The sequence below is a fragment of the Atractosteus spatula genome, chromosome 9 (assembly GCF_055471065.1).
Source record: "Atractosteus spatula isolate fAtrSpa1 chromosome 9, fAtrSpa1.hap1, whole genome shotgun sequence".
Classification (NCBI taxonomy): Eukaryota; Metazoa; Chordata; class Actinopteri; order Semionotiformes; family Lepisosteidae; genus Atractosteus; species Atractosteus spatula.
In genome coordinates, this window is record NC_142714.1 from 7,815,315 (window position 1) to 8,365,920 (window position 550,606).

Here is a 550,606-nt window from a genome sequence, read left to right on the forward strand (position 1 = left end):
GGTACGCCATATGACCCTGGAACTTTGTGTGCACTGAAAAATTGGGATGGGTTTTCATATTTTCTATTTTAATAAAATTAGTTTGTGTCGAATACACAGCCTATGTTCTACGATACAGCGCGCGCTAGTACTTGAGTGGACCCAAGAGCTGCAATGTATTTCAATACCATTCTATAGGAATGCGAGCTACGAACGTTAGTGACCAATTGTATTACAATAGGAAAAGTTATCTCCAATAAATAGGGAAGTGGGAGAATGTGCGTGATTTTGGAACAATACCAATGTTGTAAGCATAGAAATGCGTTCTACGAACGCTGGCAATCTTGTGAGCACAGGAAAAGCGTGATAGATAACAGAAAATTATTTAAGAACTGTTCTAGGTTAATTTGAGGAAAAATACACCGAGCGTCTCTGTGTTTCGCTCCCATGCGCATGAAATAAAAACTTCTTTTAACTTTTGAGACTGACTCCTGAAACGGAAACGGGGAAAAATGCAAGCTTGCGGATTGATAAAGCAGGTAAGCCCACACTATTTTTGAAGAACCTTGTTTACCGTTGGCAAAAGAGCTGACACGTGTTATGTGTGGAGAAAAAGCTGCTAAACGGCTCGACCTGCTGCCCCCTCTGAAAGACACAGTCACTCATGGAATTATTGATATGGCGGATGATAATCAAAAGTACGCTGACAGAGCGCGTTAAGATGAACAGATGCTTTTCACTGCAATTACGTTACGTCAGATACGAGTTTGAGGGTACGACCCATGAGGACTTTCTGTTCTCTAAGCCGCTACCAACAGGAACTACAGGAGAGCACATATTTCAGCTTCTGAATGTATTTATCGAAGAGAATGGCATCGACTGGATAAAATGCGTCGGAGTTTGTACAGACGGTGCTAGAGCAATGACAAGCCGACACAGCGGTGTAGTTGCACGACGTAGAGAGGTTGCTCCAGATATGAAGTGGACGCACTGCAGCTTCCACCGCGAGGCCAAGAAAATGCCTGACGATTTAAAATCTGTCAGACTCTGTTGTGAATTGTATCAAGGCTCGACCAATGAATTCACATCTGCTTTGCTCGACAAAACAGGCTCACCCCTCTCACTGAAATGGTGCTTTTTATTGTTTATTTTTAATTGTTGTTGTTCCTGTTGTCATTCTGTAAAGCGCTTTGAGAAGCCACCTTTAAAGGCGCAATATCAAATACAATTATTATTATTATATTTATTATATGTGTGTGTGAGTGTGTGCGCGCACGCATGCTCATGTTGGTCATTGAGATTTTCTGGGGTTCCTATGAGATGATGACTTGTCTAGCTGAACTAGAGCCCTGGAAGGGTCTCTGGCCTGAACCAGCAGGGTTCATTATGGGACAGGCAGGGGGCTAATCTCCCTTAGCAATTTCTCCTAGAAGGGCATTATTCTAGAAAGGTACACAGACTTCTTTCTTTAAACTCAAGTTCTATCACATAAAAGAGGGTCCATTAATAATACTTAGTGGCTCCCAAAGAGAGCATATGGCTCTTTCTCTCTTCCTTATAATGGCTTGGAGAACACATCATAAATTCGGAGTCTGTTGATGCTAAAATGTGCAAGACATGCTTAATGCTCTGGAAGCTTAATAAGAAAAGAGAGGGCAGCAGTCTGAAGTGTTAGTGTGACTCACTGCTGTATGTGAATCATGTAGCAGTGTTAAAATGTCTAAATGTACACAGAGTCAAAAAGGGTGGTCTGCTCACTCCTATTAAAAGTCTGTGGCATTCAAAGAAATCAGCAGGAGAAATGTATTTCTCAAATAAATGTTTGAGCAAATGTACATTTCTATCACTGCCTTGCTCTCCGAGCACTTCAAAAGGATCGCCACTCTATTTTACTTAAGCGACTAATTCCACGAGCATTGATGAAAATTGCATGAATTGTGGAACTGATGGAGCATGAAACTGACTACTAATTGAACAGCCACATTAAAAATATATTAAACTAGCAGTCCATTTAATATAAACTGCGCTCAGCCAGTCCTCTCCCATGTCTGCACAGGCTCTCATGCCTGTAATGTTTGTCTGGTTGCAATGAGTCTACATCAGAAACTTTCTCCTATTTGCTAACAATTACTGTGAAACACGGAATGAGAGTCATTGCAAAGATTATCTTGAAATATACCTGGATATAAATGGATATTCCTGATGACGACAAGCCCACTGGGCTACTGCCAGAACTGCACTTGTATTTTGGTGGCAAACACAAAACACCAACCCATTTAAGCACTGAAAAGTGGGTGCTATATCCCCTTTGTAGTCTGTGCCTTTGGAAGCATGCAGAACAAGTGAACAGGAAGTTATTCTTTATTATCCAGTGGAAGCTTCTTAACCTGCAGCAGGGACTGTAGACAGGCTGCAAGTGTGACAGATTCTGTCCTGAGGCTTTATGTGCCTGGTTTGGCAGCCGTCACACCTGGACTATCGTGGGTTCGGAACAAGCCGCCCCTGCTAAATGAGCCCCACCTTTCGTCTGCCATTAGAAAGCCGATTGCACCTGGCAAGGATTAGAGTTCTTACCCAGAAGCACAGGGCACAAGGTGATACTGTACCTGACAGGGTGTATTTCCATTCACACAGGGACCCCTTATAGACACCAGTTAACTGAGCAAGCATATCTTAGCAATGAATCCAAAGCACCTGATACCAAAACACAGATAAACCCAGCGACAACATTGGAAACTCCACACACAAGGTACCGGGTCCAAAAGCAAACCAAATCCCCAAAAGCTGTGTCAGCAGCACTAACCACCACGCCACTGTTTCACCTGTGAGCACCATCACTCACCTCCTGATATAATGAAGAAATAAATTCAATTTACGGGCTGGTTGTCTGGTGAAAGTAACAAGGAGCAATGTATTTTTACGATCAAGGAAACAGGTAAGTAAATAAAAAAAACACTGAAGAGTTATAGCTTTTAATTTTGGCTGGATAAAAGCAACACACAAAACTGACTTCAGACAGTCACAGACTTATTGCTCAGGGTACTTATTAGGCTCAGAAAACATCCAACATACTGTATTTTAGCTCCACAGTAGTGACACATTTATGGCCTGACAGTATAACTACAGAAGTCGGACAGACTTGTAAGACTTTCAAAACGTAAACATACTGTACCTCTCTTGAATAAAAATTCTTGCAGCTTAAGCTGGTCAGTCTTGTAGATTGAGAAGACTGTCCAGAATCAATCCCCTAAACTGAAGCAGGAGTGGTCGTAGAATGGGACCACACAGACCAGAGCTCAGTGGCTGTAGTCAATGCAGCAAGCCACTCTGAATAAGCGTGTCTACTGAGCAAGTGAATGAATGAACAAGTACATAAAGCCGATGACGAACATCATAGTGCCGTGAAACAGATTAACTGAGTCCCTGGTTACTAACAACAAAACAAACTAACATCTAAGGGCAGGAGGTGCAACTAAATGTGTTTGAACTTTAAAGACAGGTGTGTTTTATTGAATCTGTTTGAAAAGATCCCCTGTGTTCCACCACCCATCTTAGGTGTTTTTCTAAACACAGTGTGTGTGAGGGTCATTGCTGGCCAGAGCTACTGTACTTGGTGCACAGAAGCAACTGATTTAATTGGCTTTAATTGAAGAAAAAGTTTAGGACCAAAACATTTCTGTCTTAGTAATAAAAGATCCCCCTGTATATACATTAATCATTTTAGTTTAAAAGGAGTCTGGGGAAAGGCAGCAAACACATTCATCAAGCAGCTGCAGACGTGGGATGTTTTTAATTAACCTGTGACTGTGGGGATGCACACTACCCCACATAGAGCCCCCAGGATTCCTCTAGTGCCCCAGTGCCCACAGAATGTCACAGCATCCTGTGGAATGAACCTACAATCTGTATATGCAGTCTGGAGGTATGTGAGCAAGTAAACTTATCAGAGCTCATGATTTCATTGGATGATCACTAATCAAATGAGCTCCTTCAGCTTATCTTGCTGGCTTAGTTACTAATAGCTTATTGATCCTCGACCTGTTTCTTGAAGAATCCAAGCGAATCCCAATAAAATGAGCAATTGTTCTCTCACCAATCATTGAAGTATATTGGAAAGCTTTCCTTGTATATAATGTGATTTAAGTATTTGGCAGAATCATAATACAATAGCTTTTGTGTCTCATTGAAAGTACAGTACGAGTAATTGATTGTAACCAATCTGTTGCCTGTTCATACCTGCCAACCATACTCACAATGAGATAAACAGTGAAAATCAACTAATAATATAAAATCCCTGTCTAGAAATGACATGAAAAGTCCTTTCAATTCTCCAATGGCCCCTCAGCAGCAATTACATGAAGTCTACAGTACAAACATGTAACAGTGTGCGATTGCTCTTCACAACTAGTCCCAGCAATCTGGTCTTTAGAAGGTATAATTGTATTCTGCTAACAAGGAGAGAAGCAGGCAATTATTTTCAGGTCTCTGTGGCACTACAGCCAACACACAAAGGAAATGATCAGTTTAAGGACTGTGCCTGGCACCAAAAAAAGAAAAATGTGCAGTATTAAATTTACTTCCCAACATGTCATTTAGGTTCTCTAGAAGATGATGCCGTTTGTTATATATCTCTTTCCCCATGAATGTTCTGCAAACTAGAATATACAGCAGAGGAACAAAGACCTGCAGTGCTGTGTTACTCTGACTTTCTGTACTGCCTGCATCCTGGTCTGTGTGTGAATCAGGAGAGTCACCAGCGATTTTAAAACACTCTTTCACTGGAGAGCGCACCTAATCGAATGTGCAGTTATAAAAATCTTTTCTTCACACCATCAAATTAATTATAAGGAAAAATAATTGGAAACATCAGAAAAGAAACTCAGAATATATTAATCATTATCTGTTTGTACTCATTTTTGTACCCAAGAGCAGATGGGATTTATAATCTTCACTTCACTATAGTACATTAAGTGGAATAAAGGGTAAATATGCTTAATGTTGTCAACATCTATCTCATTTGAAGAACTTTATTTTTCATTATTGTTTTCAATGAACTATCTGGCCTTCAATACACAAAGGCTCTCTGTCTGACCTGAGAACTTCTTCTACAGGGTCATAGAAGCAGAAGGGCCTGTTCACAGCATCTCTCGATCTGTGGACTAATGTTCTTGTGTTAAGTGCATTGAATAATGTCTATCTATAACATCACTTTAATATTAGCTATATACAATTTCTTGCATTAGGAATTTGTCTTTTCGCATACCCCAGCTTGCTCTCCATGAGACACACAGACACACAGATGGGGAGAGAGAAGCTTGGGGTCAGAGCACAGGGTCTGCCATTGTACAGCGCCCTGGAGCAGCTGGGGTGAAGGGCCTTGCTCAGGGGCCCAACAGAGTAGGATTTCTCTGCCGGCTGCGGGATTTCAACCGGCAACCTTCTAGCCACAGGCGCAGATCTTTAGCCACCGCTCCGCAGTAATATTATATATATATATAAATTACGTATTATATATATACACATATAATTATACAATAAAATATATTTCAATATTTATTCAAATATATGCAATGTAATATAATAAGGGCAGAGCAATGGCACAACGGTCAGCATTGCCACCTCACAGCACTGAGGTCCTGGGTCCAGTTCTGGCCCTGGGATGCTGTCTGTGTGGAGTTTGTATGGTCCTCCTGTGTCTGTGTGGATTTACTTCGGGTGCCCCGGTTTCCTCCCACAGTTCAAAGACCGTACTGGTGGGCTAATTGGCTTCTGGGAAAACTGGCCCTGGTGTGAGTGTGTGTTGGCCCTACACTGGACTGCTGTCCTGTCCAGGGTGTACCCTGCCTTGTGCCTGCCTCTTGCCAGCATGTAGTCTTGCTCCCCCACAACCCTGAATTGGAAGAAGTGGTTAGAAAATGACTGGATAGATGGATAATATACTGATTTATATGAGAAATTTGTAGATCAGTTTCTACCTATATACATGTTTCTACCTATTAGGTATTAAATACACTGTAATTGCTTTTGGACAATACTGCAGTATTATACGTCATGGCTCTCGCCAGCTCAAGCAGGCTGAAAGCACGTGGAGGGATCTAACATTAAAGTGACAGTTCAGCTCACTGGCAGCTGCACAGTGTTCCTCCTTTCATCATTCTTGCCTTGCATGTGCAACAGCACTGTCAGCTGGACTTTGATCTCCAGCATTTCCTTCTGCTGAAGCTGCAGGTTGGTGCCATGTGGAAGGCTGCAAAGGTTTGTCTTTGCCATATAGGTTGAAATATCAGTAACTGCGTCCATAGCTGTTGTACTATTTTAGGGAAAAGAAGCCTGTTCTGTGCTGTAGGGCTTGAAGATGGGTTGTCTGCGAAATGCTTTTGTACAAAGAAGTGGTTGAAATATTTGTTTTAGCCTATTTGTGTCTATCATATTTCAAATCATCCGAGCTTAGGAGCTATATCCTTTGCTTAGGATGCATATATATTTTCGCTCTCTTTTAAACATCAGCAAGGCTTCTGAGTTTCCCTCCTTAGTTGTTTTAAAGACTCATTAGAAAAGGGGAATGCTACATAACAGGGGCTATAAATCACTTTTTTTACTAGATAAATTAATCATGGGAATTCTTGAAGCCCATCACCATGACATAGGACACAGCTGTTCAGGCAGATGTTTCCCAGCCGCGGAGAAGAGCCACCATTGATGATTAATAGATTTGTGCACAGCATTGTCCAAACTGGCGTTCTTCAGGAAAGGATGTAATCAGGCTGCCGGCCAGCGAAATGACAGTCTTCTTGACTGCTTTAGAGCTCTGCGCTCTGCTGTTTCAAATATCATACTGCTTACAGGGTGAGTTTTTTTGGTTTTGCTTATGCTTGTGACTGATTTCACCTGCAATTAAAACTACACTAATCTGTGACACTGGTCTTTTCAATTGCTTTAAGTTGGCCCAGATGACACATCTTCAATAAAGTCCAGTGCAGTGCTTTTCAAGATTAATGCAATAGGAAAGTACTTTCCAGTAATCGTCAGTCTTCACTGGTGATTGTTCATCCACAAAATTCAAGCAGTAGGGCACTTCACAGTAACAGTTTCTTGAATATGCTGATAATCCTATTTTACAGTACCTCTGATTTTGATATTCCGGAAATAGTCAAAAAGTAGTTGATGCTCATTTTTGGGGACTTTAGATTTTGTTACAACAACAAAAAGGTGTTTGGGGAAAGGTTGGATGCTCCCTGAGAATTATGTCGAGTTGTGAGTGTTTAAATGAAGCTGACACATTTTTTTTTCCTAATTCCCCAGGAGAACATGGTAAGGACACACTTCCGCATTTTGAGCTTGATGAATGTGTGTAATCCACCAGTTCTGTTCCGGGGTTGTTAACCTACATTTTTTCTATATTCCTGAGCGTCACATTTAAAAAAAAAGGCTCAGTGACGCAGGGCCTGAGCTCCAGCTGCTTGAGGCGTTTATCTGAAACCACACCATCGTGGGGAGGAGGCTCATTAGGAAGTGATATGGCCCTGGGGCAGTTAAAGTCAGTCTGTTTAGCCCAGGGCAGCAATGAGAGCTGTGCAGAGGCTGGCCATTGCCAGAACAGAGGCAGACACACCCCTGCTACTGCTACATATAACCTTTCTATTTTATTCACCTTCATGATTTTATTCTAATATCCTACACGATCAATTAACTGTTAACAATTAGTCATATAGAACAAATTTCAGGTATGTTCCGTATACATCATCATAAAAACTGCTGTGTGGTGGATCTGCATGTCATTCTTCTAAAGACTTTTACATTTTTTTTATTAATGATACCATGGTAATTGAAAAAGAAAACAAAAACCTGAGAATTCGTTTTTTTTTTCTTTACTCTTATCGAATAAGGGAGGGGACAAAAAAGCGGCCTTTATTGCAGTCATAAATCTCTCCAAATGGAAATTGCAGTTTCTGCAGTTCACCTGTTACCCAGGTCATTCATCTGTGTGTTTGAGCTGTCAGGCTGTTAATCCAAACACATCAGGGGGCGTCAGAGGCCACAATCAATAAGACTGTGCCACAGTGCCCAGAGAACACAGACATCACTCTTGTTCTCCAGCAGGAAGTGAGCACCTTACTGCTGACTGAATGCACCAAGCTTACAGGCTTTGTCCTGAAAGAAAAGATGTCAGAATTCCAGCTGTCACTGACTCCACTTATTGTGCAAGGATGGCCTTTCAGTGGCATTGTTCAGTCACTAAAAGTTCACTGCAAGTTCAGTTTTTCCCATGAGTACCTTTAATTCTTCTTTCCTATCTTAAATGATGTTATTTTGCACAGGGTACAGGCCTGGAATTGAGACAATTGCTTTGCACTGCACATTCACTTACTGCAAACACATGCTTATACTGTAGGTCAGACAAAATGTTTTCAGTGCGGGATCTGCATGCTGGTAAATGAATGCCATCTCAAACCTGACAGCTTTAGAGACATATGTATTACGAGACCCGGGAACGGTCACAGCCGGTGAAGCACAGAGGGTTGTGATCCAGCCCGAATAGAGCACACACTTGCAGATCTTTCATGAAGAAGCGCAGAATTCACTCAGCCCTGCAGATAATATGTCTGTAGCACTTGGGGTCAAGCGGTTTTTGTTTTTGATGGAGACATACTGTAAATTGAAACTGTAGTTTTCCAGCTGATTTACTGTGGAATTTAGATATTTCCGATACCATGGAATTCTGTCTGGGCCTGGTCACGCTCCTCCACGTTTTGTGGGCAGTTTCAGACATCCGGGAGCCACCTGTTGTTTGTCTGTGTTCTCAGTACCCCATGCACTTCGTGTTTTACTACTTTCATTCGTATCTGTCCTTCAAGACAGGATGAGTATAACACATAAGGACAATGTCAGGGAATGTGGGGTAAATAATACACAGTGCAGCCTCCCACATACAACTGTATATCCCTCCTTACTGTCTTTCTCATTACAGTGTAGTCTGTAGGGGTTATCTGGTTTACAGAGGAATAAATGGATGGATCCCTTACTGAATAGGCCAGTTCCTCATCTTTGGCAGAACTGCAGAAGCCAGAGCATTAAACTCTCCTCTTGAGTGCTTCGTCAGCTTGTCCTCATGGCGTTGTAACCATGTGATGGTCAGAAGATGTTTGTGTGCTGAGAAGCGGAGTAATCACTTGACTGTCTGGAGCCAGTAAGACAAGGAAAAATCTCAAGGAATAAACTTGTCTCAGCCGTGCGCGTCGGGCTGTCAGCTGTATCATAGTGGCGACTGCACCTCTCCCATACAGCCATGATCCAGTAGGAGCATGTGATTTCGCATCAGAGGACTGAGAAGTCCTCAAAACTCAAAAATATCAGTGGGGAGGAGAGCAGAGTAATGAAGCCAGTTCACAGATGGGGATTATTAGGAGGCAATGATTGGTAAAGGCCAGGGGGAAAATTTGACCAGGACACTGGGATAACACCCTTACTCTTTTTGAGAAATACCCTTGGGTTTTTAATGACCACAGAGAGTCAGGACCTCAGTTTTACATCTCATCCAAAGAACAGTGCCTTTTTTTTTTTTTTTTTACAGTATAGTGTCCCCATCACTGTACTGAGATATTAAGACCCACGTAGAGGGGGAGCACCCCCTAGTGGTCCACTAACACCTCTTCCAGCAGAAACCTTAGCTTTCTTATGAGGTCTCCCATCCAGTTAATGGCCAGGCTCACACCTGCTGAGCTTCAATAGGCTGCAAGCGCAGAGCTTCAGGGTGATATAGCTGCTGGTTATTGCTACTTATGACCTTGTCTTATACCAAAGAGATGAGTCATAAGGTCCCATAATGTATTTTTTGTGAGAAAAAGATTATTCCTTTTCTATGTTGCTTTGTAATAAATTACTTGTTGGGGCAATAAGTAATCACCAAGGTTATCACCTGAGCTGCCATGATAAGACAGGAAATTTAGATTTAGCAGGAAGGAATTCAGTTACACAAGTACTGTACAGTATATACAGTGTGCTATTGTTGTATTATTGTACTGTATTATTAATATGGTATTTTATAGTTATCATGCTGCAGTAGCTCCAACAGGGAATCTAGCAGTCAGACAAGCGCGGGGACACATTCACTGCCACGAGGAAACCGATCAAGCAGTCACTGAGGAAGAAAGCAGTAACGGTCAGCTGCTGTTGCAAACCTAAAAAGCCTTTCCTACTTGGGTTTATAAGTGTAGTGGTTGTGTGAGCGACTACAAAGGTTTTTTAAAAAAGTTAAAATGTTAATTTTAAGATAAACATAAAACCCCTACTACAAGTAAGAGCTCATTGTGTACCAAAGTAATGTAATTCTTAAGGTTCAGCGGGTTGCCACTGGCAACACACAGTCTCTCTCTCAAAACACTCTCTTAATCCCAAAACAGTTTCGCATTGAAAACCTCTGGGGAAAAAGAACAAGGGGAAAATCCTGGATGATTTAAGATATTTGAAAATTCCTCCCAGACAAAGGTTTACAGACCAAAAAGGAAGGACATGGACAGGAAACCCCCTCCTGGTATACAGTACTGGGATTTGTCTGACCTGTCTGTCCAGGTAACAATGCGCTGCAGCTTCTCACCAGCAGGGGTCAGTACAATCAGATCCAATGACTAGACACATGGTATGACATGTGCTCCTTCTCTTCCTGTGTGGCTCTCTCACAGGAGCCCAGGGGCCTGAATCTTTAAGATTTTGTGATGCTGGGGAGCAGTCTGGAGTTGTACAACTGCCTGACGTAGTACTGAATTGCTTGTCCTGGTAAATCTAGGTAAACTATACATAAAAACATAGGACATTTCTTCCTCTACCATTTCAAAAGCCTTGGTTTTCTATTGGCAGAACTTTGAGTTCTGGGGTTTATATGTATATATTGAGCATGTAGTTTGTATTATCGTTCTTAGATGAAAAAGAAACACCACCACTCCTTTAAAAATGAGTAAAATACATGTTTAAAATACCCAAAAAATTAATATAAAAAAATTTTCATAACGCACACAGGTTATGAAATCAGCGCACATAGGAAATTGAACTGTGCACAAAAAAATTAAATTCTCCCAAAAAGATGATAATAAAACAAACATGGTTGTAAATTAAAAATGCTAAATTGACCACATGAGACTGGCTGCGAGAGGCCCAACTTGACTGTGTGGATTATTATTTCTACTTGATCATCGATATCTATGCTCTCGTAGTCTTGTACCTCCCTGCTCACACTCGCTCCACACTCAGTCTCTATGACCGGGCTCGTTGAATCACTGTCCCAGTCTTTTGGATCTCTATGCTTCTATGAGAATGACTATATTAACAAAATATAATATCAGGTTTACAATTTTAAATACACTCAATTTAGTGCGCACAAGTTTTTGTCACTGGGGAAAAAATTTGCACAATTAAAAATTAGAGAGCACATCAGTCTCGGGTACTTTGAACAAGGGACCAGCCTCAACTGAATGGAGCCTACAGGAGGGAGTGGAAACATGGAGATGTATGATGGAGGTATTAGTTTTTTATTATTTAGAGCCCTAATAGTAAGTAATAAGATCTGACTGTATAGGCTTTATATACAGTAGGCGTTATATGCTGCCTCAGTCTTGGAAAATAGATTATGTGCAAACACCTTACAGTACCTTCCTAAACAATTGTCAGCGCTCAGATATTTATCTCTATAATTCATGTGCATAAATGCTATGTAACCAATTACTGCAACAATGTGTGACCAGCAGACACTGAAAAGGGTGCACTCGACTGTCAGAGGGAGGCTTGGATTTGACGTTGACATTTGTTCATCATATTCTTCTGACCCCAGGTGTCTGTAGTCACAGAAACCCTGAAAGCTCTTTGGAAGCTCTGAGTGCTGTAGTTAAAGATAGAAGACTCTGCTGCTGGAACAGAAGGGTACAGAACGACTTTGCTGCGAGTTCACAGGGGGTGTAAAGACATTTCTGCACAGACATTTGTCACTTCTAAATACCATCGCTGTGGCAACAACCTAAAGAAAAATCTGTCATTACCACTCTTTATAAACGAAAGAAGAATCAGTGGGAAGAAAGGATGATAAATACTGTTTAAAAAAAGCCTGTAATGTCATGTAACCCTATCTGTCCTCCACAGGTAGAAAGGAAAGTTACTGAAGCTTCCATTCACTTTGCAACCGTTAGTGGGAAATTCCAACATATCATACAGTGATGGGGAAAAAAGCCTTAAAGCATGAAGGTTAAAACTTTTTGCTGTATTGTTCTGGTTCCCTACAGAGAGATGTGCACTTGCCTGCTGGAGAGCCAGTCCAGTCTCTCTGGCCTGGGGTGTGAGGGAAGCCATGTGATGGTGCAGATGTGTTATTCAAACACCATGAGTGATCAGAGGAGCAAAACTCAATAATCAATAATATGGAGAAGAAGAGTAGGATTAAGAATAGAATATCTTGCTTAAAGAGCTACTTAAGCAGTTTGTACAGAACCTAGCGAAATGTTTGTGGTAAGTCTGAATCTCACTGAGTTTTCATCATTAGTGAGGTTGTGATTGCATTTCCAGATCAATGCAGAAGAGCAAGTCTCACTTTTAGATGGTTTTTTAAAACATGTTCTTATGGGGATTCACATGAAATCAACAGGCAAGGGGGAATTTAGGGGGAAGTTCTGGCTTTGACTACCAGTGATACTTCTTTTGTTAAATTGTGTCGCCTCTCTCCTCCCTTGTCTTTTTTTATTACGCGTGGACTGGCAAATCTTCATAGCTGAGGTGGGGAAGGCATCACAAAACAACACTACAAAAAACGCGGGCTGCTGATAATGTATTTTTGTTATACACAACACGATAGCTGAGGGAAACATACATTTATCTGTTTTGAGAAAAATGTGACGGTATCTCATAATCATTCTCAAAATGATAAATACTTAACATCTGCAAGTCTTCAGGAGCTTTATAAAAATGAATTCATAGACAGTAACATAAAATTATACTACCAGATCAAGACCAGACAGTGTAATCATTTTGATTACTCTGGTGAGTACTGCTTATTCCCTGCTGATATTCAAACACCATCTCTCAGGCACCGTCCAGCCCTGAGCCACTCAACTCCTCCAGACAGCCCCTGCTGCATCAAAAGGCTGGCCTCAAGTTGTGGAATTATTCCACCGTCTCATTTTCTATGAGGTCGCATTGCCTTGTCACAGACTCAGAAAAAGACTGGAAAAAAATGAGTACTTCTCCAGTTAATTAAATGATATCCAACTGTTCTCACAGAAGTGGAAAAGACAGGGCTGTAAACAAGGGTATGCTTCAAAGTCGAAAGCTATACATTTTTAGTTCTTCACTTTAAGTTATGGCTTTATTTCTAAGGTTACAAAAAAAAATCATAATGTTTGCTGTCGTGCTTCTTCTTTGCGAAAGGGTAAATATTGATGGGATTCTTCTTTAAGCAGTCCTGAGCGAGCCCTCGTGACTCCCATGTGCAGAGCCATGGGCGGACTCAGCTGATCTCATCAAGCAGTAATTGGACTGAGTCCTTCAGAGCCATGAAACTGAAGGATCTCATTATCATGGCCTGACCTGCTAGAGCCCGCAGTGGGAGCATCATGATTTTACTGTATCCAGAGCACATGATGAGTAATAGAAGGGCTGATACATGCTGCAAGTGAGTACTGGGTCAAGACCTGTACGTGATAAAGCCAGAGGGCAAGGGAGTGGATCACACACCAGCAAACTTGTCTTTATTCCAGCTTGTGAGCAACATGTTGCTTTCTGCATCCAGCGGTATAGGTAGATAGGAAGTGTTCAACACAAAATTGAGCTCTTCATATTGCATTCTCCACGGCGCAGTATAGACCGGGTAATTATAAAACTGTGGTTTTACATTTACTCAGTATAAAAACAGAAATACTGCTTTCACTGAAAAATAATATGCAGTTAAACGCATCGTGTTAATAAATGAATGAAAACAAGATTGTCAAAGCACGTGTTCTTGACAGGCTATAATTGATAAGTTGCTATGATGACATATAAAGTTATTCAGTGGCAGATGGGACCAATATTTAGCAGCTAGTCCTTTTATTTTCTTAAGAACAAAGAGTGTTGGCAAATGAGGAGTCCTTTCAGTCCATCTAGCTCCTTTCCTTTTTAGTCTTTGTGCTTTAAAATCCTTAACAATGAGAAGGAAGCTGAGAATTCAGAGTTGCAACAGTGCAAGTACCAAGTATAGTGTGTAAACAAGTATAGAAAGCAAAAAGTGTGGAAAATAGCTTGTCCTTAGAGCAAAAGGTACTAATATAGCTAAACATTCCAGCCAAGAGCACGTTTTTCCCTAGTATGGCACATGAGTGCTGTTCCCGGCTCTCATTCTCCACCAGTGAACAGAGCAGAGCTCCACCTTGTCCCAGCTTGGTCACTTCCTGAGTGCTCTGATCGGGTCCATGTTCTGTAGCTGCTCTGGCCAGTGGTAATGAGTAGGGCAAGCCATCAGCACAGTGCAGCTCTTGAACTCAGCTTTAAAGGGGCAGTACTGAGCACGGCAACCCTAACTCTGACTCCAAAATGAATACAGAAGGCAAGTGAGCGCAGATCAGTGGTGCAGCGACTCTAGAACTAGCTCATGCTATATGGGAACATTGTGTAAAGGATTTATCACCTGAAGGCTGTGCTTATTTGTTAATCAAGTAACTGCAAATCAGTGTTATCATACAAAGATGTGGCTGCTGTCTCTAGCAGACAATCTTGTCTTATTAACTGCAAACCTAGTAAGATACCCTGAGCTATGCTGTCCATTGGTCAAAGATGCAGTTACAGCAGATCAATACATAATTTAAAATCTCATTCCAGCAAAAATCCAAACCGATTTATAATTTCATGCACATTATTAACGGGAGCTTAAAACTGTTCTACTTGATTGTATTTAGAGAGAGAGCAGAGAAAAATATTTTTATAATACTGTATTATTTCAAAAAGTATAATAAATTATAAGACAAAATGAGAACTGTAGATTGAAAACTGGTTTAGAAAATGAGTATTAACTGAAAATAAATTAAATACCACTGAATCATGCAAAGAAAAACCATCCCTCTGTACACTTGTAATGAGACTGTATTCAAATGACTCTGTATGCATTTCAGCTGGTGGAAGTTAAATACAACTGTCAAATCATTTTGTTCAGGTCTTCCAAGAGAGTGCTTCCAAGAGAGCTCTATGAGCCAGATGTTGCAGGTTCGAGCCTGGGTCATATAATGGGCCAGGGACCGGTTGGCTCTTGGTAAACACAGCGCCCCCCCCCCGTTGACTCCTGGGTCCTCACAGGCTGGCAGTGCTGCTGGTGGGCAAAAAGCCCCCCCCCCCCCCCCCCCCAATCAGACAGCCCTGAGCTGCTGACTTGTTAAAACTCACACACTCAAAATCTGGCCATCTCCTTCCACCTGAGTGTGTCCAGCAGCCTCGTAAAGTGCTCAGGGTCACTCCACCAGATGTCTGCTCCATTGTGTTCTCCATGCTTTGTGATTACAACATGCCAGTATAACTCACCCTGTTCTCTCCAATAACCTTGCAGAGTTGACCCCAAAGACATAAACAACAGGTGTAGAAGGATGAATTATTCCTCTACTGCCCCCTCATATCAGCCTCACTCATGGGCAGGGGTGCTGGGGTCACGCAGATCATAACTCTCTTGAAAGCCAGAGACGAACTGTACAGTATCTTCAACGGTGAAGTGAGGAGTGGAGTTCTAGTACGGGTGATCTCGACTGGGGCTGCCTACATCACAGCCTTTTCGAAACAGTCTCTCACTCCTGCATGACGATCGAAACTGTTTCACGCAGGAGGAAGATTATCCATCCGTTTGCATTTTTGACATTTTTTCTGCAATATGATGTTAATGGTAATCCCCGAAAATATTTTTAATCGAATAATAACCTTGTTATAATGAATATTTCTGGCGAAAGAGAATGGGGAATAAAGGTAAAGACAGACTGCAAATCTTAAGAGTCTTAAGGATGACTAGTGAACCCCTTATATCGTCATTATTAAAACATTTCACTCCTTGTGTGCTTTTTCTAGAATACCCTTAAGAACTGTTAAGGATTGTAATAAAGCCTATGCAGTAAAGAAAGTGTTTGAAATGAATAACCTTACAATCGATTTCCAGCTGTTTAAATCTGCAGCACAACCCTATTATTCAGTCATTGAGATCGGCAAAGACTTAAAAGCACCGCAGTAAAATACATTTTTATTTAATAATGTGGCTGTAAGTTTTTTCCCCCATTACAACAGTGTCAGGCCTCTATTAGCTGCAGAGAAGACTGTCATTATTATGGTTTTTTAATGTTTTGCTGGAATTTTCTGTACCAGTTAGTAGATGCACCGTGGGAGCACAAAGCACATTAGTGGGTATTTCTGACACTGGCAGGCTGCTGGAGATTTCGCTCAGTGATCTTTGGTCTTCTAGTATTTATAGCGCAGAGCCCAAACAATTACAGCTACACTGGTGTTTTTGAATGGCCTGTCTAGCATAGTCAGAAATTCATACATCTCCCTGAGCATTTATTTTCAGCAGACCGGCAAACAGCAACGCCTGTTTCATCAGACTGCATATTCTCTCCTCCATCTTACAAAACCTTTTTCCGAAATGTACACTGAAGGCTCAGGCAAAGACTCCTGGAGTGAAAAGATCCCCATGGAGCTGAGGACGAAGTTATAAGAAACAATTCAATTTCAGTGTTTCAAGGGGCTATTATTAATGCATAAAACACTGCTGCTGAAATACTTACAACATTGAGCTTGCCTTTCTAATGTTCATATGTTTGAATAATCCAGACTAGTACTGTATATTGAGCATGCTAATAAATAACTTACACACCTTGTTTCCCACTACTACAGTATTGTAGTAAAAAGATAAAACAGCTCCTCCTTGTAGGTAAGTATTCAAGTTATTTACTCATTCACTTGGATAAAATTGGATAAAAGTCCCATTGGATTTCGGATGTTATAGAAATTAAATTTTTTATACTTGCAGAGCTCCTTAAAATCTCTTTTAAAACATAAAAGGGAGATGACAGAAATCAAGACAGAATTTGTAAAATTATTCTAATATTGCATTTATTTTGTCCAAGCATGTTTTCACTTAAAAAAGTCTCATACATGTTTGTATGTTGTACTGTATAAAGCTTTTGTATATCATGCAATTCATAGTCAATTATTTCCATCAGAGATGGCTTTTCTCAGTGGTTTAAAACACAACCTTTAAGAATAATACAAAAATAATAAAACAAAAATACAATAAGACTTATTTCTTGGACATTAATTTATTGTGCTGATACTTGGTCTTTTCGACTAGTAAAATACATTAGCTTCCAGAATGTCAAGTTGTTGAGAAAAGGTTTCACCCTTGCTCATCAGAATTCACAAAATCATAACACTCCTTTTTAAAAGGTTTTGCTGCAGATCCAATTGAGCTCTGAGATGATCTGTAGTAAATTCTATATTGTACTTACACTTAAAAAACATGACAGTTCTCTTATTCTTCCTCAAAGTAGCCTTCTATCTGTTTTCATTGTAAAAGATTACCTGGACAGGTAAACCAGAAATTAACTGTACATTTACATGCCGATGACAATCTGTGATGTACAGTACATGCTGCATATAGGTAAAGATTACCTGACCAATGAAATGTACTACAGATTCAAGTGGCTGTGACACAACATTCTTTTTTTGCTATTAAACGTCCTTAACTTTTGTACACCATAACCCTCACAGCATTGCACGAGTAGGATTTCAAACTTGGCCTCTTTTACAGTCATCTTAATGCTCACATTCTGGCTGTTGGAGATGCTGAGGAAATGCACAACCAGCCTGCATACAATTCTAATTCCGTATCCTGTTGGGCGTAGAAAACCCAAACACGTTCAATCTGTATAAAGGCAGACTTCAGAAAATGCATACCATCAGAAAAAAAAATCAGAAACTTTTTGAATGAGTTCTTTTACATCTTTTACATCATCTCTGTAGTACATTCTTTCAAACAAAATATATTCTGCTGAAGAGATGACCTTTGTAGTGAACAAGTTATTTTACATTCCAGAACACATGAGCTCAGGTACACACATTGTCCAAAGCACACAGAAATAGGAAAGGTACCAACATGCAGCACAAGGGCAGCGAATTCCCACACAGCCTAAGAGAAGATGGGGTCTCCTAACCCTCACCCTGCAGCTCCCTCTGGGAGAGCTAACGGCTGTGCAGAGGTCAGGCAGTTCTACTAGAAGCCCAGATTGAATTCCCTGGTCTTGTTCAACTACTGTCTCCCCCTCTGATTGCATCAAAAGTGTTGCATAGTTAATGACATCACAATTCTCTGAATAAAGACGCGAGAAAAGCAAGCTGGGGCTTTCAGCCCCTACCAACTCGCCCCAGTCGCAGTATGAGGCAGAGAAGGCAAGAGCAGATTGCTTATTGCCACCCCCTTGCGATTCTCCTGTGCCCAGTGCACTTCTCTGCTGGGTGGAGCAGACTCGGCCCACCCCTTTGAGATGAACTATGGCATCAAAAAATCTGCATGGAAGTGACAAATTGAAGATCTTGCAGGCTGCTTCTTCCTTAATGAGAATGAGTTCCATTCCAATTGGATACAGTACAGGATCCAGACAGCTACATACAAGTTATTAGAGGAGCAGATGTTCCCTGCAGCATATGGCACCCATACACGATAGCCAGAGAAGGGTAATGGGTGAGCTGCATTCAGATCTTCTCTGCAGAAAATGCATTTAAAACCTGTTTGTTTGAAAAAAAGCAGAGACGAAAAATAAGCTCCAAACAACATTTTTTTCCAGCCCGCTGACACAAAAAAACATGCTTTTTTTCCAAGTCTCAAAAAACTCCTAAGATATCCTCAGTATAGAAACCCTCTACATTTGGCACTGAAGTTTCTCTTTAATACACCTGAGTCTATGTTTTAAAAGTGTCCTACTAACATAAGAGCATCAAACATTAGTCTGAACTGGGCATGTTTTTTGCAACATTAGGTGCTTTCATTTGATTCTGTGTAAAACAGTCATTCTGTAAAGATCAAAACACAAAAAAGGAAAATCTATATATTCATATTGTGCTGGAACGGTACTATATTGCCATTAGTCCATTAGAAAAAAACCTTGCTTTGGAGAGTACTGGGCTGCTGTATGTTCCACTCACAACTGGCGATGATCAAGAACTGCCTCCCACCAAGGATGGGGAGGGGCCAGAAAGGCCACAGGAGCGCCCTCTCTTCCAGCTCCACCCCTGAGACAGCTCAGCAGCTGAACCCGTGGGATCTCAGGACGTGGAGTGGAAGAGAGAGAGACACATCCGTCCCCTTTGGAGATCCTGAGTGGCCCAACTGTCTTTTCAAGAGGACCGGCTTCCTAACAGAACTGAGGTTCACTGTTTTTTTTTCTGCACCGTTTTTATTGAGTGAAAATACCTGTGAACAGCTTTAACATTTAGCATCCGGAGCCAAATCGCCAAGGGCCGAGTTGTTCAGCTTGGGTGAGGCTCCCAGGGGCGGAGCAGGGCGAAGGAGGTCTGGACTGGTGGGCAGGCTGAGGCTGGTGTGGCCCCCACAGAGAACACGACTCCCCGTTGCCAGCGCTGGACAGCATCCAGGATGGGAGGCTCCTGGGCGCTTCCACCATGTCTACCATGCACTCCAGAGCTAAGTCCTAGCTGTCACTAATTAGACCCAGGTTATGTCTCTAGCCAATTGTGACCAGGAGTGCCAGCGTCGTGCTGCAGAACTGGCTCAGCACCAGCAGGGTTAGGGTTAGGGTTAGTCGGCCAGTATCCTCTGCCTTTGTTGCAACAGCGAGCACTGGTTAGTTTGCTTGTTTCGCAGGGAGACGCTGCTCCTCCGTTAGGCACTGGCACTTACGTTGGGCACTGTGGAACCTTGCCAAATGGGAAATGATGTGTGACTCTGCAGGTGGGAGTCTGCGTGTTTAATACTGATTCGGGAATTGTGGCACAAGAGTGGAGTCTTAAAGCAATCGATGATCCCAAACTGAAGAGGTGTATAATTCATAAAAAAGCAGTGGGTGATTTATAAAATAGCAAAAAGTGACTATCCTCCTTTGGATCCACACTTGGGGTTTGGGTTTACGTGGCTGAGGCTCTGCAGAAACTGGTGTGCTTGTGCACCTCTTCATTCTGGCAGAGCAGTTTAAATCCTAGGCTGTGAGAATTCGACCACACCTGTTCAGCAACTCAAAACCACCACAGTATATACAAAAATAAGTGTCCTTATCCATTAATGTCACCTTGTTCGCTGATAAACAGTAAAAGAGGACACCAGCTTGAAAAGCATCAGAACTGTGAGGTTAGTTATAAATAACATTAGCCACTCCACACTCTGATTAAAGAACAAGGCAATTCAAGACTGGACAAGTCATTAAAATAAATCAGTATTAGCACAATAAATTTTTATTACTTTGCTTGAAAAATTATTTGCATTTTTGTCTCTATATATTAGATACATAAATATGTATATATAGATTCGTCACAAAATATAAAATATGGTGCAAAAGTTCATGAAAGTGTCTAAGCACCAAAAATAGACAAGTTCAGCTCCAATGGCTGTTCTGTATTCGTGCTAGTGTGTTAGAAACGAACACTCCATTATACCACACCCCCAAAACATCTCTTCTCGGGAATGGAAAGTTGACCTCACATACTGTGAAAAGTGCTAAACAAATTCAGTGCTCACTGCATTCACATGACGTACAGTAGGCAGACCTGCAGTTCAATCTTTCTTTCCTGTACATGAAAATAATTAAAAATATACATCATTGGCATTTTTTTTACAATTCATAAGTACTGAACACTTCAAAGCATGCAATAAAGTTCTCCTCTGGATGGGAGTGGCCCCTGCAATGCTGAGTTAAGTTGCTGGACTAGTAGCTCTGACTAGATGAATGCAGTGCAGCACAAATGCTCTGCCTGGCAATGCAATCGAGATGTAACAATCTAGGGTCAGTAATACACCCTCTGAAGCAGGACAAACAAAGATCTTTCCTGGGGTTCCCTGCTGTACATCTGGACCTACTGTAAACTGTTATTTCATATAGTTCATGTTTTAGTTGCTAAGTTACTGTGAGGGTCATAATGAAATAAGTATAATCAGTCCATGCCCAGTGACTTTGTCACTTTGCAATATATTCTTTCAACCTAATAAAATTATATATTGTGAACAAGTTATTGGCCCTATTGTTGCATCTGTTTGTTGCTATCTGTTATTGTCAGAATATCTTATAGACAGAATATTCCTAGTCATCTTTTCCCCCTTTTGAATGGAAGCTTGTGCTTTTCATTTCCTATCACATTTTTACATTTTTTCAGCTCCTATTTGGCTTCTCCACTCAGAAATCCAGAATTTCACTTTTCAGAGAAGGTAAAGTGTGCTGTCTCTAACTGTGGACTGAGAGCAGTATTGACAAATGTCAGCTTACTTACTGACTTACTAACACAGAAGCACTGCAAGCCCTTTTTTGGTGCTACAGTGCATCCCTTAATCCCAATGTCGAATCCCAATGTCAAACCTTTTTTTTATTATGCATTAAGGTTCTCCTTTTATCAGAATTGCCTATAAATTTCCACTTCTTTTTTATTGTTCAGGATATAAGGATTCCCATGGGATGATTGCTGAAGGTTTAGATCAACTTCCCTGCAACATCTCCTTAACAGGAAATAAATTAAGGCCATCCTCTTAACAATTAGTTAATAAATGAGCACAGTGAAAGATTTAGTTGAATATGTGACAAATTGTTCTGTGCAAGATCACAAGCTCACTATACACTTGGAATCTAAGCCTTATAAAGGAGACTGTAACAGTATTTCGATTTCATCTAGTAGATATGACTTTAACAGGGGGATCTCTTCTGCTTCCCTTATTTCTACACACAACAGCTCTTGGTAACCCTGTAGACCATTATGAAACAAAAAAAAAATTAACAAAAAAGGATCCCAGGTGGATTACCTCAAGTGCATGGAAATCACAGGAGCTGTAATGAAAATGAGCTAAGACGCTTAACTTTCCTTTCCCTTCCAGCACGTCAATATCAACATGACACAACAATGTGGACTGCATTCAGAGTCCATTGAAAGAATCCTGAGCTGAGCATTTGTACACAATTGTTTAAAGCGAAGTCATATAATGTTTAGCACAACTGAGCCGAGAATCGATACTGTTTTGCACTTAACTCAGCAGTGCAGTCGCTCCAGTACACTGAGGAAGGAAAGAGTATTCTCACTGTGCTGGAGGTGTGCAACAGACCTGGCTCATCGCCTCCCCTCAGCTCAGCCCCTGAATTTTCCATTGAACATATTATGAAAACAATCTAGTACCCAGGTATAAGGTGTAGAGCTATAAATTCCCTTTATCTTGCATGCAGTCAACTGCATAATTTACAAGCAAACACGATCTTGAATATTTTTCTTTGGCAGGCCAGAATCCAGCTGGACATGCAAATAGGTATTTACAGAAAATATATATATGTATTTCTTTTTCTTCCTGCATCCGCAAGAGAAAATAAATGCAAATAAATAAGGAATAAATAAATGAGCGGATTCAAAACTGTACATCATCCTTTTCCGAGTCAGGCGTGACGGGCCTGGAGACGGTGAAAATATCCTGGCATTTGATTTTGGTTTTAGGGGTAGAAGTCTGGGGTGTCCCTCTCTTTTCGGAGAGCAGTTTCAAAATCTCGCCAACCTGAGCCTCCAAGGTTGCCATCCGGTTGCTAAGTAACTGAATGTCCTCCTTGAGCTCGAGCTTGGCCTCCTGCAGCGTGGTGTGCAAGGCCTGCTCGGGGATGGGGTAGAAGGGGTGCCGCACCTCCATCTGGATGGGGCTGTGCTCCAGGGGGCTGCGCACCTCCCCGGCTTTGTCTATCCTCAGGTCACTTTTGGTGATCCCGCTGTCGCAGGAGTCCGTTTTGCGCAGGGGGTTCTTCTTTCCCCCTCCGCCATCTGCCTCCTGGCTCTTGGAGTCCTCGGAGAGCAGCTCCATGGACTCCGCCTTGGTGACATTGTTCCACTCCTCCTTCTTCTCCTCCCCGGCCCCCGGGAATGCCGCCATGTTGTTTCTGAGGCGCATCCACCCCCGGTTGCTGGCAGGTTTCGCCCGCATGGGGCTGCTGACCTTGAGGCAGTTCTGGTCGCTCACGCCGTTGGGTTTGAGCTCCATGATGTCCCGGTTGTTCTGCTTGCTGGGCTCGCTGGTCTTGACGTAGAGCAGAGAGTTCTGGATGGGGGTGATCTGAGAGACAGTCACGACGCTGCTGCCCGTGGTGGGGGCCCCGTTCTGCATGGTGTGCGGGCGCTGAAGCGGCTGCTGGCGGGGGTGCAGGTGGTGCTCCACCTGCAGCTGGTTCTTCTCCAGGTCGTGCTGCGAGGAGCCCTGGTTGCGCAGCTCCTTCTGCTGCTTGAACTTCTGGAAGAGCTTCCTCACCGGGTGGTCCACCGGGATGGATAGGGTCACCTCGTTCTTCTGCCTCTGCCGCTCCTCCTCCTCCTTCTTGACGTCGCTGATCTTCCGGAAAACTATCTGCGGAGGAGCACAAAGAAAATGAGGAAAATCTGCAAGTCCGTCACAAGCGCCCCAGCTCTCAATTGTTCCTCTACCTCTGGCATGTGGGAACTCCCAAGATGCTCGTGGCATTTGTATGACATGTATGGAAAACACTGGGCCAGGAGTAGAGCTGGGGCACATTGGAGATGCACCAGTTCCCACGGTGCAACTGATGGTTCATGTATCACAAAATCAACTATGGATTCTGCAAAAGGAAGCAAAAAAAAAATGCAAAAAAATTTGCCTGTGGGAATTCCGAAAAGGAAGTGTGTATTGGCAGGTTAAACAAGGGCTAATAACCCTTTAACAAGGGTTGAACCATGCTCTAAAAACATGCTAGAAAAAACTGATTCATCTCTTCATCTCAGGATTGTGTGTTTATACTGTCATATATAAATGCAACCTTCAGGAAAACAGGTGGAGTAGGAATGACTGCATCTCTCAACTGAATCCCTCAGAACAAACAAATCCTCAACCAAAGTGTGGCTGTATGAGTATGGGTGGGCCAGTGTTACACTCCCAGTGTGGCACAGGTATGCTTCTGATCATGAAAACACTGGGCCATAATTGGAGTTACTACATATGGTCCATCTTGATCAATAAGATGAACTGATATTCCGCAGTGAGACTCAAGAACAACAGGTTCAGACTGCATGACTCCATGTTGGTGACCTGGGGTCAGGCCTTCGGCCACTGATAGAGAATGGAAGGTTTCTGTGAAAAATTCTAAAACTCTACAAAGGAGACCACAAGTGCCATAGTGTACAACTGTAGCATGATGAAATGATGGAAATCATGGTAAACTCTTTCAGAACACCAAGAAGATGCTCCAGATTTCTTTCCAAGTCTGGTGGATTGTGCTAAACTGAAAATAGCTGCTGAGGTCTCAATCAAAACCCGCAGATGCTCCTACAGGTAATTAAATCCCGATGATTTGCAATACAGTATATTTCAGATGTGTAGATCAATTTTCCTGAAAGACATCATAAGATTTCTTTGTTTTGCTTTCAGAAAGTTTGTTTGATCCATATTGCGTTTTAATTACTAATTGAATGGTTCTTCAAAGATCAGCACTAGGAATTATCTGCATGGGTCATGGGCTGAAATGGAACCAATTTTATTCATATTTATATCTAATTTTTAAGCATTTCTTCATTGTTTCAAATTCTTTTCCCTTTTATTTTGTTTATTTAATCAAGGTTTGCTTGAAAAGATGTTCAAGTGGAATCTTTTTCCCCACAAACCAAACATCTGATATCAGGCAGGGATTAATTAAAAATAAACAATTATTCTTATCTATTGAGTGTCTTTAGATACTGTACATAAATAATGCATTTTCTATGTAGTAATGAAAACATGCCATAAAGATAATAAATAACCCATGAAGATAAAAATAGCAGAAACCAATCATATGATCTTATCTCCGTTTAACTTCCCCCTGCAGTGTGACTGCCATGTGTCACATCTTACCTTCAAGGGACAGTCGTAAATTTTGCATGATTATTATTTAATTATTTAAGCTACTGTATGATGCTTCTACCCCCAGGCAAGCATGATGTGAGGCTATGAACATTTGATCTAATAAGGTTTAGTCACTTTAATTGCATGCATTCCTGGTAGGGCACTGAGTAATTTATACAATGCTATCTATATTTAAAACAAATTATTGCACATGAAAAATTGCATTGTCTTGTGGGTCCAGGTCTGGAACACAGTCATTGGCCAAGATTCATAAAGTGAACCTCAGGCTCCATCAGGTCCTGTTAGACATAACATGTTCCCACAGATAGTCATTACTTTTATGTGTTATTATTTGCCTTTAATATAATTTGATCATAATGGCTGAACAGCAAGAATCACGATCAGGTGAAATAAGATATGTAATCAGTCTAACCACCTACAGAGCTTTTCTTATAATACATAATTATGACTGTTTAATTGGAAGAATGTTTTAATACTGTAAACGCACTTCTGATACGTCAGCAGCAGGCGTTTTCAATTTCATTTCATAATGTACTGACATTCATCAGATTAATCGGTTAACTATTTCTTAATTAATATTACCGGACAATTTACAACAGTAAAGTACGTTTTACCCTAGGATTTGAAAAAAACAATGCATGGAAAATATGGAATTTTATATAGCACAAATACAGATTTCATCATTGGTGGAGTTAGATTCCCTGCTTTTCTACAAATGTCCTACTTTTACGTACAGCAGACGAAATGAACACGTCAATATGGATAAAGAACCAATAAGTTATTAATGCAGCACACCTGATAGAAAAGAAAGTTTAACAAAAACATTCATGGTCTGGAAACACTCACCATGGTTGGGAAGAATGTTTGGAGAGAAAAAACTACTCAGAAAACTAAAAAGAAATTATTGTAGCAGCTTTTGATATTTCACACATGGTAAACATGACTTCTGGGCTTATGTTCATGTGAATGACTCACATGTGAGTAACATTCACATAACATGTGCATAACTAGAACTGTGGCACTGAGCAAATGGCTGCATATTGCTGTCAATTCTCTGCTTTATGCTGCATAAGACTTTTTCATCTCGGCTAAAAGCAGAAAGAGATTAAACACTTTCAGAGAGGAAGGTCTCAAGAAAAAAATGGAATTAACTCTGCTTTAATCACACATTTACACAGCAGCTTGGTGCAATGATACAGTCTTTGCTATTCTAGTGCATTTGCTGGAATTTCAACCACAAATACAGATGGATTAAAGGCTTACATTCAAGCAGAGTAGCATGATATACCCAGTAGCATAGCTTGTAAATTCAGACACTCCTTTTATTCCAGCAAATCATTAATTTCCTTGCTATCTTGCAAGTATTACAGTGTTTAAGCTGTAAGGAGAATTTCAGGAGATGATTTTATTCAGGAGATAAAAGGAGATGACTTCCTCACCCTGTTCTTGAGAACCCAGTTTCTCAGGGGTTTCTAAGTTTGAAACACCTGGTAATAGTGCTAAACTTAACCAGCTAAATAAAGAATTAAAACTCACAACTAAGCTGTAATAAACAAAATAAAGACCATGAGGACTAGAATCAGACCCCATGATATCCATACTAATTAGAGAAAGCTGTAGTTAATTATTCAAATATGTCTGTATTCTGCAACAAATTCATCTTTATTGATCTGGGAATAACGAATTTCTAATATTTTTAGACATTCATTTCTCTTGGTCCAAAAAGAAAATTTACTCTTGATCGACTGACTTTCACTTCAGTCTTTATTACTCATTGTGATTGGACTGCTACACCCCAGCTAACTACTGTATATAATCTGCTTTGGATTGTTTTTCTCCCTACCTTTGTGGCAGTTATAAATTAAGAGCTCTCGTTAAAGATTCTTTGAATTTTTAATTAAGATTAAACAAAACAAATAATGCTTCTTGATTTTACATGATGACCACAGGTACTGTTCTGAGAGACAGGTACATTTCTCTGCAAAGGAACAAGTAAAGGATTATTCCATGCTGAGAAAAAAAAAGAGACTGTGGATCTCACTTCAGGTGTGACACTGTGTGAGTGTTCTTCACACCTGAAGAAGGCTCCACAGCCAGAAAAGTGTGTCACTTTCTTCTCTTTTCAGCCTGGAAAAAAACCTTTACTTGTTCCTTTGCACCCTACGCATGCTGACGCAGCTCCCTACTTGAACGATTCTCTCTAGTCTTTCCATTCAGACTCACAAGAAACGTCAATGCTGAAACTTTGCGCAAACATATCTGAAGATTAACAGGTGTTCATTAATGTGATTCTCCCTTTAAACTAATGAATCATCAAGTGGAGTCATCCTGGCTGATCCTCTCTGCCCTTTACGTACAATTTAATGCTCCTACAGGGGCTGAATAAATGTCCATATATCACTCCAACCCACATCTGAATTGAATCCCATTAAAGTATTATCTTAATTAATTAAGCGTGACCTCTGATGCTTCCAGTGGTCTCCAGGACATTAGAAGAATTAGAGATGCAGTGCCCACATACACCCACAGTCCTCCTTGCTGGTTAGAGCCTCTCATGCATTGTGGTCTGGGTTTGTAGTGTCTTTTAAGGAAAACCAAAAGGAGAGCTTGAGTTCTTTGTAGGGTGGCATTGTTATGTAAAACACAGAATCCTCACATCCCATCATAACTAGGACAAGAGCAGGCCAACATGACATCTCGCTATGTAATCATGCTAATGCCGATCATAAAAGACTGGTTTATAAAATGGTTTGATGCCTGAAAAATGAAAGAGGATTTCCACGAGAGGCAATAATTCTGTTTCTTGGATTACTGAAATTTCCGTACAACAATAGACTCTTCTATCATGAAAAGATGAAAGAAAAGAAATAATTTTCAGAGTGCAGTTAATGTCAACAGTACCGTACCTATGCAGTTAGATTATAATGAGACTAATTTCACAAAGCAGTTAATTTAGAATGTATTTTTTAATGATGCTGAACAAGTTCTTAAAAGGGATACATTTTTCATTGTCCAGAGTATTGTACTCATATGCCTTTATTGAACAATGCTTTCTGGTATTTAACTAATAGACTATTAAAGGAAACTGACTAAACAAAAGCACATTTCAATTACAGTTCTGCCCAGACTAAAGTAGTAATGTGAGTTTGAAACTAACTATATGAAAAGCAACTCACTTTTTTTTATAGAAAGAGAGATGATTTAATAAATTCTTTACATCAACATGCTCAATGTGCTGCTCCTTGACAGCTCTGCTCAAATAATACATATATTATTCTTTCAAAAATGGATTTGAGATATTTTTGTCAATATTTTTTAATTTTCCATGCAATAAATATTTTGGACCCGAGTCTTGTGTGCAGATCATTAAAAAATAAAATCATTCTGTAACAGATGTCTCTGGATCTTTCCGATGGTATTGGCAGAAGTATGATGTTGTTAGATGCTGTACTGGAGACTATCATTGAGTCAATAGCTTGGAGAACAACTGAATCATTTATATACCGCATTTGACCTGATTTCTCCTGACCTAATTGTGTCAGTGGGGACCGGACTTGGGAGAATTGGGATCCTATGCGAGGCTCTTCAGATAGGACGGTTAGGAGTAGAGACGGGATGTGAAGACGTGGTCGAGTACTAGTGCTGGGGTCACAATTCGGGAAGGCGTCGAGGGTTCGTCGGTACCAAATCGGGGGGCGAAGGCGTAGTCGAAGGGAAGCGCAGAGTCGAAATACCGGGAGCCTAATTACAAGTTTAGCGGGTTGGGAGCGTACGAGTACGGGGCTCAGGGAGGAGACCTCAATCGTGAGCAAGGAAAAGAAGACTAGTGAGGGTTTAAATAGTGCTGAGAAGATTGGTGCGTGAACGTTTAGGGAGAGAAGAGCTCGTGGGAATGTGGGAGCGCTTACACGCGCGAGGGCGATTCGTGACAAATTGTTTTTGTCTGCACTTTGTGTAGCCGTCCGTCTTGTAACTTCCCATTCATACATTTGCTATTCTAATAGCTTCTAATTTTTATATGAGGACCAAGACCGTCCAATAGGCAGAAAGTGACAAGAGAAAAGAGAGAAGTGTGCACGAACTTGGAAAACCAAGTTGGCAACCCGTGCACTGACACAACCCTAGCCTCACTTAAACCGCTGCATTTTTCAACTTTAAGAAGCCAGAAAAAGAAAAGTAATAATAAGTACGTTTTCGTTTTTTTTATGAGTCAGACGCTTAACAGAACTCTAAGGACACAAGTGGAAATTATGTGGGCTTTAAAACTGAAAAACTGAGGAGGCACTTCTTTATGTGAAGGGTGGTAGCAGTCTGGAAGAGGTCAATAAGAGGCTAGGTTGTCCTCTTCCTTGGCTTTTTTCAAGAAGCAGCTTGAAAGAGGTCTTCAGATTTCAGCAAAGCAACCAAAATGGGCTAAATGAGCCTAATGACTTTTATCCTTTCTTAAATTCAAGGAATAGAGGAGAAATAATGTGTTGAATTATATTGCTTCAAGGTGCTGTTTCTGATATGGAGGGTGATCCAGTGGCAGTATGGCAGAAGAGATTTCAAAGGTTGACCAGAAGTCCCAGGGGACACATGGATTTGGAAAAGTGGGACATGGTGCTCACTTTCGGACAGAGCTTCAGCTCAGGAAGGCTGGCACAAATCCAGACATCATCTCACTGTAACATTTACTGCACATAGTATATATCCACAGCGCTCTTCAGTATCTCTTCCTACCGACATGAAAGGGGCTAGAAATGATTTTGACTGGGGATTTGAGGGGGAGTCTGAATTCTCAAAAACACATTTGAAACCTTGCATTTTATTTGTTGTTTCAACAAGAAAAAAATGATTCTACAAAACATCAAGGAGCCTGAATTACAGAAGATTACTATTTTAATTAACTGTTGTTCACAGCATGAGGACTGTAGCAGCATAGAACTAAAGTTAGAAACAGGTCAGTGAGTCTCAGTGTTAAAAAACTCTTGGGTCTGTGTCTTCACAAGCCTGAGAAACAATTGAGATATCTTCTATTAGGAAGTGTGCGAACCTTTCTCTTATAAATGCTTATATTAGGAAAAAAAACTATTTTCAGTCTTTTTTCATTATTTTATTTCACTAAACTATTTTTTCTCAAAGAAAAAAAAAACTAAATCTAATAAGAAACATCCCCTCCAAGACTACATTAAATGGCTTTTTTCAAAAAGAAGCATATCATTGCTCGAATACACAAAACTGACAGATTCCTTAAAAAAGATGCAAATTGAGAAAGAAATAAAGACGATTTCAGGATGAATCTGCATACAGTAGCTCAAAGGGATATACAGTACAAACACACAAGACAGTCACGATCAATGCAGAAAATCCATAGATCCTACTATCTGACACCATGAAAGATGTGTTAAAGCGCTACCATCGCACGCGTCAAACAAATGAACAAGCCACTAAATACAGAAAGAGCAAATCATTCAGTGACACTTCTCTGAACCGAAAACATCAGAGTGGCTTGAAAGCAACAGTGATCCTTACATCTTCAGCAGCCCTTAACACCGATTTCTCATTGCCAGTGCCTGGAGATTGCAGACGATATGGAGGATTTATCCTAAGAAAAACACTTTTATCCAGAAGGTTCCTTTTCCAGATTCCAATCTGGCTCCTCCTTTCTGTCACCTGCTGGTGCTGTATCTACAATCACCTTCAGTTTCACCTGTTACAGCCACAGATGCGCTCAATGAGTGTACACAATACTTGGGGGCTCTAGTCTTGAAGTGTGCATCATTTGTGAAGGTGATGGATTATCCTGTTGTCATCCTGTGCCTCACTGAAATGCTGAAACAAGGTGACAGGCAGCAGACTGATGGTTTAAGCTCCGCAAGGCCTTCACTCAGAATAGGCCATGTTCACAGCCACGAGGAAAGGGATAACAAAACAAAGACCAATGAAACATACTGTACCAGCTACTCTTGTCCTTCTCAGTTTGTAAGGGGTTAGGTTGGGTTTCATTTCTGCAGCATAAGTAGCATAAGAAACCCGAATGAATAGGTGGTTTTGTAATTGGAAATGAAACAAGATTGTCAGCAATCAAAAACTGAGGATTGGTACTGTGCCAGCAGGACAGTGTGTCTTAAAATAAAAAAAAAAATGGATACTACCGATACTGTAATACAGGAGCACAACCTTCGGGCATCAACAGCAGCATTGTAAGAGTCCCGATCAGTAACAATAAGATGAGCAACAGAGAGATTAGGCATTATTTCAAATAAAGTACAGGTTGAGATCAGATGATTGTGCAAATCAATCCATCACAGCAATTCTTTAATCTCTGAATATGATGTAGCCCAGCATGGCCCATTGCAACTCTGGGGTAACAGGGTCTGCAAAGCACAGAAGGCTGAGCACTTACTGTACATCATCTGTGTGCTTCACAGCAGACATGCTACCCCAGTGTAGGATGTTGACTGTACTGCCATGTGTGAGCTCCTATCACCTTACTATTAACCACCACCACTGGGGAGATTGGTAATCCAGTTACTCTCTTTGCCTCATGTGTCACATTCGATTGTCTTGCAACTAATTAGTGAAGGGCACAAGTTCAACAGGCAACACACCACTCTCCCCATTTAATTGAGAAGAAATTTCCAGTCACATGTTTATCCCGAGGCCTTGGTACCAATGTACCATATTGTTTAAATGGCTTACTGTGTCCATAATGATCACACACTAGTCATGTGTGTTTGCCATGGGGTACCTGACCTTGATGTCAGAAACACTGCAGTTCAACTGGAAATCTTGCTAATTCTCCAGAGTATGCTTTGCACCAAATCACATTTACACTGAATGGATCTGAGAGAATGTCCCACCTCTATTATACTGTTCAAAGATTGGGGAGACAAGACAATCTTTTCCAGATCAATTCATTTCCAAATATAGCCTTATATGTAGGCTTTTTATAAAACATGCCAACTCATCTCCTCAAGGTTACACGCCCAGCATGATGTGATATGAAAATAGATTAATTAGGAAATTCTTCTATTTTGTCATGGTTTTCACCTAGTCATGCAGATTCATCATGCAGTTCGTGGTGATTTCTATGCCTTTCTGATACTTCTTCTGATACATTTTTTGGTGCAAATTTAATTTTTAATTTAAAAACAACCATGTTGTGAAACAGACTTGGAGCATAAACCAGCAAAGCAACTCATCTACTCTATCTCATTGGAGTCTAAACAGTCTACACAGGCTCTCACTGGAGTCTAAATTCTAATTAAATGTCTCTGTTGATTTACACCAAACATGGAAGAGGGAATGGGAGCAAATAGTTGAAATAGTGTTGAGCACTGAAGTTATTGAGAAGAGCACAGTATGCAGTATTTCATTTAAGCCCCTTAATCAAAGCATGTCACTTTGAAGTCTATTATAATTCTGTAAAGAGCAGTGGACTTAAATACAGGCAACTGTAAAGCAATCCATAGAACATATTTTCAGAGTCAGAACAACTATTGTTCAGTTCAGGAATGCTATATGGTCAATTAACCCACAAGAAAAAAATGTACTGCTGGTTCTGACAGCAGTAATGATGTTCATAAAGCATACTAATATCAAAGCATTTAAAAGTACTATTTAATTTTAAATGTCACGTGTTTTCTTTATTTTGCATTAATTTTGAGTTAATCCCTGCAGTTCTGTTGAAGTGCTCTACCGATTTTCAACACATACTGTATACACATTTCATTATTGTAAATCGATGCACCTCTTTTAAAATTCGGGCCTTGCTGCTATACACATTAATTGTAGTTGAATGTGAAATACAAATTTACATTTGCCTCTGAAATGCTTTACTTCGATGCTGATTAATTACCGGCGCAACCTAGAATCTACTGTAAATAGCGACAATCTAGACATTATGCTTTGCTTATCTTCCTGCAAATTCAGGCTTGACTTCTCCACAAGGAGTTCCATCACTATGAGCCCTATGCATTTCTTATTCCATCCCCTGGTATTCAACAAAAGAAGAGACTGAAATATCGACACAAGTGCTTTCAGTTTAAAACCCTGCAGATCTCTCACCAACTAAAACAACATGAGTGCAGATCTACAAATGTTTTAGGACTGAACAGCTACAACTTTCATTTCCTTTGTGTTCAACGTTGGCTGATTGAGTTTCCTACCTGAAACGGCAAAATAAAACTTGCCCTTAATACAATAATGACATGTCATTACATATGAGTGTCTTGGGAAATGCAAATAATGATTGATTTGTAATGCACACATTTAATAGACTTGACTACACTTTAAAATTATAAACACACACTGCAATGCATTATTAATTATGCCTACCAGGAACCATCATAATCTATTGTTAATGTTGGGTGACTCTTTCATGCAGTAAGTGTACTCAGAAAAAATAAATAAATGAGACCCTGATAATACAATTTGAATACCTTGAAACTTGCACATACAACAGATTCCTCCATCTTATATTGCTACAAGTTGCAAGATTTATTTTTTGTTTTTAAAGCAGGTGGAAAATTAATTTAATTACTGTTATTACTGCCAAGGAGCTGAGCGAGCTCAGCACGTTGAACATTTCCAAGCTGTCAGATTTACAACTGCACACTCATCTTGCGGACATTAATTTAGGGAAGGATGCCTAGAATAATAAAATGTCAGAAAATCTATTTTGAATAGTTTATATTTCGGATGATTTCATTCTCTTTTTTTTTTTTGGCAGCATCAGCATTTGTCCTAATCTGCTCGCATTGTCTCTCTTACCCCTGCCTGCAATCTACCAGGTTTCTGTTGGTCTCTTGGAGGTTTTTGTAAGTTCTTAAAAGTTGGTTCTCTTGGTAATATCCTGTGTATTAAATAGAATGTGAGGTTACCCTATACTTTTAATAAAAAGTAGCAGTGGGAATATTTGAAGGTTTTTACTCTTAGATTTAGTTGCAATGCAGTGATTTTTTTCACAGGGGTGGCAGTCATATTGTTTGCACGTTCTCCCTGTGTCCCAGCAGTTTTTGTTTTACCAGGTTATTACGAACAAGTTGTTATGAACCCTGTGCAGGTCTCTAAGAGAGTCCGATGGCCTACGAGTCCGAGAGGGGCGAGGCAGCAGAGTGGTCAGTAGTTCCCAGCGAGGTCGAATCCAGATCAGAGATCAGCGAGGCAAACAAATCCGAAAAGGGGCGAGACGAGAGGGTTTTCATAAAGTCCAAAGCAAGATGGGTCTGTGTGTCAGTGGCCAGAGGTTTGAGGACGACGCAAGCTCAGGAGGCAGATAGATTCCTAATACCAGGCGAGGACTAGGAGTGAGTGGAGGGTTTAAATAGTGAGGGAAGAGGAGATTGAATAATGAGGGTCAATTGATGCTGGCTGTGCTCGTAACAGGTTGCCTGGTTGGCTCCAACCTTCGCAACACTATGCTGGTCCTGTTAAACGGTATCTCGAAAGTGCACAGCATCCAGACTATGTCTTTCGTCCTGTGCTTCCAGGATTGGCTCTGGAATGCTGCAGCCCTCACAAGGAATAACCGGCTTTCTGATAATGCTTACATTGTCTTCACAGTTCAAGAGATGACATACAATATTTAAGTGACATGATAGGATACCCTAAGTGTAGAAATTGAAGGAATTGCATATTAGCTAACTGATGACTGGTCCTGTGGTGAAGGCACGCTATTTGCATTCCCTTTCTCTCTCCATAATGCATTTCTAAAGCACAAGGGAGAATGGCAATCATTTTCCCCATGAGCAAGGAATCGCCTCTCTCTGACCTTCGGATTCATCCTGTGGGTAGACTGTCTCAGCGTGAAGATTCCGAGAATAATCCTTCATGATAAGTCTGGGTAATTTTCTCCAGCTTTGTCTCTATAAGGATGCAGCAGGAGACCTAGTCTTTTGGCATGCTGGAATTCACCTTTACCCAGCGAAAGGAGCTGTGTGTGGCGCCCAGAATGGCAACCTATAAGATTCTCATCTGTGTGGGCTCCATCATATGCTGGGGCAGACAGCGAAGTGGCTATCAGACTAACAGTAGACCTGTCCTTCAATGTACCCAGATTATGTTTTAAATGTAATATTTATTCCACAATATTTATTTATTCATTTTGTCAATTAAGAACTTATTCTCATTTACAATGCTGACTTGGAAAGTGCCATGACTTCTGGGACAATAATTTCATCTTCTACTCAATAGGGGGGACGCAAGAAAAAGTTCAAACCAAACGTTAGGATATTGTGTGTAGTTTAAAATTTAGTAGTGAAAACAGGGTATGTTGTGTGAAAATTGTACAAAACACTAGTAAGACCACATTTAGACTATTCCATACAATTTTGGTTGCTGCTTCACAAAAAGAAATGGTAGTCAGAGAGAATGAAGATACTGTATGGTAGTCCTCTCAGAGAAAACTGAGAGGACCTGCTCCAAGTCTTCAGAATGCTCAAGCCACATACAAAGTCAACCCAATGAATTTCTTGCAACATCCAGCGCAAGTTCAAAGTCCAGAGCTGGGTTCTGCGGTGTCTCTGAGCTGTGCATTAGCTGGAGGCTGTATACTGTTTCTGATCTGATGCCATTTGCCATGTTGTGCTGCGATTGGTTCAGAAGAGGTATAATAACCCAGGAATAATCCAGGTGTGATTCCCCCCCCCCCCCTTTGAGTGCTGCTAGTCAAGAATGACAAAATGGGGATGTTGAGGAACTTTAGAAAACCCAGAGCAGGGAAGTGTTTGTGATCCTGCCTAAAGTGCTCCTGAAATGGCTCTTTATATGAAACCTGCTCCAATCCCGAAGTAGTATTTGGAATACAAATACAAACCACAGCTCAATCCCTGCACACGTCTCAGTTGAAAGTTTGTTCTGTTTAAACCACTTACAACACAATGAAGGCACTTCTGGTTAGCTGCCAACAGCAGTCCTGGTTTGCGATAATACCATTCACTTCCAGCTTTGGTCAGCACCTCCTCTGTAATTGTGACCAATCAGCAACTTAATAACTTCCCCAGGAAGCTCATTTATTCTTATTAAGTTGTAAAGATAACCCCCTCCCTGATTAACTGATTTACTTTCCTTATGTCGCTCATAAAAGCTGAGACAGCAGTCCACTACGCAGGTAGGAAATGTGAAAAGAGAATTCTTTTACAAGATGAACAAAGAGAGATCATTTCAGGTGTACATACTGTAGATATTAATTACGTTATGGCATACAAATTCCCTATAGTCTTAGCAACATAAAGAGAGGAAATTTTTAGAGAAAGGCATATAATAGAGAGAATTCTACCAAAGAGTCACATGCCAGAAAACTGGAATTTAGCCATGTGCTATATTTAGATATTACAACGACAAAGCAACAGAGTAGTGCATGCATTTGGTGATGAAAACATGTGACATGTATTTCATCCAAGAGTGATGAATGCTCCTGTGCTAACAGCTTAGTTTTCTAACATGCCGAGTTAAAATAAGATAAAACAATGAGCAGCACCCACTGTAAAATCACCCTAAAAATCAAATGGTATTTCAGTTTATTCGAATAAATATACAACTTAGGTTTAAAGCTCTGAGTGATGAATATTGTTTAATATTACATTGTACGTTGCTTTTCTTATAAAACAGTTTTGCATGCAGTGATGTACCTGTAGGTTATTTTAAAAGGCTATTTAAACCTTTTATCTCCAGTACTTAAACATTGTGTGATAAACAAGCAGTTAAGGAGAGGCAGAAAGAGAGCAGGGAGTCTGAGAGTCAGTAATGAGTCTAGATTAAGAAACTGATAGAGAATAGCTGGGAATATTAAAACACAGCTTGCGGTGGACTCAGCCCTGGGTCACTGGCCAGACCAACCATGTTGACATTGCTGTTCCCTGTGAGTGACGGGAGAGTTATTGCTTGTTTGTTTTTCATGGATCCATCACTTTCAGTATCCACACTGTCCTTTAAGTGTGCTTTTTTATTTTCTGCAGTGAAGATCCCTGATATGAGACTGGCTAAACTGTTCACAGAATCTTTGGATTATTGTCGAAATGTAGGTCACTCTACATCATAGGTTTCACGATTCATTATTTACCAGCATGGAAAAGGGAAAATGAGTTAGCGAGCATCAGTGATTTCACCATCTCTCCTCTCTTTCCTCTACTGAAGAACTCCACATTTAATGCTCTCCAACATTACTAATGGATTTACTTCCTGGGGATCCAGTTACCTAAAGGATGAGCCTGACAGCTTATTTCTTTTCCCTGCTCCCGGGAAAATAGCCTTACAGCACCCCCAGGAACATTACGGCTTCAAGTAAATCCCAAAGCAATGACATGACACACAATGACATTCATCTCGTGCTGAGTAAGTGAAAGTGGTGTGAGGCAATCCTACTTCTTTTTTTTTCTTTTCTAGTTTTTACTATTTTATATTTGTCACAGTGCCAGTTGTTTTGCAAGAGCCTCTACAGCTGAGGCCCATTACAAAGGGTGGGGGGGGGTGGGGGTGCTGTAACATACCTAAAGGATGAGCCTGGATATATTGTATATTGCCTAGAGCAATGCCGCAAGTATGGAAGGGAGATTGATCCCATTCTCTTGTACAGGTGTGACAACAAAGCTCTTCTAATGAGGTACACAATGAAGAACCGGCATTTATTTCTTCACTTTTTCCCAAGTCTAGGTGTTTAGAGGTGTTAATCTGAGAAGCTCAACTCAGTCTTGAATATTTAAGAAGCACATCTATTGAATCCAAGAAGAAAAACATGAATTAATATACGGACATTAATTAGTAAACTATGTCTTGATAATATGATTGTGTAAAGGAGGAATAGGAAGACTCTTGGTTGTTTAATAACCCATCTGACTGGAAGGAAGGCCCAGTGTTCCCAGAGTGGCTCAGTGTGGCAAGTGTCACTGAAATCAAGCAACCCAGTGAGTCGGACCAGTCACCAGTCAGCAGATGAGTGAAAAGAAGAAGTGGGATTAAGCACAAGAAGCTCTGTGACTTTAGCCCCCAATGTCATACACATGGATAGCGCAAGTATTTGAAAAATAGTTTAAATGGCAAATTTGAGCTGTAAGATTTAAGCTAAAGTGATATTCTTGTAGATGTTTCAGGGGGGAATGGACTATAAATCATTATTTTAGCCTCAGTGTCCCAGCTACAGTACATTTGACTTGAGCTACTACTCTGGGTTGCAATCTGCCTTTCCTTAAATTCTACCTTAATTCAACCGTGATCCTTCAGGAAGAAAAACACTATTCAAATAGCAAGGAATCATAGTGTTTTTTTTGTTTGTTTGACTGGCAGCTTTGTCCTTTTGTATGACAGAATGGGTTTTCACCCATCAGTTTCTGGACCATTTAGAGACAGTTGTTCTCAGTCTGAAGCAAAACCCCTCTTCCCCATTTCTGCACAGCCCAACTCGGCTCTTTTTACTTTGCAAAAACCTCGCTGAAATGCGTTCTTGCTTTGTGGAGATCAACACATGTTTTTCTATTTACACATTTAGCCTAAAAGCTTAAAAGCCTCATAGTAACAGGTGAATCAAGTCAGTAAACCTCTTTCTGTGTGTAGATTTTCCATATTGTAACATTCTAATCAGTTACAAAGCTGCAATTTCCTGAGCACTCTCACGATGAGTCACGAAGAGCCTGATCCAGCTGTACAGTCCCAGGTCTGAGTCACATGGCTTCCAGGAGAGGGCTGGTGTGACAGTATATTGCCAAAGCACTGTAAGCTGCCAGCATTGCATTTCTAATTGTCAGTAATGCTGAACAGACCATGACACTTGAAGCAAACTGCCTGCGTATTTACATTTCATACATTAATTAGAAAGTTAAGTACACACTTCTTCCTTTATAGAAACAGACACTGCTCAGGTCTCCACGTTAAAAGCGGCTGAAAGCCTTTTTTATTACTTGCTATGTTGTATTGCTCATTATCTCCAGGTCATTACAACAGATCATTTTGTAAGAACTGTACAGCAAAAATCAATTTGCCTCTATAAGTTGAAAATTTCCATTTAACATTCTTTTTAAATCTGCCTTGGCTTTGTCTACTCTGTCATTACAGGCATCATTAAAGATACATAAAGCAGGAGAGAAAACAACCATGTACCTATAAGTGAACTCCACCTGTGTTGTTGTGTTCACATGGCATCTACGTGTCTCAGATATTACTGCATTAAATTTCTCACTCCTTTTAATTGCAGGGAGAGTAATTTACTAACCACTCTATAAGCCTTGAAACAGCTGCCTCATTAAGAACAAGTTCCAAAAATAGACAGGAGGAAATATAGTTATTGTTGCATTTCATAATTATTCCTTTTCTTTGGGGCTTATTCAGAACACTCTCCAATTCCATCTGGCCCCATGTCTGTTTTGGGTCATGAAAAGGAAATCAGATGCAACAACTCTCCATTTGTCTGTTTCAAAAACCCTTACTGTGAATCCACAGACTTGCTGAGGGGCCTTTAACCCATACAACCCCATACCTAATGGAGCAGAATGTCCTAATCAAAATCCCACAGTGCCTGAGAATGAGTAATTAGGGGGAAGAACTGAAGTTTTTTTATGTTACACACCATATACTGTATTGTGCACTAGGAAGGCAAGTTTCAAAATCTATTGCTACATTATAAAATGTCTTCCACCAGATAGAGCCTAGTTAGGATTCCAAGGTTATTTTTTAATTGATTAACATATTGTTAGTGATTAGTGGGTTTATACTTTTAGAATTAATTTCTGCAAACGAGAAGCACTTTCTGAATCTATAAAAGACCTAATTGTTACCCAGCTGCCTACAAAGGTGAGAGACAAGGATATCATGGTATTTCAAGTTTGCTATAAAAGACCTAATTGTTACCCAGCTGCCTACAAAGGTGAGAGACAAGGATATCATGGTATTTCAAGTTTGCTAGTTGGTGCCCACCTTTAACCCCTGAATGCACAATTACCAGGAGTTACATTTAGTCTGAAAATAGATGTATTAAACCTTTTCCTTTACACTATTTTCCACAAACGGAAAGTGACACTATTCTTATATTATTCTTAATGAAGATAGTACTTTCATAAAGATGGTACTCTGGTTTCCGAATAATTATTTTTGAACAAAGTTTGCAAAACGCTTTTTTTGTCTTGTTTTTTTTCAGGTTTTTCATTCAAAAACCGATAGGTACTACATGATCCCTTCATCAAGAAGTACTTTCAGCCTGGGTTAGGACATAGGAGATTTTGTACTTTAGTTCCTTCAAAAAACAAGAGACACTCGACTTCATCATCTGGCCCCTGGAACCAGCTGTGGCAGGCAACAAGGTGATACGAATGAAAAGGAAAGTCATGTTTTGTTGCTGCGTTACGGGCATTATCACGTAATAACGCCATAAAGTTACCTTTCTCCTTGGCGCTGAAAGGCTTCTGCAGATCGGTTGTAACTACTGGCAGACACTTTCGGAATTGTGTTAAAATTACACGTGTATCCCCTCTTTTCCGCTTTTTACGAGAACCAATCAGAAGCGGAGTGTCGCATCCGGGGGGCGTGTCCACACTGTGCCGAAAACAAGTAAGAAAGGACGCTTCTATGGAGCGGAAATTCGTAAGGCAGGTGTTTACATAAATCTCTGAATGAGTGTAGTTGGAGGTTTCTTAGTTTATGCGTGTGCTGTGGGGGACTTCTGAAAAATTTGTGAATATTGAAAGATGAGGGAAAAAAAGCGTAAACGAATTCCGTCTTGGGCTAAAATTTGGAAAATGGAACATGGTTTTTTTTTTTAAATAGTTAACCACAAAGCCTTTCCAGCATTTGTAAGAACTGAAGTTTTTTTTTCTGCTAAGGGTATTTCATGAATGTTTGAATGTTTCGTGTAGCGTCTATGACAGAATTTGAGTTTTTTGTTTAATGTGAACGGGGGACGTGTGAGAGAGCTGAAGTGTTTGAATGCATTCGTTTGGGATAACTATAGAAAGTAGTTTCTTTTTCGAATTTGTCGCATTTTCCTCATTTTATTTGCCCTTTCGTTATTTTTCTTTCACTAAAAAAAATAAATGCCTTAAATCTGTGACTGCATTGTCGCGGTGTGCACACTTCACTTGAAATGATTGAAACACGTGCTGTTAGTTAATCTTGAGCGACTGCGTTTCTGCACGAGTTGGTGCATTAATAAAGAGATTGCAGAGGGTATCACCAGTGTAACAGTACTGTCAAAACGGCTTTTTCACTACTCGTGATGTTTAACGGGCAGAGCGGTGGCACTGTGTCTAAGGATCTGCGCCTGTTGCTGGAAGGTTGACGGTTCAAACCCCGCAGCCAGCAGAGGAATCCTACTCCGTTGGGCCCCTGAGCAAGGCCCTTCACCCCAGTTGCTCCAGGGGCGCCGTATACAGTAAATGGCTGACCCTGCGCTCTGACCCCAAGCTTCTCTGTCCCCATCTGTGTGCCTGTAAGTCTCATGGAGAGCAAGCTGGGGTATGCGAAAAGACAAATTTCTAATGCTAATAAATATGGCTAATAAAGTGATCTTAATGAGTGAGTGTCTGCTTGTTTCTGTGAATCGATCAGGACTGTGTTTTCTGTGGGTTAGGGTTCAGGTTAGGAATCACGTGGGTAACATTATGTGTATAAAAATTGTATAATTATTCACAAGGATTTCAGAAGAATGATGTCCCAAAAACAGGTTAAATATTTCTGTCTTTGTCACTGGATGTCATTGTCTCTGTCACACACTGGATGTGTCTTAGAATTTGTTGCAGAATTCACTATTCATGTGGAAGAGATTGTGATTTAAAGCTGCTTAAAAGTGTTTAATTTGTGCCTTACACAATTTTAAAACTGAAACACTAACTGTAAGTTGTCAGTTGAATTGCAGACTTATAGACAATAAATCGATCTGGCCTGTTGTTGCCCAAGGTGAACACGTGTTGGATCGGTATGTTATTGACGGTTTAAAAAATGAACCAATGATTTGGTTTATCAGTGTTGGAATTACTCACTCTTTCTTGACAATCTGCCACCTGACATTGTCAGGGAAAGTAAAAGATACAATGAGGACCGGGCCGTGTTGTCCCTGCTGGTCTCATACATCTTCCTCCCTCTTCACAAGCCAGTATGTCGCAAACTATGAATCGGTGGAGGGTTTAAACACAGTGGTTGTGTTACAGCAGGGCTTTGTGAGAGCACGTCCTCTGCAGCCCATCAGAACTGAGGTGTCTCCTCCCTCTAAATGAGGCTGTTTGGATTGCAGACCGGTAGAAAGACAAGGGTCATTTACAGTATATGGGTAAAGTACTTCAATCAAATCTAACAAGGTTAGAGTGGGAGCTACATCAGCACACGAGCTACAAAGAAACATGCAGAAGAAGTTATCTCTGCTTGTTCCTAATTAGTCTAACTACATGGAATACAGGGTTAGTTTAAGTTTGGGGGTGTATGGGTGGCTGAGTATATGGGGAGGTGCAGAGTATTTTTTGCCTCTAGAAAAAGGGAGGCTAGCCCCCTGCATAATACAAGACCCTCAGCAGGGTCAGAGGGATCCATCTGAGCGCTACCTTCCTAAACATTTAGAATAATACATTTCTGTTAGTTTGGCAATCGTTCTGTTCTTTTTACATTTTAAACTTGTCACAGTAACGTCTCTTCCTGGAAACCCAGCCTGTGTAGAATTCTTCGGCGATCTAGGGCAGGGTCTTTCGGCTTGGCAGAGGTCACCACTGGGAATAGTACACTGTGGGCCAGGAGCCTGTGAGCTATTAGCCGAACATCAGCAGGGGCAGAGCAGTTAAATATACCTGTGTTTACCGTTTACAGCGCTGAACTACGGTATTATCGATATGAAATTTAAAAGCTAAGCTTGTGTGAGAGAGATGAGTTCACAGCCAGGAGGCAAACCTGCTGGTTCAGACTCCCACTAACTTATTCCACAGGAATATATTAAATTAAAAACCAGGTTTCAGGGCTAAATTTAAGAAGGATGACTTCATGGAGAGAAAAAATTAGAGGAGCAAAGATATTAAAATTTTAATCTCTTGAGATTCCTCCTACGAGATAGACAGCAAAGAGATGTATCTGAGCACTTCTTACAATTGCCTCAAGCTTAAGGAACTGAAAGCAATATCTAAGCTACAATAAGAACGTATTAAACTTAACAGTGAAATAACCTTTATAATTGTTTGCAGATCTTTTAAATCTCCATTTTAACTCTAAACATATTTTATCCCATTAATGCAGAATGTACCTGCTGTGGATTAGTTAAAAGATGTAAGTTTTGTGAAGGAAAATAAAGAAATATGATTGCCTTCTATAAAAAGCTTATCAATGTAGGTTGAATCGTTTTCAATTTTTCATTTTGAATGTGGGTCTTAGGAAATTATCTAAATATGTGAACATTCCCTTCACTGCCTGTAGCACGTGTTAGAGGTACAACTTTCTCCAGGCTTCTCTTTAGAGTCATGAAATTACTGCATTGTTAGACAAGCCCTGGAACCTTGATAATGTTCATTCTTGTATTTTTCCATTTTGTAATTTAGTATTACTGGTTTAACAGTAAATAGTTGAATCCTACAGTACTTGCAGTCGTGACTACACCATGAGTTCAATGTAGTCCGATAAGAAAAATAAGTCACTATTGTGCTTAAAATCAATGATAATGAGACCAATTCTTAGTGGATGCTGAGTACTTCTGCAACTTCTGTACTGCACAGAGAGAGGTTAAGGATCTGTGGACATTATCCACTGACAGCCACCTGTCACACCCATTTTTTATAAATATATAAACACATTTATTTTTCACTTCACTGACCTCATTGGATTCAGCAATTGTGTGTTTTTCCTTATCTCTCAGCCACAAACCCTGCAAACGCACACGGGGGGAGAAGCAGGAAGTGTGGACAGACTCCTCCCATCTGCTCATGTTCAAGCCCCTCCCCTTTTAACACAGCACAGGCACCACAGCTGAATGCTGGGACTACAGCACCAGTCAGAAGAGGGGCACATTCCTCGGCAACAGCAGCACTTGCCCTCTGGGCTACAAGCATCGCTTTATCGCTGTGAGAGCTCTGTCCGACTAATTCCTCCCTACCTTTCCCACTACTCCTGGGGGAATCCTGTTCACAGACAGGTCGGTCAACATGAACAAGACTCTGACCTGTGATCACAGAGCTCAGTGTGAGCTCAGCTGAACCACTTGGGAGGCCCCTGGATCATTCATTTTCTTACACGCTGCATGCTGCATGGCACCTCACAGGAGAGTTAGCACCATTGGGCGAATTACTCATTTTGCACTGATGTCACTGTAAACATGTAGGGGCTCAGCAAGCCACTGGTTCACCCATATGACAGATATCTGCCCTGGTGGTACTCTGCTGCCTTGGGAGTCCCTGGCACAAAAAAGGTTCCGATCCACCCTGCTTCATCCACGTCGGAAAGACAGGTCATGAAAGATCAAGGACCATTAACGTCCATTTACAGTACCACAAGTCAAGCTCAAGGTCCAAATCTGAAATCCAATCAGCAGAGAAGTTTAAAAAAGCTTTCAGACAAGATTTCTTCATATCATTCTTAGCTGAATTAGAAGTTTAGAGCAAAAGTGTTTTTCAGACTGCTTTGCATTATAACAGTGATAAAAGTAATTCCTAAGAAAAGAAAGGTTTTCATGGAAACGAAGACTTTGACTCAATACTCTCTGTAATGAATAAGTTATAATCTTGAGAGCAGTGTGGTTTGTGTGCAATATTCTCTCCCTAATTTAGTTTGCTTCTCTCTGCTCTCATACTTTAAACATTTTTTTGTTTCATGTGGTGAATTTGTCTGCTACTAGGAAATGAAGCACAAGCACACAGAGACTTTGACCAGTCTCAGCGGGTTTTAATGTACAGTATGTTAGTGAATAAATAAAAATAGGTAGATACCCTTTTCAATGTATTGGGGATTCTTTATTTTGGTCACCGTGCTTATCAATGATAACTATGAGTACAAGTTAGAGAGCTTGAACAGATAAACAGAGCTTGGACAGTTACAATGTTGTTTCCCAGTGAAGAAAAACCATTACTGAACCATACGGTCCCCTGCAATGATGGCTTGCTGTGCTACAGATACATTATCTCGGTCATTATCAATGAGTCTATTGATTTCCATTTTGAATTTCGAACAACTGAGAGATCCACCTGCACCAAAGATAATTAGTTCTATTGTTTCATATACTCCAAGCCAGTGCCTTCAAAATGAATCCTAGTGCAAGCATAAGGAAAAAATAAGGGGTCAGCCCAAATATACAAATTTATGATCTCTGTTTTTAAAATTATATGAACCTTCAGCTTCAAAATGTTCAGTATGGTTTGGGCATTGATGCTATGTACTGTACACCTCTGACTACAACTGGATATGCTTTATCCAGCCATATCTACTCATTGTGACAATAGTTCCCAACTTTTCACTCTTCTAACAAGTATGTAATTTAGCAAAGATTTCCAGATTCTTCAAATATCATTGCACCATTCTTCTTACGGTAATAAATCAACAACTTGACTTCCTCCTTAAATAGTCTGTAACCAGGCATCATTTGCATTAAAACTGTTTAATTTACAGTATCATTCACTGAGCTAAAGTACATTATACAACAAGTAAGACAACTTCAAAACACCTCTAGGGAAGCTCATGATAAATGGAAATCTGAAAAACAAGATTATTTGTGTCTCAATTATGTTTCTTGCGATGATAAAGTGAAGAAGGCAATTCGGGAAGCTCATCAATCTTCAGTGACATACAGTAGGGAATAAATTCACACACACAAATTTAAGAAAACTAACTCTGTACTTCTAGCAAAAAGCAAAAACAAATATTAACATTATCTATCATGGACAGCTTTGAATCCCACTTACACTCAACTCAGAGGAAGTGAATTATAGCCAGGCTTTAAACGCACACTGTTTTATAAACACACAGGTGGAATACCACATTTAGAAAACCTCCCTAAATGTCATCTTGACAAATTCTTCAGCTGGGGCTTGTGAGGTGAAAGCATTTATCATGACTCATCTAGGCTTTAATGGAAAATAATACTTTTCAGTTCGGCGTTTACTAAATGCTTGCCTAAAGTCTTCTGTCAAAATTAATCATTTATGGTGTTGGGTACAAAACGAAGATTTTGTACATGACTAGTTTAACATTGTATATATATACAGGGGCTTCAGGCAGGGACAGACCACAGGGTTAGTCCACTGTGCTAACAGTGACATATGTCAGAATTATGGGAGGAAGTAAGACCCATGAAGTGTCCAGAAACAGGAAGTGACCAGAGACCCCAGCAGCACTGTTTGCATCGTACAAGGTCAGGAGCCTGAACAAGACAGGCGCCCTGCTCTTTCTTCAGTTGTCATTAAAACTGCTCCTAGCGTGACAGTGCATTCTGCTGAAAACACACAGAAAAAGATGTCCTTGTGCTTGACAGCATGAGAGCGCTGGTGGCGATGGAATATCACGGAAATTAAAAAGCTCTTATGCATTTTGGCAAAATTGGTTCAGATTTAATTGTTTGCTTCATTAGCTAAGTGAGCATTCCTGCTGCCTCTCACAGCAATCGATTACACAACAAAGGAAACTGGAGAGCTACTTTGTGAGCCATAGCTATACAACAATCTCGAATTAGTGTGCAAGGGATAGGTAAAGACTGTCTGGGAATGCAGAATACATTATGTCGTGCACATACAGTAGGGGAACTGTCCAGAGGTAAAGCTTGTGCAATTCCTCCCACACACCCAAGTTGCTTCGTGTAAATCAGCCATTCAAATCAACATCCAATATAGAAAGCAATCTGTGGTGATGTTGAAAAACATACAGGATGACGACACATAGCTTTTATTTTTGGAGCAGAAAATGTTGGAGGTGTTAATACTCAGAGCAGAGGGTTTGTCGGTGTTGCAACACAAAACATAACACTGATGTAAAAAAATGTGAAACCCACTATGGTCCTACTGGAACAGTGAACAGTGTGACCCCCCCCCCCCCCCCTCTGCAGCAGGAGCCGGGAGGACTTACCCTCTTGCGGAGGTTGCAGGTGAGGATGAGATTGCGGGAGAAGGAGTTGGCGAAGGCGGTGTAGAACTCCAGCACCTTCAGCAGGGCCTCCCTCTTGATGATGTGCAGGTCGCAGTAGGTCAGCGCCCTCACGTTGGCACAGGCGTGGGCCAGAGTGGTCTCCTTCCAGAACACGTCACCGAAAACATCGCCCTTTCCTGGGTGGGGGTGAACAGGAGAATAGGCAGCGTCACCCATGACCACCCTCCGAGACAACATGGAAGACGAGCCCTGCTGTCTAAAGTCTGAGCAGTGGCGACCAAAGGCAAATCTCATGTTGCCCCAGAACACTCTTATAAATTGATTGTTTCACTTAAAAATATGATCATTGTCAGCAACACTTTAACAGCTGAACAGGATTGATCAGCTTTTGCTTCATTTTCAGTCTACTGTAGGTGGTGTTTTCAGCCCTGCTCCAGTGCCTGGTGAATTGTCACATTTCTAATAATCTACATGCTGATCGGCAGAGTGCTTTTATTAGAATATGTGTGCAAACACTGTGTGAGCGATCTATTTTTATTATAAGTAGAGCACAGATTCATTTTGAGCTGCGAAGTCCTGAAGTCAACAGATGTGACTCATTGTGAATCCAGTGTTGACCACTGTAAAAATCAAGGGACATTTGTTGTGGTTACAAAAAGGTAATGGAGCTAAATAACCATTACTGTAGATGAATTGCTTGATCCATATCACATATCAAATAAATTGGTCTTTATAAACATTTACTTTATTTAATGTTCATAGAGAAGGTCCATATTTCAGCTTTTCAGAAGATGACTTTCATGAGTGATTAGCCTATGCTGAAATTAATGTGTGCACTGAAATTAAATGAAAGTGCCGATTCTTGTTTTGCAATTAATGCATCATTAGAGACAGCCTTGCCTCCTTCTAAGTGTTATCTATTGGTTTAAAAAATGCTGAAGAAATGATGTGTGACAGTCTTCTGTGCACATGCTTCCTCCATAGCTGAGTCTCTCAATACTGAGTCTTGGCAATCTTAGACAAAAACATAATTTACAAAATATACAGTACATGCCCTGAGCACCAACAATTAACTCAATATCTTGGTCTGTTTCCTGCTATGTTAACAATTTATGCTGTTATCAATATATCTTAGGGCAAGGAGAAATCAAATATGTTATTTAGCAAACCTTCACATTGCTAATAATTGTCAAAAATGGGATCACAACCACCCAAGGTACACCATTCATGACCAGCCAAGGTGAAGTGCTGTAATAGCTAAGCTCAGAATACATTTAGTTGTATTTCTGGCCCTCCGACAATAATCACATTTAACAGCACATTACCTAAACTAGCTACCACTATTTTATTTCTTAAGACTCTTATTTTCTCATTGTATATCACATATTCATACACACCTGTGACTCAGTTAAAAAGTAACAACTATACAGTATGAGACTATCAGGGACAGAGACCCAAGTTTAAAATTCTGAATGCAAGTATTGCTACGCACTGATTCACCAGTCTGGTCCATGAGGCGGCTGTTGGTGTTGTACATGGTTATCTCAGTGTGTCCACAGACACTGCACGGGGCACGATGTGTCAGGACACACCAGTACCTCTCCTATGTTGTGCTAGCAGAAGGCATTGTTTGTGTCTTGGAAATGTACACTGAATTTTTTTCATCTCATTGTTTTTGAGACTGACAATGTCCTGTAGCAGTGTGCTGCATATATTTAAGAGCAAACAATTATTATTCAAACAGTACTGTGTACCTAGTGTATACAAGCTCCTTATAGCCTGTTCTTGTCATATGTCAGAAGCTGGGCCTGGACGGTACAGGGATGGGAGACTCCAAAGACAGTCAAAGGTGCTGCTATAAGTGAGCTGGATAAACCAGTAGAGGGCGCACTTCCTTCTGGACCAACGACTAAGTATAGCTACAGGGGACTCTATGCTGTAGGATTAGTTAGTCATGATACCACTGCGCTATGAGGAACAGTGGAAGTATTAACAGTGGTTACCAAATTCTACTCTGGGATTAGACAGTCTGGTCCTGCTGAAGTTGCACCTTAATTTAACCGGTGCAGAGATTTCTCACTGCTCTGCCTGATCAGCTTTGTGGTGGGCTGCTGGTGCAGAATGGCTGCTGCACATCACCAGGTGGGGACTGCACTTCTGAGGGGAATGAAGTGAAGTGGGTCCCCCCTGTAAGTTCTTCTTCATTTATCTTCTGGGATAAATGCAAGGAATTATTATTAATTATTATACAATGACATAATACTTTCTGACCTGCAGTTTGGTAAAGAATCATCTGCTTCTGCACATAAAGGTGGGAGAATAATAGTCTTGACTGAAGATCACTGTCATCATAAAAGAAATGGCATCTTAACCTTACTGTTTTATTTCTTTTAAATGTGCCTTACGGGGAGTCAAAACAAATGTTAATAGCTGTGACTCCACATACACAATAAGCAGAGCAAGAGAGAAAAATAAGAGTTATAAACACAAGTCATGTGCCTGTAACTCTTTCTGGATCTTATTCAAAGCCATTAATTTCAGAGCGATTACTACTGATCTGCCTCGTGTCAGCATTCTACAGAAATTACAAATCACCTAAATGAATCTCCAGCAGGGCAGATGAAGGCACAGTCAGCTTAACTTTTTCCAGGACATATATATATTGATTCCTCCTTACAGAACAGGCATTTCCTTAATGATTTAAAAAAAAACTTGGCTGTTCGAGGTTAACTTTCATGGTTAAAAGTGATAGTTAAGAGAGTCTGCATTTATCTGTCTTAATTTCATACATATAGCTGTGTAATGTCAGCATTTCTGTGAATAAATCTGAAGGGACTGTTTCTTACACGTACTGTACATTTGTATCTGTTCTTATAAGTGATAGAAAGGAAAAACATAAGAGTGCTGACAGGAAGAAAGAAGATGTGCACAGATGAGTTTGGGATAGAGCTTGCCACTGCACCACTCTTCCATATTCTAATTTACAGTTCTCCTGTAAAATGGATCACTCTGAAATAGCTGATACAGTTTCAATTAGACTCCAAGCTATAATATAATGTGGCTTTTGCTGACTGCTGTAGAACCACAGACAGATTACATCTGGCATACCAGAAATAATTAATTTAATAGCTTTATATAGCTGTAGGTTCCAGACATCAAATCAAAAGAAAACTAAGGGCTGACTTAAACCCGGACCGAAACTGCTTATAACCTTACTGAGATGAGATCCCTCTACGGTATTCATACGTAAGGCAGTACAGTCTTGCGTTAGAGAAAACTTCCCTCTCCTTTCAAGGGTTAATTTAAAAATGTACAAATGTAAATGAATAAGAACTCACATAACTTGTGTTTCCTTCTCAATGACACATAATCACTGCTGAGTCATCAGGAAATAGCAGACATATCCATCGAATCTCCACCTCTGCCTCTGGCTCACTAATCCAAAACACAGCTGTTCTCTTTGCAGTTTGCAAAGTGCTGCAGGTTCATCTGCATTGCTTGTGGGACGTGACTGAACCACAGAACTTGCAGGAGATGCAAGAAGTGATGTTCCAGTGCGAATAGTGTAAGGTTTGATCTGGCCAAATTGGAAATTTGGTTTCATCTCAGTACATGCTGAAGAAGAGAGCCACCTGTTGTCTGGAATATTGGTCACCAATGTCCCATCATTCACAGCCGTTTGCCAGCTACAATCATTGTCTGCCTGAACTATTTTATTGCAATCATTAGTCCTGTGCTATTTGGAGATCTGAGAAGTAAAAACCTGGTCAAAAGTTCTATTGGATCAGTTCAATTTATCACGGATTTAACAAACCTATAAAGACAGATAGGGACTCTCACAAAACAGCTGCAGGGAATCCTGATTTAAGTCCAAAATGAACAAGCAGTGTCAAAAATGTCATTGTATAATGTACTGTATATTATGTTGGTTCTAAATACAGGGGAGCCTCTCTCCCCTAAACACGACATTTACAGTAAGGTAGGAGGATGTTCTGAAGTTTAAAAATAGATCGGAAGGGGAAGAAACCTTTTCGCCTGTCTGTGTTATTCCCTCTGAAGAGGCCTTTTTTAATGCATTTTAAAACTCTGTTGATTGTTGATCTATGTTGTGACTTCTTGCATCACTACAGTAGGATATAACACAAGAGCGAGATTCATCTACTATCGCCCACATACTATTGCCCACCATAGCAAGGGCCATAAATCATACAGAAGTAAATCTAGAAACAGTTCCCTGTTAGCAATGTGCGTATGTGTTTCCTCACAACCAGGATATTCCATATCGACTCATCCCTCACATTGAGTTCGGATAATTCTTCCAAGAGAGTCGGCTTCTGTTTAGACATGGTTTGTGTATTGATGCAGAGCCCTTAAATTACTTGTTTACTGTGGGACAGGACACACTAAGAAATATATCTGACCCAAACCGCAGTTTGGAATGGGAGATGGACAGGATCAATGAGATCGATGGCAAGAGCTGCTGCTTTCCTCAAGGGCCCTGCACATGTCTGCTTTGATGTTTAAGTGTTTCTGAGGCCCCAGAAGTCTGACTTCTCCAGAGGGGACAGCACATGTCCATAACGTGCATGATGTCACGAAGGAATTCCTTTTTACAGCAAGTTTCCTTCATATATCCCATTTCCTTAAACAATTAATGCCCTCGGTGTTTAGGAGAAATAAAGGTTTTTTTAAAGTGACAATTAATTCTTGAAGTGTCCTGAAAAACGCAAGAAGTGGATGATTTCATCAAAAAAAAAATCTCCTCCCTTAGCATTTATTAAGCTGTAAAACCACATATTTAGATCAAACGATTTAAGCAGTGAACAACTTTTAGTGTAACTCGTTGGGAAAGAGAAACTTCAAACCAGTTTTCATCTCCAAGTTACGTGTGGAAAGAAGTGGCAGAATTAGTGCAGCCACAGAGGCCCTAATAAAACCCTGTTTAAATCACTTTACTGCCTCAGTCTTCATATCCACCTTAAATTACAATAGCAATTGTAATAGCAATTGTAATTTAAAGATTAAATTAATCTTCTAATAGCGATATCTCAGAGAAGAATCACTTTATGGACTGAGTTAGAATTAGTGTTCTCTAATTCTGCATATTTTTGCAATTTGGAGTTATGATGACTTATTTTTCATTCTCAGCACAGCAGTAATTGAAAGACGAGGGGCATGTTCTTGGCATCTGCCTACGAGACCACAGAAACGTTTCAGGTCCCGGAAGAGTATCGCCCATTACAATCTGCTGACAAATTATCAGTTTGCTTCATTAAGAAAGCCTGACTGCCATAGTTGTGGCAATTAAATGCTTTATCACACAGCAATCATGAAATGAGAGTACAAAATTATGAGCTGTTGATTAAAGACACCGAAGAAACAGTAACGTTAAAGGATCGTCTTACAAAAGAACTGATTTCTCTTCCAAAACAGAGTTTATTAAATCAAAATATGATAAAGGAAATTTTAATTTATAAATACAAACCATAAATTGAGTGGCTTATTGTCAGATAAAGGCGAATCAAATTCCTATTCTTAAAACAGCAGTCTGCAGGGTTAAAAAAACTGCGAGTGGTCTAATACTTGAATACAGCAGTTTGAAAAACTGGGCAGGGGAAACATTTAAGCATTAAGAGTAGCCTAAGCAAAAAAAAGTGCTTACTTACAACCATCTTCAATATAGCCATTGAAAGCTTCGAATTGATATAATAAAATTTTATTTAAAGAACTAACTGCGGAGGCATTCTTACACTTTAACATCTTGCAAACACCAGCTAGATCCTTCTGCCTGTTCCACGGTTTTACCAAAACATTAAAGCTCTACTCGAGCTGTTTTGCTGCCATTGTTGGAGGGGGTATAAATACGGCTGGGCAAGAGGTGATGTGGTTGGCTGCTTTTCAGTAGAGCCCTTGGACAGTCTGGGAGACTCACTCTGGGACCCTGATCCTTGGCAGTCGGCTGCCGCAGCTGTAGCTGGGTAACCGTGTGTGAGACCACATCTTCCCACAGCTGCTGTACACAGGCCCTCCTGAGAACCATGGCCCTAGAAATGCATGCCTCTTATTCCATCAGGGCGGTGGAAGTGCATTCTGGTTTGCCTCCCGTAGAAGCAGCCCAGAAGGAAAGCAAGAGAAAAGGGAGGGTAGCACAGTGGTAGCACATGTCCCGTGATCAGAAGTGGATCTGCTTAGCAAAGCAGGAGCAGAACGAGCGTGGAGAAGTGTTCAATCATCACATCAGTTTCCCTCACGGGATCAATAAAGTTGGGGCACTGGGGACCTGCAGTGCTGTCTGTGTGGAGTTTGTATGATCTCCCTGTGTTCTTTGTGTGTTATCTCTCACAGTCCAAAGACCTGCTGATAGGTTAATGGCTGTGGGGAAAACTGGCCTTGGGCTGAGTGTGTGTGTTCGCCCTACAATGAACTAGCGTCCTGTCCAGGGCGTACCCCGCCTTGCGCATGTTTCTTGCTGGGATGGAACAGGCTCCGGCTCCCCTACAACCCTGAAGGGGATGAAGCAGCTAGAAAAGGGATGGATAGATGAGCAGAAAGACGTTAGTAGTAATTTGCTATTCTGTTTTAAGAGTTCTGTTCATCTTGTTCCATGCAGACAACAACTCCCCTTCATTTTCTGGGATTTCCTGGCGAGTGCACAACGATTCTGGATTTAAGGTGCTTCTTAGAGCAGCAGCCCTGCTGTTCATCTCCAGCCTGTCAGCCCCTTAAGGCTCCTGGGGCCAAGATGACTGAATTAAACGATCACACAATTAATCCCTCAGGTGCTGGCATCCACACAATTACTGCTAATGAGACTGCTGGGCCTCCCAGAGTATAGCAGGACATGTAATAGAATACATTAAATATTTTGATTTATGCCCAGGGTTTCTACAAAATTCAATCTAATATGCCTTTATAAAGGTTTAAATTGCAATTTGTTTTAGTTTTTACATTATTCAGAAACAGGGTGGTATGGTGGCACTGTGGTTAGCATTACTGCCTTGCAGCACTGGGGCGATGGGTCCAAATCCACACCTGGGATGCTATCTGTGTGGAGTTTGTTTGTTTTTCCCTTGTTTGCGTGTGTTTGCTCTGGGTGCTCTGGTTTCCTCCCACAGTCCAAGAACATTCTGGTAGGTTAACTGGCTTCTGGTAAAATCAGCCCTGTTGGGAGTGTGTGCGTATTTGTGTCTGTGTCTGTTTGCCCTGCGATGGACTGGCGTCCCGTCCAGGGCGTATCCTGCCCTGCACCCATTACTTACTGAGATTGGCTTCAGCTCCCCTGTGACCCTGACTTGAAAGAAGCACTTAATGGATGGACAGATGGATGGTATTCAACAATATTTATAGAAATGTACTGATACAGCAAATGAACAGTCGAAAGGGATTTGCAAGTTGGAAGAAACTAGCTTTTGATTAAAAAGAAAAATGATCTTCTTGATACGTGTGATGATGACCTTTAACCTGTTACTGCAGACGAAGGAACTTCTTTCTGGAGGTTCGAGACCCTAGAAGTTATAACTTGCCTGAGAACTAAGGAAAAGGATTATTTTTGTGACAACGAGATGAATCTCAGTTTTGAGAGAACGGAGTGAAGATTTGAATTTCCGCTTTAATGCAGCAGACAAAATCAGGGGTGCCGTAAGTTTGGAAGACTCCCGCAACTCACCCAGGATGGCTATAACCTCGTCGTCCTGGATGACTTCCAAGGAGCCCGACACCACGAAGCACAGCGTGTCCACACTCTCGCCAGCGTGGTAGATGAGGTCCCCAGGAGCGCAGTGGATGGTCTGGAACTCCACGGCCAGCGAGCGCAGACAGCCGTCGCTGGCCAGCCGGAAGGCAGGGTGCTCGTTGAAGACCTTGCGGTTGAGGTGCACGCAGATATCAGCCCGCATGTCCTTGGGGCAGATAGACAACACCTGCAGGGGAGAGGGGTAGGGGAATAGATCATTGCACACCAAGCTGCAGTAAGGAAACAGGCACTGCAGCAGCCAAACAAAACTCTTCCCACACTGTCAAAACCATTCAAGCCAGTGGTGTTGCTTCTTGAATGCAGGGGACTGCTGCTTTGCAAGTTTATATGTACAAACATAATTTAGGCTGTTAAAGGCAAATCCTGAATTAACTTCAATCCTTAAGTGTTTGGTTAAGGTGTAAACCAGAAGATCCTACAATCCCCCAGGATCAGGAAAAAGTAATTGACAGCCCCATTCATTTGAGTAATTTGAGTCTGCTTTTCATTTCACTGGGCTTTTAGGCAGAGGTCTAAAGAGAACCCATTTGTTCTTCACGTATCTAGTACTTCCCTTTACACTTCAATCCCAGGAAGAGAGACCATACAGCACCAGATGTTTTAGTCAGAAACAGTGTCTCTGTCTTTGTTGATGTGACAGATGACAGCACAGCAATCTTCATTTAGACAATTAAAATACCTTCACCTTGACAACTTATTAAAACACACAAAACACAGGAGTGAAAAGGGATTTAGGTCACTAATTAATGCTTCCTTTATGAACTGTACACAGCATACAACTCCATGGAAGCAAACAACACTAAACAACATCACAAAAGCAGCATCTTCTGAACCCTGAAAAGACAATCGATACAAAAGGCAATTTCCTCCTACTTAGAAAACTTGCAAAATAATACGTAGGAATGTTGCCAGCACTTTTGTGATGCAGTTTTACATTTATGCACTGCCATTCAAATTGGCAGCATGAAGGGATTTACTGCGTTTTTGTCATGGCAGTAGAGGGCTGTCAGAGTGGTGGAACAACAGTGACAAGCCCACGGGGCTGAGAACATAATTAAAGCACAGAACGGGCCACCCAACCCTTTTCTCCATTCTGTAAATACATTCTGAGAAATAAAGACGTCTCTGTTTATGATAAAGCATAACAGCTCCTTCCAATCACAGATTGCAGAGATTGCTGAACTGTTCGTCACTGTGAGATGCTGTGGGTTGAAGGGAAGTGAAACTAGGTGAAATCTACTCCTGAGTCCCACTGACAGGCACATCCAGCAAGGAGCGAGTTTGAAAGCCACCAGAGCTGGGGGTGCAGTGGGGATTAATCACACACTACAGTTCAGGCAATGGACTTTAATGGCCCCTCTCCCACCTCCACACACACTGCCATGTGATGAACTCCCTGAAGGAATCTTCTGTCTCCGTTTTTGCCCGCACATTCAGGACACGTAACTACTGGCACCCCCATCTCTGGCAAGTGGAATACACTTGCTTATTCTATTGCTTATAACTAGAATACTGTTCTTTAAACCACGCTGATTTGATGGTAGAATCTAAGTTTGTTATATTCAACCTAAGATGTTGTAGTTAAAAGTTCTGTGCTAATCTAAAAAACGTGTGAATTTTGTGTTATTTCTACACCTACTGTATGTAGAAATGCAGAGAATAGTATTCACTACCTACAGTACATCTTAGATAAATTAGATCAATAGAAATATGACATTATCATCAAATAAGTATAGGTTAAGAAACAAAATAAATGTTTTAAAATATAGTGAATACCACTATTGGAGATATACTTTTACAGAAATTGTACTGGCACTTTTTTCATTTTCAAACAGCTTTACTGCCTAAAGCTATTTTTGGCACAGCTCGTCTTTTTCCCCCTAATGTTCCAAATTATTTGTGCAAACAAGCAGTCCTTTCTGCAGAAATTAAGTACATTTAAAAAAAAATCCTCCTAAGAGATAATTCCTGCCAGGAGTTTGAATATAAAAATAAAGTGCCCGGCACAGTATTTTCTTTAAATTATAAACTCTACATTAAAAGTCGCTACTGAAAGCAGGTTAATGCTTTTCTCTTTTCACATGCAAATCGAGAACATTAAAGCCGCCACACACTACAGATTTCTGTGGGGTTTTCACATTTTCACCCTCCTCTCACAGCTTCGACATAATTATTCTAAAATCTTTTATCACCTCACAGGATCAATCAAGGAAACCGCTGTGACGCTGTGCTTGAAACCCATAAACTGTACCCTACGTTCTGAAGGCCCTAGAAGCTTCCTACCCCCAAGTCTCTCTTCAATCACTATTACGTTTAGGTTCATGAATTCATTTTGAGTTTTAATTGTTTTTCGTTACATCTCAGCTGGAGTGGATTAGCTATGCAGTGTTGCTTGATTGATGGATTATAGATTCATAATGCACTACATAAACAACAGAAGCACAGAGCTCCGAACATCTTCTGCCATGGGCTTAATGAATACGGGTGTAATTAAAACTCTACTGGATTACTTAAAGAAAGCTAAGCATCTCTGCACCTTTTTAAAGAATGGTGTGTGTTTTTTTTTTAAGTATTGGTTATTGAAAAATATCCAATAAACCTGCTCTGTTCCAAAGTCTGTCCAATGGATTTGTTAAATCACAGTGGAATACGACTAAATGCTATTAGAAATCTCAAATAATGTGTGCTAATCTATTACAGGACATGGTCCTAACATTTCCTTTCGTTGTTCAACATAACCCACAAAGGACAAGGGATCTATCAATGAAAATTATCAAGAGGAATTTACTGACACGGCAAGTTTCCCCTTCTGCAAATAAAGCTCTGCAAATACCTTCCTACCACCAAAGAGCAGGACTCCCAGTCATTACCGAAGAAAGAGCTGATGCTCACAAATTCAACTGGTTTACTGATGTCCAAAACATACATTTACTGTACAGCTTTGTATATTGGTCACTGTGTCTAAAGGGAGAGAAAGCCGTTAAAAATGTAATATAAATGCAGTTACTATTGGACGCTAGGTGGTGATGAAATTGCCTGTCATTGCCAATATATGTCCAATCACACTAGATCTGTCAGCTTCACTTTTTTAACCCAGTTAGAAAGAAACTGGGTTACTTCTGAGAGCTCTTAATGCACCTCTGAGACTGGCACTGGCTGGCACAGGCTCTGCAGGGTGTAGGTCTGGACTGCGAGGGATCGTCAGGGCTGCACACACCTTCTCTGTGTCGATGCCTTTCGACATGGACCAGGTGGACACGATGTAGTCCATGACGCGCTCGCTGAGGCCCTTGGGCACCTGGTAGAGCTTGAGGAAGTCCCGCACGTTGTTGAGCATCTCGTGGTACCGGTTGGTGTTGGCGTACATCTGCTGGAAGATGGTGGTGACATTCCCAAAAATTGTTGCATACAAGAGAGCTAAAATAAACCAAAAAGAGGCAAGAATAAGCATATTACTGGGCCCACTGGGATATGTGTTGAACGGAGTGTTTTAGGGAATAGAGACTATACAATGGGAAATGGCTACGGCAGTTAATAATCAATAAACTACCAGTTAACCCACAAATACATAAATGCCAGTTTATGGCACCCCAGTGTTCAAATCTCGACTAATTTGGATCCAGTCTGAGTTTCCCACACAAATGAGAAAGTTCAAGCCTAATTGGCTCATAGCCCAGTGCATTTTGGGGGTATGTAGTCTCCTGCGAAGAGCAGTAAATTCTGCACTCCATTTAAATTCTAGAATCTAGGTTAAAGAACCTGAAATGACTTGGCTCCACTGTGTGAATAATGCTCAGACTACAAAGCAGAACAGATTATTGAATCGTCACACTGTATTTTAGGTATTAGGAAAATACAAATGGTAAAACATGCAGACATGAGCTTTTTAACATATTCACATACTGTATGAGGCGAGGTTTATTTGACAACTGCTGTAAACCAGGTTCAAAAATAGCTGAGTCTATTTATCTGTTTACAGAATATAACATGGCAATTTAGAGGATTTGGGATGCTTTCACTTACTTTCACTTTTATTTTTTAAATCTGTGCAGTTTATTCGCTGCTCCTGTTTTAGTGTATACTGCAAAAAAGGCGGAAAACTGGGTGAGTTTATTCTCAACCTTCCCAACACTGTTTTACTGACAGATATAGACACAGCTCCCCCGTGCAATGTTGCCATAGGAACGTGACCAAAAATAGTTCTTAAAATAATTCAGTCATTTTCTTACAGGGAAGAGGAACAATCTGAGAAACAGCTTTAGGAGGCAGCTTTGGCACACCAGCAGGACCTTAAACCACTGAACATGATGCAAGCAATTAACTGTTTTGGGGAATTAATATCATGCTGAGCTCATTAGAGCTTGGCAAAGGGAGCGGGCGAAATTTGCTTAGATTTTGTTTTTCAGGGAGGAGGAGTAATCATGAGAAAAAAAGTAATCTATTCCCAGCTACTCCCTCTCAAGTTACTACTAATCTTCAGGCGCTCCGTCTTTTGCTGGCAGGTCTAACTGCAGCCCAAAAAAATCTCTCCGACCGAGTTGGAAGGAGAAAGGAGAGTCAGAGAACTACTAGTCTGCACTTGGTTGCACTCACTGCAGTCATCGTTCTCAAGGAAAGAAGTGATTAGGTCACATTTCGCTAGTGTAAGAACTGACGGCGCAGTCAGACACTTCTTCTTAGCTCTAAAACCTGCTTAATTAGGGCCCCTTTTCCTTTTTCTCTGGGCCTATGGGCTCCTGTTTTCTTTCCAAGTGCCTTTGTATCAGCTGTCTGTATCTGTTTTCTTCTTAAAGCACTAATACAAAATGTGTCAAAAAAGCCATCTTTAGCATTTTTTTCTGTTTTCTTTGTAAGCATCTGATTGCATCACCCTGTTCTCCAGCCTGCTGCCGGTGCAGTGGGCTGTACAGGGTATTCAGCAGACTGAGACTGAGAGCTGGCACCAGGCTTTGACGTGGGTCATCAGAGCCAATGTACAGCACCACTGGGTTAAGCCAGTTTAGGATTGCCACAGCCAACTGTATAACTGTATAACAAATAATTGCTCAGCTTGTGCAAGTCAGACCACTTTCATTTTTTTAAACATGCACTCGATGAGAACAATTATGTACAGCACATCGTGACAACTAGTCTCACATTTGTACTTAAAAATATAATTACAATAAACTAATACTGCTTATTCCTGGTAGCAAAGCAAAACCTAGTATAGGTGGGCACAAGGTGGGACTATACCATGGATGGGAAGCCAGTCCATTGCAGAGCAGACTGGGACACACTCACTCATTCAAGCACAGCATAGAGGTGCTGATTGGCCTTCCCAGCATGGCTGTGGTAAGTGAGACGAAACTGGAATACCGAGAGAGAAGCCGCACAGATCCAGGGAGAACATGCAAACTTCACACATAAGACCTCCCTTGCCCTCATCACACCCTAGACCTAGAGCTGTGAGGCAGCTGACTTCCTGGTGAGGCAATGTGCTTCTGTAGCCGCAGCAGGCTGCATAAGACTATGGTCAGAACCCTGCACAACGAACATGGCATTCAATAGCAGAGCTTTGTTGTTCTGCCAGATGAGGGTTGTTAAATCCTGGTCTTCATGTTGGCACTACAGACTCAGTGCCATGAGATCACAGTTTGACCCCTTACAAGTCACACATGCTGAAAGTACAGTATGTAAATAAGTCCACATTAACTGCTGGGTTTTTCAAGCTTTTAACCTAATTTTGATTGAATCTGCCTAGATAACATTGTTAAATTATATTAAATATAAATGATTTAGTTGAGTTTTTCACTAGAACCTGCAGCTTGTAAGATCTGAAACGCATTGAACTACTATGGAATGGGAGTCTTAATTCCATTCCTGTTGAGTTGGACAGTGGGGCCAGAGGAGAGGGTGTCCTGCCCAATCAGCTGTCACAAGCTCACCCTGCCTGTCTGACAACAGCAGAGAGGACAGAGAGTGCAAGGCAGATTCACAGATCCCTCATGCAATGTTATTGCAGGCATTCTCACTTACAGGCACTTTAATTGGCAGCGCTACTTTGATGACTGACCCTGGACAGCCAGCTGAGGAGCCCATGCTTCAGAGCTGAGCTCATTTCATTAATTACCCATCCGAGCAGACGGCATGCACAAGTGCTCCATCACGAAATTAGTAATCACTGCAAAATGGCCACCTGACAATCCACCAACTTCAGCAGAAAACTGAACAGTTACTGCTTTTAAATGCCATTGCAATTTAATGTAGATTTAATGTTGGTGGCAAGTGTAATTGAAAGGTCACAGATCTTCAAAGTGTGAAAGTTATTTCTGAGAACGGCTATACAACAATTGATCTGATAGGTGAAAAGAAATGCACATTTTAGTCACACTTCTCTAAGTCTAAATTCAAGTCTCTAAGTCCCTCTTTCAAAATGATTTACTAATTGATTTATAAATCCTAATCTAATTCCCAATTTAATGCCACATATATGCACATATCAAATTGTATATACTGTGATTATTCATTTATTGCATGCATAATGTGAGATGAAACAAATTGATCTATACATGTTGCTGTCTTCATTGCTGTTGAAAGACTGTATAAACATATACAGTAGATAATTTGTATATGTAGTAGTAAAGTAGTATGCTTATATTTTCTTTTTAATTTTCTAGATATCTCTTAAAATAGAATAATCACCTGGTGTTATAACACAATTATTTGTGATCCTCTAAAAATGTCCCCATAAGTAAATGTCCACTTCTAAAGCTGGTTTCTTGGTCTACAATGAGGTTTGTTTAGTTAATGATAATTAAGATCCATAAGAGGCAACGGGTTTATTCCAGGCTGAAAAGAAAAGAAAGGAAACACAATGTTTCGGCTGTGGAGCCTTCTTCAGGCCTTCTTCTACTGTATGCACTACAATGCGATTGTGAATGTCTCTATATTCAAACCATTCCAAGCATGGGAATATAATTAAGCTACAATACAAGTCTTGCAGTCCCTGTAAGTGTCTCCTTATTATTGCTGAAGCAATAAAGAATAAGGATAATGTAACCCTAACTGGTATCTTGTTTCTTAACAAGTAATCAACATTTTCTTGAGAACAATCTCATTAATATAGATCTTGAGAGAGAGAAACCACAATTGCTTATTTCGGTGGTGACAAGGCACTACAGTCTATGTTTTGTTGTTGAATAATTATGCATTTAATTTTTAATGTCAACTATTTTAGAGACCTGTACTTGGTTTTATATTTGTTGGTCTAATTTACCACTCAATAGCAAGAATTTGCATAATGGTTGTTACCAATAGTTATAGGAAAATGTACATGATGGACATTACAGTAAGAATATATCCATCTAGTCCAATACCTCTAAAATTATAACTATGGACAGTCTTTCTAAGTGAATAAGTTAAATATTTTCACTTCTTCTCAGACGTACATATTGAACTACATAGGGGCTATTTGAACACTTACTACCTACTAATACACCATTTGTATTTGGTCTTTGAGAATATGTCAAAGTATAAGAGTCATGGCAGGAGCCAGTGAGGCTTGACATAACCTGCTGTACTTTCACAAATCATCAGGGAGTTCTGGAGAATCGAACCCCTACCTATGCATACGAAGTAAGTATCTGTATGATCAGGAGGGGTTTTGAGTGCAACGTGTGTGTAATCAATGTCTCCATAGCCAGATACAGCATAAAACTGGCTTCTGACATGTTGATGCTACTGCTGATTTGTGGGACCCTGATCTGAGGAAGGTGAAGCCTTTTCATGAAGATAATCAGCTGCAAGGTGATGCCTACAGAGGGTCCTGTCTGGTCACTTGTGACTTTTAGGAACAACGCAGGAGCACAGAAGGCCAGCTTCACGTCTGGCAGTATCCTACAACCCCTGATCTGCAGGAGTGCAAAGATCTTCCTGCAGAGCTTCTGCAAGGTCGATTGTAGCTGCCCCACCCAGGTGCAACTGCAGTTCCCTGAAACACCACTTTTTTGTTTTTCCCTTAAACCAGTTCCCCCAGCGCTGTTTCACTACTGGTTATGTTCCTGATAACTATTAAAAGACACTATTTTTCAGCCGGAAACAGATTCCCATAAAATTCATTAACAATTATCATTGTTAATTATCAGAATTATCATTAACACTAATTTCCTTTCAAATTCCTATTCAGGCACATATCTCTGAATGTTAATGCGTTTGTTAAGGAACACAAATTTGGAAATCAAATTAGCACAATTTCTCATTAACAAAAAACACTTAGCAATCTTTTGAAAATGCCAAAATGTTTTATAAATAACAATTTGCTAATGAACATTATTATTATTATTATTATTATTATTATTATTATTATGTCTGGTGGGTAGCTGTGTCAGTATGCATAGGCTGCAAAGGTACTGTACAAGTAATAGGTTTAATCCAAGAAAACAGATCTTCAGAAGAAGGATCCACATCCGAAACATTGTGTTTTCTTTCTTCTCTTTTCAGCATGGAATAAACCTATTATTATTATTATTATTATTATTATTATTATTATTGATAATCCCCTCCGAGGAGTCATCCTAACATCAGAATCCTTCATGAAACTATGTTACATGTCTAGTATCACAGATCAATGTCAACATGTTTCTGGCGTCCTGCTTCTGCATTATCATACAGCAATTCAAGGAGACGTTAGCTGACAAAGTTAGCACTGGCCCAGATGAAAGATTCGATTTTTCAGCTTCCACCAAAGCACAGAGCAGCTGCATTAAGTGGAAAAACTTTTCATCAGCAGAATCGGCATGCCACAGGATTTAGAAGAGTGCATCTATTTTTTATTAGATGGTATTGTGGAGTTTGCCTATTGTTATACTGTATAAACCACTTTATTTTTACATGGGCACTGAGGCGACAAGATGTTTTAGAAAAATCTAAAATTCTGTTTAGCTTGCACTTCCAGGTAAAATCAAAATCCCACCTTTTCCTAAATTTCCACTCTCAGAGTTCTGAACAATTTTTAGATGTATTTACAGACCCTCTATTGACAGGCCACAGAGGCCCACAGGCCTAATTTATGGCTTGCTCCTATTTACCCACATGATTGTGCTGAGAGACTGTGAGTCAGAGCTGCTCTATTGAGTTCATATATACAGTTAATCAAACAGCTTCTCTTTTAAGCAAACAAGGCCAGTATTTTCAAGTCTTTACCTGGGAAGCTTGTGTGAAGTGAGGAACAGCTCCTCTTTCAATCTTCCTGAGCTTGCACCTGAAGGGCCATGTCTCTCTCATGGCATCTCACTGTATTAATTGCCAATGCTTTTTATATGTTTTTATACTGGACACAACGATTTCACTTTGGGTCATTTACTTTTTCACCTCTGTCTTTGTCCAGGTGTAACCGGAAATGTGCTTGGAAGTCCTTGCACAGAGCAGACTCTGCTCCAGGGTATAACAGACTCATACGCAGATCTGAAACCTGAAGGTGGGTTTTGGGAGCTGCCTCAAGACAAGGCCAAGTTGCACTTGGACAGAAGTGAAAGGGAGCTGCTAGGAAACCACGCACTGCAGCAGCCAGAATCACGATGAATGCATTGCATTCAAAGCACGAAATTCTTAAGACTTTTAGCTCATTACTGTTGGCAGGATCATTTGGGAATACACAGCATGTCCCCCTTGGTCAGGTAACACCGCCAAAATAACTTATCGATTTTGAAGTCAATCGTGACGGGAAGGTGAGTATTGATTTGGTCCTGGTCCCCACGGGAAGGAGATGAATTTTCAGAGAAGCCAAAACACACTTATTATATGAATATGCAATGCTGAAATGAATGAGAGCGATTCTGCTGTTTTTCTCAATTTTGCCTTCAGAGTGTAACCCAGATGGGAATGCTCGTCTCTGTTATGCAAATCTAAAGCTGTCTTCTTCCTCGATTAATGAAATCAAAGTTCCTCAGGTTTTCACCCATGTCCAGTCTTCCTTTCGCATTGTGAAGGCGCCGTACTTGATCGAAGTGAAACCCCCCACAGTTCTCACAGCTATACTGTAGATCTAGATGGCAAGACACCACTGAAGCAAGTGTTTGATACACATACTGTATTTCACACACCAATTAGAGACTTGTTTTGAAGCCAATAGCAGTGGAGTGACACCAGTACATTCCTGTCTCTCACTATAACTACACTCCTTCGGTAGAGATCAGAGAACAATGCTCACTATTTAGCCATCAAGTCGTGACCTCACAATCATTGCACAGATCCTAACTCCATTAAACATGATTTTCGAAAAAACCAATACATGAAAGCCCTTTTTGTTGAACCACTGGAATTGAAATTCTGGGAGTTATTTAGCAGCTCTGTCTATTTGCATAATTGAAGTAGTATCTAAATTGCAAGAGAATGCTCCTGATGGTGGCTCCTAATGATGTTTTTAATTGTCTTCCTGCGAAAATGAAATTACTGTGGAGGAGCAGAAGTGTGTCCCATGAAGATACCCAAAAGGACAAGACTTTCAGCAGCTGTCCTCGTGAAGGGGCTGTGCAGGGCTAATCACATTTCACAGAGAGCTCATCTTTGCAACTTCTGTGTACTTTAAGATGTGTGTGTGTGTGGGGGGGTATTAGGAGATGGTTCTGTCATCTTGTTTTAAAAATGAATACCATATTGGACTTCCATGTATAACGGGAAAGATAGGGCACGCAGTAACCGTCTGGGGTGTGCCTTGTAGTTTGTGTGAGGAATGAGAAAGAGGGGAATCAGAGGCAGAGAGAGGGGCAAATCAGGTCCCTGAATCTTCTGCCATCTAAGTCAGAGTGTTTACAGCAATTGCTGACTCAAGATCATTCCTGGTTTCTTTAATATTTATCACACTTTGCTTGAAGGCAATAAACACACCTTACAAAAAACGATCAGAGCCACATTCCCTTCTCCGTGTGCATCACTCCTTCTTCCCTGATAAGTTCAATTAAGAAGTGCAGCTTTTCTTTTCCTCTTAATTATTCTGAGACGGCACATGGATTAATATAGTGCTTGGGCTGGCTTATTTTTCCCTTGCACGAAAATGATTTTCGTCTTTTGCTTTGAATTACGCTAAAAAGAGCCCCCTTTCCCGCTCAACAACTTTGATTAGTGCCAGGTGCCCGAGAGAGATCAGCTACAGATCCTAATGATTTCCGAAGTTGAAAGCAAGCAGCAGCTAGTGCACTGCAGTTTTCTTTGCCACCCACAGGAGAGCTGGTGGGATGTCCCACCTATAAAAACCCGGCCCCCAGATGCATCAGTACATCAGCTCATTGAAGTCTCGCTGCAGGACAGCCAGTGTGGGGAAGGAAGAGATCAGCAGGATTTGTGGAGGTGTTTATGGATCAAGATAATTAAATCATTGGTAGCAGGGGTGGTAGAGGGCTGCCATGTGAAAAGAGTGCACTAATGCATTTTATCTGCTTCACACTAATAGGTTTTATGTTGCACAAAACCAAACAAATTCATTTGCACCGGGACTAAATTACCACTACGCAAATACTGGAGACAATTAAAATAATAAAACCAACCTCTAATCTACTCTTTTTTTCAGTCAGAAAATCTTAAAGGACAGAAGACGTCTACAGGACATTTGAAAAAACAGCATTGCTCTTTTTAGTTTTGTAGAGTTTATGTTATATACAGATGCATAATAAAAGCACAATGGCCTGTATTTTACACCAGTAGATCATTGGACACAGACGGTAGTGTCATATCTTTGGAAAAAAATAAACAGAGCTCACTAGTTCCGTAAAACTTCCATCTGCTCCATATATGATGTTGAGATTGAGTTAAAATTGCCATAATGAGTTAATTTGGACTTAATACAAAAAGCCACTCAGAAAGATACGATTTTAAAAACAATGAATGATATGACTGTGCCCCACACTGCTGAGTCTCTCTGTGGTAGCTCAGATGACAAGGGCGTCTAGCTCCTGACTAGAAGGTCTCAGGTTCAACCCCTGGTAGCGGCAAGTGATTTAGATTGTTCTAATTCCTTCCAGACGGCTCCCACGTCCACTCAGCCTGCTTTCCAAATGGGTACCGGGGGTTAATCCTTCTGGGGGTAATAGGCCGGCCGGAGCGTGATGCTGACCACATCACCTCCACCTCCAGTGTTGGATGGTCAAGATAAATGGTGGCCCTTGCCCCCCATTCCCCCCTGGGCCTTTATGGCCTGAAAAGGGACCTACTGTACCTACAGTACCACTTGAGTAATGAAGTTTGCCTCATTGCTACTGGTATGATTTAAGGCAACTTGTCTGTGAGGGAAGTTGTCCAATGAATCGGATATTGTACTTCAACAACCAGCAGAATAGTCCAGAGAAAACCAAGAAACTTGCTCTGTGATTGACAGGCCATGATGAGCAGAAGACGGTCACCACATCAGCCCAGGACCGTCACATCTGTCTGATCCATCTGCCCATCTGCATAATCCTTTCCAGACTACATCGGTTACAGCATGATTTCAGGAAGAAATAATCTTCTTTAACACAAGAACACCTTTGGTGCAGATCATTAATACTTAGTGATATATTGACTAAACCTTTGAATCAAGTGTCAATTTTCCAACAAGACAAAACCAGAAGGCATATTAATACATATGTACTAATTTAAAATGGGTGGCCTTACATCAAAAATAATTTTTCATCAGATAAAATGAATGCATGAGCTTATCAAACACAAGTGAGCGACGATACTAGTCTGACCAAAGACTGATCTGATCCAGAAAGTCAGTTTGAGCTGTCCTGCTTATGCCTAAGAGCAGATATCAGCCCTCTATAAGCAAGTCTCACCCTTCTCCTAACAATCAGACACAAGGTGAACTTGTACATCTATTACAAAATTTCCCCCCCTTGCAAAGCTAAACAAAATGGTGTAGCATGACTTTGACAAATAAAAAAAACTTCATAATAGTTTGTTTTCTTCTGCAATATAGATTTTTTTTCTGAACTGTGGCAAGAAAGGTTTCCAAATGTTTGTGCACTGCTATATTTCAAAAGGGTGAAAATAATACCATATAACATTAAATGATTAGAACAATCTGATGATGTACATCATCACAGGAAACATGATTAGAGACCCCAGGACATGCTTACTAAGCTTCTTTTTCCAGTCTTAAGATTGCACCTCTTATTCAAAATGTCTGCCATCAGGAATGACATTGAAAAAATGTTCAGATAGAAGAGCCTTTTATGCCTTTTTACAAAAGCAACTATGTATTAAATCTCTCCCTTTGACAGCCCCTGACTTTTTTCACCATACTTACTCACAAGAGTGAAGACATATCGCATACCAAGGCTCTTTTTTCCCTCCTTTTCTCACATATAATAGATACTGTACAACTGTAGTGATATGCTAATTTGTTAAACAATGTAAAGGCTGCTGTAATTACTGGGGCTTTGGAAGATTAAATCTTAATGCCTCTCACTAAGCCCTGCGCTTAGGTTGCTCTTTGTTGCAAATGCATGAACCTGAATTTCAATCATATATAAATTAATAAGCATCTTTAAAAAAAAAAATGCCCTGCATTGTTAGAGGTAAAAAGACAAGATGTATGACATTCATCAAAAAAGCTTTGAGATTAAAAAATAAAAAATAAAAATGAAAATTGGTTAGGACCATGTGGGATGAAAGTGGATTAGCCACTCGGCTGTTGAAAGGCCTCCTGATTTGAAAGGGTAGACACCAGCGCTCATGAAACCAAGGCAAGCTGTTCTGCTCAGAAAAGAAGCCCAATTAAAACAATGTGCGATGAAGAGCGCCTCCTCCAGCCAGCCTTTATAACGGTGAATGGAAAGTGAATCATGGCTCTCAGGAGTAGTGAGGGGAGCAGCCCACTTACAATTCGCATCTGCAAAATAACTGTTTATTCTGTTTTGACACAGTGAAAACCTGAGAGAATGGGCAGACAAGCCCAGACTTTCTCCAGGGAGAGGCAGAACAAAAACGGCAAGGGAAGAGCATATTCCAGGCTGTTGAGAGAAACTCACAAACTCTTTTGCGTGCAGTTAGGACCGACTTCAGGAAAGTGACAGAAATAGCCGCCCGTGGTTTTTTTTAATATGCACGGCTCTCGGGATCCATTCCTTAGCTCTGCTGTCCCTCCCTCTGTGGAAAGAAAAAGGGCGTTTGTTCGTTTTTTGTTTTTGCCTGCTTTTCCCCACTTCTTCGTTAATGAGGCCTGATAAAGCGCTGCAGCTCACACGGCTCCCTGGAAGTAGCTCATGTTCCTCTTATGGAGAGAGGCGATTGAAAACCACTGTAAGACAAAGAGCTATTCTCTGGAGTGGAGTCTCTTCAGATGTTCTGAGAAACTGCAGTTATGAAGCGGTATTGATCAGACCATGTCAGTTGGTTAGATCATGTCTTATCAGACAGTTCTCTCTTTAGTTTGGCGAGTCAGTATCTGGCCTAGCAAATACCAATTGTGACTCTATATTAGGTATAATGTTACTTTTCAGATCATCTTTACACATGTTATGAATTTCCACTGCTTTGCCTACAAAATATAATTGCAGAGTTCTGTAGGATATGGTGACATTATTACTTATTCAGCATTCTTAAGAACTATCAGTGACATCAAACATCAAACTAAAATGCCGCAAAACCACTGGAGACCAAAAGCCAACGTAAAACCAGTAACTCTGAAAAGACAGAAGTTTTGATAGCAGGTTCTTAGCAACAGCCTGACTTGTCAGGGATAGAATTGTGAGATCTTTCATCTTGGAAATCTTAGAAATATTGCAAACATCAGCTCATACTGACCACTTTCTGATGCAGCAAGAAAATTCTGTCTCATTCAGGGGAGCTATGTCAATGGTACAGCTGTTGTGGACTGTCATGTCATGCCACTGTCAGAGTTCTTACCAAATCAAAAAGCACATGATGTCACGCATTCCACATGCTCTCACAAACGCTGTCACATAATCATAATAATAATAATAATAATAGTCCTTACACTTGTATAGCGCTTTTCCGGACAGTCCACTCAAAGCGCTTTACAGGTAATGGGGACTCCCCTCCACCACCACCAATGTGCAGCCCCACCTGGATATACCCACGCACACCCACTAATCTTCCTATCCCCTCTCACTCCCGTCACTACTTTAACCCTCCTCGGGTTCTCCCTGGAGCTCCGGAGTGCACGTACCCGCTTTCTAAAGCTTGTTCTCTTCCTTATTTCCTGTCTCTCGCTACAGTACATTCAGACCACGTTTGTGCCTTTGCGCTTTTGGATTGGTTGCCTCGCTGTATTGCGTCTACCCGATCTTGAATATCGCCTGCCTTTTGGATTTCGGATATAAGGACTTGTTTCTTTTTTGGTAACCTTTTCTTTTTGGACTTCTTACTGCTACTCGGGGAATAAGTAGCAGAAGCAGTAGCAATAAATAAGCCTACTTGAGCCCTGCACAGGGTCCTTATTTTCAGCATTCATAATTGCTAACACAGGACCTATTACTCATATCCTGGCCACTATGCATTGGCTTCCAGTTAAATATATAATTCATTTTAAAATGATTTTAGTTGCACACAGATCTGTAATTCATCTGACCCTAGATTACCTTGAAAGATCATTGTCCTGTCAGCCCTGTCATGCACAGAGATAGCAGTGATGCTCTCTGCACACCAACATTCAGTTTAAAAGGCAAAGAGAGGAGCTGCCCTCTGTGTTAGGGATCCACTGCTCTATAACTCACTACCATGTTACATACAAAGTCCACTTTTTTTGTAGTATATGTTAAAATATGAAAACTCGGTTTTGCATTTTAGCTTTTGATATTGATTCATTATTGTGACTTTTTAATGCTGTTTTGATTACATCTAAACATAAACGCATCCAAACATAAAACAACCTGTAAGCAAAACTGATGCACGTGACTTCTTACCGTGTGGCCTAATTGCTTTACAGCTCCTGAAAATGAATAAACTGCTGCCACATTTAGACACCGACCTCCCGAAGCCAGAGCAGTTTACGCTGGCACTAGAAATGACCTGAATGAGTCGGGAAACATCTGAGAACTGATGTGTTGTTGAGAACGCGGTGTTCAGTTTCGACAAGCTGCTCTTCAGATAAAAATGGAGCACTTCTACGAATGAATCAGCCACACAATGAATGCCTGTCTCGCCAGCACCTCACAATAATGAGGCCACAAAGCGCAGACACTTAGCTCTGAGAGGTACAGAACATTGTCAGGACACCACTTTTTCCCCAAACATTGAATCTGCTGGGTAACATATAGACATGTCAACCATTTTTAATAAGAGCGACATTTTAGCATCCTGGGCCTTTCCAGATGTGGTCTGAGCATATCGCTTTGGTGTGTCTGGACTGCTGGCCCTCTTCACAACTATAAATGACAGGGCTTTGCCTTGGAAATGAGACAATAGTTTAAGCTTAGCACTGCCTTTATCCTATTCAGGTTGGACTACTAAACCCAACTCCATCCGAAACCAAACAAGCATAATATACTAAAATCAGTCAGACTTCAGCAAGAAGGCTTTGATTGATGGCCACCTCAATCCTTTGGCCATCATTGAGAGGAAAGAGTAACCACAGCAACAACCTTGTATACATGAGAAAAAGCTAACACATTCCAGAGCTTCTCTGTTGTCTACCTAAACCCTGCTGCAAGTATTCTTTATTCACATTTGCAGTTTTTAAATTCAGTGTCTCATCACCTGATGTCGAATGGGTAAGGTAATAACGCTGTAGAGTATGAAGGAAATCTTTGGGCAGGCAGACAGAATCTTCGCAGCACTAAGAGGAAATCAAATGTGAATCTATGTGTGTTGATGAATGTGTATGAAAGAATATGTCACTCTGTATGTTCACATACAGTATGTTTGTCTGTGTGTGAATGTCTGTCTGTACAGTATGTGCATAGACTCTATCCTGATTTATTCACTGGGTGATGTTTCTGTCATCTTTACAGCTTTAAGAGTGATTGTCAGTAAACACAGCGGAGAGGATGAAACAGTTCTTCATGCGAACCAGCTCTCACAGGAGAGGCTTTCATGGAAATGCTGGCAGGAGTTGTGAAAACCGATGCTTCAACCACGCGTTTTACGGTTGGCATTTTATGAATGAGCTCCTTAATATCACGTTTAGGGCCCACTGGGATCTAGCCGTTTACATGTTTGTAATTGGTTTAATCATTTTGGATCGATTATTCTGCTGAATTTAAGAATCATCAGCATCAAAGAGTTCTCTGCAGCACAGCCTGTCTGTTTATCGATACTGCTTGAGTTCTGCCAATGGACGTTAAAAGGTCTGGTCATTCCAGGAAATATGGGAATGGCTTGCTCATTAAATTCCTATTCACTTGCAACAATCGTAGAGCAAAACTGAAATCAAATTCTGTTTGGCAAACATTTCCATTGTTTTTGAATTGTTCCCCCTCATTAATATGCATCCTTGACTTACAGTAAGTCCAGTGTTCCTCTCTCCTGAGCCACTGGAGGAACATACTCCACTCTTTTTCTGTGTGACAGAAGTTATTAGCAGCTTCCCTGGATTATGCCTGTGAAAAGCCCCCTTTGGTCTTTTAAAAAGTACATTAGTTTTGATTTTTCCTTCTTTTCTCCTGGTAATCTGGTATTCATTAATATTTGATGACAGACCTTTTAATTTTGTCGAACAGGGAATGAGTCAGAAATACAAAGAACGAAAAGACTAACCTTTTCAGAGAAAAATACAGATAATTGGTTTTCAATGCCTCAAGTTCCACATTGATTAGATACCAGCATATGCATGTCTCAAGAACACTACTGTTCCTAAACCTTGGTTAATATGTCATATATACCGTATATAGTGCTATACTATAGACAGTACACAGTAGTTTGAAAACAGTTGTGGAGCCGAAATCTCTGGCAAATACTTTCTGTACCACTAGTTCATTTTTTATTGCTCTTCAAATACTGATGGCAATTTCATAGTTTGATTATTCAAATTCTTCAAATCAAGCACTTTCTATGATATCTTTTATCACAGCAGATGAGCTCAGCCCACTCACAGTGAGAGAGCACTCTGTGCTTATGTAGCTAAGTGGCCCATAAATCAAAAATAAGGGCTTCTGACAGAGTGAGAGAAATGCGTGGGAAAAGGACACAGTGCCCTTTAAGGCGAACACAGTCTCGGGGACGAATGTCTTTTATTATCTGTTGATACAGGCTGCATCACACTTACCCACTCAAATACATATAATGGCAGAATTCGGGCTAAAATTACAATCAGGCGTGCATCCTCACGTAGTCTCTGTGTGTAGCCCATGACCATTTTAGGCTACAATTCTCACGAAAGATATGCATTACACAGAAAAAATATACTGTATAGTCGGGGTATTGAAAGAAGCCCCTGATTTCATAAAATTAAAAAATCCATTTTCATTTGCCCCCAGAATGCCTAAATCAGCATCCCGAAAGCCTGTGCTGATTCCAACACTTACGAACTTACCGTGTTATTTCGTCATTTTAAAATAAACAGGTGGTCACCCTGTGTGCAGGTACAGTACTTGTCTTAAGAATACCAGGCATGAACATTTCAGGGATCGTCAGTGGACTCTGCAGGGCTCTTGCTGCTTGACGTTTATAAACTGAAGTCGCTGCTGTTGACACATGTTTTAATGTGGAGTTTCAGCCCTTCCCCATCACATTAAAGCTAATTATTGGTTGACCGCTTCTTTTTGTCTAATGGACTCATCGCATTCAGCAATTCAGCAAATTCTATCCTGACGAACCCATGAAAAATAGCACAGATCCAGTCTTTGCAATGATTCTCCCTCTTGCTTCTCTACGGGTCATTAAATAATGAAATGCTGTTTTTGTCCCAGGTGAAATCAATACACACTTAATCTCCTAACAGCCCTGGCACTAATCTCCACTTGGTAAAGAACATTGATAGAAAGAGATGCAGTGGACAAAGAAAACTTTTAAGAAAGTAACACTTCATATACAGTTATTTAAAGGAAAATTACTTCTTAAACATCACAGCTGAGGAGCCTTTTTTTCAGACCTGTAAAGGCAAACCTCTTTCTATGAAGTGAATGAAGTGAACAAAGCTTTTTTAAACAGTTTTTCCTATATTTTCCACTGAAGTGTATTGTTCCATTTTGTGTGTTGTCTGAAATGAATATCTGTCTATCAACCCACCCATCCATTTTCTGACCACGTCCTCCAACTCAGGGTCGAGAGGGAGCTGGAGCCTATCCCAGCAAGCAATGGGTGCAAGGCTGGACACACCCTGGATGGGACGCCAGTCAATCACAGGGCAGACACACAGACACAAATACACGGTCACAGCAGGACCAAATGTCCTAGAAGATAATTAACCCTCCAGTATGTTTTTGGATTATGGGAGGAAACCAGAGCACCCAGAGGAAACCCATGCCAATGCAGGGAGACCATACAAACTCCACACAGACAGCACCCCTGGTCTTGAATTGAACCCATGTCCCCAGCATTGCAAGGCAGCTCTGCTAATCACTGCACCCATTTGCTACCTATGATTATCAATCCTACTGTAAATTCTAAAATAACTATTCTACATTACTCACTTCTTCCTTTGAAGCTGAAAGGGTTTGATCCAGGTTTGTGCAGGCCACGTGCCATGTGTGTTTCACTCTTAATGGGGTTACATTTGTCTGTAGACGGTGTGGAAATTTAAGATAATGTTTTTGTATGTCCTCTTAACCCTGCGTGGGCAAACACCCACATAGAACACAACTATAAAGAAAAAAAGAGTCAATTTGATTTTTCAGAGGAGTAAAAACAGTCCCTCTTGCCTTCTGCGCTACTAAGTGAACGAGTTCATTCATTTCCTTGTTTCTATAAAGGTTATGAGGCCTTAAAAGAGCTATACTTTTCAGAGATGAGAGTTCACCTGCCCATCAGTACACTCATTGAGGGCACTGTCTTTATTCTCTGATATGGATACAGAAGTACCACCAGCTGTGGGTGAAACTCTGCTCCCCTTGTTGTGTAAAAAGAGAAAAATATATATTTTCTAAATGCACCACGGACACTACTGCACCATTCTGAACCTTTCCTTTTACAGTTCAGCATTTCTACCTCCACACATCCATTTTCTAATTTCTTCATCCAATTCAGGGTCGCAGGGAGCTATCTTGGCAAGCATCGGGCGCAAGGCGGGGTACACCCTGGACGGGATGCCAGTCCATCGCAGGGCAGACAAACACACTCACACCGGTGCCAGTTTTCACAAAAGCCAATTAACCTACTGTACCAGTATGTCTTTGGATTGTGGGAGGAAACCCACATGAACATGGGGAGAACATACAAACTCCACACAGACAGCATCCCATGTCTGAAATTGACCCAAGGGCCCCAGAACCCTTGTAATTACTGCGCCACCATGCTGCCTGCATTTCTATGTATTATTATTAAATAACCTTGTGATTAAAAACATTTCTCCTCCCAGTATTAAAATGTGTAAAGTTTCAGTGTCAGAACACCCTGACAAAACACCATTCTTAATTGACAGCGTGAGTAACAGCACAAGGAGATCTGCGACTCCGCATTAAATCTGTGTGTATAGAGTTTAGAATTATGATGCTATGTTGACGTGCACGTGAAATGTCAATAGAATACTTCCCCACATGTTTATTGCCCACAAACACTTTTTATTTCTGCATAGAAGGGATCCAAAAAATAAATAGATAAAAAACAGAGCCTCAGGAAGACTGCACTGCGCCCTTCTTCCTGCATCAGCTAGAAACAAATGCCAGCATCTACTTTATTTAATGCATTGATGTTTTTGGACTGTCAGTGCAGACTTAAGCAGTGCTCCATTTGCCACTGTCACTGAGCAGCGCAGCCAAGAATAGTAATAGGAATGAAAAGAGCCACACACAGCAATTCATAACATTTAGATAAGCTAATAGTGTGGGAATTATTTGAATCCCTGAAAAACAGATCGGGTCTATCAAATGCATTGACTATAAATACCTTTGTTTGTGGCTAGTGCCCCAGAGGACAGACAAGTTTGCTTCTCTGTGTCTCTTTCACGAAGAATCACTAAACTGCAACTAAAGTGCGTTGCTTATATCACGCAAGCAAGAATTAAGCATTTGATGAAATGCATTTGTTTTGATGTAAGTGAAACCGAAAGCCCTAGTTCATCAACAAATGGCAAGATCATAGTCAGCAAGCCCAAGCCACTATGAATGTCCTTAACCATAATTACTAGATGTTGTTTTTGTTTTGAGAGGTGGAAAATAATAGTTGCTAAAAAGCATGGGAGGTCTAGCACAGATCCTTCCCCAGAGTTGCCTGGGTAAACAGGGCATGTGTGTATCTGCAGGGCACCATCTTAGATGAGGAAGAAGATTACGCCAGCCTACAACAGTGACAATAGGTGTTGAAGCTGTGGAGCAAAGAAAAAAAATACTTCTTGGAAAGTCGCATGACAAATGTATTGATTGTAAGTACATTTTTATTTTTCAGTTTATGTTATTGATCATGATTTCATTTTCATCATCCAATAAATCAATTAGGGCAATCCAGGGGCTCTCCTCTAATCAATTACGTAGTTAATTTTATATCATATAATTCACGTTCACAGTCTGGTCCTACGGCTCTACTGGTGTTTTTCTGGACTTGAAAAACACCACAGATCATAGAGAAGAGAAATGGAATTTTTCTGAATTTCAAAGCAGTGAAATAAACTGAAAACAGGTGTAAAGTTTTAGTGCCAAAACTAGATTGCTCTTTTGAGGCTTCTGTAACCAAATGGACCCTCACTGGCTTGTCAAAATCACTAATCACTGCACCACTGGACTACAGGGTAATGTACTTTTCCTGTAAACAGCTCAAGTGCCAGTTGACTACAAATGCAAATTAGCAATTAAATGGAAGATCTGAAAGACTGAGAAATAAGAGCAAGTGAGAAACCTTTTAACAGGCAGATCCCCAGATCTCACAGTGAGCCAGAGTGTTAATTACAGAACAATTTCACCAATCAGGAGGTGGTGCAGCGCATTGGAACCAAACACAGAGAACAGCCCAGTGCGACAATCAGAGCTGTGAGACCCACAGTGACTCAGCGTGTGACAAGTCAGGATTAATAAAAAAAAAAAAAAGAAAATCAGTTTGCTTTAGAAGAATGGTCGAGAGAATGACTTAAAATAAACTGCTTTAAAAACTCACTTTTTCCACTGCTTCCCAGTGAAATCAGTCCTGTCTCAGTAGGTCTACTTGTAAATCTGTTTTGCAGGTACTTGAAGAGCAGGAACAGCATCTTAGAACAGGGTAATACAGCCCTGAACCTGTTCAGTAGCTCAACAGAGAGTCAAAACCACAGGTATGACAGGTGTTACTGCACAGCCTTTTTCCCCAATAAAAGGTCTGCTTTATTCTGTTTTCAACATCTCATGCTGTAATTTTAATAATGCCACTCTTCTTTTCCGGACTTATCTAGAAGAGTAAAAAAATTAGTAAAAACTACCTAAATAGTTTTTACTATTGTATTATTACTGCCCCCACAGCACCACCACCCAGCTGAAAACAAAACCAGACATGCTTTATCCTAATGCGGAATATAAAATCGAGTCAGAAGGCTGTCTATGGAAAAAAACATCTGATGTAAGATGTGACAGAGCATATGACTATTTTTAAGAAGACTATAGGAAAGGTTACAAATGAAAGGAAGGTATCTCAGCCCATCTGACCAGTTTAGGAGTTAGTAGTTAGTTGATCTCAGGATGTCACCCAGCTGTATCTTGAAAAAAAGCAGGGTATCAGTTTCAACAACATGGCTGGGTAGTATCTCCTGGTCTCACTTTTAAATACACTTGCACTTAGATCCCACTCTGGTTCTTGCTGCCAGCTACCAAGATTTTCCAAGCAAATTAATGTTCGCGAAGTGGCTCGTCTTGGTGTAAAAAATAAAATATGCTAGGAGGTAAATAAAGAGTTCTGTTTACAGGTGCAAACAGCATGTTGAGTAGTGCAGAGTGCTAAAGGATTATGTAATTTCTTCTGATGAGCAATCATCACTACTTAGCCTGCACACAGGGTGGTTTGTTCCAGACAGCACAGTGCCACAGCTGGCTAAACCAACTCATTACATCACATTTCCATCTAGCCTCTGGACACTGACTGAGCTCTGTGCAGTAAACTAATACTATTACTGTACTAATACTTCAGGTGAGTAGCTGCATCAGCATGCGTAGTCTGCAAAGGAACAATAGGTTTATTCCATGCTGAAAAGGGAAGAGAGAAAACAATGTTTTGGCTGTGAAGCCTTCTCTCACACCTGAATAAGACTTAAACTTTTCTCTCTTCTCTTTTCAGCATGGAATAAACCTATTTCTAATACTAATACTAATACTAGTGCAATAAACAGTTTTAAAAATGTAACACCATGAATCAATGTACTGTAGGTTCCTCTGCTTTGCTTTCAACATACTATACCTGCAAATTATTCTTGTGCCATTTTGGGTACCTGGCATGAAATATGATCCTGAAATTTGCCAAGACAAGAACTGTCGATGCATTATAAAACTAAACCTAAGCCTTGTGCAGACAACTTAATTCTAAATATTTGTCATCAGTACCAAAAATAAATAAACTAACTGTAAAAGCTCACAGGAAGACTAAGATCCTCTAAGCACAGAACAGAACATGTTTTCTCAAGGGGTTCTGCTTTGAACAGTTTCTCTCAGATTGTGAGTCATGTGACACGGCTCAGAAATATTAGTCTGGATATCAAAGCATGTGAGTGAGCAGGAACGTCTCAACACGCAAAACAAGCTGTGTGCTTTGAGACCAGATGCTAAAACAAGATGTTCATCTCTCTGATGTAGGAAAACTGAAAATATCATGGGTATCGAGCAGCTCTTGGAGAAAGAGAGGAACACGTCATGTTGCATGGGAACAATAGTGTTAAACATCTATGGACAGAGATTATGAATCAGCACAATCTGTGGGTCAGCTCAAAAAGTCATCGGGCTCCTCAAGACACAGGCAAGAGTTGCAGTCCGAAACTTATTTTTTGTCCTTGTTTTTTCCTATCCAAGGCACGAGGCAACACAACAAGGGTCTCCTGGAGCATAAACAGCTAGAAACCCATTAATCCTTGCCTACAGAAAACTAACAGAAGAAGAAAAATATATTCACAGCACATGTTTCATTCAATTGCTACTGTGTGTGTGCATTACAGTCTTCAATGCTTCTGATCTAAGGCCCAATTGGAGCCATCACTCAGCACAGCTCAGTCAGAAACCCATTCCCAGTGTAGCATGAGGGTGCGAGCACGTTCTTGACTACAGCTTCACCTGGCCTGGAAATCCAAGGTTGAAAACAATGTGATTTAGGGTTAAAATTAGGAAACCTGACACCTAGGAGAGGAGCTGTTCATGACCTGTTTCTAACTATGATACTTACTGTAGCTTCCTCACATAATGCCAGTGCGGATAGCAATTTACAATTAAAAAAAACTCATCATCTACTTATTAAGACAGAAGAAAAATGAAGTAGCTAATGTTCCACATGTTCCAAGTAATGCTATCGTGTCCCTTAAGAGTGCAGTTATTTGGCAAATGTGTGTTTGGGGGAATGCCATAGAGAAACAGTAAAGGCAAAAAACGACTTATGAGATTAGACATCTAACTTTTAGAGAATCCTTCGTAGGCACTGTGTTCAGAGTCTGCCAGTTGTCTCTGCTCTTTCACCCACAGAGCCTTATTGAACACCAGGACTGGTACTGCACTGCTTTCAGTTGCTATGGAAAATGCCACCTGATCCTACCACTTTAGGGCCATCATTGTAAGCAAGCATTTTTATTTAGATTAAATATTAATCCTTCCAAGTAAGCAGAAGTGTTTCACTGGGCAGCTGCCAAAATCACTTTGCCACTCGCAGCGACTGAGAACTGCACCATTTCAGGGACATGCAGGTGTTATGTAAAAGAATTTAAGAAAAAAGTAATCTGCATCTACATTATTAATTAGGCACAGCAGCTCTGTGCTTGCCTGTCTCAGAGAGGATTTCAAACACAATCTCAGCACTCTGCCCCATAATTACAAAGTAGTGAACTTCTGCTGTTTTTAAGTTCAGGTATTTCATTATTTCTGTTTTTATTATTTTACGAAGGACATCAAAATAGCAAAATGCTTCTGTGGTTTGACATTGCAGCATCAGCTGTAGAAAGCACTGCCCACAGAGCAGCCGTCTGTGAACAAAATTACAGAACCTTCTTGTTATTAGAAACGGATTTCACAGCTTTGAAATAACACCATACTGCTGTTTGCCGAAATAAATGAAAATACTGCGGTACGCATTTTGCCCTGTCAGTATTTTCTTTTGGGAAAATGTTTTGATGAAATACAGACCAGAAAAAGGCACATAATTACAATCTGCCAAGGTGGAAATAAATCTAAAGCATGAATTTTTGAAAACTCAATGATTAGTTTGAGATTATTATTTGACTTTGTAAAGCAGCCATTCTATCAAGATGGAATGTCTTCGGGGACAGAACAAACCCAAAGTTCACAAGAGACATCTTTCCTTTTTTCAAATTGTTTTACACTGACTAAATTGTTCAATTGCTTAAAAATAGCACAAAATGACATCTCACTAGCAGCTATTCTGTGAACCGTGAGCTTTAACGATGTTACTACACCCTTGTCTTTGTATACAGATACAGGGCTTTAGAACTGAGCCCAAAGACCTAGATTCCTCCATGGGGTCAGAAATCCTTTCCAGAAATTCAAACACTGAATTCTGCAAGGGTAAATCAGAAAGCAGTCTGAAAAATGTAAAGGATGCCTAATGCTTAAATAAAGAGTTGGGATGCATTTCAATATCCACACTGAAAGGCTTTACAAACGCAACAAATAGAACCAATAGCCTGTGCTGCAGTGTGTTCTCAGTGTGTTCATTTAAAGGACGGATTGGTTCAAAGGTCCGTGTATTGAGCTCGGAGTCATGCTCTGTGGTCCCTGCTATCTGACTGCTGGCAGACCTGTGCTTTGCTCAGGTGTTGCGAGCTCGTTCCCTGACTGATTCTTCTGTGCCCTGCTCTGGCAGTAAGACCAGCCTGCACATGTCATGTGAGTTTCTGTACAGATGGGGGCAACATGATACAGAATAAATAAAGAAGCTGTCAGCTGCAATGTGCGCTGCAGGTGACACGGGAGCAAAACTCAGCACTGTTACTGCAGTTAGTGTGGCTTTCAGAGTGACAGCATTATGAGATCTCAGTTTTAATAATGTCTCCATGGACCTGCAGCAGCACAGATTGGTCTTAACTAGGCCCGACCAGGGGACCTTTTAATTGGCTGTTTTTCTGCATGTGGGGAACAGGGCCAATAAAATGAACCTTCACCGACTGATCCTGTGCAATAGACTGCAGGTTTCGGGCCAGTATAATCAGTCCTTGAGTCACTATAACCTTTTCTAAATTAGGGCATGACTGTGTCTCAAATAACGATCCAACTCATCCATGTCACTAAGTCATGATTCTTTACCGTGACGACCTTTTAAAAGCAATATTGTTGTTAACCAACATTTTTTGTCCACAAAAATACAAATCTGATACAGAAAAGGCTTATCAAAAATTGATTGTCATTCACCACCTTGATGACAACCTCTGCCCTGCACATTTTAACAAGATGAAAACAAGAAGGCTGCTTAGTAAAGACAAGTATCTGTTATTGATCAATTAATACCTTTATTATCTCTGACAACAGAATGGAGAAACACTCACTTGCTAGTAGAATTTGTTGTCAATGAGTCTGACTTGTCAATAAATGTGCATTGTAAAATGTTAAAGGTACATAAAGTCTTTAATTTGTTTTGCTATTTTTTTTACAAGTGCCGATTATAAGGAAGGGACATTAGCAATGGTTATCAGACAGCAGAAGCCCGAGTAGTTCTTGTCCTTCCTGCGGCAGGACATCTCTGTTCCAGACATGACGAAAGACTCCTGGCCAGCGTCTCCTGCTTGTGACTCTCGGTAGTGTCTAAAATCTACTGTGAAAACTGTTTAATCAAAACTCAGACTTGTAGATACTGGACTCAAAATCAAAGACTCATGGATCAGATCTCTGGTTTATAGTATCCTGAGCTACTGTTGCTCCTGCTCTAGACCTGAGTCTTCTAGAAAAGAGAAAGTTTTGTTAAGCCGTGTTTTGTTAAACAAAATAAATGAGTCTCTGATTCGCGCTTTGAGAAGCCACCTTTAAAGGCGCTAAATAAAATAAAGTTTATTATTATTATATTCTCCCTGGTCTGACTGTAGTGGACCATTGTACTTAACTTCAGGTTCTGAATTGTGCTCCTACACAGTGGAAAAATTACTGGCTTATTTCAAAATGAATACTATCAGCAGTGTGGAGCAGGCAGAGTTATGGACTTGGAACTGGAAGCTTGGGCGTTCAAGCCCAAGTCCCAGGTGAAACACTAATATGGGGGCTTCGGACAAGGGCATCACGCAAAAAAATTGCTAGCTAATAGGACCAAAGAAACAGCCAGTATACTTACAGCCCACCATCATCATGGCCACAGAGAAGATCTTCTCCCCATCGGTGGTTGGAGCGATGTTTCCAAATCCAATAGTGGTCAGGCTGGTCATTGTAAAGTAGAGGGAGGATATGTACAGGGAGTCCTTGCTGGGCCCCCCCTCCCACTGGCCCGAGCCGCTGGTGTTGTAGCGGTAGGGGGAGCCGATGCTCATGGCCAGCTGGTAGAGCCAGCTGTCCGTCTTGATGGTGTTGGTGACCTCGTCGATCACCTCATAGTCCCCGATGCTGTACCAGATGCAGGCCAGCCAGTGCGCCACCAGCCCGAACACACACACCAGCAGCACCAGCACCGCCGCCCCGTACTCCAGGTAGTGATCCAGCTTCCGGGCCACGCGGCCCAGGCGGAGCAGCCGCACCACCTTCAGGGAGCTGAACAGGCTGCTGATTCCCTGCGGGACAGACACACAGACACCAGGGTCAGGCCTGCTGGACACAATGATCACGGCCACTGCACTGGGGACAGACACATGCATTGTTCAGCTGTCCCAGTGCATGTCCCACTGCATTAAAAATGGTCACATCTTAATGCATTGTGGTGGTTTTATCTACCCCGACATCCCAGGAACTGAACACTTAATTAGAAAAATGGTGCACAAGGAGGGGGAGATGAGCGGTTACACCAGTTATAAAGGTTTTAATGTTTAATAATAATGTTTAATAATACTTAAGTGCTTGTACTGAATATTGCAGATAAAGAACTTCTTTAATATCATCAAATATGCCTCATTAGTGAGGCAGACTGACTTTCTGAGCTTCTTTAAAAATGACTGTGTAAAGTAGTGCTACAGTATATTAAGTATGCCATCACAATGTCATATATTGATTAGCACAAACAATTATTCAGCTTCATATCAACTATAAATATTTTCAGAGACTTTGCTTTGTCTAGGGAGACAATAGTGACAAAGCCCAAAACCTATTTAGAATTAAAAAGCACTGTCATGACTACGTCACTATGTGCTGCAATTATAGCCATTCCTGGAAGATGGAAGAGGTGACCTTGGCTGTAAACTGTCTACTGATGGTAATCCATGGGTGAACTGCAGGCCATTGACAGGAAGGAATAGTAAAAGTCTGCATCGATGTGCTTTTCCCTTTCACGGGTCTGTCTGGTGTACTCAGAATGGCAAAGCTTTACTTCCGACTTTCTTGCTCTGGTTTATTAGTAGTGGATGAAATTAGGAGCAGCACAGCTAGAGGAGTAAGAACAAGATTCCATACTAAAAAACAAAGAAAATAAAATCCACAATCCGTAAGGCAGACGTCTTGAACAAAGAGCCCAGAGAGAAAGACTAAAGCCAGGCCCCGTTCCCTCTCTCCACGCCACACAGTAACCCATCAGAAGGCTTATTTGCCTAAGTACTAATTACACTCAAGCAGGCATCAGTTTCGGTGCTCATTTCCTCAAGAACCCACAATCATTTGAATTGGAAATGGAAGACTTGTTAATTCCCCTTCTGAAGTGGGCTTAATTGACAGCTTTCTTAGCCCGTTGTGAGAAGAAACTATCTGCATCTTCTGACGACAGAGTCCAGTGCCTTCAGAACAGAACAGGAAGTGGAGGATAAGCAGAAGTTGACTTCCTGGTCTGTGACAAAGGAGGGCACATTCCGGCAGCATCAGTAAAACATTCCTGCTCCATAAATAGGGTCACCATCATACCTTGGGTCCATAAAGGGCATCCTGTTTACAGTACAGTGAGTATAACCTGACTCATCCTGTTAATCTGTTGCTTTTACAAGCACAAGGGCTCATGGTTATCTATAGGCATCTGCGGCTACTTTTTCAATCCCGGACTGTGAAATTTTCAGGAATGATAACACCAGTGGATTATTCAAGCATTAAATAGATACTTGTTTGCCCCAAAGCTTTACTTTTCTGATACCCCCCCCCCCACACACACACACACACACACACACACACACACACACAGCACATTAGTCTTCCTCTATGTGCAAGGTTTGAGCCCAACACACTCCTTGGTGAGAAAGTGTCAAACAGTGCCACTGAGTTGCAGAATTTAAAGTCTTATGCTGCAAGACCTGCAACCTGCCCTGCATTTCTGAAGAAGGAGAGCTTCTTCTCTGATTCTTCAAAGGTATCACCAGGAAAAGACAGCTACACTGTGACCTGTGAGCCTTAACAAAGTTACTACACCCTTGTCTTTGTATACAGATACAGTGATTTAGAACTGAACCACTCATCTGGGTCTCCAAAAACTGTTACACAGTTGCATATCTCAAAAGAAATAGAAGCACAAATAACTTTTTTTCAGAGGAATATGTGCAGTGAGTAGCAGAAAGCCGGTCATCCACTTGGATAGGACTGTGCAAAGGGGCAACATGTTGGCAATTTCGGGATGTGGCACAAGAAAGGTTTTGCTTTGAGGTAAATAACATACTGCACAGGCACAGACATGCACACAAGCACACTGGCTTCTTGGCACATTAGCCAGTGCTCCAATCCACCACATTACTGAGCTGATAGGGGTAATTATGTTGTCAAGCTCCAATAATCTCCTAGCCCCTGCATGTCGAGAGTTATCAGAGAATATTATCCCTCGGTATTCAATTATCTTCATTGTGCTGGCCCTTTCAATTGAGCTGTATCTGATTTGTTCCCATTATCTTATTGGTGATGTTTTCATGCTATGGCAGTCTCCCATTTTCTCCAGGAGCATAGCGCGTACACTGCATTGCTCCAGAGAGGCTGTCTCCATGCATACAGACACAGCATCTGCATGAGAGTATCTACTTGAGAGCACTGCGCTTAGGAAGTGGCTCAGAGGCACTAGACGCTCAGGGGTTGACACTGTGAAACATATATTAATAAGCATTCATAAACATGGCCATTACAGGCACACTTGTAGCCAGATCCATGACAATGCCTCTGAACGTGGATCCGTGTTTAAAAATAACAAACACATGCTGTATAAATTGAATTAACATTTCAACCATCATTAGGCTATGGCTTTTTAATTACTTTTCTTTTTGTCCTTGACAGCCTAATTATTTGCTTCTAGGAGCTTCCAATGGTATTTTTCCAAGCTTGGATGCTGGAACAGAGACAAAGTAAAAGCAAACAAAAGAGTACTTGCTAATATGCAATTACAAATGATACAACAGGAGAAAAGGGAGGTGTTGTATGTTTAACAGAATGACAATCAAACTAGGGTAATTTTCCTACAGTATACAGAGGCTTAGAACAAATACAGTACGCGTTGAGATGTGTTTGGATTTAGTTGTAACCACTTTCGCATGCAAATATACAAGCAGTTACGGTACATGTTTGCATGACAAAGATCAGTTGCTCACATACACCATTTATTAAGTAATTAATATAGATTTCAGCTGCTCAAAGCTAATGTGCTGAAAAGTTCCTTTAGATAAGAGCTTTAGAGCTCTTTGATCTCTTGCCACACATTGCATGTAACGTGCTTAGTGATTAAGAAACTAATGATAAACTGCACTGTGTGCATTGAAGTGATGTCTCTTCACACAAAGGCACCCAAAAATCTAAAGCTCCCAAGAAATTAGTAAAATTTCTTATCCATACAACAAAAATACAGTCTAGTTATCTAGTCAGAGGAAACAGTATATTCCATGAAAATGATAAATTTCTAAATAATCCTGTACTATGGCATTAATTTTGGTAAAATACCCCCAAAATGTGCTGTGGTGACAAGCGTTGTAACGTATGTGTTTATCATCAGCAATATTTAATTACTGCTACATCCACAGACATTTTCACTGCCAAAGATAGAAGGTAGTGCAGTCTGATTATTTTATTTCGATTAAGATGTTTTTAATAGCAAACAGCAGCATCTGAGTCTACTCCACTAACGCTAACATGCAGCACCTGAATTTCCAGTCGGCAGTATTACGCTTGTCTTCAGTATTTTCATTATGCTTCGATGTTCCCGGGGATGAAAAGGCACAGAAGAGAAACTTTCTGAGCTGACAAAAAATCTAATAACGTGGTTATTGCAACTAAAGTAGTCCACCAGAAGAAGCATTTCTTAGCTCACGAGTTCTGGCTAGCTGTCACCTGATCGATGGAGCACCTAAAATTGGGTCCTTAAAAACAATAGGTTTAGAGACTTCACTATGTAAATTCTGCAGGGCCCCGGAGAACTGAGCAATGCATTGTTTCTGCTACAATGGGTGTACACTACTCTAATGTAATAGAATTCTGAGCATCTTTCTGTCCAAAAATACATGGAGGAAGTTAACAAAAAAATAGTAGTGGCTCTTTACTGAAAGCTCAAGACAATTTTCATTGCAGCTGCAACGACAAATTAAAAAACTGCAACATTATAACATTGAAATTACATTGAGTGATAGTTACTTGGTCGTTTTAAAAGTATAAGTAGTGTTAAAAGATGTGCCATTGTACTTTAGCTTTGAAAAGTTTTGTTTTTGAAGGTAACTTTCAGTATTTATGGTAACTAGGAGGCCCAGATGAAAGATGATTTCCTGTCCTTTTGATCTCCACAGACAGGAATTCATAGCCTGTGTTCTGCTTTGAGGTTATTTTAGGGTGGATGGTATTTTTAAACTTTGTTTCCCACCAATCTATTAATTTTTCACTTCAAGAGTGGCAAAACAGAATAGGCACTGTTTTCAAGTCACCTACTTTTATACCAGGATTAACAAATCTCTTTTTATTTGTGACCACTGGCTAAATTCCACAGTAATGGACATATCAAGGGATCAACACTTAATTTTAGGGTTTGAAAAATGAATGAACAAGACTAAAGCCAGGAGAATAAAATTGTTACTAACACTATCATGCATAATTCAGAAATCAACTGCATGAACAGACTTATGCAATTTCTTTGTAAATAATGAATGGGCTTAGGTCACATCAACTCCTGTACAAGACTCTGAAAGGCTCAAAATAAAACCTTCACTTCACTACAAATTACAGCACTCATGGCAATTACAATTCAATTCTGCTGCTGGACACCTAATTGTCCATGATCCCCTTGTCCATGGGCAGTCCTGGCTCATTTGGAAGGTTCTGCACCTGGAATACGGTCTTCGAGAGTGACAGGAGCATACTGAACCTTTATATTCATTCTCAGGAATGCGAGATTCACAATATACCGCGGTTTGCTTACCACGCAATTTCTGAGATGAGATAAAAATATCTGCCTCTACCAAGCGAGACAAAAGAATCTGCAGCCTGCATTTTGGATTGTAGATAGGAGTTACATTTGTAATGGTTGGGTTAACTTTTTTTAGATTATACGTAATACACAGCAGCACTGGTTATAAAAAAACCTCAGTTTTAACAGCATTTAACAGCATTTAACTGCCTGGGCTATTAATGGTACCTTTATATTATTATAATATGTATAATTACTGTATATTAAAGATATTAAAGGCATGGGCAGCTGGGTGATAAATTAAAAATGGTTAAATATTACATAATTATCTCTACTTGGAATGTCATTACTTACAGAACTGTTAAATGTCTCACAGCCTACATGCACTATGAACACTCACAATCCCGTAAGGAAAAATATGATTATTTTTATATATTTCTTAGTAGACCCGCTTATCCAAAACATCCCAACTTGAGTACAGACACCACACACAGGAAAGAAGGTTGCACATCATTTCACACGATTCTGCACCAGCAGCCCCAGTACACAACAGATCAGGTGCAGACATGAGAAACTGCTTCACCAGCTGAGTGGGCTTCACATAGGACAGCTCAAGACAGACCCAGCAGCCTGAGCCCAAGCAAAGTTGCAAATAATTTAAGGCCCTTTTTTGAACAAGTAACCCCTCGAGCAAAGAAAGCACAGCCTGCCGTTTCCCTGTGTGGTGGAGGAGTCCCACTTCCTTTAGATGAATGGACTTCATCTTGTGCGTCCACAGTGCTCAACGTTCATCCTGAAGGATTGCTTTGACTGCAGTTTTTATTCCAACCAAGGCGCCCATTTATTACACTGGCCAATTAGGTGAACTGCATCCTCCTGTTAAAAAGCTCTAATATAAATATACTGTATGCTGCTTTTTCACTTGTTTCTACTCTATCATTACAACAAGGCCATTTCAATTACTTCCATCGTACAGGAAGCTGTTTGTGAGAAAATAATATTTTCCTACTATAGGGCATCCAGAAAGTTGCACGTTTTGATTAAACTGTCCTTATTACTGCTTCTGACTCAGTGTCGAAACTCGGGCTGCGTTGGCTAAGTATTTTTATTGCGTAATATATGGACATTCATGTAACTGCCTATAAAAACACTCTTGTGCTAATAAAGTCAGATTGTGGAGCACTGCACCTTGTGAACTCTCATGATGGGATGACGTGCGCCTTATTTTAAAAATGCAAAACAAAACCTCTCTGATATTCCTGTGAGTGAGGAAAGGACAGCTGAGAGAGCTGACCATCCGTTTAGAAAAAAAAGGACAATGAGATTTATTCTTGCTTGTGACCAAACAGGATACAAGTGAGAAGATCTACTTCTTTAGTAAAATAAATATTTAAGAAAAGATTAATCAGGCTGGCAGAATAATAGCACTTTCCAGAGCCAAAAGACTTGAAAGACAAGCTCTCAGTTCAAGTAGAAGAGGTGTTTTTGGTATTGAATACATAGTCTGTTGCGACTAAATGCACACCTGCTGAGATTACAGTAGAACAATGAGCTTCTCACAGTGTCATTTCAGTACTTCATTGGACCTTATTGGAGCCAAGGTTTACTCACTGACTTCTCTGCGAAGCAGCTGATCTGCGTAACCTTGGAAACCATGAAATCAAAGTCTAAAATAATGGCTCACGTCTGGAAAGGTTTCCTGCGCTATGTAGCTACTGTATGATGTGGCCAAAAGTCGTGCAGATATATTAGGATGCTGAAATTTATTTTACTATAGTTAGATTTACACTGCCGTGTAAAGTATTAGGTGTTTCATATGGCTCTTCTCTCTTCAGTCTATGTTTTCCATTGAGCAGAAACAATTCTATGGCAAATGTCTACTGAAATCATAACCATTTTGCTTTCAACTAAGAGCTAATTCTGACAGATTTGTTTTTTTATAAAAGAGAATGTAGGCATTTATGAATGTGTAGGGAGGAACAAATCTTTTTAATGTCAGTAAAATTTGATCTGTCAACGTGATGGATTAGTTGCTACAACACTTCATATTGGCCGCTCATGAATAGTTTGCTTTGAGTTGACATGAATGTGTTTATGAAGATTCTCAGGTGTATTAAATATGCTAAATGACAAGATTGCTTTCTTCTTAAACTGCATTCGAACAGTCAGTTTGACAACACTAGTCAAGACTTTGAGTGAATTGTTGACACTCATGATTTGCTGATACTCATAATAACATATACTGTTTTTACAGTATAGTAACTCCTGGTTATATCTAAGATGTCTAAAAGTTCACGGTAGCACATTTCTTAAAGCAAAATGAAAAAGAAATGCTAAATCTACCTATCTGATAATATTCAAGAGCTTCACTGTGAAAATGCAAATTAAACCCCATTCATGACAAAGTAAAAATGTATAACTAAAGTTTTAACTGTTTTTATTTGGTGATATTTCATTAAACCTTTTGTAGCAGTAAAATGGGTAAGTATGCAGCACTAATTTGAATTTGTATACACACAGAATAATAAGAACATTGGAAGATATAGAAAAGCTTTGCAGCCAGGTTACTGTTAACCTAGATAAAGTCCCCCAGTCTCCAGGGGGACTGTGAGGTGATCTGTCAGTGTAAAAAACATTAACCACCTCTAACTCATAGCTTCCCAACTCCCATTCTCAGGATTCAGAATCCAGCAACTTTTCTGTGTCTCCATCATTTTTAAACAGTTTCACTCCTGGGAGAAGAGCTAAATTGATTCATTTACAGGTTAACCAAACCAATTGATCCTTTTCAAAAAGCTTCAGCTGTTGAAGATTTCAAGAGACATTGCACACCTACTGGATTCCAGACCCTGAGTCCAGAGGCTCAGTGTTCCTAACAAACTTTAATCTAGATTTAATCCAGATTAAAGTAGATGAATTGTTATCTGAATGATGCTGAAATGCATTGGATACAAATGTGGTTGACTTTCAATAAGAGATCTATAACCACTCAATCAAGCTAAGTGCTGTGGAGATAAAAACAGAGCTAAATGACAACATTAAATATAAATTATAAAGACAGAGTAATAGTTCACCTCAAGATTTGTTATTTTTTAAGAAAAAAACATAATGGTACATTCTGAAAAGACAATCTTACACAGACATACTGTATGTATGATGAAAACTGGGCTTTCTTTTTTTAGATTACAGATTTCAGGATAATGTAATCTTTAGGGAAATGGATTGATTGTTTTAGAGCACGACTGTGTGAATTCAAAATAATGGGGGGGGGGGGTGAAACTATTTTAGAGCTGAAGTTCTTTGATTTGCATTGACTGAGAAACCACAACCCAAAGAATCCCATCAGTCAGCTGCAATAAAAGACTGATGACAGCTTTACACAATATGTAAGGATTTGTGTTAAGTCACACAACGACAACAACGAACACTGTTATTTCCCACTTTCAAAAAGAATAGGACTCCACATCGCTAGAACGAGAGATGTGGATGACTAAAACACTTCTCACCCAGAGAAGCGCATGAACACAGATAGCGGTGCAGTGTCTTATTAACTCTATTTTCACTGTGGACCTTCAAGAGTATATGATGGCAGATTCTCATTATTTTCTTGCCTCATGTTTATCTGAATATAACATCACATGTCATGAGGTTTCCTGCATCCCAGTGATAACATATATCAGTCTACAGTGTAGAGGCATGAAGAAAAATGCTCAACTACACAATATGCCTTCTAGAGATTAATGTGCAGAGAAGGACATTGCAGAAGGCATCAACACACAGCAGTGTAAATTATACAGCTTTATATACAGTTTTCCATCGTGTTCATATCACATATCCTCCCCTGAGAACAATCATTCTCATCCACCTCCACATCTCTGTGTGTAGAGTGTACAGTCCTACCAGATGATGCTCAGGAAGCATCCGAATTGGAGGTCATAATGGGGCCAAAGGCCAGTCAATTGATGGGTATCTATTCCCAGTGCAGATTGTTCAAGATTTAAATCACAGATTTACACTTCTCTCAGGAATGCAGCAAAAAACAATAAATTGATATATAGCACTGACCTCCAAACCTTACAATCATAAAGTGACCATGAGGATAAACTGAGTTTCATTTCTGTCAATAAACATAAGACATAAGACGGTATATTTTGTGAAGGTTTACTAGGCACTCAAGTATACAAGTTAATTCATCACGGGCTGCCAACATGACCTATGACCTCTTAATAAGATCCCATTTCCACTGAATCAGTGAAGAGACCCTGCCACCTTTGCACATGTCAAGGACTTCTCATTCCTGGCCAATGAAAAACACATTGAACAGAGAACCAGCCACAGAAATTGCCAACGTCACTTTCTGGAAGCACAGACACAGTGATCCATGCATTACAGGTCACACCTAGGTATAACAATCTTAGCAATCTTAGAGAAGATAGCAAAGAGCACGTCATTTGCAAAACTCACTGGGTCTATAATTGACTCTGCACTTGACTTTTGTTACCGTTTTGCACATTTATATGAAAAATAAAATCAATAGATAGCTCCAGGATGCTAGAGCCATGACGTTTCTATGGCAGGAAAAATGACAGGCAAAAACTCCTACCTACCTCATCCACATTCTCAAAGGCATTTATGATGTCATATGGCAAGCAGGACAGCAGGTCTATGACGAACCAGGTTTTCAAATAGTTCATGCGGATCAGCTTGGGATCCGAAATGACCTCCCCACCGGGCCCCACGAAGGTGGTGTGAAAATTCAGCACAATGTCCACCAGGAAGATAACGTCCACCACGCTATCCAGAACCAGCCAGGCGATATTGTTCTGCTTGGTCTTGAAGGACACATTGTAAGGAACCATGATGGCGGTGTAGAAGGTCAGGATGAGGATCACCCAGTCCCATGTAGTCTTAAAAGCACAATAGTGCAGAATAATGTGGGGCGGCGTCTTCGGCGCTTCCTGCTTGTACTGGGGAAGGATATCCGATCCAAGCTGAAGAACCTGAAATTGTAGACAAGTCAGATAAAGGCTGTGCTCTTGCAAAATCATGACAATAATCATCAAAGGGTAGTTACAGTAGACAGAACAAAAATATGAAACTTTACAGCGTCCCTGAACATTACAACCAAACCATCGCAAGTACATTCTATTTGGATTGAGATTATTACATGTTTTCCTGGGTGGTTAGTTCTGATTTGTGTTTAGGTCTAGCTGATCTGCTGCTTCAATAAACAAATGATTTTATCAATTTTGTTGGGGTACTCTTAGGGACAGGAATAAGAAAAACACCCTGGCACTGTATCATGATTCCCTTTTGCCTGCTCATTTTCCCTCTGGGGTCCCGAGCACACTTCCTTATTCAAGAGAGACACTGGAGCCCCTGTAGTATTTCACTTTAAACCACATTTGCACATGGGGTAAAATTCTCCTACACACTGCAATCAATATTCACAGAACCAGCTTTCACAGAACTCCTGTTTCAGCTGTAAATCACAATTAACTAAAAGAATTCCCGATTCCTCGACAGTGTGACCTTTCTCTGAAGATTTTTTATTATACACATGGGTGCAAAAATCCTTCTACAGCAATGAGAGAATGCAGCAAGAAACAACAGGCGCTAAGATCCTATTAACTGTGGCAGCGCCCTGTAGTCATCCTATCTCATACAGCTCGAGCTCATTTTTTCAAAAACATCAGTCTAATATTCTCTGATGGACAGGAATACTGCTGCTGCAGAGAACTCTTTCTTTTCTAACACAATAGCAATTCAAGGATCTAAAGAATGTGAGAAATTATACAGGGCACCAATTTCTATATATTAAATTATGTTCAATAGTAAAGTCTCGTCGCTATTCAGTGCAAGGCCTTCATATTCAATCAGGCTTTTAACCACAAGAAAAAAATTATAGTGCTTATTTATGCTTTATGTACATCAAACTTCTCTTCACCTTTTTGGACTATTTTCAGTAGCTTCCCCAGACAATCAAATGTTCTTAAATCAAATTTAAGAGTATCAAACTGTGTGACCCTGTTGCAAAACAAGGATTAAACACAGAAAACAGAACAGTAGCTCTCTTCAAATGATCCAAGACAGTTACTCATGTTAAGACATTATCATTATTTTACCTGCACTCCTGCTGAATAAAGATAAAATATTAGAGGACTCTTAATGCATCTCTTTCATAAAATACCTTTTCTAGCTTCACGAATTCAGTTAATGTTTCAAAGTGATATTTTTTTATTTAGATAAGAAAATATCTAGCTGTATGGGAATTAGTCTAAGTAAGCAGGGTTCTTCTGCAAACAATAATGAATTGCTATACTTTGTAATCACAGCATGAAATAAGTTTTAACAAATAAATATCTTTACATGTTTTTATGCCGGGAAATGTAAATTAATTCTGAAGCAAGTACTGTGATTTGCCTTATGATTTAAATTGCCTAAGGTCACCAATATTTTGCAACATATCAGGTACCAGAGCATAGCAGGGTAATTACTGATTTTGAGAAAGATCAGAAGATTAAGCCTAATGGTGCTTAAGCCGGGAGTAATTGAGCACTGAAGGATGCTCAATAGCAAGTGCTGTATCTCTCCAGCAGAAGACTCTGCTGTTCAGACTGAAGAGGGTGAAGCCCTGACATATTGCTTTAATTTGTTTCTCCGTTAAAATGCTAATGGGATTCCAGCACTGACACCCGCAAACAGCCTGAGTCTTTAGCCACTGAGAGCCTGTTATGTGTCAGAGGCTGGAGGGGGAACCAGTGTAGGCAGCAGAGCCTGACAACAGGGCTGGTAGCACAGCTCCCGCACCCCCATGAAATATTAATACCAACCAAGTGGCAGGGTGGCAGGGGTGGGGGCTGCAATTATGAAACGGACAAAACCAGAGGCTGAAGGTTTCATTCAGAGGATGGCGGGATGAAGCTCCATTTGTCTGTGTCTCAACCTGTAAGCCAGCAGCCACTTTCTTCTCACAGCGCTCACGATCATATATGCCTGCAATGTGACCCGGCTGAGCCCGGCTGAGACCCGATCTGCATGGGGCAGTGTGCTCGGTGGGCAAGGGGGAGCACACAGAGATCTGGCTGGGGGTAGTTTTGTCTCTGAAGGATCGTGCTATTAGGCTGCAGGAACAGAGGAGGACAAAGCACAGACATCTGCTGGATGAGAAGATTTTTATATGAACACTTTATGGAATATCAATATTCATCTTATGCCCAGTGGCCAAGAGATATTCGGCGACGTTCTACAACATTTCAAGGGACACAACAATACCTTTATTAAAGGGCTGTGTGAAAACCGCCAGGCATATGTGAGGTTGATTCAATTCCAGTTAAATTCTGGAGTAGATTACACTATGCAGCTATGTCTCATTTTCCTCTGTGCAGTGGTAGACAGGCTATAGTTTTATTAGCAGTGTGGTGATGCTGGCTGAAAGGCTTTTAAAGCAATTCCTTGCAGATTTTGTAAGCGCAGCAGATTTCTAAAATGGAAGGTCTTTTTGTAACATTCTGTAATTTAAAGTAAGCTGGATGTGTGACTGGAAAAAGCAATGCTGGACTGATGTCTTAGTATTAATAACATAAATACTGGAAAAGGCTGTGCAAAGCCAAACCAGGGCTTTGGGACCGTAATTTAGATTATGTTGTTACAAACGATAATGTATAAACAGAAACTGACAATTATTGCTCCAAATACACAGCTGCTTGATGCATAATTTATGCACTGCTTTTTAATTAACAAACAGCCTTTCTGCTGTCATTGCCAGGTTGTCTCTGGCTCAGACTGTCCAGTGAACACTCAACAGTTGAGGATACCAGCCAGGAAACCTAGTGCTGATTATTACTGCCACAGCATTGTTTGCTGAACCTCCAATTACAGTGATATTTTTCTCAATTGCTATTACAGTGACAAACGTGCTACACAAAATACAGTAATACTAACAAATTACACAGTAATACAAATATACTACCTGTAGGACTGTATATCTTAACAGCAAAAGTATCCCGTCATGAATCAGATCAAACATACTTACTGTACAACAAATAAATTGCAACTTATGAATGACAAGCAGTGGTTTCAATGACCTATTATTGATATTTATAAAGAGGGAGAAGTGCTGAGATTCATCTACCATTACACTGCAACTGCAATCGATTAGAGATTACTGTAATTACTAGGCCGAGGTCTGCAATGCAGTGTACTGAGTGCAGTGTCAGGGTGGCAGTGACTACTGCCAGTGAACTATTTGTCAACACAGGGGACTTCTTCGAAATGAACAGTGAAACACGATCAATAGGACACGAGAGGAAACTAGGTGGAAGTGTATCTAAAAGGAACAACAGGGGACAATCCTTTACCCATAGGGCTGTAGGAATACAGAACAAGCTATCCAACCTAATGGTTGATGCCAATGCTTTGGCTTCCTTCAAGAAAAGGTGGACAAGATCATTGAATCAATAGCTGCTAACTACCACCTCAACTGTAACTTTTCTTAGTGTGACCATCGCGGTTCCGCGCGGGCTCGTGCCCTCCGCCACCCGTTCCGGCGCGAACCCGGGTCTCCGGCGTAACGCAACAGGACACCAGCCGCATGAGCTAAAGGAGACCTCCCCCAGCCCCGGCAGCTGAGGTCCCTGCTACGTGCAGTGAGGGCGCTGACGTCACCGTGTCCGAACTAGCTCCGCTACATCATGTTCTCACGCCTGTGCCAGCGCCCCAGACTCACCTCAGCCAGTCGGGAGTGCTTGTGGCCCACCTCGGCCTTGTTCATGGGCGTGAGCTGCTGTAGTACACTGCGGCTGTTCGTCAGCGCTCGCGTCAAACGAGCAAACTTGGTCCATCCTTCAAGAGACAAAGCCATCGTTTCAGCCATCACCTACTGAACCTCTAGGCCATAGAGAGAGAACACGCTAAAAGAGGCAGTTATTAGGCATGTCAGTTCCCGGGATTTAAGATACAAGTCTCGAACCGAGAGGCATGGGATGGTCTAAGGTGAATTTCAGAGATGAGTTTCAGAGTTCACCACAGCAATGTGTCTGGACATAGCATGCTTTCATAAGAAAAAATGTCACACAAAACAATTTGTGAAATAATTTGTCTTACAGTTTAGATAGGGCCTATTTATTTGTTTATGTATTGAAAAATGAAAACAAAACCTTCCCAAAATGTTTGCAAAAATCCTTGATTTTTTAATTCTAAGTAGAGGTGAAAGAGTTCGGCACAAACGGGTGAGAACGCTCCATGAGGACTAGCCCTGAAAAACGGTCTGTTGAAATTCAAAGAAAAAGCTGAAAATGGAAAGGATCTGATCTTAGTCATCAGCAAAGAAAAATGCTGCTTTAAACTCATAAAAGCATTTAACAGGCCAGTGAAATTTTACAGCTTGATGGGAAGCAAGACTTGGAGTTGAACATATTCCACCCAGCAATACAACAAGACGATAGTAAAGGTAGTTGAGACACCCAGTATCACTCTATATACTGTACATACCTCTTATGGCAATTGTGTTCCTGGTGTCTCTGCACATAGAGAGCAGTTCAATTAATTTGTTTTTGATTTCAGAATCATTAAAACATATTATTCAAGTCCACTGTTTTGAAAACAAAAATGACTAGCTCTGTCTCTTTGTCTCTATTTCTAGCCTGTTCCCAATTGGACATAATAGACAGTGTAAAAACTGTTTGTACTAATTCAAGTATTCAAAACCCTCAAACCCACAAAGTCAATTCAGTGGACATTGTTCAGTATCAACAGTGAAACTACAAGGAAGAACATTTGGAACCGTGATCAGGAGGCATGTTTACACAAAGGGATGTGGGAGTATGGAGCAAACTGCCCAGTCATGTCGAAGACTTTCAAGAATCATCTGGATGAAATCCTCAGATCAGGTATCTACAAGAATCTAAACAAGCTAGGTGGACAGAATGGTCTCCTCTCATTTGAAACCGTCCTTGTGTACTTATTTCATTTTACTCTTGAACCAGGAAAAAGGACACTGTAAGTAATGCACTCTTATCTCTCCTGTGCTTTCTATTTCTCTTTCCGCAGATCAAATTTCAGGAAGCAGTGCAGTGTAGCAGTGGGGCTGAAGAGGATTTATTTCATGTCTACCAGAAGGGGCTTAGACAGAACTGATTTGGCCCCCAGGGGGGCAAAACAATGTTTTACAACTTCTGACTGTAAAATACATTATTGCCTGAGTGTGAAGATGGACGAACACCACAAGACAGCTCCTTAATGGCCATGGAACAGCCTCAACAACGAGGAATCCGTGTAGCTTTTTAACAAAAACCAAATGACTAAAAGCAGAAACAAATGTTCAAATACTGTTAAGTTTGAGGTTCTATTACTTAAATATATTATAGATCTCCTAAGGGGGAAGTGGACAAAGATGACACCAAGGGTGTGTTCATCAACAGTTGGACACATCTGGACATACTGTACGCATTACTAATCCACTGTACTCGACCCTGAGGAAGTCTCCTTCTTGTTTGCACTGGGATCAGATTCATTCCAGCTCAGGGCAGATCTCAAGGTAGTGTTTTCAAGGGTGCTTTCTTTGACAGATCCATTATAGCAAGTGCCACCTGCACATCCGGGCTCGGACAGTGAGGAGAGAATAACTGCATTTTACCCTTGCTGATCTTCATGAGCTGTGCATGCATATAATTTATTATCTCTGTCCATAGGCATACCTTAAATTCACAGGGTGGATTCAATTAAGCAAAGGATGTTGGACAGTACGGATACCCCCTGCCCGCTCTGCTGAAATGCAGTTTCGATTAATTGAATGCTGGAATAGACGGTAGGATATGTATTAAAGCCTTTGGAGACAATGTGGTTATGTAAGAGCATAAAATTACTCAGGCGTACTTTTAGATAATAAATTAGGTGGATTGTCACTCCAGTTCTACAGGGAGCGTCTCCTATTGGTTCTGTTTTATAGGAGATATCGTAAATTTCTTTTCATTGTCCAGACAGGGTTGTATCATGAATTTAATCAAGCTGTGTTTTCTGGCCGCTGTGTCTCCCAATCTATTTTGGTTTCATTGTGCTGATGTGTGTGTATGTGTTGGTGGGGAGGATTTCCCTGGATGGCCCATAGGTTACATAACATTTCATTTCACCTACGTCCTAATGAAAATCTTAATGATAGTCTTTGTTCTTCTCCAAAGGTGTGGAGAAAGGACATTGTGTCCTTTCACATGTGGTGCACAATGCAATATATAATGCACTGGCGTAACAATAGGTAGGTATGTGAAATTTACATTTTTGATCAATGCAAAAACTAAATGCAAAAATCTTAAAATAAAACCTCTAATCTAACAGGTTTTAGAAAAAAAATGGATTTTATTGATAGATTCTAATGAATTACAGCATTTAAACTTAGCATTTAAATTTAAATACAGCTTGAATGCACACTATATTTTACTTACAAGTTGTGTCCACTTTGTCATGACCTGGTAATGTGTACAAAAATCTCAGTACCTCCAGCCCTGTCTGTTTGGAAGAGCGTTTAGCCTCTTACGTAACTTTTCTGTGACAAATGGCTCCTCAGATGTAAGATGACAGCACAACAATGTTGTTGAGTGAGCAGTTTCACTGAGGGGCTAAATGATGCACAATCGAAGTTTAGTGGTTCCTCTTACATCCAGTTTAAGGGCTCAGGAAGGTAAACACATCTATCCATCCAAAAACACTGGCTATATGCCATTCACAAAAAGTGCCATTACTGTTTCAAATGCAGCTTCAAAGCTACTGGGCAGTGTGTGACTATGTAACATACAAAATGCTGCACATATAAAATATTTAGAGCGGTTTGTGTGTGTGGTGAGAGGTGGGGTTATTTTAGATTTGGATTTCATTGTGTAAACTTCGGGAAAGCACAAAAAAATGCTCACAAAAATAGCAGGGCCTTTGTAATCACTTTTGATCATAATTCAAAAACATATGGAAAGATATCAAACCATTATTAGAATATTGCGTTCCTTAGGCACTGAAAGGATAAAGTTCTTCATTAAGAGCTTCTGATGATGATTTTAGAGGTACTAGAAACACCCAGGATGAATAAATCCCTGGGCCTCATTGTATCCTACCAGTTGTCCTTAAGGAAGCAACAGATACTGCTCATAACAATTACTGACCAAACTCTTTCACGAGTCAATAGAGACAGGGGTAGTGTATGTTTGGATAGGAGATTTGCTTATGTAGTGCTTATCCTAAAGAAGTATAAGAAAACAGAACTAAGAAATTACAGCCCAATAAGTCATAAGTCTATTACATGAAAAGTTAGGGAAACATGTATCTTACACTAAAGGATGCCCTATATGGATATACAGTATGATCTTAGGGGATAGTCAACATTAACACTTACAGAGTATTCAGCAGAAAAGAGAGAGTACAGATAAGGGCTGAATGCTCTGCAGGGATCTATACAAGTACAAATGCTCTTCCTATTTTACTCTAAATCAATGATCTAGATTCTGGCATAGTGACAAGTGACCGAGTGCTTCATGTAGGTAGTAAACACATGAAACATCTTTCAAAAAACCTCTAGATGATATCCTTGGATCAGTTAGTTACTGATTACCAAATAGTTTAGACTGGCTAACTGCCTTCCACTCGTTTGGAACGTTTCTAATTTTCTTATATTATGATTTCTCACACAAAGTTCAGATTTTAAAAATGAAAAGCCCTAATATCTAAAATAATACAGAGAAAGCCGACAGATCTATAGAAACGAATCTACCTCAATATATAATAGGGTAGGGTATGCCTGTCACTGGTACATCCCTAACAAACATGCAGTATCTTTCAGAAACAGAAGCCCAGCTGCTGCCTGTAGAATGGATTGCACTGTATTAAGAGACACAGAAGATCCACAGAGGTATTCTGCTCCCCTCTAGCCCTTCTAGTAAAACTATTCCAACAGATGCACTCATCAACATATTGTCTTTTTTGCCTAGATACACTGTTGCTGGCTATTTCCACATTAATTCAGGAGCAAAGAGACAACCATTCAGCTGGGTCTGGAGCCCCAATCAACTGGGTTATGCAATTCACAGCTGGACAGCTGCGCCACAGGGTATCCTGAGCTTTGAGCAGAGGGTGTTTACATGCCATACTCTGAGTGCGGGTCTGTCAGGAAGGTACACATGCCAGAAATACGGCTACACATGACCAGGAACACAGACACAAACTTAAAGTGAAAGGCTGACACTGCATACCGTATCTATCAGTTGAATTCTCTTTTAATAAAAACAACTTAATCTATAGGCTATTAATTATTCACCTTTCATGCAATTAATTTTTTTTCTTCAATTTCCTCATTGGTTCCTTTTGTTGGAAAAAAAAATCAATATATGGTATATTCCCATGAGTGTCTCTGCTCAGGATTTATTTATTCAGTAAGTCATTTCTCGGGGTGTGATCAGAATCGGAGCCTACCTTTGGTTGACTCGTCTTCAATCGGTTGCTTGAAAACGGTGATGTCTTTGAAAGTGCACAGAAACAAAACCACCTTGTCATTTTCATTCCTTATGGGTGCTATCTGCATATAGAACCAGACAGGTGTCCCTGTTGGGGGAGAGGGGGTTGAAGAGAGACAGAGGGAACAGTAAGAGGGTGTCAAGGTACATTGATAACATTGTATTTAGTAGGCACACCCACTCCTTTACAGCATGCAATAGCATAGGCTACAGAGGGCTGAAGTACCTCTTCTGCTGCAGTGAATTCAGCCCTAGTCAGCCCAAATTAGACCAGCTGTACCAGGGTTCAAAATACATAACTTAATGTGACGTCTTTGCAAAATATTGCAAAATAAAACCCAGCTTTGCAGTGTGTCCCAAGGGTGCTGGCCCAGAAAAGCATCTGGTGAAAGAGGGCTTGAAGTTTAGGCTCCAAACCACCACATAGTTCTCTTACTTTGACTATACAAGAGCCTGACTCCTACACCCTTATAGCACCTTATATCACTGCCAGCTTCTGTAACTTTGTAAATCTATCTTAGACAGAATACTTAAGTAAAGTAAAGTAATATCTATTGAAATATTACCACTTAATTAAAAGCAAAATTAATTCCTTCTGTGCTTTCTATGGTAATAAACTACTTGAAACTGACAAGTAAGGTACGCTCTTGAAGGGTTACAAAGAACAGTTTAGTTCACATAAAAATTTTAAATCAAACTGAAGCTCATGGAAATAGTTTATGCTGTGCTGTCTGTAATGCAGCACACAAAGGAAAGGATGAAGTTGATTTTATTGCATAAAAGCCTTTAATGTGCAGTAATTGCAGGTGACATGCATTAGAATACTTACTGTTCTTCTTATACAGCAGGATTTCAAAGCAATTGGACTCATAGTTATCAAAGGTCTGCCTGACTTTTTCTATTGTCTTCTTGTCAGTCAGCTCACCATACATAAAACTACAGGAAGAGAGAGAGAAAGCAGGCCACACACCTGTGTTATGCAAACATCACGCTAACCCGTCTTGTCATCAGAAATTCATTCTGCCTGGAGATGACAGAAAACTGTCATATCCAAACACACATGCTGCATTTTTACAAAATAAATGAAGTGGCAAAGGCTAAGCCAATAAAGTAGAAAATGCCCTCATGGAATAAATGATGTTGTTTTTTATTATGTAAAAATATGAACTATGGACCGTATAAAGCTTCTACAGAAGCATCTGAACTGTAGCGAGTGTCATTTTTCATTTGCTGGTTAAATCTCCCCAGCTTAGTCTCAGTTTCCTATACTGAAAATCATGCCAGTCTGATATTCCAAGCAGAGCACATCTGTCATCTAAAATAGACTTACTGGTATCTTTCTATTAATTTTTAATTCCACCATCTGAAAATGCATTCAATCTTTTTATTGAAGAGGGAACAGTTCCAATGTCACATTTAAGCTGGGTCAATATTACGGCTGTGACCTCCTAATTAATTTTGCTATAGAATCTAATGTCCACCCAATTACCCTCATTGTCATGCACAATAAATCTTATCTGGTTATGTGCCTGTTAATAAAACAAAACAAAACAGTTGTTTAAAATAAAACCCACTTTTCCTTTGGCAACAAAAAGCAGAATAAACTTTTGATGCTTCATTTTAGCCTTTGTGCTTGTGCTTTGTATTAATTTTTTTTTTAAATGTGTCGTTGTGACTAAAAAGAGAGGTGACATAATGATCCTAATAAAAAAATAATCAGCAGGTAATTGCTTTTATTTAAGAGCTGATTTTTTTTTTCTGCTCCACAAAAAGAACCCGAGGAACTATTTGACAAGAAGGTTAGTTCAAGGACAAAAACGTAGCCATCTGTGTAGTAACACATTTTGCCCACCTTGCCATTCAGCCCCAGTGAAGATCTAGACGCAGATCAAGTGAGGTGAAGGAAAGTCACCTGAGGGTTCTATTGCTGTACTACACTGACGTTCTTGTACTACACATTGAGTAACATGTACCCTGGGATCTTCCAGCAGATTTAATCTGGGACTGTACTCAGACAAGCCTGCCTTCCAAAAAGACCACTCCTACATCCACACTCATACACACCCATTGGCACATCTATCTTTCCAGGACTGCCCACTGACTGTCATTTGCTTTTTATTTGCTGTTCTGTATTCCACTGAAAGGAAACTCCACAAGAGGTGAAAAAAAAACAGTTTTGGGGCATGCTAAGAAGATGATATTTGACTTTTTACATTTTTACATCATGGGGATGTTCCTGTCTGGTTGTCCTATTCTGTGGGGGACATTGTCGCAGAATTTGTCCCCATAGTGATTGGAATGGATGGTCACACAGACACAAATGCACACATTTGAAATGAAAGGCAGAAAAGCTTTCTGTAATAAAAATATTACTCTGCACTTTGTTGGGAACATTCTTGTGTATGCACAGATTGGGAAACTGAATGTAAAGAATAATAGAGGGAGAGACATCTTAGCCTTGTTTATGGAAAAAGAAATTTTCCTTTTTTTTTTGGATCTCTTGTAGATGTGCTTGCTTCTGCGGGCATAGTTGACCCCAGCTGATGATGGGAAGTACTGTATTTTTTGTGAAGGTGATTATAACTCTGATTTTTTCTTGCCACTCTGGTGAGTGATGACTTCATACCAGCTCAGTCTCCACACTTTCCTGAGTCCTTCCAGCTCTTCCACTCATCTGTGTTATTATTCTGAAACTGCATGTAATAAGACACTCACTCCCAGCCTTTAAGACAGCTCTGTGTACATAGGTGTGGGAGGATTTCCATGAATACAGCCCAAGGAATGAAAAATAAAAATTCCCTTCCCTGTTAAGATACAGTGGAATTTTGTGGTAACATCCCCTGGTGAACTAACAACGGTATTATCATTTACCAATGTCCTCAAAACACTCATTTTTGCATCTCCTTACAAATATCAAAGATGTTCCTTTGCTGTGACACAACCGAGCCAGTGTTGTGTTAGACCTTGTAGGCCTGTTGTGTGAACAGGAAACATTAGTCTTGGACATGTACTGTATAAGTGAAGTATTTCAATACTTCAGCCCTGACCCAAACACCCTGACTCCACACACAGCAGCGGTTCCTACATTGGTGACAAGAGCATGATCTTGATTTTAGACTACCTTTGTTTTTATGTTAGTCCTAGCATTGGTTTTGGGGACATGGTTTGAATGATTTGAACGAGACTGAATATCTGGGCTGGCAGAATTTCTCTCACGCCCTACCTGCAGGTGCTGCTTTTCTGCATGACTTCAGCCCTGTGGTACCCAGACAGTTTGCAGAATCCGTCATTACTATACACTACAGGCCATTCCACAATCTGGGCATTCCCGAGAAGGAAACTGGTTTCTGCAAGATAAAAAAGGAACAAGGCAGACAAGTCAGCGACACAACGACACATCTGGCACTCTTCCCCATCTGGAGTTCCTAACCTCAATCACAAGTCTGCTGTTCTAATTGTGACCCAGGCAGAGGCAACCCTGGGTCCTTTGGGACATTTATCTGTACAGCGCTTTAATTTCCTAATTGACTCTGTCTATGTGAATCACAATTAATTAAGATTAGTTTAAACAAAGACTTGGAAAGGAATGAACAAAAGGCCCAGGATTCCCCACCACACATCTAATTCTAATAATAAAAAGAAGAAGCAGAAGAGGAAATTATAGTTATAGTGTCTTTAGAAGCACTCGTCCCAGGGCCTCTTGGCAGAAGCGTATCTATTCTGTCATTGTGGCTGGAGAACCAAGATTACAAGAACCTAGAATCTTGAAACAACTTGTGTTGTTGATGGACTCAAAAACGAGATGCTACCATAGGCAAAAATGAGAAAAACATGCTATAACATTTTAAAAAAACTGAGATTTAGCACAGATTCAGCTGTCAAGTTCCCACTTGGTTTATTGAATTCAATAAGGTACAAAGGAGATGAATGATTCCAGCACTTTTTCTCAGTGATCCACTCTGGAGAGGACCATGCTGCTGCTGCTCAGGTGTCAACAGCTGGACACAGTCCAAGAGATTGGGGTTATGATGTAAAGAGGCTCATTTTCTGATTGTCTTCCTCTGTCAAAGTTATTAGGTGAACATAAAAAATATCAAATGCGACTAAACATCTCTCCATCAAAATTGAAATTATTAAACGTCCATCAATCCATTGATCTAACGGCCTTGTATTTTTACTGTTTTCAACATTTGCCCTCTAAAAATAACCTGTTAGCAATAATGACATTCCGGCACGCATAAGAGTCAACTGAGGAATACATCTGTAATGATTCCAGCGTAGTGCAGCAGACAATGAGAACTAGAACAGAGCAAGAAACAGTTGTGCGAAGTGGTGGAAGTTATTTTCAGAGCTCTCGGACGATGAGACATTTGTGTTGTCTGGCGTCCACACCTGTGGTGCAGCCAGGAGATAACACACGTGGTTTGAGCACCACGTATCTGAGAGACCCCTGATTATTATTAGCCCATCACAGAGCACAGAACCCTGCTTCGCTGTTACTGCTACGCTCTATTCTACAGTGAAGCTCTAGCCGAAGCAAAGGAAAGCACAGAGAACAATGAGAAATTTTCTAACAGCAAGGCAGAGCAGGGTAAAACCACAGACTAACTTGCAATTCCACAGCAAAGGTTTTAAGGGATAATCTAAACACATAATCCCGCAATGTACTGTATATGGTACTCAACAATGCAATGAAACAAAGATTAATCCATGTGAATTACAAAACACGGATTCTTCACAATGTAACAGTTATAATTATGAAAATATGTTGCTGCAGGGGCCTTTGGAAATTGGAAAGAACTGTGTCAGACAAAGCAGCGCAGCTCTTACACTTGAATAAAAGGGTTGTATAGACCAGCACTGGTGACTGGCGAAGCAGTTGGGTGCTATGGTGTCCTTGGTTTAATATGTTCTACAACAGTTTCCTTGTCTTGTTTAAGACTATTTACAGAATTGTGCCAGTAAGAGTTATATATTTTTTATATTAAAAAAATACAAGACAAAAATATTGCAACCTACAGATGTCCTCTCAATATGTCCTGTCAAGTCCACTCAATATTTTAACTCAATTACAGTACCTATAGCTACTACTACACAGTTCAGTTGATTTGTCATATGCACACAAGTGCAATGGAATGCTTATTTACATGTATGCTCCGATACACAGACATTAAGGAATCACCAAAATATAAACACAGAAGAGCAGCAGCAACAACAAGTTAAAGAACATAAAACTTTAAAAAGCAAGTCAGACAAGAAGTGTGAGAAGAGAAAAAAACATCAGTGTGAGTAGTAATGTAGGTGTAGTAATGTACTGTTGTACATGTAGAGCTTAGTCACTGGCTGTGGCAGAGTTCAGTAATATGACAACTTGCGGGAAGAAACTCTGAATCTGGATGTTCGTGTCTTTATGCTCCTATAACACTTTCACCTCTATTCCTTTAAAACACAGCTAACATACAATTAACAGGAAAAGAGGCAGGAATGTCAAAATCAATTGTGCTCAACATACAAACACTGGAAACAAACAACCACGTTTGTCATCACCAGATCCCTCCAGTAATCGGATGTCACCATCTCCACAATAGGAACAACATGTACAGATAATCCTGCAGGACACATCCGAGATTCCAGGTGAATTCCTCAGCCTCATCCTGACTTGCAATGCAAAAAGCAAGAGGCATTCTTTCTGCTTCACATGATAACCATAGCTATTATTTGCAGTGCAAAAATTTTAACAAGTTGTACAACAAGAAAGGTCTGACTAAATGACTTATTCTCCCCAGCACTGCAGCCAACTCACTCAACCTGGATTAATACTGCAGTTCCTGGACTGCATGGACACACTCAATCTGGTTTAATACAGCAGTTCTTGGACTGCATGGACACACTCAATCTGGTTTAATACAGCAGTTCTTGGACTGCATGGACACATTCAATCTGGTTTAATACTGCAGTTCCTGGACTGCATGGACACACTCAATCTGGTTTAATACTGCAATTCCTCTCAATCCTGCACATGCCAGGGGTTGCCTGGTCAGCTCAAGCTAACCCTGCCTTCGGCAGCCCTTGACCACTTGTGCACCATCACTTGAATGATCCTGTCACAGTCAGCTCATACAGTACCATGACCAAGTCATGGGTTCAAGAGGCAGCTTCTGGACTATAAGGCTTATTATCCTTCACTGTTCAAGCTACATTATTTTGAGAAACATTTCCATTCTACTCATATGAAATTGTGATTTTAATAATCCATTACATCATTTCATTTAGCTCCTTCATAGAAACAACGACATAAATAACTTCAAGAAAAAACTTAAGACGTTGTATTATAAACCCTAAGAAATTTCAGTGTATTGTGCATACACTAATCCCGAGAAAATCACTCTACATTGTAAAACCTGATTAGAGGAGATTACCAGACAATTACACAACTGTGTGAAAACAAATACTCATCTGTAATGCCATAAGACAAACGTGCATCACCCCCTCCGAAATCATTCATTCTTGTTTGAGAATTACTAATAAGCTCACTGGTATCCTGAAAAATAATTGGTTGAGAGATTCTGTAAATATCATATGGTCGTTGAAAAACATGGAAAAAACAGCTACAGTACGTCGCTGCCATTCAACTTTGCAAAGGAATTAAAAGTAGAGGGTTTTGCAGACAGCTGCCTTGTCCCAGGTATCCAGTTAATCCCGAGCACATCTGTGGGTCAGGCTTTTGATAAGTTATCAGAGTGTTAAGGAGTATTACAGCATGTGGTATTTCGACATCCCAGACTTAAGTCAGATATACATGACTGGAGAAATGCAAAGCACGTGAAAAGAGAACTGCTTTTCATGCATGTCTATGTATTTCTATGGACCATCCCATCGAAACATAGAGGAAATTATGGCATTTGCTTGCTTCCCAATCCCCATGGGACAGCACAGGGACCCACTCCTGCAGCAGGTGGCAATAAAAAAAAAAACTAATGTGAGAAGTAAATCAGTTTTTTTTTACAGCACGAATTTCAAGAACTTGGAATAAAAAGGCTTTGCCTGGCCGAGACATGCATAATTCCCAGTGAGAGTCTCTATCCCTAGGCTGGATAAGAACACTGAAATGCCAACCCTGATAATCTATGCGACAGACACACAGGAAAGGGTTTTTTTGTGCTGCATAAAAGCTGCCTTTCACAACTGCTGGTCCTGTGGGCAGGATTATTAAGCACCAGTTGCATTCTTTTCTGCTATTCCATGCCTTTGCAGTGCACCACAAATTATGTTATTATGTGAATTCAATAGCCTTTCTGTAAATGTAAATCCAGATACACTGGGATATACAGTAGGAAAGTACATATTGTAAGTAACTGCAGTTAGCCATTTCCTTATTTTTAACATACAGACTCCTGGATTAGACTTTAGATGATGGTGTCATCAATCATGTAGAGCCGTTTCAAGGAAAACAGTAGAAGTATTGGCTTTTGTAGATATGCTAAAAAAAGAATATTATTCTTTAATATTCTCATTATTCATAGCTGCCATTTAATCTTTAAATAAACTGCTGATTCGGTTCCAGAAATCCTTGCCTTGATTTATAATCCTGCTGTGATTAAAATGTGCCAAATTAATTTTAAAACATTTTTTGATTAATACTAAAATACATGATTGAAGTCGACAAATGAAAAAGATTGAGAGACCGGCATATCTTTAAAAGCAGGGAAAGATTCCATAAAATACATGGAGTATAGTTTGGTTTGCTGGTGTTTTCTCTAACTGAGAACATAGAGCAACTATATCTTAAAAACAGGATTTTCCATTGAGTCCATGCTGCCAGTGAGAGAGCAGGAGCAGATATCTTTTGTCTGTCTCTGGAGAAGTTACCTGTATATTGGAACGGTTCTTGAGATGAAGAAGAAAAATATCCCTCTGTTTTCTAAATGTGTGCTGGACTCATTAAAGAGGTTGTTACAATGAGGTCGGAGCAAAAAGGTTGTGGTATAATAAAATAGAGACATCCTCAAGGGGCCAGCAATCCTGTGACAGTGCTCAGAAATCAAGCGTTTATGCATGACAGCACAGTGCTAGCAGTCTCCAGCAATAAGACAACAATTAGGAACTTCTTTTCAACACCTTGGTGCCACCACAGGCAATAATTCCAGTGACACTGGAGCTACTGGAGCTAGTATACAATACCTACGGTTTCTGCTCATTATTTTCGTTTGATGTCCACTTTTTATTTTGTGCGGAGGACTGATCTCCTGATTTCAGGACAGAGTGGCAGTGATCGTTTTTGGAGCGCAAATAATGCTGATAAAATAGATCTTGAGAAAAGAGGACTATTACTCTGAGACAGAACTAAATGATGGCCCTTTGAAACCCTTGCTGCTTTCTCCTAATCCGGGACAGGGTTCCAAGTGGCTTGTTCTGTTGCAATATTAAAACTTAACACTCAATGCAAGACAAGACACTGTACATTTAGGTTTTGGCCAAGGATAAGGCTTCACACCTTGCCCTTTATTCTCAATAGATTTCAGTGCAACGCATCAGGTACTGTATCAAACACAACACTAGCTAGAGTCGCTTCTTTCCCATCATCAGCATCAGCTCTAAACAGTGTAGCACTGTTCCACAAGCTGCTGCAATGGCCTGAGATCAAACACACAGCCCATGCATTCACAGTTTTGGATTAACTGTATAGGAAACAGATGCTGCAAATTAACACCTTGTGAAGTCAATTCAAAGCGCAGCTGGTGATCTGTTTTAATAGTTAATTTCAGCACAATAATGGAGCCCTGACAGTGCTAAAGAGAGAGGGGGAAGGAATGTGTGTCACTATAGGCAGAGGAGGAGTTTATTACAGAAGGCTGCAAGTCCTGCAAGGAGTAAATCCACTCTGCAACTGACTGACAGAGCGCTTCTTTATTTATTGACACAGGCACGGCATGGTGACTGGCATCAGAATGATTCCTAATTGATTATAATCAATTACAATATCTGAAATACCCAAGTATTGGAATGCAAGTTTAGCAACACAACGTTAGAGTTGAATGTTCCAGCACATACAAAGTGGCAGAGGAAAAAAAGTGATTTTCCTTTTGGATCAGCAAATTATCGCTTTCAAAACTGACGTTGTACTTTAATGTTCATGTAAATTGTTTCCATGCTTTGATGTTCTTGTATTCTAATGATTTAATTGAGTTGATTTGTAATGCATTCTTCTGAAATCCAGCGTCACAAAGAAAATTTACATTATTTAGTATCAATTAAATTATTCATAGTTGGAAATTTGTAGCTGCTAACATTTTCTGACAACTTGTTTTATTTTGAACCACTAAAACAGAGAATAATGGATTTAACACTTTGAGACAAACTTCGTCATACATAAAAAATTACGGATGCAAGCAAAGGTAAAGATGGGATTTCGTAATTTGTTCATTTGGTTTTTTAATACACTATAGGACAGACTGTTTTTTGTTGCGTAATTCACAGGCCCATTTAACATGCTGTGAATTGCTTGCAGTAATCTCAGACTATTACATAACTGAGGATGTTAACGCAGTTTCAACCATGAAGAGGAAAAGACAAGTCAAGCAAAAACATATTGTCTGCAATTTTCTGCGCTGAACAGGAATGGTTATAAAATATGGCTTGTACATGCTCTGTAATTGTAATACTGACCACTGGAAAAAACTCCTACTATAAGACCACATACTGCAAAATGCACTCCATTGGAACTTCATCTGGTTTGTACAACTTGATCTCTCTCCATTAAATTAGCCCAAACTTTAGTTAGGTGTGTGAGTGGTGGTGAAGTGCTGATATACTGTATGTATATAGATTCGTTTTTTCATTTTTATTTTGCCAATTAGCAGCCCTTCAGTGGAAAAAAAATAAATCTTGCTACAATCTGTCTCATAAGCATAACCACTGAATGGGTTAGGAAAAGAAATCAATTATATATTTTAGTCATTTTTTATCTTTTGTATGTTTCATTTACTGTTGTTCTGGGGTTAGCTTGATTTTTGGGAAGGAGGAAGGGATTTCTTTGCCTTATTCCCAGGGAGTACTGTGATCCTCTAAAGCAGCCCAGGAATGCGGTTTTGATTAGAGATGGGTGAATTCAGGTCTGGACCAGAGGCTCTGTAACACTGAGAAACAGATTCCATATTCCAAGAAGGATGAGAAAACAGTGTAAAAGATGCAAAGGAGAATCAAAAAGATGTAGATAAATTTGAAGACTGGGCAAGCACCTGACATATTATATTTAATATACAATGCAGAGGGTTACAGGCAGGTTGAGAAAACAAACTATAAAGCCAGCCATCAAAAAGACTGAGGTGTTATTACAGACACGTTTATTTTTCATCTTCTTGACAATGTGGGGGACCAATACAACAGACAAACAGTTGTAGAAGAATGTGAACATTTGACTTTGACTGTTTCTTTGAAGACAAAGCGCCTGGGTTTTCCTCTAACATGACTTTCCATTTCCTGCACTTCACAGTATCCAATCCTCCTTTGTTTGGAAAGAGGAGCTCACTGGTAGTCTTCGAGTCCCCTTGGGTTTTCTCAACAAAGGTTCAGCCTAATTGAGGGGTTCTCTATTCCTTTTTCCCTGTCTTCCCAGTTAAACAACAGGCTTTCTTATCCTTCCCCTTGGTGTGGAAGGGAACAGGGCCTGTGTGTGAATGAGCCCAGTTGCCGGCTGAATGTGTTGCTGCTTTAGATGAAAAGGCTGCTGCTCTCTAAGCCCCTGGTCCATGGAAGTGATCTCAACGTGGGTATAAATGGGTCACGCCTGACTGTGTGAGGACTTACTGGTGTAAACAGCAGCCTACTGGGAAAATGTATATTTTTTAAACAATAACAGCACTAAAGACTCTGTGGGGTCCAATTCTGTCCTGCAATGTACATTGCACTTGGATCGCATTCAGGCACGAATTTGCACCTTCACAGGTTTGAGGATCACTGCACTTAGCCAAACAGTAGAGAAGGTTTTGTGTACTAGAAAGCTTCACGGTGTTCTGACTGTTCGAGCTGTCGAGGTCATGAAGGTCGCCCTCCCATCATGATGATACAATGTGTCTTTCTAATCGCCTAACATTTGTTAAAGCACAATGAGCCAAGGTAATACAGTCCAATGCGTTTTCAGACTTTAATAAACAAACATCAACAGGATGTAATTGCTTGCTCTTCTGTAGTAAAATGTTTTATGCTGTAAAATTATTTACATATACACCCATTAAGGAGCTCTAGTCAATGTCAGGCACGGCCACAGGGACAGACACATGACCACTGTGCCTGAAACTCTCAGAGTAGTTAGTGAAGAGACAGGAAGTTAAGACTCAATTTATTGTTTCACAGACCTTAACCTCCCCTGATATGACTTCTGCATAGGGCTATGAGTAACCAAGGCAACTTAAAGAACTCAATACAAGCAATATAAAAGCATTACAGTGTAATTTAAGAAGTAAAACAAATACCAAAATCTAAAGAATATGATGAAGTTATATTTCTTTTATATTATTTTTTTAAAGTTTTGGAGATTACACTTGGGAGATTATTGTGTTGGTAAGAAAAATATATTTTTTTCTCCAAAGCATTAACCAAAGTATACTGTATGACCTCACACATTCACAATATAACTGGTTATACGTGATGACAATTCCCACACTACTGCACTGCAGGGGCTAGCAGGGTTAAGGGAAATAACAGTGAGCATTTTCACCAGGACTGGGGTCAAAGCTCATCGTATTTTTTGAGCATGGTATTCATCTCACCTGTCAGCAGTGATCAAAAATGCCATTTCATGGTAGGCAGGGAGATGTCAACAGCTCCTAAATTAGTTATGGAAGGAAGGCTAGAAGCTGAGATTGGAGTAAGGAGTCCAGCCAACTGGAGCAACTTACACAGCCTGTTACTGTTGTGTGAAAAATAGTGCCAGTGAACAGACTGTATGTCCAGGTTTGGTCATTAACATAGGCCAAGGACTACAGGAAATGAACTGCTGGAACTGTAATTTGAGATTTTAGTTAGAAACCATCATTTCATCTTGAATTAGTTAATTGAATGTCTACAGCTCCTTTCATCTCTAAGGACCCAAAGGAGTTTACACAGTTGTAATGACCCGCTTCATCCACCTCAGAAATGCAGTCCCACCCTAGGTGACATGTGGCAGATGTTCACCACACAGCTGATCAAGTGGAGCAGTTGGAAATTGCTTCAGCAGTTGGCTTAAGAGGGAAGTTTAGGGAGGCCAAAGAGGAATTTAGCTAGGATACTGGAGTACACCCCTTTCTCTTACAAATATTCGATCTTTTTGACCATTAAAGAACTTCAGTCTACCCTTTCATCTCAAGCAAGACCTTCTACACCACTGGTCCCCAGTTACCATACTGGGACACTGGATTTGAAATTGTGGTCCAGAGGGCAGAGCATGACCTACTGATCCACCAACACCACTTACAGCAGCAACCTGGTTCTCCTTGGGCACCCTCCTAGCCCAGTACTGACCAGTCATGTAAAACTGATTTTGTTTTCTTTATCTTTCAGGAACTTTGGATTAAGAAAGGCTCAGCTTCAGAAATAGTTGTAACAGTCGCCAAACTAAAACACAGTAATGACAAATCATGGAAAAATTAAATTCCTGTTCCACACTTGAAATCATCACTACAATCGTTAACATCTCTGTCATGAACTGCTTTTTTCCGGTAGCGCTTCAATGCAATCTTCTGCAGTGCTAATGCATTTTTTAAATTGATCTTTTTTATGTTTTTAAACGAGCAAATAATATGGCGGAACCAGCTTCTTTGAGAGCTTTTTAATATCTATCAGAATCACAGGGGTAGAAGCCCAACAATGTCTGTAATCCTCTTTGTCTTGGCCAGGAGCAGTACTGAACATCTTTGTCTTGGCCAGGAGCAGTACTGAACATCTGGCCATCTGGCCATGTTTCAGTCATGCTCTGTTGCGCATTGATGTTGCAGTGTCAGCCTTTTATACCACTTGTGTGGCACCATCTGCACCATCTAGTACAGAGCCCACCTGCAAACCCAGTACCTACGATCCACTAACTGAAGCCGTTACATCACAAGAACAGGTACAAGCAAAGGGGAGTCCAATCAGCCCGTCCAGCTCATGTGAGTTAGTTAGTAGTTAATCGATCCGAGGTTCTAAGTCACATTCCCAGCTGATGAATACAAAGCCATGGGCCTGTGCTGTGAGTTTCCAACAAGCACTCATCAGGCTCTGTGTCTGAACAGGTCACCGCCTTGTTCACAGGACTTCAAAGCCAATCACAGGCACACATGATAGTTGGGATGTATACTTGTAAGGAGGTCCATTAATTAATTCATTCATCATCCATTCATTTCCTAACTGCTTTATCCAGTACAGGGTCACTGGGGAGCTGGAGCCTAACCCAGCAAGCAAGGGACACAGGGCAGAATACAGGACTGCCAGTGAATCACTGATACCCCAATACATTTCTTAAATGCAGGGGGCCCTCATTAGCTTACACAACATTTTTTTCCAAATGAGAATGAAACACTGGCCAAGTGATTGTAGATTGCAGACCTGCGAAGCTACTTTCCATAATGGCTGTTCCCTGAGACAGCAGCCTGGAGAGCAGACTGATTTTCTGTGGGGATATTTTGTACTCCTGAGTCGCAGACCTTTTTTAAACTTCCATTAAGACGTCAGGAAATACGCTTCTTTAAAAAAAAATGGGGTGAAAACCGCCGCATCACTGTATTAAATTGTTTTTCTGGGATGAATGGGTTCAAATATTTGAGTCTGAAAAGTATTTTGAAAAGGGGAAAAAACGTTGTCTTTGTATTGTACATAAAAACACCAAGCCTCGTAGCACCCAACCCCCCCCCCCCCAGCCTGACAATTTCATAACAGAAAGCCAGGTAATGGAAACTGCAGCTGCTCCTGGAGGAGTCTAGGTCACGGGCAGCTTTGGGACCGAAACTCGAAAACTCTGCAAGCTTGTCGAGCGCGCCGGCCCGTGGCTGTTTCGAGCCGTTTTCCAGATAACAAGAAACTAAACAATATGTTTCTATATTAGTAAAAAGACCGAATGTATATACCAGCATTGGAGTATTATAGGAATGATAATAATGTTGTATTAAGAGTCCTAGAGGCTCAGCAAAAAATAAAAACGTGATGTTTGCCCATTGTGTGTGCTTATTATATTATCTAAGGCGGCTGGAAGGTAATTCTCGTGTTCTCACGCGCTTGTCAAAATGTATCAGAAGACTTTTTCTCTAAGCATGCATCTACTGTACTTTAAACTGCACAGAGCTTCTCTGGATCGGAAAAGGGTTTTGACGCCCAAACTGCGCGCTTGCAGAATGCTGCAGCAACCGATGGAAATGGCCTGACGCCTGTTGGGGAGCTAGCTGGAATCTCAAACAATCTAGCAACCTCCCACGAAAAAAGGGCAAATCCATAATTGTGTTAGCCGTGATCTCTAGAAATTGATGAGGTTTCCATGAATGTCTGAACATATGGCTGTCGAGGAGGAGCCAACAAAACACTTTATTGTTTATTGTTTATTAAGACAGTGACCAATGCGCGGTGGCTGGGGTTGATGTACAGCTAAAGTAGCCTGCAGGGTAAAGCACATGGGTCTAAAATACAAAACCACCTATCAAACCTACGATAGCGCGGCCCTGGAAAAAGGAATCAGATGAGCTCCTGTCTGTCTCCATCAGGCGAGAGTGGGTGAAGTTCTATAAATAACGGGGACCCGCGCGCGCGCCTTGTTCCTTTGAACTGGAGAGGAGAGAGTAATTGCCGCGCGCTCTTCCGTCCTTCTCTCCATCACTAGAAGCGGGGCACGAGGTGTCGAAACGGTGGTCCAAATCTCTATCAAATCTGACCTCTAGCGGTTAACCAGTTGCATAGAGACTGTTTTTTTTATTATTGCTGAATTGTCTTTCCCGTCTTCAGCAGGTAGGCTACAGCTCTGTCCGCCTATTAAAATAAACCAGCTGATTGCCGAAGGAATGACCCCCGCCCGCTCACTCATCTCTTGCAGTCTCCTTGTATCTTTCAGAAATGCATAGGATACTTTTGACGGGAGTAACATTTTAACGCGCTTAAAACACCCAGTGATGACTAATAACTGGAGAGTTAAGTGTCCTTCTGTCTCGGGGAAGCAATACTACCTTTACTTTCTCACCACTAAAACGAGAATCGCATAAGGTACACCAGTAAAAAAACACATTGAATAATTCAGTTACATACACCTAGCAAACTTTGCAGTATCCTACATTATTCCCCCGTGGAATTTACAATATATCAGGTATGCAAAGATCCTTGTGTTTCGCAGAGGTCAAAATCACAATCTACTTTGAAGTGTTTTCTAAATTTGAATAACGTCTCCATGCATGACACGACTGGGTGGAACTTGAGCATTTTGTTTCCCGTTCACCTACATAGATCACCTACATTTACGCAGCACCAACCGCAAATCGGCTCATTGCACACGTTCTGACCCCATTTGAGTCAACAACTACTGTACCTGCCGTCGGAATACGACTTCTAGTAGTCTAGTAGGGTTTCGTAATGTGCTTGTCATTTTAAAGATCTTTAATTTGGAATCCGCGGGGGAAATGCTTTTGAAACGATTAAATTAAAAGAGCTTGGTATATGTCTTAGAAGTGCTTTTAAATACAATGAAAATGTTGAAGCCACTTTTCGGCGTGTTAAACTCGGCATTTAAAAATCTTTACCTTCTGTTCTGAAGCTGAACAAACCACAGTGTTTAAATAAACAATCATGTGCACAGGGTCCTGATAAACTCTTGTATAATGTAATCTCTAAAATTTAATCTGGCACCGGGAGGCTGCGAGCATAACCGGCCGTGTATAGTGGTTTATGCTTCTAAATAACACACAGACAATACATACAGAACACAGAGGAAAATCCGACATTTATATCCGAAAATAATGTTATTTGAATTATTAAGAAAACTTTTGTAATCTCCGGTTTTTTTAAAAAACAAAACTGCCGTCAGTTTGAACACTGACTTTTCCACCAATGGTCAGTTAACGTCTTCAGAATTCCAGAAAAGGTATCTCAAAGGAAATCTCTCACGTCTTCTTCATTTTAAATGGCCAAACCGTGGAAAGCATGTGAAATCCCCTTTAAGCCTACTGTCTCAGTGGTGGCCCACATAAAGACAGAAATTACAGGCATGAGCTAAGAGAATGCGACTTCAGGGTTTGTCCTCGGCTGTAACCCAGTTCATCTGCTCTAAATTAGAAAAACAAATTCGTTTGAGTGGGTGCTTGCAGTTTTTTTTTCCAGTATTTCTGAGGGGACCTTTTAAATTGTAATTGACTTCAAACAACCCTGACACGGGCAATATTATATAAAACCATGAACAACTCCAACAAGCCCAACGTCAATACGCGATATAATCCTACGTTTTGAGAAGTCAAATGATGAGTGAACTCTTTGCGCAAACGCTGGGCAGCAGCCAGGTTTGCAGAATGAGTTTCAGGCGTTCCCGTTTCGTGTTGGAGCACAATACAGTACGCACTAACTGATCTGTGGAGTTCTACAGAAGGAGGAAAAAACACACATAATTCTGCTTTTGTTTGGCTTATGCCCACTTGATGAAAGTTTTCCGTGTGTGGAAGTGGAAAGGGAGTAGTGTTAGAGGGTGACGTCGAGCTTTCTGCCACAGAAACGTGATATCACCGGTGAGAAGAGTGCTTGTGCTGCTGTTTTTTTTTGCGGTGTCTTCCCCGGGAAGATCGCAAGCCGGAGAAGGCTGTAGTAATTCCCATTGCATTCACTTGTGACAGACCGTCGGCTTTACCCAGGAGTATTCTCAACTGGTAATATAGATAATGTGCTTCTCATCTTGTAAAGCGAAATTAATAGCAGATCTGAGACTCGCACCGTGTTTATGCAGTAGTGCGGAATCGATGGCGAAATGATCAAGAAAATATGTGAACATCATAAGCGACTTCGAACAAATCTCCGAAAGGTGGGTTAAAACAACACGAACCCCAAACCTCCAGTTCCTTTTGATTTGAGCAGAATTTTGATAATAGCAGACGGACATTTGTACGTCTTTCATCCATCACCAGCGCAAGTCTTCGTCTTACTGAGAAAGGTGACGTGTTACGTCAAAAAGAGTGCACATATTTTAAATAAAGTATGCGTTTTCATTACAGGTAGAATTCGTTTTAAGGTGTATCGGTCTCAGGAAAGAAACGTGTTCGCTTCAGAAATAAAAAGCCTGAACCTGGTAAATGGAAAATATCACAACAAGTGGGATGAGCCACAGATGAAGACAGTTTGTTGGGAGGGGGGGGGGTATAAATTTATCAAGAATGCCTTTTAAGTAAATATGTTACGCTAAGAAGTTCGACCACAGGTTTATCTCCAGCTTCCTGGTTTTTAGCACAACACCGCATTGGACCTGCCACAACACCTGCTGTCTGGGTAGACTGGAACAAATGGCGCAGGGAAATCAGCAACTAATAAGTACCAAGTAAAATATCTGACATATATCCTAGATACTGTACATCGGACCTTCAATTTTCGTGAGCAGCATGACCTACATAAAACCGCAGAAACAGTTCAAGGCGGCTGACTGCCCCTCCGGAAAGAGCCTGGGGTCTGGCTAGAGTAAGCGCAGATCCAATGTACCCCTCGTGTTGTCCTACTTCTTTGTCAGAGGGCTAGGAGCTCTTGGTATAAATCCCGTACACTGTACACAATGCAGAAGATGGGCTGTGAACTTTGTTAACGCGCAGCGAAGTCCAAACACCGTGAGCAAGAGCGGCGCTGAATTCCCAGTATCGCTCATGAACGCATCCGTTACAATCACAGACTTCCCCCCCGATCGATTCAGCCCGGCCTTTGACTAAACAACAGTCTACCACAAATACAAAATCCACAACACCCCCAAGTTTTTAAGCCGTTGTGTAAAGACAGGAGGGGAGGAATCCTTACCACTTGAGCGCCTGACAATATTTTCCAAAAAAGTGTTCTGCGGTGCCACCAGCCCTCTCTTTCCCCCGGGCATCCTGCGGTCGGGCAGCGTCGGGCAGGGTCGCAGGCTGTGCTGAAGCTGGCGGTGGTAGTGGAACAGTCGGGGTAGGTATCTGTCGGTGGGATGAAGTAGCTCATGGTAACGCGCTGCGCCGTGGCTGGTCGAGGCTCTCTGACAGTGCCACTGGCGCTCGCAGCTCTGTAAACTGCGGGCTCCCCGGCTGGGCGCGCCTGCGCACTCCCACTCCAGCGCTCCAGCCTGGAGGCGCTGGATTCTCCGGTGGCAGTAGAGGTGCCGTGGAAATAGGGGTGCGCAGCTAGCGCCTTGATATTTATGGGGGAACTGTCGCTTTCAGGCGAGGCAGAGAAAAATTGAAGAAAAGACCAAGAGTGCTTCACTGTTGTTCAAAGGTTTCTGAAATACATGTGTATGCGTTTCCTTTTTTGTTGGTACCCGAGCGTTACATGGGTAGCTGTGTTTCCCATGAGAAGCGCTGATTAAGACTGAAACTGCAATTAGGGAGAGTTCTATGGCAACAACGGACCTGTGGGGGTTACAGACAGGAGGAGCCGGTCCTAATCTATGAACATTTAGGATCGAGGCTGGCTGTTAATCTACTGCAACGCTTGATTTCCTTCTTAATTACTTCAACATCTGAAGCAAACACTAAAACCAGGCTGTCGACACTTAAGAAATCTGACTACAAAAAAATTGGACATAAAAATTAAGAATTCCTTAGGGAACCTGATCGTGGGAAAACACAGGTATGTGAAATTAAAATTACGTCTGGTATAATGGTGTGTGTCTCATAGGAGCCGGGAGCAGCTCCGCCAGTCTCCCTGACTGACTGGGTCTTCGCACCGGTCTCGCCTCTCTGGGATTTATTTATATCTGGAACATCAGCTCCATCATTTCTGGAAAATCGTTGATATGTCCGATCAAGCACATTGGTAAGTGTGGCGAACACGCGGACTTCTGACTGACTCAGACCTCCGTCCCTCGCTATTACTCACTTGACGGACTTTTTTTCCGTTCTTGTCTGCAGGAGACGACGCTTGTCTGTGAAAGAACAGGCTTACCGAAATTGTAAATACCAGGAGTTGTAGCCTAAATGTAAGCTTACACGCGTGAGGAGGACATGGGATTTTTGGGAAGGGCGTCTTTCTCTCAGAATTCCACCTGTGGGCAGTCACGTGAAATCAATCACACTTTGCAAAAAAAAAACCCCACCACCCTCAGTCGTGGCGCTCAGCATGTTGTCATATGAGTAAGAGCCAATCCGGTTCTTGGTTCAATCAGGAGTCTGGAGTCAGCCTTAAGATCAGATGTTTCTCAATACTGTAAGGGGTAAGCTTTACAAACATGTAGTAACCCTTGAATTGGATCATACGTTTATTAGTTTAAGAGTGCTGTAGGGACGGTGGCGCGGGAGTTAGCATTGCTGCCTCACAGCGCCGGGGCCCCGGGTTCAATGCCTGGGATGCTGTCCGTGGGGAGTTCGCATGTTCTTCCATATTGACATGGGTTTTTGCCGTGGGAAAATTGGCCCTGCTGCGACTGTTTGTCCGTGTTGACCCTCCGATGGACTGGTGTCCCACCCTGGATGTATCCCTCCTTGTGCGCCCTGCTTGCCGGGATAGGCTCGGGTGCCCACCGTGACCACGTGCCAGCCCTGGTCCTGCTGACCCACGTGCCTGCTGTGTTTCATTCTATCCCACCGTCACGAGGTAATCGACGCCTTGATGGATCTGAGAAGTTGCTCCAATTGAATATTTGCATTTTGTTTCCAGTCACTAGTTGTTATTGAGTCAAATGAGGGGTCAGATTGTGTATCTGAGGGCTCGCCTGGAACAAGAACCAACAGGTGTGTGTGGGTCTGCACGACCAGGACTGGGAAGCCCTGCTGTACTGGATAAAAGGGTTAGGAAAGGGGTGGATGGAGTGCTGCGAATTAATCAGATAACAACTTAGTACAAGTGCGCGATTCATTCAAATGTTACTATTTAAAAAACAAAGAAATGAAACTTGATATGTTGGCATATGTGTTTGTATAGTCCAGATATTTACAGTGAGGAAAGGTACACATTACTGGGATTTGTTTTACCATTGTTGGGTTGAAGTGATCAAGACTGCCCCCCCTCCCCCGAAATTCAACAAGTAGTGATTTAGACATCTGTTTAATGGTCCTATACGACCCCAGAGGTAGATGCACGAAACTTCACAATTCCACATTCAAGTCACTATATTTCGCAGTCCCGAAAGGACTGGATTTGCATTAGGAGATCAATTGGTTAACAGTGCTTAATTAAGAGCAGCTGTGGCTAATTAAGCTTTGTCAGTGGCAGGTGTGAATTAAACAGCTATGCAACAATTATCTTATCTTCCCTATTGTTTTCTGATAACCTCAGCAAATAACATTAGTGGGTCGAAATAATCGCTGGTAAACACTGGCTCGTGTTGTTCGGTGGGAGGTTTAGAGGAAGGTGATCTGAGAGTTTGTATTACCTTTTTTGTTCTTATACAAAGTGTTTTTACTTAAGTTGTACTTTCATTACGAAATCAAATATTTTCATTATATTAAACAACAGATTTCCTGTGTGTGGGTGGGTCTGCTCTGATTTTTCTCCACGTGTTAATCTTTGCACAATTTGCTGTAAAGTCTGTTCGACGACAAGAATAATTCCGCTGTATATCACTAAACGAACTTTTGCTGGTTTTCAAGCAAAAAAAATAGCTTTGCTGCTGCTGTAAGATCTCCAAACGACAGTACTGCTTATGACTTCCAGCAGCTGCCCCGTTACGCTGATAAACCAGCTGATATTAAAGACAGCTCTCCACACACCCTCCAAATCAGAGGAACTACAGCTGCATGTACAAAACTATTTTTGAGCTTGTGTTTTGTTTTTAGTGCACATTGAAATTTCTTTGGTGCACCGTGCTCATGAAACTAGTGTCAGGACAAGGTGAATTGCAGTCTGCTTCCCCTCCAGTTCCGTACATTATATTATTTTATAAAAGGTCCGTTTTCTTAGTGTTGAACTGAACCTGCTGTGCTATTCGTAGCTGTAGGTAGTAAGTAAATGATGTGCTAATGATGTGATAAAAGTGCGAAACATGTTTGAAAGACCTATTTGAACGAAAAGGTGAAGTCTCTTTTTTTTCCCCCTCACACAAAAACAGCAGCAGCTTTTTTTCCCTCCTCTTTCAGTTTAACGCTCCGCGAAAGGCTTCTCACGCTGGTAAAAAAAAAAATGCAGTAATTTCAGAAGCGGACGCGCAGACCTCAGTTTTCCATGCGGTGGTATTAAAAACCCACCGGCTGAAACCACCATGCACCGAGGAAGCGGTGCAACTTTCGAACTAACGGCTCCGCAAACATCTGGAGAAAAATAAAGACGCCTGGGCGCTAGATCTCTGAGTCGGGACGGATCCAGTCGATTCCCCGCCGTTCCGCGCGAAACGGGATTCTCGGCAGGCGATCTGAATCCCCATCCTTAATAACAGCCTGTTACCCGTCCCCAGCGCGGTATCGTCCCATTTTGAAGGTAGAAGGAAGCGGCGCCGGTGTCCTGGGATTTTCCTCCCCCAGCTCGGGTGCAGTTCCTGTGTTGGACATAAGGCACAGACCTACTATTGTTCCCAGCCCACTCTGCCTAATATGGAATTCGCTAGGAAACCCATGATTTCCTGACACTGTAGCGAAGCGGCGGAAAGCGATCGGGGAGGTCAGAAACCAATCTCAGGGAACTGGGGGGGGGAAAAGGAGAAGAAAAAGAGATACAGCCCGCAAAATAACAAAGAAGCGATCGCCCACCAAGCCGTTCTTCTCATTCCGGGAGACCCGCCGAGGATTTTAAACGGGATGCGACGCTTTTCTGAGCCTCACCGTGACAGCCTTCGTGAAGTTTTCTTCCCCGGCGCTGAGCCCTCGCAGCGACAAGTCCTACCAGCGCCACAGCCGAGGCTAGCCGACTTGAAGATTTTCTGATCCTCAGCTCAACGTGGGGGAAGAAGCGAGGAAAACAACCAAACAAAAACAAAAACAAAAAAACTTCTCGATCTCGTACCGGTCTTTCTGTAACGTAAGTGGCAGAAGTAAATCTTCTACCCCCCCCATCCCGGGAAAACGCGATGCGCTGCGAAATATACCCGCAGTAAGAAGTACAAAAAATATATAGAGAGAGAGAGAAGAAGTTCGGGCGACTTTTTCTGTCCATGCTGGTAGCGGGCGAAGCAGGATGGAAATTAGGGAGGAAGATGGCAGCGGCGGCGGCGGCAGCTTTCGGAATAATGTGAAAAAGATGCTGAAGTGTGTCGTGGTGGGCGACGGGGCGGTGGGGAAGACCTGCCTGCTGATGAGCTATGCCAACGACGCCTTCCCGGAGGAGTACGTGCCCACGGTGTTTGACCACTATGCAGGTAGAGTACGGTGCCGCCGACCGCGCGCGGTTGCCTGGACACAGCCGCCCCCCCCCGCTCCGATATCCGTGAGGCCAGGGGGTCTTCAGGGACGGGCCGGGCTCGGCGACGGAGGGCGAGGACGGGGAGACGAGCGTAACTGCTAGCCCGAGGACGTTACCCGGGCCTGGGGCTGGTGGCGGCAGACGGCTGCCTGCTAGAGAAGGGCTTTTAAAAATTCAAAGTCGAAACTTGACACGTGGTTATATATATATATTAAAAAAAAGAGAGAATCCATGGGGGCGCTGGGTTATAACAAAACAAACAAACAAAAAAGTTTATGCACTTTTCTGTGCTTTAGACCAACTGACTCTCAAAACACTCAAAAGTGGGGAAGGGTAAAAATACTTATTGGGTTCGATTCCTGAAAATGTGATTTCGACCTTTTCGGCTTACTGTAATTGTTTGGCAGTACGGAGTGGCGATTCAAAGTGAAAAGGTGAATTGTGAAGTATAATTAGATCATTGCGATTGCACACAATAGTGCTACAGTATCTTATTTCCTCCGTGTCAGCAAGGCTCGGGTTGTGGAGTACTTGCTCCCCGGACAGACGTGGGTACCGCTATCTGTCTCTGACACGAAATACCAGCTGTCATCATTGCGTAATGTTAGGTAACAAGGAGAAAAGCTCCTTTCCTCTTGACCGAAGAGCAAACGAAAACAAACCGTGCTATTAGTGGATCCCACTAATTATAACTTGCTTGAAGACGGGTCGATATTAACAAAACCGCTAAAATGCATCCCATAATGCTAATTGTGGAGCCTGTTGTGAAAATATTTTGAATTGCACTGGCCTTGATTTTTGTTTTTCCAAGAGCAACAAGCTGTGGTTGTTTTCACAGCTCAAACGAGCGTGCAGACAAAATCCAGCCACCTAAACACATTCTGACCCCCAGGGGCTTGATGTAATTATGTGTTTTTCAAAACTTGTTGAAAACGCTAAGAGTACAAATCTTAGAACATGCATTTAATACAACAGGCAGGTCAAAATGCTTATGAAGAAACAGATCCGAAAATGGTAATTGTTTTGCAAAATGCTTCTACAGTAAGGTTTTTCTGGAGCTTATTGCTAGAGAATTATTCTATAGAGTGGCAAAGTGCGTGTATACAATTATCACTTTATTGTTACTATCTGGATCTACTGTTCCTCTTGAGAATCTTGACATCAGTAGCTGCCTTAGTTAAACAAAAAGTAGAGAAAATAATAGAGAAATAGGGAATTAAATTAGACTTAAGTTTCTGTGGCAGACAGGACACTGGCTCTGGCCTGGAACAGTCTCAGTACTTTTTTGCCCTGGTCATATTGTACAGGTGCCAGGATGGGTGAGAGAATTATCCTGGGTGCAGGGCTCCACTGCTCTTTGGGTGTCAGTCAAACTGATAGGCAGCTGGTGAGACAGACATACTTGAATACACAGTCATAGAGTCTCGGACTGCTTCCTGAAAGATGGGAGGATATGGTAATATGACCGTAGTTCTTGTATCACTTCATTCCTGGAAGGACTGACATCATTTTTGAACACATGTCAGATCCAGAGGGAATATGAGAAAAGCAGGATTTAAATCACAGGATTAAAGATTCACATTTTTTTCCACTCATGTGAACTTTATGCCAAATGTCCACTGGCCCAAAAGGGGGGGTGTACGTATTTTCAGAAATCCATCGGACATTTCAAAGTAGAGGCTTCGATAACTAGTAAAAACATTCACATACATTTAAAATATTAACTCTTTGCAACCTTAATGAGCTGCTTGAAGATTATGTTCCAATATTGAAGTTCTTCTACAGTTATGAAACTTAAAGTCTCTCAAAAGCAGAAAAACACTGGCTAAGCTACATTGTATATGATATCTAGTGCAAGTTTCACATATTATTGTTTTTCTTAAAACTAGCAATGCTTGTGCTGAAATAAATAAAAATCCAGCATTTTAGGACTTTGATTGTCTTTACTATATGTCCACCTGAACTTGTTTTCAGCAAACAACTAAGTTTTAGTGATAATATGTAAGTGTGCTATCAAACTTTCAGCTAGGTGTCTTCAGTGCAAATATAATGTTTCATATCTAATTATTAATACTTCCTAAAGCATATAATTAATGGCAATATATAATTTAAAGTATGTTGTTGTTCATCCCAGGAAAGATAAATGTAAATCATGTTGTGCTTTGCCTGTAAATTCTTTTGAAAAGACTCCAGTGCTTTTCAAAAGAGTATAAACAGTGCTTGAACTTGTACAGTACTGGACACATCTACTGTATATCCACACTGGTGGTACAGCTAGCCACTGTGTCAACTTTTATCTTGAGAGCTACAGATTTTAAACAAAGCAGTATCTCTAGTACACTAATGCTGTTTTTATTACACAAAAGTTCCGTAAGTAATATGATCAACTTTCTAGATAAGATAACATTCTGTGTTTAGGTTATAATCTTGAAAAAGAAAAGCACTATACACATTTTGCTGGTCTTGATGGAAATTGTTCATATTTAAATAAGATGAAATGTTTCAGAGACAGAGGGTAAGGCTTGATAATGTTTTTAAAAATCAGGTTCTTTTAGGGGGGGTGGGACAGAATAACGTTTTCTGTATCTACCCTAAATTTATACAATACTATTTAATGGCAGAATATACACTTTTTAAAGAAAAGGGGGTTTGGTTTAGAATTATTACATTGTTGTGTCTGGAAAAAAAATTGCATGCAGTTGATTTTAAAGGCCCTGCAGTTTTCCAAACTAACTTCCAATACAGAAGATTCATTAAAAAAACAAAGCTAATTTAATAAGCCCCTTTGCTTTTTAGATCTATTTGTGTTGTCTAATAAACATTAGAATTGTGCTGTTAAGCGATGACAGTGTGCAGTAATCTGTAGCTTTTCTGTCAACACATTTCAATGGGGAACTGTGTTGTCACTCAATATACAAAACTGCGTTTAATTAAAATCACAACTGTTAATGTAAGAAACCACGAAATCATGCTGAATAAATAACACAACAACTAAGAAATGAGGGGGTAACTATAGTTTGGCTAAACAGAAAGAAAGGAAACGATGCTTTAACTTCAAGGAATGCTAGGAGATTTTAGAAAGTTGTTCTAAGCCTGAGGCTGACACACTGTGTACAGGTTTATCAATTAACTTGGTGATGCAGAATGCAAGCCCACATAGGAAATACCATTAAAATGAACTTTTCTGTGAGGATGGTGACTGTGCATGCATCAGAGTCTGGGAGATATCCAACACAGCAGAGCTCCCTGGAGAGAACTTGTAATTCTGTGCAACAGTGGAAGAGAAGTCTGACAGCCTCCAAGGTTACATAAAAAAAAGTTGGACGATGGACAACACGGAAGAGATGGTCCTGGCGAAACATCATCAAACCGAGGATTATAAATGTAGGATTATGTGTTAATATGGCAGAGCAAGACAAGTGGATCTTGTCTTGAGAGCATCATCCAGGTGGATGCTGCACATTGGTGGTGGTGGAGGGGTGTCCCCATTACCTGTAAAGCCCTTTGAGTGGAGTGTCCAGGAAAAGCGCTATATAAGTATAAGCAATTATTATAATTATTATTATTATAAGTGTTTATGTAGGTCTGGCACCTCCAGGTTTTACATTACTTTCACGCTTTGATGTGAGAGTTGATCAAGAATTTGAACTTCTGGAGAATCAGCCCTGTTGTTCGTGTTAAAAATATCAGTTAATCGTGTATAGAAAAAAAGTCCTCAGTGCCAGTGAGAGAGGTCACATTGAGCCTGTTTCCAGATTTCAACACCACGAGTTGAGGGGTCAGGAGAAGGGGTTACGTTAGGGGAGGGAGGACTGAAGTTAGGCAGGGATGAAAATCACCTCTGTAAGGAAGATTGGACTTTGTATAAAAACAAGAGAAAGGTTGTGCCTGTGTGGCACTTTTTAGATTGCTGGGTGACCTCAGCTGCAAAGACAGAAATGCCAGTTTAGCTGTCATTTAAGAGGCTCACTGAGCTCATTAGGGAAACAAAGCTGCTCAGCAGCTATGAACAGAAAAATGAAATAAATGAATAAAAACATTTTGTTCTCTGGAACATTTCTTGTAGGGGAGAAGCTTAACACGCCATCATTATGTAATGGCACTATTGTGACAGAATGCTTTTGTGTCACAGCAGACAAACACAATGAATCCTTTATATTTCTAAGAGCGAGTAGTGTGTAGCAGCAGTGTAGTATATTAAGTGCTATGCTCTCGCCTTTGTTTCCACAGCAAGTTTTCGAAACCCTTAATTCTGCACTTTAAATGCTTTCATTGGAGCCACGAACTGACAGGAATGGGCAGTAAAACGTGTCCCAAGGCGGCTGTTTAAAACACATGGATGAATGTGTGGAAATTGGAAGATATTAGGGGTGGATGAAAAGGTGTTGTGCTCCCCCTTACCCCAGGCAGAACATAATAGTGGGCTGTACGTCTGCCAGAATGCATCTTGCCTCCACATCAAACACGCAATAGGACCAGCGAGGCTTCAGGATATCTGGCGTCTGTTTTTAGCTGAAAAATACTTCGCAGGGACGTGTAACTGCTTTCCCCAGGATTCCTTTTTATCTTCAAGGATTTTCTGTGTGCATCCGAGCCCTGCCTCACTGCTTTGAAAGCACGGGGGGAATTCAGAGTCTGTTCTTTTTTTCTTCTTCAGGACGTCTTTATCTTAAAAAAAATAAATAAATAAGAGGAAACACCTGTTACGATCCTGCACACTGTACTACGATGGAGAACTAATACATCTAAACGACTTTGCCAAGTGGACAGAGGTAGCCTTCTTCTAAAAAGAATTCTGTTTGCCTTATCCGTCTGATTTTATTCTGTAGAATTAGCTCCACACTCTCGCGATGTAAGTGCAAACACATCTTGTTCATTGTTATTCAGTTTGCGCAGAAAATAAAACCCCATTGTAGGTCCTTGGTTTTCTCCTGTGGCAGTGCTGTCCCAGTGGGAGTTTCCCCAGATCCCAGACCCCTGTCACAGTGCCACTCCTCCGCTCTGAAGATTTAAATCGTTCTGCTTCTCAGTTCACCACACTGCTGCCAAATGTAGGCAGTGACACCTTTGTCTTCCAACCTGCTGTGCAATGAGACTTCTATATAGAATTATTTGAAGACTATAAAGCACGTCTGAACACTAACAGAGTGTGCTTCATTTGGCGTGACTTGGCTGCGCTCAGCTGTTACACTCTCTGTTCTTTGAATAGTATGGGGTAGAGTTAAGTCCTCGCTGAATTTGTTTCAGCACAGAACGCAAAACCAACATTGAAGCTCTGTGCTTCAGTCAGACGTTCGCCTGTTGTAATCCGTGGCCAGATGTGTTCAGTTTTAATATGGTCGACCTAATAATTCAGTTTTTCAAGATCTTATGTTCTGTAATCTGCAAATGTATCAAAGCAAGATCGGCCACATCGCAGCATTACGACATTGGGGTTTCTCATGCTGGACTGTCTAACATACCCCTTTTAGGCCAAAGAGTCTCTAGGACACCTTCTAAATCCCTCTAGAGTCTCTCGAATTGTTTTAGAGACAGAATAGTGTAATTAATCATGTAAAAGTGAACAGCAATCATGAATTGCATCAGTTTTGTTAGTTCTGAGATCACCGTTCTGCATTTGTCTGTATTTTCGATATATTCTGTTATATAACACACTGAAGTCAGTTTGGACCAGTAGGCCTTTGGAGATTCACTATATTCTTTAATTACAGGCAGTGACTCTCATTAATTTGGTAACACTGACAGTGTATTAAACAGTAACAGTAAGACTTACTTCAGCTGGAAGATGTCTGCGCTGTATAAACTCAAGAGCCCAGTGTGGCCAAGTGAGAGGAAAAATACAGGGTAGCCAAACTCCATCTCGGCTTGAATTTAAAGTCTGAGGTTAAGTTTGTCTCGAACTTGCTTTTTGTGTTTTCTGAGCCTTTGAATGTCTTAGAATCCAAGATCGTTTCTGGTAGCAGAGTATATGAAAAATACCGTTTTCCTGTTCTTCAGAAGGTTTCAGAAGTGTCATTCCTGCTTTAACTCCACCTAGTTAGAACATTGTTTTCTACTGCAACAGATTACCACTGCAGTTTCCACTGATCTCTAGTACTGCAAGGCTGTATAAATACACTCAATATAAATAATTACATTTTCTACATTTATTGCAGTCCTTTGCCAAGAGCAATACTTGCACATTGCTGAATAAGCCAGCAATAGCCTGAAAGATAGAGTCTTGTGAAGAAGATTGATCCTTCAGTATAATAATGTTCACTTACATCTTAAGGCATTTTTGAGTATTCATTGACACATTTAATGTGACTCTGTACTGGCATTATTTGCATTCTGCTAATAGGGTTAAATATGAGGCCAAAATGACAACTGAGCACCCTTTGGGGCCAAAATCTGTCTGCATGAGTCACAGTGAGGTGAAGGAGAAAAACTGAGCTGAGTATGTCGGCTTCTGTACAGTACATTCACATTGCGCTTTTTTTACCTCTGAAAGTTCTTCCTCTCTTAAGATCAACATGCAAGAGAAGCCTAAAAATGCAAGTTAATTTATTTTAATCATTATTATTATTATTATTATTATTCTTTTCATTGTTTTTTTAGATGTCATTGCCCTTTATGGTCACAGAGCTTACAGTGACTGATGAGCACAGAAATCACGGTTTCACGGGCACTGTGTTTTGCAAGATATTCTATGTGTAGATATCCACCAGCAATGTGGATAAATGCTTGTGCATTGCTGATCTAACTGGGGAAGATCAACTAAAATGAATCAGACTCACTTTTATTGACTCAGTTCGATGAGTTCCCTGCATTTGTATAGCATTTTCCATCGCTAAGCCCCTCACATACAGGTGGTTATCCACATCATCATCCACTGAGCAGCAATTCTGCACCAGCAGCCCCACAGCACAGCGGATCAGGTAGAGACGTGAGCCTTTGATTCACCAGCTGAACTAAGAGGGAGTCCAGATCGGCAAAGCCCATTGTAGAATTTAAACACTAAAGGACACTAAAGTCAACATCCCTACTCTTCCAAACAGCGCCGTAAGATCTTTACGGGACCTCAGTTTAGCATCTCTCCAAAGGACGACAGCTCCTACAATGCAGTTTTTTATACAAGAGGAAAGATCACCACCTGCTGGTCCCCAAACACTACTTACAGCAGCAGCCTTTCTTAAGCAACCTTTGCATGCATAGGTTAGAAGAACTAACTTCCCACAAAATGTGTTTGGAAACACATATTTGTCTTATACTTCAAATCTTGTTGTGTAATCCATAGATTTATTTGGTCTTTCTGTTACATTATAGAAAATGCCCAAACACTTTTAGCTTTGTTTTACATCTGGCAGAAAAAAACCACAGCTTTGTTGCTGTGGATTAGAGTTACATCTTGAAGCCCTCTGCACTTTTCTAGTATCTGTCTTTTCTAAAACATGCATCGCCCATTATTGCTGCCTGAACAGATTGTGCAATCTTTCTGTGGCTGTGACCACTAAGGTCCTTAGGGAAGCAGATATTCTTCAGCTCAAGGGTCTGTTATATGCACGTCAGTAAAAAAAAAAATGTTGGTCCTTGGTGAGATGTTAAGTCCATAATTGCAAGTGAAGCAGCAAGATTTCCTTAAAGGGATTTTATGATGCATTACATTATAGAAAAACTTTTTTTTTGCTGTTGGAGTACAATTGACACATCATGCATTTTCATCCATAATATGCCATCACATATTAGAACACTACAATAACACCTCATTTCATACTGCTGATTTGAAGTGGGTTTGCATAGTCATTTTCTGAATCTTGGAATGTCCTGATCTCCAGTAGTCTTGAACTCACAGGAAAGAAGAAGTGAGTCTTGAACTCAGCCCCTTTTATTGTATCGTAACTTAGAATACACAATGTCATTTAAAGTTATAGTAATAAAAATCTTCCTGTGTACAATAAGCAATGCAGACTAGGGACATGGTGTTTATCAGGGTTAAGTTACTGTCCAGTCTGAAGAGCTGTAGAAACTTTTGTGCACTCTGTAAAGATCTTGTTACTCATCAGATTGTGTTCCGTTTTTGCATTTTTTGCGATTCGAGAGCAAGTTTCTTATATAGATTTGGTGGAACGCTTGGCTTTCTGACCCCGTGGTGATGTTCGACATCCAAGTTGGGGGAGCAATATCCTACACTCTCATCTAGAGATCGCCGCCCCCGAAGACGTGCTTTTCAGAATGTTAGTTACGCTAAATGACACAAACGGAACCTGCTGGGTTACACAATAGAACCGTGGAGTGTCAGAGCAGCATTTGCAAACAGTTGACTGCTCTGGGCCTGGGATGTTACAGTGTGGCTCTTAATTGCCATTTATTAATGCCAGTGCCCAGTAATAAATCCTTATATCGTTAATCAACAGGGTGCAATATTACCACACGTAGCCAATGTGAACAGAATTCACCACTACAGCTGTTCAAAGGTGTGTGAGAGGGTGTCTTTTAGTTCTGTTTGCATTCCAGTAATTTGTCTTTTGTTGCTCATTGTTTTCTGTGTCTTAATGAGGTCCTTTTAGTGACAGGAGGAGGGATTGTGTGTCCCCCACAATCCTTTCCTTTTTTCTGTTCTGACAACAGAACATAATACAGGAAGTGCTGCATTAAACTGCTTTTGGTTTTTTTTTTACTAAGTAAAGCCAAATTTAACTGAAGCAGCTGTGTTACTAGACGCATGCTTTTGCGTATTTCTGTGAGCTTTTTATGTTTTAATTATACATCAAAGAATTATTCAGTAGTAGCAAAAGTACAATTTTGTTTGCAGAAATGTACAAATGAATGAAAAAGTGTCCAAAATGGGCTTTAGACCCGGGGCCTTTTGATCAACACTTTGAAGGAGGAAGACGAATGGCTGGATTTTTTTAAAGAGTGCATTCTTAGAGTTAAACTGTGCAAAAATTCTGTGCAAAATGGCTCAGAGACTCATATCTAATTTCTACCTCAGGAGTTTGAAAGATAAACAAGGAGTTCTAGAATGCCATGCTCCTGTGCCATTGTGTAAAAAAAAAAATGCAATTATTTGATTGTGTTCTCATGTTCTGTCATACTGTATACTGTATGTATGTATCATGACCTACACTTGCATTTAATTTTTTTTCTCTTGCAGTAAATGTGACAGTTTCGGGGAGGCAGCACTTGCTCGGTCTGTATGACACTGCTGGACAGGTAATTAACCACAACCGGGTGATTTAGACATTGATCACAGGTGCCACCTGACATAGCACGTGCCTCTGTAAGGAAATAAGAGTGTGTTCACTGAGCGCACCAGCTAGCCAGCATGTAAACAGGCCACCACAGACAGACAAGAATAATCATTCATTTCACCTTAGAAGTCATCATCTCTAACAGGTCCTCATCTTTGTGAATTTAAGGTCCATCCTGCACAGAGATGATAAAGTAATTTGAACTCTCTTAGCTAATTTTAGTGTGTCAGCAGAACCATAAACCCAATAATTAAAGAAGCAGAACAGGATTCATCACATGGCATTGCAGAGCAGTTATTGGCAGAGGATAAATAGACCCTCCACAATTCTTCACAGCAGGACTGCTTCATGTTTAGGGTGAGAATCCTGCTATCTCAATGTGTCTCAGTATTCTCTGGATTTATAACGGGGGCAATATGCACAGCTCACACCCAGAATTCTGGAGAATTTGTCTCAACATCGCAGCATTGATCCGACATTGAAATAATTAACCCAAATCAGCTGTTGCACCTATAATTTAATCAGGACATTATAGCATAACCCCATTTTGTTTATTAATAGAACAAATATATCTAAAGTAAATTAAGGCACATGACGTCCATATTTAAACTGTCCTGTTGAAAATCACACTGCAGCCTGTACACCTGTGCAAAGACATTTCCATCCGACAATTTTGCGCTGTTGAATTTTCACATTTCCCCAGTCTATTTCCAGTGATTTATGTGAGGAGGGCTGTTTTGTCAGCTTTTCTTGGCAACATTAGTAACACATGATTTCACCTCCCTATTAGCAAATGTAATTTTCTGTTTTAGAAATGTAATTTAATTTAAAAAAATGGTCTCTTTAGCGTTCATACAATACTGAGAAATGAATATCGCATTTGCCTGGGAGTCTGTAGCATTGAAAGTAAATCGTACAGAATTATAGTTTGACTCTGATCTCCACCAAAATGAATACAGTTGCTTTAATTTACAGCACAATTCTGGAGGTGCTTTACTGTCTGATTTCAGTTGCGCATGCTAAATTTGACAAGTCCTTTACAAGTGCTCCTCTGATTCACTCCCATACTGACACTGTGCCACCTTCATATGGGTCCAATGGCCTCCTCTCATTTGTCACTTTTTATTTCTGTAGCCTACAGTCGGCAGATTCTGCACGGCACATCTTTTTATTTTTCTGTGAGCACATTGAACCGCTCATGTTCCTGGCCTTGCTTCCCCACGTTCCGTACATCTGTGTTTCAGCGTGGTGCTGTGTGGCAGGGGAAATGGAAACAGCCTTGACAAGGTTTGGAGATGAAAACCTGAAAGGCTTTTTTCTGTACTGGCGTGCACCAACTGTACAACAGGACATGCTCCAGACATCCTGCAGACTGCAGTTACTAGTCAATAGGGGGTCTTATTATTCACAAGCAGGGACGTAGGCAAGGAATTGAGTTTCTGAAAAATTGTAACCAATTGAACGTCAGCATTTCCATTGTAGCAGAAGTGTATAAACCAGTTCAGTGAACCACAAACGAGGGGGGGCCTTCAACGTATTCCTTTTACAGAATCCCAATGTTTCCCAGGCATTTCATAAGTCCAAAATAGCCATTTCAAGGAAACGCCCTTTCTTGTCACTGTGCAAGTGACACGTTCGTTCCTTGAGTTCGTTCGTTACAAACTCAATCCACGCATCTGCACTTTGCAAGGCAAGAACAGGAAAACATTGAATCTTTCTGTACGGTGCTATTTTTAAATATTGATCAGAAATGGAGAAATCGATAATGCTTGAGTGATGAAGCAGAAGCCTGGAGTCGGCAATAGTGTAAACCTCACGCTTTCGTCCTCTAACCATTTGTCTCCTTAATTCAATAAAAGGAGCTGCTTGAAAGTGGAAAATGAGATGGTGAACTGCCTGTGGAATCAGAGATGTCATCTGATAGATGTGACTTCCCCTGGAACTTCATGTGCAAAAAAGTTGTAAAAGCTTTGTTTTTAAAGCGTTGAACACTCAGTACATATTTAAAAAAAAACGTTTGCAAAAAGAACTACACGTGAAGGCTTAAAATCAGTGAATTTGCAAGTGCTTAAAAGCACTAACAACTTGGTTGCTGAGGTGATTCATTCTTCTACAGAACATGCACAAACGGCTTGGACACTTCCTGATCCTGTCCTGGTCTCGCACTTTTCCTTAGCTGTCCTGGAGACACTTCGGAACGTGCATAGCGTAGTATCCCAGGGGCTTGCTTTCTCCATTGCCACGCCACGCAGAGTGCAGGGTGGCTCTAATGCGAGGCCAGACGCAGCAGGTCAGGGTTCGGGACAGGGCCAGGTCAGTGGCTGTGGGGGGTTTGTGTTTGCACCCACGCTCCTGGACTAGGCAGGGACGGCTCATGTAGGGAGGGTCTGCTTCTGGGGAAAGTAAGGTGATCCTCAGATATGCAGCCCCCGACCCCTCCTGCCTGGCCTGAGGGAGTGTGTGGGGAGGCCCTGAGATCAGGAAGCAGACCTCCCAGGCCATTTCTAGGCAGCGCTGATTAAGTTAAAGGTTTCCATTCCAACTCCAGATGTAAAACAGAAGGGAGGAAAATAAATTAGAGAGAACACGCACGGAGTGGATTTCTTCCAGCTTTAGAACTGTGTCTGCTCTGTGCTGACCCATTAAGGGCTCAGCTGGGGCTGAACTGAGAGCTCTGATTTTCTCTTTCCTCTGCGCAACAGGAAGACTACAATCAGCTGCGGCCGCTGTCCTACCCCAACACTGACGTGTTCCTCATCTGCTTCTCGGTGGTCAACCCGGCCTCCTACCACAATGTCCAGGAGGAGTGGGTCCCTGAACTCAAGGCCTGCATGCCCCATGTGCCCTACATCCTCATCGGAACGCAGGTGAGCCCCGAGAACCTCCACGTTCTGTGCCTGCTGTCTTTGCTCCTTGCATGACCGCCTGCATCGTGCTCCACTAGCTGCCTGGAGCCAGATGCTCTTGTGTCTGCTGTAGCGCGAACAGGAAGCAGATGGTTCTGGAGTACACGTGGAGGAGGGCTGATGTCTTCATCTCTCCCAGATGGGCGCTGGGGGAAGCGTCGAGTGGGGCTGAACTGTGATCAGCTATTTCACACGGGTCGGTGTAATGGGAGAAAACGAATGCCTGTTTCACAGAAGACAGCATTGTTTTTTACATTTAAAGGGGAACTCTTCTCAGACGGGTTATTAAACCGTGAACTTTGTGAAAGTACTGTATGGCCGGTCTGCTGTTGCAAACTGCTGATCCTGCCATGGGCGAGAGCGAGAGTTTTTCAAGGACTGTGGTGTGAAGCGCCCTTCCTGCTCAATAGTCACCTTCACGACTAATGAAACGTGATATACAAGCGAATAAGTACAGGTTGTGCAGCAGACATATCATCGCAGAAATGTTCCAACGCGACCTGCATGCAGAGCTAACATTTGCAGGCAAAACCGTATCAAAGTCAAGAACAGTCTTTCTGTTGGATTAAAAGAGATGTATTCACAAGCCTGAAATGCTTTGAAATGCACTCATCAATGCTGATTCTCTTTAAACCCAAAATATAAAAATAGCGTTACAGTTCCCCTTTAACAGTATACTGTCACAGTTTTCTTTTCAGTTGCGTATTTTTGTCTTTCAGATTGATTTGCGGGATGATCCCAAGACCCTGGCCCGCCTGCTGCACATGAAGGAGAAGCCCATGACCTTTGAGCAAGGAGTCAAATTGGCCAAAGAGGTTGGTGGGGTTTCACTGTTGACAGGCATTCTGCTATATCGGAACAAGTAATAGGTTAATTCCATGCTGAAAAGAAAAGAAAGAAAACACAACATTTCGGCTGTGGAGCCTTCTTTGTTGTGTTTTTTTTTCTTCTCTTGTCAGCATGGAATAAACCTATTACTTGTTCCTTTGCAGCCTACGCATGCTGACACATGACACATGCTTAGCTCAGAGGGTAGCCCAGAGAGGTGACCTCACTCTCTGCCTACAGTGTGCTCCTGCAGACACCAGCAATTAGCAAAGCATGGAGCAGGGCTGTGCAATTCCTGCTAACCGCCTTGGGACAGCAGTCCACTACTGGGGGTAACAGAACTCCATATTCGTGAAGTACCATTTTCTACCACGCTAGGTTTCAGGCTCCTTTTTGGAAAGAAAAACTAATAATGTTTAAAATCAATAGGACAGATTCAAATTGGTGGTAGCGTATCTTAAGTTAACTTCCCAACCCAACTTACTTTACACTTTTTATCTCTCTAGTATTGTTCTCCTAGGACAAAGAAAGGGTATATAAACTTCACATGGCAGTAACGTATGAGTATGGCCATTTCGTGCGTAAATGTAACAGTCAGTCATAAGGTTTAACAGTGAGTTCTGAAAAGTCCATACCTGATGTAGAATAAGTTAGGATCCTACAAAATCCCTCTTGAACTTCTTAATGTTCTTGTCTGTGCTTGATAACGTGGCCCACTAGAGGGCGCAACTTCTCTGATGATGGTGCAGACTGCAATGAGACATTTCCTGCATTTTGCAAGAGTAGAATGTTTTTTGTTGTTCAACTTATCTGTTTGCCACAGAAGGACTGCAGCCAGACCACAGAGGAGCCAGATTTGTCAGGCTGACTGGCGCTGTCAGTGATTCTGTATCTATACGCTGCACATTGTAACTACAATGAAGAGACTCGTGCAGAGTTTTAGGGCAGAAATCTCTGAGGAGAAGCGATAAACCAGTTTATAAGGCCTATATAGATGGCTTTATTCCAGATCTTAATATCAGTTTGCTGATAAATCTGCAGATAAAAAATAAAGAAGTTTCTTAAAAAGCTTTCATGAATATGGACTGTATCCTTCTTATCATTATTATCGAAAAGCCACCAAGTTGAGCAACAGATTAGGCCCTGTGTCTGGGTCTGCATCAAATTTGAGCACTACTGCCACCGTCCTTCAGTTACCTGATTTTGTGGACTGCTGTAAGGGGGTGTTCATTGCAAAAAGTGTGTACAAAAACTGAATTTAGTGGCTCTCAAGTGACCTAACCAGCACAGTTGTACATTTTGATACTGTATAAGCCCAGCATCACAGTGTACGCCTGAGTGCCGTCGGGGGCTCGGCAGTGGAGGTAGGCTGGCTGGGCACTCGACAGTGGCCCCATGGTGCTCATCACGGGCGAGAGCGTGGCCCCGCACAGTGCCGAACCATGATAAGATTCAGCAGGCGTGCGGACAGGGTGGCCCGGTCTGCCCCCACCAGGACAGCGGACCTGTCAGTTGGCTGGGTGGGCTGGTGAAAGAGCCGTGCCACCCACCCCCCCCACCACCACCACCACCACCTCTTTATCTTCTGTTCTTAGATTGGAGCCCAGTGCTACCTGGAGTGCTCGGCGCTCACACAGAAAGGCCTGAAGGCGGTGTTTGACGAGGCCATCCTGACTATCTTCAGCCCCAAGAAGAAGAAAAGGAGGTGCGCGTCCTGCAGGGGCTGTTGCGCCATCGTCTGAGGGGGCGGGGAGCGGAGGGACAGAGGCGCCACTCTCCCCACGCGAGGGGAGGGGGGGGTGGGCAGACGTCACCAGAGGAAACCGGCAGACATCATCCTCTTCCTTCTCCCCTTTCCTCACAAGCACACCTGCCTCCTCTTCAGAAGAAGGCTGTCTCTCTGAGATTCACAGCAATCCCCTCAGCAGCCCCTCTCTGTCTCCGGCTGGGCCGTTACGTAGCAGTAGCTGCAGTGACCTGGGTGGCGGAGTGACCGACCTGTGTTCAGACACAACTGCCCCCCCCTTACAGTGCAGTCTGAGAGGAGAGCATTTTCTCCATTTTCTCCTCACCCCAGGTGGGGACGACGCTGTAATACCCTTCGGTCAAGCCAAAGAGGAAGCTCACTTTGTAATTTGCACCCTTACTGCTATCATCTGCGATTCAGTGTCACCTACAAGGTCAGCTTCTCGAGAGCACATACAGTGACAGCACCTTTCTTCTGCTGCATGAGATTCCTTCCAGGGTTTTCATTTTCACTCTGCGGAGTCACTGCTGGCCTTTTTCCTTCTCTTGCTTTACAGTTCAGAAAGATGCTTAATACACCGCTGGATTACGAACAGCAGTTCATTTATCCACGCAGGAGTGCACTCTCGGTGTGCGGTTACCGAGGTGTTCTTCTGTGTCAGTGCCTTTATCGCATAAAGAGGTTAACCCAAGCCTTCTGGCTCCGGGTCGGCCAGCAAGCCTGAGGTCGGTCTCATGTGCTTTGAATGACGCCCAGAGACTGGTATGGGTCATGGTGGCTCCTTAACAAAAGCTGTGAGTGAGAAATGCCAATTTTTATATGAATTGTTTTAAATGAATAATAGTCTATGGTATATTATTTGCATTAGCTGTAACTCAAGTAGACTGTAAACTAAATAAGTACTAACGTACTTGTCGGAAGAGGTTCGAGAGGGGAGCAGTGTCAGTGTGCAACAGGCACACGACGTTCAACATGTCTGCTGGCTTCGATTAAACACATACACTGGCTTGCGAATGGCAGTTATCTGAGGGTTTTGCACAAGGCCTTTCTAGTGAAACAGTGGATGTTTGTAAGCACTACAAAGATGCAGCAACAAAAAAACAAAAAACAAACGGGGTGTTCTTCTGCCAAGCTTAAATCAAACGTCGGCTTATGCTTTTCAGGTCTACCTGGAACTGGGTGATGTCAGTGTCACATCGTGGCTGTTTTGAGTGTGTTAAAACTCAAAGACAGAGCCTGCAGGTTTTAGAGGTCTTTCTAATTAATCGGTCATTAATTACTTTGGACATGCATGGTTTTGAGCAGTTAGACTGGGTAATTGAATCAATTGATTAAAAATAAGTCTAATACAAACTGGAACATCATGTGACACTCTGGAGCCACAGCTGTACTGTGCCGTAGCGAGTACAGCAGCTTAGCATCCTCCTGCATTGGACGCAGGTGAGACAAACACCGTGCAAAGACTGATTCTGGTGTGGATTCAGGAAACATTAGGAAGAATACTCTGTACATCTCAGCATCTTCTACCTCCCCGAATTCACCTGCAGAGACATGTAGAGCTACAGTATGAAGCTTATGTGACTTTGCGGAGCAGGCAAATTCTGCTTTGTTGGGTGGTGCCTCCAGCACATTCCGAAGGAGTGGAGGAAGACTCTCTATTACAGTCTTCTTCCTGTGAAAAGCTTATTGCAGGGTTATTTTTCAACACCCAGTTTTTCTGCGTGTGTCGACTTCTTGGTAACAATGTCATTTTTCTTCAGAAGGGAATTGTCACCTCCCTAGGCTTTCTGAGCCACAGTGAAACACAACCCAGGCGGAAACTAAGGGGAGTGCCTTTAAAACGAGAAACAAGAAACACGTCTTTGCACAAAGTGTTATGGTAGCCTGGATCAAGCTCCCCAGCCATGTTGTGAAAGCTAACACTGGCTTCTTTCAGGAAACAGCTGGATGGGATCCTCAGATCACTTAGCTACTGACAGTCCACTGAGCCAGATGGACTGCCTCCTCTCTTTGGTAATGTTTCTTATTTTTTGTATGAGCAAGCAATAAGTGACAGATGAGCATTGACTAAGTAGTGGCATTTGGTTTCTAGCCTACGTTTGGAGAGTAAATATATTTTTGTAAGTGCCTCAGTTAATCCTTTAAAGAAACAACTAAGTGTTCAACTCCGCTGAGCTCTACCAGCAAAAGCGTATGCTGGAGGCTTGGCACCTTCATTAACAAGGTGTGGCTGTCTCCTGTGATTCTCCACTGTGCCTCCATGTCAGTTTCTCAGTGAGGGCTGTGGAAACCTAACGAGCTCAGAAGAATCTTACATGTGTAAGACACTGTTTTGTATAAAGAGAAGTTGTCTTGGCAGGAAATCCATGCCAGGAAATGGAACTGTTTTTAAACTTGGATTTTGTCCTTGATTAGTGCTCTTGATTAAAGCTCTTTCCTTAGGAACCCTAAACTATTAGTTGCAGAAATGGTGTTTGTTGGGTTCCTGGGTTAGTGCCCTGATTTTTTTGTGCCCAAATACCTGAATTGGAATTTACTACAGGTTTCACATACAGTACTTTGAGTGGTTTTCTTTTTCTGTGCTGCAACTGGTGGTACGCAGTCAATTCAGAAATGACCCAAAGAGAAGTACTAATTTGCTTGCAGAGGACGTGGTTTCGATTTGGATGAGGCAGTGTGGGGTTGTGAGCCTACAGCCATATTGCAGAAGACTTGTTTATGTCTGGCCTTGCTCACAGGAATACCATGTCTTCCTCATCTGCAGTTTTCTAAGTGTACCTGTCCTTCTCCACACTGCAGTACCATGTTAAGCTGTTGATGTCCTTAAGTCCTTGGTTAGAATCTTTTTCGATAACAGGACCTGATACATTCAAATAAAAGCCACTTGGTATGTGTACCTTTTCTGTTGTAGAACAGAAAAAGACCAAAAGCCTATTTTTGATCAATACAATACAACTGAGGTACCTAACCTGTTATACACAGAAGGATTTGATCTCTTCAGGGTTTAAATATTCTTTCAGAGTGCAAATTTATGGCCAAATGTTGGCACTAATGAAATGTTTTGTCTTGTTTTTTTCTTTCTTTTTTGTGTGCATTAAGTTAGATCAAGAGTCAGGTGGATTTTAACAACCTCCAATTGCTATTGACAATCAATTAGAAAGCAGTTATATATTTAAAAGTTGGCATAATATACATGTGAAGACATTGTGAATTTTTAAATAAAATTCAAATTAACCTCGGGTGTCTCAAATCAATGTGAGTGATCAGGAACTGGTTTGTGAATCGTTAATGTTTCTTTACAGAATAGTTTTTAAAATTGCGGCACTGCTGTTGTCGCTACCTTCTCCAGCTGTTAATGTTAGTATTACAGCGGATTAACGTGACTCTACATCTTATTGTTAAAATGGCCTGACCCGATCTTTCGTTTTCTCAGCAGCAGCTTTCTTGGGAGTAAAAAAAAAAACAGCCTTGGTGGGCTGAGAGAATGGCAATTTTATGTCAATTGTTCTGCATTCTGCAGGGCCCGTTATCAGCAGGTGGGCTTGAGGAATTAAACTGTAGTTTGTGCCTTTTAGTAGAAGCCTTTGTCTCAGCGCAAAGAGCAGCGAAAAGAGGAGTGGGACTTGGGGTTTTAGAATTTTTTTAAACAGCACCGTCATTAACCTTTAGTATAATTTGAAGTAAATAGACTGCCAAATGGAGGGTTTCTTTTGTGTACACAGATCCTTTGATCTGACAGGAGTGACAAATCAGCAACAGGTTTTTTTTTCCCATGAAGCAGAGTTCTGTATAAATAACGGATCCCGTGAGACATGAAAATGTGCAGCACAGGGGGTCTCTGAGGGGTTCTAGGGGAAGAGTGTTAATTTCAAAGACTGCTTTTTATTGTAGTGGGAAGACTAGAAGTTAAACAATTGAGATGCCCCGAGAGGAAAACACAGACCTGGAAGCAGATATTTTGAGCAGCTCAGCCACTCTCTTTCCTTGGGTGGACAGGGTAGATCTGAAGCGAAGACGAAAATAGCTCGTCACTTCCAGCAAAGTGGCGTTCTGCCCATGACTGATTATTTCAGTTCCACTACAACCTGATGGGTTTCCAGCTTAGTCTTTTTTATCTCCTGAAAAGGTGTAATTGTTTCATTTGAACAATACATCAGAAGAAACTGAAGGTAAAAGCACGCTATGCATTTGACAGACCTAACAATTGACCTTAGGTGGGTGCATTTCTGTTTCCAAGCTTTGCGAGTGCCTACACTGTGGAAATGCGATGTTTAAAAGTACCCATAATTTCAAGTAATAGTGCAGCCTGACCTAGATCAGGAGCACTGGTCTTTTCCAGGTAAAACCTGCCTCAGCAAGCTACTGCAGAAACTTTGGAGTTTGGAAGCTTGCTATATGCAGTGCCTCCCATTGGATCAGTGATACAGTATGCGTGTCCTTTATCTGTGAGTGTGCCTTCTTCTGTTAATACCGATTTACTGCAAAGAAAAGTGACCCTAGGCTACATTGGTTAAATGGCTGGCTAAAAAAAAATCGCTTGTAAGTAGTTTTAAGATGATCTCAGGAACAGCGGGATTTAGTAGTTGCTGGTTTTCTTTTTCAACAGATGGAGGGCACAAAGTGCTCCATTAAAATAGGGTCATTTTTTTTCTTTTGCTCTGATTATGTAGCGATGTTCTATGTACACTTATGTGCACTTGCAACACTGTGCCTGTTCGCTATGCAACTGCTTTGTACTGTATATTTCCTGAAAGCCAGGTTTAACACTGGTAACAGCAATAACTTGAATACTAAAATGCAAACAATATTTAAGTGTTTTAAACATACTTATTATATAGTGTTTCTTTCCCTTTTATTTCCAGTACCCATGTAGTGTATGTGTACTATCATTGCTTTGTTTGTTCTGAGTTGAATTCTCAAATACTGTAAATACTTTGATGGCAATTAAAATATGCAACACCAGTAAGAATTCAAGTCTGTTTTATTTAAAGTTTCACTTCATTGTCAAGGGGGGTGGTATGCTTGAATGATCTATGTTATGCCCCTTACATTAACAGGTGAAAGTGGATGTTATGTTCTGCATTTATGAGGAAGAGAGCAATAGGTAACAAAAGATAACAAAAAAGACATCTTTAGTATGTAATAAGATCCCATAACCACAAAGTACAGTCTGTCACTAAGACACTTGCATACAGTAGTTCAATAACATTCCAGATTAGAGGTTGCAAAAAACATTTACATATGCTTTAGAACCTGTATTAAAAAACAGATTCTAAATACCTGGTGATAACTACTATGGGCTAATGATTAATAACAGATCCAGATTGTTTTCATATAGAAATGTTTTATTCATAGGCAATTTAGTATTGTGCATTTATAAAATTTCATGTTGGTGATTTCTTTCACTAATAACACTGTTGACCACACGGTAATAGGTTTTCAAATGATCCATATCTAAAGGTCAGGAACAACCTGGTTTAAACTACTCTAGCAGGGAGTCGGCTCAGTTCAATAATGTACCTGCAGTTCAGCCTTCCTGGAGCAAAGCTGACAACTGCTGGCTTGAACAAAATGAACAAATTAGCAAATTAGCTGTTAAATTTGAAACCTGACTTCTTTCAAATACTCTGATGGATGCACTGGCGATAAGGACAACCTATGAAAACTGCAGGCTGGTGTTTCTCCAAGAATGCAGTGATAGATAGAAGGTGATGTGTTTTTGTGGCCAAGTGGCGCATAAAGAAAGAAAGCAAAAACAAAACCTCAGAAACCTTAATGGTTTGTTGTATATTGTTGTAAATTGATTATTGAAAACAGGAAAAAAAAGTGTTATATACTGTTTGAACGAATGAAAGAAAGAAAGCTTGAGATGTTGGCTAGCAAAGAGGCCCTTCTAGTACTGCCTCAGTTCACTGAGCTCAGGCACATTCCCACATCTGCTGGAGATGCTGTGCACCTCAGAAGCCTTTGCGACAAAATTTAAAATACTGCAAATAGAATTATTACTGATTGATTAGGTTGACACTTTTATCCAACTTAACTTAAAGTGGCACCCATTTAAACAGCTGGTTATTTTACAGGAATAGGTCAGGTGAGTACCTTGCCTCACCTGGGCTTTGAACCCACAGCCTTCAAGTCCCAGGTCCAGAACCCTGACCAAAGCTCCGCACCGCTGCCCAGGGATTAACGATGAGTTAGAATTCGTTTTTGTGCCCCATCTGCCAGTGTTTCAGTGCTCAGCATCTCTAGCAAGAAGATAGCAGTGGTGCCATATCTGCGGTAGGTGAGTAAAGGTTTGACAGTAAGCAATGCCGTGAGTGTGGGAGACAAGCCTTGTGCCCACTGGCTCTATGCTGGTTAGACAGAGGAGACGCACTCAGTGGTGCTAGTGTGGCACACCCCACAGTCACACCTGACAGCCACAGGATAGGTGTAGTAAGGGTCGACACCGGAGGAGCAGTTGGGCAGTTTCACCGTCTCCAGCTTGGTTTCGTTGTAGGTGCACACTCGCTGGTAGGACTCGACATATGGGGGGTCCAGGACAGGCTTCTGCAGAGACAGAAAAGGGCAGCAGCTACAAGTACAGGGCAAGAGCAGAGCAGGCAGAGGGCCGAGTACCAGCCACTGGGAGAAGAACAGGCACGAGGGAGTCTGCCACAGAAATACGACTTGTCAGCTGCAGAATCCAGAACCGGTAACGGCTGTGGTGGTACCATGGGCTTCACAACAACTGTGGGGTGTCCTCACATTCTCTTCTTTCTTTATTCAACTTTACCTTCAAATCAAACACTGCTCCGGGAAGTAGAACTCCTCTGACTGCCGGGTCAGAGGCGTGAAACTAGGAACCCAGCAGCAGCCCCCCAGCTGGTTTAGATCTCTGGGGGGAGAGCAGCTTTCAGGCTAACGCTGTCTAAAGAGCAGAACTCCCTTCCTCTCCTGCTCTGTGGTGTGGTGTTTCATTTCTAATGTTCCACAGCAATTCAGTTAAAAAAAACGTTTTTAAAAAATCACAATCTCTGTTACATAAAGTGCATACCAGCTGTTTTTTAAGGCCAGAATTAAAGTCACAAACTCTGGTTCCAGTCGGTACTGTATCTATTGTAAACGTACTGTATATACTGCGTGGCCTGTACACTAACACTAGTTGCAGCCTAGCTGCTTACTGACCTTCCAAAGCAATAGGTGACACATTTCCCTACCTCCCAGGTCTCACAGCGCCCCCAGCAGGCATCCGTAGTGATGTGCAGCGTCCCACAGCCTGGTTTCCGGGCCAGGAAGGTGAACTCCCGCACGGCACATCCGATGAAGCGGCGCAGGTTGATGCCGGACTGCAAAGCCAGAGCCTGAGCAGCGAGGAGCATCACCAGAGAGCACAGGACGAACTGCCGCTGGCTTCCCCCACTGCTACACAGTCAGAAGAGTGCAACAAGAGCTGCATGAAGACGCAAAAGGGATTCCCTTTCTCCTTAAAGGATGTCCCTGAAGAGCAATTAACAGATAGCAGACTGGGCCATTTCAGTCTCTCGCACTTACAGATTCTTATATTTAAAGATCTAGATATTTCATGCTTATTGCCTTAGTGCAGAAAAACACGCATCACCATTATGTGGAGATAAAATATCCAAAATGCATTTCATGTTTATGCTTCATTAGTACCATTAGTACTAATGAAAAGGACCAGATTGCTATGAAATGGGGGTGTTGTTACTGTTTTTGCACTCTTATAACCACTGCAAAACATGCAAGCAAATTATAGTTGATAATGCGCAAATGATTTTGATGCACATTATGCATGTTGACATTCCTATATCGCAAATTCACCCAGTTGTTATAGCCCATTCTCCACAACTTTGCAAAAGTAGCAGCCCTGCCCAGTAGTGAGAGGCAGTACTTCATACCGTCCTTACCGTAGTACTTTGTGGCCTAACAGATGCATCTGTGGTCCGGACTCCAGGACTCTCTGAAGAAGTGGGATCAGGAAGGCTTGTTCTTGGAGGAGCTGTAGAAATGGCACTGCCACCATTATTTATAGAAGCTCGCTTGTCAATCAAGAGAAACCAGGGGGAAGGACTTCAAAAATACTGTTAGTAACTTCTGTATATAAGTAAACATACCTCCAAAATGTACTTTCATCCCTGTGTGACACACCCACCTGTAATTTGATCGTCCCAGGCAAGTGTAATCAAGTGATGTTACACAGGTTTCACACAAGCAGTAGAGCTAGGGAGAAAAATATGATTACTGGTGAGTATATTAATAATCTAATAATTATTATTAATACATTTTCAATTATCAATTAATGCACTTACTATATTAATGATAATAATATAAACAGTTACCAGGGTTTCTCCTATAATTCAGCCCAAACTATCCTTCCAGTGAGAAACTGAGTGCTTAGGAGGTGATGTTTGCAGAAATGAGATAGACTACTGTGCGATTCAATCATTTTTTAAATGATTCCTTATATTTTTTCTATTGTAGCTCTCAAGTCAAGAGCTGTCCTGTGATTCCCAAGTGTGTTTTCTCTCCAAAGTCAGTCAGAGGTAGGGGAGTTATTTCCAGTGGGATTAACTGCATCAGACAGGGAAGAAAGGGGTACAGACAGATGCTGATCCGTATTTTTCATTCAGTTTTGTGTTTTATGACAAGCCAGATTGACTGTGCCTTTCACTTCATTAACTAAACACAATTAATCATAGAACGGACAGCCATCCTCTGAGACTCTCGGGCTGATATCATTGAGCTCATCTGCAGTTAACAAACAGGCTGTTAACAGACAGACAGGTGCCTGGGTGTTTCTCATCCGTTTTGCTCCAGACATTCCTTGACTTTCATTAATTAGCTACTCCTTACACTGGCTCCCTCTGTGACAGGGTGAGCAGCAGCCACTAATCCTGGCCCCAGGGCCCAGACCCCTCTGTTTGTGCTTGGAGCTCTCCAGGTACATTAGCTTAATTGGGAAAAGATGACTCTTTTGTACCAGGCCAGTCACATGGAAAAAAGAGAAGTTTTTTCTGCACTGCATCACCTACTCATACTTATTTTCCTGATTAGCCCAGGGATAGGAGAGAACTGTTCTTACAAGAGCCCTGCCCAGTGCATTTAAGTGTGAATATTGTATGCCTGGTGTACTGTTACTCTACCTACAATCACTTGGTGAAAATGGACTTCTGCACACATGCATTTAGGCAGGAGAGGAGATAGCACTGAAATGGACTGCATACCGGGCATTTCAACAATTTCTATTTAGGCATGTGAGCTTTAACTGGATACACATTGACACTGCAATTGACTGCCACACATACTGTACATTAGGTCAATACATGGCCAATTTACGCCACAGTTCTGTGCATCCCTGGTAGACGTTCAGTCCTGTTCTGCCTTCGTCCACACAATAGAACTGAGCAGAGAGGGTCAGTACCCATCATCAGTGCCAGCCAGAGTCCAGCAAGGTGGAACAGCACTTCTCTTTCTGGAGCTGCAGGCAGACCTGAGTTTAATCCTAATCGAAAATAGTTGTTTGCATTCTAACTTTAAACCTGATCGCAATTAACTACAGTATAAAAGTCTCATTACGTATTTACCTTCGTTCATATTTGTCAGGAAATCACAAGTTTAGCAGTGTTGAGAGAATTAAGTAAATTTTTGAAGCTGTACTTCACCCCTCTCTTTGCCAAGAGCCATGAGAAACTGCTTGACCGCTGTCTTTTCTGGTGCTCAGAAACAAGCACAGTCAACAGTTCTTTTCACTGTTGCAGATTTCACAGCTTCATCAGATATTAGTCACACATTTCCACCACAGACAGACATTTACATTAACACATTAACATCAATTCAAATTGCTTTTAGAAGCAATCCATTTTTTAGTGGTCATTAATACTTTAAATACCAATACCAAAATCGTACCTAAAAAGTCATTAAGAATTGTCTCATCATTTCTCTGTCTTATTCAGTTTTAACTTCTGGTACGGACTCCTCAGACTGGAATTCTGTCCTTCTTGCCAGTGAATTCACAGCATGAGAAGGGCCTGCTCACTCCGATGCCTGTTGTCTTTACCTCCCACCTCTGCTGCCTGTCTGCTTTCCTTCTGAACTCGGGAGCGACGGTTGGGATTCAGGATAAATAACCCGGGGCCAGAGAGAGCGGCTCGCTCCTGTCAGACAGCTCCCCTGCGCAATCTTGTCAGCAAAGGGACGTGAGGCGGCAATGATTCGGACAGATGCCGGCCAGTAACAACATTGGAAAAGTGCTCAGGGATGAGCACATCCCAGGATTTCCTCTCAAAAGTAACGAATTCTGCGCTGTCTGTGGTCTCACCCCCGGCCGCACACAGCGCTTGCCTGTCAGGGGCTCGTCTGGTGCTTGGACACTGCGTTCGAAGTTCACCAGATGTAAAAACATGATCTCAGACACAGGGCACGTACTAACACCCAAACCCTTTGACTCGATTGGATGCGATCTGATTTCATTACACACACTTTGCTTTTCTGGAAGTGAAAATTGTGTTATTCTAGAGCAGAGATACAAAACCCCCTTTTGATGGTAATGCTGCAGGGCTGAGTGTTCACGCGTGCTCATGTGAACATTCCTGAAGGCCAGCGCTTCATCTCACCACACCAGGACAATAAGCCATTGTATCTGTGGCCACACCACAGGAGAAGTTTGGAAAACAAGAGAAGAATTTCCATCTACCATGAATACCCCGTCTCTAGCCCAACCTGTAGTCTTAGCCCTTTTAATAACCTTAAAGGTAACTGGGTCTCTAAAGCAGGGATCTCAGATTCTCATCCCAGAGAGCCTTTGGCAATACAATTTACAGCTCCGCATTGAATCGAATGTTTCCTAATAGTGGAAATAATTTCATTGTGATTGATAAAACAGATGATTTAAGTAATGTAGAGATTACTTGTAACCAGAGCCCAAGCACTGTTCACCTTGATCCATCATTAATTTATTGAGGATTCTGAATTTTAAAACGGAAGACGGGCAATGGCTCTCCGGGATCAGGGCTGAAGATCTCTGAGCTTACCCTCATTTTGACCCTAACCTTAAAGCATCGCTCCTCTGCACAGGCTACAGCAGGTGGATGTGGGTGTTCTGACAGCGGTACAGAGGGCTCACATGGACAGATCACCTGTGTATGCATGTCTCTCATGCAAGTGGTACCTGCTAATCCCCTGCTTCCCTACTACTGTACGTACCGCAGTCTAAGGCTCACAGCAGACTCTCCAACACTCCTCTCCCACAGCACCACGTGAGCTTTCACACGCAGGCCTGGAACGCACAGGAGATCACTACAGCTCTTCAGGAAACACGTCACATTTTTATCCACCTTTCAGTCACCTAACCGACCTTGTTACAAGCTGGAGCTCAATAACTGAAAGAGGACTCGGGGCCAAAAGTGAAAGATGGAGAAAGCTGTAAATTGCAGTTCAGGAGGCCTGAAGCAGCTTCCAGACATGTTGCTGAAATGGTGGGCTCTTTGCAATACAGCAAGAAAGGACTTGGAAAATATTCCAATCAATGTGCAGGGTGGCTACTTTTCTGCACCAGTAAGGTGAAACACTAATTAAATAGAAAACATAAGATAAAGACTGGCAGAGCAGTTAAAACAAAACTGGAAAAATTTGGTATTGTATACCACAGAAAGTACAATCACTTAAGACTAGGACTATGAAAGTGGTTATTTTAGGAAGAACAGACTCAAAAGATCTATTTTAGGAATTTCCATTGAGAAAAGTTTGATCATTTTGTCACAAAAAAGAAACACCAGTGGTGGAACAACTTTGCTTTAAGCTTCCTTTCAGGAATGCCTTTCATACAAATTACTTGTCTTCCCAAAAGGGAGAACCGAACAGGGTAATGAGAACACAGTTTCCCTGGCAGTTAAGCCAGGTAGATGCTCTTTTGAAATGATGAAATCCCAGTAATTCTTACAGAATTACATTTTGTAAAGTGAGTTCCCTTGTTGTATGTCACTGTTGTATGTCATCCCACAACGACTTAAACTACCACTGACAGGATACAGGAGCTTAGCAGAAAACAGTGTCCTGTAATATAAAGTACAAGAGCAGCTAGGAGTGTTTTGATGTATTGCTCAATGCTGGATGGGAATGTGCGAGATCCTGGCCTACAACTTCAAAAAGTCAGAATAGCTGCACCTGGAAATGCAGTTCAAAAGTAGCTCACTCCCTTTCAGAATGTCACTTTTACACCAGGAGATGGACACATCATATACAGTGGTGTGAAAAAGTGTTTGCCCCCTTCCTGATTTCTTATTTTTTTGCATGTTTGTCACACTGAAATGTTTCAGATCATCAAACAAATTGAAATATTAGACAAAGATAACACAAGTAAACACAAAATGCAGTTTTTAAATGAAGGTTTTTATTATTAAGGGAAAAAAGAATCCAAACCTACATGGCCCTGTGTGAAAAAGTGATTGCCCCCCCCCCCCCCGTTAAAACATAAATCAACTGTGGTTTATCACATCTTTGGAAAGCTGAGTTCAATTTCTCTAGCCACACCCAGGCCTGATTACTGCCACACCTGTTCTCAATCAAGAAATCACTTAAATAGGACTTGCCTGACAAAGTGAAGTAGACCAAAAAATCCTCAAAAGCTAGACATCATGCTGCGATCCAAACAAATTCAGGAACAAATGAGAAACGGAGTAATTGAGATTTATCAGTCTGGAAAAGGTTATAAAGCCATTTCTAAAGCTTTGGGACTCCAGCGAACCACAGTGAGAGCCATTATCCACAAATGGCAAAAACATGGAACAGTGGTGAACCTTTCCAGGAGTGGCCCACTGACCAAAATTACCCCAAGAGCGCAGCGACGACTCATCCAAGAGGTCAGAAAAAACACCACAACAACATCCAAAGAACTGCAGGCTTCACTTGCCTCAGTTAAGGTCAGTGTTCATGACTCCACCATAAGAAAGAGACTGGGCAAAAATGGCCTGCATGGCAGAGTTCCAAGACGAAAACCACTGCTGAGCAAAAAGAACATAAAGGCTCGTCTCAGTTTTGCCAGAAAACATCTTGATGATCCCCAAGACTTTTGGGAAAATACTCTGTGGACTGACGAGACAAAAGTTGAACTTTTTGGAAGGTGTGTGTCCCATTACATCTGGCATAAAAGTAACACAGCATTTCAGAAAAGGAACATCATACCAACAGTAAAATATGGTGGTGGTAGTGTGATGGTCTGGGGCTGTTTTGCTGCTTCAGGACCTGGAAGACTTGCTGTGGTAAATGGAACCATGAATTCTGCTGTCTACCAAAAAATCCTGAAGGAGAATGTCCGGCCATCTGTTCGTGACCTCAAGCTGAAGCGCACTTGGGTTCTGCAGCAGGACAACGATCCAAAACACACCAGCAAGTCCACCTCTGAATGGCTTAAGAAAAACAAAATGAAGACTTTGGAGTGGCCTAGTCAAAGTCCTGACCTGAATCGGATTGAGATGTTGTGGCATGACCTTAAAAAAGCAGTTAAGGCTCGAAAACCCTCCAATGTGGCTGAATTACAACAATTCTGCAAAGATGAGTGGGCCAAAATTTCTCCACAGCGCTGTAAAAAACTCATTGCCAGTTATCGCAAACGCTTGATTGCAGTTGTTGCTGCTAAGGGTGGCCCAACCAGTTATTAGGTTTAGGGGGCAATCACTTTTTCACACAGGGCCATGTAGGTTTGGATTTTTTTTCCCTTAATAATAAAAACCTTAATTTAAAAACTGCATATTGTGTTTACTTGTGTTATCTTTGTCTAATATTTCAATTTGTTTGATGATCTGAAACATTTCAGTGTGACAAACATGCAAAAAAATAAGAAATCAGGAAGGGGGCAAACACTTTTTCACACCACTGTATATACACACACATGTCCAATCTTCTACAGGTGAATAAAAAAGTGTCATGATGCATTCTAGGAAAATGTATTCAGTTTTCTTTATCCATTGTCTTTATTAGTATAATTCAGTTAAAATAAAGAGTAGCAATTCCCAAAATAAATTATTGTGGAAGTTCGATTGGGGAGCTGCAATTTAACAAGCTATGGCTAATTCCATGCAGAAAAGCAGAGAGAAGGAACACGTTTGTCCGTTGAGCTTAATTACACTATAACGGAATACATTTTCTCATGCTTAAAAAGTGATTGTAATTTTGGAGCAGTTTCCCAGAAATTTGTCTTGGTTGTTCCAAGAAAAACCTCTTAATGGAATGCATTTGATTAGTGTATGCCATTAAACTTTTGTCATCAAAAGCGAGAGAACTGGGTGTGAAATGGTTCTGCTGAACAGGACGTTTGGCAGACAACTCGGAGAATACCACAGTGCAACAGCTGTAATCCTCTAAGACTCTGCTTTAAAATCTTTACATCCTTTTCGTGCAAAGATGTGAAAATGTAAATCAATTCCATGGGCTGCAATGCACAATATATCTGTGCATTATACATAACTCTGAATAACATACTGTATATTACCCCATGCACACAGTGCTGTCAAGTAATACAATTTCAATGATTATTTGTAGTGAAGCCCTATGAATAAAATATCCCAATTAGATTTTTAGAAACAACTGCAGTGAAAGGGTATTTCACCAAAAAGGAAAAACAAAACCTTGCTAACCAATGTTGCAACTACAGACCACCTGCAGGAGCCATAGCTTTGTATACACTGCCCTCAAGTGGCTGCACTGAGTTTTACAAAAATGACTTTCGTAAAAGAAAAAAAAACACAGCTCTGCTGGACGCAACAATATTCGAATAAAAGCTTTTTTCCTTCCGTGCAATAGAAAAAGCACATTTAAGACTGGGCTTTCTCCTCCATGTCGTGCATGAGCTCTTTTTCTGCTGCTCATAAAAGCCCAAAAAATAAATCCTTACACTTATATAGCGCTTTTCTCAAAGCACTTTACAGGTATTGGGTACTGTCCTCCACCACCAGTGTGCAGCCCCACCTGGATGATGCGACGGCAGCCATAGTGCGCCAGAACGCTCCCCACACACCAGCTATCAGTGGGGAGGAGAGCAGAGTGATGAAGCCAGTTCAGAGAGGGGGATTATTCAGAGGCCATGATTGGTAAAGGCCAGAGAGCATTTGAGCCTGGACTCCAGGGTGACACCCCTACTCTTTTTGAGAAACTCGCTGGGATTTTTATTGACCACAGAGAGTCAGGACTTCGGTTTTACGCCTCATCCAAAGGATGGCTCCTTTTTACAGTATAGTGTCCCCGTCACTATACTGGGGCATTATGACCCACACAGACTGCAGGGTGAGTGGCTCCTGCTGGCCCCACTTACACCACTTCCAGCAGCACCCTTAGCTTTCCCAGGAGGTCTCCCATCCAGGTACTGGCCAGCCTCACACCTGCACACCTGCCAGCATGATATGGCTGCTGAACAAAATAAAACCCCTTGTGTGTCAACCCCTCCTCGCGCGGTCTTTATTCCGGAAGGGGCAGGAGGTCCTGTGCTCCGAAGAGCTCGCCAGCACAGCTGCGGCTCCCCGCGCGCCGGGCAGCAGGCAGACCGGAGAAGGACCTGGGCCCAGGCCTGCAGGGAACCAGGACCAGGCCTTTCGCCTGCAGCCACGGGCTGGAGCTGAGTGCCGGCGGTGCCCCACGGCGTGAGGAAGACAGCAGGCCTGCTCTGGTCCCACAGAGAGGGCAGGCAGCTGGATACCCAGGGCTCCCTGGGAGGAACCGGAACAGCCGAGGGGGGCGACCTGTGGCCTCAGGAGCCAAGTGTTAGATCCCAAAGGATTTGGTACATTTTTACATTTTACAAATGCCAAGAGACGTCGTCAAAACAATTGCCACACATCTGGGAGTTTTGGTTAATTCTGTCGTGTTGGGCCACGGTTCACCTGCTGCCCTCCTCACCACAGCTTTTCCACCACGGCATGAGAGCCCTCCTAGGAAAACTCCCAGCACCTCTGCTACACATTTCACAGCGGAGACCGACTGATCAAGGTAATAACATTGAAGAAAACGGTTTTGGTCTTTTTTTTATTATGAACAAGTTGGTTGTCAAACACAAAGGGTTTTAAAATGAATACTTTTATAGACTTTCTTTCAAAAGTAGATCAGATTTACATAGTCTCTTTCCAACCCTTTAAATCATTTTAAGAGATTACATTCAGTCCAAGCTCAATGCCTTAAATTTCCATTTCCCCAGGAGGTTGCCGAGCTCCACCCCCTCGCCTGCTGCCGACGCCCATATTCGGAGTTCCTGGTCCTGATGTCACCAACCCCTCCTGCACATCATCAAAGAGGTGCAGCTCTGATTGGTCAACACCCCCCATGGGCTGAAACCGTGTTGAAACAAATGCCTCCCCCTGAATCAGAGCCTTGTGACAGCGCGCTGTCCCCGCACAGCCCCACGCACCACTGCCACCCTGAAAACATCAACCAAAAAAAATAATTTGGATACAACTACACCAAGAAACCAAATAAATAAAAAGATGATCAAAGATCTCCATATGCAGCATCTTTACTTAGGTCTTTTGAAAGATTTTTTTTTTTAAATCCTCATCACTGGAACTAAACATAAGTTGAAACATAAGCTGAAAAAGCAACAAAGAAAAACGGTCTGGACATTCTTTGAAGTATTTACACACTACTCAACCAAAAGAAAAAAATGTTTTGGAAAAAAACATTAAGGTAAGGGATGTATTAGACATAAAATATCATAGAGCATGTCACAGATATTTACAAATCATTGCAAAAGGGATATAGAACATGAAACTATGACCCAAGATAACCCATCATTACAAAACAGGAAGCTTTGTTAGAAATGTGTAAATATACTGAAATTACATTGTAATAAAGGAGTCTTCCCTCCCATCACAGTGAAGGACTGTAATATGGTAACTGGCTCTCACACTTAGAAATGATTTCTACAACTTTTATTGAACCAGATATGTTAATTGAGAACAAATTCTCCTATGTTGACACCTACAACTGAACGAGCAGAAATGTCTCACCTGGGATTTGCACCCACAACCCTCTGGTTGTGCCCTGGCCACTAGGCTACAATGCTGCATGGCCTTCCTCTGAATGAAGACACATGGAGATTGGCACTGATGTGCACCACAGTGGAACACAGCACCTATTAAGGGCCAAAAAGTTTTCTCTCTCTAGACTAACGCCATTGCATTCAAAAGTGTCATTGCAAAGAGAGCTTTTGCATGCAATTAATCCACTGGGTCCCAATTTGTTCCCTATGACATCTTCAGCTGAACCTATGGTGGACTTGAACTGCTAGCAAACATTGTTGATGCCCATCTGTTTTAACACCCAAATGCAGCTATGCATACAGTAAAAACACCTCTTTCCCCACAGAGGGAAGAAGGTTCTTGCAAAGTGTGAAATTTAAGAACAGTGCATAAGAATTCTGTAAACATTTCTAACAGCCACTGAATGTTCCCTCAAAATATAACAAATTCACAAATTCATTGGTCAGGCTTGCTGTCCACAATCCAAAAGCACTAAAATAAAACAACCCCGGATCTTCGCTTTATCACAAAAAAAGGTTTAATTTAATATTTCTTTATTTTTTAAAATAATTAGACATTTTTCGGCGTGTATCATCACACGTGGGCCATCCTAAAGCACACATGAATTCTCAAAGGGTCAATGCAGGTATTATATTAATGCATCAGAGCAAGAAGTTGAGACAGCCCCACCCTCACCCACCCACCCCCAGCAAAAAAATATATCTCCCATGTTCACAGGAACGTTAAAAAAAACAAAACAGCATCAGAAATACCAGGAAGTCTTGTTCCATTATACCACTTTTATGTATTGGATACTCCTTCTGTTCCTAAGAAAATAGAAGCTAATAACTACAAGATACAAGATATCGATGTACTGCATTCAATAACAATGTTATACAGATTCTTAATACTGTGAAGAACTGACACAAGTAGTGTTCCTTTTCACAATACAGGAGTTTCACAAGTTACTTACTGTACTTTGTTGACCTGGGAACTTCTACCGCCTGTTGTTTAAATGGTAATCTTTACAGGTAACTGAGAACGGTACCAATACCAGACTGATACCAGCAGGTACTGCTTGTAACAGGGAGCCAAACCTTTGAGAGACCAGTCCAGATGCTTTGGGCTGTTGCACTAGACATCTTCACTCGTTTCCAGAAAGAACAAATAAAAACCGTACGAGTGCAGTGATTTCATTTTTCGTTTTTTTTAGATCTACACATGAACTTTTAAAATTACACTGGTAATAATATATATATAGACAGATTCTTCAAAATCTGAGAAGGGCAGCTCTCTCGTGGCAGCAGTTTTGCAGGGGGGGCGATAAAGGGCAGGTCGTTATGGTCCTGAGGGAACGGGGTATCCGCTCTGTCTGGCGCCCAGGAAAACGCCTCCTTTTCCCCCACTCGGGGCTCCCCAAAGCTGCTACCCACCCTGCATCGCTGAGGAAACAGCACCCGAAGGAGGTACAGATCAAACACGTGCTGACGGACAAGGGCGGGGCGGGTGGTGGTGGTGGCGGCGGGGTCAGAACAATTTCCTATCTTTACAGAACTGCTCGGGTTTCATATTCCTTTCTCCTCGCTTTTTTCTTTTAAAGTTCTACTATCCACAGTCTGTCTTTTTTTCTTTTTTCCTTTTTGCGTTTTTTTTTTCTTCCGGCGTAATATTTAAGGGAAAGAAAGTTATTTACAGTGCTGTTGAAATAATGAAACAGACGTGTGAATCTACCGTAAAGTAAGTTGCACAATACAGAAAGAACTGTTGCTCCATCTCATACTACATAAATGGGTATCCGGTTAGGCTAAGAGTGCAGTGGGCTGCCTGTGTTAAGTAGGGATTATCCCATCGCTCCTGAGACCCCTCTTTAACTCCAGGTCTTCCAGCTTTTTCCACAGCTCCTCTCTTTCCTTTTCCTTCTTCTTCTCACTGGGGACAAGAGAACAAGACTTTAATCACCACACCCCAGTGTGCTGGCCAAACCGAGCCAATTCTAGGCTGGATATTTCAAAAAGCAAAAATATACAGAAACCAGCACTCCCCATCACCCCGTGTTAGTGTTCGTGTGAGGGCAAAGGTGCTGTGACTGGTAATTTAAAATCAGCAATGTTCACACAAATACACCCCCTTCCACTATCACTTACACTACAGGGTTTGAAATCGAGCTTTCTCACTGCACAGCAGTTCAAGTCTGTGCTGAGTATTTCAAATTCTAACAGCTACAGGCTCTTGGATACAAGTACGCTTGTCTATACAGAGAACTGGGAGGTGATATGCTTCCCCCCCCCCCCCACCTATTAGTTCATTACTACAATCTTTATAGCAGGTGGCACCTCCCAAACCTGCCCCCGGGCTCAGAGGGGCTCCTATCCTAAATCCCAAGGTATCTCTGTACCCCCAGCTCACCCAGACAGGCTGCCCTGGGATTGAACTGAAATAAAAGCAATCTTTGTCCCATGCAGATCACAGCACCAGTTTCAAAACGGTCTGTGCAAGTATAAAAGCAGAGGAACACAAGGCAGTATGTGTTTGTGACTTCTTACCGCTGGCGATCAGACTTGTAAGTGGCTGTGAGTTCATCAAACAGAGAACTGTTCATTTCCATAAATGCTTTGAGAACATTGTAGACTAAAGCTACTATTGCCCTGGGAAAAAAGGAAAAAAAAAACATTATAAAAAAGTTCCAAATTATAAAAAAAACGAATTTCAGATGACAAGTCTTGCCTAATAATGGGGGGGACTGCTCGGGAGACAGACCTATCAAACAATTCCAAGAAGTGAAGTGAGCTCAGTGCCAGTGCACGTACTTTTTTAAATGGTCTGGACGCTCTCTGAACCTGAAACTGAAAGCGATCCTGACCGCACTACAAAGGAAATGTGAAGCTTCATTACACTGTCAGCAAAAGACCAGATGCAACAAAGCATTTACCACAGTGTCATATCTTTCTGTTCCTTTATAGTCAAAACTTACATGCTGGGTATTTGTGGGATGCACGAAGAATGTGAAAATGTGTTTTTAATACAGAAATAAAGATTATCACTGGTAATATTAGCTTAGCCTGAGGCTAAAATCATTGCTGGCACCAAAGGATCATTTTTTGCCAAAACATTTCGTAACGCTGTATCATTCAGCATCTCAATCTGCGCCCTGTGCTGAATAGTGCCGAAAGGCACTGTGCCCCTGGCTGGTGGTACTCACGGATTCCAGTGCTCTTTGGAGATCCTGTAGAGGCTGGTGAACATAATGGGAAGGATGACACTGGAGTTCTCCTCGATCAGGCTCATGATGTACTCATTGTTCCAGTAATACAGTGCCCGCTCTGCCACCTGGCACACGAGAGCAAAGCCGCTGAGTTGCACAAGGCAGATCACAATGGCATCTTCACACACTTACTATTTCCTAACTCTGATTTTACTGATACAGCACACTCTTGTGAAGACCGACACTGGCAAAGCTCTCAGAGGACATGCAGAACGTGATGCTGGTTCTCAGGGATAGTCAAAAACACAGGCTGGAGCATCAGTGCAATCTCCACAATGCTGAGGAGCAAACTCAGAAGAGCTGCAGCTGCTGCCAGGAAGCCGTGCGAGAGCAAAGAGCAGCGAGGAGGGCGCTGACCTGGAAGTGTGGGCTGGAGACACACTTGGAGATCTGTTTGAAGAGAGGCTCCTGGATTTTCACAAACTGCGTGGGCTCGATCACATCCAGGATCTCCTCCAGCTCCCCAAGGAACATTACCTGCAGAAACACGGGCAGAGTCCAGGTGACGACAGAGGGATGTCACAACCGGGCCAACTGTCACGGTGAGGCTGAAGCACAGAATTGCTACCAGCTACCAGGCCCCTCTGTCAGGTCATTACTGGGTTCCCTCTTCAGTGCACCCTTGCTCCCTATTAATGTTACATCCATGTGTCTGCTCAGCCCAGATGATTCGCCCAACTGTGCTCCCTTCTTACTGAAGAGCTATGAAACCTGTCAGCCTTGCAGAGCACAATACAGACACCAACGCAACAGCCCCCAGAGACACAGCTGATCCTGTCACACATTCTCCCAGTCTGAGTGAACCGGGATTCAGATTAGCACAAATTCAAGAAACTATTGCACTTATTAAATTCCTCTTGATGGGTGTTAACCTACTCTAATGCATTTGTGTTTTTGCACATGGTTACCTACAAAACAAGTTGAACAAATGGGAAAAAAAAACACTACCTCTTTCTGACTGCATGTTTTTGGCCAGAATTTTAACAATCCTCTGATAACCTACACAGAAAAACAAGAGTAGGTGTTTGTCACAATGAAATCGAGAAGACAGAGATCATCATTCGTATTTTAAAAGGGATTATTTTAAATAATGTATTTAAATCACTTACTGGTTCTGTTAGTGTTGGGTCTTTCTCTAGAAACTGTACAATACAATACGCCAACTGGGAAAACAAAAACAAGTCAAGATCAACATACAACTTATGTTGTATGAGATAACGCACAAAATCATTTTCACACATCAATTTGCAGGCAATGGTAAATGCGCCATTTTTTTTTAAAAAAAGCACAATTTGTTAATTAACTTTTCAAATAAAAATGGCTTAACTTTTTAAAACAATTAAATGGTGAATCTATATAAATAAATCCTCTGCATTATTATAAAATGCTGCTAGTAACCAATTGTTCTAACATGGCAAAAGACATTTTCAGGGAGCCTCAGGCTACAGCTGAACAGCAGTTAGCAGAGCTGTTCCTTCACTCGTGTGATAAGTGTTTAGAGGTGTACCTGTGCATGGAACAGAGACAAGCTTCTGACAGTGTGCAAAGGAATCAACACTTTCACCAGGAACTGTTTGTGCTCTGCCTTCAGAGGAAGAGCAAAGCCATTGATTATGCTGTGAGGACAAAAACAAGAACAAAAAAAACACAAGAAAACTTAAATGATGATGCAGGGTGTGTGCTGAGTGAACTAAAACGTTTGACTTATTGAGAGAAGTGAAGAGGTCACACGGATTGTTCTGACCTGATGTTGCAGGCAAAGACAATGCAGAATATTTCACATTTATCCTTCAAAAGAGGTATCAAATGTGTTTGTTCTAAGTCACTGAGACCTATTCCAACCTTTTATATTCATAGTTCCATCAGACATGATCCGAATTTAATGCATTTTTTGTATTAAAAAATTATAATTAGTTTCAAGCAAAAATCATTAGACTTTGCAGTAATTAAATATTGCCTTACCATGACATATTTCCAATGAAACCTGCATAATGTTTAAGTGATCTGTTAAAGAGTTACTTACAGGCTAATGATATTTTAAAAAATCTTCCCTATGGTATCCTTAAAACTCCCCACACAATACAATTAAATTAATTTAAAAAATGATTCATATGGCTAAAATAATGACAGTATAAAATTCCCAGCACACCAGCAATTCCCAGAATATAAAGATATGGATGTATAAACTTAATTACAACAGAGAGGTACTTGATTTCTTAACTCCCACAGCACATTCATGTGCCATTTCAAAATGAGTAGCGAGGCAAGCACTATGAAAAACACAAAGTTTGCGTCTCATGAGGTTTGACATAAATGTCCACTTCGCTGCAAAATACTGCAGGCTGAAGAACAAAATTTTCCTTGCCATTATGCACATCTCGGTCTGAGAGCGCATCTACGCTGCAATTTCCCTCCACGCGCTTTCAGAACACGCTGACACACGGCACAGCCCACGGTGACGTACCTTCCCAAAATCTCCAGCAGCTCTGCTACCCCGTTGAAGTGCTCGGTTTCATAGACAAAACTACACGGCACAGGAGAAAAGCACAGATTGTCAGACCGTCCAGCTCCCGGGCTTTTTTCAAAGACACAACAGAAAAACGGCAATAATCTCACCTTTCCCCAAAAAAAGAGAGAGAGATGCTTACCGTAGAAAAATATTATTAATCTGTTTTCGTATAAAAGCCCGCAGACCGAGAAACTTTCCGTAAATTCTGTGTAAGACTGTCTTCAGGTAGTCTCTCTCCCTGGGGTCTTCGCTGTCAAACAGCTCCAGAAGCTGGACAAGGGGAAGAGGTATCGACAGTCACCTCAGGGAGACGGATACAAAACTGGGGCCCCCTGTCGCAGGAGTGTGGGGACAGCAGGACCCTCCTTAATTAAATCAGCTTATACTTAATGCACCTGAAGAGTCAAGCCATGACCTCCCCACAACACCCACACCCGTGATCAGCCTTCTGCAAGACTGTCAGACTGCAAGACTGCATATTTATTTATTTCACGAAGCTGAAAACCCTGCTGACTTTGAACAAAAAAAGACACAGATTGCTTACCTGTAATACAAATTTCTGGTCTATGTATTTTTTGGCAATACTGGGCTGGAATTCTTGACTCTCCAAAAATCTTATGAAAAACTCGTATACAAGCTGCAAGGATAGAGAGGTGACAGTCAGTAAAGACCCTGTCCTGGCTGGCAGAGATCAGGCGAGTCTGCAGGGTAAGTGAGAGGCACTCGATCACAGCACTGAACAGACAGATATTAGGCGCTACAGTGTTGGGGCTCAAATCTCGTCTCTACATTAGTCTGAGGCCTCTACCATAGCCAGCAGTGTTAGTAATGCTTCAGGAAAGGTGATTGTGGGGTTAATTTAAAATTTTATTGACTGAATGCATTTTTTTTTTACAAAAATAAAATCAAAAAGTAGTTTTACCAGGAAGATTCTCCTTGAGATATTCATCTCATTTCTAAAGGAGTCCTGGAAAATAGCAGTAAGTACACAAACAGGTGTGAGAGGACGCCCACACCCAGACCGGCCCAGAACCAAAAAAAAAAAAGAGCTAAAACAAACAGGAACCTGATTACAACCAAACCACACCAGTGTTAGCGAACGGAAAAAAAAATGGTTACAAACTCAAACAGTCAAGGGGCTACCAGGAAACAATGCCAAAAAAGGAGGGGAGCAGCTCTGGGCTCAGGGCTCTTGCACAGTGTTTCCCCTAGCGGTGTCTGTGTCGCACGTGACGTGACGACTCCCAGCAGTACCTGTAAGTGTGGCCAGGAGGCTTCAAGTGTTGGTTCATCCTCTTCTGGATCAAATTCATTACTGTCGCTGGGAGGGAGGGTCCTGAATATATTACAAGAGACCTGGAGCAGGAAGGAGAACAAAAAAAAAAGCAGCAGTTTGTAAAAACAGCATCAAGGAAGTTGCTTCAAAAAAGGTGGAGATGGAAAAAAAACAACAACAATTGTTTTTAATCTGTGTATGCAATTACAGAAATCCAGAAAAATCATTTTCATTGAGACGCCAACATAGTAAAATATCAGCATATCATAGCCGGTATGGGACTGCTGGCCTCATTGGCCAGAAGAGGAATAGCCCACTGTCTCCCACCTGTCCACAGAGATAATCCCCAAGCTCCAGCTGGAGGAAGGTTGTCCCTAGAAGCCTCTCAAGCGCCTTCCACACTAGGAGGCCAAGATAAGGCCTCGGGCCTTTAGCAACAATGGCCTCCTAATCCCTGTCCATGAACTGGCTTTATTACTCTGTTCTCCTCCCCACTGCTGTGTGGTGAGCATACTGGCACACTCTGGCTGCCTTCACATCATCCAGGTGGATGGAGGGATATCCCCACTATCTATAAAGCACTTTCAGTGCATGGTAACTTGTTATTATTACTGTGATTATTGTTGTCCTAGCATGAGCCATGAGCAGAGCCTGGCCGAATCTCCAGAATTGGGAGTGTATCCAATTCCCAGGCCGCTGTACATTCACTCCATCCACATTTTCACTCCCTTAACTAATGCCGTTATTAGCACTATTAGCACTAGCACTGTCTTCCAGGCAACAAAGTTCTGGAAACGGTGTGCAATGAACCAAGCCTGTGGTATTGTTTAAATCGGGTCTTTTCGGGCGATCTGGTCACATCTAGATCTGCACGACAACAGCATGGAGGATCCCCAGTAAAAAAGGGGAAAATGTCTATCCACAGTCTTATATGCAGTGATCTGTTGACCTCCACTGGTAACCACGGTGACCTGCAGTTTTGTTTTCAATACTTTCTAAACAGCATTATTTTAAATAGAGTTAAACAGATTTTATGTTCAGACTGGGGTTATTAGAGGGTTCTTTCATGCAGTATCCTCCAGGGTAAAAAAAAAAAAGTTTTAATCACCATCTGTTAGGGAGTTAAAAATCCAAAACACAGCTTACTGAAGAAATCATGAAGAAGTTAGTTGGACAGCCCTGCCTCAATCCCTGTGGGCTCCCTGCTTTTGACTCCCCTAGGCAAGAGCTGGCCTCTCAAGACAGGTATGGCTTCAGCGGAAGTGCACGCCAACACCTTCCTGTGAATGCTGTGCACTGACCCTGGCTCCAACTCCCTCTCCCTCATACACCTCACACCCGGGCCCACTCCTACTCACTTTCTACAGTGTTTAAGTCGTCGCTTAACGCACGGCTTTTTCACCGAGCCAGCTGAGCTTCCACTCGTCGTGACACCAGTTATTTGTGCTGCTGGTCTGCGTGTTCGCGAGCGAGGACGACGAGGCTCACTCGGGTATATTTAGTCACACCACCTACACTCAGAGGAAACGCAGCCCGAGTCTTCCGTCGAGTATTCGGAATCTTTAATTACCAGCTTACAGCACATTTGCTTCATTGACAAAGGGAGCCGTGCAACAACAGTAGTTTTTTTTTTTGCGGTAATACTTAAAATTAGAATCCCTCCTAAAAATAAAGACGGCTTATCCACCTCTCCATTTAAAAAAAAAAGCCTTCAAGAGACATTCACATGTGCACACCACCACTATTACCCGACTCATTTTTCCAGATAAAAAAAAGCAGCAGCTTTTGCTTTGCAGAACACAGTTATGCACCTGTATGTGTTTCTGCGTTCCCCAGTGTCAGTATCAGGGCTGCTAACCACACCTGCGTGCTCCTCTTGCGGGGACGCCGATCTGAACTACCCATGTGGGGTGGGGCTACACTGCGCTGTGGTGAGGCTGCTCCGAGACGCTGGAAGGGCTGTATTCCAGCGCGTGTATGGGCTCTTCCCAAACGGCGCTTCACTCACCATTTTGACGACCTCGGGGTACGCCTGCTCCGTGAGATAGCCCCTGCTGACCGTGACGTAGTCCACCAGCTCGTTCAGCGTGGACCTCTTGTACTCTTTCATCTTGAGGTCTGACAGCGTGTCCATAAAGTCAAAGATCGTGCAGCACTGCTGCAGCTTCTTCAAGAACAGCTCCGGCTGCTCTGGGGCTGGAACGTCTGCGTGAGGGAGAGAAAGCCGACACTGTGGGCGCAGGCCAGGAGGGAGAGAGGAAGACAGACAGAGGAGGGAGAGAGGAAGAGCGCTGGAGAAGGAGAGGGAGAACGATCTCCTCGAAAGAGACAGCGGCTCCAACCACCCCCTGCCCCGCAGTCTCCTCTACACAGGGGCAACAGAACACAAGACGTATTCTCATCTTTTAAAAAATATTTACTCATGTTCCTGTGTTATGGCACAGACCGTATCAACAACCTTGCTTGTGGCGACTGTATTTCAAGTGAAGAAAGAGTCAGCACACTAACAGAGCGACTGTGAATAAGTTTAGGCTCAGTACATAGAAAGTTGTATCAAAGACTTAAGTCTCTCTTCATGCATCTATTTAAAGCAGTCAAAGATAAGGATAGCAAGATTAGCCCGCTGTTTCAGCTTTAATACCTTGACAGAGTACTTTTGCCTCATTTTTCATAATCTGCTTTAATACCTTAACAGAGAACCTTTGCCTAATTTTTCATAATCTGCTTGCTTTTATATACAAAACTGGACACTGAAACCTTTTCCTTAATACTGCCTTAGTTATTTTTTACTTAATTACTGATAAGGAGGTTTATAGATTTCAGACGAAAAGAATCATCTTGAATATTCTCAAAGATATCTATTTATAGAGCACATGAATACAAAGAAAAGTTGGCGTTTAATCCGTTCAGAAAGTGCCTTAGATCCGTGCCTTAGAAAGTTCCGCATCGTGCCGAAACTCCCTGCCAGGTCTGTACAGTTTCAGCTGACAGACAAACCCAGAAATTCCCAGTCCTGATGCTGGATCTCCTCCCGTCTGCTGGCCTTCATTCCAGCTGCATTTCCAGTTGCTTAACTGAAGCCTCCATTGTAGCAAGGATGCAATCACATTTTTAAAATTGGTTTTCTGCTCCTAAAATTGCATTTTCAAGTTACAAACATTTATTTGCACTTTTAAAATCTCCTAATAGCTGCGGACCAAAAATTAATTCAGAAGCATCGGACAAGTAAATTACGAGTTCAATCAGGAGTTTGATTGAATCAAGACCTCAGGTTACCAAATTGACTAGATGGGCGGAAAGCTCTTCTCTCGTTTGCAGCCTTTCTCATGTTCTTGTTGGTGGAGCAAAGGGCTGCAGACGCTGGGGGTCACCAGAGCCCGGGTAGGAAACCCGAGAGCTAACCAGTCTGGTGCCCGTGCCCACGAATATCACGATCTGGGGGCCTGGTGCCCGTGCCCACGAATGTCACGATCTGGGGCCTGGTGCCCGTGCCCACGAATGTCACGATCTGGGGCCTGGTGCCCGTGCCCATCAATGTCACGATCTGGGGCCTGGTGCCCGTGCCCATCAATGTCACGATCTGGGGCCTGGTGCCCGTGCCCACGAATGTCACGATCTGGGGCCTGGTGCCCGTGCCCACAAATGTCACGATCTGGGGCCTGGTGCCCGTGCCCACCAATGTCACGATCTGGGGCCTGGTGCCCGTGCCCACCAATGTCACGATCTAGGGCCTGGTGCCCGTGCCCACCAATGTCACGATCTAGGGCCTGGTGCCCGTGCCCACCAATGTCACGATCTGGGGCCTGGTGCCCGTGCCCACCAATGTCACGATCTGGGGCCTGGTGCCCGTGCCCACCAATGTCACGATCTAGGGCCTGGTGCCCGTGCCCACCAATGTCACGATCTGGGGCCTGGTGCCCGTGCCCACCAATGTCACGATCTGGGGCCTGGTGCCCATGCCCATGAATGTCACGATCTGGGGCCTGGTGCCCGTGCCCACAAATGTCATGATCTGGGGCCTGGTGCCCATGCCCATGAATGTCATGATCTGGGGCCTGGTGCCCATGCCCATGAATGTCATGATCTGGGGCCTGGTGCCCGTGCCCACAAATGTCATGATCTGGGGCCTCGTGCCCGTGCCCATGAATGTCAAGACCCACCAAGCTCACAGGGCACCATTAGTGCGGAGTACACCCTCCCCTGCAGCCTGGCCCCGCTCCTGGAGAGCACTTCTGCTCAGCTGGGAAAACTACCAGAGTATGAAAAGTGTCTTTCATTTTCTTTGTCTGTCACATCTGGATTTTTCTGAAAAAAACAACAACACTGCAGCCCTGTAGGAAGTACAAAGCTTGAATCGCAAATACTTGTGAAAAGAACAGGTTTCCCCAACAGTATCTTCACATCAGTGGTGTGGCACGGCCCACAAAACTCAAAAAGTGACAAACGAGCTTCCCTAACAAAAGCCGGGAATGCTGTAGAAGCTTTGTGCTTCCCTAAGAATCCACAAAGGCTATGTACAGGTGCTTCACTTGATGAAGTATTGTGCTCTGTAAGCTGTACACCTGTCTCATTTTCCTCTCTCTCACTCAACAGGCTCCTCTTTCACTTGGGACTTCCTGTAAGTGTTCCCTTCCTGTAGGCCAATCAGGGGAAGTCTGGCCAATGACAGCTGGTGTGTCTGTTCTTTAATCTGGGTTAAACACCTCGGACTCTGCACAGTTACCCAGCAATCCACACCCTCTCAGTGCCATCCATCTGTTTTCTAACCCCTTTCTGCAACACAGGGCCACAGGAGGGTCGGATTCTAACCCCGACAGGCAATGGGCCACAAGGCAGGACCCTCTCAATATGTATCCCCAAAACTCAGAAATAACAGACAAAGCCCCTGATGCTGCATTGCACTGAACAGCTACTAAAATATCACATATCACAAACATTTTGCCAGAAGTATTAGTAGTTCTCATATCAAAACAGAACAAGGAATTGTTTCCAACCTGAGACAAAGGGTGTTCCATATTCTGCGACATTGCATTGTAAGATTCTAAAAACAAGGCCTCGTTTCATAAGCAAAATAAGCCAGAAACGAGGATCTATGATATTTTTATACTGCTAAATAGCAATTAAGTTTCTAAATTTCTGCATTATAAGAAAAAGACATGAGACTAAAAACTCCATCAAACCCTAGTGCCTTTGGAAAAAAGAATAAGACAGACTGCCTGGTTACTGGCGTAGGAACAGTCTGACCCGCCATCTGTAAAGGCTTGATGGAAAGGCAAAACAGTACATTGTAAGAACACTTACATGTATGTGCAAGCGTTCAATATTCACAACAATCACTTAATAGGTGAAACTTACTAGACTCCAGCTCCTGTCTAACTCACAGACTCTTGTAGAGAGTCTCTATTCATGTTCCATATGAACACATTTTAATAAGAAATTTGCATTACCTTCACGCTGCTGATCTCTGGAAGGATTTTTTAAGATAAAAGCATTCACTGCATCAAAAGCTTAGCCTCTTCAGTGCAAGAATTATGTTGATTGCCAAAGAAATCTTAAATGTTAATTTCGAATTGCTTATAATCTTATTGAAAACAATCCAACTGGTTATACTGTATTCACACTGCCTGAAAGTCTGAAGGCTCTCAATTCAAATTCATATTCAGTGGTCATCAGTGAGCTCTTCATTGATACTTCTCAAGCCACAGGCTCACTGATTGCCCATCTGCAGCTGTGGAGTTCAGTTCGAAGTTCTTTCTATAGTCGGTCAGCTCTGCTCCAGCTCTCTGCAGTGCCTTAGGCTCTGACTACCTACTTCCATTAGGTTGCTTGTCATGGTGTGATGTATACAGACAGACTAGGAGATGAGTCTGAGTTTTTCCCCATCCAACTACAGATTTCCCTTACGCGATAGTATGACTAGCAGTCAAGAGCTTCCACAAACCACAGCTTTGTCACAGTGTTATGGTGGGATTAATATTCAAACACCATTGCGGTACAGACACAGAGGATTCGATAATCCAGCTGTGAAAGTGTAGCTGTGAAACTAACTTTATGATACAGATATCACTCACAACATGGTAAAACCAGGGCTAAAACCATACAGCTCTCATGGGATAATGCAACAACAGCACAACAAATAACACATCATGAGACAGTGTAATTAACAACACAGACATGAGACAGAGTAGTTAACTCGATAACTACCGGAAAAGGACTGGATAACTACTTCAAAGTGGTCCACAATAATAAATCAAGGTAGGCATCCACTGTGGCCATAGCTAACTGAGGCTGGGCTGGCAAGCACACCATCTCATGCATAAAGACACCAGCAACCATGAAAGTCTGCACAGAGAGGACAAGTGTTCAGCAGGTAAACTGTGTTAAAGGTCAATAAACAGTGTTCCCTGCACATTTTGCAGGAAAAGCTTTTTTTCCCCCTTTTGTTTCAGTTCTCAGTCCACAGAAGTCTTCTGTTGGCAACATTTACCATATTTGGAACTGACTTTTTGTCTTGAAGATGCATGATTATAATTAACTGACTCTTTCCTACCAAGCACTCCAACTCTGCTGCTCAAACATCTATCTAGGTCACTGATCATGTCTGTTCAATTTTCTCATACAATCCCTGCTTGACTTTAGTCTTAGGTGCATCAGCTGCTACTCGGAGAAAAAGACTGCTTGCTTGAACAAACTTATAACTTATAAAGAATGTTTCCCATACTCGTACCATCTGCACTACAAACAGCCATTGTTCTAGGAAGTCATTAATGCAAAAGGTGGTCTTATTTTTTCCTAACCACTGTCGTCCTCTCTCTTTGCTACTGCTAGACATAAAATTGCACCTATTTGTTTCCATGTGCCCAGAACTGAGAAAAAACAGGAACCTGACTTGCAGCCAGGATGTTTATTCTGTTATCAGTGCACAGTGTCAAGGCTCATGTGAGGTATAAAAATGCATTCGTTCCCATAAACAAGATGCACAGGGAACTAAGCTGTAAACATCCTATAACAATGGAACTTCCACTCTCCAGAATGAAGTGACAACAGCTCAACTGTAGGGAAAAGGACCTGAATAACCAAAGTTGCTGTACCTCATTGCTGAAGTTATATGCTTAACTGCAACCCCTGTTCAGTAGGATGTGCTTAATTGCTAAAAAACTGACTGTGCCAGTCCTTCAAGAGAGCCTTGTGACAGTACTTGTAACAGCGCCATTGTAACAAGATTGGAACTGAACCTTACAGCCCAAGGTTTTAAAGTCATTTCAACTTCCATTTCACAAGCATCTCTCTACATATGCTTGGCTACTACGTTTCTTATGTTTAGCATTAAGTGAAACAAATGACATGCAAACACACAAAAACGCATGCTGTCATTCTGAAAGGAAAGATAAGATTACTGTACTGCTCTCTGGTTTACATGAGTGTTTGAAAGCTAAGGACGACACTGCCATTTAAAGCACCCGTAATTGAGAATAAAGCACAAACTCACAAAGGCCACGATCTTGCAGGTCATATGTGCAGAAACTATTGTGTGCAAATCATGGAAAAACCTTGTCTAAACTGACTGGACTTCAATCTAGTTCAAGACTGGTGCACGGTGCTGTAAACAGACTCCTGCGGACTGGATCAAGTTCCCTCAGGAAAAGAGCTGAGCATGGGAAACAGCCCTGCGGAGAGCAGTCTTTTTAGCCCCAGTGACACGCAGCATTTCACACCCAGGCCCTGGAGATCCCCTTCCATCCCCTTCTATTTCTGATCCTGGATGTTCAAGGGGGATTTCTGTTCCATCTCGTGAGGTCAGGGTGACAAGGATTTATCTTCCAGGGGCTTCACACACTCACAGTGGAGGCATACAGGGAGTTGGCAGCTGAGAGACACAACACCACATGACACCCCTAAAGGGACACATCTTGGGAGTTCACCAACAGGGACGACAAAAAGGGGAGCACGACAATTGAAAATGCAGACCAATCGCAGTTCAGATAGCACAACTGGGACAGACTGCCAAGGGTTGTTAGTGTACCGCCTTCCCTTTTAACCACTTTGATTTTCTTGCACTATAATAAAATGAATCCCCTTATCTTTCAGTTAAATCAAACTCTCTTGCTTCTCTTACCAGAAACTGTAAAGCGGAAAAAAACAAAAACACATGCAGCTCAGCACAGTAAACCAAATCTCCGCGCTCAGGGACCATGATCAGGAGGGCTGATGACAATTCAACATGGAAGTAGTGCACTGGAGTTGTGAACGCAGATCCCAGTGAACTCAAGAGTCCAGGAACGGGACTGTGCAGGTTAGGTGGGTGAAATGAAGGGGGAGAGGCAGTGATAGCAATAGGATAGTCAGAGATCTGTGCCATGAGCCACTGTGATCTCCACATGACTTCTGCCCAGACCCTAGATATTTCTCTCCCTGCAAGACACAGTTCACTGAAGAACCTTGTATCAGCATTCACACAAACTGACAAACTGACTAGAACAAAGCTCAGGATTTCTCCAAGAAGAGGAGGTCAGACGTGATGTACCCATTTTTCTTGCTTCTGCCTGTGGTTTAGTGTGTATTCAGCTGTGGCATTTTCTTGTTCAGTTGGCTATAGTCAGAACACCTTCTGATGTTGATTATAATCAAAATTTGCTGTCTAATGATTGTTCATGTATCCAAACTCACTCTGAACAAAGTCACTTCCCCAGATTTGTTCATTCAGTAGACACCAGAAAAGTGCACTCAAAAAAGCTTCCTTCTGATACAATGAGAGCGCTATCAGTAGAAGAGTCTTTCTGAAGACTGAAGGTCCAGAAGTACAAAGGTCATGCTATGGTTCCCAAGTGTTAGTGAGACTTACTTGCATGCTTACTGTCTAAACTTTAATATAAAACAGTAGAGGGATCTATTGATGTCTCAGTCACTTCTGATGTCTACCTTTTATAAAAACATCTAACACGGGTCAGCAACAGCTGATAAACTGGCGCATACTTACTGCTGAATTTTGATAACAGTTACTAACTCATCCCTTGACAACAAAGGCATCATCCTTTTAACTGGATCGTAACTGCATGCAACACGTTAACTAAACGACTGTTGTAAAACACCATTTTAAACCACTGTGTCACAGAAAAGACCTGGGCTGAGCCTCAGACACTGATGCCAAGATTCGATTTCTCTTTTAAAACAGTGGTTCATGAAATAAAATCATTTCTCAGATTTCCACTGCCCCTGTTATGAGGAACATAAAGCAAGAAGTCATTAAAGAGAAAAAATACTATGACCAAAACTTCAACAAACTCCAGCAGAAATTTAAAAACACTTTCTAAAGTCACCATCAGAATGCAGATTTATTGACTGACTGAAAATGTATTTTTTGAAGTCACCAAGATATGTACTGGCCACTCATACACAGGAATGAAAAAGTTAAAGTCTCCAGGAGACCAGAAAGGCAGCATTGCTCATAGCAGATTTTAATGCATGTTATCTTGTGCATGAAAAAGAAAAGAACCTTGTAGATCTGTCTTAAAAGTGGCCCTACCCCACAATGGGATTGAGGTAGGTTAAGTAAATTAAACTTGCACTGTTCAAAGCAGGATTCCAGGAAAGGAACAGAAATAAAACCCACCATAACCTGTTATTATCTTCAGGCCCAACAAAGACCAAGACAAATCTGTGTTCAGCACAATGTGAGGAGGAGGCGACATGAATAACTCTTTTAATGGCTAATTATAGGAGAAGGCCACTAAAGTGACTTCCTGCTCATATTAAGAGGCTGTTAACCAGATTCTCCCACTTACAACCTCTTAAGTATTTATTGAAAAGCCATTTTCACAGACTTAAAGATTGGTACTCAAGAAGGAAGAAAACCACAAGAAATGCCAGTTAACAAAAAAAATGAAATCCATGCACAAAACTCCTAGCTAGCAGGTAATGTTGATGATAAGTTACATGGTGCTGACTGGGGAACTGGAGTGGTACCCTGCTGGAGGTCCAGAGGCCATCCTGACCGTAGAGGTGCAACCAGGAAGAGAGCAGCCCAGCAGGCAGAGCAGGCCGGGAAACAGGAGGAGGGCAGCCCAGCAGGCAGAGCAGGCCGGGAAACAGGAGGAGGGCAGCCCAGCAGGCAGAGCAGGCCGGGAAACAGGAGGAGGGCAGCCCAGCAGGCAGAGCAGGCCGGCAATCCCAGAGCAAAGTAGCCCAGCAGGCAGACAAGGCTGGGAAACAGGAGGAGAGCAGCCCAGCAGGCAGAGCAGGCCGGGAAACAGGAGGAGGGCAGCCCAGCAGGCAGAGGATGCCGGGAAACAGGAGGAGGGCAGCCCAGCAGGCAGAGCAGGCCGGGATCCTGGAGGAGGGCAGCCCAGCAGGCAGAGCAGGCCGGGAAACAGGAGGAGGGCAGCCCAGCAGGCAGAGGACGCTGGGAAACAGGAGGAGGGCAGCCCAGCAGGCAGAGCAGGCCGGGAAACAGGAGGAGGGCAGCCCAGCAGGCAGAGCAGGCCAGGAATCCCGGAGCAAAGCAGCCCAGCAGCCAGAGCAGGCCAGCAAGCAGGGAGCCAGGGACCCTTGATGATGGCAGACGAGCAGGCAGAGAAGGCAGGCTGCCTCTGCCTACAAGAGGCACTGAGTGACGTTTGGAACAAGAAGCAGAAGTTTGTTTTAAAAGTGAAAATATGGGGGGATAGAAATTGGGAACTGGAACAAACATTCAATCACAAAAAGCAATTCCATCTTTTGCTTCCAAAAAGAAAACTTATACCAGATGAAGACCGTTTTAGACACATTATGGTCATTTAAATTTAGTTATCTTTTGAAAATCATGAGTGATTAGTGTGTATGCCCCTCTAATTTACTCCCCTAGATAATAACACAAGCTCTGTGCTTTTTTGTGGGAAAGGACATTATTATTAGGGCAAAGGATGAGCAGAGACTGTAAAGGTATTAAACAAAGCAAGACCGCAAAGTAACTACATGAAGCGCTCACCGTATGTGAAAACAAGGTTTTTTTTTCATATCAGCATATTCTATTACTATAACTCAGAATAACCTGTCCAAACCAATCCAAAAGTAAGATCATTTACTTTGGGGGAAAAACAAATGTGGAAATACTTTTCTCAAACTCAACCGGAAAGGAATAACCATCAAACAGTGGCATTTTTACCAGGGCAATTCTCTAGTTTATCATATTGTATGACATAATGGTATCATAACTGTAGCTTCCTCTTCCCAGAGACAGCTGAACCAATTTCTGTATCAGCTGGCAATCTTGCTTTATCTTACTGGTACATTATCTTCATTCCGGGAATCCTTTGGTTAAGATGCTGGATTACTTCCTAAACATACCAGATTTTCCCTTTAAGTAGTGACAATTCTGTTTTAGGTCAGTGCACTGAAATATCATTGAAACATTTTATCTTCCAATGGATAATCAGAAGAGTGGCCCACAAGCACTGTACCTAACCTGGCCAAGAAAACAACCTCATGTAATGGGAGGAACTGTCAGGATTAATACTGAGGAAGTCAATTTAAAGGAAGTGCATCAGCAGCCTTTCATAATACAATACAGAGCTGCTGTAGTATTGACAGCTGTCAAAGTGTTCCTCCACCACCGCTGGGGCGACAGGGAGGTGTGAGGTCATGGGTAGGGTACTGACTGGACACCCTTTCCCCCTTACCACATTTTTTATTAATACAGACCTCACAACACTCTGACACAGCTGCTGCCACAGAAGAGCAGCGTCTCCCTTTGCAGACAGCGCAATGGAGAAGAGCTGGAACCGTTAGGCCACTGAGAAACATTGTGACAGCTCTGTGAAGATCTCTTCCTTGCCTGGCCATGAATTCTGCAGCTCCCGGACCCAGATAGAAAAGCTATGAGAATGAGCAAGTCACTGTGGGTGAGAAAACCCACAGCGTAAAAGTTTAAAGGTCAGCCAGTAAAGAGTCCTTCTGTCAGGTTAACGTAACGTATGACATAACGTATTTTTACAAATCACTGTCTCAGGAAGGCTGGAAGTATCGCTAAGGACACCAGTCATCCTGCTTTCTCATTTTTCTCCCCCCTTCCCTCTGGTAAGCATTATAGGAGCATAAAGGCACGTACGTCCAGGTTAGGAGACGGTTTCTTCCCGCAAGCTGTCAGATTACTGAACCCTGCCCCTAACTCTGGTTTACACTGATTTTTTTTTCTAAGATGTATGTTATTTAACTTGTTGTTGTTGCTGCTGCTGTTCTGTGTTTATGTTTTTGGTGTTTCCTTAATGTCTTTTTATTCTTTGTATTGGAGCAAACATGCAAATACGCATTTCACTGCACTTGTGCATATGACAATAAACTGAACTGAAAGCTTTCATTTCAAGTTCCTGATCTCACACTTAACCAGCTGAGGTGACAGTTATACCAGCTCAGTGACCATTATGTGACCACCAGCTAGAACCCACCACAAGTTCCTCTTTCTAGTGTTTATGTTGATGGATGGCTCACAGGGAAATTTCAGAAGCCACTACCCTTAGCGTTCAGATATATACCCTGTTTCTTAGACCTGAGGTGCCACCAAGCACAGACCCACCAGTTTGAGTACAGATCTGTGTGCTTAGGGTGTCAGGACATGCCAAGCACAGCCCTAACTCACCTCTTCATAACTTAAATAGCTAAATCACCAAAGTGACAACAAAACTCTGACTCTAGGTCACATGGATCCTATCAGTCATTCTGCTCAAAATCGAAAGTTTGACCCTGATTGATCTGTCACCTTCACTGCTATTCCCCTGACTCATCACTGTGCTGCAACCTGCAAAAACCAGACTCCTGTTATTGTCATTAGTGTTGATGTGATGCAGGTTCTACGGTTTTAAGGTAACCAACACAAACAGATGGGTGGGTATATTGTAAAACTGAGAAGACAGACATTCCAGACAGGTACAACAAAGCCCAAATGAAAGTTCTTCAAAACTGCGCAAAGCTTGGGGACGATAACACAGAAACACAAAATGTGAACAGGAATACAATGGGCCCGTCGGTGAAGTGCGAGGGCAGGTTTTGTTGATACTCAGGTCTAGTCACATTCCACGCGCGTTTTCAGTTTTCTCTCTATTGAAACCTCCTGGAGTACAAGGCTTCCTGACTCTCTCAGATTTCCTGCATCAACTTGCAGAAACGGGAGCCCACTGGCTGAATGGCACTGTCATCCCGACAAGAGCTAGACTCCCTTTTACCCCGGGGAACAATAAAAGACTTCAGTGTCTGAGGACAGAAAGAAAGGAATTTCCTCAACACATTCTTGTATTGTTAAGCATGGTACAGAACAGTTTTGCTTCAGTGTGATGCTGGTTTCACACAGAAGGCTCTGGGTGTTGTCTGATCTTTACTGTGAGCTCAGACATGAATCTGAGGTGAGTGTAAAACATTGCTAGGAGGCTCACAGCCAGAACCTCCTGTATAGCAAGGTCAGGGGTGACAGAGCTCAGGGCTGGCTGAGGGAGAGTAAAGACTAGCATTGAAATCAGTCTGGCTCCCATTTGGGACTGGTCTACTTTATTTCTATATTATGGGGCATCTTTACAGACAAATCACACACACTTCGCCTGGCCTAGGGCAGTTCAGAGGAAAGTCTGCTCTCCACTCCTGATACCAAAACAAGACAAAAACATTAGTAGTAGTAGAAGCATCTATTATTTTCTTTATAAACAGACCATACAAAAAGGTGAGGAGCCGCACATTCTCAAGGCTGCTTATTTAAGAGTCACTTTAGGCATTTTAAATGATTTCGCTTAATTCCATAAAATTATAGCTTTTCTTTCTTGTAAAATTAGCATGCTCAGCTTGGCAGAAAATATTTTATGTACGTCCTCCTGTGCGTTTGAGGAAGGGAAAAGAGAGACTAGGACTGTAAGAGGGCCCTGCAACAGAAAAGCTATTAACCATGGATATATCCAGAGATTTTTCAGAGCTAACGCACAGTTCTGTTCATGTTGTGCTTCTAATAAAAGTCTAATAAGAACATCATGAAACATTTTTGCACTTTATCTCTGAACATAATTTCTACTTTGGGTAAAATGGGCATCTACTCCTGTCACGGTGGAGTCAGCAGTTAGTCCTCAGTATCCTGGGAAACCTGCTGTAGGTTGGACTGCATGTAGGAAGAGGTTCCTTTGAATTTGCCCACTGTGTCCCTGATCACTGGAACATAGGAACTGAGCCTCAGTGTAGCTGTCTCTGATTACACAGCACAGACACCAAATAGGTATTTTATTTATTTCAGAGGGCATGACAAAGGTTTTACGCAGATAAAGGACAGATGACTGTAGCATACTGTAGCAATCTAAAGAGTTCTGGCCCCGAAGATGAGCTCAGAGATCCACTTAGTACAGCACAGTAATATCCTTCCTGGATACAATGCCCATTTCTTTCAGATGCAGAAGATCAGCCTACAGTATCACCATGGCCAGGCAGTTTATGTACAGAAAATAACCTATCATTGTTATCTCAATTGCACATTTGTTTATAGAAAAGCAATGTGGAATCTACAAAGCACTGCTCACTCTACTAAAACCACAGTTCATAACTTGCATCTCCGAACACCTGCATACACAGAAAAAGCAGATGTTTTACTAGTTTAGGAGGTGGTTGCGGTGTATTTTTGTTTTCTGCTGGAGAAAAAGCACTCAGACCAAGTGACAGTGAAGACGTTTTCTTCTTTCTGGCCGAGCAGACACAGAGCAGGAGGAGGTAGCAGGTCAGGCCGCAGCACTGTGGCCGACACAGCAACTTTCATACTAAACACAACCAACTTCCCAGCCCTGCACACTTCACTGCCTCCAGACTGCTTGGGTCCATTAAAGACAGGCTAAAAACAACAACGCTAATAATACCAATGCCTGTTTTCCTTCAGCCTTCCTCTTGCTTGGCTATATAAACAGTATCCTTAGAACTACAGTACTGCTCTACAAAAACATGACAGCTACAGAACTGGTGAAGTCTCTGTACTGACATTGTACCAAGCTGCAAAGGTATCTGCTTTATAACAGAAGAAGAATGGCTCATTTGTCTATAAAGAGCAGAACAATAAATAAGTGAAATCAGTACAAACGTTATGCTATACTTATTTTTTGACAACTCCCAGTGCAAATGCATTTTCAGAGAGAATGTGGATTTACTACAGTACCAGATCAGAGACGGAGATACCAGACCAACTTGAATCTTGCCGTTGGACACCGACCACTGGCTATTTCCTTCTCAAATTTATTTCCAACCCAGGTTTCCACAGAAATGCAAACTGCCCTTCCTGCAAGACTGTTTCGAACTGTGTGTTACCAAAGGCATGCTTCTTGCTGCTGTCCTCACAGCCAACTGTTCCCAAGCGGAGCCTCCATGCAGACAGCCCCCCAGGCAAAAGACTGGAAACTCCTCAGCCCTGTGATCCGGACGCCATCAGTTAAAACCCCCCCTGAACCTCCGTCCCCTCGTCACAAACACCTCGAGTCCAACTGTCACAGCCCTCCTGCTCCAGGGATGCAGAGATGAAGGATTTCCAGGTTTGATCATACAGAAATGCCGAAGCCTGAAAGACATGGACTGGAGTTTTCCCTCCATTCGCTCGGCAGTCTCCAGCCTTTTCCGTTTTCATCCCTCTTTCCAGGAGGAGGCTTCCGGCTTGAGCTATTTGTGGCGCTCCTACAGAATGCACTCTAGGAATGATGGTGCTTAATTATCTGGGCCAGTATTATTTGTTCTTTTTTCCTCTTCTCAGCTTTTGTTTTCTTTAATCCCCTATTTACAAACCCAAAATGTTATTCAGTTCAATTCTACAGCTGCAACCTTTGCACCATGCAAGGATGTGCATCATGCACGCTATCCTCTGCTGTGCAGCCAGTCAGAGCTGGGCTGTGCGAAGGGCAGCACACACACACACAGCAGAGTGAACGGCGAGAGGAGGAGGGGTGCAGCTTTCACTATAAACATCTCACGCTCACAGGTGCCAAGCAGGTTTGTGGAGTCACTTCTACGTGGCAAACCAAGGACATCCCAGAGAACTCAACCCCACCAATTCTGAAGGCACCTTTCAAAATCTACACCACTGCTTGGGCGGGAATCAGCCACACAGTCTACTTATGGTGAGGTTCTGCAGACTGGACTGTAGGGATGGACCTGCACTCTGATCAAGCTCCTTTGCAGCTTGAGCTACTCAAGAACCACCCGCTGCTTTGATCTTGCCTCTTGAAATGTCTTGCGTTTTTACCTCTTCATAAGGATTTTAGTTAACCATCAGCTGATTATTTTCCAAAAGGTTGATCTGATCTAGAAATCACCTTCGAAGCCCCGTTGCTCGGCTCTTTCGTAAGAGTGCTGCTGCAGAAGAGGAGAAGGAGCCCCTGGGGCAGACTTGCCAAGTCAGGAGGAGAGCGTCATGGGACAGAGTGAACATTGACCAGCCTTCACATTCCCACTGCACTCCCCCTGTCCCCATTTAGGATGAACTAAGGGCCAGTCACAATGCCATTAGTTAAATATGCAAGATAGAAAATTAGCATTGTCACATGATTACTGCATGATATGATTTTCATTCAATTATACTTCTGCCGGAGTTGGGTAGCTCAGATGACAAGGGCGTCTAGCTCCTAACCGGAAGGTCCCGGATTCAATCCCAGGTAGGGGAAAGTGATGTAGCTTGCTCTAATTCCTTCCTAGATAGTTCCCAGTTCCACTCAGCCTGCTTTCCAAATGAGTACCGGGGGTTAATCCTTCCGGGGGTAATAGGCCGGCCGGAGTGTGATGCTGACCACATCACCTCCACCTCCAGTGCTGGATGCTCAAGAAAAATGATGGCCCTTGCCCCCCATTCCCTCCTGGGCCTTTATGGCCTGAAAAAGGGGCCTAACCTACACTTCTGCCAAAAATGTTTCCCTAGCTGGAATTTGCTGGAGAAGCCAGACCAACTCTCTTCAATAATGCAGGACCAAAACCTACGTCAACAGTTTCAGGATGAAGAAAAAAATACGGAAGCAAGAAAACCAGAAAACCTCATTAGAGCTTCTGCCACTTAAAGCTCTGCATTTTCCCCTCAAAGACATTCAAAAAGTGGGCTCTTGGCTTGCGTACCTTCCTGGCTCTTGGTCATCAGCAATCGCCAAAAACGCAGGGGAGCACAATCCTGACACCCTGGTGACACAGTTAGGGCTTGTCGGATTTCTCCCACATTCTTAACCACATGGTGTACATCGGCAATGTGGAACAACATTTTTTAGAACAATGAAAAACATAGTTTAGCATCACAAAGTGTCTAGTACACAATCCCTTTACATTTGAAAGACACAGGACAAGTGCTAGGTGATAGATTGATAACTATGTCACTCCGTCCACAGAAATATTTACCCAAAACCCTGTCTCGCTCCAGAAGCATTCCGATTCTTGCTAGCGTGTCTGGAAGCGATCTTTTCCCTACAGGTGCTGTGTATTTTGCGTTGGGCACGCCGCGCCCTGCTCCTTACCTTTCAGCAGAGGCAGAGGGGTGAGCTCGATGGGTTTGCCCTGAGATCTGAACTGGGAGGAACTCTGCGACCTCTTCTGTTTGGCCTTCCTGACAGACTTCCGAGAAAATCCGTCCACTTTGTCGACTGATGGAGGCGTAGTGGCTGCTGAGGACATATCCCTGCTAAGCGAGAGAACAAGGAAGTTGTTCACACAACACACAATATGGAGATAAAATCAATAATCCGCTTCTGTGCAAACTGGATGCAGCAACCCTTTGCATACGGGGTTTGTTTTTCTTTGTTCGCTCAATCTTGCAGCCATCTGAATATACAAAAGGCAAATTTACAAGGATTCTCACACCTATAATGACAGTACAAGTGACAAAAGTGCACTGCATGTTCTACAACAGTAATGTAATAGGTTAAAGACAGACAACTATAATATGGATGATATCTCCTATTGTTAAATATATTACAAGTAAAAACAAGCTGACAGATTCTTAAGTAGGAATACAGGGAAAGAAGGGAACTTCAGTCCTTACTCATCTTTCCCCAAAAGAAAGATCCTGTGTCTTCCTGAGCAGACCTATACCCAGTGAATTTGCCCGTTATGTTGAACTAGGCTAAGTGCATCGTGCAAAACCAATACATTCACACTGCAGTAGTGCAGTGCCCACACTTCGTGAGATATTTAAGCAAACTCTGGTACACAACACCTCTGCTCTACAGACACGACTGGCCCTAATTAGCAAAAACTGTACTGGAACAAATGCGCCAATTCAAATGATCCAAAAACTAATCCTGATGGACTAAACTGTAAATTTGGGTTTTAAGAAACTTTACCAGAGATTGAAGTGTTATTTTTTACTACAATAATTATTTTGGGGGTATCCTCAGATTAACCAAACTGTGATAATATCCTAAAGGTCGTCTCCACTTTACCATTTAAAATCCCTGACCCCCACAGATGCACAGCTTAAGAGACAGCAGTTTCATCTACTGTGTAAAAAGCAGAACGGGCTCTGTCCTGTTACTGCTGCACAAACTCTCTCTTCACTGTGGAGAGCTAAAGAGTGAATTCATTAACCTGTGGCCAAGGCATGAAATTCAAATCAACAGAAAGCAACAGTGACTAGTTCTAGGAAACATATTTTGCAACAAAATGCATGTAATAACCTCCAGACACTGAAAGTGCTCTGCAAACTTTAAATTAATTATTATAAAATGCATTAATTATGCATTAAATATGAATGCCTGGTTAAAATTACTACTAGCTACGCCCAGCTATGTGAACAGTATCAGCAGTACAGGAGCAGCTGTAAAGACAGTGGGCTTGCAGCAATTCCGTTTGGCAAATGTGCACCAGTTCTCGACCAGTGTGCTCTCCTTACATAATCAGCCAGATGACATCTATCAAGGGAAAGGGATTAGGCACAGGCAACAAGAGGCTTCAACCCTCTGAGAGCAGCAGGAAGTCAAAAAGCATTATCATAGCTAGTTGGAAGCTCTGGTTATTTGATCACACCGTTGAAGAACACAAACCTGGGAGTTCAGGTTAACCACCTACTGCAGTAACAATCAGGAAGGTTGTATTGCATGTATCGGTTTCGCAAGTCCAGGATGTGCAACGCAGATGTGTGTGAGTGTCGAGGGCCTAGGAAGAGGACACACCTCTGCTCCTAGTTGACTGGAATAGAGTACCTGCTGTCAGGAGCCAGCCTAGCATGAAATGAGACATAGTCCTTCCCCTGCCCTGTCACCTCTGCAGCTGTGCCTGCATGGGCAAAGATGCACATTACATCTGCGACTCTTCTGAAATCTCCCTCTGCAGACGACAGGCTGGAAACATGGAGTTACGACACAGTCTAGTGGACTACCAATCTTCAGGGTTTAACTGTGGGACTCCGTTCAGGTCTCAGACTGGGAACCACAATGTTTCCACAACAGACAGCACTGTTTGGAAAAGCCTGGTGCTCATGTTCCCAGCTTTTGCCCTGATGGTCTGCAGGGTATTAAGACTCAAGATTAACTACAAGCAAGGGAAACAGTATCACCCTCGCCTTGGATGAAATATTCCAAAGATTGCGTCACGAATGTCATACTGTTCCTGAGACATCAGATGTGTGCTTGTGATATGTTTTTTAACAGACACACTTAAGCTGCTTAATATATATAGGATTCTATAAGATATACAGGATGGTAGCTCTGAGCAGACATACATCCATCTCTGGAAGTGCCAATTGTCTTCAAAGAGCATTATGTAATCATACTTGGCCAGATTCATTATACCAGCAGGGCAGACATTCACATTTCTCCAGTACCCACTAATTGTAAAATGCAGCAGTAAGACACCTGGTTGTTTGTGGACAGCGGGCAATTTCAGAGGTTAAGAGTACTACAGATTAATCATGCGGTCTTAAATCATGTTGTGTTTATGACGCAGACAGAGTCTGAACCTTTAAAGTTCAGAATTAACAGGAGAACATGCCAACGACACCAAATGCAATTTGCGATAACTTTGCATTTCAGAGAGGTAGTGGGACGCCACCTTTCCAAGGATCCAAAGATCTTTCACAAGGCAGGTGTGCAGCTGGAAGAGAACAAGCAATCGGTCAGCTCTGCTTCTCTTGTGCTGGCCTGTTGAGTGGACTTGTGACCAGGAAGCAGGACTGGATTTACACTCACACTGATCATGTACACCTGCCTATACCAGCTCAGGCTTCCCGAGTTTAAAATAATAAAGAGAGCTTCAGGCAGGTTGATCAGGAGAGCATGCAGGCACAGCATCTATTATTAATTGAAGATTAATAGCCACCCCAGCATGGTCACCAGAAGCAGACATATGGCTGACATCCTCCAAATCCCCTGCTGCACAGCTCGCTGAACACAGGGAGGGCTCAGAAGGCAACCCGATACCTGTCAACCCACGGTCACTCGGAAGGCGACCTCTCCACGCTCTTCACCAGGGTGCAAGGGAAGACTTCACGAAGGCGTGTAGTCCACCACCACGCAAGCAATACGCGAGATGATGTGGAGGCTACTGCGGGGGTAGTTCCTCCCAGTCCTCAAATTGTGGTGAAGGCGATTCCCAGTTCATTTTTCGGCACGTTAAGACGCCTGGACTGCTACATTGTTCTTCGCTTGGTGTTTTTCGACTTTCTCTTTCTCTGAAACAGCTGAGCAGTTCGCTTAAAAAATCCGTGTGGCTCGGCACATCAGGCGGAGGCAATTCTAATTACAGTAGTGAGTAAAATCAGGTGCACGGTAGGTGATGAAACCGCCTGTTCCGCATTCCCTCGATCAAGGGCTTCAGGTTTTTAAAACTTCTACGGGAATGACGGTGAATACAAATTACAACCACGGGGGATGCTCTTTACCTCTCCGCCGTCGCAGAGGTGCGATAAATGACCATTTCTGAAACCTGATCGCAAAATATACAGCGGTAGCGATGAGAAACGGCCACCCCCCCACCATTCCGCTGTCTCCCTCTCCACCACCACCCTCCCAAAAACACATACATATACATACCCAGGTTATCGTGTGACCCTCGTAAACAACCTGAGCCCAGCTCTCGGAAACAAACAGCGAAGTGCTCTGCAGCACCCGAGAGAGGGGTCTGGGGACCAAACCGCAAGTTCAGCATTCTTCTAGGTGCCGATGCCCTTTTCGTCAAAGCGTCACAGACGCTTTTTTTTTTTTTTTACTTTCAATGCAGAAACAATTCATTGCAACCATCTCCCCCCACCCCCCACTCCCCACTCCCCACTCCGCCGGCTGGCTTCTCCTCCCAGAACACAATTTTCCCCGGGAACTTTGCAACCCGGTATAGCACCGCCGCCACCGCGACTGTCAACTCGCCCTGCTCCAGAAAAGCGGGCCACCCCGCGTCCCCACACCCGTGCGGAGACGGGTGACATTTCCGCCAGTCGGCGGGGGCTGCCCGCTGCCTTGAGGCGATCCGTGTCCCTGCTCTTCCTCCCGCCCCGGGCCTCTCTCTCTCTCTCACACACACAACACACACACACAACACACACACACACACTCCGATCGCGGTTCCCAGCGATTCCCCCGCCGGGGTGGGCTGATGAACTCTCCGGTACCGGAGTGCCGCGAAAAAGGCGGCTGACTGGACAGGCCTACCCACAGCAGCCCCGTGTAATCCAAGTGGATGTTCTGCCCAACTAGTGCTACAGATGCGGAATTCATCTAAAAAAAAAAAATCCCACATACGTTCAATTTAACTTAATTACATAAAACCCAAGATCCTTCCGTGTTGCAAATGAGTTTTTTTTTGGGGGGGGGGCAGATATCTTTTAATTCCAGTTTTGCTTCATTACGTGAATACCATGACACCGAAGACAGGATCCCACTCGTTTCCTATCTACAACCGTGGGGCACAAACGGCAGCAGACGTTAAGAAACCGTGTCGTACTTTACCTTGATCCTCTGGATACAGGAGCGGAGATGGCTGTGAGGAGTGACCCCGGTTAGCAGTGGTAACACTTGGATGTGTTCAAGTCCAGTCTAATCAGCCTCCTCCAGCAGCGGCAACAGCAGAACAAGCTATCTTGGCCTTTTTCAGACAGCCAAACCCACAAGCACCTTTTACCTTCTAACGAAATAATCCTCCGAGTCCCATTAATAACAAAATCCGGATGAGTAAAAAGACGGAACGAAATGAATCACATTCCCTGATTAATGACGGAATCGCCAGCTTGCGGGGCACCTCTCGGCTTTTTGGTTATTTTTCTTTTGACTGTAATTTGGGGCAATCTCTCTTCACCCTATTGTCAATATTACTGGGCTGAGTCCATGGCACACATAACACAAGCACAACCTAACCTGCCGCAAGGCCATGGCCCACGAACCACAGCCATTGGCCAGTTTGAAGCGGAGGCGGAACGCGATTGGTCCTCTTGACGCGTCCGTCATTTTTTTTTCCAAGCACAGACGCTCCTAGAGAGATGAATAAGTAGCCTAGGTTGGAGTGCAACCGACTAGGAAGGAGATTGGGTAGGAGCGAAGGTGGAAAATTCCCCGTATGGAATGAAGCTAAACCTGCTCTGAGAGTCCTACCCCTGTCGTGCCGTACTCTACTATACCGCCCCACTAGTGCGACAGTCACGGAGGGGGACTTGCTAAATTATCCTGGCTCCGCTGAAGTGGAGAAGATTACTAAGTATGTCATCGTAAGTAATGCAAAACACTTCTGAAGTAAGTGTAAGCTTAATAATAATAATAATAATAATAATATAATAGTTGTAGCATCAGTGTCATAAGTTATTGTGAGCATTTTATTAACACTGAGAAAATCAAACTTGTATATACAGGTACATGCTAAATCTAACCCAAGAGATAATGTGGATTTAATTTAAAAAAAAGTTGTCTCTCAAACGACATTTTGTTTTTTTTTATCCGCCGTTTTACCCTTTTGTGCGTGCGGGGCTTTACCATACCAATCTGGAGGGTGTGGCAGTGGGCGGCAGTGGGGTTTTTTTGCCCAGGACTCTGAACAAAACGGGTCTACGAGTTCAAATTCTGGTTGAGACGCTGCAATTGTGCTCTAAAGCAAGACGGCTCGCTTAGAGTGGTCTAGATTAACCCAGAATTCAGATTCACAGTAAGGGGCAATACCATGTTTTTAACACAATAGAAAGCAAGTCCTGTACAATTTTGTCAGTGCTGTTGATTAGCATTAAATTATTGGCAAAGTAAAACCTTGGAACTATGTCTAAGAAGGAAACTTTAATGTACTGGGAACTACAACATGGAAATAATGGTCATATGATGATATGTGATGTTAAAGGTCCCTGTCTCCTCCTTTAGTATTGAGAGCTTGTTCACTGATTCCACGCCCCTTGAGTGAAATTCAGACCCGATCGTACACTAAAACCAAACAGTCTTGAGTGTGAACAGGCCACACAACATCTATCACAGACAGGGGCAACTGAACTGTCTGTATACTGGTACTGCAATCAAGCGTGTGTTTTGATCGCAGACAAACTTGCACCATGGTGTCTATCAGGCATAAAGAGGAGAACTTCAGATACAAGCTGACTGATAAAAAAAAACTGGCTTATTCGTGGCCTTTTATATTTTCTTTTTGTGCTTGTAGTCATCAACTCAAGAAGAAGTAAGAAGGCTTCATAGCCTTAAATACAAAAAACGACAGATTATCATGGATTATGGGCTCAGGCAAGATTATCACCTAGAAAATTGCCCAAAGTAAAACAGTTCTGTAGATTTTCTTTGTAAATATTTGCACTGCACATACAGAGTAAAGTAGTGTCGCATGCACTTGTCAGAACAGATCGCTACACGTTAATTGTAGAGTTTATACAGGTAATTACATGTAGTAGTAATAATAATAATAATAATTGCTTACACTTATATAGCGCTCTTCTGGACACTCCACTCAAAGCGCTTTTACAGGTAATGGGAACTCCCCTCCACCACCACCAGTGTGCAGCCCCACCTGGATGATGCTACGGCAGCCATAGTGCGCCAGAACGCTCCCCACACATCAGCTATCAGTGGGGAGGAGAACAGAGTAATGAAGCCAATTCATAGAGGGGATTATTAGGAGGCCATGATTGGTAAGGGCCAATGGGAAATTTGGCCAGGACGCTGGGGTTACACCCCTGGGATTTTTAATGACCACAGAGAGTCAGGACCTCGGTTTTACGTCGCATCCGAAGGACGTCTTATCCGAAGGACATGTGACCATAGTGGTTAGGGCTGTGGACAGGGATGAAGAATCCTGAATCTAGATGATGCTCAGAAAAAAAGGCAAGTACATTTCTTTATTTTAGAGCTGCTTGCTTCTCTTTAAAAAATGGACTAAAATGAATGCTGTTACTTTGGTGAGCAAGTGAAAGATTTTTTTGTGAAACATTTTGATGGCCTGTGTTTGCCCGACATTGGTCAGATGAGTATGTTTGTCGCTAGCCTTTCAGCATCTGTTTTCCAGCATCCAGCTTTCTGTGAGAGAAACACCCCTACAGCCAGTGCAGCACAGCTCAGCCTCTGGCCTGTGTACCAATTCTTGGGGTCTCCACCCTTGCTGCTCCTGCCCTGACAGTTCGTCCCTCACCGCCTGGGCGCGAACCCGGGTCTCCGGCATCACGCAAGAGGGATCTTGCCAGCTGAGCTAAAGGAGAACTCCCTCAGCCCGTGCGGCTGAGATCCCTGTTATACGCAGGGGTGTATTCGTTACACCTGCTCTGGTGATCTGTATGTAGCTGCTCTTCACATGCTAACTTTTTCTGAGCCACATCCAGCATTCTGAATCAATACGCCGCAATATAAAAGTAAAGTATTCATTTGTGCACACCACAACAGCACTTTCATTTTGTTAGCAGATCTAATTTATTTCCCAGAATGCAATCACATGCTGGTAGCTGCTACAACAACTGGAGTGTGTGTGTGGGTGGTCAGTGCAGCTGCTCTGGAACAAATGGTGATGCTGCCTAATGTGTGATACTGCTTAAACTGTCTTGGTGCAAGTTCAAGGGGCTTACGCATTCTTTTAGGGTGTGTTACGCTCTTAAAGATGCTTAATTCTTCTAGGGAACCCATCTCAACGCTGTGTGTGTTATTAACCAGTGTTGTTGATGTAAAGAAATAAAAGCCTCCATCCCCAACGTCAGCATGCGCCTACTGCATTGTGCTTGTGTTATGTGCAGGACAGTGTGTCTCTGGCAATTCCAGTTCATCTCTCCAGCCTTGGTCTCACTGGACCACTTCGCCCCGATCTTCACCAGCAGAAACCTGCTGTAACCAGAGGTATTTCTTCGAAACAAGTAGATAACGTGTGTTATACTAGATCAGGATCTCTAGCCTTGGTCTTGGAGAGCCCCAGTCCAATTATCCTTATAGATCACTCTAAATCTTCTGTTATCTTAAAGATTAAGAATGCTTGTTGCTTTCCATTGATCAATAAAGCAAGTCATGTTTGAGTGAAGGAACACTGGTCCTTGACGGCCGATGAAGAATTTGGATTTTCTTTCCAAATGAGCTCTACATTGAACACACCACCAGTTTATTTAATCATAGTTAAACCGTTCCGGGGTTTTACAAATAGGTGAATTAGGGGTTACCTAACATACGTCTCCAGGACCAGGACTGGAGACCCCACTGCTAAATTCCTCTCCTGTTTCTTGCTTAGGCTGATTGTGGGTAAAGATTATTCAAAACGTTTCACGACTGAAGAAAAAAATTGCGATTTCATATTGTGGTACATTAAATACCTATATAAGTCTTATTGCATTAAGGGCAACTGTAGTCAGCTGTATGGACCATCCCAGTAAAAATTCAGTGTCCTGGCTTCTTTCAAGAAATGGCTGGATGAGACCCTTGCATTCATGAGATACTAATTAGCAAACAAGCTGGATAATGCAAATGGCCTCTTCTCATTTGTAATTGTTTTTATCTGGATTAATGCGAGTATGTGTGCAATCCATATGAGTGTGCTGGACATGAGAAGGGGTGAGAGAAGGGAGAGAGGGGTCGCATGGTGATGACGTAACCAAGGAAGTGAACATGACTGGTAAGAGAAAGCAAATCATAAGCAAACATGGCAACATGACTGAAAAAGAGGCATTGCGAAGGGTCAAACATTTAAGCGTGCTTTTATTTTAGGAAAAAGATGTATAATAACCTGAAGTTAATGAAGTGTATTGCTACTATAGCCATTCAAACCATGCTCACAGTATTTGGCTTTTGTGCTGCACAGTAATATTCATCCATTTTTAACGACAAATAATGCAGTATGAGTCAAAACATACAAACGCAGAGCAGAGAGCAGCTCGACAGTTTCACTGACTTCAGTGGAAAAGAGTGGAGCCATTTCTCCAAATTCCATCACGTACCAATGTTATTTTTTGCTGCAGAACAAACAAAGAACATCGCACCTCACAGGACGTGGTATCTGCCTGACTTTCACAGGAAGTACACTGCTACTGGGATCGCCAAAATAACAGTGTCTGCGTGGCAGAGCACAGAACACCACTCGGCATTAAAACTGCAATCTGGATGAAATCATTCAAGATACCGTGCAGAAATATGGGTTCAGAAAGGGCAGGTATCATTCTAACTTCTGCATAATCACTAACAGAATTGTCTGAATCCACTGGGAAAGATGCATGAAACAATTCACCAGCCAGCGGTTACAAATGACCAATCAGGCAGAGTGCACTCTCCTGCTCCTTGGGGAAAGTCCATGCTCAAGACTAGCAGCCCACCCTGCTGAGCTTATCCCAGGCTGTATGCTGCTTGAGCAGACTGAGAACGTGACTGCCCCAGAAGAGGTACCAGCACTTGGCGTGAAGTACTTGTACTCTGCGTGTACAGCAAGGATCTGAACCCACTACCTTTCGATTAGGGCTCCAGAGATTCCTGCCATCGAACCCGGGTGAAGCAGTGTCCGAAAGTTTTTTTCAGTTTTAGGGGTTAAACACATCAATAAGTGTCATTCTTAATTATTTTCAGAATATAGTCTGAAGTATCGTTTTGTACAATTTTATTAACTTCAGTAAATCAGAAACAGGATAAAGACGACTGCTGTTTCTGAACCCCCATACACCCCATCAACTCCCTGAACGTTCAGCGTTCAAGTCATCTGAAGCACACAAAGACACTGCAGGGGCTTGCACATATTCTCAACCCTTGGGTCTGAAACGCCATCTTTAGAGGCCCATTAGACGGCACCAGAGTGAGGTTTCGTTGTAGAAAATACAGTCAACCCCCTTTAAGGTTGTAGTTTAAGGGGGATCACCTTTGAGATGCACTGATATGGTAACATACAGCTCTTCGGTTCATTCATTACGTATCGGAGGAGAGGCCTTTTCTCATTCACTCTGTACGGTTTACATGGACACATGGCCTACAATCCAGAGTGCCATCTCCTCTTAATGACATATTCTTGCTGCTTTTCAAAGGATCTTCATCTCCTGTCTGACTGGCAGACCACTATCCCTCATTTCTTCTCCCTCTTGCCACTGCCGATGCTGTGAGCTCTGGCTTTGTGCCGCAGGGCTGGGGCGCTCTTCAGAGAGCTTCTCTTGTCGCTGGACAGCTCCACGGCACCCGGCTTCCACAGCAGCAGCTGTGCATCCTCCCCCCCGGTGAGCAGAGCGCCCCCTTCAGGGTCCCAGTGGAAGCAGCGCACGGTGGCGGAGTGGCCCCCCCGCAGGGCACACACCTGCCTCAGCCCCTCGGGGCCGCAGTCCAGGAGGTACAGATCCCCGTGGTTTGTCCCGCCCACGACCAGCAGCTTCTCCTCCGCCTCCAGCCAGGCGCCGCCGATGAAGTAGTCCAGGGATCCGCCCCCAGCGACGGGTGTGGCCTCCCGGGCCCGAGGGGAACTCAGCAGGGTGAGGGGCTCCTCGGTGTCCAGCCGGGCCGTGTCCCACAGGTACACGCCCTCATCGTGGCTCAGGCACAGCAGCTGGCCGTACCCCGGGCCCGCCCAGCAGACGCGGCTGACCGAGGACTCTGAGTTGCAGGTGCCGAGCAGGGCCTCCTCCTCCGAGCCCCGGCGGATGTCGAACACGTTGACCAGGCCGTCCGTGGAGCCCGAGGCCAGGCGGTCCGGGTCGCGGGGGTGGAAGCGGACCTGGGTGATGTCGTCGCTGTGGGACTCGGAGTACACCCCTAACGGCGCCCCCCCGCCCCCGCCGCTCCCCGCCATCCGGGCGTCCCAGAACACCAGGAAGCTGTCCTCCTCCAGCCGCTCCGTGCCAGCACACAGGACGGCGCCGCTGGGGCTGACGTCGAAGCTGCAGAAGGCGTGCGAGGAGCAGCCCCGGAACACCTGCACCGCGGCCGAGCCGGGGCTGCGCACGTCCCAGCAGCGCGCCGTGCCGTCGGCGGAGCCGGAGAACAGCAGGCTGCCAGAGGTCGGGGCGAACCTCACCCCGCACACCGGGCCGCCGTGGCCGCTGCAGCGCCCCAGCAGCCTCAGCGTGTGGCCGTGGTGCAGGCGGATGGAGCAGTCGGAGCAGGACACGGCGACCAGCTGGTCCGCGGAGCCGGCCGCCAGCTCCAGGAGGTAGGTGGGCTCCGCCAGCGGCTCCGCTCGCCTGGCGATGGCGAGGGCCGCGAACGCGACCTCCAGTCTTTCCATCCGTCCAGCAGCGAGCTGTCCTCACGGGAGAGAGGGGGGGGAGAAAAGACACACCTGCAGTCAGGACTTCAGCGACACCTCTCTCAGTTTCCCCAGGGTGTTCAACACATCTACAAACCAGCTCTGCACTGTGGAGACAGAGCAGGCTTCTACAACTGCTGGGGAAGCGAAATAAATCAATACATTTATGGAACGATAAGTGTTTTTTAATACAGCTGCTCATGTCCAGTTAATGCAAGGCAACGCCACAATATGACAACTGGTATCATTTTTTTTAAAAATCGGTAATTCTAAAACGTAAGTATGCGCAGTTCCTTTTTACGAGGAAAATGAGATGAAATTAATTCAAGCAAAAAAAATAAATCCGCTTTTCATGTCCGTTTCAGGCAAGGCAACAACATTTGAATGTACAGAAAAGTGTTTTATCGTAATATCGGGGGTAATACACTTTGTCATAATCTGTAATAATTCTGTCAGTTTCTTAGTTTACAGGCCTGCCGGGAAGACAAAAGTTAATGAGCGCATTTACCGGTAAGAGAACCCCTATTGGCGGCTCAGAGGTTAATGCGTCGATGTGTAAACGTAACACTGGATTTGAAGGATAATATTCAGGGGCTATTCATTTTAGGATCTTTAATCAATGTTAAAAAATAAATTATGTGAACATGAACATATCTGAAGGGGAAATAAGAACCCCAAATGCTCTAAAGCGGCATCCACCTTCGTACTCGGGTATTGATGAATAAACTATACAGAATTATCTGTTAATTTCCGTTTCAATATGTAATTTTTCTATTTCATAAATCCTATGCCGTTGACTCTAGTGCTAGGAATAGTACTTTCTCAAATTGACAGATCTCCCTACCTCCGCAACGTAACTTTCTCCTGGATTGCAGTATCTAACTTTCAGCTGATACAAAACACCATGCGCAGTACTCGTGTGTAACACCATCTAAGGTCCCTTGGAAACCCATACCATCTTAAGAACATTTCCGCTTGAAAAAGGTCGTGCTCTATTTTTCTCTTTTTTATAATGGGGGTTGCTCTCCAAAATCTGTTATTTAAATAATGAATGTTAAATCAAATAAGTACCTAAACTTATATGTATTACGGACGGTCATTAAATACATGGTAAGGGGTTAAAAATAAGGTAACATGCGAATCCAAACCACCAGAGAGCAGTAAAGCGCTATCTGTTGCCCTGTTCTGGAGACCCGAAGAATATACCAGAATCTAAGAAAACTAAGAATATAGTTTCCAAACAAGGTAATCAGTGCTGTTGGACCTTGTAGTTCTGCAAACCTAAGCAACTACATTTTATAATGCACTCATAATTATCAGCTAATATAAATGTTATGGGGCACTGGAGATTTTCTTTGTTTTGTTCTCAAACTCAAAACTGTGTGCAGTATTTATGTGCCTTGCGATCATCTGGAGCCTCATCCATTTGGTAGTCTTATCTAGAATGGACTTCTAGAAGGGATGACCCCTACCAGGAATAAGTGGCGTCTCTGACAATGGATGGATGGACTTTTCTGCCCCATGTTGAAAGAATTACCTCATCATAGTAACTAGACACATTAACGCAGACCAACATCTTGCAAGTGGTTTAATTTATTACTCTCCTTTCTTATTTTAAACCGTAAACTTGTTCTAAATCAACAGTTGATTGGAAGTCCTTATAAACCAACATGTCCAAAGAAACAATATTTCAGAATGTTTTAAACATCATAAATATTTGTTAGTTGATTGTGGTCTACTTCACAGTGAATGAAGAGATTACTGCTGTCTCTGGCAGACAATGTTGGCTCTCCTTCTCAGAGGCAGTGTGTCTCAGTCTTGGAGAAGAGCTGGTAAGACTCTGTGGACACGGAGTACAGTCATAATCCCCTGTGTCCCAGCCTGGGCTCTGGTCCTGTGATGAAAGAGTCAACACCTGCTCACACTGAGACAACCAAACATCCATGTGTTACTCCAGCCCCTGTGTAACCTCCAGTATTTCTCGAAAGGGTCCTAATTTCCAAGCCTTTCTTGGAGTCTCCGGGTTTTTCAAGAGTTAATCGGAATTAACTGTGATCCCAACCCAACAACATAAATAACATTGTAACACCAAAAGCACCCAGTGATCAAATTTAACATGGTACCTTTCAAGACCTCTAGAAGGATGATCAGCAACAGATAACCAGAGATCACTTTCAATCAGGTTTTCAAAATCACAGATTGCATTTTCCTGCACTGAGAGATGATGGTCCCTTTAGGGAATTCCTCCTGTGATAAACTCTGCTCTAAATCCCCATGTGTTACAATCAGCAAGGTGCATATATTCATCCTGGAAGAATATAGCTATTATCTACTTCTTCAGGTGCCTCTAAATGTTGATGGTGATTGTTGATGGTTAATGGTGAAGACAGACGGTACTCTGTACTTTTGTTAGGTGTTCCGTAATCACTATGCACACCCTTATCCACCTGCCCCCTACAGAGCAGACCCAGCGCCCTCTCTGAATTTCAGATGCCAGAGGGATCCTTGGAGGACACGAGAAATGAATGTTCGATCTTGTATCCTGTGCTCGGTTCCTGGACTGGGGGCAGGCTGGAATCACAAGGCTGTCTTTGTGAAGAGAACAGAAGACGCCCTGAGGCTGTCTCTGCCAGCTGTCCAGCTGAAATGTGATCCAGGAGTCTCCTATCAGTGAGGCCTGCCCAGGAAAATAGGATCTCATCCACACTTTGCTTTTCCTGCTATGGATTGGTCATGGGTGGCTCTAACTTCCTGTACAGCAGGCTTCCTGGTCAAATATTTTTTTGTCAACATCAGGTTTGCATTAACATAAACTAAGTGTGCAAATGACAGAAGGCCAATAGCCCATCTTGCTTGCTTGGTTAATAATAGCTAATTGATCCAAATATCTCAACCAGGCTTTTCTTGAAAGAATCCAGGGTACTGGCCTTGACAACATGAAGAAGAGAATTTGCATCGCTGAAGTCTGATCAATACTTTCCACTACAACAAGTTGTGTGTAAAATCTGTTAAATAAATAGGTAAATGGGTACATTTTTTGGTGAAGTTTAACAGTTGAATGGAGCGCGTGTGGAGAAATCTTCAAGGTTTCTGTGTTCTGCTCATTCATGATTGATACCACAATTACAGTCCTCGATGTGTTCTGTAATTAACCCTGAAGATGAAAGCAGTCAGCGCACCACTCCAGATGTTTCTCAAGAACAGCCCACAGACAGGTTTGGGGAACAGATGTGAACAACCATGGCTTGTGCAGCACTGCATAAAGATACCACAGGCAAAGTAACCACATTCCCAGGGGAAAAAAACTAAATCTGTTCAGATGGAGCAATGCCAGTTGAGCTCCCGAAGATTTTTTAGTGTTTGGATTCCTGTAATCGCTGAAGGTTAAAATTGTCTGCTGAACTGTAATGAGAATATGTTCCAGTGCTTTATTCTGTATTAGTTCTGGCTACCTTTCAAGAATCTCTTCCTTTCTCTCCCACATGTTTGCACACAGCCTCTTTTCCAGTTTGTGTTTCTGTGTTGCATGGTTTGTCACCGGGGGGGGAAACGTGATGTCACAGTTTGTGGGGATCTCTCGTGTGGATCACTCCAGCGCAGTGCTGCCTTCCCTTGAGGAAGGTCCTAAAAGCACAGTGCTAGCAACACATGATCCAAATAACGGAGACAACTAGCAGGGTGGGGGAGCTAAATCACATTAGCATGTTCACCAAAGCTATACACAGAGCACCAGAAAACATGCCAAGATTTTTTGGGGATTTTGTGATTCGTTATGCCATTTGGCAGAACTGAATGGAAATACTTCTGCTCACTGTCACTTATTATTTACCAGAATCTAAACATCAGGGAGGGAGGATAGGGGGCTGGGCTCAGTTCGATGTGTTACATTTTCAGAGGAACGGCAGAAAAAGGTGGATCTTTCCTCATAAAGCCTTTCCTCCATTTTACTCTTCTAATCAATGTTAATAACAACAACAGCCTAAAAAAAAACTGTTTTAAAAATCTTACACATAGGAAGTGAACCTACTTCTTCTTTTTCTCTTCCCTCATGTGGCTTAGAAAAAAAATCCCCCAGATCATTCCCTTTCCTCTCTTTAGCCCCTCAGTTCTCCATTGATCTGAGCTGGATTTCCTCCCGCGTGAGCCTGTAGCCCCCGGCTCTGCTCCGTGTTGTCTGATCACAGGGAGACATGGGGAACAGGCTAGAGGCTGGGCCTGGAGCACAGAGACTTGTGGGAAGCAGAAACCGGAGGAGAAAAGGAAGAAGGGAAGACTGTAGGGAAAACAGCAGACTCCTAAAGGAGGTCATGAGAACGGACAGAGGGGGGCCCTGCTGATGAGGACAGCTCTGATCCCCCGATTCCGAGCTGCTGATCGAAAACATCGCATGAGGGCTTAAGCCGTGAATCAATACACCCAGCTACGCCACCAGGGAGGAGATTAGTCCATTCTTGGCTCAAAAGTAACGAGCTTGTCTGTGGACCCAAGTACTGAGGCTTTCAGTATAATCTACTAACATGGCAAGCGTTCACTGAACCGTTTCATTGAATCTAATATGGCTCCAATAGGTTGGATGCATTAGCTTCAATCACCACCAGCAGGGTGGAAGCCCATAGATTCCTACTTCCTATTTGTTTTGACCTTATACACAGGAACAGCAGTGGCCTTCCAGGATTAAATATAGGGTTCTGAGACGGCAATGGGCAAAGCGTCATGTGCAGAAAAGGCCTTAATAACGAGCCACACGACTGGCTGCCAGGCATCTTCACCTTGTTAATTGGCATCAATGGTAACGCACTGCAGTGTTATCCATCTAGTAATGTTTTAAAAGTTATCCTTTAAAACTTTAAAACTTAAGACGTAAAGCATGACATACGGACTAAATGAAGTCGGCACATTTTATTACTTTTATTGTCACAACTTCACGCTCTTAGACAATTTTAAAATGGCTAAATTGGCCCATGAAGGGGAATTACTTTGTTTTCAATTAAGCCTTAAACCACTGCTAGACTGAGTACTGTTGCTTACCCACCCCACAGAGGCTCATAAAGATGATGGCAAAAAAGTGTAAGCTATCACATGTGATTTACTGAGATCTTGTAATAAGAACACAATTATAGGTGTTTGCATCATGAGACAAATCCTTGTGTTTTCTTGGTAAGAAACTTATGATAATTATCGATACACAACATTGTGACAAGAAATACTTTCTTCAAATGAAAGGATGCTCTTCGTTGTGTGTGGATAAATGTGGTGAACTTGGTACAAGTTTATTTTTCTCAGTTAATGATTTTTTTTCAAGGGTGAGAAGTGGGAAGGAAGCTTAAAAATGATTTTTTTTTTTGCCATTGCTATATACCAGGGCTTTAAATTTCAAAACTGCTTTGAATCACCATTGCAGTGCACTGAATAACAGTAACAACATAGAAGATGAAAGTAAAGGCTGAAACCAAAGCATGTTTTGCTTCAATTTAGAATGACACCCACACTACACCAAATCAAAACTCACAACAAGTTTGAGAAAAACAGAAGAGGATCATGTTTGTGATTTATAATCATTAAAAAAACTTACCAGGTTTTCATAAATATCAATACTATAACAAACCTATTTAGCAATGACTTTCCCAAACAAATCAATCACTGTTGTTACTGTATTCATTTCTTTTAGTTCATAGGATAATGTACACTACCTCAGTGTATAACCAGTTCATAGTAGGAAAAAGTGCATGCTTGAGCTGAGCACATTCATCAGGGCAGAGGTGGTCTAGCTTGCTGTGTTAGCTCCTCATACCTGGACCTCGTCAGATCTTGGGATCAAAGCAAGGTTGGGTCTGGTCAGTGCTGGGATGGGAGACGTCCAGGTTGCTGTTGTAAGTGGACCAGTAGGTAGTACTCTTCCCTTTGGACGAGCAATATTATAGTACCAAAAAAAAATAGACTTGGGAAAAGCACTACAGCTTGAGTTCTTGGAATAGTTTGCAATAGACAGGGAAAAATATGTTTTACTAATAATGCTTTACATTACTTGTATTTAAAATAAACCCTCATCAACTGCAAATATGCTCTTGACACCTGCTGTGCACCAGCAAAAAACATAGAAACCTGGCACCTGCGATGACTGACAGCTGAGGGCATTTATAGCCAGCAGCCATATCACCCTGCAACTCACAACTGGCAGCCCACTGAAGCTCAGCAGGTACCTGGATGGGAGACCTCCTGGGAAAAACTAAGGTTGCTGCTGGAAGGTATTGGTGGGGCCAGTAGAGGGCACTCACCCTACAGTCTGTATGGATCCTAACGCCCCAGTATAGTGACGGGGACACTATATTGTAAAATGGCACCTTCCTTCGGATGAGATGTAAAACCGAGGTCCTGACTCTCTGTGGTCATTAAAAATCCCAGGGTGTTTCTCGAAAAGAGTAGGGGTGTAACCCCAGTGTCCTGGCCAAGTTTCCCATTGGCCTTTACCAATCACGGCCTCCTAATAATCCCCTCTATGAATTGGCTTCATCACTCTGTTCTCCTCCTCCTCTGAGAGCTGATGTGTGGTGGTGGAGGGGAGTCCCCATTACAAAGCGCTTTCAGCGGAGTGTCCAGAAAAGTGCTATGTAAGTGTAAGGATTTATTATTAATGATTAGTATTTGAGAAGTTGTTTGGGTGAGCTCAGTGATACTCTGACCTACTGGAAACCTAAACAAATCCTCTGAGGCCCACACCATGAGTACAGTCTAACTCCTCTTGGAGACAGCTCAATGAGACAATGAGAATGGAATCGATGGCATTTAACACAGTGAACTGGAATGTTTTGAACAGGTTTTCCTTTAACAATGCCTCATTCCCCCCCCCCTCCTGAGATTCATATGTTTCCACTGCTCAGCAGTTTACTGTAACACAGCCTAGAGCAAACTGTAACCTGGAAAAACCGGATCCTTTGAAATGGACATTAATATTTCAGTCTATGTAAATCAACACGCTAAGAAGAACTGACACAGACCTAATGCTTGAAGAGTATTAAACCAAGCAAAGTTCACACAGAAGAGAAAGGTTTTCCTAATGTGCCAATGGAGTCGAGCTGCTCAGGAGAGAAAGTCGATTGCAGGTGCAGTGTCTGCAGGCACACGGCTACTTACTGGCAACAGCTGCAGACGAGGATGAGGACCAGAATTAAAAATATGCTCCTACAGGCTAGAACACTTATGATACAGAATAAGAGGTCAGACTGCTTTTTAGAAATAAATCAGCTCCACACAGTGGTGACCAAACGTATACTTCTCAGTTTATTTCTAATTAAAAAGCAAAACTATTTGCAGTTATCGACATATAACTCATAACTGTTGGAGCATCACAAAACCAAGGTAACAGGTTGTGGTGGTGGATGTTGATGTTCTGCAATTTGACAGTCACCCTGCGTATATACAGATCCCCGCCTTATTCAACTTCGCACCCTCCACGGACAGAATACCACTGGAACAAAACACCGAGCACAAAACAGAGCAAGCACAGTGGTAAACTGGCAGCTTGCCCGTGTGCATCATGCAGGGCCTGAGGCAGATGGTCAAATTATAGAACACTGATATCACAGATGCAGAAGTGGGAAGGTTCCTATTCAAGGGAGGTTGCTCATTTAAATATAGCAGGGCTTTGTATATACAGTATACAGTACACACACGGCATTTGAATTTCCAGATACTCCCTGCGCTGGCGAGATGAAATGACACACCCGCGTTGTCGGCTCTGAAGTGAGTGACCAGCACGTGCCATTTTGAAGTTCCCACTAATCAGAAAGTGCCAAATCACCCAGTCCTGTGAGAGTACTGTGAGAACTTTCACAGGTACTGTGGGTATTCTTGTGCTTTTGTTCTCCGCAATAAGATATCTACCCACAGCAAATGCTGACTAAACCTGAGCTGGAACTACAGTATGTGCTCAATGGACCGTTCTGACACAGATTACCTCTAGATTACCCACTTTTTTAAAACCGTCTTAAGCAAACCACAGTCCTCGTCTGACGATTCTTGTCATATAAATGCCAAAACTGCAGGGAATTGTCAATCAGTTCTACCACCCGACAGCAGGTGGTTTGGCGTTTGTCAATCAGCTGGAGACGGCAGCAATTCAAGGACACTTTCTGGTGTCTGGTGTGGCTGAGGAGGTCAGTTCTGGAATGATCAGACCTGACAAACCTCCATACCGACTACAATGGCCGCCTTCAGCATTACCACCACGACGGCTTATTCACAGCCTGATCAAAATATATAAATATAAAAATAAATGTATGTTTCTAAAAATAAAATGTGACACTGTTTACAACAGTTAAGAGCTTGTCCCCAAAATATGGAGATGCCTCTTTTGTGCAAATTTTATTACGCAGGCCACCAATTATTAATTCTGGACAAACATTTTACTAAAGAGAGCAATGAAGAATAAAAAAAATCAAAGCAATGAAAGGATACAGGAGTTGTTTTAAACAGATGCCCTTTAAGACACACAAAACTGAATTCTGTATTTACAAGTGCAATTGCTACAGGATGACCAGACATCAAGTAGTTAAAGACAAATAACAGTTGGAATACACAATGGACCCATATGTACTCATATATTGTTCTTCTTCTTCAACACATTCTAAAATTCATTCAGAAGATAACTGCAGCCTACTTTTCTGAAGCACAAGAAGATGCATGAAGGCTTCAGTGCTCCTGGACATAGACTTTATTACAGTAAAGGCACTAGGGTATCTAGAATAACAAAGCTGTTTGTACTTCTCTCCACAAAACTAGGGGGCGATTTCTTTTTTTGGTCAACATTTCATAGTAAAAGCTACCATCCATTTGCACAGTTTCTTTAAATTTAAATTTTCTTAACTTCAGAATACACCAATGCAAAGCTTGGACTGGACACTGCATTGGCAGGAACACGTAAGAACTTAGAGACAGTAAAAAAATGCAAACAAAGACAACATTCTTCTGCCACCATACTGATGACTTACAGGGTTTTGAGCCTAATGAGACAGACTTTCAAGCTCATGCGACTACTTGACCGCGACTGCTTCAGGAATAGTCTTTAACTACTGCTCCTGTCTGCCGCAAAAACTGAATTTTCATCTTGAAACAGAATAGTAAAGGTAGGAGAGGAAACATTCATCTTGGATAAAAGAGAAAAAAGAATATGTATGTAAAAGCGAGAAGAATAAAATGATCTGGGATTAGATTTAAGGGCAAAAAACTATAAAACACTATACATTGATCTGTATGACACCAGGTTTACTCCTGTGTTTGTTAGGATGTACATGGCTTGCTGGAGTCTGAGTTGGGTTCACAACCCTTAGTGAAAGACTAGGACCTGATTCTGGAATCTCATGTTTTGTGCTCTGCTGGCTTTCCTTGCTCTGAAGTAAAGTAAAACAGTTGAATCTGAAGGCCAAATAAAATCCATACAACACTAGGGACTGGTAATGTCCAGGGGTAAGGCTGCCTCAGATGGGATACTCAGTTTTATTGCTTTCTACTGATTTAATACAAAACAATCTTAAAGGAGGAATGGCTATCCTTAACAGAACTATCCCCAAGATTAAAATTCAGTTCACAGCGTTTCAATCAATGGAAAAGTCGTCCCAAAGTAGTTTCTATGTTGCAGGAAGCTACAAGTTATAACATCTCCTTATTTCAATGTAATTCAATATGTCTTCCTAGCTGGTGACATTTGTAAAACCAGTAGTTTCACATAAATGTGATCAAAAATAGATTAAAATGAGCAGAGTTACAGCAGGCAACTGCAAAACAAAGGCACATTTTTTTTTCTTGACAAAACTGCATGCAAGCTCAAAATAACCCTGGCTTTAGAAATCCAACCCTGTAAAATCCCATTCATAGATGTGACACAATATTCTTAATTACACCTTTCCCAACACTGAGATCACTGGAACAAAACAAGCACAAGACAAAGCACAAGAGAAATAAAAAAAAACATAGGAAACAAAGAAAGCCTCTCTGACTCCTGGCTTTTCCTTTTTCTCAGAGTGGCTGCACTGCAGCCTCTCTGCATGAGCAGAGGACAGAGTGAGGCAAGAGCACTGCAGTCACAGAGCAGGGAATCGGAAAGAAAAAGCCTGCCTGCTTTTAGTGGTTAACATACTGTAAATCTCTTCTAATCCAAGGATATTCCTTCTTCAAATAACAGTGCCCTTTTAAATTCACAATTTTGTTTTGTACAAATGAAGTCTTACAGTATTTACTTATAATTTATGTACCGTACAAATGCAATAAAGAGCTTGGTAATCTTGGAAGCGAGACAATGAATACTGTATAAGACTGAATAAGCTCTTCCATCATGTTCAGTTGGATTCTCCAAGACCTTCAAATGCCCAAAAGCTGCCCTTTCCAGGTGAGCCTGTGTGAGGGGATAGGCCATAAATGAGAGCAGATAACTACAGCAAGACCAGAAGCAGAGGTGCACAGCATGGGCTGAGCGGTTGTTAAAATCCGACTGCAGCATTGAAACGGTTTTCGTGTTGACTGTGCTCTTTCTCCGGGGGACACCTGCAGGTCGTACTTGGCGGCTCATGATAAAGCACCTCCCACCAGTGCTGCTGCAGCTGCGCCCATCGCCCATCGCCCATCGCCCATCGCCCAGTTCCTGGTCATCTGTCACCAGTCCGGCGGTGCGGGAAGGGACAGCTCTACAGCGCATTCCGTAGAAGGACAGACGCCAGATTGTCCGAGACGCAGAGTGCGGCTCCTTGTTCTCCTCCCATCACTCTCATGCCATGCCGCCCACTGTGGGATGGGGGGGGTGTTCAGATTCTTTCAATATCTACATAACATTAATAAAAAGCATTACTTGCAGCCTCAACTCCACAGTGGTGCCTACAGCACCCTCCTGCTTAATGAGAGCAGCAGCTTGTCGTGTTGTGTTGTCTTGTGTTCAAGGTCAGCCTGACCTCTTGACTAGAGATACTTCCTAGTTCCTCCCCCCCCCTTTCCTGACCGCCTCCTTTCTGGAGATTTTAGCCCAGGAAGCGACACGGAGCTTCTTACACAAGATGTTCAGTCCACAGGAAGCCAGGGTACGAGGCCCAGGCGGCTTTCAGCTCAGTCAGGAAGCCACCGGCAGCCCTGCCCTGATCCAAAGACTGAGATTACTCAAAGGAAAACAGGAAGACCAGGAAGCGACTTCCAATGTCACGAACACGAACACAGTCAAGGTACGTCTAGTGGGCCGCACACCGGAAGAAATCTATTATAAGTGATGCTTCCTTTAACCGTATGATGTGCTTGTTCATGGCTTCACTCCTATCAGTCCTATCAGCACTAAAATCTGTTCTTCAGCTCTATGAACACGTTTTTCACCACTGTGGGAGACAAACCACAGGGAACTGGAATAGAGCCCTTTGGGAGGAATAAATTTCAGTTCCACATACAGTACAATGGGTTTTTCAAAATACCTATTCTAACAGAGATCCCTCAAATTAGGAAGACGGAGAATTCTCAAGAATGTCCGATATGGTGAGTCTTTGTCTAAAGAAGGAACCAGCATGGCCTGTAGTGGAGACTGGATCTCTGTTCGCTGGGCAAGAGACCTGTGTTTCTCCCGGTTCTCTCGGGCTGCAGGGTGGTGAATGGCTGGGGGCTGGATGCAGAATCTTCACCAAACAAATGAATTTGCGTAATCAGTCTTGTACCACCCCCATCTGGGGTACACAGCACCCTTCCGCTGGGACCAACCCAGATGTGTTCTCCCAAAGAGCCCGGATTCCAGTCCGTTTCATCAGTGCTGCGAGCAAAAAGGCACAATGAGCCGCACGACAAACCCGAATCCCAAAAGTGCCTTCTTTTCAGCGCAGCCGGGCCGGTCGCCATTATCAGCTGAAGGTAGCCGCTCTGCAAACCGCCTGCAAGCTGCGGAAATAGAATTTCTTTCTTCTTTTTTTTTTTTTAAAAAAAAGGTAACATAAAAATACAAAAATGAAAATACAATGACCAAAACGAATCATCAACAAAAACGCAATAAAAGGCAGCAAGTGGGAGCAGGAAGTGGTCGATTTAATTCACTCCCTCCCGTGTCGGCTCCGGAGTGGCGGCAGGCGCAAGGAGCCGGGAGGCCGAGGGGACTCGGGGTCGAGGGGCACGCGGGGGACGTGTGGAGAGAAGAGGGGAGGAGCTGCTCTCCGGCATCAGGAGAGGTTGAGGTAGCTGAAAAGAAAGGGCACCAGAAACAGGGCGTTGAAGCCCACAGTGCCGTACACGATGTAGCGGTAGGGCAGCTCCACCTCCATGCGCTGCCGGGCCTGCCGCACGTCGTGGCACGGGATCCGGAACAGACGGCAGGCCAGCGGGATGGTCAGGGCCTTCATCACGGCCCGGGTCGCCAGCAGCACGACCACGCCCAGCACGAAGCGCACAAGGCACTTGCCCACCAGGGCGGCGCTCAAGGGCGGCGGGGAGAAAGGCAGCTGCGTGAGCGGGGGGTCGGGCATCAGGCCCAGCAGGTAGTTGAGGTGGGAAGCGCAGGCAATGCCGGCCCCGGTGCCCAGGATCTGCGCCGTGTCGCCCCGGGACGTGCTCCAGGTGTCCAGGGTGAAGGAGAACACCCCCATGCCCAGGTGCAGACTGATGATGATGAGGGGCGCGTAGCGGCAGGTCAGGTTGAAGTTGTCGATCACCTCCAGCGCCGGCTGGAACACCACCAGGATCAGGATGCTGTACAGGAACCCCACAATGACGTCCTGCGCAACAGCAGAGGACATGCAGATCAGCCAGCGCGTACACACACACACATTAAAAACGTCGGCAGGCTAACAGCTAGGAAAGCAGCGCAGCGCAGCGCAGCGCAGCACAGCTTACACGCATTAAACACCGCCGCCCTGGGGCGTCTCCCTGTTTCTCGTTTGAGTCGTGCGGAAGCAGCACGACGGATCACACGCTGAGCCCAGGCCACGGCTCCCAAAGAAGGAACCCCCGACCCAGCCATAATCAGCCGTGAAAATAGTGAACACACGTGTTCTTTGGTGCAATGTGTTTTGACGTGGGGAAAAAACAATAGCCATATTCAAATTGCGGACTGCACCGAAATATTCCACCATCTAAAGATACTATTGGATATGCAAATGCTACCTTATGCAAAACGTTTTATTCCAATTAAAACAAATCAGCTGAATGAAGCTCCCGATGAATGGTAGCAAAAAGAAGTCTCTGAATGGCAGGTTGAGAGGGTCTTTGCTAGCCTGCCCTTAAACTGAAATTATATACTACTGATTGATGGATTATTGTTTATTGTTGTGACAGGCTCCTCTGTCACACACATTAAAATACATTTTATTTTAATTCAGTAAAGTACATATTTACCTCTCGCTTACATTTCTATTAATACATTGTTTAATAGAGTAATGGCGTTTTTATATTTTAAGCTACAGAGAGAGCAAAAGTGTGCAACAGTTCTCATTTCAACGCTTGGGTATACTGTTCCTGTTCAGCACAGCTCTGATCCAAAGTCCCCTGTACTCTTTCACAAGCGCTGTCCAGTCCCTGAGAGGCTGATAGCAAACCACAGCCAACAGGGACCTCCGATTTAAAGTCTGGGGTACATTTCAACTCACAGCAGACAACGGTCCTCTGAACATGAACCTTCTCTAAGTTCTGTCAGTACTATACTGGTGTCTGCTCTTCTCTACTATAACTGTTGGGGAAGGGTTTTAACTGTATGTTATTTATGAGCACACAACTGGTCATTCTGATTTCCTCTTGGGCCTGAAATATTTTAGACTACAAATGACTTACAGCCCCATTTGGTCTTTCACCTCACAAATAAGAGATATTTGAGAAAGCTGGAAAAATGCGAGTTTTAGACAAGATTAAAGATATAGTACTGCCAGGCTCTCACTCTGGAAGCAATGCATTCCGCTTTTGCAATAAAGTACTCTTGGTGACAGAGTGCCTCCTCCACTGATCTTCAGAAAGGTCTGAGCTTTCTGAAATCCCTCTAATCCTAGAGAACCCCCCATAGGTTTTCTGGCTTGGCTGCTGTACACAAGACAGTATTGATCAGCTGGCTTGTGCTCTAAATGCTATTAATCCTTCAGTACACACACCTCAGCCTCCCAAAGAGCAGACTCCAGTGAGCCATGCAGTCCGCACAGAGCTGCCGACAGAATCAGCTTGAACACAGAGCGACTGGCAGGCATACTGCACCACAAGAAATGTGGTCCCTTGAAGAGGACTCTAACCCAAGTCCAAATTTAAGAGCCAGTCGAATCCCTGGGATCCAGAAAGCCCAAAAGGGGCCAATGAAAGTCTTAATGCCAACACTTCCTATTTTTAATTAATTGAACTGTGTTCTGTATTGCAGTATCACTGTATTGCATGGTGTGGCTATGTGCACATCAGGCTGAACCTTTTAAAAACCTGTTGGCTTCAAATATCTCTACTGTATATTAATCTTTAGTCTCCTACCACACTGAAAGCCGACTGCAGGAAAATGAAATCAGCTCTCGCATGGGGCTGACTGACATGAGAGCAGCTCTCATATCCAGCTAATTGAGGCTAGTGACTCATCCCTGCAAACAGATAAGCATCAGCAAGGGACTTGTACACAAGGACTGATAAAGCATCCAATGAAAATGAGCTACAGGGGAACAAGGAAAGCGCAGAAGAAAACACTTCATTCTAGTATTCACTCCACAGCAGGTAACAGGAGAGGACAATCTGTCTGGGACAATAGGAGTCTCAGACCGTGTGTAAATGAAGTAGATTATAATTAGTTAAATGGATTCACTTAGCGGTTAGAAGACGCTCTGTCTAAAGTCAGGAGTGTGTAACTCAATTATCCCTACCTGGATTTATAATGAATGAAAGTATGAACTTTTTAGACAAAAAATATTTCAAACATGCATTTATCCATTTGACCGGACGTGAAATTAGCAACGGTTCGGTTTAAATACAACACAACAGCCAAGTCAAACTGTGTGAGATGAAAGGTGTCTGTGGCTTTGCTACTGAAATCGAAGCTCAAAAACAAATAATTTGTACAGTATGAAGAGTATCAGTCTCATTACTATTTGTTCACTTTCAGTGTTATTTTATTGTGTCTTAAGGCGAATGCTGTCTCTTTCTGAATGATACTTTATGTGAATTTGAAATTAATTGCACTAAAAGAGACTATTTATCAAGACCGAGCGCCAACAAGTCAGGTGTCTGAATTCACAGGTTTTTTGTAAATAGTAAATACAAAAAATAAACTGTTTTTTGGTGCAATTTGTGGACACATCTCATTCACAGTCTAATTCATAACCATTTTGGAGGAATTCACCCAGAATCCATATTATTCTACATGTCATTAAAACACAAAACTGGACATGTTCACTGGGTGTCATTACACAAGAACAGCTCTCATGTCAGCCTGGATGACATGTCTCCATGGGTCCCTGCTTCTGCAGGGTGCCCCAGCCGCTCCAGGCCCACCTCAGTCAAAGGTTTAAAGGTCAGCTTTGTCAGTTCAAAGGTCAACTGCCCACCTCTCAGTGACCTGCAGCAGGAAAAGTGTGGAGACAGCGAGCTAGAGAGCTACATCACAAGGAAGGGCCAGCCCGTGCAAAGCCAGCACAGCCTGCGCTTGCGACTTAGGGAGTGCAGTTTTTTTCTGCGACGCCCTGGTCCTCCACTTTCTTCAGGAGGTCCTCTGACCCGGCAGTGCAGCAGGGCTCAGACTGACAAGGAGGCACAATGGAGAGCCAAGCTCACAGCTAAAACTGACAGTGTTCCCAAAGTACTTTATAGATGAGGCAGGGGAAAATCAACATTTAAACAGGCCTTTAGTTATACTGAAATTTCATGTGTGGCTTCTATTTTGTAAAAAAGCAAGGGAAATCTGTGCATTTCATACGACACACTGAGCTCTAAGCGGTTCTGAGGAGTGCTTATGAACTGAGTGTGAAATTCCAGGGAAGCTGTGATACACGACCTCTGCACACATTCTGCCTCAACTGCTGTTGGGAGCCATCCAGCTCGCTGCCCTCTGACCCCACGCCCCTCCGTGTGTTACTGCCAGTGGGATCACTCTGATGAGCGCCAACATGGGAGAGCTAAGCAAAACCACGAGCAATGGGGGGGTGCTGTAGCTTGGTAGGGACTGCCTTTGTCCCAGTGATGCAGGGGAGTGGGAGAGTGTAGACTTCACTGTACTGCAGTTCATCTCCATCTGATGATTCACAGCTTTCCCATGTTTCACAGTAAGCTTATGGCATTCACTGTATCATGAAACATTACTGACACTACCATGCCACTAAGAAAACCAATACTTTTGAGGAAAAGCAAATTGATTTTTTTTTTCCATTTGCAGCCTTGTAAAACATTTGCACAAGTTTTATGTATCCTGTCTTCGCATGCAATGTATTCCAATTCTGAATTATTTATTATATACTGATCCGCTTCATGTTTTGTTGGATGTATGTTTAAATGTACATAAAACATACAAGAATGCTGTCTTTCACTGAGCATTTATTTTGAATGTTACTTTCTGTCTGTCTGTTCCTTTCCTAACAACAACAAGTGTTTCACACAAGATTAAATGAACCACGTCAATGGGCCAATAAAATCATTGGCTGCAATTCACACAGAGACCGTGAATGTGCTGCCAGCACTTGCTTTCCTATCCCCCTGTGATCCTCGAGGCGACCAGCCGGACCTGTTCTTCCTCCGCGCCGCTGCAGGCCCCATCACGCAGACCAGCCCCACGGGGTCCCGGCTCTCTCTTCCATTTGTCGGTCTTAAAAGGGCAGCTCCGAGGCCTGATTAACGACACCTAATTCTCGCGTCCAAGAAAAGCTACAGACGCCGTTAATACTGTAAACTGGCAGGCCTCTGAACCTGAAACTGGCATAAAATGGGTCCGTGGGAACCTGAAACACGCTACCTGGCCTTGTTGTTGAAGCCGATACACTGGCTCCTATCGAAAACTGGCTGCATGACATTCCTGGATCAATTAACTATTGAAGAGCTGGAGGAGCCAAACGGCCTTCTCTTGTTTGGAACCATTCTTATGGTCTTAAATAAGCACTAACTTGCTTCAACATACTGTATATGCATGCCTACTCTGGCTGGGTATTCACATGCATTTGAAATCTTGTGATCTAAAGACCACTGCTCAGCACTTAAATGAATGCTAACATAAGGAGAAACAACACTTTACTGATTTTAACCCCTTTGGTTCACTGACCGAGAAATGCTAGACGTCAATTCTTTAAGAGGACAGAAGGGCTACCCAGCTACAGCAGAATTTGCCAGAGGTGTCACTGACTCGGTGATTAAGTGCTCATTGACTGGAAACGAGCTGTGGGTCTTGCACAATCACATTCTGGAAGCTGGAAGGAGACTCGGGATACTGAACCAGAGGAAACTGTGACCTGGGAACTTAAGATAAGGGAGACTAATGTACACAGAAATTGAGTAAACAGAGCACAAAAAAACCTCAATCACAGTTTCATGATAAAGGCCTTTTCTGACGTGCCACTTGAATCATAGATTGTAATAAAACTGAAAACAGCGTAGGAGCTAAGGTCAAAGCTCTTGATTTATTAAATTCTTTAAATACACAAACCACAGAACAAGACTGTCATTTACAGTCTCTACTGGCATTTAAGCTACTTATATGCTTCTGACACAACACCAGTAAAGAATGGCTCTCTGCTGTTACACATACAGAGCAAGGAAACTAACCACAAAATGTTACCATCAGACAGACACCCAGTGCCTGGGGCTATTGATAAACAAGCTACAATTAGACAGCACATTATCCTAACGCTGCCTCCTCAAGACTTTCCAAGTCTTTCTCTGCCTGAACACAGCAGGAACTCTACCGAACTGTATTACTGTACGAGCTAGCTCTCAGTGCATGCCTCCTTCAAGACAGAGAGGCCTCAGAGAAATTTTGCAATGCTCCTGCCTCACCTTCCTGTCTTAGTTTCTTAACACTAGTACTAACTGACATTCGCCACGCCAGTGAAGTCTAAAAGCTTGGCTTAGCACTACTGAACGTTTGCCTTAAAAGTGAAAAAGTAGCCTGGGCTCTGCACGGGTTTGCTGGCATCTTTGAGAGCTGTCGTGTTGTGTGATCCCCTCTGAAGTCATGGCAATGGTGTCCAGTAAAGGGAGCACAGAAACTCCTTACTGACCACAGAGAGCGCTGTACTTGTGAAGAAACAGCATTCTTGTTCGCAACAATGCTTATAGGCTGATTTACAAATGCTATAGACCCACTGATGTCTGTGCCTTTCTCAATGACATGCTGTATGTCTTTTTCCAGTTACAGATAGCTCAAAAGGATACACCGATAAATGGGTAGAAAGCTTTAATAAACCTTTCGATCTTGGCTAATTTACAGCATAACAGTCTGGTCTGCACATCTTGATACGTTTGCCTAGCAAATCGCTTTGTAGAACCAAAGAAATCCACCCCCCACCTGAACAGATTTTTCTCTCTTTAGCAGACAGAACCTTTCTGTGTTACAGAAGATGTCTGTAAAAGGCAAGGCAGTGGTGACTCATACTCATACTCTCGCTGTAGCTGGCACTAGAATGAAATCTGTTCTATTTCTGCTGACTTGTTCGGTTGGAAATTGCAGGGGAAAGATCTATGTAATGAATTACGATAAGGCTTTTATTGCACAGAAACAGTCTTTTAAGAGGACAGGCACTCATTTAAATAATGGCGATTCTTAACACTTTAGCAAGGTGGCATATTGGTTTCATGTCTCCTGCAGGCACCTCAGTAATGACATAAAACAGGCAGGGCTCAGGGCCCAGAGCTGCACAGCGCTCAGCTCATCATTTGGATAATCCCCACAGCTACAGCATCTGGCACTCAACAGTGCTCAATTCAGTTTAATAGTGTCACAGTTACATGTACTGTAAATCGAGCATTATCATTAAGACTGAACATGCTTTCTTGCAAGACGTCTTAGCTTTCATTCACGCCCAGTCCCAGTCCATAGTTTCTCATCCCACTAAATTCTTGCTGTCCTGCAGCAGATCACGAGACCTGAAGACGAGAGTCCAGAACTCAAAACGACTGACTGCTTGAGTGATGTGGCAGAGAGTGATGTCAGCGGGGCAGACGGAGCTGCTGGCTTGTTTCAGCAGCTTTTTTAGGTTTGTAGTTTCCAGTTTAAAGTGTCAATTTCTATTTGATTTATCTACAGTGTAAACAATACACACAGATGTACAGTACTTTCTGCACTGAACATTCAATGTGATCCAGTGCACTACAGACTGCTCCTAAACCTGTAGTTACTTCCTGCCTGCAATTTTACCTCCTGTGACTTTTCTGGCATTTGTTCTAATTAGCAATAATTAATAGGCCTGTTTTATTTTTATTTCTGAGTACCACTGTCTATGACAATGTCCTTAATGATATGAAAATGAATAATTATACTAAATGCAATTTATTGTATATTAATTAATTGCATTTAATATACTGAGTCATAAAACAACTTTTGACTCCCAGAAAAGAGCTTTGCAAGTGACTCCTGGGAGAAAGTGAACAATATTCACAAGCAACACCTATGTGGCAAAGAGTACATTAGGGCAGGTTAATAAAACAAAGACAGCAAGTACTCAGATTTACAGAGCAGCCAACAGCTAACACAGAGCAGGTCAGAGAATGTGTAAGGCATCCAGCCAAACAGTACTCTGCGAAGTTCTGAATTATGGGGTTATGAACTCCCCTCATTTACTTTTACTATATTACTATTTACTATACACTTGGTATACTTGCACAGCTGACAGGCAAAAAAAACTGATCAACCTCATTCTGTCAGCAATGGTGGTTAGAAAGAGTGAAAACCTCCCTCCTTCTGTTTATAACCTCAGCAGTGATGCAATGCAGATATTGCAATCCTGTTCGGATAGCTTCTGCTTGTTTTTCAAAGCTTTGAAAGGCTGAGAAGCATATGTTATTTGGGACAGCTGCACCTTGGTTATTTTTGTTATATACTTTGCAGTTCAGCAATTTGAATGTAAGTGCATCTTGGACAAGGGCATCATCCACATTAATAACAATAAAGGAGATTTTACATAAAACACCCAAGCACGAGAGGATGCTATAAGATGTTAATGACATACCATAGGTAGTTTAATGGACTTACAGAACCAAAGAATCTTCTCTCCAAAAGCTTTGGGGATCCAACATCTACAAATCAACCTGCTTTTCTAGTCCCATGGTTAGAAAGAAGTTGTGTTTGGAGCACTATCCTGTCCTATTGCAGGAGACCACTGGAGGGTCTAACTGAGGTGACTACACACCTCAGGTCAGTGCATATACTGGGAACCCCTAAAGATATAGAAAACACACAGAATCTTGTCTCTTACCAGGATAGAGTGCATCCCCATGTAGATCCTGCTGATGCACACCAGGGAACACCAGCACACTGCCGACGCCAGGCCCAGCAGGAAGGGGTACTGGAGGCCGAGAGAGAAGGAAAAAAGGCAGTTGTCAGTGTTTGGATATCAGTATCTGTAGTCCTTGACCGTACAAATCTCTTCGCTTTCTTGGAGACTAATGCTGTGACCTGCCTTGTCTTTGGCTGCCTCATTCAATATGCTGAAAAGGCTATAAGAGAAGCCGGGGTACGGAGGGCAGCTCCCAAAACTGGGGGACGGTCTACTCAGGAAGAAATGAGGGAGGGTTTGTGTGTGTGATCCTAAAGATACTGTCGGTGAAAAGGAATGTACAGACTCCATTGTACTTCTGACCTGCAAACTCGAGTGTAAAGCATACAAATGAAGCAGGAAAGCCAATCTGATTTGTTTTAAATGAGGTGACAAGCAACACACATCCAGCGCTTGATACTGGTATCAATAAAAAAACACAGCTTGTAAAAACAGGACATGGCTTAGACTGCCAGTCAAAGAGAGACACCTTTTTTTTTTTATTCCTGGTGCCATGTCAAATGAGTCGAATGAAACTGGGAGATGATACAGGTTTATTCCACAACCAAGTGGACCCAATCTGAGTCTTGGTCTACCCTGTAGTAATGGGAATTGTACTCCAATCCATGGCCTGCTGCGCTCCAGTGCCGCAACTTTGCACGAGCCCCCAGCACAATAAGATGAGTCCTTCCCTCTGAGAGTCAGAGTCACACACTGGAGTACAACAGTCTCCCACAGCAGAGCAGCAATCCGAGCCACAGCGCAGCCACACCTCCGACTGTAGGCTCAACAGAACAGAGGTGTTTAAAAAGCTGCTGAACAGCAAACAAAATATACAGGGACGAGTCTGGTTTAGTATCCAAATCAAGCCAGTTGTGGAATCCTATAATCACAGTGAGTGGCACAAATCTACATGCCTGGGCAGATGCTCTTCATTACGTTCTCCCTCAGTGAAATGGACGAGTGCCATAATTCCCAGCAGCGCTGGGCTGGGTACTACAGAACTGCTCGGCCGCACTGGCTGGCTCACTTCTTCACCTAGAGCCCTTATCTCAGCTCATGCCGCCAGGCGCGTGGATGGTGCATTATCGATGAGATCATTGTCCTGACCACCTGCGCAGGGAGAACGCTGACGGCGCCCCAGGCTGCCCCTCTTCAGGGGCTGACCCTTCAGATGGGGGGGGAGAGCTCCACAGTGGGCAGGACTGCTGAATCAGATATCCTCTACCACTCGATAACTGCCAGGATCAGGAAATGATAATGTTGTTTAGGCAGCCCAGTGGCCAAGTTTATGGCAAGGACACACACATGCAGGCGAAAAAAACCCTGAACACATGGAGCCTGAACCCCCAAACCCAAGTAAGTAGAGACCAGTGATGACAGGGCTGAGGAAAGCTTTTTTGTTTCCCCTCCCTGCCCTTTAATATGTTTTATGTTTGGTTACAATTTATTTCCAGTAGAAATGTCAAACTCCTATCCCTCTGGCACGGCTCCATTCATCTTCAGTGTGCTGGCTGTAGCAGCCCCAAGCGCCTGTGATGCTCTGGTAATCCTGTGATGCAAACAGAAGGCAGCATGTCCCTATAGGCTCTGGAACACGATCAAACCACACAGTACGGCACAGGAGCTTTCACTTAAAGAAGTGCAAAGAAATACTACTGTTGGCCTCCGTCTCAACGCCTGGTGGTGATTTTAAATTCAAAATCCTAAATAACACTGTATTAACAGAATCTAACAATTTAAAGATTCGAAATAAATTGTATTTAGAATTTCACTTGTTTTGGTCTTTAATAAAAATTTGTATTTTGTAGCACGGGGAAGATGTATATCTCCCGTCACACTGCCTAGCTCATTATAGCACTGTTTCCACATCACAATAAAGAGATATGAGCTTTAGGAACAGTCCAGAAAACAGAAACCGGACTTACAGCAGGGGGAAAGGACAGACAGGTTAAAAAAGGCACAGTAATCTCTTCAGCCCTATATAGGGACAGCTTAGGGGAGACATGAGTGAAGGTTTTTGAAACCTTTTAAGGGGATCGATAAAGTTAAACTTATTTGTTATTTCCAATAAAGTGCAAGGGTATTTCAAGACATGGAATACGCAGACAAAAATGTGGAGGTCGTTTTAAAGTGCGTAGGGATCAATTAATGCCCTGTAAAAGAAAAGGTGAGCTCTTTGGGACTGAACGGCCTGTTTTAATTTGAGGTATTTCCGTCTTTTCTCACGATTTCTCTTCCTATCTAGAGGCCACTGGACACTTCTGTATGTCATCTGTGTAATATGTTACACTTTTTATCTGGGCTGCACTAGAACAAATTCCAATCAGCGTTGCTGACATACAGTAGCAATAACGTACTGAATCAAATTGAACTGAACTGAATAACCGCTTGCTTTGGTACAGGTGTGGACGATTCCTGCGGCTTGTCGTAGCTCACCACCCGACTGACAAACACGATTCTGACCCAAAAGAAAAACACAAGAGCTACTTACACTAAACAGATCAACTGATATGAACCATGAACAAAATGTTAACAAGTGTTCTTACTGTTAACACAAACGTATTTACTATAACACAGTCTGTTTACTGAAACACTTGCATTGCTTCTCAGAAAGGAGTGAGGGCCGAGTAACAACACTCAAACGGGGTTAATCGAGTAAAAATGTCTTCTTTCCTGGAAATGCGACAAAGGATTTACCCAAAAGGGGGATATTCTTGGGACTCAATCACTGTTACCACTGGGGGACACAATCACTGTTACTTCTGATTAGTAAGAACCAGACAAGTCAGAAAGTCTGATCATGGGAGGAGAGCTTTCAGTCCATCAGGGCTGTTTCTCTGCTCACCTTACCCTCAACAGAATGGCACTTCATCGGCTGTGCGTCACCAGAAGTGCAAAGTTGAGCTGAAACGGACTACCTTGTCCAGAGCTTATCTCCGTATCCGCTGATCCGTGCTTCCACGCTGCCTGGCGTGACAGCAGCACAGCAGGCCTCCTCTTCCTGAATGCTCAGAGGCTGCTTTGGCAGCCGGCTCTCCTTTACCAGCTCTGTTTATCGATGCCAGACGCAGGACTGGGACCCCTGTGGCAATTTCTCGTAATCCAGCAGGATGTACAGCTTTATGATCCAAAGGCCTGCTGTCAGACATGAGTAAATATCTTATTTTTCAAGGGTTGTCAGGGTCATGGAGGTTGGTGTTACTGAATTAAACATGGAGTTTGCTGCTGGCACAGAAAGGCATCAGAGAGATGTCCACGCTTGTCCACACTGGCCAGAGACTATATCACCCTGCAACTCATGACTGGCAGCCCACTGAAGCTCAGCAGGGGTGAGCCTGACCAGTACCTGGATGGGAGACCTCCTGGGAAAACTAAGGTTGCTGCTGGAAGAGGTGTTAGTGGGGCCAGCAGGAGGTGCTCACCCTGTGGTCTGTGTGGGTCCTAATGCCCCAGTATAGGCGACAGGGACACTATACTGTAAAAAGGGGCCGTCATTCGGATGAGACTCTCCGTGGTCATTAAAAATCCCATGGCATTTTTCGAAAAGAGTAGAAGTGTTACCCCTACATCCTGGCCACATTTCCCCCTGGCCTTTACCAATCATGACCTCCTAATAATCCCCATCTCTGAACCGGCTTCGTCACTCTGTTCTCCTGCCCACTGATAGCTGGTGTGTGGTGATTGTACTGTGTGCACTATGGCTGCTGTTGCATCATCCAGGTGGATGCTGCACATTGGTGGGGGTGGAGGGGAGTCCCCATTACCTGTAAAGCTCTTTGAATGGAGTGTCCAGAAAAGTGCTATGTAAGCATTAGGAATTATTAACTGTTCTTGTTGCTGTTGTTACTTCAATATACATCTCTACAATTAAGCTACAATTCAGACTGTCACCACATGCATTCTGTTATTCACTTCCCGAGCCAAAGTCAAAGTCAAAAAGTTTTCTTTCAGGTCTTACTGGCTAATTGAGAGATGGGCGTACTGCATATGGAAAACCTGATGTTTCCCATCACAAGCAGTACCCCAGCCTTTTAACTGTAGATGTAAATATACACAACACCTTACATCTATAAGCTGTGAAAAAATATTTCATTTCCCAAGAAATTTGTGTATATTCATTGCAATAAAATGTTTTCCCAAGTTAAAATAATTTGCTTCAGATTCAGTATGAAAAAAGAAAATACTTATCCTTCTACTACTTCTTACACTAAATTATGTCTTGTCTTGTAATAACGTCTTTCTCTGCGACAACTTCGTCAATAGTATCGGTTGAAACACTGTTAGGCCAGAGCCCTGATAAACAGTTGCTTATGACAAACAGCAGATTGTACCACAATACAGCAACACTCCTACAGCTCAATAGAAAATATTAGTCTGAAAGCAGTGCCAAGAAAACATTAAATATCTCTAATGCGCTAGTGCAGTACAGTTTATGGGCACTGAAGTATGCTTGGCTGGTCGGAATGGGCTTTAGATTTCGTTTATGATCCTCTGATAACAGCTGTGAAGTAGGCCGACTCCATTGAGCTGCTGCAGGAGACTCACATGGACAGTGATAAAACACAGGACAGATTCCGCCTTGAGCTGATCACAGCATTGCGCATGATAGCGCTCTGGTTAATGAGTACAGGATTAGCAAGAATGCACTTGGCATTCCCAGAAATTGCACTTTCAGCAGCAAAACAGATCCAGGGTCCACCGTGTGCAGAGTGACATAAGCCGGAGGTGTTGCTGGTGAGTGATTCTATCTCAAGGACAAAGGAAAGACCTGCCCAGGCCTGTGCCCATCTTAATCCAGAGGAAACAAACAATCTGCATCTGATCGTTCAGATCATTAAGCATTATCCCACATCCCATAGATCATGGATCACTATTCCATAAAGGGACATGTTCAGCAGTGATCTATTCCAAAATTTCTATTTATTTTGGAAAATCAGCTCTGGGTCCCTATTCCCATTTATTTTCTTTTAATCAGCAGTAACATCAAGGTCCGTTGTTGAAGTGGGCCAGGGCTGTCTAGTCCTGGAGGGCCAATGTGTCCTTTGGTTCACCATTTCCATCTCAGCTCTTAGTGGACACAACCAGCTCGCTACCGTCTTAACTGGGCACGATGCATTCGTAATTCTAATTACCCCAGCTCGAGTCCTCGGATTCTGGGAAACAGGTTGGAAAACAAATCAATGCGCAAAACTGCTGGGACAAATAATTGGCCGACCTGCCACTGGTAACACGACAAACACCGGCGAACGCATTTGTGGCTGAAATAATCGATCCTGCAGCAGTGAGCGAGACCATGACAGTGACAAACCCGGGTTTTCAGAGCTCATCCACAGGCGGTGATGAGCTTAAAGTGCTCTAAGTGGACAGGTACTGTACATTCCATTCTCCCTTAAGTCATCATCATGTCTGCAAATGATATATACTATCATGATCTAATATATAAATTATATAGAATGTATATTATGATATACCATATTTTTTCATTGTGAAATTGTTCCAATTGAACATCTTCTCCCAGCTGATGCTTTAACGAGACCCCAAAACCTGCAGACACTCCAGACTGGCCCCCCCTGATTTAGACTGTATGGGAGTCCCAACTGGACCTAGACTAAAAATGAATTAGGATTTGATTTGGACCCTGACTGGACATAGAAACTGCCAAAAGGAATTAACATTAATAAAATGGATTGGTCACAAAAAAGTTCAGCAGGCACACCCTAACATTCTCCCAGCTTCGAAACTCAGCAAGGGCTTTCTCTTCCATCGCCAGAGAAAAGGAGGTTTCATTTTGCCCGATTCTGGCCATACCCAGTTACTAATAGATCTCCGTTCGAGTGGCTGAAACGGTGGACTTGGAGACAAACATGGGGGTAAAACTCATTTGCTAACCTGATCTGACATTGAAGAAAAGATCCTACATTCCTGCTGGCAAAAGAGGCAGAGACACACGGCAGTCTGCTAGGCCCTTCAGTTTCTCCTTCGGCGTGCCGACTCCGAGCAACAGCGTTGGCACGAGACTAGCATACTCTCCGGCCAGCTCTGACTTCATTTCTCTCTTTTCCGAGTTAATATAAAACGCTCAGACCATCAATATTCTTCAGCCAGTTCTTGAGCCCTTGAGAGTCAGCAAAATCTTTGTCCCAGCGAAAAACTTTCCCATGCAGCTAAGACATAAAAAAGAAAACTGCTTCCCAGAATGTCAGGGAGCGTCTCAGGCTGTGCGACTCTCCAGCAGTCATTCCCTTCCTTGTCCTGCACTGCTGTGCACTCTCCCTCTCTGCCTTGGACCTGACGCTGCTCTCTCCTTTACTTGGAAATCCTTCTATGGGACTCTTGACCTTCTCTGTCACTGAGCTCTCTTCGCTGCAGAGAGGCCCTGCTGTACTCGACAGCAGAGAGGGAGAGCCAGCCAGCACCGGGACAAAGGCATGACTCACACCCGGCAGGCCGAGACAGCAACACACAGCAGATTACCCCATCAGCTGCAAAGTATCCATTAACACCAAAGTTGCACCAGCAGCAAACACTGGAACATCCACTGCAAACATCAGTTTGTAGGATTAAGACAGTGTGCGCACTTACTGTATAGTCCAGTGTGGGACCTCCTAAACTTTATCATTCAATTTCATAGCAATTACTCTGAAATGAAAAGGGAGCTGGGAAGCAGATGCAGTGTCTTCTCCTCACTTGGACTCTCAGGGGCATTACAAGTCTCAGAAGTGAATTGTACTGAAGAGACTTCTACTGCCCCTGAGAGTCCGAGTGCACTACCACTGAAACCGTTACCCTCAAGGAACGTGGGGACCTGTAATGGGGCCTGAGTGGATCTGCAAGGGGCTCTTTACCTTTCCTGTAACAATAAAGTGTCCTAAAGTGTACTATATGACCGCTGCCTTTTCATCTCTCCCCTTTCACTGCTAAAGCCATGCACTGCTAACCTCAGAACCACCTTGCAGTGATTAAGTCCACATTGTTAAAAATACCCTTTAATCACAGAGAGGTAATTACAGCTTCTTTGCTACGGTAATCCCCGTAGCTGAAGCCAAACTTAAACTAATCTGAAATGTGAATTTAAAAAACAATCCCAATTGCTTCTCCCCCCTTTTCCCAGCTGCAGGCTTTTGGAACGAAGCCATCATTACATGCATTTGGTACTTTATGGACATCACCCCTGTGCGTGATGTACATCATCAGACAGATGTTTCATTTGTGCTTGTCTGCTTCAGTATAAACATGAGATGGCTTAAGCTGCCACGCACTGGGGGTCTCGCCGCCGTCCCTGTGATCTCGCTCACACGTGGGCACTCAGTCCTCACCCCCCCTCACGCCGCCGCACTGCATGCTGGGACAACAGGAGGGCAGCAGCCCCTGGGTAATTTCCCAAAGCCAAATCACAACAGAGCCCAACAAGGGTTTTTCCAGACATCTGGAATTTAGTCCTCCAGTACTCACGAGCAGTGCATGTTTTCTGTTTTTTAGAGAAAAAAAACAGATGGAAAAACCTTAGGACAGGATTCATCATCACCCACTGCTTCTCAGCCTAGGTTACGATAAAACTGATTGCACAGTCGTTGTTTCCGTGGCGATCATTCGGCAGAAGATGAGACTTTGTTCGGGGCACTCTTCCCTCACCGTGGAACATCTGGATGCAATAACTGAAAGTCTGCAGAGAGTCAGGTCTGAATTCCTGCACGGGCTTGAATGCCGCCTGCATTCCAAATCACTGACACAACCCCCCTGTGTGAAAACCATCCACCACACAGGCAGAATCCAGAGAGGGGCCTATGGAGGCACAGTGGAGGTGCAGAGGGAGAGCTGGCGTGGTGCACCGCCCACAGCGAAGAAGAGCAAAACTAGGGGTCAACGCCTGATCATGCACACTGAGTTAGGAAAGACCGTGCTGTTACAGGAGGAACGAACACTTCTCCTTTTGTCCTCACTTTGCACAAGGAGGAAAGCTGACAGACTTCTGGGGCACAGAGATGTGAAAGGTATGTGAAACGAGAACTTTGTCGTTATGCACAAGCAGAGAACATGCAAATACAAGAAGTCACCAATTAAAAATGTGCATGTAATGAGCCATATAATATACAATTCTCAAGTAACTAGCCTACACATGAATGCTGAATGCCTGCTTTGTAGTTGCCTTATCGGCTATTTACTAGAAATCATAAAAGTGACACTGAGCATGTATGAGACAAATGTGAAGACTGAGGGAAAAGAAATTCTTCTGAAAGCACCAAAAACATGAAAAAGTAAAAACAAAGTCTTGTTAGGGCAAAACTGGGGCTTTCACTTCCTCTTATATGGCAGACAACCAGAGGAAACGTGGGCTACGGAGAGCACTCACAGGCCTGACTGACATCAGCACAGCAGAAATGCTGATTTCCTGCAGTCTGAACGTTCCGACACACACACACACCCTCCTCTTCCACTGCTCTCTGCACAATGCGACCCCCCTGTTCCCCTCTACAGTGTACTGCAGCAACACTTGTAATCCGAACTGAACACCTACTATTTACCTGATCATAACATTTCTATCAAAAGGGTCAAATTGATCAGAGGGTCATAGCTCATAGTAAAAACAGACTATCCCATGTGTAACACAGATCTCTCCATCTATTTTCTAACTGCTTCTCCCAGTTCAGGGCTGTTCAGGAGCCAAAGCCCATCCTCACAGCATTCTTCCCAGAAGCCTATTTAACAGCGAGTCTTTGGATTTGGGCAAGAAACCACAGCACCTGAAGGAAACCCACACAAACACAAGGGGAACATACAGACTCTAACTGGAACATACACTTTGCATACTAAGAAAAACTATGCGTTATATATATATACAGTATATGACTTTATAGGTGACAGACATGTCAATTAAGGAAATGTGAAGGGAACGCTGTCCCTGAAGAGGGGGGTGACGTTTACTCCTTCTTTGGCCACACTGATGCCCTAGTGACTCTGCAGAGACTTCACCTGAGCAGCACGAAAAGACAGCACCCAGAACCTGGCTTCCAGCTCTGAAATACAGTTCCTTTCAAGTGAACTAAGGCGCTCACACAGGCACACCAAGTAAGTCATACCCCAACTCGTGCTCAGCCTGCTTCCTGAACAGGCTGTCCACGCCTGGTCCCTTCCACGCGCTTTGAGAAAGCGAGTTATGCAAGAGGTGACAGATTGTGCGCATGTGGCAGGTTCTCTCTCCTAACACCATGCTTCTCAAGAGTGTGTAAGACCGATCAGGCCTGATCTCCCCTCCCTGCAGGTTACAGACCAGCACTCGCACTGACCAGCTCTCGCAACACACCCCCGACCTCAACTCCGAGCCACGGCTGCACCTGATCTCAAAGAGCCCCTGGTTTTTACCCGGCTGCCCGAGCCTGGTGCCAAACTGAGCCGAAGACCACGTCCGCTCACAGCTCATGGCTCTCTGGACACCTGTCCTTCCTCACGAAGCTGGAATCACACCAGTCTACAGCCCTAATCTTTCCAGACTCGATCAAGACGCGTCGTTGATGCTTGTCCTTGATTGTACTGAGCCTTCAACTATGGAACAAGTAAAGGTTTATTCCAGGCTGAAACGAGAAGAAAAGAAACGCAACGTTACAGCTGCGGAGCCTTCTTCAGGTGTCCACTCTGTCCTCTCCAGGTCTTCCGCCTGAAGACACCTGAAGAAGACTCCACAGCCGAAACGTTGTGTTTCTTTTCCCCTCTTTCAGCCTGGAATAAACTTCTACTTGTTCCTTTACAGCCAGCGCATGCTACCTGCTCGAACTACTCCAGCCTTTCACCCTGACAGAAGTGTAACTGGAGAGGACAGTGGAGCCCACATGAAGGTGTGTGTGCGCTGCCAGCAGCCGGTCTGTCACAAACACCTTTCCAACACCACACCGCAGCCCTCCAAGAGCTCATCACATGCGAGGGGGTGGTGGGGGGGGGGGCATGATGCTTTTTCTGGCGCTCTGCTAATCAAATGATGAGATGTTACTTATGTATATGCACAGGGGGCGGCCTGCGCCTGATGGCACTTCTGCAGATCAGCGTGTCGGAAGTGCCGGGGCGATGCCTGTCAAAGCCGTGCCCTTGCGGATCCGGCGGCCCGCGCCTCCCCGCGTCACGTGCGCGCGCGTCCCACGGGGAGGTGCAGGAAGGGAGCGCACCGACACAGCGGGTCTGACTGAGAGCTGCAGGACCACCTGGGGCCGAGACAGAAGGAGCCGGTTGTGCAACCGTGTCGCCTTGCGACAGCGGCATGGCAAGAATCCGGCGAGCGAAACTTCAGCTGTCACATCCTGTGGTGGAAATCCTGGACACTGCAACCCCGTCTCACCTGAAACTTTTCCACAGGAAAGCCTTCGATAAGACTGCTGCTATACGCGCGCTGGTATCTAACATGGTGCTAGAATTAGTCAAGTGTGCCGGTGCGTCGTCCCGTCAGAATGACAAGAGGATAAGCGGTCCGATGCACAGGGAAAGTTGGTGTAACTTTACCTCCGGACACACCGTTTTGTCACTCTGCAGCAATTAATAACGTATTAATAAACCATCTGCTGCCTTCCCGGCTCTTACTCGACACAGCGCTGTCACAGCCAGGTAAATACGTACGTGCCCACAGGCATGAATAACAGAACAGCCACTTTACCTCCCATCTGCCATAGGTCAGGAGGAACAGTCCCAGGGGGATGGCGGTGCCAGACATGGCGTGTGTCGAGGGCATGCTGTACTCGGAGTTGTAGAACATCTCCACTTTGACCACGGGCGGCGAGGAGGGCCGGGACCAGCGGATGACGTCCTTGGTGCACTGGCCCAGGTACATGACCCACACCCAGATCACGATCAGCCGCCGGCTCACATAGGCGTCGATGTTCCAGATGAAGAAGGGGAAGAAGGTGATGTAGAAGAGCTCGTTGCCCAGCTCGGTGCCGAAGGTGAACAGGTAGTACAGGAGTCTGTTCTCGATCACAAACTCCTGCCCGACCTCGCCGGTCAGGGAGTTCCTGCGCAGGGGCTTCGTCCTGGCCTCGCCGTTCACCCTCTCCTTCCTGCCGGGGCGGTCAGAGCAACCCCCCGGAGCGGTGCCCCCCAGCCCCTCCCGGTCCCCGCCGTCGCTGGCCGCGGCGTGCCCGGCTGTCTCGCCCGCTGCTGCGGGGGTCGGCGCAAAGCCGTTCTGGAGGCCGTTTTTCGCGCCCCCCCGCTTGACAGTAGTCCCAGGTGAGGCGGCTGCCCGCAGCCGGGGTCCCCCAGGCTGCCCATCCTCCGGGTCCCCCTTGCCCGCGTTTCTCCCCGAGTCGCCGTGGCTGCTGCAGTCGCCGTTGCGCAGGGTCTGGTCGCTCCAAGCGTCGGCAAAGGTCCCCCTGACGCCGCAGATGCGCTGGAAGCTCGCCACCTTGTGCGGGTCCTGGAGGTATTCAAGCAGCTGCCAGAGCCCCGGTTTTATTGCAGTAGCCATGTTTTTTTTAAAAAAAAAAACACACAACAAACAAGCGAGCAGTGAATCGCGCACGCACACGGGCTTGGCTTGTGTAATCAGCGGTGCCCCACTGCCGAAGACTGGCCAGCTAATACGGCACTCTCAGTCATGCACAGCATATGACTCTCCGCTGGGTAGAGTTTTCACTGCCCAGGAGAGACGGAAGGGGGAAAAAAAAGGTCCCTTCACTCCTTTGCCGGCTCCCGACACCCGAAAAGTAAAAGAGTGAGTAGAAATTCACATCTGGAGTGACTGCCGATCAGTTTTAAATCTGTGAAACCGACTGGCGCGCCGCGCAGACACGCAAAACGCCCCTCTTCTGCCGCTCTCTATCCGGTCACTGACAGCAGCCCTGCCTGGAGGCGCGCTGACGACAGCGCGCACGCAGCCTGACGTCGGCAGGGTGTAATAATTACAGGGGCCGGCTGTCGGCGCTGTGGCGGTGTTGCTGCCTAATGCGGTGGAGCTGGCGTTTGTGCTGAGGTACCCGTGCAGCGAAGCCGACGACTCCTGTCACTGATAAACACACACGTGGAAGTGTGGCATGTTGTTTTTTTAAAGGCAGTGCGCCGTATCCGCACCCAGGTTCTTGTTGATGACAAAGGTTTTTCGACATCTGTGCCCGGCGGAAAATTAACCGGGACTGAATTCCCGTGTTCTTAAAACGCAAGCAGCGTCGGCGCTCAGTACACACAATGGTTATTTGTGTTTCCCTGATCCGTTAATGGGCGAAGAGGTGACGTGACGTGGCAGTGAGTGCTGCTGCCACTGGGGTTGCTTGTGGGAAGACACCCGAACACCCGGGGAAAAAAAACACACGCAGGACGGACATGCAGACACCACGCAGAGTTTGAGAACTGAATGGAGGAGCCAAGAGCTGTCAGTATGCATAAATGAAGATACACGGGCTTTGGTCGGTGCAGATTGAATTATTTTACCATTCTACCACCATCAGCAGAGTAAGAGGTGCTTTCCACTGTGGAACTAACTAGATGCTCTCCAAGGGGGCTGTGATCATGGTTACTGTTGTGCACAGAGGACAGAGAGTTTGCGCTACAGCAGAAAAGGAAATGTTGAGACTGAACCCTCTGTTATTGCAGTAGTTATGTCAGCTGGACTATTTTTAAAACCTCTTCCACAACTGACAAAGGATCACACACAGTAGACATACTCCCACCTTAGAGCTTAGTCTGGGTTTGAAGATTTCTCTCCATTATAGAACCTAGAAATGAATGCTGTATAACATATGTCCTTTTTTTGATTGGTTCTGGGTTCTTTCACACTCCACACTCCTCCTAATACACAACAAGCAATATTCTTATTGAATTTGTCATTCCAGCTTAACAGCAGTTTTTCAATCTCCTCATATTTCAGAATCAAAGAGAAATGTTTGGCTTGGTTGTAAGAACTCTTAGATGGGTGCCCTGAATAATTTATGTGACCTTTCCAAACTTGCTACTACTATATAAAGAAAAAAGGTAACAGTTATGAGCTCAACAGAAGTAAAGGTTTTATGAATATGGCTCGAGCCTCTGTTTCCGTGCCTGGTTGGAGGTCTGGTGCATCAGGATGTAATTTGAGCAAAAATCTGACATACAGAAATGGGATTTATGATCGAACAGAGACATTTTGTTATAAAATAACAATATTTTACTGCTGGCAGTATTGGACTGTCGTCCAGCAGTAAAGAAAATGAGAATACACTGAGCCTCAAAACTGAAAAACTGATAGTGGGAGGGTGCCTTATAAATCTCATATTGCCAGTGTGCATAATCATCTTTGATATGGGAGAAGGGCTATTCTGTAGTGCTTTAATACAATCAGTACAAACATCTGCAGGAGATCATCTGGAAGGGGTGAACTTTTTACAGCCCTGAGAATCACAAAGTCAGTCAAATCTGGTAAGTATAGCCATTTAAATTGGGGTATTATCTTTTGTTTTTAGTGATTTTCTAAGTAATTAAATGCACAGATAGAGAATTTTCTCTGTATCCCTTGGGAATATTTCTCTAAGATGACCAATAATTGCTTTGCTCTGGGCATATAAGGATAAGGAGTCCAGTCTGCAGACTCTTCTAGTTAACTGACCACACTTGATTCTAGATCTGTATTATAAATGAGTAATCAAAGTGGTCTTTATACACATTTCTTATTTGGACCATTGATCTGTTTGGGGCAGTAATTCTGGTTTTGTCTGAAAATTAGGAGGAGTGGAAAACACTGTAGAAGTGGCAAAGGAAGTTAGGATTAGAACAATTTAGACACAATTCAAGATTGGGCAAACACCTGGTGGACGATACTTAATGTAGACAAGTGGAAAGTGTTAGGCAACAAGAACACTAGAACACGAAAAAGAGAAATAATGAATTTGAAGAAGCTCCTTAACAAAATGACTTGGGTGTTTATGTGGACACGCTATTTATAACACATTTTCCAGACAATATGGAGAAGCAATAAAATAGGCAAACAGAAAGTTTAGTGTATATAGTAAAAAATGTAAAGTGCAAATTAAGGGATGTATTTTAAAGTTGTGCACTAAGGCTTACTTTAGAATATCATTTACATGTACAATGCTGTAATGGAAACAGTCCAGTATAGAGCGACCAGATACAATTGCAGTATCTAACCTTCTAACCTGATGCCTCATCAGATCTCATAGGCTAAGAAAGGCTGGGCATCGTCAGTGCTGGGGTGGGAGACCTGCAGGCAGGGGTGCTGATTGACCCATAGGTGGAGTGGAATGTAAAAACACATCACCAGTCCTTCAGGTGAGACGTTAAAACAAGGCCCTGATTAATTCATCATTACAAATTTCGGGACACTGCCCGTTTCAACAGGGGTGTTAGTCCCAGTGTCCCGACGAAACCCTACTTGGCTTGTACAGTCTGTCCTACCCGATGTCCCCCATAAATTCAATTATGCTGGAGCATAATGGCTGCCACATGTAATACAAACCTAACCAAGCATCACTAATACTTTAAAGTTTGTTTGAACGTTTTCACGGTTTTAATGGAGTGGCGTCAGAAGAAATACGTTCGATAAAGGTGATCAGTAACGTGTTTTAGCATGCCCTACAGTCTAAATAACATCATAATGGTTAGAGTTCTTTGAAATTAGGGCTCGAAATGCTAGATGGGACACGAGCGCCACCTCGTGTTAGGAAATACAAAAACATTAGATGCTCTAACGGAACATTGTTTCCTTGGCCTATTGTACACTATCGTATACATTTAAAACGTATGAGAATAAGGTCGAAAAATAAATGAACTAGTTCTCTGACACAGGGGACAAAGCTGTATGTATGTTTATCATGTTGTCAATCCACGTAAACCAGTAATCTCAGATTCTATTACAAGAATCTCACATTATGTGAATAACTTTGTCAGAAGTGCACAAATAATTACAGTCACTTGAGAACTACAATCCTGTAGATTTTTACTTGGTATCTGTAAGAACTCAGGAAAAGAAAGCGATTCTGACCAGTTTATTTTGTATTATTGCAGTTACGTCGGCAAGATCTTTAGTGGCAAAGAGCTAGCAGATTCTAATGACTTTAAAGGCCAGCTTTGGTTTATCTCAGGAGCTCCACTTTTCTAAAGCCTCTCTTTATTACAGCACCAATCTTTGTATTATAAATGTATTATACATTTATAAAACAAAGGTATGTTGCTATCCCCCCAGAATTCAGTGCTACAAAAATATAGTGTCCATGTGCAGAATGTGTCCCTGCGTATTATATCCTGGGTATTATATTGCTCCCAAGCAAGAAAAGAGGAAAAATAAAGGAAAACAGAGGCTGGAGTTCTACATGCTTATACGGACAGTGTACATGTACTAATGATACACATATAGTTGCACACAGTGTTCTCTACATACTGTATATATTGGTTAACAGCAGAAAAAGTTTAGGATGAGTTGAACCCAGGACAGCGGAACACTGTGGGAGCAGTGGGAGCCACTGTGACATCCTCCAACCCCCAGAAATAAATATTCCTTGTTTTTCATGTTGACAAAAGCCATCTCTCTTCAGAAAATAAAAGGCTCTCTAGCTCTCCATAACCGTAATATGCATGGCTAAAATGGACAGAAGCAGACAGTGGGACATCAATTAGGTATCGTAATTAGGTAATGCCCCCTGTAATAAACTGTAAACACGGGAAAGAGACAAGTGCAGTTACAGAAATGTACCAAAAGAGGACAGTACAGCACTTCGTTCTGTTTGGCGGCTGTCTGTCTGACAAGAGGCCCTGTTATTCTTGGAGAAGGAATTACTCTCGCCACAAAAGGGTTCCTGGAACAAACTAAATCAACATACTCGGGTATTGTTTTTGTTCCACAGAAAACCACCCGATCCTCTTAGACAGAATAAGACAGGATTCACACTAATATTCTAACAGTCCATGGTTTGGAGCATACTCATCACTGGTTCATGACACAAATAAAAGCAGTGGGCATGTCTAGTTCTGTTGGTTTACTCTAGGCTCCTGACTATAGTTTCACAATTCATGACCTCAGACAGTCTCCCCCAGTTCGTCTACTGGAGTCCTGCAGAGAGATTTTACAGAGTATTCAGAAGTTGGGGCTCTCTCGTGCTCTGCCCATTGGTGCTGGGAACCAATGCTGTAGGGGTCACCTCTGTCCTGCTGAGTCTAGGTACGTCGTCAAGAGGGCTTGAGGAATTCTGTTACCATAGCTACAGCATTGCTCTGCCAGTCCATACATTACTGCACTTGACACTGTATTAACCTCGCCCTTTCCACGACTAACACAACTGCAAGAAGACTTACCACATTACTGATGGTCACGATTACAGTAAACATTCCTATCCCTATGATAAACTACATTATAAGAAAAGCCTTCAAGATTTTGTTTACGGATAATTTGTACATTTCTACTTTTTTAAAAATACGTCTATGAAGGCTTTTAATCCGGGCGAACTCCGTGATTTGTACAGAAATGACCTTTTTCTGTGTTTTTCTGACCGTTTTTGAATTTTTAAGTTCATTGCCTCCCGGCTGCGAACAGCGTATTCTGAAAAATTGCCTTGAACGAAGTTTCCAATTCGCCTCTTACACACGCGCCGGTCCGTTGTTAAGCAACGTAATAGGTGTCGCAAAATTTCAGAAAACATTAAAACCACGAAACATTTAACTTGCAGTCTTTATATAACTCTAATCTGTCGGCGTGAATCAAGGTAACATTTTGCCAATCAAAATTCCTTTTTCTGTTTAAATGTTTTTAAAAGCAACGATTTATAGTGGACATAGCATAACATCAGAGTTTAATTAAAATTGTATTTAACCATCGTAGGCGCACGTTAAAATGCCTAACTACAATGAGGCGAGAAAGACGAAGCTTGGGTAGCGTTTAGAACTTCATTTGGAAACGCACACTCACTACACTTAGTTTTCCTCCAGTGAATTCAGGTGATGAACTGCCCCCAAACGCCTTGTTTGTAAACTTTCCTGCCTAGTAAAAGTGCTTCCCTCACTGGCTGGTATATTTAGACAGCTCCGTCCCAGCCGCCCAAGGCGCTACTCTCACACAGAGGTGTAGACGGATAAGGCGGTGTAGGTGGAGTTAAACGCCCTGCACAACCTTCGTTGTTCATCCCTGCGGCTCATTACGAGGCCACTGTAGTGAAGTTTGGTTATAGTTCTAGTACTCGAACCCGGGCTCGATCGAAGGGATCGGGGATCGAGGCGCTTTCCAACTTTCGTCTCAGGTAAGCACACACCACAGCTGAAAAATGGAAAGGTTTCCAGGCTTGCTTTACAAACTGATTAAATCTGACGAAGTTCCGCCACTGCCTAAATGAAAGGTTTCATTGTGCGATAATAACCTTAGCATGCAAACATACAGTATCAGAAGGAATGCTGTGCTGTTTGTGCACTCATCGTTTTGGATATCTGCTGAACGCCACTTGTCCTTTACCCACAACTTATTTTAAGAAAGCTTCGACACTTAAAAAAAAATGCTTTTAATATTGATACCGGTTGATCAGTTTTACTGCGCGGGATCAGCATATAACACGTGTGATTTTATGGCTATTCTGAGTTACAGTACATTGCTGTACATTTTTGCAGCTCGCGAGTAAACACCCTTAGTTACTGCATCGCAACTTTCGGTTGAAGGATCAGTTAACAGGACAACTCAAAAAATGACACTTGGCGCTTGAAGAACTTTCCGGGAGAGACTCGACTCGGATGATTCCTGGAGCTCAGGATTCCTGCGGCACAAGAGGGGGATACACGTGCACAACGTGTTTATTTTCAGCCGCGACAGGTTCACAGCAACTACGAGTCCTGGGCGCTCTCCCTTTCCAAATCAGGGAGCAGTGACATTTACAGTACTGAGCTCCGCGGGCCGGGCACGGCTGAGAGCCGGGCACTGAAGCACAGCTTGTACCCACAACAGCAAGACCTATTCTGATAGCCGCAGTGCTCAAGTTCAAGACCAGCTTTGAGTTGGATATCTCATGGTTAAACACGTGTTTGGTGTTTAAATGCTAGTCATAAGGTGATAGATGTACCACGGTGTTACAAAGAGTGTTACAGTGCACACACTGTCACGAAGTGACACAAAGAAAGCCCTTTGCAGCACGGTATTCCTTGCTTATTGTATGTTTAGACCTCATTTTATTTTGCCTATATTTTTTTATTTTGCCTTTCTGTGTCTGCATGCCTTTCACATTAACCACCAAAGTTTCTTGTGAAAACTTTCGCAAAGCCCTGCCATTGTTTTTCTAACCATGTGTTTGCCTGGTCCTATAGTGTTAGACCTTCTAATAACATTGCACAGAATAATGGTCACAAAACAACTGAGGAAAACATAATTCAGCACACCAGAAGAGTCAACCTTTCTAAAGGGCATTTGGCGTTGGAATGTGGAGCTTGAGAATCAAAGAAACCATTGCTTTTGATGATTTTAGGAATTGGAAGGTCCAAAAGTGTTTTATCAGGATCTTTTTTTCTCCTTCTGCATGCTCATGAAACTTCAATGAATGACAAAGCTTGACAAAATATCTATGGTCCAGTCTGGCTGTTTTTTAAAATTACAGTCTAATAAGACATGTGACCTGTGCTAAATAATGTGACACTGTGATATTCTTTGTCCTCACTTCTGCCCTGAAAGTCTTGATGCAACAGTGTTCCCCATTGCTGTGCTCTTGAAGATGTCATTGGTGTGAAGGACAGGGGCTACAAAGGAACCAGTTGTTACTGTCATCTGAGACAGTGGTCTTGGTCTTGCATTCCTGCATCCCATCATCACTTACACCCCTGACACTGGCAGGCAGCATCCACAGGAGCTATTACACAGGACACCCCCACACAGGGTTGGTGGGACCCTGTGGAATGCCCAATTTATGTCGCACAACAAAGGCATGAAACACATTCTAATTCAACTTTAAGGAGTTTATTATATCATTGGCTTTATGCTATTAAGCGGAGCACAATGGCCTTTTGGTAGAGTATTCCTTTCATCCTTCTATTGTGTTGTTGTCCATGGAGATCTGTCAGCAGAAAGCCAGTCTGGGGAAAGATGGAGAGAAATACAGGTGATCTGCTTTCAGAGACTTTTAGAAGCCTCCTGCATTAATAAATGTGCACACAACCTGTTTTGTAGCTAAATTGCAAGGTGTCAATAACTGAACAATTATCCCCTGCACCAGTAGTACTTGAAAGGTTAATTAACACATTTCACTCTGATTCTTCAGGTAGGGGCAACCAAGTGTTTATCGTTTCCAATCTTATTATTTGATTAATGGTGCTTACTGAATGAGTCTGACACCATGACACTGACAGGTTGCAATATGACAACACAGTGGGAACAGGGAAACACTGCATTAGCCAGCAGCCATATCACCCTGCAACTCACAACTGGCAACCCACTGGAGCTCAGCAGGCATGAGCCTGGTCAGTACCTGGATGGGAGACCTCCTAGGAAAAACTAAGGTTGCTGCTGGAAGAGGCGTTAGTGGGCCCAGCAGGGGGTGCTCACCCTGTGGCTCATGTGGGTCCTAATGCCCCAGTGTAGTGACAGGGACACTATACTGTAAACGGGCGCCGACCTTTGGATGAGACGCAAAACCGAGGTCCTGACTCTCTGTGGTCATTAAAAATCCCAGGGAGTTTCTCGAAAAGAGTAGGGGTGTAACCCCGGGGTCCTGGCCAAATTTCCCATTGGCCCTTACCAATCATGGCCTCCTAATAATTCCCCTCTATGAATTGGCTTCATTACTCTGCTCTCCTCCCCACTGATAGCTGATGTGTGGTGAGTGTTCTGGTGCACTATGGCTGCCGTTGCATCATCCAGGTGGGGCTGCACACTGGTGGTGGTGGAGGGGAGTCCCCATTACCTGTAAAGTGCTTTGAGTGGAGTGTCCAGAAAAGCACTATATAAGTGTAAGCAATTATTATTATTAGCCGCCTATGCTACAGTACATGACCTCTTTGCATAATGAAAGAGTATGTACTTCAAAATCAGTTCTTTGTCACATGACAAAAGAGTAGGGGTTCATTAGAAGAACCTGTCTGGACACTCACCAGGTCTTCCTGTTTTGCAGGCAGATGTCATTGTTTAGATGTTTAGAGTCGGATAAGTCATCTCTGGGAAGTGCACCATGTTCAGCTTTTGGACTACAAGCACAAGTCAGTCCCGGGATTAACCTTCATGCGTTTTTTTCAGTATAGCAGAGTTCAACATCAAATGGAGCAAAGCACCAGTCCCATCAGCCTATATGGAAAAACACAAGGCATTGCTCTATTAAAGAGCACAACAGTCTTGGCACAGAGCTAATACAACTGTAACAAAACTACACACACAAAGTGAAATGAGGGCAACACTGCAGGATCTGGTAGCTTGGCCTGATGCAAATGGCAGATGTTCATTCCAGCTTAGTGGAACTTTTGTGGAAAAATGGCACCATATGCATGGGGATGCTCATTTTAGTTGAATACGCATTTTTGTTTGGTAAAGTTCCTTACATTTGAACACCAGTTGGCATAAAGTATAATGCATTTGCATCAGTTTTCAGGCAGGAAGTACAGATTTAATGCAGAGAAGCAGCACCAATGGAGTAGCTGATCACAGCTGTGTTCCTTCACTGCAAAGGTGCAAGGCTCAGCAGTGGGAGTGGTGTCCCAGCCCGCACCCATTTCTTTCCTAATGAGCTACATAGTGTCCCTTGGCCCAGACGATCCCTGCAGATTGTGATGTCAAGATTAAAGAAAACAATGGAGCTACCTTGTTAAAGTGTCACATTCACATATGATTTTGAGGACTGTAAGAGCTTCACAGCAGCTGGAATCCCTCAGCTGGATGTCTTACTGTCATTTTTCATCTTCCTTCTCTGCTGTGTTACCACTACAGCTGATAGTGCTGCTTCTACCTCTCATACTATTTGCATAAAATAACATAATAGGAAGAATAATTTACACCCCTACAATAATGTTGATAGTTCATCCTAGCCCAGGCCTGTGTTCATCACAGGTAGGTGTTGCCTGCTCTCTGACAGATAACACACTGCACATCTGATCCTCTGCTGCCTCCATTCGCTGTGCTGCAGAGGGACTTTGTCAACAGGAAAAAGGTAGCAGAGCAGAGGCAAAGCCGCTGGCTGAGGGATAGCCCAGATTCCAGTCCATAGTGGGACAAGGAGAGCACAGGACATCAGCGCAGCTCACCTCAAGGTCAACAGAATGTGTGTGGGCCAGATTGTGAGAGAATGTCTCCACAGGGATAGCCACTTATGACAGTCAATGTCATGGGAACATCATTTTTATAAAGACAATGGGCACCTTCTTTTAAATGTAGAAATATCAGAAATAACTATTTCTTGTCTATTATATCCCCACATGATGTGGAACATGTATATGGGTTCCTTTCCTTAATCAAAGGACATCTTCTTTTAAACTGAAAGCACCTGGAATCTGCACAATGACAGTCAATGGGAAGTTCCAGCACAGTCAGGAATAGAAACTGTATGAGTGAATGGATTAAAGGCTCCTGTCTCTCTGTCACGGGGGTGGGGGGGGTTATCTGGAGAGCCTGGGATTTTTCCACTCGCTCCTGCAGCATTTCTGCCAGTAATCACTCTCTCAGTCACTCAGTCATGAACCAAAGTAAACCGATTCCTTTAATGAATGCTATTGAGAGGAGCTACTGTAGAACATTTTAATGTCATATCCACAATCAATGCTGTGAAATGGATACGTGAAACGTTTTTAACCCTAATATTTTTTCACCTGAAATATTTTTTCTCTTCGTTCTTAGAAACAGTTAAACTAAATTTAAAAGGATATAGTACTAAACCTCCCAGTGCACTGTGTAGATGGAGTTAAGTCCCAGTAACTTCTGTGTAGCACTTAGTGCTTCAGATCCGTGTGGTTAAGATGTTCCAGGCTAAGTCCTAGAAATGAAACACCACAGAAGACCATTGTCTGAAAGACTGATAATGGAAAGAGAAGGAACACAACCTGGTTTAGATCAACCGCATCATGAGATCAGCCGGAAATTGATGGCTCTCTGGTTTGCAGTCTTGGGAGATATACTCAGGAGTTTGTTTCCAAATAGAAAGATACATCAGCTTGTCCTTGTACACTGATGCATCAGATCTGAAATGCTGAAGGTAAAGGGGATTTAGGAGCGTTACGGGTGTTTTGTAGTGGGCTGGATCTGGCCCTGCCTGGACCTGTCATTATCTGCATGTGTCCCTGATGTTACCCAGTCCTTTCCCCACACAGTGGACAGGGAAATGTGAAGTGTAATATCCAGTCTAAGTGCTATGACTTTGTCAGCTATAGCTTTCATTACGCTAACCGTGGCTTTAAGGATATTTTTAGGTTTACTTAGAGGTGTTTTGGAAGTTTTCCTTTTCTGTGTGAAGATCTCTTTTGGTTTAACATATCACTCGCCATGTCCTGATGGCTCCCTAGGTGTTTACTGTATGTACAATACTTAATCCTTGTTGAACTTTACTCTGTTTTGAGTGTGTCTACAAGATAATCAGTAACTGTGAAGCCATCTGCCTGAGTAATACCCTCATAAATTCTTACAGTAAAAATTATGGACAGTATATTGGCAGTTTGCCCATAGTTTTGGCAAGATTATGCCTGCATGGACCCAGCCTTTCTATAGTTTGTATCATGCTTTATCACATAGTTGTGTGCTTTTATCATGGTATACCAAGGTAAAGATTTACAAGGGGGGTGATTGATCTTTAGAGGGAGAGGAAACCCTGGGGAGCTCCTGCTGGTTACTGTATGTATGTCCTGCCAGCTCTTTCACAGAGTCAAAAAGGACTTTAAGGCACTTTTGCTTCAGAGCTCCCTCTCCCCCTAAGCTGTAATTGCAATTGTTTCTGCTGATGCTTTTTAAACTGTACTCTGTATTGAGCTGTACCATCTGAATGAGAGTCGTTCGGGATTAGGACATGTTCAGTCACGGAGCTATGAGCTCAGCTGTTACTTAAGACCAATTTCAGCTACATCTCTAATTCTGGAGAGATTTGTTTCAGTGACAGGTTTACTGGGCTATTAATTAAGGCTTATTGATAAAGAATAACAGTACTAGAAAAGCTAGATTTAAGATTTAGATAATGATGTTTAAAATATTGTTTAAGCAAACTAAAATAGCCTGCCAGAGAGGGGGGAATGTGAGCAGACATTGCAGAAAAACATCTGTCTTTTGAGCAAGCCAGAGGGTATAGCATGCTTTCAGTATGTAGTTATGAAACTGCAGTCTTTTAAACAGAAACCTTTTACAGCCAGTCTAATGGGTAAGATGTGTTTCTGTGTCAGTGCGCATTGAGGGCCAGTTGCTTGTGTTTCATTGCTGTTTTGTGTTTGGTGGTGTGTGTTTGTCGGTGAGAAAGAGATGTGTGCTTTCAGTTTCTCTCGATTCTGCCTGGCCTTCCTGCAGCATCAGCGCCAGAGCCAGGGAAATTCCTGTGCTGGCCTGAGGAGAAAGGGAAAGTGAAAGGAGAGCAAAGGAAACAAGAGGATGCTCTGCGTCTCAGCCCTGATGTGCTGAGCTTTTCTGCTGCAAAGGCATTCCTCTGATATTGCTGCTGCTCTTTGAACTGAGATCTGGTTTCTTTTAATCCTGATCCTCGGAGGCTGAGCTGGTGTCTGAATCTCTTCCCTTGGCTGATCCAGGTATAAAGTGCTGTGTGTCCATGCTGAGTGTTATGTGAGACTGACGGACCCTGCAGACCTGTTCTTAAGACCTTCTGCTCGCTCTCCTTTTTCACAGGCACCGTGGACATGCTGCGCGGGTGTTTTGGATAGTTTTGGGGTGTTGCTGGCATTCTCCTAGGAAGCATGACATCGGAGGGTGGGGCAGAGAGCTCACTGGAGCAGCCAGGGTCAATCCCCCTGGATATCGACAACGTCCACCTTCTGCTGCAAGGTCAGTCTTGTTTAGATCCTCCTCTCTCTTCCTGTGCGACGTGCTGGGCTCCACAGGACCAGGTTACAGTAAGAGAAACTGAAGAGGCATTGGAAAAAACACAAAGCACTTAGACTGGAGAAGCACATGTCAGGTAGGCATGAGTAACCTGAGGACATGGAACCGGGATCGTGCCTTGGCCCAGAGATAGTCCCAGTGTGTGTGACAGAATAGATTGCCATGGAGTGTCTGGTTTTTTACTGGAGGAAGTTGAGGGCCTTGGATTTTGCAACAGGAGGGCAACTAAGACAGCCAGCTCCTCTCGATAACATGATACTTGAGTTTAAACACTGTAATATGTGTGATGGGCTGGAGTCTCATCCCAGATGTATCCCACATTGCGTCTGTTGCTTGCCGAGTTAGTTTCCAGCTTGCCCTGTGGCCCTGTACTGGAGATACCGGATTAGAAAATTGATGGATGGCATTTTGGTCTTTTGTTGAATATGTCAGAAGTTACTTTTTATCCTTTCTGTTCAGTGTCCATGTGTCCCTTAATATTTATACTTTTAGTCAGTAATTTCATATTCCATGTATGACTTTTGTACACAGAGTGCTGCTGTGCACAGTGGATAGGAGAGGACATTCTGTCTTATTGATCCAAACTAATTTAGTATCTGTATGCCTCCAGTTGAGTGCTAGATTATTTTTTTGTATACACTGCTTGCTTGTTCAGAATTTGTTTAGAATAAATTTGTTTTTGCAAACAATAAGGCTGTTCTTGGTAGTGAAGACAAATACGTCTCTGAAGTTGTGCAGGTATGCTGATGGCTGAATACTTTTAACCCTGGATTTAATTTTGATCCTTGGGTTCAGTCATTTTCATAACCATATGAAAACATAACCATGACATGTCAATGTTGTCCCACATGCTGTCTTAATGCATGCATGTCTGATCTTATTCAAGTTACGATAGGACTGACTGGGTAAAACGCTGGCCTGTGACCTTACAGACTGTTTCTTCAGGGAAACCAAGACCCCAGATGCTGCATTAGTTCTCTTTATGTACAAAACTTTGACTTGTGAGTGTGGGGGTCACACCACTGGCCCTGCCTGGATTTGATCAGTCTCTCAGATATCTTCCAGCCACACTGTGATTCCTCTGATACTGCTGTGTTAACGAAACTGACTGCCTGGTGTAGAGGAATTTAATGCTGAGCAGTTTTCCTCCAAGATTGTGACCTTGTAATGAGCCCTATTATACAAGGCAGGCTAATACAGAGCAGGCATTCCAGTATCTGTGAGTGACAGGGACAAATTTAACAAAGAGGTTCAAAGCTTAAGAATGGCAAAGGTATCAACCAGGAAACAACACACTCGTAGATTGAGTTAAATTCCATTGTTTTTTACCCAGGTGCACTTAAGGTTATATTATTGCTGCTGGATTGAGCTCTAAGTAAGTTGTGGCTGACATCGAGGGGCTGTGATTTAAGCCCATTCATGTCCTCAGAAGGACATGTCTGTTCCAGACGGAGGGTGGCAGTAGCCAGCTGTGGAGCAGAGGGATGGAGAGACTCTCAAAGCTCACCTGACTTCAGTCTTTCAGACCCCTGTGAGCCTCTCAGCAGGTCCCCCTCAGCCTCTCCCTCTTCCCCCTCAGCTCTGTGCCACAGGTGGAAGGGCAGGTGTATGGAGAGACCTTCACAAAATAGTGGATTGGAATGCTAGCCTGGTGAAAGGTTAGATTTAGATCTGATTGTACTTTTCTTTAACTAAACTACTTACTACAACTTTTTTGTTCTCTAAATTTCAAATGATTTACTGAAGTGCTAAAGACTGAATTCTGGAAACTGCTTTCCTAATTTAGGAAACTTTTTTGAGAAAGTCTTGAAAGATTATTTGTGCCTTTGTGAGAGACTTTAGAGTGTTATAACTCTGTGGCTAGAAGCAATTACTATAAGCCCACTAGTTTGTGTAAAGTGGCTTAGTGTCTAATAACGCCATGAACTTGCTGAACATTTCTGAGCAAATGTTTGAAGTCAGAGACTCATAAGACATGGTGACGGCAGGACATCTGAGGTGGCAGTAAATACTTTCTCCTGTGCTGTGTGACGGTCTGAGGAAGGGAATCAGTGTCTGAACCAGGCAGGTCTGTGTGCAGCAGATGGAGAGAGTCATACTGCAGAGGAACAGGCTTCTGAGTGAATATTCATCTCCATTCAGGTGACACAAGTGATATCGCATGGTGTGCAGTAAGATTCATGACTGCACTGATTCAGCGCTGCTGAAAGACACACCTGTTAGCCTGAAAAGCAACTTTTAATGTCAGCAGTAGATCACATTCGGGGGCTTAGAGAGCCATGGCAAATACAGAGCTGGGCTCTTGGCTCTGGACGAAGACAGTGCAAAGACAGACCAGACAATGTCTAAACTGCATGGAAGAATCTTCTTCTATGTCCATAATAATGAGAAAAATGACTAGGGTTAAAAATGATTGAAAGACACTTGAACCAAATGACCTTGGTGAGCCACACGAGGCCTGTGAAGAACAAAACAAAAGGAACTTAAGAATACAATGAGGTCAGGCTGGGATAAAGTCACCTAACTGTCATGGGAAGTTAAGAGCTTAGGAATTTTGCATGGATTTATATCACCAGGGGGTGGTGTAGTGGGTAAGCCTCGGGTCTCTTAACTGGTTGGTCGAAGGTTCGAGTTCCCGCTGTCGACACTACTGTTGTAGTTTGAGGTAGGTACCATACCCCACTTGCTCCAGTCCTTCCGGCCATATAAGAGGCGATCCCTGCTTTGCTGGGGGCTGATCCCTGTGATGGACTGGCATCTCATCCAAGGGGGGGGGGTAACATGCTCTCTAGTCCACTTAACACTACAGAAACCAGGGTGAGCTCTGAGCCTGTGTGGCTCGAGAATGGAAATGATCTATTTATATTGTGAAACATGAAACAAGACAGTTTTTCCATGGATAATTAATTCAGGGGCATCATTACCTAAAATCCCTTGTCTTAAAGGTCTCCCTGTCCTGTGAAAATGTGGTCTCCACCTACGTTCTCTTCTAATTCTGATTAAAAAATTTCCCAGATTGAGCCGATTTTTTTCCACTCTAGTCACTTTAAGCCTGTCCTCATATATCAATGCAGTTGTGCTTACCTCACTCTGAGAACTCATTTCTGAATTAAGACCACCTGGCTGCCGGTAATCAGAGCAGGCATTGCCTAGTTACGTACGGTTGCTTAGCTGCAGGCTATTTGCTATGACAACGTGCTCTATTCTGTGGGTGTAAAGGAAAGCTCATTACTCATTGTTTTTTTTCTCTGTTTGAGCTTGTGGCTTTATTGCTGTTCAATATGTAATGTATCTAATTTTAAAAATGACACTAAATCATAGTAGGAACATCTGTGTTTACAGTGACACAAAGCCAGGCGAAAATGTCAGGAGTAATGGTAGTGGTATACTTATCTGGAAAAGAAAGGCATTTTAAAATGTTTCTTATTAAGCAGAATGCAAATTATTATGTTTCATAATTGATATAATTGATGTAGAATTCTGTTGGCTTGCACAATCTGAAAAATACAGTTCCTCTTAAGGAGGAGATGGACAGTCACAGTGCTCCTGAACTTGTATTGTAAAAGAAATTTTAAATGCTGCACGGTGATATTTAATATTGTTACTGGTTTGCAACACACACCACTGTTCTAAAACTGATTAGACAGAGATTCTTCTGGAAGATCAATATGCAATGTGTCCAGTCGCTCTTCATCCCTGCATTTTCAATGAATTCTTTCAAATCAACATGTAAGTTAAAGGTTTCACTTGCCAACCTCAGAAAACCCTCTCACATGGTTTCCATACTGAATACCAGTCTTCTCAACAGTGGGAAACCCTTGGTCTTACACAGAAACATTGAAAAAAAAAAGAGATTCTGGAGAAACGGGTCGTCTGTGCCCAGTCAGTCTCATGGTGCTGCAGGCAAACTGCATTAGGCATCTCAGTCCAAGTGCACAGCAGAAATACTGATTAGACAGATGAATGTTTGAGTCAACAGAGGAGTAAAAGGAAAGAGTGGACTAGCCAAAGAAATGCTCAAGAAAAAATGAGCATCGAAGGAGGAGAACATCTCCAGTACATCTTTCCTCCACCTTAGCAAATCTGAAACATTAGGTAGAGGTTTTTCCAGAGAGAACAGCATAATTCCCTTTCACCTGAAGCCCAGCTTAGAGAGCAAGACTCCTGAACAGCTTTAGGATGCTTGTCATCATTCCGTTGAAGGTGTCAGATCAGAGTGTGAATTAGGTGTCAGGTGTCATGGAAGGCCAGATTGGAAAATAGACTGTCAGGTCTGTAGTTCAGTCACATGGTTACGTTCCAACCGGAGTGCCAGTGGTGCAATTTAGCTGTTGACTTTGAGCCTCTGCAAGATTCTTGCAAACAATGACTAGAGGAATTTGCAGTGTTCAGTTGGCTTAGTCTTCAATGTGTACTATTTTGTGCAGCTAGTCTTCAGTAAAGCCTTATCTAAAACGAAACACTCTTGAACCAAAACAACAGTCATATTCTTTGTGAATGTTGTGTAAAGAATTCAATGGTAAATCATTGAAATGATTTGCTATGAAGTGTGTCTGTTTTTCTGTATTTTTCTGTGGGAGAAAAGGATATTCATTACATGCCATTGCTGCTGTATTTGGACATCCTAATGCTGTGAAATATGAGGTGTGATAAATTAAACTCATATATTGGTAATCTGGATTTTGACAAAGAAGGCAATCTCCAATTTGCATTTCCGATCAGCAGAGTACCTAGAGTGGATATTTTGATCCACACTAAGTTTAGTGGAGTTTCGTTATTTCAGTAGGTGATCTCCCAGGATACCCAGGCTTCCTTATTTAAGTGGAAAACAATCTGACGTTTAAACATTTGATTTCCATTAACAGTACAGTGCCATACAGCACCTTTTTGCATTGTGGCTTTTTTTTGTAGCTATGCCAGCATCTTGTCTGCAACAGGAGTCTTAACAAGGAGCTCATTAGTGGGGAGGCTCATTAGAATGTCTGCAAGTCAATTTGGACAGCCTACTGCTGTTACTCTGGTGATTGTCATCCCAGCACTGAATTAAAGAGGTCCAGTACCACGTTTTACCTTCTGTTAACAAATGCGTGCATTGTGGCATTACTGAGAGCACATATCTGACGCTGAAGCATTCCGCCAAGTGAACTCTTAAGTCACAAGCTTTATTATAAGGCTTGCTGTTCTTCAGCATTGGGTGGATTGGGATACGAGGGAGATGTCTTCCCTGTTTAAGTGGATAAATGAAGTAGCTGAGGCACAGCTAAAATTACTCAGAGCCGTGTGTATGAATGGGCCTGCTCATGTGGTCTTGTCAGCCTGTTGTAGGGGTCAGCAGGGCTCTGGCGAGTCGTCTGCTGAGACCACCCTATGTGCTGTTTGCATCACACTTTGGAAGCTGTCCTGCTGCTTATCTTTTGAGTCTCACTAGTCAAGCCTTTTGTCTTCTTTGACGAGTGCTGATCTGCGAGTGGACTCACAGCGCAGGGAAGGGCAGAAGTGTCCACTGGGCTTCTGGTATCAGGTGTGCTGTGAGAGGGACACGTGGAACGAAACAATTTCCGTGTCTTTGTCGAAAATGGAAAAGGGAAAAGGCGTTTCTTCCGAGTACATTCCCCTAGTTACAGAGTTTGCTCAGTTTCATGGTGGTAAGTTGCCATTTTTGTTGTTGGGAGTGTGTGCTGTAAAAGATGTGGCCATATACATGTTCAGACAGGATTCCCTCAGAAATATACAAATGAAACTGAACTTGCTAATTTAAAATTAAATTTTAATTTGTCTTTTAAATTGCATAACTCTTGCTTTCATTATTAGTGACCTCTTTGGAGTTTATTTTTGCAAGTATGAGGGAATAGGGAATTCTATTTGGCCATCTGTGTGGATTCGTGATTTATTTACATTTTCTTGCTTTTACTCAGTTTGTGTTTTTTTGTCCATTTGAAAGACACATTGGCAAATACATCCAAGAACAGTCCACTCACTCCACCAGAGGTAACTCCATTTTCACCAGCGCAGTGTGTAGAATTTGGCGATCTCTGGTGAGTTTGTGCTTTAATGATGACAGTTGTTAGAGATGCGACTCACACAACTGCTGTGCCCTTGTGCTTTCCTCCAGTGGAACAGGAGCAGATCCAGAAGAGGACATTTACCAACTGGATCAATGCCCAGCTTTCCAAGGTGAGTCTGGGACTGAAACTGCTTTGTTGCCAGATCTTATGCAAAAAGCTCAGGTCCTTGTTAGTAATTACAGTAATTAAAGGGAGCGACACTAAAACTGAAGAAGTAAGCTAAATAGTTACCAAGAAGCATTCACCTAATGACAGAATTGACCCTGGGGAATCATGTGAATAATTCTGGGTTGCGGAGCCTGTTTCAGTGCTGTTGTTGGGTGCAGCATAGCACTGAGATCCAAAATGTCTCTCACCTGCACAGTATCTTTTCTGCTGCCTTTCTTGTAGTATGTGCTTGTTCTGCACGTCGTACAGCTATATGGTATAAATAGAGCTGGTGAGTGGAACATGGAACACATGACATCGAGGGCACCGGCCTAGAAAACTCATCCCTCTCATTGAGCTCCAATGTCATATCAAGACATGCTGGACAACTGGCAAAAACAGTATAAAATCAATGAAGTGTAGGGTTGTAAACTTTGTGTGAAGTGTAAAAAGAGTGTAAAGGTCAAGAATCCTGAATCTTGAATCCTATTGCTAGCTGTTTGCTTGATTTTACACATTGTTACATGCAAACAGTTTCATTCAAGGGAGCAGCATATTGTGCACATTATAAGGAGATTTTGTTTCTGCTTAAAATGGCTTTACTCTGTACAAAACCACTTTTGTGTGTAACACAGAGCTATGCCATCAAATTAATTCCTCCTCAGCGCAAGCCTCCCTCCGTGGTGCTGGACCTGTTTGCAGACCTGCGGGATGGCGTCAGGCTGCTGGACTTGCTGGAGGTCATCACAGGCCAGCCCGTGGTGAGCAGACCGCAGCCAGACTCTCTCCTGTTCCCTCTCATGGCGCAGACCTCTGGGCAAGAACGTAAACAACAGGAGCAGCAGACTCACCCGATCTAGTACAGCTGCAAGTAGCCGCTCCACAAGCATTCGTCATCGTGCAGACCTCTGCATGCTCTGGTGGATGCAGTGAGTTTAGAGGAAAAAAAGAGCTGTGTCAGGTAACAAAAGACAGCTGCAGATCTGTGAGTGAGAAGCCTGTGATGTCTGCAGTACAGGTCAAAGGTTACCATGAGAAGGTAACTTTCCTGGGAGTTTGTGGTCAGGCAGTTTCACTGTCAAAGCTTTGCAAATTCAAATCTAATTACTTCCTGATCGGGTCTTGTCCCTGGCCTGGCATTCACACCCATGTTCTAATCTTTACTCTCACAGAAACGTGAGAAGGGGCGTGGTGTTTTCCAGCACAGAAGCAACATTGAGACTGCCCTGAAAGTGTTAAGGAGGAGATCGGTAAGCGCAGTGCTCAGGCCAGTAGAGACTCTGCTGCTCTACAGCAATTGACGCCATTGTGTATTGCACAAGAAATGTCAACTAAGAAACTTTCATTTATTAATTTTATTTAAGCCACTTTTCCCCACTTACATAACTACAATGGCTACTACTAATGCTTTCATTAAATTAACAGCATATTTAATATCCTGTTTATTGCACACAGATAAAACTGGTCAACATCAACATTCCTGACATTATTGATGGAAAGCCGTCTATCATACTTGGTCTCATATGGACAATCATATTACACTTTCACGTAAGTAGCTGGCACAAGTGCAATATTTGGTTTGACCTACAATAAACGGGCAGTAATGTCGAATAGCGATTATGGCTCTGGGCTACAAGGTGCTGTGTTCACATACCATGTGAGACATTGCTGTAGTGCCATTGAGCAAGGTAATTTTCTGAAGTCGCTTCAGTAAATGGCCTGCTCTATGGAACGGTACTCTCCAGGTCAGCACCGTCAATGGGAATTTGTTTTTCATGGACTTAAAACTGGTTAGATAATCATTTAAAAATAACAAGAAATAACAGGAAATGGTCCAAAGTATTCTTTCAGTTGTGTTCTACTTTTAAAAAAGTCAGAAGGCTTTGTCTTCTTGTTTGCAAAGCAGTCAATGGTATGACTGAACCTCTTGAAACAGCACTAGTTCAACAGAAAAATTAAATGAAAGGCAGCTTTCTTATTGTCTGTGATTAGTCATTCGGAACCACCTCTTGTGTTTGAGATAATGCTGCGACAAATCAATTATATCAGACTTTAATACAGCTGTATTAACCTCTAGTGCTCATTCATCGACTAAGGTACTTCCCAGGATCCGCAGAAAAAAAGAGAGGCAGTCATTTTCAGCCATGACTATGAAGATTTCTGCACTAGAAAGATAGCGTGCTTTCCATGCACCTGTGGAATTTTTACAAGACCACAAATCATCAAAATATTTGTATGCAATCAAAATATCATCTCGTGTCTAAACTGCACGTTGTTTACCTGATCTGAAAATATCCCTGGAGCAAGTTAGTAAATGGTTACTGACGAGGAGGGTACTCAGCTTGTTAAGGGAAGGTGTGTCAGTGAGCGTGGAAACGAAGCCCTTGTGTTTCCAGATCGAGGAGCTGGCCAGCGTCCTGGCCTTCAGCTCCCGGCACTCGTCCATGGAGTCGCTGGCCAGCGTGGACTCGTGCTCGACGACGGACAGCACGTCGCCCAGGAGGACCGCCCCGCTGCATGCCCACTTCAGACTGTCCGCCAGGAAGGCCCTGCTGCTGTGGGCCCGGGAGCAGTGTGCCAAGTGAGATCCCAGCTGGGAGACTGCTCCCAGGAGAGGGTGGGGCTATTGGGACTCTGGGTTTTACACATCCGCCGTGTCTGGAAATTTGATGATCAGGCAGAGAATAATATTCGGTAGAACTAATTGCAACCTTTTAGTTTAGTTCACATATCAGACTTTTTGATGATGGCAAGATGGTTAATAGTAGGTATCTATCAAACCATGCTTCTGTCTGTGTACTGTATTGTTATTGTTGTCTGTCAATAAATGTATACGTGATCTGTATACATTTCTGTTTATTTATCTGTGTGATATACTCTGGCTTTGCTAAACTTAAGTTGAATTTCAATGTAGATTGGGCTGTCTGGAGAGGAGATTAAAGTTGAGCGAAAAGAGTTACCGGCAACCCATTAGAGCTGGACAAACGTCAAACTGATCTTAACTAATCGGTCCAGTTGCACTTTCCTTCACCAGTTTTACTGTGGGCTTCTCCACCAGGGCTGGCTGCGGCATCACTGTCCAAGACTTCAGATCCAGCTGGAGGAGTGGGCTGGCCTTCCTAGCAATCCTATACTCTCTGCGCCCCGGTGTGGTGGACCTGCAGAAGTCCCGAACCAGGACCAACAAGGAGAACCTGGAGGAGGCCTTCCGAATCGCTGAGCAGGATCTGCACATCCCCCGGCTTCTGGAGCCAGAGGGCAAGTGGAGCTTGAAATTGCAGTTTGAGCAAGAAACTGAATGCAGGCAAAGTTTCACCAGTTCCTGGTCGCAACTGGAACATTTTTATTAATTTTTGTCCGTCTGCTTTTCATCTTCACAGACATCGACGTTAAAGACCCTGATGAGAAGTCGATTATGACATACGTGGCTCAGTTCTTGCAATATTCCAAAGACTTACCTATGTCTGAGGAGGACGGGCAGGTAGGGGACAAAATGCATGTGTTTCTGTCCCAGCCTTTACCTGACTCAACACCCAGTTGTTACATTACACATAAGAATTGTTACAAACAGCAGGAGGCCCATCTAAGCTGTTAGGCATTTATCAGCTAATTAATCTGAGGATCTCATACATCTGTTTCCTGAAAGAAGCCAGGGTAGGTTTCAACAACATGGCTGATTCGCTCATTTCATCCTCCCTAAACCCCCTGTGTAAGGATGTGACTCTTGTTCTCAGTTTTATGTGCATTTCCAGGTAGCTTCACACTTGTGTCCCCTGCTTCATGTTTCATTGTTCATTCTGAAGCAGTCCACTGGGTCGACTTTGTCAGTACCCTTGAGGGTTTTAAACACTTGTATCAGGTCTTCTCATAATAATCTCTGTTCAAGACAAAAAGAATCCATTCTTGTATCCCGTCAGAGTTTAGGATTCAGTTGTCTCAGCCTGTAGGTGCATGACATTCTCTTAAGACCTGGCATCTTCTGGTTCCTCTTCTCTGGGTGGTTTCCAGAGCAGCAATCTTTCTATAACGTGGTGACCAAAGTTTTGCAGAGTATTCTAAATGAAGCCTTACCAATCTGTTTTACAATTCTAACATAACATTCCCCGAAATAATGTATTTAATACCCGATCAGAAGAAAGTCAGAGGAACTGTTTAAAATATTCAGAGGTTATTGTGGTGGCTTTCAGCTGAAATTCTGAATTTGTCACAGTTTTTAAGGGTGACCCATTGTGGAATACAGGGGCTGCCAGTTCTTTGTTGGATGTTTTGTTCATTGTGATTGCGGACGTGCGAAGCCCTAGCCAGATGACACAGGGGCTTCTCTTCCAGCACTTTAACTCGGGCACTGTCATCTCTATTTTCTCTGCCTGACACAGCTGCACCCCCTGGCTCCTCCTCAGTCTCCCTCTCCTGGCCTCCCTCTGGCCTTCGTCGCCTCTTGCCTCTGCCAGGTACACTGCTTCACGCCTCTCCTGCTGGTTCTGTCTGAGGTGCCCTGCTGGGTCTGGTTTTTCAGCCTTTGTGGACCTGCTGAATTCCTGACAGTCCTGTATAGAAAATAAGAAACAAAACAGGGCTTGCATATGGGCTTAGTGTAATTTTAAAGAGCTCTCTAGGTAGCCAAAATAGTTTTTTTATTTCTATAAAGGGAGTGGTTATGAAGCCAACGGAATCTAAGGGCGTTGGTATTGAGCATTCCATTGTTCAGGACCTTAGCATGTTATTATCTCTCAGTATTGAAACAGTTACAAGACCTGCAGGACTATCAGGTTTACAGCACTGACAGTACTTTATCCCTCAAGCTATTCAAGGAGTGCTTTCCAATTTAGTTTTTTTCAATGTAGCGTGAAGAAATGCTGCTTTCCACTGCTGAAGAAGTATATACTCCTGTAAATACAATATATCTCCCATAAAGACAATATAGTATATACTCCCCAAGATAATGCTAATCTTCTGTATAGCGATCAGTTCCTTGTGCTATTCTCTGACATTCTGATGATTCTGAGGTGCTGTGCTTGTGTTCATGTGTCCTGGCTGTGCAGTGAATGCCCAGTTTATTGCTTGAGCAGGCACAACTGCATCAGCCTGTTCTCACCAGTATGAAACCTGACTGTAATTCTGAGCTCTCAAACATCAGCCACAAATGATATATGGCCTGGCTTGCTCTTACACCATGCTTAAACAAGTGTAAATAACTAGTGCAATATCATTATTCTGTTTTCTAGTACGTATAATGCAAATGACAATGCTGTCCTCTGTTCACTGTAACATGCTCATAATGAAGAGAAAATTTGGCGCTGAGATCCTGAGTAGCATCACGGATTGTCATATGCCTCTTTTCTTTCCCTTTCTCTTGCTCCTCTTTTCTTCCCGGACTCTTCCAGGGGCCCCTATCCCAGAAAATCAGTGAGGTGACATCCTGGCTGCAGGAAGCTCAGCAAGAGCTGGTGACCAGCTGGGCTAAAGCAGAGAATGACAGCTACCCGGAGAGACACAATGTAAGCCCAGCTGTACACCAAATAAGCTTTATCCGTGAGGCCCCTGCTGTGTCTGCTGGTCATTGTCATGTTGAGATTTATTCCTTATCAATTTGCCTTCCATCCCAATGTTCTCTGAAGATTTTCCCAGGAGTGCTTGTGTCTCCTCTCTGATTTTGGGTCCCCTCGCAATTACAGTTTCTGCAACACATAACATCATTTTATTTGCCACATACAATTTCTTGCATTAGGAATTTGTCTTTTCGCAGACCCCAGCTTGCTCTCCATGAGACACACAGACAGGGAGAGAAGCTTGGGGTCAGAGCGCAGGGTCAGCCATTGTACAGCACCCCTGGAGCAGTTGGGGTGAAGGGCCTTGCTCAGGGGCCCAAAGGAGTAGATTGCCTCTGCTGGCCGTGGGTTTTGAACCGACAACCTTCCAGCCACTGGCGCAGATCCTGAGCCACAGTGCCACCGCACTGCAGTGCCAGCCAGGGCTGACACCTGTGTATCCCACCCTCACTAGGTGTTCCAGACATTCCTCCAGTCCTTTAGGGAGCAGCGCAGGCTAGTGATGCCCCTGCTGTCTGGCCTGCGCAGGACAGCACACCTCAGCGAGGAGCAGCGCAGGCTGAAGGAAGTCTGGGACTGTCTCAATGAGAAGGTGAGGGCTCCTGTCTCTCAGGACCGGCAATCAGATTGTCCGTGGCAGGTGTGTGCGGTGTGTGCGGTGTCTGTGGTGGCGGTCACACTCTTCGCAGTATTTTGTGTGGTTGTTGTCTTGTGTATTGAATAAAGCTTGTTTCTGGTCTTGTGCTTTTCACTTGAATGTACTGAGGTGGACCCTTGTCAACAGAAAGCAAAAATGCTCTGAGGGGATGCCCTTCCCTCTCCCCTGGGATGCCTTACACATGTCTTTTTTATTTTTTAAGGGAAATTTTCAATGTTATCTCAAGCAGCACTGAATGCTTGGACTGCTCGCAATGTTTGCACAGAAAGAATGGGACGGATAGTCACAATAAGAACTTTTAGTTTTGTTTGGGTAGATATTTCTATTGCTGCTGTTGATATCTCTTGTTAGTACACCACATGTACAAATTGGGAACAGTTCCTGACATGTCTGCATGTTGACCTGTAGCTGAACAGATACTTGTACAGGCGCGAGAGAGAGCGAATAACGCAGTCTTTTTTCAAGGATTTTTGTTTTTGTCAAAAGTAACTTGTAAGATTAGATGTACAGTAGGAATCTAAAGACAACAGGTTTTGTAAAAGAGTTTTTTTTATTTTACCTAACCATAAAGCTGCTAATGCATGATGATGGTTGTGGCAGCCTGGAGACCACCCCAAAAGTAAGGGGCCCCGAAAGAAGGGACAACTTTCACACCATCAATTCTAACAATCGCCTGTGGAAGTGGGCCTTTTCTACCCAGCAAAGCTCACACCAACTAGGGAAGAACATACAAACAGCACACAGAAGACATCCCAGTCCTGAATTAAACCTAGGACCCTAGAGCTGTGAGACAGCAACAGTATCTGACGCACCACTGTGCTGTCCCTTACTTAAACACCCATCCATTCGCTAACCGCTTCTGCCAGTTCAGTGTCGCAGGGGAGCCCGAGCCCATCTGGCAAGCAGCGGGCGCAAGGTGAGGTGCTCGCTGGACCAGACAGAAACAGACACAAACTCACTCATCTAAAGGCTTGTTTTCCAAGAAGCCAATTAAACCACCAGTATGTCTTTGGACTGTGGGAGGAAACCGGAGCACCTGGAGGAAACTCACATGAACATGAGGAAAAGAAACAAACTCCAAGCTAGATCGCACCCAGCGAGGCAGCAATGCCGACCACTGCGCCACTGTACTGCCCTTTGCTTAACCCTCTTTCTTTCAGTTGAGTTTTTAGTATTAGTTGGAGCGATTTTGGAGGTAGAGATGGTGGAGGAAGTCTTGCGGTAGAACTTTAAGAATGTGCCTGAAAGTCTGCCCTCGCCGGCATCCTGTTCACTGTGAGTGAATCTGTCTGAGGAAACCTCTCCGTGTCTCTGTGTGCAGCTGAGCGCGTGCAAGGTGGCTCTGGACCGATCTCTGCCGGCCCCCCTGGACGACGTAGGGGCTTGGCTGCTGCGTGTGGAGGCGGTGCTGGGGGAGGAGGACACCGAGGCCCAGGACCATGTTCTGGTTGCTGAATGTGCCCGGGCCAGACTGCATCTGCTCAAGGTTTCTTACAGGGCCTGCTTTAGGGCTGAGGCTCTTAACTCCAACTGGCAGGAAGTTCCTGAAGTTCACTGACAGTCATTTACAGTCAGTTGTGTTCATCTTTAACAGAAACTAAGATATTTATTTAATTACCATGCAGCTACAGGATACAGTTTTAATGCACAGCTGCACCATCTCTAACTCATCCAGACTTAATTAAAATGTGATGGGAATTGAAAAGGCCAGCAGAGCAGCTTCTGTTGTACTCTAACTATATACATTTCCAAAGCTCTTTGGTTCTTCCTTTATTTATTTCCACCTCTTTGGAGCTGAAATATGCATGTGTATTCTAATAATAATGTGTGATGCACATGGAGTAAGATGTACTTACATGTATCAGTCATACAGTGTTCCAGCTGGCTTTTTTGCAATTCCGTGAGAGTGACTTCTGAAGAAACTGTAATAAAAAGACAAGAAAGACAGCTAAACCAGCTCCCAACCTACAGCATCTTGGTGATGTCTAGGCCTCCGAGGGGTTGGCCAGCCAACCTCAGTGAAACAGGGGAAGGTTATGTTTCACTAGACTGGTGAAAGCATCCGATTCGTGTTTGGAGAAGCTGAAGACGTTATTTCTTTCTGTCAGGCCCTCATGGAGGAAATGAGTATCCACCTGCATACCCTTCAGACTTTCCCTCAAAAAGATGAGGATGGAGCCACTCGAGTACCCCCAGAAAAAATGGAGGAACTTAAAAGAAGGTAAGCCACCACTCTCTTCCTGAGGACAGGACAAGTGATTCCTTAGTTCAGCGTTGGTTTTCTGTTGCTCTTCCTGTCTCTCCCCTGACTGCCCCCGCGTTGCAGGTTTACCAATATCCGGGTCACTGCCAAGTACCACGGGATAAAGCTGGAATACCAGGAATCCTCTCACACGGTGCAGGGCCTGCTGGAGCAGATCAGGAGCAGGCTGTGCTCCTGGAAAAGCCCCTACAGCAGCAGGGAGGATGTGAGGCTGCAGCTTCTCAGCTGGCACGTGAGTGTGCTTTGAACGAGCCCGCGGCCATGCACTGATTAATTCAAAATACTCTCGCCTGCAAGTATGCTGGAGGCTTCTGACTGTGATTTTACAAACAGTAATAAACTCTGAGCTCTCGTGAGAGCACCTTAATGAATACAAGGTAAGATGGCAGGGATAAACTCAGTAGATTACAGTGCACGAGACCTTTGGTTTAAGTATAATCTAATATAACAAGATCTTACTCAGACAGCTCTGACCTCACAGTTTCTGTACGAGGCAGTTTAGGGAGGAATGTTTTGTTAACTGTTCTTGCTAAACCGTATTAGGTTACATCAGGATTATTATTGCAGTAACAAAGCCCCCGACCGAAAAAATGTTGCTGCAGCTCAGAGTCCTAATGACTATGTTGGTGTTACAAGGGCTCTAAATGTTAAGATGAGACAAGAAAACAATAGTGAGCCTGATTTGTCTTTCAGGACTCCATAGACAATCAAGGCCTGGTCTCCCGTCTTGAAGCTGCCATTCTGAGGCTCAGATTAATTGCTGACAATTACACCAGCAAGTCAGCCCTAGGTAAGTGTGTGTGCTGTCCGGGTATGCACAGGTCTCGGGTTTCAATCCCTTTCACTAATTCTCCACACCTGTTTACACTAAGAAGTGATACTTCCTGCTAAAAGTGGTCTGCTGTAATTACTTGCTGGTTTTGGAATTTAATGATCATTTATCTGGATTCAAATCCATGGCTGTATCTTGGGAAACATTCTCGTATTAGTGACTTAGTAGAGCATCAGTAAAGGAAGCTATAATTTGAGGCTGCCTGTCAATTGATAAAGCCACTTGATCATACCATCACTAGAAATTGGAATCAATTAACGGTCCAATAAATGGGACATTTGCACCCATTTATACAGTTGGGTGTTTTAATGAAACAATAGGGGTCAAGCACCTTACTCAAGGTTACAACAGCAGTGCTCACTTGGGATTTGAATCCACAACCTTAACCACTGCTGCACACTGCTGCCCTGGCCTCTTGGCTTTGTTGAAGTCAGCTTGCTTGACTTGCAGGCAAGTACTGGACAAAAGAGCTATCACAGTGGCGTTATTTCGGGTAGCTTTGTGTACTTGTCCATCTTGTAGGACCCAGCGCTGCTGTTCGGCTGATACAGCTGTGGAAGAGTGGGGGAAGCTGCTTATTTTAATATGGCACGCTGTACTAATGCCAAGATCCATCAGCTCACTCTTCTTCTGGTCTTCTGATGTAGCGGCTGACTCTCAACACATCAGCAAATTCATGAAAGAGGTGGAGGTGGAGAGTGCAGTGACTGTGGAGTCAGTCTCAGGGACAAAAGCTATGCTGGAACGAGTCCTCTCCGCCTGGGACTCTTACACTGAGCTTCACGGCTCCCTACAGGCCTGGCTGGACAACAGAGAATCTCTCCCTGACGGAACTGAGGTACAGGGCACTTTGGCGGTAGTAGGACATTGGAAAAATACAACTGCCTTTTGTAGGCCGAGTCTGGAAACTAGGTACCAATTGTGTTTAATGACCTAGATCAAAGAATTAAAGTACATCATGAGTTTTTTATACAGTGTAAATTAATGCAGGTTATACCATGCTTTTAAAATAAAAAAAACCTCTTGTAAATTCATATTAAAGGTACTTTATCTCATACATTTGATGAGATTAGGTTTTTTGTAATAAGGTCTAAATAAAAGTGAAAGTGTGTTGAGGGGAGTCATCCACTGAAATGACATTTCTTTTCGAGTGGCTGACGAGAATTAATTCTGAGTTGGCATTGCATTGGCCATTCCTCAGGTGACGTCTGACCGCCTGTCTGAGTGGAGCGCCAGGCATGCCCACCTGAATGAAGTCGGGAACCTTCTCATCGAGGCCACAGATGAACAGACCAGCGGCAGCCTTGCCGATGAGCTGCGTGGGCTGAACAGACAGTGGGCGGCCTTCATGAAGAAAACTACATTCGTAAGCCTGGGCAATTGCTCACCTTTCAAAAAGAGACGTGAAAGCACAGAAGCTCAGCAGCTGTGGGCCTAGTCAGTACCTGGATGGGAGACATCCTGGGAAAGCTAAGGTTTCTGCTTGAAGAGGTGTTAGTGGGACCAGCAGGGAGCCCTCACATCAGGATTCGTGTTGGTCCTAATGCCCCAGTATAATGATGAGGACGTCTCGTCTTTCAGAAGAAATTGAATTTCCGGTCCCTCCTTGTTAGTTAAAAATCCCAGGGTGTTTCTTCTTCCTACTGGGTATTTCAGTAGATGAGATTATCTCTTAACACTTTTATCCTCCACCGCCGCAACACATGAGAAAAGGAGTCCACAACATTAATGGACGTAATTGTTCCATAACAGCTCATCAGCCTAATGCCGGAGCTCACTAGCATTTGAAATTCAGATGGCGGATGGGTCAGATGGTTCAGAGAGCCGCATTTCACTGCTGCTGTAGTTTTGATTTCTGGGTGCATTAAATATTGCACCAGAAAAAGCAAGGTTGACAAAGTTAGGATCTATAAATAAAAAACTATATAGAATTAAGATGATAGTGGTATAATAGTAGATGACAGTAGTACTGAAAGTATGAGCAGAACTCCTCAGAGTGGAGTTTCTGCTTCTGGATGTCATTATATACAGTACATTATACAGTGTATGTATATATTAGTGGGTATCATTGTATCTGGAAATATGTGTTTTGTCTTTAGTCCGCTACCCAGCCTGATTGCATCCCCACGATACCTGCAAGAGCCACAGCGGTAAACATGCTCATTGATGAAGCCACTCAGCTGATGCAGGAAGAAGTGGACATTTCATCTAGCAATCTCAGGAGCTTCAGGAAGAGGATTGAGGTACAGCATTTCTCAGAATGGATTTAGCAGGCTGCATCTCAGTCTTTGTGTTTGAATCCCGATTGCAGAAGGTGGGAGGTGGTGAAGGATGACATATACTGTACGTCAAATTAATATTCTTTAAAATCATACAGCACATTGGTGGTAGTGGCTGGCTTGTGTCAACCCAGAGCAAGTAAAGACCCCGAGTTCTTCACTACTTTATTAATGAATACAATGGCAGTTAGGCCAACAAAGAAGAGCTGAGCCCTCTTTAGATCTTAAGCTAACTTTGTTACAGCTGGACTATTCATCAACATACAGATATCAGAGCAAAACAAAATAAATAACAAAAATTAAGGCTTAGGATCAAAGTCCAGCTTTAGTGTTTCTTTCAAACAAATGTGTTTGTCCAGAAATGGCTCCAGTTGCTTTCTTACTCTGTAAACTTATTTCTTTTTCCTACTCCTTACAGTTGACAAAAAGTCCACACCTCAGACCTTGTTAGTTGACCTTTTATACCTCTGCTGATTGATTCTGCTCAGGTGTGACTGTTTACTAGGGTCTCATTTCCTAGTTAGGGTCCTTAGTGAAGAGTCTTGTAGGTTCCAAAGCCATTCCTATTTTAACCTCCTTTAACTGCCGATGGGAAATGAACCTACCCTTCATGACTCCTCCCCTCATTGTGTCACACTCCAGGACAACTCTGTTTTATTACAAAAAATGGTTTATTGTGGAATCTCATAGAAACACCCTGCATATTATTTTAACTTCAGACAGCTGTCACTCAAACAGTTCTGCTGTTTTGAGGTTCTGAGGAAGCTGTTGTTTTTCAGCTTATGAAGAGGAAGATAAAGCAAGTGGATTTAAATTCTCTCTCTCAGTCCTCTGAAAGCTGTCCAGAGACTGTGCAGCAACTCCAAGACACCCTAACCGAGGTACAGCATCAATCCACAAGTGTGTAACTACCTCAGAGTTTTTTAGGCCAGGCAGGAGGGATATTATTAACCCATTGAACACCTTTTTAGAATCTGGATTTCTCATGTTGCAAAATGGTTAAGGATAAACATTAAGAATCACCCTAAATTCAGAACAAGAGATAAAACTTGCCTTGTGTCTAAAACTTGAATGGGGAACTTAGCTCACGGCAGTATCCAAATCCTTGTTTTCACTCTCAGGGGCTTTTCGGAGGTTTCTAGAATTCCTCGTCTCCAGCTTTCACTTCCCCATGCCTCCTATAAGATTGGCGGTAAAGAAAAATCAGCCCATTTACTCAGGGGTTGATCCAGAGTAGGACTCTACAAAGCTAACTCTTAGTTGTCCAGTCAGTTTATCAGCTAAAGAAACCAAATTGCTAATGCAATTGCAGTTCAGCAGCAGAACGGATTGGATGGGCCAGTAACTGGTCCCTCCTTTGGCTCGTTTTGTGTCTGGCCCAGGTGACCCAGGAGCTGTGCCAAGCAGGCGAGGGCTGTGTGGAGCTGCAGCGAGGGGCAGCCATGCTAGAAGGTGGGCTGGCTGAGTTACAGCACTGGGAATCCCTGGCAAGGGACACGCACAGGGCACTGATGGGCAAGGGGCATTCCCCGACCCAGGACCCAGCAGTCAAGGTAAGACATGCCAGAGACACCAGGGAGTACTCTTTATCTGCGCTGAGCCAAACTGTTTGAAGCCTTATTGTTATGGAAGTCTAAAAAAAGTTTTGGAAAACAGCAGGATGTTTTTCCAGTTATTTATAAAAAAAACCCCAACATATTAGAAAATGTAAAAACGTTGCCCTTTCTAATGCAATTGAGTGCACCATGGCTTCAATATCCCTACCGTTTATCCACTGACTGGACCAAAACGGTTGCTGTGAAACTACCACAGTGAGGGTCATGTCGGCTGATATCCCTTATGCCAGGCTGAGTGTCTGTTCAGCTGCCCTTGAAGACCTGGTGAATTCAGGTTCTTGAGACTGCCATGACCACTGTTGAAGACGTAGGGGAGTTTTTATTCAGTAGGCGAAGTCAGGACCGTTAACACTCAACAAAATATTTTGAAAACATCAAGGGGAATAAAGTTAAAATGGTTGTCTGTTCAAAATGAGCAGGGCAGATATTTGAAATACCATGATTCAAGAGGAGACTTAGATTTATGCTTTTATCAAAGAGCCCCTAGAGCTTTAATAGCCTGGAGTTTTTCCTCTGGTATCTTGGTTACTGAAAAATGCAAGTGCACCAATTTGGAGGAAAGAAATGAGGATTCACAAGACTGTATTAAAAGAAACTATGAAAGTAAAAGGGTTTAAAAGTTGGATTTGCCTTATTGCATGTTCGTATGTGACTGCACCACACCCACAATTAAAGGCATGTTTTTTTTGGAGGAGGTTTTAAGTGTTGTGCTGTTCCTTCTTTTGATTTATTAGCTGTTAATCAGCAGAGGACAGGAGCATGAGAGGCAGGTTTTGACAGAGGAGCAGTTTCTCCTGGCCACGGTGGAAACTCTGCAGAAGAACAAGTCTCTCCAGCACCTCACTGTGTCTGGAATGCAGGCCAGAGTCAGCACAGCCACTGCAAAATCACAGGTTTTCTGCTTCTTGTTCTGTCATTTAATCTGGAATGATTGTGTGTGGCAGAGAAATTATAAGAATTATTACTGAAATCTTCTACTTTTCTTACGTTTTTCAGCATATTCCTTTACCACACTTTTACCTCAGTTGTACAGTGTTTTCTATGTTTTACCATGTTTTTAAACTGATTGCAAAAGCCTCGCCATGCTTACTTAACAGCACTACTACATTGCTGGGAGTGTCTGTAATTAAATTTTAGGAGAGGTCTGTGACAGGCTGTCTCCTGTGCTCTGCTGTTACAGGAGGTGCAGGCCATGCTGAGCTCTCTGGCGGACAGGCACCGGGGTTACCCTAAGGAGGCTGACGTCAGAGTTAAGTTTGAGAAGGCTAAACACAGGCTGTTGGAGCACATCCTGGCAGCCATCACTGTCCTGGGTGACAAACAGATCACCAAAGAGCAAGTGGCTAAGAAGGAGGTAGAGAGTTTATTATCCTATTGTTCTTGTTTCGATATTTTGCATCTAGTGTGGTCAAAAGACATGTGCAGGCAATATGAGCACATGGATGCATTGCTGGTTCAAGGTGATTTTCTGCACAGTGACAACCTCTCAGCACGGAGAAAGAGCACTTCAGTCTTCACTCAGACCTCAGCAGTCTGCTCTGCTCCCAGAGATGCTGAGCTATAGAAAGGCATTGTCTGGAGCTCAGGTCAAAGGCCATGTTCAAACCAGAATTTCGAGCCATCTTCAATTACAGACCCAGCACTCAATGTTCAGTGTTTCCATTGGTCAGAAGGTAGAATCCTCCTGTAAATAATAATCCACCATTAAGAACTGGGTTTAGATTAAGATTAGCAGATACATTTCCTGAAGGCGCAAATTATTTAGAAGCAGTAGTTTATTTTGAGTGGAAAAGTTCTTAAAATCTAAACAGATCTACAGTATGATTGAAGGTGATGTTATGCATGTCCTTTTTCTGACTCCTTTAAGGAAGTTGGATACCTTTGGTGTGAACTTTCATGATAAAGGTTATGTTATGGAGGGTTGCCTAAGGCACTGCACCTAGAGCTTATTATTCAGGTTGAGTGTATTTATATTAATTTTCTCAATCACACAGGAATTCTTAAAGAAATCCAACTCTACCTTCCTGGAGGAATTCTTGGAGTCTGCCGAACAGATGAAGAGTCGCTGCTCTTCAAGTCAGCAAAGAGAGATTGAAACACTGAGTCAGTCTCTTCGGAAGCAGTGGGAGGTAGGTGGAAGACTGAAGATAGCGCTCTTTTATAAGAATGGATTTTTACCCTTTCTAATAACGACTGAAGCTATTAAACCGCATCTTGTTTGGACAATGCCTTCATTTGTAACCTCTGAAATTCAAACATTCCTTGAATGTTATGTCTGTGAAATAATGAAAACAACTACATTGAAAGTGGGCATGCATGTGTGTGAAGTGGAACTGTGCCCAGTGTTGCTGAGTGGGCTGGGGTGAGTGTGTCCCCTTTCAGGACTGTCCTCAATAATGACATCATTGGCACCAACACTCCTGCTACATGAGTGTATCTGCCGGTTGTCTTTGAGGCATGCATGTTACAATTTTGTAATCTGAGCATTTAATTAAATTGAATATTAATTAAATTAAATATTGTAAATATATGTATTACACTTAAGAGAAGAAATCATCACCATGAAATACATCTTAATTGAATTCAATATTTTGATTAATTTTTTATTGCAAACAAATGCAATATTGTCTTTGAAGTTGTCATACGCAGGGAATACAGCGGTTCTTGTTCATTATATACCCACTTTAAAAAGGGGGAACGCACTTGTCCTGCTTAAATCTGCAGATATTTAATCGCGGTCACCTGAAGCTAAACCATTGTTTATTTTGTCACTCAGGATGTTCATTTAGATATAGCAGCGTTTTTGCAACAGTTAAAATTTGAAATCGAGAAAGGAAACTTTAACAAAGCTGCCTTGCAATGCGAGCTGCAAATTAAAAAAGAAAAGGCCTTTTCTGACTCAATGGGCTGGGCAGAACTTGTTAAAGATAACCAGGTACCGTACTCCTCTTGCTAACTTCACTGCATGGAATGTTGCACGTATTCTGTATTTTGCATGCAAAATGATGCATGGAAAAGCAATAAAGATCTAATTAGCTGCTGACGGATTGATCGATTCTCTATTATTCTGGGTTTGATTGCCATGTGTGATTAATAGGCTTTAAAATTATTTACTGTTAACAGTTGGCAAAACTTCTTCAGTATTGATTGCACTAAGGTTATAAAGCCTGGAAATATGAATAAGTACCCTTTTAGTGGATTATAAACAAGTATGTATGTTTTGCCTACTGGCAGCTGGAAAATGGTTCAGTGTTACTCATATTTCTGAACAGCTATAAAGTTGTATGTAGCAGAGGGTGTAAATGGGAGCTATAGGCCTGTGCCTGGACTGGCCCAGCCTGCCTGGCTGTCTGAACACGTCTTGATGTGTGAGCAGTGACAGCACTGGAGCCAGCAGGATTAGTCATTGGCTTCTGGTATACTATACATGATTTTCATAAGAGACATGGTCTCTGCTCGTTAGCTGGCCGGGCGGATTCTGTTACAAGCTACACTGTGTATCCACTATAATATAGTAATGCATATAATGCCAGAACAAAGGCAGTACATATAATATGCCATATGTCATGTTTAATTTCTACTGTATTAAAATGTACGTTTTTCACAGTATTATTCTTTGTCTAATGTTATCTAATCAAAGCACAGTCATGCTTGTTCCTGATTGTGTATGAATACGTACAGTAGTATATAGAGGCTGATTTAAAAGATTTGTATGAATTTACTTTAAAATCATGGTCGATTACTGGAAAATAATGGTATTTATTTACTGGTATTACTGGAAAGCAGTTCATCTACTTCAGATGTTTTATCTACTTCAGATGCTACTTCAGACTGACCGCAGTTCTTCCAGGTCACGTCTTTTCACTCTACTGTTCCAGGTCTGCTTTTCTGCAGAAGGCAGTCTGGATCAAGCACGACAGCATTTAGAGGCTCTGAGAGTGATCTGTGACACGCTGAGCTCCGATAAGGCCCACAGCCTGACCAGAGCTCAGCTGGGAGAGTGCGTGCAGAGGCTGGAAGCCATAGAGCAGCAGAGGAGAGACTTCTGTGAGCCCCAGCAAGCATGGCTGTCCCAGCAGCCTCCTCCAGGAGAGCGGTAAGGGTCATGTGAGAGTTCAGATCAGAATGGGAGTCCTGCCTCAGTGCAAGCAGATAGACCTTTTTACAGGTATTGTCCACTTTTCCTGAAATTACAGCATTGCACTTTTCAGTGTTTGAAATAGAATTTCAGAGATCAGAGCTTTAGAACAACAGGGATTGTTTTCCGACTGTGGATTTTGACCACAAAGTGTTTTGTTTTAAAAGGGTCGCCTGGACAGTTTTGAAAGGAGTGTTTGATTTAATTTAAAAAAGATGACAGTTTCCAAAAATGTCATAGTACATAATAATTAACCAGTTCTTTCAAATGATACTTGTTTTATTTTATGATGGGTGAATTGCTCGGCTCAGGCATGCCTTGTCAGGAACTATCTGAAACTGTTATTTAGAAACCGCCTCAGCATGACTGAAGACAGTTTGAAATTTTGCTGTAGAAGAATGATTTTAGCAGCGTACTGTTTCCTGGAGGAAAGTTGAGCACTGAAGGGCAATTGATGGCCTCTTGTAGTAAAAGAAAGCTTGACTGAGTATCTGAACTGCAGGGGAAAAACACCAAGAAACTGCAGGTATGACTCACCCAATTTCAGAAAATTGATTTCCAGGGACTGGTTCTGTAGCTCAGCCCACGGCTGCGTTGTGAGACATGTGAAGTTCTAGCTAAAGAGAGTTCAAAACCACTTAAACTGCAGTGTTGTTGCACTAGCGGACACAGAGCAGTTCTTTACTAGAATACAAAGACTGGGCCTGTTTCACTGTTGAAGATGAGATGTGTCTGTAACACAACCTCACAGAGGTCCATTTCAAGGATGTGTGTTCATCAATACAACCCCAACTAAGTTATTAGGTTACATATTGATTTTTAACTTCCTAAAGTCTTGCGATTATAAAATGAGCCTTAGTATTTAAGTGCTACTTTTAGTAGATATGCCTATTAAATATTAATTATTCTGGAGTAACATTGCACTTGAGACGTGGCAATTGTTGTTGTCAGAAGGGGTCACAGTACAATGAGTTTGAAGAAAGCTGCTTTACAGAAACTGGCTGCTAGCTAAAGCTTATCTCTTGACTACTCACATGACACAGGGGACAGGTAAACAGACAGACAGCAGTACCAGATTTATTTTGAGCATGTCTTCTTCCGAATGGACTGACAGTCTCGAGGTTGTAGATGTGCTTTGTTTGAGGTTAAGCCCGCTCTAAAGAAAAAGATAAACACTGCAATGCAGGTGTCAAGGACAGTGACTTGGAATGAGTAACTCTGCTCCTGTATTTGTATTGCATGTAATGTTCAAATGGAAGTTACTTTCCTTTACCAAAATGGTTGCTTTCTCAGAGGGCAGATGTGTTCATTTTTCCAGTGCTTTTGTATTGCTCTAGACATCCTTCCGAACATGGCGAAGACAAAGTGGAGCAGATGGAGAGCTTTCTACCGTCTGAATCTTCCCCAAGACTTCCCCCCACTGAGGTTGGTGCTGAGTGAGCACTGAGGTGGTGTGACGAATTCTGCTCTTCATTCATCATTGGTGTCTTTTTTAAAATAAAAAACACTGTTTGTCTGTATTTGCAGAAAAGCCTGGTCAGGCTTTCGAGATGTGGGGCACCGAACAACATTGTTCCACACTTAAAAATGTTCTAATTGCAAAAAATTAAGTCATTATACACTAACAATTGCATCATCACACTTTCTTGTGTAAGAGACACTGGTCTCTGCAAAGGCAGTTTTCAGAAAGGGCAATTTCTGGAAAGGCGTAGCTGTTAAGCCCTAAATATCTTTTCATTACATGATAACAGCTACCACCCTGCTGGTGGGTGATCATGTCTGCACATTGGAACAAGTAATAGGTTTATTCCATGCTGAAAAAAAGAAGAAAGAAAACACAACGTTTCGGCCGTGGAGCCTTCTTCAGGTGACTTCAGGTGACACCTGAAGAAGGCTCCACGGCCGAAACATTGTGTTTTCTTTCTTCTTTTTTTCAGCATGGAATAAACCTATTACTTGTTCCTTTGCACCCACCTGAACTATGTCTGCACATGGTCTTATCTGTTGCTCTGGCCTCTGTTCAGAAGCCCCATGTGTGACGCCTCTGTTTGCATCTGTTCAGGTGATCGTTACAGTCGAGACCGTTGCGGTAATGCAGAGGGCTGAGAGGATGGTGGTTGATGGGAGTGATCTTGACACTGTGGAGGCACAGGATGTAGATGAACATGAGACTCTCGAAAGGTACCTGTCAGTCGGACATGAAGATATTAGTGACGCTGACTTATTGGGGACTGAAACACCTTTGCTGGAGCTATCTGTATGCAGTACTGAATAGCTCTTTATTCATTTTACAAAAGACTTTGGTGTTCCATTGCTGTGCTCTTTTCAGAAGATTCAGAAATGTGTGGTATTTTGTATGCTGTGAGAAAACTGCATTTGTTTCTTAGTTTTTTTATACATCATGTGATTAGGAGAGATGGAAAGAGGAGAAGATTGCACTGTCGGTGTATTTGCATATCTAAAGCTCCTTTTTTCCTTCTGATCCTCATTATCCCTTAGGAGGACTATAAAGAGGGAGTTGGAATACATCTTTCACTAAGCACTACAAAAGAAAATTGGACTAGTAGCAGAACTGTGTAGTAGCAGAATAACCATGCCCAACGTTTTTATTTAATGCATGAGCATGATTGTTTTTTCAATCAGATACAGAGAATCTATGAGTGAATTTGAAAACCAGCTGGGCAGGAACAGACAGAGTCTTCAGGCTGAGTTCCCTCCAGATGCTGTCAGCTCTGCACTCCTTCACGCCAAGCTCCGGGAGCTGCAGGTGTGTCCCAGTTCAGCTGAAATAGATAGGGAAACACGTGCCGCAAGGGCAGCTGGACTTTGAGGGTGAGGTTCCCAGTGATGATGACTGACAGACTGACCAGCAGGAGAATGCAGATGTACTCCTGTGTTCTCAATGTCTGGACAAACAACCAGTCAGCACTGTCCTGGGATGCTACCTCTAGCTATTTAAATGTTACACTATGTAGCATGGTTCAGACAAAGAACAGCCATCTTTCTTTAAGTACTGTATTCTTACGTTCAATAAATGAACATTGGGAGCTGATAATTTCAAGCTGATTTAGACTGAATTTGTCTAAACATATGTGAAGTAAAAACCAGCTGTTGTTCTGCTTCTTCAGTACTGTTTGTGCAGGCATGCAGTAGGATTTATACGTATCCCTGTATAAAGCAGTTCTGGTAGATTTTATGGAGATGGCAATTTTTTCATTTGTTCAACTTGTTTGCTCACATTGAACACCACAGGAAGAAACTTTTTCTTCCCTGTCTCCTGGTATTTCAGGCCCTGAGGGAGGAGACGGAGTCCCTGTGGTTTGAGTTTGAGCTGCAGTGCTCCCAGATGAAAGGGAGGGTGGCTGGGGGAGAGGAGCAGAAGGTGGAGGAGATCAGGTCTGCACTAACCCGCCAGTGGAGGGGACAACAGCTCCACCTGAAGAGCAGGTACAGGACTGCAGGCGCCCCCCCACACTCACACTGGACACACCACGCCTTCGCTCATTCACACCTTCGTGGTCCCAGCATCCTCTTCTGTCCAGTGCAAGCACTGTTAAAACGTTTGAATCCACGAGAGGTTTCCTCTAGTAGAGTTTAGCTCACAATCATAAAATGCATGCTGTGCAGTTATGGTGTAGTTCTTTCTGGTTTTCATTTTGGGTTTGCTCCATTAAGTGGAGCAAATTTTATACAGGACCAACATGCTTTAAAGTTATGAGGCCTGGTGATGTTTGTTATTACTATGTAGTTACACATAGTTATGACACATACACGTAAAGAACATCTTTTTTAAGCCAGGGTTAATTGCTACTGTGGTTTTTCTGTGTCTATTAGTGTTGGTTCTTTAGTGAGGCTATGTGATTTTGTTTTTGCAGGCTGAAATCCATCGAGACAGCAGTAGGGTTAATTGAGCCTGTGGAAAATCAGATTTCACACTTCTCCAATTCACTTGACGAGTTCCACAAAATTCCAAAAGAAGTCAGAGGATTTGAGCTGATAGATGGAAATGCTGTTTTAAGAGATTTAGAGGTACTGGTATTATTTATCTTTAAAGAATTAAATATTTTCATGAATGGTTTCCACAATCTGCTGAAATGAAAATGAGAAAAATTCTTATCTGGTAAATAGTCTTAGAGATGTGGTATTTGAAGAGGTGTCATGCTTCTGCATGGATCTAATCCAAATTGGAGGATAATTGTTTTGAACAAGACCTTTTTCTTTTTTAACATTTGCCCCTGATCTGAACAGGATCTAGGTGAAAGCATCCAGCATGAGACTGATAGGATCTGTGCTCTGGGAAGAGCAGACAGTCCTGCTTTGTCTGGATTAAACCCTGCAGAACAGGTGATCCTCAGTAGGATTGTGCTGGACTGTGGGAAGAGATTGGAGGCACTGAAGCAGAGAGTATGGACCAGTGAGGCAGCCCTGAGAGCGCTGGAGCATTTCCTAACATCCCTGAGAAGGGCTGACCATGGGCTTGCTGGACTACAGGCCACTCTCCCTGAGGATGTGGCGGCTGTAAACAAGGACAGAGCCAAGCTGGAGGTGGCCAGACAGAGTTTGAAAAGCTCAGGAGAACGATGCCCAGGGCTGGACAGCCAGCTGAATACAGCCCAGCTCTCCATCTGGGACTGCGAGGTGTCTGCTGTAATTACCTGCCAGGGCATGGTCTCTGCGCTGGCTCAGAAGACAGAGGACTTGGACAGGGCGCTGCTGAAGCAGCAGCAGAGCCTGCAGCGAGAGAAGGAGCTGCCCGTTCTTCTGCAGAAGGGGGAGGCCTTGCACTGCAGCCTGCAGGAGCTGCACGAGAGAGTGCGCACCCTGGCACTGAAGGAGCCCACGCGACCTGCCCTTCAGCAGAGGTGCGTTTGCAGACATTCGTTTCTCCTCCATGTGCGAAACCCTCATGGCAGCATGACTACGAGACGTGGAGCTGCCACTTCTGGCTCAGAGTGCTTTTCAGAGTCTTCTTCATGTAGAGCTTGGTAAATTGTAAGTGGGAAAACAATAGTATAATATTCCTCAAGGTATTTAAATGACAGAAACAACGGTTTAAAGAATTGCAAAAGCACTCTGTATATTTGACACATCATAGCCTAATACCTGTGATTCTGTTGTTTTGTGTTTTGAAATGTGAAATGAATTTTGTGACACTTTTAAAATCAACATTCCTTATTGTTTGTCTAATATAACTGGATGGAGATCCAGCTGCCAATCCACATCCAAGAGATCATGCCTACCTTACTATAACTACATCTTCTAGGCCTTGGCGCTTCCATTTCTAGTTCATTTTCTTTTTTTTCTCACCAATTCCTTAATTTAAGTGATATTCACTAATAGGGTCAATTAGGTAATTGGTACTGATCAACCAGGTAAATTAAGTACGGATTAGATAGAGACCCTGGAATGGAACTGAGTGAAAGTACGAAGGTTGCCTGCTCCTGCACTGGAATAAATTCGAATGTGAGCTTTTCCCCATGGAAGAGACTGGTGTCCTGTCCCTCACCATACATTTCTGATGGCAGGCTGCGGGCCTTGAGGGATCTGGAGTCCCAGCTGAACTCTCACCGTGCTGATCTGGAACAGCTCCGGGATGTTGCTGCTCAGATCTCCGCCCAGCCTGGAGAGCTGGGGCACGGATTCCCGCAGGACCTGGAGGTGCTGTGGGAGGAGACGGAGCAAGCCCTGACTGAGGGGTGAGAGAAGAAGCTGTCGGTGGCAGTGCGAGCCCTCTGGTCTCAGTAACACAGCAGTGGCATTCATGGGAGGAAGTGGACAGAGAGAGAAACAGCCGCACCGCAGTAGCCATACACTGTCATCAGAGGTGCAGGCCTGGAGTCAAGGAGGAGCAGGGCGAGTTTATGCTTGTGCTAAGAGTGCAGTATTCAAGACTCCAGGAGAAAGACAGATATTGTTGTATTAGCACTGGAGGCAGGTATTGCAGGTTAGGAGGAATAAGTAGGCTGAAGTCTTAAAATATTAACAGACAGCACAATCATTGAGCCTCTCCACCATCCCAGCCTTGCATGGCTAGTGCTTTTAGGCTGAAGGGAACTTTGCTCCTATATTCCAGGCAGGAGCAGTGCTCTGTTTTGATGGACTTGCTGAAGAAATTCCAGGGCTGCAGAGGCGACCTGTGCAACGTGCTGCAGAGAGCAGAGCAGACCATCCTCAAACAAGCTTCGTACATGGGAAAAGACAACCTGCAGGGACTCCTAACCAAGGTGCACTTCTCACAGTCACTCTGGGGCACAGCTTATGCATTCTTTAAACACTGCAACAAGGTTCTCCCACTGCCAGCACTGAATACAGGAGAGATGCCCCATATGCAGAGTAATCTTTGTCATTACTTGTGGCTTGATCTGCCACTAGATGGCAGTCATTGCATTCTGTTGCTCTCTAGTGAGGCGCAGCACTGCACAGCAGTGGAGTCAGAGACCTTCTCACAGCACAAATGTAATGACTTAGAAATGATATTACAGTGGCCTGGCTTCAAGGTAATTACCCACTATCTCCCTTAGTGAGTGTAGCTTCTGAGAAAATGTGCCATTTTAGAAAGCTCAAGAGTGGTGTATTCACATGCTCTATCAAAAAGCACAGAAACAGTTCTGGATTTTGAAACAGTGTCAAATATGAGACAAGTGAATGGGTCGATAGCAGTCAATAATGATAAAACATATCTTTTATCATGGTTAGACCTTTCACGCCATGCCATTGCTTGTCTTTGGCACAGACATCTTCTTAATCAACTGAACTAGTCATCAGCTAACGATGTTATTTATCAGAGGGACAGGGCGCAGGGCTGCTCATGCAGATTCAGTGCGTGATGGCCGGTCTGTGTTCAGGTCAGCACAATCAAGGAGGATCTTAGTGGCTGGACGGAGGGAGTGGAGGAGCTGCGTGCCGTGTGTAGGCACCTGCAGTCCCAGCTCAAGAAGATCCCAGGCGATGCAGAGGTGCCATTCGAGGCTGAGGCAGACTCGCTGGTGGATCGCTGGCTTGATGTGAGTTTGTTCTGCGCTTTAGGAGGCCTGCTGACTTTCCAACAGGTTCTAGTGACCTTAGTCCCTTTCCCCAGTTTGGAACACTTAGCTGCAAGTCAATTGCTGAATTCAAAGGATTAATGATAAATATACAGTATGTCCTCACCCTGACAGACAAACAGTCTCTATACTAGAGCCCATCTAACTTTCTTCCCTGTTCAGATCTTTATTGTTTCTGTACTGAGTGTTTTGAAGTAACTGTGTGATTGTGCTGTTCATCGTGCGAGATGAGATGCAAATTACATGCTGACTGAAATAACCAGCTCTAACTTTAACTTGTCTTTAAAGTAAGGCTGCTGTTCCACACTTTCAGACAGGCTTGTGTTCGGAAACAGTGCTGATAGCAGGAGGGGAGATGACATTAGGGAGAGCAGCATGGTGTTGGGTAGCAGGTACTAATGTGTTCTTCTCTCTGGCTCTGGTGGCAGGTGATGGAGAAGACTGACAGTCACATAGACAACCTGCATCATGGCCTGATGCTCTGGGAGAAGCTGCTCAGTTTGGCTGCTAACATTGAGCAGTGGGCCATTGGGAAACTGGCCACATTTGCTGAGTGGCGCCATTTCCGAGATGAACAGGAAATCGCAACCTTTCAGGTGAAGGAACCTATAACATGTTCATCAACAGCTCAGGCTTGTGCATCTGTGACAGAGTGGCTCTATCACACAAACCTCTATTACAGGGGAATGCTCTTATCCTCTGTGAGCATTCCAGGAGACTAAGGAGGATTGTTTTGTGTGGCTTTTCTGTATGTGTGTTTCTCGAAGTTCTGGAAGTTGTAAACTAGCATTTTGGGAATGAGTGTGCAGAAATTCACAAGGGCTGGTTTGGCACTTGCGTGGACTTGTTTGACTTTGATGAGCCAATGTTTGATCAACTAAACTGTTTTGTTTAGCCTCTTCTCAAGAGGGGGAAATGTGCTTCTTTGTGTCACCCGATTAAGAAAGTTTAAGAAGCTTAAGAACCGTGAGCTGAAAGTTGAGGGCAGCTTACAGTTTACAAATTTGGACCTGCATCTAGGAAGCCAAAGAATTTTGTAATGTAACTGGTTATATGCCTGTGAGCTATTTTAATTATCGTAAATATTCATCTGACAGAGATTTTATAAGAGTGCTTTTTTCAACACCTGAAGAACGAGATGGAGTAGGTGCAAGGTGAACAAGGAAGTCAGTTGAGACTAGAGAAATTGAGCTCATTATGCTGTATTTGCCAAAATATTTTTTAATTGCAGAGCAATTCTCAAATAGGAAGACTGAGTGATACGGACTGAACCACATATCTGTTACACTGCTGCTCATGTAATAGTTCAGTGTTTTTCATTAATAATTAATTAATAAAGGGCTTTCAAAACCCCAATAAGATGGCATGACTACAGGAAGACCACAATAAGATAAGAAAATGCTACAAAGCTACACGCGTTCTGTTGAACTAGCAAGGGCCTGACAGTTATGCATCTCCTCCTTTGGCACTCGAGGGGTTAAGCAGTTCTGAGAAGATTTGCTCCAGGTTCAGCATTCCAGTGGCTTTGCCAGTTTGGGCTCTGCTGTAGTCCCTCCTACACTCAAAGCTTTGATGTCAGCAGTTATGGCACTTTGTTGCTCTTATATTATGACAGCTCACTGTGTTACTTGATTAACAGGGTGATGCCTGGTTGATATTGTTTAAAAGAAAACGTGTTGGTACACGAGACGGTTAAATGTGTGGCCTGACTGTTGTACTATAATTAAAAACTCCTCCTACTGTACCTGCTTAAAACCATGGCTGCTTAATCTGATTGGTTTTGCTGTCTTCTGTGTTTTAATTCTCAAAGTATTTTGTTACTTATTATTGTTTGTGCTTGGATAGTTTGCACAGTTTTTATTCGTTTCGAAACAACACTGATCAGGTCATAATACTGTAGCTTCAATGTCTGACAAAGTTTGCACAGTAGTAGATTTATTGCAATCAAATCTCTGCTCCCTCAAATTTTCACATGTTTATTCACAGAAGTTCTAAGTAATTGAATTTCCTGTCCTGTTTTCAAGGCTGATGTTCTCGTCATTGTAAACCAGGGGAGATTTAATTGAGCACAGAAATTTCTGCTTCTGACTGGAGTGTTCAGACCATACCGGGCTCTTCTGCAATGTGCCTCAGGTGTCCCAGTGGAGTGTGGGCTCGGTTTACATTAAACTCCAGCTTGTTTTCACATGAAGTCCTTTTTTGTGGGTAGTCTAAAATGACTGTGGGTAACCGTAGAAACCCATTTTTTTATTTGTCAAATCCTTTGCATTTTCCAAAGGAAAGTATTGAGTGAAAGATGAGTTTTCTAATCTAAACCAATGAGTTGTATAGGATCACTGCTGACACCCAGAGCTTCTCAACACTTCCTCAGGAGCAAAATAATTCTGCTGTTGAGAAGACTGTAAAATTGTAAAATGGGCATTGATTTCTAATTGGTCAAGATGATTGTGCTCATGCAATGAGCTCTGTGTGTGCAGAGTGCAGTCAGAGATGATCTGCTGGTGAGCATCAGTCCTCATGTGTTAAGGGGAAGGCAGACCTTTTGTAGTTCTTCTTGAATGCATGTTGTTCCTGTTAAATTCAGAGCATACTTTGCATGGTTTTAAAGGTAAAGATGAGCACCTGACGCAAGTGTATATTTCCACTGTATTTTCCATGTATGCAGCATTTCATTTCCAACCGTCAGAGAAGTTTGTACAATGGAGATGACTGTGCTTGGGTAAGGTAAAAGCTGTACTATGACTTGAGTTGTGTTATTGTTGGCATACAGTATCTGCATGTCTTTCTTGTTGTTTCTTTCCTTAGAGTGAAATAGAAGCTCAGCAGGAGAATATTGAACATTTTCACAACAAAGCAGCTGAGATCCAGGAACTCCTTCAGAGTAAAGAGTTTCCTTTAGAGTTACAGGTGAGCTACACTTCTAGACATGAAGAGTGTCGAGCTCTGGGTTACTGATTAGCAGAGATCCTATTCAGTTTAATCGTTTTAAATTGTTTTTATTAATGCATTGCAAGTGGAAGAACTTACTATTCTGTCATATGGTATGTATTTAATAAATCTGGTTTATGCATAAACAATTACATGGATTTGTAATATCAGGTAACATAATTATAAGACAATTGTCACCATGCTAATATGAACGCCTTTTTTTGTCAAGGAAAAACAAACCCCTAGTGTTACAGAATCAAAATAAAATATGTGCTCCGCTGGTCGTGTCTCTTATTATCTAGAACGTTGTGTTCCATTGTTATTTGTTATGAAGAAAAATCCAGGTTTTGACTGATTTTGTAGATCAATACTGGATTTGCGTTCTGGCTCTGATGTGAGGAGACTCACCCAGGCCCAGCCAGGTGGTTCTGATCAGGAGTGTAAAGAGTTCATTTCTCTGTGGGGTATGAATATGACATCAAATCCAGACCTTGATGAGGAACATGACTTGACAATGAGCCCGAAGAAGACTGAGCAATCTGTCTTTAGATTCATGCCTTATCCTGCGGTTTGTCAAGAACGTCCATATGTATCTTACAGTATAGATTTACAGTGGTGTATGCTATTCTCCGGAATCCTTTTACCACAGAAACTCGGAAGCTTTGTATAATGATGAGTGAACCATCTGTAGTGAAAAAAAGGCTTGTGGATAGTACTGAGATGTGAAAAAAGACAAAGGATGGGATTAACACCTTGCTTATCAAAAAGGCAGCATGAGGCCTTGAGCAATCAGCTCCTAAGGTTTAACCCCTGAGGAATGAGATGTGCTGCCTGGTTGAGCAGGTTCCAGGGAAACCTGAAGGGCTACACATAGTCACATGTGGTAGTGGGGTGGTGAAAACAGAGCTCTTCTCATTTCCTTGACAACAGGTATGCAGCTACATTCCAGGCAAGCTGAGGGGTCATCTGGTTTTAGTTCCTCCTCTGATCTTAACTAATTAACTTCTTAACCAGTTGCTTAATTTAGAGGGACGTTGTGAACCTTGTGGTTCTACAGGGCACAGTTGAGTTGTGCTCTTCTAGAGACATCTTGGGTTAGAATCTCTGCAGTGGATGTTTCCAGTGTTTTATCTAGAGAAACAGATTTCCCCACTAGACAGGTAATTCCCGTTTGAAGTCTTTGGATACATATTTCTTAGTTGCCATGGCATACTCTTCTTAAACATTTCATGTAAATAATGAAGTGTTGTACAAATAGTAAAATCAAGACAATGTCAAAGAATAGAGTAGCATGATAAAGCTTGGTAGGGAACCACTGCAAAACAAATTTATGGTAAAACAGTGGGATAGGTTTAGATTTACTGTGGTACACTTTCATGACCCTACAATGGATTTCAGATAGTTCTGGTTCTCAGGGAGCAGCAGGTCACTCTGAATGTGTTGACAGGTGATCGAGAGCCAGCTGAGGAAGAGGATGGAGGAAGTGGAGGAGCTCAGCATGGAGAGCAGTGAGGCGTTTCAGGAGCTGATGGCTGTGAAGAAGCTCATGGCCGACAGGCTGAAGCAGTGCTACTCCTGTCTGGAGACCATTGAGTCCGCAGTGATCGGCCTGGCTGTATCAGACAATCCACAGGCCTCCAACACTTTACAGGTGCACAGAGGGGTGATCGGGGCTTCTTGTTGGACCTAGTGATTTGTTTTCCACTCATGAAGTGCTGCAAAGATAAAAATACCGGTTGACGTTGTAGCTACTTTCTCCAAAGACCAATGCCCTAGCAGATGCAGATATTTAATGATAAGGAAAGACAAGCCTTTTTGGATGCTAAGCATAGGACAGTTTGCATCCAAGAAAACAGTGCAAATCCTGTATAGTTGCCTAAATACAATTTATAAAACCTGTCTGAAAATACAGGGAATCTGTCACACAGTGGCTTATTCCCCAATGTCTTTATCCATTACAGGAGCTCGGTGAGCAGCTGCAAGTCCAGGAACAGGAGGCCGACTCCATCCTCAGAGAGGTTGGCCTCATGGCCAGTGTCGCGAGTCCCCATCTCCTAGAAACGCTGGCTGCTGATGGGATGCAACTGAAGGAGAGAATCCAGAGAGTCCAGGAGCTGTTCTGCCAGAAGAGAAACCATGTTGAGAACAGTTTCTTGCAGCTGATGAGCGGTAAGCAAGCGCCCAAAACACCAGCATTAATGTTCACTGCTCTCTCCAGGTAGCCCTGAAGTCAGGAGACTTGCCATGCAGTTGCTTTGTAACAGATGTGCTTGGGTATGAGCAGATTGCTGTGTGCGATATTATGATCTGCTGTATCTGTATCTGCTGTGTAGATATCCGACTTTGCCATCCCTCCTTAATTGTTCATAATTCATTTACTTGATTACAGTGGGCTTGACGTTTTTGCAGAAGACCTGCAGAGGATTGGAAATGTTAGCGTTTTCGTGGGATGTTCTCCCAGCCTTGTTTTGTCTCAGTTCTGGTGGCTACTCGTGTGTGTTAGCTGACCTGCTCTCCCTGTCCATGTGCTCATTCCAGAGGAGTGCCAGGCCTACGAACAGTGGCTACAGGAGCTGCAGCTCTCGATGAACGACTGTTTTGAAAACCCCGAGCGGAGGCAGGACATGGAGAGCTCTCTGCAAAGAATCACGGTGAGATTGGCAGGGATTAATGTTACCGGGGAACCAACATCCAGCATCAAAATTATTCTTGGGGAATGGGGAATCTGAAACCCCATAGTCTCTGTGGCACATTCTATAGTTTCGATCATAAATACTGTATTGGACTCATCTCCTGCAGGGCTGCCCAAATTAGTCAGCAAAGGTCTCTTTCAATCCTCAGTACCTGCAGGATGATGTTAACTTCAATCAGTTAAGAGCATTATTTCAGATAAACAATGAAGATACTGTATCCTTTGAGGATTTGATGGATTCAGCTTTGCTATACTGTACATGGGCAATTGATATAGTCTAAGTTATTACTTTTTATAAGAATAAAATTGCAGATTATAAAAATGGATGATAACATTATGTAAAAGTGTAAGAGACTAAGATCAGATTGACAATGTACAGTATTATGCAGTGTAAACCGTACTGCAAGTGGAAAAGTGCGACTGGCTGTGATCTCTGAGACTAGTGCAGCTGGGGAAAGGGACAAGCTCACAGCAGGTCCTGAAATGTTCGTCTCCGCCAGGAGTTCCTGGCCTGTAGGGAAGGAGAGAGGAGGATCGCCCGGCTGAAGGAGTGTCTCTCTTCGGTGGGAGCACAGCTGCCCGAGGCCCAGAGCAGCTCGCTCTTGGCCTGGCTGCAGGAACAGGAGGAGGAGCTGAATACCTTCAGGTCACACTGCCAGAATAAACACAGCCAACTGGACGTCGGCCTCCGGACTCTCGACAGGTACCAAGGCAGGGCCCCTGCTGTGTGACCCTGCAGAGCTACGCCGCATTAAAATGAGGGACCGAACAACTGTAATAAATGCCCAAGCACACAAACCCCAGCACATCCACATGTGGTAGCTTGCTTTTGTGTGTTATGCAGATTCAGATGTAGACCCTCATAGAGAAAGGTGATATTTGTACCATTAGCATGGAAGCAGTGCTAGCCAGCTGGGCAATGATTGTATGCACCTGTTTTGGTGAGTGTTGATTTTAATGTGGTAGGGCTCTATATGTAGAGCTGCTGTTTGGCAATCCTGGTGAAGCTTACTCAAGGAGTCCCATGTTTGTATCTGTTATAGCTTTTATGTATCTGTTTTATATTTTCTTATATTGGTGATGCAGGTAGTTTGGGAGTGTACTTGGAAATCCTGCATCTCTTGTTTGTATTGTTAAGCAGAAGTGGTCTGTACACACTTGGCATTACATACTCTTCACAAGCCTCATTTTTTGCATGCTTGGATGCTTGCAAAAACACACTTATGTACCAACCCTTAATACAGCTTTTGAAACTGGAACTGTGCTGCTTGTTAGCTGTTATTTATCAATATCCCTTCAGCCAACCCTCAGCATGTTCACCTGTTTCCTCTCAGCACAGTGCTGCACTGCATTTAATGTGTCTCTTTGATTATGTTGGTGCTTTATGTACATTGCTGGGCCTGCAGATGGTCAGTGTGTGTTCTACTATAGTCTGCAGGAGGAATACATGCATCTTGATAGGTGGCTTCAAGGCAAAGAACAGAAGGCAGTAGAAGGTGAAGAGCTTGACAGCTTGTATGAAGAAATTCAAAAAGAAAGGTAATTGATACATCTACAGTAAAGGTTTTGAAAATTGCAGATTTATATGATTAAGGAGAATAGTGTGTATGATTTAGCAAGCACTGCAGACATCTTGTGCAGATTTTAGATAAGTTAAATAGGCTTTGCATACATTCATAATGGTACAGTAAATGTGTTCTATATGGTAGAGTTCCTAGCATTGTAGTAACATCAGTCTAACAAAATGCAATGTTTTTAATGAGTGTAAGGTAGTCAAAGTCTTTTTCCTCAGTTTTGGAGTGGTTTTAGGTGTACAGTTTCTCATTGTATTTGCATGAAAATATATTTGAAATAAATATTATTTTATATTTATGTATAAATGTATTTAAAAATAAGAAACCATTTTCAGATCACAGGCATGGCCCATTATGATGACAAGATGAATTACCGACTTGTTTTGCTACTGGTGATATGAGTCATAAGGCCTTTGCAGTCTGAATTGGTCTCCTCTTTCCTGCGGCACAGGGAGAGGTTCGATGCCCTCCAGGGACTGGTGCTGTCAGCGCGGAAGCAGGGGCTGAAGTCCGATGGGACAGTACAGGAAAGCGAGCGACTAGTGGAGAGGTACTGCAGTCTCCAGGCCAGGCTCTGTGCAGAGTGCGAGGCCCTGCTCACCTTGTCCAGAGAGGTGCAGGCCTTCACCACCCTGAGAGACAGCATCCTCAGCTGGGTTACTCGCCTGCAAGAAGACCTGGACTCCCTGGGAAAAGACACTCAGGGCAGCAGGAGAGAGATACAGGAGAGACTGCACAGAGCTGAGGTGAGGGGCACTTGCAGATATAGTCTTACATTCCACCTTGACGCTGTTTTGTAGAGTGTGCATTTGCTTTCTCATGAAAAATAAATATAGAGATTTTCCTGGAGCAGCACCTCCATCTCTGTAGTCATTTTGCCACTTCTCTTACCCCACTATAAGCAAACACTGTTTCTAATTGCAGGTCCCTCTTTGATGTCCAGTCTAAGAGCTCTTTTCTGTGTTGCTTTCATCTCTGTTCAATAAGCAAAGCTCTCTGTGACTCTCTGCAGGCTATCCTGAGATCCGGATCTGAAGGGGCGGCCCAGATGCAGCTCTTGAAACAGAGCGGACAGAATCTAGCCGAACGGGCGAGGCTGAACGAGGCCAGGCGCGGCCAGAGCTTGGCGGCGGTGAGAGAGGCCGAAGAGCGGTGGAGCGCTGTGGTGCAGCCTGCCGCCCAGCACCTCAGGTACCTACCGCAGGTCTCCACACGCCGGTACAGGCCTCTCGGCCCCTCAGACTCAGCCTTTTTATCAACGTGGTGTCTGGAGTGTTAGGTTTAAGGTGAAGAAAATGTTATTTCTCCTAGAAAAATCCTGGTGCGTTCAGATGTTGTTATAAAATGTGCATATGGGGCCACAGCTTACTGGGTTTACATGGCAGCTAATTCCCTTGCCTTTCACAGTGGAAACTGCAGAAGGGTGCTGTTCAGCGCGTGTGTGCAATAGTGCCAGTGATCTTTCGTTCATAGGCGTGAAGTTTTTCCTCTCCTTGCTGTGTGCTGTTTAAGCTGTACCGCTGTTTCTCTTGCGCTCCGACAGAGTCCTGCAGGGCGTTGTTGAGCGGTGGGACTCCTGTCTGGAAGTAAAGCAGCAGGTCCAGTCCACAGCCGAGGAGCTCCGGCGACAGACAGCGGAGGTCGCCCTGCGGTTCCCCTGGCCCGGCGTGGCGGAGAGGTGCAGGGCGCTCGAGGGGTGCAGGTCACTGGCGGAGAAAGCCAGAGCCCTGTCAGAGGCCTGCGACCGCCTACAAACTGAAAGGGAGGAGCTGTCCCAGCTCACACGAGACCCTAGTTTTGCTGAAGAGTCTTGGACAGACCTGGTGAAATGCACATCCTGCCTGCTGAAAGACCTGGAGGTTTGCACCTTTGTTTCCCTTCGCTGAAAATTTATGCTGGGAATTCTGAACAAAATATCTTTCTTTGTACCGTTTGCGGGAAGGATTCCATTGGTTCTGAAATCTGTGTGTGTGTGTTAGTCAAAAACTAAGTGGGAGGTTTTGAATGTTTGTGATTTAAAGTCAAGGTTTTGTCAGCTGGGGGGGGAAGGCACTGCTTACTGATTTAAAGTGTGGTCGGTCCCCTTTCATGGCAGGACGTGAGTGTGAGTCTGGAAGGGAGCCTGCAGGAGGAACGGCGCTGTGGCAGGTTAATGGAACAGGCCAGGGCTGCACAGCACTCATTGGGGGCCCAGCTGGGGACTGTCAGAGCTGCTCCCAGGGACAGGGCTTCATTGCACGACACTGTCAGCTCACTACAGGTAACCATCAGGCGAATTCTGTCATAATGCTGCAGAAACATTTAATTGCCTTGTGCATTTTTAGACAGCAGCTTATTAAAGTTCTTATGCATGCAAGTGTATAAGGCATTCTGAATTATTAACTGGCTAAAATCAATGATTTCATACCCCGATAATAACATAATATTACAGCTACTTGTCCTGGATTTCCCATTATTTGTAGTAGCCATAATAAAGAATAGGGTGAAGTGCTCTAACACCACTGTCACGCTTGGTAACATGGTAAGATTCTTTGATTTCCCATTAAAAAGCTAGTGCAGCTACCTCCAGAACTGCTGTAATTTTCACATATAAACAACTCTTGTTATGCTGAATTGTTTTATACTTGTAGGTGTTATAGAACTATGCAGCCAACTTCTTTGAGATAGAGTAGACATAGGCAGCAAATTTCTGCTCTTAACTAACCCCTAACTTCTAAAAAGAAAATTATATGTTTCCTGCAGGTTCTGTTGGAGTCTGTAGCCCATAATGTTGACTTGACCAAAGAGCTGGAGAATGTGAGTCATGCTTTGCAGAGAAGCATGACCCTGAGTGGCCAGTCAGCCATTGGCCAGGAGATCATCCTTCTTCAGGAGCAGAACAGAGCCAGTGAGACCGAGATCCTGCAGACCATGCAGGAGCTGCACACTCAGGTGCAGCAAGCAGAGGAGGAGCTGATCATGAGAAGCCTGAAAGATGAAGCCACTAAGTTACTGGAGGAGCTCCAGTTGGTCAGTAAAGACCATGGCTCTTTGGAGCAGCTCACTGGCTTCGCTCAGTTGAAGCAACACTGGGAGACCCTGAAGGTGAATAATCTGATGCAGCTTCTTAATAGTGGAACTGGATGTGTGTGTGTTTATAATGATGTGGGACACAGTCCTCAGTGAAGTGCTTGCAGTGAGCGGGTGATGGGAGCTGGGTGACAAGGAAGCCCAATCCCATTCCTCTAGGACCAATAATCCAACTGGTGTCACTGAACTGTTTAGAACATCAAGGTGTGAAAAAAATGATTCTGTTAGGTAAATAATTTTGTGAAGTTATTAAACTCTCAGATGAAAAGCAAGGGACCCTTTTTCTCTGGTAAGCAAGAGTTGTGCATCCCTAGCTAGAGAGTCTGACACCAGGCTGGACTGGATGGCCATGTGGATCTCTGCCACTGCTGTGACTGCAGTGCTCGAGATTGTTCCTTGATGAAAAAGGTGCCCACCCCTGAAAAGAATTCCTCGTGAAAATCAGCAGTTAAAATAGTAAAAATATAGGCTGTCTGATGAAGAGCTAAAATGTGCCTTTAAAAACGTGCCAGTTTGAAGAGTTATTGATAAACAGACCAGCTGAAGAATGAGGTTTCATTTCAAAGAAAGGTTGCAAATTCATGGGTGTTCATGAGAAACCCCACAATTAAAAGAGACGGATGCCTGTGAGGGGATGGTGGTGTATTGGGCTAGCACTGAGGAACACGGCTCTGTCACTGACGCTAGACACAACTTGACAGCAGCTCCCGACCTCTTCTCCGCAGGGCTGCGAAAGAGCTCTTGGGGAGCTGGATGCCAGAGTGGCGGATCTCCAGGCTCCAGGGAGGCTCCGTCTCCCTCAGGGAGAGATTGCAGGAGATGTCTCCGCCGCCGCCACCGCCGCAGTCCAGGAACACAGCAGGTAACACGGCCTTCTTCTCCCAGACGATTCAGCCTGCTTATCATATTACAGTTAAGACTGAAAGGACACCTCCAGGAACTACATTCAGTGCCTTGTGGGAAATCGTAGTGCATTGCAGACAACATTTTGATCTATTGCCTAACACTCATTGCTGATTTTTTTGTTTTTATTTTAAGATTGAAGAGTGACATTTCTCACCGGCTGGAACTGTGTAAAGAGGCTGTAGGAAGGGGGTTCCATGCTTGTCTGCAGGAGTTGCAGCAGTGGAATCAGGCAGCCAGGCCTGCTCTGTCCGTTCAGCCCCGAGCGCCCACAGAATCCGCGCTCCCATCAGGCAGCCCACGATCTCTCCAGGTACAGTCCTGCGGGACAATGCGGTGCCTGGTCAGGGATACAGCACAGAATGACCGTTTTTTTATTGTCTGCTGGGCCAAGTTTGATATGAATTGAGTTAATAACGTGGGTTTAGGGGTGAAAAAGACATTAACAATTTGCATGCCTCAGTAACTGCTTCTCAAAAAAAAACAAACTAAAAGAGTCAGTTGCCATGGAGTCCTTGGGTAGCTCATACTGTAGGTCAGGATGTAAACAACACAGAGACAGATACAGTCCTAAAATGTTTTATTCTTTGAATACATGTGGGGAGAAATATAGTAATCTGTGTAAATGGAGCATAAGTATTAGAGTAATAATGCTGTTTTACAATGTTTTTGAATGATTTGAATTTAGAAAAATCACCATATCAGTTAGGGATTTATACTGTATATTGTTGTGCCATTTTTATTTGTGGTGTTGTTTTTCTCCCACAGTTTGTTCCTGTTGTGGTAATGATCATGTTAAGAGTGCGTTGAGGTTTATTTGTGTTTTACTTTCACTTCAAGTATGGTCAGCATAAAAACTCAGTTCTTGAGTCATAGGCAAAGCTTCTTCATATTACTGTAGACACATTAGATCACTGTGCCAGATTTCCAGAGGCCCAGGAGAAGTGAATACTGAATTTCTGCTGCATTAATGGAGTATCTATTCAAACTTGGTACAGTATGTGCTGTATACATATACTTAATACAGACATAAAACAGAGATCACATATACTGTATCAGATGTATCTGAAGGCCTGGTCCTGTCCATTCAGGTTCTTATGCAGAGACTAGTTCACAAGGATGAGATTTTTCTCAGATCTATGTATGAACAGGAAGAAGGGACAGTTCCACTGTGTCTGGGCTTGCCTGGCCTGTAAAGGAGCTTTTTGTTGCAGACAGTGCAGGATGAGGCGGAGAGGCTCCAGGCAGCCTTGCAGGAGGCCCTGTCAGACCAGCAGTTCTTGATGGACACACTGGGTCAGGAGCAGAAGATCAGGCTGGAGTCAGAGGCCTCCCAGGCCCTGGCAGAGGAGAAGACTCACTCTGCCATCATCACTCAGAGGCTGCAGGTGAGCTGAATCACATGGCCAGTGAGGCAAGTCTAAGCATGGCCACTGGAGGTTATAGGGACTAAGATCCTGACTCCTGTCCTAGGTCTCCTCTATGGGTTGAAATCCCAGGTGGGAACATCACCTCTGTACCCTTGCTCTAGTTATTTTCTCTATGTTACTCTAGCAAACCCAGTGCTAAAAATACCATAGTTACCAAAATGTGTGTCTAATTATAGATAATCAAAATCTCAAAAAAGTCATTTACTTGAAGAAGCCATCCTGATCAGATCAGAGCCCATACAACACAGCCCGCCACAGAGCCTGTGTGTCCCATGGGTCCTGGCCTGGGCATGTGACCATTACATACCATATTGTTTCCTTATTCAGTGTGAATTTACAGAACTGAAAACTGAACCTTTTATTAGGATTTTGGTGCAGATGGAGTTTTTCTGAGTATTTCTTTCATATATTCATAAAATATTTCATAAATTATTTTTTTGTTTGTTTTTGGAGATACAGCATTCTGGGACGCAGCACTCTGATCTACAGCACTTGCATTCTGCATACTGCATACAGACCCTGCAGACTGGTGTAAAGCAGACAGGAATACTACATCCAGAAACAATATCTTCTGAGACAGTGTTCGATGACTTACAGCATCCTGACTCACAGCACCCTGATCTACAGCAGACTGAGACACTACATCTTGAGATACAGCATCCTGCTCTACAGCAGACCGATACACTGCATCTTGTCACACAGCACACCAATGTACAGCAGACTGAGATACTGCATACTGATGTACAAGAGACTGCGACACTACATTCTGAGAGGCAGCATCCTGGAATGCAGCTAGCTAAGGCCCTGTACAGTGAGACACAGCACACTGACCTAAGCCAGCCTGAGATCCTGCATCATGAGACACAGCACCCTGATCAACAGCAGAGTGACACATTGTATCTTGTGGCACAGAAGACTGAGACAGTGTTTGTCAACTTGGAGCACCTTGAGACACAGCATCCTGATGTAGAGGAGACTGAGACCCAGCATTCTGATGTACAGCAGACTTTACATCCTGAGAGACAGCTTCCTGAAATGCAGCAGAGTAAGACACAGCACCCTGCTATAAAGAAGACCGAGACCCTGTCTGTTGATCTACAGCAGAGTGAGACAGTGCATCCTGAGACACAGAACTGTAATCTGCAGCAGCCTGAGACCCTGCATCTCCTGAAACAGAAGACCGAGACAATGTTTGCTGACTCACAGCATCCTGAGGCACAGCACACCGATGTGCTGCAGCCTGAGACCCTGCATTCTGATGTACAGCAGACTGTACATCCTGAGAGACAGATTTCTGAGATGCAGCAGAGTAAGACGCAGCACCCTGATCTACAAAAGACTGAGACACAGTATCATGTGGCACAGAAGACTGAGACAGTGTTTGTCAACTTGGAGCACCTTGAGACACAGCACCCTCATGTACACCAGCCTGAGACCCAGCACCCTGATATAGAGAAGATTGAGACCCTGTCTGTTGATCTACAGCAGCCTGAGACCTTGCAAACTGATGTACTGCAGACTGGGGTACTACATCCTGTGACACAGTATTCTGAGACAGTGTTTGCTGACTTACAGCATCTGGATACACTGCACCCTGATCTACAGCAGACTGAGACACTACATCTTGAGAAACAGCAGACTGAGACAGTGTTTGCTGAGGTACAGCACCCTGAGACAGAGCACCCTGATGTACCACAGCATGAGACACAGAACCTTGATCTAAAGCCGACCGAGACACTACATCTTGATTCGGGACACCCTGATCTTCAGCAGAATAAGACACAGCTCACTGACCTAAGCCAGCCTGAGTCCATCCATCTTGACACACGGCACCTGGATCAACAGCAGTCTGAGACACTACATCTTGAGAAACAGCAGACTGAGACAGTGTTTGCTGAGATACAGCATCCCAAGACAGAGCACCCTGGTGTACAGAAGACTGAGACCCTACATCCTGGGATACATCACCCTGATATTGAGAAGACCGAGAAATTGCCTGCTAAGCTACAGCAGAGTGAGATCCTGTCTGTTAATCTACAGCAGAGTGGATTGACAATGCATCATGAGACACTGTACCCTGATGAAGAAAAGACAAAGACCCTGCATTCTGAGACACAGCACCCTGATATAGAGGAGACTGAGACACTGTCTGTTGATCCACAGCAGCCTATGACCCTGCATACTGATGTACAGAGGGCTGAGATACTACATCCTGTGACACAGTATTCTGAGACAGTGTTTGTTGACTTACAGCATCTGGATACACTGCACCCTGATCTACAGCAGACTGAGACACTGTGTCTTGAGAAACAGCAGACTGAGACACTGCGTCTTGAGAAACAGCAGACTGAGACAGTGTTTGGTGAGGTACAGCACCCTGAGACAGAACACCCTGATGTACCACAGCATGAGACACAAAACCTTGATCTAAAGCTGACTGAGACACTACATCCTGATTCCGGACACCCTGATCTTCAGCAGAGTAAGACACAGCTCACTGACCTAAGCCAGCCTGAGTCCATGCATCTTGACACACAGCACCTGGATCAACAGCAGCCCGAGACACTACATCTTGAGAAACAGCAGACCGAGACAGTGTTTGCTGAGATACAGCATCCCAAGACAGAGCACTCTGATGTACAGAAGACTGAGACTCTGCATCCTGGGATACATCACCCTGATATTGAGAAGACCGAGAAATTGCCTGCTGATCTACAGCAGAGTGAGATCCTGTCTGTTAATCTACAGCAGAGTGAGACAATGCATCATGAGACACTGTACCCTGATCTAAAGGAGACTGAGACCCTGCATTCTGAGACACAGCACCCTGATATAGAAGATACTGAGACACTGTCTGTTGATCTACAGCAGCCTATGATTCTGCATATTGATGTACAGCAGGCTGGGATACTACATCCTGTGACACAGTATTCTGAGACAATGTTTGTTGACTTACAGCATCTGGACACACTGCACCCTGATCTACAGCACACTGAGACACTACATCTTGAGAAACAGCAGACTGAGACAGTGTTTGCTGAGATACAGCATCCTGAGATAGGACACCCTGATCTACAGCAGAGCAAGACACAGCATACTGACCTAAGCCAGCCTGAGATCCTGCATCTTGACACACAGCACCCGGACGTACAAAAGACTGAGACCCTGCGTCCTGGGACACAGCTCCCTGATATAGAGGAGACTGTGACACTGTCTGTTGATCTACAGCAGCCTATGACCCTGCATACTGATGTACAGCAGGCTGGGATACTACATCCTGTGACACAGTATTCTGAGACTGTGTTTGTTGACTTACAGCATCTGGACACACTGCACCCTAATTTACTCCAGACAGAGACACTACATCTTGAGAAACAGCAGACTGAGACAGTTTTTGCTGAGATACAGCATCCTGAGACAGAGCACCCTGATGTACCACAGCATGAGACACAGAACCTTGATCTAAAGCCGACTGAGACACTACATCCTGATTCAGGACACCCTGATCTTCAGCAGAGTAAGACACAGCACACTGACCTAAACCAGCCTGAGTCCATGCATCTTGACACACAGCACCTGGATCAACAGCAGCCCAAGACACTACATCTTGAGAAGCAGCAGACTGAGACAGTGTTTGCTGAGATACAGCATCCCAAGATGAAGCACCCCGATGTACAGAAGACTGAGACTCTGCATCCTGGGATATATCACCCTGATATTGAGAAGACAGAGAAACTGCCTGCTGATCTACAGCAGAGTGAGATCCTGTCTGTTAATCTACAGCAGAGTGAGACAGTGCATCATGAGACACTGTACCCTGATGTAGAGGAGACTGAGACCCTGCATTCTGAGACACAGCACCCTGATATAGAAGATACTGAGACACTGTCTGTTGATCTACAGCAGCCTATGATCCTGCATATTGATGTACAGCAGGCTGAGATACTACATCCTGTGACACAGTATTCTGAGACAGTGTTTGTTGACTTACAGCATCTGGTCACACTGCACCCTGATCTACAGCACACTGAGACACTACATCTTGAGAAACAGCAGACTGAGACAGTGTTTGCTGAGATACAGCATCCTGAGATAGGACACCCTGATCTACAGCAGAGCAAGACACAGCATACTGACCTAAGCCAGCCTGAGATCCTGCATCTTGACACACAGCACCCGGACGTACAAAAGACTGAGACCCTGCGTCCTGGGACACAGCGCCCTGATATAGAGGAGACAGTGACACTGTCTGTTGATCTACAGCAGCCTATGACCCTGCATACTGATGTACAGCAGGCTGGGATACTACATCCTGTGACACAGTATTCTGAGACAGTGTTTGTTGACTTACAGCATCTGGACACACTGCACCCTAATTTACTCCAGACAGAGACACTACATCTTGAGAAACAGCATCCTGAGACAGAGCACCCTGATGTACCACAGCATGAGACACAGAACCTTGATCTAAAGCCGACTGAGACACTACATCCTGATTCAGGACACCCTGATCTTCAGCAGAGTAAGACACAGCACACTGACCTAAGCCAGCCTGAGTCCATGCATCTTGACACACAGCACCTGGATCAACAGCAGCCCAAGACACTACATCTTGAGAAGCAGCAGACTGAGACAGTGTTTGCTGAGATACAGCATCCCAAGATGAAGCACCCCGATGTACAGAAGACTGAGACTCTGCATCCTGGGATACATCACCCTGATATTGAGAAGACAGAGAAACTGCCTGCTGATCTACAGCAGAGTGAGATCCTGTCTGTTAATCTACAGCAGAGTGAGACAGTGCATCATGAGACACTGTACCCTGATGTAGAGGAGACTGAGACCCTGCATTCTGAGACACAGCACCCTGATATAGAAGATACTGAGACACTGTCTGTTGATCTACAGCAGCCTATGATCCTGCATATTGATGTACAGCAGGCTGAGATACTACATCCTGTGACACAGTATTCTGAGACAGTGTTTGTTGACTTACAGCATCTGGACACACTGCACCCTGATCTACAGCAGACTGAGACACTACATCTTGAGAAACAGCAGACTGAGACAATGTTTGCTGAGATACAGCATCCTGAGACGGATCACCCTGATGTACAGCAGCATGAGACACAGAATCTTGATCTAAATCAGACTGAGACGCCACACTTAGAGCATCTAGAGAAACAGCACCCTCATCTACAGAATATTGAGACCCTGCTCAGTGATATACAGAATCCTGAGACACAGCTCCCTGATATAAAGAAGACTAAGAATCTGTGTCTTGAGTCACTGCACCCTGGAAAAGAGAAGACCAAGACACTGTTTACTGATCTACAGCAGCGTGAGACACTTCCTGTTGATCTACAGCAGACTGAGACAGTACATTCTGAGACACAGCACTGTGATCTGGAGCAGAGTGAGATAGTTCATTATGAGACACTGCAACGTAATAAACAGCCGACTGAGTCAGTGAAGGCCAAAACGCAGCATCCTGAGTTCCTGTGTACTACTTTACAGCCGTTTGAAACCTTGCTTAGTGATCTACAGCAGATTGAGATGCTGCATACTCAAACACAGCACCATGATCTACAACAGGCTGAGACACTATGTACTGATGTAAAGGAAAATGAGACAGAGCATCCTTACAAGCAACAACAAGCTGTGATACACCTCCCATATATACAGCAAACTGAGACAATGAATCTTGAGATACAGCACCCTGGACTACAGCAGACTGAGACACTGTGCACTAATTTAGATCCTGCCAAGATGATGCATTCTGAGCCACAGCAGCTAAAGAAAACTGAGACACTGCATATTAAGCCACTGCATGGTGATCTACAGCAGACAGAGATATTGTCATCTGAGACACAGTGCTCTGAATTACAGATGACAGTAGTACTGTGTTCTGATTTTATTCAAACTGAGACGGTGCAGTCTGAGACACAAAATCCTGATATACAACCGACGAATACATTGCATACCAAAACACTTGATCCTAAGACTTTGTGTACTGATCTACAGCAGGCTAAGATACTGCTTCCTAAGACACAGCCTACATATGTACAAAAGAGTGAGACATTGTCTACTGAGACACAACATCCAGGTCTGCAGGAGACTGAGATACTTTATGCTGAACTTCAACAAAGAGAGACACTGCCCACTGTCACCTCTGGGACAGACCAAGTTGAGAAAATGCAGCTACAGCACGATGATGTTCAATACTCTGATACCAAGCACAACAAGGCATTACAATTAACGAACACGGAGATACAGCACTCTGCTGTTCAACACTCCAGAATTCAGCACATTGAGACGCAGAGGATTGATGTCTCTGAGTTACAGCCTATTGGTAGCACGGAGTTATTGCCTACTGATATCCTTGAAAATGAGAGACGTATGAAGAAATTCTCAGAAACCCACCATACATTTACTTACCACAGGAGGAGCAGAGGGACAGGCCAGTCTGTGGAGACAGAGCCCACTGAGGGACAGGACACCAGCGAGAAAACCGATGCAGAGCATAATGGCACTACTGAGATGCAGCAAACCAAGAGTTTTGACACTGAACACACTGATAACCACTGGACTGATGCGGATCAGAGTGGCAGACAGAGAATTGAGACAGACTATCCTGAGACACAGCATACTGGCCCACAACATTCTGAGGCCCTATATACAGAGACACAGCAAACTGTGAATTTGAAGACAGTGTTAGCCGAGGCACAACATACTGACACCTCTGGAAAAGTGAAAACAGAGAACATCAAGACAAAGGTTGCCAGTGTGCCTGGCACTGAGAGGCAATATTCTGAGAGCCAACGCAGTGAGAGACAACATTCTGAGATATGCAACACTGTCACAGCTGGTAAACTGGACACCAAGACACAGCTCACTGACACTGCCGTATCACTGGAAGCAGTCCGCCCCGAGACACAGGACAGAGAGCGACTGCAACAAGAGCACCAGCACACTGAGGCCCCTGAGGCTGAGCAGGAGGTGATCCTGGAAGTGTTGACCTCCGGTGTACAGCAGGTAATAGTGTCTGATTTTTTACTCTGCTCTAGCAGTGATCTTCTAACCTTCTGACAGTGAGACCTCTTTAGAAACACTGCTCTGCATTCCAACCCTGAGCATTCAATGACATGTCATGGGACCTCAGGTGAACTGTCCACTTGGCCCACTGGAGAAAGAAATCCCAGAACATACAGAGTTGGTGGTGTAGATGTAGATTGCGTGAACAGAGCACAGGAAAAGGTTGACTAGTTTAAAATGCACAACAGCGACACTTCATGGCACAGTCAGGGTACTTTACTTTATACATGCTGGTTCCCAGTAGGCAGGCTGCCCATTCTGTTATAAATGTAGACAATTTTGCTCACAGGTTAGAGAAACGATCAGGCCTCTAGTGTTTACTGAAGTCAAATGAAACTAGAATGGAATATGACAAACGAAAGAGATAAAACCATCCTGGAAATGTTGAAATAACCTCGACAAGGTTGTCTCCAAATTATTTATTATCAAAGATTATAGGAGCTTTTTATAACGTTATGCACACAAGTTTATGCACAAAAACAATTAAGTAAAAGCATTATGTTGTGGTTTTGATTGACCATCATTACATACTAAGAGATTTCCAAGTAAAGATCAGGGAGATTGGATTTGGAAGCACACCTCTGTAGAACAGGGACTGACCTCATGGGAAAAAAGTGTATTAACAGCTGACCCTTCGCCATTTCAGAGCCCTGTTGGTTTGGAGAGGCAGGAGGAGCAGGGGGGCGTGAGCTCTGGCACCGTGTGGGTTAAGACTGAGGAGAGGAGGGGAGACGGAGAAAGGGCAGACATCACAGACACACAGCAGGTACGGCAGGAGGGGACACTGGGTCTCCCCAGCACTCTGTCCAGCCTGATGTGCTCTGTGAGGCTGATCTTTTTTGCGGTCAGTGCAAGCAATTACCTGTTAGGTAGGCATGCTCAGTCATCTGCTGCCAGACAGGTTTTTACACTTTTTCAAAGAATCGGGACCTGTCCCAGTTTACACTGCTGTGATAGTCCTGCAGGTGTAGGTTGGAGGTGTATTGCTCCAGGGTCATTTTGCCTGTTGGTAAAGCATTACGTCCCAGATGATGGGGTGCGCATGTGAGCTAAAAAACGGCGATGATGAAAATATGAATATGGCTTGTGCTGTCCTTGAGATATGCTTGTCTGAAGGATTGTATGTAGGTCAGTCTTATCGTCTGTTTTGCCCTTTCTTTTTTTCTGTTTGGGGGAACTGGAACTGTAATCAGGAGAAACCGGTGTTTGTAACCAATTCAATATCTGAGCCAGTCAGAACACCACTCTTCCCGCATGCACAAGAAAACCTCTGGAAGCTTTGAGGAATATTTGCTAGATGGTAATTTTCTCCAGGGCTTTTCTATGAAGTCCCGTAATGTGAATTCCAGGTGTGAATTCAGGTAAAGACAGATGCAGTGATATAGTCTCAGTTTGTATGGTAGTGTTATTGGCAGATAGGAAAGAGTTGCATCAGAACAACACATTTTCAGATAAATATTTTTTTTTTACATTTTAAGGATGTCTGAACTACCATGTGTCAGAAAGATGTATTCAAAGATCATGAATTGCATTTTCATGGCAGATGGTTGAAAAAAGGTGTACCCGTTTATTTGCATTTGATGTTACTGGATATGTGCCAGATTCTATCTTCTACGTGAGAATATCATTAATGAACTATGGCATGACTCTTCTGGAGATTGATGTCTTAAACAAAGACCCAAGTGTATGTTTTGCTATGGGCTTTGCTGGACAAAATATCACAAAATATCACACTGCCAGTTATGCTTCAATTCCAGCCTCACAATATCGTAGGTTGGCTACTTTCTCAAACAAATATCACCCGTGGAAGCATGAACTTTAGGACGAGCAAGTTCAAGGTTCAAAGTTTAAACACTGCGACTTGAATATCTTTTTTATCACTACTGGGGGATCTCTCCAAGCTCTGCTGAGCATCATTTTCAAATTTTAGTTACTGTGCTTGATCAGTACTTTTATCTAGTGCATCTTTCAAAGGCTACATTGAAAACGTTTGTAGAGGGTGTAACTGCCTTAATTTTATCCAGTTTATACAAAAGCAACAAATGGTTCAATTGTCTAAAAGAATTCTAATTATCAGTGGAATGAAACACATCAGGAGGAGTGAACTGAGGAGAGATGCGAGGAGCAGACTCAGCAGACACCGGGAGTCTGAAGGACACTCGACTGACAGGATTCTCAGATTAGGACTGCAGAGGAAAGGCAGAGAGGAACATTACAATGAGAATCAGAGTACTACCAGACAGTTGTTCTGCTATCACAGGAGAGGAGTGGGGGAGCAGGCAAGAAGCAGGACAGATAAGAAATCATAGCTGAAGGTGGCAAAGACAGCATGTCGTGTAAATAATTTGTATGTGTCTTGCTTTTTGTTCTTCCTGTTTTTCTGTTTTCCAGGAGCACTGTTGATTTAAAGCAAGACCTTCGACACAGTTAGCTAGAGACTGTGGGTAGTCAGTCAGTGAGTGCCATGTAACACTGCACGATTTAGGGAATCAAAAGCAATAACTTTTATTTTACAAAAAGCCACTCCCGTAGCAGTCTGGACTTGCTCCTGCCAAGCTGCTAATGGAATCTGGCACTAGTATGTGTAGTTTATAGCCCAGTGGAGATAGAATCTCCTAGATGGTCTGACATACAGCAATATGGCATTTTTTATCACATTCCTGTAAAAATGCTATAAGACGATTCTGTCTATCTATTTAAAACACTAGAACTCTGCTTTGAGAAGCAGCTTTTGACTAAACATAACAGCAATCAGGAGTTTACACCTGACTCTGTTTTCTGATCCCAGAGCCCATTTCAGTTCTGTAGCACTGTGGACTTCTTCTGATTGTAGGTATAACATTGCTTTCAGTTGAATGAGATTTCCAGACAAACATTCTTTTTAGTAGACTAGAGGTGTATATAGCATAGAATGTTCACAAGTGCAATGCGTAATCATTATAGTTAATATTAAAAAACAATCAACAATCAAGCCCTGTGAATGCTTTTCACCAAATGTGGATCAGAAAACGACTCAGTCACTGCTAATTACTATTGAAATGAACATAGGCAGCTGGATAAATCCTGAAAAAAACTCTAGGCCTCCATAATAGACTGACTTAATAAACTGCTTTCAGATGGAAATGACCATGCTGAGAAAACAGGACATTATAGGTATTGCACGTGCAAACCATGAACCAAAACACTGGGTGCAGATTATGTGATTTTTTTTTACCTGCTTTTCGATGGTAGCAACCATTGTGTGATTTGATCCATCTAAAAGCTTGAGTCCTTCTGATGCAGAACAGATTTGTATTCTGAAAGCCCTCCCACACACTGGTAGGTTGACCTAATGCTGAAGGACCAGTTACTAAAATGCACATACAGGACTGTTAGTAGAGTGCTAGTTTATCACTGGTTGGGAACAGAGGCTAAACTCTGTGTTACCTACTGTGGTTTCCTTTTTTTTCTACACACTGCCTCCTTGTAGTGCGTTACTTGGTACACCATTTTGCAGTCAGATTATTACTCTGACTGTTCTCTAACTTAAATCCACCCAGCGATTCTGTATCAAGTCAATCACTGGTTGAAAAGTGCTTGAGGCATTTTCTGGTTTTTCCGAAACAAGACTGGAGCAACAAGACACACCTCTGGCCGTAAACCAACACATTATTCCTTGGTGCATTTTTGTTGTACTTGCAGAAGTTATGTGAGCGATATGCATTGAGTTCCTCCGCTAAAAATCTCTGTAAAAAAAAGAAGTTAAACTTTTTAGAGCTGGGCTGCTGAAAGTGAAACTTGCTTATCTCGATGTTTTTGCAGGAACAGGAACAACGCTGCTCCGGGAACATGCTGAAATGGTGTGCAGAATCCGAAGGCCTGGAGCTAGTGTCTGAGCATGAGGCCGATGAGGAGCCTGGAAAACTTCCACAGAGCCAGGGAGGTGCAGCGCAGGAAATCTTCACAGACGCTCAGATGCTGACACTGCCAGGCTCTGACAGCCACTCCACTGGAGTAAGAAATAGACGATGCATTTCTGCACACTGAGAAAGGGGGAATGCACTGACCTTTTTTTTAGTGTCAAATCAGGATGACAGTAACAATATTGTTCGACTGATATGCTCTTCTGGACTTTTTAAATGTGATTTTTTTATACTGTATTTGCATAGAATTTAAAAACATGCATACAACGTGATTTTAAAGACATTTATTTACTGTACATGTTTCTTAAACTGGTTTAATTCTTTAATTAAATTTCCTCCAATGATGTCTGTGTTTATCAGCATAATTGGGTTACTGCTGGCTTAGACTTCAGTGAAAATTGATTAGTAAGTGTCTACATGCAGCACATGGTAAAGAATACTACAACAGTGTTTTAATATGTTAGTTGTCAATGGTAAGTGCTGGTATTTTAACATGGTTGGTACAGCATGGTTGAGTATTCCTCTGGTGAATGCAATAGGGAATTGCTCAGGAAACAGTTATGAAGCAATGCTATTTCCTATGCTTTCAACTTGGGAGACTCATGAGCAGAAGCTTGGTTAGCCTGTCCTAATCTTGCTGATATAAAAGTTGTCTCAAGGTTTCTCTTCTCTGAAAGCACGTCATCTCTCTCTTTGAGAATGCTGTCTTGCTTATTATCTCTTGCTGTGTGTAATTGCAGGCTGGGAGGCTGAAGGAAACTCTAGAAAGACTTAATACTTTATACAAAGATTTGGAGTCCCAGCTGACGGACGCTGTCCGCAGGGTGCTGTACTGTAGGAACCAGCCTGCCAAGCTCCATATTGCAGCCATGACCCAACAGATGGAGGAGACTCAGGTGAGGGACACTGCCCTGTCTGCACATGTCCGTATGTACTGGTGATAGGCTGCATTTCATTACAGCTCTGCTGAGTGAGGGGTGGGACATCTCTCGTTCCAATTCCCTGCTGACTCTTTGGTTCTCTCCCACTGGGGTGGGAAGCAACTGTTTTCTGGGAATTAAAAAGGCTCAAAATGCAAATGAAATATGTGCTCTGCAATATGTTATTCATGAAATATGTACCGAAAAATTAAGAGAATCAGCGCAAATATTAGTTGCAGCCTGAATGGACTTTGGCTGACAAGAAACCAAGTTGCCTCAGAAAAAATTCCAGTTTGCAGTCCAGTGAAACGAGTGAATCTGGCGAGTCTTCACATGATCGAAGTAGGCAGCGAAGCCTGTAATGGAATGAAAGATTTGTAAATTACAGCCATTATGGAACCCCAAGGCTAAAAGCCTACATTTGATTTTATGCTCATCTGTATCTGGTGAGAATTTCTTCCTGGAAGACTATCTACTGGATATCGCTGGATATCGCTGTCGATCAGTGCCGGGGTCTTCCTTCGTCCTCTTGTCTTTGATAATAGTGCCTCTCCCTGTTGGTACGGAGAGTTGCCATGATGGGAGAAACACTTTGTACTTTAAAGAAATTCAGCTCAAAACACCTGCTTTCTGTCAGCAAGGCCAGTTTAGATGTGTATTGTGGATAAGAAGCTTCTGTGAATACAATTTGCATATTCATCCACCTGGTTAGTGTGCTCTTTATGTGTCATTAGCATATTCAATGCATGCTAGTGATTCCATCATCTTCGCATTAAGAAGTGTGTGCAGCTGTGTGTCTGTTGTGTTAGATCTTTCCTATCGTGGGTTGGGATTCTGGTATTACGTGTCTAAACGTGCTTGAACTTTGACTAAAATGTTCCTTATTACTTAAGAACCTTTTGTGAATGAGGCTTATTTCAGTGGAATTTCACAGTACTTTGGATTGAATCTTTTATGTTTTTTGTACTCTGCATGTTATGATTATGATTTTAACCGGGTTGCTTTAGTCATTTGTCCTTGATATCTGACTCTTATGCTCCAGCTCTCTTGTTGTTGTTGTGTGTATTGCCCTCACTATGAAAAGGCCCTGCATGACACCAAAAATCCTACTTGTTGGCTGACTGCTGCCCATTTGGCTGTGCTGTAGGAGCTGTTCCAGCAGCTGGGGCGGCAGCAGACAGTTGCCCTGACTCGGCTGGATAAGGCCCTGACCGGTAACCCTGACACAGCGCACTCTGGGGTGGCGCACCTGATACACACCCAGTGGGGGGCGATTCTGCAAGACATCTCTGCCATCACACAGGACAGAGTCTCCCAGCTCCAGCTCGTCACACAGTACCGCAGGACAGCAGAGACCAGCGGAGCAGAGCTGGATAAACTACGTGCAGAAATGCAGACACTTCAAAGGTATTTGTTTAATTTTCTTTCATCCAGGCTCTGGATATTTCTCTGCAGGCTACAAGCAACCTTCTTGTGTTCTGCATTCTGATTTGTTAGTTTGATTAAACCAGCTGTTTAGATCAAGATCAAACTGTTGCAAAGGCAGAGTTATTGCTTTTAACCCATTAAGTTCTAAATAAACTTTTCATTTGGTTAGTGCTTCTGGACTGGGGTCCACTTTCTCTGGGTGCTCTGGTGTCCTCCCATCTTCCAAGGAAGGCTTGCCAGGTTAACAGATGTCTCTAAAAAGTACCTGTTTGCCTTGTTTGTCGTACCAAGGACTGGCATCCATCTCAGGGTGTTTGCATCCATCTAATGACTGTGATTCAAAATACTCTGAGTTGCCACCACCTTTACCAGGAATAAGCAGCTTACAGATGCATACAGATTGTGTTCAGATGGTTTAGCGGGGGAGCATGTTCGAGGCCTCTCAGTATGCTTTTTTTCACATGCACTTCAAGCAATAGTTTGAAGAAATCTGAGATGTATATTCCTTTTTTGTTATCTTTTTCATTTTGCTCCTTTTTAAAATCTCATTTTTATACTTTGTGGCAGTTGCTCCAAGGAATGCAGCTCTCATCGTACAGAGAGGCTGAAGTCCCTTCTATTGGACATTGAGCAGGAGAAAGCTGTGATGAAAGAGCTCCTGGAGGTGCAGGCAAAGATATCGCCCCTCCTGAATGAGATTGACAAGAACAGGATGCAGATGCAGCTGGGAGACATGCGTGTGGAGTGCGATCGGGTGGAGTGTGCTGCACAGAAGATCCTTTATCGGGTTTCTCTGGAGGCTGAGGAAAGCAAAGACCTCCTGCTGGAGACACAGGGACTCCAGACTGTGCTGGAAAACCTGCACCGTTCTCTCAACTTTCTCAGATCCTCCCCATCACAGAGGGAAGGAGAGAAAGCAAAACGGCTGATGATGCTGAGTGCGGATGTAATAGCTGCTCAGCAGAAATTCAGTCTTCTGCAGCAGCACGCTGAAGCTTTGACCCAGAGCATGCTGGGACAGAGGGAGAAGGAGGAGATAACCCAGGCCATCCAGATCCTGCAAGCTAAACTGGGCCTTGTGCAGGATCAGATTTCTGCACCAACCATCAGCACCGCCACTATGTTTGGCAAAATCATGAAAATAGTGCAGGATGCATTCACGTGGGCAAAGAGAACAGAGAGCGGCTTCATGATGAGCAGCAAAATTGCTCTCGATCCAGAAGATGTCAAAGCCAGGATTGATGACATGAAGAAGGTGCAGTCTGAGATTGCGGCCAAGCAATTCAAACTGCAGTCCTTCGCTTCGGAGGTGAGAAGGATGATCCCGCAGCTTGATGAGAAGGATGTGCCAAAAGTTCTGTCCTTGCTGAAAACTTTGGAGCAGCTGTATGAGTCTACTGATGAAAAGTCGCTCCAAGTTCTGCAACATTTGGAGTCTGGCTTGCAGATGAGAGAGAGGATGTTTGAGCAAATTGCTGACATTAATGCCTGGATTATTGCACACAGTGAAAAAGAGTGCATTAAGGAAGCTGACAGTAAAAGCTGCACTTCAGAGCTTGAACTACAGCTTCGAAGGCGAGAAGATGTGTTACTGGAATCTGACAAACATGCTGCACTTGTTGAGGCTCTTTGTATGAAGAGCAGAGACATTTCTTCAGAACTCAATGTTTTAGAGAACTGTTACCTGAATGACAGACTAATGTCCCTTCAAGAGGATATCAAGGGAATTACTGGCTATGAAAAAACAAAATGTCAAGAACTGATTGAACTGCTAAATGAACATAAAATCTCCCTGGAGAAGATTACCTCAATTGAGCAGGATGTAAAAGAGGCATTGTTGGACTTGGATAAATGTAGTTTTCCCTTAAGTAAGGAAACCATTTGTACAACAGGGACATTTAAATATAAGATTGTAGACCTCAAGTTCCAAGTTGAACAGCTCTGTCACTGTGAGAAGCAAAAACAGAGAAAACTGTTTGATTTAATTACTGAGTTGGAGAATAAAATAAAAATGTTGGAATTGAAGGCTCAGTGCTATGAAAAGTATTTAAGTTATTGGCAGCATATTAAGAACCTTAGAAGAACCATAGAGAAACAGGTTCTTGAAACAAACAAAGAAGGCATTAATAAAGCTGACAGACTTAAAAGATGCCAGGATCTCCTCGAACAATTTCCTGGACTGAAGAGGTTATGTTCTGAGGCTGCTGATGTTTTAAGCAAGGTCTCATCAGACTTAGACCCATCTCAGTTGAGATCTGAGCAGCAGAAACTCCTACAAGCGACAGTGGACTCTAACGCATGGGCCCAGGTTGTAATGAAGCAGTCAGAGAACCTTGAAAGGAAGATTATAGAGGAACTTGATTTCCAGCCCGAATATGAGCATACCTTTGACTTCTTAAAAGACGCAAACTTTGAACTTCACCGAGCAGCTTGCTTGGGCTTAGATGATCAAGCAATAGTGAATGAGATTCAGAGATGCCTCATTCTTCAAAGGGACGTGGAGACTAGAATGAGAATACTTTGGGCTGTAAAATGCAGAGACTGTGCTGAACCTGGGAAGAAACCTGTTGCCATGGTGAAGAAGTTGGATGACCTACAAGACCTAGCCAAGCAGATACAGAATGACTGTACTTTAAGAATGGTAGGTTTGTCAGTTTTGTATGCTGAAGATCACACAGATGAGTAATCAACAAACGTTAAATAATAAATATAAAAGAGTATTCTGCCATAGTATCCATTTTGAATGCAACACAGTATTTTACAGTAATGCATTGCAATATGCTACCTACTGTCTGAGCATTACAATGCAAGAGAATAGTGTGTTACTTGCAATACAGGGTAGAACCTTCTCCCCTTTCTTTTCACCTTTTTGCTTTGTCTAGCAAAAAATCTGTTCTTACAAAATTATCTTCAGTAGCCTGTGTCCTCAATTCTCTGAATCAAAGGATTCATACAACGGTTGTCAAAATACATGGCGCTGAGCCTTAAAATCAGTATGTTTCATGGTTGCAGGAGGGATTGTCTCAGGCACGGGAGGCGGTGAGGGTGTACATTGAAGCGATCCAAGGCACTGCAAACTTTCTGTCAGAAGAAGAGGCCAAGCTACAACATGTGCCAGGCTACGTCGAGGGCTGCGAATACAGTTTGCAGCAGATCCAGGAAGCCCTGTCCAACATCACTGCAGAGTTCGAGTCCAGAATTGCCCACATCCAGCTTCTGTTCCCTAAGATGGATTGCCTGTCCCTCCCTGAGTGCCTGAAGCTCCATGCCCAGCTCCTGAGTGAGCTGCTCGTCCATGTCTCCACCGTCAAGAGCAAAGCCCAGCTCAGACTGGAGGCTCTGCACAGGTGCCGCAGATTTTTCCCCCCTGAACTGTTTTTCTACTCCAGCTCTATGTTTTAGGTCAGACGTGCTTCACGGGAACACTGCTATTTCAGTGTGTCTCTAGAAGTGCAGACAGTAGATGAAGTCTTGATGAGATATGAAGTTAAAATGGCTTTGGTGTGACAAGAACCAATGTTAAAATAGTTATGCTCCTTGTACAGTGTAATACCAACTAAGGGTACTGAAATTTTGTGAGTTTCATTTGAGGAAATCTCACCTTGAATTTCTTAGGGGAATATAGTGTACAGAATTACATTGTGCTACTTCTGGGAGATAGAAAATGATTTTGTCCCTCCCCTTGCTCTTTTCTACTTAAAGTGAGAGAGTTTAATATTCATGTACAGCTGGTATGATTTATTTTTTGCACATCTAACTGTGCATGTTTTTCTGTCTGAATCTTATGTTTCTCATGATTACAGGATCTTCAATTCCCTGAAAACTTTGAATTAATAATTGAAAGAATTTTGGACAATAATGTTTAAAATGCACTTATTAAGCTGCATTCAGCTACTTTCTCTTTCCTTCTTTCCCCGAGTATTTTCTCTTCTGTCTGTGCTCTCTCTGTCCTGTGTCAGACTGCTTTTGCAGGAAGAAATGAACAGAAGTTAACAGAGAAACTGACAGTATCAGTCTTCCCTGATGTTCCTTCTTTTCTCCAGATGTGTGGAGAAGTATGAAATCTACAAACACTGCTATGAGGAGGTCTCTAATAGCCTGGACAGCTCTGGGAGGAAACTTGCAGCATGCTTTTCCAAGAAAGTAGCATCTTACAAGGAGTATTTAGATCAACAAGAAAACCTTAAGGTTTGTTGAAGATTTTTTCTGCGCCTTTATGTCAGTTAGGTTCCAGTTTTGAAAGGCCTTAGCTGACAGAACTCATTAGAAGCAATTTAGTTCAATCTCGATATGAATATAGCCAATGGTGGTATATGAATACGTGTATATAAGACACCATTCATATTAAACATCAAGCCATGAGAAGAGCATGAGGTAGAATCAGAGGTGCTGGATTTTGAAGTGGACTTCTGCAAAAACCATGTGTCAGGTTAGGCACAGCACTGAGCCTAGCAAGAAGAATAGTTACCATCCTCCTAAACAATACCCTTGACCCCAGTCCTTTAGTCTGCCGCTCAGCCCATAGTTTATTGAAACAAAAAGCATACATGACCTCCATAGACACATCATAACGATCACCACAAACCACAATGTGCGTGTATTTAATGATTCAGACGCATGTTTTACAACCATTATTAAGAAGCAGGCTGCCAGTAAAAGAATTTAAACCTGATGTTGTGCCCCAAGCTGCTTGTCCCGGGAATCGATGGCGCAGAGGAGAAGCTGGCGCAGCTGCAGGAGGCGGCTGTGGAGCTGCAGGGCGCCGGGGGGGACAGCAGGGAGGTGGCGCGGGCGGTGTCCTCTCGGTGGCAGGACTGGCTCCGCATGCAGCGCTGTGCCCGCGAGCTGGGGCAGCGCACCGGGCAGCGCGTGGAGGACTGGAGGGCCGTCTCGGAAAGTGTGAGTCCTGAAGCATTCCGTAAAAAAAACTATGACAGCCGATCGACACAAAGCATCGTCACCAGGAGAAGGTACACCTGCTGCGTGCAAGGCGTGATTTGTAAAATAGGATTGCTGTTCATCTTCTACCTGTCAGCTGGTCACTGGGGCATCTGTTGCTGTCTAATTCTGGTCAATGGTGTCACGGCTGGTAACACTGTTCTAGAAGACACTGATATGCAAGAACGCTCTCTTGGTTCAAATATCTATGACGGCAAGAGATAAAAATGAATTCCGAAGTTACAAATACACAGCAGCATTCACTTTTGTTTTGTTTTTCCATCCACCCATGGTTCATCTTATCAGACAGAAAGACAATGTTTTAGAAAATATCAGAAATATGACCTCAGCACAGCCATATTTCAAGGCCTCCCAGAAGCGAACCATGGATCTCTTTTCTTTTAGAAAATAAGACATTGTTATGTTATTGAGGCAAACAAGACACCACTGACTCACAAATTCTTTTTCTCCATTATTGCCTAATAAAATACTTTATTGATGCATTCACGCCCCCTTGGGGTTGAATAAAGTATTTTAAATTGAATTAAATAAACTGCTTTCCTGGTGCTGAACACGCATGGACAGTTGTGTTTAATATCAGCCATTTTCGCTTTGTGTTGGTAGTCTTGTTCTAGTAATCAGTGCAAGACTTACAGCCACATGCCTCAGACATATTGTAACCTGATCTATGACCTTTCTAGGCTATATATTTCTAAATATTAATAAAAATAAAGTTGAAATTAATATGGAAATTTAACTTATCTCCCAGCTTTTAGATGGCAGAACCTTTTTAATACAAATCCTGGGCCGGGAGAATTCAGAACAAAAGACGGCTAAGAACTAAGCCATGCAAAAGGACAGACAATCCCACATTCTAGACTTTAAATGGACTAAGGTGTAAATGTGTCCCCAGGTTGAGAGAGCCACTGTCATTCTGGACAATCTCCAGGATGAGCTTCCAGAATTCTCCGTAGAAAAGGCCACTGGAGAGGAGCTGCAGGAGCTGCTGGAGTCCACAGAGCAGTACGAGGGGCACCTGGTCCGCGAGCAGGCAGCTCTGTCTGCATTGGTGCTCAAGGTCAGGCATCTCCTCGGCATCAGTCCCAGCGGAGACGGGGCCCAGTCCACAGCGCTGTTCCAGCAGCTGCTGGCCATGCAGGACCGCTACACCAAGTAAGAGGGGCATGGTGTGGTGTCCAGATTTCCCAACGCCAAGTGTTCAGAGTGTACAATAGTACGGGGCAGAAAGCCATGAGGAGATTATACTTGAGTGGCTTTCTCCAGTGGCCTCAGCTCTCTGCTGTGGTTCTCTGAGGCTGACCGCCGTACTCACTGAATGGGGTGTCAGGAGGGTGCGCTTTCAAGATGGAGAAATCAGGGTCTGATGGCAATACTGTAGCAACAGTGTATGATTTCAAATCCAAATTGATTACAAGTGTTCAAAATTCTCAAAGGCACAAATTTAACCCAGTGCACATGTTCAGAATCAGCAGTGAAACAGGAACCACAGGACACAAGTTGAAATTATGGCCAAATGCATTTAAAATTCAGGACAGAAAGCACTTTGTGGCAGAAAGGGTGGTGGGAGTCAGGTACAGCCTACCCAGACTGTTACCCTGCCCAAGCTCTTGCCCTGAATCCTTTCATGACATGGCAGGATGACATACCTTAATGATACCTGATCATTCTTCTTGTGACCAAAGAAGTGAAAAACAATCACGGTCTTTTGTAGACTAAGGGAAATTAAAATGTAATTTTAAAATAGATATCCATTTATCCATCCTTTTTCATCATTTTTTTATCCTGCTTTTCCTTTTGAGAGCCACCATGAGGGTTTCATGAGCCGTTATTTTATTTCAGTTTGTGACTTGTTGAAATCGGCTTGCCTGCCTTGTAATCTCTGTCCCGCCAAGCGGACACAGAGTGCTGTGGGCTCATAGGGGATTCGGCGGATAGTATTATGCAGATGCCTGCAGGTGAGCACACCTCTGAAGCACCTGCACAAAGCACGAGAAGAAAGAAATGTTATTTTCTTTTCAACCGTTACAGCATTGTGTAAATCTGCTTTAACCTTAATGTGAATGAAAAATATTCTTCAGTAAAATATTGTGTGAGTAACAGTACTACGTTGGCAAGGATGTGCAGTACTCGCCGTGCTTGCCTGCTGTTCTCAGGCCTGCAGGCTGGGTCTTCGTGGCTCTGGGAGCTCAGGAGACGGAGCGAAATGAAAACTGTGTTCACTCAGGGTTGATGAATAATCCAGCACCCCCCAGAGCGCCTGCTGGGTGCCCTTGTTCTCTCTTACTCACCCTGATGAGCTCACTGGCGGTCGTGGGCAGGGTGGGTACTTCTGCCCAGCCCCTAGGCTGCCGTGTCCGCATTCCTAAAGGGGACGCACGCAGGCGGCGCTGGCCAGCTCTGATCTGGGCACCGCCAGCCCAGGAATACAATCCCAGGCCTTTCCTCCTTTGGAATGTACTTTTTTTTCCCTCCTTCTCCTCGTCTGGGCGCCTTCGCCAGCGTGTGTGTGACTTTTCCGTACGGGAGCTTTCAGTTGAAGGAGGTGGCGTGGATGTGCAGATCGAGCTCAAGCCGTTCGGGCTGCCCAGCCTGAGGTCTCGTGTCCCCTGTCTGCAGCTTGAGACGGAAGGCAGGGTCTGCCGGGCGAGCGGCGTCCGCAGAGATGCGGGAGCGCGAACAGGTGAAGGAGGAAATCCGGGGAGTGAAGGAGTGGCTGGTCACTGCTGTCTCCCTGCTGGCTGTGCTGGAGCATTCCCCGAGCAAAGAGGAGCTGCAGGTAAGGGTGGGGAAACAATTGCAAGTCGTGTAACATACAGTAGGTCCGAGAGTGGAGCCGTGTGAGAAGCTGAATGTAAAAACGAATCACGTGCTGGAAGGGAGAAAGAATGAAAAAAACTTTGTACTCTGGCTGTGGAACCTTCTTCAGCCACATGGGTCTTGAGACATTGTATTTTTTTCATTTATTATAGTTTTCTGCTTTGTGGTCAGCCCTTAGTTGTTCATACAATATATACGGTATATGATAGCTCAGATCTGGGGATCACTGAAGAATATGCCCGTTATTTGCAGAGAAATTGAGGATGTGTGTTCAGATGCTTCCCAGTGATCAGGCTTAGCTGTGTAAAAAGCAATTAAAATTGCGGTGCTCAAAATGGACCGTTGTTGCTATCAGGGCCTCACTGGTGCCTGTTCTGTAGATCATTTTCTTGTTTCACATGGGAATCTAGGGGGAATGACAGAAAACCAGATTCCTTGTGTTGAAGGCAGCGGACACCTGCGTCTAAGCTGAAATCAAGGTTTTCTTCTGTTAGGACTGCAGTTTTAGCACGTATACCTCACACAAACTCATTTGACCTTATCATAGTTTCCAAAGTTTACTAAGTTCTTATTGGGAAGTATTTTATACAAGGAAATTTTATTTAATTTTAAAAAATACATTGTTTAAGAGCAACAAAAGAATAACTTCAATTTGTTTATGCCAATTAAAATGCATCCTTAGTTCTTGCACGGCGATGCATACATAATGCCATTTTAATGAGCACTGAACTTTCCCTGCTTTCTCTTGATCACAATGGAGCAGTTGTCTTGAATAAAACCAAAAAAAGGGATATCATTTGCCAGAGTTTGAATAAAGCTGGCCTATGACATGTTTGTATTTCTGTATAATAATTGTCATATAAAACTTAGGACCTTTGGAGGGGTGTAGAGTACTGTTTCTATATTGCACTTTTATTTCTTTGTAAAAATGGTGGTTAAATTAAACGAGTCAGCTGCAAGCACGCTGAACAACGTGTGCATTATTTGAACTGGAGAGCCATGGCTTTTAGTCAAACTTCCCCTCAGTGAATTGTCAGCCTATATTGTTCTGTGCTTCTCAAGTGGGATGTGAGGAGCAGTGTTATTGTATTCAAGCGTCTCAGTTGCATCCAAAAGTTTTGATAGGCCTTTTGTCTCATGCAACCTACATTCTTTCCCTCCAAAGCACAGCACTCAGAGTGAAAGGACCTGAGCTCTGCTCTTCTGTATAATACCTTGTAAGTGGATACTCAGTGTCCCAGGTTACAGCTGTGGCCCCCGTTGTGACAGTTCATGCAAAAGCCGATAGAGGTCCCGTGCATTTACCACCTCTAGCTGAGCCGCTACCTCCCAGCACTCATTTCTCTCCTGATTCACCCGGAGAGTCGACAGAATCTCTAACACTGTTTTTTTTATCACTGGGATTTTATTGGAATTAGGTTTAACAACCTCGATTTATTTATACGTATATGTTAGTGCTCTTTAACCCAGTGCTTTCAACCAAGAGGCAAAAGCAATTTGGAGCTCTACAGCTAGAGGGAAAGAGAGCTAATTATGTGATTTTATCAACCTGAGGTTTTAATTTGTTGCCGGGCTAGACAGGACAAACGTGCATTGACAGAAAGATAGGATTTATTTGTGATTTGCCCTGCCGAAGTTTCAGCAATAATGCCGTTCTGTGAGTATTCCTGCTGGGTGTTCTTTACTGTTGTAGACGGCTCGTGCAGAGCAGACAGTGTAGGGGGCTAATCTGGAGACGACGTTCAAGGGGGTCAGGCGTCTACGGCTCAGGGCTAATGTCCTTTTGCTGTTGTCACTTTATAGGAGGTCCAGATAGAGCTGGGTTCCCAGAAGGCTGTGCTGGAAGGCATCATGGACAAGCTGAGGATGAAGTACTCTGACATGTACACACTTGTCCCTGTGGACATAGAGGCTCAGCTCCAGGAGGTCAGCCGCGGTCTGCAGGAAGTGGAAGAGAAGGTAAAGGTCACCACTTCCATACGATACATGTCGGAGCAGCACAGCACATGACAATGCAGTATACATCTATCATCAAAAAGCCAAGTACCCCAGGTAAAAGTCACAAAGACAAGGAGTAACCCAGAACACAGGACACAAGGCAGGGCGACACCCTGAACAGGACTGCACTCGATCTCAGGACACGTACACAGGAACAAGCTGTGAAGCTGCAACACTAAATGCCACGCCTCCATGCTGACCATGCCATATACAATCCTGTATTATGCCATACAGTACAATGTGATCTTCTGTTCATACTTATTGCAAGCAGTGCCTTTTGTCGAGGTCCTTATGCACTTAATAGGGAAATAAAGTGGACGGTGTTGAAAATCAAAAAAACATTATCATAGACTACCATGTTCAATCTTGATCAAGAAACATAGAGACAAAGCGATCATTACTGAATAAATGATTTTGATCATTTTATGGTAAAATCAATACTTCTACTGTACCTTTTAAAATCAGAAGGCTAGAAATGTACAACAAGCTCCTGAGTGCAGTTACATAATATGAGGAAACTCAGAACTGCAGATTTCCTGAATACGAGAGAGGATTGTCTGAGTGCCTTCTTCTACCTTTAATGGCTCAGTACTTCTATAAGTACAGACCTCCCTCTACCACCCTTTATCACTGCCACAGCAGTGGTGGGGGGTACTCCTGGTTGTTAGGTGCTTTTGTAAGAGCGTGCCAGGCAGTGGATTGTCAAAAGCTATTGTTAGTTGAGTTGCCATGGCAATGTCAGAAGCCAGGTTTCACACGCTGTTCCTGTGAGGTTACTGATTTCAGAATAAAGCACAAGTTCCTCGTGTCTTGTTAAAATTATATGAAAACTTTCAAGTGTGTCCTCAGGCTGGAAAATAGAAACCATAATCCTTTTCTCAGCTGTGGCGTTCATTTTTATGAGTATCCCTTAGCCTGACTTTCAGTTTCGATTCACACGCTAGCCAGATTTACTGGATTTTAGGTCCTTGATATAGAGTAGCTGATAAAGTTGTACCGCGCACTGCTGTATTGTAGGTAGAGGATGCTGTGGAGAAGAGCAGTCCATTCTATGCAATGGGTGCTAAAATCAGTGACATCACCACCGGCCTGGCCAATGTGCAGACAGTTCTGCAGCAGAGGAGCAAATCTGTCATGGAGGCCAAGGGCATCCAAAAGGTAACTATTGTATCACTGAAATAAACAGTTGTCTGTGTTTTACAAAAAACAAAACAATAGTTCATATAATATTAAAGACAAAATTAAAAGTGTTTATTTAAATATCTATGATCTCCCATTGGTCTTAGAGTTTTTGTCTTATTGAAAACTACTGTACATTATTAATATGGTACCATCCAACTGAAAAACTGTCCCTGTGTCTGTGTATTTGATCGTGCCCGTTCGTGTTCCTCTGTCTGTGTGCCTGTTCATGTCTCTGTGTGTTTGTTTGTGCCCCTGTGTCTGTGGGCCTGTTCGTGTTCCTCTGTCTGTGTGTTTATTCATGTCCCTGTGTCTGTGGGCTCATCGTTAATGTCCCCATGTCTGTGGGCTCGACGTTAATGTCCCTGTGTCTGTGTGTTTATTCATGTCCCCATGTCTGTGGGCTTGTCGTTAATGTCCCCATGTCTGTGGGCTCATCGTTAATGTCCCTGTGTCTGTGTGTTTGTTCCTGTCCCTGTGTCTGTGTGTTTGTTCCTGTCCCTGTGTCTGTGTGTTTGATCGTGCCCTTGTGTCTTTGTGTACTGTATGTTCTTGTCCCTGTCCCTGTGTCTGTGTGTTTGATCGTGCCCTTGTGTCTTTGTGTACTGTATGTTCTTGTCCCTGTCCCTGTGGACGAGCAGCACGTGTGGGATGAGCTGGAGCAGTGGCACTCCAGGGTCACTGCTCTGGAGGCGGACGTGCAGGAGCTCTCTGTGGACTATCCCGATCAGGCCCATCAGATGATGGACAACTTAATGGAGCCCCTGCAGCTCTATCAGAATGTGGCAAAGCAGGCAGAGCAGCGGACTGCCCTGCTCAGCAAGGTGAGGGGGTCCTGGTAACTCTCCCTGTGCAACGAGGTCAGAGGGTGACAGGAGATGTGGGAGGAGAATAAGTCTGGGGTTTTAAAGGCAGGTGTTTATAGGACTGGTTGACATTGTGTCATTGTGTTGTTCTATCTTTGTGGTGGAGTGCTCTCTGCTGGTGTTGAGAAGCATGCAGCTTTTAATATGCACCTTCAGGAAGTCTTAGGATATAGAATATAGAAGCTGGAACAGTAGGCTGAGGAGTCTGTGGTTTTTATATTGGTGGGTTTCATATGAGTGCTTTAAGAAATGTATTCAAGCACCACTTCAGAATGCTGTAATGCAAACATTACAGAGCAGAGTCTGGAGCAAAGTTTTTATCACAGCGGATTTACAGGACATAGGTGGCCTTAGGTGCTATTATTCTAAATGAAGTAGATGGGCTGAATGGCCATCACTCATTTGCAATCTTTCTTGTGTTGTGTTCATCCTTGGCCCTGCAGACCACCTCCTCCCTGCAGGAATTTGATGAGATGATCAGTAGTACCAACAGCTGGCTCAGCGAGGCTCTACCCTGGCTATCTGCACCTTACTCCTACAGCTCTGCGAAGTGTCTCAGCAGGCACGTTAATGCTTTGCAGGTGAGTCTGCAGATTATAATCATGCTATTACTGTCTTTGCCAACAATACCGTGTGCTGCTGTGTTTTCATTGCTTGCTGGATGGAGTATTAGCAGTAATCTGTCACACCTACTAAGAGCGTTTTTTGCAGCTGATGGAATTAGTTCTGTTCTTGAAGTAGTGCTTTTTTAACAGGTGCCGACAGTACTGTCAAGGGTGAGCTTGTGTGGGAGAAAATACAGTTTAATGAGTGAGTTTGGGAGCACTCTGTGGTTGGCATTCTGGAGGCATGCATTCAGACTGCTTCAGGATTTCTCTGTCTGCATGCTGAGAGCTACAGCAGGTGTTGCCCTGCCACTTGCAGATGGTGCTGGCTGACTCTGAGCAGAGGAGGAAGAGCCTGCAGGACTTCCGACCCCTGCTGCAGGAGATCTCCACAGTGTGCGACACTGCCGCCATGGAGGAACAGCTGAGCCGGACGGACCAGCGCATCGCCGCCCTGCAACAAGGCATCCAGGAGCGTCTGCCCCAGCTCCAGCGCGCCTCTACGGTGAGCCCCCGTCCCGCACGGCCACACCACTCTCCCTTCTGGGCAGTTAGGACTCTGCTCATCTCAAAGACCTGGACAGACAGTAGTGCTCTGTTGTTGGGTTTCTCTTTCTATCCTTAGCGCCTCTGGAAGAACTTCCCGGGTCTTGCCAAAAAGTATTGAAAATGTTTGCTTTTTTAACACTGGTAGTGCATAAGCATAATTTAATTCCAGGAAGATTTGATTCTAAAGCATGAATTTCATTATCAGTACAGGTGAGAATTAATGGAGACACGTTTCACTTTAGTACCGCAGATGTTTTAGTTTTTGGAATATTTTAGATTCGTAGTTTGATCTTTGATGTTTGATGTGATTTGCATTTTCAATTGGCTTTATTTTAGGAGCTGGAAGCCATTGAGACAGAAGTTAAGCTGATAGAGAAAAACATCACCAAAATAAGGACCATTCTGTCAACCAATGACACCACAGAAATCTCTCCCGAGGAGCACCTGCGCAACCGCCAGGTGAGGATTAAAATGTTACAGCTGAGGGGAAGCCATTCCATTCTAGCTTGTTTGGTAGTTAGTTGGTAAATAACCCCAAGGATCTTATTCAGTGCTTTCTTGATTGAAGCCAGCTTATCGCCTTCAACACCATGGTTGAGTAGCTTGCTCTGTAGTAAGTGCTTGCTGTCCTCAGTTTTAAATGCACTTCCACATAGAGTACCCTAGTTTCTACTTGTGTTCCTTGGTTTGTGTTTCACTGTTGACTCTGAAGATGTCCACCAAGTTGATTTTTGTCAAAGCCGGTGAAGATTGTGAATAGTTGAATCAGGTATGCTTGTAGTCTTCTCTGCTGAAAACTGAAAGGTTTCAGTTCCTTCCAGCATGTCAGTGTAGGCCATTCCCTTAAGAAAGACTTCACCTGTTTTGCCAGGCAGCTTGTGGCCCTCACGGCTGCTGACACATCATCCACGTTGAGCCACTGCGTTTGTCTTGATTTCATTGTAGGTGATCCTAGACAACATCCAGCCCATGAAGAGGACCATAGCTGAGATCAGGGGCTGTAGACCTGGCATGTCTCTGCCCGAAGGGGCATCGGCAGCCCTGGAGGTTTTTGATAGGGCCGAAGAGCTGCTGCTGCCCATAGAGGAGTTGGAGCAAGTGACCATCCAGCAGAGTGCAGTGCTTAAGGTCTGTCAGACATCTCTCCTTGAGGGCCTGCTGCATTTTCAAAACACAAATGATCATACAGTACATTACTGGAGAGCTGACATTTTCTGATGAATGTAACAAAATTAAGACACACTTTTAGGAGGGCATTCTGATTTAGAGGTGTGCAATCATAATCTCAGACTTGGTAGCTTCTCACCACTGACTGCTGTGCCAAACATAGACACCAAATGTTGGACCCTGCAGTTCCTCTCTGAGTAGGATTACTCTTGGATATACACCCACTTCATATCCTTGACTTCTTTCCCTTAGGCATGACAAGAAGTTCCTTCAAAGAAGTGGTAGATTAGTCATCTTAGAGTTTCACTGAACTTTCATTGAGAATGGACTGTGCATCCTCTTGACAGTTTTGGAAATATAGATTCCCATGTTATAATTTGAACGTTAATATAGCCTTTATGTTAATTCCTCTGTCTTGAGACGAATCACATTTTATGGAACATACAGTAAATTTAGATCTCCTTCTTGGAGAATCTGAATTGGACTGCCCAGCTTAACCAGTACTTATCGTCCAAGCAGAATAAAGCCAACCCTGGCAACAACACAGCACAGTGTGGGAGAGGTTATTAGCTGTAGCTATAGCTTTATAAATGGATACAAACATAAGGTGCTGTGGATTAAAGTGTTAGCTTTTCATTAATAATAACAAAGTTTGATGTGATGTCAAGGGCATGCTTTTATTTTACTAATTTATTTAGCTGACCCTTGTTTTGCTTTTTTTATAAAACAACTTACATTTGCACCCATTTATACAGCAGGACATTTTATAAGAACAGTTCAGCTCAAGTACTTTGCTTAAGGATACAACAGCTATGTTGCATAAAGTATTTGAACCCATAACCTTCTTTCCTTTTACAGAACCCTGCACACTACTGCCTTTTCACTTTGCCAATGTTTTATCATTAGCAAATGATAAAACTAGCTTCTAGCTGGGATCGTAAAGAATAACGACTCCTCTAACGATTCTCTCACTAGTGTCTGGTTCATCTTGTGGTAAACGTTTATGACTGTGAAATATGACAAAAAATAAATCCCGTGTTCTGACTAATGAAAGTCATAAAACAGTTGAGGAGTACTGCCATCTATCTGAAGAAAAGCTGGAATGTAGTGTTGTCTTGGCTTGTCAAACCAATTATACTGTATTCAAAAAGGAAATGCTCATAATCAGGAACTTCCTTCTGCAGATTTGTACTGATGATTATGTCCTTGCATTTGCCTATGCATAAACTATTTTAGGTTTTTTTATATTTTGTTATTATTTCTGTAATCAATCAACAACAAACAGCAATCTAAAACAAGAAAAAAACAATCCCTCCTAACATGATTTAATTATGTGTAAGAAATAAACTACAGTACGTTATGTAGAAATTAGACAAGTGTATGTAATCATTTCTGGGAACAGCTGAGGGGATGTTTTATGAGATGGTTTTCATGCTGTCAATGTGAATGTCCTTGTTCTTTAATGTGGAATGCAATGGTAAAAGCAGTGGAATAAAGCAGACTGAAGACACACCATGTTGATTTTTGGAAAGACATGATGCACAGCACAGCAAAGTAATAACTTAGTTTACACCCAGTAAAACAGTGGGACAACTCATGAAGCTGAGGGTGCCCGTGGGATGATGATGACTGTGGTAGATGATCTCTTTTCAGGTGGCGATTGCACAGCTGATGGGACAGCGACAGGACATTCAACAGGAGGGCCCAGGACAGCTCTCTGCAGGCTCTCCGGTGAGCCCCCAGTGTTTACACACCCCGCCTGGCTAAAGCTCTTAAATAGAACCAGTTCATCAGCTTTTAAAAGAGGAGTAAAAAGAGAAGCCTGAAGCTCCTACTCTAGTCATTGATCAAATAGGTCACTAGACACCACTTGATTGAACACCAGAGCAGTTGCTCACAGGGTAAACTGCATACAAAGACTAAAGTCATTTTTCTGTTTTAGGTGCATAAAGCCGAGGAAGAACCATTAATTAGTCCGGAATACCAGGAAGAAATTTTAATGAGTTTGCAGGACTCCTTAACAGCTCTAGCAGAAGCTCCACTGGAAGCATGGAGTGAGTCTAAGGAAAGAGCCAGCTGGCCAGAAGAGAGCAAGACTTCCCAACCCCAGGTAATACACAGTCACACGTTGCATTGCAGGTTCAAATGCCACTGTTGAAATCTAATCAGATTGACTTTCTTATCCAGACCGGGTATTTTCCAAGTTAATTCTGAATGTTGTTTATCTTATTGTCAAGATCTTAAAGAGAACTTTAGAGACCTGACCTAGACCTTGTGTAGTTCATGTGTATGTGTTGCACGGAACATCTTTGCACTCAAGTGCTAAACATCGTGTTACCAGGTATGTGGAATTGTGTTGCTGAGATAGTTAAAAAGTAGGAATACAGTAGCACCAACAGTAGCTGGCTTCACTCGCTGTGTTCCTGGCACTGTCCAGCAGGGGGCAATAGGGGGCCTCTCTCTGAACACATCTCCTGCTGAGGAAGGGGAGGTGGGCAGCGAGGACGAGAGAGGAAGCACCAAGTCCTCATCTTCGGAAACATTGACTGGGAGTGTTGCAGAGGTAAAGAGAAAAGCATTTGATCTGAACTTTCTCTCTGGCTGATGAGAGAGACATCTCCAGCAGCTTTCCTCCCCTGTGGGCTTGGATCAGGGCATCTGGGTGTGGAGGACAGCTTTACCAGGATTGTGCTGGGGGCTATGCTGCTGTGCTTGAGGCTCTCCTTCTAACAGCTTCTCATGCCACCCTTTCTTCAGGGGGAGTGGCCACTGTTTCAGGGATGGACCCCTTCTCGTTCTGTTTGCCATTTGGCTGCGCCCCTCTTTCTTCTTTTTCTGGGTTCTCATTTACTCAGTGATTCATTTTCTGTCGTCTTCTTCCACTGCTGCTGGTGCGGCTGTGTCAACTAGTTGTGCTCATCCCTCCCACCAGTCTTCTCTTTCTATCAATGTTCTTGTTCCTGTTGCTGCTGTTCTGCTGGCCTTTCTTCTTGGGCTCACCTGTTTTGGACGTCTGCTCTTTGTAAAGTGTGTTATTAGCATTATTAGGCCTACAGTAACACAACGCCTCTAGAATGAAAATGGAGAAAGGGGTGACCTCGCTAAGCCAGCACCCCTTTCCTCTCTCTCTGACTGAAGAGTTCGCTGTTCAAGACTGATTGAACTGAATCTTGTTTGTCTCCAAAAAAGAAGACAGCAAGGAGACCTGATGCAAGTATTCTATTCCTCAAGGGCACTGACAAAGTCAGCCCAGTGGACTTCCTCAGAATAAGCATTACAGCACAACTGAGGGCACAAGTGAAAACTGTGAGGCGGGGCATTTAAACCCCAGAACAGGAGGTATTCAAAGGGTTGTGGGGGTATGGAACAAGCTAGACAGCCATGTGGTTCAAGCTTCTTTCAACAGTTGGCTGGATGAGATCCTGGGAGCAATTAGATAGGCTGTAGGCTACAGTCAGAGCAGGCAGTGTTGAAGACGGTGAGTATGTCTGTTTGACAGCTGGTAACTGGGGAACAGTGGCAGTCTTTGAACCTCCTGCCTATAAACCACAGTATCTGTTCCCTTGGTTAGGACCCCGAGGAGACTTTTATCGGTGAAGACCAGGCTGAGGCCCTCAGTCTGGCGTGTGAGGAGATACTTGAGGCCCAGCCTCCTCCTGCCATTAAAGTAAGAACTCCTGTCTGTACTGGTTCTTCATCTGAGGAGGATTCACTTTTGACTTAAAGTCCTTTATTTTTCTTAATGGAGTGCATGGTTTCCTTTAATGCATTTTGAGTGATAAAGAATTGGGAACTACATGCAAATCATTTGCACACTGACTGCATACAGCATACTGACAGTATTCAGGAAATATAGTATATGCTCATATTAACCTGGCTTGAATGTCATCAGCTGTTAATGTTATGGAGATGAACCTGTGCTTGGAGTAAAGCGTTGCTGTGTTAAAACTAGATGTGAAATCCCAGATTTGTAGATAGTCACTGTAGAGCAAGTCTTTCACCGTAAATGTGAAGTTCAAGTAATGTTTACAATTTTCAAAAGTGCTTTATTCTCAAAATCTCTCTGCAATAATGGGACATCTTTTGCAGGAAGATCCAGTCCTCTGGCCTCTGAGGGAGGGAGAGACAGTTAACAAACAGCTGGACAGATCTGGCACACCTCATGGCATGGTACTGTGCTCATACTGTACATCGTTTTCTGTCTGTTTTGGTTCTGTTCTTTTTTAATTGAAGACATTTTCACAAACACACATCAATAAACAAATCTGATATACCTGATAACTTTAGTGAGCAATGTTAAGTTTTTTAATGTGTTATGTTCCTATCTTTAATCTACAATGGTGGGTGATGCTCTTACCCTTGCCCTCCTGTACCATACAACTAACCCCCTGTTCCCTAAAAGGAGCCTGCACCACTGAGATTCCCAGCAGCAGAGAAAGAGTTGGCACTGAGACAGCAGGACACCCAGTGTGAGGAGACAGCCAGCACACAGACCCCACTTCACAGTATGGTAATGTCAGCACCCCTGTCAGCACCTATATACTGTGTAGTTCTACATTGTACGTGTATACAGTATGTGCACACAAAATTGGCTCCACACCACACACAGTTTATCAAGTATGATATTCAGTTTTGTATGCCAGTTTAAGCTCAACTACAAGTCATTTGAGTTGGGCTAAGTGTTTGCTTTAGTCCTTTGATCAGTGTATAATTTTCAAGTGTTTTTGGGAAAATAAGTAATGTCCCTGGAAATGACTCTGGATCTCTTGTGGTGTGGTTGCTGCTTTCAATTATCCAGAAGCAGTTATTTTTACCACATCAGTGTACTAATTACTAATGTCCCTTATCTCAACTCTTTCCTCCAGAAGGGACAGAAAGACCCTGTACATCAGAGTGGAGAGGGCCTGCAGGGTCTGAGGGCCCAGAGCCAGGAGACACTGATGACTGACCCACACCCCCATGAGCTAGCAGTAAGGACACAAACAGCTAGAGGCAGCATGAGCCTGGCTCTGTATAGAAAGTCTCACTCCATGGTTTTGAATGGCCTCCACAGTACTTTGAAGGGACCTGTCCTGCTCAGCTGGCATGAATGCTGCTGTAGACATCATTGCTATCTTGCATCAAAACCTAGAATGTGCAACTCAAACGTCACCAGCTTTCTTGAACAATATTTATCTGTAATGCTTTCATTGTCTTTCTAAGCCCCTCATGCACAGTTACCATTTTGTCAAATTTTTTATTCTATCCATTGTGTCAGAAATCAAAATGGTGACGGTCTGTTTCACCTCTTCCCCTTTCGCTATCAATCATCAGGATCTCCTGGGGCAGGGTGTGGCGGCAGGACACCTGGAGGAGGGTGGGACAGAACAACTAGAGGCTCAGAGCCCAGAGACTCAGCACACTGCCACACATCCCCACAGCCCAGGGGTAAGAGTCATTATTGTGAGCCACAACTGGACACAGGGGCCAACAGAGCCGTTCATCTGATGATGACAGAGACTGTTGCTTCTGCCTATATTGAAAACCTGTTGATTGTAATGAAGCTGGAAAGACTCTTTCAAGGACCGGAGAAAACAGCACTGGATCATCAAGGCAGTATATTTGAAGGCTTGTCTTATGTTATATGAATATTCAAATTATTTTACATTGAATCGATAAATATTTTAAATCCGTATGGAATTAATGCTGGCAAAATCTGTAATGCATTTGCTGCTTTCATCACTTCCCATAGTGTTCTGACCTACTGTATGAGGGCAGGTCAGTAACATTCCCGAAACTGTCTGTCTGTGGCCTAGGAGAGACAAGGAGCTGCTACAGGCCAGAGTGGAGAGGGCAAGCCTGTGGAGGCCCAGGGCCCAGAGGTGCTGCTCACTGGCACACAGGCCCACCGCCTGCTGGTAAGAAACCTCATTGCTGCACAGTAGAGGTAGCAGGGTGGAGGTCTCTTCTGTGATGCTGCATGGTGATTGTATGCTGAAGGAGTGTTCTGTAACCGGTCTTCTTATTCCTCTGGCTTTTATAAAAATATTTAAAAATACTCAAAGAACCCACTTCACTTGCATTGCTTGAGCACATTCAAATTTTAAAACATTTCTGTGAAGATATACAGTTCTATAATTAATATATATGCATTAATATACTTTAGTTAAATTAAACCAGATGTCACAACGCTGGATGAAGTTTCGGAAAAAAATGAAAAACTCCTTTTGTGGCAGTCTTCTGTTAGGAAATATGGTTTTACTCTAGAAAATGTAGACAGTCTCTTGTTATTTAATGGTGTCAGTAGTTTTTAAAAATCTGTAGTGAGCAGGAAATGTGTGTCTCATCACTGATTGGGCCTATTTAGAAATGGCTGACTCACAAAGTTAAAAGGTTATTTTTTCTCATTCAAAATCTGTGTTTACAGCTTTCTCGGTTTCTCAACACAACCCTTAACCTTTCCTGCAACTTTCACGAACAGGAATTGAAGTAATTTGTGTAAAAACAAGGGAAAACAAAAACAAAACCTGCACGAGCTCAGACTGGGAAACCAGAGGTGCTCTTCCTTCATCTGTGTGTGAGGGGGGGCTGTTTTCTAAACATTCCTCCAGGCTCCTATCAGGACAGCAGGAATGTAATCGCAGCCAACATGAGAGATAAGCCGCCAGTGTCAGTTACCAGCACCTCAGTCCTTTCTCTTCTGCACGAGCTGGTGTCTGTATTGAAAGAGTGTCAGTCAACCACATGACCAGGGTGTCATGTAAATGAGTGACTTGGGGCCGCATGCTCTCCCACAGCAGTCTGACTTGTCGCCACACCCAGCCAGGAAGTGTGGAGTGTCATGGCATTTGGAGGTGAGGGAAGCTGATTTTCAGGTCCGGGCCAGCGCAGTAGTCAGGGGAGCACACCTTTGTTGACCTTCTCGCTTGCGTAACCCGCGCGCCCGTCGCCCCTTGTCTGTCTCTCTCAGGCGCGGACAGGCGAGCACGCAGAGGCAGAGGGCAGCCCTCCGTGTCTCCGCATGTGCCAGGAGTTCGTCACCCACCTGGAGGTTTGGCTGCAGAGAGCCGGGGACAGCTTCCGGGCTGGGCAGCCTGCCGGCTACATGCAGGGCAGCGTGGAGCAGCAGCTTCTCGGCTGTCAGGTGAGTGCGGCAGGTTAAAGTTCACCCTCTCACCTTGTTGCTGTGTGCCTCCGCATGTGCTGCATGTGTTTATGTCAAGCCTGTGGGTCCTGAACTGTATACAGTGCTCTGCCTATGGGATGATATAGTGGGTGAGCTTCTTGCTATATTTTTAGTAGATTCATTTGTGTTAATTAGAATTATTATACTGTCTATGCGTTTTCCCTCAGGTATCTAGTTACCGTTCTTCACAATGCAGCTACTCTTCTTCACAATGCGTTGTTAAAACATGTGGCACTGTTTTCTTTCTCAATCACAGGACTTTTCCCACAAAGCGGTGTTTCCTCCCAATTTCTGTCTTTCATTTGTAGCAGTGCTGATCAGTTTGGTTCTGTAATAAAATTCCAGGGGGCACCTATTCCTATTCTTTGGATCTGGCAAGAACAAATATTTATTGAAGGAGGCTTCTTTCCTTTCCCTAGCTTGTTCTGTATAGCGGATACCCACTGCAGTATAATGACAGCTAGTGTTTTTAAATTTTACCTTGGTCGGCGGGATACATACAGGTCATACTGTCATACTAAGGAACTGCAGAGCTTTGCCCTTCTTACCTTTGAGGCACCAGTAAGATTTCTGTATTTGGCCATATACAGCGGCTTGAAAGGAGGAAACAACATTGTTGCAGTGAATAACACAGCCACAGTATGAGACATAGAGACGTGGCGGGGTTAAGTAAACACAGTCAAGAGCATTGAGAATACAAATGGTGGGTATTTGCTGTAAGGGCAGAGTGTAGTTTTTAAGTGAAAGGCTTAGAAGATAAGCACTCCTGCAGGTCCGTGTTTATTAACCTCATGCTCATCAGTTCACAGACACAGAGACACAGCTAACCTTTATCCGTGCGAAAGTTGCTACACTGGGTGACAGTAGAAAATAAATTATCCAATTGGTAAATTTTGATTCAAAGCTGCCAGCTCCTATACCAGGAAATAGTTAACTTGTTTGCATTATTTAAATTAACAGGAAAATAATGTTCTGACTGAGCTCTGGTCAAACTGTAAAAAAATATGCTAGTTTTCTGGCACTGATAGCAAATGTCAAGCTCCTAGATTTAAAGGGCAACAAAAGTAAACATTTTAGATGTGGTTTATTTCTGATAATTAGAAGTGATTTTGTATCGAAGAGTAAGAGAGGGAAAATGGCAACTTTCATCGGTCCCGAGCAGAGATCATCTGCACATCATTTAAAAACATATTCTGACTCCTAGTAAGTGATCATTATGAATAAACAAGATGTGAAATGTACTGGATGTCAAGCAGAAGCTTTTCAAATGCACACAGATCTTTGAGTTAAAAAAAGTTCCTGGGCTGAGGAACATATACTGTAGGTCTAAATATGTACGTGTCAAATTGGTACAAGAGGGAACTTAGGCTTGTTATGAGATAATATTGCGAAAAGTAACGTCTAAAGCACAATATAAGACAAATTCCTTTTCTGAAGAATGTTCCTACACACAGGTTCTCTTAAGGAGGTAGTTATCAAACCCTGGAAATGTTTAAGTAGCTACAACATACCGAGTAATGGTCAAATACACTGCTGTGTTTCAGTGTCAGCAAGGAAGTTAAATGTGATACAGCCATTAAAAATGTAGGAAGAAAACTGCTATGAGAAACGGAGATTTTGAAGGAAAGCAAATATAAAGCAAGTAAAACATCTTCCATAGAATTAAATAGACAGTAGTCATACTGTAGTTGTCAATCTGACTTCTTTGGATTTATCATGAACCTAAGAACAGCAGTGTATTTAGCTATACTCTCCAATTTCATTAGTGGTTATAATATGAAATCCTATATATGTTAATGCATAGACTGAGAAATACTGTATGTTTGAACCTTTCTTTAAAACTCTGTAAACACAGACCACCCTTCCACAGATTATGGAGGTACAAAAAACTGTTTTGCTGACTCATCCTTCTGTTATGTGTCTTGTCAGATCCTTAGCTGTTTGTTATCACTATAGAATCATTTGTAAATGCGAAGTGAATTGGCTGCTTCTTGCTGAGCTCTGGCAGTCTGCAGTTATTTCTCATTAAGAGCTAGTGGACAAACAGCAGGCTGATGTCCGGGCTCATTATTCCAGGCAGGATAAAAAATGAGTAAAAAGCTCCTCTGGCATTTGCTTTTAGATTGTCGGTATTCAGTGGCCTTAGTTTGTTGATGTCAAATAGTCAAAATATAATTAGTGGATAGGTGTAATATACATGAATATTCAACTTAAGGTGACAGCATTCACAAGCAGAAAGAGAAACAACTGAGGAGGAAGGAACCAACCTTGTAAACTCACTTTGTTTTGCATTCTTTGCAAGGAAAATGACTGATCTTTATAATGAAGACACACAGCCAATGTCCTGTCACTGTTGTTGAAAAACTTCACTCCACATAAGTTAGGAACGAAACAAAATGTCCTGCCTGGGAAGCTCTTGCACAATAACGGAGATTGTTCTCCCTGCACTTTGCCTGTTTCCCCTGGTGGGTTAGGAGAAGCTCCTGGAGATCGAGCAGAAAGTGGCACTCTTGGCGCTCGGGCAGCAGGGCAGCATGGCCAGTGCTCACGCAGAGGTTGAGGCCCTGTCCTGCAGACTGGAGCAGCTCAAGACCAGCCTGGTCACCTTCCAGCAGCTACTGCAGGAGCAGAACCTTCACAGCCGACTGGCAGGACAGGTACAGAACAGGTCTAGAAAGAACAGTGAAACACAAACTAAGGGGCACTTCTGGAAACAACTTGGAAGGGCATTTGAAAACAAGAACAGGAGGCAATTGTGTAACAAACTACCCGGCCGTGTTGTTGAAGCTGATATATCGACTTCTTCCAAGAAATGGCTGGATAAGATTTGTGGATCAATTAGCTACTAACTTTCAAACAGGCCAAATGGTCTCTTTTCTCAGCCCAGTGGAAAGGGCAGGAAGGACAAACCGCCTGATATTTACATACTGATACAGTGGGCTCTGTACAGCAAAACAAACTGCTAAGCGCAGGGCTAGCATTCTTTCATCTAACTCAGCACCTGATTTCCTTTTGCTAATTTAAGCTCTAGAACATCAATAGTGTTTGAGTTGAGCATTTTCATTTTTGGGAAGGAATTTAGCTGTGCGGGCCTTTAACTTGCTCTTTTTGTCCCTTAAGTAAAAAAGTGTGTCATGACCAATACTCAACTTCAAAATGTCTCTGACTGCCATGCAGGAGGGGAAGTCACCTCTTGAGCACCCCCCAGTGGAAGGGAGGCATCAGCAGAGCGCAAGCGTGCAGGAGATGCTGACCTCTACCGGTGGAACACTAAGCCGACAGAACAGCCTGCAGCAACAGAGGGTAACACACATCCACGGGTCAAACCGGACCTCTGACCAGCATGTTCACTCAACACAAAACCCTGGCTCGATAAATCAAATAGAGCTGATGCCATGTAAAACACTTACTTTTGCATGATTTAAGGAGGAATTACAAGAATTCAAATACCTTAAGTGCTACAGTGTTCATAGTTCCAGCATATTTTGAGGAGATTGAATTCCTGAGAAATGAAAGAGGTATGCAGAAACACCAGAATAATCAGGCACACAAAAAAAGTTTCAATGAATCTGAATCTTAAACATTTGTGCACTGCTGCAGTGAAGCAGCCAAGTTCATTTTCAGTCACGTCTCACACTGAATGAGACTGCCCATCTGTCTGCTGATGGTAAGGCACAGGAAGTAATCAGGAATAGGGGGGGGGAGATACAGTTAGCTTGCTAAGCAATGCCTCACCCCTCCAGGTGCTAACATCTCCATTTAGCCCTGCTTCAGCTAGCCAACCCCATTCCTCACCAAAACACCTCAGCCCCTTTTCCTTCTTAGCTATCCTTATACACCTCTTAATTAACCCAGAGGCGTGGCTAATTCCACGCAGAACCTATCCTGAGAGCTCCTTTCCCTGAACTGGAATTTCACTCCCTTTGAATGCTAATTAATCAATCAGGCCAGGCGTGCCTCATTCTACAGGTTTTTCCAATTATCAGGTGGCTCTCTCACAAAGCCACCTCTCTCAATACCTCCCAGAGAAGTCATGCATTGTAACAAGTGTCACTGTTTGTCCTCAAGGCTGAGATAAAGAGTGATTCTGCACTTATGTAGTTAATACCAACAGAAGAAACATTGCTTTTCAAGTGGTTAAAACTGTGTATGAGTAGGGTTGTGTCTATGCATAAGCCTTAGATCTTACGCTTAAGGTTAAGGTAAGATAAAGTATTGGGTTGTAGTTAAAGCTGGGGCTGGAAATTTGAATACTGTAGGTTGGAGTTGAGGATAATTAAAGGGTTAGGGTTAAGGGTAGGTATGGGTTTAAGGTTAATGCAGGAAGGCAGTATGCTGTATGACAGACACTGCTGCTGTCTCCCCAGGAGCTGGAGCAAGAGCTGAGTGAGCAGAGAGACCTGACCAAGGCCATCGCTCTGCAACACGGGAGGACACGCCTGCACAGCCACTCTGAGCGAGACCCCAGCCAGTCACAAGTCGGCAAGCCTGCTCTCGGGTACGTGGACTGCTCCTGCTGCTAGCCATCACAGGGACAGCCTGGCTCTCTCCTAGTGCTGAGCCTCATTCCAGAAACAGACGCATGAGGCGATAGAATAAAAGTGAACGTAGTGGATTTTGCGCTTGAGTGAAAAGTAAAATGTCTAGTTTGATGTCATGCTAATGCCTTTTTTTTTTTTACACTTTCAAGCTTCAGACACCTGTTAAAGTAAAATGCTGTGTTTAGAACAGTATAATGAAGCAAACAGCTGTGGAATTAAACCAGGTTTATTTTTTTAATAAGCTGAATGAGTCAGAACTACTCTGCAAATGACCCCTGGCTTTGCAGTACATGAGGAGGTGTTCCGTGCTCCTTCACTAGATGCCAAGGTAAAGGCCAGAGTCTTGATGAGGGAGGGCTGGAGCCCCCGGCAGGAGTAGAGATGACTGTGGAGATGTCCGGACTTAAGTGGCAGCCACTTGAGAACAAACTAGCTGCAAGACTGACGATGCTGGAGGAACTTGTACAGCAGGATCTGCCGTCACAGGTTAGTCTGGAGTTTTCCAAGTTGAAAATCAAGTTGAAAAGCAGTACTCAAGCCACGAGGAAAGAAAAAGCAACACACGCTCACTGGTAAAAATGGGGCTGCATTTTCCCAGCAAAACCCTGTGAGTAGCACATGCAGATTCTCAATTCGAATCGCTCTTGCCTGCAGGTGGTGGTAGCAGATGATGGAGTTTCTGCTGCTCACAGTGGCATCGTAAGCAGCCCCAACACCCATGATGTGCAGGAGATACAGGCACTCACCACCCGACTCCGAGAGCTTGGCCACAGTGTACAGTCCATCCCAGCACAGGTGAGGAGACAGAGAGGCATTCCAGCGTGCATGTGAACAGGAGGAGCACTGGTGCAACTCACTGCTTCTTCCTTATCTTTGCCTACTATTTGTTTTGTCAGCCTCACCCCTCTGAGGAGTCCTGCTCAAAGCTGGATGAGGATCTCTATGACATTTTGACTGGGATTAACCTGTCCCTTGGCAGTATGGAGGACTTGCTGCTCAGTCCCTGCGATCTGTCCAGGGAAGACACCCAGCTGCAGATCCCCCAGCTAGAGGTGAGTCTTGTTCCCCCATCATCCCTTACAACAGCTGACAGAGCCCAGCCCTGACCCCTGATGAAAGGGAGGTCTAACTGGACCGTCTTCAGTGTCCTTCATCTAATAAACACTCTGATGTGCTCACCACATGTCTGTATGACATTAAGATCTCTGTTTGTGTACAGTTATTACAGAAATCAGTCACCTATTTGTCTCAGTCTGAGCACAAAACACAAGACACATCACAGTCACACCACTGTTATTAAAGAGGAGATAAATAGACTCATCTTTAGATATTGAAGAGAAGTTTAATGTTTAACTATAAATAATTTACAAAAAGATGACAGGAATAGTATTTACAGTAAGTGAGGAAAAAAGCCAAGATGAGGGCATGGTTGGTGGTCTTTCTCATGTCAACCATAGAAGTGGAGGTTAAAAATCCCATTAGTCCTAAACATTGTGCTATGCCACGCTGGTGCCTGTTAAAGGGGATTCTAGTTTGTCTGTTTGGTGGTTGCAGAGTGTGGCAGCTGATCTGACCAGCCTAGACAGCGAGATGAACAGCCAGAGAGCAGCTCTGAGCCGCATTGCCAGTCTGGCAGGAGCAGAGGAACCGGAGGTGTCCACCTGCTTGGACCGTCTGCAGTCCTGTCTACCCTTGCTTCGCTCAGCCCTCTCCTCCAGAAAGAGAAAGCTGCACTCCCGGCTGGAACAGCTGGACCAATACCAGGTCAGAGTCACATTGCACTGGTAGCTCTTGAGTGACAGACATTATTGTAGAAGAGGGAGAACAAGCCATTTCCAAGCAAAGCATAAAGCTCTCTGTGCAGGTAGAATTCACTAAATAATCTGGAAGACCTGAGTAAATCCTGAGTGAAAAGGTTACAAGTAGATCAGGAGTTATACTTTGGGTTAGGGCTACCAAGCAAGTACAGGAGCTCACATAAAATAAGAGTTAAATCTCTTACCCAGACAGTTGTGGACAGTGTGGAACAAGCAATCCAGTCTTGTTGAAGCCAATATATTGGCTTCTTTCAGCTGAGGTCCATGGACCAATTAGCTACTAATTACTGAACAATATACAAGGGCCAAACAGTCTCCTCATATGGGTTCTTATGTTGTTAAAGTTAAGTTTGAATTTGATGTAATTAAAGGCAACTGTTCTGAAAAAAAATAGCTCTGTCTCAAATATGTTCAATAGCTCAATGGGTTAATTGGATTGATTTCCTTCTCTGTAGTGACTACAGAGAGTGTAATAACTTTACGACAAGATCTTTTGATTGAAAACATCTTAACATGCCAAGAAGCCTCAAGGGCATTTTAGGGAACAAACAAGCCTGCAAAGTAGTAAATTTTTGTCTGAAGAATGAAATCATGCCTCTGGGAGGATGTAAAACAAACTATATCACTTCACGATAGGCAGATTTTGACATCTTTAATTTATTATTAAATTAACCGACCATAATGTGTCCTATAGTAGTTTGTATTTGTTGTTCACATTTTCATGCCTTAGGGTAAATGGACAACTCATCAGTATGAAAGAGTCCCCATCTGACAAATTAACACCTTTTGTTTCTCAGGATATAATGTTTCAAATAAGCACGTACAATAAGAATCACAGCTTGTTGGTGTGATGCATGTTTTGTTACTCATTTATGTTGATCGGTCTCAAATCCATGACCATAACCTTTTTTATTTGTGTAACCCTACAGACAGAGATAAGGAAAATGCATGCTTCCTTGCTTGATAAAAAGTCATTTTTACTGCAAACAATTAATGGAGCCAGTGGCCAGAACATTGCTGAACAGCTGCAGGTAACTAATTTTGAACTAATGATAGATGTCTTCCTTTCACCTCTCAGATAGGACTGTATGCCACAATACTGATCATCTGCACTGTAAGGGAAAATGAAAAAATACTGTGTTCACTAAAATGGTTAGAATACTTTAGAAAATGTATTACTCTTATAAAGTGCTGTGGGAGAGACACATCTCTGAGCTGGCTGAAATGTTCACTGAAATGTTTTTTTCTCTCCTTTCTGGTGAAACTAAGGGAAAGGTGAGACTCAGACAAATGTTTACTGAGGCCTGAGAGTAAACAACCATGAGCATTTGTAGCACCCCTACCATGGGGCAGAGTGACACAAATTGGAACTACCCAGACAGTCACACAGGCTTCAAGCACAGGGGCTGCAGATCTGACTTCAGAAAGCACTTGTTTTTTAGGCTGCAGCGTGCAGAACTGAGTGTTAATACGGTAGAATTATTAATACTATGATGGTCTGACGCTACTGTATGTCCAGGGTGCATCCGGGACAGGCTCCTGCGTAACCCTGAATCGGATAAAGTGTTAGAAAATAGATGGATGGATAGCATTATCAATATGCCTATAAACTTCCATCTTTCACTTTCATGTAGATATCTTCATGGTGGTTAGAAAGTTTTCAATGCAATACTTTGTGCAAATGTTTTATTGTCAGATTAAAAAGCTTTGTGGGTGATGAAAAATATATTACTTCTTCTCCTACCCCTGTAGTTTCCTAGTAGTTTTGTTAATCAGCTTCTGCAAAAATCGAACGTCTTCAAAATGCCCTGTTACCCCTGTTTCTTAATTTTCTCCTGATGCACATTAGAGATTTCAAGCAGGACCCAAAGGGTCTGGATTTACAAGAAGAAATTGTTCAGAATGTTTTTTTAATTGTAAACGGACTGTGAGCATATTGTGTTTGTAATATGTGAGGCTGTGTCAGTAGGTCTTATCCTATGGCTCAGACTCTTGCAATGCTTCATCATATTGTTGTCGTTAAAAGACTTTGATCCGTGTTATACTGTGCTTAAATAGTCTTTCTGCTGAAGAATTATGGATCAGTGGAACGTAAACATGGAATGGTGACACATTTGCCCGAAGCCAGGCAGCATGTGTGTGTTGTGGGCTTAGTGGGGCTTCTTCAAAGGCCTCTGTGTCTGTGTGTCTGCAGATGGCTGTGCAGTTGGAGTCCATGCTGGAGCCCCAGGAGAGCTGTGTGTCTGCACTGAAGGAGCAGGGACAGACTCTGGGTATTCCCACTGCTCTCATGCTGGAGGTCACCAAGTTAGAGGTACAGTGCAGTCTGCTAAGATCATTCCCAAAAGCACTTGCACACTAAGATGGTGAGAATTCATGAATGCACTTTCTTTGGGAAAGCACTTATCTGAAGTTAAAGATGTCAGGGGGTGTTGTTGCATGTTGGTCCATGTTTACGACAACTTGTTTTGTAAACGATTCTGGATTTACACACTCTTAATTTGCGCATTTTTGGTTTAAGGCACCTCAAGAATGTGCTACTTCTTAATTTTGGATGAATTGGTTTTTACTTTAGTGCTCTATAGTGCCAGCAACAGGTATGACGTAGTGATCTATACAATATTCCCTGCGTGTTTCCAGTTACCAGCACATACAATACGCATTGTCATCTTTCAGGAACGCTTTACAAATCAAGAATTTACTTGGAGTATGCAAATATATCCAGAAATTGATTTTAAAATGTAAAAATTAGACTGAGGAAAGTACATAAAGCGATTAAAAGTTCAGGGCGCCTCGTGTTGCTCAGTGCTGCCGTCCTGTCACAGCCTGGTGCAGCAGATCCTGTGTGTGATCCTGTCTGTGTGCTCAGGATGTGCTGGACAGCGCGTGGAGCTCTCTTCACGAGCGGCGCGAGGAGCTGACAGAGAGCCTGCACCTCGAGAGGCACTATGGCCAGCTGCTGCAGGGGCTGGCCAGCCTGGTTGACATGGGACGCCACAGAGCCACCCTTGACCCGAGACTCGCCCTGCACAGCCACACGGACCTCCGGGGCTACCTCCAGAAACACAAGGTGCACAACCACACTGCAGGTGTAGAGGAGTAAAGAGATCCCAGTGTGCTGGAGAGGGAACTGCAAAATCCATTTTTTAAAATACACTTTTATTAAAAGATCAACAATAACACTGGTGTGAGAGCCTTACTGAGGGTCTCTATATTTTCCATATTAACTGTGGTTCATGAACTATTACAGCATTTGCCTTTTTTTATTACTGATCAGTTGACATATACTTTAATGATGAATCCTTCTTTTAACATTTATCCAGTTATGACCTTTACATTGATCAGTTTTTGCCAGTAGGAATATGTTCTCACTGCCCTTTGTTGTTCATGTAATTGGTCTGCATCTAAGCCAAACCCTTGACCGTCTTTTGGTTTGGCTTTGACAGAAATTCTTCCAGAATCTTGGGAAACGCTTGGTTATGATGGAGCACCTCTCCCAGCGGGTGCCGGTGAATCTACTCAAAAAGCACGAGAAGCTTTGGACAGATCTCGTGCAAGAGATGAACTCTCTTCAACAGAAAGGTCTTGAGAAAGGAACGGAGCTGCAGAGAAGATTGCAGGTGCGCTGCGCAGAACCATTCTTGATCACCTTCAAGATTAAAGATAAGCCTTTTTGCATAGATTTAGTACTTTGAAGTCACTGTGTTGTTGCAAAATGAACCGATTCTTCAGGGTTTCAAGTGCCCTGTAATCCATATACTTAACATTCTGTTCAATACCTCGATATTGTATTGGAAGTCCAGTGCTCATTCAAAATGTAATTTTCTTCTAAGTTAGTTGAATCTGACATGAATGGCCAGCCTTTATGACAAACTGTCACTTATTTTATTCCTGGTAAATGTACCATTGTTATGCACTGGCTGCGCTCTCTCCCATGTACTTGGTGCTCTTCTCGGCAGGTCTGGTCCGACTTTGACGAGAGCCACAAGTCCCTGTACAAGCTGCTGCAGGATGTGGAGGCCAGGATTCCCACTGTGGGCCTGGTGGAGGAGTCGGACGAGAGGCTCAGTGAGCGGCTGTCTGTCTATCAGGTACCGTGCTTGTACTGCATTCAAGAGAGGAACAAACACCTTGCAGCAGCCAGGTGGCGCCCTTTCACCTACTGTACCTCGCTCTCAACAACCCCAGAAGTAATGCTAACTAACTATGGAGAGTCACCGTCAGAGTCCATTCAATGGAATATCTGCTTTCTTCTTTACTTGCAGAAAAATGAGTAAGATTCAATTTGAAGCTAAAAATCTGAAAAGGATTTCTTCAGATAGACACCTTCCTGTAACTGTGATCTTCATTCTCTGTAGTAGAACGCAAATACAATCATATTTGTACAGCTCAATCAGTGGTCAGATTAAGGTTTTAGGATTTCCAGTATTATTAGACACTGTAATGTGTTGGGGCTTAGGGTTAGGTTTAGGCAGCGTTGCGTAATTAGTTGGTATTAAAATGAACTAGAACTGTAAAACTCCAGCTTCCTCTTAAAGAGAAGAGCTAATAGGATAAAATAAAGGTCTGATGTATAGGCCCTTTAGTAACATTCACTCTTTCTCGGGACTGGAATCACTGGGAAAATCTCCACACTGCACACTACTGTAAAAAAGAGCTGATATTATTGGAGAGCTGCCAACTGGAGCCACAACAGCAGATTAAGGTTTTGCTATCCCAAGCTCTTTCCCCTTAATGTTCAGTGTTTTATATTTTTAGTTACTTTAACCATCATGTTTCACTGACACATGAATAAGATTCAGGATTCTCCTGAAGCAGGCTTGCGTACGTTGTGTTCAGATTCCAAATCAAGCCTAAAGCACCAGAAACCAGCGTGTTGCCATAGCACCACGTCAGACGAACGCCATTGTCGACGGGAATAATAACAGACCACTTCTTCTTCTTGTCTTTGTCTGGCAGCAAATTCAGGGCATCCTGCGCGAGAACGGCGCGCGCCTCTCCCAGGCTGTAGTAGCAGGGAGGGGCCTGCGGGGGGCGCTGGGCGGCGCGGGGCTGGAGGCGGCCGTGCGGCAGCTGGAGACCAAGTGGCTGGAGGTGCACGTCAGGGTGGAGCAGGACCGCCACCGGGTCGAGACGCTCAGGAAGCTCTGGAGCCGGTCAGCCCCTCCTTCAAAACAGTTACTCTTTACACTGTGTCCCAGTTTGTGCACATTGTGGGGGAATATCAGAATATTGGATATAGGTATATGTCTGTCTGGTATCATATATGATACATCCATTTATCCAGTATGGTAGCAGTGTAGCCAGAGCTTATCTTAGCAGGCAACAGGCAAGAGGCATTACTTAAATTAAGTATATCAGAAGGAACAATTTAAAGGACAAGGACAAAAGTGAATATGTGAATGGGCCACGCTTAAAAAAATTCTAAACAGCAAAAAAATCTGAAGAGTAGCTGACAAACATTTTAAAGTCACCCGCAGTATTGTTTCAAAGTCATATCATAAATAGGTGTATCTTCTGCTTTTAGACTGCACACTTCTCAAAAGTGTTACAAATTTTAAAAAACGTCAGCATATCTGAACCCCAGCACCCAGAACTCCCTGTCTTGACTTGCAGGGTGGTTGATTGCTCTCTGGGCCTGCAATGGTATCTTACTGACTGTGCTGGCAGGTTTCGAGAGGATTCGCTGGCCCTGAGCGGCTGGATGGGCAGTGCCATGGGCCGGCTGAAGACGTGGAAGCAGCATTCGGTCACCCTGGCGCAGGAGAAGGAGACTCTGCAGCAGCGCCTGGCTCACTTCCTGGTGGGTGCGCACTGAGCGCCAGACTGCCCTGTCAGTTAAGCGGAGGTGTTGCGCTTTGAATGTTCGAAGCAATGGCAATGTCTTTAGGTTTGATTCAGGGGAGCTAAGAGATATTTAGTACGGTCTACTGAGGACGAGGACAAAGGCTGTAAGCTGGTACAGTATAACTGTATAGCTGCACGAGGATTACAAACATTTATCTCCTTACACCAACAGTGTTTGGGGCAAAACAAAAACAGAACACTGAGCAGAAAATTGAAAAGAAATAAAGATAAACATAAAAAAGGTAGAAAAGGGGAAAAAGGCAAACATTAATTGAAACAAGCACAGGAACTTGTTAATTAATTGGAACAAGCACAGGTGTATTCCATGCTGCAAAGAGAAGAAAAGAAACACAATGTTTCAGCTGTGGAGCCTTCTTTAGGTGTCACATTCAGCATGGAGTAAACCTTTTCCTGTTCCTTTGCAGCCTACGGATGCGGACGCAGCTCCGTACTTGAACTTCACTAATTAAAAGCCCAACTAAACAGATTAGTTTTTAGTATGACTGCAACAGTGTTTACATTTCTCAGAGTGGCAGGAAGTGAGCTCCAGACGTGGAGATCAGGGTGACTGAAAGAGACTCTCGCACTTATAGGAAGGTGCTACTAAAAGATGTGCCTCAGCAGGGTTTTACGCTCTGTTTGGTACATAGGGAGTAATGAGAGACTCTATTGGAGGGGGTTTGGTACTGTATGAAGGGCTTTAAGAGTTAAAAGTCAAGTTTTGAACTGACTGCGCTGGGTAATGGGGAGCCAGTGATGGTGTGTCAGGATTGGGGTGATGTTGTCACTGAGCCTTGAAGATCACAAATTGTTGCCGTCGTAAATGTAATGGTGCTGTCGTAAAAAACACACACTGCAGCGTCCCCGGAGTTGAGCTGTCAGTGGGACAGCAGTGCTTGAACGTGCGCGTCTGTGGCGCTGCTCTCCGCAGGAGTTCGCTAAGGAGGTGGAGGCGCAGTCGGCCCTGAAGGCCTCGGTGCTCAGCACAGGGGCGCAGCTGCTGCAGCTGAAGCAGACGGACACGGCGGCCCTGCAGACGCAGCTGACGCAGTTTGAGCAGAGCTGGACCGAAGTGCTCTCCAGCCTGCCAACCGTCCAGGAGAAGCTGCACCAGGTAACTGCTGCCTCCGATACTGGTTGCGGTCCACATGGCTGCAGCTCAGCTCGATCAGGCTCGTGGGAGGGGTCTCTCGCACAGTTTGTGGGCAGTCGAAACAAGACTGCCAGACTGGGGGCTGCTTTGAGTCAAGGGTTGTAATATACTGTGAAAATCGAAACTACTGGGACAGTGAAGTGAGATTTGTCATTTTTGCTATGTAGTAATGACATTTGTGTTTCAGATGAAAAGATGAATAGATTTTCAAATTTTGTTTCTAGGTATTTTTTTGCATTCATGTTTGCCCGTGTTAGAATAGTGTCACTGATTGATTTAACTTGAGCATAAGTACTGGGACAAATGAACTTAACCTTGCGAAAAGTTAGTACCCCTCGACATCACCAGACTCTTGACAATTACGTTCAGTGTCCCAAAATGTATACTTTTTCCTGTTGTGTTTTAAAAACATATTTGAGAACATTTTTCATTAAACCTCAAAGCGCAGGAAAGGAGGTCAAGTTCACTGAATAATAGCAGTGCAGCGCAGGAGGGAAGAGTCCTGACCTTCGGCTTCGGGACTCTTGTGGAGGTGTGTCTGTGGAGCAGAGGGTGGGTTCTGGCAGGCAGACCAGATGCTTTCCTCTTTCAGCCGAAGAGGGTTTAGATCCTTCACTGTAGCAGACAAGCAGGAATGCTGGTTATATTGTGCTTCATAATAGCCAATTCTAATGAGGCTCTTAAACCACAAAACACTTGTTTCCTGACTCACTTTGTGAACTTTCCTCCTCTCCATAATTCCTAGAGATAAAATGAATCAGCAGCCTTTTTCTTAATATCCTGTGAACAAACTCTAAGCAGATCAAAGAGGGACCACAGAACATCCTACAAAGCTGCAGGGTCTACATGGACTGAACTTCTGCCAGATACCAATTACAGCTTCAAGTTTCTCCATTTCTATCCACGTCCTGATTGCTTCTCTGTGCAGGTCTCTTCGATGATGCACATTAAACAGGGCTCCCTTCTCTGGCTGCAGAGGACTGCAGCTCAGAATTTCAAAAGGCATCTCCCCCAGTAGTGCGGAAAACGCCAGGCTGTGCTGTTCAAAGCTCTGTTCATTATTACCGTATATAAAAACATTTTACTTTTATCTTGTGCCAAGTTTTTTTGTGTGTTTTAGTGCATGGTGGGAGCTGGACAGTGACACATAAGTGTGTTAGGTTTTGTTTCTGGTTTGGTAATAAATAGAATTGGTCTCTCGACTAATTTTAGATCCATCTCGAGCATGTACTGTAGTTCTTTCTTTCCCTTTTAGATCTGCAAAAATGTACCAATTCCCAAGTTTTTCCCTTGTTATCCGCTGAAAAATTCACCAATTAAATTCAATGTGTTTCACCAATTAGCCACTGGGTGTCACTGTTTGCTGATCGAAACACTGGATGATCACCGTGTCACTTAGGAAATACCGAAATGGAGGCAATAAAGCTGTGTGCCAGGTCACTAGAAATTTTTGGCTTTGTGTTTTAGGACTTTCTGGAATCCAGTCTGAGTTTTTCACTGGACTAGATTCGCAACCTGCCTTTCTTCAGCCGTTAGGGCTTGGGGTTTTATTGGTGCCGAGATGCAGCGGCGAGCCTGACAGGTGTGATTGCTCCCCTGTGTACAGCTGCTGATGGAGAAGGTGTCGTCGCAAGAGGCCATGGCACAGCTGGACCTCTGGATGAGTGGGATGAAGGACCAGCTGCAGGAGGACGAGGAGAGGATTCCCGCGGTCTCCGGCTTAGCCAGCATCACTCAGCTGCTCAAGAAATACAAGGTGCCCCGTCGGCTTTGTGTGACAGCTTGTGAAACAGATCAGTTGACTTGGTGTAGGGGTGTAAGCCATCACTGTTTTTAACTGGGTATTTTTGTTTGAGTAAATCATTTATCACAGGATTACAAAATGTGTGTTTATTCTAAGCCCAAGAGCATTAAACATTTCATTGCACCTGTGAATATGACAAACAAGCTGACAAGAACCTGAAAGTAAAGACTTCAGCTTGGTGCAGCTGTCGATGTGTTAACCTTGCAAGGCAGTGACCAGCGTGTGATGAAGTCTGCTGTGCGTGTTTCTTTGCAGAGCTAACTGACAGCGTGAGAAGTTGCGGGCCTGACAGGGAAGCCGCAGCACTCTGTGTTCACTTGTTCTTCTCTTTCAGGAATATAGGCTTGAGATGAGCTACAGGCAGCTGACGGTGGATTTCGTGAACCAGTCTGTGCTGCAGACCAGCAGCCCTGATGTCCAGGGAAAGCGCTACGAGCGGAAGGAGTTTGCTGAGCAGCTGGGTGCCCTCAACCTGCAGTCACAGCGACTCCACGGAGCCCTCAGTGACAGGGTGAGGCACTACAGCAAAGCCCAGGCTGCGGTCTCTCACGTACACGCTGAGACCAGGAGCCCGCTGTTCTCTTGAGTGAAATTTCTTCATGAGTGTATACACGTGTAGTTTAAAATAGTGATACATTTATTTCCGTGATGTGGTTCATCCTTTTGGCCAACAGCTCTTGGGTCCTGGGTTAGATTCTGGATTGCAGTGCCTTCTTGTGACGAGTTTGTACATTTTTCCCATATTTGCCTGGGTTTTTGCCAAATGTTCCAGTTTATGTCCACTGTCAGTTAACCCAGTCGACTTGTCTTTAGGTGTCCCTAAATTGGATGGGCGTCCCATGCAGGATGGGTCACCCTGTGCCCTGTGCTTCTGGAAGAGGCTTCGGTTTATCCTTACTGGTGAAAACCCGATTTTTGATCCTGCATGGTTGAATATTTTGCTGGTGTGCTTACATGTGTGGGTCATTGCATTGCAACACAGATCCGGCATCTGGAATCCCTACAGGAAGAGTACACAGAGAAGGAGAACAAACTACAGCTCATCCACAGCTGGGTTACAGCCCAGCGGGAGAGAGTGTCAAGGTTCGAGAAACCTGATAGCCGAGCCCTGGCAGAAAAGGCCCTGAAAGAGTGTCAGGTATGGTGCCAGTTCTGTGACTCTGCTCTTCTAGATCGGTATCTTGCAGTAAGCCCTTCAGAAGTCAAGCATGTTGCAGTCTTATCTGCCTATCATTAAGTTGTAAAATATTTCTTCTAAAGATTTTTCAGATCTTGTTCGGTAGGTGAAACGCATGTAATTTCACAATAAGAAATGGTTTTGAGTGCATTCTTTACTCTAATTAATCTTCATATCTTTCTTGGAATCATTGGCTTTGGCCTCACTGGTCTATGCTGGGTTTCCCATTGTAACACAGGTTGTTAACTGTTCACTTTTATTCAAGTCTCCAAAATTGTCTCCAGTGTAGAGTTTCCAGCCGAACCAAATGCAATTTATACAATGTTACAGTAATGTTTTGTAGATTACTGTAATATTGTGTAAATTGTACTAATGTAATGGACCCTATAGCTTTACAGAGCAGCTGTACTTGATGATTAGTGCCCCTGTCTTTAATGTCTCCCCTAACTGAGCAAACGCTACAGCTCCTGGCGACTGTGATTCTTGAGTACGGGGATGCTGACCTGCCAGCTGTCTATGTGGTTCGTCAGGAGACTGAGGAGAAGCTGAGGGTGAAGTCCCGAGAGGCCGAGGGGCTGCGTGAGAGATGTCAGTCCCTGGACACGGGGAGCAAGGAGGGAATTCGGAGGGACTTCATGTCACAGGTGGATGACATCAGTGTGGCTTGCACAGGCCTCAGTCAGCAGGTACTGACAGTGGAGTCTTCTGTGAAGCAGCATAACGGGCAAGCTCTCCACCACCTGCACCAGAGTATTAACAAATTAACCTTTCTTTTTTAAAATACCAGCTCTCAGTATGCAAGACCCCCCATATACTGTAATGTGAAGGCTGCAGAAATGCTCTTCTGATGAATTATTGCAAAAGTATTGAAATGTATACTTAAGTGTAAAACATTTTGAAATCATGGACACAGTGCAGTTTTTTTTCTTTTACTATTCTATTTGTTTCATTAATTTGTATATATTCTAGGTGTGTTGAGGGATATTACTTGTGGTGAATGTAATTTTCAGCCACATGTTGCACGTTCCAGTCTTGAACGAACCTTGTAAATGCTTGCTATCGTGAACCCAGCTTGCTCAGATGAAGACGTCCCTGCAGACAGTGGTCCAGCGTTGGGGGGAGTTTGAAGGAGTATTTGGAGAGGTGGAGCTGAGCACGATCAAGGTCCGCTACAGCCTGGAGCACTGCTGCTGCCCCCTGCTCTCATTCGAAACTCTGAGGGGCAAGGTGGAGAGCCTGAAGGTATTTGTGGTCCGTCTTTTCATTTTATTCACAGGGCATGCATTTGCACCTTGCATTGATTGCATACTCCTCTGTCTCTGAACCGTTCACTAGCACGTTGTGGATAGAGTAGGCTCAGTCCTCTTGCAGTGCATTGCATCCATGCCATTGAACCGGTTTCCTGGAAGAATAGCAATGGGCAGCAAATCACATTTGGCTCATTGGGCTCAGACTCTAGATGTTCTGCTAATGCTATGTCATTATGCGTGAAACTAGCACAAATTACTTTGGCAATGAGCACAGTGATGTCTGCCTAAAAAGGAGCTGTGGAAATGACCATTTCTTAGAACAATCTCACTTCCTTCTATTTGTCTGATAGCTGTGTTGGAGTGTAATGTTCTTCTCCACCCCTGCAGAACCTGCAAGACGAGGCTGAGATGGGCGAGGAGGGATGGCAGACGCTGACTAGGGCTTTCTCCAGCCTGAAGGACCTGTGCAGCCCCTCTGCCGCCCAGCTCCTGAGCGACCAGCTCCAGTCTGCACGGACACGGTCAGTGGAGCCCTTTCTCTCCTAGTCCACTGTATGTGACTCTGACTAGTTGTCCTTTTCACATTCATTTCACCAGAGCTTCCCATTTTAATTGTATGTGAGCTGAACTAATTGAACCACTGGGCATAACTGTAGCATTTTATTGGATGAATGGGATGCAGCTCTTATTTTTAGCTTTTCCGTTTTTCAGTGATTAATCTGCCATGATCTGTCACCTCCACGGACTCAGGTTTTGAGAATGTATGCCCTGTAGCTTTTGGCTCATTTCAAGAGCTAGTTTTAATTTCAAAACCAAAAATAGCATGTGCAAGACATATCCTTTAATTTCCAGTAAAAAAAAAAACTGCAACCGGAAATCAAAATAACTGCAAAGGTTTTCTTCACCAGCCTATACGGAATATGCTGCTAAAAAATGTTTCAAGCACTCAAGTTTTTTTTACTTTAGTTTCTTTATGCAGTAGGCCCTAATTGGAGATTTGGCTAAACTTTCTGTTATTAATAAATGAATCAATCAGCCTTTGTTAAGATGCTTTTTTTTCCCTCTAAATGGTTTTATTGACAATAAATTTTAAATGACCAGTCTCTTGTTTCCTTCTCTTTGCCAGATGGATGGTAGTAAATCAAGATCTTACAGATGAGCTCCGAAAAGCTCAGAGCTTATTCCAGCTTTGGCAGAAGTACCGGGACTTTGTTGCTGACCGCGCCCTGCTGCTCGATAAACACCAGGAGGAGTGCAGCAAGCTGCTGAGCTCTGTCTCTGCCGAGGAGAGCACCGTGGATTTTGTGCGAAGTAAAGTGGAGGCCATTAACGTAAGTGTGCCCACAGGCTCCTTAAGAGGCTGCAGTGGAGGAGTCTCATGCAAAATGCAAACTGGTTAAATGAGGTTACAGCACAAGCATGAGTACACACAGACATTGATTCACATCGGGAGCACTGGGATAGGCAATTAAACTGAGTGTATGCAGAATTTCCTTAAGTAGAGCCAGGCATTTTGGAAGCGATGAGAAGGGAATATTTTGTTTTGGGACTGGCAATGTGTTGACCACACTAAAAGGTACAGGCGAGTTCTTTCGGTCCATACTGGAACTCCCAGTCTGACACTGCACCAGGTGCTTGCTCCTGCTTCTGTTCTGGCATTGATCCCTCTCTGTCAGTGATGACAACCCCTCACCTTTCATGTGTATCATATTTATACAGCATATACAGGTATCTGCCAAAATAAAAGAAACACAAAGCTCAAGTATCTTAATAGGGCACTGGGGCACCACGAGCCAGCTTCAGTGTGTCTTGACATAGATTCTACAAGTGTCTGGAACTCTACTGGAGGGATGTGACACCATTCGTCCACGAGAAGTTCCATCATCTAGTGATACTGCCTGCTCACGCCTCAGACTGACATTTGTAGTCCGCTTGCTTGTCTGTTTTGCCTTGTATCTTGAAGCAATGCTTGGACATCAATGTCAAGGAGTACTCCCTTTTGCCCACAGTTGCCCTCGGTTGATGATATCTTTCCTTCAGAGTTCTGTGCCACCGTTCAGCATGAAACATCAGCAAGTTGGGCAGACTTCATCATTGAAACTCCTGCCAAATGTGCCCCAACAATCACCCCTCTCTCAAAGTCACTGAAATCTCTTCCTCTAACCATGACAGCAAAATAATGAGTGACTATGCCTGTCCAGCGTTTTTTATTCTTAGCATGATGGGATGGTAATTGCTTGATCGGGCACCACACCTTCTTTCAATAGGCTTTGTATTTGCTCAAGTGTTTCCTTTATTTTGGCAGTGACCTGTATATGTATGTGTGTGTGTGTGTTTGTGTGTCTTTTCTCGTTCCGGTGCTCAGGGCCTGCAGGAGAAAGTGAGGAGCTTGCAGAGCAGTGTGGCACAGGTGCTGGAGATCTCGGAGGAGCTGATGGTGCAGATGGGGCCCTCGGCTGCGGCGTTCGTCCAATCAGAGAGCAGGAGCCTCCCCCGCAGGCTGGCACAGCTGGAGGGCATGCTGGCAGGAAGGCTGAGGGACCTGCAGGTACAGGCTAGGTGGAGGAGAGGACTTGTCTCCTTGGGAAAAGTGACAACTTATCAGGGAGCCATCTGGACCATCTTGGTCACTCAGTACCTAGTTCTTCCCAAAACCTCAACAAAGCCCAACAGTATCACTATCTGTACATCAACCATTATTCGGATCGTCAAGACCAATTAATTGGTCAGTATGGATTCAAGTAGGTGTTAGTAAATTGGAGAGAACAAATTGTTGTCATTTTCTGAATTATCTCATCAAACATCTCTTCCAGCAAAATAATTTTTAAATTACTCAGGACTTAAAAGTTTACTGTCTAAAACCTTTCCATTAAGTGAATTAAAACAAGAACTGGATAATTACAACAATAAACTCTTGCAGACTAATATACAAGTGAAGGCTCGAACATTTTACAACTTTCTTAATGCAAGGTCAGACAAGTCTTTTGATAGGTGTGCATCTCAGTGGACAGCTGATCTCTGTGTAGGGTCAGAGGACATAGACTGGGATACTGCATAATGTTAGTTATCCATTTAGAGCTATACATAACAAACTGCTTCAGTACAAAATTTTAAACAGCCTCTATTATACCACAGAATTATGGTATTGTCAGCACATACAGTCATTCTGGACCTCCACAGTGGGGAAAGCTCTCAGGCACCTAAATATCTCAATTCCACTTACTCCCATTTCATGTATCCTTGGTGATTTATCAAAGGTTAAAGTAGCAATTCAATATAAACATACTTTTTTAACCCTCTGTATTATTGCTAAAAGAATAATATTGTAAATAATGGGTGGGCAGTACAGGACCGCTGTACAACGAATGGATTAAAGAGGCTGTATCACAAGTTAAATTTGAAAAGATTTCATATAATTTACAGGGGAAACTTAATGAGTATAGGAATGTTTGGGGCCCATTAGAGACATTCTTCAATGGTACTGAATGTTAAGAATATTAGTAGGAAGTTTTTGAATTAATTGTTTTTGTGAATGTAATTTTTTTGGGGTATTGTCTAATAAGAACAAAAATTCGTGTAAAAATAAAAATAAAGAAGTCCTCCAAAGTTGGGAGGTTGGAGATGGGTTAAAAAAAACAAAAAACAAAAAAACAAAGCACAACAGATCAGTGAAACATCTTGCAAAGCATATTTAGTGCTTCTGTGCTGAAACACAGAAACCTTCCATTAGCAGCTGTTTAGGTTGACATTTTTCTTTTCAATTTATTATTATTGCTAGCTTGTTTTGAATGGAAGAAGTATTAGGTGTATGAAAAGAGAATGGAAAAAAAGAGAACTATAATATCCGCAGCTGATCAAAGTGTTTGAATGATCTTGACCCCAGTATAAAAGGTCATTTCATATGAGAAATGTACAGATTAAGCTACCCTGCAAGATTCGTCTGTGAATCATTTGGATATCAAAGGTATTCTCAGCATGTCTGTAACAAACTTTTTGTTCTTAATTTCAAGTGCTGTCTTGTTGGGGTTTCAGGAAGGTAGCTAACTGCTTTTCCTGCCACTCTGCAGGATGAGCTGGAGCAGCTGGAGGAGTTTGACAGCAGCCTGGAGGTGTTGGAGAATCACCTGAAGGACTGTAAAGACACCGTGATCAAGACCCAGGACTCCAGCTCCATGCAGCTCTCAAAGGTGGGTACTGGGAGTACCCTTCACTACCCTGCAATATTATATTTGATTATGCAGAACATATTCAGTGCACATACAGTATTTGCTTGATATTAAAAGGCATGTAAGCCTCAGTCATTGCAAGCAGTTTTTCATGACTAGTTAGGAGCCCAGACCATCTGCTGTGGACTGCTGCTGCTCTGTGCTATTAAATGTTAACTGCCTTTTCAGGCGGGCATGCTGAAGCTGAGTGCCCTGTCCCCAGACCTGCAGCTCCTGAACGAGCTCAGTTACAGGGTACCTCTGAATGACAACGCAGCCCGGAGACTGCAGACCCTGAACAGACAGTGGGCCCTGGCCTCTGCACAGGCAGTGGAGAGGTGCAGGTAAGGGGCTGACAAGTGCCCAGACTAGAGGGAATTCTCGGTCTTCACAGACATCCGATTAACATTTCAGCAGTACCATATTGTCCACATCACCCTCCTGCATGATCTGGAAAAGCAGATGCATTTCACTTTTGAAAGTTGCAATATCCAGTCACAGCAAGCTGTGCTTTAAGGGACATGAAGAAATGCGTATCGTAAACATTTAAACGCATTTAAATAATTGCTGGGAGAATACTTGGGCACAAATGGGCCCATTTAGTCAGTAATTACTTCAATTCTGTAATTAACCACAGAGAGGAAAGGAAAACCAGAGACCCCCCTGAAGCTCAGTGGCCAGGGTGGAGGAGTGAAAGTGTGGGGCTGAGTGAAGGGACAGAGCAGGGCTTGCTCAAGAGCTTTGAGATCGTTTGAGAAGGGGTCCCTGCCAGGCAGGCGAGGACTGTAGAGTCCTGGAGAGCTTCTAAGCGAGACCATCCGTGTGTCTATGTGTGACAGTGTGCTGCAGGGCCAGGTGCTGCAGCAGGAGAACTTCCAGCAGAAGTGCGAGCGCTGGCTCAGCTTCCTGCAGGCCATGGAGGACAATCTGGCGGTGGACATTGCAGGCTGCTATCCTGGCCTCAGAGAGCAGCAGAGAGTCCACCAGGTACCTGCTCGTCTTCTCCTTCTCCTTCTTTCCCTCATCTTCTTGGTGTACTTCACTCTATACAGCAGTAGCATTACTACGCTACAGCCTCTAATGTGCCCTGAGTGCCCACTGACTTTGTGAGATTGTGTTTCCCATTTCTGTTTGTGCAGGATTGTATTACTATGACAGTAGACCTGGGAAATACTCTCACATGCTCTGTGTGAAATTTAATTTCTATAAGGTCTCCTCTAATCTTTTATTAAGGAAAAACTTGCCCCTTTATTTATACATCATCGTCATCATTTTAAATCACTTACTCCTGGTGAAGGTCGCTGTGGTAAACAAGCTGAGCAAAGTAGACCAGACTTTATTTCTAACGCTTTTTCAAATGCCACTCTTTAAGAAAATACTGTTTACAGTGTTATTTCAGAGGAAGTCCTGTCATCTTCGTATTCCTTTCCTGTTTTTTTTTAACTTACTGCCCATAGTACCTGGAATTTTGTTGTCTCCCTGTGTTTCAGCGTTTCCAGGCCGAGGTGGCAATAGGTCACCAGATCCTGCACTCCGTTATCAACGAGGCCTTGCTGCTGCTGGAGAAGGGAGAGGTGGAGGACAGGTATCGCTGCCACATTTTATCAGAAACCTTCCTCTCCTCCAGATGTGTCACTGTGGGGAACTTCATATCCACATCTGTTGGAAAACTTAAGAGAATGAAACGGTGGTTGTAAAAAGCTTTATAATTGTTCTGTGCAAATAGCAACGACGGACAGGATTGCTTAGACTAAATGAAAATTTGTTGTGTGACCTTCTAACACATTAATTGTCATAGGATTCCTACAGTATATAGCTGTTGGTAATATAAAACAGGAAGCATCTTTATTAAAGCATATTATTGAGTGTGTGTGCCTGCTCACACGCTTTGTTGTTATGGATGGCCATGTATACTGCCAAGAAAAAAAGATTTCAGTAAAAAAAACAGCTTTTTCAAATTCTATCTTCAAACACAATGAGAACATGAAAGACCAGGGCTCAGACTGCTTTTCCACTAGAAGAAGATGTTCCTTGTTGTGCAATGGGATGTACACAGCTAAAGCTATAAAACTGCATTGTGATGTGGAAAACAATTACTGCCTCTGGTAACGTTCCTCTATGCTCTGTACTCCGTGATCTCCGTAGGAGCGACTTCATCCTGAAGCTGAGCCAGCTGAAGGAGCAGTGGCAGGGCGCCGTCCGCAGGGCCCAGCAGAGGAAGGGCCTCGTCGACGGGCTGGTCAGGCAGTGGCAGCTGTACCATGGCAGCCTGAAGAAGCTGAGGAGGTTCCTGGCTGACACTGCGGCCCAGCTCCCCCCGGCCAGCAGCCAGAGCCCCTCGGGGCTGCACCAGCTGAGGAGGGCCCTGGCAGAGATGAAGGTACAGCAGGAAGAGGACATCACTGCAGATGGCTGGACGCCTTAAAGACTCGTCTTTTTTAATATGAATTTGTTACTGCTGAGGAATCGTGACTGACAGGTTGCGGTAATGCTGCCATTGCACCTTGAGTGAGATACTTGACCCCAGTGGTTCCAGTTCAGCCGCCCTGCTGTATAACTGGGGACCAGCATTGCAGTGCATAGGGGTGCTGTTTAGTCCATATTGTGGGCTTTTTAGAAAAATATTTACTACATCTTTAAAGTTACACCTGTTTTTTTCCCCAGTTGGAAAGTCATCACATCATATAGAAGGCTTATTTACTAGTCTGGTGGGCACTTAAAATTATTTTGGGCTTTCTAACGCCCTTTTTCCCCCCTTTTCAAACATGTGCTGTAGAGAGACTGTCTAGGCTCAGAGACCTTAACCACAACACTTTTGGTGTGCTTGAGAGTTTTTATGCCTGAGAACTACTTCAGGCTGTTGAAATGCCAGGCATGCGCGCTTTTCTTAAAATGTGCACAAATATGTTTAAGGCCACATTTACGTTCAAAGATTGGTACCTCAGCAAGGCTCGGTTAAAGTCAGAAGTCAAATGAGCCCTATCTATTCCAGGACAACACTAGACGGAGTCATGTCCCCTCACCTGATGTTATGGAACAAAAATGGGGCACGGACTTGAGAAATCAGTGGATGTTTTTATGCTAATTTACATACTTCTTTAATTTATATACATCACATAATTCTGGAAATGTATTTTAGCTGCTCTGGAGTGAACCCTCCCATTGCTGTGTGGTCACTATGTGTCCTCTATCCCCCTCACAGCACTCAAAACTGCTGTTCCAGCGCCATCACAGCAGCTACGTTCAGGCCCTGGAAGGTGGCAGGCAGCTGTTCTCTATGGGTGATGCCCAGACCCAGACCCTGCTGCAGGGGGAGCTGAGTGGCCAGCAGGAGGCCTGGGAGCACACATGTGCTCTCCTGGAGGAGAGGAGCACTCTCATAGCCACTGTCCTGGAGGTGAGCACTGTCCCTGTCCTGGGCCTGAGTACCCTCCCTGGAAAAACTGAATGCAGCTGGGAGTTTTTCTCCTTGCTTAAACATTCTGGGACTCCTTTACAGCCAATCATACCTATGAAAGTACCAAACCTTACTGTGTACACAGAATCAACGGCTGGTTCTGCTTGAGGCCACTATTTAACTTGGGTTTAATGCTTCCATTTTCAACCTTTAATTTTGTATCTGTTTTAAAGCCCTCAAAACCTTCCCACTGCTCTTACAGTATTTATTAAGAGGATGCTTTCTGATAGGCGTCACATCCTGTCCCATTCTGTTCGGTTGTACTTACTACCGTGATAGACGCAACAGTCAGAAAACATCCACAGCTCAGCAGTGTAAAACATAGATCCAATAGTCCCAGTGACCTACAATCTTGCATTATTAATACAAGGAGGGCCTGTGGAAGGAATGTACATATACAATAGGAAAATCTGTCTTAATCGTGTTCTAATCTACAGTTCAGACAGCTTGGTATTAACCCCAGAGGGTGCAGCATTAAAAAAGGAGTACAGCGCTTATTCTATCAGAGCCACATTGCAGTGCAGTGCTTCCTGAGGTAAGGGTACTCTGGGCTGAGCAGATGGACACAGGCAGTGGAGGACTGTGTTACCTCCATTTGGATCTGTGTGTTGCTCTGTGTGTAACCTGCACTCTAATTCGAGAAGTGGGTCCACGTGGTTTGACAACCTGAATATTTTCCCTGTACAGAATTTGTCGTTGGAAATGAGTGTGTGTTTGCAAGATGGTGTACGAAAATGCCATTTTCTAAACAAAATACAGTCACGTCAACTGCCCTAACATTATAAAGTAAAGCTTTTGATTTGTGAGCATCCAATCTATCTGATCTATCCGATCTATCTGTGATTGATTCCCACGAGCTCCCTGCTTTATGCAGTACTTTGTTTTTGTTTACGTGTTCTTCTACAGGTGCTTTAAACATGAAATCCGTATTTGGCTCTAAACCTTGATGATGAAGAGATTTCGTCGCAGTGCAATGATGGAAGGCAGCTTATTGTAATTCTGTCTCGGGTATTAAAGCATGTGAGCAGAGAGCTGAACTATCTCAGCTGTGTACCATTAGCACAAGGTCCCCTTGCTCCAAGGTGAACTCTGATCTTGTTAAACCCTGTTTTTTTCACAGCACACACTATTTCTCAACTCAACCCACAAAATCCCAGCACTGTCAATTCACCAGACCCTAGTACTGATGGAAGTCGTACATTTTTGGGTGCTTTGTTTTTCACTTTGCCCTAAATACAAGAAATATTCCAGGGCAAATCCCTTTAACTTATATGACAGTTGGGAAAACAGCCTCCTCTCTGTGCTAAATCTTTCTAATATCTCAGATGGAATGTTTCTGTTTTCAATGTCACGACCTCTCTGAAGTGAAGCTAGTTTGTTGTGAGGCTTGTCTAGTGCAAAAGATCACTACCTACATGACTTGGACAAAGCTCAACATCCTCATCTCAAGGGATTCCTTAATAAAACCTCACCATTGCATTGCAAATTTCTCTTTTATAAGTCTTGTTTAGCAGCATGCATCTAACATGGAGAAAGGAAAAGGACATAGCCTTGTGTTCCTATATTTTGGAAATAAATACATCACTGAGAGGAGAACGAGAGGTATAGAGTGAATGAGAGAGAATGTTAAGTACTTTAGAATCCCTTTGTGTTTTTTTAGCGGTCATGGTGACTGAGAAAGCTAAAAGCAGTACAGTGCAATGAAAACTAAATTAATAAGTCTGAGTGTTTGCTGGAGTAAGTAATCAATACCAAGCTTTTCACAACTAATCCACAGTGGATCTTGTCTGATGTGCAGCATCTCTCAATCTCATAACTATTGAGCTTTAATCCCTGCACAGAGGAGAACAAATGTTGACAAGGAAAATATTAGAAAGATGCATTGATGTATACCAACAAGATTGGCATCTGTGCTATAAAGAGAGTGCTATTCCATTAATTATTGATTCTTGCATGTTTTTAGCTAAGCAAATTTAACTGCTGCTCCTGTTTTTAAAACCTCAGCAGTATTTCTGGGAAGGACCAGACCCCAGCTCAGCAGAGAGAGGAAGTGAGGATTAGTTAAAGTCGCGTGGCCCTGTTGCTGAGCTGTCAGTGTATTGCTATCGGGGCAGGAGAGCTCTCTCGCCAGAGCACACTTGGATCTGCTCTGACATCGTAATAGGAGCCTGATGGCACATGATCCTAGACATAACAAGAAATTGACGCTGGGGATTAGCAGATAATGCCAGAAACCTGTGGAATTCCACACCAGCTGCTGGTAGCAGAGTAAGTCTCGTGTGGCTTGTGAGCAGCCCAGTTCTGCAACACTAAGTGAGAGTCATCACAGTGCTGTCTACCTTGGTAAGTCCAATGTTGCTGCACAGTTATTTTGTTTTTATAGACATGTCACATCTGACACAAGGGTAAGAAGTTACGTTAAAAATATAAGAAGCAGATTGCACAAAAGAGGGAAACGAGTGATGACGGTCATTTCTGAATTTCAGCCTTGGCCGTGCTTCTTTACTGTTGGCTGGGGTTCCCCAGTGCAGAACGGGGACAGTGTCTCAGGGGTGTGCCAATACAGGTTGGTGTTCCGTGTATTTTCCTCTGGCACTCAAGAGATGCTCTTTCCCATACCCAGAACTGGGAGAGATGCCAAATCGGACTTGCTGAAAGCAGAGACAAGCTTCAGGAAATTGGGACCAGGGTGAGCACTCCTCTGCCAATGCTGCTGGAGGAACTGCCCTCAGCGGAGAAAGACGCCAAGGTACCCGTCGACTGGCAGTGGCAGTGTTCAGGCACAGCTTTGCGAAAGGAAAGTGGATTCAGCTGGCGTCTGACAATGATTATTAAGTCACTTTGTGGTGCCGCTTTTATGAAAGAATTCATGTTTGTGGGTACAGGTGATTCATTTACAGTTGTCGTACTCGGGAAATGTTGGAGTCTGTGTGTAGAAGTATGCAGAACTCCAGTCCAGGACACTGCGTAACAGTCCGGGTTTTGGATCCCACCAGCAGCTAAACGGCTGTCGCTTTATGTTGGATGTAAAACTCACATGTTCGGCGGTAGACATTATTCCTCTTGAACCACCCCTCTGCAAAAAACAAGAGCAAATGCAGTGTGTTTAAAATTAAATCTTAATATTTTTTGATAATTGAATGATTTTTGAAGAAAAGCAGAATCTGGGCTGTTAATAGGTTTCTAGTTTAACCCACACAGCAGGAGGGGAAAATTCAGAATTAATCTACGGTGCACTTCAACATATAAAAAAAAATATTGATCTACAAATACATCATATACCTTATATTCCTGGAGGGATGGCAGGGATCTACTGTCATCTGTAAGAAATGTTTACAAAGCAGTGCATTTCTTGAAAAGCTAACATGCATTAAAGCCATTATAAAGAAACAACATTCTAAAATAATGGAGAACAATTTCTATTAATCTTGGGTGTACTTACATTGGGGGACAGCATGGAAAACATTCAAAAAGACAATGTAGCAGCACTTTGGTATGATTTCCAAATGTGGATGTGGGCCATCATAAAAATCTGTCCTCTCTTTAAAGTTTAAAAACAGAATAGAGGTATGCAGAAAAATTACAGGTATGGAGTTGTATGTTTCTGGTCATTGTTCTTTTTTTCTGTTAAAATGATCAGAGCTCCAGGATGAATTCTGTACCTGTACTTTACTTCTTAGTGGCAATGAAAGCTGGCTAAGGCTGGGAGATAGGGGTTAGTTAGCGCACAAAGCAGAGAGAAGTTGCTAACAGGTTTGGCTCTCGCTCTGCATGATCCCCTCTGGCTCATTATCTTATTATCCCCTCCCCCAGCCCAGCAGGCCTTAATCCTGAGAGTTCGCAAGAGGCAGGAGTTAACACTGGGGGTTGTGTGGCTGTTGTGATGTTATGCAGGCGGCAGAGGAATCGCTGGAGGACTGGTTTCGCAGCCTCACGGAGCTCACCAGCATGAAGACCGAGGTGTCCCAGTACATCATCGCAGACGACGTGTTTCTGCTGCAGGAGCAGGTCGAGCACCTTCACTGCCAGTGGGAGGAACTGTGTGTGAAGGTGAGTCTGGGACAGGGCTGTGGGCGCTCAGACAAAGAGGGAGCAGACCAAAACTTTACTGTGTGTGTGTGTTTACAGCCCCTTGAGCAGCTTCAAACACTGGAGCATGTTGAGAAAGGCAGCTCATTTTCCTTTGGTCAAGCAGGACAGCGACTGGTGCAAGAGTGTTTACTGTATGGCTAGTGTTGTGGCTATAAACAAGCCTCCATTTCCAAAGAGTTCCAAAAGTATCCAATGCTTAGGGGGAGGGGTGGGAGTGTGCACAGGTTTCCTGTTTTGTAGGTTTCTAGTGTTTTAAGAAAAGTGGTCCTAAACATTTAAGCCAGTTCAACAGAGATTGTTAAACGAACCCTAGAAAGAGGTGCAAGAATGGTGCTTTATTTAAAAGAAAAGTGTTGAAAAGAATAATTGAAGCAAATGATAATGAGAAGATAAAAAAAATAAATCACTACAGCCATACACTTGCTTTGAACGATCATAAATGCTGCGAGTGTAGCGTAGTTTTTTAATACGGTCTTGCAAAGTGCTATAGTGATACTATTAACTGTTAGAAATAATCTTTCCAGGCAAACTACATAGAGATGAGTAGACTTAAATTTCTAAAATTAAACAGTCTTTGACTTTTTACCTAAATACTGCTGCTGATGATGTGCACAGGGTTTCTGAGTTCAGAGACGGTGCTCTAGTCTAGATGCAGTTGTACAATAAAAGCACAACAGGTTGGCAAGCCAGGTGGCCCCAGCTTCTGCAGGAAGTGCTTTGGAGAGGCAGATGGCTAGGTTGTCATGGGAACCACCAGGCTGCTCTTCTTTGTTTTGGGGATCAGATGCTTGTTTGGGGACCTTTGGGGAGCGCCGTGTGGATTCAGATTGCGTCCCAATATCAATCTCTTGTCTCTTGTCAAAGAAAAGATTGCTCCCTTTTAAAGAAGAGTAGGCCAATGTCTTGACATTGATTTAAACGCTTAACTCAGTCATTTACTCAGCCTAATGCAGGAGATTTTAGTGGTGTCTCAGCAGGTACATCTCTCTCTCTGTCACCTCCAGCTGGGCCAATTACAGGTTTCTGAGTGTGCAACAGCACTCTTCTCTGAATTACAATAAGAATGACTTTCAGATTAATCGGACGCAGTGGCTGTGTGAATTATGGGATTTGCATGAAGCATACTCCCTTAAATATCCCTCTGTAGAATTAGTCTGGCGCTATTAAAATAATGTAGACTAATGTAACTTTTTTAAAACTCTACAACACACTGGTAGATTGCACTGATGTAATATTTACTGTATTGTGTTTTGTACAAAGTTATTAAACCCTTCCAAACCCATAGTTTTGCATTACGATCCGGGATTTTTAAGACTCAGTTCTTCTGCTAATTATGTCTTTGCTACTTTTGACTTTAACCCTGGTGTCAGGAACAAGGTCCTAGTATTTTCAAGGTACAAAACCTTCATTGATACTGAAGCAGGTATTTCAAAGTATGAAGCAGAACACTTTGATTGCTCATTTTCTAACTGCAAAAATCATTAGCATTAAATGCATTAATGAGAAACAAGTCACTCTTAACACAGCTCCCTGAAGTGTTCAGATTCTCCTTGTTTTGCAGTGATAATTACCTGGCTTAAAAGTAGTGAATTGCACTGGGGGGTGGTTTGCTTTCTGGCTGCTCACATTCCATATGCTGTGCTCCACAGGTGTCTCTGCGCAAGCAGGAGATAGCTGACCGGCTGAACGCCTGGATCATCTTCAATGAAAAGAACAAGGAGCTTTGTGAATGGCTGACACAGATGGAAAACAAAGTGGCGCGCAATGCCGATCTCAGCATCGAAGAAATGGTGGAGAAGCTCAAGAAGGTAAAGCCAGCTCAGGAGGAAATTAATCTGTGTTATACAACATTGACAGAGTCTATAATTAACCTGCAGGCTAGGTTATTAAATATTATGGAGTCTGTAACCCAGTGTTAGCAGAAAGTAAATCGGTTCTATTGCATTGTGTAGATATGGCAGTTCTTTAGAGCAGAGCTGTCATGTACAGCCCTGACTGGCACCTGTGTAATTGACAGCTCTGATGTATTGTGTGGACAGTGTCTCAGAAGAGACCTGTGGAGGCACATCTGCACAACAACTGTGTTTCCTCAGAAAGCAATGTTCAGATGTGTCACACAGCCTGTTGTCATGTTCAAAACCTGTCATAGAAGCAATCATACAGTTATAACTGCACTGATGCTGGACTGTGCTTGAGGCTGCTTTGCAAAGTCAGTCTGTTTATTCTGAAGGTGGAAACCACTGGAAAGGTTCCAGTATCGGTGATAATGTAGGACTGTTTTTCAGACATCTTGATTTCTGAAAAATGAAAAGGACGAAGGAGAGATTTTGCTCATTCTTTGCTTCTTATTCGCAATAAGCGATTTTTGTACATTGTAGCTGGCTATACAGTTCCACTGTCGTGTGGCTCATGTACAAGGCTGAGCCCTAGGGAGTAGCTCATCCCAGTAGTTGAAGAGGCAGTATGAGGCTTTTTTTTTTCTTCAGGCATAAACGAAGGTCCTGACAACTTGGCCATTAAATATCCCAAAACACTGTTGGAAAAGTAGAGGCGTTAACCTTAACCGGTGGTCTGGTTAATCCCAGTCTGGGTTTGTCAAATCTGGCTTCCCTCAAGGTCCCCTCCCTTTATCAGTTAATTTAATTCATCTTATTTCTCCACCCAAACTGCTGTGTACTGGGGCAGCGTGTGCAGAACGGCTGCCCTGTGTCATCCAGGAGGCGCTGCACTTCACTGGTTGATGTAATGGGTCCCCTCGACTACGATAAGGATGTTGGGATCCTTTGGGATGAGAAAATGCTCTGTAAACAGAATTAATTAATGAATTTTTATGCTTAGTGAGTGTTTGCCGTGTAAATGATTCTGCAGCACACACATTGCATACTGTAACTGGGGGGTTGTGGGAGAGGAAGAGTTTATGCAGAGTTTATGTCAGTCTTTGGCTCTAACTTTATCAACTTGGCTTTATGATTTATACCACACCAACATAACCAGAGGATGAAAGTTCACTTTAAAAAAGGAAGGGCCATTCAATAAAGTGTCAGAGTCTGCCATGCTACTGCACACAGAAGACGCTGCCCTACTGATATTGGACATTTGATGTTCTTCTTTGTGACTCAGTTCTCGGAGGAAGACTCAGGCAGTGTCGTGCTTGAAGCCAGCAGGGACTTGCTTTGAGTTGGTATGGCCCCTTTCTCATAGCAGTGCTTTGAAAAGACCCAAGGGAGAGGAGAAGGGGGGAGGGGGGTGTCGTTGGAGGACAAAAAAAGATAAAAAAAGTACCTGCTTCTTCCCGTTGCTCTTTAAGGACTGCATGGAAGAAATCAACCTCTTCAGTGAAAACAAGACTCACCTGAAGCAGCTAGGAGAGCAGCTGATCAAGGCCAGCAACAAGACCAAGGAGACAGAAGTTAATGACAAGCTGAAGGACATCAACGACCGCTGGCAACACCTGTTCGACCACATTGAGGCCAGGTAAGGACATCACTGCTGACTGCAGACTGAGGTGTAGCATGCACAAGCCTTGGAATCACTACCAGGGCTACTGTAGCACCTAACACTGCACACTGTTGAAATCTCAAGGACACTTATAAAGAGTAATTTATTGCTTGATGTGCGTAGTGCACATCTAAAATGGTTTTGTGGTTAAATGGTTGAAGTGCTGCCATTCTATCTAACTCCTACAATAATAAATTAATAATAACATGAAACCGCTCATTAAAGTGACAAGAAAGTGTTGGGGAGACAGACGAGTGCTGCGCAGTGCTCTGAAGCTCAGTGGGAACGTATGGGGAACTGAAGTGTTTGCAGTGGTGCTCACCCATGTCTTTTAGAAATAGTTATAGTAATGTCTGGCTGAGTCTGTCTGAAACTACGGGAGTGGGACTGGCATTCCCTGTCAAGAGACCAGGTGAAATGCATTTTCCCATTTAGTATAAATGATTAATCTTATGACTGGAAGGAAGCAGATATACTGTTTTGTGTGACGTGGAATTCATGATTAATCTCATGCAGTTGTGTCAGAATGGAATTTCCCTGGGGTATGGAGTATTCAACTCTCGCTTTTTACGGCCCTAAACAGGTTCAATAAACTGTTCTTCCACTGATTAGCCTTCAGAATTCCCATGGTTGTGTCCTTCCCTTTACTTCAGCACATTTAAAATACTGTCGTTATGTTATTTATGTTGCCTGAATCGAGGCAATATTTAGCACAGGGCTGAGTTATGGAAGACTGCTAGCTTTCAAGTGATTAATTGGAGCTAAGAGGGTTTTACTCGTTGTCAGGATGATAAAATGCAAAATCTCTAATGATTAATTCATGGAGAGAGTTGAGCTGTCTGTAATATTGTTCAAAAGTTTTTAAATCAACATGACTGAAGGCAAATCATGGGTTACGGAGTCTCTGAGAAATACATTTTCTTCGTTCAGCATTGTTACTTTACAGTGAATTTTAAGTATTAGCTGCTTGTCTTTTCATTTTTACCCTTGTCATGCTTCTAACCTACCCACCCATCTTCCTTCCCAATTTAGTTGAGTGGAAATATGTCTCTATAATTCTAAGCCAACAAAATAGTCCAGTTTGATTTCTAACAAACACATGTGTTCTTGGTATGTAGCTATGAAGTACAATAGTGCATCTTTGAAGAGCTCTTTACTCTTTCTGGTGGGGTTTCTGTGGTGATCTTGATGGGTACACTGTCGTGATTCAGCAGAAGTGTTTCCTGCAGTCTTACAGTCCCTGCATCTTCCCAGTATACTGTATGTAAACATCCACCCAGAAAACGGTGGCAGTCATTAAGAAGTGCATGAGGGGGTCAGATGTTCTCTCTGAACTCTCTGAAGTGCCCGCCAGGCAGATGGACGAAGCAGCCGAAGCTGGGATTTAGCCGTGATGCTTGTTCTGTTCTTGTTGACGACAGTGTCAGATTTGCCATATGGCCGGGGCTACAGCGCCGCTCACATGCTGCCAGAGTTGTTTAGATGCCCCCCCCAGCTGACAGTGGGCGGAGGCTGTCCGATTACATTAGCACTGAAGTTCCATTAGAACGCAGTAGCAGAGGGCTGGAGGCCAGGATTAGCCAGCATTCCACACTCTCCATACAAGCCATTCTGCTCCTGTTCTATTCAGAATGCCGTGCAGTGGACATCTGTTATCTAGTTAGACAGACAAGGCAGTGCTCTCCGTACTGGTTTTAACAATGCACTATGACGGCTTTCTTTTCAGCACACTTAATTGAGTGTGTACATTTGCTACTTCTAATCCCTATACCAGAATTTTGCATTGTAAATGAAACAACATGCAAGATGCATCTTTACAGTTTTAGTGTCAAAGTTCTTGAAGTGTGCACTGCCGTTCAATGTTATTTAGCAATTTGCTATTCCTATTAATTACCGTGCGATTGGTCGTCGTAGAAGCGTGGTCTTGTTTTATGTAAAATATTTAACCGTAGGTCAGTTTGCAGGGAAAACTTTGGAAGAGCAAGCTTATTTTAACGTGACAGGCCCTGCTTTTTCCTGCAGTCTCTGCCCATGTGTTTGCAGTGCCTGAAGTGAAGCTAAGCAGGAATGCCTGCTGTCCTGGTGCTTTCCCATGTTGACCTTTCTCGCGCTCATAGAGTCTGTTACCCTGCCCGACTCTGCTGGCCCCTGCTTGTTTCAGTGTCAGAGACTGGACCCGTGCTGAATTCCCTTCAGACCTGCAAATGTTTTTCCCAGCCTCCCAGTGTTGTCTGAACTCACTCCACAGGTGGGGTATTAAATCATCCGCCCAGTACGATCGCTCTGAATTTCCTGTTTTCTTCTCGTCACCAGTGTAGCTACATATACGGAGGACTTGTGCAATAGCCTGTGTGCGGTGTCAGCCTGCTCCAGTTTGAGCGGAGAACCTGGTAATGACCCTTCCCACTCATGTTTCGAAGTCGTCCGGTGAAGAGAAGGGTGAGGGTCAGGCCCTTCCATTTCCTGACGGCTTCTGCTGTTTCCCAGTGTTCTGGAAGGATGCCAGGGGACGTCGCTGGACGTTTGGGAGTGTGCTGGAATTGCGGGAGTCTCTATGGGCCATTTTTCCCTTTGAGTCTATGGAAATCACTCTGCCTGCGATCTTAGGAGGCCCTCACGCTGAGTAATCCCCAATTGTTTTAGGGATGAACATGCTGCACGTTACAGCGAGATTTCACTGTGCGTGTCCCGCTACAGTGGAGGTGACTTCGACATAGGATATATTTCTGATATGTGGTACATATCGTACCCTGGGAGAAACGGAACCGAGATCACAGCACCCTGCGTCTCCCAGCACGACATGGGGAGACAGCCCCGAAAGTCGTCTGCCGGGGGGGGGGGCAATATTTTGCAGCCATCTTTTGTTCCAAAACATAAGTGGCTGCAGTTGGCTCCACGCCTGCAGCTGCTGTCTGCGCACTCTTGTCATTGTGCTGCAGGCCAGACTGCTGCTAGATGGGGTCCAGATTGTCTGAACGAATCGTGTTCTAAGCAGATGCTCTTGTCCCCTGTTATCCAGTTTCCTGACCTTTCTGGGCTGGGTTTCTGGCTGTTGTTCATATCCTTCTTTGTCGGTCTCTGATTTAAGGCTGGCTGCGGTTTGAAACCTCTGTGTCAACAAAGTACGTGGAAAGAGAGGTTTGTTTTGAGCTGCTCATTACTTCTCAGCATCTTTTTTTGGAATCCTCAGCAGTTGGACATGTATGATTACTTATTAATTATTTTTAAAAATATAATGAAGCAAGTATTATCATTAGAGTGGGGAGTTGTGTATGTGTGAGCTGCAAAAGAAAAAGTACAACTTAATGAAACATTTTTTTTCCTTTATTTTTGCTATTCAGCACACAATTAACCTCTACCTTTTGTGTTGTATTTAGACAACAGACTAATGAGGGTGAAAAAGCTGCCTATAACATGACACTGCTTTAAATTTAAGCCTAGACTTACTTATTATGTGGAGTTTATGTTGCTATGGCTACATATTTGTGCTGGAGAAATATGGCATTATGGTGCTTCTCAGTTGTCATGGTTACCCAGAAGCTCAGGGTGAGGAACAGGACACCTGACTGAGTCCTGAAATCGTGTGGGTCAGGGAGGGCCTGGCCCGTTCTCTGATGGCCAGAAATGTGAAAGCCTTTCTTTTCCAAATATCTGGACATGTGGGATCTTCCACATCAAGCTGTAAAGATATTGTTACAGTAGTTTTTTTCTTTTGTTGTGTCAACAATTTCACTCTAAAGACAATTTCCTGTTTAAGGAACTTACATCATTTACCTCGAGAGGGAAAAATCAAGTCTCCAGATCGAAGATTAGTAGAGTTTGATGGTCAGAATCATAACTCTGGAATTTACACCAGCAGTTACCAGCTCCATGAGTTGATGAATGAGGGCTATAAAACTGCAGACAGTAAAAACGGGTCTGATGTGCCTGCTCCAAGTGGAGATTAGAAGTGGCTCTGTATTTGGCCCTTCAAGCTGCCTCTCTTGTCTGCCAGTGGAGGGCGCTGCCTTGGGAGGACACTCTTCTTGGCTGTCCTTGCCTCTTAATCCTCGCCCCCAGGGACTGCCAGCGATAGGCATGTCTCAGGACCCATCCTTCAAGCCAGTCGGTTTCATTGAGCTGTTTCTCCGTTGTAAAACGCTGACGCTTCCTCTTGGTGTGGAGGACTTTGTATTTGTCCTGTTCCCTCTGGCCTTTCTCGCTCTGCTTTCTTTCCTGTGAAGTGCTCCTGCTTGCTGTTGAAGTCTTATTCACAGAGGACCTTGCAGTAGGGTGACTTCAGATTGTTTTTACCCCTCTCTTGCAAACGGGGGGGAAAAAAAAGATGTTAATTCCACGCTGATGGGCACGCGGTTTCTTTTATTTAGCTCTGGGTTCCATCTCCTGGTGAGTCACAGATTAACTGCAGACTGATATTTCATCCTTACACAGGAGCCTATCAATTAAACAGCGTGTTCTTCAGGGCCCACTGTTTATCCCGGGGTTGAGCTATTTTGAGTTCGAGAGCCCACTGACAACGCAAAGGAGACTCCTATTTCAGAGGCACATGTGAGCTGTTCTGTAACATAAGCGAATCAGTGAATTCATTTAATATGTTCTGCTGTTGCAGCTTGAAAAGATGACACACTACATTTTTTTCACTACACTACACATGGTACATTTCTTATCCTTCCCTCCTTTATATCATTGTAACGGCCGTACTACAGACTCTGCGCGGAGCTGTTGTTGAGGTGGTGTGAATGTCTTTTTTTGATTCTTCCATGGCTACGCAAGTGAATAGCTTATTAAATTACACCAAACTGATCTTCTGCAAGCCTTCTCTTTCTGTTCACCCGCATTAAGTGTTAATCGGGCGCAAGGAAATTTTAGTTGTTTCCTCCTTCTGCATAGCAACCATTATAGGAGAGGCATTTCACAACGGCAACAGTGACGTGGGCCTAAGAGAGGGTCAGCTGCGTTAGAAAAAGGGTCAGCTGCCTTGTTAAGGTCTGAGGTCTCGGCAAGGCAAAAGGTTATGTGTGAAAAGGAGGGAAAGAACAGAAGTATTTCTCCTGCACTGAGAATTATGTTCAGGTACTCAATTTTTTTCATTTGTGAGACTGATGAGTGATACATGAAACAAATGTTTAATAAGCTCAGGGGAATTTATAATTGATCCTCTCTGCTCTGGCTCTCTCTCTGCTGGTAAATCAACTACTGATGTCGTCGCACCGGATGAGCTCACATTCAACTTGACTTTATATTGGTGTAACACAGTGTTTTATGTTTACAGAGCCCCCTTAAAGTTTTTTTTTAACCAAACTACTTACGTTGACAAAATGAACGTTAACCTTACACCTAATGTTTAGTCAGTCCATTAAACTTGCTCAAAGCATGTTTTTTTTGTCCTTGTAGCTGTGGGCAGGGACAATAGCGGTTTAGTCTGTGTCGGATTTTATTTCGAACACAAAGCCAGCCTCTCTGACACCCCTTACGAACTCACGGCTGCCTCCGTGCATTACTTAATTAGCCCGACAGGTCGTCCGCTTTCCGAGACTTTTCCCTCCTTTTTCCTTCCCCTGGTGTGAAGAGCGGCTGCCGTCGCTGTGATAGGCGGGCGAACGAGCCTGTGCCCGGCCCGAGAGGAGCTGGACCAGTGAGTAAGGAGGCCATTAGCAGGGGGGAGGGGACTAGCAGTGTGCAGAGCATGAAGGAGGCAGAGCCAAGGCAAGGACTCTCAGCTGGGTGACATGGACTAGCCTCGTAGAGCAGTAAGTAGGTTTTTTTTTGCAGTAATCCTAGCTCTTTTACACTTGTGCGGTATTGATTAAGAATAGGAATTGGCAGCGAGATTAGTGAACGCTAAGCATGCAGTGTGAGGAGATGCAGAGATGGAGAGAGAAGGAGGGGGATGGGCTCTGCTTTGTCAGCATGTATGGGTGCCTGCCTGCCACTAACAAGCTGATGCAGAGAGACTTTCTCCGTGCAGGGCGAGAGACACCGGTTGGAAGATGAGAGAAACCTGTTTTGCCTACCACCACCCCCAACATTTTTTTCAATTGCATGAAGCAGAGATCTACTCCCTTGACTACCTGGAGGAAATCACCATTTTAGGTGCATTGTTCGCTGCAGAGAGATCAGTGCGATGGACTGAACTAACAGGCTGTTAAGAAAATGGTACAGCCCCACTAGCCTTGACACATGAGCTTAGGACATCTCATGTTGCCTGTGTTGCTGCATGCAGTGCAAGCTTCGCCTTTCACAAAGACAAGGAAGCCCTTGATGGGAAAAATCTGGAGACCTTAAAGTCAACACATTTAACCAGGCAGCAAAATCACACAAATTTAAAATGTAAAAAAAAAAATATGCAGAGCAGAGATCTAGATAGGCATAAAATCTAGTAGCAGGTTCACTTAAGCAAGGCTTATCAAGTCATGGCCTTCCACTAATGAGTATAAATTGACAGTAGCATCTAAACTGAACTTGACTGGCTGACCTGATGTCTGTATTTCACTGTTGTATTATATGAAAATAAGAGGCTTTCAATGGCGCCTGAAAATGAAAGCATTTCTTGTCATCTTATTATCGTACAGAATAATAAGCGTAATCTACTGGTCTGCTAAATACTGCACGGGGCATGTTTTCAGTCAAGACTTGCAGAGATAATCACAGAAAATAGTAAATGGTATATAGTACCAATATATGTACTACAGAATTTGTCAAGCATGGCTGAGTCTGTCTGGTTTAGGTGGCATGCAGGGGATCTGCTCAGAGAATGTCATATACAGTTGAGAAATGGTTCATTTCCATAGCAGAGCCTGTCTAAATATTCCAACTAAATAGTTCATAGTTAACCTAGAAAACCTGGGGAACCTGGGGCTAAATGCTTCCATTTTTAGGAATGCAATTTATACTGTCAAAAACAAGCACCCTCCTGTAAAGAGATAAATCATGCTCCCTGAACTTAACAGTCTCAGGAAGAGGGTCTGCAAACTGCTGCTGAATTGTAATGCGCATTGTTCACTGTGACACAGGTAGAGCAGCCGTGCACTTCTCTGATCTCCCCAGATGTAGCAAAAGAGCTGATGTGCTTCTCAGAGCAGACGGAAATAATCCCGTTTTAAGAGGGATTTGGGGCTTTTCCCATTAAAATGTAGGCTGAATTATGCGACAGTGCTTGGCTTAGTGGTGAGCTTTTAGAACACAAGAACAGTTACACATAGAAAGAGGCCTTTCATCTCATCTTGTTCATTTGGAGTTTTTCCCTGCTTTGTTGTTAGCACATATGGATTGGGACCTAGGATTTAATATCATATCGGCGCATATACATTATGCTGTCAAGTCATCTTCCATGAATCTTATATTAGTCTTAAATCATTTTAATTTTTTCCGTGACAGTGACAAAAGCATTCCCTCTTGCTATTTTTATCTGGCAATATTCTAACAATATATTGGTTGGTCTAAACTAGATCACACATTCAGACATGAAAAATATGATTTCTCAAGGGATTGCTGGAACAGATAATTCAGTACATAGCTCCTCCCTCTCCAATATCTGGGTGATTCGCACAGTTCACAGATCACAAATTCGGCTGCTTCTTAAAGTGTCTGTACATCTGGCCTCTGACTCCAGAGCTCCATTACTCAGAGTCCCTGCCTCTGTTTGAACATGGACAGCACTCGGTGAGGGTGATTTCCAGGCACAGGCCCTGTGAACAGTAATGCTTGATGGCTTGAATGGTTGCAGGGTGAAGAAGCTGAAGGATACACTGGCCACTGTACAGCAGCTGGACAAGAACATGAGTAACCTGCGCACCTGGCTGTCCCGCATCGAGACGGAGCTGGCCAAGCCCGTGATCTACACCATCTGCGGCGATGACGAGATCCAGAGGAAACTAGCAGAACAGCAGGTGGGTGGAGGACTCACAAGGACCTTGTTTTTTAAATTTCCTAGAACAAACAGATAAAAAAAACAAATATTTATTCAACAGGTATCTTCAAAAGCTGGCATCTTTCGTACAGCCAGAAGGCTGATCTGTGGTGGGCTCCTGTCCTGTGATCTTAATGGGTTGCAGGAGGGAGCTGTGCTATAGAGAGATTGTAATGATGGCCAGCAGGTAGAGATTTCCACTGAACAGACTTGTATGGGACTTTTGCAGGAGGGATGTTTCACCTACTGTCTCTTAATAGATGTTAATTAGAAGAAAATAAGTCGCAGTCTTCTGCATTTTGCAGTACGTCTTGTCTGATGGCTGAGAAGCCAAGACGGGCAGAAGTATTTGGACAAGGGCAAAAAGCAACTTTGATCACGACAGCAGTGGGCCTCTGCAGAGGGAGGAAGTGTCACAGGTTCCATTACTGCAGTGACGGATGGCAAATAGACAAGGAATACATTAACATCCTATTTCACCTCCTGCACTGTGTAGACATCTTATTACTACTAATTGTTGGGGTCCCTAGTAATTCTGCACCCCCAGCAAAGAGAGTACTGGCCTCCTGTGACAATAATGGAGTACTTATTGCTGTTGCTGGTAGTCTATCCATCTTCATTCTGTTAGCTGTTGTGGCTAACATAATCTTGGCTGTAAAATCCCTAAAGAAAGAAAGATGCTACAAGCACTGACAGTAGAGAACAACACAGCAGATATCCAAAGATTCACATGTTTAATTAACACTGTCAGTGTGGAAATGAGCAGCAGAAGGGTTAATTGCACCGGTTGCTTGCAGACTCCTGTAAGGTGATTTACATGTTTTTAATCCTGGGTCAGAGATGGAGTGCGTCCATGTTTCTTTTTGCTCCATTGCTTATTAACATCTCAAAACAAACTGGGTAGCCCTTCAGCTTTACACAGCCAATCTTAATTACCTTGTAGGAAAGTGAACTTGGCCTTGGTGCAATACATCTAATGACCCAGTGTAAAGATTTTGACTGGAGCTAAAGGGATTATGCCTTGGTATTTACGTGTTATCCAGATTTTTTTACATAGTATGCCACCCAGAGAGCCTGTTTAAGCCCTTGTGAAGTTTATTAAAAATTAGTCAGTAGGACTCTCTTTTTGGCACCAGAGAGTGGCCTTGATATTTGCTACAGTGAAATGGGGTTAGTGGGTGCTATAGCTCAACAGAGCCTCTGAGGGTGCAACTTCCTCAAAGCAACTTGCGGAAGGTGTTCCTCTCGCTCAGATGATGGTAAGGACATGAGAATGTTTATGCGTTAAGTATTAAAACTTGATAATACGCTGCATTTGCAAAATATTTATTTAAGCACAGTTAATCTCCTAAGAGCGGTAAACCATCTGCTTCTCAGTGCCTCTCCTCCACTTCAGTTTCTAGTTGCACTATGTGTAATTTGTCAAGTGTAAGTTTCTCTTTTTGAAGGACGGTTTAAGAGTTTAACACAGATGCTCACTGGGTTCATTTTGCTTGTAACTGGAGGTTCAGTCTCCTGCAGGCCTGTGGCTGTGCAGGGATCATGAAGGCCAGGAAGACAGTTGCCAAAAGGCACTTTACCGAGTAAACAAAGCCTTGGTCTCATCGGGCATCTTCACACAGGCTCTCATTTTAACAGACGTGGCTAGAAGTGAAAGATATGTAAAAGCTGTACTTCCAGCAGAGTGAAATAGCTGTTCCGCCAGCAAGATCCTCTTGTTGGACTTGTAGGTCTTTGTGCACGTACAGTATGTGTATCTGCAGAGTAAGAATAACAACAACTAATATTATACTAAATTACATTTACTTACATAGCATAAATATTTTTAAAAAATTATTCCAAAAGTGCTTCACTTCACAGCAGGTCAGCAAGCAATTAACTGTAATTATTAGGAAAGGCTCATGCACATCAGTGTGTTTTAAACTGTATCGGAGTCTTGGAGTAAAAGAGCTGAATGAGTAGTCGCTCACGTAGTGCAGGGTGAGTACACACTAGAGTCCACAATGTGCAGAATGCGGGGCTAGATGAAGGGCCATTGCAGAACTGATCTTCAGGGGAACATGAAGGGAATCCACTCTGTCGCCCTTATACATCAGCGGGGTCTGCAGACTTGTAAAATTCCTCTGCCTTTGTGCGCGTATGTGTGTCCCAGGACCTGCAGCGAGACATTGAGCAGCACTCGGAGGGCGTGACGTCGGTCCTGAACCTGTGCGACGTCCTCCTGCACGACACGGACGCCTGCACCAGCGAGACGGAGTGCGACTCCATCCAGCAGACCACCCGCAGCCTGGACCGCCGCTGGAGGAACATCTGCGCCATGTCCATGGAGAGGAGGTTTAAGTGCGTGGTGCTGCCTTGTCTGGGGACACTTGGCCCCATCACCCACACTTTCTGCACAGGGCTACTCGATTGCGTGGTCTTGATGCGGGGCGTGTTGGCTTGATGGGTGAGAGATTCCTGTTCAGATATGGAGATGGGTGGGCTTGAACAGAGCCAGAGCAAAGCAGGGAGCAGAAATAATTCCGATATCTCTATCTTCCCTTTACCTTTCCTTTTGTGCAAAACTCAACCTGAGGAAAAATCCTCAGGTTTTCACACTGATGTACAGTACAGTAAACCCTCTGTTTAATGGACTGATAAGGGGGAAGGGTGTCCATTTTTGCCAAATGTCTGTTACATCACAAATTGTTTTTTCAGGTCAAAAACACACTATCACAGTATCAAATGAAAACATAGGTATTTATGTGCTTAATGGAACTCTTCACTTATTCTTCGAACAATTGCAAGCAACACAGTCAATGAAAAGTGTCCCTGTGCCTTCTGTAACATACATATACAAGCTGTTTATTCCACGTGTCATAAATATATTGTATTAAAACCATAAACGCCCATCATAAGCATCTGACCTTCTCTTACAGGGCACCATTGATATTCCTGAATTTTAAACTTATGTAGAGCTTGATTTTTAATTTGTTTTTATTATTTTCTCATTATTCCAGGGAAAGGCCGGCTGTATTTCTGATTTTACAGACAAAATTCCCCTCTTAGCTGTTTTTGTCCGTTAAATCCAAAGTCTGTTGAACCGAGGGTTTACTGTACTTTGGAATGCTGTAAACGGCAAGGACCCCAATGCTATAAAATAGTTGACCTACTTTGTGCCACCCCAGGATCGAGGACACCTGGAGGCTGTGGTGCAGGTTCCTGGAGGACTATTCGCGCTTCGAGGACTGGCTGAAGACCGCCGAGAGGACGGCGGCCTCTCCCAACTCCGCGGAGGTCCTCTACACCAACGCCAAGGAAGAGCTGAAGAAATTCGAGGTAGCGCCTTGTTTAAAAACCGCTTGAAACACAGCGGGCGTCTTCTAGGACAGAAAGCCCTGTACCTGTGTAGACTCTTCTGTTTTCTGATGGGGTGTTTACTGCATACGCACCAGACCGTCCTATTAATAAATACAATTGCAGACCTTTATGACTAGTGTGATGCTGGTGAAAACAGTATTTCTGGTCAACCTCAACTTTCAACAACTCAACAAGTAGTAGATTATAAAAACCCTCTTTTACACATGAGTTCGTCCTCGCCTTATTTCTTGTCCTCTTTATTCTGCTGTGTGAGTCTGAAGGAACTGCCGTTTGCTCTGCGTTCACTCAGAAATTAGACACTTTCTGTGTTCTGTTAGACCTCGCACACAGCAGAGAGAAAAAAATTGAAAAGTTAAGGAGAAAAGAACTTGATACTGATTAGGGAGGAGGTTAATCTCGGGAGAAATCCTATTCTCTTGGTGTTATTATGAAGCTAGAGATTCACGGATTTGGATATTCATCTGATCATAACAACATCCCTCTTCGACAAGCAGGGCACTTCTGCATGTTTCTGCAGATGCTTTCAGAGTGAGATTGTTTAAAAAAAAACAGATCTTTTTTTCAGCCTGTATCTGTTTTGATCAGTAAATGTTCTGGACCCTTTTACAATAAAATCTATTTTAACCGCAAAGGAACTGTCTTCCTAGTCTTTGGAAGGAAAATTTAAAACATCCACATGCCCACATGTGACCACTCCAGATCCCTGTGATCTGGATTTGTTTCGCAAGCATACAGGAGTTGTAAAGTCAAGGAGCGTGGGGCAGGAATGTCACACATGTTGGTCACAGTCATTGCATGTGTAGGCGATGAGCCTTCAGCTACTGTACCGTCAGTTTCTAAGGTGGGCCAGAATTGCAGACTGGACCTCCAGTTGAGCCCTCATGGAAAGTCTGGATTCTGCCAGGGAGCGGACGATTGCTCCTGTTAGCTTCCCTCGGCCTGACGGAGGTCACTCATCTCCCTTCCTCCCCTCTCTCCAGGCATTCCAGAGGCAGGTCCACGAGCGGCTGACCCAGCTGGAGCTGGTCAACAAGCAGTACCGGCGGCTGGCCCGAGAGAACCGCACCGACGCGGCCAGCCGCCTCAAGCTCATGGTCCACGAGGGGAACCAGCGCTGGGACAACCTGCAGAAGAGGGTGTCCGCCATCCTGAGGAGGCTGAAGGTGGGTCTTTCTCCCCTCCTGGCAGCTGGCAACCCAGGGACTGTCCTAAAGTCTGTCGTTCTTGTATACCTCATCACTGGTCAGGACGGATGAAAGATGTCTGTGGGTTCTGTTCCCGTCAAGTTCCTGGTGGTGTTGAGGTAAGTGCCCGAGGAAGTATAGAAGCCCCTGTACTACAGTACAACATGAGCAGAGGAGGAATGTGCCAGACATATCTCATCTCTGGATCTCCAGCCATCTCTGACTTCAATACCATTCTGTCTGTCCACACCCTTCCAGAGAAGATGTAAAGGCCTGGTTGAATTTTGTTCAACCAGTTTGAAAACTGTGATGGAAGTATATACTGAATGGATCTCAGTGAAAATACGTCGAAGATATACGGTATATTCAGCAAATAAGTTTCAAAACATAGAACCTTTTAGTGCTGATATTTTTTAAATCGTTATACATTAGGTCAGGAACCCATATTAATATAGAGATTACAGTTAAAACAGGTAGAATTATCTGGTGACAATTATTCAAGTAATTATTCAAGGTCACAGAGAGCATATTCAGAATAATACTTCTAAAGATGACTAGATTGATCCCATACTTTTAGGAATCCTGAACCGTGTTCAGAACAGGACCTGCAGTACATCAAATTAATTCATGTAGCTGTCAATGTTGAAAGATGTCCTACTTTGTCCTGCCACTAGGGGATACCCTGTTGAAATATCAAGGCAGCCCAGTCCACATCAGCTGAGATTCAGACAGTTGCTTTTACTGATCTATATTTGTACTGCCTGAACTATCAGAATTAAAATGCAATGTTTCATTGTTTACTATAAGCACTTTTTTTTCTTTTATGAACCTACATAGTGTGACATAGTCTGAACTTGACCTTTTCCACGCTTTCTTTGAGAGTTCTCTTTGCTTTTTATCAAATCAAGTGAAAGAGAAACAATTTTAGAAAAGCCCTGTCTCATATTGGTATAATAATCAAGGGGGTGCTTTCATTTTGACTGATGAAATCTGTAGAATGTTTTCATTGATTTGGGCTAGTCTCAGGTGGAGCTGATGCAGACACACATCTATTATATAGCCTGTTGGAAGACTGTGTATTGGACCCTCTGGCTGTGTTTCCCTGCTTCTCACACCTCCCTGACTCCTCTTTATCAGAATCCTTTAGATGTGGTGTGTAAAGAATAACTATTGAAGGATTGTTAGTTTCTTTAGGTGCAGTTCCTCTGGTTGTGTGTGTGGGTGGGTGGGTGTAGGATATCCATCGGAATATCAGACAGAAAGTATTTTAGCAGTTCCTGTCCTGGATCGCCACACTGCCTGCCCACTCCAGACCCCAGAGAGCACCACTTTCATCTCGCTCCTTCTCCGCCCTTTCCGCCCACAGCACTTCACGTCCCAGCGGGAGGAGTTTGAGTCCACGCGCGACGGGATCCTGGTGTGGCTGACGGAGATGGACCTGCAGCTGACCAACGTGGAGCACTTCTCCGAGAGCGACATCGAGGACAAGATGAGACAGCTCAATGTGAGGCTCCAGCGCGGCTCGCTCCCGTCTGCCCATGTTTAAACTGCTCACAGGGGTGCCAGAGCTGCCAGGGTTTTTAAACTGGGGTTCTTTCCTTATTTGGAAAAGGTATAAGAAAACACACGGGTGGAAATTTGACATTGTTGAATGTAAAAAGCCCACAGTGAGATAGATGGACTACAGCCGATCTTCCCTGTTTTCACCCACTGTATCTGCAGGTTGTAGAGTGCTGTGAATCCAGAAGATCTCTCAATCCTCACACCACAGTACTGTACTAGTGAGGTCCACAGCGCTAGGCAGGGTAAAGCCCAGCAATCGCGTGCTGTTCTAGCAGGTTTGTGTTTGTGTCTGCGTGCACGCAGGGGTTCCAGCAGGAGATCACGCTGCACACCAACAAGATCGACCAGCTGATCGTGTTCGGGGAGAACCTGATCCAGAAGAGCGAGCCCATGGACGCCGTGCTGATCGAGGACGAGCTGGAGGAGCTGCACTCCTACTGCCAGGAGGTCTTCGGCAGGGTGGCTCGCTTCCACCACCGCCTCACCAGCCGAGGGCTTGTGAGTGTCTGCAGGCCGGGGGTTGGGAGGAGTCCTGCACAGTTACTTAATCTGGCCCAACTGCAGTCCTAATTAGGCATTAATTAAGGGGTGCCCAAAAACCTCTTGTTTCCACGTCGGTGTGCTTGAAGGTTCTGCGCTGTGCTCTATGTGCCGAGAACAGTGTTGGATTGGAAGGGTTTGTGTACAACTTTGTGAAACTTTATTCTGGAAAATCCTGGGTATTTATCATGGGTCGTGAAGCACAGTGAAATTTGGGAGAGGTATGCTGAATGGATGAGAAAATGCGTGCATGGCAGAAAAGTGAATCGTTTCTCTTCTATTGAAACAATACAGGAATGGGATTGGAATTGTGGGTTTCTGTCTCTCGCTGTCTGCCTCGTGTGATGACGCCCTTGTCCCACTGTGCCCAGATGTCAGAGGAGGAACGGGAGCTTTCTGACCGTGACACCGACCTGGACGAATCTTCAGAGCTGCAGGGGGTGTGCTGGCAAGGGGAAAAGGAGGGTCCCGGGACCTCGCCCAGTCACCAGGCCATGTGCCACCTGATGCCCCCAGCCCCTGGCCAGGAGCGCTCGGGCAGGGAGACGCCCGTCAGCGTCGACTCCATTCCCCTGGAGTGGGACCACACCGTGGACGTGGGGGGATCTTCGTCACACGAGGATGAGGAGGAGGCTACTTACTACAGCGCACTGTCAGGTACCCTACTCTCTGCTTAATGGACAGTGTCTAAACCAGGGGTGTGTGTAGCTATTGAAAGACTTCAGGCCTTCCGGAGCTTCTGTTGCCGAATTACTCCTTAATTGTATAAGTATCCTTTATGTTTAAGTATCCCCTAATTACAAGACAGGCACTAATTAGGCACTAACTACAAAACTGTTTGAATATACCAGGGGGTAATTCACTTTTATAGCTGTGGTGCAGTCCATAGCAAATTTTAACATGATCTCTTCTTTATGATATGATGGAAATCAGGAAGCACACAGTACCAGTTATATTCCTCTTCCTAGCTTTGACCTAAACAAAAAACACACAGCCTTTCTTCCACTAATGCAGAACCCACATTCTTACTATTTTACATTTTTTCCCCTAAAATGTACACTTATCTTCTTGTAACAGTGGTGGTATTCCCCACATGTCAACTCCAGTTGCTATTGCAGGTTTTTCAGTGAAGGTACCAGACTGCTTCAAGATTTTTAGACCCTTTCGGCAGATGTTTCAGCAAAAATAAAGAAAGTTAGGGTGCTTGCACTGGATGGACGTTCAGAATTGACACCTCCGATGTTTCCAGGTAGCAGAGGATGTACTGTACCACAACTGCTTGCAACCAGTGGAAAATGTTGGAAGGCTTTTGAAACTGTTAATTAGACTCTCTTTAAGAACCTAGTTCATTAAAGGAAAATCATCCCTGGATTATTCCCAGTTAGATCCAGATGCACGTTCTACAGGGGCTTGGCCCTATGACAGCAGACAGCCTACACTGCAATGTCTTTACCAAGACTGTCTCATTCCTGAGGTGTAGCCCATGTGTTCCACATTACAGGATTAAACACAAGACAGAACATTCTGCAACTCTGCGTTGTTTTCGCTTTGCCTTATTGAAAGCAGAGCTGTCAGTACAGTGTAAATCTGTCAGCACCAGGTCCTGTGGGACTCCTTTCCTCCTCTCAGCTGGAGCTGCCTGGCGGTAAAGACAACATTATCAGGCTCTTATTTGAAACAGTTTTATCACCTCTTCAGTTAGACTCATTTCCAGGTTTTGGGAAAGGTAGTCATGCGCTTAACTTTTTTATTTCTTTTATCTTCAAGTTGTGAAAAGTGTTGCATTTAAGAATTTTATATCTTTTTTTACAATGGAAACTTGTTTATAGGGAGGTTTTTTTTCACATATTGGTATCCGACATCTGGCCCTTTTCCTAACCAGCTTGTTGCAGCTGGTGTGATGCCGTGCTCCATGTATCTGCATGGCCTTGGACAGTCTGTGGTTGCAGATTGAAAGGGGTTATTTTCATTTGTCCTGCCTCCCCCCTTCCCTGGAATCCCAGAGAACGAATGCTTTGTAGAACTGCCAGTACAGAAGATCCATTAAGTGGAGACCGACGTAATGAATTCTTTTCTTTCAGATGTAGAAATCACAGAAAATCCAGAGTCCTTTGTTAAAACGATGGCAAAAACGTTGAAGGAAACCTCTGGTAGGCACTTGCTCCATGCATGTGTCTTCCCTGTGGTCTGATCATGGCAAGGCATGAAATAAACTCTCGATGAGCCATCCCTCGTCCCCGCACGCCTCACTGCCCTGTGTCCCATTCCCTCCATCTCCCTGCTCCCTATTATTTGCTCTTTCTCTCCCTGGTTCCTGGGGCTACTGGGAGAGGACAGAGGCCGGAACAACTGTCCACATCAAAGCTCTTCTGACATTTCCATGTTTTGTTTTTTTTGCTTCCTCTCTTACTAACGTATTGAAGCAACCAGCCACTAATAGTTTGAGATTCCGGAGCTCTGATCTTAAACTGAAAAGCTGCTGAAATGTTGAGGATCTAAGGTCCAGGGGGATGCTGTGGTTTAAGGCTGTGTCTGGGGGTGGTCTGGCCATGTGCACGCAGTTGACACTGGGTATGGCTTCCTGCTGCACTGTGGAGCAGTGGTGTGCTACAGCAGTGGTTCGCAGTCCTCATCCTGAGGCACAGCTCTATCTTCTGGCTTTTGCTCTTGCTAAATTCTGAATAGCAGATGGATTTTAAATGTCTGTTTTAGGTGTGCTTTCTGTCCAAAAGGGTGTCTAGATTTTGTAATTGGCACTCCCTTTACTCAGGTGTGTTAGCTGAAACGTAGCCAGTCTGACTAAAGCAGGAGGAAAACACTGGCAATGTGCAATACATTCTCACCTGTGGCTGTTCTCTAACTGATCTCCTATTGAGAGCTTCTTATTTGGGTCTAAGGCAGCACATTATTTTAGTTAGCAAATAAATTAGCCAACTGAGGAGAGACTGCATAAAGTTCTGTGTGCTAAAGTTATTGGAAATTGTATTATTAACTGTATCTTTTTAAAAAAATAGTGCACAAAAGTCTAAACAAGCAAGCAGATCAGATCGAGGTACCAGCTAGCACTCGTGCTTAATAGCCATGTGGAATGAAAACCAGCAGACACAGTAAGTCCAGGACTGTGAACCACTGTCCTAGAGCAATGTTTGTGGCTGCTCAATACCGTTTGATCACCGAGTGCATTTTCTTGCATGATAAGGAAATGCATAAAAACACTGCCATTGTTTCTGTGATGTATTGCTGTATGTGGTCAAATGAGTTTGCCTGGACTGAGTTAAGATCCTTAGAGTCATGTCCCAAAGGGGTCTTAAGTTATTGAGTCATGGTAATTGCAAATATCTTTTATGTATCTTACTAATTTATGGTAGTGCATTACTTTGTTTTTTATTTTTCTTCAATTCCTACTTCCTTAGTTCCTTCATTTTTTTTACCAGAGATGTTTCAAATTAACTCATCTGATTATGTAAAGGGAAATTTCATTTCATTTCATTCGCAATATTTTTTTCTGCCACCGATTCCCTTGCGAATACAACCACTGGAAGTTTTTGTTTCCCCCTCATGACTGATCAGATGTTGAGGTGGACTGAGACGAGGCGCTCGGTGCTGAGCTCCAGTGCGGTTCTGCACTATTAGGGTGCTGTGGGTAATGGGGTGCCCGTGTGTTGCAGGTAAAGCTGGCTCGGAGCCCCCCAGCTGGCACTCCCCTGAGCCCGTGGACAGCAGGAAGCAGCGCTTCCACCGAGAGATCCTCCAGGGCTTCCACTCCCAGACCCTGGACACCAGCACCCCCTACAAGCCCGGCTACGTGAGTCTGCTGCTTTCAGTCTCTTCAGTAACTACTGGCTACAATTTAGCTACAGAACCACATTCCAAAGAGTTCATGAATAAGGTGCATGATCAGCCTCTTGCCTTTCAATTCCGAGAGGTGTACGTCCTTTTGCTGTTTCCAAACTGTTTGTCGCTTTGTAATTTGGTTTTACACACCCTCATTCATCGGCTGTTTAAAGAAGTAACATACTGGCCACTCACTGTTTGAGATTTCTGGAAGTTTTCCGTAACGCTTTCTCTGTGCACCAGCAGATTCAGCTGGCTTTTCTAACTAGGGCAGATCGTAAATTATTTGGCGAGTGAGTGTCCAGTCTCCAGCACTTTCCAGTGGTCACAGCCAATCTGACGCTGCCCAGCAAACAACGAGCTATTTTCGCCAGTCTGGCGATTGGGCACCACACTGTGAAGAACACAACCCCAGGCGCGCTATTTGATTGAGCTACGGGTGACATAGACACCGTGTCACCCCTGGAACAGGAAAACGCGTATCCCCGCCATTTCGTGAAGGAATTCCGGTGGCAACACCGAATACATTTTAGTTTCCCGCCAAGAGCATTTTTATTTAGTAAATACATTTAAAACACTAAAAAACATTTGTACAATACCTCAAAACACAAGATTATAAAAGAATGTGCAAAAACTAAGACAGTATAAAGGAAAGATGATTTTCCAGCGTGAAAATCTGACTCTCCCTGCTACATCATGATCCACTGCACATCCAAAGCGGAGCCTGCTAACAGCACAGGGCTAGCCCAGATTCACTGTAAGGCAGTCACTCTGGGGCTCTGCAGATGACCCAGCCCGACTCCTGCCCCTGTTTCCCGCTTCTGTTACAAGTGCCGTACCTGTGTCGGTGTCGGGAGTGCACAGAGTGGCCACTAACGGTGCCCGTGCCGTTTCAGGTGCAGCTGATGTCGGAGTGCAGCGGCAGCATCGACAGCGTGAAGCGCGTGAAGCTCATCCTGAACGACGAGGAGCTGCTGCCCGAGGAGCAGGGCCTGACAGGGCTGAGCGTGGCCGACACGCAGTCAGGTACCCAGAGAGCAGCACTGTGCTCCACAGCTAGAGGCGTGCAGGAAGGGGCAAATTATTTAGTTTTGTCCTGCATCACAAGAGCAGGAGGAACGGTTATGGCATTATCACGTCAGAAACGGACAATAACATAGAGGTAAAGAGGAAAAAGGTACAACATGGACTAGATATTTCTGGGGGTTTTTTTTCCATTTAGCTCTGTTTTTTTAAGGAAGTTGTTTGTAACTGACAGCTCCATAGTACCTGAATTAGTTGGCTTGTTTGTTCACAGCGGGGAAAAAAAAAACATGCCTGTTGGGCTTGATAATTGCCCTCTGTGTGAGGGTCCAAGTAATAAATCAGTCTGTCTGTGTGGTTCCACAGGAGTGATTGAGCGCTGGGAGCTGTTCCAGGCCCAGGCGTTGAGCGAGGAGATCCGCATCAAGCAGAACCTCCAGCAGTGGCAGCAGCTCAACTCTGACCTCCGTGACATCACGACCTGGCTGAACCAGGTCCGGCCCCAGCTGGAGCAGCTGCAGAAACTGGAGTCCTCAGCTAGCATCCAGGACATGGAGAACAACATTAAGAAGCTTAAAGTAGGTTTTCCCCATTAACTGCAGTTAGACCTGCAGGAGGACAAGGAATGCCATGTAATGTTGGCTTCTTGCCTTAGAAGAGAACAGCAGGATACAATACAGGTCTCTTTTTTATGTAAAACTCTGCAAGTGAAGATATTCCATAGAACAGTATAGATTAAAAAGAAACCAGGAAGAACTTTCTATTTTATGCACCTGAGGTACAAACAAATAAAGATACAATTTCAGTTTTAACTTAAGAGAATCTCAGGTCGACACTTTCCTACTGGCTGTTGGGAAAGATGTCTGTGTTCGTTTTCTTTGTGTCGGAAACTCATGAAGGCGTGATGCAATTTGCAGGAGATGCAGAAAGCATTCTCCAACTACAAGGCAGTGATGATCTCCATCAACCTGAGCAGCAAGGACTTCCAGCAGGGTGACAGCATGGAGTCCCAGGAGCTGCAGGCTGGCCTGAAGGAGATGAACCAGAGCTGGGTGCAAGCGTCCAGTGACTTGGAGCACTGGGAGGAGGGGCTGCAGAACACTCTGATGCAGTGCCAGGTACCTACAGCCGCAGAGCACTGCTGTACTGCTTCAGCACCTCAGCACAGGCACTGAGTGTAAGAGCTGGAGTAAGGAAGTATTGGAACTCCAGAACTGGAACGGTTCTGTCTGCAGGAATTTCACATATCTAGCTCTAGTTTTTCCCATCATGTGCAATGAAGCAACGAAGCTTATTGAAGCAAAGACCAGCACTGAACAGGATTCAGAATTCTGGTCTTTGAGTACCACTGGGCTGTTGAAGAACTTTGCAGGATTTAGGAGATTACAAAAAGACAAGATCTTAACAATGTAGCAACTTATCTGAGCACCTTTTGGGTGGCTTCTTGTTGTAAAGGAACTTTTTTTTATCATTTTTCATTTATTTGACTGACACTTTTATCCAGAGTATTTGGCTATTCCCAAGTTGGCATTTGAAGAGCGATCTTCATGAAGTACCTTGCTCAGGGGTACAGAAGCAGTGCTCCAACCACGATCAGGACCCACAATCTTCCAATTACCAGACTAGAACCCTAACCACTGCTTCCCAAATGCATCATTTTCTCTTACGCATATCATCCATGCATTTCAGCTTTGAGACTCACTTTGTTCATTTATCCCGTGGCCTGTGATATCTGGATATGTGTATCTTTAAAATTCGTTTCTCACTTAAGACTGACTGTTAGTTGTGTAAAGGTGTTCATGCCTCTGCGTCACACTTTCTTGCAATTAACATGTTCATTCATGAATTGTACTGGCAGGAAAACCCACAGTGAGTGTCAGTGCAGGACTGTGTCCTTTATAAGGAACGGCTGCTGCTTTAGAGAAGTGTGACTGGTAAGCCTGACAGCTGGTTTGTCTCCGCAGGAGTTCCACGAGACCACACACTCCCTGCTGCTGTGGCTGGCCCACGCCGACAGCCGGCGGTACGCTCTGGACATCCATGACCCCGCCAAGGAGCCCTGCGTGCTGCAGGAGCATCGCAAGGCACTCCTGGTGAGGCAGCTCTTCCAGAGAGCAGACCCAAAACACGCTGTAATCTGCAGACAATAGGAATACACAGGGAAAAGGGACTAAATTCCAGGAAAACAAAGTTCAGAAAGTTACCTTTTCTTACAATCATACTCCTAATTCTCCTCTTCTTTCCTATTTGTCTCAAGTAACAGCCTAAGAAGAGGTTTTGTTCAACAGACTTTCGTTTTTTGTTTGCGTTTGGTTAATTAAATTTAATAGGTTAACCTTCATTGTTCTGTACCACAGAACCTCCCTCAACACTCTTTGTGCTTGCTTTCCAAAGGCATTGAAGTGGTTTTGTAAACTGACCCTGACAGAAGCTGTGCGACTATGACTGGCATGAGCTTGCATGCATACAGCTTCTCTGCTACACTGTCCAAGCCCAGGCAGGTGTAGGCATCTGGAGAATATGGGGACAGGGTGGAGAAGGAATACCTTAATGCCCAACATTTCCCAGCTACATAACTTTCACATTAAGCACAGCGGGAGAAAAGACATGGAATTCAGGGCAGCTGTCCTTGTAATTATCTGTGAGCCGAATCATTCTCCAGCACAAGCACATATCTTTATTTGCAGCACTGCCCAGAATGGATATTTTTATAATTGTTTGGCCACAACAACACACTATGTACTGGATCGTCATCCAGCTGCAGTCAGAATAAACTGAATAAATTGTGCAGCTGCCTCACAAACAGCCCAGACAGGCCAAGGTTTTACATCAAGGTTTCAGAAGGTGATTTATTTGCTTAAATCCTTTTTTTTTTTAACGATATGAGCCTGTTTAGTGTTTCAGCGTCGTTTAGTTTTACAGTCGTTGGCCTTGTGGAAGCTCCATTTCCAATGTTAAGTGGAATTCACCTTCAGTCCCTAAGCGATTGGTGAAAGATCGGCCTCAGTTTTGCAGGGCAAAGCGTCTTCCCGCGCAGACGTCGGGGAGCGCTGCGGCCCTGCGGTGCCCGAGCTGACAGGAGCGCCCCCCTGTGGCCTGCCCTTGTGTTGCAGGTCCTCGAGGCGGAGCTGCTGGAGAGGCAGCAGCAGGTGTCCTCCCTGCAGGAGATCTCCGCCCACCTCCTGCTGGGCCCCGGGGAGGAGGACTGCACCGAGGCCAGGGAGCGGGTGCACGTCATCGCCAACAAGCTGAAGCTGCTGCTGCGCCAGGTGGCCACGGACCTGCAGACCACGCAGGGCAGGCTGGTGCGTACCAACCCAGGCGTACCACCTGCGTCTGCTGAGCCTCTGGCAGGAGGCTTCAGCGCTCAAGACGCCTGCCTGCCAGGATTAAAGGACTCTCCTTGACACGGAGATAAAGACAGAGCTGAATGTGGTGGAATCTGGCCTTGTTCGTGACGCAGAGTCTGGTCACAAGTGCTCATGACGGAGGGAAGCAGATATTCATACCACAGGCAATGAAAACCTCTGGGAAAAGAGAGCCGTTCAAAGTCTTTTGTATTTGATTTTTTTAGGATTGAGAAATCACTTGTGTCGTATTTCACTAGGACGCAATTGGAAAGCTAGCTTTAAAAATTCAGGAAAGGTCTGTAATCAGAACCTCCTAGAAATTACTTTCCCCATTTATTTCTCTTTCATTCATGTACAATCGCATTTGATTATGAACTGCCTAAAATTCCAGGAAGCCAGAAGATGGATTAAGATAAACACATCTTAAAATCGGGATGATGCGTTTATCGACCTGAGCTTAAACTGAGCGATTCATATTCATTTGCAGGACTCGTGCTCTCCCTTTGAGTCAACTGATGAAGAAGACAGTCTGGTAGCAGCTGGCACCTTACTTTCCCAATCTAAAGTAAGATTTTTAAAAATGTCGTTCTTATTTGGCAAACAGCACCTCTGCTGTGTTTTGTTCACCAAGCATTAATGTCACTGTGGTGTGTGTGCAGGACACCAGTGGAGAGAAGTCAGATGCTGCCCAGGCCGGAAGCAACAAGTGAGACAATTTTCCTTTTTCTGTTTTAAACCCTGTGCTTGTATCTTACTGACTTTAGCTTAAAATCTGTTTTAGCATCTAGAGAATTATTTCCTGAGACCATCAATCTTCAGCAAGCTGTTAGATCTGTGGATTGTAGTTTTGAAACATTCCTGCTTCTATTTTGGAAAATGTATTTGATCGAAAACCGCACAAACTCATAAATTTAGAAACGTGCAGAGACAACACGGCCCTAAGTACAGATATTTAATTTTGTAGGAGTACATTTTACATACAGCACACAGTAACACCATGGCAGTAGTTCTTTATTTACCAATTAATGTGCAACTGAGTGGATTGAATGCTCTGCGCAAATATCCCCAGCTGGTGTGAAATGTGCTCCCATTTTTCTTCTGCGGAGCAGTTCTCCCAGTACAAGTCCCTCTTCAAGTCAGTGCAATCCCAGATGCTGTGGAACATCATTCCAAAGTGATAAATCCACATTTGCTACAGTGAGTCCCTGCCAGCAGGCCTCCCTGCTGTCTTCCATCGACATTGCCAAACACAAAATAAATGAAATGTTAAATTCAGAGGTAAAATGTTTTTACATATGGTCAGTGAGGAGCAAAGCACCTGCTCATCACATGTATTCAGAACATGTACCTCACCGACAGCCCCCACCAGCTCTCTTTGTGCAGCAGTACAGTGGAACTCAGGTGCTGCTCTGGTCTTGTTGTGGTAATGCTGTGTTGTTTCTCAGGGGGGTTTGTGCTGATGTGTGGCCTCTCTCCACAGGACGGTGAAGGAGGAGGGCTCCCCCCCACGCTCCTTCTTCTACCGGGTGCTGAGGGCAGCCTTCCCCCTCCACCTGCTCTTCCTGCTGCTGCTGGTGCTGGCCTGCCTGGTGCCGCTGTCGGAGGAGGACTACAGCTGCACCCTCTCCAACAACTTCGCCCGCTCCTTCTACCCCATGCTGCGCTACACCAACGGCCCTCCGCCCACGTGAGCCCCCCCCACCCCCTGTGCCCTCGCCAAGTTGTCCTTCTGAACTGGTCCACGTCTTCACCCTCCTCCAGCAGACGAGCGCAGAGTCCTCACCGCTCACAGACACGCTGCCCAGTGCCAGCAAGGCTCTGATTCTCCCCCTTCACCTGGAGAGTCCTCTCCTGTGGTGTAGATGTCATGTTTGGGGGGTCTGAAGTCATGGGCGAGTCACAGAATCACTGGATCAGCTTGGCAGAGCTTGGTACTCAACTGCCTCACCTTGAAGCACCTTGGATCCCTATGGACTTACCTCACAGGGCGCCCTGAGGCTGCAAAAGCCTATTCACAGCAGATACTGAACCATTTTTTTTTTTTGTATGGCGTCTAGAGAGTAGCCTCTATTTTTTAAATTTTGTACGTACTGGGTGTGGTTGGAACGAGTGGTTCTGTTTTTATTTGTTTTAAAACGCTCTTTTGTCCCTGCAGCACAGGGAGCGTGTATCTCCCACTGGCTTCCACTTTAGCCTGCAGCTGACTCCATTGGTGGTATTATGACCCAACTGGACATGCATAGTATTATCTCAAGTATTTTAAAGCTGATGGTTTAAAAGTAGTCTTTTCAAGGCAGGAATTTAAAAAATAAAAATAAAAAAATGATTTAACGCGATTTTAAAGAGAAATGTTAAGCGTGTCAAGTTATTCCACTCCTTAGACTTGCTAGATGGAACTGGAGTGAGGGTGGACTGCTTTGGTGGATGTCAGGAGGCTCTGTGAAGTGACAGATGCGCCACTAGAGCCAGTGCAAAAATATCCAAAGTCCTTTTTTTTAAATTCTTGTTTGGAATCAACAGTTTAGCATTTTTCTTAAAGTAAAAATTTGAATACTATACACACATAATGATATTTTGTTTAGGCTGTATTATTTAAAAATGGTTTAGTTAAGAATTTGTGATTGTAAAGAGCTTAGCTTCCTTTCTTCAGAGATTAAGAACGAATCATTTATTGACAGTATTGGCATCAGAAAGATCTGGGCATACTTTTCTTCTGTTTTGTGAGCCAAGCCCGGTTTTAAATTTGTTTTCCTCCTTTCATTTCCAGCAGTGCTCTAGAGTGACGTTTCAAGGTGACAAATGGGAGGCACTGTAGAGGGTAAAATGGAAGCTTTCACTGGGCTTATGAAGATTTTTCTAGTTTAAGTATTTATGTTGATTCCTTTTTATTTGCATGAGGTCTGGCACGCTGTACCGTACTGCAGGACGTTTAGTTTTCTTTATGTTGCAATTAATGGCACAAAGTGTAAAAAAGTGTAAAAATGTTGGTGTCTTGAACATTGTACATTTTCTATCCTGCATTACTGTATTTAGAATTTCTATGGCAACTGCTGCACTGTAACAAAAAGACTAAGGAGTTTATAGAAGATGGTGTGTACAATATTTGATTTCTATTTTAAACTATTTATGGGATGTACAGTGTAAACTCTTTCTACTTGACAATAAACATTGTTTGCCATGTTCATCATGACAGACCTGAATGTTCTTTTCAATGTGCCCACAATCTACAGTAGCTATTATGCCCACTGTGCAACAGATGTTTGGGTATATGAACAACTGTCATTTTCAGTAACCAGTTTAACATTACAGGATACAGGTGAGCAGGAGTCTAACCTGTCAGGAACAGGCCAGATCCTGGCTGGACTTCATCCTGTTCCAGTACACCTGTCTAGCACAGGTACATGTATGGAAGCAATTTAGAGAATTATTATTTGGACATAAGGAGAACATGAAGACTCAATGCAGAACTGTAAGGCAGAAGTGCTATCTACCATGCCATTTACAGATATTAATTTGCTATATACTGTATAGTAGATACTATACATGTAACATGCAGTACAACTAGTGTGCAATTATAGAGTTTGTGTATATTCTTTATGTACAGTAAGTAGACAGTAAACCTTGCTTGAAACAGTGCAAGTCCTGAAAAAAAGCAGGAGGAGCCATGTGATTGGAACTTGGAGTCAAGGCCACTGGTGAACAGGATAGTGTGATAGGAGATAGGTGACAGGAGCCAGGGGGCCAGACTCTTCCTTCTTCTGGATTAAACAGCCAAGATAAGGTTTCCATGGCTGCATCTGTTCCTGTTCCTAAATGCACATCTGTAACCATAGCTCTGCACCTCATACAAGGTCAAAGGCCTGTTTACATAAGGTAATTTAACATCTATGACATCCTAGATCATTTATGTTCTAAAATATCTGCACTAAGATATAGAGTGTTATTCTCTGAAAGGACCGTTAAATAGGATTATTCCTTAACCTTTCACGCTTTAAAGCAAGAAAGAGTTTAACATTTTTTCAATTTGATTTTCTAAGACCCCAGTTTACTTGAGGTGTTCAATATTAAATGAACAAAGAAGAAATTGAAAACTACACAGAAATATCAAAAACTTAGAACAGGAGACACTTCTTTACCCCTATGGTTGCGAGAGTCTGGAATACGTTACCCAGCCCTGTTGTTGAAGCTGATGCCCTGGTTTCTTTCAGCAGCATGGCTTTAGATGGTAGGATGAAGCTGGTGCTTCTAAATCAGTGATTCCCAATCCTGCACCTTGGGACCCAAACAGCTGGTGGTTTTCATTCCATCCCGCCTTAATTGAAGCCTTGATTGATCTAAGTAGTTGCTTCACTGGAATTTTTGTGTTTTTTCTAGTCACAAGTTTTAGATTTTATTTCACTTACAAAATACAATAGTTCAAGCTCTGTCATGTTTAAGAGCCGGGAAAAAAATGATCATGAAGGGTTTGCTGGTGTAAACTGAGGGCTCAGATGGAAGAAAAATCAACAGCTGTGTGGGTCGCCAAACTGGGAATCACTCCCTTCAATTGTCCCCGTGTGCCGGTATCCGACTCAGGGCGTGGGCCTGCCTTGCAACCTCTGCTTCAGTGATAGCTTTCAGCTTGCTGCAGAACAAATGACTTACTGATAATGGCTACTGTATAACCCCTGTGGAATTAGTTATTCAGCAAAATGTCACAGGTGATTATATAGTAGAATAAAGAAAAAAGTGTCAACTCTGATGGTCGTTGTTCTGAAAATAAGGAAACGGATAGATGAAATTCTTGAATCAATTCACTACTAGAAATGGCTAGATGAGATGCTTGAATCAATTCACTACTAACTACCAAGTGGATTAGATGCACCAAAGATCCCCCTCTTGTTTGCAACAATTTCTATGTTCCTTTGCGCTATGCTGCTGACTTGTACTTTGCATTCACAGCAGCCAACCTGTGATTTAGAAGTCCTGTTCAGACATCCTACTATATGTGTTAAAAACCTCTCAATTCAGGATGGCCATTTCTGTGCCAGGTTTTGCTATGGAGCAAAATGGCAGAAACATAACAGAAAGTGTTACATTACCTTAGTGCCTAAATCTTAATGCCAATAATAAAATCCAGCGTGCAAATGCATTCCTTTTGCTCAAGCTCTGATGTGTAATAGTTCAGCTATTTTCCCACATGAATTACCTTTGGACACATGACATGTAAGCTAGTCCAAAGCTCAGATCACAAATTCTTCTACAAAATTACAGAAACGCAATCCTTAATTGAGTGCAGTTTTTGTTTAAATGGTATGTATTTTAATACAAAAAGTAGAGAATTGATTTAGAATAACTTTTTAAATGTAAAAGTAATTTTTAAAAAAATGTGACAGTAACAGACTGTACAGCACATTCCTGAATCCAGAACATTTTTTTTATTCCAAACATTTAAGTCAACTCAATTTTAAAATATTATGTTATATAAGTATTATGAATGTATAACAATGTATGTTATGAATTAACACTGTAGCATATACTGAATATTTAGTAGGCAGCATTTGCAATGTGCTTAGAAGAATTTGGAATTAATCTGGGGACGTATTGTCCATTAGATAAAAGTACGCTTTTTCCCCTTTGATCATTAGAAAAGGGGCTGGCTGAGCTGAGATGAGACAGGAAGAACTGCTTGGCAGCCCCCTATCTCTAGACCAAAAATGCTTCAAGGACATCATGTATTACTGAAGGATTTGAGTTGAACTGGCCAGAGCTGTGCGGCAATCTTAATTAAAAAAAATAATTTTCCTTGACAGTGTACAAACCATGGCTGGAAAGGAAGAACACGATATACCAATTTGTGCTTTCAGTACTAGCACTGTATAAAGCCCAGAGATCCTAGACAATGTGCACTTCCACAGACATTCATTTACTCTGCTGGAGACTAGACAAATCAACCACACACAGCATCTCCACTCTTCCATATCCTAGTCAGTCACATACTGTACACTGCCCCCACCTCAGAAATTCTTCTCAATTAACATGATTCCTGAGAATCCCTCAGATTAAGTGTTGGGTATGGGATTCAGTCCCAAAGGCTAAGTATGCTAATGTAGCCCATACAAGTACTGAAAGGTACTGTAATTCTGCCTTGCACAACCACAGAGTACCCAATCCTCTTATAAACTGTTACTGTTACCAGTGCTTCTAGTGTCCTGCCTGTATATTGATAAATTTGTTCTGGCAGATAAAAACACTGATGCAGTCAAACAATCTGAGTCACATACTGTACATGAACCTCAAGACCCCCATCACTTTTACCAACTGAATGAGACCAAAAACTGATTGTATTCTCTTTGAATCAGACCATAGATCCTGGTTAGATTTTAAATGCCTGGACACTACACTGCTGATGCCCGGCAAGAGTCTTAATATGCCAGGAGTCTTAATATGAAATGCATACTTTCTTAATTAAAAGAAAGTTTGCTTGCTGATGCAGCACCCTACTTGAACCTCTTTCTTAATGAAAGCCTTCATCAACATTGACAAATCATTCAAACAGCAAAGACAATAAGATTTCTTAATTCATTGGCTTCTCTTTTCAGCATGGAATAAACCTTTGCTTGTTCCATGAATATACAGATACATACATTAGTTCTTTTCAGTATTTATAGTTCTTTGTAGATGTACTCTGTTTTACATTCCTGTTTACTGCAGGTTCTGTCTTGTGAGCTGCCTTCACTAAGGTAGATGCTTCACCTAAAAGCCTGAATTTTTACGTACCATTTTATTAATGAAAAGAAAAAAAAAACTTCTTAACTTCCCATGGACACAGAATGTTTCATGCAAAGAGATACATTTATTCTGTTATAAATGAACTCTAGCAATGGGACCACGAATTGCCAAGAACCGTGAAACAGTTTCATAGATGGAAACTTTGGAGAAAGCAAGGAAGATAGAAGATCAAATCATGCTTTTTAAAATTTTTATTTCACTCCTCAACATTTACCTGTGTGTGCATATACTGTACATCTAGTTAAACACACATCAGTGCTGGAAAAAAATTAAAAATCAAAAGTGTAAACAAAACACATCAGAGCCAATAACATTGTCAGGATTTGCATAAAGAGTAAGCTGTTTGCTCTTCAAGTACACAAAAATATAGTTGCGGCATTTTTCTTTCAAAAGGTTAACAATTTCAATATGCTCCTTGGAATTAGTTTTATTTATTATGTATACATTTCCAATATTCACCTAAGCAATTTTTAAAAGCCTGTGGTTTGTTGCTCTGAGGATGACTGTCAGAGCTTTTTACTCTAGATCACAATGTAACGTCCTTTTCAACTTCCAAATAAAGCAAAGGTAAAAATAGTGTTTCAAAGGTAAAAACCGTCCACTTAGTAACACTTAGGGAGTTATGACTATCAGGTAATGGCATAGTATAGCCTCAACCAGGCAACATAGACTGTAGACTGCAACCAATTATGAAATTGAGAGCTTTTTAATTACTGGGTACAGAACAATTAACTGAGATGATTCCCTCTTCCTTATATTCTAGGAAATAATTGCTGTTGACAAGTATAAATGCATGTTTAAAACACCAATATACAGATTTTTAGTTGAAGAGTGGAATCTCTCAACTTCATTACCAAGCTGTTTCATTCCAGTCCCTGCTTTTCACAACCCCCTGGTCAAGGGATTGTAAAATTCACATGAGACAGAACTCACAGCATACCTGAAACAATTGAAATGGTTTCAGCATTTTTACTCTCTAATGCACTTGAGCCTATTAATTCCAAGAGGCACATTGAAAATGCAAATTATGCTTTTTCATTTTGTGGTTAGTTAAAATACATTTACATTGCATTTCAAAATAAAATCTTTGATTATGCATTTATATCTCCACAATATATCTGTAAAAATGTCTGGCAAATTTATAAAGTTCAAAATGAACAAATGTCATCACCCTGCGCCATGCAGCAAGATTAACAAATTCAATCTATCAAACACAGGAAATAGCTAATTTTTGGTTTTGACTGCTTAAAATACACTTTTTTTGCTTTGAAAGAGCAGCAATTGGCATAAGAACATCTAAACATTTACAAAGTAATTGAAAGTAAGTAGACGGTATAATCGTTCAATCCTTTGGCATGCTTTAAATAAGTCACTTTTCATTTTCACTGTTGAGTGGGATGATTGCAACAGAGCAGCTGAAAACATTTGAGATACATTTTATACACCTTTTTGACAGCAGACCATAATTTACACTTCATCAAGGACATGGCTCGCCGTGCACAGAGCCTACAGATGTCGTTACAGCCAATTATCACAGGGATGAGGCACGACACAACAACAATTTAGAACTCATAACATTTTTGCTTTTAAAAAGGAAAAGAAAGCTGTGTCCTTCTGTAAAGCATGCTGTATAAAGGACTATGCACCTGTTTTGGGAATGTTCTGATATTAATGGAATCTGTCTATAAAAAAGTTGTACAAATGTTTTTTTTTTTGTATTTTAATCCATGCTAATTTCATCTTGAAAACATTAAAGGTCTTTTCTGATAAGATTGTGGATTACTTTACTCCAGGAGAAAACAACCACAATTGTACGTTTCCTTTCCCTCCTCTAACATAATAAAATAAACTTTGATGTTTTAACCTTGAGGTTCAATGCTATATAGTACATTAACTTTGTGAAGAAAATAATTTTGTTTTTCCAGCCTAGCAGTCTATAAGCAATTAAGCACAACAATGTAGAAGCCTCTGTATCCTACTGGACAAACAAGCCAGCCACTAGAAGTTTTTCACTCATCTGTCAAAACTTTTGACATGACAAGCATTTTAGGATAAATGAGTCATTTACTGGAAATAAACTAACCGCACAACCATGGCCCACAGATCTCTTATCTACAGATGGGGATGGGTAGGGAGGACTGCTGGCTTGGACATCTTTTTAAAAGCACATGCATGCCAATTATGAAATAAAGAGCTGTCTGTCATCAGGATATTTCTCGTTCTGTACAAAACCATTTATTTCATCCCTTCTGGCTTCAGAGTGGTTTTAAAAATGATTGAACATCAAATGCCATCTGTGACATTAGGAGTGTACATTACTCCAACTACACAAGAAGCACAAACAATCCTCATTACCAATCTGTCTTTGTTTTTGTTTGTTGTTAACTTGCAAAGATAAATACATTATACTAGACACTGTTAAAGCTATGCATACCCTTTGCATACCTTTGCATTCAAATTTCCCTTTTATATACAGTATGTAGCTAAATAGTACTGTTTCTTTGTAAACAACTGTATAATGCAAAACAATGTACATATTTATTTTCCGTAACAACTTGCGGTTTTTCAAAAGCTGTCCAAACTATATCTTTCTAACAGTCCAAAACTTCAACAAACAGAATATTGAGAGGCACTGGGTGGAGTTCTGCTGTGCCTTGGAATGACATAGGAAAAGAGCTCACTGGGGGAAGCAAAGAGGAAGGTTTTTTAACTGTAGGGACAGAGGTCTGTGCTGTGACACCAGTTAGAGCCATAAAGCTTAAGAAGCCGAGCAAGGTGTTTGGCCAAGACCTCGATGTCTTCTGGGAATAAAATCATTGTCTACATCGTTCAGAAAGGAGAAAGTGAAGAGCAGGTTAGTGCGTAGGTGTGTTATTTCCTCTTTCGTGGACTGAGTGAATCTACAGTAAGTTCCTAGGGGGGATATTTGCCATTTTCTCAAGGCCGTGCAGCTGTCTCTGAGAGAAAAGCTCTTACACTCCGTCGTGAAATACTCACAGGTTTCACAGACCAAGACTGCCTGCACTCCTGAACTTGTCCACCTGACATAGCATTTGGTTTCTGATTGCCAGTTGTGTCTTTTTTTCAGCTGACAACAATGAAGGAAGAATGAGGAAGTGCATATAGGCTCCCCTGAAAGCCGCTCAGCTGTGAAACACTGAAAACCTTCCTTATTCTTAATATGACTAATAGGGAAAGTGAATGCACCCTGGTGTTGTTCATTGGAGCAAGGTACAGTAGCAATATCTCATATACAACAGAGTTAATAGAGAAGTTGACAGGAAGTCCTGTGAAATGTTGGAAACTGAAGTCCCAAATGCAATTTTAAAAAAGTGGCTCCAGCCTAATGTGAGGGGGCATTAGGAAAGGAGTATGGTAACAAAGATCTCACCGCTCAAAAAACAAGCAAATATTTCTTAGGGAGTCAGCTGATGATTGGGTAGCCAATCAGAGAACAACCTTTCCATAAAATTGATGTAATTTGCACTACAGTTCAAAAGAAACAAAGAGATAGGACAAGACATGCAACCGGGTGGTAGGAGATTAGCTATGGCACTTGCAGCGTGCTGAAACTCGACTGAGTGTAAACAGAACCGGAATGATTTTGTCACATGAGTGCCTCTCACAGAGGTCGCTTTGGTACTGCTGCTTCTGCTTCCTGAACTCCAGCTGTGATACCCCAGCGTGGTCCAACCTCAACACCACACCAGTACATGAGAAGCACTCGGCACTACACTTCCAGTTTCCCTGTTTATGTCTTCTGCTGCCTGAATGGGAAAAACATCTATAATGACCTTCTAGGCTGGCGTCAAATTACTAAGCAGTGCAGATGGGACCAGTAATCACCAGGGATCAGACACATTAATAAATAAATTTAAAATGCACAAGTATCAGAAAACACCTCATTTTCCCAGTTTCAGCTTAAAGAAACAGATTCATCATTCTGTTCTGAAACAGTACCATTGATACTTTGTATGTGCATTTAACTCATCCTTTACAGAATCCATGGATTTACTGATGCACAGTAGAATAATTTCAAAGAGGAGAGAGAGAGATGGGATTACTCTGAAAGTGCAGAACCCATCGTAAAGTCCATCAAACCTATGTTTAAAGGTGTAGAAAAAATGAAGCCCTGTATAATTTTACTGACATACAGTATTTCTGCCCTAGACACCAATGTTCTCCTGTCCTATTCACGGGTAATAACAGGGATTAAGGCATTCAAAATTAAGTCTGAATTTCTCTTCTTGAATAATTTGAACAGGTACAAAAAGATTCCGGCACTATTTAATATGCTGGAGGGCACAATATCCTCCGAATTCTTTGTACTTAAATCCCCCTGCAGACGACAAAATGTGTCACACATTTTCTACGTAACTCAAAGTAAACTCTTTATCTTAAATCAACCTTTTCCCTGGGTTATTATGAGAGCTTCGCTGTTATGAAATAACAGTCTGGATTATAAGTAAAAGGCTGCGTTTTACCTCAGAAACCTGCAGCTTTGTTCTGCATTAAGTCTTTTTTGAACACAACTGTCATGTTAGCAGTGTCCTGTTTCACAGTCGTACCTTAAGTGCGATCAGTCTGTTTTCAATACAGGCTGCTCTCAAGGTCCATTCTTAAGGATTAATCCGATTTACCTGGAGAGAGGAGGAGAATCACCAGCATTATTTCTCATTCTGATTTTTTAAAGTTTTTTCAGAGCTGAGACCAATACTCATATGGACAATACTCAGACCTACAGTATTTTATCCAATAACATCTGATAAAACTAGTTAAAACTTTATTTTGATAATCTAGTCACATTATAATAACTAATGCCTGAAGGACATTTTTTTAGCATTTTGCAGAGGCAGCTTTCTTTTAGGCAACTTGAAACTCACCATCAGTCTTGAAACTGGGAATTTGCCCCTGTTAAGTCAAACGTTTGATAAAATTCATTAAAAAATAATTTGAAAAAATTACGTTTTAATTGTCTAGGATAAAGGCTGCGCATTGATTCTGATGCACAGAAACTAACAGGTGAGCCCATGAGGAAGACTGTCGTACAGGTCAGCCATACTCACAGCACGGGCGTATCCTTGGACCCATCCGCAGACTGGGAGAGGGGCTGTGCACAGGGGTTGCTGGGAGCGGGAGGGCAGATGCTTTCCGAGGGGCTGTGGTGCATGGTGGCGGGCATGGGCACATGGGAGCTGCGCACAATATGGGCATCCAGCATCTCCAGGAGAAGATCGTAGAGAGGCACAACGTTCTTCCGTTTCATACTGTACAGGTGCTCCATACCTTTGTTACTGAGGATGCACAAGAGAAGCACTTGGCAATCTTTTCGAGAAGCGTTACAAACAGGAGACAGAGACAAAATGGGATTTTGGGGGATTCCTGATACAGTCACTTGAATAAGAGGGTGAGCTGCAGGTATAATCACAGTCAGGTGCTTGTCCTGGCCTTGATTCTGTTTGATTTCTGCCCCTTAACAGGGGCTGAGTGACATTGTGGTCAGGTGAGGTCGGAAAGAGGGATATTTGCCAGCAACCCATACCCACATTCCTTATGGGAAATGCTGGGGGCTGCGAGAAACTAAAGATAAAAAACTAGTCAAAGGAGAGCCGTGTGAATTATACTGGAAAAAAATGGGATGTGATGGATGAGAAGGAGAGGTTTTCCTCTGAACCTCTTGGAACCAAAGCAAAGCTTTAAGACTTAAGGTTATCTGCCAGTAGAAATTCCAATCCAAAACATTACAAGCCCCTAGAAAGAAAGACTGGGGGCGGTAGTGTGCTGGTGTCACTGCGTTACAGCTCCTTGACTGGCTCTTCCAGCCACATTCGCATTGGCCACGCTTCTGCTTGATTGGCAAAACACAAAAGGTATTGGGGTTTAAAAGTAGGCTGATGGAAACCAAATAAGAGCTCTTACAATAAATAATGCCGCTTACAGTCAGCTTCACTTCACAGATACAGTGCTTACACAGCTCCTGCGGTGACGTACTCTGAAATTTATGGATTTCCTGTTTTTCCCAAGTGTACAGCCCTAAGCACTGCTATGCCAGCTTGTGCTGTTCCGCCAAGGGATTTAGAAGAGCTCCTCAAGGAAAATGGTATGACAACACCAATGGAATTTAGTGGCTGTTGAACTACAGGCTGATTTCAACTGAGTGGAGGAACAGAGGAACACCTGAAAGGAAGACAGGCCTTTCTGTTATGTTAAGAGCCATGCGGAAGAACTCCAGTCTGGGAGGGTTGCAGTGTCTATAGGTTTTCAATCCTGATTAATACCAAGTTATTTTTGACCTAATTGAGCTAATCGTTTGCTTTACTGGACCAATTTAACTTAGATGAAAGAGATAAAGAGACCAAGAAAAGCTGCTGGATTCTGTCCCTCAAGGATCAGGACTGTGCTGACTCTTCATGTATATTTATAGGAATATAGAAGTATTTAAGACACTAAAAGTTTACAAGTTAATAATTTTTAACTTTGGCCCAAAACCTTCTACATTTCAGATTTTTTTTCTTTTTTAACAATTTTTGTATTAAATTTAAACTTTTTAAAGAATGAAGCAGTACAGGACCTCAGTAGGTGGTAAGCGCATTACACATTCCGGCAGTAGATTATGTTTCCGAAAAATAGGAATGTAATTTTCCGGGATTTTCTGAGCCTTTCTGATGTCAAGATTGGGTATCTATTGTGCCAAAACAATCTACAATCTCTATCATACATTAAGCTTGAGACTTACTTTTAGGAGTGAAAGGATTGATCCAAACATAGTTATCACAAATTAGAGGTATTATTATTAATGTATAAACAAATGAACTTGAGGTAGTGGTTGCAAAGACAAGAGAAGTAATTGAGGTGAGAGTGGACATCCCCGATAGGTGCCCCTAGGGACAGTAACTTGTGCACACCAGTTAGCACTACTACTGAAAGGTTGCAGATAAAATGTTCATCGTATTAATAAAACAATGATTCCAGACCCACATGATCTAGAAGTGACCACAGATATTGCCACTTGAGTCCAGTGAGAGAATAACCTAAGCTAAGCAGGTGTGAGCCTGGCCAGTACCTGGATGGGAGACCTCCTGGGAAAAACTAAGGTTGCTGCTGGAAGAGGTGTTAGTGGGGCCAGCAGGGGGCGCTCACCCTGCAGTCCACGTGGGTCCTAATGCCCCAGTATAGTGGCTGGGACATTATACTGTAAGCAGGCGCCGTCCTTCGGATGAGACGTAAAGCCGAGGTATCGACTCTCTGTGGTCATTAAAAATCCCAGGGCGTTTCTCGAAAAGAGTAGGGGTGTAACCCTGGCTCCTGTCCAAATCTCCCATTAGCCCTTACCAATCATGGCCTCCTAATAATCCCCATCTATGAATTGGCTTCATTTCTCTGCTCTCCTCCCCACTGATAGCTGGTGTGTGGTGAGCGTTCTGGCACACTATGGCTGCCGTCACATCATCCAGGTGGGGCTGCACATTGGTGGTGGTGGAGGGGAGTCCCCATTACCTGTAAAGCGCTTTGAGTGAAGTGTCCAGAAAAGCGCTATATGAGTGTAAGGATGATTATTATTATTATTATTATTAACAACACACCGTCTGTAGCTGCATGTATAACATTGAGGAAGTGGTGAATGTTATCACGTACAATGTGTCCTTTAATGAAGCCATCTGGTCATCAAATATCAGTTGAAAGACCAAATGGAACTATTAAAGCAAATTTTCATTTTTATTATTTGACAAATTTGACTAGTGGGACAATTTGACTTCCTTAGGGGACATTGTAAGGAATGAAGTACATTGGCAGGGTGAGCTCATAGCACTTACGGTGCAAAAACATGAACTTTCATTAACATCAACTCGCTTTGTGGAGTCATTTCACCTCAAGCCACTGCTGAAGCATTTGGTAAATAAACAACATTTTTATGATAGAGAAAGTACATATACTGTAGACTATTTTTTAAGCTGATTTTGTGCAGCACAGTGTAAGCTGACTTTATGTTGCGCATAACACCTGTGCCTGGTGCTGTTTTTCTTGCTCTGGGACATGTTTGCCAGCCAGGGGGACTGTGGTACCTGACATGGCGGATGTGCGACAGCAGCATGAGCAGGTTGGCCAGCCGCGTGGACTGCTGCTGGAAGGACAGGCCCTTCTTGGCGATAACCCAGACCAGAGTGTCTGTCAGCGAGTCCAGCAGCTGCAGCACCTTGGACCGGCTCTCCAACTCCTCGGAGTTCTCCGTAGAGTTCAGGCACATGTCTATGAGGACAGAGCGTAAACTCTCTTTACCCATCAAAACAGGAAGTTCATTTATTCACACAGGAAGTACTCAGGAAGTACAAGTATTCACTACTTGTACTGTATACAGTATGCAAAGGAACAAGTAATAGGTTTATTCCATGCTGAAAAAAAGAAGAAAGAGAACACAACGTTTCGGCCGTGGAGCCTTCCTGAAGAAGGCTCCACGGCCGAAACGTTGTGTTCTCTTTCTTCTTTTTTTCAGCATGGAATAAACCTATTACTTGTTCCTTTGCATACTGTATACAGTACAAGTAGTGAATTTATACGTCACAGCAATGATAGCAACTAAGAGCTTTCTAAGGTGAAATGTATTTTGATATTAATTCAAGCTTTATTAAAAATCACACCATATCGCCAGATTTTCAGAGCCTGTATTTTCTACTTCTGAAAAAAACAAGACATTATTATATTTTTAGTGTTGGATAAAAAAAAAATCAACATTTTTTTCAGCCTGACTGTCAGATAGTCTTTATGGTTATGTGTTTGTCCATGTTTCATAGATTTCATTTGTACTTGAATTTGAAATTGAATCTGAGTGCTTGTTATTATGTTGTTATTATTATTCATTTTTTTAACATTTGTCTTTTTCCATCTGAGTATATACTCTCTGTTTCCAACAGTACAGAACTTCACACAAGTTTATATCCAGCTATCCCCTTCAGGAAGGGAAAACCATGATCAATTCTGAGCAACACTTCTACTGTATATACTGCTGCATAGAAATTGCATTTCAAGCAAGAAGTTAAAAACAATATATTTGTCAACTGTGGGGGTTTAAAGATTTGTTTGTCCTTTATATGCATGTTCATGATTTGTTACAACATCATAAACTACTAAATTCAGCCATTTTGAAATCTTTCAACTGTGAGAAATACAAAAAAGTAAAGTTTGGCTTTGGTAGCGTCCTACTTGTGTAGAATGTTTTAAATAACTGAGATAAAAGCAAAATAAAAGACAACAGAATGAATGATTTGCCCTCTGGTATAATGAGAAGCATGACTGGAGGAGTAGACCGTGTTCCTCATGCTCCAGTGCTCCATAACCAATGTGATCAGTATAGAGGAGCGCTAAAGTACACCGTGAACTGGGTGTGACTTACAAAATAGGAAATAAGCCTTTCATTTGGACTGTAAACCAAAAAAAGACTCCGAGTCTTAGCTAAACTTTAACTAATCAATCCATCTTTTTCAAAGAGACTCCTTTCCACCCTCTTCAATCACCCACGCATTTTTACCCACAATGTTCACATCTTCTGCTCTAAACAGTCTTTGTTATACATCCATAACCACATGCTCCAAATACCTCAAAAGACCACACAAAATACTACAATCTTAATGACATGAAACCACCCTAGATAACTCACTATCTCAGACACCTTAGGCACATCCCTCGTGTGCTGTCCTTCAGTTCTACAGTAAGCTCTGGTACACAGACAACAGCATGCAGTGCTACTCTTATGCATGCTTCTTGCTGTTCACAAAGCAGCACATCTTTCTTATCTGTCAACACACGTCTCAAGGACACTTTATCATGAGGCTGTGCTTTGCCCATGCTCAAAGAAGTGCTGGCACTGGGGAACACCACACTAAGGAGTCCTGCACGACGCCCAGCGAGACTTACTCGAGTTGAGAAGGATCATGGCTTTGAGACAGAGATACTCTTCTCTTTGAAGCTTCAGCTCGCGGAATCTGGAGGTGGCCGCCAGGAGCATGTCGAAAATTTCAACAATCCCCTCCACGCAGTTGCCTTCGTCCCTGCGGTGAGCACAATCCACGGTCAGAGATCTGTTTCGCAGACACCGGTCCCGCAAGCAGAAAACCCTTCAGACACAGTTCCCGAGTTTCGTTCATCTCTTCTCTCCCACTTTTAACAGAGCCATCACAAAGACAGTACTTCTTACTCAGTCTACAAGGCTGTGGAAGAATGCTGGTTTGTTGATAAAGATCGTGAACAGAGGATTCATTCTTTTTGTGTGTAAAAATAGCTGCACCAGCTCCAGCACTTCATTAGTCATAAAGAAAAGTCTAACTCAGCATTGCTTAGAATCCAGGTGTCCTGATTGACGCTCATTATGATAGAATCATTCATAATGCGGAAACATAATAACTTTAGTCGTGCTACTGTGACAAAGGGCTGTAGCAAGTCTTCATCGCATTACCTCTGTTGAGGTCTCATTATTTACTTTTCATTCTGGAAAAAAATAATGGCCTTTGTTTATATATTTTTGTAATGCAAGTTGTTCCTGTTGCAAAAGCATACTGTTTTTTCTAATCTGTGTATTGATTGTTTATATCATACTTGTTATGAATCCACACTGTTATCCTTATCTGTTTGTTCCATCATTTTGTGTACATTTTCAGAGCCCAATTTCAAAGCCTCTGCTTTACTGGAGGCTCACCTGTCCATCAGGAGGGGCTGGGGTGGAGTTTAGGGTATTAAACCTGGCCAAAACTTGTCTTAGCCTCCATGTTGTATCCTTGTCTGTGTTATTGTGCAGTCTGGGTGTTTGGAGGCATGATGACTTGAAACAGGTAGTAGGAAATTCCTTGCAGACGTTGCAGTTTATTATTTTCTTGAAAGTCTTTCTCTTTTGTAAATATTTCTCTTGCACAAGAGCACTTTCAGTAAACTGACACTTTCTGCTCTATTTTTGTCTCACCTGTATTTTTATGAGTTTGGTGTGGTCTGCACTTACTGCCTGGCATCTTAGTCACAGATTGATATTTAATGTCATAAAGTGAAAAACATCTTAGTATGTTGTGATGCTTCATAGCCAGATGGAATTACTGTTGGATAACATTGTTGCTATTCAACTGCCCTGAAATCCAAGAACAGTAAACCTCTCCAGCGTGCTTCTCTTATTACTTAACCCACTCCCCAGCTCCAGGAGAAATGAGAGCCTGGGAGATGATCAAAACCTTTTGCAAAAATTAATTCAATTTCCCTGAAAAAAGTATGAACATTTAAAGGTACAAATGTAGCAGGAAAAGTCAATGGTGTTACAGACGGAGTTACTGTCTAAGTTATTACTGATTAAAAACAGATTGTTTGTTGCAGAGTCTTTTGTATTACTTAAAGAGCAAACATTGTTTGGAGCATTCTGATCTTGGAGGAACAAACCAAATTTGGAAATATATGCATCCATTATCTGAAAGCCCTTTTTTACTGGTAAAGGACCAGAGGAAAAACAAAGCCCTTCCTGGCAGTAAAGGAAAGAAGGTTGGATTACGCTCTGGAAGAAAATGCCACTCCATCGAAAAGTGCACACAAAGGGTAGAGACACTATAACATAGTCAGCACAGAAGGAGCCCAAGTCCAGAATCAAGCTCAAGACCCTGGAACTGAGAGGTAGCAGGGCTCCTGTTAGTGCCACACAAATGTGCTGCCTACATTTAGATTATTAGATATAATAGTCCTACAATTTTTAATAAGTGCCTTTCAAAAAACCCAAAGCAGTCTAAAAACAGTAATAGGTACAGTACATGCCAAGGTCAGAAAAGCTCACCATAGATAATCACCAGGGCTCTGTGAAGCACCTGAAACAAAATACACACCAACACACAGTCCAGAGCACAGAGGTCAACAATTGTCAGACTGCTTTCTCAGTTAAAAAGAAGTCACGGGTCACCTGTGTTAAATATTAACATTCACTGATAAAATAAAGACAGAGAAAAATCGAATACACACGTTAATAAACACGCTGGGAAGCTCAATAGGTCTTTTGCCATAGAATTATCGTGAATGATCCTTCGAACATATTGTAAGAGGTAAAATATGATCTTAGTCTGTGAAAATTATGTTTGCAGTCTTGAGGGAAAATGAATGAATCTCATATATTCTAACATATTTCAGGTGCTGAGTGAAGCTGTCTAGCCTATGTGACAATTAGGGCTTGAGAAGGCTGAATGATTTCTCTTTCTAACTCTGCAGCAGCATGAGATACAGGCAGCAGTACATCATTTCAGCACCCAGAGAAAAGGAACAGCATGTCCATGAAGTATCTCGGCTTCAAAACTAGTTCTCCATTTACAGAGTTGTTTGTTCAGCTGAAGCACAATGGAGCGCATCTTCTTGTGAGCCCCAGAGAGTGAGAGGGCACTCCCACAGGAATGTGATTAGCATGTAGTATGAGGAGCAGGTTTGTTAAACAGTCAGCAGTATCTCAAGATGTCTAAAAATAAAAGCAGATCAGAACTGAAAATCTGTTTTCCATTAAACCACATTATTCATAACCCTTAAAATCTTGCAGACAAGCCAAAACAGGACAAAATGCAAAATTTCTCTTACCTCTTCTACAGAAACATTATAAAGCTCTCTACTCTCTACTCTTGAAAAAACAAACACAAAATGATGTTTGAGAATATATGCATCTAATCTTCTGTTTTCAAGCATCACTATTTTTATTTTTAAAAACCAACTACATACTATATATATATACACCACCTACAATACATAGCATTATGGCAAGACGTATACTTAACTCTTCTTTACACAGTGGTTTGGATGTATTTGCCTGTTTAATGAATTATGAAACATATCAGACCTGAAATGCTCAAACCCTTTTCATTATTGCTCTTTGAGTCTCCCAGTAGTTGAAATTGCTTTACTGCTTTTTATGTTACATTTAGTACAATATTGACACAAGGACATCTAAGACAAAGACATTTTACAGACTGATAAAGTATGAGACTCAGAGTCTGAGGCTCTGAGATGGTGGCACAATGGAAACGTGGGTCGCATTATCAGATCTACAGCTTCTTATTTCACCTCTAGATTAAATGGTCTCAAACTGGAACAGAACTCAAGCTGAGAGGCTACATGTTTTCTATCTATCATCACGGGGATCCCAAACAGAACTAAGGTTTTGTTCCAACTAGCACTAAGTTTTAAAAATTCATTTGACATTACGGGTGGTACAGTGGTTAACTTTGTTGCCTTGCAGCATTCGGGCCCTGGGTTTAATTTCTGGGGTGCAATCTGTGTGGAGATTGTTATGTTCCCCCTGTGTTTGCATGGGTTTCCCCTGGGTGCTCCAGTTTCCTACCACAGTCCAGAGACATGCTGGTGGGTTAACTGGATTCTGGGAAAATTGGCCCAGGTGTGAAAGTGTTTGTTTGCGTCTGTGGGTGCTCTGCAATGGACTGGAGTCCCATACAGGAGGCACCCTGCCTTCTGCCCATTGCATGCTGGGATAGGCACTGACTCCCCTGCAACGCTGTATTGGGTAAAGCAGCTAAAAATGTATGGATTTTACATTATATAGACAATTACTTTCAGTATAAAATGGGCATACAGTACAAGAGTGTTTTTAAATGAAAAGCAGAACAGTGCACATTGTAACATTAGAAGAAAAAGCACTAGCTGGGAAATGTATAAAGATTTAAATACTCCATCAGTTCACAAGAGTAGGGTCTCCACAGCATAATGAAGGTTGTTGACCTGGTAACCTTACTGTACCATTAAGACTAACGAACAAACAAGTGCAGAGTTTTCATTCTGTTAGCATAGTGGGCAAATACAGGAATCTAAACAAAATCTGTTACAACAGATAGCAATGCAGCCACACTGTATTGAAAAAGCTAGAAGACATGAGATAGCAGAGAAGGAGGTATAGTACCTGTTCAAGGTGAGGTCACGAGAGAAAATGAGCTTCCCAGGGTGATCCACTGATCTCCACATCAGCCCTATCATCAGGACCTCCAGCCAGCAGCACTCCAGGAGGCGCACCTGGTCATACAGACTGAATTCCATAAACCCTGTGGCAGAGACACACACAGCCCAGTCAGAGACCGAGCGCACCCCAACACAAAGCCCAGTCACACTGGATAACATGATAAGTATTCAGCACAACATTGGGGGAGACCCAACACATCCCTGTCACATGCACATAGGCACTCATCACTGTTTTTTAAAAAAGTTATCCTATCTTAATTCTGGTTAATGTGGTGTGCCTCCTCTAAACTTTTGTTCTGTTCAGAGAAAACTTCAGTACAATGTTTGTATTAGCCTGAATTTTGATATAACCGTAAGTAAAGGGAAAGACAATTACATAGCACCTGTAACATCTGAGTGGTAATAATTTTGGCTTTTGTTTTGCCCCTTTTGTTAAACTGTTAAGATGCCTTAACTTCTATTAAATTGCTGCTTTTCAAAAAACAATCAAAATAGAACACTATTCTCAGAGGTGTTCAGCAACTTCAGGACTTTACTCCCCATCAGTGCAGTAGTTGTTAAATCCAATGTAACACGCCCTTCAAACTGGCAAAAAAATCACTATATATAGACCCAGTAACTTCTTGCTCATTATGAGGTGATGAAGGTTAATTTTCACATCATTGAATCTTAACATTTGAATACACTCACCTGTAATTTCACACTAATACAAAGAGCAGTCCTGAATTTCTGAGACAAGAGCCTTCACACCTTTTAGTCACACTCTTTGTGTAATTGTGTAATTCGCGCTCAACTACTTCAAATGACACGCATTACAAGGCCCACTTTGTGAAGGTGAAGAAGGAAGGAACAATAAAGCAGACCTGGAGGGAGAGGTAATCATCCTGCCAGATTGAATAAACCAGACAGACTTTCAATTACAGGCCCTCTTTAGAATAAGAAAGGCCCAGACGGATTTACCACCAAAAAAAGCCAAATCTCTCACGTTGCACAGCAGTGCAGAAACAGGGTCTCTCTCGGTGTGGTGGAGGGAGTTAGGGTGGAGAAATTTCAAGAGCGCGCTGTCCTATTACCTCTTATCAGAAACTTTACCTTGTAAATCTAAGAATACAGAATGTGCCATGAAGAAAAAGGGTCCCCTTAACCATATTAATAGGATTCAATATTCACCACGTCCTTGATCTCCATTAAAATCTTCAAAATTCAAGATCTCATATTTCCTCTCCTCTTTCTTTTGCGGGATGTTAATTCTGTTAACCCTGTACCCTTAAAGCTTCAGACAAGCCTCCACTGAGCCCTGTTTGTTTTATACTTGATGCTGTGATTTCTTTGCAGTATGTCCCCTGTCTTTTCTCGGGGGTCCTGTACGTGGAGCTCCACTTTCCATCATGTACTGTACACACCTTTCTCCTGACATTCAGCGCTTTTACAAAGACACGTACCAGACACTTAATTAATGTTTTCCTTTTGAAGCCCAGGTATCTAAATTATTCTCCCGGCTAACTTGGTAGTGATAACCCATAAACCAAAAAATATTAAAATATGAATATATAAAAAGTAAACAACACTAATATCTTTACATCTGCACTGCACATTAATTAGACACCTTCAGTTTATCTTTCTCAAGGTACTGGCTCTGCACCAGGAATGTATCAAATACATTTTGCTACCCACACAGCAACTTTCAAAGCCATTTTTCTCCATTTGTTTTTCCATTTAAAAAAAACACCAGCTTACAATACAGCTACAACTCAACTCTTGTTTTTTAAAGAAAAGAATGTTGCCTCTAGCAAGAGTTGAAACAAATTTAGCCCCGGGGCAAGCGGAACACTGCCCGTGGGCATGGGTACTTTCTGAGGAGAGTTGCAGCAGCCCTGGGCCTCTGGCCTACCTGGGATCTTCTTGGCCCAGCTGATCATGTGGACCAGCTCCTTGTCAGCCAGGTTGGTGAGTGACATCATCATGGTGGCCTCGGTGAAGGGCTTCTTGGGGTAGTCCATGAGATAGACATCAGGCGGCTCAGCCTCAGCGATGGAGGACATGAGCTGCTCGGGGCTGAGAGAAAAGGAGTGGATCTCTCTGATCTGCGGGAAACTGCCCTCGCTGCGCCTCCTGGCCCGCCCCCCAGGGGGCTCCTGGCCCTGGGACAGACGCCGGTGCCGCACCACCCGGTAACTGCAACGCTCTCTCCTCGTACCTGGTCAAAACAGCAATTTTCACAACAGTGCTGTAGAAACAGAGATTGAGGAAGAGTACACTACCTGAATCAGTCATTAAAATATTTACAGTTGCAGTTTCCAGCTGTGTATAATTGAGCAAAAGTCCAATATTTCTATACTCTTCTGGAGTCCAACTACATTTCTATTTCTTCAGCAAACTTATAAAAAATAATTTCTGTGACTAGTATCACAGTGTCTGAAAAGTTTAAGTAACACTTGTGCAGTAATTAATCAATTCAAATATATTAACCTTATTATTGCCAAAATCTATGCCATTTTTGTTGAGGACACTGATTATCTTTGTTCATTTTTGTATTACATTTTTTTATATGAATCTATATGCCCACTATTGTATATCAATATGTAACTAAAGCTGGGAATGTGTAGTGCTTTTAATGCAAGCACTGCAGCGACAACCTGCTTCACGAATACTGTATTAATAAGCTAATACAAAGACAAATGTTTTTTAAAGTATATATGTCATATGTACTGAATTTCTCACTGAACTCAGCTTGGACTTAACCTGGTTTGATTGGAGAGTGCACTGACTTGCACTTTGTTATGATAAGCACTGGAAGCTGAGTGACTGATAAAGTACAACAGAGAGGACAGAGCTCTGGGGTGTTTAGGTGAATAAGGGCCTACCACACTTCATCATCCCCACTTCATAGCACTTCCTGAGCCGGCAGGCCTGGCAGCTCTTTCTGCGGTTTCTGTCAATGGTGCACTGGTTGGTTGCCGGACAGATGTAGTCATTGTGTCCTGGATGCAGGAGAAGAAGAGCACTCGTTTATGTCACGCTCGTTACTGCAGATGAGCTGGGGGACCAGCTAGTATTTAAACAGTAGCAGTTCACCTGTCATTCAGTACCAGTTACCATGGTAACTAAATCAACAGGTGGCTTGTACCACCTGGAGGAAATTATCCACCATGCCCCCCTCAGGTGGTTCAGGACTACATAAGCTGCGATCTGGTGGGGACTCTTTCATACAGTCTGCTATGATTCATGCTCCGCCCAGAGTTCTCTCTTGTGTTTTCTTCCCGGTTTCCGGAACCTTGCTTCGCTCCAACATCGTTCTCTAGATTCTCCTCTGCTGCATATACTGAGTCTCTTGGTTTTGAACTTTGCTTGTTGCTGTTTATGGCTCTGGACTGTGTTTTCCTGGCCCATGCTGCCTGTGCTCACCTTCGCTGCACCTGTATTATAACTACACCAAATTACAGTAATCGGGCCCTTTAGCCAATGCCTCCATCTTTGGCATTTTCCAGAGAATTAATTGGTGAATAATGGGCTTTGATCAGCTACCTTGGATGCTCCTTTTGAAGAAGGCTTTGCATCCTTCACAGGACCAGACTCCATAGTGGTACCCTGAGGCGTAGTCGCTGCAGACAGCACAGTAGTGTGTGTCCATCTTTCCTGTCGGGCAACCCCCGGACGGATTCACAATATCTTCACAGTCTTCTCTTCTTCGGACAGACAGTTTGCTGCATACAAAGAAAGCCAGTTTAGCTCACGCCTTCCAAAGTCTCGATACAAAACCCAGATGCATTTTACTTGACATTCTTTTTGATTTTTAATGGGGGTTTCGAAAATTGCCAAGTGAGACAGGGTCAGTGAAGAACTCACAGATGCATACAGCTGAAATTAGATAGCCAGCTGTTATTTTGCAATGCTGGAAAAACTGCTTGCATTTGCTCTCGAGTTTTCTGTGACCGCACAGAAACATTCTGTCGAGTGCACAGGCAGACTCTGAAACATTAAAATGCCTGCCAGGGATTTCATGCAAAGCTTTATTTTAAGTACAGAGAATGCATAAAGGAAATGGTTTGCTTTTCAGTACTTAAGGTTTACCTGTTTTCTACCATCACTGGCTCTCTGGGTTGCGGCTCATTCCAGGGGCTCCTAGGAGGCTCAGAGTACATAAGAGACTGCTGGCAGTGAATGGCCAGCGACGAGACATGGCTGGGAGCCGGCCAGAACATGGAGGGGCTGAGCGACTGTCTGACAGTGGGGCTTTCAGGCAGGCTGCCATTGCTGTGGCCATTGTAGCCTAGAAGTGTGGGGCTGTAGAAGGCCACAGCAGTGTAGTCATGGCTTCTCTCCATGTATGGGGAGGGGATGCACACTGGATGGCGCTCTACGGCCAGTGCAGGGAGAGCACCGCTGTAGTGTGCCGGGGTCATGATCCCAGGGGAGCATGTCCTTGCAGTGGCCTTGCTGCAGCCCAGCTCCTCCAGCTGGAGCAATGGCAGCTCTTTGTTGGGAGAGCTTGCCATGCTGTAGAATACGGAGCCGGCAGACAGGTGACTTTATCTCATCTTCCCATTCACAGCCACAGGCGGTTTCAGCTGAAAGCACAGAACGCAGGATGAGTGACAGCAGAAAACAAAACTAGAGAAATGAATTCGGGTTCTTTTGCTATAGATAGTGTACAACAACTACAACAAAATCCTTTTTCTAAAGCTCTTTTCGTGGCGACCCACTGCAAGCGGTACATAACAGACGGAAAAAAAACGCAAATATTTACAAACCCCTTTGATTGCACACAGCTCAGTTGTCTCTTTCTATCATGCAACCTTTCCAGATCATTTTGAAGAGCACAACAAAACTGAAGAGGGTATTAAATAAAAAAAATAGAGATTAAATAAAAGCATAAAACAGGTTTAAAAATGTCATGTCTGCATGATTACTACACTCCTACCCAACAGTTAGACTGTAGAGAATGGTCTTGGTAAGAACTATGAGGGCCTGAAGTCTGTCCTGGAAATACAGGGCAGGAGGCAGGACCACACCCTGGATGGAACACCAGTCCATCTCAGGACATTGGACATTTTTCTGTGTGATCTCCAGTCTGCTTTGCAAAATTTCAAGTCTTATTATGAGAAAGGGAAATAAATCCAGATTTAAGAAGGCTGATTTTGATATTTGATTTCTTTCTTATGTCATCAATTCAGCTGCAATGTGTTTTCATGACCAGAACTAGCAGTGGTTGGAATGCTCATTGTTAAAGGCTGAAGCCGGTAGGAAATGCCGATTAACAAAGGTATCACTTAACCGACAACCCAGACAACCCAATCACATTAAACATTGGAACCGTCCTCAAAACCCAACATCGAAAAGGGAAATAAATGATATTTTTAAATTGAAAAGTCTTATTATTGCACTGTGTTAAAATGATAGTGTTCGACAGGAAAGTTTTAAATTAAAGGCTCTTATTCCTTCGAAGTAATACAATAAAATAAAAAAGAGAGGACTGCTCTGGAGAAGCCAGAATAGGACAGAGAAATACAAGATGCTCTATTGAAGGCAATCGGAGTGTAGGAACAGGCTGTGGAAGAGTTACTGTTATGCAGCAGAATCACTGAATGTCAAATCATGTAGACAATTTTTGCACTACAGCACACCAACAGGTGTCCTTCAATACCAATTTTTCTTTTTACATTTACGAGGCATTCAAAGCTATAGTTAGCAACTACAAGGTAGTATTTCTGTTAAACTATCTTCCACAGTGCGTTGTAACTGGCACCTTCTGTATCATGATCAAAATGCCTGACACATTTTGAGCTCATCAATTGCACACTTTTTTACATTGGAACAAAATTAAAAAAAAATGTAAGGTCAAAATACAGTACATATACAGTATGTATACAGTTGCAAGAAAGTTTGTGAACCCTTTGGAATTACCTGGATTTCTGCATTAATTACACATAGAAATGTGGTCTGATCTGCAACTAAGTCCCAATAATAGACAAAAACAATCGGATTAAACTAATAACACATAATTGTACTTCTTGTCAATATTGAATACATCATCATTTAAACATTCACAGTCCAGACTAGAAAAAGTATGTGAACCCTTGTATTTAGTAACCGGTAGAACTCCTTTAGCAGCAATAACCCCCACCAAACATTTCCTATAGCTGCTGATGAGACGTGCACAATGGTTAGGAGGCATTTTAGACCATTCCTCCTTACAAAACTGTTTCAGTTCATTGATATTTCTGGGATTCTTTGCGTGAACAGTTATTTTCAAGTCATGCCATAGCATCTCAATTGGGTTGAGGTCTGGACTCTGACTTGGCCATTCCAGAACACAAATTTTCTTCCGTTTAAGCCATTCTGTCATTGATTCACTCCTATGTTTCGGGTCACTGTCTTGTTGCATCAACCAACTTCTATTAAGCTTCAGGTGACGGACCACTACCCTGACATTCTCCTGTAAAATTTCTTGATACAATTTTGAATTCATTGTTTCCTCTATGATAGCAAGCTGTCTAGGCCCTGAGGCAGCAAAGCAGCACCAAACCATGATGCTCCTTCCACTATGCTTCGTGGTTGGGATGAGGTTTTGGTGTTGGGGTGCAGTGCTTTTTTGCCAACAAACATAGCGTTGCATGATTCAGCCAAAGAGTTCAACGTTTGTCTCATCCATCCATAGAACATTGTCCCAGAAGCGTTGTGGAACATCCAGGTGGTCTATTGCAAACTTGAGGTGTGCAGCAAGGTTTGTTTTTTTTTTGGAGAGCAGTGGTTTCCTCCGTTGTGTCCTTCCACGAACACCATTCTTGTTCAGTGTTTTTCTTATAGTGGACACATGAACAGAGACTTTGGCAAGTTCCAGAGATTTCTGCAGGTCCTGTGCTATTACCCTAGGTTTTTTTTTCCCCACCTCCTTCAGCATTGCACGCTACGCATTGGCTGTGATCTTTGCAGGATGCCCAACTCCTAGGGAGAGTAGCATCAGTACTGAATTGCCTCCATTTGTAGACAATTAGTATTACTGTGGATTGATGAACACCGAGGCCTTTAGAAATGCTTTAATAGCCTTTTCCTTTATCCATCTCTACAATTCTTCTTCGGTCCTCTGATATTTCTTTTGATTAGGGCATGGTTCACATGAACGGCTCTTTCTTGAGAAGAGCAGACTCTGTCAGTAACCAACCTTTGTGTTGCTTTTTTTATAGGGCAGGGCACCTCCAACACACACCTCCAATCTCATCTCATTGATTGGAACACCTGACTCCAATTAGCTTTTGGAGGTTCACATACTTTTTCCAACCTAGACTGTGAATGTTTAAATGATGTGTTCAGTACTGACAAGAGGAAGTGCAATTGTTTGTGTATTATTAGTTTAAGCAGATTGTGTTTAATTGTGTTTGTCTATTATTGTGACTTAGTTGAAGGTCAGATTAATTAGAATTAATGCAGAAATCCAGGTTATTTCAAAGGGTTCACAAACTTTTTATTTCCAACTGTATATGCCTATACACAAAATACAAACTTATACTGTAAAAAGGACACAACATGAAAGCCATTAATCTGATTTGTGTGTTTGTTAGCAACAATACAATCAAGTGTGTGAAATAATATTAAATAATTTTCCATATACATACCAAGAAAAAAACAACAAAGAAAATGTTCTGCATGGCTTTTACCAATTGGCAGAATTACATTAGGAAAACAAACATTTTGTTTCTTTTTAAGATGCACTTTATCCTCATTTACCCCTGATATCACATGTGAATACAATATATACAATGCTGTTATGGTATAACTATGAATTCTACATCAAGCATACAGTATCGTTAATTGCTTGGTATGGCAGTATGGTATGAATTCCAAGTCAAAAGAATGAGCAGTGAAATTCAAAAACACTGCAAGAACCATTGCATTGCAGCTCCAGTTGCAGATACTGTAGCACAAACTGAGGGAAGACACGCACACGCACTGAGAATGTGGTCTGGCCTGCTGCTGTGTGCTGAGAATTGGAACAGACTTTGGTAGTGGTAAAGGAAGTACTCTGATCAGACATGTAGGCTCAAGGTCGCCCTACAGATCTCAAACCATCATCCATTAGGAATCTTTCGAAAACACAAACAATAAATTCCTCAGTACGTATGACTAGACTAGTTCAGTCCAACTTATTACTTAGAGACAAATTAATCTCATCTCCTGCCTGTTCGGGATGAACTAGCTCCTAGATTTCGAGATCTTATCATGCAGAGCACTGCACAATCCATTTGTTTAGCCATCAGAGCTGACAGCCCGGGAAGAGCTCCATGCTAGGGAACCATCGTGTGTTTAAGCACTACTGCAGAGCAGCACCCAGCACAGCACACAGAACAGGTCTCACTGGCATGGACCAGGTAACCAAAGGCAAACTGCAGTAGGGTTTTTAAGAACAGTCTCTGGCACATCATGTGCACCATCCTTCTAATTTCCTGTTCAGAATGTTATTAATTAATTACCTGTTAGGTATGTCATATATTAATTTAACATGCCATTATTTCTCTGCACTTTACCACTTATAATATCTATTCTCTATCATATGATATGTTTTAGTGTATTTTTTTATGTCTTTGTCTTACATATTCTGGGCTCTCTCCTACCCAGGGACTACATGTAAATGAGCTTTTTAGCTAATTCTGATGCAGCTTAAGAGCTGTCCCTGTTCAATGAAATCGCCGGATCGCAGATAGAACAGTGCTGTTTTGGCCAACCTCTTCCTCAGTGTGATTGAGATGCAGGAAACTGATATTTTAAAAATGCATTTTTCAATCAATGACAAAATAAATATTAAAGCTTAACTACAGTATTTTTGTAAATTTAACTGCTGCATATAAAGGAATGCCATTATCCTGTGCAATATTCTAGAATCAAGGGAATAATATCTTTGATTATTTTGGAATCTTTCTTCAGATCTATTTGAAAAACTGCTAATGCTCATGTATACCATATATATGAATATATATGTGTGTGTTAGTCATGTTCTTTTTCCATTTTTAAACCACTCGCAGATCTTATAACCTGTTGGGCTTCTGGCTGTTTTTTTTTCTTGTTTGTTGTTCTGGTTCATGTGTCTCATAAAATTATTTACAACTACGGACATTTCAGACATCAATTCAACCAGCGTATCCATTATGGAAAGTTCGTGGAAAAGCAACTCCAAGTTTTTTTAACCACAAATACACAGTGTTGCCAACACAATTATTGCACAATGAAGCCATAAAAGTTAAAAGCTCTTCCCTGACTCTAATTAAAGGGCCTCTGTACATTCTGTGCTGAAGACCTGCAAACACACGTTTGTCAGATTACCACTGAATGCAAATACCCAATCTTATTATGTTAATCTAAAACATTTCAGAAGAAAAATAAGATCGTTGTCATGATCAGATTAATCATTGTCAAACTCTACTGGGCAATTTTGTCAGTAATAGAAACACTCAGCGTTGATTCTTTTAACCCTGAAACAACACAGGATGCATACTTACAGTATATATACTGTATAAAATAAATGCTCATAAAAAATATATATTTTTTGAAAATCTTAAACTTTCAGAGAAAATGCTTTGCTGTGTGGCTGTGCAGGAAGAACCGAATCTTCTGATTTCTAGCAATGCAGAGTAGTGAATATTAGGACCAGAGGCACCAGAGGCACCAATCTGAGGCCAGTCTCTGCCCCAAATGGTGGTTTCTCAAAACTAAACAGATAAACGTTCCAAAATAAGCAGGGCGTCTGAAGGTGATGTTTTCACTATAACACTTCATTTAAGTAATCTGGCTTTTCAGAAGGACAATAACCATTTTAAATAAGCTTGCCAACTCCATCTCACACTTTTTTTCTCTACAATTTGACCAGACCAGAAGTAATAAGTATGTTAACTATGAAAAAAAAAAATACAAACAGCTAACATTTCGATGTTAGTTGTTGTTTTTTTAGGGTTTTCCCTGCCTTTCGATGTTTTCATTCTCAGGTTGTTCAGGGGTCAGAAATAATTATATTCAATTTACTCTGGGTTCCATTAAAATTCTGCTTCACTTTACAATGCACATTGTCTCCATATGGGGACAGTCAGGATCAACTGTCTGAGCGGGTGTTGGAAAGCATCGTGTATGATTCTGCTGCTTGACTGATTTTCTGCAGTGTGGCACCATACCGAAGAAAGCCACACACCTGCTTTCCTGATCACAACCTCCATGGAACAGTGATCTCCAAGGTCAGCTTGAACCTGAGCTTTCACCTGGATATCATCACAATCATGGGAAAAAGGCTGTTCTATTTAGACAAGCAAATCCATTGAGACAAAGACAAAGCCACTGCCTTCAAGAATTCTGCTTTCCGATCCATGTGGTCTAAGGAGTCTGTGACTTCTCTACTGTTGGCTCAGCCCCTTTCCTGGCTTAAAGGCCATGTGCTGTATCTTGGCACCCTCAGTCAGTCTGAGTAGGGAGACTGAGTAGTAAGCAGGAAAAATTAATGCAGAGCACAATACTCTGGAATTGCAGTGCAGCTTCTCCGCCAATACAGGCAAGCTTTAACAGTAAAAATAAATTAAAAACCAACATTGTTTTTTAACCGACATTACAAGAAAAAAGTTAGGAAACACGGTGGTTAGGATTAGTGCCTCACAGATTCAGGTTTCTGAGTTCAACTCTAGCTCAGAGAACCTGTTTGTGTGGAGCTTGCTGTTCTCCCTGTGTTCACTCCAGATGCTCTAGTTTCTCTAACTTATTCCGTTTGGGGTTGGGTGAAAGAGTTTCACTGGGATTTAATACTTGGCGGTGGGTAATTGGTGTTACTTCCAGTACAACTCATGTTGTCTATGGGATGACACAGAAATAAATACCAACATGCTCCATGGAGCGAAATGTCTCCTGTCATTGTGCCATTTATATAAATGACTTGAATGTGCATGTCTGAAACAGTAGGAAGAGACAATACAATAAATAGTTTCGTTAGAGCACAAAAAAGTGTAATTGTAAAAATGAATGTTATACACACTGTATAAATACCAAGAAAACGGACCAGTGAAAATAAAAGAATAAACATAATGGTTGAAAATCTATTTTGTTTTCCCAATGGGAAAGCGTTGATGCACTGGCAAATTAAAATAATTGATGTACTGGTTATATAATTGTTCTTAAGTCTTTTTCTTTAGACTAGCTTGATGACACCTTGCAGTTTCAAACTGAAATCCAGGATAGTCTAATCAAAGGATCAGAATCTCTTACAGTTCTCACATCCGTGAAGCCTTTCCATCAAACTACCGTCAACTGAACAGAACTCTATTAAATGTCGCAACCTTGTCACCCTGGTGTTGGGCCTGCCTTCTCAGAGTTGGGTCCACAGGTCTATTGACCTGAGGCGTGAGCTCAGATCAGGATGGCTCTAATTACATACCAGACTGCCAAGGTCCATAGTCTGTCTGGGCTCTGCCTGTGTATAACAGAGTGCAGGAAGTTGATCTCTGCGATCCCAAGCAAAACCTCAACCTTAAGGCATTATCCGAGAACGGCGGGTGGACAAAACATAGACTGAAGCCTTTAGCACTTCGACCTCTACCCCTCATCATCAAGTTTAGGAGAAATTGCTCTTTATAGACGACTGTATTCTGTGAACACTGCAGAACTGCGAACCCCTGCAAAATACAGCCCACATTGTGACCTTTCAGATCAGTCATTTTAATAGTACACCTTCTTAATTTTAGCCTCTCAAATTTTACTCATGCCTTTTTGAGTGTTTTTTTTCCCCAAGGATTAAGCTTAGAATGGTTTTAATTAAATGTCTTAAGTATGTTAGCTCAAGATCTTAAATACATAGTGGCATCAAAACACTGTATTCTCAGAGAAATGGAGTTCTTACTCCACATAACCTTTAAAGACCAAGAGAGCTGTGCTATAAATACAATAGGTCATGTAAGTTAGTTTTCCATTGGCTTATAATTTTAAACTACACTCGCACATACAGTTTTAAGATAACGTACAGGTAAAAAACATGAATGAGGCTCCTTAGGATTTACTTGTAGATGTAAAGATGCTGAAAGAACTGGAACATTAAGATTTTGCACTAAAAGCAATAGTTCCACAATAAAGCACTTACGTTTCCGTGTTGAACCCAACTGAACTTCATTCCAAGCGTTAGCTTTCCTGCTGCTCTTGAGAAAAAGAAAGAAAAAGCAGGGAGTGGAGGAAACATGCCCGACTGCCCTGTTCTTTGGACAGAGGGAGCATGTGTTGGGCTTTTTGAATGCTGACTCTGGCAGCCTTCCACAGAAACCTGCCCCAGTAATGCCAGCTACACTGCACAGGTTGAAGGCCCGTGCCAAGTCTGTTAATCAGACAACACGGTTTAAACGTTTGTGTTCTTAAAAAGAACAACATGCATTTGGAGCGTTTAATTTGTGGTGCTGCAGTTAATTATCCCTGAAATAATAATGACAACTTATTACTTAATGTAAGCCTTCCCATGGTGAATTTTTTGCAAAACCCAGTGATGTTTGCTTGACACAGATTCATCAGTGTTTTTTATTAATGTATGGACTTTAACTCCATATTATCTGAAAGGAGTGCATATAAATATTTGATTAGCAGGCTCATCATCAAAGAAAACAAACCCAGTAAAAATCACCTCCCTTCTGATTGTTTTCACTATAGCCGAGACAATAAAACCCTGCATTATTCTATACAAGAGACTTAGGCTTTTTCTTCTTTTGACTTGCTGTTTTTCCTTCAATTATCAATTCATGGGAGGATCTGTTTGTTCAGAGCTTCTTGAAGAGACCAGTTTCTCAAGCAAACCATGCTGCCATCTAGCTACCTTTTAAAATAGTGGTCACACAACCATATAAACACCTGACAACAGGGCCAGGTATCCCAGGAGGGAAATCAATGCTTAGTTTTTAGCTGCGAAGTAAGTGAACAGGGATATGGGAAAACTGACGTGGAAAAAATGTGACTTCTTGGAATATGTTTCAGTATTCCGCATACGTTTCATAATCATATAAGACACACGTCTCCTGCAACTATGCTGAGAAATTTTACTCCTCATCAGAGCTGATACAGCTGGAATAAAGATTTACTACCAGTACCAAAGGGTGTGAAAACATGACCAGGGCTAACCTTCAAAATGTAGCTACGCAATGTTGAAAAATCTTTTCACAGTTAATCAGTGTTTAAAGGACTTTGTTTTCAAAACTGTGGTTATGAGAGCTTAACTCTATCAGTGTTGTATGGCACTGTGCTTGTGCTTCTGTAGCTGAGTATCAAAATCATCAACCTTTAAGCCGATGGAGGATTGCACTGTTAGGGGAACCTTGTGTCCACTGTTTTTTTTTGTCTAGCTGAGTTTTACATCCCAAATGCTAAATCTTGATTTCATTAAGCTTCTTGCTTGTTTACATTTTTATTTAACTTGTTTCTTCAGTTAGTCCTGAGTTTCAAAAATACCCAACTTCAAGGGTTCCATTTCCAGCAATGTCAGCACACAGAACTTTACATAGCATCCCCTTGCTGACTAAACAACTCTTACTAGTTAATCAACTGATGATGAACAGACAAGTGGGAATGATGCAGTATCAGACATGCCCACATGTGGGAATGACACAGTATGAGACACGCCTACAGGTAGGAATGACATATGCAGACACTCCCACATGTCAGCATCAACTGAATTAGGCACACCCACAGGCAGGAATGACACAATATCTGACACGCCCAGAGGCAGGAATGACATAGTATCTGACACGCCCACAGGTAGGAATGACATAGTATCTGACACGCCCACAGGTAGGAATGACACAGTATCAGACACGCCCACAGGCAGGAATAACACTGTATCAGATGTGCCCATATGTCGGAATGGCACTGTATCAGACACACCCACATGTCAGCATCTCACTGTATCAGACAAACCCACAGGCAGGAATGACACAATATCTGACACACCCAGAGGCAGGAATGACATAGTATCAGACACGCCCACAGGTAGGAATGACATAGTATCTGACACGCCCACAGGCAGGAATGACACAGTATCTGACACGCCCACAGGTAGGAATAACACTGTATCAGATGTGCACATATGTCGGAATGGCACTGTATCAGACACACCCACATGTCAGAATGAGACAGCATCTGTCACGCCACAATGAGCATTTTCTCCCGCAGAGGTTCTTTTCGTGATATTTCAAGCAACATCCCTGAATGTACTGTAGGGCAGTCCCTGCAACTCAGAAATGGGAACATGGTTGATTTCAGTTCCAAATCCGATTTAACCTTTAATTTCAGAAAGCAGACTACTGTAATTCTCATTAACCTGTGATTAAGAATATGGACTGGAGCAAAAACCAGAAGACAAAGTGTTCATCCAGAATCAGGGTGGGGAACCACAGTCCTAATTTATGTGAGATGCTCAGGAGGAGGTGTAGAGTATTCAGATTATGAGACTTGTGTGTTTTCAGTCCCTCTCCCAGAAACCTGTTTCAGCCTCTAACACTCCAACGCCTATATCAGATCTGATGAAAAGAGAAATGGTAACGATAATAAATCATTTTCATAAGCCCCAACAGTTGATCTGCTGACCAGTGTCATTTTTATGATTCTGATAGAGTATGTCTACTAAATAACCCAAGTATTGGTATTAGTTGTTGGAACTTCGTTTTGGTTCCATTACCTGTAGCTGTGGATCATGAAGACACAATGCAGTTCTTGTGAATGATGTCCTTGATCAATTAGACACACGCGGATGGAAAAAAAATACACCAACGAAACATTCAAAAAAAGAACAGAAACAATACATGAAGTGTATACCCCTGGGTCATATTTTCCCCAAAACTATTGTTTCCCCGTCTTCATAAACTGGAATAATAATGAAAAAGTGAAACTTTGCCTGTAGATAGTTATCTTCACAAAACATGGGTGAGAGGAAAAGGCAAGAACCTTCCAATTTAAACAAATTCTGGCAAGACTCTAGAGGGCATCCCGGGAGCCTGCAAGTGATATTACAGTACATATCACCCACATGCACCACGCTTTCACGGGAAACTGCCCAGGACACCCAGAGAAGGAACGATGTGTGTTAATAACAGTACGCTTCGCCGTATGAAAAGCAAACGTCTCCAAAACGGCATTAATTTTTTCTTAAGATTTCAAAAACTGCAACCTCCATGTCCAGGACCATTCCCACAACCTTTGAAATTCACTGAATCCATGAGCTTCTAAAAGGCAGTGCGCTGCAAAGCAGGAAAGCTGTAATAAACCAATAATTTCGGACAAGTCCAACTTGAATGAAAGCTGTGTTTTCCCTACCAAATCAATTTGTTACAAGTTACAGAATTAACAGTTCCATTTTTTTCACGAAGACCTATTTTTACTCTACGCCTTATTTTACTCTACTCAAACAGCACGACATTCTAGGAAATGAAACCAAGGTTTAAGCAGCACTGGAAACTCACTGCTCTTTGTAAACGAAACATTGAAGTCACCGTTTCACAGCGCCCGCTAAAATGAGCACACTTCACGGCGAGAATTATTTTTTTTCGGACCAGAGCTTAAGAAAAGTTCAACTTTGCTGTGGCAAATAACTAAAATTTAAAAATAAATATTCGCCGACATACTAAATGTTCAGGAACCAGGCACTGTTATACATACAGTACCACTGACTCAAGGGGAGGCACCAGGAATGCAGAGGCAGTCAGAAATAACAACAGGTTGTCCAGATGAATTATCATAAAACCTGTATTCCAACCGATAAATGTGTAGGACTCATTGATCCGTGGTATTGTACACATTACTGTGTAGCTGGCTGTTACACCTCGCAGTAAACATGTATCTTTGATTTAGGGCAACTGAGCATAAAACGTGTATGACACCCAGGTCTAAAAAAAATAATCTGCAACCTTTAAACTGCAGCTTGAAGAAAGAGAAAAAAGACCTAAACGTAACATAAAGTTAGCATTCCGAATCGGTTAATTAAAAAGAGAGGATAACAATGCTGTCAAAGCAGTGCCGTAACACTCTAAATAGAAACACGATAAGTGTTTCTTTAAAACAAAAACAGAGAAAACGACCACAACGACCCCTAAAACAGTGTACATGATGAAGGTCAGTTTAGAATTTAAATAAACTCCTGTACGAAATAAGCGGTTCAGTTGTAAAAACGGTAAGGGGGGATGACAGAAATGGGCAATTTCCTGTTTCTTTTGACTACACGGAGTGTAGAGTTTTTACATAAAATAAAAAGAAATCTGCTCTCAACCCTTTCTTGCTGTCTCCGGGTTGAACATCTTGCCAGGTTCTAACAGTCCAGTCAGAAACAGCAACAACTTTACAGTTCAGCCTCAGAAGAGACGGACTGGGCTGAAAACGGATAACCCTTGGTGGTGAACTGCTACTTACTCGCGTGTGCAACGTCATTACCAATCGATAACGGAAAAACCTCGTACAGTTACAAGAACATTAAAGTTATTACTACTTCGGTACTGCAGGAGGACTCGGCAAGGAGGTTTCGTTAATGTAAATAACGGTTTGTTCTGCCACACTGATCGTGAACGTCTTTTATGAAGCTGTTTTATTTCCTACTTACAGGGCAACACGTTTCATTTTCTTAAATCGCAAGGAATATCACATAAGACACACATAATATAACATAAGATATGAACAAAAATAAGAACGTACACGAGTCAGTAACCACTGCACTGGCTACAGGAGTTGTTTGCTCCAGCTAAGCATATCCAAAGCTAAAAGAAACGACAGAAGTTCAATTTTGTGATATTGTGAATCGTAGCAGAAGAACCACCCTATTTCTTCATGTGAATCGCAGTCGGCAGCCCTAAAAGATATATGGTTGAATTGCGCATACGTAGGTGTAAAACATTTATATTTCTCTCATTTATGTTACGGCTTTTCATTTAAAAAAAAAAGTACAGTTGAAATGCAATTCAACGAGAACTTCCCTTGCCATGTTTACCGGTGTTAAAAATGCTGGTAACGACTGAACTCTGTCTGAAATACTAAGTAAACACAACCGTAGTACGAGTCCATTGAAAACTGACAAACGGCGATTAATCAATCTCTGTGCGTGACGGAGATGCAGCCGGCGAACATACCTGCCTTCTCGCACACCTGAAGGAACGGCCACTGTACTGTGGTATATTCCCTTCAGCAGGAGGATGAAACAGAACACAACTACTGTATCTTCTTGAGCAACAGCAGGTCCTGCTCTCCCGTGTCCAGCTGTACAGCGTAGTAAAACAAAAAAGTATATCAGCCGCTAACTGGCACTATCTAGGACCGGTAAAACGGGAGAGCGCTGAGAGGATTCTCACGGCGTGTCTCACTCAGAGCTGCGCGGCTCAGGCTGGGCGCACTCTCCCTCTCTCTCCGAGATGCTCAAACATCCCTTTTTGCTTGGAACTCTGCTGCTTTCTGTAATACTTCATTCACTTAAGAGACGGCCGCTGCCGTCACGATCTCCCACACCCTCCAAAACCCGCCCTCTACATCCCTTGAACTTGCGACCTTTTTGCAACGAGGAATGGGACGCATGTTCCGCTTTGCTCTTAATAGAAAGCTGTTTGTGTTCAGTCTGAGGTCTAAACCACGCGACAGCGCAAAGGGGGCTCAAAGAATATGTAGCAAAAAGAATATGTTCAGAGTTGGCACTAAAAAATAGACAGCCACATTATGTAAATAACCATATACTGTAGATGACTTATAGTTGTAAATAGAAATGTCCCAATTATCTACAGAGTTCCTATAGAACTGGACCGATATCTATAAAAGCCTTTATTTTATTTTTAAAAGAGATACAATTTTAATGGCGTGACTGATCTGCCTTGTGCAGGTGGCCAAGTTCTCATCACTTGTTTGGAGAAAAGTAGCAACACTCTTCGCAGTAGTAACTCACTCCTGACACTCCAGACAGTCGAAGGAGATCTTTCGATGTGACCCGCTAGAAGATGCTCTTTCTCAACATTAATTTTTTTTCCAGTGATCCCCAGACCAGCCAAAGCAGTGAACTCCAGTGACTTTTCATATACTCTAACTGAACTGTTTGGAGGGTCTGTTATATTCCCTTGTGCTCATGGTCCTTGTGGATACAAATATAAAAATACCCTAGTACAAGAATGTCTTAAATTATTATGTTTTATCCATCATTCCAAGCTCTATGAGAATACACTATGAATTTCAGATTGTTACAAGTACTGTATATAAAGAAACAGTAGAAGGAAAATACTGGCTCTCCAGGCTATCCACCTGTTTTCTGACATCTTCTTCCAATTCGGAGTCTAAGGGGAGCCTGGGCCTATTTAAGCAAGCAACGGGTGCAAGGCAGGGTACGCCCTGGGTGGGACGCCAGTCCCTCTCAGGGCACACCGAGACACGCACCCATTAACCTACAAGCATGTCTTTGGACTGTGGGAGGAAACCCACATGAACACAGGCAGAAAATACAATCTCCACACTGGGCCCATGCTAACCACTGTGCCACCAGTCGCCCAACCCGTGAGTCTTTAGAATAAATATGTTGCATTGCTTAGAAAATAGGAAAGCTAGCTCATTTACAGAGAGACAGTGGATTTTAAATCACAACAAGATTATTAAATTATCTTAGGAATGATAGTGTCTGTCTGATATAGGGTACAGTTATTTTTGGTCAAAGCCATTTGTTGGTACGATGTCTTCCAAAGGATGGCAGCACTCTGTTCTCTCTCTGAAACATTAAATAAAAACCTGCTCCCCAGAAAGGCTGGAAGGAAATTCTTCTTTCCCGGAAAACAGGAAAGAAGTAAATGTTTCATTAATTCTATTTTTTTTTTTGGTTTTGCTTTGTTATTTTCTGATCAGCAATTTATGGAGTAATCTCGGGTTCAGGAAGAAGCTTTGGCTCTTGAGCTTCTCTCCAAGGGCAGAATTAGATTTCCTGGGGGATAAGTGGTCTCCTGGGTGTTTAGTTCAGAGAGAGGCTGCTTTTAGTGGCTGATACCTGCATATGAAATGAATGTATTTTTTTGCTCTTAAAGTTGAACATGTGGAAGTGGTAGCTACTTAAAAAAATATATAACATTTAGGTTAGGCTCTGCACGTGACACTTTATAAATGCATAGCAGTTCCCACAAAATAGACAATGAAAAAAAAAACATTAATACAAGACAACAGTCTGAAGTTTGTCCGAAAATATTAATGATTTTCAGGGATCAATTATAGTGGGTTATTCAATGTATTAATGCTGGGTTAATCTAATATACTGTAGGTTTTAATAAGTTTAAAAATGGAATTTGCCACCCCTAGTTTAAAGAGTTACAAAAAATATTTTTTCTTCTCCTATCCCTTATATTTTAGCCATTCAAAACAAATAAAAAGAGAAATGAATCTGGGAGAAATACTCTTTTTCACCAGGTAAGAACTATGTAAAAACTGGCTATAATGAAATATGTTGCCAGAATTCAAGGAGAACACAGCATGAAGATGAATGAGATGATCCAGGTAATTTGATTGAAGCTCTTGGAATACATAGACTTGTTGGAAACATCTGAAACTCTGAAAAGAAGAACTCCAGTGGATCCTGGGACTCGAAACCCGTTTGCTAACCTGAAACTGTTTGGGAGCCATGCCCTGGAGAACTGTGAGCTCTGAGAGGAGGATTCCCTCTTTACTCTTTGCTTAATTCTTCTGGTGTTTTACTGATGGACTTGGCTGTTTATCGGCTACAGCCCATGTAGCCCGATGAAGTGTGTAAGAATTGTTTCGTCTCAGGCCCCCTCTGTTAGAGGTCTGGCAAGACAATATTCTTGATAAATGTCCTACATTTCTATTAGCCAAGCTTAGGGGCATCTTAGCAGGGAACCCAATATTCCCTGTTTATTTGTAAGGTATATTTTAACAGCTGGACAACAAAAATGACAGACACATACAGTATAAACACATGGAATGTAATACTGTAAGCATACTGTAAATGTGGTGTGACTCATGAAAAGAGATGCTGTTCTTTCCAGAATTGCTGTGAGTAACATCAGACACAGGTAAGTCAATTTTTAGGAATTATTTTGTTTTTTTTCTCCATCACAGTACTTAATGCTGGAAGAATGAAACTAAGTAATATTCAATATATTCAATATCAGTCATTTCGTTGGACAGATGGGGTCCCATTTTGAAAACATTATGACATCTCCATTTTTTTATTTTATTCGGAAATTGAACAAGAATTTAAACCTGGGTTAACTGGAATCGTATTTTTGTGAACCTAGCTGTGCAGTACAATGGCAAAATAAAGTAACAGTCTGTTCTTAGTTCCACATTCACTTCTGTTCCCATTCAGTTTAATCCAGACAAAAAATAATTCATCTTTCAGGTAAGTAATTTGTTCCATAAATTACACATTTTGCCTTAATCATTGAAGATACAGAACCAAAAAGCAAATTGAATTCCATTTGCTATCTGCAATGCGGTGTGTCTTTCATTACATCATGTGCAGGTTGAAACTGAGGATTCTGCCCTAATCATTTCTGAATTACAGGCTTCTGCCACACTGTATCTACAATTTCAATAATCGCAGCCTGTGGAGGAGGATGTGAAGAGTATCTGGACATTTGTAAAGGCAGGCATCTATCTCAGAGGTAATTCACCACTTTCACCATTTTCCTTTATAAACAACAATGGTTTGCAATATTGCAGCAGGCGTTTTGTGATCAAAGAAGAAAGAAATTTATCATTACCAGCAATATGCTTATAGATATGACTGGGACTATTAGTATACTGATCTTAAATGTAAATAATTTTTTTAAAGGTACAGTAGACACCTTCACTCAGATCTATTCACTTTAAATGATGCATTCGTTGCCACTCTTTATTTAAGGGTGAAAATACACACCAGCTAAAATTAGACGTACTTCTTAGTGACCTGCAGTTGCGTTAGAATCACACTGAAGCAGAAGCTAAATGGATGGGTAATAAAAATGTTAGTCTCTGTGTATCTGTAATGCATTTGTTTGACAAGTGTTTGATGTCAGCCATTTTCAGCGTCTTCTGTAGTCTGTCCATCTGAGTGATTGACATGAGGGCTGAACTGTACTTTTGCACATCCAGAACGAGGGAGACGTCGTTCTGTGCTTTGTATTCACCACTCGCTCGCTGGAAGCGCAGCTCTGGCAGAGATGACGTGCTGGACTGTAGCGTTGGGGTTGGGGGCCAGGCCTGGTGCCTTCGGCTGAGCCCTGCCAGGTGTGGGGTCACTCGGGGCTGTCCCTCCTGGAGGCCTGTCTCTCCTCACCTGGCCCCCGTTGCCCCCGTGTGAGTCTCGCAGACGCCTCTCCAGCTGAGCCAGAATGTCGCTCTCCAGCGCGGCCATGGTGTTGACATTCAGACCCAGCAGCTTCAAGATGCATTCTTTAAAATCCACTAGCTGTGGGTTTTTTTAGAAAAGACAGTGTCTAGGTTTCAGTCATTAACTACCTTGTTTCAGTTTTAGGCAGCATTTAAATGCTAAAATATGAACACAAGAGTGCAATTTTCATGATTTTATTTACTTCAATACTTTTAGAATATAGTCCCTCTGTCAAATCATATACTGTATACTGTAGTGTGAAGGTTCAGCCTTTTTAGCCTATCATCATTGTGTCTGCAATTCATACACTGAATAAACCAAACAGTCTATTACTGAACTTCATTTTATGTAAATGTTATGTGGCAAAAGAGGTGAAAACATAATTCCAGATGTCTGTCTGTACTGCTGTAAAGGCAGCTGAGTGTTTCTTTTGTGGCTTGTGTCTCACCTCTCTCTCTCTCCTGGCCACTTCGCGCAGGGCTCTCTTCGTCACTCGGAGCTCATTTGACATGGCCTGAAGTGTGGTCTGAGCCCTCTGCCTCTCCTCGCTCTCCTGCTGCAGGTCTCCTCTTACAAACGCCACCGTCTCCTCTGCCAGCTCTTTCAATCTCCTACTCTCCGATAGTGACTTTTTCAGCTCCTCCATGTTTCTGGTCTTTTCGTCCTTCTTCACCTATGTGAGAGAACACTGTTGGTTGGCAACATGAACCAAGAGTGTCCTTTTGTCCCAAAAACAAAACTGAGACAGAAAAGACACTACTATCTATATGTCAGGTATGCACAGGTTATAAAGTCTGCTCTATCGATTTGCTGTTACACAAAGCAGTATTCACAATTCACCTTTAACAGTGCATTCCTTCTCTATATTCACTGCACACAATACAACTTTAGAGTTATGCAGTAGGAATATAGTGGATAGGAACTGATAAGATTTGTTCGGATTAGTAGTGGATAGTACTGAATAGATTTTTGCACCTGATAATTTGTAGAGAAGATTTGTGTTTCAAGACCCTACAGTTCAAAGTAATAACACACTGATGTGTCAGTTGCTCAGTTCCTGTAACTCATTTGCTAAGTCACCTGGAGGAGCCTGGCCTCAGCTAGCTGTGCCTGCAGGCTGCGGTTGGTGCTCTCTAAGTCACTCAGCTGCCCCTGCAGCATCGCTATGTTCCTCTCCAGCTGCAGGACAGTCTCTCTGCTCCCCATCTTCTCTCTCAGGAGCAGGGCAGACATGTCCTGCTCTTCTTCCCTCAGCTTCAGCTTCTGCTGCAGGCTCTCGATCTCTGCCTTCTTTCTGTCCAGCTTCTCTTTCTGAGAAGAAACCTGACATGGATACAGTGTGAAACTCACAAAGGGGTGGGAAAGGCTCAGAAAGCCTTTTATACCCTGATTAGGTTTCATTAACCAACACATGTGCCAACCCATTTGTAAAATACAGTGCTATTGGACATGTTTTTTTGACGTGTTCAGGGTGAGGACGCCCACCTTGTGCTGTAGGGTACGGATGAGCTCCCTGCAGTCACTGATGGACTGGCTGCCCAAACTGGACAGCCGCTCTGCGCGGGACAGCAGTATGTTGTACTGAGTCTGCAGGGGCTTGCCAGAGATCTCCTCCTCCACATTCAGCTTCTGCGCCATCTCATTCACAAACATTATGTGCTACAAAGGGACACAAGCCTTTATTACAACAGTTAGGAAAGTGATACAAGGAAAGCACAGGCAACTCCTACTGTATGTCTCTTGGGGACTAATATCTATCCAAATAGACACTTTTACCAAATATTTTTAAAAAAATGTGCTTTCTTAGAAAATCCATATTTACAGTTCTTTACAAAAACACACAAATAGCTCAATAATCAAATGCTTAATTTCTTCATGAAACTACCATAGTTTCTGAGATTATTCAGAAATGATGTATCACAGATTCTCTAGAATACAAAGTTAAACACAGAGCGGTATATTTAATAACTGCAAGTGATTTGTTGTGCTGTCTGCTGGAAAACGGAAAGAGACGATGGAGGAATTTCAGCACTTGAGGGTTTCAGAACCAAGCAGCCAAATCACATCGCACCAGATTTATTGCATAGTACAGTGGACTGGAGGCCAAATAAAATAAGCAGAAAAGATTTAAATAATGCCCAATAAACCTCACAAAAAGGCACAAACTGTCTCACGTAGTTGCCCACTAATACTGTAACTATTGACCATTCACCAACCCAGTTTATGTTTTCCAATATTCCCTGTTTTTCAGTGCCGACAACAGACATGATTCCAGCGTCCCTGGTGTCTGGAAAGGCCAGGGACTTTCCGGAAGAGCAGAGAGGACAAACCTACAGTAGCTACAACACATCTTTTCCCAACTAGCATCAAGCCTGCTGTATCGTGGGATATGAGCATCACCATGTGGTTGACTGGTGGAGTCAGCTGCCATCCATCAGCTGTTGAAGCAGCAACACCACGATTTCTTTTTGGTCTCCCTTTCTACTTCTCATTTGCAATAAAACACAGACAAGGTGCATAAACAATGCTTCTTTATGTGTAGCATTAATAGAATGCATGAATCTGTGGATGGCATGACATTTCAACTGTGTAATACTGTACATCTGAGGATAGATCAACAGAAGGAGGAACACTCTACAATGGGGCTATTAGCTGACAAAGAGCTCATTTGGAGCTCTTTTTAAGAGATTACGAGGGAAAAAAAGAACAGAAACCCAATTCATTTCACGGTTTCACCTAGTGATATCGAGGTGATGTTATCGTTATTCTCAGTTGATCAAGACTTCCATCACCCTTCTACTATCTACAATAATGGCAACGTAGTACGAAAATTCAGAGAGCTGGACCGAGAGCAAAGATATCACAATATCTTACAAAACTTAGAATACAGAAAGGGAAGATGGGTACTTTAACAAGACGATACCTTTCCCCATTAGACATGCACATCTTAAGAGGTAACTGTGAGATCCTTTCTAACGTAATCCCAAGGTCCCCGACTTTCACCTTTTGCTTCTCGAAGGAAAGGCCGTCGTTCAGCATGCTTTTTGCGGCCAGGCTCCCTTCCACGTGGCGCAGCGTGTCGCGGTGCTGGCGCAGGAGCTCCTGCGTGCTCTGGCTGTGGCTCACGCTCTGCTGGTAGAGCTCGCAGTGCTGCCCCAGCTGCCGGCTCATGCCCTGCAGCCTGCGCTCGTACTCCTCCTCCCTCTGGGCACCGGACAACAAGACAGCCAGCCCAGCTGGGATTACTGCGCGCACGCTTTACGAGCTTCACTCCGACAGGAGGAAACAGGCTCAATAGAAAAGCAGAACAGTGATTGACTCTGCAAAGAATTAGTTTCAAATTAATAGTGTAATTAAATTACTACTGTATAATCCTGCAATGCTCCTTTTTGATTGCATGCTTGTTTTTTCATCCCTTTAACGAACATTATATACTGTACTACATAGGCTAATACATATTATATTTCAAGGAACCATTATGTACTCTTAATTGTACATGCTTTTGTAGTGTACATGTTTTTCCAAAGTCAAAATAGATGCTGACACATTATTTCTCTTCTTTAATGCACTAAAGCTATCTAAAGTAGGGCAATTGATTGATTCCCTCCACTGTTCTTAAGAGGTAGGCAGATGAAGCTCTAGGAGCTGTGCATAGCTGAGCATTTCCTTCTCAAAGTCATCTGAACAAGCCTCTTTGTTCCACTCCTCATTGCACCAGTGATGCAAAACACCCGAGAAGGACACCAGCCAGGTAGTGGAATCAGAGCTGGAAGCTGAGCTACACTGGCTGGAGGCGAGACGCAGCTCTGAGTTGAGCAACTTTCGAGCTGTACTGCTGCTTTAAAGGAAACCTTGGATGATATTTATGACCGTACTGTACTTCACATTCTGTGTCGGTACATTTCGTGATAGGGAGTATCTGTCCAGCTATGAAGTGCAATTAAACATTCCAGAAATGAGCTGTATTTATCCATTTGACCTTTAGCATTGCAGTGGCACAAATCATTTCATTTGGAATTATTGGAAGGCACTCCTTACGTATTTTTCAAGTAAGTCATTATCTAAAAAAAAAATCTGAATTTAATGGAAGACTTTGACTCTTCCAAATTAACATTTTTTTACAGCTGGTACTGTAATGTAGAGCTCTATTTACCAGGAAGCTCGTATTTCCCAAGGTCTACGTGATTTACTAATAGTTTGGCTTCAGTGGAGCTCATTTTAGTTTGTTGTTGCTCATCTATTTTCTGGGCTGCACTTCTCCCTCCTGTTCTCACTCATGTTCTAATTTCTGTGTTGAGAGTAAGCTAGTTTCTAGTTTTAAACAAGGACAAAATCTGTCAGTTTAGGAGCTGGAGGTGAACCTTTTTCTTTGGGCTTTATGCCACACTTTAAAGTGAGCGTGTGCATAAAAAAACAATTGATTGTCTCGCAGGTGACAGCAAGAGCCTCATCTCTTCCCTGCATCAGAGAAAGTTACATCAAAATTGAGATTTTTTAATGCCATGCACAGTTCAGATGGACACGTAGCTTGCAGTGTACCGAAGTTAATGAGTGACACTTCCAGAAACCGGACAAGCTCAAGAGACTTTACTTTAACATGATCACACTGAGAGTTTGGACAGACCAAGGTCAAGCCCTGTAATTGAGATTGATATTCATGTGCTGAATAGGCGCAATCACTGTCCATTTGTATGGCACGGTTAGTACCTACGTACCACACTGAGCATCAACAAATGTCTATTATGAATGCACTGAAATGCTGGTAGTGCCTGATCAATCTGAGTGTCACAGATGTTGAAAATCACTGACATTTTCGAGTTTAAAAAGTATGAGCATCACTAACTTGTTTAGAGCACCTAGGTGGACCAGAGATAGAGTTCATGGTATTTTGCATTCCTTGCTTGTGACATTGATGGCAAAGAGCAGAAGAGGCTGGACAGAGACATTTCTGACATGGTTGTTCTACAGTAAATTCATCAAGATGGGTTACGTGGGACACCTGGACATGGACAGCAGAGTGCCACAGCCCCCATCAGAGCGGCTACCCCTGGCTCCGCTCACCTGTCTCCAGTCCCGCGTGGCGCTGCAGAGCTCCTGGACTCTCTCGATCACTGCCTCCTCGGACTCGGGCACCGCGAGCACGCTGTCGCTCAGCAGGCCGGCGAGCTTGTGCAGGAAGGAGCTGTGGAGGGTGCGGGCCGCGCGGTTCTCGCAGCACTGGGACTGCAGGCTGAGCTCCAGCTGCTCGGCCCGCGCAGCGGCTGCCTGCAGCTCCCGGTGGCTCTGCCCCCACTCCTTCTGGCTCTGCTCCAGCCTCTCGCGCAGCAGCTTCGCTTCTCTCTCCAAGGCCGTTTTGACAGCAAGAGCCTCGTCTCTTCCCTGCATCAGAGAAAGTTACATCAAAATTCAGATTTGTAATGCCAAGCACAGTTCAGATGGACATGTACTGTAGCTTGCAGTGCAGAAGATGTTGAAGATAGCATCGAAACAGAATGTACCTAAGAGCACAGGAAATGATCTCTGCATGAACCAACACAACAGAAACATTTTCCTCATTTCTTGGTCCTTTTAAAAGCAATTTAGTTCAGCGACTAAATTACACTGAGAGATATTTAATATCTGAAGAGTATGTTCCCTTTATTTTTATTGCATTCTGACAGATTCATTGCTTGTAAAAGGCTCCAGACAGATTGTTGGAGCCTGAGATTGGCTATAGTTTTGTCCTCTTCGATTTCCTACGCTGATCTGGCTCCTGTTCCTGCTCCTGCTCGAAGGAAACACACCAGTCCATATGACCATTCTGACACAGTCCTGTGTCCGCAGGTCACTGGGACAGCTGTGACAGCAAAGGAGCAGTAGCGTTGAAAATATCCACTAGTCTGTGTGCGAATACCTCCCTTATGTTTTCTTTTGTTCTTTCTTCCATATGTATACATTGTTTCTATTTCCTTACTTTCTAAATATCTTTCCCTGGCAGATGTTTTGCACTGTGTGCTGAAAAGACTGGAGGAAACCTGGATAATCTTCAAAATCCTGCCCTGTGAACTCAACAAGAAGCGTACCCCACCTCGCAAAACCTGAAGATAGTTATGGGAAATACTAGTTCATTATTTTAGCAGATATTATTAATAATACATTTCAGTTCATAGTGTGTCTTTAAAAGCACGAGGTACAGGTACAGTATGAGCTGTTATTCTTTTGTTCAGATCGCAGTTCAATTATTAAATAATATCCCTTGGATATTTTGGGGGTTTCCCCAAACCCAGTACAGTTGTTTTCTCTGCCTCTCTTCAATTAAATCCTAATCTTACAACACAAAGAGCTCATTTCCCCTCCTAGAAGGAGGGCTTAACTGGTTTGGTTTGGCAATAATTCCAGAATCATGGATTCAAACCTGGTACACTGCCCTGACATTGATTTGGCACCATGTCCTGTTTCGCTAGTCTGGAATGGGCACCTCTTAGAGGTAGAGCTACACATTGCAGTGGCTTTTTCCTGGAGAGTCACGTCAAACATCTTACATTTGTTCAGTTGACCTGCAGTCTTTCAGGATGTGTCCAGAACAGAGAAAAATGTGTGCAGCTCTGAGAAAGCAGGGCCACACATCTCATTTAATTGACTGTATTTTTTAAATCAGGTAATGTTATAAGGACACATAATTAACAGAGAACATTCAGCTACAATCTAGCCCTCAGGTTAGCTGATGATATCAACTTAAAGTTGATGATTTTCAATCCTAGAGAAACTTAAAAATACTGTTCTAGCTCAAAGGTCTGTAGCTTTTCTGGAGCCCAGTGACCACCCTACATATACAGTACAGAATGAGCGACTGTTTTCTGTTTTTTTATTGTGTGCAGCTTTTCAAATTTGATATCCTGAAAGTTTCCCAATGTAGTCAGTTGTTAGTGCAAACATAAATCAAATACCAAAAAAAGCATAATTCTACTTTGTAATAAAGCCTTTTCAAAGGCTGATCAGGTTACATTCAGAACTGGAATTTGTACATGGTAATCATGGCCTTGATCAAGATCAGGATTATCCCTGCTGCAGAACAGGACTATAAAATTAGGATAATTATGTTATTTGTAATTTAGGGAGGCATCATGGCAAAATAAAACAGCCTAACATGGAGGGGTAGACAGAAGAGAGAAACTGTCATGATTTTCAATACTTTATGGACGGATTATGATCTCATGGGAGTTGGCACAAAGACTCATGAAAAACAACATTTCTGAAAATAACAGAAAAGCAGAGCAATATCAATATTCTTTTTTTTTTAAAAAAAGTCTGGAAACATTATTATCTGGTTAAATCGTCAATTTAGATAAGATTGGCTTTATTACTTTTATCTTTATAATCTAAGCAAAATCTTAACTTTATTAAAAAATACCTTTATCCTGTTTTTCAGCACTGCTGGAATGAAATTGAATATTCATACCCAGGCTCAGGCATTTACAAGGAAGAACAACAGCTCTTTTTTATTTGATTCTCTTATGAAGAGAGGATTTAAAGAAGGCACAGAATTAAGCCAGGGATTTCGTAATTTAACTGTTGTATTCAGACAAAAAAAAATCCTGCAGCCCTCTTCCACATGTACTCTCATTGAGGACAGGCACTGAAATGCAGCTGGGGAATCGTTAATGGTGTTCGAGTCCCATTCAGCGGCGAATTTCTTGCCGCCGAGTCTGCTCTATCAGCAACAATGGAGCAGGGAGAGGTCAACACGGTCACAGACGAGCCGGAGAAACTCATTGTGACTGTGAAGGGGTTCTGTGGCTTCCGAGGCGCAAGGTTCACAGAGCCCAGATGTTACTGAAAATGAAATCAGAAACTGATTTGGAATTGTCTCAAGTATACAAAAAGTACAAAAAGGAACATATCAAATACGAATTGCTTTGGCTCTTTGATGTAGATTTAAAAATAAAATTTGTATCCCATCTGGCTCTGGCCTTCTCTCTCTCTCTCTCTCTCTCTCTCTGAACACGACACCCTAATGTCACGCTCTTTTTTGTCACTTTAAGGCTTTAAGGCAATGAGCAACACAAGGTTCGGCTAAAACACACCTCAGGGGAAATACAGAAAGGCAGAAACAGTGCCTAATATGTTAATTGTAAAACTTGAAGAGCGAAGCACAGGACAATGGAGATATTGGATTTCATGTTTTAAAACAGTTGATTTGGTAAATGGACAGTTCTAATTCTCATTCCACGAACGTAGAAAGCCGAATAAGTCCTTCATGAGGTAAAGATGTGTTTAGTTGGAATGTTTGCGAAATTGTCCCACATATAACACATTACAATATTATCACCACAAACACCTCTTTCACTAAGAATCAAAGAATCACAAAATATTTGTGCACCAGAGTGGTGAGGCAATCAGTACTGCTGCCTCACAGCTCAATTGTCCTGGATTCAATTCCAGCCAGGCATGGTGATTACTTGTTTTCCACAGCTGGAATGGAATTATTCCAGGTGCTCTGGTTTCCTTCCACTCCTCAAAGACATACTAGAAAAGGTTAAAGGTAAGTTTTTCCCCGTAGGCTCCTGTCCACTGGTGTGTCCAGTGTGTGTGTCCACTTCCATGTACTGGTGTCCTGTCCAGGGTGTAGATACAGTACACTTTCTGCTCTTTGCTTCCAGGTTAGCGTCTGATTTGCTGCAACTCTTAACAGGAAAAAGCAGCTTTCTGATATTGAATGGGTCAATGGATTGATTTGTGGATCAATCGCCTGCTAATAATGGCTTAACAATTATCCTACAGCCCGTTCTCTGGTGTAACCTTTTACGTTCTAATGGATGTGTCTTTCACAAACAATTTTAGTTTACATCCCATATCCTATAATTTGTAAAAAAAAAAATGTATTTTACTGAGCCATCTCATTAAGTAGAATGTTAAATATTAACGGCTTCTGGTGCTGCAAAAAAGCACAAAGTAATAAAGGAAGCAAAAAAAGCTATGAATTGGTTTTCAGTAAAAGTGCATGGAACTTGAGTGAGTACCACTAACACATAGCGAAGCAACATGAAATTCTGTTTCATTTCATTTAAGAGATTTCCCCTTTGCAAAAGCCTCCCCCACATTCTAATGAGCTTGTGTACAGAGGATCAGCTCTCTCCCGTTGGCCTGAGCAGTACAACAGGAACAGACCTTTCAATGCATGCAATTTTATTTTGATAGGATTGTATGTGTATTTAAAGCTTTTAATACTTTGGAGGCTTCAATAATATAGAAGGCACAACATGACACATACTGTATATGTTTAGTCAGTTTTAACATCTCACTTTCTAAAAAGCATAACTATGCTGAGTTTGTATCTTTTGATGGCTGGATAAATGATGAGAACTGGTCTACCTGTCTCTTCTCCTGAGTTTCCCAATCCCATTCGTCTCCTACATGTTCCAAAAGGTCAGTGACGTTATAATAATCAAGCCCTGGCTAGACCCGACCAGGAAACATCAGACAGGGAGCCCTACCCTCTTGAGTGCAGTGAGCTCCTCTGCTCGAGAGGCAGCAGCTCGCTGCTCCTGGTTCACTTCTCCCACCAGCTTCAGGATCGTTTCTCGACTGGTCTTGAACTCCAGGTCTTGACTATCTAGAGCTTCCTTCAGGCTGCCTATCGTCACCTTCTGCTGCAAATTTTCCTCCCGCAACTTAGAAACCTTTTTCATAAAATAAAGAATAGCATAAAAAAATACAATACAATAACAATGTTGGCAGATTTGGGGACAGAAATCCTCAGTCTCAGTCAAGCCAAGTACTGTATCCTACTGTAGCCAAGCGCTATAATAAATTAATAATCTCACTTTCTGTTCAGCTATAAAGTGTTGAAAATTCATGTGGTGATTTGTTGTGAGTGGGTTAATACACCATAGTTGTATTTTTACACATTGATGAAAAGTCGTAAGATTATTATAACAATCTGTGGATTGGGGGTGTGAATATTAATTAGTTCTTTAAGCCTGGTAATGCACTGCCTCTGCTCCATACAGTTTACTCTGCAATCTGGACACACCTATCAGCCATGCAAAGAGAATATTTGCAGTGCTACTGGGAAACATATCATAATCAATTAATCAGCACAAGTAAGGCCTAATTACAGGGTGTATGAAGAAACATATTTCAACATTCATGTCAGGCTACTATTTAACAGTAGTGCTGTACAGTAACACATACTCACTCTCAGTATCATGTTACCAAGGGAGTTCTTTGGATCCTTTTCACTCAGCCCTAGGCTTGATGCAAGTCCTGCTGTAACATCCACCAGCTTCTTTTCATTGCCAGTGGCTCTCTGCTCTGCATCCTCTCGCATTGAAAGGTGGAACCTGCGCACACAGAACCAGTCAAGGCACTAGCCTTAACTTGCAGGAAATAACACTGAAGACAAGGCCATCTGCTGCTGTAATGAATCTGGGCTGTGGTGTAAAGGGCAGACATTTATTTGCAAGCAGAAAAGTAATTAAAATTAGGAACACCTACAGGAAGAATGGAAATAGAACCGTACTATTGAATAATTTAGCGGAAAAATGTTTTACAGGTGTAATGTCTCATGATACAGCATAATGGTAAAGCAGTTGTTCCAATTTAATGTTTACTAATTTAATAACCGGCATGAACAATGCAAGAATATCTTAATTCCCCGCAGTCCGTGATTTTTCAGGGAGAACCTACTTAATATGTAAAAACTCTTCAATTTCATTAGCAAGCAGCTCCTGAAATAGAGGAACAGCAGTTGTTCATATAAAACAAAAATGCAACATGAAGATGAACGTGAGGGTTTTTCACACTTAAAAATAATAAAAGAATGAAACAGAATGTGCCAGTGCGTGCACCATTTTGCTTTCCAGCACGAATACAAACTTTCTTCTTGAGTAAAGGTTCTTTTATGAGACAGCTGCTGTTGTAAGAGTGGGCGCTCTCACCTCACTCTCTCCTCAAGTTCGGACACTCTGTGCTGAAGCTCGGCTTTCTGTCTGTGTAAATCCCCCGGACTGCGGTCAGGCTGGAGGGGCACAGCCACGCTCCTTGTCCAGCGCCCTTCGCTGGCCTGCTGTCCTGGGGCCTGGGCAGGGGCAGACGGCAGAGTGCTGCTGAGCTTCATCCCCACCAGCTCCTCCCATGGCTTCTGTGCTGATGGAGCTTTTGGAAGCAGGTGTGTTTGGAGTCCCCCGACCTTTAGTGCGCAAGACGTACAGAAACATGAGACCAGCCCATTTGGAACTGGAAGATCAGAGCTGACCCTCAAGATGCTTAAGATCAGATGCGTTAGAAATTCTGCTTTGGAAAATGTGGCTTGATCACTTCTTTTGTTAAGATCTACCTTTATTTTTTCAAAATATAATATAACAGTGCTATGTCTTCCACAAGATATTTATTTTTCATGTTTTGGTCCTTTAGAATTTTGCTTGTTTTTACGTCTTACCTCTCCCTGTGCTGTATTTTCTCTGTAAGCATTGCCAGCGATCCATCTCTCATAGGAATGCAGAGGTGTCTGGTTGGGAGAACTCCGTAGTTGCTCTAATGATCCCTATTAAAGAAGAACTGGTTCAGCTTCCTCATCAGTCCTGGTCCTGTGAATAATTCTGCATGTTGAAACTGGAGCATGGGGCACTTTTGGTTTGTAGCATTTCATGCATTATGGTGTAATTCTTCACACTTCCTGGGTCACAGTTTCATGGTCAGCCTACATTGAGCTAATGCAATAAAGTGCGATTTCATACCTGACATTTGAAATAGTACTACATTAGGTACCTCATTAAAGTGTAGCACTACATTATTTGCTTGTTATGCCCCCTTAAAAATTATTATAGCAATTAGTCTCAAACTCCTTGGGCTTTGGGATACAGGGGGAGAAATAATGAGTCTATGCTTCTTTGTCTTGTTTCAGAACCACGACCAAGATACTTGTATATCGTCTTTTTCCCTGTGAACCTGAATGGTAAAAAACTAAAAGCTTAAAACTCCACCCTGTATAGATTTGCAAAATAACTTATTCTTTTCATTCAAAACTTAATGCTTCCACAGATGACATACAGTAATGAAAGGATTGAAGAGAGACCATATTCATATTCTTGACACAATTAGAATGAAATAATGCCTCCCTCACCGCATATCCTCTGGCCTTCGATAAGATTTGGAGGAATCAATGAAACTAGCCAGCTGTTCAGTCCAACATGAAGGGCCCGAAGGCTCTCTCTTCTAACCCTGGGCCTCCTGTCCATTAATAACAATGTCAGGGGCTCCCCTCTGAAGAGGAGGCCAGAGTGGGAATCGGACTTCAGGCACAATTTCACAGAAAAACATCACAGTCAGAACCATTCATAATTTCCACCTCCAAGTAAAGACATGGATCTAGATCAAAGGACCTGGTTTCTTCCCGAAAATGTGCAGAAGCCTATTCAGCAATAAAGCCAAGGGATGATTTAATACAGAAACATACGGGTTGGTGCCAGGAAGGTGTCATTGAAGTACAGACTATTGCTGCATGCTCCCAAGAGAAGTCCTGCAGTCAGACTTTTCACTACTTACAGCTGAGACTGCTTTAAGATTTTCAGTAAGTCAACCTGTGAACCACCAGTTGCACTTGAGCAGATCTCCCCAGCTGTAGACCAGATGTGAAACTCAAGACCAGAATGCCCAATCATGTGTGTCAAGCATATGTCGAGAACATTTAAATTAGCAAAACAAGGAACAAGAATAACTGTTGTAGTTCCAGTAAGGTGCAAATCACAGTGCCTGGGATATGGTTACTGAGCATGAAGTAGGTAGAGAGGAGGCAGAATTATTCAATAACCACAGATCTGAAACTGGATGAAGATACTCTTTCGCTGTTTAGACATAAGATAGAGTTGGGATCTCCATTCACACTGAAGTCCAGGGCCATTCATATTTTGTTAATCCAGAAGAATACAATTATATATAGTTATAGTTTGCCATCAATTTACCATTAATTATTATATCCTTTTCAACTAAATCAGGATGTCTCACAGATTCTCAGTCTTACAGATGACTTGTAAGCTTGAGATTAGGTAATTCATCTCCTGAACACCAGAAGATCATTGGGGACTCAAATAATCCTTTTCTATCGAAGTGACCACTAGACAGAGTGCTCTGCTTAGAGGTAGTGCAACAGCTCCATCTTCTGCTGAATCTAAGCAAATCTTTATCTTGTAATTCTACTCAGTACCCTTAACCACCTGTTAATTTTGTGTAGCATTTCCGGTAGCAACGTAGATGAGGGTGAGTACTCCTCATGCAGTTCTAAGCTGTTATTACTAATGACAACAATAAGAAACTAGGAGGGTTGTGCAGAAGAATAATGACCCGCTTTCTTTTCTCATTACTCTGCAACAAGATGTTGGCAATTTCAATTTTACAGAACTGAAAGTTTCGCTGTGTTCTTGTGGGAATTCCTTTTTGTATCAATGTTGGGGTATTTTTCTGTGGATGCCTCTTGTTTAAAACTACAGGGGCTTCCAAAAGAATCTGGACAGCAACACTCTTTCTGCTTTACAGTCAAGCAATTTGTATTTGTAGTTGTAAGATTAATATGAGTGCATTTTCCTTTCTTTCAGTTTCAAAATTGCTTGCTTTCCTTCAACAGAAAGTTCTTTGGTTTGCGTTTTGACTTTCAACGTTAGCCTCCAAAAACTGAAGCCAAAGCGAGATTGATTGATATGATGTTTACAGCTCTTGTACCTGACCGACAAGGGACACCTCTCACCCAACTGTCCGAATACTTTTGCTCCTTTAAAATAAAGAGGCTCCATGCTATCGGCTTGTTTGATTGACTGAAGAGGGTAGAGTTGAAAAGGGTGACGTCCCCAGCAGAGCCACAGAAGCCACGTGAGGCCAGAGTTCATTCTAGTTTCTGTAGAACTGAGTGGACTAGAGAGACACACCTCCCCTGGATGGAACACCAGTCTGTCACAGGGATCACCACCAGCCAGGACTGAAGCAGCTGGGGTAAAGTATCTCTCCCATTGTACTACAGCAGTGTCTGAAGCAGAGACTCGAACCCACAGCCTGCCAGTCATGCACCAAAGGCACATCTAATACCCCATGCCACCTCCAGGGCCAAGTTACATTTATTACAAATGAAATACTTAGGAAATGTGATTACCAGTCAATTTTTTTTAGGAGAAACTAAAATCTGAGCTTACAGCAAAAACCAAGTTCCAGCACTGTTTACAGCGCGGGCATAGCAACGTTTCCTGGTTTAGAACAACTTGGTGTGATGATTGAGCTCCTAAATTAAATAATTCAAGATTAAAAAAACATCAGGCAAGAGGGCCTATCCGCTGGCGTGAGATGAGGACAGCTTTGCAAAGCATCAGGAACCATTTCTGAGAAAGCATCTTCTGCATTACTGGCACTGTGCATCCACAGGACAGACCCCAGCCTATACATCTGTTAGTGCCTAGGATATTTGCAGAACAGGCCTGGTGTGCTTAGATGCAAATGCTAATGGACAGCAGACTAGATGAAATGGCTGAAACCATTAGAGATGCATTATAAAGGGTATGTGAGTCAGGAGCTGCTTGTTATGGATTCAAACATAATTGAAGGCAGCTCTACGAGCCGTGTAAACAGATTTGTTCAGTTTTCAAAGTTCAATCATTTCCCCATAAAGTTAAATTGAATTTAATTCTGATTCCAAAGAGGCTTCTAAATTGTTGCATCATGCAATGAGATCGTATTGATGAACCTGTTCTGATGCTCCTCTGTTGTTATGTACAAGGTGGAATACATGAATCTGTCATTGCTATTTTTTTGTGAGCAGAGACAAAGAGACAAATTCTTTCTCTGGCAGATCCTGGGGTGGATGAGGGGGAGTTTTTAATGTAGTTTGGCTGGTAAAAGCAAGGATTTATCATTATTAAAAAGAATAAGTGTGTGAGAACAACATTTTCTAAAGGAAACCAATTTTGCCTGATGCATGATTCTTGGAGTAGAGAATTACTTCAAAAGATAACACGTAACACTCAATCAAAGTGTTGTCAGACCCCAGCCTCTGATTAAAATCACACTATCTTACACATTTTTTCACAAATACCCAATCTGGCACAGCATGTGAATTGCTTGGCTGAGATGTAAATTGATCCTCATCCCACAAAAACAATCCTTTTTTATGTTGTGTTTTGTTGTTTCCTGCAGAACAGCTAATATTAAGTTCTAGGTTATACAAAGTTCTGCCGTCTATATAACAAGAGAGCTGTATCAATAAGTTCTAATTCTTCACCTTACAAAAGAGAGCTTTCAGTTGTAGCACATGGAAACAAGCAGCCAAGGAACACTTGGTAGACGATCAGATGTAAATTGCCCCAGTTGTGAACAACAGGAGGATTGTATTTACAGTACATGTCCAGACATGCCTGGATTTGCACTAAAAACTTTATATAGGTGTAGGTGCAAAGATCAGGGGAAGTGGTATCATTTCACCCACTGATCCTGGGCTTTGATACAGACTTCCCTGAGATGTCCATAGTTATTGGTTACTGAATTCTTGGTCTCACGTGCAGATTTTTTAAACTTAATGATTGAATGTCACTGTGGACATCTTTATTAAAAATTACCAAGATCTTACATTCAATCAATAGTACACTGCATCTGAAAACATTTTTGTAATTTACAGACATCTGCTATGATTGTCGCTTGTTTTGATTCAGTTTTCATAGGAAATTGAAATTTCAGCTTTTCCTCTTCAATTAGATCAGAGAACATTTTGTGCTTTTGAATTGAGTTTGGCTATTTGCCAGGAGAATAATCTGAACTACATAGGGTCAATGCAAGGTTCTTATTAAGGGAACTTAATAAGAGTTAAAATCGTAAAAGGTCTGTTTGTCAGCACATTGAGTAAACATCACGCTGTTACAGCCCGTGACAAGTGTTTAACTCATCCTCTCCCAGTGTGGCAGCCTTGAACATGTAAAATAAATCAGTTGAATTAAAACTAAATTAAAGTGAACAAAAGTCAATACTCAACAACAAACTCTAATACTACATTAACCCCTCAAATATTTTTACATTTTTATAGGCCTCTTTAAATTTGGAACATTTATTTAAATTCCTGTGCCAGATCTTTTGATACGAACATACAGTACACAAGGATGGATTTATGTCTGCTACAGGTCTTACAGTACATACACATCCAGATATCCAGAGAAAATAAGATATATCTTTCCTAGACCTCATTAAAACTACTGTTAATGAGCTGTTTCCAGTGAGGTATTAGTACAATTAGGAAAAAACCCTAGAAATATGAATACGCATCTGAAAAATGAATGTATTGTCCAATGCATATGGGCAGTTCTCGTCATCATGTTCTGAAGGGGAAAGTGCACTAAGAAGGAAAGGTGCAGAGTGCCTGTTTCCCATGTTAACAATATATGCTTTTTTTCTTATTCTCAATGAGGGGTTCATGTTGCATAGGAAATTAATGACATGAAAGTAATAGTCCTCTCACTCCCCCTTCCCTCTCCCTGTCTCACAGACGCATGACTTTGAACTCTTTCAGCACCGTGCAGCCCTGGCTGCTGTGGCCTGCGGTGCCTCCGGTACTCACCTCACAGTGCCTGTGCGCAGAGGAGGCTGGCGGGGCAGCTATCTGTCCAGGTGAGGACCCCTGCAGCAGACTTCGGATCCAGGGGGTGTCCTGCAGTACACTGGGATCTGGGCTCCGGGTGCTGTGTGACTGGGACATGTCTGATACAGTTAACCCATCAGACGCACGAGGGCATGTAATACTGTGTTCCGGTTCTGCTCCTTCCCACTGTGACAACTGCTCAGCGCCACCCTCTCAAGAAGACCTGTCAGCTAAAGACTGGCAGGGTGCCGCAATGCTTGTGACCAGGCACGAGATGCCATGAGAAAGATTGATATTACAGCCTCATCGCGCTTCCTCCATCGGGGGTGTCAGACAGTTGATTCTGCGTTGACCCTGCTGCCACAACACAACGGGTGGTGGGCGTGTCCCGTTTCTATAGTAACCCCCCCCAGCAACAGTGGCGAGTGAAACTCCCAGCACACCTGAAGGCACTTAAGAACAATCGCACTGTATTGTGCAAGAGGGAAAGGATGAGCCGGAAAAAGCCAACTTTGTCCTCTATTATTTAGGAACAATGTTTCACAGAGTGCAAAGGCTAACCTGTGTCCATCACACAAGCAAATCCATCATTTTCCCATGACTGCAGACATAGAGGAACTCGCACACAGAAATCCCCATGCTGCTTATGGTGTCGCCATCCAGAGTAATCCAGACCTTGAAAGAACCTGTGCCCCTCTCTAAATACTATTTTTATTTATTATTTATTTTACATTTTAGCTTTTTTTATTATTCCAGGTAGAGTTACACTGTTTACAAGGTTTTACATTAAGTGTTGGTACAAAGAAAACAATTTATATGATTACAAAGGAGTACAATAAAGTCGATTAAATAAGATTAGAATGAAGACGAGTGCAGCGCTGCTGACCACTAAAAAAACGATTCTTCTCACCTCTGATCATCACGGTTTGCAGGACAATTATGGGCCAACTTGCAGCAGAGGGAAAAGTACAGAAATAAAAACAGATACAGTGTAAAGACAAATACAGTGTTTGAGTATTTTTCTGATTTTTGGAACACAATGTGAAAATGTGTTCAAACTTGTTTTTGCATTTAAACCTAAGAATATACAGGTTGTGTGTGTTGGGAGGGGCAATTTCTGGCATGAACAATCTGCATCTAGCTAGTAGGTCGAAGTATACCAGCAAGCAAGTTTGACTAAGTGTTACACTGTATGTGTTATCAATATGACTACCGTGTATTGAGAGGTACTCACGGGTGTAGCCTCCATTTCTATGGTCTCTCTGCATCACCTTACATCTGATTTAAACAGATTCAAAATCCACAGCTCTGAAAGATTCTTTATCCACGAGGAGCTGAAGCAGGGAAGCCAAACCATACACTGTAAATCTGAATAATACAGTTCTATATACTGTAGAGAATTCTGTTCTCAAAAAAGCAACATCAAGTTTCTCCATGATTTAGAATGACATACTGTACATTCTGTAGCTTTTCATTTACAAAGAAAATTGAAGTATGTGACTGCAGCTTGGAAGAGAAACTGACAATCATGGCTGAGACAGGACATGTACTGTATAACTTCTTCAGTTCACCTCAAGGTGTCAGCCCTTGCTCATTTTATAAAAGTGCTGCTATTTGTTGCGATGTCAGCTGTGACATGAAATAACTCAAGAGCCTTGTGTTAACATACTAACAGTAGACCACAGAGCACACTGGTCTGTGAGTTTGCTTTGGGAAGATGGAATGAGATGGGTTTCCTGATTAAATGCTGGCAATGAATGCCAATTAGAATTGACCAGATGTTAATTAGTAGAGCAATCCAAAACTATATGTTAAATGCACTTACTGCTGTTCACTCATTCTTGCTGAACTGGCAATGATGTCCTGAAGCCATACTGTCTGCACCTTTAGTAAAAAGCCTCCTATCTTGGCTCAGACAAATGAAAAGATTCATATAACACACAGCATCTCAGGACCTTGCTCTGTGTCCTTCTTTAATGCAGTCTTCCTCTTAATAGCTCCTTAAGTCTATAGATCAAATACATGATGGGGTACATTTTAGGGACCATTAAAAGATTGAATTGTATTAATCAATATTTATTAGAGTTGTCTCAATATTTGTAGAAGTGACTATTAGGATAGTTTTAATCACAGGTAAAGGCCTGGCTCTTAGTTCACAAATGGAAACTGGAAGCCCAGTTTTGTGGTGGGTCTCCATTGAGCAAAAAGGAAGATGCAGAGGGCAAACAGCCTGTATTAGTTCTTTAATGTGTGACCTGAGGGTGTATCAGTTTGGTTTTACACAAACCAAAGCACATTAAAATTCTTCTAACTTGGGACATAGGAGTAATATGGGAACTGAGCTTAGAAGGAATGAAATGCAATCAAACTTGCCCAAGACTGTACTGTTTCCCTGTGGAGCCTGCCATGAGGTTTTGCCCCATGTCACAGCACCCCATTCGCCTCTGTTCACTTTGTGTGCAGATGAGAGGGGCAGAACTCCTGGCTGCTGGTGGACTTATTGTTAGCAGCAGGAAACTATTACTTTCTCTGATAAGAGGAACTGCAGTTCACACAACAATAAAACATCAATCCATTGTTGCCAACTCTGCTGTCTTCTGTAGTCCATTATGCCTCATTAGGCTCTCACACTTCCAGCTTCCCCAAAAGCCTACACCTGGATGCAGTCAGGCAGAGCCTGTCTGCAAAAAGACCTCCCAGTCCATTGACTGCAATCACATCCCCAAGATGGAAACAAACAAAAACAAGCAGCATTTTCACACTGACCTGAAGAAAACAAACCTGGAATTTTATGCATGTAAGTATTTATGTAATATTCTGAAAGGAAATTATTCTACCATACTGATATAGCAATATTAAACCACTAGTTTGTCTTCTGGCATCACAATAAGTGGATTTGATAGCTGGCTTACTGTCTTCTCATGCCCTTCTATGGGTGAATGATTTTACTGAAACAGAATTTAAGTATGTGCCAGTTCGCTTATGCATTGCCCTTTCTTTGGCTGGAGGAGAGAGATGACTACACCCTCTGTGAGGAGTTCAAATTTCCCCAGTCATATTTCCACTATCTCACTGAGCCAAGGACAGTATTGCACAACTGGGTGATTTTTCTTAATGAGCCCTGACAGCGGACCCGCTTTCCCAAATTTCTGGGAAAAGACCAGGGAAATAATCAGTAAACCTGTGCAGAAGTGATGGGATGGTGGTCCCAGCAGCTGTAAAATGATCAAAATCTAAGGGAGATGTGAAGATTTTACAAAAGCCACACAGGATAAAGAAGGAGTCACCACTTCTCCTCTCATCCTCTCCTCCAACAGCTTAATTATCTTTATACCTTAGGCTTTGCTGCACCTAGCAGCTGTAGCAATAGGAGGGGCATTCAATTCCGCTTGGCCGGGACAAGGGGAATAGAATGCATTTACAGGGATACCCATTGTATGACAGCTGTTAAAATAATGTACTATATAATGATTAAAAAGGAATGCGAAAAAGGGGATTCTTCATGTAAGAACATGCAGGATCTTTAAACAAGAGTCTGCCAGCCATGCGGAGCACATTAATCAGGAAGCCACACATCTCTTACCCTGTCGGTGTCAGGATCTGCATTTTATAACGAGCAGGGCTCAGTTTATTTAATTCAGATACAGTTTAAAAACATTGATCCGCAAGGATGTCCAAACCATCATTCGAAATGATCATTTGTTGTTGTTTTTTATTGAATATTTTTGATGTGAACATTTAAAAGTCAGTAAAATAAACCTCAAAAGGCTGCATATGAAAAAAAAACTACAGCGAGATCATAGTTTTCTTTGAATTCCTACTAAATGGTCATGATTCCAAGTATTGCAGTTTGTGTAAGAACTTTGTGTTATATAGGAAAACTACAACAAATAAAAACATTGTGTTTCTAGATTATTTGAAAAGGATCCTATTTCAGGCGAGCAAGTTTGGAGACAGCAGTGTGGGTGGCTCTAGTGTTCGCTGCTTACAGTTTGGGATTAATTTCTCAGATGTGATCCTGCAGTTATTCTGGCATAATTGAAAGCACGTGTGTGATGGTTTTCCTTGATGGCACAACCCTGGAGGATCTGACTTGCTTTGGTGTGGTACTTTTCCATTAAAGTGATTATTTGTCTTCGTACACAAGAGCGAGAGGAAGATTGGCGATGTAAAAACTGTGTTCCAGATACTTACAGTAATGAACAATTGAATTCCCAAGTGGTATAGAATTTAATGCTTTCATTTCAATAAGGGCCTCAGAACAAAAATAGCTAATTGCTGTACTTAATGTAGGTACCTTTAACTGCCTTTAGCCATTGTTAGCATGTCTGTGTTTTGTTGCCATGGTAGAAACTGTCTGGTAACGAAAGAAAGACCAGGCTCCTGTAACTTCCAGAAGAATCTGGCATTGCAGAGCACAGACAACTCTCTGCACAGCAATACTGATTTGTCTAACTCTCATTGCTCATGAACCTTGAGTTCTGTTCTCCTGCAGAAGGAATAAGTCGGGGTCTTGCTTCTTATTTATTTTCACCTTGAAAAGGATATTTTTCCTTCTGGAATCCCTTAGACTGCCACCCCAATCCCTCTGCAGCTGCAGAACATCCAGTTACCTAAGACAATCAAAAAACATTCAAACACAAAAAAATGACTTTAGGCAAGTTAAGAACAGAAGAACATAAATCACACTGGACTCACATCACCAGGAAACGCCTATACATATCATACATTCATATTGTTACGGTTATTGGAAGTGGCTACTGAGGTGTCTTGAGGGAATCTTAATATAATGGTTAACACCTGGCATGTGTCAACATTTGTGTTCTCGGGAGCTTCAAAGCAAGAAAGGAACTAAGGTGTTTACTTAGTTGTGGCTGGCTGTGGAACTCACTGATCAAAGGAATGGTCTGGTTTACCTTGGTTAATTAAGTTATGTAGAAATGATTAAGTGTCATCAATAGTTCAAGAACACAGCATAAAAAGAGGCAGGTACAGTATAGAGAGAGAAGAGAAACGGAGAGATCACAGAGAGGGGGAAAAAGGACACAGGGGAAGAGGAGAAGGGACAGTGCTAGGAAGGGGAGGTCTTTTTTCCAATCAGCCTGTAAGACCAAATTCGAGATGAGTACGTGTATGTGAACTTCGTTAAGAGAGCCTGCTGTTCGGTTCTTTTTAGGAAACTCTGATTTCTTGTATAGTGAATCCCTAGGTTAAAAATGGCCTCTCCTGGTTAGTGAATGCATTTTTGGAATAGGGAGGGAGAAGAGGGTTCCCTTTCATTCTGTAGAATCCAGATTTATATAGAGAGAGATTTAACTCTAGGCTATATTCTGTCTGGTACGGAAGGCAGGTTTATTTCTCTTGTTACCCTGTGTAGGTGTTACATAGGATTCAAATATTTAGTTGCAGTCTGGGGATTTTCTGGATCGTCAGGACATAATTCTTGTCAGTACCTTGTCGGTAATTTTGTATTAATATTGTAACTTGTATATTATATTCTTATGTTGTGTATAGTTTAGCATCTTTGTTTAACCCAGTGTGCCTCGTATTACTCTTTTCACCAAAGCTGTGCCAGAGAACAAAGAACTTGGGTGCCTCTAACTACAGTATACCGACTGCTTGGCTATACTCTTGGCAAAATCTTTACAGTTTGGGGTTATGATTATTTAATTCACTTAGTGTACTATATTCTTGGCCTATTTCAGGCATTCTCTGTTCTGTAACCCTCTATTTGTAACAATGCACACACAAGTACCCTGCAATGCACTGGCGTCCCACCCAGGGTATATCCTGCCTTGCACTTGTTCTTGTTGGGATAGGCTCTGCTTCCCCCCCGACCCTGAACTGGATAATGCAGTTAGAAAATGGATGGAAATACACACACATGCAGAATGCTTATGCGGTTAGTTGACCTATTCAGACAAGAGTAAACATGAAAATTGATGTCTGTAGAAAAAACAAACTAGTGTTATACTGTACATGTGTAGGAATGTTCTTACAGATTAGCATAGAATACAAAGGGACAGGAGATACCAGCGCCTCTGGTGTCCAACAGGGTTAACGCCATGGGAATTTGCTGTGAAACCCTTGTTGGACACTGGAGATATAATGCCATCTGGTGTTTACTGTACTTTTATATCGTTCCCCATGGTCCCATCTGTATCTGTACCAAAAAGCATTGCTCCATAGTGAACTGGTTTTGCAATATTGTTGCTTGAATAGGCTCACTAACTTTAGAGATATACTGAATGTGTGTGAGTAGGTATAACTACAGTATGTATGTATGATACATGCAGTATCTGTATAGAGTGCACATTTACACTATACAATTATACATTTAAATTACATAGAATTACAATGTTGCTACATAAGCATGAGCATTTAACGTTTAATGCTTTAGTAGAGATAAGGAATATGCTCAAAGGTGGTAATTATGCAGAACATTGCTGTTATACAGTTACATCACATGTTGCACAGTCAATATAACATAACTAACAACACTGCAATTGCACTAATTACACTTTTTCACATACGTACAATACAAGAACAAGATGCTTAATGTACACCCGGTGGGCCAGACCTAGCTGTACAGACCAAGTGGGGGTGGGGGCCAAGAGGCAACTTGTTAGTTGGGGGGGGGGGGTCATGGCTCCTGTAATGTTACTATAACTCACATTCACAGTCTGCCAGCCTGCTACCATTTCGATTTGAATGCCAGTGTTTAACATGTATCAGGGAGATTGAGATCAGCCTAAACAAACCAAGCAAAACCTCAAAATCTATCCCCACCCTATAATTTTTCAATCACCAAACCCTTTATTGATAAAAGAGGCTGCCTGAAGGAATGTCTTTAGAATGTGGATAATTTCAGGGGACAGACAAAGGGGGGAAAAGCACAAAACACAATGCAGACAAGCTACAGCCTGTTCCATCATCCACCCAGCCAGATTCATTTTAAATAAAGTGAAACCTTAGAGAACGAGCCAACAGTTGTTTACCAGAATCAGTGACATCTTTGTGGTTGGTTCAATTGCTGACATGCTGAGAAGATTGCTACGATGTCACATGTCTGCTCCAGAAAACTATCAATTCTGTCACTGTCTGGCTGCACTGCAGAGCCATGCAGGATGTGAACCTGCCTGGCTAGCAGTGGTCAGGGAAAGAGAGCTGTCTGAGACTCTCTGTCTTGATAGCACCATTGGAACCGCTGTTGAGGAGATACCCCTGAGGCCAGGAGGATGCTGCTGGGCTTGAACTCAGTCACACAGACTCAGCACCACCAGCGTCTTCTTAGATTCTCCCAGGAAGGAGAGACTCTCTGGCCTAATTTCAGAAGAAACCCACCAGCCTCCAACATCCAATAAAAGGCATATACCAGTGCAATGATGATCAAAATGTACGTTTTTTTCAAATGTAAGAGCAAGGTGCTGAATCTCTTCTTACAAAGGTGTCTGTGAGATTCTGGGATCATATTCCAGATGGGAAACTGCTGTTGAACCATTGAGCAAACTTTTTTCTCAGAGTGCTCCAGTAATGACCTGCTGTATAAATGGATGTTTCCCAGGTGGTTATTTTAAATGAGAAATTGCTCTCAATTGCCTTAAATAAAGGAATAATGGGATTACATTTTTTTTAAATCCCCTTCCTCTTGCTTTACAGTATATACAGTAGATACCGTCAGTCAGGTTGTCATTTCACAGGCAGAGGAGAGGGAGGGATTTGTCTATCAGCATTTCCTCTCCCACATGCCCCAGATGCTCATTCCAGACTGAACCGCCCCAGCTCGGGACTCATGGAGACAAAGCTCCTGGTTTCCCATGTGTCTGGGCCTCACAGCCAGGAGAGAGCTGGAGAGAGGGTCGGGGTGCTGAACCGTGCTTTCTACAGATCAACTCGATCACCTTCCATTATTAATTTCATATCACTATAAAAGTCTTGAGCTGGCAGCTTCCAGCGGGTAACACCACCAGCTTTATTTTTGACTGGTGAGATTTCAGTTTGAGCACTTTGCTTGTAGTTTTAACAGAAGCCTATTCTACACTGGAACACATTAAAAGACGGCAGACATTCAGGAACATTGAGGATCAGTCTCTCCACATCTTTCTGCACGAGGATTTAGTGCCTTTGAAATTCAGTAATAAAATCCATTAGTTCATGATTAATGCTGAATGCTCAGAAAAGGAATTAAATATAACAATACTGGTGCCGCACAGAAAGTCTTGATGTACTTTTCTGTCTCCTCTCATAGCTCATGGTTTTACTTTCATCATTACACCATTAAGACCAACCCCAAGAAATAAAGCATAAATCATCATTAACAGTACAATCCCATAGCTTGCAAATTCCCACAAGGTAGTGTAAGAGCAATTTTCATTTCTAAATTCTGACGCATGACAGATCATTCTCATAAGTATTGCGAGAGACTGTGGAATAGATTTCATTGCCTGGAGTTTCTACCTATCTGAGCATGTTTTACTTAGACCTTAATTGTTTGAAACAGCTTTGATTTAGGGGTATAATATCTACTAGCATAGAAAGTGTATTAAAGAGATGATAGTGATTTATAATGAATTGGACAAATCAGTAAATTAAATGTGTATAAAACTGTCATCTGAAGGAAAGAGCTCTTTGATTCCCTGAGCTCCGAGAGAGGAACGTATTTTATAAGACAAGCAACAGCATATTGAAATGGACAGAAGTGTACACCCCCATCTTACAGCATGGCTGTTCATACTGCAGTGCAAAATGTTGTTTTTTATGACGTTAATATGCCACTGGAGTTTCAGAAATGGAACTTATAAAAAATGACTACCGCTGCAAGTTTTATTTTACAGACAATTGATTTTGATCATACAATTGATGATGTCTGGCAATGTCTCGTGCCGCTACAATGCAGTGTGATGCAGCAGGCTAGTCATACTTACTGTATACTGTAGCACCCTGTATTCACCAGTCACAGAGTGACGTACCGTGTTTAGTCTGAGTAGTTCTGCCTAAAAGAGCCAGTTCTCCAGACAGGGAGGATGACCAGCATCAATCAGACATCAGATAACAGCCAGTTTCAGGGAGTTATGATACCCTGCTGCATAAATGGTAAGGTGGTTTACCATGTTAGTGGTAACTTTCAAAAAGACTAGCAATCAGACAGAGAACAGAAGGAGACAGAATATTTGATACCCCCATGTAAAGGTTGCAATGCTCATCCAACTGGAGCCCATTTGTGGAGACATGGCAGCTGGGAGTTTTTCCCTTGGCTTCTACACACGAACTGCCGTGTGTTTTTGTTACATAAATGCCAGTTAGGGCAAGTAGCTCAACTCACTCTCTCAATTATTATTTAGACTGCAAAAATGACTAACAATTGCACAGATGATTATGCAAACCATGAATTATGGAGGTGTGAGATAAGTACATTGAGGGCAGGAATTAAAAAACAATAAAAATTAGCTGAATTCAACCTAAAGAGGTTGCAATGTAAACTTTTAAATTGATTTAATAGGTACATTTCACTATAACTAGCACCTCTGCATGGGTAAGGAAACAAGGGCGTAGGAGAGTGTTACACGCCTTTATTTTAAATGGAAAACTACACGCAGGAGTGAATGCTCATGATTTGTGGATCTTGTGTTATTTTAAAATTCCACCCCAATTTGACACCACTTTTCCGCTTTTTAAAGTATTTAGTCTTTATCCTTTAGAGCATAAATTTAGCCCAGTGGTATGGGCATTACTATTTTTTTTAAATGGTATGTGAACACCTCTTAGACATCCTTTTATAGTCATAGCACAAAAAATATTGCAATACCAGTTTTTGCTAACATGGATGCTATTATGTCTTTGCAATGCCTTAACATATTTAAATGAGATTTACATAACAATCACTTATATTCCCAAAATTAATATTAAGTAAATAATATATTGTAACGCTCCGGGGTTCAGGCAGGCGCCCTTGCCGCATCAGGTTGGCCCCGCACCGTCGGGGGCTCGAACCCAGGACTCCCGCGTCACTCAACAGGCACCCAGCCCGGTGAGCTAAAGAGAGATCCCTCCACAGCCCAGTGGCTGTGGTCCTGCTATTACAGGGAAGGGTGGTGACGTCCCCGCTCTGGTAAGCCGGCTCTTACACAGTGCCTGTTGGCCGTATGCGTTACAATATATATATGCAACGCCAGCAGCCATATCACCCTGTAGCTCTCAACTGGCTACCCACTGAAGCTCAGCAGGTTTGAGCCTGGTCAGTACCTGGATGGGATGACCTCCTGGGAAGCTATGGTTGCTGCTGAAAGTGTTGTTAGTGAGACCAGTGGGGGGCGCCCACTCTGCGGTCTGTGTAGGTCCTAATGCCCCAGTATAGTGGCAGGAAAACTATACTGTAGTGGGCGCCATCTTTCGGATGAGACGTTAAACCGAGGTCCCGACTCTCAGTGGTCATTAAAGATCCCTGTGCATCTCTTGATAAGAGTAGGGAGTTATCCAGGTGTCCGGGCCAAATTCCCCTGGCCTTTACCATGGCCTCCAAATTGTCCCCATGTATGATTGGCTTACACTGGCCCTGCGATGAACTGGCGCCCCGTCCAGGGTGTACCCTGCCTTGCGCTCGTTGCTTGCCGGATAGACTCCAGCTTACCGCAACACCGTATGGTATAAAGCCTTTTGGCAAATCACATGACATATATATATATGTAAATGTAGCAGAAAAATTTGATTTAAATAAAAATAGAGGAAACGAAAGCTTGAAGTCCTTCTGTGAGCTAATAATGTCAGTGTCGTTTATCTATTCTCAGGTGTAAACACACTAATCCCAATAATTAAGGATTACTGTCATAACACCCATTCAGAAACAGATGGTTCTGCAGCAAATTGCCAGTGCTTATGTCAAATTAGTGAGTTCTGTTACACAACAGTCAGAATGATGCCTTTTTCGGTCTTGTAGAATTTTTAGCGGACTGCTCAGCCCATTCTGTGGAAACCAGAGGCTCCCGGTCACTTCCTGCATTATGAGCAAATGGGAATGTCCTCAAGGCCTGTTTAAGACCTCTAAGACAGGGCTGAATTTGTTCAAATTCAGAAAATCCCGACTGCAAAATATTGTACCTGAAGTATGAGATTGACCAAATTCAGTGCCTCTCACCATTCGTTTGTGGGCAACAGTGGCCAGCCCTTCAGCAATCACGGCTGTTTAAGATGCTAACAACTGTGAAAACATGTCTTTAACCTAACCTCCCGAATGGGCAACTGAAAATGCAAAACTTAAAACAACAGAGCAGCAGACAGTGGAATCGGCTTACTGCACATCTGCTCCGACACAAGACCAGGAGCAGTTTCCACCAGTCAATCAAACTTATCTTTAGATCAAAAAACACCTTCAGTCAACATTATTCTTCCCTTGATTTTTCATTCCCTTTCGTGCCCTCACTCATGAAGTACCAGGATTCCATTTATGGAAGAACAAGGGATTTACAGAGATGTTCCCAGACATGGGCTGAGGTGGGTCTTTTGAACCAGTAGGCTACAGACATTGTGACAGGACAGGCTCCCCTACAACCCTGTATTTGGTTAGAAAAGGGATGGATAATCAAAAAAGGGTGCTAATATGTATACCTTTGACTTAGTCACTATAAAAATACCATTGGTTAATTAATTCTTTTTAATAAAAATCAATAGCCATACTAAATGTATAGATAAGAAACAATTGGTTTAAATGTATGAAAATATAGTTATTTGCTAACCCCAAAAGGTCATGAGAAAGAAAAAAACATTTTATCTTTGGACACCAAGAACATAAATCTCAAGAAATAGAATATGTATTCAGAATATTTATTAATCTAATCCTAGAAGTAATGAAATAACAGATGCAAATTGCCTAATTTTGTGCTTTCTTCATAAAAGTACACTTTCCTATTTATGTGTAAAGGCTGAGCCAGTCTACCACTGCAGAGATACAAAGGTTAATGAAGAAAAGCTTGCCGTCCCCAGAACTACTTACTTGCTTTTTCTGGGATGTAAATTTGCACAGCGTAACTCATGCTTTTGTTTCATCACACAATGATTATTGCGACAGCATGCGCTCGTCTCTGTTACAACATTAAATGAAGGGACAGATTATTCTAGATGGACTGCTGGGTCCTTCCAGGTCAGCTTCAGTTACCCCAGGTCTGGAAGCCATGCGGTGGCTGTCTGGAGGGACTGGTAGTAATTCTGTTGTGAAAGCTGCTGAGTAAAACTCTCATTGAAGGGTGATCATGAAACATCGAAAAATGTGACGAATTTCACTAGGGAATTTCTATGCAGAAAAAAGTTTGGAAGAATTATTTGTTCACTGGTATGAATTGCTGTTGGGACAGATATAGACTGAGGAGCTTTGGGTTTGGTACACCATTGACAAAAAAGGAAATGAAGGGCCAAGAGGAAGCCTCTGTGACTGGGGTCAGCTGCCCTCTGTTCCTGTCTGTCTGATAAAGGCCGGGGGGTCCAGAGGTCAAGTGGGCAGGGTCTTCTCTGATATTGCCTTTGAAGGACTGGCACTCTGTGAGTCCTGGAGTATGATTCAAGGAAGCCCAAGGCCAAAAGGAGCCACCAGCCCTAACCAAAACCTAACTCTCCTAGATGTCTTTCCTTGCCTCATTGATGACTGCGAATTAGCAGGCCCATGAGAAGAGAAACACTACGCAGGCAGAAAAAAGGGACTCCACAAAACTCTGACGGCTGATGAAATATATTTTCTGTCACGTCGAGGTGAGCTGTTGGAAGGGAGAAGCTAAAACACAAACATGGATGGCTGCATGTTGCTGTTCTTTTAAAAAAGCCCACAATTCTTGTGCAACATTGCACCTGCAAATGAAATCCCATCCGCGCCTCCTGCCCAAGCCGGTCTTGTTAACACACCAACCCACCTAGTGATCCTTTCCCCATGTCCACATGTGCAAGGATGCGTGCAATCTTGAAGAACAAGAGCTGAAGAATGATGTTTATAAATACGTTTTCCTCCTCACACATAAGCTCAGACTTTCTCACCACCTGACCAATCTGCTGTCGAGGCCCTGAGAGAAAGAAAAGGACCAATCCAACTTAGCCAACTAAGTAAGAGCTCACTGGGAACAACGAAAAATAGAGGTTGTTCACCAAAAATGCATTAGTAGTACATGACTTAAAGCAGCAGCCTCTAATGATAAAAGCCACTAGCAAGCCAAAACAGGACAAGATCCTAAAACTCTTGACGTTCACGGGCTCATCCTGTTTTCCAGGTGTCTGCAGAATCGGGAAGGATGACGGTCAAGATGCAGCCTGCCACCGTGAACAAACAGCAGGGCAGTGAGGGGAGCCCAAGACACAGTGCAGCGAGAGACCGAGCTATTATAGCTTCACCTGTCTGCGGTACAGGATCTCCGCTGTGCCTCAATACTACACAGGATTTACCACATCCTTCACTATTATTCTGCCCCTTTGTGTGGTTTTTGACCTCAGGGGAATTTGGAGCGTGACTAGTTGTTATGCAAAGTTCCTCTGCTGTAAGTCGGTAATGGATCGACAGTTTTTGCTGTTCACCATGTAGACACAGATACAAAAAAAATGGACTACAGGGAAAGTGTTCTAGGAGCTTATTGAAAAAAAAAATGGTTCTTCATACACCCTGAACTTCAGCCACAAAAGTGTGTTGACATCCTTGTATCTCTGTCATGCCAACATGAATTTTATGTTCATATCCATTGAAAAAAGGTCTAGTGAAGCTGGAGAATTATATTATTACTTTCCCACTCCCACACACCCCCATCACATTCTAATCACTTCCTTCCAAGCTGACTGATGTTTTGTGTTGAAACATAAAGGCACTTGTTAACTCTACCAATGGATTCATGGCTTTTGTTGCATAAGGTGACAGGTAGTATCATTTTACTCATCTGCAGACAATGGGTATAGATCATATTGTCCATTCATGGGCATCTTAAGCTCAGTTCTGTGGTTTATCGGCTATTGTTAAGACATGTTCTGTTTGATGCGAAACTAAATTTATAAAGTTTGTTTTAAAATGCTGAAAAGTGAAAACGGGAAGAGTTGATACACAATACATTAATTCTTAAAAGTCTCAAAGTAATTCCTTGCTTTTGGCAGTGTATTGAAGAGAATGTAATTTCACATTCTAGGTCAGAGCTAAAGGGATCTAACCATGATCAAAAAAGAGACATATAATTCCACACAGACAAAATGCATTTGTCAGAGATATTCATCTTGATAACAGAATTCCTCTAATTGAACCACTCTGGGTAAATTGAATAACTGTGACAAGTAACAGTGCAGATTTCCACCCTTATAGCACTAAAATCAGAAAAGGAGTAGGTGTTCTAAAACTAAGACAAATGCTCTGCCAACCACATTCTGCTGCTTTGAGAAACACTAATGTTTGCACATTGCACAAATGACTTTTCACCCCCCGAGAGTGCATTCAATAGTTTGGAAGCAAAGTTGTGTTCCGTGCTTTGAGATACAGTTAAAGCTGTCATTCTCCAAAGTTCATGTGCCAAATTGGTCCTCAGGGCAGCCAGCTTAAGGAACCAAATTAATAAGCCTCACTGAGAGGAAGCCTTTGAATATAGACGTAAGAAGCAGCGCCCGGATATTACATTTAGAACCTTTCTTTTGATTTTGTTCCACAGCCTTGACCTCTTTTGAGGTCTGCCTGTCTCCCAGTCACACCGATTCCAACACTAAATAAAGCTGTCTTTATCCTGGCTCAGAAAAATTCCAACTATCCCAGGGCTGGCCTGAACTAAAACCTTCCAAAGCAAGTTGGAAGACCTCCGGCTCTCAAAACACTCTAGGTGTATTTCTGTAACCAACATTTCTTTTATTTTCTCATTTTTCTTATTGACAAACACACAGCGGCTTTTGAACTTTTTACTCCATGCGGGGCATAGGTTAGACATTCCTCTCTGCAAACATAAATAAATAAAAGCCCCCAATCCGAGAGCAGCTAACAGGTGACGAGCTTGATGTGTTCAAACCCCCAGGGTCTGTGAAGTGATAAGTCATCATTTTACAACAAAGAAAGCTGTCGTTGAAACTCTTTCAAAGTTAATTCCCCATTTAAAAATATTTAAATGTAAAACAAACATCTCTCACATGCCTCAGGGCACTTATTTCATTTAAAGCGTTCACACTTTTTTTCGAATTGTCTCTTCACAGATCTCCTTGGAAAAAAAAAATCACAACATCTCAATTCTCCTGGCGCAGTGGAAAGGGAGCCCAGTTTATTTTTAGTTTTTGGTGACCCTGTTTTCCTTTCTCCCAGTTAGTCCCGTTAATTACTAATGAGAATCAGAAAGGGGGCTTTGATTAAATAGGCATGTCCGTTATTAATTATCATTGTTGCTGAGAACATTGGAGGGTTACAAATGAGAGGAAGCTATGCAGCCCATTCAGTGGGTTTCTAGAGAGACTAATTCACTCCATTATCAAAGTAGTCTTGACTCGACTTACTCTAATTGGAAGAGAGAGTGTTTTTACATGTATCATATATTCTGTTTTGTTATTTCTTGGTGTTAGTGGGGCCAGCAGGGGGCGCTCACCCTGTGGTCATTGTGGGTCCTAATGCCTCAGTATAGTGACGGGGACACTATACTGTAAAAAGGCACCGTCCTTCGGATGAGAAGTACTATAAAACCGAAGTCCTGACTCTTCAAGGTCATTAAAAATCCCAGGGTTTTTTTTGAACAGAGCAGAGGTGTAACCCCGACGTCCTGGCCAAATTTCCCATTGGCCCTTACTAATCATGACCTCCTAATAATCCCCATCTATGATTTGGCTTCATCACTCTGTTCTCCCCACTGAGAGCTGGTGTGTGGGGAGAGTACTGGTGCACTTTGGCTGCCGTCGCATCATCCAGGTGGGGCTGCACACTGGTGGTGGTGGAGGGGAGTCCCCATGACCTGTAAAACGCTTTCAGTGGAGTGTCCAGAAAAGTGCTATATAAATATAAGCAATTGTAATTAATTTCTAAGCCTTCCCTCATCTGTTCTTTCATTTAACTTGTTCATTGTATTTCAAATTAGCAAGCAGTTGAAGTAAATAGCAAATTGCATCAATGATAAGGAAAGATGCACAATCTAATGGGTCCATAAAAGGACAAATCAATTGGAGAGAGGAGACTTTACAGTCCTGATTAAACCACAATTCAGAACAAATTATGGTGAGTGTCTGGCCCAAAGGTCAAAGGTTACCTCCTCTGACTCCCTCCCCTAAAACAACTCTGCCACCAGCAAAGTGTCGACACCATGCTTAACAAATTGTGCAATGTTTCACAGTTAGCTGAAAAACCTTCAAGGAGTACCTTCGAGCTGAAATTAGATTCCCTCTGTAGCCCCAGAGAACATACAAATTGCAACAACTGTTGTATGGTTTAAAATATCCATTGTGTAAAATGTATTTTAATTTAGCACTAACCTCATGATGAGCACGTTTTGCAAAGAAAACCAGCAGGTTAAAGTTAGATTTAAAAGTATTATTTTATAGCTATGCTGTTAGTGAAGGGTAAGCCTAGGGTTTCATGTGTTATCTCCTGCAAATTGAGATCCAGGTCATGTTAACATAGCAATCCAGGCAATGCATTCTGTTAACATCACTGTCAGTATGAAATAAGACATTTTGTAATTAGGTTTCTGTTGCAATTATTTATTAATTAAGACAGCAAGATGGGCTGATAACTTTTCATATGTAACCTGTCTTACCCTCCAACTCAGAAGCACAGTAAGAGCGTCCACCAGTGGTTCTGAAATATGACACAACATTTCTAAAAACAGGAAGACAAATCAGAGCCTTGTGCTAAATGGAAGCAGCAGAAGAATCAGTAACATTGGAACATGAACACAGAGACTTAACACTGTAAAAGCAGTATGTCCTGGTGATCCCAAAAACAGTGACATTCCCAAGCCAACAGCCCGGGTTTGTTGTAAGGGGCTGAAGCACAGGAGGACAGCTGCCAGGAGCAACGGGAAACGGACATCACACCCCCCACCCTGCCCTGAACCCTGACCTCCCAGCAGCGAGGACAGCAACTGAAATGGGCTGAAGTTCTACAACCAGGCCAGGAGAGGCCGCTGTTTTCTGATAATGAAGATAAAACAACCGTTTTGGACATGCGTTTATTACAGCTCTCAGTTTATTAAAACAATTAATTATTGCACAGCAGTAAAGGAATGCGTTCTTCAAAGATTATAAAGGAGCTCTGGTAACATCCTGTTAAAGAACAGTGGAAACCCAGCCAGAAACAACACCTGATCATTATGTTAACTACTGTACTCAGCTGGGCTGGGCAGCGGCTGTTCAGGCAAGATCGTGCTAAGTAGTGATTCAGCCTCTTTCCTGCTGCACATCCTTGGTGATAGGCCAGGAGCGACTGACCGCAGGTGACCACTTAGCTCCCTCAGCTGTCCCGTTTTCCAGCAGATGTGGAGTGTGATGAGTTCCAAAACAACAAAGACAAAGGTACTAATCAGGGGGAGACAAACCGAGTCTGAGGGGAGGAGCTCACATGCTGCTGTCTCGACAGGAGCCGGCAGCCTGCGGATCCCACTGCCGACGCACTGCGAGAGCTCTCCGCGGACACACCGCGTGGCATTATTGACACCGGCGGCATGGCAGGAGTCAAGAAATCTCATGAATAATAAATATAACAAAAGAAGTGGAATTCCTGTTCTTGTCTCCCTCTCCCCAGATGAGGCTAAACACTATTTTTGCATTCTTCCCACGCACTGTGAAAAGAAAACCAAAATGTGGCTGATGTCTTTTTTAAAAACCGATTGCTGCCCGGTGAATTTGGTGCATCTGTGTGCGTGTGCGACCTAAATGGGCACCAAGGAGTGGTCTCTGGTGCTCCCCGTGCTTCCAGCGTGGGCTCTAGGTGGTCCTGACTCCTCCGGGGAATAAGTGACGTTCTGTTTACGGATGTATGCCGGGATAAAAATGAGACGCAGCGCATCCCTCCGACTTCGTTTTCAATGATCCAAGCGAAAGGACATGGAAAGAAGAGCAATGCCTTCCAGCTAGTGAAAAGAAGCATGAGTTGTAAAGAGGAAGAGAGGTGGATGAATGTCAGGTATTGTGAGCGTTAGTACTATGCAACACTGCCGACTGGAGTGGAAAGGTCAGATATTAGCCACGGGGAACCTTGATCTATATAAAGAGGAAGGGGAGCTGAGAACTTGAGACAGCCTTCAATGGCTTTGAGTATTCCCACAGAGAGCTGCTGTGGTTTGTTAAGAGTGCAGCTCCAGACCCCGAGCCCCTGCACTGAGGGGAGGGAGGGGGTTTCTGAGAAGAGAAGGGCTTGCCTCGGTCCTTCCCAGCTCACTGTCAATGTCTTCAGCTTCCAGAAATCCATTATATTGACAAGCGTCTTGTTAGCCCCGTTTTCAGTTCAATGCACTCTTCTCATTTTATCAGCCTCTCTTCAGCGTCACCTCTGGAGGTCAGAAAGCTGAAACGACAGTTTGGACAGCGTGGAGTTGGGGGACGAATCTGCCCCATGGACCTCTGGTCCTTCTGAGCACTCAGCTACCTAATCGCGTTAATTATTAACTTAAAGGTCTTATAAACACCTTGACAAAAACTTTTAAGCTGGCTAGCTGTACTAAAGTAGAGCTCAAATTCATTGATCTTGTGTACTGAATCGGATATGCCCCTAAGGGAGAGTGGGATTAAAGGAGTGAGATTGTGTCCTGCTGGGGAGTCCGGCCATTTTGGTGATGAGGTAATGTGTTAATATTGGAAGCCGATGAGTGGGGTTCGATTCTCTGTCAAACTCGGCATAACTCCCTGAGCTTAACTGTACTTTTTCAATTTCTGAAGCCTGTTTTGGATGATTGACAAATATGAAAACAGTTGTCACTGAGTCCACTGAGGTAACGTCACTAACTGGTGTGCAGCCAGTCTGAAACTCTCTTTTTCTTGCTTTGTTTGGTTTCATTTGCCTTTTAGGAGGCTTTTCAGGAGGTAGAATTGTGCCTCTGCTGCTATCCGTCTTTCACTGGTGGCCACAGAGACCAGAAATAGATTTCATTTATTGTTTAACAGAAAAGACTGGGCTTCAGCATACAAAAAAGTGCTCAAAGAACCAAGAATCCAAAGTGAAATATGCTGATAACACATAAGAAATGATATACGAGATGTCTTAATTAGCTGGGACATGGACATGCTGTCCCCAGGTCTTGGAAAGGTAGCAATAAAGTTAGCTGGCCTGTGGCTCTGGAGAACCATGTCTGGTATAACATTCCAGATGCTGGATCACTAACTTTGGTGGTTATCAGACATTGTACTCTGGCAAGACAATCTTTCAGCCATACAGCTCTCAGACTTTGTAACTACATCCCATGACATGCAAAATTCTGAGATGTTTGTCTTGTTTTAAATACACTAACTTTGCATTATTTTTAAATTTCCAAAGATTTCCAATTCTGAGGCTCTCCTAGAGCTTGGCAACAATTCATTTTTGTGAAACATCAAGATACATCTTGGCACAAGGTTTTTCCATCTATATTGCGTTGTATTGTCAAGAGATTGATTACGTGGTTTTTGTCCCTCGGTGTTGGGTTCTGTAACCTATAACCTTCAATTAAGCACAAAAGAACATGCTTCAACCGTCTTCTGCCTGATTTAACAGCAAGACACAACAGTTTCTAGATTCTGTTACTGCCATCATAGCTCCTGGCCCTTACTGCTGTAAAGGTACACACAGTCTGTTCTTCAAATTGCAGGACAAGGTTCTCCTCTTCAATAGTTGCTGGTGTTAGCGCAGGCATGTTCCAGCTTGCAGGTTGACCTTCTCCGATAATACAGGGAGTTGAAAGGAGTGTGTGTGTGTGTGTGTGTTTGTGCCCATGAAGGCTGATAGGTGTGCCAGAGATTCCACAGATGACTGACTTGTGTCCAAATAGGTATGCACTCCTTCTTTCCAGATAGTCTTGTGATCTGTTCAACCCACGCCTCCACTCTTCCAGATACAGGAATCTGAACCTATGCTACATTACCTATCACAAATGCAAATTGGAGACAAGTATAGCTTTGATAGACTTAATAAGGCAGTGTAGTTTTTTTTGCAAAAAAACATGTTTTATGTTCATTTTGTTTCTGGATTAAAATTATTTCCTGTCTTTAAGAACTGCCTGCAAAATCTTTCCTTTTGGAAGTTTTTTTTACTATTCTTCTCTACCCTTATTACTAAATTCAAGCTGTTTATGAGCCTTGTACTTCAGCTATTTTGAAAGCATTCCTACATTTCCATAAGATGCATATTCAGGAGTATTCTATCCATACTTCTACAAAGAGAGGAACTCTAGTCTGAATCCTGTAATCACAGATTTGACAATGTTCAACATACCAAAGGACTTCATTTTAAAATAAGTGAATGACTTGTCACATTGTAATGACAGCCTGCAGCGAGACAATGTGTTAAATACTTTTATGCGATTAGTGTGACTTGAATGTAATGGCTGTTCCTTGAGTAAAGGATGTAGAGAGCCCATATTTTAATCTAAGCCCTTTCAGCACATGGACGCGATTCTACTTTGGTTGAATTTGTATATTTTTGTTGGGGAGAAAATGTTCATCTGAAACATTTTGACATCATTAAAACAGCTTTTCAGAAGTATACTTTTCAAAATAATTTGCCTATTGGTTGATTTTACACAGGCCATTAATAACCTCCTTTTAATAATACCTGACTAAAATTCTGTCCCTCCAAATATTAAACAAGCCTACATGTTTAATGTGGAATCAAATTTAATAATGGTAGAGTAATTGTTTATGCAATTGCATTGCTTTATTTTAGAGTTTTAGATCATTCATTCAGTTGGTTTTCTAAGGAAATCATTTCTTAGTAAGTTGTGTTAGTCGGCTTGGTTTGCAGAAACATGGTGCTGGGAGAATAATCTCATTTCATGTGAAGACGCAGGGCAATGACAACTTCTGCAGAGTCAACAAACAATATTTGTATGTTTTATTAAGTTTTCTGTCACAAACACTGTCAAAACAGGTCAATAAAATGTGCCTGCAGAGCTGTTTTTTTTAAATGGGGAGGGTTGATGAGCTACAGTTTTTAGGAATTATTTTTTACCTTCAAGGCTTTATGACAATAAAAATGACAAAAGCCAAAGTCATACGGCCAAGCCTTTTTAGGCTTTTTTTCCCCCAGACTGTCGGATGATCTAGGGGTGCATGTTTAGTGCTTTAAAGCCTCTTTTCCTGCACTCTATCACAAACTCATTGCACAGAATGAAGATCCCAGACGACAGGGATTACTCATTACCTTGCTGGTCTCCTTTTCACAGCTCAGCACAGACCAGGGTGCTTCTGGCAGTAGGGACATACTTAGAGGATGATGGACACTTCTGTGGTTAAAATGCACTGATACACATCTCACTGCTTTGGTCTGGCATCTTGATCTTCCAACCTAACACACCTGTATTGTGCTAGTGACAACAGTCCGAAGAACGTTTGGATTGAGTATGAAAAATAATTCCGAATGTGTCAAGTAAGGCAGGGAGCCAAGGAAAGGGCTCTGCACTGCAGTCCTGATTCAACTCCCTCATCGACTCTGTCTCCGGTTTCATTGAGCTCATCAGCAGGCGCAACTGTTCAAACTTCTCCACTTCAGTTAGGAAAAGAAATATATCGCTGAATGTGTTTAAGCAAATGCAAATTCATAGCTTCTCAAAGACGCATGACTGATGCCAAAACTGAAAGGGGCTAAGATAATGTTTTACTTTAGTGTCTTGCTTGACTTAAGTTTAGGGGAAAAAACATGATGGTGTAATTGGAGTGAAATGCCGTGAAAGGGCTTTGAAAACTAGCATTATTTTTATTATACTATAAAAAGCTTCAGGACACACCGTACATTAGCTCATTCTCAGTGCTGAAATCAAAAAGAGCCAGTGTTCTGTGTCCTGACTGGTGTACAGTGTAATCCTTGACAGTACCAAGTCACTCCCTCCCTATTGCAGCTGTCAGCAAAAGAAGTATTGAACTCTCAGCCTTGGAGGAAGAAGCCCTTAATTCTGCAGAAAGCCCAGCCTGGGAGATCTGTGGTGGGCCTTGAGAAACTGCTGAACAACTGCTCAGAACACTACCAGAAGCTGCGCAGGCCCTTGCTGTATGTTTCATATTTGTGAGCTTAACTTCCTTCACTGCTGTCACTCCATAAGCTTTCTGACAAAGCCCTAATTCACCCCGTTGCCTCCTGATGGTGTCTCCAGCTGCTGCAGAGCATTAGATTAATCTGAGATATCACACAGCCATTGCCCTGGCTGATACAGCATGGCAGGGAGCATTACTGGAGCAGGGGAGCTCCTGAAATGAGTCCCTTTGGCAATTGCACGGCCCAGAAATATAGCAGCAGACTTGCAGAATCCAAAAGCAAACGTCACTGCCATGACTTCCAAAAGGCATTTATGGATCAAAATGAATACTCCAGTGATCCATTTTTCTTTGTTTCAAAAAGTCCTAAAACATGTGTTATAATTGTGACATTTTCTTCCTTTTCTGATTTCCATTGCTGCCAGGACATATGTGCTGAGACAGTATGTGTTCCCCGGCTCAGGGCCATCGTGTTGGGTTCCTGGACTCCCAAGCAGGCAACTAAGGCTGCAGGCAGGCTGTGGAGTGGCGCGATGACAGGAAAGGCGTCAGGGAGAGACGCAGGAGAGCTCTGTAATACGAGGTTAAGGAGTCAACTCTGGTCTCTGGAGAAGCATACCTACAGACCAGTTCACTTCCAGGTCTCCAGACACAGGTTTCCACACAGGAGAGTCGCTGCTGCCAGACTCAGTCTTTCTAAAACAAGAGAGCAGTGACCTGGCCAGTGATTGCTCCCTCTCACTCATACCCTCGAATGTGGGTTAAAATAAACTGAACATAACTGCACTCTGGGATACCACCTGTTTCAACACTGAAAAATTACGCTGCAGAATAAAGGCTTGATTTTTGCTTTCCCTTGATTTTTTTCAATGCAAATAACTGTTGAAAGCAATAATTGTTCCATATTTGACTCAAGTGCTCTTCATCATGTTTTCTTTCCTTCTTTAGCAGTGATTGCTTCATTTCCTTTCTCTGTTGTTAAGTCTAGGTTGACGTGATTTGTAATACCCACCCCCACTTCCACTGTTTCCATCCTTGAAGAAGATAATATTTAAGCAATTAAACACCCCAAATCCTATGGGATTTTTATTTTGCTGGGATCCTACAATGAAAGGAGCTATATAGAGGAAAACTAATTAAGTGTTGCTATGGGTGTGAACAGCAGGGGGCAGCCCTGGCACAAAATGCTGGACCTGGCAGCAGAAAGAAATGGCACGCTGGCATGCGAGGAGCAGTTTTTAAGCTCTTGAAACTAAAAACCGCCGCGCGCTCACGCACGCACACCCCCACACACAGACCCCGTTCCCTGCTCCTGACTCGCTGAACTTCAGCTCTCCATCACTCACTCATTCATCAGAGGCAGGGCAACAGGCCCCATTTCTACACCACCCCCCTTCTAAGTAATGGACACTTTCTCTATTGGTTACCAGCTTAACTCTAGCCTCCTCTTCATGGCCTTTCATCACTATGTCTTTGGTAAAAACTGACAGGCTGGGGTGGGTGGCTGTTCAGAATAGCAAGTTCAGGAAATCAATCTTAAAGCATAGTTCACAGAAGCCTTTAAAGTACTGCATGTAAAGTGCAACTTAGGGCAAGTGGCACTACTTGTTCTTTGCAGTACAGAAAGCCTCTGTTGCAGTGAGTACAGCATCATCTTACACATTTAAAAAGGGACTTTCTAATTATCATTGTTGCTGTGTAGACAACTTGTAGACACAGACAGTTTCCCTTCCCAGTCCAGAGAGAAAAATAAAAAACTGAAACCAAAATCTAATGATTTTTCATGAATCAGGCTGTACTATCAGGCCTACACTGTATGCAAAACTGTGACTGTATGCATATCTGTACTTGTTTCTTAAATAAATACCATAGAACACCAGAGAAGCACAGTTGGCAATTGCTGGCAGTTGCTTCAAAACACTGAGAGACAGTGCAGAATGAGGAAGGGGTTAAATGTTTTCATCATGACTAGTTTGTTGACCCACTGTCAAAAAATACAGTTCCTAGAAGTTAATCCTGTTTGCTGGCAGCTCTGACTTGTGGTACCATATTTGAGAGGTAAGACAGGAACTACAAGAAATATACAAAGAACAGTTTGCGAGCCCTCTGTTCTCCCTTCAGACTGACTGATCTGATGAACACTTACCATAATTAGATTTATCTTTATTACTCACATTTGTTTAAATTTCTGTCTTCCTTGGTTTTGCAATGTTTCTCGCACCATTAAGATGCATGGCAGTTTGCATATTCGTGAACATTTTTAAACCATCCCAAAGAAAGAAGAGATTACTATAACCATATTTTCTCTTCACCTGCACTTCCTGACAATGAACACATTTTGGATTTTATTCAGCTATGTATCCCAGCAGGGCACAGCTTGGCCCAGGTAGCCTATAAGCCCCCTCCCTGGCTACACTGACCCAAACCCAGTTTGCATGAGGTCACTGCACACACCTTCTGATGTGCTGTTTTAGCCACTGAGCCACTCTTCCAATTCTGCAAGTGGCCCCAGGAAGCCAAGATTCTCCTCTGGCTTGGTACAGTCACTCAATCTCCCTGCTGAAACCCACACCCTACAATGCCTTCCTGGACATGGGGAAATTTCCTGCCAAATTGTCCCAGCAAACTCTGGGCAAATTATCCAGTGGTTTTGATTTTAGTACCCCCTTCACAAGAATTATGTACTCTTTATCTCTTTTAAGGGCATATTTTTTGCCTTATTTATTGCTGCCTGTGTCCTCTGGACACATCCATTTGGCTACAGCTCCAGTTGTGGTTGTGCCACTTGGAGAAGACAGGATATCCCCTTTCACAATAACAGATTCCAAGCTCCAATTCATCACAGCTCCTATCAAACCATCCTTGATCTTTGGACTGTTTCTAAAATCCAGAGCTTGAATGTCTCTTTTCACAAGGACATGCATGAAATAAAATAAACAACACCATTTATAAATAACTACCATCTATGTTTTATAAATCTTACCCTTCTCTTATGTTTCAAGTGTGTGAGGTGATCACAGATACAGATAAAAACATAACTGATTTATATTGAGTAGAGCAAACTTTCATTGAATACATTGAATCCAGAGTGAAAAGTTTATTATTCTTAACACAAAACAAGACTAAACCTAACCAGTAGTTTTTCAACAGCATTCACAAATAGAGTTTATCCAAAGAAAGATCATTGTCAGACTTTGAAAGATACTCTCAATGAAAATGATAAACCAAAAGAGATGTTTTTAGTTTGTACTATGGATTGGATACTGTTTTTGACTTTTAAGGAAAACTACATGTCAAAACTATTCAGTTGGTATCTATCCAAGCTTTCAGCACCAGCAAATTCATTAGGACTTGCCTTTACAACAAAAGAAGAGCTCATACTGTAGGTTAAGAAACTGACCCAGTAACTTCAGAGTGGTTTCAACATGAGACAATGGTTGAGTAGGAATGATCACAACTGGAGTGGGTGTGATAGTACCTGGTCAAGCAAGGATTCCAGATGTCAGAGGCTATGATCTTGTAATCATCATTCAAGAGTGACAGAAGTCAACAGAGGTCAATTTGATAATGCTCCACGGAGGATGCAACTCAATTCATGTTAAAGCTCGTGTCAACTCATATCTGCTGAGTGACAAGAACTGTTATGTTCAGCATCTACAACAGTTTGCCGAAGGCCTCTGTCCCTTTGTCAGATCATAACAAAGCAATTTCCATAGCTTCCTGCTCACTGTCTAAAAACATGTTTTCCTGTGAAGATTGCTGTGGCTAAGATCCTGTCTAGTGTTTCAGAGATCACAATCACAAGCGAAATAGTGGGGCAGGACAGCTACTGTACAAACGGGCATAAAGATTAAAGGTGGTGCATACTGAGAACTCACTAAAGACCAGCTGACTGCCTTATTTCTTCAAATCAGCCTGTATTTTTCAGGTATTTTGCATGAGCTGTTAATCTAAGCCCTTCATTACCACAAACCTTTGGTTCATTTCATAGAGCACCCCTTACAAACAAGTGCAGGGATGCCCATCATGCCCATCATCTGACTTAACTTCTGTGAAGTAAGACGTTACTTTGCACTGGCCTTTTGCCAAGACTAGCTTGAATTGTGTTTGTGGCTCGTACACTTTGGTGAAAATAAATTGCGAGAACATGAGTCCGAGAACTCCCCTTGAAGCTGGGCTTTTAAATGCTTTGCTTAAGGAGATCTTTAAAGAAGCGACGTGAACAGCTGGATGATCTCAAGGCTTAAGGCAAGAGGCAGCTGAGGCAACACAGCGGTGCTCTGCCATGATCTGGATGAGACAGTCAGTCAGGAGACCTCTCTGAACCTGACCCAGGCCTGACAACTGAGACTGTAATTCAGTCTGCAAAGAGGCAAGCAAAGTAGCTCTTACTCTTTAAATTTGTAAGTGGGTTCCATGCCCTGGGTTTAAAGCCTCTATCCAATGCCCCATAATGCAGGCTAACACCTCTATTTTTCTTCATTTGGTCTACGTTTACAGAGAAGTACACTTAATGACAAGGTAAACTGCTTCTTTAGACACCATCTGAAGACACACCATGAAGAACAAAAGAAAATTACACCCACCCCCATTAGACGAAAAAAAAACCACAGACTGAGCAATCTGCTAATAAGGTGTTCCTATTCCCTACAGTTCAGATAAGTGCTTAACGTACTGCTTATTCACTGCTTACTCTGGAATCTTTTAAAACAGGCTCCTCAGTTGTTAAAAACATGAGCGACTAAAACAAAAATAAACTCTATGTGTACTGATATGGCTGTGGCCTTAAACACTAAAGAAATGTTTGCTATTGGAGGACACGTCATAATCATATATCTGAATTAGCCATTTGTTTTTTAATGTGAAGCCTTTGAAAAAGATGAAAAGCTTATAGCAGATGTGTTATCTGCACACAGTGTTTATTGATATTCTGAGACTAATCAGATGAACATGTCTGTGGGGACCTGCAGTAACAGAGAAAGGGTCTGGGATTTTTGTCTTGGGTGGTCAGGCACAGTCAGGGAGACACTAACACTGTATCAACTGGTCTGAAGGGAATCCTCCAGAGGAAAAGCATACATGGCACAGAACATGATTACACATACAGTATACAGTATTTCAACTGCAATCTCTCATTGGAACATAGATGGTTCCTTCACAATTAAGGCAGCCTAGGACAGGGGTCTTTTAAGACAGCCTTAAACGGTCAATGAGCAGAGATGTGGAAAGCATGTTAATTCCTCCTAATTAAGTGACTGATCGATCCCGGTTAAGCTATTCAGGGCTTGACAAGAATGAAAGCCAGAAGACACCGCATCGCTCTTGGACTGGCGTTGTAGATCCCCGGACTAGGGGAACGTGTGCTATAGTAAAATGCCTATGTAACATGAGCCATTTTCAATTAAAATTAATAATAATTCCAGTCAACATCCCAGATATGTCTAAGCATGATTTTTTCAAAGTTACCTTCATTGACCTGGCACATGTCAAAGAGGAGCAACAACTTTATCAATAAACCACTCATGGGCCTTGATGGGAACCAGACATGATTTGCTGGTTTTTGACCTTTGTTGTCCAAATCACAGAGCCTCCCAGTGGTCTAAAAGAATGTCTGTGTGTGGAGACTGTCTCCACCTGTGTCCTGTAAGTCAGTTCCTCCAGTGTTATCTACAGAAAGGCCCCCTGGCAATCATGAGCAGAAGCCCATTTCCCGAAATCTGGAGAACAGAAAAGGGAAGTGGAAATGCTCCCATCTTCTCTTTTCCATTCAAAGGCAGAGATGCTCACGGGACCTCTAATGCAGTTCAGTCAAAACCAATAAACAGAGCAGACAGCAAGTTAACGCCTTTTACTGCTGTTCCGCTGGGTTTCATCTCAGCAATTAGTTAATTTTAAGCCAAACACACAAATTGAAAGCTGTGACAGTAGCTCTTGCCACCAGCAGTCCAGGATATAGACAGGTATAGTCAGAAAGGCTAGATTAGGGCCTTGATGAGCGTGGGAATGCTGACATGAAAGTGGGTTTTGAAGGCAGATCATGATTACAGTTCGGTGGGAGAACTAAGCGATTCAGGAGTGTAAATAGCGCTCTTTAAAAGAGTCAGACATGTAGTCTGACATGCATTACTGAGGCTTCAGTTTTACATCATTGGCAATTAGTAATTGATAGATGCTGGAAAGACTTCAGACTCGAACATGTGAATCACAGGGGAGACGTGAAAAGCCAGATGTCAGAGCTGTCTGGATAGAGGACACATTAGGCAGAGGCAGAGAAAGGCTGGAGAAAACTTAACACAATTTAAACCACAGTGTGGAGCCCTGTTGCTATGACTCCTGCTGCTTGATTCCAAACTGAGTGAAGAAGATGGCAGGAAAGGAGGCACTGCAATAAAAAAGGCCTTCCAAAAACCACAGCTGAAAAAGACGAATATAATACTCGACTTTCGTGAAGAAGACTTCCTTCTTGCAAACCACCCCTCAGTGGAGGGTCCCCATGAGATTGTTTCTGGGTGGTTCTCATTACAGAGGAAAGAAGATTTAGACAGAATGGGTCTGCAATACAGTACACATGGATTACCTGACACCTCATTGTCTTTGTTACATTTCTAATGCAGAAAAAGGCCAGTGCTGAAAGCTAACATATCAACAAGAAATCACCAGGAAGAAGAAAAAACCATTCTGACTATGTTATCCATGACATTGCAGTTCTTTGTAAAGGGTAGAACCTAAACGAGTCCGTTAAGTCTGATCCGACATTTGGCACAGAACAGCTTGTATCCACTGCAAACTGTACAGGCTGAAAACAAAATCACACACACTCAAGCAGTCTGCAAATTCCTGTAAATTCCGTGAATGGTGCAGATTCACGTGTGTAAGAGTACTGTATGTGCTGCCAAAGGAGACAACTTCACACAAAAACACAAAAGCCAGCAAAGGGCTCAGCTCTGTAATTAGACCCGAGACTTTTACAGTAACTGTAGTTGGGGTTTTTGATCCCACAGTTCATTTTTCACTGGGTGCCTGTTTCTCTCTGTGTGTTGTTGCTAACCAGTCACACCTGAACAGTATAACTTTGTACCCATATCTTCTGTCTGTGGCAGGTTTTGTTCTCCATGGATATTTATGGCTGCTATCTGCCCTTATGCCTATTGATCTTTCCTGGTGATAGCAAGACATCCATAGAGCTTCCTCTCCCCTCTAGTCCCAGTGTGTGTCCTTTTACTTCTGAATCCGTGTGCCTGTTGTTAACTCTTCAGCTGTCTAATGTCCACGCAGCTGCAAATTTCCACTTAATATTATGGCTGTACTAAAGGAGCCTGGAATTGAGGAAAATGTTTTGTCTTGGCTAGACTTCTCAGGTGCACCAGTGAGCACAGGTTAGTAGCATGTGAGCACACATAGTAAATTAATACTTAAAACAAGAAAAAACACCCCTGAGACGTTCTGGTATTGGAAGATCTTAAAGCAGGCATCATTCTTCATCCTTTTAAATTCCTCTGCCATTCAGACTGACCTAGAATTACAGGCAGCCTGCCACTGTTCACTTCAGAGACAAGAAAAAAAATATACAGGAACCAGTGCTTTGAGGCTTAAGAGGTACTGTTTTTTTTAGTTTACCCGATGTGTTATTAAAGAGAATAAACAAATTCTCTCCATTTATTTTTAGCAATTTCTTTCTATTATAATTGTTGTTTTAATAACAAATGACCTTGTGCCTGTTTCCTCATATAAAAACTCTCAGAAAATCAGTAGATTGCCAAATACCGTTTTTGAACTCTTAGTGCTTGGTAAACAGTCCTTCTGCCTTCTGAGATATTTACTGCACATGTGCACAACTGAGTTGCCACTTGATTGTTTTTGCCGGAACCTTCCACATTGTGCAAAAACAAAGGGAAATTCGTTTTTTTTTAACAGAAATCTGAAGTTCTAGAACTCTCCCAGTTGTGGTAAGAGAATCTTCCGGAACTGTAACTGAGGATAGTGTATCAACCATAGAGCCCCCACTCCCAAAGAGTGCTGTCAATCCACAGCAGAGTCACTGAGTGCCTTGGGCTGATATAGCACTGTCTAAATTACAGAGGGAATGCAATAAGAGAAATACCAGGCAAATAGTAAATATGATACTGTCACTTACATCAAGATAAAACCACAATGACTGTGAAGGTGGGAGAGTTTTATGGGATGAGAGCATACCAGTGTCTGAATTTTAATCACAATTTAATGACAACTGTGAGGGATTCTTTGTGAAACAAATAATTAGCACAATGCTTAGCTCACTGTGCAATTCACCCAGAGTGTGACTCGATATTTTGAGAATTACAGTGAAATGAATACTAATATTTCTTTTCTCAGACTTCATCATGTTCTGCATGTCTTAACCTTTTATGCTTTTGGCAATGGTCTGTAACACGACAACGGCTGGTGTGGACCTGTACATAATCTCCCCAGCACTGGCATTCACATCACAATGAAACAGCATCACTGTGGTCTATGGCCCAGTTTCATCAAACATTTACAGTACCAGCCAGCTAAGGTTTACACCTGCTTGTTTTTACCAAGGAAGAACACTCAATGAAATTGTTCTAGGATACTGATTTGAGTTTCCCAGTAGGCAGTTTTCATATAAATATTTGTAATGGGGTAATCACATTTGTCCTTATGCAAGTACTGTAATTGTTGTTCATAGTATGCAACGATGGTGGAACAGGCATAAAAAATATGTCCCACTGAGTCACCACTATAGAAGTGAATTCCTTCTTTCTTCTACAAGTTCCCTTTTCTACAGATAGTGAAAAAGTCTGAAACAGTCACTCGCAGACCCAACTGCAAGCACTGAACGAGGAAAAAATAAAACCCAGAAAGGCAACTATAAATAAGTAAGGAACCCTCTCTAACTAATGTTATCCTCAGGATACAAGTGTATATGACCTCGTTTAGACGAGTATTAAGGCTGATACTCAACCTTGGCTCCATAACAAATAACAAAGAACTCAAGATCCATCAGCTCAACACAAATTCCAAATGCAGGACTCAATAGCAAGTTACCATTAGGTGGAAGGGCGAAGTTAAGTTTCTATTTAATATGAACAGATTGATTTTCACCATTGGTTTACTGCAATTTTACTTCCCTTTCGGAATTTTAACAAAGGGGGGGAAAAAACAATGATATTTGCGAACTTTCGAATCCTTGTTTTTTTATGTGCTGTGTTCTGCGGCCCATTTACTAACTTAAGCAGGAATGTTTTTTTTTCCACTTAAATTGATACAGACTATATTTAGCATGCTAAATAGCCATCAATTATGTTCTGTGTAAACACAGGCCTGTGCCGATCAAAAGGCTCCAGAGAGGAGAGGAGTCGTGCTGACAGGGCTCCGTCAGGGAAGAGAGAGTGATTGTTAGTCGCGTGGAGATGCTTTGCCAGGCGGCATGTGCTATCAGGTACAGAAGCTGACTCACAATGCAATTTTTTCCCAATGACTTTATACGCAGACACTCCTTTTGGAACAGGATCAAGCCCTGAAATTGCTGCCTTGGAGAACTTTCCTTGCTTGTTAAAAGCAGATTTATCTCCAAAGGTGGGGTGGCTCACTGGATTAGAGCTCCACCGACAGGATGAAAAATATTTGCTGGCACCCACCTTCGCAGAACGGAAAAAAGTGTTTCTTCAGTTGTATTTTTTCTAATAGAATTTGAGCAGGACCCAACTACCCCACTCCATTATATCCAGAGAGCTCACTGTAGCTAGATTGTACAGAGCACAACCTGATATCTTCCCAGACAACACCTGTTCAATCTGCCAAAGTGTACGGATCCTGTATTGATCTTATCAGGAACCTTCAGGTTCATGGAAGAAAGTCGGCCTGGACTGCAGGAGGAAAAAAAATGTATTAGATCATGTATTTCTAAAGTGCTGCAGGAGAGAAACTACTCTGCTGAGACAAAACACACACACCCCACAGAAATAAAAAAAATGTAATGGATTTGTTTGGTTTCCGTAGTGTTTCTGTGCCTGTGGCACACATATCAGCCTTATGCACGACCATCTGCAACAGGGTGCACGTGATACACAAGGCAAAGCTACCAGATGCTGCTGTGTTAGTGTCTGCTCTGTTATCTGCCTGGTGATATTGCTCCAGTTGGTTTACCTTTGTGTTAAGGCTGCTCACCTTAACTTAGGAAGGATCTTCACTAGTGTGCAGCTCTCCCCTACCCACCTCTACAATAGCTTGTCCTTTTCAGACACAAACTGGAGATCACTCAAGAGCCTGCCTGCTAAAAAGCTCACGCTGGTAGCCTAATAGAAAGCCAGGAATCTAAGGGAGAAAGCATTTGTCTGCCCAAAATACAGTTTCTCTTTCCATCAATACTCAACAACACAGAAAATTGAGATTACTTTGATCATGTGTACGTTTTGGACACCTTACATGCTACCCAGGTATTTATTTTTGAGCCACCAGTTTTTTTTTTTGAGTCTAACTGCATTGGAGAGGCCAGCTCGGCCTGTTCTGTTAACCTGCACGAGTTGCTGTAGTGAGACAGCTCAGTTGTGAGTGCAGCCTGTGATACCAAAAATGTCATTTCTCCTGTCCTGGTGGTGAAGGATTATTTCAGCAGCCCTCTGAGAGGCAAGAACAGCTGAGGCTCTATACGGGAGGCTCTCCACACTTCTCTCTCATCGTTAATTCAGAACTTCTGTGAAAATCAGTAAACGGGGGCTTCAGCTCAAAACAAGCACAGCTGCCCACTTTGGATCTTTCCAACGAAAACTTTTCATATCTTCATTAGGCCCGTGGCACAGACCTGCCCCAAGCCTTATTTGGAATGGCAGCGTGGAGCTGGAGTCCTTTGCAAAACACTGTAACACATGTCACTGTCCCTATCAGACATACAGTAGAGCACACATGGTTTGACAGCAGCTGTGCGTAATTCCACAGCAGCTGTACTCAGGAGAATTTATGTACTGAAAAATATAGATCTGGCGTCTAAGTGCGTGAAGGTCAGGAATACAAATTCTGCCTCCCCCCTGCCCCACAGCCTGCATCGAAACCACTATTTACCAGTCGTACTGTGCAGTTCATTATAATTGCAATCACTGCCTGCTAATTTCCATCATGTGAAAAATTAAAACGGTAAAGTAAAAACAGCAACAGCTCTTACGGCTCCACTGCAACACGTACAGATCTTGTGAACAGGACTGGGTGCTGGTGAAACCCCAGTGACCTCTGGTTTCTCTTCTCCCCCTGCTTGCGTTACAGTCACAACATAACCACAGTGAGCTTGGCAGGGTGTTCAAAAGAAGCATCTGTGAGGTTACTCTGCATAATTTCATTTCATTTCGCTGCTTTATCAGAAACGCCAACAGGGCTAGTCATGAATGAGAAGAATCCTTCAGCTGACTTATCAGATGATGGGGCTGTTCCCCAGTAAATACTGTATGAGCTCGGATTTGCATGCATCGGAAAAGCTTGGAAAATAGCTGTCGAAATAGTAGTGAGGATTTTTAAATTCGTGATTCAGTGCCCCCTGATGACAGAAACAATTGGAAATGTTCTTTTTTTCCCCGGTGTGAAGGATCTGCTCTACTCTTATCTTGGAGGAAGAATAATGCAATATTTTGTTTGCAGTGACGGCCTTCTACATACAAGCATGGCATTGTTCAAAAACAGGAAATGGTACAGACTGTCGCTCAGACAACCTCCATCCAGGGCTAAGAGCCTGGGGAGCACAGTGTCATTCAGACTCGCACAGTGAGTCCACACAGAGCAGGAGGGCAGACAACAGTTGTATTCAGGGAAGGGCACGGTAGGCCTGCACTGTTCTCACCCAGCCATTGACTGCACTGCTCCTCCACCAGCAGTTGTTATTTCAGACTAAATTGTTATTTTCTTGGAGTCAGGCCGAGGTCAAAGGTGGCTGACAATATGTTAATTCACATGAATGTTGGAATCAAAAGTTCTTGGATGTCTAAAATCCATTCGTCTCTGGAAAATAAGTGGGGCTCATTCTAAACCAGTGAGGCTAAAGCTTCCTTACTATTACGAAAAACTCTGAGACTAGGATGTGACCCTTAATGTAATCATTCCCAGATTTGAAAGATTTAGCTCGGGATTAATTACATTATTTAATTAAGTTGTTCAAAATGTTTGCGTTGCTCACAAGTGTGTGGAACAAAGTGAAACTTCAAGAGACTTCGAATTGGCTGTCACCAACACGCTGCTTGCAAAAAAAAAACAAAGTAATGGTTTCATGTTTTTTAACCGCAGGTGTCCTCGGGACTGCAGAAGCTGGGAGTTAGTGATAAGTCAGCAGCCACAATTTGCCATCGGTCGGGAGAGGCAGCTTCCCGATCAACAGCTCCGGTCAGAGCGAGCTGTGGCAGCTTTGTCTCTCAGACACACTCTGGAGACACTCACTTCCCAGGAATGAAGACCTGTCAGGCACACTCCCGTAATTATCTTATTAGTGTACGTTTCCTTGTAGCTGGAGGCATTATGAAGTATATATACACCAAAGCGCTTTTTACAGTGCTGAAAAAACTACATTTTTATATCTATTCACTAAAAGCATCGAAGAAATATTTAAAAAGAACTCCTTTTCACATAATTATCTCATGATGTCAATGGGATAGAAATGCATGTCTGTATCTGTTTTTAGAGTAGTTTTTACAAAATCAGACTCCAAACTAAACTGATCTTCTACCTTCATTACCATTATTTTAACAGTTTACATACTGTACAGTGCTGTACATTTCCCAAACCTGGCAGTTACCATTAATGAATGGAGCGATCAGAGTGAACCAGCTGTAACAAGAAAGAGACCTTCGCATATTGCTAATTAACTCCAAGATCAGGGTCCTTGCTTGAATGCTTTTGACCTTCTTATTCTGAAGAGGCACTGGGCACATTTCAGGAAATGCAGCTCTCATTGAAACAAAATCTGTTTGTTTTTTGTAGCCACACGCTTCACTGAACACAACTTTCTTCCCTGCTCCAACCAAGGGAGGTCATCTCTTGGCTGAAGCAGTATAATAAGTGACTTGTGAACTCAACAAGTGTATACATGCCCAAAGTTATGGCTTGTTCCGCAAACAGGTAAGCAGTTTGTAAACCGCCCCCTTGATAATTTCAGGAACTGCTTATCAGCCTCATGATGGAGACTATCAAGGGGACAAGTGCCATTTCCAAAGAACCTGAGTCCAGACAGACCAACTCTGAGGCTTAAAGTGCTGTGGAAACTGTATCAGACAAGATTTGGTTGCCTTGCCCCACCCTGCTAACAACAACAAATGCAAGAGACTTTGCCTTATTAGGGTGGCAAAAGTGCCAAGCTCGCAGATCTCCCAGACTGAAGCACAACATCAAACTGACTGCTGACCAGAGAGCTTAGGCCAGGCAGGGCTCGGTTAGAGGACCTTGAAATACTATTATAACAACTGAAGACGATAAACATTTGCTTCAGAAAGAATCCACATATGAGGTGTACCTAAACTATTACATACTGTATGGAATATACACATGCACTTTATATAAATATGTATGTTGCATGCTGACGCTGTTCCGCACTCCCAGCTCTCTAAATATTTACATTTGGGAAAAGAGATCAATGTTTAAAAAGATGTATATTTACTAACAACTGAGGGAGCAGCCAGAGCTGAAGATGTGAATCAACTAGTAAGGGTGAAATATCTCCAGAGGAGACGAAGCTGGAAAAAAGAGAAAAATAAAAGGAGGCTCACTTCCCATTGTAGGTTTGGCATTACAATGACAATGTGATGCCCTTCATAAACTAGTTATTTTTCATCTTAGCAATTATGGCTGTCAAATGCAAGGATAAAATTCCAGCACTGCTGGTCTGGATTGCCCTTGGACATGTAGCGGTTGTTAAAGAATATCACCCGACATTGCATCTGTTCCCGGCACCCCACAGCTGTTCCTTTCCAGATGAAAAGAAGCCTGAAAAACAGGAGGAATCTTGGATTCTCCCAGATTATAGCACAGCGTCCTGTGGATTTCCGACTTTTCGGAGGGCTGGGCTGCAGCCCGCTGCTGACGGAGTGGTCCTGTGGCAGGCGGCTCAGGCAGGAGCAGCTGGGACTGCTGACAGGGGAAGCCCTGGGCCAGGATGAGCCGGGGGACTGCTGCAAGGATGCTGTCACGCAGCCCCAACACATTGTTGAACATTAACAGACAAACATTTTTACTGCTAGTTAATATAACAGTTATATCAACAGAGTGTGGAGAGACAAGCGGGAGTTTATTTAATACCTCATGCTTGAAATTTCGAAAGTTATTTTTGTGTCACTCAGGCATGTGTCAATTTCCTGCACCTCCTCAAAATTCACCTGCTCAAACCGCATTTGTAGATCCGATACAACACAATATGAAGGCTTTGCGTTTACTGCTATCATGTTTCACTGCAAATGTGTAGCAATGTCCTTCGTTTATGTTGTATTGTCTACCGTCTGTGCAAATACCTGTCCTTCTGAGTCACCTTGGATAAAGCTGTAAGCCGGACTCATTTACATTATAATACGTTTTTATTAGATTTGTTATACAGATAATGTCTGAAGTATCTACCCAAGCTAAAGACTGAAGATCCCCAATAGATGCCCTTACCTACAAGACTTCCTTCCATTCAATATGTTCATAAACATATTGATTAAAATGGTCAGATTAGATCCTACAGGCAAGAAATCAGAGAGGCACCTCTCCAGCATAATGAAGAGATAAGGTTGATCATACACAAGGGGGAATAATCATGAGGGGAAATGACTGCTTTTAAGAATAGTTATTCTAAACTTGCAAGTTATTCCTTAGTTTATTGGAAAGGACAATGCATGCTTGACCATGACTGAAATTTTACAACAGCGTACAATTGCCAAGGCACGGAAAACAAAATATACGGAAAAGTATGAGCAAGTAAGTGTGAGCCAAGGGCTGTCTCTTCTGATCGGTAACGCATCGCTGCAGACAGGGCAGGGCAGGTCACCGCCTTTTCAAAGGCATCAATGACACGGAATGCCACCCAGGAGGCAGCGGGCGTGGGTGCAGCCATGCTGGATGAGGGCACTTTCACCCGAGACCAAATATGAGCAATCCGCCAGAGGACATGTGCTTGGAATGTGACGAGCCACAGCCTCCTTCCCAAATAACCCTCTTTAATCGTATAGCTAACAGCAATACACAGCACCCTGGCTTGTCTGAGGATTAATGAGTCTCTCCCTTATTTTTGTTATTCATCGCTTTTCCTGGTGTAGCTTTTCCTGATGTTGCTATCATATATCATAAAGTGTTGTCAGCAGGTTGGAGCTGAAAGACGTTTTCCTGCTTGCTCACGCACATCACCCTCAGAAGCTCGGAAAGTGGGAAACCTTGCGTTTGTTTTTGTGTCGTCGACAGCCTCTCTTCTCTTTCTCGATCCCTTAAGATATTTGAAGACGAGTGGAAGTGAGGACCTTCCCTCAGGTTTCAACAGTCCAGGTAGCACACTGTGAAGGCAAGCATCGGACCTACGGAGAGTGTAGACAGATGCTTCCAGAGTGTAAATTTTGACAAGGGCGTATATCCAATCTGTATCTTGTTATTTTATGCCATTGAGATAGTTCAGGTCTGATCATTTGACCACCTCGTTCCTACCCTGAGGCAGTACAAGACTGCACCCCTCAGCGTGAACCCCGGCCCTAGCCAGGAAAGAAGAGACCACTCCTCTGCTACTTCCATGACTGCAGAAGAGGTCTTGTGAACTCATCTCCATTGTCTCTCCACCCACTGAACTTCATGGTGGGCTCATCCATTATTCAACCATGGGATTATGTACTTATTGTATTAATGAATTATTAAATATCACATTTAGCCAGCATTCGGCGTAGTTAATTATTTTATTGAGCAGTCAAAGACAAGGTCAAATTTGATCATTCCTTTTATGCTATGTGTGCATACTGTTGTACAGGATTTGGAGTTCTGTGGGAAGCACTTGTAAATTAAACCCTATTATATTTGGTTTTAGAAAGACTGGGGCGCACTTTGTTTTTGGCCCTCTTTACAGGTGTTAAATGACTTCATCCTTAAGCGAAGGGCCGTAATTGTGGCCCTCAGCCAGCTCTGCCAGCTGCTAAATGCCCCTTATGAGAAATTTAGAATAAATGTTACGATGTACCATTGCATTAAAATATGACTCATGGGTAAAACTATTTTGAAAGCTTTGCAATTTAAGATCTTTGTATGGCCTGCCATCTGCCTTTCTCAATAACCTCTACACACCCGAGCCATTCCTTCACGAAATGTTTGGTAGTATTGGGAGGAGGTGTTCGGTCTTTAACACGCTGTTAATAATTGGAGGATGACAGGCTTTTCCAGCTGCCTGTCCCAGCTGTGGTCATTTCTTACGCTCATCACTGCTTGCACAGGAGGCCTGAGGTGAGAAGCAGGGTCCCAGACAGCTGCAAGAGCATTAACAGATAGGTAATAATAAAGAGTGTCTATTTAGCACACTCAGCAACTTAATAACCAAGCTCACAAGACGAGCGTGCAGCAGGTGTGTGACAGGCAGAGTGGCAGAGCTCCAGTATGATGACGCAATAATGTCACCAACTATATTGGCTTCAATCAAATTTCTACTGAGCACCCAGCATGCCAAGCAAAGTAAATTAGTGTAGGCTCCATTTCTACAGGAAGTCAGGGCATGGCAGTGGGCAAACTATCTGCACTTTTCTTCTCCTGGCAGTGCCATTGTAATCTTGGCATCTCTTTTACCCCCTTCACCCTCTGGGCTATCATGGCAAAAAAAAAAGACAGGCTTGCATTGTCCAGTCAAGATGAGCCAGACCTGGGTCCTTTTCACCCAGTGATTGATAGTGGCTGTGCAGCAGGGAGATCTTAAAATAATCACAACAAATGTTTCCCAGTAGCACCTGGCAGGCGACCAGAAGACACCGCTAGCATTTCGTAAATGCTGAAAAATGACGGCCACCACAGATGCCTGCTCTATATATAATGCCCCAGAGAGGTGGTTGGCTGAGAGAGACAGGAGGCTGACAGGTTGTACGGCCACATACTGACCTGTTTCCACAACCCTGACTGCCCCCGCCCCCCCAATTCCAGATCCAGATTTACAGACAGGAAAGACAACCATTGTATTATATTGTAGGTGAGAATACAAATGTAATTTCCTGTGGGAATCATTTTTCTCTATCTGCAATACAAACCAGATTGGAGAAACCTTGTTAGAAAGGGGGGGTTTCCAGAGGCTTCCTAGGTAGAGGATTATCGGGACCTCTGTGGTCCCATGTGGTCATCCATCTCCTCCAGGAACGGAAAGCCTGGATTCTGAGCAGTTTCCATTGAGACTAGAAGTGCATGGACTCACCATGCACACCAGTGGGTTCAGTGTGCTCTTCTCAGCACTGCTGAAGACATAATATGGAAATATGGAGGAATTTAAACCAATGTAAAGGATTTTTTATTTAAAAGACCATCAGAAACACATTACACAAATCTTTACAAAAGTGTTGCCCTGCTGATTACTGTGAACTGAAAATCTACAGTGGTGGCCCAGGGCCTCCAAAAAGAAGTCATTTTTTTCACACAAATAGCTGTAGATGTCTGGTATAATACAGCCCAGTCATGCTGATCAAGCTCTCTATATGGCAAACAACTGAATGAGATACTAGGATCAATTAGCTACTACTGACCTAATGAATAAAATGGACCAACTGGCTTCTTCTAGTGAGTCTGTTTCTGTTGTACAGTTAATTGCAGTCAAGAAAGCACATCTGATGTGTCTGAATCCTTTTTTAAAATCCAAACTCCACGTCTGTGTGGCAGATGAAGTGAAACAACAGCAAGGCACCACTGAGGTAATTCTGTTTCACACCCATAATTAGTCTAAAACCAGGCTGTGGGTCTGAAGCCCAGCCTATGTAAATGACATATAATTGGGACATGATGTTATCTATTATTCTGTTCCCATGATTGAAGAAAATATCTTTCGATTACAGCATAAACATTTATTTTCTTTGAGCCTTTTTGGCACGAGAGCGTGAGGAACAGCTGAAGCTAAAATGGAGCGCAGTTAGTCTGAATTATGATTGGAAATGCTGTCTTATGGGCTTTTACAGCAGCCTGCCATCAGTAATATGAATACATTTGTGCTGAAGGAAAGGGAAGAAATCGATAGCCTGTCTTTTTGAAGAAGCGCATGCTCGGCGGGGGAATTTTTAGAAAAATCAATGTCAGGAAAGACGGGGAAAGAGATGGCTGTGGCTGTGCTTCTTTTTCCTGTTTTTGGTCTTTCTTTCAATGAGAGTGTACTGTGCTTGGAGCACAGCAATGAGCTGCGCTAAGGTCAGATTCATGTGAACTACTGTACATACAGTACCTCTGCTTCTACCTCTGTAGACATCTACTGTATCAGTCTAGAAAGGCCCCATTTCTCAAAGAGCGTGGTTTCCTCCATTGGATTCTTTTGTTTTACGGTCAGCTAATGAGCAGGCAGGCCACACCGACATGATACACAATGGTTTATTTTGGGCAGGAGCGAGACAGTCTTCTCAGCCGTCCCGGGACAACCTCGGCTTCACCGTGGAGCCAGTCTGCTCAGTAAATGGCCAGTCAGACTCCCTGCTCATTTTCTGTACGCCCCTGCAGGTTAGCAGAATCCTAGTCATTCTCTGGCACTGCCTTAAGTTAGGGCAGCGTCTCTCCTGATTATACACAGAATGTCCTGAGACAACATTACTCCAAACCCACTTGAGCGACTGGAGTACCTTTGCATTTCTGTGTGATAAGTCATGACTGACTTGTGCAATGTCTCCTACCGAGTAATATGTAGTTAGAGTCTTGTTCCCAGACACTGCTTCTGTGGCCTACTTTCTTTCAGTGTTGATGCTATTACTTTAATTGCAGCCCTGAAAAACAAAGGGAATAACAAAGGACCTGGATGCAAATGCAGAATGAAATGTAGAGGCCGATTTACACATAAGCTGTGAAAAAACAGAATGGCAAAAATTACTCCCAGAATTAAATATGAAATAAATCGCTTAAACCTTTTTTTGCCTGCTCATCTGGGTTGCTTGCGACTTCTGCAATCAGGTGCAATTACCGCGGACAGAAGATACGAGCAATCATTTTTTGATCATTATTATTTTTGCCTCTTACATCTGCTTGCCTGAATAACAAGTGAAGAGTTAATTATATTATACCATTAATCTCCGTGTATATTTCTTCCTACAGCTCCTTGTCCAACAAATACAGAGTCCACTCTCTGTGCAGTGGGAGTCTCTATTGGCAGGTGTTGCTTGACCAGAGTATTGATCTGACTTCAGCTCTGGAGTCTTATTGGACATCATGGCCCAGATCCAGTGCTCACGCCTCAGCGTTCACTGAGTTAGATACTGGCTTCTAGAGTGGTGGGGAGGGGGGAAGATTGGAAGTGTAACCACCCAGGCTTGGCCTGGCCAGGCAGAGTTTTGTTCAGCCTTGACCCCCTGCCCTGCCTGACGCACCCCACACAGCACAGAGTAAACACAGCTGCTGCCCTGCACGCTGTCCCCTGTCCTGAACACAGCAGCACACATTCAGCTCACCACAGCAGAGCTGGAATCTGCTACATCTCTGGGTGGAGACACTAAAGATACTGATTTCCTCCTGGTATTCATTATTATTGTTTATTGAAACTCCTCTTCAAATTCCTCTGCATGGAAAACAGTGAATTCCCATTGTGAACGTGCAAGTTCAGTCAGATCTGCAACGGGTCAGAGGCAGCCGGCGAGGCCCTGAAATGAGTGTTTTACTTCACTATCTGACAATTTGAATAAGAATTTAAGGAGATCAAAACTCAATCACAAAATCTCATTCACTACATAACATGACACTGAGGTGAGAAAGACGTGAGTTTGAGACAGGAGGCTGGCTGGCTGAGTCACAGAACAAACCCTGCACATCCGGTAGCTATGTCTAAAGGTGCCATAATGGGAAAAACTGAAAATTAAGTGAAATTAATCAATGAGAAAATGAGTCAAAATTATTTCCAACGTTGTTATGCTAAACACAATCCCACTATTGTATATAGAATGGGTGAATAAAGACAGAAGACAGGTTTCTGCCTTGTTCTCTAAGTAAACCAGAACCACAGGACTGTTGCTTGCTAGCCTGAACTGAAGCCATTTTCTATAATGACCCAGAGGAACTCTGATGAACTCTGGTCTTAATGAGTTTGCCTGCTTCTCGATAGTAAGTTGCTCAGCAACTATTTTTGCTTAATCATTGGCAGCGTGCTTCAGCATTTCACATCGTCACACATGCTCTCTACATTAGTGGAAAGCCAAGCACTGCAAATTTACCTCTTGCTTAACCCAGCTGGAAAGGGGGACCTTTGAGACACAGAATGTCCTAACGATGTCCATGTTTATTTGATCCAGCTCGTGCGAGTAAGCGATTTTAGCTGAAAGGACAACAGTGGAGCTTGCAGTTTGCACCATGTGTTGCTTGCTGACTCAATGGAGATTAATTTAAACAAGTAACCTAACAGAACGCTCTAAAAGCGATGTGTCAGCCAATGCATTAACACCAGGTTCACTGCTTCCAGTCACCTGCAACATCAGCTTTACAGTACCTATCAAGGGCAGTGCAGCAGCATTTATAAGATCTACATTTTTAAATATCTGCATTAAACTACAAGCTGAAAACAAGTGAAGGGCTTGCTTTTACTGACAAAAATAAGAGCTTTTCTTAACAAAACTAAATGTCCCAATGTTTAGACTTTGTTAGAGTTTCTTTTTCCAGCCCAACCATATTGGTTAAGATAAGAAAGAGAATTCCATGAACATGAATAAACGTTCGATTAGGATGCATCATGTATCTAGTAGTCTGACAACACAACCTAAGTCACCGGACTTTAAAAAGAAGAGATATACTTGTGCCCTTGTTGGAAAACTCCTCTTGATAACCTTAATACATGTCTAATAAAATCTTCATCGGCTTGAGTGAAGAAGAAATTTCTTTACATTTTGAAAATATTCAATTCCTGTGAAACCTACGTGTTTAAACAAAGATAAAAGGTATTATTAAACTCATGTCAGTGCCAATAAGAGTGCCTGCCAAAGAGAGTTTCTGAATATTCCAGATGTCTCTGTCACTTTGTATCTTCCCACAGAGCACAAAAGATTCCTGGATTGCCCCTGGAGAGTACATACTGTATTTAACACTTGTTTTCTCAGGATTGCGTGTGCATAATTCTTCACTGACTAGTTTCTGAAAATGTTTTTCTTAAAAGTGAAATTCTCTCAATGGTTGGTCTCAAATTGTGAAGACACTGTAGTGCTAACCATCAACCACTCTGACCAAACTACTCCATCTTTCATCTGGGGATCTTCCACTTTGGTTATGAAAACAGCTGTAGGAATACCACATCTGTGGAGGATGAAACTGTGCTGTAAAACCTCAAACCAAACCCACTTCCAGAGTGTAGCTTCTTTCAGCTTATTTTTCTTTCAAAGTCCTTGCAGTAGTGCAGCTGCCTGTGTTTTTCCTTTCACAAATGAAAATCTGAGGGGAAAAACAAAGTGGTCTAGCTGTGGTTGTCTCTCAAAACGTAACTGGTGTTAAAGCAGCCGTGGAGCCCTATAATTACCACTACAGTGGAGATACCGAGCCGCAGAGGAGCTGGGTATGCTAAGTAGACCTGTCTGTGCTGCAGACTGGGGAGGCAGTCCCAGACACTTTACAAGTGGTTGTCATGCCTCTGGTAGGTGCATGAACTACGCTCACATGTTTTCTAGACAGAGTGTTGGGGGACACCTGTCTCAGTCAATAAGACCTAGCAGCCACATTAGGCAAAAAATGAAGTGAGCGCCAGAACCCCTCGAGTATATAAGATGCCCTACAAACATCCAACATCATTTGGAAGTGAAAGACTGATTACTAAATGTTCAGAAAAAATGTGCCTTTTTGCCCTGATCTGTACAATGACACCTGAAAACTGGAGGGTTAAAACTTTATTCACATATACATTGCTTTAGGCCACTATTAAAGACGTGCCTAGACCAATTCAGGAATGCAATAATCTGAAGTGCTCTCCCACGTTTGCCAGTTATTGTTGTTCATGGATTGTAGCATGCCTATAAAGCACTGCTAGTCTTTTGTATTCTAAAGCACAGCGCAGATAATGAAAGGTTGAAGGAAGTTTGGGGAATAAACTAATAATCTCACCTAGATAGGTAAGAGTTGCAGCCCTTGCTGATGACAGCAAAATGTAGACGAAGCTCAAAAAGGATGGACCTCCTGTGTTCAAATACAAAACGCAACAGCAACGAAGGGTGATTCTGCAGTATTTCCCTTGGCGCCTGTGGTTTTTGATGTACAGTACATCAAGATGCAAATCTTTGACATGCACCTAGCATGGGTCTCAAGCTCAGATCCTGGAGGGCTTGGAGTCTCCAGGGTTTTTTTTTTTGTTCCACCCTCATGCTCAGATACATAGCTGGGCTAATTATTTCATCAGCTGCATACCTTATAACCAGGCTCTGGGGTGACCTACAGGTAACTGTACCTTTAATAAAGGTGATACTTTGTGTAATACCTTACCCTTGTGCAGTCTGGAAAATACTTAGGTTAATCGCTAAATTGACTACTTGGTTTGGATCAAAATCCAGAAGACACAGGGCCCTCCAGTGTTTGAGACCCTTGCTCTTAGGGATGGTAGTGAGTAAGGAAAGGTGCTCTAAAGTATTAAAGCTATAGATAATAGCTTGATAATAGTCCCTGGATACCCCCATTCCCATGCCTTCAGACGCTCTCTCCTTGGCTTTGGCTAAATGAAACAGAGCAAAGGTGGTGAGAAAAGACAGCTCTCAGACAGACACAGACATGGGGATGCCTTTAGGTCAGGAGAAAAGGCATGAGTCACAGTGCAACTGGCAGCAGCAGCCTGTGAACGAGGCTCCACAGTGAAACATCTGTGTATCACTAGTTCTGAAACTCATGAATGATTAACTTAGGCATCATCTTCAAGGTAGGATAGGCAACCTTGTAAACTCAGAGTCACAGACATCACTGCTTTTACAAAACATCCCATCGTTTGCAAATTTCCCTGTTTCAGTTCATTTACTCTCCTTTTAAACTTAAACAGCTTTATTTGTTTCTGATGCATCTGAGGCAAGCGCATTCATTCAACGAGTCAACTTCGGCCATTGTTACCGCATGATTAGAATTTGAGTGACCAGTTTTCTCGCTCTTCCTATTTACTCACCCAAAGGTGATAAAACTGAAGGAGGTCAATTTAAATTAGCCAGACTTGTCACAGGTAACAGAACCTGTATAGGATAACACTGACTTTGTGAGAACCAGCAATACTATCAAATAGTATTTGTCAAAATCATTGGTGACTGAAGTTTACCCCTCTTATCTCTGCCCTGCAATAGCACAGGTGTCCCAAAAAGACTGTCTAGATCAAGCGTGATTGTACAGTATGATTATCATGCAGGGAGGCGTCTGTGAATGTCATTACACCTTCAGCTTTGCTGACACTCACTGGGTTTCTCCATTGCTCAGACTCCCTTTGGCTGCAGGGCCTGTCACTGATAATAAACAGTTAAAATGTCATCTGACCCGTGTTTCTCTTCAGATACAGGAAGAAAGGGAGAGAAATTTGTCTGGTTTTATTTCCACTAAGATCTTAGATAAGTGTGTTTTTCAAAACAGAGAAAATGGCTGTGGCCTACAAAGCTGGAATCAGGGAAACTACAATGTAGAGAACCTCCTAGAGCTCTGAAGAGTGACCTCAGTACAAAACAGGAGTCTGTATTTGGCTGGAACTTTAGTTTAAAGGCATTACATTACTAAGCTTCAGATTTAGAAATAGTGTAGTTAAAAATGTGGAGGAGAAAAACATAATGGAATGCCACTGAAAACCGTGTTGGAGGGCATACAGACAACGCCAACTTTATAAACATTTTTACTGTGCAAACGTCTGAAGGCAATGGCTTCCAGCCATTACAAAGTCAAGGTGCATTCAACTCCCTATATTTAAATTTACAGTTGGAGACAGCAGGAAAAATCAAAGCTGTTTTCAACTCGATAAACTTGTATTTATAAGACAGTAATTTAAGAATAAAACAAAACTGCTTTTACTTTTAACCCTGGAAGCCCAAAGAACCTTTTTCTTATACCATGACCTGAAACATTATTAATATAAGATTGTGTTCATCTGACGTGTATCAGGAAGCAGAGTACAGGGAGACTTCTACCACCTTCTGTGAAGAATATCATGTTGATTTTGATGTCATTAAGGTGGTCATTCGGTGTCCAAACACTAATATGGATAACATGAGCTCATGCAATGAAATGCTTGTCCCATTGTTCAAGACATTACCTTCTAAATTTGAAAGAAATCGAGTGCAAAAGTGTCTGTGTTCCTCTCTGAAGAGAATTTAATCCCTTGGGAAATCTTGTGCTATAAAGAGAACCCACCCTTGGAGAACTCTCCGATTCACAGGACAAATCAAAGTGCACTTTTTTTTCTTTCTTTCGTGTTTTTCTTGTTTGTTCGTTTTCTCCGCTGCAGTAAACTAATCTCTTGTGAAAGTTAAATTGTTTGGTAGTTGCTCTGAATGTACTGAATAGCCACGTCTGTATATGTTACAGTATGGCTAATAGCTGTGGGAGTGCGTCTGGGTACAGCAGAGCTCGGATTGCACTGCTGGGACCCGCAGTGATTTCTGCGCTGGCTCATGTCCACCAAAAGGTCTGCTTTTTCTCACACACAGAATGCAGGTGGATCAACTGGAGCCAAAACAGCCCCAGGAAAACACAGAGAGAGATTAAAACTTTGTTTGAATACAAAGGAACCGCAGATTGACACAAAAGAAGATGTAGCTACAGTACAAGCGTAAGTGAAGGACTACTGTAAGTGTACTGTATGTGCTTCTACTGTAAATACTGTACTACAGTCTGTCAATACCGTTGAGGTAAACGGAAGTCAAGACAATCAATAAGGAGACATGGAAGACCAATGCTAATAAAAATTATATTTTTTATTTGATAAAAAAAAATCAATGTAGCACTTTTTGTTACCCAGACTCTGCTGGAAAGCCTCTGTCTGTATTCATGGTCTCTGATTATTTCACATTTCTGTGTGTATTAACTACCTATTGAGCAAGACCCCTGTCATGATGCCGCTAATTAGGTTTTTGCTAAGCAATTGCAACATCAGTTTAAAAGTCCTGCAGCTGTGAATATATCTTTACAACTGTGCTAGATGTCTTGAATTTAATATAAAAAAAACAACTTTCCCAACATGATCTGTGTACTGTAAGTCTTATGTAATAATGGCATGATTACTACTGCATTGATAAATGTACAGAAAGAGTGTTTTGTCATTGATGGCATTTAATAAAGATTTGAAAGACCCTTTCCCTCGACTCAATACTGAAACACCAGTTCTCAAAAAGAGACTACTAGGAACTAGAGAAGCATGTGCTTGGTAGATCAGGCATGCAAAACCACACAAAAGTCAACGAGAAATGCTGTGAATCACATTTGGCTTAATAATGAACCATCTCCATGAAAAAACGTTTCAGTCTGTTCTTTTAAAGTTTCGCTTACTCAACAAGCAGATCAAACTTTTCTCCGAGAAATGAAATTCAACACTTCAGTATATTTTGAAAACGTTTTGTTGACACCTAGGAAAAGTTTTTAAACGAGCTTTCAAAGCCTTGTCCTCGGTTATCCTAGATACGCTGCCGAGACGCTCAGGATTAGACTGACCGCTTTTAAACAGAAACCGAAGCCCTTTGATTGATCTGTGTGTGTGTGTGAATTCGGTTCTGATGAAAGTCAGAAGAAAACACCCCGCTATAGTTGAATACAGGTGCTCTCGCCAAGACTTGCTCTGGCAGAAGCCTTGCAGCAAAAACATTTGCGTGGGCATTTCACTGATACAACATGTGCTGTCTGTCTCCTCGCGCTCCACGCGCCTCTCCACCCCTCCTCAGCTCCGCGAGGCAGTGGCGTGGACTCCTCTCGCTGAACCGCGAGCGCAAACACTTTTCCTAGGTGTTGCAACAAGAACATAAACAGATCAATTAAACCAGCGCCAAAACCTCAGTTTATACAACCGCGTATGTGGGAAGAGGGCATGTTCAAATAATTAAAGGAATGTGAACTTAATAAAACATTCAGGTGCCTGAAGAAGGCCGAAATGTTGTGTTTTCTTTCTTCTTTTTTTCAGCATGGAATAAACCTATTACTTGTTCCTTCTAATAAAACATTGTTCGAGCTCGGCAACAGTGAGTAAATCTCTCCTTATACTGTACATCCAGTGGATCACCTATACTTTTTTTCAGCACGTTTTTTCAGGCCATAAGTTTTCAAACCCATATAACAAACCGTGTTGTGAGTTGCAAGTCATCTTTCCTGGGAAAAATCAAAGCGAAAAGCTCTGGAGAAACAATTGTATACATCTCCGTGTGTTTAAATCTTTGGACTTTGGACTTAATCTTCTCGGAAGCTGTTGAAAAATTTTTAATTATTTGTTTTATTATTTGAACTAATGGTCCTTGTTAAACGTTCAGGTTACACGGACATACAGTTTTCCATTGTATTTGGCACACTGCATATTGCACTATTTGGAAATAATGTATTGCATACACCCTGGATATGTAGCAGTTCCATATATATTGAGTTTTTTTTATTGCACGGTGAGCTCACAGAAAAGACATTTCATTGCCAGCAATTACTGCTGCACGCTGTATTGCCGTGCATTTGATAAATAAACTTTGATTTTTAAATAACATTTAGTGGTGTAGACTTATTTCAGTTCATATGACTGATTATCGCCTAGGAGACTCGTTCTGATTAATGGTGTTTCTTTTTTCTCTTTGCTGGGATGTCTGTGACATGGCTCCACTCTTCCTGGGGTGATCAAAGAGAAAGATGCTCAAGACAGATCTCAGACACACTAGATTTTGTTCCGGTCGTTGTTTTGTAAGTGTACAGATCCTTCTCACAATAACTTTGTCCATGAACACTTGGGTGAAACAGGTCGGGAAGACAAGATAGCGAGAGAAAAAATCACAACCATATTGAGACAAGTACTGTATCTGTTATCTTCCAAATCCAAGCCCTGAGGTACATTAGCACGTCTGGATGCAGAAACACTCAATAGTGTTTCTAAATTCTACTCCAAATGATTCCCTTAAATACAGGAAATTCAGCTGTTAGGGGTGTTAACTACAGTACATGTTAGAAATGCTTGGTTGCATCTTTAAGGAGCAGTCATAGAACAGTGAGTGCTGTGCTTTAGTTTGCTCCATTTATTAAAGGGAGGGGTATTACAGATTGAATCATTGTACAGTTCTCAGCAGATTTCCCGACCTAAAGCTGCAGGAGATTAAAGCACAGTTTGACTTGCAGAGCTCCCTCCACAGTGATGGGAAAAGCTGCCAGGTTTCACTGCATTAGCTTGTCCTTGGGAGCAGTAGTCTCCAGACCGATGAAAGCCTGGACACCACTTAGCACACATTTTTCCAGCCGTGCACCAAAATGCATGAAATTTCCTATTTTATTCACTAGCGTCTTTACCAGGAGGCAGCAAGAAGAGGGATACAAGGTATTCCATCGAAGTGGTTTGTTTTTTCCAAAGCATACTTTGAAAAAGCATGCTTTTGGTTGACCATTCAGCTCAAAGCTTTGCCTCTCAGTACAAGTGAATACAGGCATGTGTGAAATACAATGTCTTGATGAAAAACATTCCAGTTATTTAAAATGCATTGCCTCACTCAGGCAAGAAAGTAAAAATCTACCTAAAACACTATATGTAGCCTCTGTAATCTGGTAGAGCTAGCATTATACTGTTTACTTTGCTCTCATTTAAGTTTAGTAATGTGAAATTATGGTAAAAGCATAGAAATAATTGGCAGAGGCTGTTATAAACCATGGACAGCCAAGGAAAAGCAAAGGATGTCAATGGCTCACTCCTGGCAAGACCACAGAAAAACCAAAACAATGGTGTATTCACCTTACTTTCTACTAAGGATCACTTTTAATCATTAAAATTCAACCTTCTACAGTAATTTTAAAGCAAGTTTGTGCCTTGTACCACCTGTTCCTGTAAGTCTGTTCCACTAGACACCAGGTGATAACCATATGGGGTCATGACCTTTTAAATCCAGCCACACGAACAGCAGCTCTGAGTGGAATTATCCCTACCTGCTCTATAAACCAGCACCCAGGTGCAGCACATCTGTCCCCCAGCAGCCTATCGGCCTATTGTCAAGCAGCACTGGGTTACTAGGTAACTAAAGCATTTGTTTAAATATGTACAAGTGCGGGGCGCTAGCCAAACGCTCAGTTAAAATGTTTCATTTCGAGCAATAGCTTAATGGCTCGGTTCCTAAACAGATGGAAATACAAATCCTTGGATATCCCATGGTCTTGCTTTTCCCACATCCCAATTCCAAAATAAAAGTTCGGGAGCTAGAGCGCTCAATTTACTGCACACTGCAGTGAAAAGAGGATTCACTTCAACCTTCTCGCTCCTGAAAGAGGCCTGAATGGAACAAACAGAAAACAAAAATATGGCAACTGCATTCTTTTCATTTGCCTACACATTTAGCACTTGAAGACGAGGAGACTGGATGAGCGCAGACACTGGAACTCCCAGGGGTAATCGTGAACACGTTACAGAGTGAGCTCCGCATGGACTGCTGCTTGTGAGACTCTTGCATGAAGGCCATCGCTTATGGGGGGTTATCTGCTACCTCATCGTTCCTTCCATATATCGTGTAAAAAAAATGATTTGCAGCAAATGAGGACTGAGAAAAGATAAGTGCTGCCGTTCTGTTTTCAGCATGGGAGGATGTTAAATCTTGAGAGGAAAGATCCAAGCGCACAGCAGGCCAGTACATCAGCTCAGTTCCTGCTACAAACAGTCTTTGACAAATAACATGAAGGGAAAAAAAAAATTGTTTTACAGAAGAAACAGTGGCTATAAAAACATGTCGCAGCTACAGCAAGACCTTTCCTTCATGTCAAGATTCAACAGGAAAGTAATTCAACTTCAGTCAGCCTCCAATTTGCCTTGGCGAATGACGCAGTTTGGGGAAGAGCAAAGGTGAAAGGGCAAATCCACAAGCCCTGTGCGTGACCCACGCGGTCAGTCACATGCCCCGTCGAGGCGAAGGCTGTGTTTGTTCAGGCCTCGCGGCAGCAGTGTGCCGCTGACCGCACTGCAGCTGGTCTCCCGGTAAGCGGGGCCGGCTGTGTGTCTTTGAGTTCACACAAGCCGTTCTGCGTGCGTGAGCGTGCACCAGTGTGCCAAAGAAACCTGAGCCTGTCTCACTCAGTCATGTGACTGGTGTCACTTTCTACACTCGCTCGATGTGCTGTGCCACAACACTGTGCAGGCAGATTGGTTATCTTAAGGATAGAAAATACCCCTAAGATTATGACTTTTACCAATACGAAAATAAGATCAAACTCGGTTTCTAAATTTTGGCAAATACAAAATAGTATTGCAGGACAACAAAAGGATGAAAATAGAATAGAAAGAGCCATGACAAATCCCCTTTCCTCCTGGGTAGAAAACATTATGCTCATTACTAATTGAGAGCAAAGGCTGATGTTTAAGAGAGGCAGTTCACAGAACAGGCCTATCTGCAAACAAGAAGAGAATTTGAACTCCTCTGGATCTGAACCACAAAATTAAACATCAGGATAACTCCTCTAGATAGAACTCCTGCTGACACACGCCATGTTTGAACATGTCTCGAATAAAACTAAGATAAAAACATGCACAAGGCCAGCTATTGTCTTTGCTGAATTCATACGCGCAGTTACAGGTCCACTGACAGTCTACCCATCCATTATCAGAGAGTAATTTATTCCCAATAAGGGTCACTGCATTTCAGAGCCTATTCCGGAAGCACAGGGCACGAGGCGGGAATTCTTTGGATGGGAGGCCAGGACATAGTAGGAAACCCACACTGGGAAAACGCAGTGCCGCCCACTCTGGTCCGCTGGTAATAAAAAAATAAAACTTCAATAGAATATCACAATTTCAAAAGAATGTGATCACATTTTACCTTATTGTTGTTTGTCCTGCCTTGCCCACCAACAGACAACAAAGGTCTTTGGCACGCAGGAACAGACAGGGAAATAGGAAACTGCTTGGGAAGCCTCCCAAGGAGGCAACAGTGAGACCCCATGATTCCCTGCACTGAGCCACGTAGGCAGAGCACAAGGTGATAGGAGGTCTTATCTCAAGGGCTTCATCGCCATTACGTCCTGACAGTTGAAGCACATGGAAGGCAGAGACAGAAAGGGATCGATCCTGTCCCGCAGTCTATCATAACAGTTTCAACGTCACTCACCCATTACCCCTTTCATTCAGAATCACGCTCACAGCCTTTCTTTTCTGAAGAACCACAAACTCAGAAATGACACTTTCACCTTTCCAGGGTATTGTAAGGGTTCAATAACATGATATAATAACACTCAGTTGTAACCAGTATATTGCCATGTATTCTAAGGAAATACGAGTGGTGTTGGTGGACCAGTAGGGGGCAGTAGAATCTAATTTCTCTAGTACAGTGATAGACGACACTGTGTAGTAGGAGGTGCCATTCTTGAATTGAGTGAAGTTCCTGATGTAAGATTAGGGGTGTTAACCCCACTCCACTGGCTAAATTCCATTCTGGCTTGAATTGGTGAAGTGATTTGCTGACCTGATCGTGCTGAGTAGTTGGGGCTGTTGGAGTATAATCAGTGGTGGATGAAGTGGGTCCCTTCTTCCAGACGAAGAAGCATCAGAATGAGAAGTGCTATCCAAATGCAAGGAATTAGCATTCTCAGTTTGAAGAGTGGAATTCTCCTCTGCTTTCCTTTCACATATTTAAAATGTTAAAATATCATTTGTCTTAACATGTATGCTGAGGATTTACATGTCAAGGAAAACATGGCAGGTGGCCATTCAGTTTTCAAAGAAAGTCAGTGTACATTGTTTAACAAAGCATTTTGGCAGAAGCCTGTATTTTTTAACGTAGCTTCAGGGGAAAACGCTTCACAGGGAACTGCACTTTCACTCACAATCTGGCATTTCTGCTATTTTTTTCATTTCTAATTAATATTTGGAGGTAATTTTTTGAAGGGAATGCATTGCAAACTTTTGAAATTAATTGAAGCATCTGACATCCTCAGACTAACCTAACCTGAAACTGGAAAATAGAAAAAAGAAAATAAGTATCATAAGGAAGATTTCCATAAGTGAAAGTCGCAATAAAACATTTTTCTTCCTTCCTCCCCAAGCATACAGTACGTGCAGGTGATTGGACAAAGCTGCAGATATAACCTTCAAGACTCCCTGAGAACACACACTTTGGGAGTAAGAAATGTACATAAACAGCACTAAACTTTCAGTCATTGAACTTCAAACACGTAAAGAAAGGAATTTGTCCAGTCTTCCAAAAATCCGATCAATTAACAAGAGCATTCTTTCAGTAACAGAAGGAATATGTATTTACAACATGAAGGTAACCCTTTATTTTTCTGACATTTTTTGTATAATGTGATTAAAGTTATGTTCATCTTCGTGAAAAGATCAAAAGCATTCTGAACTTGTATTAAGAATATTTCAAAACATATTTCTGGTTACTAATTTCCTCAATATTGTATTCAATGCCTTTCTTACAATGATCTTTTTATGTAGTTAATGGTCCCTTCAGTGCTTAATGTGCTTTATAATGGTGGCTGCCACAATAGGTGTTTAACCCTGGAAGACATCGTCTATATAATCCTTGATAAATGTGTATTCTTTACATTGGTTTCCAGGGCAACAATGCTACAGAGGAGAGATGCTCAAAATCTCTAGTGGGATATATTTTTCTCTTTTCAATGAGGCCCTAGATCCAGGGTAGTGACATAATCTCCTAATGGAGAAGCTGCTAAATATAGTTCTTTTATTAATAGCACTATTCCATGCTGATTTATAGCAAAGGAAGGGGAACTTTCTGCATGTCACAGTTTCTTGAAAAAAATTCCATAAGGTCAAGAATCTGAACCAAAAAAATAAATGTCACCCAGCTTTAATAGAGCACAAACTGCTCTTGAACATGTTAAGGTTGTGCTCTTGTAATATTGTACATTTGGCTGTAATTGCTTGTAATTCACTGGAATCCATTAAGAAAGCTGATGACATAGGTAAAGCATATCAACTGCGGCTCGGCCCTCCTGGTGACTCAGAAAAGGCTGGGAAATCCAGAGGGTGTTTTTCAAAAAGCTTCATTGTGTGTGAAACCCAAGTGAACCGCACAACCACCTCATCTACATGAAGTGCCTCTAAACAGAGTGCTCCACAAGAGGTAAAGTTTCTGTGTCGGCACATAGCATTGCAGTCAAGACCCAAGTCTGTGCAAAGCGTATTCAATCACTGCCAGGTCTGAATGTCACGGCCTGCTTCTAAAATATTGAAACATGGGGACTCATTTTTTAGCACAACTGAATCGCACAAGCATGACATTAGATTAATTTAAAATGTGTCTTTTTTGTCCTGGTAACATCAGTGATGTACGACTGACCTATATAGCATGGTCTCTAAAGATTACAAGAGCTGTGTTTCCAGACAAAAGCATACAGTCACAGAAGCAAGCTCTGTTTTAAGTGCAGTAGGACATGAGGAGGACCAGCAAAAGCAGAATCTCTAGTACTGCCTATTCTGGTCCAGCAGTTATGCACAGCTTTCCTTTAGGCTCTAGGGAAAGACTCTAAAGCTGGGAGAGACTGGACCTACAGTACTCCTCCAAAAGGACATTATGATCAACAGGCGGTGGCTTAGACCACTAGACTATCGAAGACCAGTTTCCCAGTCAACAAAACCAAACTATTTTGAAACATCTTATTGTGAATCTTATAATCTCTGCTGTACAAAACCAAAGTGTGTGCACACCTGCAGTGATCGGCAAATGAACATGCCAGGACATTCTACCAAGATGCAAACAAGTCAGCTTGTAATCCAAACCACTGCATTTTCCCAACAACAGCTGAGCACACCTTTATGTGCAACTTAACACTAACTGGTGCACAGTCATTTTGGAGACTGAAATAATGCAAAAGAAAGAAACGTAAAACATGTGCAAAAACAGTTTTTGGTACAGAGTTTTGAAATTTCCCCTGAAGAAGATGGCACCAAATTATCTAACAAGCTATTAATATGTAATCTATTGCTTGTGTCAGTTGGCTTGGATTCCAGACGTAAGCTTCTGGGTCCAAGCCACATTTAAATTCACAGCTGTTGCTATTTTTCTAGGGTTTAGTATTACCTTGTACTCCAGAATTAATCAAAACACCCAGTGCCCACAAAGGGGCTGTTATTTTAGCGAACTCTTCAGTGAGCACAAAGGTGAGAGGACTGGAACTGGTCACTTTTCCTGTGGCCAGAACCAGCTTGTCCTCAAAGCCATGTTCTGTCTGCCCATTGCCTCAGCAGGTCAAAGGAGCGAGGGGTCTCTCTCTCTCCTGGAGCGGTTTCATGAGGTTTTTTTTCAATTTTTTTCAATTCTACTACCGTTCAATAAAAAAGCACCGCTTTGTAATTCCCCTTTTAAACAAAGACACGAGGTGTCAGTTTCACTGGAAATACATCTCCAAGAGCCAGGCAGAAGCCTTCTCCCTCCTGCTCAATACAAGTCTAAACAGCCTCAGAGTTAGACCCACGCCCGCAATCTGCAACGATCCACATTGTTCCTTAAAACATAACAGCCCTGAACCGACGAGCCAGGAGGGCAGCTGTGCTTTCTCAATACCAAAGAGGACAAAATAAAAAATGAACAGAAAACCTCTGCCAAAAATTTTGCAGGGACACACAAATGGGTTTCGCTTGGGTAGGTGTCCTTCAATTAGACTATAATTAATAAACCTATTTATGGGATGAAAAACAACTCCATGGTAATAGACATTTCATCTGGAGTGCTCTGAATATTTTGATTTCATTAAGATGGTATAGTAAATGCATCTCTTCCCAATTAAATCTCCAGTCTTTGTTTCTCTCAATAATTACTGCTTTACAGATCAGGGACAGGTTTTAGATTTTACATTGTCACAATAATGGTTTTCTTGGCAAACTTTATTTTCGTACATGTTCTGCACTTTTAGAGATCAGTATTGAAAGTAGCTACTCAGCATTTATGGCTTCACTATGAGCAGGTTGGACTATCAGTGAAAGTTTTCCAGTTAAAAACATTAAAAAGAGATTTTACAGCTTCTTTTTGATGGATTTACAAATGTACAGCCTACCACTCTGCAAACAGACAAAACCCAGTATTCTTGTAAAAGCAATGTTGTGAAAACACAAAGCAAAGAAGGAAAGTTAGTCTCCTGCATAACAATACTTTGTCCATCTTTAATACTGTAACCTTAAATTACATAAGGAAACATACAGTAAAGTAAAGAAAACAGTAACTGCTCTTTTGCTTTAAATATATATATTAAAAACATCAAAATCAATATAATAAATGTGTCTCACCTGTAGGATTACAGACAGCCATGGCAGACCACTTGCATTTTCTTTTCCTGACACATGAGATTTTGACATCTTAATAAAAGGCAAACCAATTGAATGTTTCCAACAATATTCATTAAAACTTCTTCACTTAAAATATCTGCACTTTTCAGTACAAGCCAGTGACTTTTATGCTACCTGGGTTAATGTCATCCCTTGATACCTTCCAGGTCACATTAAGACCTTTGCTGTCTTGCCCGCTATTGGCTAATGACCATGTCAGTCATCTTTAGAGCTTGCTTATTTGTTAAAAAAAAAAACTCCTAACCTCTTCCAACACCTTTTACATCAAAGTTTCTGTCCATTAAGCTGGTCACACTCCATGACTGACTTTGGATTGCCAGCTTTGTGTTCATAAAAATAAAGCTTTAACTCAACTGTATCACACAGAGACTCCCACCCCTGCCTGTCAAACAGTACAGTATCAATTAAAAGGAATTAATAATGACACTGTGGCACTGACTCAAAAGAAAAGCCAGAACTTAAATATAAGGTCCTAAGCCTGAATGCTGAACTGAGAATTGTCAGAATAAAAGAACGATGACTGTCTTGTGATTCTCACCAGTGCAAAATCTGCAAGCTACTCTCTATGAATATATACAGTATTTCTTGCCTATAATGTGTAAACAAATTCTTGTGCAAGCAGAAATAAGTGTTTTCTATCCTCCTAACAACCACTGAAATAGCACCAGATTGCGTGTAATCGCTTTTCCACACTTTCAGAAGCACATCTGCAATATGCTCTCTTGTATTGTCTAAAGAGACAATTCAAACAGGAAGCCGTGGTGACTCAATGACTGATTATTTGGCAACTCCTAAGAATTTACTGTCCAGTAAAAGAAAAAAAAAAGACAAAATGAAGAGCAAGATAAAAATATTGCAGTGCACTGTGAATATTTCAACGAAATAATTTACATTGTTTCAAGGTGACACCTGCTCCTATAAAGAAGAATGTTAAGTGTATCTGGCAGAGCCCATACATCACTATGCAGGGTTGAGATCAGGCCAAAGGGGACCATTAGTCTTTGTCAAGTGCTGATGACTAGGAGCATCCCCAGGTAATAAAGCTTAGAGGCTGCCAGGCTGTAATATCATTTTATATTTGTACTGTCTTGTTCAGAGCTCCTTTCCTATGGCAATGACTACAGCACTGACACCACCCTCGTTCAGATACTTTAATCCTCACAGTGCCTTTGTTCTGGCCTGAGAGGCACTTTTCTTAGCCTTAATAAGAAGAAAAATGGCAGAAAATTCAGAGAGAGAAAACCTGCATTTATTAACAGACTGACTAGCTCAGTTCAAACCCTTGGCGCAAGTTGCTTTTCTTGTGGAAAAATACCAGAAACAGTGTGCTTAGTGTCACTTTTTTCTTCTTTCACAAAGTCTGGGTGTCAAGGCTGCAAAACATTGTCTGAGACATTCCAGTTTGTTGGCCAGTGCTTATCCTCATACTGTAAAGCTGGTTTGACATATACATAAATGGCACAATGTAATTACTGTGTAAAGCATTGATTTTAATCACACATTACAGAGGTTTCAAATGAAAAAATTTCCTTTAAATATAATGTTACATAACTCATGTGCTCTTTATGATTACCTTTTCAGTGAATTAGTCATTGCACACAAAGGCATGCACAACACTATTATATATTAATAGTGCAAATCTTTATGTGTTTGTGCTCTGCTGTGGTGGCCATTATAAAGGCCATTATGGTGCACCCTGCTTTGCACAACGGTAAGATAGGCTTGTAAATGTAAGAATTGTGTTACAGTTGGCTCATTCGATGTCTGAAGTTTGGATCGTAGGATTGGATCTCCTTTCATGTACTCCAGTATAATGGTAATCCATAAGAACCTTTGAATAGAAACAATAACATACTTACATCACACCATGTTTCTATTCTGACTGCAGTTACCATTAATCAATGAACTATAAAGGTTTGTGACAGCAGTTGTGACATTACATTGACAATTGCAATGCTTTCTGGGCATGCTTTGTAAGACATTTTGTTAGATTGTCTGAGAATCAAAGACACTCAGTTGATGTTTCTATTTCTAGTTGTCGTTTGGGTAAAATCTGACCCCATTTGTGATAGCTAAGGACCAAATGGCCAAATCTGCATCTCTCTTCAGGCAGCCATCCAGATATAAGATGTAGATAAACTACTGTGTTTATGTTTGTCTCAACTCCTGTAACAAGACCAAACTTTTCTATTTCCAGTATATTTAAAGAGCTGGGAAACCACAGGTCTCTGCCTGATATACAGTATATATATTGCAGGAAAAAAGAAACACAATGCCTCCACCTCCACACACTGGCCCTCCCGTCTGCCTGGAACAGGCTGAAGAGTGACTCATCCGTGAAGAGGACCTGATGACACTGCTGACGAGTCCATTGCATCGTCCTCCTAGTGACGTCTAGGAGGTGTGAGCAGAGGGCCTCTGACAGGTCGCCTTGCTACAAGACCAGCAGCACGGAGCCTCACTGTTCTGTAACTGAGGCGGGCATTGTGTCTGCCGGCAGTTTCAGCAGCAGTATGTGTGGCAGATCTGAAACGATCTCTCAGATGGACCAGTCTGATGTGTCGGTCCTGCTCTTGTGTGGTCACTCAAGGGCGACCGGATCTTGGACGGTCATCTGTCCTGCCGGTCTGCTGAAACCTTCTCTGCAGTTGGGACGCAGTAGAGTGGCTTACTCCATAGTGTCTGGCAACGCTGGCACATGACATGCCTACCTGCAGCTTGCCAATGGCCCTCTTCCTTGCTTCTGGTGACATTCGAGGCATTACAGAAGGCACAGAAAACCGACTAAGTGTGGCCTTTTTCTTGCAGTGACCTAAGCTTTGAATTTAGGCCTTTTTTAAAGGTGACCTGATCAGGCATTGTTCCACTTGGACCTCGTTGGGTAAAAGTGCACCTAACGAGCTTCCGTGTGATTGGCGAGTTGCAATGCCTCACTGCACAGGCTGTATTGCTGGTCAGAGGGCTTAAAACATTATCTTGACAACTTTTGTGAAATTACATAAGCAATAACCACAGAATTCTCAGTCTAGAAAATGTTGCTTTTCTTTTTTCCATCAGTATATATTATATTAAGATCAACAAATATATTGCCATATCTTTAATTCCTTTATTACTCATTTTGTACTCTAGAATGCTCTTGCTTCTGACACTGCTTTTGCAAACCTCATACTGTATACAGTATGTGGGTTTACTATACTGTATGTACAGTATGGTTTATATTATATATTGTGTAGTACAGAAAGTTCAATCAATTAGGCCAGCCACTTCTAGGAAGCTATATACTAATATTCACATTCTCCAGTGGTACATCTATGAAGGGTAACCACAGTACTTTGGTAACATATACAGTATGTGCACAGCTATTCACCTTGATCTTGAGCCAAAGGAAAAACTACATCTGTCATGTTCAAAGATGTCACCAGAAAGTGGAGAGCGAGACATTTTAATGAAGTGGAAAATGAACCTGTCTCTATGGTGACATCTCCATTAAAGAGGAAGGAGAATAAAAGCTGTGTTATGGTTGGTTTGTGTGCACCTGGTCAGCAAAAGACAACACAATCCATGTAGTGTTTACCATATACTTACATCTGTGTAATTTCATCGGTCATGTTGATGGTAACTTTACTGGGGACCTGTATTTACCTTGGTATTTGTGTTTTTTTTAGCCCATACTGCTCAGGTGACACATGAAAACCCAGCGCCCAAGGGCAATGACACGCAACACAGACCGATCTCTGCAGCACTGACAGACATCACTGCCATCCTCACCTTTGTTATTCACTCAGACTTTCATGATTTTCTACACTTTATTCCCAAGCATTAAATTACTGTGAATTTTCTCTGGAAGTACCTGCAAAAGTTTAAAGCCGACAATCTAGCAAGAGCTAATAGAGAACTGAGGTGTGGGATAGTTGTTTTTCACAAAATACCCTTCTTCCAGCAGCCCAGTTTTACTTGTGGTGCCCCAGTCAAAATGCACTGAAAATTCCCTGCATTAGCACAAGCATATCTAGCTGGCTGATGGGCGGTGAGGAATACAAACAACACATAAGGCTGATGTGTGGAAGGAATGACAAACCACAAAACAGATGCTGATTTGTGCACAATGTGTCAGAGCTCCTCTCAGCAGAGATCAAGGGTTAAAGGCCTTTCTCCAGGTTGTTATGGAGGTTGATGCAGCCACCTCAATAGGAACGAATGGTTGTTTGCCACTTGCTTGAGCACTCTCTCCAATGTCAAAGAATGCCTGAACAGTTTTTCCAGTGGTTTTGGAGTTCAGAATCGTGAATTATTCTTTGCTATAAACCGACCTGGCTCAGAACAGCCGTTGTCACTTCTCAATTCACAGGCAGACTCCTCCAAACCCCCCCCCCACCAGGTTCAAGCCATTCGGGTTTGAACACATCACAGGCTGTACAACACCGTACACCAGTCTCAGTGCTGGCTGGAGGAGAGGTCCCTCACTGACTGCAGCGCAAGCCGAGGAGACAGAAGGAGTTTCTGTTGTAGAGAGTCGATTTCAATATGTCCAACGTTGGATAATCTCAATCCTGCCCTTAAGGAAGGTGCCAATCGCATGAACCAGATACCTCAGACACCTGGATCACAGAACTCCACCAAGCACCCAAGTGAGCCCTTTACTGGGGGAGCTACTAGGGGACCCCAGGCAACCCTGGCTAGATTTATAATGACCCATGTCTCTCCAAATCCCATTCATTACAGCTCTGACTTTGCTTTCTTTACTTCTGGATCCCTTCAGCTACAGCTGAACCAGGCCCACGGCGTTCAGCAGCACTGCGGGCTCAGCAGAGCACAGGCACTAACAAGTACCCGAGATAACAACGTGCACGAAGGTATTTGATGAGATGTGAGAGTAATACAGACCGACTGGAATAAAGAATTAAACAAACTTGTTGGAATTTGTGCAGGAATATACTGTGATTCCCAGATCGCCTGTTATCACAGTAATCAGAAGTAACTGTGTACAAGGCTTTGAATTGAAGACATTACTTCCTACCATCCCACTAGACTTCTCCTGTTAACAATTTTCAACACCTTTTACATACCTGTATTTTCACCTCAATGTAATTAGGAACACTGGACAAATTCTGACCTGGAGATCCTGATCGCTATGAAAATATCTGTGGTTAGGCATATGAGATACAGATTGTTACCTGTGGGAATCAGACCCTTGACTGCTCCAAATCCGATTAGCCTGTTGAAGGTTTTAAGATGGCAAAAGCTGACCCTTTGAACAGAACATAAGAGATAGGGGATGCAAAGAAAAGTAAATGTCACTTTTCCCCCAGGACTTTTGGGTGAGTTGGTCTACAGCAATAAATCTCCAGTTTGTGTGCCGTTTAAACTCATATGGGTCTGAGCTGTGCTCCTCATGGCCATGTGCCCTCCAGGGTCCAGGTGGTAATGCTTTATGGGATAAAATCCTTGTGCCGATATTTCACCTCCAAAGAACAACAACCACAAAAACTCTGGATATGGTCTAGCTCATGATAGGGACAGTGAAGTTATGATGACATCTGTGCAGGGGCAGGTAGGTCAGTGGGCTCAGAATCCCTAAAGATTCTTGTTTTGTGATCTGCCCAAGAATCTCTTCATCTCCTCATCAGGAACTGCAGGCCATTTTATTTAACTCCGTGCTGGATCTTATCTTGCCAAAACAAGATTTTTCACTTTCAAACGCAAAACAATCATGTCTAATGCAATTCTAATAACAACGTGAAATAGAAAGCACAAGATATGGCACATGCATTACTGATCGACATGTTCAGTTCTGTATGTTTTTCGTGCTAGTTAAAACTGATACAATACTGTTGAGGCTTGCATTGCAAAACAGAATAAAAAGCCATGAGGAACTGCATGGCATGGGAATGAGACACGCTAAAACAAACTTCAGTCTATGCCACAGGTACTACTAACTTTCCAGTATATTCACATACACACACGTATAGCAGACATACATCATACTAGGGTATTTTATAGTCATGCGTCTTGGCAGCAATCGTTAAAACCCCAAATCATCCATTTAATCAGAGAAGTAGTATTTGTCTTTCTCCAAAAAGGTATGTCACCTAAGCAGCGATTCTCCTTCCTCTCCTTATAGTTTTTAGCCGTTTGGGCCCTTAAGATGGGTCCCTTAACCGCTGCTTTCTCTATGTCCTCTGTCTGAATCCAGTTCTTCAGGCTAGTGATGTGGACTCCCTCTGCCCAATGTTTCCAACACTGTCTTTGCCCTGACAAAGTCGGGCTGTTCACTGCAGACCGAGTTGAATTTCCTTTTTCTGTAGATGGGGCAGGTCAGGAGTGTTTTATGGAGTTGAATTTGATTATTGTAATCATGACTATTCGAATAGCATATGTACGGAGGATGCATATGAAACCAGTGCATTATTCAGTGACCCGATACTGAAAAATATCCTGCACTCCTCAGCAAATTGCACCCATTAAGCTCGTCGTACCCAGGGGAGACTGGGAATCATGTGGCATACAGGAACAAACACTCTCATTAAATATTCATAGCGGATGAAGCCAGGAGATGGGAATGACTTTATTGGGCGACCTGCAGTCAGACCAGAATGAGAGACTTGAATTCATTGGCTGGTTAAAATAAAACTGATCTGGTTTTTATTGATCTAGTCTCACGGTTTCATTCAGCCAATCGGCCTCGGTCAGGAAGCAGCACAACTGAATTATCTTCTCTCCTCAAGCTGTTACTTCACCAACTCGCTTCTCCTGTTGTAACCAGAAACCGAAGAAGGCTTCACAGAATATTTCTCATGCAGTGGAATATGAGGACTGTAAAACAAAAGCTACTGTAGATATTGTTTTGCCTGAAAAACACAGTTGTGTGAATTTATTGTGCCCCATGCATTTAAAAGGTGATTGATCATTACTGGTTTGAAAAATGTAGAGCAGAAAGTCTTGGTTTGTGCAATGACACTTCAAGGTGGCGTTTTGACTGAGCTCTGCAATAGGGTAAGGGAGGATGGGAAGACCCCTGCCAGGTTAGAGGCCTATGGGAAAACCTGTTTCCAACTCCTGCCAAGGGAACTTAATGCCACAGAAAAGGTGTGAAAAACAGTTATAAAATGCTTTAATAAATAGTTTGATTTATTTCTAAGACAATGTCAAACAAAATTCCACTAACGAACCAATGACTCTGCAAAGCAACTGCTCTTTTATACAAAATAATTACAACTCTTAACATTCACTTGGGTTTCTTCTTTTACAAATGTCTCAGTTAACCAGCTTGAATGGTGGGTAGTGTCTTTATTTTTTTTTCTCCTTTTATCTCATCCCAAATATCGAAACAGGATGCTCGTTCTAAATGAGTGATATTAAAGCTTTTTGTTTAAAAAAAGAAACAATAAAAAACATTCACTACCACTTATGAGGTAATTCATTTTGTTTCAATTCGGTAGACAATTTCCATCCTGCTGCAGTACAGAAACAGCACTAACAAATGCTTAACAAAAAAATTGTTCCCTTCATTAGGCCTATCAGTGATCAGTTGCACAAATACATAGTATTACATGTGTGACATAGCAGTATTCACAAAGTAAAGTCAGTGGATCCAATGTCCCACAGTTCTGAAGATTTGTAAGGAACTTATACACATTTCTCTAAAAACTGAAGCAGCAAAATGAGCCCAAAACAGGTAACCCATCAGAAAAGCAAACATTGGTGTACATTACACAATCATTTAACTTATTTTAACAGAACAATGATCAATGCTTATATTAATGTTCTTACGGTAATGCGGGATGCTGTATAGTTACACTTTTAACAGTTATAAAACCTGCCTTTGTCAACTGACATAAATAAAAGGAATGGCATTATAAAAAAAAATAAAAAAATGACTTTATGACTTGTCTTAAGTTACTAAATTCAAATATACACAGCGATTCCTTTAATATATACATATATACACATCTTGTTTTTTTGATCAAATACCTTTCAAAGTTACAAACAGCAGAGTTCTGAAGAACAGATCTTCCCTTTGAATGTTAATCGTTGGGCCTACTTTGACAGTCACTAGGCGAGGAAAAAGAAATGAAAAAAAGGTTCATCTCAAGGCACTTGCTACAAACACAAATACTGCAATCCTCATCTTAAGAAGAGGATAGGGAAAACAAAAATCGGAAAGAAAAAGGCCACTTTTCACGCACGGCTGCAAAGGCGCCACACATGTTCTAAGGCAAATTCGGGTGAAAAAAGACCGACAGTAGCAACAACTGTAACAAGTGCAGAGAGCTGCCGTTCAATTGATTCCTCCAGGTCTGCGCAGACCAGCGTCACACAAGCAAGGCCTCAACCTCCCCCTCAGGCAGGAGGCGGCTCTGTGCTTCTAGAAGAACTAGGACGAGTACAAACCAAACTAAAAAGTAACATTCTGTAAACAAAAAAAAAAATACAAGTTCTCTTTATACAATTTCTGAACAGTACATCGCACATGTAGGCCTCGTTTCGCCTCTGGTACAAATAATACACTTCGCTGTACATAAAAAAAAGCATGAATATCAAAAGATTTTTCTCCGTGTCCGCACAGAGCCACAAATAATTTACAGATGGAGGAAAAAAAAAAACAAAAATACAAAAAAAACGGGTTGGTTCAGATGTTCTTGAACGTCCAAGACGACGTGCATCATTTCCTTGTGCATGAGATTGAGCAGGCACGGAGGACGCTCCCGTTGGACTTTGTTCATACGTAATTGTCTTTGACTTGTTCGCTGACTGCAGTGTTAGTGTTTTTACACCTGTTGTCCTTGGGGTGGTAGGAGGTCCGGTGCGGCGCTTTTGCCGGCACGCTGCGGGTTGTGCAGATGACGCCCCCTTTTCCCTGCACTCCAGTCTTTGCGAATTTGTGGGAGGGACACTTCTCCACCTCCAAGCCCTCCCTCTCCAGCTCCATCTCCTCCTCCTCTTCCTCCTCCCCCCCATCGCAAGTCCTGTTGGGGGGGGACATGAGTTTCTTGCATTCGTACTGAATGTCTCTGTTGCTGCATGGCTTGACTATGGGGTTGCGGATGGGGTTCAGAGGCTCCCACTGATTGTTCACGCTGTCGTCTGCCGACATGTGGCATCTTTCCCTCTCTTTTCTCCTCTTCCTCATCCACCAGACGCAGATGACGATGCAGATGATCCAGAGAATGGCGAACAGTGGGAGCAGCACATACAGCAGGTAAACTGGAAAGATACACCAACAATGTGTGTTGGGGGAGGGTCAGTCAGGTGAAGAGAAATTAGGTGGCTATCTCCGTCTAGACCAGGGGAGGACAATCCTGCTCCTGCAGGGCTGGTGTGTCTGCAGGTTTTCTAGGTCTCTTAAGAGAACCAGCAGCTGAAGAACTGGAAGGAGCTGTTAAAATTATTCAATTGGTCATTGGCCAAATGAGCTGATTGGGCTTAAGAGAAAAGCTGGAAGGAAAACCTACAGACACCAGACCCAGGAGATGGCCTTGTAAGAGAGGATACATTCTTTTATTATGAAATACAACCTGTCCCCATTGCACTCCTGCATGATAAAACTGAACCTTGCTCCATGATAAATGTTTTTACAGCATGACAACATAAAACAAGACCCAGAAAGAAACTGGAAGACATTTTTCGGGCAGTCATAAACCCTAGTTCAACAACTCTTGTCACTCTTTTTGTAGGAGAACATAGGCGATCGCAAAAAGGATTTCTCTTAACATGAGCACTCACCTTCACCACCGCCTCCTGGTTTTGGAGTGGGCTCAGCTTGCACTCTGACCTCTACAATGGCCAACATGACCGTGCTGTTGTGCTTTTTGTGTAGCGCGTTGATGATCGTGCTGGCTGCTTCCTTGATGTGACTGTGATTCGGTTCGTCCCGCTCAAAGGACTGAAATGCAGCAGAGGGAGGAGAAGAGAGAGTGAGTGGGTTGATCTCTCCCTCATTTAGACGGCTCAACAGAAACAAGCCATTATACCTAGGACTTGCTAAAAGGCTTAATTTGTGAGTTATACCTTGGGAAGAAAGGCAGAGTGTGTGTCTAGGTCTTAACCCCCAATGCATGATGAGGTCAAAGATTATCGAAAGTCAGTTTTAACACTCTCAGCCCCAAAGGCACGGCTTTCACAGCTCTGTCAACTTGAAACACACCATGACCCCACCTGACAAATCTCTGTCCCCAGGTACAGCTCAAAATGACACGTTTCAACAGACTTAAGAAAGGCAGAGCTCTTCCCTTCCACAAGCTGTTTTTCTGTCGTTTTCTTTGTGTAGCCATTGTGGCTTCCTGCAGTACTAGGTCAGCATTATCACACAAGTATTTATTAGGAGCTCAAAATGGAGACTGCGCTTAGTCTAAATGAAGATCCTAACTAAATAGGAAAAAAGGCTTAGTGTTACATCTGAAAGAGGCATATATGAGGTCGCTCATTATCATTAATCATGGTACTACAGCATATTACACTAATTAGTACCCCTCTTCTTCAGACGCAATGCATGGTGTTCACATAAGTCATTTAATTTGCACTTGCTCAAGATTCTGTAATCACACTTGTCAAAAAAGAACAATCTTTTTATTATTAGTTTATGAGTCCTCAGGAACAAAATGGCTCCGAGATCTTCAGGAACACAGCAATTCAGTAGCGATGCATTTAAAAAAATATTTGCAAGCTTACAAACATTTATATTGCATAAATTTGATCATTGCCAACCACCAATGCCAATTTTAATCCCAGACAAAGGAGGAGTAATAGATCAACACTGAAATGAAAAGGATATGAAGCCATTCTAGTGATTAAGGGTCGTTTGAGCACGGAAGATGGGCTCCTGTGCTTGAACCTCTCTTACAGTGTGTACTTATGATGGAGGAACCAATTCATTTTTTAAAAGCTCAAAACAACTTAATTGTTCCAAAACAATTTTCTTTGAACAAATGCACGTGCCGTTTAACTTCTGAAAAGACACAGCGGAAGCAGGTTTAAAAGCTGTGGGACACATGGCAGGAGGAGGAGATTCAGCAGTCAGGAAGGACTTACTATGGCCACCTCCACAGCATCCTCTTGGGAATAGGAGATGTCACACAGCACTTGCAGAGTCCTCTCCTTGGCCAGGGTCCGTGCTGCTGGCAGGTACCGCAGTTCTGTACAGATGTTTTCCACAGTGGTGCCCTGCGACACAGGAGACGAATGAGGTTGGGGCAGCTTTCAAGATAAAATGGGACATTCCAACTTTTTATTTCCTCTCCAAAAGCAATCATGCCACATGAGTGAACTTACCATTGGCACTTTGTCTTTGTTAAATATCAAGGTGATTCTTGCACAGCTGTTGTCCAGGTAGGCACTGTTGGGCTCACACCTGGTGTTTGCTGGGGGAGAGGGGTTCGGCGATGAGCAGATACCCCACTGGTCACAGGGGGGAGAAAAGCAGGTCAGGTAGTTGTGCTTCTGGCAGTCCTGGTCTTTGGGGCAGTAGTGGCCATCTTGTCCTGGCAACCTGTGCAGAAGACATGGCTTGTGTCCACACAGCACCTGCAACACAGACAGCCAGGAGACTCAACACTTGCTCTGGGTTGACTTGACTGGAACGAAAGGTCTTCCTGCTCGGCCAACAGTCCCGTTGTTTTTGCAGGGATGAGTCAGAGTCCTCTAACATAATCACCTTCCTGATAAGGAAGTTTGTGTGCAAAGAGAATAAAGCACCTCATTTTCATAAAGAACCAGCACAACTGAGGAGCACTTGATTGCATTACTGACAACAAACTCAGTGTGCTCTGTGTGCAAGTCTACTTTGTTATATGCATCAACTACAAATGGAAAAAAGCAATACACCAGGAACTTTGGGAACAGTGAAAAGACTAATCCACTGTTGTAGGAGTTTTTAATTACAAAAGCATGCATAAAGGCATTCTGGATTGCACATCATCCCAGACATCAAGGATTATTGTGATCATAAAGAGCACCAATGTTGCTGGATCTTAATCAGTTTCTGTGCTTATGTTATTAACTGGAGACCCTCTGTTTAGATGAACGGGCAACTGGGTTAGAAGGGGGAGAACATGCAACCTTCAATTTAGCTTCACACATGAATAGGTAATTTAGGTGAATACATACACAGTGCTACAAGTTAGTCACCACACTCACGCAAAGGCCATTGTTATGCCTTTGTGCAGCCTTCTCTTCAACAGGAACACCAAAACAAGTGTGAACACCATCTCTTTCACTCCAGCAGAGAGCTCAGACAATTAAGCCAGCATAACAAATTTTTCAAACAGCATGTGGACTACTAACACACACAATAGTAGAAAACAGTGCGGATATGATGGTATCTACACAGTCTTAGCCTTTGGTGCCCAGTGTTCATTTGCCACAAGCCACAATAAATCACAAGCCACAAGCTTTTACAGAGTGTATTTATTTTGTGGGGCTTAAATAAACATTTTGCTGTTCCCGGCCTCTTCCCCGCAGAGCTCCCTGTTGCCTGATTAACTCCTGAGACCTGTCCTTAAAGCAATATTACACTTTATTTCACTATAATAGAGCGCTCAGAGACCTGACTTCACAAACAGAAGTCCAGAAAAATGAAGAGGTGTGCCAGGGATCAATAAGCCCTGAACATCTAACGGCCCTGCCTTGTTTTCACACTTGGTCAGAAGAAAAGGGGAACGCAAGCACTTTTGAGAAGGGCTGCCCGCAGGTGCAACAGTGCTTCACTGAGAGGACCTACCTTGGTACACTCGATGTTGCCATCCACACACCGACAGGTGTTGCACTCCTCCTCCCAACGGCTGCCATGGGGAAACTGCAGCCCGGCATAGCGACACATCTTCCCGAACCCGATAACTACAGGAGAGCAGACATGCCCAGTCAGGCAGGCAGGCTGAGCCAGGGCCTCATCCAGTGTCAGAGGGAAACGTTTATGGCACCTGGTCTATCTGTGCAGTGGCAAGATGACCATCTTTGTCTTCCGTATGATGTGAAAAACAGTGTTCACATGACTACAGGACACAGTCAAAATGACCAAAGAAAGTCTGCAGCACGGGAATTATCGGGACAAAGCTACAATACCACCAGCCGAGGAAATCGCCCATTTTTTCTTGCCTAGATCCTGGTCAGAACTGATCTTTGGATCATTAGTGCTGCAGTAGGCTACATAAAAGTGCTTAATTTAGTCAGTCTATAGGGCGGAGCGGTGGCTCTGTGGCTAAGGATCTGCATCTGTGGCTGGAAGGTTGCCAGTGCGAATCCCACGGCCGGCAGAGGAATCCTACTCTGTTGCGCCCCTGAGCAAGGCCCTTCACCCCAGCTGCTCCAGGGGTGCTGTACAATGGCTGACCCTGTGCTCTGACCCCCAGCTTCTCTCACCGTCTGTGTGTCTCATGGAGAACAAGTTGGCGTATGCGAAAAGAAATTCCTAATGCAAGAAATTGTATATGGCCAATAAAGTGATCTATCTAGAGAAGCAAACAAGCAAACTCCCTCCAAAAACCAACTTACATTCTTGACATCGGGGTCCCGCTCTCCCAATGGGGCAGACACATCTGTACCCATTTATCTCGTCAATACAGGTTGCACCATATGCACAGGGGGATGACTGGCATTCATCAATGTCTAGATACAAGGGACAGACGCCATTAACAAATTAATGGATTTTCTTAACTGCATGCAAGCACGACAACATACTGTTCCCATCATCTCTTCAGGGACTGCGACCCACACAATCACTGCGTATTCCTTCGCGAGACTAAAGAAATATGACTGCTCATGGGGAAAAGAAGTGTCTACTTTTGTAAATGGGTGAACATTTTATAAAAACGATTTTTGCCAATCATAAGTGCCGTCTGAGAATAAACACTATAAGATATGTCAAAGGAGTCCTCAAGTTTACACCTAGTGCTCAACCGAAAAAAGTCACACAAGCAAAATGGAAACCACTATTTCAACTTCCCTTCCCTAGTGTAGGAAAAAGTTCAGAAAATGAACCAAGATCCATTTTGTGTGAGGATGTAAAAGTCTCAGTATTGATGAGCTACTCAGCCGCCTTGTGTATTCCTATAAAGATGAAACACATGACCTCACTGGGCAGGAAGTACCCATAATCCCCCAACAACCCACTTCCTTCAAGGTACTTACTGATCCTGCAGTCAGGGCCAGCAAACCCAGGCGCGCATTCACATCGAAACCAGTTCACACCATCTACACAGATGCCACCATTGTAGCTGCAGGAACAAAACCAAAAGTCACCCGTCAGAACAAGTTCCCCTTGTGGCACAATGACAGAGGAGGAGGATCACAAAGGCATATTTCACTTCGCTAACACCGCCTTCAGATGCAAATCCAACCGGTCTCCATGCTGAGCCTCTCTCGCCCCATGGAGAGGGGGCGGAGAACCGGCCTCCCCCATCTCCATCCCACACTGCTGCTCTGGAAAGGGCTTTTTAAAAACAGCATCTGGCCCGACTCCGGAGCCTTTGTGAATTGTAGGTTTCACGTTAAGAAAATTGAACGCTGCGAGCCATCAAATGCAAGGATGATTTAGTAGCTGCCTCTATTTTAAAGGGGTTGTGCTGCCTGCGGGAAGAAAAAAGCTACAATTTGGGACCATTATGATAACTTAACATGAAGAAAGGGGAGGGTAAACAGTACAACTTGAACATTCTATGAGAAGTCAAGTGCAGAAGAAATTCGGCCTACAGCATCACAACTGCAATGATATAACAGTCGAATCATTTAGACACGGAAACCCCAGTCCTAAACACTGGACTTACCAAGGGTGAGGGCTGCAGTCGTTGATGTCTGTGGAAAAGAAGATAAATTATTAGAAAAATTCACTCATTTTGAAAACATTCAAAACGAGACAAAAGTCTTCCTTCTCTGGCATTTTCAGGTCCTGGAGAGCATATCATCTGGACTTCGGATCAGATTTTGTATTTAAAGAGTCATTATGAAAAGGCAGTACATTTTACTGCATCAAGCCTCTAGTGCATTATGAAGGAGCAGAAAAATTTGTACTTGTACACATCTGTCTTAGTGCATGCAGATGCAAGTAGGCCATTAAAAGTAATATGATAAGCAGACATTCTTTCAGAATCACGCTCCCACTGCACAAATACCACGACTTGTTCAGGTGTGTCTGTTCATACACCGGAAGAAATAAGGTCATCAGGTGCATAGAGGACCATCTGCAGCAGAAAATGTACAGCCTTCTGTCTCAAGAGTTCAATTCTGAATTTCCCTGCCCTTTTAAGGCAAAGGACACGTGCAAAGTCTGAAATAAAACTAATTCTATATGTTAACCTCCAAGCCCCTGTCGCAGCAGGAGACAGATGACATCACATTCTCAATAGCTGCTGGGTGATGGGGCAGTGTACGAGGGGGTATTGATTGTTACAGCACCATTGTTAACGGGTGTTTAACATGTCACTGATCCAAGATTCTTTAGAGCTGGCCTGGTCACTCCCATCTGAGTCAAAAGTTTCTTCACAATGTGACGTTTTTGTTTAACTTGCTCATTGCACAATTATCTTGGTCTAGAAGGGGATATAACTATGTAATTGTATCTCAAAGTAAAAGCCGTTGTTTTTGTCGTTTGTTCAAGCAGCAAACGATCTACCAAAAGCTACTGTATACTGTTACAAATTTACTGAAGCTGAGAAAAGGAAATCCATGATATGCATTACCACCCCACACACACACACACACACAACCTCTCAATAGTTGGATTTAAGACAAATTAATGAAACGTCAATTTGGGTTGAGCGCAAGAAAAAAAAATACCAAGCTTTGCTTTTTATGCAAGTTAAGTCATGAAAAGGTGAACTCCACCTTAAAAGTTTCAATGTTGGTATGCTACTACAATATGGAGGTTATCCTCCGAGAAAAGCCAACCACCCACTTTAAAAACGCAAGCTCTCTCCATGCCTCATGGAACTTTCCTTGCCCAAAAGCTATGCATGCCAAGCAGGCACACTCCTGCAAAGACAGTAACTTGCAGCGCGAGGAGTTATGAAGATGCTGGCAAAGGAAGTCTTACTCTGTGTGCAGGTGGGTCCTTCCCAGCCTTCCTTGCAGATGCAGGTGAAGCCGTCACCCCCGCCTACGCATGTGCCCCCATTCTCACAGGGGCGCGAGGCACACGTGCTGTTCTTTGCTGGAATTCAGAGAACAATTCAGTTTTTCCCAACATGGGGGATTCGAAACAATTCAACTCGCAATGAAAAGAAAGGCGGTCATTCCACACTCCGGCTCGTGCCGAGTTTGAAATCACTTTTCATGTTAAGTGAAGACGGAAACCGACATTCCAAAACTGTGTGTGTGTGTGTGTGTGTGTGTGTGTGTGTGGGGGGGGGGGGATGGTGAAGCGATTGTCAAAGATTGTAATTCTTTTTAATTATGTGTAAAAAGTGAGAACAGCTGGCGTTGAGGATACATTTAATAGTTAGCTTCAAAACTGAAGAGCTTAGTGCAAGGCAAAACACAGCTAAAAAATGGCTTAAGTGCAGCTTGTGATCTTAGGTTATTTTCCTGCTCTTCTCCAAAAGGAATTGGTGAGATTCTCCAATTTTTGTTCAGCTTTCTTACAGAACAAATTACAATGTCCAAGAAGTGGAAAGGCCTGATGCCCCGTACAGGTGAGGTATATATGCGTGTAGAACTGTTTAGTTGCCAAAAAAGTTTGTGTTTTCTTTGATTTGTATGAGAAAGAGGTTGAAGAGAAAAGTTTTGGTTTACCCTGGTATCTGTAGAAGGGGGTAGGAGGGGGAAAGGAACTGACCTGTGTTACAGGTGCTGCCGCCCCACCCTGGAGGACAGGCACAGCGGAAGGTGTCTCCATGATCGTAGCAGGTGCCGCCATTGCTGCAGGTATTGGCATCACACTGACTTTCACCTGCAGAGGAGGACAGGTCAGGGGTCACCACCGGCAGGACTGGATGAGTGATTGTTTCGGTCAGTTAATAAACATCTGGATCTGGACCCACTGAGGAGCTCGCTGGTCAAACAAAAAGCAAAACGGCAAAAAAAACTCACGCGAATGGCAGGTCTTCCCTTTCCAGTTGTCCATGCATTCGCAGTAGAAGTCATTCACCAAGTCCACACAGCGGCCATTGTTCTTGCAAGGGTTGCGGTCACAGTCATTCACGTCTGAAGACGGTACAAACCAGCGATTAATGAACAGGAAAAAGCCTTCCCAGACAAGGAAAGAGGTTAGGGTGCGGACATGCCCTTACTGAGATCACACAGCTCTCCTTCCCAGCCATCGGGGCAGAAGCACTGAAAGGAGTTGACGCCATCGATACAGGTGCCCCCGTTCTTGCAGGGACCCGAAATGCAGTCGTTGATGTCTGAGGAAGGGGGGAGAGAAAGAGAAAAAAGGCCAGTGACAATACAGCGGACGCAACGATAGAGGTTTCGGCATTTGCAAACAGCAGATCTCCACGTACTTTCATGGCAGTAGATCCCCGTAAATCCCTGGTCACAGGAGCAAGTGAAATTCCCTCCCGCCTGGCTGATGCACTGTCCGTGCGGGCCGCACACGTTGGAGGAAATGTGGCGCACTCCGTCATGGGTGGTATTGGACGCAATGGCTATCGTACAGCTGTCGATAACTGGAAAGGAAGAGGCAGATTGATTTTTGCCCATGCAACCTGCCCGCCTGTAAAAATATAGATCTCAAGGCCGCACCTCCATGGAGGACGAAGAGAGCTCGGGCGACTTGAAAATCAATCAAACAGATGGATCGTAAAGCTTGGCCATGATGTCACAGCGGCTGAGAGTAGGACTGCTGGGTAATTAATATAAAGAGAGGCAGAACAATACCTTCGCAGGGGGTAGTTTTGCAGTGGTCCTTCAGATCAGAACAGTTCTTTCCCTCGTAGTCTTCTGGACAGGCACAGTAATAATCTCCAAAGGAATTGTGACAAGTAGCTTCATTCTGACAGGGGTTTGGGTTACAAGGATCGCTTTTAACCTGAAACGGACAACGTCAGGGTTGCATCAGATAAAGCCTGGAATTCAAATCCTTCTAAATGCAGAAGAGAGATCTCGGGCAGAGGCCTGTAATCTCATTAAAAGAAATGCAGCTCTCCAAGCCTGGGTCTTAAACAGTAAACACCTGAGTTTCCCCAGCATCCACCAGCAGTCTGGTTAGAAGTTGCAGTTGGAGCCCAGCTGAGAGGCTTCAGACTGACTTGCAGATATTAAATCACGCCACTTCTGTGAGAAACACAGACAGCTCTAAAGACAGGCTTTTTTTTTTTTAGTTACTTTCCTTTAACAAAGCAAAAGTACAGAGCAGGCAATGAATCACACGCACCGCGGTCATATTTCTCCGTTTTGCAGGTTTTGTAAGTCACACATCATTAGGGCAAAAATCCTCAACTTAAACAAAACTTGGAGCTTATAAACCATCAAATGCAGTTGTTTCCTTTTATGGAAATCCTGCACTTCAATAATCTGTCACTTATGGCTGGTTGATGAGATCAGTCTAAATGTCTGAGCTGTGGGTCTTTCAGATGCGATACTGGATTCTTTAGTATTAAATATCTCCTGAACGGTCAAGAGTGCCGAGTCCCTTACTGATTCTCCTTGTGAAAATCGCACTAGAGAACACCGCGAGAGGAGTTTTTGCTATACTAATGTGTTCTAAATAAAATGTTGCATACAATTTTAAAAGGTTGCCACAGAAAAACTGTAATACAAATTGGCATCAGAAAACTTAACATCCAACAGATGTATGTTACACCAACACCAAATTCTCTTTTTCCTTATCGGACATTTGTTTTCATACAGCTATCCCAGAATCGGCCCGTGGATGACTTCTTTCAGACTGAACTCCCGTGTCCTCATCCGAGAGCAAGTGGAGGTGTTGGTATGGATCACCGAGGATCTGTGCAGGGCACCTGTGCCTTCCTGGGCGCCGGGAGGGCAGCCGGCCAAACGTTCCCTAATAAAGTTGCTTCATCCACTACAACCTTATTTTTAGATCCTGCAGCGAGCCAACAGCGCCTTCATGAATTACACAGAAAGCGCCACCCCGCATCGGGATCATTCGTTCCCACAGCTGGACAGGTCTGCCGACGACAAGCAGCCGCTTGGTTCAAATGCTAATTGCGGTCCCGGGATAGAAGGCGTTACTGCACGAGGCCGCGTTTCGGCTGACTAGCAACAGCTTTAAGGTCGTCGTACGTATAAAACCGCTTCACGACGAAGAAACGGCAGCTGTAACAGCAGCCCGCTGAGCTGCGGCCTAAGGCCTAGTGCAGTTCCCCACGCCCGGCCGCGCTGGCCTACTCACCTCGCACACATCTCCGGAGAAGCCTGCCGGGCACTCGCAGAAAAAGCCGTCGGACAGATCATGGCATTTGCCTCCGTTCCTGCACGGCGCCCCCGGACACTTGCTCCGCTGGACCTCGCAGTGTCTGCCCACGAACCCCGGCAGGCACTGACAGCGGTACCCATGCACCTCGTCCTGCCCAGGGAGAAAGGAGAAACGGGGCTCAAGGGCCACCCTCTTTCGGCTAGACCCCAACTACACCGCCAAGGGCTGTGGAGGGTTTCGAAACGCAAAAGCGATAAGCGGTTATGAGTGATGAAGAGTGGTAAAGATCCGATACACACGGGCTGAAAATGCTTCTGCGTGGCAAAGAAAAACACAACAAATTTCATTTCAAATTGCTATTAATAAAGAATTTACCTGACAGGTTCCTCCATTCTGACACTGCCCGTTGCAATCATTTATATCTGAAAGTGAAAACAAACAATGTTCCTGCAATGCCAGACACACTGGTGGCCAAGTTAAGACTTTTCAACATGCAGTCAGCTCATTGCAAACATGCCATCTCAGTGTCTCAAACAGGCAAACCTCTGTTAAGTTTGTAAAATTCCAAGTTCAATGTTATTAACTGCATGCAACAAAGCTGCCCTTGCAAAAAGCCTGCCTTCTGCTCTACCCTGGACAAAAGCCTACAGTGTGCGCACATCTACTTCACACACGCAGCCCTAAACACTCCCTGGATATCTCACTGGGATTTTTTCTGCCTCCTCACGCAATTGAAAATATGGCTTCCGTGTGCTTCAAGAACTTTTTTTTTTAAAGCAGGCTTTGGAACACTGAACTCTTCTGTGAAGTAGTATCTGTTTTCATTGGTGAAAGCTTGTGGAAAAGTATAGCAGCAAATAATGGATACTAACTGATTTCACAGTTCTGTCCAGCCCATCCACGAATGCAGGCACAATAATATCCACCAATTAAATTTTTGCAAGAGTAAGCATTAAGGCAAGGATTCCCCATACACTCATTAGCATCTGTAAAGTAGAGAGGAAAATGGGAAGAAAAACAGAGTAAGACCATTTCCCAGCCCAGCCACCCAACACCTGCAAATCATGCATGGACTGCCTTAAGAAACAAAGGTTAGGGCACATTAGAGATTCAGGAAAACTGTTCCCTGCTCTTGTTTTACAGCATTTTATGGTGGAACCACCATTCTGAGAAAACTAGTTAATTATTTCCATCCAGCTGTTCAAGGCCCTTCCAGTGGCGAAGGAGTACCCCATTACTGAGGAACAGCTACATTTAAATAACTCATGACACAAAAATAAAGACTTGTAAGCTGGCTTATTGAACATATGCCAATGGGCTACAACACCTTTTAACTCCCATGAAAGGCATCATGGTCATGACATTTTAAAATATTCAGTAGGGGGTTATCAATGTGCAAATTATTTCTCTGAAATGCACCTGTCTTTCAATGACACATGATATCCATGTTCAGGTAGTGACTAATGCATGAAAGGAGAGATGGGGATATAATTTAGGCTGTAAAATGAAACTCGGGCTTGAATTTATCCCGAAGCTTGTTTACAGGTTATAAACCATTTCCTTTAGGACTCTATTTCCTGAACAAACTGCACCCAGAGTAGCAGAGGTACTTGAGACATGTCTATCCCCACTACCCAATCTGTACCCAGAGATAACCCCTTTTATTTTAAATTTAGTCCCAAAGCTAGCAGTTGCCAGGCCATGCATTATTTATAGCTTTCCAAGTCACCTGGATCAGGTTTCAAATCATACCCAGCTTTCTCCATGCAGCAAATTTAAATTAGAAATGTGCCATAATATAGGCTCAACATGGTGAGGAAAAACAAACCACACAGCAGTCCCACTGATTAAGGCCACATATTGGAACAAAATGAAAACGCATGCAAGCAATTTCTATAGATCTCATAACGGGCTTTATTTTTAGCTGCAAATACTCACTGGTCTAGAGCAGCAAAAATAAAGGCACATCTATAAGGCGAGAAACGGCACCCACAGAAGGTCTTACCCAGGTGGCAGGTTGTTCCAGACCACTGTGGAGGACAAAGGCACTCAAACCCATTCTCCCGGTTGATACAGGTTCCCCCCCTAGCACAGGGGTTGGAGGCGCACTCGTCCACATCTGCAAGAAATGCCACACTGCTCTGACTGCCCGCTCGCCTGCCAGTCACGGGAGAACACCACAGCCCGGCCCCGCAGAACCTTCATCTCAAAGATGTCAACACACTGCAACCAGAGATGAGCTAAACCATGCCGTTACTACACAACAAGATAGATTCCAAGCTGGTTTAAAAAAAATACAGATGATGTTTTGGCCTATCATTGTTCACATTTTGAATAAAACCCAGATTAGTTCTCGTGCTTTCCAGATTTAGAACAGGGGCAAGGTGTATTACGCGTAAATAAAAAAGTTAAGATGGAAAGCCTTCTGGCTCCTCACAGTGCATGGGGGCCAGTCTTATCTAATACATTTAAAATAACTCTAAAGCCTATTTCAAGAGCTTGTCCACAAGAAAGAGCATCCAGAGCTATTATAGTCCCTCACTGGCAGAGCTCCAGATAAGACTCTTAGCTTTTGTGAGAAGATGTTACTGTCTTCACACTATAACATGATTATCCTTTACATAATCCAGGCCTACAGATTAAATGCTATTAAACACAATCCTTGCACTTACGATAAAAGCACAAAAACCCAATTATGGATAAGTGTTCCTTGTTCGTAGAAAATAATGCAACAAAACAATTAAGAAATGGTTCTTTAAATTAAGGTTGAACAATTCCAGTGTTGGTGAAGCCATCATATTGCTAATTTGTTAAAACCTAAGACAGTACAAAGTCAGAACCCCATCCTGAGATTCCCAGTTGCTGTGACAATGCAGCTGTGGCCCCAGATGTGCAGGCTCATAGTGACCGTGCTCAGGGAGAAGAGCAAGTACTAGAAGGGACTGGAGGAAGAGACCTTAGCAAAACATAAGGTCTACCAGGTAGTACTCCTGCACATACATGTATATTTGGAACAAGGGAATTAGTGCAAATTGAGCTCATGTCTAAATTGATGATGTCAGTAGCGATTCGTTTAAAACCCTCAGCAATAAAAGTACATGAATGTCATCATGTTTTTGAACAGCGTTTTTAAATGACACCCCTAACATCCAACCCCCCTGGCGCAGTCTGCAGCGCATTGTAATTAGCAGATGGCGAGCTCGGTTTCACCATCGCAAGAATGGCAAAGAATGGTAAAGATGTCAGGTACACTCACCATTGGCACAAGTGGCCCCACTCCAGCCTTGGGGGCACTGGCACTCAAAGCCAGTTGGGGTCACGTGACAAATGCCGCCATTTGCGCAAGGGTTCGATGCACAGGCGTGTTCAGCTACAAACACAGAGGTTAAAGAAAGAAAGTGGTAATAGTTTAAGCTATTACAATCAAAGAAAAGGGGGGGGGGGGGGGGGAAATCACAAAAGACGCAAACACTTTAAGCTCTCAGATATCCAAATCTTACCTAGAAATGTTGAAATGATTAGAAGGTTTATGCAAAATTAACAGGAAAAAAAATCAAATAGATTTAAATCTCCTGATGGTTTTTCATTGTATGCATCATGATTTATAATGGACCTCTTACCAATTTCGCAGTTTTTGCCCGAATACCCATCAGGACAAGCGCAGTCATACTCATCCGGCTCGGTGTTCATACATTTGCCTCCATTCAGACACGGGCTGTGCGTTCCACAGTAGTTCAAATCTTCATTTCAATGAGGGAGGGGGGAAAAAAGGGCATTTAGACAGGAGGGACAAAAAAAGTAATACTGCATGAATCCTGTCCCCCCCCAGTCCCCCCCACTCAGACACCCCACCCCCTCAGCTCTGGCAGCAGGGCTCTGTCGTTAATCCTCCCTGCTCTGGAGAGAGGCCACACGCAGACTGATATCAGCATGGGGCTCTCCAGGGCACGACACACAAACCATTAAAAGCGCAGAACACGCTGCCAAAATCCATTCTTACCTTTTTAGGCAAGAACCCCCATATCAAGACATATCCAGCACAAAAAACGACCACGAAAAACGGGAGGATTTATGTACGTAGCATTTAACAGGCTAGCGCAAGACCTGATTTTGTAGCAAGCTCGACTGCAGCGTGTTCAGCTAGCAGCGAACAGCTGCAAGAGGAGCCGAGTGCAGCACAGGGCACTGCAATGAAATTGTGCAAAGCCTGCATGTGAGGAGCACAGTGGACTGACTGCCCAATGGTACAGCAGTGCTGTGAAAGGCTCTGTCCTACCTTTGTTACACAGCAGCCCTCCCCAGTTCTTCTCACAGTTGCACTGCCAGGGCTTCACGCAGGTCCCGTGCATACAGCCAGGGTAGGGCAGGCACTCCTCACAGAACTGGCCCTGCCAGCCATAATGGCACCTGGAAACGCAGGAGCGCCAATTAGACCCGGCACTGCAGCACGAGCACAGCAGATGGGGAAACTTACAGACTTAAATTAAATGTTGCCTGAAGAGCTGCACTACACCAATAAAATAAACACTCAGTTGTAGCAGTCCCAGCTGTCTAGTCTGTTCTCTCTGCACCCATTTTAAAGTGCCTCTCTCTCTCTCTCACTCCAGATGCTGGTGGGGGAAAAAAAAAAGGCAAGATTTACAAGGGCTTTCAGCGGACACTCAAATAAAAGGTGGGTTTCATACAGCTGACAGGGTCCCCTGAGGCACATCAACCCTGCCTCTGCAGTACAGTCCAATCTACTTCAGTTCTGGAAACACTGCCAGGAACGGGAACGTTAAAATTAGGGGATGCTCAATGCATAAGGACACAAACTAAATATACCACTAAACTTACTAACAAAATCTTTGATTTTCTTAAGCATTTTAATAGCATGTTTGAATTGTGTTCTTCCAACAGCACAAATAACTGGAAGCCAGATTAAAAATTAAATTTATCTTATTCTGTACACTACATCTTTGCACCCATCAAGAGTGAAGATTTCTCCATTCACATATGCCAGAAGGTCACTAGCAAGGAAGGAAAATGAGTCTCTGGCTTTGCTTGGTGTTTAATTTGAGTTGTCTCAAGCAGACGAGTCTCAGGATCACAGCTCTGTCAAGTCCAGGACATCCTCTACTGCTCTGGAGTGTTACTTACAGTGCCCGCAGTGGAAAAGGTACAACACCAGGATCAAAAGGACAGGTGAACAGAACAAACCCTGGGATATACTGTACTGCATATCTCATTTGCCAAAAGACTCAGGGCTCTCTATACATAACATGGAAGGCTTGCAGCCAATCCTTAAAATAACTTCAATGATGCTTCCAAAATAGCCTACTGAAACCAAGCACTCCAAATCTTTATTACGGTCTTCCCACATCTGTGCAACGACACTCAACACAAAAACGACTTGCAGTACAGTATGAAAGAGGTCGCTTGGATACGGCTTGAACAGCATCACACGGAAAATACATTTGAAAGGCCTCTTCCATGTGCAAAATGACCTCCTGTCTGCGATACGTTATCGCCTAAGCGCTTGCCTCTGGGTCAGCTTTGTGCTTCTTCCTACTCTTTCCAACTACAGCTTTCCGCCAGAATGGAAATGTATTCTGTAAAATGTAAATGCTGAAGAGGGAAGAAGGAGCAGAAGAATGGACTCCCAGGTGGCCTTGACTATTCATCATGTTCGGATGTCAGACTGAGCTCCTCAAGGGAGGCCACAGCCGGCCAGCAGCGACAGCGCTGTTTACAAGTCAAAAGGTGACCGTGTGGGACTCTCGCTCGTGGTATGGAGGGGGGAAGGGAGACAGATCAGTCCTTCCTGTTCTGGAGGAAGTCTTGATGCTTCCTCGATTAACAGGTACTAAACATAACCACGTCTCCATTTCCTGGCCAGAACGGAACATCACTGACTGAAGCCTTCAACATGCCTGATACAGGAACACGCTGCTCAAATTCTTTGGTTTTCCTTCTTAGGTTGAATTATGTGTCAGTTTCTGAGAATTCAGTCAGACTGTTATGAGTAACGGGATGCAAGCATCCTAGTTTTGTTCTAAATGCAGCATTTTTACTTTAGCCATTTTGCCCACAAAAATGCCAGCATTTTGCCTGTGCTTGGTTGAATGCAGAATTCGGCAAGGTCCCCTCGCTAGGCATCACATTCTCCAGCACCCACTCATCGTTATTCACCGAATTGCTCTGCTGTTGCAGGCATCCCAAGCTCATATGCTTCCTCCTGCAGGACAGGACCTAGAACCAGCTCAGTATACAGCAGAGCAATTATGAAGGTACTGCAATGCAATGATCCAATACAGGTGGTTAGAAGACATGCTTACATGGTTGGATCTAAGCAATCCATCAAATCACAGAGCAAAGCAAACTCCCTTTTCTTCCATAAAATGACATATGGAACACTTGGCTGAAGATCACAATATACCAAGAAGCCTGAAATTCAGGTTTTCAAAAGCATTTTCCGAGATAAAAATCAGACTTTTTGTGCAAGACACCTTGTACACATCTTGGGAGAGAGTCTTGAGCTCATCCGTTTGAAATGCTTGCAGTGGAAACTGTTCAAATCCTGCTTTGCTGCCACTGTCTCTACTCCAGACCCTGTGGAGCAGAGGCTCACTCAGGGAACCAGTGATCTCTTAGCCCTTCCTGTTACTGAGGAAGAGAATCCTCCTCTGCACACACTTCCAACCACAGCGCCAGCCAAAACACACCAAAGACAGGAAGAGCTAATCGGAGATACTGACGTGGGCAACACTGACCAAATGCATCAGTCCAGGAAAGGAAAAAAAAAGCACGACTGAATGAAAAAAACAGCCTCTGTTTTCCGTGGAAGTGAACAGGATGGTGCATACCAGCACAGAACAATGGCTTTCCATTAGCAGCATTAAATCAGAAGCCATTAAGGATCAGATATTATGCAGAGACTCCAAGACACCCAAGAACCCAGTTATTCCAAGGTAAAGTAAATAAAGAATAACTTTTCTCCTTTGAGCTGTGCTAGTATTTATCTTTTTCCACATTAATATTAGATTTAAAGTTCTACAAATCCAAATTTAAGTCTTACTTCCCTGTGTTTGCCCAACTTTAAATCTGTTAAGAAATACATTTAAAATTGGAAATGGCAGCAAATTTCCTCCCCAAATTTCTATAAAAGATATTGATGGTTTTAGAACATTAAATACAACATAATGAAAGGATAAACCAGAAGGCTTTGCGGTCTGAAATATTTACTTGAATCCAATGGAGATATGCGTATATTGTCGTGGTTTTATGAAATGAAGGTATTCAAGCACTCTCACCGGTAAGAGCTTTAAAAATAAAAGCAATCAATCTGAAAAACAAATGCTTCTGAAAGGTTCAGTGCAGGCACAGGGAGAATGCAGAATGAGGCCGCTTTATGACTATGTCCACAAAGCACCTCACCCCTGAGCCCACCTCTAAGCACACAGAGACCATCTGTCCCTAAAGCAGAAAGAGCAGAGGTGAGGAGAGTTGAGGAGCACTTTTAGGTGGCGACAACGCAGCTTAGAGAATCGCCCATCGAGACTCTGTAGCCCTGGCCCTTGCCCCAGGGCATTTCCAGCAGTCTGGCGTTGTAGATCTGCCGGGAGCCCATCTCTCTCCTTGCAACTCATTCCTACATGAAAGCATTCCAGAGCCATTCATTTGTAGGACTATTTATTGCTGCAGCTGCTTACATTCAGCAACACTGATGCTGCATCTTGATAATCGGGTCAGTGTCTGCGAGCCTGAAGACCAGTCGAAAAAAACATTCTGACTCGAGACGAAAGAGTTAAGGGCGCTTCAGCAAAAGAGCACCGAGTCAGCCCAGCCCAACAGCGGCGATGCCTGGCAGAAGACGGACCGAGACCAGCTCTGGGCAGCCTCCACCCTGGGGAGGCTCTTTGCAGGTGGGTATGAATGTTTCATGTGCAGCCCATGCAGGAAATACAGCACTCCACCTGGCCTCCCAGACCAGCTAGCTCCTGTGCAAATTAACGCTAAAACATTCAATGACTTGGGAGTCGCGCAGAATTAACAAGGTGTTCCGATATATTCAGCATCAGTATTCACAGTCGTTAAACGCACATTATGCCACCTCAGCTGTTGAAATGGTAATTAACACGTGTCCTACGTGACCTCAGTACCCACACCACCTCTGCTTTAAAGTCTCATACCAAGCGACTAATAACTTGTAAAATTGCATTCTTACGCTCCACTTAACCGATGCACAGCAAGTCTTGATAGACCTGGTTAATACCCAAACCAAATGCAAATTCTCCAACGTACACATTAATCCGTAAGCCAACAAGGATGGGTTACATTTTTTTAAATAACGTCAATCTCAAGTACACTGCAATCTAAAAAAAAAAACCTGAAGATCGAACTTACGTGCATTCACCTGGCTTCTTACAAGTCCCATGAATCAGGTTACAGCCTTGCTTACAAATAGCTGTGGACAGGAAGAGAGAAAGATCACCTTTGGGTTGCTTTGCTTGTACAAGTCTAACTTGCTCAGACAACGACAGAACCTGTGACATTGAACCTTTGACACTAAACACTAACACTTAGTTGCCCTCTTACTTCCTCTTGTAAACCCACATTACAGGCATATAATTTACTGCCTGATCTTCGAAGGACTGCCATCCATCTCCTATAGCACTGCCCTTCCTAACCTCCCTCTTACATGTCAGCCTAAAGCATGACGCACAGCCACATTTTAGATCATTTTATTAGCGTTATGGGAAGCAGAATTACAAAACGGGAGACAGGAGGAGAAAGGCAATGGTAAAAATAAAACGTAGGGTTATGTAGTGGTCCCGGAAATTACTGCAGGCTCTAAGAGTGACACAAAACTGAGACAGGGGTCAAATTCATAAACGATTGCACTAGCTTAGAGGCTGGAGTCCAAGAGCTCTTTGTGAAAAGGCAAGGCACTTGAAGCAAAGGCCAAAACCTGTTCTGAATTAAAATGGGCTCAGCCTTGTTAAAGAACTATGCCTTACATCTAGAATCTTAATACACCAGCTCAAAAAAAGGAAAAACAAGCCTACTGTTTGCAGACCTCCACCTTCATTACAGAGCAAAAACAAACCTATTGACCCCAGACTTCTTTATTTTTTGGACCAACTCTGTGAAAGCATTCTGAAGTCCCAGGACAGTTACCTATGTTACAGTCTGCGCCCCTCCAGCCTTCCATACAGAGCTTGTTCCCAAGCTGATCACAGACATAGTGGCCAAAATAGTCATCTCTGGGTTTGCAGTGTTTGTTGCAGGCTACACCGTAGTAATTCTCATCACACTTGACCCAGATTCGGTACTCAAAGCTGGCGATGGGTCCATTGTGCTGAAGCGTCTGTCCATCATCTCCTGGGTTGATCATCCCGATGTGGATGGCTCGTTCAATGAGCAGGTCAGAATCTAGATGTGCAAAGGAAGAAAAGAAAGAAAACAAAGCCAAGACTGCATGAGGATTTGCCGTTTATCTGCTCCTTCCATCCCCAATCTGTTTAGGCCTTACCAACAAAGTCAAAAGTTGAAAACAATCTCCTCACAAAAAAAAAAACACAGGGTGTAGCTCAGGGCTGCAAGAGTTTGATAATCAAACCCTGTTTCAGTTTCCCTGCTTTGTGCACTGCTTTGCAGGAAATCCAACCAAAAGTGCTTGGAGCCAAGGAGGAAATAATAAGAAAGTGGAACAAACTGAAATCGGAAGGGCCTTTTCTGTTCACAAGGCAGCGAAACCCCGACCCGCCCAGGATTCAAGACAGAAATACAACCAGACTGCAAGACAAACCCCTCAACCCCACCCCCAGCACTGGCGTACAGAACAAACACGTGCAAAGAGGGCTTCCTGGGCTGCTCTATAAAAGAGGAATAAACAGACCAGATCAGACCACCACAGGGGTACAAAGCAGGAGCTGCACAGTGCTGCAGGGCCGGATACCAATATTTTAACAGCAGTCACTAACGGGCCTGGCATTACCTTACCCTTCTCTAAAGGAAAAACAGAAGCAGTGTTAAAAGATGTGCTTGGATGACCACCAGCTCATCAGTCAAGACAGAATCACAGAGAAACTGTTAAAAGTCAATCTTTGTCTTCTATCAATTGGTAAAAACCAAGGAATCCTGCAGACATTAAAAAAGGGCTTCAGTAGGACTAAACCTACTGTAAGGCTGTTACATCATCTGCACCAGAAAAGACTTTTGATTTTCACCACAGAAACAGCTAGTTTCTAGTCAGCTAGTCCTTTCCAGGTGACGTGGGTTAAAAAACAATGTTAAGCTTGGTGAAGAAAAATTGAATCGCACACATTAGCGGTCACTTATGAGTTACACAAATCTTGCAGAGTTTCACAATTAGCTCTCAAAAGATTGCTGCCTAAAAAAAAAAAACTGACCACAGACAGGATTTCACAACTGGGATGCTTTCGGAGAGTCCTCATTTTAGACTTGGTCATTCACGCCCACGTGACAGGCACAACTCTGTCATTGAAAGTGCTTTTGAGCTCTTAAAACTTACTGGATAGTGCCCGAGTGTTACCTAGATATTTTTTACCCACTTGTACCAATAAAATTCAGGCTGCAGTTTTATTTTTTAAGTAGTCTAGATTACCAGAGTCATAAAGAATGCACTGCAAGGTTATTTTTATTCCTCTGTGTGGAGGCTATCAAAGTAATAAACTTACACTTTACAATTAGTAGACATTATGAAACGGTCTAACAAAAATAAAACAGTGGTTTACCATTTCCTCTACTGACCGCTGAAGAAAGACAATGGTTTCACTCTAGCTTTCCAATGACAATGTTGGTCAAATTAAGGAGCAAAAACAGAAATAGCTCTAGTGTGCAAATAAAGGACAATGCAGCACATTTCTCTCACATTCTTCTGGTCAGAGTGTTTCCTGCAAGGTAAGTGTTTAAGAGTCTTTCCTGTTCCCCAAGCACCCCAAATGAGGTTTCGACACCCCAAATCAGCATCGCAAAGCTCTTCTACCACCTTAAAAAAGGACTTAAACTGAAACAACTGGACTGCCATCATGTGCACATCTTCAATCTGAAATCCTTTATGATTGATATATCTTGTATGCTCATATTACATAAGCCATGACTGAACAGTAGGTAATGGGAAAAGTATTTATCTATTAAACATCAGTGTGAACAAAAGAGTCAAATTCAATGCAACACACAGGCTTAATGCAGACTGAAAACTACATAGGCAAACTGCCCTCCCTGTTGGTTTTAACACACTGGACACCAACTGTACAACTAGTCTTGCGCAATCTCCTTGACAAGACCTCTGTTACATCAGCACGAAATGCACGACTCAGAGTGCTAGGCTGATTAAATAAAGTCTCATTTACACTTGTTCCCTCCCTCATTAAAAGCAATCAGCTTTGTCTTTGACTGAGCTGGACGGGACTAAAATTCAGGAGGATCTGTTCCATACATTAATTGCTACTCTGGCTCTTGAAATGCCCTGACTTCCACTGCCCACCAATGTAAAGGCCCAAGCTGGTAGGGCTTTAGGGACCAAGGCGGGTGAACTTAAGCCACTATATTCCAAGAGCCCCCCCAGTAAGCCTGGCTATAGTCTTTAACAAAACCGCAATCCTCTCAAAGCCTGCCTACCTTCTAAACAAAGCACTATGGCGAGCAGAGGTGCAGAAAATCACTCTGACAACAGGACGGCCGCAGTACAATTAAGCACTGCAGTGACCTTAATAGGACACCACGGCTCTAGAGCAGAAATAAATACAAAAGTACTGCTTGAGGAGCAAACATTGGGATTTCTGACAGCTAATGAATAATATCCTGGCAAGTCAAATGCCTGTACTGTAAGGGTAGTAGTTAAAGAGTTAACGCTTGAAACAGCATAGAATTGGAGTGCTTTCAGGGCTGCTTTTCCTTTACAATGGATAAAGTGAAGAGCCATACAGCAAAACTATAATTGCAATGAGGCACAAACTGGAGGAATGCAGAAATTGTTCTCTTTAGTATATCCAGGCAAGTCTTCCCATTGCCTGTAAAAGAAGACCGACATACCGAAGCACGTACAGTACAAATTCCAAGGGAATACACAGAGCTAATTTAACAGCGCACATGTAGGAAAGAAGAAACCTTCCATCTGGTTTCATCAACGCAGCCCGGCGATTGAAATTAAAAGGCGTTGAATTCCAACAATCTCATTCTGGTAAGATCTTAGTCTAGAAAAGATGTTCCAACACGGAGTCCCAGAGGGTGCTGAGCTAGTGCACAGCCAGTTCCTTCTGAAGGGAGTGATCTCCGCCGTACCTCACAGGACTCAGATTCAGGAACTGCGGTTACAAGCTATTTCATCTGTGTGCATTCCTGAGTAATTTGCACAGTTCTTAACCAGTCAGCCTCCTGGCACGATTGCTCCAAGGACAGAAATTGAAAAAGCAACGTCACTAAACCGCAAGATAACTAGCGCTCACAAGGAGAAACTGTATATACCTGACAGCTCCCCCGCCCTTTCCGCAGGCAGTGCATCTTGTGAAGCGCGTCAGCTCCGAGCTCAGCGCGATCGCTTAGCGCAAAGCTTACAAGCTTTGAAGCAGGAACAGATTTGTTTTCCCCAGACTGTTCAGAGAAAGCCACAAGATGCCCTTGCATTTGAGATGAACTGCCACATCAAGGGGCTGCGTGCCGTACACCCATGAATTTGGTCATCATCTTGGAATGTGGGAATCTGACGAACGCATCGAGGCTTTCAAATTCGTCAACATTCATTAAATACTCGGCATGCCCACAAAACCTTTGATTTTCCAGCTGTCCGCAAGCAACTTTGTCACCTTGAAACTGAGAAAACCCAGAAAGTGACGATCTCGAACACCCTGCAGGTCCACAAGTCAAAGGCCCCAGAGCCGTTTACAGTAAGAATCTGAGAACACGCACTGTTTACGCTGTACTTACAGGCAAATCCAAACCGATTGGGGAAAAGAAATGTAAACTTTAACTTGTAACACTCGAAAAACGTCCATGCTTATTTATGCAAGGCAAAAACGCGGAGTAAACACATCTACATTAGCAGGTCCAGCAGGAACAGAAGAAGGGGGCAGAAGAGGGTGTGCTCAGCTGGCGGGGATGTGGAAAGGAACAGCAGCAGCAGCAGCAGCAGCAGCAGCAGCAGCAGCAGCAGTGCAGACAGTGCAGATGCTGGCTGGGGACCCACCACCCACCCTTACTCACACCTGGAAGACAGTCTGGCTTCATCAGCCATTCCATGTTCACCGAGCAGCATGGCTCAGACATACCATCACAGACGAGCACAGGCAGTGTTAAATCATGACAGCACGCAAGGTCACTGCAGAATGGCTCACCCAAGGGAGGGGGGGGGACCTCAAGACGCGGAAAACAAATGAGGCGAGACCGTTTTCCGGAATAATACTCCAATCCCAACGGCCAGCTCCTTTACAGAAGGGTTTCGATCTTGTGCGCCGATAAATATAAGCACAACTGAGCTGTATTAATCTCAGTCTCCCTGGCCTTTCTCAGAACTGCTCAATTACTGACCAGCTGCTGCACAGAAAATACCTTGGTAGTTTCATTAGGGAACACCTGCTTTGCAGCTATTTTAGGCAGGCATATTTCCCATCTAGCCTTACAAAAATACTTCCCCAGTCCCAGCCAGTACCGGCTCAGCCTGCTGTACTGGACGCAAGAGCTCAGGCAGCCCTTACTTTATGGCTTTGGCACGCCCATGTTTTTCACTAGAAATTCACTCATTCTTTTCAATTGAGCCTCATACAAGAGCCCCATTTCCATTTATCAAAATTGAATGATTTTTTTTTTTTTACTCCATCTTAAGTAGGTCATCCTTAAGTTGAAAAACCAGCAGGGATTCTCTGGGATGCTAGAATCGGAAGTCCTTCTGTAGTTTAGAAATGTATAGACTAGAATATATAAACAGTGCACAGTATATGGACACATTGTGTGAAATCCTAATGATTTTAAGATTACACAAGGTTAATCAAATCACATGGATATTGCATTTCTAAATCAATTCTTTATTGTACCTGCACGTTTTTGGTCAAGAATTACTGCCTGTATTGAGCTCATTTTAAACTCCCGAGTCAAAACATTTTTACAACCACAGACATGAAGCAACCGCCTACCTTTTTACATGGACCGAATTCCTCAATTAACCTTTTTCTCCCGACAATTCTTCAAAACAAAACGAGCATGAACACAAACAGACACCAGAATAATAACAGGATACAGCTGCATATCAGCAGCACCATCAGAGCCCTAACTTCAAAACTCCAGCAATCGCCCGTTGTCTGCTTAAACTTAGCACAACTCTGGCACACCTCCGATTTCCGGGAGACACTTAAAGGAGGTCTAAGCCTACAAGGAAAGGTCAAGATTCCCAAATCTGCAGGAATTCAGATCGGATTCTAGTGCACATATAAATACTATTTATTACCAATCTGTTCTCATCTTAAAAAAAAACAAGGATGGAGAATAAGTTTGGGAAGTGGAGATGAAGACACTGCTTCCCGTCCTAGACCAAGACGATCAGCATTGATCTGATTATCCATTCCATTGCTCTACATTATAGTGTTCTGTAAAGTTCATAGCTCTTCATTTGAACGCCTTGCTTGCCTTTTTACAACAGTCAGCTTTAAAACACTAGAAAGAGGTTTGAAATGAGCATGAAACCTATGCCAGGCGCCATTTAGGCTCTTTTCTCACTGAAGTTTATTGCTAACAAATAGGGCATCCAGTTGCAATATGACCGCTTATTTTGAGAGTATCTGACTGTCATTCTCATCATTCAAAGTTAAACAATCAAATTTACAAACCTAGAAGTGAATATCAATTTTCATAGTTCTGTTCACTATATTTCTTGATAATAACAGAGAATAGATTTACGCCAACAGCGCAGAAAAATCTAATCAGTTCAATTACGTCAATAAGCTAAATTGATTAGGAGCTCAACTGGAATTAAAAGCAGAAGAGACGCCCACACGAGCAGCAGGATTGAGACACACTAATTCAAGGGTTTCTGAAGCAGGGGGATTTCCAATCCATTGTATACCAAAGCAGTCTTATACACCAATAGCACTGTAAAGAGTTTAAGGAGTTAGGAATAAAATCCCAGACTGAAAGGAGTCAGTACAGCCTCTTGAGAAGGTGAGAAACCTGACATGGCACACTCACCCACCCCCACTGATGTGACAGAGAAATGGCCAGACACTCAGATCACCACCAAGACACTGTCAGATTACAGCAGTATCACCACACACTCAGTCAACACTGAAACACATCAGGATACAAGTGTGCTCAGACTCTTTGGCAGGCCTCTCAGATAGGACTGAAGTGGCCCAAAGAGATAGTTACAGACTTGGCATCTCACACCTCTCTCTCTCTGCAAAGAGCTCTGAAGTTATCACGGCGGAGTTCAGTTCACCCAAACCTCACACTACTAATCTTCCGTATCAGATTCCTTAAAATGCGACAGCTTCTTAAAAACGGCTAACATTAATGACATTTCAGGTGAATTTAAGCTTGTAGAATGGTCATGCCATCAAACAGAACAGTACATAAAACATGTTAAAGGTACACCTGCTCTGTCTGTGTTTTTCCCCCCCATTTTAGAAAATGACTTCCATACAGGAAAACCAGTAATTCTACTTACATGAAAACAATATACATTGAATGTGGCACACAGTCTACATTAAGGTTCCAGTTTTTAAATAAATGTAGTTTAAGCACCAGTGGAAGGCTTGTTGCTCGGCTTCTATGACACTTTCTGTTCTAAGAAATTTGACGGACCCATGCATGTTGTACTAGCAAGTCTGGGCATCTCTCAGTTTTCTCAATTTTCAGAAATGCAGCCAAGAAGCCAGGCAGAATCTGATCCACTGCCTTTCACCTCACACACATTCAGCTAGTCTCCATAGTGTGCTCACTCCCACCACAGCAAACCATTCCTTGTCTTTCAGAAGCCATTAAAAAGAGGTATACTTACTGCTCTTTGTGTCATTGTCCCAGTCCCAGGCTTCCAAGATCAAGGTATATGACCGCTGTAAGCAAAGCAAAGGAGAAAGGTCATCAGCCCAAGGTTCGTTTTGCTGTCAGATCAACCAATTTGTCAGTTTCATGCAATAAAAATGAGTTTTCCTTACAGAATTTGAGGAAATTCATAGAAAACAAAAACCACACCAAACCCTGCAACACAAATGGTTTCCAAGTGACAACCAAAAAGGTCACATCTTCATTCACACTGCAAAAAGAGCCCATTGCTGAGGTCTTCATTTTCAACTAAGACCAACATTTTTAGTACAGAAAACTCTGATCATAGCAGTTCACATTTTAGAATCGATTAATACAATTGCATTAAACACTGCAGGACACCATACTGTATTAAGTGTGAAACTTCAAACCTGTTTTTCACCCAATAAAAGAAAAGAATCCGAGTTCCCTGCCATCTTATCTGTCCCGAATAAGTCACCCCACAGAGCTGCAGTGATGTACTGTATAGCATTTTCCTCCCCCACACTAAATACTTCAGTGAAATTGAAAAAAAACAAAACCCATATGAACTCATTACTGCTCAGATCCATCTTCAGATTGGCCAGGTAACATTTTGTTTGAAAGCAAACCAAAACAAAGGTAAGAAAGTCCAACACGCAAAACTTTTTTTTTTAGTGGAGAGCTACTCACAATCGAAGGCTCAACAGGTAAAACATGGTGTTTCTCCTTTTCCTTAAAAACGTTTAATGCTTAGCAGGAAAAAAACTGAAAGCTGGACTTAGTCACCCACTTAAACCATATGTATAAGGGAGAGGTATTAAATCCACTGACCCTGAAAAAATATATCTTAACTGAACCTGTACTGTTCCCACTGACTTGAAACCACAGTTCAGATTAGGATTCCCAAGAAGAGGATTTGGAATCGGGTTTTTAACAAAACAAACAAGAAAGGGGACTGGAAATAAAAAAGAGATCTTGAACAGAAAAGCAGAGTGCATTTATAGCCATAAGATACAAGAAATGGCTTCGTTATAAAGTAAATGTGCTTGCTGGCTTGGTTTCAATGGCTTCGTTGAAGGCGTAACAGATGTTCCTTATTTGACATGAAGACCGGCCCAGGACACAGAGGCCTCTGACCTGCTCCTCCCCTCGCTGTCTGCTGGGATGGCAGAGTGATGGGTCCCTAGCTACTGCAGGACAGTGCTGCTCCCACACACTCAGCCCTGATTAGCTGGATTAAGCGACAGCTGCCCACTTCAGGGGTAGAGGAGACTTCCAGAATCGTTGGAGGCTGTATACATCACTTTCAAAGCGGACAGAGGAAAAGGCCAATTTCAAAGGATGCGCATAAAAAGAGCTATTGTCAGGCTGAGGAAAGGTGGCTTCTTTGCCGAGCAAATGTTCTTGTATTTAGAGAGCAGTTTCAGGAGCTCTCCAGTCTGAAATTTTCTTTTAATTTAATATTAGGCCCGTTTTGTGAGAAGTTAGCGTGCAGGTCTACCTCCAAGATCAAAAAAACAACAGAGAAACTGATAATTAGTTTGGTTTTTTTTACCCCCCAATTGGAGGCATGCAGTGTAATTGTTTAGGCTTGGAACCAGAGAACACCAGCTTGCAGAGGCAAGCACAGACCGCAGCTGGCTTCCCAGCCACACTAACACTAACAACAGGGTTTCTCTCTCCCCCCTTCTAGACTGCACTGCACTGCTGTGGGAGCCTGCAGCACAGCTTACAGGATCAAGTGTCTGAAAGGGACCCGATTTCTGGCGTGTTGTAGAACTCCAGGCTTCTATGTCAATGGCAATCCAAGTCTCGAGGTGTTTGGCTTAAATCTGCCCCACAGTACACTGCAGCAGCTCCGAGATGACATCTTGTCACTTGTCTTCACACCTTGACAAAGCAAGTGAAGGGACCAAAGGAACTGCAGCACGTAGCAGAGCAGTCAACAGAATTCAAAAGGAAATATCAGGGCTACCTCCCCGACTCATCAGGAATAACCAGAAATCACCATGAAAAGTCAGACCAATTGCAGTATTCAATTTTAACTGGATTTCCCCCACCCCCATGTTCCAACACATAGCAACTCCTGTTACAGCTCAGGAGCAAGTCATGATTTGAGGTTTTTTTACAAAAAAAACCTACTGAAGAGCAGCCTTGTGAAGCTACGGTACAGGAAAGTCGGGCAGAATTTTCCACAGCGTGTGAAGTTTTATGATAAGGATTATGAACCCCCGTCCGGATACATTAGCTGAAGCCAGGCTGGGCAGTCAGCCATGGCTGCAGTCTTTGAGTACAGTCTCCGGAGAGCCCTGTTATCGGGCTTGGGGGCAGCTAACGCAGACACTATTACATGTTTTCCTGCATTTGCTGCAGGACTGTTCCGAAGGTACGGTATGCTTATCCGCAGGCAGCGACAAGGGTTTAAAAGGGCAGTGTAACAGTTCTGCAGACAGACCTATAACCAGTCCTCCCATTCCAACAACCTTGACTGTCCTTTAGAAATCTTCCCCAACGTGCACAGTTTTGCCAAGCCGAGCTGGAGCGACAACCGTTCCAGAGGAGGTTTCTTTTGATTTGAAAACGCAAACCAATAAGATATCGGGGAACCCTGTTAACTAAAACTGGGATTTCGAAGTACAGAAAAGGATACTTTGTGAAATAAAAAAAACATGAAAAAATTAAATCGCACACCAGTTCCTTTTGGGCGGTTACATGAGGAAATAGGAAGCAGAAAATGTATTTCCCCCCCATGGTGACTTATTACATTACAAGCCATTAAACAACATCAGTTCCTCTACCTCTCCTTTTCCAAGGTTAAACTGTCATTCCTCTCGCTCTTACGATTTTGCTCTTACTCCAGGTTTTTGGCAGCTCGCGGTCTCCTGTGCAGACCGAGATCTCACTAGTATCAAATGTCACAACTCCTTCCTGGCAAGACCCAGAAGACAAAAAAAAAAAAAAAAAAAGATGCTTGAAATCTGCAGAGGCTGCACATGCACAAAAAAACGCACTGGCCGGCATTGTGTTCCTGCCCTCCCTGCGGCGGGACCATGTACAATCCGGATACGCTGCACTCTTCCATTATTTCATTAGGGACCGCCAAGGGTCACTGACCTTCTCATCGACTGCGCTAACTTCTCACCATCACTTCCGATAAAAGCCATGCCAGGCCCTATCAGTGCAACTGCAGCCACAGCTAGAGGTCTCACACGACCTTATCTTCCAAAGCAGTACAGCAGAGCTTCCATTACACAGCAGATCCACTTTTGCCTTCTTCCTCAATTTTGTGTGGAGCGGTATGTGTGTGGGGAGGGTAATCACAGCTCAAGGACTCTTCCCTTGGTGCAATACATGTCAGTTTCCTGTACTGGTCCCTCAGAGTGAGAGGCTACCAAAGATGGCTGCACAAGGAATCCCAGTGACATTCAACAGGAATGATCAAAATTAAAACAGTGCAGAGACTTAACTGGTTTGTCAATAACAGTCATCCCTGAACCACACTCTTTCCCTGACCATTCTTCAGTGGGACTGTATAGTAAAAAAACCTATGATCCACTATAAACCTTGCATCTCCACTTCCCTTTCAAGAGACAACAAAAGGTTTAGGATTCATTTCCTCATTTCCAAGCAGAGTATCCACATTTATGGTTAACTGCACAGGGAATTTACTCTGTAAAAACAAAACTACATTCTAGGAAAGAGCCATTGGCTTGAGTTCAAGAACAGGGTTACATGCCGAAATAACGTTTTAAATGAAACGCAAAAGAAGCAGGCCTCTCTGGAACATCGGTGTGATGCCCAGAGAGAGAAAGGTGGAGCAGTGCTGTTCAGAGCACCCCTGCTCTGTCTGGGACAGAGGGATTCCGAGAACAGCAGCAGCCATCTTCCAGCCAACGGGATGTCTTGAAGCTGAAAACATTTGATTTGTATGAACACGTCAAATGCATGATGTGCGCATTTCAAAATGCCAATGGGATATGGGCATAAAGAACAGTGTTGAATCTGCCAAACTCCCACAGGACAAAGATTTCATTTGACTGCCAATGAAACGCTACCCTCACACCTCTAAAGAACTTTCCCCAGCCTGGGCCTGCTCAACGTGCGGGCCTTTCAATCCACTCCATTGCATTCCTTTGATAGAAGGAGTTGCTGAATTGCTTTATGCATCATGTTAATTGAATTAACTTCAGGAGCTGACTGTAGCAAACATCTGCAGAGCAGTGGAAGGGCAAAGGGTTGAGTAGCTCTGCCCTAAACATTTCTGTCAACCAGCAGGGCATGAACAGCCCTGGACAGGGTCTTCCAACCTTCAGAAAGCCACTTACCAATAAAACTGTGAGCTGGCAACGGTATGTCCTGAAGGAAATGTGGTTCCATTTGTTATTGCCGTCTCTTTTCTGAGCAGGAAGATATTCCAGACATCAGAAATATTAAACGCCAACTGACTAAATGGCAACCTTTAATTAAGTTTGAGGACTTGTCACCACAGAGCCAATTAGGATATTATGGAGGATTGTTTGCCTCTAATGAGACTTTGACAAAGGCCATTCCCAATGCAATATTATCACCCACTGAATAAAAGATGTGAATTCATTTCCAATCTTCTGCCGTTATTGGGGAGGGACCATCAATGTGTGCTTTAAGGTTGACAGGGCACTTAACTGGATTCAGTGTTCTGATGTAGTCGCGTCTGCAAGATACTGCAAGCTGCAACCAAAATAAAATTCTGATTGCAGCATCTCATCTTTGTATGTGTCAAAACTGCTCAACAGTCTTTCTCAACAATCCCCCTCCCCCCAGTTTTCTCACTCTCTCCAAGATATTAAAAAACAAACAATCCAGTCTCTTGAACCATCATTGTTAATATAACACGTTATTAACGGCACACACCCACCTCTTTTTAGAAGCATCCTCATCTGCATCAAGCACGCATTCCACAGAGATTTATGCACAGTGATGCTGGCGGCTCACATTTATCAATCAAACGTGAGAATTAACAAAAGGATGGGAAAATTTAAAATGCAGATAGGGTTGACCTTTCAGTTCCTCCACATGGGAACAGCATCATTTGCACAAGCCTGATTTTCATTTTTTTCTTTGTTACGTTTCCCAGACGAGAAAGAGAAGAACCCAATACCAGCTAACCAGTCAACCAGCACAGCCATGTTCAAGAAAGACAAGTCTAGACTTGGTCTCAGAGCACGCAGCACAAGGAGAGATGACCCCAGCAGGCTGAGGCCAGCCCCTTTTGAGAGGTGGAAGAATAGCTCTCCAGGATCAGTCATACAGCTGTGAGGGACTCTTTCCTCCCACAGCATTAAAGGTTAAGACGGGCTTTAACTTGGGCACAACAAGGGCAGGGCCTCAGTTTCATATCCATCTATTTAAAAAAAAAACAGAAATCCAGAACGGAAACGCAGGAAAAGTGGAGTAGGACCCCACCCAGGGCTCTTCCATGAACCTGTTCAGGCACACGAGCACCTGATCTGCGTTTATAAAGCCTTTGTGGATTTTAAAATCTCAGCCACGCCTTCTGCTCCCCCATCCCCAGACCAGGAGACATTTCTACAAGGAGCCGAACAAAATATAACCAGCGCAGTTTCTTTTTCTGGAAATGACTGAAATGAAAAAGCCAGTCGGAAATCCAACCTGGGCAATTATAAAACTGCCGAACAGTCCCTTGGGTAATGGCAACAGCTGCCCTCACCAAATCCTGCACAGAGAACTGACTATAGGAAGCTAAACTGTCAGCTGGGTATGTTTCAATCAAAATTCAAGCATTCCAATTAAATGGGTTACTAGCTTCATATATTAGATTTTAAATCTCTTATTGTACAAAGTATAAGATGGCTCTTCCACCGTTGCTTCAATACAATTAGGGTGGTATACTTAAGAGCTGCTGTATGGGTGGTGTCTGGATTAGCTAGATCCCCTTTCAAAGAGAATGTGAATGCCCTTGTTCCTTCATCATTATACAGCAGATTCAAAGGCTAAAGAACCCTTTGTTCCTGAAGATCTTCCCAGAAGCAACCGAAGAGAGGAAAATAAAAACAAAACCTATGGTAAGATATCACAGAGCCCCGCTGCAAAAGAATCATTGCAGGATCCTGTCACTGGAAAAACAAACATGCAATTAAAAAGATTGGGCCTATCACACATTTGCCCAGCTACATAAACAATTCCCACCCCCAATATGACTGACATCTCCACAGACAAACGCCACCACCCCCACCACCACCTTCTTCTCCACACGATAAAGCAGACAATAGCCATGTAAAGGTTATTGTTACACTGAAAGGCACAACAACAAAAGACTTAAAGGAGCTGACAAGCTCTCTTTTCTGAGGAAAACCGGTAAATGATATTCGCGCAAAAGCGCTTTTACCAACTTGCACAGCCCAAAGTCACGCTTCTGGAAATCATACCAGCACACGTTTTACGGCTGTCCCCCAACACATCTGTGGCAACGTGCGCATCCCCCAGCCTAAAAGGTCTGAAAGAAAATGTTTGCCTTACTAAATGGCGGAGGAAGGGGGAAATCAAATTTATATCCTGGCATCACCTGGTTCCTAAAATGACTAAGGTTGTAAAGGAGTGATGCGTGCGAGCTGACTGGCTCTGCCCCAGGTTTCTTCAGCGTGAACTAAAACCGACACCTGCGCACAGTGGCTGAGGGTCAGGACCACCACAGACTCATTCCGGTCAGTTTCTGCAGAAAAGGGGAAGTCCAGAAATGGCAACCCAAATTGTTAACAGATGCACTAACCTGCCAAAAACAGGTGTAAACCCCCAGAGTAAACAGCACTGGCTGGAAGGGGAAAAACACCACTATCCCTGCATAGTGCAAGATTGGTTAAAAAAAGAACATTTGAAAAATAAGGGTCTAAGCCAATGAGCATTCAATGCAAGAATCTTTAAAAGGGTATCTAACAGCTTGAACACTTACCCAATAAATTAAAGGTAACCAAGTTCAAACGAATACCTACCGACATCTGTCAAATCCTAACTGTGAGTGCTTTAGTCTGTAGTTGATCTTGATATGGCTGTTAGTAAAAGGAATGTTTAAGTCCAGCAATACAGATGAACATACCATTTAACTCCTGCCTAAGGACAGTATGTTTCTGGTCTAAGAAATTCCATTTCTCTGTTGAGAGCTCTCTTTGACAATTTTATGACAACTGAAGAGGAATATATCTTTGTCATTTCTGAGTTTTAGCATTGTACTGTATCTGCCTCTTAATTTAAAAAAATGAATGGGAAACTAAGTACATCTCCCTGTTGATGAACTGCAACTTATTGTGGCAGGACTGTATCTACCATTTTAAAACATAATTGAGCAGTTAAACCTGGCAAAACAGCTTTGCACATCATATCACATACAGTACACTTAACCTGCATAGGACAAGGGTTTTGGAATTAAAAAAACATGCCTTTTTCTTGATTATTTTTCCTAATTATGCATTTCTTAGGATGTGGCAAATGTCAGCTTGTGAATAGCTACATAGCAAACCAAATGATGCAAATCTCTCATAGCTTGGATTGCTGTTTGAGAAATTAAATCCCAAGTATGAAGTAATACTATATTAATGTTTATATTCCAAGTATCAGGGAGCACTGTACTGGGCTATATAGTAATGCATTACATTAGATCATAATTATGTCAACTGTTCATAGTACATAGTTTAAATCCATCATTCCCTACTTGACTACTATACAGTACATACAAACTATCATGTTGCTACTATGCCAACATGTGCATAAACACACAGACTCAGACTCCTCCCTTTGTGAGCTAATTAATCAATGGGGTCCGAGAGCAGTGAGATGATTCCCCTCCCCCAGCACCACTCACACTCCTGACACAGTTTCAGCACTAGATCAGGACATGTGTGAGAAAATACCCCATCGTTCGCACAATGCATGAGCAAGCAAAACACATGCATTGCATCTCATAGCCCGATGCTTGTAACTCCACAAAGGAGTGAAAAAGACAAAAAAAAAAAGCTAATGGAGAACACTTCAATCTAATAAAAAGGAAAACATTCCCAAAGAGGTATTTCAAAGAGAGGCCTATACTGAACTGAATCATCCTTTAAAATAACAATGCAAAATACAATATTTGTGATGAGCCATCAAACAGCTTTTAAATGCCATTTCATTTGGATCCATCAAATTCCAATATCCACAGCAACCTCTCATTGCAGGAGCAAAGGATTTTGCAGCAAGGATTACTGAACAGTGCTTCATCTGAAGATCCCAAGGTGCCAGAGATCAATATGAGCTGGAGACAGCAGATGATCAGGGGCAACAGTGGTACCAGAGGGTTTACTGTAACTACCTCAGCATAATGAACATCCACATCTTCACTGTCAATAACATGGTAACTCAAAAGATTGAATTAGTAACGGGAAACTGCACAATCGTATAATATCAGTCTACTTTATTTCTGAAACATTTCCAATCTAATGGACCTGCTCTTGGTAGATCAGAATCTGCCTCCATGAAGCTCCTGTCTATGTACAGGTGACACCTGGACAGCGTAGAATTCTGCAGCAGCAGAAGACTGGATCTTCGGTTGCATTAGCGTTTAGTGCTGTGTGGCCCTGAGCCCTACAGCAACTGCAACCAACTGGCAGAAGCAGAGTAGAGCAATATGCATCACATACATTGCCCCCTGATAAACCATAACATGATTAATACGTCAGCGAAATACTAAAACCCAGAACGAACTGCAAATGGAATCAGATCAATTCCCCCACCCACCTAAACGACTTTGACATTGCCCAATAACAGAGGACAGGCTATAAGCACTGTTGGAAGACCGGTGGGGGGGGGGGGGGCGCCCTTCCCTCGGCCCAGGATTAAACTAATTCCCCAGCAGAGTGACTGGGGACACTAGGGTGCGTGCAGGAGGTGCCATCAGTGGGAGACCCTAAACACGGGTCCTGGCACTTTAAAGAATCCATGGCACTAATGGCACGAGGATGGGTGTTAACCCCGCTTTCCTGGCTAAACTCCACTCTGACAGGGGACAGGGGACAGTACAATCTTGCCCCCCACAAAATTCCACTTTCATTCACTTATCTGCCTGATCTCCTGTGCAGTGTGTTGCTGATGCACCTTGGCCTCCCTGTTCCACCCAGGTGGGGGGATAAAGTGCATTCCCCTCCTACATAATGTATCCAATCCTCCCCTTTCCCTGTAAATGTCCATCCTGATCCATTAAGTCTGGTGAGATTTGTGTACTAGGCAGCACTTGTCCCAGCACTAAAACTGCTGATTTATTCCTCTTTTGACAAGAGGACCTGAGGGTCAACTATAATTATTCAATACAATTACCTTAAACGCCCACAGCTGCACGGCATCAATTCAATACAGTGCACGTAACTTAATAGGAACACTCTTCCTAGAAGCAAATGACACGTTCATTGTTTGGCAAAAGAAATATTAAAGCATATTAGTGCCCCCTCAAGCAGACAAAATTAACAGAATCAATCAGGCTAAGAAATGAATAAAACTTAAACCATCCTGTAGCTAAACTGAGCTAAAGCATAATGCACAGCAGAAAATAAGATGGTGAAACATACCACTGTGCGTCCATAATACACTTTTATAATACACAGTGACATGCAATTTATAAAATGAAGGCTTTTGAGTCTTAAAATGTAAACTCACAATTAATGTTTTGGCTTTGATTATGGAAAATTAATATCCCCATGTAAAATACTAGGGAAAGGCAGCTAAGGCTTGACATTATTCAAGGACATACAGTAAGCACAGTTAGTCACAACCTAGAGAGTGTGGCAAAAGCTCCGCAGCTCAGAGGCGGGAGGAATGAGCTGCGTCCTGCCTCAGCAGAGAACGATCAGGGCCACTGCAGCACAGGACACAGGACACAGGACAGAGTTCTCTTGTTAAAAGGACACCAAATCTTAAGGTGCTTGTGGGGAAAACCTAAACTTCACAGTAAAAAAAAAATGTACTGTCCAGAATCTGTCAAAATTATCCAAAAGAGGTCAGCTTTGGAAAAAAAAACAGAAAGCAGTTCACAATTATACTGAGTTTGTCTGCAACAGGGCTGACGTGACACCAAAACTTCTAGAGAGCAATCGCCTACCTTTCTTACACGCGATGCAGTGACGCTCACCACAAGAGACAAATGCATGCACGCATTGGCACAAATATTATTAAGTAAACTCAAGGCTATAGATTCAAATGGCTCAGCAGTGAGAAACAACCCAAAGGAAAAATAAAAATCTGAAAACTTTTCCTAAGCATCAGCTAGAACTCAGATCACTAAATGAAGTCCCTGTGAAAATTCTTAAAAATATCTCCCCATGATCAAGGCATTCAGCGAGAACAAAGCACAGTCTTTAAGCTAGCTTTCATTTTATTTCATAGGAAGATGTTACAAGGACCCTAACAGCCCCGGGGTTATGAATAAGAAAAAGAAAATTGAACTGAGACACAAAAGGCCATTTTGTTCAGCTAAGAAGCTACAGTTAACTACACAGAAACACTTGCAAAACATTCCGGGTCCTGCCAGTCTCTTCTAGCAATGCAGAACACTGATGCGGTCACAGAATAGGATTTCTAAAATCTGCAACAGGCAGAAGAGTTCATTCTTCCAAACTAACCTGAGGAGATGAAATTCAAAAGCATATACTGTACCAACCCCTCAGCAAAGCCGAGAACACAGGTCTTTAACACAGGGCCCAGAAGCAATCCAGTTCTGGCTGGGGGCTATGCATGGGCACCACGGGCTTGGGTCCTGCTTTGTCCAAACAGAAAATTAATTAAGGTGTTTAGCTGGGAAGGAGTAACCAGCCCACCTCGATTAATTCAAAATCAATAAAGTGATCAGTGTTGGGTTTCATTTCCAAGTACAGTGCAACCACAGCCCTGCTCCCAGGTGACATCCTCACAAGTGGCTGTTTTCTGAAAGGCCGGTCCAGGGGGGTAGATAATTGGTTACTAAAGGACTATTAAGCGGTTTCCTAGCAACCCTCAGCAAGCCTCCAATCAAGTATGACTGAAGCTGTCATTTAGCCTTGAAGGGCTGTGCCCCCTCCATTTAATGGAAGGTTCTAACTGCCATTACCACCATAAACAGGGTCATTTTCACTGCAGAAAAAAGGCTCACTGACAATTCAGCTGAGAGTTGCTTCCAATCTCTCACAATAACAAAAAGGAGCTGCGTTTATTAGACCACTACAGCTGCTACTTTACCCTCTATTCATAAGCACAGGCAGACAAATTCACAAGATAGTATGTCACTTTTCCGTCAACAGAGTGCATTGGAAAAAAAAGCCTAACACCTTCACTACATACATTAAAGGTACTCATTTAAAATCTGTTTTAGATGCACCTACAGTACAACCTCCAACATTTTTTATTCTACCACATTTGCTGTGGTTTTGCAGGTTTATCCCATAAACCGCAAGAAAAAGTCATTTACTTAAATGCAACAAGCATGCAATTTAAGAACTCCATTGAGTAAGACCCAGAACATCAATTTCTCCAAGATCACCAACCTGACTGCTTCTTTTCCCCACTTCTCCTTCAAATGTAAAACCCTCTCAAGTATGAAAGTGATGCTTTGAGGCACTCGGCACCAGACATTATGTGGAAAGTAATGCCGGCTCTCTGCTCCAAGTGAGCCTAACAGTACTAATTTAATCACTTTAGTCTACTTACATGGCAAAACAGGAATCACCCACCTAATGGGTACAGTGTGGAATGGCAGACAGTGGTATGAAAAAAGGATTCCACGGTTATTCACATGTATATATAAAAGATATCTATAATGCAAAGAGCCAGGTGTGTGAACCTTTATTTTGCACGCTCTCCGTGAATGTCCTCAAGTGATCTCGATGACGAGGGGTGCGCGATTCTCAGCCTTCTCACCGATTGCTCAGATACACCAGGCAATCCAGAGAACCTCTCCAACCAGAAGAAAAGCTGGGCCTTAAAGAAATAACTGAGGTGGCGACTTCTGGGAACACAATGCTTTAGGCCTAAGCAAGTTTGTGACGCATTCCCAATTTTGGAGCTAGTACCTGGTGGAATTTAAGACCTGGGGAAGTTACATCCATCATGTTGGAAACATGTGGAAAAACTGATTTCCATACACACTGTGCTCTATGGTATTGGAAACCATGTCGTTGACCTAGTCCGCTATGCCCTTATTTGCCCGTGTCACAGATATGCCTTTTCTAACTACACAAGTGCTAAAACTCACTCCAACATGGGGGAACAATTCAAGAACCACAATAGCCTTCCACCAGGGGGCACTTAATCCTGTCATCTGCTTATGATTTAAAAAGAAAAGACATTTCAAACGATTAAAAAAACAACAACAAATGCACTGCAATTGAGCACTTAGTAATAGATGTCATACATTTTCACAGTTATTTTGGTCAAGGATTTTATCACTGTGCTGAAGAGGCAGGTTATGGATTCTGTGGCCGAGCATGATGGGCCAGGTGAGTGTACGTCGAGGGAGAGTGTTTCTCCTGCTGCCATATTCCTAACCAGACACTGTACGACGGGTGTTGTACACACATGGGAGAAGTTTAAACGGTCATCTTGCAGAACACACCACGTCAAGAGGAAAATGAATAATCCCGCCCAACAGGTGGTAGGCCGCTAATCTCTATAGGGAGCTACATATCCCTTTACAATACACTCCGGATTCCATTACACTGCGTACACTGCGTACACTTCACTCGCATTCCCTGGCTAAAACAAAAACTTGTGCCAAGAATACAAACTACAGATAAACCTCCCCCCCACCACCACCACCACTGAATTTGTTAATGATGATGGACTAACTCTCGATGTAACACTGCAGCTCTAGTTCTCTAACTTCGGATTGTTGTTGCTAAAAGACGGGTGTGCTTTCCGACGGCTACCGATCCAAGATACAGGCGGGCAGAATGAAACACACTGCCGTTATCCGTCGCGCTCAAACCAGAAAACCGGCGTTGCGTAAAAATACGTGTTGTGGCGCTCAAACGTGGGAACGAGAAACAAAAAACAAAATCAAGACCCCCATGCGAAATGTTTTGTCAGGACTGCTTCGTGCCTTTTCTAGACCCTCCGCTTCCGAGATATTACATTTTTTAGTCTATACAGTTTCAAGGCGGGGGGGGGGGCATGTTGGAACACGTAACTTAATCACGGATTAATTAATAATCAGGGATGACCCTCTCAGTTTTAAGTGAACCGACAGCAAACTAAGGTGTGGCGAACTCAGAACCTGAAAGGTGTTCCGTTACCACTAACGGCGCAGTGTGCCCACACTGTCAACAGACTCTCAGCTGACAGACTCCGGCGAGCCCTCTCCCCGCGCGTTCGGGCGTCCTTCCAGACCTGTAAACAAACACTACTCGCTTCAATCTTCATAATGCGAGCGGGGGGGAGCTGCGAGGGTGCCCGCCTCGGATTCCTTCATTTACTGCAGACACTATAATCACAGAAAGCAGGACCTTGTTGGGGGGGGGGGGGAGCTTACGGTGACGGGTTGGTGATAAAGTAGAAAGGTTTCTGAGGGGGGGGGGTTAACCGCTACCTTCCTCTGAGGAAGAACTGCGCCCCGAGCCAGTAGTTCACTTTGACGCAGTGGAAAAAATGAAGGAGAGCTCGGAAAGGAGGGACAGGGAAGGTTGATCTAATAGCTTGAAGACCCCGGAGACGACAGGGAGAATTTGGTCAGATCTGAACGCTTGAAGAACAAACCGAGTACGGGTTATGAACCCTACTGGATGCTCTCCCCCCCCAGATACAATGTCTCGATTTTCAACTCTTTCTACAGAGGAATACCTGCCTCCCATCTCAGACCCGGCGTCTTTAATCTGAGATACATTAACCTTGAGATGTTCTCTGAAACTCTCCGATTGTTACCCTTTTTCATGTAGGAGTTACGTTTTCTCGTGACCTAACTCAGAGCTGCCTTAAGAGACAGCATTGCGCAGTATGTTTCTTCCGTACAGAAGAGTAGTTTTCCCTCACATTTTAATGCTTATACCGAAATGAAGAGACGTTTTTACTCAAATGGTACCATTTCCTCAAATAGTATGACCACTTCTCACAGTGGATAACGTTATGTCTATTCTTCGACAAAAGGCAAACGTACATCTTATTTTGCAAAGAAACATTACAAAGCACCACATTAAAGGGGGAAAAAAAAGAAACCCAGAGAGAAACCCGTTCTTTTATCATTCAGACATTTCCAGACGAATTGGAGAGTGTTCTAGAAACCCGGCACCGTACCGCACCAGGTGCGCGAGTGCATGACAAACGCCGGATTTCGGGAAGTCTCCTAACCTACGCCAGCACGCGCACCAATCCTCAGCCTGGCCAGTCGCGCGCACTTCTCCAGCCAAGGAGACAGCGCGAGAGGCACCAGGCAGCCGGGAACGGTCTTTCAGCCTCGTCCGCAGGGCGCTAACAGTAAGGAAGCATGTGCAAAGCGGTGCGGAAAATACTGCTGTGAAGGCAAAAGGCACGTTGTTGTGTGGCCCTCCCAAGAAATAATAATAAAAACGTTCACGAATCAAGAGATGAAGTACACTGTACACTGAGCACACCGATATACAAAAGTCACCGTAGCTCCGTCTTCTCTACTTATTTACTATACAGTACGTCTAACATCACGAATACATATTACTGGAGCTGGAATCGACAAGAACAGAACCGTAGTCTATTGGCCACGCCGAGAGTGCAAGCAACTGCTTAACTGGTCGCAATAGGCGCACCTGAACACAAAAACACATCTTCACTGGAGGTCAACGCCACACTCCATTAACCTATCGGACGGTACCCAATAACCATATTATAGAAAGGATACCAGACTACATTTCTCCAACATCCCAATACTGTGAGAACACCCAGCTGCTGGCATAACAATTGTGAACAAGCAGTCAGGCCAAAGTAACTACAGTTGGTTACGTTGTGAAAACTCCACATTTCAACATAGCCTATCTTGAACAGGGGAGGACGGGCGGAATAACTTACCGGCCAGGAGAAATTTAAAGGAATTTTGATCTTGCCGGCGTCTTCGATTTTTTTTTTATTGCCCTTCGAGCTCTTAAAAGAAAACGTATTTCCACCAAGAACGGCAGTAGATCCAGTTCCGTAGCTACACGGGCCCGTGGTCGAGACCTGCGACTGGAATTCCTTTAAACACAATTTAAAGTAAGTATCGCACTCGTCCCGCGTGCAGCGCCGGTTCTGGGAGTTCCTGGTGCCGTCACAGCAGTCCCCGTCCGACAGCTCGCCGTTCACATTCTGTACGGTAATCAACTGCAGCTCGAAATAGCCCTTGGAATGGGACACCTAAAAATAAAATTAAAAATGGAAAAATATCAAAACTAATTTAAGAGCCTCCGGGGGAGAGAGAGAGAGAGAGAGAAAAAAAACACACTTGCAACAGCGTAACTCAGCTTCTATCAACAGCGGTTAATGGCAAGACAGTAGCGGCGGTGAGATCTTAAATTTGTGCCTGGTATCGGTTTGATAGAAAAGATCCCCAACTCGCTGCTGCGTTTCAAATGAATCCCCTTAATCGTTACTGTAAGGCGAAGTCTGAGCAGCAAGCTGTAAATTGTGCCGTTTCAGTGTCGTTAACAAGTACCTTTCTTTTTTTTTAAAAAAAAAAATGCACTTTGCTGCAATACAGAAATTAACTGCAGAGCAAACTTCGAAGCCCGAGCAGGCTTTGCGTGACATCAGGATACAAAACCAATTTAAACTGGAATTTCATTTCAACCTTCAGATACAATTACGGGATCACATGCTTCAAAGGCAGGCGGCTGCGTAATTTAATTTGTTGTTGTTGTTTTTTTAAATCCAACTATTTAAATATTTCATAAATGAAGGATCGCTAAAAAAATTCGAAGAAAACAAACTTTTGCGCTATCCGTTAATATCAGTGACACATTATGGGCGCATTTAATCCTATTCGGTTTAATTCCCCAGCAGTGGTATTTTCTAAAATAGCAGCATTTTTTACCTTAGTCCACAACGATAACAGCAGGCACGCTATTGAAAGGCAATTCGTAATCCTTATACAATTCCACATGCCTCCGATTAATTAGCTTATCATGTGAGAAAGAAACCCGAAAGATTAAAAAACAGCCGTTGACCGGCGACAGAGTCCTCCGCTGCTGGCATGCAAGGTTCGAAATCGTCACCTATTTCTACAATCTTTTCAAATGGAAGAGAAACATTAGATGTAAAGCGCACTGATGGTCCAGCCCGTACACTCTCCCTCCGTCAAATCACTCCACAGCAACTGATATGTTTCGCTGCTAAACGAAGCCTAAGGATGTGTTGCTGATTGGCAGCTGAACAAACCATTCACGGCCCCGTGTGCCTACATATCATGAAGATCTTCTATAAACCAACCAAAAACACAGTAGGCGGAGTGCAGCTTCAAGTTGGTGTCGCTCCGGCGCATTGTGTGCTAAGACGAGACATGATGAGTTATTTTTACGAAGGCAGTGGTACTGCAGATCTAAAGAATTGTTCCTCGGACTATTTCTGCTGCTTGTAGAAAACAGCTAGTTCTGTCTTCGCCCCGCTAATTTGAAAACTCGTGCACTTTTTATTTTTACCGCCATCGCTCTCCCTGTTCGGGGTCATGCATTTAGGTTGTGTGTGACTTAAAAAAGGATTCCTAGTGATTAGCATTATTAATTGCCTCGCTCTTTCCAAGTGGGGTATTTAACTGTCAATTAGATTAAGCGTTTTTTAAAAGCCCTTGTGTTTCCTCCCAATGAATGGATAAAAAAAATAAGTGCGCTTCAAACATTTTCATAATTTAATCATTCCGTCGAGGAAAGATTTCTAGCCCGAAATGTTCATTTACAGATTCTGAAATCCTACCTGCGTCATCCACCGTGTTGACCTCATTGACCCACGAAACGTTTGAAGATGGGGATTTGTATATCAGGGTGCATTTTGGAATAAAAGTAAAATACATTCAATTTCAAGGAATCATGCTAGCGAAAATTGTTTATTTTATCTTGACGAAATGATATGCTACCGAAAAAGATTGATTTCAGTACGCCCCAAACTCTTGCTTATTAACTAAATTGTACCCATACTCTGAAGTATTTTAAGCTTGCGTATTACAAATTTCTAGTTTGTGTCTGTTGCGCTGCGTCTGTTCATCCGTGTTACTATTGCCTCGGCGTTTTGATAGTAATAAGTATATTGTTTCATTGAAGTGGACTGCAGCTGCCTGTAGTCTCTATACCCCAGGCTCCAGATCATTGTGGACCACGGCCTTCTTGTAAAATATGTGGCTCTCAGCGCCCTCTTCTGTACTTTAAGATATTCGTAATCACAGCTACATGGAGAAAAGCTGTTTAAGTGAACACGGCTCACTTTTTTTCAGGAGTAAAAGTACAAACAACACCAGTAATGGTGACTTATATAATTTATGGAACACAGAACCATGTTGGAAGAACAAATTTAAACCCTAAATGCATTCAGTGCTGATTTTTTTTAATGTACTGTACAAGGAAATATGCTATGGGATAGAACAGAATATTTCTTGCTCATTTCCTTTACTGCAAAACAATTGGTTGGGAAACAAAGTTTGTGAACCTGAAAATCCATATAAATTACTTTTAACTTTACTTTTCATCCTTAAAAAGGATTCATTAGGATTTGAAAGTGTGCACTCTTTGCCTTTGAGTTTAAATGTTCATTACTCTATTATTTTTTTGAAAAGGAGATATTTCAAAGATTGTGGTAACATCTTTAGGTTATTTTTTAAACTGTACTCTATACAGTACCTCTGATGTATAGCTATGATACTGGAGGTTTACACAGATGCATGAAGTCAGCAGTGAAATTGCTGAATTTTTCTTTGAAGCAAACAGGCTTGGTGGCTCCTTCCATTGTTGTGAGGCTTTGCAAACAACTTTATCTGCACCTTGTGGTCATTAATGGCTTCTGACCTTGTTTCGGGATGAAAGGACAAAGGCTTTTTGGGCCACTGGAAAGATGAAGACGGACTCAGTGTTTTCAGCCTTGAGACTAATTATACCGTTTCAGTGAGAAAGTTGCTTTGACAACAGGAGATCCTCTCTCCCTGCTGCTCAGATTTCACCTGGCAGCTCTTGGCTGTACATGAGAGATGGTGGCCACAGTTGCAGAGGAGGAACGAGCAGTGCCTACAGTACCTGTCTGACTGGCAGGAGCTGTACTCAGACCAGTGTGACACGCTACAGCATTGTAGCACTCATGCATCCTTCAACACCATTATAAACACGTTTAACTGCCTAAAGCGCATATTCACCTGAAGGTTTTAATGTGATACCGATGTGCCTCATGCATAGTCTTTGGTAAATGTTCAAAATGTAATTCCATTTGGATTTATTTGACTTTAAATTAATTAAATTAAAAGACATGCAAGTGAGGGGAGGGCACTGGGAAACTCTTGTTCACTTGACTGCTTTTTGGGTTCAATAATTTTGTGTCTACTTACAATGCACCTGTGTAGAATACTGCATCTCACTAACAAATCTGCAGACGTTAGGTTGCATTGTGGAAGATGAAGAATAGTGAGGATGGGGTTAACCTCTGGGAAAAGAAAAGTGATTTCTACACCTCATTTATATTTTATTGTTGCTCCTTAGGGTACTGCACAGATTCATGATTCCTCACCAGTCCCCTTTAATCTTATGTGTCTTATTCCCTGACCTAGTTTATAAAACATGAAATAAATTAGACCAACAGATCTAAAACAACTCGAAATTTAAAGTAGTGACAAAAGCAGACATCTAAAGATGTGCTTGTTTCCAATAGGTGTCTCTGAGGAATTATTTTGGTGCAGGGTTGATAACTAGGCAGACTGCATTGTATGGGAATTCTTAAGTCCAAAAAGGAGCACAGAAAAATCATCACCAATGACATACAGAGACAGAACTAGGAAGTGAAGTATTTTGTCTGCTTCTTATCAGAAATCCATGTACCTGGTGAGAGTCTGCAGGCATATGAGCATAAAACGTTACAAACAAGAGAAGACCATTAGGTCCATCTTTCTCATTTGATACCTGCCTAATGTTCTAAACACTCTGCCTCTTTTATGATCCCGCAGAGTCCACTACAACCACATGACACAGGAGCTGGTCCAAGATCTTCACAATCTCATGTGTAAGAAAGGGGTGGCCCTAAGCTTAATTTTCCACTTGAGTCCTAAGAAGCTTGTGTTACTGCTGATCTTGAAGAAGTCTCTGCTTTAGTTTCAGTGAAGTCCCCATGTAATCCTCTCAGTTACCTTAGGATTAGGACCCCTTAAGGATTCAGTGCTCTTAGACCGACATTTCCTTCAGGCCAGGAGTAACCCTGGTTGCTCTCCTTTGTACAGCCTTTATTGCAGCAATATACTGTATTTCTTGTCGTGTGGTGGCCAAAACCAAACCTGAATATTCCAAGGGATGTCTAACTCTTGTATTGTGTCACTTTAAAAATTACCTTGATTTGAATTCTGAACTTTTAACAACACAGCAACAAATTTAATTGGCCTTTTTATTGCTTCCCCGTTCTGTTTACTAGTTATACAAGAGTTGAGATCATTGATGTAGATTGGAAAGAGCAGATGTCCTAGGACTGATCCCTGTGGTACCCCAGTAATGCACTCACTCCAGCCTGATATACCTCCCCTTGTGTGTTTCTTTGCTTTGTGATTCTCTACCAATTATTTGGGCATACATTACCTTGGATTCCTGTAGCTTTAAATCTGGGGATTAGTCTTTCACACTGTACTTTATCGAAAGCTTTTTGATAGTTCAACTATATCATGTTGTATGCCCTAACATTAGTGATTAATGTGCAGAGAAATCTAGTTGTGCACTTAGGAATGATTTAACTACTTCTAAACCCATCTGATCTTCTAGAACAGTTTTCATTTAGTTTTTCCAGAACTTTAAATGTAATTAAAACATTGCATTTTATTTGCTTTACATACAGGTGTGTCTGATTGGTCTGTAAGTGTCTGGGTCTGTTTTGTCCCCTTTTTCAGAATGGGTAAATTTGTAATACTACAACAGCAGGCACATCCCCTGCCAGGATGAGAAACATTTGAAATATCCTAGCAAATGGTCTACTGACAGCTTTCCTCATTCCTTTCAAGGTAAGTGGACAAATACACTCTGGTGTTTTTCGAATTCTCCTAGTGTCTTTAACAGCTCATCTTCTGATGTGACTAAATTGTTTAGAACTTCGTGGAATTGTCTCTTTACTTGTGGCATATTGCTCATTTCCTTCCTTCTGAACACTGAAGAAAATTGATCATTGAAGTCCTGGACCACTCCCTGTTCGTCTTCTGTAATATATCCATTTACATCGCTAAGACACTTCATTTCTTCCCTCACCAATCTTTGCTATTTGCAATCTTGGTAAAATATCTTGGCATCAGTTTTGGCTCCGGTTGCTATATTTCTTTCCATCTTTCTCCTGGTTCTTCTGATATCTTTCTTGGCTTAGAAATGCCTGCAGTTCGATGTACTACGTGTGCTTTGCTTCATCTTGGTCCCTTCTGTATTCTCTCTAAAGCATTTTCTTTCTCGTTGTGTTCTTTGAAACTATTAAACCATTTTGGCCAACATTTTCTAGGCTGTAAATTATTCATCTTTGGCAAGATGTTTTGCTGGCCTTCCACACATTTCTGAAGTGTAGCTTATCATTTTCCGCTGATACCTTACCTCCTTTACCCCAATCACTTCTGTCTTGTTGTCTTAAGGTCTGCCTTTGAAAATCAGACAGCATTTCTTTGGGCCCTACTCATCCAGTTTTGAAACTGACTCCAGAAAGAGATGGTATTATGGTCACAGTTTTCCAATCCTTCTTTTACTTGTACAGTAACTTTGTTAGTTTATCTGGGTCACTTTAACAGATTATACCCATGCACTTGACCTAAATAGAGTGAGAAAGATAAAAGTAAGAGAAGCTATGGGAAATTGTGACCACAGTACAATCTCTATTGAAGGAGACTTCAAAACTAGGGCACAGGGAAGGATTCAGCGGACATACAGTACCTGCAGGATGGGACACAAGTCCCTCTCAGGGTTACAGAGGAAGTAACTATTTAGAGTAGGCAATCAAACCCAATCTGTATATTTTTGGGAAGTGGCAGGAAATTAATACCTGGGGAAAATCCATACATACAGTACACTAAGGAAACACGCATACTCCACACAAACTGATTTACAAGAGCAGAATTGAACTATGTTGCCTCAGGAGCTGAGAGGCGACCTCACGTCTCTACACCACTGTCCTCCTCACAGCATGCTTCATAAAATAATAACTAATTGTATGTATGCACTAAATAGATTATGAATGTACAAATTGTTTAATTATTGTTATTTGTCCTAATGCAGGTTTTTTTTTATTTTCGAATGTTTACTTCAGTATGATGTTACTTAAAGGATTTCTTAAGTACTTAAGGTCATTAAGTACTCTATAGATAACAGAATTCCTCTCCATCTGATAACCTACAAAATTGTCTACTTTACAAAATAAGCATCACGAGCAGTTCAGCTGCCTGTAGAATTAATCTTTTGAAGTACCCAGTACCTCTTTTTTAAAATATAGGATACATTTTATACAGTATCTTAACACACTAGGAAAACTTAAAAGACGGGGTGGATTTTACTGACTGTGCGATGGATAAGGTAATTACACCAAGCACTTTTCAAATGCCTTTCATAAAGTATTGTTTGGGTTGTTTGATTGGAATGCATGTTGATCCCTAGTAAAAACCAGATAGTAACACAAATAAAGCTATGGTCAAGCCTGGCAAAGTAAGTGAGTGATATAATTATAGCAGAAGTAGTTCAGGTGGGTAGCAGCGTCAGCATGCGTAGGCTGCAAAGGAACAAGTCATAGGTTTATTCCATGCTGAAAAAAAGAAGAAAGAAAACACAACGTTTCGGCCGTGGAGCCTTCTTCAGGGTAGGTTGTCTCTCTTTCTGTCCCCTGCTCCCGACTCTCGCTCCTCCTCTCTCCCAGCTTTTGCTCTCCCGCTACATTACCTTTGCTTACTACCCTGTCTTTCTCACACCTGAACAAGGCTCCATGGCTGAAACGTTGTGTTTTCTTTCTTCTTTTTTTCAGCATGGAATAAACCTATTACTTGTTCCTAATAATAGCAGTGCCAAGGAACAATAATGTGTATCAGGGACTCTAAGTTTTCTGATCACTTTGATTGAGATTATGGGTCTTTTATTATGTCTAGTTGTTGGTGTGTGCAAGTACATAAAAATGATGGCTCTGAAGTATATTATATCCAATTCACTGGGTTTGGGTTAGTCACAGACACTTCCTGTCTACTAATTGAGTTTAGTAATGGTGGATTCGGAATGCATTAGGGACTTCATGTTGCAACATTCCTGCCAGCTATACCCTAAGGCATGTTTTTTCCTATGTCCCCCCTTGAGCCATGGAAGTATTGCAGTGTTACTGAATCTTAATAAATTCCTTTATGCATGGAAACATCACCTTTTACGTTATGTTGCTTTCTGCCATTTCACACATGGTGACGTAACAGGGATTGCAAAACTGAGACATTAATTCCAACATTTTGTAAAGACATACAGTATCACAACCTCAAATTGCAAAATGAGTAATTACAAGTTGTGTGGGCCTGCTAAGGGACTGAACCAGTAAAGGTTCTTGAGCAGAAAGCACATTGAGCCCAGTGGCCAATTCACTCCTGCCTGGGTCATGTTCCCAGCTCACTGTGACTAGGACTCCCTAGAGATCTCTTGACTGTGAGAGAATCAGTGACCAGTGACTCCTGCAACATGTAGAGGTGCGCCATTCTTCCAGATGACAAGAGCTTGCCCGTGCCAGAAGAATGGCTCCAGCAGGCAGGCACATGAGAGGAACATGTGTGCAGGCCCTCATTCTCCCTGCATTGCACAGGAGTTGCATCCATTAAGCTAAGACTTATACAGTAGGTATGTGATTGCAAATTGTGTGGGTACAATACATAACATACAAAAACTGGTGATTCAATTTCTTTTAATAAGTCATACTTCTGGCAGTATACTTAAAAAAAATTGAACTTTTCTGCTGCAGCATGTGAAGGCACACAACTTGTTTTAACATCGTGTTTAATTTAATTTTGATGAGCATGGAGATAAGCTTAGTAGGAATGCTTGCATTCAAACATTCAGATTAAACTATTTGTTAACAAAGCTTCATACTCACCCATTTCCACATAATAGTCAGACTATGGATAAAAAAAAACACTGTGATGTCCTGAGCATTTGAAACCAAAGGTACAGTTCGTAATGTGCACTGAAAGAACAAAACACCCCTGTGTTCTTTATTTTAATTAATTTCTGAAGTCTACAGACTTATCATTGAACATATTGTTAAGCCACAACAGAACATTCTGACATTCAACAGTTGTAAATGCAGGTTTATTGACCTGTATGTACATGTACATGTTTTTTGGCTGTTTTTAAAAATCCGCCTTTATTTCCCTCAAGAAAAGTATGTTTTTTTTAAAGTTCAGTTAAACACTGTAGCACACATGAAAAACAAAACTTTAACATTATTTTCTGAAATGTTAGTCGTTGTTGTGTTTTATTTCACTGAACCTTAAAACCTGTAATTTTGCTTTCACAGTATTTTACTTTTATTTTATTGGTACTATTACAAGATTATCAGGACTATTAATAAAATCCACTGAAACTACTCAATAATAATTACAAAACATATTTTGCTGTAATTTAGGCTGGAAGTGGATTGGTCAGAGAGGAATTCTTGGTGGTCATCTCTTAGGCTGCCTGAGAGTTTTAGCTGCTGCTTTTAATATTTGTAATCTCAGGAGCTCCTCAGTGTAACAGCCTGTCATGGCCCAAGTGCACTGAGCACTGTACAGAAATATTGCCGAAAGTTGTCAATATGTCAAACCACACACCTGAGAAAGACACAGTGTGCTCACCGACAGGGTTTGCAAATGAAGAATGAGGAAATGCATGAAAAAAATGCTACTCTTCAGGTTGGTTTGTCACGATTACAGCCCTGTCACTCCTTGACTCTTGGATTAACCTTCACAATAATGCTCACTTGAAGAACGTCTCCACTGCAAAATTACTCTGATTGTTTGGTATTGATGTTCAATTAATAAACATTCAGTTGTAGAAAAAGGAAATATTGTCTAACCATCAAGATGAAACCAAATCCCAGTCATTTGCTAAGCATATGCTGTCATATATGAAAATAAAATAGGCTTTCGTGAGCGTCTTAAAGTTTCAGACGAAGTTTGTCTTCACCTAAACAATCATTGATTGCACATTTCTTTCGTGTTTTTATTGAGTGCAAGAGAGAAATGACAAGCTTCGATTTCAGGTATTTCTTCTTCCTACTGTATCTGCAAAAGAGGATTGTCTTCTGACACGAGTCGGTCTCTTGTAGGCTACTGAGCTATGGTACAAATCATTGACGTGCTATTACCTTGTTAACTCTGTGACCTTGGTTCAAAAGGTCTCTGTTGTCAATGAAAAGATCTTTCCAAATTTCCTTTCCTTGTTTTACCAAGAATTACCCCCTCATTAGTTGCAGTTATTGAAGCGTCAGGTAATTTGCTCTCTGAGAACTAAAGGTTTCGAACTTCATTACTTCATTCATTCATGTCCATTCTCCGGGTTGCTTCTGTCAAGACCTCAGGTACCAGCAATGGCAGAGACTGACCCAGCGAGATTCTGTTGTCTAAGATGACCACGTCCACAAAGAAATCTTCATATCCTGACCTTTACAGCAGTTCGGAAAACCTGTCTATCAAGCAATGCGGTCTTAAAATTTTCTAATAGATGAAAATATACTGTTAAAACCATAGCCTGATTTTTCCTTTTCAAAGTAAATATGACATTGTCCAGACATTGTCATACAGCCATGGTGATTAATTCTTTCTGACTTATGAAACAAACAATCAAAATTCAATATGTAAGTGTGTAAGGTAGCTTAAGATTCATATGCATTTATTTGTAATAAATAAAAGAGTTACGTTTTATATCTTTAGGGACAGGCTATTTTAAATAGACCTGACTATATCTCTGAAACCCAGAACTGCAAGAACTGAATCAGAGCTACACTGACCATCTATACTAGTCTGTTGCAATCAGCAGCAATCTGAAATTCTTGTTATTGATTTCTGCCCATTTGTTTCTCCATTTCTGCCTGGCTGTTGCTCAGATTTCCCCAGACAGTCAGGGCGAGAGAGCCCTGTTCCAGACCACAGCACTAATAAGGATACAGCTCAAATGATGGCCTTTGTCACACACACAGGCAGATGTTTCCTCTGGTGCAGCAGGTGCAGACTGTTCATTCCATCATGTTTCTGTATTTGAAGCTTTATTGTATTCCTGTATTGACGTTATTAAAATGATAAAGTCGGTTCAGGCAATTTAAGTTTATAGGAGATAGGAAAGACAAGGCTGGAGGAAACATGACTAATATACAGTACCTTGCCCTTATGACTTTCCAACAGCACTGCCTGTTCTCTGCCTTTCTCAGACCACCTGTTTGTTTCTTGGGCTGAGAAATGGGATCTCGCAGGACATTGACATTTTGGGCCTCACTAGCAGTCCCTCCTGTGGGCTGCAGCCGTTTTTTACACTGTGTGCAATGTGGGTTTTATCCATAAAAGGATTTTATCCATGCACTGTCAGGAAACTGCTTTTCCTGGTTAGGGCCAAGACAATCCAGAGCTTATGCCGGAGACCAAGGGCACAAGACAGGACCGAGAGCAGATGTCTGCCCTTGCCCCCGAGGGGATGCCAGTCTACCACAGGGCACAGGGCTGTGGAGAAAGCCACAATTTAGAAAAGCCCATCAAGTCTTTCAACACCAGGATGAACCCAGACAAATTCCCATATAGGTAAACTCACATCTCACATACTGTATGCCAAGACTAAACTGCATAACACGGCTCTAGCATCTGCATCTGGGTGTGAAGAAAGTAGTCATGCCGTCTGCTGTCATACACAGTATTTGTTGAATGTTTATCAAGACGTGATCAAAACACACTTCTTGCTGTTATCTCTTAATTCATCTGAGGCAGCAGCTCCTGCTTACAAAATGTGCAGAGATTAAGTTAATTACAATCCCCGATTTCACGGAGTCAGGAAGGAGCTCTGCCTTTTTGATGGTTTGTTTGTAGCTGTTTATCCGCACTCACACTCTAAAGACTCGTAACTGCACTGCAGATCAGAAACAGATCATGACAGCCTTTGAAGCGCACAGCCTAATCTCTCTTGGCATGGCTGGCACTGAAAGGTTCCAGAGTTATCAGAGAGCGCCATCCTTATCTGCTTCTCAGTAGACCTTAGAGGGGGACTTCTTAAGAAATGAAGTTTAGAGAATGCCCATTCCCTGTCACACTAACTACACCTTGCAGTTTCCTATATCCCTAGTTTTCAAAATAACTCCTGTCGTCTAATCTTCAGGGGTTGATTTAGAATGCCGTTGGCACTTCACTGTCTGTCCGTATACACTTATTATAAAGGATACTGCGACTGCAGGGCACATATACTGTATGAATATATTTGTTTCTGCAGTCAAACCTGCAGAATATGACATATGTCTGCAAGCAAGGGCAGGTCTTGGCATTTCTGCTTCCCATCCTGCACCAGAGACGTTCCTCAAGGCATGTGAGCTTACAGCTCCTGCAGTTCACTGGGTTCTTTGTACACCTATACTGCTGGGTAAGTTGTTCGTGCATTGCTTTAGGGTTTACTGTGATTTTCCACAATTATTCAGCAATCCTTTAACAACACTCACCTGAGAAGTATTTCATGCATATATATATCTTGCACATATGACATGTTTCTATATTAAAACCAGTTAACACCTATATTCTGGTTTTCACACAGTTATAGGTACAGTAGTTTGTTTGTTTTTTAAAATCAAACAAGACTACATTCTTCAATGATGATCTCACTGGAGTACTGATTTTTGGGTGAAAAAATATTTTAAGAATTGATTTTATCCCTGGTGATTAGGAGGCAATCACTGAATTTTACAGCACAGGAAAGAAGATACATACTGTAAAAGAAGCGTTTCTGCAGGGACTCAGTTTTTAAATGACTTTACAGGTACATTTTTTTCAGCATTGATATTGGAACATTTTTTCTCTTAATGCACAAAAAATATATTTTAGAAAAAAGGCATTTCACAGTATGTTAATTTTCTAGATTTGCAATAAACTCGAAATCAGCTTGCATTCCTTGCTCATAAAATGCTCTTGTTTTGCAGTACCTGTACACAAACGCCCAGCTTAAGCAGTAGTGCTTAAGCGTTAGGACTCAAAAACTTACTTCAAAACCACAGGCTGAGTCATCATGATCAAACTCCCGTCCTAAAGACAATGTGGGGAACTCCAGATATTTAATCTATTTAAAACCGAAGCTCAGCATGCTCATACAGGAAATCCTAAAGCTGACGTTCAATCTGAGTTGGAGAAGAGCTGTGGTTTTTCGTGAACAGAAGCTATTTTGTATCTGGTTCACGTCTCTCTGCAGGTTGAGTCAGATCTCCTCGGATCTACCTTACGTAGACAGAGGGAAGAGGGACCCTGTGACGCACACTTCCCCCTCATCCCTCCAACCCCTTCCCCTCCGCCTGGAGAGACAGGAAGAGACGCTTCCTCCAAGAGAACGGATAACCTGCCCTCTGCACCACTGCCCAAAATATCCCAGAAACCGTGAGTCTTGCACAGGATCAGAGCTCCAGACACAGCTGCACTCTCGATACTGGACAATGACATTTCCCAAAGTGCATTCAGAGCAACAGGGTATGAAGGGAAACCTGAGAAATACTGTCTGCTTCAGTGCTTATGCACTTTTTTCCAGTTGGTTTCTGAATGTTAGTCTTTTCCGTCTACATTTTCTGTCACACCACTGTAAAAGGAAAAGGTGATACAGCAAGGACAGAATGGAGAGTTCTGGTATGTCGTAATTGCGCAACATCCTGTAAATCAGCCTGTCTGGGAGAGCAGGGACTCTTTTCAGATCTGTTTGATGCCAGGAATCGGATAAAAAAGAGAACTAAACTTTCTGTAGATTTGTCTCTGCAACCGTTTTCAATTTAAAAAAATTACAAAGTACAGACCGCATCTTTCAAAGGCCTGGTCTGTAAGCTCAATGTGGTGTCTTACAGCGCAGGAATGAATTATAGCTCCAATCGATGTTGTACCTCATAAATATCCGCACAATCACAGCAGCAACCAGAACACCACTGAGAGGAAACAACACTGTGCTCCATCATTGGTCCCTAAACCTGGGATTTATTAATTCCTTCAATACTGTGCGATACAAAAAAAGACATCTGAGGAATTTTCCTGCCTGTAACCTAAACATCTTGTCCCAAGTCAGCTCGTTATCAGCTCCATTCACACCATGATATAAATTATTATTCTTTGTTTAATTATCAGATTTTCTTAGCACACAGCCTAATCCCGGGAGATTTACAACAACTTTACTTTAAGTGAATAAAAGGAAAAATTCTGTGGGTACAAAAGCAAAAAATAAATAAATTTAGAAAATGTTGAAGCATTAACAATACAAGCAATGCATGTGTCACACAGAGAGTAAGAATTAAAACAGTATATATGTAGTGTTGCTACAGAGCAATAATATATAGGCCTGCAAACCTTTTTAAGTGAGTAAGTGCAATTAGAAAGTTACTGTACATTTCAGTGTGAGAATTAAAAAGCATGTGAGTGTTAATATGTGCTAGTCTAGGAAAGAATGGGAAAATGTAATATACAAAAATAGACACTCATAGGAGGATGAATGTCAGAATGAAGACCTTTCTGCATGAGGTTGGGACTGTTGCAAAAAAAAACTATGTGCATGAATATTAATTAGCTTTTCATCCAATCACAACACTACAGGAGATTTCTTATTTCTCAAAAAAGAACTGTGCATTATGATAGGGATTATGGCAGAGCTTTCCAGCTCCACTGTGAGTCTGTTCCAGAGCAGCACCTGTCCTGACCCTCCTTAGATCATCTGGCCACAGGGTCTTGCTCTGATTCCACCCACAAATCTGGCACTACAAAGAGCATCAGGGAACATGCAGCGACCGTTTGATTTAAATTCTAGACAACATGCCAGTGAAAGCTTTCCACTGATTAGTTGAAAAACACAGGGCCTTCCTGCCTTTTTAGTGAACTTCCCTGAGACAACATTGCCAGGAAGCCAAGGTAATCTTTTTGTACCCCGGAGAGAAAAAGAGGAAGCCAGCAGGCCAGGGCAGAACCGTTCGGTACTGATAGCAATGAAAACAGCGCATGAGCGAAACTGCATTGAATCGTACGTCTCCTTTCCCTTGTGACAACCTAATCAAAACAGACACACGCACACACCTGAGGAGACTGGGGGTCCGTCTTCAGGGGCTAGAGCTAGAGCTGCCCCCCACATCGCCCCTGCCCCCTGAGGATTCCTGCTGGGCTCCAGCAATGATTTTCACCTGACTGATTCTGTAACTGGGCGCTGCGAACGCTGCACTGAGAATGGAAGACAGCCAGAGTGATTCTGTTGTTTGCCAAAACAAAGTAAGAACGTGCCACATAAAGACAATTATCTATAAGTATGTCTCTCATTAATTCATGTGCATCATTTCAATTACATTGAAAATAAAAAATAAAGGAATCATCGGAAGGCTTCCAGCCTTCCTTCTAACATTTCCTTCTTCTGTGTGTGCCCTGATTTGCATACAGATGGACAGTGCACTGGTGCTATGCAGTGGAATCATATTGAATAACTTCCCTTTGTCCCCAGTCATATGCCCAGATGTGAGCACAATGTATCTGAATGGCTCTGCGATGCATGAAAAGGCTGTCACACCTGTGGAAGTTGGAGTGAGCCGGAGCAGGGATAGATTATAGAAAGGGGAAACTGCCTGTGGCAGCCAGCACAGATGGCTTATCTTGAATGGAAACAATGAGAACTATTATTACGAAATGTGTCGTATTACACATAAAAGCATTTTATGATCTTTTTTTTTTTGTCACACATGGACACTAGAGGATTGCTGGCATTGATTAAAGATGCTGCTGTGTCAAGGCTGTCCAGCTCGGCAGACACGGGAAGTGAAAATGAAGGACTTCCTGCACACACTGAAGATGTCACCATTGTGCTTATGAGAACAGTGTCTTCGCTGCGAGGAGAGTGGCAGGGAAGGTGTTGATAAAAATGATTTATTAAGCAAAAGGCAGTTTTCACTGAAAACTCTCAATATCAGTGGAAGTGCTATACCTGTGACACCTGTAAGCACAAATTCAGGGTTAGATACACTCTTGGCAGAAGAACTGACAGACAGGTGATGCTTTCCTGTTAACTTCAAAAGTATATTTAACTTCTTCTCTGTCAGGATTATCATTTTTTATGAAAGGGAGATTGGGGTGGAATGGTGGCTCTGTCAGATAGATTCAGACACTCGGGTGTGATTATTACTGACAGTTGTACTTAATCTCAGCTAGAGGGGAAGTTTTAAATTGCGGTATACTCAGCTGCATCTTCCGTTGCCTGCAGAGAAGCACACCCTGCCCCCAGAGACAAGCGCTCCAGTGTAGTCTATGCCGTCTGAACAGTGTCACTGCGGGAATTATCCTGCACAGTTCTCAGTGTCGACGTCTGCTGTCACTGCAGCCCATCTGTGGGCATCTTTCTACAGCACTTGCATGTGAAACAACACCCATGTGTTCAGTTAGAGGGGTTTTTTTTAAATGCTCTTTTGAGTGATACGTACCACCACTCGTCCAGAGTGGAGATTGTAATCCGTATTCAGCAATAACAAGGGAAAAGTGATACACAGATTCCAGCTTTTCAAACTTCTGGCCTCTTCTGAACAGCTTACCGCAACCCAGACCTGCAGGCACTCTGCAAATAGTGTATTTACAGCGTTATTAACGAGTGGAGACACAATTTTGTGGAAAACACTAAACATCGAAGGACACCTCACCTATCAATATCCGCTGTAAGGTTTTTCAGGCCTGCTGAGTAACAGCCTGTATGATCAATGTACTGTGGCGAGCTAAAATGCTCCCTGCCTTTTTTAAATGTACAGAAACTTTCAGTTTTAACCACGGCTGAAAAAAAAACATTACAAGGAGAGAGGAGTGAGAAGCAGACCTTTCAAGGGCAAATCTCTCTTTACAGCTCCAAACGGAGTGAGTGGCCCCAGCAGGACACAAAGACAGCAGTGAGCATGCCCCATTAAGAGCGCTTTCTGTAAACCTTTTAGCTCCCAGGTGGAACCCTGCCTTGGAGCCCAGGCCACACCAGAAAGCAAACAGGAGGCTGTTTCCAGAGACAGGGCCAAGCAAGCACAAAGGTAAGTATCACTTGTCCATAGGCTTCACCTTAAAGGATGGGTTCCAGCAGGAGGCTCC

General features: G+C 42.8%; 10 protein-coding genes across 15 annotated transcripts; 2 read left to right on the forward strand and 8 right to left on the reverse strand.

Annotated features, from left to right (window-relative positions):
- Positions 1-22,564: 22,564 nt before the first annotated feature.
- On the reverse strand, positions 22,565-119,008 carry kcnh5b (potassium voltage-gated channel, subfamily H (eag-related), member 5b). Its single transcript, XM_088925469.1, has 11 exons — positions 118,910-119,008; positions 104,163-104,286; positions 101,769-101,875; positions 100,899-101,027; positions 96,178-96,293; positions 92,057-92,449; positions 82,299-82,728; positions 58,024-58,223; positions 54,720-54,972; positions 47,033-47,229; positions 22,565-23,542 (listed from the first exon to the last, which is right to left on the reverse strand). Exons 1-11 carry the CDS (start codon positions 118,980-118,982, stop codon positions 22,565-22,567), a joined length of 3,000 nt encoding a protein of 999 aa, XP_088781595.1. The 5' UTR covers positions 118,983-119,008.
- Positions 119,009-122,650: 3,642 nt separating this feature from the next.
- Positions 122,651-143,085, forward strand: rhoj (ras homolog family member J). The gene is made up of 5 exons (XM_088925455.1): positions 122,651-123,368; positions 132,546-132,604; positions 135,345-135,509; positions 136,268-136,363; positions 137,972-143,085. The coding sequence occupies exons 1-5, from the start codon at positions 123,188-123,190 to the stop codon at positions 138,116-138,118; spliced, it is 648 nt and encodes a 215-aa protein (XP_088781581.1). The 5' UTR covers positions 122,651-123,187; the 3' UTR covers positions 138,119-143,085.
- A 1,395-nt stretch (positions 143,086-144,480) lies between these two features.
- Positions 144,481-146,146, reverse strand: gphb5 (glycoprotein hormone subunit beta 5). Its single transcript, XM_088925889.1, has 3 exons — positions 146,031-146,146; positions 145,323-145,524; positions 144,481-144,672 (listed from the first exon to the last, which is right to left on the reverse strand). Exons 1-3 carry the CDS (start codon positions 146,144-146,146, stop codon positions 144,481-144,483), a joined length of 510 nt encoding a protein of 169 aa, XP_088782015.1.
- A 7,974-nt stretch (positions 146,147-154,120) lies between these two features.
- LOC148828069 (serine/threonine-protein phosphatase 2A 56 kDa regulatory subunit epsilon isoform) lies at positions 154,121-184,466 on the reverse strand. Of its 3 annotated transcripts, none has more exons than XM_088925432.1 (14): positions 184,055-184,466; positions 179,636-179,796; positions 164,179-164,375; positions 162,149-162,250; positions 161,439-161,531; positions 161,034-161,164; positions 160,850-160,909; positions 159,893-160,001; positions 159,495-159,548; positions 159,334-159,384; positions 158,743-158,862; positions 158,323-158,450; positions 157,667-157,768; positions 154,121-157,052 (listed from the first exon to the last, which is right to left on the reverse strand). In XM_088925432.1, the coding sequence occupies exons 2-14, from the start codon at positions 179,790-179,792 to the stop codon at positions 156,953-156,955; spliced, it is 1,404 nt and encodes a 467-aa protein (XP_088781558.1). In that variant the 5' UTR covers positions 179,793-179,796; positions 184,055-184,466; the 3' UTR covers positions 154,121-156,952. The 3 variants fall into 3 exon arrangements, with proteins under 3 accessions (XP_088781558.1, XP_088781559.1, XP_088781560.1); XM_088925433.1 differs by having other exon boundaries at positions 179,636-179,799; XM_088925434.1 differs by lacking the exon at positions 184,055-184,466 and adding an exon at positions 182,534-182,552 and having other exon boundaries at positions 179,636-179,799.
- A 3,767-nt stretch (positions 184,467-188,233) lies between these two features.
- On the reverse strand, positions 188,234-191,675 carry wdr89 (WD repeat domain 89). 2 transcript variants are annotated; one of them, XM_088925354.1, is made up of 2 exons: positions 191,608-191,675; positions 188,234-190,757 (listed from the first exon to the last, which is right to left on the reverse strand). In XM_088925354.1, exon 2 carries the CDS (start codon positions 190,740-190,742, stop codon positions 189,594-189,596), a length of 1,149 nt encoding a protein of 382 aa, XP_088781480.1. In that variant the 5' UTR covers positions 190,743-190,757; positions 191,608-191,675; the 3' UTR covers positions 188,234-189,593. The 2 variants fall into 2 exon arrangements, with proteins under 2 accessions (XP_088781480.1, XP_088781481.1); XM_088925355.1 differs by having other exon boundaries at positions 188,234-190,762; positions 191,608-191,632.
- Positions 191,676-198,021: 6,346 nt separating this feature from the next.
- On the reverse strand, positions 198,022-223,008 carry sgpp1b (sphingosine-1-phosphate phosphatase 1b). Of its 2 annotated transcripts, XM_088925435.1 has the most exons (3): positions 221,817-223,008; positions 211,118-211,207; positions 198,022-203,485 (listed from the first exon to the last, which is right to left on the reverse strand). In XM_088925435.1, the coding sequence occupies exons 1-3, from the start codon at positions 222,621-222,623 to the stop codon at positions 202,934-202,936; spliced, it is 1,449 nt and encodes a 482-aa protein (XP_088781561.1). In that variant the 5' UTR covers positions 222,624-223,008; the 3' UTR covers positions 198,022-202,933. The 2 variants fall into 2 exon arrangements, with proteins under 2 accessions (XP_088781561.1, XP_088781562.1); XM_088925436.1 differs by lacking the exon at positions 211,118-211,207 and having other exon boundaries at positions 221,817-222,982.
- A 5,277-nt stretch (positions 223,009-228,285) lies between these two features.
- On the forward strand, positions 228,286-371,734 carry syne2b (spectrin repeat containing, nuclear envelope 2b). The gene is made up of 127 exons (XM_088925437.1): positions 228,286-228,369; positions 234,900-235,055; positions 241,225-241,286; positions 241,990-242,085; positions 242,497-242,574; positions 242,780-242,872; positions 243,721-243,905; positions 244,383-244,582; positions 244,705-244,805; positions 246,709-246,822; positions 247,328-247,465; positions 248,853-249,017; positions 249,640-249,752; positions 249,858-250,026; positions 250,488-250,584; positions 251,274-251,464; positions 251,828-251,992; positions 252,726-252,869; positions 253,685-253,786; positions 254,288-254,458; positions 255,256-255,414; positions 255,702-255,875; positions 256,516-256,650; positions 257,298-257,456; positions 258,400-258,617; positions 259,997-260,084; positions 260,722-260,840; positions 261,303-261,426; positions 261,949-262,106; positions 262,535-262,688; positions 262,908-263,521; positions 264,185-264,355; positions 264,733-264,883; positions 265,505-265,663; positions 266,131-266,298; positions 268,508-268,609; positions 270,078-270,281; positions 270,592-270,799; positions 271,169-271,281; positions 271,823-272,025; positions 272,754-272,861; positions 273,348-273,642; positions 273,909-274,087; positions 274,440-274,755; positions 274,992-275,156; positions 275,639-275,980; positions 276,691-276,827; positions 277,004-277,181; positions 278,083-278,256; positions 278,752-285,333; positions 286,040-286,159; positions 289,195-289,386; positions 290,036-290,191; positions 291,363-291,622; positions 292,211-294,284; positions 294,656-294,990; positions 295,687-295,831; positions 296,330-296,542; positions 297,495-297,754; positions 299,219-299,378; positions 301,223-301,378; positions 302,435-302,575; positions 303,238-303,420; positions 303,906-304,043; positions 304,387-304,572; positions 304,953-305,075; positions 305,562-305,744; positions 307,437-307,514; positions 307,726-307,893; positions 308,221-308,346; positions 309,355-309,450; positions 309,873-309,953; positions 310,186-310,293; positions 310,649-310,753; positions 311,097-311,210; positions 311,579-311,680; positions 312,733-312,906; positions 315,423-315,605; positions 316,126-316,251; positions 317,316-317,446; positions 317,810-317,975; positions 318,144-318,284; positions 318,386-318,541; positions 319,044-319,253; positions 320,236-320,337; positions 321,501-321,620; positions 322,176-322,376; positions 322,753-322,926; positions 323,266-323,397; positions 324,266-324,462; positions 324,977-325,109; positions 326,085-326,267; positions 327,913-328,062; positions 328,445-328,621; positions 329,093-329,248; positions 329,818-329,973; positions 330,359-330,529; positions 330,925-331,058; positions 331,664-331,868; positions 332,903-333,085; positions 334,605-334,724; positions 334,932-335,086; positions 335,582-335,729; positions 336,233-336,327; positions 336,888-337,122; positions 337,945-338,139; positions 340,823-340,948; positions 342,094-342,249; positions 343,941-344,099; positions 345,599-345,765; positions 353,516-353,678; positions 355,851-356,038; positions 356,866-357,016; positions 358,039-358,221; positions 359,609-359,746; positions 360,109-360,303; positions 360,717-361,002; positions 362,427-362,495; positions 364,014-364,150; positions 365,076-365,205; positions 365,569-365,780; positions 366,120-366,320; positions 367,167-367,295; positions 368,316-368,507; positions 369,040-369,117; positions 369,212-369,258; positions 370,033-371,734. Exons 2-127 carry the CDS (start codon positions 234,968-234,970, stop codon positions 370,241-370,243), a joined length of 28,659 nt encoding a protein of 9,552 aa, XP_088781563.1. The 5' UTR covers positions 228,286-228,369; positions 234,900-234,967; the 3' UTR covers positions 370,244-371,734.
- Positions 371,735-380,385: 8,651 nt separating this feature from the next.
- Positions 380,386-393,781, reverse strand: LOC148828073 (estrogen receptor beta-like). The gene is made up of 8 exons (XM_088925505.1): positions 393,357-393,781; positions 392,811-392,989; positions 392,150-392,266; positions 391,177-391,482; positions 389,230-389,368; positions 385,233-385,366; positions 383,387-383,570; positions 380,386-380,617 (listed from the first exon to the last, which is right to left on the reverse strand). The coding sequence occupies exons 1-8, from the start codon at positions 393,779-393,781 to the stop codon at positions 380,386-380,388; spliced, it is 1,716 nt and encodes a 571-aa protein (XP_088781631.1).
- A 16,619-nt stretch (positions 393,782-410,400) lies between these two features.
- LOC148828074 (coiled-coil domain-containing protein 170-like) lies at positions 410,401-427,306 on the reverse strand. Its single transcript, XM_088925691.1, has 11 exons — positions 427,169-427,306; positions 422,027-422,131; positions 421,527-421,777; positions 420,785-420,929; positions 420,081-420,266; positions 415,669-415,986; positions 413,611-413,811; positions 412,093-412,266; positions 411,688-411,930; positions 411,056-411,280; positions 410,401-410,685 (listed from the first exon to the last, which is right to left on the reverse strand). The coding sequence occupies exons 1-11, from the start codon at positions 427,304-427,306 to the stop codon at positions 410,401-410,403; spliced, it is 2,271 nt and encodes a 756-aa protein (XP_088781817.1).
- Positions 427,307-490,983: 63,677 nt separating this feature from the next.
- jag2b (jagged canonical Notch ligand 2b) lies at positions 490,984-535,478 on the reverse strand. Of its 2 annotated transcripts, XM_088925082.1 has the most exons (26): positions 535,199-535,460; positions 534,202-534,522; positions 519,179-519,233; positions 512,347-512,601; positions 511,573-511,633; positions 507,464-507,594; positions 506,808-506,927; positions 506,444-506,557; positions 505,193-505,306; positions 504,060-504,173; positions 503,563-503,609; positions 503,164-503,337; positions 501,687-501,837; positions 501,311-501,475; positions 501,098-501,211; positions 500,898-501,011; positions 500,644-500,757; positions 499,903-500,019; positions 498,638-498,665; positions 498,003-498,088; positions 497,367-497,480; positions 496,597-496,712; positions 495,150-495,401; positions 494,910-495,041; positions 493,605-493,764; positions 490,984-493,085 (listed from the first exon to the last, which is right to left on the reverse strand). In XM_088925082.1, the coding sequence occupies exons 1-26, from the start codon at positions 535,265-535,267 to the stop codon at positions 492,601-492,603; spliced, it is 3,723 nt and encodes a 1,240-aa protein (XP_088781208.1). In that variant the 5' UTR covers positions 535,268-535,460; the 3' UTR covers positions 490,984-492,600. The 2 variants fall into 2 exon arrangements, with proteins under 2 accessions (XP_088781208.1, XP_088781209.1); XM_088925083.1 differs by lacking the exon at positions 504,060-504,173 and having other exon boundaries at positions 535,199-535,478.
- Positions 535,479-550,606: the final 15,128 nt, after the last annotated feature.

Coding starts and splice junctions, on each gene's coding strand:
- kcnh5b (XM_088925469.1), bottom strand. CDS start 118,982: ATGCCCGGGGGAAAGAGAGGGCTGGTGGCACCGCAGAACACTTTTTTG. Junction 104,287..118,909: donor TATTGTCAGGCGCTCAAGTG/GTAAGGATTCCT, acceptor TTTATCTTGCAG/AAACCAGTTTCCTTCTCGGG. Junction 101,876..104,162: donor CAGAAAAGCAGCACCTGCAG/GTAGGGCGTGAG, acceptor CTCTTCCTGTAG/TTTTATGTATGGTGAGCTGA.
- rhoj (XM_088925455.1), top strand. CDS start 123,188: ATGGAAATTAGGGAGGAAGATGGCAGCGGCGGCGGCGGCAGCTTTCGG. Junction 123,369..132,545: donor GGTGTTTGACCACTATGCAG/GTAGAGTACGGT, acceptor TTTCTCTTGCAG/TAAATGTGACAGTTTCGGGG. Junction 135,510..136,267: donor ACATCCTCATCGGAACGCAG/GTGAGCCCCGAG, acceptor TTTGTCTTTCAG/ATTGATTTGCGGGATGATCC.
- gphb5 (XM_088925889.1), bottom strand. CDS start 146,146: ATGGTGGCAGTGCCATTTCTACAGCTCCTCCAAGAACAAGCCTTCCTG. Junction 145,525..146,030: donor TTAGGCCACAAAGTACTACG/GTAAGGACGGTA, acceptor ACTGTGTAGCAG/TGGGGGAAGCCAGCGGCAGT. Junction 144,673..145,322: donor GGCGCTGTGAGACCTGGGAG/GTAGGGAAATGT, acceptor CTGTCTCTGCAG/AAGCCTGTCCTGGACCCCCC.
- LOC148828069 (XM_088925432.1), bottom strand. CDS start 179,792: ATGTCCTCAGCAGCCACTACGCCTCCATCAGTCGACAAAGTGGACGGA. Junction 160,910..161,033: donor ATTAATAATATTTTTCTACG/GTAAGCATCTCT, acceptor TGTGCCGTGTAG/TTTTGTCTATGAAACCGAGC. Junction 157,053..157,666: donor TACAAGTCTGATCGCCAGCG/GTAAGAAGTCAC, acceptor TCTTGTCCCCAG/TGAGAAGAAGAAGGAAAAGG.
- wdr89 (XM_088925354.1), bottom strand. CDS start 190,742: ATGGAAAGACTGGAGGTCGCGTTCGCGGCCCTCGCCATCGCCAGGCGA.
- sgpp1b (XM_088925435.1), bottom strand. CDS start 222,623: ATGGCTACTGCAATAAAACCGGGGCTCTGGCAGCTGCTTGAATACCTC. Junction 211,208..221,816: donor TGACCTATGGCAGATGGGAG/GTAAAGTGGCTG, acceptor CTCGGCCTCCAG/TACCCCTTCCTGCTGGGCCT. Junction 203,486..211,117: donor TGGGGATGCACTCTATCCTG/GTAAGAGACAAG, acceptor GCTGTTGCGCAG/GACGTCATTGTGGGGTTCCT.
- syne2b (XM_088925437.1), top strand. CDS start 234,968: ATGACATCGGAGGGTGGGGCAGAGAGCTCACTGGAGCAGCCAGGGTCA. Junction 357,017..358,038: donor AAGAGCTGAAGAAATTCGAG/GTAGCGCCTTGT, acceptor CCCTCTCTCCAG/GCATTCCAGAGGCAGGTCCA. Junction 365,206..365,568: donor CGTGGCCGACACGCAGTCAG/GTACCCAGAGAG, acceptor GTGGTTCCACAG/GAGTGATTGAGCGCTGGGAG.
- LOC148828073 (XM_088925505.1), bottom strand. CDS start 393,781: ATGGCAAGCTCTCCCAACAAAGAGCTGCCATTGCTCCAGCTGGAGGAG. Junction 392,990..393,356: donor CCAGTGATGGTAGAAAACAG/GTAAACCTTAAG, acceptor CTTTGTATGCAG/CAAACTGTCTGTCCGAAGAA. Junction 380,618..383,386: donor TCGCACATCCGCCATGTCAG/GTACCACAGTCC, acceptor GTGCATCCTCAG/TAACAAAGGTATGGAGCACC.
- LOC148828074 (XM_088925691.1), bottom strand. CDS start 427,306: ATGTCCCAGTCACACAGCACCCGGAGCCCAGATCCCAGTGTACTGCAG. Junction 422,132..427,168: donor CTGCGCACAGGCACTGTGAG/GTGAGTACCGGA, acceptor CTTCTTTAATAG/GGATCATTAGAGCAACTACG. Junction 420,930..421,526: donor GAACTTGAGGAGAGAGTGAG/GTGAGAGCGCCC, acceptor CTGTGTGCGCAG/GTTCCACCTTTCAATGCGAG.
- jag2b (XM_088925082.1), bottom strand. CDS start 535,267: ATGTGGAATTGTATAAGGATTACGAATTGCCTTTCAATAGCGTGCCTG. Junction 534,523..535,198: donor TGTTATCGTTGTGGACTAAG/GTAAAAAATGCT, acceptor TTTTATTTTTAG/GTGTCCCATTCCAAGGGCTA. Junction 511,634..512,346: donor GGGCGCAGACTGTAACATAG/GTAACTGTCCTG, acceptor TCCTGTCCACAG/CTATTTGTAAGCAAGGCTGT.